The sequence below is a fragment of the Xiphophorus maculatus genome, chromosome 18, assembly GCF_002775205.1.
Source record: "Xiphophorus maculatus strain JP 163 A chromosome 18, X_maculatus-5.0-male, whole genome shotgun sequence".
Classification (NCBI taxonomy): Eukaryota; Metazoa; Chordata; class Actinopteri; order Cyprinodontiformes; family Poeciliidae; genus Xiphophorus; species Xiphophorus maculatus.
The window spans coordinates 7,677,729-8,171,714 of record NC_036460.1 but is presented as its reverse complement, the minus strand read 5'-3'; the positions used below and the strand labels follow the sequence as shown (position 1 = coordinate 8,171,714).

At 36.9% G+C, this 493,986-nt stretch overlaps 14 protein-coding genes across 22 annotated transcripts; 11 read left to right on the top strand and 3 right to left on the bottom strand.

Annotated features, from left to right (window-relative positions):
- Positions 1-18,091: 18,091 nt before the first annotated feature.
- On the top strand, positions 18,092-35,410 carry urb1 (URB1 ribosome biogenesis 1 homolog (S. cerevisiae)). 2 transcript variants are annotated; one of them, XM_023351794.1, is made up of 39 exons: positions 18,092-18,508; positions 18,586-18,725; positions 18,816-18,967; positions 19,501-19,627; positions 19,713-19,809; positions 19,897-19,982; positions 20,061-20,186; positions 20,272-20,402; positions 20,489-20,684; positions 21,338-21,475; positions 21,560-21,733; positions 21,813-21,933; positions 22,374-22,496; positions 22,581-22,693; positions 22,773-22,892; positions 23,976-24,092; positions 24,309-24,447; positions 24,534-24,692; positions 24,879-25,075; positions 25,937-26,158; positions 26,235-26,420; positions 26,502-27,336; positions 27,442-27,646; positions 28,094-28,280; positions 28,358-28,416; positions 28,514-28,701; positions 28,797-28,907; positions 28,998-29,061; positions 29,156-29,324; positions 29,450-29,552; positions 30,293-30,453; positions 30,529-30,640; positions 30,852-30,958; positions 31,182-31,325; positions 31,514-31,623; positions 32,279-32,485; positions 32,599-32,840; positions 33,421-33,981; positions 34,890-35,410. In XM_023351794.1, the coding sequence occupies exons 1-39, from the start codon at positions 18,382-18,384 to the stop codon at positions 35,078-35,080; spliced, it is 6,747 nt and encodes a 2,248-aa protein (XP_023207562.1). In that variant the 5' UTR covers positions 18,092-18,381; the 3' UTR covers positions 35,081-35,410. The 2 variants fall into 2 exon arrangements, with proteins under 2 accessions (XP_023207562.1, XP_014331315.1); XM_014475829.2 differs by having other exon boundaries at positions 18,093-18,508; positions 25,940-26,158.
- A 2,256-nt stretch (positions 35,411-37,666) lies between these two features.
- On the top strand, positions 37,667-63,723 carry LOC102228016 (splicing factor, arginine/serine-rich 15-like). The gene is made up of 18 exons (XM_023351821.1): positions 37,667-37,887; positions 39,391-39,474; positions 39,604-39,648; positions 39,981-40,142; positions 40,229-40,346; positions 40,462-40,589; positions 40,666-40,812; positions 40,898-40,971; positions 42,184-42,277; positions 42,414-42,491; positions 42,925-43,004; positions 47,601-47,782; positions 49,295-49,395; positions 49,486-49,599; positions 49,690-49,846; positions 49,947-50,038; positions 62,314-62,452; positions 62,649-63,723. Exons 1-18 carry the CDS (start codon positions 37,858-37,860, stop codon positions 63,224-63,226), a joined length of 2,403 nt encoding a protein of 800 aa, XP_023207589.1. The 5' UTR covers positions 37,667-37,857; the 3' UTR covers positions 63,227-63,723.
- Positions 63,724-64,856: 1,133 nt separating this feature from the next.
- LOC102234854 (T-lymphoma invasion and metastasis-inducing protein 1-like) lies at positions 64,857-114,239 on the top strand. Of its 3 annotated transcripts, none has more exons than XM_005796816.2 (27): positions 64,857-64,985; positions 85,804-85,890; positions 85,978-86,893; positions 88,450-88,909; positions 89,955-90,127; positions 91,058-91,282; positions 92,776-92,961; positions 93,873-94,016; positions 94,184-94,258; positions 94,838-95,008; positions 95,168-95,272; positions 95,650-95,731; positions 95,873-95,959; positions 96,745-96,957; positions 98,307-98,407; positions 105,741-105,926; positions 108,209-108,277; positions 108,560-108,685; positions 108,785-108,893; positions 110,497-110,676; positions 110,792-110,910; positions 111,005-111,113; positions 112,048-112,106; positions 112,200-112,305; positions 112,387-112,474; positions 112,598-112,770; positions 113,579-114,239. In XM_005796816.2, exons 3-27 carry the CDS (start codon positions 85,988-85,990, stop codon positions 114,112-114,114), a joined length of 4,788 nt encoding a protein of 1,595 aa, XP_005796873.1. In that variant the 5' UTR covers positions 64,857-64,985; positions 85,804-85,890; positions 85,978-85,987; the 3' UTR covers positions 114,115-114,239. The 3 variants fall into 3 exon arrangements, with proteins under 3 accessions (XP_005796873.1, XP_023206962.1, XP_023206963.1); XM_023351194.1 differs by lacking the exon at positions 64,857-64,985 and adding an exon at positions 75,504-75,568; XM_023351195.1 differs by lacking the exons at positions 64,857-64,985; positions 85,804-85,890; positions 85,978-86,893; ... (10 more) ...; positions 96,745-96,957; positions 98,307-98,407 and adding an exon at positions 98,426-100,352.
- A 5,796-nt stretch (positions 114,240-120,035) lies between these two features.
- On the top strand, positions 120,036-120,960 carry LOC102235120 (claudin-8-like). The gene has a single exon (XM_005796817.2). The coding sequence runs from the start codon at positions 120,036-120,038 to the stop codon at positions 120,720-120,722; it is 687 nt and encodes a 228-aa protein (XP_005796874.1). The 3' UTR covers positions 120,723-120,960.
- Positions 120,961-123,100: 2,140 nt separating this feature from the next.
- Positions 123,101-124,506, top strand: LOC102235381 (claudin-8-like). Its single transcript, XM_005796818.2, has one exon. It carries the CDS (start codon positions 123,182-123,184, stop codon positions 124,079-124,081), a length of 900 nt encoding a protein of 299 aa, XP_005796875.1. The 5' UTR covers positions 123,101-123,181; the 3' UTR covers positions 124,082-124,506.
- A 2,579-nt stretch (positions 124,507-127,085) lies between these two features.
- LOC102235631 (claudin-4-like) lies at positions 127,086-129,184 on the top strand. Its single transcript, XM_005796819.2, has one exon. It carries the CDS (start codon positions 127,217-127,219, stop codon positions 127,991-127,993), a length of 777 nt encoding a protein of 258 aa, XP_005796876.1. The 5' UTR covers positions 127,086-127,216; the 3' UTR covers positions 127,994-129,184.
- A 224-nt stretch (positions 129,185-129,408) lies between these two features.
- On the top strand, positions 129,409-130,778 carry LOC102228267 (claudin-8-like). Its single transcript, XM_005796875.2, has one exon. The coding sequence runs from the start codon at positions 129,543-129,545 to the stop codon at positions 130,626-130,628; it is 1,086 nt and encodes a 361-aa protein (XP_005796932.1). The 5' UTR covers positions 129,409-129,542; the 3' UTR covers positions 130,629-130,778.
- Positions 130,779-133,276: 2,498 nt separating this feature from the next.
- On the top strand, positions 133,277-135,453 carry LOC102228521 (claudin-8-like). Its single transcript, XM_023351703.1, has 2 exons — positions 133,277-133,887; positions 135,327-135,453. The coding sequence occupies exons 1-2, from the start codon at positions 133,277-133,279 to the stop codon at positions 135,451-135,453; spliced, it is 738 nt and encodes a 245-aa protein (XP_023207471.1).
- A 554-nt stretch (positions 135,454-136,007) lies between these two features.
- On the top strand, positions 136,008-157,600 carry LOC102221891 (glutamate receptor ionotropic, kainate 1). Of its 2 annotated transcripts, XM_023350796.1 has the most exons (16): positions 136,008-136,423; positions 143,978-144,145; positions 144,240-144,497; positions 147,411-147,592; positions 147,991-148,044; positions 148,276-148,449; positions 149,904-150,047; positions 151,173-151,280; positions 151,980-152,018; positions 153,135-153,248; positions 153,342-153,545; positions 153,634-153,857; positions 154,144-154,262; positions 155,346-155,563; positions 155,708-155,933; positions 156,660-157,600. In XM_023350796.1, exons 1-16 carry the CDS (start codon positions 136,339-136,341, stop codon positions 156,947-156,949), a joined length of 2,607 nt encoding a protein of 868 aa, XP_023206564.1. In that variant the 5' UTR covers positions 136,008-136,338; the 3' UTR covers positions 156,950-157,600. The 2 variants fall into 2 exon arrangements, with proteins under 2 accessions (XP_023206564.1, XP_023206565.1); XM_023350797.1 differs by lacking the exon at positions 151,980-152,018.
- Positions 157,601-162,488: 4,888 nt separating this feature from the next.
- Positions 162,489-168,372, bottom strand: LOC102229054 (transcription regulator protein BACH1-like). Its single transcript, XM_014475874.2, has 5 exons — positions 168,261-168,372; positions 166,212-166,469; positions 164,719-165,885; positions 164,431-164,637; positions 162,489-163,627 (listed from the first exon to the last, which is right to left on the bottom strand). Exons 2-5 carry the CDS (start codon positions 166,449-166,451, stop codon positions 163,268-163,270), a joined length of 1,974 nt encoding a protein of 657 aa, XP_014331360.1. The 5' UTR covers positions 166,452-166,469; positions 168,261-168,372; the 3' UTR covers positions 162,489-163,267.
- Positions 168,373-168,428: 56 nt separating this feature from the next.
- On the bottom strand, positions 168,429-174,020 carry usp16 (ubiquitin specific peptidase 16). 2 transcript variants are annotated; one of them, XM_014475834.2, is made up of 18 exons: positions 173,778-174,020; positions 173,582-173,649; positions 173,309-173,499; positions 173,118-173,221; positions 172,923-173,035; positions 172,341-172,573; positions 172,169-172,264; positions 171,939-172,069; positions 171,749-171,836; positions 171,487-171,568; positions 171,297-171,388; positions 170,844-170,897; positions 170,583-170,750; positions 169,821-170,475; positions 169,613-169,707; positions 169,449-169,535; positions 169,229-169,370; positions 168,429-168,831 (listed from the first exon to the last, which is right to left on the bottom strand). In XM_014475834.2, the coding sequence occupies exons 2-18, from the start codon at positions 173,640-173,642 to the stop codon at positions 168,710-168,712; spliced, it is 2,514 nt and encodes an 837-aa protein (XP_014331320.1). In that variant the 5' UTR covers positions 173,643-173,649; positions 173,778-174,020; the 3' UTR covers positions 168,429-168,709. The 2 variants fall into 2 exon arrangements, with proteins under 2 accessions (XP_014331320.1, XP_023207417.1); XM_023351649.1 differs by having other exon boundaries at positions 173,806-174,020.
- A 417-nt stretch (positions 174,021-174,437) lies between these two features.
- Positions 174,438-176,774, top strand: rwdd2b (RWD domain containing 2B). The gene is made up of 4 exons (XM_023350875.1): positions 174,438-174,756; positions 174,841-174,908; positions 175,871-176,239; positions 176,329-176,774. Exons 1-4 carry the CDS (start codon positions 174,544-174,546, stop codon positions 176,579-176,581), a joined length of 903 nt encoding a protein of 300 aa, XP_023206643.1. The 5' UTR covers positions 174,438-174,543; the 3' UTR covers positions 176,582-176,774.
- Positions 176,775-187,464: 10,690 nt separating this feature from the next.
- LOC102236135 (cell adhesion molecule 2-like) lies at positions 187,465-337,864 on the bottom strand. 3 transcript variants are annotated; one of them, XM_005796821.2, is made up of 11 exons: positions 337,526-337,863; positions 238,310-238,336; positions 222,801-222,950; positions 210,504-210,656; positions 209,954-210,091; positions 204,406-204,564; positions 204,015-204,105; positions 203,671-203,849; positions 195,011-195,037; positions 190,488-190,610; positions 187,465-190,389 (listed from the first exon to the last, which is right to left on the bottom strand). In XM_005796821.2, exons 1-11 carry the CDS (start codon positions 337,584-337,586, stop codon positions 190,271-190,273), a joined length of 1,227 nt encoding a protein of 408 aa, XP_005796878.1. In that variant the 5' UTR covers positions 337,587-337,863; the 3' UTR covers positions 187,465-190,270. The 3 variants fall into 3 exon arrangements, with proteins under 3 accessions (XP_005796878.1, XP_023207788.1, XP_023207787.1); XM_023352020.1 differs by lacking the exon at positions 238,310-238,336 and having other exon boundaries at positions 337,526-337,864; XM_023352019.1 differs by lacking the exon at positions 195,011-195,037.
- Positions 337,865-367,631: 29,767 nt separating this feature from the next.
- gbe1 (1,4-alpha-glucan branching enzyme 1) lies at positions 367,632-493,680 on the top strand. Of its 2 annotated transcripts, XM_023351519.1 has the most exons (18): positions 367,721-367,807; positions 374,714-374,763; positions 375,950-376,025; positions 381,524-381,693; positions 385,388-385,503; positions 388,611-388,736; positions 392,811-392,946; positions 397,251-397,341; positions 398,718-398,927; positions 414,523-414,638; positions 416,013-416,140; positions 416,396-416,494; positions 424,383-424,493; positions 424,582-424,753; positions 453,343-453,527; positions 460,689-460,819; positions 475,816-475,933; positions 491,445-493,680. In XM_023351519.1, exons 3-18 carry the CDS (start codon positions 376,018-376,020, stop codon positions 491,505-491,507), a joined length of 1,980 nt encoding a protein of 659 aa, XP_023207287.1. In that variant the 5' UTR covers positions 367,721-367,807; positions 374,714-374,763; positions 375,950-376,017; the 3' UTR covers positions 491,508-493,680. The 2 variants fall into 2 exon arrangements, with proteins under 2 accessions (XP_023207286.1, XP_023207287.1); XM_023351518.1 differs by lacking the exons at positions 374,714-374,763; positions 375,950-376,025 and having other exon boundaries at positions 367,632-367,807.
- Positions 493,681-493,986: the final 306 nt, after the last annotated feature.

Sequence of the window (493,986 nt, the reverse complement as noted above, 5' to 3'; positions counted from 1 at the left end):
TAAAATCAAAGCTCAATATCCAGTAATTAAATTACTGAAGAAAAAAACACTTAAGTGCCTGCTGACAACAACAAGCACATTGTGTTGATGATGATGTATGGATTTCAACAACAGGAATTCCCAAACAATACTTTTTTCTTTCCAAAACCACGCTGAAGAAAATAAGCTAACAATTCCACTTTGTATATGGGTGCATGTCACCACATGAGTCGAGCTGACCAGCTGGCTTTAATAAATATTATGGAAGATGGTAAACTTTTAACAGATTTTCACATAGATTAAGAAAGACTATAGTTGCATAGGGTTCATTCTTACATATCTGAGTGAGAGTTTGACTCAGAGAACTTCCCAAGCCATGATGACGAGTCTTCAAAACTTTACTGGGTACAAATCTGTTTGAGGTTTCACTGTGTATTTTTACCACTATTCTTCACTGTTTGTATCACCTTAAGTTTTCTGTGATGCGCAAGAGAACCTTCAAAATACTAATGAAACTAGAATGAAATCATATTACAAAACAACCTAAGATCCTGGGATCCTAATGCTCAATGTTTACACTCGCACTTGACAATGGCTGTAAACAGATGCACATTTATACAACCATACCTCTTTGAAAAGCAGAAGTAGAGCCTCCTTCCCAATCAACAAGTATGGGGAGGATACTTGTTGATTGGGGAGGAGGCTCCCCAATCAACTACAATGTACATTGTAAGTACATTGTACTTACAATGTAAGTACAATGTAAGTACTTACATTGTACTTACTTACAATGTAAGTAGTTTTTGGATGGTAAGTGCAAAATTAAACACTTGCTTTTCCAGCCGTCATTGTACAGCACACCCAATGACTGCTGTTTTGTTGCAGCTGAAACTAGCTGATCAAACATGCTGGAGCTCCACTTGGGTTGCTAGGCGAGGGGTGGTGCTCGGTTGGGGTTACTAGGTAACGGCGTGGTACCAGTTGATTGTGATTTAACAATTGGGAGGTTCATTTTCCAGACACCAAAAAATATTAACTTGTAGCCGAAACTGACTGGGTGTTTGCTTTGAGTGCTTTGGCTATTTTTAAACACAATTGAGACCCAAATAAAAGTATAAAAATGTGCAAAAGGTGAATTTGGCATGATAAGTCCTCTTTAAGTTTGTTACGATGATGCTTTATGAGTGATGAGAAACTGTAGCACAATGTGATTGTCTATTTTGAAAACTGCCCAGACTGGTGATACTATCAATAAAATTATTTTAACATGAGAGAAAAACCTTAAAAAAAAAAAAACTTATCAGACACAATGTAAACAACTGTAATGTAAAATAATGGCTCTGGCTTAAGGGCACTCAGGCTCTTTTCCGAGGGTTAATTTACTACTGCCCTAATATCCTCAACAAAAACACAGCATCACAAGAAGGCCCAGCCATCATACACAAAGCATTTTCCCTCAGATGTTAGCAGTCAAGGAGCCCCCTGGGGGTATTTTTCATCTAAAGTCTAGAAAAGAAACAAAGCCCGCAACTTTTCCTGGGATCTTGTGACTCTTGAAAGGCACATCGTCTGCATCATCTGTCAGCTCCCTGGAGGAAGCCCACTTTTATCTCTTGTAGTGCAGGAGTCATAACTGTGCCTTGCTACCTTGTCAGTCATTGGAAGCATTAAAACAGACTGAACCTGTGCCATGTTTTGTTTCGAGCTGATGAATGAGAGCACAACAAAGTGCTATCCGCTGTGCCATTGTCGTACTGAGGAACATCTGATACCGTTTGGACGCATCTTCAGGATTTATGTCGTGATCACAAAGAAAAGACATCATACTTACTCTTGGTTAAACAAAATAAAGTAGTTTGACTTATGATAAACAAATCCAATGACAGTACACATGATTTAAAGTAATGATGCAGATGTATTGTTTTGTATGCTGTGAATATGAAAACCAAGCCATAAATGAAAAGTGGTTGGACAATGTGCTTCCTGCCAGAGCACAAGATTTTTTTCAGCTAAATCTTTTTTTCCCCTCCTGGCAGCCCAATCATCTACCCCCACTATGTGAACCTCTCTATCACAGAGTGAAATGACTTCCAGAGGTGCCAGCTTCTCATTATAACTGTGACAGCAGTGTACGCAAACTCACATAGACATTTATGCACCTCCCAAAAAAGCCCTGATAGCCCAGTACTTTGCTTCCACAGGGACAATCATCTACTCTGCCTGCAAAAACTGTCACAGTTTCAATTCAGGAAAATAGATTTTGTTTTAATACACATCTTGTTTGGACATAAAGTTTGATAGTGTTCAGAAAGGATAATAGAGGACAATGTATAAAAAATGCAATGTCTGCACAACTCAATTACAAGGTTTAATAGAAGTTAGTGTATAAAGGTAGGGCTACACAAAAATATGATAAAATGACAAAAAAAAAAACCTTTTTATTCAGTTTTCTGTTTTCACAAAAACTGATAAGAGACCGTTTTTGATGAGAGTGATGTGGTTCTCTACCCAGCGTATCAATCAGCCAGGTGGCAGCAATAGCATTCAGTTAACAAAAGAAACAAATCTCCTGCTTCACAAAAAAGTTTTCTTTTGTTTATTTCTATTTTTCAGTGTGGATTGGCCTCTCTTCTATGGTCTGCATGGTATGAAAGAATATGGCGGTGTGCCGTGGTTAAAGCTGAATTTGAAATCTAAAGTAAGCTTTAGCTATTGAAGTGCTTTGTCTGTTTGCTTTTTATAAGAAATATGCAATGAATTTGATATCTCTAGTTCAAAATCCAAAATGCCTGGACAGGCCGCAATTAAACTGAGTCAGTCTGGTAGCTCGCCAGGGTGCCATTCATTCAAGAACCACTGCTAAGCCTTCTTTATAGTGTGAGCTGAAGTAACAAATGAGATGAGATTATTTTTCTCGGGTTTGATTAAGGAAGGCTAAAGGCACTTATCAAGATCAATTTTTTGTCTGCAAATTCATTTCAGTATAAGTCCTGTAGACTTATAGACTTATGTATTGTCAAATTTCCTGTTAGCATTCTTATCAGAAAACGTGAGGATGAAAGAATTGTCTTTCACTGCGATGTATGCTCAAAGATGAAAAGATGTACTGAAATTAAAATGTCAAACTGATTCATTTAGTTATGGGTTCAGGCAGATTAGTACAGAGTCTGTGAAAATGTATGAGCACATGTATAATGGAGTGACTGTAGCTCAGTGCCCATAGATACTTATTTCACTGCTCCTGTGAGTCATAACAGATTATGAATAAAAACTAAGGTGTGGTAATGAAGAATAAATCTGCAGTTCTACTTTGAGGTTAGACCCTGTCCACATCACAAGCTTGTAGTCCTAGTAATTTTTCTGTCATGCCTATTTTAGAGATATTAAACCATGAATTGGAACAAAAACCACAGCGCTTGGCTCACTGATCCCCGCTCAGAGGCCATGGCAGAAATAATAAACAGATCAAATTTAATCAGTGATAAAGTTAAGGGAAGAAAAGCTCAGTCTATCAGAAAAGATTACTATGATCTAAAACAAAAAGGATTCCATCTTAAAAAACCTTTGAATTAGTTTACCACAGACAATAGGATCCATTTTTTAGTTGCCCTTTATAACATATGAATTTCTGTAGGTTTCATGTTTACTTACTTTTACTTTGTAATTTCTCATAAAGACAACTGAAATTTAGACTTGGCGCTGAGTTGAAGGAACAAGGATATTCTCTGAGAGCAGTGCAGCTTCCACTGTTCATGTCACTGATACTATTCATCAGCCAGATTATCTGTCTTGATTGTGTTAATCCTACTAGATTCTTACAAGTTATGATTTCAGTAAAAAAAAAAAAATAATAAAAATCACAACTATATCTTAATCTCCTAACGTCCTCAAACAACCTACCTTGAGCTTTAATCTTTATTCATAGCTCACTCCATGACTGAAATTCTCTCTTTTGAGTCTCAACTTAATCCACAAGAGTTTGTCAATGATCCATTAGAAGAACACAACATGATATAACTCACCTATCTGTCTGCCCTCAGCAACAACACCAGTAATAGATAGTAATAGATTAGCCAGCCTTACGGAAGAAGTAAGATTCATCATTCACTAACTTATCCATGAAATTGTTCATCTGACTTGGGATCAACCTTACTTTCCCTGTCTTGGTAAAAATATAAGAAATAATCAGTATACAACTCAGCTCCAATCAGTTTTCCAGAGCTTCACAAATTCCCTTCTTGCCTTTCAAAACATTCCCCCAGACTGCTGATTACGATTACTGGCTACTCTTTCTTAATCTATGCTGTCAGTCACAGTGAACAGCACTTGAGTAACAGATTCAAAATAGATAGATAGATAGATAGATAGATAGATAGATAGATAGATAGATAGATAGATAGATAGATAGATAGATAGATAGATAGATAGATAGATAGATAGATAGATAGATAGATAGATAGATAGATAGATAGATAGATAGATAGATTACTATAGACCTACTTTTTTAGATAAAATACTGTTTCAATATTCCTATTAACTATAAAATACTTTTAAAGTCTGTTTGCCTTATTTGTTACTATTTTTATTTTATTATTATTTAGTTTATTATTATGACTAGTATTTTTGCTCAAATTCACAGTTACTAAAACACAAATTAACTTGCACAACACATATTGTTATTTCAGACAGGACAAGCTCTTAATTTTAATTTAAAAGTGGATAAGGAGAGACTGGACTTGCCAGCTATCTGGATCAAAACACTTTGGGAAGTATTTCTATGACATGGGTTAGCTATGAATTTATGAGAGTAGGGTACTTATCTCAACAAGAGGTCTGATGTAGACCTTTACTGAGACCAAACACTAGCCAGAAGCCCTGTCAGAACATTTCCTGCAGAGTGTTTTGCATGTGTGGTAATATGAGCTCCACTTCTGTGAATGTTACCTCTGAAAGATGGAAATGGGACAAGTTCATAGGTTATTTGAAACGATCTATATAAATCAATTTGAGAAATTTGAGACCAGTTCACTGCATATTTGCCCATATTCACTGTATGCACTGTAAGGACTTATTCTGCATAGACCTACACTGTGTGATCCTTTCAGGAGGATATATGGTGTTGAGTGCACAGATGGTTTTCATTTGTGTGAAAACAGATCTAGGAGCTCCTTGTTTTTAGTCATGAGGTTAATTTAATAGATTTGATCGATTTCTGCTTCTGTATACAATGAACACGGTATATATATATATATATATATATATATTATATATATATATATATATATATATATATATATATATATATATATATATATATATATATATATATATATATATATATATATATATACTGTATATTTATTTTATTTTTTTAATTATATTCATTATATAAATTTTGAATATAATTCAAAATTTATATATATATATATATATATATATATATATATATATATATATATATATATATATATATATATATATATATATATATATATATATATGGATTTATATTCAAAATTTTGTGACATTCACATGAACTCATAGTGCCAAAGTGAAATACTGTGTCTACCCTAAGTCTGAAAAAAAAAGTATATTACACTTTTTTTTTCCAGGGTCTAGTGGGTTGGAATAGTAATTGGGGAAAGGGAGATATTTTATCAGTGTGGATACTAAACGTCTTTCTCTATTTCCACACTAAAATAGAAGACAAAGGGAATAAATTCAGGATTATCTCAAGGAAAGAGCGAGCCTAGTTTTCAAAGGATCATATTTGTTTTCTTCACTGAATTTCATTCCAGAGGTGAAATTTAAATTTGGCAGAGCCCTCCTTCTCCTCGACAGCATGCACTTCGGCGGAATGATTTGTTTGTGTGCAACAAATTGAACTCAAATATGTGTGACTCTATGAATGCGAAACAGAGCTATGGTTGACAGAGATCCTCAAAGTCACTGTAAATATACAATGGGCTAAAAAGTCCTTTTACCACATAGTGACATTGTGTGTTTCATACATTGTTTTGACAACAATGTTTTCTGTTACAACAAAACAGTAAGCTGCTTGTTGTCTATGAGTCACTTGTTTTATTCCTATTTACTGCATGTCAACAGATTTTATATTGTTTACAGTTGCCACCAGGAGATGAAGCTAAACACGTCTAACATCTGTAATGTGTTACTGCAAGAAAACTTCGCAGTGCCCTGTGATGGCCTGGCAACCTGTTTGGTGTGCAACCCTGCCTCTTACCCAATGATGGATGGATGGATGGATGGATGGATGGATGGCTTTGTAATCTTTATGTATGTGTGTAGAGGTTTTCAACTAATCCAGATCTTCATTTAGAAACTCGTGCTGTTATGATCCGTTGGAAATTTTTCTGAGTTTTTTTTTTTTTTTCATTTTCTGTGTATCTATTCTGTGTCAGTCATTTTTTCCTCCCTGTAGTCATGCTCCCCAAAGTGTTGTTGCCCATTCAATTAGCTAGACTCACTGGTTCCTTGCTCCAGCAATTACTGTTTTCTCGTATTTAATCCTCCAGTCTTAATTGTCTCCTTCTGATTTCTCCTTCTGTTTCCCCATGGTTTGTGGCTCAAGATCCTTCTACTCCTTTTAGAAACACAACAAAATCCTCCTGCATTACTTCTTGCCTGCATTTGGGTCTTATAAAAACTACAAAATGTGGCAAGCATTTGGTGCCTCATACTTCTGGTTTACACTGTTGTAGCACAGACTTACAAAACAACAGTACATTTCTGATCAAACCAAAACAACTTTAAATCATCTTTAATATTTAATATTAGTCACAAAATCACAGTTCTATGAGTGGACTATGAGTTTATTATAGGAAATTATCACCTAATTAATTTGTAATCAAAGAAGTTTGAAGTTGACACAAATTTGATGCAAAACCTCCCATTAATGAAGTTTCATGTTCGTATTCAAAAGCATGAAATTCATAAAAGCAATGTAATGTAAACATACAGAACCTTCTTAAAATGTCTGCCACATAAAGAATATTATTTAATATATTTTTTGTTCTTGTATTTTTATGGTAGCAGCTTCAATGTATAAGACAACACTGGAATCCCAAATATTCTTTATTCCTCAGATTCATTGCTTCTAAAAACCTCTTCAGATTGAACCGTTTTTGGGCATATAACAAAGACACCTACGGCCAAGACTTCTCTCTAATTAATACACTATCAATCACATTGTCTGACATTTTGTTTTCCTTCTGGACGAAATTCCTGAGACTTTCCTGGGGGTCTGACCAATTCTGATGGAGATCACTTTTATTCCTGAGGAATGCATTGTGTAGTGGAGACAAGGAATGCACAGCTCTGAGGGCGATGCCCTGGAATTTCCAAAACAATTAAATTGCTCAAGCAAACATTTCTTTGAAGGAAAAAAAAACTTCAGCAAAAAAGGGGTATAATCTCATTACTTCACATTTACTAGTGCTGTCACTTGAGAATGTTTAGATTTTGTTGTCTATTCGTTCCATCGTTTTCTGAGCAATAAGATTTGGCACTAAAGTGAGCAATCACAGTCAGGGTCAGAGTGAAAAAACCTGAGGGAATTCCTTCATGTCTTTGCCATGGTAGCCTTATTGAACTTTACTAAATCATGAAAGCATCATGGATGACAACATAAACAGGAATAATTTAGTACCATGAAAACTATTTTCCCTGTCCTGAGTCAGTGGCTGTGATATTTTTTCTTGGCAGATGTGAAGCTTTTTGGTTGGTTCCACAGGAAACATAACTGACCCACACCCACCTAAAGCCAGTAAATTATTCTTCCTTATTTATAGTGCAGATAATAAAAGTCATATCATTTTTCATTTCCTCTAAATTGAATAAGCAAGAAATTTCTGATAAAAAGTAAATAAATATAATGATGTGTAAACATTTAGTAAATTAGATTGTGAAGAAGCTAAACAGTTCCATGAATTCATGAAAAGTTACTGTGTTAAAAGATTTTGTTTGTTTTGCAATGAAGTTGTACTTTAAAAATAACAGATGTGCAGTTAATAATATAATCAACTATATCAAGTGTTGGATCGCAAAGGTTTAAATGGTCATGCTGGTGGTTTAAATGGCCATGCTCCTCAGCAGACAGTTGTATAACGAGAAACAAGATGGAACATTTAGAAATGGTTTTCAGTTTTGTGAAAGAATTGCACAAAAAGCTGCTGGTTATCCTGTTTTACATTAGAGTTAAAATATGTAATAGCCACTGGCAAAACTGAGCAGAATTAAAAGAACAGACACCTGGGTCTTATCGCATACATTTTGACAACACTTTCTTTTTCCATTTTAGGCAACCAATTTGCATTAATTACATCATTTAAATGAATGCCTTTGGTTGGTTCTCATTTTGTTGCACAATTAAAAGATGTGCCTACTTTGAGTTCCAACTACAATCTATGTTTTTCTAACATTTGCACATATATTTAATATAAATTCAAACAATATAAAAAAACTCAATATATTATCAACTAAACAATAAGAAAAAAACTTTTAATATGTTCATTAAATGTGCTTTTTTAAAAAAAAAAATCATTTCTGGTGAAGGATAAACTTTTTTCACTTAAAATGCCTACCATTGCACATATATACTGTACATTGAACAACAAGAGTACTTGATCCAAACATTGTTATTAATATTAGAAAGGAGGTTTGCCATCCAGAACATCTACCAGCAGACGCAAGTCTAACTATCCCTCCAAGTTCACCATGAAAGGAGACCACAAGATCCTAAAACAAGTCTCCAAAAACATTAGAAATACATTAATTTTGGCCAATAAAGTGAAAAGCTCTGAACATGTAAAATAAACTTAAATAGCCCATTGAAAACAAAACTAGACCATTTTACCTAACATGTATAACTGAAGGATACGGAATCTACATATGCACTGGGAGAACATCCATTCAGAAAGGCTCTGTCCAGGCTGTACCCATCAACTTACCTAATGACAGCTGGAAACCAGATGAGAGAGTATCTGGTTCATTCACCCAGACAATGGGTGAATGAATGGATGAATTGAATATTGTGTTCTAAGGTCTCCTCAAATTTAAAGTAGCAGTATTAAATGCAAATTTCCCTTCTGGGAATATTGTATAACGGCTGCACAGTGGCGCAATTGCCACTGTGCGGTACTTGTGCACTGTTGCCTTGCAGCAAAAAGGTCCTGGGTTCGATACCCGTCCCGGGGTCTTTCTGCACGGAGTTTGCATGTTCTCCCTGTGCATGCATGGGTTCTCTCCAGGTACTCCAGCTTCCTCCCACAGTCCTAAAACATGACTGTTAGGTAAATTCTCCCTAGGTGTGAGTGTGTGTGTGTGTGTGCATGGTTGTTTGTCCTGTCTGTCTCTGTGTTGCCCTGCAACTGGCGACCTGTCCAGGGTGTACCCCGTCTCTCACCCGAAACGTTAGCTGGAGATAGGCACCAGCACCCCTCCCGACCCCACTAGGGGCGAGGGTGTTAGAAAATGGGTGGATGGGATATTGTATATTGTATATAATATGAATATAGTATATTCATTCATTGTATCTTTTATTGCCACATTGTGTCATTTTATAGCACAATCAAGTCACTATGTTACCTCCAGGTGTAATAAAAATGCTGTATATCAAATATGGCTTAAAAGAAATTTGACTTCATAATTTAGCGCCTTGAAATTAGGCCTCTGTCTCCTTAAGAAACTCTTTCTCTTTCTGATGCTCTGTCTTCAGAAAGTCATAGCTCCGCTATTACAGCAACATTTGCACTGAGAAGTAGCTCGTATAATGAGCTCAGCAGATGTGCAATTCCACCAGGCGTATGCTAATTGCTGCTAGCTAGTCTGAAGGAGCTGAGTGGGTTAGTTGCAGGGCAAGAGTGCTTGACTTGGAAGCTGTAGCTCTGAGGAAGAGTTTTGTCCTCAAAAGCTGCGCTTTTTCCCCCCCAAGCATTTTGCGCAGCTGAATGGTTGCCACGGGAGGATAAAGGATTTCTCAAACACGGATGAAAGCAAATCAAAGCAAAACCTCAGATATGTTTTTGATGAGGGAATAACAATATATCACGATGTATGAACTAAAGCTTTACATAACACTGCCCCTTTAAGAATCCCAGCTTATTTTGATGCTGCTCAAGTATTGGGGAATATATTGACATCAAAGGGCCATGAAGACCCAGCTTTAACTACACACATTCATCTCTGAAGGTCTGGACAGCAAGTCAGTTATCTGTGAAACTTTTCAAAGCATGAAATACAGCCTGTTGCACAAATTAAATCCATCTTGGGAAACATAATAAATGCTTGTCAAAAGTTTAAGAACAATTCTAAGCAGCAAAGCCAGAGAAATCAATGGCACGCTTGGGCAAAAAGGATAGAGCACTACAATGATGTGGAGTAAGAGGCACCCATGGGAAGATTCTACATCAGTATGTCGTGTTTTAGTATTAGTCATGCACAGATGTTAAACATGAGAGCTGCTATTTTGTAAAAAGCCACATGTGCTTTGGTTTTCACAAATGCTATATTCAGTAGCACTTTAAAAAATGGTACAGCGCCCATGATCAGGATGGAGCATTAAAGATTACAAATTATTGCACCCACAAAATCCTTTTAATGCAGAAATTATTTTGTAAGCATTTAATTAAAAATAACTGCATCCACTTTAACCCTACTGTTGAGTCACTTAGGATTTGAATCACAATCTTCATGAAGCAAAATGATTTTTTTTTCTTAATAATCAGCTTAAGAATCTTCAACCAAATAACTCAGAAATGGTACAGATGGCAAAAATAATTCAGTAGCAGGCTGACTAAAGCTGTTTGGAAGATCAACCTGTTGAAAAGGCAGCCTTGGCCTTTTTAACATTGTAGAAGATAAGTTTTCAAGGTTTATTTTCCAACATTTGACTAAGTGCTTCATCGTGTACTTGTGCTGAACACTGTGAGTAAACAAGTAAATCCAAACAGAAAAAAGGCCAAATGAGTCATAAAAATATGACATCAGAGAAATTCAAATGAAATGTCTGGAACAAACAGCTTTCATAAGAATTCGACTCTTACACTGTTACTGAGATTTATAGTCATTTTCCCACTAATATTTCAATTAGAAGTGAAAGGCACAAGTCTGAAACAATTTCACCTATATTTCTCCATTTAATTGTGCAGTTATAAGGGATTGATTAACAATTATAACAGCTCACTCAAAAAGCCTCAGAGAGATTTATCACAAAGTGCCATTATAGCACAGATAACCTTATTAACTTCCTTCTCTACATGTTCTCACATTTCACTGCCTCATTTCTGGATCTAAATGTCAGAAATAATAAAGCAGCCTTCAGCAATCTTCTGACAGCTAGAAGAATATCCACTTTGAGAACAAACTCATGCTGGTGAGAAAGGAGTACATAAATAGTTCTTGTACAATTTAAATTTAAGAAAAAATATATATACAATTATATATATATATAATCTACTCATAGTTTTTTTATGTTCAAGTTGCCGGAGAGACCTGAGGAGATTTAGAGCCAGTAAAAACAGAAGACCCCTCTTTGATGTACAGAACGAAGCCGTTTTATTCCTATGAATGAGCTATGAAGGGTCATGGTGAGGGTAGGTTACTGAACCTTGCTTCAGATGTCATGCTCGGTCAGACTGGACCAAAGATGTTGTTTTAATAGGGTGCAAAGAGAGAGAGCAGGCAGAGACAGCGGAGGAAAAGAAAAACAGGGTGTAATGTCCACCAAAGTGTTTTTCTAATCACCATAGGGAGTCTGTGGGAGTGAAGGATTCTCTCCAGACCTGAAAAGGTCTGGTTTTAACATCATCTACACTTCATCACTGTGTCTACGCTACAGCCGCTCTCTAGGTGTCTGTGCAGTGCCAGGCTTACATAGGAAATCATTTCTTTAATAATTTATCAGTCAATTTCTCACTTGCCTCCTTTCACAGTTTGCAGTGTGTATAAATGTATCAATCGGGAAAACAGTGCAACACAATTTCACGGCAATACATTGTGCAGCAAAAACAAACGAGATCAATTTCATAAAACATTAGAAAATCTTCATAATCTTTCCAAAATTTGTGAAAAGACGAGATGAAATTTGGCTTGACTAAAAGGTTTGACGGCAGGATTTTGCATGCTTATCTGCAACATGACAGAAAACATCCAAGCCTGGCTTACCAAAACCTTGTGAGAGAATGTGTTATGTTATGATGAAATTATTCCTGGATTCTTTGGTCACAACTCCTACACAAAAAAACACACCTCATCCCACAGTGAAGAGGGGTTGTGGCAGCATAATGCCCTGGGGTAACCTTTCTTCAAAATAGAGTTGAAAGTTTTGTTGAGTTATATGAATTATTAATAGTTCTAAAAATAAATTTAAAAAACACTGTTTCTGCTACAAACCTCAAGAGGAATACATTTTTTTGCATCACAGTGACTCCTAGTGAACATCTAAAACCGTCCAAGGATGCTTCACCAGATTTTAATTCAAATCGTATGAAAGTAACTAGAGGTTGCCTAAAGTTGGCCGTGGACATGAAATTTCCTCAACACTGATTGATTTTTAGAACTTTTCGCAAAACAGACTTGCAAAGTCAAGGTGTGGCAAGTCATTGGGTTCTATTAAAAAATACGGCATTATTTGTCATTAACTCTGTTCAACTGAGTATTAGTTGAAAATAAAAATTTATGTACCCAATTGTTGCATTTCATGGTTGTTCATTTTTGCAATTTCATCTTGAATTCAAATATATTCATTTGAATTCTATTTCAAGGTATAAACACACCCAGGCTAACTTAAATTGTAATATTTTAAGTTAGATTCAAGTCTATTTTTTGCTATATTGCAAGTAACTTAAAAAAATATGTATTTCTTTGCACAGAAGAGAACATTTTCAATAATAATCAATGTATTAGTAACATTATTAGTAACATGTTTTTCCATGTTACATAAAGGTAACATGGAAAAACAAACAACTTGCATGCTTTAATTTACAGTAATTCAAAATTACAATGAACTGTGCATCAGTAAACATTACAAATCTCACTGGGTAAATAATCCTCTAATTTACGTAAATTCTGCATCTGTTGGTTGAAATGCGCCAAAAGATTTTGCAGCGTTATATCCCTCTGTTATCGATGATAATATTTCCCCCCACCCACTTAAAGAAAACACTGTTTTGCACTCTTTTCTTTTAGCACTTTGCATTCAGCACTGTTTTCAATCATCTTACTGAATAGCGACAACCCACAAGCCAGCGGCATAACCCAAGGCACCAAACCCAATCTGGGTGCAGCACAAACAGTCTAAATTTAATAGGACCTCAAAAAGCGTCCTGTGGTGAATGACTCTGACTAACAGAAACATCTGTAACTTACGTGAGATGATCTACACATCTGCTCTGATTGTTTCAAGGGTGTGGGCACACACCAGCAGCTGCAACCAACCACTCCCAGATGTTTTTGATAGGCCGAGTGTGTTGCTGTTTGTTAAGCAGAAGGTGATCTTTGATCCGTCAGTGGCGTTGGCTGCACTGTTATGGCGAGCAGGGCCTGAAATGTTCTGAGAGGCTCACAACGGAAGCGCAGCAACCTCACAGAAGGGCCTGTGGTTCGCTGTGGTGAAAACAGCCATGGTAAAGTGGCTTCAGCTGTGGAAAAGAGCTCTTTGGAAGCCACCCAGCGCTTCTCTCCAGACCCAGTTGCGCTACTGGCATTGTAACAGAAGAAGTCAACACACGTATAATAAAGGCTTGTGATTTACAATTGAGCTGAAAAAACAACAGCATTCTTTAGTAAGGCTTTCAGTAATGGATGTAAAACAAAATATTTGAAGAACTGAAAAAAAAACCTTAAAGTATTTTGTTGCATTTAACTTTTGGACTTATATTTTTGATCCATATCAGTAATAATTGGTATAGCAAAAAGCTGGAACTAAGAAAACCAGAGTAATAAATAACCCCTTTCTTCTTCTGCTGGCAGAAATGGAAAGGGTTTGCCCCGACAGGATCACACATGGCTTAACCACTTTGAACTCTGGAATATCCTACTCCTACATCCTGGAGCCATAAAGGCCTAACCATCCCTGTCAGAGCCATGACAAGCTTTGTACACCCACCATTTTGGTTCAAAGGGAACTTATATTAGGAAAGAGCTCACATGATGCCAAACCTCCCCAAATAAATCTACATTTTATGAACCAGTAGACAGCGCCACCCCTACTTCCTCTAATATGTATAGTCTGAGGTGGATATTAAATTATTAGTAATGTTAACAATAACATACAATTGTATATATAATAGGCTAGTAAAGATGCCTATCATTTTTTACCTCTACCACCCACTTCCCAACAAATGCCATTTTAGGGCACTTTACTAGACAAATAGCTTTAGTTGATATGCAATTACAACTTTTAGTCTAAATTTGGTTCAAATCAATACAATTTTCAATATAATCCAATTAGTTGAAGTACTTGCACTCCAATTCTATCCTAATATAATTGCTTGGCCTCTTTATTTGATACACTTGTTAAGTTGCTTGTTAACACAGTGATAAAATCTCATGCCGAAGAATCAGTGCACTGAGGCATCCAGATATGATGAAGATGACTTTCTGAAGTTCAAACAGAGTATCAAAATGATGAAGAAACTGGATTTAAGTGACCTTGAACATGACATGGTTGCTGGTGCCAAATGGGATGGTCTGACTGGCAAAGAAACTGCTGATCTACTAGGATTTTCATCCACACCCATTGATCAGGTTTACATAGAATGGCCTGAAAAAGGACAAATAACCAGTGAGAAGCAATAGCTAGACTGACATTGGACTAAGGCTTTCTGGCTTTAATTTTCTCTACAAAATTTGATGTTACCCCTGATGTCTAGTATTTGAAAGCAAGTACACCATGCTCTAATGCCGTTCACTATCGCCAAATCACATCCCAACAAAGTATTTGTATTTGAGATTCAAGTCTGCAGCCATCGTGTGATGCTTTCTGGTTAATATGAGCCAAAATCTCTGAGGAATGCTCATGACACCTTATTGAATCTATGCCATGAAGAATTGAGGCAGTCCTGAAAACAAAATTAACCATTGGCATAGTACCTTTGAGCATAGTAAAGTGCTATGGTAAGGGTAATTCAAACTGCTTTACATGGAAATAAAGGACAATCGGTTAAAAAAATGACATTACGTGAAAGAAATGCACAGAATAAGTTACATTTAATCACTGAATTAAAAAAAAGAAAAGTAAATCAGAAAAGCATACTAGAAGTCCAATACAGGTAAGGTGTGAAGGTTGCCAGTAGTGAGTGTATACAATACAGTAAAATTTAGTTGATTATGTAATGCTATAAAGGATGTAAATTATTCTATTGATTGAAGGCCAACTGCTTTATTTCAGTTGGAGATTTTACATTAATCCCTCATCATTGGCAAACATGTGGCAAAAGTGGAGAGAAACCACTTCCTTTAAACAGAAAAAACCTCCAGTAGTACCGACCTCAGTAAGGACAGCCATCTGCTGTGACCAGCTAGACGCTGAGAGGACAAGAAGCAGACATGGAAAAAAAAGATAGAAGCTTGGAAGCAGAGGTACTATTTAAAGGAAGGAAAAACACAGAGTACCCTCAGTTGTAAGAGCTCTGTTGATGGCTTCCTCCAGGAAAGGAGCAGAACTTAAACACAGAATCACAATATCAGTGGTAGTTTCTGTAGGAAGGCAACAAACAAAGATTTTATTGTGTTAATCCCTCCATCAAGGGACAAATGACTGAGAGAAACAGAATACTATGTAATCAAGAACATAGGTAAATAAATTTCAGAAGGAGAAATGATGCTCAGGATCAAATTAGAAGAAAAATCTGCTAAAACAATAATTCATACGTAGCTGACTGGGAGAAAAAGAAAATAATAAATTAAAGTAAAAATGTAACAAGATTGATTTTAATACGAAACCTATGAGCCACTTAATCATTTTGACTTAGCATCAAACTTGAACCCTGTTTCTTTAGTATTTGACTTTCCTCCATCCCCACTCCACCAAATATTGTAATTTTATTGCTAGCCCATGTTATGATAATGCTGCTTATTAGAGCAAAAGACATCATCAAAAGAAAACATAGAACTTGTTGTAGACCCTGGTCTTGTGGAAAACTATTTTTTGAAAAATATGGAAGTTAAGCAGAGAGAGATATAATCTGATTTATTTGTAAGATAAACATTTTTTTAAACTCCTTTGGATATTTAACAACACAGATTAGTACATATCAACTAACATCTGAGCTTTTTGTGAGATGTTGGCCAAATATTTGAAATACAGTATATAAAAGAGAGTTACAAATGGTCATTGTCAGATACAATATTTGCAAAAACCATAATTAAATTGTTTTAGCTAAAAGAACAGACAGGGAATGTTTTTATGCTGTCATAACAGAAATATTTAGGAAGATTTAGTCCAGAAAAGCCATTCAAGTAGTTTTTAGTGGTTTCTACTCCACAGGCAGATGTGTTTTATAGAATACGCAGCAGTGAGCTATAATTTAATCTTCTGAAACCCAAGTAACATTCCAGACAATAGCAGACTCTGTCAGGCTGACCTCACAATAGATGTTAAATGACCATATGTTACATGCAGCGAAGTGGTGGCTTAACTACAAATAAACTTCACAACAAATTACTCTATCCTGTTTTTTTATTATGAACATGACTATCTGACTGGATTAAATTTTAACAAGTGAGCCAATGGATTAATCAAACATCTGCTCATTGTTAAGACCTTTTGTTTTCAGGATGAGGTTTTGTGCATCATAGCTAAGCTTTGCAACTGGCAAATGCGACCCCTGGTGGAGATAATATCCTAAGATAATTTACAATGCTTGTCAGGAGATGAGCCTTCTTGACTTAATCAAAGACATAAAAGACAGTTTAAAACACAATAATGAGAGTAAGGCATTGCAATGATACCTATCAGGGTTCAGTTTAAGCTCTGAAGGTAGGAAAATATACCGATTAACTCCTTATTGTCTGTGATGACCTGGTGACCTTTCCAGGGTGTAACCCGCCTCTCTCCGTTGACCACACCAGCACCCCTCACGTTCCTGCTAGGGATAAGCGTGTTAGATAATGAGGGATGAACTTCTCATTGTATTTCCACAGCATTATGGAACAGTTTTAATGACAACACAAATAGATCTCACTTCGTTGTAGCGTCATATTTTTGTCTTTCAAATTATTACAACATCAATCATGACTTTCTCAGTAACTATCAAATAGAGAAAAGTATTTTGGAAAGGCTGTGTCTGTATCAGTGCAATGACGCCAAATTGCATTATAGGAAGGTCTACTTTTCTTTGTGGGACCACAATAACTACCCTGTAAAAATAAAAAACATTCTTTTTATAGGTGTTGCTGAACACAAATTGCTGTTCATCGTTTCAAGATAACATTTAAAGTTTGGTCAGTCAGCCCCTGAAGCCATCTGTTGAAAGAAAAACTAAGAAGAAGCTCCAATTTAGCCATAGACCACAAACCCTTCAAAACGGCAACAAAGCTTAGCCAGAACTATGTTTACATGCTCTAAATGTATGGTTCCTCACTGTTTTTTACTGGGACAAGGTGGAAACTAAAGCAGGGCATGTTGGAACTGAAACAAAGCAAGCAAATAAGTTAATAACAATGCAATACCTTTGCTGCTGTTTCAAACTATAAATGTAATGTGTCAGACAAACCAATAAGGGATTATTAGTCATAAGTAATGACTTTATATTTTATTGGGGTTTTTTTTCATACTAAGATCAAAATATGTGAGTATAAAAGGAGTGGAACAGCTCTTCCTTAGGGTTGTCTTTCAGTACTGCCTTGTATTTAGCTTCATCCTCTCATCAACTCTACTTACGTTCTCTGTCCGTGCTATATACCCCACTTTATAATGCTGCTACCACCATGCTTCCCATATATTTTTTATATCACCAGTCGCAAAGGGCATTTCAGAATATTAGAATAATTGGTGTTCCTTCAAAGTGAACTTGCTTGAACAGTCAAAATAAAATCTTCATGCAAGGCACTGTACCACCTTCTGTAGTCCTACTATTCTTCTATAAAATGCTGAAATAATATTTTAACTTTATGTGAAATAAATTATTTTATTTTACAGGAAGTGTGTAATGGAAAACATTGTTGTTTTCTTTCTCGAAAGATGAAAGAGCTTAATTTCGCTGAAGTCCACGCGAATAATGCGGAACTAAAATTCGGCAGCAAGAGTTTCAGCTCGAACAATAATCTTAGATGGGATTTTTCTGTTTACTCCTCAACGTGGGTTTCTTTGATTGCATTTTGAAGTCCAAGTAGTGAGATGAAAAGTTACCTGAATAGACGCAAATAATTGGTTTAATCAAAATGAGTAAAAAGCGCCCCAGCGATGCCCCCGTGGAGTCGGAGGCTCCGGCGAAAAAGGAGAAAGTTTCGGAGTTTAACGGGACTGTGTTCAAAACCATGCTGAAAAATCCCACCACAGCCATGAAAGGTAAGATTATTCTGACATTCTGTGATATTACATGCCGAACGTTATGTCAAGTTTAACTCCTTAATTGTTGCCTGCAGGGCTGGAAAGATTCATATCAACCGCGAAGAAGCTACCAAGCTGCGACCTGTATGATGTGGTCGAGGGTTATATTAAAATATCGATGGAGTGTGCAGAAATATTCAAGTTGCTTGAAGCGGAAAAGCCCCTAGAGACCGAGGTGAGCTGGGGCAAGCTTTTACAAAGGATGGAATTACTTTCGTGATTTGTTTTTGTCTCGTCCTGCTCATTGAGCTTCGCTTCTGTCCAGATGATGCTGATTTTTGGGAGCTTGGAAGTGATCCTTCTGAGGACAGCCAGTGATCTCTCCCACTTCAACATGGTCGGCAATGTAATAGTGAAAAAGATCGCTTCTAACTACATGAAGCTTCTGCAAGGGTCTTTTCATTCACTGAATCACGGGTTGGTACTATAATTATTATAAAATGTTCAGATTTTTATTACATTTAAAACACAAATAGCCCCGTTGTATTTAATTGTCATTATATGATCCAATATCAAGCAGAGGAAAAAGGGGGCAGTTGTTGATTTTCAGATCTTTGGAAAGGTAGATAAAATCGGTGGATAAGATCGATTTCAGGTGCATTATTGTCTAATTGCCCAAAATAAAAGAAAACTGGGCCAATTTATCAGCCGGATGATTTATAGTTGATCTCCTAGTTTAAATCAAAGTATGTTTGTGTTAGAATGAGTCCAGACCTAATATAATTTATAATGAATACATTTTGAAATTTTATGTTCACAGACACTTTTCAATGGTTGCTAGACTTTTTAGATTTTTACTAGTATAGAAATATTAAAGCCTTTGTATCATTATTAATTTCACTATAATACTTTTCTTTGTGGTGTAGAAAATGTGGCAAATTTTAAGGAGTGAGAATATGTTTGCTCTCCACTGCAATTCTGCAACATTTACTTCATGTTTTGTTTAACAGATTTGTCCGTCAGTGCCTCAATCTGCTGTCTGCCATGGTGTCTCAGGGTGCTGAAGCTGCCAGAGAAGTCTTCAGTCATGTTCAAATCAAAACACTTTTTGGACTGGCCAAGAGGAAAGATAAAAGGGTATGGTGTGTTGTCCTTTCATTTCTGTCTACCTGTCAGAGTCTTTTCAGCTAAATTGAATTGTGTCTTTTGAATCCTCTTGCAGGGTAAACCTGATGTCAGACTGGCTTTCATCCAGTTTGTCCTGTCCTTTTTAGTATCTGGAGATAGTGCAATCATTGGGCAGGTTTTAGAGGTCAAAGGTAAGATTCAAACGTAGATCACTATTTTTACAAAATACTTTTATTATTTTTCTTATATGCTGATGATCTGCTCATCTGTTGGGTTAGAACTCCTGCCACAAATCCTGAACACGGGTCTGAAGGAGGACAGGATGTCCACTGTCAATTTGATTCTGTCAACACTGAAGACAAGAGTAAGTACATCAGATCTCACATTTAAAGTGAAATCTCTTGATTATGAGCTTTGTGTTGAAATATTTGTCTATGGTTAGATTGTGTTAAACAAAGCCATCAGTAAAACGCAGAAAGTGCGCTTCTTCACCCCTGCTGTGTTGGCCAATATTGCATCTCTGTACAAATGGAATGGGATTGTTGATGCAACCGCTGATGATGACACAGTAAGTTAACATTCATTCTGATAACATAAAAACCTTTTTAGCTAAATGCAGCCTGATAACTTGCATGTAATCTCGTAATCATAAGATGGCAGAGGACTCGGATGCTGCTGGGATATCGGTTGTCCGGGATCTTGTCCACAGATTCCTCGTTGACCTCTGCTGCTCTCGAAAGCATGGCATCAGCTTCCACGATACCAGCTTTGGCACCTCTGGCAGGTCAGTAGTTGATGTGTTAGGCACATATTTTACTAATTTAAAGATTAAAAATGCAGAATGCTGATTGTAAAATTTTACTTGTGCAGACCTGGCAACCTCGTCTTGCTTCAGTTCTTGGTTGGACTGAAACAGGCGACTGAAGATGAGCTGGTGGCAGAGCTGGTGGTGAATATACTGAAAGAAAGTCCTGACATCTTGTCCAGATTTTTCAAGGAGACTCAATATTCATACACCCCGCGGATCAGAAGTGCTTGGCACGACAATGTCAAGCTCCTTAAAAGGGTAACTATTATTGATTTATTTTCTTATTTAGAAACATTTGTGTGGGTTAAAAGCCTTAGCTTTGGGTGATTCTGCCCCTTCAATAGTTTGTATGGCCATTTCTTTACAGGGGGCACCAATAAATTGGTTTCAAAATTCTTAATTTTCACAGATTGGCGAATGGCCAGTACTTGAATGTGAAAGTGATCTTATCCACCAATCTTTTCCACCTCCTCAAATGTCTGAAAATCAACCACTGTTTCATTTTGCTGTGTTGTGAGAGAGAGCTGTCCACCAGCTCTCACGGTGTTCATGGTTAACAATAGTCCTCCCACTGTTGCCAACTTAGCTGCTATATTCACCAACTTTTCAGACAAGAAGGTCGCTATTGGGCAAAATTGGAATGGGCAGGTCAGACTTTTTAAAGATCAATGATCATCCAGAAATCGGTAATTAGTACACCTTAATTTCATACCATTTCATCCCAACGTTCTTCCATTTTGAAAACAAACTATGTTGCACATTACAGATTTTGGGGCTGTGCTCTGACGGGGGTATCTTGGTGGTGTTGCTTCAAGAAGTTGCTGTGTTGGGCTTGTATTAGAAATGCACTAAAATATGCAAATAAACAAACAAGCCACTGCTAACATTCTTCTGTCTTTTTTCTTAATCAGATTTATGAGGCCCAACCAGAGATTTCTACAATCTTTCACAGCAGTGAGATGATTCCTTTGCCTCGTTTGTTGTCCATGGTTATGGTCATCTCTCTTCCTCCTGTGTGCAACAAGGCATTCTTTACACAGGGTCTCAATGTAAGCCACTTAATTGCATACTATAAATTATGCATATTACATGAAAATGGAAAATATTCAACTATGTATTAATTTAATCCACAGCTTTCAAACTCAACAGTGCAGCTTACAACTATATCCATGATGAATTTCATTCTGAAAAAAGCCAATAAGAGCATAGCTTATCTTTTGGACAAATCAGTGTTGCACCAGTCAAATCTGTACACTGTTGAAATGATGGAGGAGCTTGTGCAGCAATACAGGGAGACTCTTGGCAAGGTAAGCTCATTAAAGAGATGTTTTATTAGGTTTGCTGTTGTGGGTTGACATATTATTTATTCTTCATGCTCTATTCCAGATTTTGCCTGATATGACACTGATAATTTCAGCATGGCAGTCTCTGAGCAAGAAAGAAAAGGCAGATGGTGAGAAGAAGATCAAAATTGAAGAACTGGCTGACAATAAAAATGAAGTTCCTGGTAGGAACCTTTGGTTCTTCTTTTGTTCAGGGTTCGTCTGGGTGCTTGAAATCCTTGAAAATGCTTGTATTTTAATTAGGTGCTTTAAAGGCTTGGAAATGCTTGATTTTTGTATAAAGTCATTGAAAGTGCTGGGTATTTAAACTGCAAAGTTTTTTAATAATCTAACGCTTGATTAAAAGGCTAAATCTGGAAAATGTTATTTACATTTGAAGCCTGTTATTTACATACACCTAATAAACACCTAATAAGTACATTTTTTTCCTCACTGTCTGAAATTAAATCAGACCAAACTTGTCTATTTTTTGGTCAGTTAGAATTACCAAATTTATTTCTATTTTCTAAATGCCAGAAAACTTAGTGAGAAAACTTGTTCTAATATTTATGACTAATGTGAGTGATCCTCAGCTGACCGGTTCATGCTCTTTGTTCTTGAACAGTTGCAGAAAAGGCTGAGGTCATTGTGCTGAAGGCCTTTATTCTTCAAGTCATATGTCTTTACCAGAAAGTGGTCCCACATCTTGTTACACAGTGCAAATTTGACTTCAGCAAACTACTGAAAGGTAAAGTATTGCTCCTGATGTGTGGTATTTATTTTTTATTTGCCATGTTAAAATAAAACCAGTTTTTCCAACCTTTTTTTTCAGGAATTGTGTTTGAGAAAGGAATGAAAGAGGAGATACCTCCGGTCTTGCAGTATCAAATACTCCAACTGGCTTTAGATCTTCCTGCAAACAAGTTTTCCTGGTTTCGCTTGCAGGTGATGAAGTTTTATTTATTTCATTTAATCTCCATTGAGAGCCATTTGTCCTTATACTCTGTGTTAATGTTCCTCACAGGATGTTGCAAATTCAGAATCATCGTCTGGCGAGAAGTCTGTCCTCTACCTACTTCTGAAAATGTTTGTGTCCAGCAGCAGCAGCCACCTGAGCTCCACCACACGGAAACTCATTCTTAAAGTAAGAAGCATTTTTGACACTGCCACTGTTTTTCAGTGTGGGATATTTCTGCAGCAGCCTAAATATCAAACACTGGACATTATTTTTGACGGAAACACCATCAATGTGCCTAGATATTACATCCAATCAGGCTCTGTTCAGTCCCGGAGCAAAACTTGTGAAATCTGTCCAGAATCTTTGATAAACATGATCTATTTTCAGTTTTCTGGAAAGGACCACCAGCTTCCTCTCTAAGAAGAAGATCGTTAGATCGCTAGTATCATCCATTATACTCAAACCCCACAGTTCCTGTTAAAGTCCCAGTAGATTTCACATATTTATGTCTGTGATTGTGTGATATCAAAGGCTCTTTTGTGGTATGTTTCCTAATCAACCTGTTTGTATGTAGGTAATGGTTGTTAATGAAGATTCTGTGACTGGAAGATGCCACTTTTTGCAGCAGAGAATTTGGGGGATTTCTTAACCTCTCTTACTATCTATGTCCATGCTGGCTAGAAAACTTTTATCCTTGTTCAGCTTTCTTCCTAAAAAAAATAATAATCAAAATTGTTGATTTTTGTGACATTGTAAAAAAAAATTCTAATTTTGTAATTACTCAATTACAAAAAAATGGTAATTATGCTAATAATTCTAGCTCCTTTTAATTTTGAAATAAACTTCTTAGAAAAAATGTAAAATTCAAACTAGGGACTAACATTGTATTGGCTGATATACATTTTTTTAACATATTTGTATCGATCTGATACATAAAACTGGGTCTTGATAATTATCTAGGGTTCTGTACATATTTAAGGTCCTTTTTCCAAGTAGACAACTTTTGTACATTTTTGTAGTTGGTCAGTGTGAGTTAGTATTCTGTAAAAGGATGTTTTCTTGAATTTGATGGCAGAAAATTCTTTCAGGAGGTTGAACTGTTCAACAGTAAATCAGGATTTCAAGGTTTAAATTTGAGCTTTTTTCTTAGTAGGAAGAACTTTGTATATTTATGCCATTTAATATGTTCCTAAAGTGAGAATGGCACAGAAACCTCTGTTAACTGTGAAGCTAATATATGGACATCTATATTCCCTGGAATTTATTCAGGTGCTGAGGGACACTGGGGTGTTTGAGTACACCTTCACTGAGTTCAACCTCTGGCTGGACCAGCTGGCAAGAATAAAATCAAACCAACAAGACACAGTCATCCAGTTCTTGGAGAGGGTAAGTCTAACTAGCTGCTTGTAGAAAAACAATTTTTGTTGCGCACAACAAGCTTCTGTTCCATTTCTTGCTTCTTATCAGAGTTGTTGGAGTTTATGCACATTGATTGAGTTTTTTGTATAATCCAGAAATTCTTGATAGGTTGTGGTCGGGATCATTCCAGAAGATTACGTTTGGACTGCTTCATCATAACAAACTCCTCTTGATCTCATCCAGGTGTTGGTCAAATTGGTGTGCAACTCCTACGATTACACAGACAGAGTCGCTGGTTTCGTTCAGGAAGCAGCAAATATCCAAGCGAATCTGAGCGTCCAGGAGGGGGAGGCAGCGAGTGTTCCAGTGTCTCACATCGATGGTGAGCATGAAAGCAAAAGAACCAGAACTTGTTTTTTTAACCAATTATTGTGTCTGAAGGGTCTTTTGTTTTATTTTGACCCTCAGATGTGTTAGACATGCTGGACGTCATTATGGAGGGCAGTGAGGGCGAGATGGAAGAGTTTGGGCCATCTCTGAGCGAAGACCTCATCATCCAAACCTTCCCATTCAGTGTGGCGGTGCCTGCCGCTCTGGAAGCTCGGAATAAACTTCCTGCAGACAAAGGTAAATGCTAAGCACCTCACAGTCTCAATTCGAATAAAACACACATTCAGAAATTATGATAAGATTAATGTTTTATGACTTTTTATAAAAATCTTATCTGCACCTTTTCATAGTAAAATTCACCTTTAAGCATTAAAAATACTTTATGTTGCCATGATGGTAACCATCTGTGTTTGCCTCCATCAGGAGTTGTGTGTGAGTACCTGTCAGCTGTGCTGTCTGATTTGCTGCACTGTCAGAGAGACCCTCTGCCCCTCTGTCTGGCCCTTCAGCAATATGATAAAGAGCTAGACTCTTCCCAACTCCCTCCTCTTCATCAGTCCATCGCAGAGCTGCATCAGTATTACGCCAGATGGCTGCCGCAGCAGTGCCGAGAGGAGCTGGTGAGTCTGAGCCTTATTACACTCTAGAGGAAATATCAGTGTCTTGCTAATGTATTCATACCTCTTGAACCGATTTCCTCCCGTTACAACCTCTTAACCAAATGTTTTGGGATTCTATGTGGAAGGCCAACACAAACAAATCTACAAAAAAAAGTGAAAAGTTTTGCATTCATTTGTATTGAACTACCAGCATTGTAAATCTAGAGGCTGAATATGGGATAGAAAACATCTGTCACCATGAAGTCTTGCTACAGATTCAAATTTAGATTTAGGTCTCAACTTTGACTGGGACATTCCCATGCTGCATTCCAGTTGTACTCAGAACTTGAAAATTCCAATTTCCCAGTTGTAAAATTCAACTTTAACACCCTGCAAAGTTGGATTTTCCGTTGGGAAAGTGGGAAAACCTAATGACTAACCCCAGTTATGACATGTAACCTCGACTTCATATTTCAAAATGGCGGCTCCTTGCATCAACGGTAGTCTAAAATCAATATTGCATATAGCGCCTCCAACTCTAAACTGAAAACATCTAATTGTTTATGGAAAGTAAAGCTTAAAAGGATGTTTGTAAAAGCTATTGCAAGCAATTTTTTTGGTCAACACCATGTAGAAATTTCGACTTTTAATTAGAAGACTGTTACCTCTGGTCTGATGTCAAAGCCTTTGTGAAGTTTAATTGTTTTAGCATTATAAAAGCCCCCCCCCCCCCCCCCCCCCCAAAAAAAAAAAAAAAAAACAAAACCTTAAGGATGTGGTTGTAACATCATAAAATATGTAAAATCTCTAGAGGTATGAATATTTTTGCAAGCCGTTCTGCTTTCAGAAAATTAGAATAATGCCTTCTTTTTTTTTTCTAAGCAGTTCAAATCTTCTGAAAGCTTTTCCAAGGATCTGGCAGCCCCAAGCTCGTACTCTTCCTTAATAAAAGCTGCATACATTCAGGGACCAGGTGCTTTGCTTGAGGACTCTTTCAGACAAGATGCAGAAAAAGCTCTAGCTGTCATGTCACTGTCAGAGTTTCCAGTATTAATCAAGCAGATTTTACTTTACATTAAATCAACGGTGGAAAGCTTCGGAACGGTAAGAGCACAAAATAACCCTCAGTGCTAGATATAAATAATAAAAATGCTCAGTGCATCTTATCTTTTTGTTTTAGTTCTCCAAAGAACCCGAAGATGCATTTCTTAGGACCCTGATGGAAATGCTCCAGGATGTAATAACCAAACTACAAACTTTTGAGGAAACTACAAGTGCAGACCCAGCTGTGGAAAACTCCCAGGAGGGATCGGACCTCTCCTTGGAACTGAACCAGTCACAGACAATAGAATGCAATAAAGAACAGGTTAGGGGGAAAAAACTCTTAAAGAAACTATTTAAACGGCTTTAAGCTGAACTTATTCTAATCTAAATCACCTGTGCTTAGGTTGTTGTTTCAGCTCTGGGCTCCGTCTTCAAGCATCCGTGTCTGGAGCAGTGGTTTCTGGCTCTGGAGCTGGCTGCATTGCCTCCTCACTCTCTGAAACCTGTTGCACTGAAGCGCTTATGTGCTCAGCTGACTGAGCGAATCCTGAGCCTACTGAAGATCAGCGCTCCTGCTCTCGATGAACTCAATCATCTGGAGCTTATTTCTGGCTACATGGCGGCTATAGAACGGGCTGCGTTGAAGGAACTGGCTGAAAGGGGTTCCTGCCCTGCAAAGACGTACTCTAAGTCTTTTCAGGCACTCCTTTCTTTGCACGGCTACATGGACTCTAGTAATCTCCGAGAATTGGTGTCTAGGCTGCTTCTCCTGCCCCAGGAAAGCCTCTTCCTTCCCAGCACTGAAGGGCCACAATCTGAGCTAAGCGTTTATGGGCATGTAGCTCTGCAAATCCTCACAAAGTGTTACTCTGCTCCTTCGCAGAACCAGAACATATTTCTGACACAAGCGCACTTCCATGGCTTAGGCGCTCTTCTTCTGTCCTGCTCCAGCCCTGAGCTGGACGCCTTCCTGCTGCAGGCTCTGTCCAGCAAGCCGGGCAGTGCCAGGCTTATCCACACAGATGTGCTGCAGCGCTGCCTGCGGCGCTCTCGCCCAGACTCTCTGGCTGTTGTCTCTTTGCTGCTGCAGAACAGCTCATCTCACCGCCTCTGCTTTGAAATGTGGTGTGAAGAACCCACCAATATGAAAGTGTTGTCAGAGACTAAGGTTTTCCTCCCACTGATCAATACCTATTTAAAGGTGGCGCAAAGAGAAGACCCAGCAAGACCAAAAGAGGGTGTGTTCTGATTTATTTTATGTAGATTTTGGGACTTTCTAAGTCATTTCTTTTTCTTACATTTAAATATCCATTAATTAAAATCCCATTTTCTTCTCTCCACAGTGCAAAAAGAGGTTTTAAAAGCCATGAAACAAGCACTCCTTTCAAAGTTTTCTCAAAGTATTCTGGGAAACCTGAGTGAGGACCATGGAGTCCATCTTGTAGAAGCTGCTGCAAGTCTGATCAAACTGTCTGCAGATGTGAACGACATCCAAGCTTTGATCAACAATCTTCCGGATTTTCTTCAAAAGGCAGAAAGTTTTGAAAGGTAAAGTGTTCAGAAATCACAAAGCACAATAAGGCTGCAGTGAACAATTATTCAATCAATTATTCTATCGTTTATCCTGAGAATCGACCTATTAATTGGATAAATAAAAATACAGAATTTGAACCATGTGAACTTCAGGAGTTCTGGGTGGAAGAAATTAACAAAGACATTTTTCTTTATTTTTTTCCATGTGTTTTCTCAACCCTTTATCTGCATTGTGGTAATCTTCAAACAATTCTTCCTAGGGTTTTATTTTAACCGTGGGTTTATTTTTAACACCTTCCCATAAATGCCTGTTTTCCTTTCTCTTCAAAATTTTGCTCTTCTTTGTTTTTGGTTTATCATGAAATCCCAGGACAATACATTGACATCTTTGGGTGTAACATGTCAGAATATACTGTACTAAAATCTTTTTAGCCATTCTCAGCTAACAGTTTTTTTTTTCAGATGGAATCTAGTAGACATTATAACAGAAAAGCTAGCTGACTGCACAGAAGAGCAAGAAAAATGGAGGAGATCAGTTGTCGCTGCCGCCTTAAAGTGTTTAATAGCCTCTTACTACCACTCTAAAGATCAGACTGTCTCTCCATCCGACCAGGAGGAGGGGATCTTAAAAAGACTACAACAACTCCTGGTGGGTTTAATATTCTTATTCATACAGTTAAAGATTTTTTTTCATTTTAAGTAATTCAATCATATTTTTTCATACAGAAATCTGCTGAAGACATCAGTGTGTCTGACTGGAACAGTTTTGTCAAAAATGGATTGAAGTAATCTATACATCCAAATGCTTTCTTCCATCAAATACATCATCGCCAATGAATTTATAAATTTATCAATGACTTTATGATTTTTCTTATATTATAGGTATCGGTACTGTAATCAGCATTTCCTCAACACCTTGAGCAGTCTGTTGGAAGTTATGTATGGAAGTGCAGAACAGCAAAAGGAGCTAATTCCTTTATCCTCTCTTCATCTGATGACCACAAGCCATTCCCAGTTCCTACCAGTTATGCTGGACTCCAGTGAAGAGTCCAACGAGTATCAAGTCAAAGGTTGAAATTCATATTAGAACCTATTATTTGCAGCCAATTTAGTCATTTATTTATTTTATTGTTAGACATAAATATACATTTTACTCTCTTCTCAGAAGCGTTGGTTTCACTACTTCTGTGTGTGGTAGAGAAATGCCCAAAGGTGTGCAACATAAACCACTTTATTGTACTTTTGGCAGCCTATGGAGCCACACTTTCAACTTCAGGTAAAAATAAATAAAAATAATTCAGGGATGGATCAGCATGTAATTTCTGATTTTATGCGCTTTCATCTCTCCACATATGTTGCCATGCAGATCAAAAACTGTTAATGCTTCTTCGGCAATATGAAAGATGCCAAGTCAGCTTGCTGAAATTTCAGTGAGTTTGATTTATTATTTTAGTATTTTATGTGGCGCCCAGAAAGAAGCACACTTGTTTGATCCAATTACTGAGTGTGAGGTTTCTTGAGCAGATCGCTCCTATGGGGCCCTGCGGCTGTAGAGCATCACAAAACCAGAAAAATGCTGGGAGCCTCTCTATGGAAGCAGCCGAGCTCAGACGAAGTGTTGGCACTGCTGAAAGCCGACAAGATGCTCCAAACGGTTTTAAAGTTTCCACAAGAGCGCATAATCATCCCCCAGGTACATTTCTCAAATTATGTTTGTTTTGTAAATGTAGCATTTCAAAAAAGATTGCTGTGAAAAATGAGTTCCCGCTTAGCCAAAGTGGTTTTAGAATGAGATTTTTCTTTATGTTTCTCGTTCAGGATGGTACCGAGCTGCTGCACAGTAAAGATGCAGTGAAGAACCTGGGGGATTTGTATGATCCGTGTTTCCTTTTGCCGCTTTTCAGTGCTATATTGCAACCAGGTGAGATGTTCTAATACAAGCTGTCGTTTTGAAAAATATGTCTAGCAAATCAAATCAACTTCATTTGTGAAGCAAATTTAAAACAATATGGTTAATCAATTTGAAGTTCCATCAACCCTGTAAAGAGTAAGAAAATTACTCTGAATATGTTTAATTCAGTGGAACCAGAATAAAATGTATTACTGCAACTAGAAATTAATAGTGTCATGGTATAAAAAAATGTAAAAACAGGGAAAATAAATGTTTTTTAAGCATAAATAAAAGATGCACACTTGACTGACAAAGGGAGGCTGCTCAACAGCTTATAACAAAAGGTCTAACTAACTACCTTTACTGACTAATCCAGAACAAAGAACTTCTGTCTGTTCAGACAACATAAGAACTCTAGCATCAGAAAGAAACAAAAAATATATATTCCGGGTTGAAATGTACAAATTTAAAAACAAGCTGTAAAATCGGACATGTTTCTGAGTTGCAAGAAACAATTCTTTACTTAATCAGGTTATTAAACCTAAATAACAACCAAAGTGTGAAGATTGAATGACAGTGGTGCTGAATGCAATGTAAGGTTCAGAGAGGTACTCAAAGGAGCAAATATTGCCATGTGAGACTTTCTGCTTTAACATTAGAAATGTACTAGCTTTCCATCATTACATCACTTCAAAGCATTTGAAAATATTTTGTGCAGCTGACGAAATGACATTAATACAAAATCCAATCCTTCTTTTGCTCCATGACAGAATGTGTTATTGACTGCTTTAAATTCGTGTCCTGCCACGCCCTTGGAGTAACCGTGATGGCTCTTAGTAGCTTTGATCCGAACATGAGAGCCGCAGCATACCATGTACTGGCCTGTTTCTACCAACATCTGGAGGGCGCTCGCTTCAGAGAGAAGAGACAGGTATGTGGTGATGAACACCGTGTGGGTTTGGGACTGACCTCATAAATCTTGACGACTTTTTCTTTTTTCCAACAGCTGCTGTATTTTATGGACAACCTCAAGAATGGAATTCCAAAGCAGAATCAGAAGCTTCCATTTGTCCTCGCTGTTTATATCAGCAAAGTGGCTCAGCAGATGCTCAGACCCGGTGTGTATCCCTGAACCTTTGGATTTAGTCCCTGACCGGTCTTGTTTGACCCTCATTACTTCCTGAAACATCTGCTAATGAAATTAGCTCTTGACTAATTCTTTAAACTTATTAAATTTAATCCATTTATTGTTTTTTTTTTGCTGTTTAGGATTAATGTGATGCATTTCAGGATTACTGAACTTTACCTTCTGTCTCTGTGTTTCCTTAGAGGACCACATGTATGTGGTGTTAAACAGATTTTTGCTGTCACGCCAAAGTTTAGACTTGAGAAGAGTTCCAGAGTTCTTCAAGCTGTTTTATGGTTTTGACCTGGAGGTAAATTATTCAGTTTTTTTAAATCACCTTTATTTAATGATGGATAAGAAGTTGGATATTTCTGGAATAAATAAAGGACTAAATAAACTTTTTCTGCATCAACAGCATGTAACCTTCATGTGTTTGCTTATTCAGCTCAACCTTTTTCAGTGGGATGTTATCTTTTTCTGGGAAAGGGTTAGGGGAGATGTGGGAGTTGACTTACCCTTTTTTTCCCCTCTAGCACAAAGTGGAGCGTGAGTGGATCCTGAATCTGCTGCAAGAAGGAATAAGTGATGGACACAGCTATGAACTGTGCAGCCATCAAAACATCTTTCAGGTCCTTTTGGGTTTCAGCAGCAGCCCCCTGTGCAGTGAATACATCCAGGTACACTGCTGCAGATGCAGTTAATTAACTATCACCATACATAATGACCTTTTTTCATTTAATTTTCATGATGTTTGATTATTTTAATACTATGACCCATTAGGTGGTTGGGAAAAGGTTCCTGAAGATTATTGGCTCTGTAAAATGTAAAGAAATTATTTGATGTTGTTATGTAAATCTTTACTTAGGCACAGATAATCAAGGTGTTGTGTCAGGCTGCCCATGTGCCAAAAGCAGTTTATGACCTCACCAAGAGCTGTGGACTCCTGAGCTGGATGATACAAGTAGTTGATAAGAAGTAAGTTATCATATTTCTGAATACTTTGGGGGATTAAACTGCATAATGCACCTCAAAAACATTCACTCCCTCTGAAGTTTTTCTAATTGGGGCAATATAAGGACCATTTAAGCTAATTTAATCTGTGTAATCATAGCTTTTATTTAACAAATTTCAAGACATTTGTTAAAGACCAACCAACAACCAAGGCAGACAGGTCAGGGATTACGTTGCAGGGATGTTTTTGATCCATAGCTCATGTTGGTAAATGAGTTATGGATCAAACAGGACAGCCATTATTTATGGATGAGTAGAAAGCTGTTGTTAAAAGAAATCATAAGAAATTCTATTTGCAGTCTGCAACCTAATCCAATTGAGCATCTGTGACAAGACTTTAGTGAAAGAGTGATTAAAAATGTAAGTATTTAAATGTGTAAGTTTAATGGAAATATATCTCAAAAGATGCAACCGGTGTTTCAACAAAGTAATAAATCAGGGGCATAGTCAAAATCTGACACATTTTCAGATTTTTGTTTGTAAAGGATTCTGAGAATCCCTCTTGTTTTCTTTGTACATGTTGGTTATAAGTGAAAAAATGGGAAGAAGTTAAAGTGCTATGTATTCTTTACGGTCTGTTTCATATTTGCAACAATAATCTGTTTTTCTGTCCCTGCAGGAATCTGACCCAGCAGACAGTATCCGCGGTCATTGATCTGCTTCATACTCTGTGGTTTACCAGCCTTGGGCAGAAGGAGAAGAAAGTTGATGGGAATGGCGCCATCTTGTCCACTGAGGATGAACCTCTGTGTTTAGTGAAATGTCTTCCACTCCCACTCATCAGTGAATTTCTCTGTGTGGCTTTGGCCATCAGCAGACACCTCAGGTAAAACTTCATACTTACCAAATACATTCAGCAGTGAAAGTGTAAGTTATAGCATAAATACAGAGTGTCTTTTGGTCATGGATGCCAGTGTTTGTGTGATCTCTTCTTTGCAGGTTGGGTGTGAAGGCCGCTCAGTTGAGCCTGTTTGTGCAGACTCTTGGCTCCGTCCTCGTGCATCGGGGCAACGCTCTCCATGTAAACAAACAAGCAGACCGACTCACCCTTCATCCACAGCCGCTCTCCTCTACGGAAACACTCTCCCTGCTTTTCTGCTGGGCTTCCTTGTCCCACAACAGCACCATTCTAGCGCAAATACAAGCCCTGTCTGAAAAGCACAAAATAAAGGAATTAATGGGTGAGTGCTGAGAAATGTAATGAAAATTGGCCGATGCTTCTAAAATTAAGGAAATCTAGGCTGATTTATCGGTGCACTTCTATTTACACCTGAAATTAAATGTACTTTATCTGGATTTGTCTGTGATAGACCAACACAAAATAGTGTATGATGACCAATTCTAGAGAGACATGATTTATTACTTTAGCCTTTTTCTAGTCATAAAATTTGAAAGTGTGGCAAGTATTTTTACCACCTGAGTCAGTTCTTTGTACAAACGGGTAACAGCTGCAAGTCTTTTGGGTTATGCCAGTCTTTACACATAAAAATAATAAAATTCTTGCCCATTGGTCTTTTCAAACCTACCCTATTTAAATACATGCTGTGTAAGACAGTTTTTTTTAGCCTCTTAATTGATTTTCTTTCAAAATTGGCTTCTCATCATCTTTCACCATGTATCATTTTTTTCTATGTCCACTCAAAATGTGAAAAAAGGTTTTAGGGGTATGAAAGCAGCAGTGAACACTAGATAGTCATTGTTTCATGCTGTGGCATTATGATTTCTGTTAAATAAAAACTGAATGTTTTCCTTTATCTTCAGGCTTAGGGAAGTATAAGGTGCGAAGTAGAGGTCGCCTTACCTTTCAACCGACGCGAGATGGGAACGCTTCAGAGGACAGCAGGACTGTGAAACAAGAAGAGAGTCTTCTGGCAGGCTGCAGAGTTCACCTCAGCAGTGTGTTTGTTTACTGGCAGCCTGTGTTTCAACTGTCAGAACCACCATCAGCTCAACCTGGAGGCAAACTGGATTCCAGGCACTTGGCCTGTGATACTGCGCACCTGCTTACAAAATGGTCCCTGAGGTGGCTGGTAGAGGACGGGTACGACGAAAACAGAACAAAGGACTTCCTGACCTGGTTTGAAAAGGCTGTGATCAAACAAAGGGAAATCGTGGATGTTTTGATGCTCGATCCTGTCGTGAAAGCTGACCTCCTTCAGCTCTTCCATAACTCGTTTGAAGCTCCGGGTCATGCCAGCGTGGAAACCTGCCAGCTCTTCACCAACACTATGATCCGCTTATTGGAGATGCGAGGCCAGCTTCCGGACCTCCATCGGATCATTATCTCTGCCTGCATGTCCGATCAGGACCAGTCTAGACATGGTGAGAACCAGACAGCTTATTCTGGGACAGTCCATAATTTAAATGAGAGTAGAAGCGCTATTTGTATCCTTGGTGAAGTTGGTGTCTAAAAAGTCATAAACTACTGTAAATAACTTTTTTTGCAGCAACATATCATCACATACTGTATATCTAGTGTTTATCTGCTGTTTAAAATTGAACAGTAAGTATTTTGCCTGCCTTCAATGTGTGAAAGACAAAAGAACATCCAATTCAGGGAAAGTAGTTGTGTGTTGATCTTTCTGAGTCACAAAATGGCTCAAGAAATTTTTATATGTAGTACAGGTATTTGTTGATTTACTTTCATTTTAAGTTTCATTGATTCCAACTGTTACACAAGGGCATGTAAAATGGACCTCAACAGACACAATAGAAGCCAAGCGAACTTTTCCTGCTCTAAAAGACAAAAATTGGTACATATGTATATATTTTTTTACCTTTATTTAAACATGTTGTTTCATTGAGATCCAAGATCTCGTTTACAAGATAGACTTGTTTTGATAAAGCAAACAAGCAAAAAATTACAAACACAGCAACAAAACCAGTAGTTAGAAAATTTGACTCGATTAAGTAAGCTAACAAAGTATACGCTAAAAATAACAACAAGTTTTATAATAACATATGTTTTCTGTCTTTTTCAATTGGAATGGTCCCAAAGGAATCAAAGCGGATAGCTTCAGCTCCTGCTATATAGTTTTTCCACACATCAAGAGTTTATGATAATTGTGTGGACATGAACATTTCTCATAAATCACCAGGTAGCATGCCAACTAAAAAAAAACTGAAGTTAAGCCTTTTTTTTATTTTTTAACTAAATGGCAAAGTCACACACACAATGCTACTCTTTTGTAATGAGCTGGGGTTTTAAAAAACTTTTTTCTTCTTTCCAGAACCAGGACTGTTTTTGTTGTCTTTGTACATCCATGAGCTGTGCAGTGGATCATCTTCAGCAGACCTGTTCCTGTCCCATGTCACCTTGGTGACCAGAGCCCAGTGCAAAAGACAAAAAGGGTCCAAATCAACAAGGATTCAAACAGCCATCGGAGCCATCTGTAGTGAAATAATTGAGATGAAAAGTTAATCAAATGCTTGAAAATTTCTTTGTTTATTTTCAAACCCTTACAGTTTGGCAGACTTTTATTTTACTTTTATAGCTTTTTATTTGTTTAGTTGTTTATTAGCCTCTCTGCAGAGTTATATTTGTAATATGTTTATGCAAACTATTAATCTTTTATCTACAATAAAATAGACAATTTGACCATTTTCTATTATTCTTTGAATAATTCTCATGTACACACACTGCCATGTAATGCTTATCTAACATCTGTGTAAACAGCAGCCTTGTACTTTGTAAGTAATAAGACAGGAACAATTAATCATTTGCATGTTTTTCCTACACTGCTAAACAAATGGTAATTTTAAAGTGTGCCTTTTTAAAAATAAATTAGTATTTGCCAACAAGTTTTACTACTAACCTCCAGAATCAGCCGAAGCAGGTGAAGCAGTTGAGCTTTTGTGGTGACGCTTAACTTTAGATTTGTTTATCCTGGAGTGAGCATAATAGCTCATTTTAACACACATATACAAGTAGAAACAGATCAATTTGTATAATGTACTTGGGTGAAAAACCCTTACTCATGTCCACTGTTCCAATAGATGAACTACACTTACTTTGGCAACTTCACACTGAGAGACATTAGGTTCAAAATGAGAAAGAGAAATCCCACAAAAGCAGCCAGAGATACCCAGAGTATTATGACAATTGAGTCTGAAAAGAAAGAAGGACATTGTTATTGTAAAAATGTTTTACAAGGATAAGGGGAAAAAATCAGGACTTAATAAAAACTTACATTTATGGTATTTCAGCTGGCTCTCATCCACAAAAACAGGATCAAGATAATCCAAGTAGTACTCCCATTCATACAGAGGAGCACTGGTGGAGTTCCCCGGAACAATAGTGTCATTTTTGGAGAAATAGCTTGCTGTTCTGTTGCTAGAGTGAAGAGTCGAAGTCGATCTGAACATAGTGAAAACAAAAGAACCTGAAGAAAAATGTTTAATTTATGCAACCCAGGAATTATTCCAACTCGTGTGTTTAAGTGGTCTTCAGTTAATTCTTCTGACAGGTCTGAGAACAGAGCACTACTGGAGGTGCGTGTAGTACTTAAAATTTGACACACGAGGGCGTATGAGTCGTTCAATTGAACTCAGTAAAACAGTTGTGGGGAAAATGTTTAATTTAATTAATTAGCTGTAAAGGGTAATGGGTCTCGTCTTACTACACATCCTTAATTACATAAAATAAAAGCATATCAAAAGATTTAATGAATATTGAATATAAACAGAATTATTAATAATATACCGCTAATGTTGTATTTTACATCTTTGTACGTCTCTTTTAGTATTTAATGACAGTTTTAAATATTCACTCGCCACATGACCCCCTCTATTTTGTCATCCATCATACCTCGGGGTGAGTTTGCTGTTTATATTTTAAAATGAGTGTAAAGACAGTTTAACACATTTGCCTGAGACATGATTAGTTGCTGTGTAGATTATCCCAGATGCATAAATTTTCCAACAGTATGGAAGGCACCACCACCTTGTGACGTCGCACTTTATTGTAAGTCAACACAGGATAGAGTTCAGCAGTGTTTGGAGTTATTTTTATATTGTGCAATTGCAAAATTCCTAACGTTCCCGTTAAAACTTAGTAAAGTTTTCGAGGGCTTTCACAAAAAAGCCCTCAAAGAATAAATACTAATTTATAAACACAACTTCTCTCCTTCACCGGTAAACGACAACTAGAATAAAAGGAATATATTATACAAAGAATATATTTCTTAAGCATTGACTTGTTAGTATCATTTTGGAAAGGCCAGGATAAAGCACAAATGAACACTTTCTGAGGTCTTTGTCTCTGATTCCAGTCGAATAATATGTTCTAGTTCTACAAGCTGTTATTAGTTAGTAGTTATAGAAGAATTAGGATAGAGATATATTTTATTGTCCCAGTGGAGAAATTCAAGTGTAACAGTAGCATCTTGGTAGAGAGGTTCACACAATAATAAAAAAAGTGTTAAAGAATATAAACAGAATTATTAATAATATACTGTACAATATTACAGCATATAATACACGTAACAAAGCTACGTGTATTGAGTGAAACTGTAATAAAGCAAAATGTGATTAATGATTGGAATCAGTTAGGGGGTCACCTTCAAAAAAGAGGGGGATATCTTTCAAAATGTTGATTAAATTTCAGTCAGTGAAACATTTCCTTGCGAAATGTGAATTCAGCATTGACATAAACCGCGCCCCTTTTCTCTGCTACATTTGAAACAAATCCTAATCATTTTTAGAATCAAATACAGCAAAAATTTTGTGATATTTCCAGACTTATTCCCTCCTAACGCAGCGACTGTCAAGCTTCTCATGCCGAGACAGCAGGGGGAGCAAGATAGTAAATGTAAAAACATTCATATTTCTATACCTTCTTTACTAACTTACAATGTGTGATAAAACTTTGTAAATCTTAGTAACAGGCCATCTTTTATTACCTAAAATACCTATTCAAAAACCTAAGATTAAAATTTAGTTTCTTAAAAGTATTTTCACTCCAGAAAGGATGTAGTTCCCATTTCGTATTTCCGCTTCCTGTGGAGCTCCGCTAGATACATTTCTGTACAGGGTGGTATTCCTAGCTTTTAGCTTAGCCTTTCCTGAATTCGGATACTAGAAAGCCATTTGACCGTTTAGTTGTAATGTTTTTGGGTACACTACTTTATAAAATAATTTGTAGTTAGTTTAGTTCAATAAATGTGTGAGTCGAACTGTTTGAATTAATAACAAGCCGTAATGGATGCCGTGAACGCATTCAACACGGAGGTAAGTTTTTACTCCCAAAGCTAAACCGTTAAGCTAAGCTAACTTCTATCCGTTCTTCTTCTTCACCTGGTAAGATCCATAGTTGTCCTGCCATTAAAAATAGAACCCGTCAGCCCATATTTTTAATTTAATCGATATTTTTAAGATGCACGTCATTTCTTTGTAACCTAGTTTTAATGTTTGGTTACTGCTATTAAGGCCAATAATATTGGGCTACAGATAATAACAAACTCCTACACAGACTTAATGCGAATGTTCAGAAACCGACTGCCTTCTAAATACAGTTGGTAGTAGTACCTCGCGTACATTAGTACTGTTTAATAAGAAATTGTAAGAAGATTTGTTTAGAAACGAACGAGAGGTGAATAGTTAAATCGCCATCTCGCTTTTATTTATTGTAGCTTTGATATTTCTTGTTACGAAATTATTCCAAACGTTATTTTATAATTTGTTATAAACTGCAAAGGTCGCATGTGTGAATAAAATAGAACTTCGTATAAGCATAAGTTTTTATGTGCCGTTTAAGAAGGTATGTAAACACACGCGTCTGGCGCCTTTTCCACCAAGCTGGTTCTAGTCTGTTGCTGAAGCTTACTTAACCACACTTTTTTGCGTGTCTGTCGATACAAAAGCCTCAATATTGTCCCTGGATCCATAAATACTGTTTCTGACGGTTTTTAAACATTGTTCTAATGTTCCCACGGTGGTGTTAATAAATCTTGCGCTAGAAGCTGTGTTTTAACTTCAGTTTTCTAGCGCTGGTGGTACTGATAAGAGATCAGCTAATCAGGATTGTAAGCGTGCAGAAGCAACTTTCGTTGTATAGAAACAGTCTTAATAAATTAATATTGGGGTATAGTTATATCATCTATTTCCTGGAATACTGGGATTAATAATATTACTCCTAAGGGTTCAGTTATTTTCTGCACTAAAGTCCTTTAGCAAAAACACAAAAACATTGAGAATACTTACATAGAACACAATGTAAGTAAATACAACTTTATTTATACATATGAAAGACATTTCTTTGTAAAAGTCATATACTGCAGCTTTAAAGATGACCAGCAGCTCCATATTCTGGATGGCAGCCAATCTACAGCATTATAAGAAGGTTTAAGCGGATGTTTTTAGTTAATCCATTGGAACTAATCTAACAAAACATTAATCTGCACAGTGGCACGGTTGATTGCGCTGTTGCCTAGGGTTTGAATCCTGGCGAAAGGCTTTACTTTATGGAGTTTGCATGTTCTCCCTGTGAATGCTCCAGCTAAATTTTCATTAGTTTGTGCTGTTTGTCTCTGTTTTGCCCTGTGATGGGCTGGCAAGGGGCAACCTGTCCAGGGTGTACCCCGTTGACCGCTGGAGATAGGGACTAGCCGTCTTGCGGCCCTGGAAGGATAAGGATGTTGGATAATGGCTGGATGGATGACACCATTAATCAGCAAATAATATTAAACTAACTAACTGTTTGCATTCCTAATCTAATGTCTTTTATTCAACCAGTTGTTTGCTATGCTTGAGATGAAGCCTCCAATATCCCGGGCTAAAATGATGTCTGTTACCAAATCAGCTATTAAAGCCATTAAGGTAAATGTGTATAAAATACTCATAAAGGAAATAAACTGCTTACTATGATATGGTGTACATAGTATATAATGATTGATTGGTATATATATATACTTTTTTCTGGTACTGATTTCTGTTTCTTTTACTCAGCTGTACAAACATGTTGTCCAGATTGTTGAAAAGTTCATCAAGAAGGTATGCATATTTGTCTTTTTTTTTCTGGTTATTTTTCCTGAATTTCCTTTTGTTTTTAATTAGAAACACCCCTAAAGATACAATTATCTATGAGATAACAAATATGCTATAGAGGTGTGTTTGATATAAAATATTTATTAAAGACAGAAAAACAAAAAAGTAGTTTCAGATGGAATGTATGCACTCACTCCATATTGAACAAACAGTAAAATGTTTCCTTTTGCTTTCAGACTACAAAAAGATTCTTAATTTTAAGCTTCATCTTGAGAACATTTGAAAAAGTTATCAAGATAATCAATGTTTTTCTTTCTCATTGTTTTATTTCTTTTTAGTGCAAGCCAGAATTGAAGGTACCTGGTCTATATGTGGTTGATTCCATTGTCCGGCAGTCACGCCATCAATTTGGTGTTGAAAAGGATGTTTTTGGACCCCGGTTTTTAAAGAACTTCACAGATACTTTCCGAAACCTTTACTGCTGTTCGGAGGATGACAAGGTACTATTTGTACTTTTAATGTCCTTTTGTAACATGATTGAGATATTTGTAAAACTCCAATGTCTGAATATTTTTTTTCTTTTCAGAATAAAATTATCAGAGTGCTAAATCTCTGGCAGAAGAATGGTGTGTTTGATATGGAGATCCTTCAGCCTCTAATGGATATGGCCAATGGCACTGTTGTGCCACATTCTGCTGCAGAAGGTAATGAAGTGCTAAACATTGTAACACACATAAATGTACTTAAAATGTAGTGTCTTTCATACTTTGATGAGTAATATTCCATTGTTAAATAATTTAATATTCCTGTTCTGAGCAGTTCCTGTTGACCTCCAATCAGAGACTACACCTCCGACCGGTAATGCTTCAGACGTACTGTCTGTCCTACCCACTCCAGAAGCTTTAGCTGCTGTGGCACAACTCTTTCAGTCCTCTCACGCTCAGGAGGTAAGTAATAAACTGTTTTAGATCTCCATCAAATGAGCCAAGATTTTGTTTAGTAACATTTCATTTTGATCACCAGCTCCAGAGGATGCTCCAGAACTTTCAGCAGGCTGAAAGGACAGTTGGAACGTCTACAATTGCAAATAACGTAACAAACCAACATCAGATGCCAGTAACCCAGCCCAACCCAAGGACTGATACTGTGAAGAAAGGTTCTTTAGCTGAGGTATTGATAATTTTCTGTGTCTCACATGTTTTTGAAATTCAGTTCCGTCATTTACTCTTTTACACTTTTTTGTTTTTTTTTTCAGAAACTTCTTGACCGATTTGACTATGATGATGAACCTGAGGATATGGCAGTGTCAGAAGGCAACATTCAGACACAGTGAGTGCTAAGGACATAATTGTGAGAAAAAAAATCAAAGATGAGGATGAAAATTGCTAGTGTATGTATTCTACACATTTAGCTTTTTGTCTATTCAGTTAACAACTGTTTTGAAAGCCTACATTCTGGAATTATTTGTTCAATTTTGCATAATTTCTGGTGGTAATTGTAGAGCAATTTATGGATCTAAACTGCAAAACATGAAATAAGCACAGTGACAACAAGGTTTTATTTTTTTAAATGTTTCCTTTTTTTTATTTTGGCATATGAGTTAATTTCTGAATTATTGTTAATGCTCAGTTGAAGCTAAAAGATGCGGATGCAAAAATAATAACCCTGTTTTTAATAGCATACTACTGCCGGCAAAGCTTTTGTTCTTTTTTTGTTCAGAAGATGCATGTATCTAAATAGTAAACCTAATGGTAGGAAGGGTAACAAAGACAGACTGGCGTCTTTTTTTTCCCCATTGACTCTTGTTAACTGGCAGGTGCAGTATTTATCTGTCTATTCATAGAAACAAAAAATATAGGTAAAAGGAAAAATATAAGCAAAAAATGCAAAATTAAACAAAAACTATACTAAAAATGCACTCCTTCAGAGAACATGGTCTTCCATAAGAAAATCTCTAAAAGAACTGTAAGTCTTTTTGAGCGATTTTTGCCGTTCAAAATTTTGAAGTCTCAATATTTCTTAAATTTATAATACAAAAGTTATAATTGTATTTTATGCCTTACAAAGAATAAAGTTTCATGTGGCAAAACAAGCTTGGCATCTCAGATTTAAGAACTTTTGCAAATAAAACTGCAGTAAGGGAGCAAGGTCAAATTATCTTTGGTAAGTAAATGATCGCTTAGCTCAACAGAATTAGTTTGAGATTCTTGAGATAATTTTGCAGGATTCTCAGCTCATAACCAGTTTGCAATCTTACCTTGATGTATTTGGAGAACTGGCTCATAGATATTTTTAGATAACGCAGATGGCCACTGGGTGTTTAAGTGAATGAATTTAAGTCCACCATCCAGTTTTTATAACTATGGTTTTATATGCAGTTTTGGAGCCTTTTGCACAATTAAAATGAAGTATTAAACACTGTATTTACATGTTAAAACATTTTTGTAGTTGAATGAGTTATTGAGTGTGAAAATGTCTGGAATTTTAGTGTCATTATATGTTAATGTGCTTACGTGTCAATGTGTGTTTTTGTCCTGACAGAGGTCTACCTGAAAACATGTCAAACCAGTTCCCCGTTCAGATGCTAAACACAGATGCTCACCCTAATATGTTGGGTTGGACTAGAGACACAAAGGTAAATTTGTTAAAAAAACAAAATATAAATTTTCAGAATAATAACTTATTTCAAATTTGTCAATATTTTACAGCAATGTTGTGTGTTTGCGGATATTTTTCATAATTTGTGGGTTTTTTTTCTTTTTATTTCTCAGCATAGTGAAGGAATGAGTCATGTTGAGCAAAATTTGACACCCGATGGGTTTACTTCTGTGAAAGAGTCTGAATCATGGGTAAGTTCGCCAACTTTAAGACATTATGTTTAGTTGTAACAAAGCAATTGTTGATTAGTCTTTAAGTACAATTTTTAATAATTAGGCTTTTTAATAGAATAGAATAGAATAGAATAGAATAGAAGTACTTTATTCATCCCAGCAGGGAAATTACTTCGCAGTTACAGCATAGAGACAAGACACGATAACAACTACCACTGAGTAGTAGTTGTAGATAAAATAAAAAATAAAATATAAAATGCTAAAAATTGTAAAAATATAAAATGCTGTTAATATAAAAAGCAACTTAAGAGCAGTCCTTACAAGATTCAAAAAATGCAGATATGTATATGTAAATATATGTACAACAAGTGTGCCACAGTGCAGTTGTGCAAACTTGGACTAAATAGGGAAAATGTTTTTTTAAAGTGTCTTTGTTGTCTGTGTCTAACAGGAAAACTCAAGAGAAAATTCTTCGACGAAGCAGGAGGGGAGAGACAGAGACTATGGTGCGAGATCCAGATCTTCTTCTAGGTAATGACTGTTCGTCACTTACAAATGTCATTAATAATATAATTTTTAACGGTTGTGAGGTCAACTTTAGCTAATGACGGTCTTTGTTGTGACATGTACTAAATTTGCTGTGGTATGTAGTACTATTATCAGTTCAGTGCTTAGTAATAAAGCAAAAGGCAAATTTCAAAGCTTCATGTTGCCATAAGGAATGGTTTTACTAAAAGGTGTGCAAATGTTTGATTGGTCAAATGTTTTTCTGTTGCTGGTACCACAAGAAGAGAGTGGTCTTAAGGTTATTTGAAATCAGCGAAGAAGACAATATTAAGACTCAGTTTGCTCAGCAAGGCTTCACTTAAAAGCTGGCAGGCACTGACCTTTGAGTTGAGTGTTGAGTCCAGGTGTTTCAGAGAGGCTTTTATAGATGCTACTGCTGCATTTTGCAGTAAATTGGGTAATTTTACTGTTGTGACACCTAAAAGACGTGTGAGGCATCCAAAGATTTTCAGCTTAAGGCACCATTTATGTTTTTTTTTTGACATAAAAAATATTTTATTATTTTTTTAAATGTAGCCATAAGTAGCCAGCTAAATCCAGGTGGGTAGAGCTGTATTGAAAGGATCTCTAATCCAGTCATACTGAGTGCTATCGCCCGGGAAGAACTTTTTAAAGAACACTGAGGAAAATTATGTGTTTAAGCAAACTTACTTAACAGTTTACCTAGGAAGAACAGACAAGGTGGAGTAGAACAGCCGAGGGTTCTCCCATTATCTCAGACATCACATAAAGAAATTCTGCGTGGTTTTGTTAATGTTGGCAATGCTAATCACTTCAGTTACAAAATTGATTAGTTCTTGTTTCATCTGTTTTGCTGGGAGTAGATCTGTTTGGTTATTGTTTACATGGTGTTCCTGTTTAAAGAGAGGTACTATGCAATTTTGACTTTTTCTGAGATTATTGTCATGTTATGATGTCATTCCCTCATCAAAAAAACATACCTGGACTGTTGCTTTGACACATTGATACATGTTTAAGAAATCTTTGAATCTCCTGTGCCAGCCATTTTGGGGTGCCTTAATGCCTTCTCATACTATGCACCCCCTATTTCCCAAAGCTCCACCTTTGAGCTTCAGACCAGTGGCAGCAGCAATTAGCAAACACCTGATGAGCTCATCGTGCAAACTACTTCTCAGTCCAATGCTCTTAAAAGCGTGGAAAACACATAAAGCCATTTCTTTAAGCATGTACTCAATTCATGCAAATGTTGATTCAGTCTGTTTTCCAAGGAATTCACTGATAGGTTTAAATATCTGCAAAGCTGTTGCTCAGTTTGCAACAGAAACTGAAACTTTCTACACCACATGTAATGACATTAGGTAGTAGGGACACTTAATATAAAAGCTAAGCTTGTGAGTGCATGGTGATTTATTGAACTTAATATAATGCTGAAATCTGACATTCCATTTTGAGTCTGAATCTAAAAGAATTTTTTTAGCATATTGGAAGCAAATAAATTGCAACATAATTTTAACATGCTGGTGAAGGTTCTTAAATAGAGGCAACTGGACTTCTTGTCATGCTTATTCCGTTCTGAGAACAGTAACACCATCTTGTTATCTCTCCTCTGACACAACTGAGTTTTAAACACTACATAATGACTCCTGGGATTGTTTCAGTGGCCTTGGAGGTAAAAAGCAAAAAAAACAAAAAGAGTATGTACTTGGTGAGTTTCTCACAGAGCCACTTGCGTCCAGTGAGTGATTTTTACAATAGTGCAGAACAAACTCTCATTCTTCTCTAAACTGCACGCTTGGAGTGAATAATTGTGATTCAGGTTTGCCTGTGACTTTGAAGAAGTGGAGGTACAAGACCAGTGGAGCACCTGAAATGCGTCCTATTAAAAGATTATTAGTTTGTTTTTTGGCCTGTAGGAAAAACAATAGACAGTATTACACCCTGCCTTGTTCAATGACTTTTATGATCGATGTTGAAAGTATGTTATAATACTAAATATTTTGGAGATTTTGGGCAGTGTGTGCTACCTCTTATTGTAGATGCAGGTATAGCAATGGTAGTAGATGACTTGAATTTAAATACATTGGCTACCAAATATTATATTTACAGACAGTGCAGGATGAAATAAATTTAAAACGGGTATTTTATTCATCCTTGAGAGGATTTAGACATACAGATCCCATTTGTCTTGGTGGTCCTCATCTTTCAAAACAGCTTTTCTCATTCAGTAAGCATTCATTACCAACTGGCCATCACTTGACTGTGGGCTGTTATTAAGAAGTGATGTATTGTGACCAAACCAAAATGTTATGGCAACATAAAGACTTTTAAACCAAGTTACTCACTTGAAACAATATATTAGGGTGAATATGAACTTTGCAGATACTGGAGAAAAATCAGCAGACTTCGGAACCAGCTCAAATTTAAAAAAGAAATTCCTGCAAGTTGGCGGAATCTCCATTTACAAGAAGATATTTTCACAGCAGTAGCGCATGCTGCAGTCAGGGAGGTACAGCTAGCACACTGGGTTATTAAAATATTTAAACAACTCTAATGTGATTTAATCATGTTTTATTTTCACATATGGGTGCAGTCTTTAAAATTTCTAAACCTCACTATGAACAATATGATGGTGGTCTGTACAACAGAAAGAAATTATGGTAAACAGGTTTTACATGAATAACTATTGCTTCTAAGTTATCACAACACACAGAAACACTTTCAGTTCTAAATGTGTTTGGGCACAACAATCACTGTAATGAGGCAATTAAGACTTTATTGATGGCAATGTTTGGTTGTTGCCTGATATTCCAAGCTGGTCCTTAATGATGCCATCTGAGTTATTTTGGTAACATTTTTCAAGGTTGTGAATTGCTTAAAACTGCATGGGGAATTGAAACCATGGCTGCAGAGTCAGCGTTAGAAAGATTAAATCTAAGGCCACCTCCTCTGTTTAGTGTTTGTTTTTTATGCTTAACTTACATTGCTGAATTCACTTCTATCAAACCACCTGTGTTCCCTATCCAAAATGTTTTACATTGCTGTCCTCCAATTGTCACTTGTCTTTGAGATGTAGATGAATTGCTGTTTCTTCAAGCAATATTTGCTCTTCTGTGTTGGGTAGTCCATTTGTTTAGCTGCTATTTAGTTTCTCCAGTGTAGAACTCTGAACAGTCCATGCTGCACCGGGCTACATATAACACTGCAGAGCTTTGTGTTTGGGTGTTTTATGCTAACGATAAACCAGTCTCTACCTGCAAGTTTTGTGTTTACATTTCAGTTGAATATTCAGGTGGGAGGTCACATGTCACACTTAAAGTTTGCTTTAAATACTTTGACATCTATTGATTTTAATTTTAAAAAAAGGACCCAGGCATCTGTGCAATCAGAGTTCTACCATTAATAAGGCTTCACTACAATTAAACAATCAGACTGTAGACCTGGCATGTAACTCCGAGCCAGCATATCCAACAGAAAGTAGGAGAAAGGGGAAGAATAAGCTTCTTTTTTTTTTTTTTTCCAGAGGATATATATTCCTTTATTTAATCAGGTAAACCCCGTTTTTTAAATGCAAAAATTCATTAAAAATAAGCAATTGTTCCACACATTGTTTGATATTCTTATATGAACAAGTCCATTTAATACTACAAATTTTCTGAGACATTAAATTTTGGGTTTCCATTATCTGTAAGCCATAATCATCAAAACTGCACAAAACAAAGGCTTGGAATGTATCTCTGTAGGCCCTGCAATGCACTGGTGACATGTCCAGGGTGTACACCGCCTCTCACCTGTTGACCGCTGGAGATAGGCACCAGTACCTCTGGTGGCCCCACTAGGGATAAGCGTTCAAGATAATGGATGAATGTATTTCTGTTTGTGTGATGATTCTATTTTTCACTTTGAGATGACTGGCAAGAAATATTTACACAACATTGTCATTCTTTAGATGTACTAGTATATGAAGAATATAAGCCATTCATATAAACATGCAGATTTTGTATTTCAACAAACCATACATATCCTGGGATAGGTCTGTGCAAGATAAGTGTACAAAACCAGGAAAGATGTCCACTGACTTAAAAAGTAATGAAATTGTATAAACATGCACTGAAAAAACTGCAAATAAGCCTTCATCTGTAACTTTATGACTAAGGTCTTACTGAAGTATTGCACCCTGCCTTGGTTTTTTAGGAGCACTGACCCGTGTTATACTCCTGCTGAGAGTAAGGATCTTTTATACTGTCATATGCTGTAGCCTTGTATTAAAGGAGCTTTTAATTACAGCCACCATGAAATACATTGGGTTTCATCAAGACTAATCTAAGCTTTTATGGCATCCTTCTGTCTCTACAGCTGCAATGTGTTATGAATGGGCTTCTAAACACAGCCTTCTCAATGAGTTTGAGTTTTTTTCACTGTTGAGTCATCAAATTCTGCTTAGAAGTACATCCTGACTTAAGAGATTCTACATCAGTACAAGCTGAACTGTCAGGATTTGTTCTGTTGCCACTAATCAGATAATGATAAAAAGGGTAAATTTTCATTTGAGAAATTTATTTTTCTGTTGCATCTAAACTGTGTCTTTTATTTGTATCTTAGATCGCCAAGGAGAAGAAGATCGAGATCTTCATCTCGCTCAAGGTGGTCAAGGCACAGACGCTCTCGCTCCAGAGAACGCCGCTGGAGATCTCGCGCTAGTTCAGAGGACCAGAGTGACAGAGAGAAGGACAGAGAACGCAGACAGAAAGGTCTTCCCAGCTTAAAGAGCCAAACTCTCAGCGGTATGTACCAATACAGAAACAAGTCACTGAGTAATATATTGTACAGCGTTAAGTTAGTCACAAATGTGCCACATGTGTTCATAGTATTAGAAGTAGGTGTAATCAATTCTTCATTGTTCTTTTAACATCAGCTGGGTCTGGGTAAAATGATTTATTTGATGTGTTTATGTAGGAACTCTTCTCTGGCTCAATGTACAGTAATGGACAAAGTTTTGGCAGTGACATAAACAGTGATACATGGCATCTTTGACGTTTGTAATCTTTTGTGTTTTCTTTTGATATACTAAACATAAAATAAAACATTCAGAGTTTAAAAAGGCTTACATTTAGCAAAAACCTTAAATAGTTTTAAAGACTTATTTATATTGTTTACCCTTCTTCATAACTTCTGTTATTTTGAAAGGCTTACTAGATATGAAATTGTAGGCATTACATGAATTATAGTGGTGCCTTCTTATCTGATTGGGGTAGTGGAAACTTAGTCACAATTTGTCAGCATTTATTTATCCATTTGCTTTTTTGAGAGCATGTTCTCAGTAATGAGACATTTCCTGACTTCTGATCCTAAATTTCAGTGTTGTAGTCTTTGAACTACTTTTGCCAGTTTTCTTTGACAATTAATCATACTGAAAAGGGAATTGTTAAACACCAAATTGTGTCTGGATTGATTTTGTTGGAGACTGAAACTACTTTTATTAAAACCAATGTGGCAGAATAGTATCCCCAATTTCATAGGTGACAACATTACACTTGGATTCTGTGTGATCGCTTTATTAGTCTGCAAGACAAGTGAACCATAGCCATACTTTTTGTTTTTCCAAATGTCTCCAACAATCAGAATGAAGGTTCATCTGAAAAAATTTAGCAGCAACCCGTGTAATTCTTGAAGATGTACAGTCTGTTCTCGATATATTTGTTTTAAAACATAACTGCCCTTCTTGTCAGAAGCCTATTGTACAAAAGACTTTTCCTTGCTCTAAGTTTATATTAAGTTGTCACCAACATGGCCAATGCTAGCTCTATACTGGTGGCTATATGAGCTGTAGCACACTCTTTAGAAAGTTACTTGATTTGAGCTTCTTGGATGTAATGAAACCTTCTTGACTTCTTGACAGGGCAGTCCTTCCCAAATGCAAGAAATGTCTTAACACCTATTTGAGGATTTTATTTGTTGAGCATATATAATATAGTTGAAAGAAAATGTATATTGGGAAGCCGAAATACCTATACACAATGCTACTTGACACATTATTGGCTGGTGTTTGCAAGACAACCAATCAAGGGGAGCCATTTATTTTCCTTGGCGCTGATTGACTGTACCAAGTTAGGAAATAAGACTGTAGATATTGGTGTCCATGGTAGACTGTTTACACTGTGCATGTTAATCCATAGTAAAGTGTACTTGGTATATTAAACTATTAGTTCAAGTATTAAAATCACTGTGAAAACCTTTTGTCAAACCCTATATTTAATTTTAGTCCCCAGAGTAGTTTCAATTTCTTTTGTTTCTAGTTTGCAGTACCACACTTTGGGTTGGGCAGCTGGACAAGAAAACCCAGCAATCTGATGTAATGTCCCTTTTAGAAGAATTTGGTCAGATTGAGTCCATCAATGTAAGTTTGTGTGAAATATAATTTTCACCTTCTGTGACCAACAGATCATGCTAACTTTGTTTTCACTTTGAACCTTTACTTTGTGTTCAGATGATTCCTCCGAGAGGTTGTGCCTATATTGTTATGGTTCACAGACAAGACGCTTATATGGCCTTAAAAAAACTCAGTAAAGGGTCGTACAAATCCAACCAGAAACCTACTAAGGTATGTGCTTTACACATTTAGGTTTGTTTTGCAATTGCAACGTTTCTTTTACGTAACAATATCACTGCACCTAATTTAATTTTCTCCCAGATTGCTTGGGCTTTAAACAAAGGTATAAAGTCGACACACAAAAAGTTCTGGGATGTGGAGCAAGGGGTTACTTACATTCCTTGGAGCAAAATCAAAGTTGAAGAGTTGGAGAGCTATCAGGAGGGCGGCATGCTGGATCCAGAGACCCTAAATCCAGGTAAATACAGGACATTTTTCAGCGTGCCCTCAATTCACATACCACAAGGTTTTACAATACATATTTCCTTACTTTATCCTTGTCGTTGTTGATACTCTAGAGTGGAATACTGCCGAAAACGTTAAGAGCCAGGCAGCTGTAAATGGAGCAATGGAAATAGTACCAGATGTGGCTGTCAGTGCTCATGTTCAGGTAACGTTTTTTGCAGTCTTTAAACACTTTCTTGTTAGTACTAAAACTTTTCTTTCCTGTTTTGGCCTTTTTGAGAGACTATTTGACAATACGTCTCATTGAAGTAATAGCAAAAATAAGGTATTATTGGTTACACATGGAGCCTATCTGAATCATTTTGTATGTATTTCAAAATTAAAATACAAAGAAATAAGTGAAACCTAAAGATTAATTTTGATCAGATATGACATTAAAACTTTTTGCTTGGTATTGACCAGTTCTGTCAGTAGTTATTCAAACACTGTGGGAAAAAATAGCTTTTCTAGCTTGTTATAATTATTTTAAAACAAAACTTTGGTACATTATGTGAATGGCATAATGACATTAATGACAGACACCATTCCAGCTTCTTAGTAACTGAGTATTTTTATTTGTTACACAAATTTAGAAAAGAACATAGTATTTGTGGGAGGATTACCTCTGCAAACTGTTTTTCATAATAAAAAAAAAAATCAACAATAAAACAACCCATCAGGTCACTCAATTTCACACGGGGTTTGAAATATGTTGAATAGTGGTCAGTACAAAACATGCGACAGATGGCTCCATTTTGTACAGAAAAAAAGATGAGTATGAAATGAACAAATCTAGAAAGGTATGAAATGCAAAAGAATGACCAGCACCTGCAGAGAAATAAGGAAAGCTTCACAGTTTCTGTGCACTGGGCAGCATTTTATAGTCAATCGTTATACAATCTAATAATTATACTATTTGTCTTCTACTGGAGGCTTAAGGAAACTACATGATTCCAAGCCTCACATTTGCCTCATTTTCTTCTTTTAACCTTTTGTGCAAATGCAAACTCTGGATATTTAGGTGACATATTGTCATCTTTAATATTTGAGCCGTTAGAAATGGACCTCTGTGTTAAATAATTTGTATTGCAAGAAAACAGGAAGTTATTTATTACTAATTAAAGGTTTCTACACACTACTATCAACTAAGACTGGTATAAATAAAGCTGCATTGCAAGGGATCCTAATGATTGTGACACTGATTGTTTAGCTACAAAATAATAATTTGTAATGCGCCTTATCGAGTTGGTGTTGAAAGCTAACCTCAGTTATGTCCATTTATGGTTTTTAAAGTCAGCGGATTACTTAATTACTTATTCTCTTATCTTTGGGTTCATTAATAATTTTAAAGCCAACCGTAGGAGTTCTGCTATTCTTATAGTATTTTGAAGGTCTGAATTAAAGTATTATTTGTCATGTTTTTGTTGGTGCTGTAGTTTAGCAAACAATTAAATTTGGTCTTAGACTGCCTTGCAATAATTCAGATAGGCTCCTCTGCTTGTAGATCTCACCTTTAAAGTGCTTTTTTACTTCTTTCTTTCTCATTAAGTCTTTGCATATCTATACAGTAATCTTGTTCTGTAACATCTTATTCAAATAAAAATGGTAATTAAAAACTTTCATTATTGTGGTATGTGTGAAGGGAGGCATTTCTGTTATCCTTTCTGTGCTCAGTACCAAGTTTCATTTAACACCAGCATTTCTTTAGCATTTGGTTTTCTGGCTAAATAGATATGTGCTTAATGCTAATTGTGAATTACATAATACTTCTCAACCATTATACATCAAGAGATAGTAGAATGTGCTGAACATGTATTAAAATGTTACTGTGTCTGAATTTTAAATGAAATTCTGAAAGTATCCAATAACTTGAAAGACGTAGATTTCCAATTTATTATTTAGCTTTGTAAAATGTAAAAATGTTTAAATTAGAATAAGGTGTTTAAAAAAAGCTAAATGAACAAACTAAATTAATGACCAGCAAATGACCCAAATAAAATTGGTAATCAGTATTATTCCATGTATTGTGGGACTGATTGGCTCAGCACTTTACCTGGAGAAAAAGTCTCCAGGTAAGGCGTTAAAGTGCTTTACAAAGATCTTCAAAACCAAACAAACTGTTGGCTGCTGGTGGGACATAAAGGTGTGACTGGAAAGAGGAATATCAGAGTGGAAAACCAGGTAAGCTCACAAATGCGTTGCCTAGCCTTCTGGTTGTTAGTGGGTGCCTGGTTAGGTGATTTTAGAGACATCTTTAAACATATTTTTATTATGTATCATAATTACGACCGAGTATTAGGGCCCTACTAAGGAAAAAGAAACAAGAAAATAAAATGATAAGAATAAAGTGGGATGAGAATAAAGTTGTAATAATGAGAATAAATTTGAGAACGGGCATAGCATTATGAGAATAAAATTATATGAAAGTCATAACATAAGAATAATAGCTTACCAGAAAAAAGCCACAGTATGAGGGTAACTCGATATTTAGAGAATAAAGTCACTTTTATGACTTTATTCTTGTAACACTACAACTTTATTCTCATATGACTTTGGTCTCCTAATTTTATTACTTTATTCTTGTAAGTTATTTTTTTTTCTTAGTGTGGCCCTAACATGTATTAAGAGCCCAGAAATGTTTTTCCTAAACAAACGTAAAAGTTTAACTCCACCTTAATTTAATACTTGACTAATAAAACTTCAGTCTGTTTGTGACTTCAAAATAATCAACAATGAGCAAGTAGTGCAAAATCCGAATTTTCAGTATTACAGTTAACTACGTTTTAATTTAGATTGAGCATGGAGCTGGGCATAACATAACATGATGTGGTACAGGTAGACAAGAGTTAGGGCTGTTACTTCTCGGCAACAAGGTCCCAGTTTAAAAATTTGACCCTCCCAAAATAAGGGGCGAGCTCCAAATATGACTGCAAAGTGTGTTGTATCAGTCATTTTTGGGAGCCGTGATAGTAATTTATTAATAAAGCAACAGCATTCTTTAATACTAGATTTAACATATTAGAGTTACCTTTGAGAGATCAGGTAACTCTCAAAGAATGTGCTTAAGCAGTACTGCGAAATTGGTCGTCAACTCGGTAAGTTACCCAGGGTTACTAACTGGATATGTATGCATTTATACAAAACGTGGAGTTGTAATACAGGGCCAATCACATTGAGGAGTCAGAGCGGAGGCTGGCATGAAAAAAGACAAAATACATAAATTAATCTGTTCGGTATCACAGACAAGCTATCAAAGGGGCAGTATTATGTGTTTTCCAGGCAGTTGTTTAAAAATGCTATATTTAGCAAATATACATAAAAGCAGTTTTACTTTGTAATTTAACGCCTTGAAATTGGGCGGCTGTCACTTTAAGAAGTTGCGCTCTTTCCAACACTGCCTTCACAAAGTCATTACAACTTTTAATCCTCTATTAATCCTTTAACAACATTTTACCAGCATAGCTACTATAATGAGCTCAGCAGATGTGCAGTACCTCCAGGTGTTTGCTAATTGTTGCTGGCTAGTCTGAAGGATCTGAGTGGGGGAGTTGTGGGACAGGCTGGTCTGTGAGGCGGAAGCCTGGATTACTGCAGCTCCGAGGAGGAGCTGCGTCTCAAAGGCAGCACTAGGTTCACCCAGGCGTTTTGCACAGCTGAATGGTTGCAACAGGTTAAAGGATTTCTCAAGCATGCATGAAAGAATCAAGGCAGGACTCCAGGTATGTTGTTGATGAGGGAATAACATAACATGATGTGAAGCTAAAAAAAGTAAATTTTTTATAATACCGCCCCTTTGAAGCAGGAATTTATCAAACATTGTGTCATTGCACAATTAAAACACCAGAATCACCTGAAAGTTTTAATCTTAATCTCTGTGCAGCAACCATGACTATTTAAATCCCTCATTGCACCGAATGATCTGATAGGATAAAATGAATTCAGTCCAACAGGTAGCAATGCTGTAAAGGTCTAAGTTTATGACTTTTTAGTTCCACATAGAAAAATTTAGAAAAGCCTCTGAGGAAGCAACTTAATTAGTATTTAATTAATTCTCTAATCTGCAGCTTCAAACACACTTTGGCACATAAGGATTAATCCTTCTGAGATATGTCTTCTGAAGATTTTTTCTGGTAGATATATCTTAGCTTGGAGGAAAAGCTAAGATATATCTATCTTAGCTCTGCAGGATGACTCATGCAGAGTCATCTTTTTCATTTTGAAAGATTTCCATGAATTTGTTTCATGGTTTTGATATATAATTGGGACAAGTTAACATCTTTTATATGGCACCCTGTCTTTACAATTAAACATATAAATTCTTTAAATCTTTAGAGAAAAAATAAAAAAGAGTCTACACTCCCTTAAGATAATGGGTTTTGGAGCATATTTAAACCATCTAAGTCATTTTCTAGGGTTGTACACATTTTTAGAGCAAATGTAAAAATCAGCACTCTTGCATATTTCATCTAATTGTTTTTTTTTTTTTTTTGAAAGCTACTTGCTCATATTAATGTCTGTTTCTTGTTTTCAAAGCTGTGTTCTGGCAAGTATATCAATTGGATTTGTTTGGCAAAATGTCTGAAAGGAGAGAGAATTAAGAGTAACTTGAGGTTTTTAGACTCCTGCTGTTGTGGAGTTCAATGTGCAACTCTTCTATATGACAAAACTGATGTTTTGGAGCCTACTGTAGTTTTCCTTCTGGACTCACTAATCGTGTTGAAATAACTATGGGGGAATTCCATTCAAATTGCTTTGCTCATTATAAAGAATGCTCTGCTCAGAGCAGTAAACCGATTGACATACATGGGAAATGTAAGCATCACATGTGCAAAAACACATTACTGACTTATACCAGATTTATATTTGATATAAGTATTTTTTAGATTAAAATACCCGTTTTCACAAGTGTAAATATGCAAGCCTTGCCTCTAAGCTTTTGGCTCCAGGATTTAAAATAGTTTGCAGGACCAGCTGGATTGAGAATCCAGATCTGTCTGTGGACTCGGCGTCATATATGTATATACATAATTTTTTTTCTTTCTGGACAACAACAGAGAAAAGGGCCTTTTTTTGGAATCACATCAGGTGAGTCGGTTGCTCCTCGATGTGGAACTGGACACACTTCCAAAGGAATGTGGCTTCATCTGTAAGGACCCCAAGCTAACTTGGTCTGAGTGTGTCCTCATGCTGTCCTACATTTGGACCTGTACTGAGAACTCTCTGCTTGTTATTGGATCAGCCTATGCATGCTCAAGTGAAAACGATATGTATTTCTCTTTTGAATACAACCTGGGATAAATCAGGTCGTTACCTCCTTTAGAGTGTACTTACTAATTGGTTCTTTTTGTGTTGTGTGATAAACAACACTTCCCTACTTTCAGCAGTACTTGCATTAAAACAGTCTTTTCCAGTAATTTCCTGATGCATACAATTTCCTGGATCTTATGGAGCCATATCTTACTGACCACTGCTAACCTTCATGTGATACAAACACTCCTGTAAAACTTTACAAATGTATAGAATTTGCTTCTTGGATCAGTTTGGCTGTAATGCTTGCCTGTGCTTATTCTATGTGGTTTGTGGCACTGACTTTCTTAAACGTCTATTGTGATGAGTATACATTAGGCAACACAATTCAGCGTGCCGGTTTAATATTCTGAAGATAAGTGCTGGAGAACTGCTTAGTAGTCAGGAATAAAAGAGACTTAGTTCTTGACCATTCAGCTAAAATTTGCTAGTGAAACTATATTTAGCATTGAGGATGTAATTTTAAAATTTGTGAAATTCTAGAAATTTGAAGCCAGGTATGATATCCCTTCTTTCAGTACAGTATACAGTTCCTTGAAACTGCACATTGAAGCTATGTTTTAAAGACATTCTTGCCTCTTAAACTTTTCAGTATTTTGGAGTGTTACAAAACAAGGACACACTAATGGCCTCACGAGAACCAAGGAACAAAATAGATCACAGATCAAGTTGTAGAGCAGTTTAAAGCAAAAGAGGGCAGCTGTCAGCTGTGCACTTTTCCAAAATGGCCTTACTAAAGGGATGCCAAAAATGGCATTTTGAAATAATGCTATAAGAAGCCCTATTTACAGTTTCCTACAAATGGGAAGGAGTGTGTGGATAAAAATGAGTGCTTCACATTAAAGCCACCATGAAACATGGCGATGGCAGCATCATGCTGTGGAGATGGTTTTTTTTTTTCCAGAGGAAGCGGAAAGCTGGACAAAAATTGGCAGCAAAGACTATATTGGTACTCTTTGAAAGGTTGTTCCACAATTTATTGACTCGGGTAGAATACATTTGCACACCACATTTTAAAAAATGTATTGGAAATTATAAAAACCATAGATTATTTTCCTTTCATATCACAATCATGCAATAGTTTGTGTTGGTTTATCACAAATCGTAATGAAATACATTGAAGTTGTTGACGTATAACATGACAAACTGTGGAAAGCTTTAAGAGGTAAACCTGTTTTTTAAGACGCTGTAGATTTCTGAATACAGAGAAAAACTTTAAGCACACTTGCTATTTGTAAATGTATATATGGATTGCATTTAGGTGTATGATTAACATCAGATTTGAGTATATAGAAAGATTTCTACCAAAAGTGCTAAAAGTCTGATTTTAAAAATATTCCTTAACATTTAGTTTCAGGAAAAAGGGAAAAGCCTGAAAAACTGGTCTGGTTTTCTTTCCACAAAGATGGGAGTGGAAATAAATTTTTGTTCATTAAAATTTCTGAACGTGTATTTTTATTGTGATAACTAGTCTGAACCCAGTAGAATATTTCCAAAAGAACTGTTCATGCACCTAAATAGTGCTTACAGTAAAATGGAAATTCAATTACTTTGAATGAAATGAAAAATCTCTGCAGATATGCTGTTAGTCATTTTAAATAGCTTAACTTTTCAAGAAGAGGATTTCTTTCAGTTACAAAAAGCCAAACATCTATGAACTAGAATCATGGACAACTTGGCCTTACAAAGGTGAGTAGGAGGAAAAATGTTATGTTTCTTAGATAATTTTTAAAAGGTGAATTATGGCTCATTACCTGAAGTTTCTTATCATCATCTCATAATAAAAGATGTTAATTCTGCATGTTGTTGAAGTAGCCAACTAAACGCAGTGTTAAAGTCTATCAGGAACAGACACCTGCTGAAAGTTCGAATGCCTGGCTGTCTGCCTGCTGAGGTTTGCTTTGAGGAATTAAGCAGCGGGGAAAATGCAGCTATTGTTCCTTTTTTCTGCTGACGGAGTACACATAAACAGGGTAAGAGCAGAACCTTTAAAATGTTTCTCTGTTATCATTTCTTCTCTCCATTTACTAGTTCAAATACATAAAATCTCAAGTGTTTAGCTTTGCATGGTAAAAAAAAAAAAAAAACACCGTCTTCCCTCTTGCTATAAGTTGGGAAATATTTCTATTTAATTTCATTAGAATTTGTGCATGCACTGTTTTTTGAGGCTATGTTTTTGAATTTGGACATTGACGTTGGCTATATCTTACAGTCAATTAAATTCAGACAAGGAAATAGGAATTTTAACCTATTTCACTGCTGTATAAACTCCCATTTGTTCCATATGCGTAAATAATCTTAGAATTATAGATAATGTACACAATTTTTACAAGCCAGATCTAGTATTGTAAATCCTGTTTACAATAATTACATTGTAAACTGTATTTGGAGTATTTTAAGTTCAATACCCCACTTCTAAAAAAGTGTAGTGTTTTTTAAATTGTTATGCAGATCAGTGTCTGTAAACACTACTATGCAAAAAAATGTCCAATGATTAATCTAAATAAATCCTAGTCAGATTAGGTATCATAAAAGGTAGATTTAGTTGTAATTTCAGATGCTATTATCGACATAATGTATTATTGGTGTAATGTAGTTTTTTGGTGATGCTTTAAAACACTGATATGTTGCTATGCATTGCCAGGCAGAAGCAGTCATTGTTTTAATGGATGGAAACTGGTGAGAAAAGTATTTCTGGTATATTAATGGAATATATTATCAGCAGCCCAAGTACATATTTTTAGACTTCTAGTACACGATGCTCTGGCTGGCCTGAATCTTGTTCAGAGAAACAATTAATGCATGTTATGGATTCGCCTAGTGATGATTTACAGTGGAACGTCAGAATACAAATGAAGTGGAATGTATTAGTATTTTGTTCCCTCATTAAAAATAACACATCAACCACGCCCAGCCAAAAGACAATCAGCCCTCAGATTCATAATTTTCAAAATAATAATTATTCCACTGTTATAAGAATAATAACATCTTATTCTAAGACATCAGTATGTGAAATAATGAATGCAGTTTCTTTCCCTTTTGATATAGAAACCATTATATCAAAATAGTTTAAATAATAATGTAAAGAACTTGCATTATTACTTAAGTCATCATGGTATGTTCAGCATCTTTGAGGATAGGACACTGGGTCCAAACTAAACAAGAAATTTTGGCATCACTGGCTTTCCACAGTAACTGCCTATAAGCATTGGCCGAAATTGTCACAATTTATGTATATAAAAAAAAAATCTGTTAATTGATACTTCCTTCAGCCTTCTCTACAAAATGTTTGCAAATTGTTAATGGCATTGTGTCCATAGTTATGCTGGATTAGCAGCTTCTTTTTTTCTTTTTTCTTTTTTTGGTTGATTCTGTGCACCGAAGGTTTGCAGTCTGGAGTTTTGATATTTCTTTTGGATTAATAAGTTTCTTCTTGCTGAGTGACATTTCTGCCCATGTCAGAACAGGATATGTTTCACTCCAGATAATGACAATGTCTTACCTGCTTCAGCCAGCATCTTCACAAGGCCTCTGACATTTCTGGAGTCCATTTGTACATTTCTCACCAAAACACGGTCTTCTCTGGGGCACAGAACCTGTCTCTTTCTTGAGCGTTCTGAAAGTGGGACATTTCTCTTCCTTATATCTTGACAAGCTTCTTTTGACTTTCCCATTGTGTCAAACAAGCAGACAATAAAAAAACAGTAATCTGTTCTAGGTGTGGCCTTAAAATTCTAAATTAACTGTGAATTTTCTTAACATATATCCTTCATGCAATTTAGCCTGCAGGCAAAAAAGACGCTTTGGATAGATTTGAATCTGATTAAGAAAAAATAAAAATCTGAATTCTGAAATGCATACTGTATGCTTCTAGTTGTAATTCAAATTCACTACAATGCGCAAATAAAAAAAATCCTACTGGAACAACTAAGCTTTATTTCAGGTTAGACAGATTCACTTTAATTGATGGGAGGCATCTAATGAAGAAAACAGAATACTGAAACTAAATCAAACAGTCCAACAAAGTTCAAGGATTGCTTTTAGGGTGTTCAAATAGGTAATTTCACCTCTAGATTTTGTGTTTCAGTGTAATTGTACAGAATACATCATATATGTGGAAAAAAGTTTAAAGATATTGATCTTATTTTTCTACTACAAAATCCTTGCAAATGTGAACGGGAGCTACAGTAATTGTGCAACCTCTAAATGAAATCCAGTGTAACTAGTCACCTTCAGAAGTCATCTATTTGATAAAAAATCTACCTTAATTTGATCTAAACTCAGTATAAATATGAAGAGCAAAGAACACAAACAGGTCAGGGATTGGGTCCTAAAGCAATATTTAAATCTTTAAGCATCTCACAGGACATTGTTCAATGTGTCGTATGAAGATAGAAAGAAATATGACATAACTGCAAACCTATCGAGATATGAATGGCCATCCACCCAAACTGATAGGCTGGTCAAGGAGAGGATTAGCAATAGAAGGATCCATGAGGCCCATGGTAACTCTGGAGGAGCTGCAGAGATCCAGAGCTCAGGTGGAAGAACCTGTCAGGACCACAATCAGAGTTGATGGGAAGTCAGATTCAGTTCAATGCAGGGCAATCAACAACCGATAAACAGATAAAATACACTGAAGTGTATGATTTTAATGTTAGATAAAAAGCCCTTAGGTTAAATAATTTTGCAAAACAGTGTACACTCCTTATAAAAAGTATTCACCTCCTTGGATATTTAATTCTTTGTTATTGCTTTTAACAGAATTTGACTCTTTTTTTTTATATCAAAAAGTACGAAAAAATTAAAACATTTAATGTCAAAGTGAAAACTGATTTCTACAAAATATTGACAAAAAATATTTAAAATGAAAAAATGAGTGCATAAATATAAGTGCACCCCTCTTAAGGGACTGACCTAATTCATCAGAGGTCCAGTGAGTTGGTGCTTGTAGTCTCACAAGGACTGGAATGGAGATCTCTTGAGTTCAGTTAGAGTCTCAAAAAGACAACTGTTTTTCAAAGGTCCTTTCACTGATTAATTTGTATTCTTGGCTGCCATTACAGCATGAAGACAAAGAACACGCCAAGTAAATCAGAGAAAAGGTTATTGGGAAGTATAAGTCAGGGGATGGATTCAAAAAATCTCTAAGGTACTGAACATCCCCTAGAGTTCAGTTAAATCCATCTTCTAGAAATGGAACAAACATGGCACTTGTATAGATCAGGCTGGAGGACAATTTGTTTCCATCTGAAAGAGAACTGTGACTTCAGAGAACATTTATTTTCCAGTAAGACAATGACGGAACCGTCCAGCTAAAGCTACACAAAAAATGGTTTGAAGACAACTAGGTAGATGTTGTGGAGTGGCCCAGTCAAAGCGCAGGCATCAATCCCATACAGAATTTTTGGCAAAATTTGAAATGGGTGTTCACAATCGATCCCCACATAACCTGACAGACTGTGCTGTAATTGCAGCCATCTGCTGAATACTTACTTTAAGGGGGCTATTTTATGTTAAATATTTTTTTTATTAAATATGTTTAATATGTATATATATATATATATATCAAATGTTTTCAATAATTATGCATTTTGAATTTCTGTGCTCTTGTAGCTCTTCTTCACATTTTGATTGTTTTACTTTTGCTGAACTATGCAGATGAACTTATGAACTTATCAGGTCTTAACAAGAATTTATGACTACTTTATGTAACAATAATAAACAAAACTCAATTTGAAAGTGAAATAATTATAGCATAATATTATAAGACATGTCCTTTCTTATTTTTATGATTTATTAATATTAATAAAATGGTACATGTGGTCCATATTTACAACTAGAAGTCAGTATTTTAAGACTACGAATAAACCTCAAATGTTTTGGTTAGTTAAATGCAAAAACTTTAAAGCTGCAAGGCTTCTCAGGTCATCTCGTCCTGTCTTTATCATCTGTGTTGTGGACAGTGATGAATTAGAAAACTGACAGAAATGTAAGATTTTATTAAGTCAAGTTAACTAGATATGATGCAATCTGCATTCTCTAATTGTTCTATGTCAACCCATGTTTTCGTTCAGATGAGGAGTAAAGAATTGCTATGACGGACCTTCAATTAATTTGACTTGTAATGTGGTATTACTGTCTAACACTTTTAACTAGTAGGGAACTAGTCTTGTTCATTATATGACAAGAATGTGTATGGAAACAAAATTGTGTCCCATTGCCAGAGGATATTGATAATTTATGTATCTTCAAAAGTATGAGATCAAACACCAATCAACACTTCACAGTTGGCAAAAAAAAAAAAAAAAAAATAACCAAAGGCTTCATTAAGGCAAGACGTTGCCTGTCAAGAATGTTTTTATTTCTTATTTGTTCTAGTTTCTGATGACACTTAAACCACAGAAGAAATCATTTGCAATAACGCCTTAGGGCTCAATATGTACTTTGTTCATTAGAGTATCTTCCTTCAAAATAAAGTCAAATTATATGTTTGTGTTTATATTTTTCTGGTACTCACATTTTTATGAGTTAACTTGCTCCTGATGTTTATGTGTTCTATGGTGGTGGTGTGAGACTGAAAATGTTTGAAACACCCAAATGTATTTTTCTTTGAAGTGAGAGAAAAGTGAATTTCTGCACTTCATCTGCAGGAAGATGGAGGAGGGGCAGCACTGGAATTAGATCTGAAATCTCATTAAAAGAACTCCAAAGAAAGTGTGTGATGGAAAGATTTTGCCGTTTTGCAATGTTACATTTTTTATGCCTTGGCATATGCAGGACTTGGATATCGGGAACTAATAAGTCATTGTACTGTTAGAGGAATTTTTACATCTGAGTTAAACATGGTTCAAGCTATAAAATAAATTTTTACTAGTTTTTCACCTTAAGTTTTACTATGTGTCCAACTCAGTAATTTGACCTGGTTCAATGCTTACTTCAACCATAACTCCCTACTTTTGACTCCAACTAAGACTTTACAAGAACAGTTTTCATACTGTTTCCCTCAGATGAATTTACCTCACACTTTGGAATCAAAGGGTGTTTGTTCAACATTTTTCTAAGTGTAGTTCACACTAACTCTAATTAACAGTAATTTTGATAAGACGGCATTATGTTTGATTTGTTTTGCAGATGCCAACAGTTCCGCAGTGTGAACCGATTGGAAGTCCGCCTGCTTTTTCGGCCCCCATTATGCTTTCTCCAACGTCATTACCTCCTAGAGGAGCTCCTTTCTTACACACAGAGTTTGACGCCGCACATCAAGTAGGAGGCAAGTTATACAGAGAGAATACTTTTCATATATCCACTATTGCTTAAGTTTAAGCATCATATTACCCCTGGATGCATTGGTGATCTACAAATGCTACTATTCTGGAAACCTCTTGTCCATATTTGTTCTTTCTGCATTGTTTCCACATAAGATAATTCTTATGTGGAAACAATAACAGTTTCCTTTTTTACCACAGGAAATTTTGAAGCTCCAGTGGAGTCCATTGCAGGTCCTAGTGGAGTCAAAGATCCCTCCTCAGCTATTGGTGCTGACAACCAGATGGGTTCTCCAACAGGACAGGTTATGATGCTGCCAAACCCTGCAGTCATGCACGGTCCCCCCAGACCAGGAATGCATGGTCCTCCCAGACCAGGAATGCAGGGTCCCCCCAGACCGGGAATGCAGGGTCCCCCCAGACCAGGAATGCAGGGTCCCCCCAGACTGGGAATACAGGGTCCCCCCAGACCGGGAATGCAAGGTCCTCCCAGACTGGGAATGCCACCTTTGCAGCCTCCCCTTGGCATACCAAACCCTCATATGCCTCCCTTTCCTGGTCCACCAAACATGCACCGCATGCCCTCGCAAATGATGCCAGGAGGGCCGATGTTTCCATCAGATAGATTCAGAATGCCCATGCCCTTCCCTCCTCGGGGCCCTCCTTTCCAACAACATCCATCAATGGGACCGGAGATTATGAACGATGGGGAAAGGGGGCATTTCCGAGCAGTTAGACCAGGATTTGGACGCCCACCATTTCAAAGAGGGAGGTGGTAGAGAGTAGCTTGATTAAACTAAAGCAGCCTCTGTAAAACAACTCTTGAGCACCAGGGGGAGCTATAGCCCCTGATCAGACTTTTCCCCTTTCTCCGTTTCCAACACTAACAAATAAAACACTGCGTCCCTCAGCTGCTCCTGTAAGTTTACCAGAGATGTTTCTTGTTTGGTTGGTTTTAGGTTTTTGCTCTATAAACTGAACATGTGTGTATATATTTAACTTTTTGTATATTTCAGTTTATATATGCTCAACTCTGTTGGCAGGACTTAGACACACATGTTTTGAACAGTCAGCTTTTCTCTTCTGAATAAAAAAATGTCCTATCCGTTTTTTTAGAAACTGATATATTTCATTGTAAAATAATAATAAAAAATTGAAGCTTTCATTTCCGGCCAGTAGAGGGTGGAACAAGCCCAAATACTTTTTGAAACCTCTGTGACGCATTGAGTTCACAACTTGTAACAATATGGACTGTGAATAAAGAATGTCCACCATTTGCTAATGTTTTTTTTGTGTGTTTACAGTTCTAACTCTATTTACCTTTTTTTATTAATCTGGTCAGTTTATAAAAGGGTAAAGAATTTTTTGTTTTTCCTACAGGTGCGTGCAGAATGTTACAAAAATTAATTAATTGCAATTAAATATAAATAAGTATATAACTGCAAAAATAATAATAATTCATTCTCATTACAAAAATAAACATATATGTGAACTCTACTGGTAGAGTTTAACCAACAAGAGAAACTGTATCACAGAAGTTAACACCAGCATGAGGAAGACTGGTAACTTTAACACTTTCAAGTAGACCTAATTATGAAAGTTATCTTTTCATAGAGAGCTGTGTGATATTACATATTAAAGGGAAGTTGAGCAGAAAGAAAAAAGTGTTTTAGAAAAAAGTGCACATGCAGTTGAATATCTGCCTTAAAAATACTGTGAAACTAAACACATTAAAAAACGTTTTTGCAGGCATTCCCAATGGGTGTATTGTAGTCAGTTCTTCAAGAGTTGCTTCCAGGACATTCTTTCATAATCCTCTCAACGTGGATATCAGTGCATGTGCAGCCTTTTTACCACTTTTCTCCCCAAACCTTAAATTTACTGAACACAGTTTTCACCAAAATCAAAATAAAATATATCACTTTGTGGAAAACATCTGTATAAGTTGTGCTTTTTAAATTGAATGACTGACGCCATTTTAATCTCTGGTAATATTAAGATTTATGGAGATGAACTTGAGCATTATTATATTTTGAAATTGTGATATACGTTTTGCATAGGCGGCCAGTAATATGTGGTTGTTATGAATCAGCCATTTCCCTATCTTTTGTTATGTTCAGTGTCAAATTTTCTGTTTCATTTATAAAAATAAAAGGAACTGAAAGGACGCATGGATCCGGCACTAATATAAATTTGAATTTCCCAAAGCAGAAATGTTGCACTTTCATCTTGAAAAACATTATACCCGCACCTAAAGGGATGCAAACAGCAGTAGGTGATTTGCCTTGACTGGCATCTGATTGGCTCAAAGAGTAAGTAAGTGGCATTGTCACGATCCAGTTGCGCGCCGTCTCCAAGGGTCGTGGGCTCCGCCCCTCTCAATGATGTGGAAACAACACACATGGTCCGTGGACGCACACAGACCTTGGAGGAGCGGCGGCGGCGGCGTTCAGACCAGCAGATCAAACCGGCATGAGGGAGAATGGATACCTCAGCGTCTGGAAAAAGACAGCCATGTCCCAGAGGAGCTGAAGACAGGTACGTTAACATGTGACGGGGATCGGGAAGTATGCTGTCCTTTATTAATGAGAGGGAGGAAAATATAAGCTCGGTGACTGTCCGATCATGCGTCTGCGTGGTCCCATCGCCGCGTGCACGCATGAGCGCGTCACTCAGTCATACAAGTTTCCTGGAGGCGAGACGCTGGCGCACTGAAGTGCGATGCGGTGCGGTCCAGTGGGCAAGCCGACAGGATGCGTTTTTTACCCTCAGGGTGCGCAGTGTTTGGCGTCCAATGGGGCCGATCCAATCACCGTCGGTTGTTTTGGGGGGCAACAGCGGGCATGTGCCCGAATGGCGAGACACGTCAGGTTTAACGCATGCATGTCCAGACATATGAATTTCAATTCTGCTGCATGATTGTAGAGCATTCGCTAGAGATGCAGGACAGGCAGCATTAATTCCGTTCAGGTCCCCAAAACATCTTCTACCTCTCAGGATCTATTGCGGTAAAATTTGGCTTGATCTTTACTATTTGGCTTTTTTGCGCGTTTCTTGTTGCTTTACTGTTAACCCGGTGCTGCCCGTATTGAAAATGCGTAAATACAGGTGAGTCATGTGGAAGGTGGTCTGTCACCGGTGCTGTTGTTTTACTCCAGTGACCTTATGGTGTCATGCATTGTTGCAGCGTCACAGCTACAATCCGCTGTTTGCGGTATCCTCTTCTCTATTTTTTTTTCTCTTTCTGTAGATTACATAGTTGTGCTCCACACCATGTTGTGAACTATTTCAGCAAAATGCAGTCTAATAATATTTGTTCCTTACAAGTCTGTTTAGGACCAGTTTAAATGCATTTCCTGTTACTGCCATGCAGTTCAATCTGCTAAGAGAAATACAGCTTTTGCACTGAAGACAACCTCACTCTTTGCTGGGGGACAGTTTCTATCTCATCAGCTTGTATTTATGGTGAGCCAACACAAGCATGACCCACAAATTCAGGGTACTGTTTCAAATCTGCTGCAGAATGCAGTTTCACTCCTCCAGAATTGTGTCAAGAATCCTGTTTTAGTTGCAGGAATACTTGAAAAGTGAATAGAACTGGTTGTTGCAGCAGTGCCTCTTCTGTCGGTAGTACTATTCAACTTAAACACTCCAAGTTTTAGTGAACATCAGATATTTCCTTATAGTTTTGGGGAAATAAACTGTTCACAAGTTTTATAATAACATGATATGTAATATATTATGTGTACTGGCTTTTTAAAGAGTGGAGCCCCTGAGATGGTAATCATCATCCAATACAAATTCTCCACTATTCCCAGATTTTTATTATAAATGAAGATACATTTCTAATAAAGTACATTATCGGTGCGTTGGTGACGGAGCAGCAATATGCTGCTCTGAATGTTGATCTGTTCAGTGAGATGCATATTCAGGGATGTTGCTTCTAATGAAGAGGCAAGAATTCAAGTTTTCCCTATGGATACACTTCAGTTTTTTTAGAGAATTTTAAAAGGAGTCCCCCAAGGCTCAACATTAAGCCCCCTTTTATTTTCATTTTATATTAATAATTTTGGGACTAATAGTTAGTTTTACAGATTACACTATTCTTTACTCTGTTGTATTCTGAAATATTGACATGTTTCAAACTATGTTTCAGGTTATGCAGACACAGGTACCCTAAAAAGTGTATTTAAAGCTAAATCAATGTTGTTTTTCGTAAATAACTCGCATATTTTAAATATTTCTACCCTGGTGGGAGATTTTGTCAAGTTAATATGGTCCTACTAATATTTGGTTATTTGGCTAGACTATGAAAACTGAACATTTGGTTAATTGGATCAGCCTTTTGCTTTATGTGCATCTATGCTTTTTACATTTTACCAATTCAAATTGTAGGCCATTTTTGGTTAAACGAGAAATAATAATACAAAATTGTGGTTTTGGAATTCATGCAAGGTTGAACAAAAGCAGTCAGCACTTGAAAGTGGAACAGTGAGATAGACCCCCCAAGCAGAATGACCTCAGTGTTCAGGGATGTGTCCTAAAGGTGGTAACATGAACCCATCTGTGCTACATGCCTGTTCAGAGAACTGACCTTCTGTTTGTCTCTATTTGTGTGGTTGAGCAGCAGCCAGTTTTGCTCTTCTCTGGCTTGTAGACATACTCTGTAACTCTAAGGGATCTTCAATGTTCAACCAACTGTCTGCTCATGAAAGAATGTCTGCACATTCATATGGTAATTTGTCAGCTTTTCAGACAATCCATGACTTTGTACTTCATGTATGTGCTACCAAAACAGTGTTTTCTTGCTATGTGCATAATCTAACCCTCGTAAGGCTCTTGTGAATAATTCATTTCCATCCCACTGGCGCATAACTCTTCTTTCATTTGCAAAGTACATATTAACGACATTCTGATGTTATGTTTTGTGCCAAGTGAATAATAAATAAAGCATACTGTGATTCATTAATTCATTGGAATGTTTTGGTTTCTGTTTCCCATAGTTTCCAGAAGCTTTAGAAGAATATTACTCTTAATATTGTTAACTTGCATTAGGCATTGACTGGCTACAGTCAAAATCTACTTTACCATACAGTTACAATTGAAAGTGTTTTTAATGTGATGCCAGAGAACATGCATGATTGATCAAAGTTTCCTCTGTTTATATGGAGCATAGAATGATACAGCCCTACCCCTCTCCCACCTGTTGCTGGCTGAAATAAAGGCATCATTTCAAAGACAAATATGTTCCAATTTTTTAAGTTGCAACCCACAGAGCCCAATTATTCCTTATTTACAATAAAACCTCTTAGATTGTGATTTATATTTTTTGTTTTAGACATTTATGTCAATATTTTGCAATTAATCTATTGGCCCAAGCATACACTTTGAGCCTTATGAGTATTTTGTTATTTTTATTCTCATAGATGTAACAAAAAAAGAAATATTTGATTTATTGTTATTAATCATTCCACATCTCAGATTTTTAAAAACCTACTCTATAACTTAGAACATTTTCTAAATAAATGAATTATTTACATCCTCATTACAAATAAGCCGCATTAGGGTTGAATGAACTACATTTTGAATGAACTTCTCTGCCTGTTTAAAATCCTTTCTTTAAAGACCGGTTACCTTTTGTTGTGTTGACATATTTCAACACAACACCCCGTTTTCTTACATGTTTAGCACAAGATCACATTTTGTCTAGCTGTATTTTTGATGACAAACAAGAAAGCTTTCCAATACTGTTGTGCTTGCATCTAAGCTGTATTCTGTAACAGAGAAGAGCTCAGCCTTCCCTTGTTTCGCCTGACAGGATATCTGTCTTTGTTAGTAAATATCTCTGATGTTGCTGCTCTCTTTTGGTCCTCTGCCATCTTTCTGTAGTTTAATAAAAGGAATTCTCTACATTCAGTCTTACAGTGTATGCCCAAGGTTATATGGGTTTGTTTTTCATGCTTTCACCGCTAAACATTGGAAACTCCCCTTCTTCATAGCACACATATTGCTTAATATAAAGTCTTTATTTTTCTAAGAAGATGTTATCTTGCATCGTATTTTAGATGATGGAATGGTAATGTGCTGACTGCCAACATTATCTGATAGATGGCTTGGCAAGATTCGTTTCCAGATGGTTTCCAGAGGCCAACAGTTTCTGTGTATCAGCACGACTTTGATGTATGCATTTAATGTTTGCAAAAAAAGTTGAGAAATCAACATACGGTCCAAAAGTAGTACTAAAGTAAATGCATTTGCAGCTCTTTGATCCTTCAGCTTGGATCATCATGAATTATTCAGCCAGAAATTATAATCAAAGTGTAAAAATAGTAGCACATTCCAGAAAGAAACAAGGTTTGAGTTGTATTTTGAGCTTTAAAGCCAGTTTTAAAGAGTTCTAACAGTATTTTGATAACTTACTGTGGGCTGCTATTCGAAATTAACCACATATTGGACTCAAGTACTCATCCCCAAACATCCTCATCTTTCTTTATGGGGATGAATAATTGTTCAGAAATCTCATCACATCTCAGTTTCACCTGCTCTGAGGCTGGGAGCAAAAACACAGGCGCTGCTGTCAAAAATGCGCATGGTGATGGTCTTCAGCTTCACATGGCTGATCCAGTCTTGTAGTTCCAGGATGAATAATGGATACTAAGTGCACAAAACTGCTGAGGCTATGAGTCACTTTGTGGAGACTGGAGTTAGGCTAACTTCACCACACTATCAGTCAGAAAAACAACTACAGTAAATTCATTCTAAGTATTTTTGGGTTGACTTGGAGCTAAGCTGTTATTAAAGTAGCATACTTTGAATAATTAATCTTTAGAACATTTCATTTTAAGTGTCTATTTGGTGGATTCAAGTGAGCATCAAAGCTAATTTAACTAAACCTGGTGGATATTGTTTCCATCACAAGATCAATGGATTCAAATCACATTAATTTAGAAACTTTGGAGCAAATAATACTTAACATCTGGCTTACCCACCGTAACATCCTGCTGCAGCAGTGACTTGAGAGCAAGAAAACAGAGTTTTGTACTTCTAAACCTTCAGGGTGTGTGAACATTCAGATCTTTATGCTCATCTAATCCTGTCCTTGAAGAATCCATCTCTGACTATTTGAGTATTCAACTGAAACAGAAAACCTTGTCTTAAAAAACCCGTTTTAACTTGTTTTTGTGGAAAGATGACGGATGACCTACTTGGTTGTCTTAAGTTAAAGAAACTCTGATTATATAAACTTTTTGAATGAATAAATAATGTGTTTAATTAAATAGAAATTATATTAAGTACTGATACATTTAGGGCAATTCAAAACATCCTATTCCAGTCCCTTTCCAACACTGTGGTAAAGAAAAGCTTAATGTAGCTATTTTCTCCTGTTTCGGATTCACTTAAGGTAAATTATGGGTGAAGTGTTTTGTGTAACTAACTCAGCATATAGCTGACTAAATGAAGCCGCTTGCGAAGTTGTACTTTAATATATTCAAAGCTTCCCTAATAAGTAACTCTGGCGAGCAGCCACCTATGCTCGTATAGGCTCAGTCTTGTCCAATGAATCTGAGCTTTTTTCTCTCTGAACTCTAAATTATTTTCCTCTCCCATACCCTCGTCTTTGATGTTGACTCTTGAGATTCCACTCTCAGCTGGAGACCACTGGATCACCCGCTAATGATCTCTACCCTGCACTGGTTACTTCTTTCATGTCTTGCACAGCACTTACATTTTTCTTTTTTTCACATATCAGTTGTGCAGGGTGCTGTTTGGTACAATGGATCATCTCTTTCCTCTGAGGAATATAGGTGTGGAAGGGGGCGGTGTGAAGGAGGAGGATGTGTGGAAAATAAAAACACTTGAACCTTCGTTCTCATGGATCTTATTTTCCCCCACCACTTGCAGAACTGAATTGTTATCCTATCATTGGTGATGGCCTTTAGGTCTGTGTAATAATTCTAAAATACATTTTGTAAGGTTACTGTGACCTTATGAACTGAAATAAAACTTGTTTCTGATCAGCATTGTTTGTATTTACTGCATGGCCTTCAAATTAATAGTAAATAATAAAGAATTTGATATCACAACTACATCATTTTGAATAATATTGCATCAAGTGGTTTATGCACAGTTGCTATAATAAAACGCTGTGGCTATTTATTAACTGACCTTTATCCAAGCTCTTCTGGGCAACAGGACTGTGATTTAGCCAGTTAGACATGGGCTTTGCTGCCTTTAGTAAGGCTTGAACTCTGCTGCCTTTTATCACATTTAGTGGCATTAACAGCCATTCAAGAGAACAAAAAAGTAATAATTTATGTGTCAGATCCCTACATAGTAACCCAAAATGGCATAAAAAAAAAAAGTCTCAGCAGTCATATTTAGAAATTTGTACGAGACAAAAGAAGCCGTCTCTACTGGAGACAAGAGGTTGCTCATTACTTGGAAATCTGCGTGCTGTCTTACTTTATAAATCAGCACAAGTTAGGATTCATGTAAAATAATTCTGGATGTAAGTGACCTTAATCTAAGAAGAAAAATGAGAGTTGAATTATTTAAAACGGTTGGTCTTAGGCTTTTCAAACACCTTTTCATATTCCCAATTGTGTATCTTCTGGATATTCAGAATATCGCTGTCATTTTTATGTTGTTTGAAGGTCATTGCCGTAAACCTTGCCCAGATGCAGCTATATGTACCCTTTTATTATCTGGGACACAAATCTTAATATAAAGACCTCTTGACGCATGAAAGCTTGCAATTCAACCTTTGTGGTTATGTAAAACTGAGATGCATCCTGTAAAAATTTGTAAAACAGACATTTTCACTGCACCCTTATATTTCACCCTTTCTGTGGAGATTATGAAGATTGATAAATAGAGATTACATCTTGTCCTAGTGGGACCAAGACCAAAGCTGACCTCTGTAATTTTAAAACAATGCCAGTCTCAAAAACATTATATTGTATTTTATAAATCCCTAACCCTGTGGGATGTTGGTATTGGGTATTGATTTACACAGAAGTCAAAGATTTGTTACTTGGGAGTTGCAATTTGAAGGAAGTACATCCACAATGTTCTTCCTGTGTGAAACACTCCCTGAGAATGGAAAATATCAAGTATTTCTAGTCAGAGCTGCATGATGTAAAAGTAAAAAGCAAAAATGTTACCTGTTTCTCACAAGAATATCACAAGTGCTGCATGTAAATCATTTTCTCTGTAGTCAAAACCCAGTGTAAAGCTGATGTCTTATTATTTATTGTGCTGTTTTTTTAAGATGATAAAGTCCCCTTTGGTCTTGGACCGTTCTGTTAAACCTTGTGGACCAAATATTCTGGACTTACACTGAATAAAGATGTCAAGAGAGTTATTTTCTGTGTGCAAGATATTTATTGTCAATAACATTTTAACAGAACCGAACATTAAAGATTTCCTCGTCCCTTTAAGGAAAATTGATGAAAGAAACGAGCACTTAGAGGGAACCTATGTTGACTGTCTGTGTCTATTCATTAGCAATGATGAGAGTGGAACTCATTTGATTTACTTGCCTGCAAATGCATTAAATGGCGATTTATTAAAGAGCTTAACGCATCTGGGTCCTTGGACAGTAAAAGTAATGTAATGTAATGTATTAAACGTCTGTATTTGTAGCATCACCTGGCAAATTGCTCTAGAGCAATCAATGCCTTGGGTGCTCAGCTACATCAGTTTCTGGCTGAGTGTTTAGCCTTCTGCCAGTAGTGACATAAACAGTTTTAAGTTTAGCTGAACTTCACACAAGCAATCTACATTTCTGAAATGTCCTGTGGTGACAGTCGACAAGGCATCAGCATTAACCCACATCATTCATGCATTTTTATTTCAATCAATGTTCTGTTTGTTAAAGGAGAGTTGCATAGGGTTGGGTTGCAGAATGTATTAATTGACATTTTTCATGATTTGTCATGTGCTTCCAAGTCCTTTTTAAGATCACACGATAGCCATTTTAATGCTAATTAAAAAGCATGAAAGTATCAATAGGGAATTTTTTGTATAATTTGTATTTTTGAACTATCCTGACCCTAGTTTGGTGGAATTTAGCTCAGAGCTTCATCTCAACTAATCCCTCTCTAAACAAGGCACCTGTGTCTTTATGAGGACATTTCAGTTATTTTATCAGGGTCACAACCTCCTGAGCCACGTGAAGGTTGCCTCAGAATGGGAAGTCAGTCTTGTATGTTGTAATTATTTTTGCTTAAATTATTAAATTCAAAGCTTGTCCAGAATAACAATATTTTTGCCAAACTGACATTGACATTTGCAACTCTGGTCCAGGATCAAATAAATGCTTTATACTTTGTTTACATATGTTTGCTGTGCGAAAACTGCTGGTATCTTCTGATGGTCATTGGAAACAAGTGTCACATTTAGACAGCACTTCATCCATCTTTAGATGAGACTGCCGAGCCACCTGGAACCAGCTGTAGTTGCCATGCCAGGGCATTAGAGGGCATTGGGATTTTAGCACGTCGTCAAATCTTGTACGTCCTTTGAACGTTAACGTCATCCTGCAGCTGTGCGTTCTGCGAATGGTCGCTTTCACACCTGCAGAGTACTTCACACTTTCATGTGGGGTGCTGCCAAAAAGTTCCACTTGGAGACCTGGTTTCAAAAAGTCCCAGTGTCAGACTCTGGTGACGTGTAAACGAACGGTTCAGTCGCAACAAAAATGTTATGGTTTCACTGCAAACCATGTAATAAAATGGAAAATGGAAAATATTATTCTTGTTTTTTTCCTTTGCTTTTTCCCCAAATAAAACATTCATGTTGACTGTATATTTGGTGATTATAGGGGAATATGGTGTCCATGCCCACTTTGTTATTGCTTTTTTCCCCCACTTTTTGCTAGAAAAAAAATGGATCCCTTTTTTAAAATCAGTTTTTATAACCCCGTTTTCAAATAAACTACACATTTATGATGAAGACTAGGCAAAGAAATTATGTGCCATAATGGTTTTGGAAGAATTGTTTGCCCAGCACAGTCTTAGTCATACCCAGGACAATAGATTAACACATCCAAAATCAGTTTTTTTGGGCTTTGTACTGATTTACTGGAGGTCAAGTATGCAGAACCAGATCTGAGCTTCAAACTGACATGGATGATCTCAGCATTAGCCAGGGAACCCAGACTTTTCAAGTCAGAATTTTGTCTTGAGAGCTTTAAACTTGACTTATCTTTCAACTAAAGTGCAAGTTTCCAACTTGTGAGTTTGGACAGAAGACACATAAGCTCATAGCTCTTGTTGTCTTTTCTCCTTGGCTGGAGGTTTCTCACACACACTTGCTTGGGGCATGTTTCACTGCTCGGTGTGCATGCCAAACTGTTTTCTGGGGCACATGATGCAGGCTGCTGTTAAGCATGCGATGTGTTGCCCTCACTCTCACATTTTCCCCCATCTATTTTTTTTCTCTGCTGTGTCCTCTGCAGTTCTATTACCTCAAAAAATAAATAAATAAATAACTGCGTCAGAGCTGACGTGATTACCATACAAGATGCGCTGTGCTCTTCTCATGTAGTCCACTAGGTTGCCTAAGTCTTTAGAATTATGCATGACAACAGAGTAGTATTTTTCCTCTTCCAGAATCACGTTTTACCAAGCCTATTCTTAAGAATTCTTAAGAGAGGATGTCAAATCAGGATTACTTTCTTGGGGTGCAACAAAATCTTGAAGTGAAATGTTTAGTACATTTTCTAGCAAAGAAAGTCTGTCACGAAAACACGCTACTCAGTTGCTTTCAACGTGTGGCTTTCTCTGAAGTAAGTTTGGTCGAATATTGTGAGTGACAGAAAGCTTTAAGTTAAGTTAAAGTTTAACACCGTGTTGTATTGTTTATTAATTTTGAAGTAAGAGAGGAAGTAATTTTTGAATGACCTCATTTCCTTCCTATATGGCTTAAGTAGAAAGCAACTAGATTTCTTTCCTTAATTCTTGACATTTTACTTCTCATCCAAAAGGTTTCTTCCGTTTCAAACATGGTTGGAACTAACAGGCTTATAAGCTGCAGTCAAAATGGATTGTTTTTACAATAAAACTGACTATAAAGAGCAAGACGCACCAGATCCAATTTGGCATCTGATTCGACCAAAATAAGCAATTAGAACACATTAAAGTTAATGGGGCCTTGCAGACTGCTAGCGATTCCCTGTAACTGTCTCCAAATGTCTGACCAAAATAGCCTCCATGTCTACTTTGGTCAGAACTATGAGGCAATTCGATGGTAATGTTATGAGTGAAATGGGAAGTGACACACGGTGGAAAAGAAAAACACATCCGCTTTGTGGAAAAATACAAACTAAATCTTTTACTAGCAAAAAAGTTATGTACGTACCCATGATAGAAGCTCAGAAGTACAGAAAATAAATGAAATGGAAATCTTCTTTGAGCTTGTTTGAGCATTTTTGAGTTTACTTTCATGCTGGCGGGATTTCCGGCACGTACTCTGGTGTGAATATTCTATCCTGCAAGTCCAGTAGTCCGTAGAGGGATTCTTGAGCTGAAGCCTGTGGGTCAGGGAAAAACGGATCAGAACTTGAAGAGTCGGATGCAAGCAGTGTATCTTGGGCTTGAGAGTTGAAGCTGCCATCGTTGCAAATGGGCTGACCAACAAGATATTAATCCTATAGAATGGGATGTCATTCAGGTTCATATGCGTGCAAAGGCAGATTAATATTTTTGGCCATAAAGTCTAGCTTAACTGATTATTTTTTGTACTTATTCTGAAAAACTAACAAACCCCCAATTTTCTCCATTTAAAAGTCAGCAATTTGTGTAAATATCACGTTTCCTTTAGAGGGAAATTATAGAGGGAGAGAACAAGCATTCCTGCTGGCACTAGATTTGTAGTTTATGGAGATTAAATTATAGAATAAGAGAAGGAGGAGAGTATCAGCTGGAGTGTGTTTGGGGGGTGGGTGGCTAATAAAGAGTCACTCCCCCTCTTCCCCTCCTCTGGTTTTCCAACTCCTGTGTTCAAATAGTAGTCATTCTGCTGGGAATTCACTGCAGAGGATCTTAAACTTAGTTTCCAGTTTACTTCACTGTTCTCTGTGGCAGAAAACAAAACAACACCTGGTTTTGCATAATACGGTAAGTCATTATGTTCGCTGGTTATTGTTTGGCTTTTCGAAACACTTTTTGTGTTCCAAATAGACAAAAAAAAAAACACTCTCCACAGGTGATTTATGTTGAGTTCGTGTTGAGGATGCAGGTTAAGGTTTTAAGATGCAAGTTGGTATTTTTGTTCAAGTAGATTCATCCAGCTGCTTTCTCACTGTTTTGTATTTCTGTTGAATTTGGTTTGCATTTTCCACTTTTTACTTTATTTATATATACTGTATATATATATATATTCTATTTTGTGGCCATATTTTGAGGTCTTAAAAAATCTCAGCTCATTTCAAATACTCCTTAAACATTCTAGGTGTAAATGGACGTCGTTGTGACACCACAGCTGTTTCTGTTTGGTTATTCTCACAGACCAAACAGAGGCGCTCGCAGCCGAATCGTTGTGTTTTTACAGACGCGAGTTAAAATTGCGACTGACAGAAGTGCTGCTGGTTAGAGAGGTGTGCTGCACGATCCACCCCCTTCTTCACACATACATGGCAATCTGACTATGTGCCTGGTGTCCTTGCCAGTCGAGAGGCGTATCCACCCTGTATCAGTTACAACCTCCCATTCCTCATCTGTGCTTTTACATGAGGGCCCAATGTGTAAAGAAGGTGTTTCAGGCCAAGCTTAACGTGTGACGTAGGAAAGGGACCTTTGTTTTCCACCATTTTATACATGTAGAACTCCAGTATAAAGCAAAAAATATTAGCTATATTCAATTGCGCTCTATTGCTACAGGAAGCAAACAATGCAGCCCGTCTTTGTTGTTGCAATGACAAAGCAGTTGCTGGTGGTTTTGTGATGCTGGGAAAGACAAATGATGAATTGCAAATGTGAGAGGTGGTCAAAGTCAGAAAGAATCCCCAGAGCACATCCTGAAGGGGGGTAGCTGCAGACTTCATGATGTCCGAGTTCATTTAAAATCAGAGCATTGTGCTTGAAAGGCGCTGTGACTCCTGTGGTGGGGAGAAGGGCGAGAAATGGTCATCTGCTGTCATAGTTATGGTAATGTATGTGCCGTTCAAGGCTCAGCAGGACAGGAGGTCAGATTCTGACGGCTTGGGTTGTAAATCTTAACAGTGCTTCTGAATCAAGTAGAGCTACCTTAATAATGAAACAAATCTTTAAAAAAAAAAAAAGAAAAGCTTTGTACCCAAAAATAATATGCAGAAAATGTAATTATCTTTTATTCTCTTTCAACAATTGTCTCCAGAAAAGGCAAACGTGTGGAGGAGCTTGCTTGCACAGTCTTAAGCTTGGAAAGCCTCTGTACAGTTAAACAAAGGCTATATTGTAGATTTACAAGCCACAAGCATTTGTCAGGATCATGTGGTCTCTCAGAACTAAGCTTGTAACGCTTTGACCCTATGAAGCAGAATGCAGGATCACGGCCACTATGCAGACATCTCTCTCTACACAATGTAATAGCCAATGTTATTTCACATGCATGCAGATTTGTTAACATTTAAACACTTATTTTTACCTTTTATTTCCTTTGTGCTTGTATTAACTTTCATGATGTGGTAACACACAGGGAAGCAGTGACGTCAAGTTTAACTTAGACGTGTTAGGGTCCATCACATGCAGTTTAGTAAAGAGGACTGTTATAGGAACTGTAAACAGAGTTGCTGAGAGGAAATTGACTCATTTTTACCTTGCTTTGTGCAGTCATGTGTGCCGAGATCTTGTTTGTTTCTGCTCTGTGGAACAGTGCATCACAGCAGAAAGCTGGGAGCTTCAGGCAAGTTATTGTTGAGGTGTACTATAGACAACTTTATGGGATTTAGAAAGATATTTTAAAGATGTTGAACATTGGGCATTTGTCCTTGATGGTGAGCTGGAGACGTTATGCAGGAATTAAAAGATAACACAATTATTTTTGCACAGTTTTTTATTTTGGAAAGTGATTTTTGCATTCACTACGAGGTAAGGAACAGACAGACACATTTTTTCCCACTGTGGCATCTAACAGGAATAGACCTATTCTGTCTCTAGTTTCTATTTGCAAAACAACCTGGAACATGAATTCCCTGCTCATTAATACTGGAATCATAAATATGAACATTCTTCTTGACGTTGACCCAGTTGTGATTTTGAGTGGAGTGTGTACTTATGGTGGTGTTTAAAGGAAATGCACTCAGACTGAAAGCATGAATGGTTTTTCTCCATTTACTGGCCTGGAATCTGATGTTTGGCTTTTTGGAAATGCCCAAGGGAAGTGCATGAATGAATCTTTTGGAAAATATTGTTCCATTGTTTTGATTACACTTTAAGTTTGGACCTTTTGGAAATATTTTGGCATCCAAATTTAGGAGATCTATAGAGATGGACATGTCAGATTATGTTAGCGCAGCTAGCATTGCTAAAATTGTAGTCTGTGTATGAGTATTTTAACGAATGTCCATCCTTACCTTGACTTTGAGATTTAGGAAAAGCTGCTAACATCTCCAAATCCAGCATGTTCCATGATAAAGGTTGAAAAATCAAACTGATAAAACAATGTAGTTTGTTCATCCTTCTTGTTATCTGCTATTAGTTTCACTCTGTCTTTTGCATCCTGAATTAACCTCATGTTAATATGACGTAGCTTCTTCCCTCTTCAATTGTTTTTAAACATCTGAGACTGAAAAGGACTCTCAGCACCTAATGATGAAATATACAAATATTTATTTTATGGAAATCCTGATAAACTCCAGGTAGAAAAAATCCTGAATCTTGCTCTCTCTTTTGAGGACAGTGTTATGTTTTGAAGTTGCGTATTAGTTCTCAGAGATCAATTTACGTCTCAAATCTCACATTTTATGCATCTGGCACAACTCTCATTAATATTTCCACCCACCCTTTTTCAGATGAAGCCAGTCAGAGTCATTTATGACATAGGGCATTGTTTCACAATATTAATGTCAACAGGTAATTTTTCTTTCCTACATCGTCACCGGTTTCATTCCTCTGATTGGATGTAGCTATGTAACCGTTGTGGGACTGCAGATGTAAATGTTTTTTTTTTTTTTCTGATTTGCATATGGATATTTGTTTACTGAAAGACAAGATAGTGGACTGTTTACCAAAAATTCCTCTGGCTCCTTCATGATTCAAAAATGCAAATTTTATCCCTGGCAAAATGATAAACATGAGAAGGTGCTAATATTGGAACCTAATGCTGGTCTGAGGTCTAGTGGTTTATGACTGCTTTCAACTTGCAGCTGTTGAGGTGCTTTGAAAAGCTGTCAATGAGAAACTGTGAGTCTGTGTGTTGGAGTTGGCATTTGAGTAGCAGCTCAGTGGAGAAGAAAGCCTGGAACTGGCACCTCCGATACTGAAGTGAAATGTTAAATATCAAGAACAGATGATATTAGCGTTTCTTCCTTTCATTTTTGAGGTATTTATGAATTCCTACATTTTTTTTCTTACATTAAGTTTCTATATTAATGATGTTGCATATTGTAATGTGAAGTACAAAAATGATCCTTTGCATTGTTTTGACTGAAAATTGTGGAGTTGCAAAACAGAAGCGCTCCATTTTCAAACTTCTACCTTAACTGCAGAATTACACTTCCTTCTACTTTTATCTGAAAAAATCCGACTACTAGTCTTTTTTAGTTTTTAGATTTACAAAACCAGAATGTTGAGTTGTCAAATAAAAATGTCATATTTGCTCTTTTTAAGTATAAAGTAAAATAGCTGAGTGAGCATCCTGCAATGTGGTGGTTTCATATTTTTGCCAGGGATAGTAGTGACCTCTGCAGCAGGGATACCCTAGAGGAAACACTGGTAGGGACCAAGATGTCGCTAGGCTTTTTTAACAACAGCTGCAGCTCAGCATTGAACTCCATGTCACTTCAAACAACACAGGACCGTTTTTTTTTTACACTGCTCTAAAAACCTGCTAACAACCACACTATCATTGCTTTAACATTGTAAAGCAATGTAAATGCGTAAAGTGGTTACTCTTTCCTGCATGAAATGACTTTGTAGTAGTATTGGTTCTAGACTCTGATGGGCTCGTATGGAAGAACAACACGCGGCGCTTTACACAAACATGTGTACTCTGACTTTAACATCTCACACTGTGTTCCTGAAAGTGAAAACAAACTAATTGACAAACAGCAATCATGTAATTTGTCTTGCTGTTCAGTTCCTTCATCCCAGTGTGTTTGTTTGAAGCAGAACTTTTTTCTTTGGTCTAAAGCAGGGGTCTGCAGCCTTTTTAAGGGAGCACTATGTTTCTATGTATAGGGTGTAAAACAAAGAAAAACATCCAAGTTTTCCAAAAAGAAGATGGAAACAATTGCTTTGATGGGACGTTATTGGTGGAAAATGGCGTTTAAAAAAGCACATAGTTTCCAACCTAATGACAAGAAAACATGTTCCGATTATGCCAATTGGTTTGGCCTTTTAAAAGGAAAACATTTAAGCAGGTAATAAATATACTTTTCCTTAAGCCTACAGTTCTGTATTTAAAATGTGTTGTATTACACTGATTCAATATTCTAATCTTAAATGTCATGTTTTGTTGGCTACAAGCAGAAAAATAATTAGTACAAAGAAATGCTTGGAAACATCAGTCTGTAATGAATTAATATAGAATGCATTTCACTAGGAGTTATTAACATAAGTGATATTGCAGAACATTTTCATACTTAGATGTGGTCAAATGTACCCTGCAAGTGCAATGTATCATTCTTTCAAGTTGTTAAAATGTAACAATGTGTCCAATAAGACACACAGGTAGTCTTTGTCTGGATAATCAAGGGTTTGATTATCCAGTGAAAACTATCGTATCTACATTTTTATAAAGTACAACATGTATAATAGCATTATTATACATATTATGTAAATCATAAAACCTGCAATTAATTTTAAACCAACAAATGTGATTTGCTTGATTAATGTACATTTATATGTACAGTATTATCATAATAATATGACACGGGCTTTTAATTTTCAGTTAATGACACCACAGATTTCACCATTGTTAAATGAGGGGGAGAACGGTGTTAACAGGTTCTGACTGAGGCATTGGAGTACCACACAATATACAACACAGCCAGACATTCACTGACACTCCAGATGGCCACTTGTCAGCTTAGTGGATAACACCCCACTGAGCTCAGACCCCACTGGCCCCAACACTGAGCCTGCAACCATCAATAGCCACGAGGATAGCAACTTGTTTTGTCATTATTTTGGACCTTAATAAATAGAAATAATTTTGATAATTCTAACTGGCCTATAACAGGAGACGTTTGGTCTGGTTCAACTTCAGACAGTGAGAAAAAAGGTGCGCCTTTTTTAAGGCACACCTTAAAAAAAGGTGTAAACGGGGCGTGCCGTGGTGGCGTAGCGGTTAGCGCGACCCGTATTTGGAGGCCTTGAGTCCTCGACGCGGCCGTCGTGGGTTCGACTCCCGGACCCGACGACATTTGCCGCATGTCTTCCCCCCTCTCCTTCCCCGTTTCCTGTCAGTCTACTGTCATATAAGGGACACTAGAGCCCACAAAAGACCCCCTGGAGGGGTAAAAAAAAAAAAAAGGTGTAAACTTCTGGTTTTAACTGTATAGCTCTATACTGTAAGTATGACGAGAACTCAAAAAAAAAGAAACGTAGAAAAAATGATATTTCAGTTTAAAGACAATATAAAATAAAACGAGGGTGGGAAAATTATTGTCAGAATAGGACTGTTGTGCCTAAACAGTACTAGGATTACAGTTTTATATACAGATAAACAACGACCGATTGAAGAAAAGCAGTCATAGTTTTGCTATTTGGAACTTATTCCTGCACACATACGGATGTGAGTTTATTTGCTAGAAAATATGATCCATCTTCAGTGCAGCCCTAATTTGCCGAACCCCTCCCCTGTTCTATATACCTAGCTGTGTTATTATCTTAAGAGCCTGCCGTGTTTAGATTACAGGGTTTTGTGTTTCAGCTTGTCACTAGTGAGCCCAATGCATTCTTTTCAACAGCATAGTTGGTGTCAGGCACTTCTCTCATCCCTGCAAACATCTTTTTTTTTGTTGCCTTTTTATATTAAACTTTATTTTTTATAGGCTTTGTGGCTAAACTATTTAGACCGCATATTTAAAGTTGATGACTTGAAGAATCTTTGTTCAGTTTTAGCTGTTGGTAGATCCGATTTTGCCTCTGGGGGCATTCTCAGAAGATAAAAGTAAGTTGGCTTTGGGTCCCCGAGTGTCTGAGGAACAAAGTTAAATGGGGGTTTTGACAGTTTCCTCTTCCTGCTCCAGCAAGCCTAGGAATTTCTCAGTCGTAAGATGTGCCTTTAAGTGTTGTTTTGCAACAAAAGGACCTTAAATCTACTCTTCACATAGCTTAGACTTGACATGACACCCCCTTCCCTCAGGCCATTGTTTAGAAAAAAAATTATTTATGAGGACATTATACAAATCGTGGTGTTACAGGGAATGCATAAAGATAACAATTCCAAATGGAAAACTACAAAAGCATTTATTTAACAAAAACTTAAGCTATTATGGAAAAGCAGTGTATTTGAATTATGAGATTAATTAGCAGATGGGAGCAGCTTACTAGATGCATCGATTTACTTAATTATCATTAAGTGTGACCGAATGTTGTTGCAGTTTGCTGATCTTTAGAATCCAGTTTTACAAAATGCATTTGAAAAGCACTTCAGTATTGATCCTGGAGAATCACTGTGGATTAGAAGGCCAGTCCAGGATAATTCAGAGACACCCGTTCTGCAGAGAGAATGATTTCTGTGGATACAGCATTTAAGAGAGTTGGCAATTCTCCAAAGAGTGGATGTCCCAGGAAGCTCCCACTGAAGCGCAAACAAAAAACTGCAAACAAAAAACCTTAAGGCTGCAGCTCAGATTCCAAACAGCTTTAGTTGACGTATGGAAAGTAAGTACGACATGAAAAACATCTAACAAATGCAACAAGCTTCTAGAGCAAAATGTATTTATTTTTAAAGAAGATTTTAACTTGAAACACAAAAATTTACGTAACTAACAACCATTTACTCACTCACACCTGGACACAATTTAGAGGGACCAATTAACTCAACAGTGATGTTTCGTAACTGTGGGAGGAAGTCAGAGTACCCTGAGAGAATGCCTGCATGCACAGGGAGAACATACAAAATCTATGCGCAAAGACTTCAGGCCAGAATTTGAACCCAGCAGTACTACCAACTTCGTCTCCGTCTTTTTGCAAGATTTCACATCTCAAAAAACTTTTTATGGTTAAATAAGGTACAGATAAATGTATATTTTTTGCCTACCTAAAGGCAGCAAAATGCTTTCCGTGTATTCACACCTTCCCAAATAGATGGTAGCTTTGTTGGATCTCTACTTTCCTAAAAGCGGTTTTGTTGCCGTTATGTAGATGCATTAAAAAAGTCTTGTGGTTATGTTCCTATTTTTGGGTTGTTACAGAAGCAAATTATGAGTCAAGCTATTCTGTGTACCTACACATCCCACTGAAATGAGAGGTGAATCACTGTTTACCTCATGTTTAGGAAACTTAAAAGTCCCAGGGCACCAGTGAAGCTTTAAGCAAAATCCATAAATGTTCACGTGTACTTTGTTTTTCCAAGACAGGGGTAGCAGTTTGTGATGCGACTAAAGACTGTTTTCTGTGGAAAGCATGGTTATGTTGATGAGCCCCTCTGAGGATTTATGACACGTAGCTGAACTGACCAGAAACGGTGTCCAACAATCCCAGTGGCATGATGCTTTCCCTGCACATGCATCAATGTGGAATGATTGACATTCTCACTAGTGGCTACATTTCTTCTGTGCTGGGTAGTGTCAAGAAGAGAAACAGATCTATTCCTGTTTAGTTTGGTTGGCCCTAGCACTGTGGAAACCTTTTTTTAATTTGGAGTGTTTTTTTATAGTGTTACAACTACACAATTTACACACACAAGTACTAAAGGGGATTGGAAAGTCGGGTTAGAAAAAGCTGGAACAATACTCTACTTGTTTTCTATTGCAGGTTAGTAAGACAGAGAGATATTGTTATCCCAGATTTCTGTCTTTCAGTTACTTAACAGTTCATGTGTCTTAAAATTGTTACCTTAATTTGTGGACCCAGGCTTAAAAAGCAAAAACACTCATATGTTGCAAGTTATATTGGGTTAAAGAGGCAGGTAGGTTCAGTCATGCTCAGTTGTCATGAGTTTTGTTGCCAAAAAAAGCCTTAATAGAGAACTGTCTTTTACTATTATCTTTTTATAGTAGGATATCTGGGACAGTGATCAGTGAATATACTGTTGACATTTGAATAAGTTCTGTTTTCTCATAAATGCACTCACTAGTAAGCTACAGTGGACAATAGACTGTACTGTGCCACAAGAAAAACATTTGTGTGCAGTTTGCTGTCCAACTTGCTATCAAGTGAATAAATCTTGATGCAGTATTAATACTTGAACAATTTGTATAATATAATATAGTTCAAGATTCCACAGTTTTAGAGATCCTCTTTATGTAGCCGAACCTTCATTCGCAGACACAGATTTGGACTTCAGGTGTAAAATACATCCTTTTTCTCTACACAGATGACATCTGCAGAACCATTAATTTTTAACATTCAAACAAATAAAATATGAAGAAGTTTTAGCAGGAAATGGTACAGCCCTGATGTAGCACAGAGGGTAGTGTTGCAGGCACTTACACTTTGTGTTTGTTCCTGTTTGTTTGTTTTCCTGTGAATTATATAAAAGGAGGAGGATTACATTAATAATCTAAACCATTATCCATTGCAGTCCAAGTCAGTGGTGATCAGAGAACATAATTAAGAGAGAAATGGGCGCAACAAGGTAGAAAAACAAGGTCAGCAAGAGTTTATGTAACACTCCCATCACTGCAAGCTTGAGTGCATGCAGCAGCGGGAGGTTGGGGTTTTTTTCACTTACATGCATCAGCTACACACATGCATAGTAAAACACTGCAACCCCTAAAGAGTCCTAAAGCCAGAGAAGGAAACATGAAGGGGGGATAAGAGCTACATCCCTGGGTAATCTTCACTCCCATCTGCTGATGGTCTCTGGGTTTAAAACAGAGGGAGTTGTCCTGCCTTGAGGACGGTGGATGGAGTCTGAATAAGTGGTCTGATGAAAACCCTCCTCCTGCTTGCAGTCCCTCTATACAGCAGGGGGTAGCTTCTGAGAACAAATGGTAATTGAACAACACGTTGATTCACTTCAGCTTTATTTAAATAACTCATGTTCACTCAGCCTGTCACTGCAGTCTCTGGTGCATTTTAAAAGGGGTTGACTCAATCATATAGTTACAGTTTAATAGGAGGTTTTAGCTGGTTAATATAACCAAAACTTGGTCAGAAAGTAAAAGGTTGTTTAGCTGAAGTTGATTTGCTTTACTCTATTACACTGCTATTTATGTCGCTTATTGAAATTAATGTCCCTTTGTTATCTCCTTCAGGAAGTGTAGCAGGTTACATGCATACATCATTTCTTATATTTATATTTTTGTCTTTATTGGCTCAAAGGTATAATTCAGGATTTTTGCTGACATTTGCATCAAAACATTATAAGTAAGACAACTGTTTATCTGAAATAGAGAGTCTTTATTTAGTTTAAATCCAGAGTAGTTGGATTTACTCTGGATCCAACTAGGGATCCAGAGCTAATGGCTCTTTGGGGTTGAGCTAATGGCTAGTTTGAGAAGAGCCAAAACTAAAACTACCACCTTGAAAAACCTCAAAATGGCACAATTTGTGCATTTTTTATTTTATGAACTTCTAACATATTGTGATGGTTTCAATGGGCTGTTATTTACAAAGAACTCAGTGGTAATTTAGATGGAAAATGGAGGTTAGAGGTGATGTGCCACCAATGATCCTTCTTTGTGAAATGCACTAAAAATTGCTTATGTACAGTGTTTCCTGTCTAAAAATATGGGAAGATAAGTTTAGGAGTGTAAAATTCAATAAAGTTAGTGTTTAATTAAATCAACATATTTTGTAGTTTTACACTTGACTGGAAACAATTTACCTGTTCTGTTGTTAATGTGTGTTCCTTACAGGAAGGTCACTAGTGGCAAACTGCCTCCTATCTTCTTTTTCCAAACTACAATTTTTTAAAATTAGTTTTGTATACTTTACAATTTCTTGTAATGTTGCCATTGTTTTTTGTTTTTTTTTACTTACTAAAATAAAATAAAGAATGTTTTCTTGAAAAACAAACATGAATTTGTATTTTTTAGGGTTTTGTGGACCTGACAGCTGCTGAGGTCTCAAGTCGTCTGAAGATTCGGTGACAAGATGCCAGAAAAATCATTAAAGTTCTGCAGGTATGCCAAAAATATTGAACAGTTTCCATGTCTCTTAGTTTTATTTGTAAATGGAGCAGAAAATAAATGTATCTCTTTTCTATTTAGACTCTAAATCATGGGGAACACTGAGAGCCAAAACGGGGAACATGCCCTCTACAGTACTGGACGTGGCTATTTGTCACGGAAGCACATGTCTCGGTCTCTACGCATTTCCAACAAACAGTCAAGGCGTTCTCGGCATGCTTCGTCGGGGAAAATGGAGCACAGAAACTCTGAGACAAGCACTCGGTCAAGTAGCACCCCCAGCATCCCACAGTCCCTAGCTGACAATGGTTTGGAGCCCTTCAATGAAACAAACAACTTTCCTGACTTCGGAAGCCCCATTTGGGTGGATCGTGTGGCAATGAGTTTGCGCCCTATATCCTTTCATAATGATCTGGCCAATCCCTCAGTGCATATGAATACAATGCACATAACCCTACCTGGTCCCACTGCGGAAGAGACGCAGGATGAGGAAGTGTACACAAATGAGGTTAAATATATTCAGCAGACCTTAGAGTGCTCCAAAGAGACAATCAGCTTCAAAAAGAGATCGAAATCTGCAGACACCTGGCGAGATGACAGCCTAGAATTTTCCCTGTCTGATGTCAGTCAAGATAATTTAACCAGCACTGAGGAGATCATCGACATGGCTAATGAGAGAGACTTTGCTGACTGTGAAGGCCACATGCAGTTCAGCCCAACAGACTCCGCCGACAGAGCAAACTCGCTGGATGAACTGTACAGTGACACCAGCCCAGCCTCCAGAATCCACGGCCGCTATGCCAAGTGGCATGACACCAACAGATCTGTGGGAGAGGGAGATGACGGTAAGAGGCTGTCACCATCAGAGGAGGATGGGACTTCATACAGCGCGTACACTCTTCCCTGCCGACGTTCCCACTGCCTGTCTGAAGGCCTGAGCAACCTCCAAGCCACAATGTGCAAGAGTATGCAGGGCCGGAGGGCACAGACCATACAGGTGAGATCTTTGCTTTATCTGAGTTCACCTTTCACATTTCTAATAATATTTGGCATATCATTTCTGAAATGCGACATGGATTCATGAAAAATGAAACAACTGTTCATAACAGGATAAGCTTAAGTAAACACACCAAGGTGTTGTCGCATCAAGGTATTTACACAAAATGTTGTAACATGACCTTTACATTTTCCTAGAATGGAAAAGGTACATTTGTTCCTTTAGCATATTTAATATTACAGTTGTAATTGACTACTCAAGCAAAAATATAGAATAAACCACAACTGTCTTTATTCTTTTGGACCACAAAGGTCCAAAAAACATCTTAATAGACTTTTGTAAAATATTCTGTGGACAAAAGAGACAACAGTAAAACTTTTCCACAGGTATATCTCCTGTGATTGCGGCAATTTTCAGAAAAACAAGAAAGTAGTGATTGTCAAAAGTGGCGGTGGTAGTGTGATGGTCTGTGGCTACTTTGCTTCTTCAGAATCAGTGCTACCTGCCATAATTTTAGGTTTTGTCATCTAGTAACTCAATGATCCAATCCACCAAGCCCACCAAATTTCTCCACAGTGACGTAAAAGATTCCCAGTCTCAAATACTTGATGGCAGTTGTTGCTGCTAAAGGATGCAAAAGTTACTATGTATAGGAGACAGTTACTGGGATCACATTAATATGGATACATTTTTAGCATACTCAATGAAATAATTTGCACTTACTCTGGTTATCTTTCATATCAAAATTTGAGTTTATCTAAAATAAGTGTGACAAATAAAGTTAGCTAAGATCTCTAATGAAGCAAATACTTTGTCATAATTTGCTAATTAATGCAAAGGATAAACTGTTAATGACCACAGTCACAGTCAAGACAACACATGGCATTATTTTATTTTTGATGATTATTAATAATCCTCATTGTGAATTTCTTGTGTTGAACCCACCCCATAAGGTTTTTGCATTTCACCTCTGATGAAACCATTTTTTTTCCTGGGAAAGGAGACTGGAGAGAAGGGAGGGAGTGAGCACAGATTTAGTCACTGTGTTAGAAATGCCCGGGGCCTTTGTTATGATAATGAGGGGGAGGCCTGTGCAAGAGTGTAACAGTAAAACGTGTGTGGTGGCCCCTGTCATGACAGGATACCGTCAACCTTGTTGAATAGAGCTCCAGCGTGCATGATTAGGTCATGTGACCAGATGGAGATACCAGGCTCTGTGTGTCCCCTTTTATCTCCCAGGAGCCTTTGGCCCTGTGAGAAGGAGAGTGCAGACCTTGTGGTGCCACAGGGAGGGCAGGCCGTATTCATGCAGAAGAAGCCTTACTGTTCATTAATTTTAAGCAGAATCTGAGCATTAGACATTCTAGATCCAGCTTTAGTTTATAGTAGTCTGGTTTTTTTTAAAACTTCCTTGCTTTTCAAGAATAGCTCTATTCTGTATCTGGAGATATTACTGAGTTATCGTTCATGATTTCTTATTGTTTCCTGCCTGTGCTCCTGGTGATGAAGAACAGGCGGTTGCCATGCTGTCTCACCTGCCTTGTTTCATCTTCCAGGATGTCACGGCCGGAGACGGCAGTGAATATGAAGACAGCGGGATCGACGGGGTGATGGTTGAGGCAGTGCACCAACCTCGACGCTACAAGACGATGTCGGCGTCCTTCTCTGTCTGTTCCATGCACGGGCGAAATGTGTTTGTTGGCAGTGACAGCGGCAGCAGCAGTGGCGGCGGTGGCGCCAGCGAGGGTGTGCAGGGTGTGTACGAGAACTTCCGTCAAGAACTACAAATGAGTTCCTGCCAGACGGAGAGCTTGGAGGAAGCGGGCTCCGCCCTTAGCGATGAGCAGAGCACCATGAGCTCCGCCTACCAGTCTGATCTGTTGCTAAGCGTCGTCCAGGGAATGGTCCGGAAAGCTGGAAAACTTGCTGTAAAGAACTTCCTTGTGCACAAAAAGAACAAGAAAGTTGAGTCTGCCACAAGACGCAAGTGGAAGACTTACTGGGTTTCCCTAAAAGGTAAGTTCAAACACAGTGCAGCATTAGTGTCACACATTACTAAATAACTCTAAAATTATAACTAAGACCACAGGTTTACATCCCTTTTTATTCTCAATGTCAGATATGGAATCAGTACAAATTTTTCCTGTCTTAGATTTGAATTTCTAAAATTATTTGTTTATTTGTTTGAATAGCCTAAAGCTGCCTGAACTGGGTCAAATATTCTGGGTATCTTTCAATTAGTTTCTCACACTAGTTTCATAGAATTTTAGTAATGGTAAGGTTTCGTAGGCCACCTTGTTTACACTCAAACAACCTTTCAGTTATAACCACAAATTGTTTGCACTTGTCACCCCTGAAACTTTCCAGCTTCCTCTTTTATTCTTCCCAACATAAAAATGGTTGTTATGGCTAAACTCTTCAAGTAGTTTTGAGCAGAACACAAGATGTGACTCCAAATATAAGGATCGTGGTCCTTGAGTGTCGTTGCAAACTATACTTTTTCAGGGAAATGGCTTCTTAGTTGCTGAAAGGATCTTCAGCGAGCATCTTTATGAACCCTTTAGACTTTGTTCTGCGATTGAAATGCACATTTTAGACATCAATTTCTTTGACACAGAACCCATCTTCCTAACTGAACAGTGTGATGGTTGGACATTGCCTTTATAATTGTGCTTAATTTTTTGAAGAGGTAAAAGTAGCACATTCAGGCATGTAGAAATCGTAGCCAAGCTGCACCTTCCTTTTTGTTTAGTGTATGTAAACTTCTGGTTTAAATTGTATATTAATAATGACATGTTTGACTTAAAACATTTGCATACCTTGGTACAGGTAAGGTGCATCATACAAACAGCACTTCATATAAACTTGTGTTTTTACCTTTGTGTTGCTTGACAGTATTTTAAAATAAAAATCATGCCCTTCTCCAAGTCAGCACTGCTGCACTTCTTAATCTTGGCCACTGGAGAGCAGAAGTAAATTGCTGAAGTGATTTAGGCTTTCATGGAAAATGAAGACTGGAACCAGCAAGTATGCTTCTTAAAAAACGTTTTTGGTTTTCCAGGATGCACTCTCTTCTTTTATGAAACTGATGGCCGGTCAGGGATTGACAACAACAGTATTCCCAAGCATGCCATATGGGTGGAGAACAGTATCGTCCAGGCTGTGCCTGAGCACCCCAAAAAGGACTTTGTGTTCTGCCTCAGCAATTCCTTGGGGGATGCATACCTTTTCCAGGTAAGAAAATGTTTCAATGTCACCAGATAGCCATTGAAAAATGAAGGTTCAACATATTTAAATAATTATTGTTTCCATAAACATTAACAAATCAAAGTCTCAGCTTTACTGTAGACGATTTTATAGGAATGTCTATCAAAGCAATAAATAAGTATTCAGCACAAACTTCCAATTGTTTTACTATAGTTTGGTGTGAGAGACCAGAAATGTGAAAAATAATGCATTCTTTTGAATTCAGCCACCACCCATGATCATGCTTCAATCTAAATTGTCCTCTGCCTGTACGTAGGTTCATTATCCAGCTGATAGATGAACGTCCTCCCCAGTATCAAGTATTTTGCAGCCTTGATAAAGTTTTTTTTTTCCAGGTTTGGTCTGTATTTTGCTCCATCCATATTTTCATCAAATCTGTGTCTTGGCTGCTTCTATGATTAATGCTCTTCTTACCCAGAATGTCAGTTTAATTAAGACAACTGACATATTAGGTTTGCAGTTGTGCCATTCCTTTCAGTCATCGACCAGATATCTGTGAGATTTGAAAGCTCGGGACATTCAGACATATCCACAACTTTGTTCCCGATTCGTCTGCTGTGTTCTCCAGTTTTCATGATGCTGTTGGTTAACCATTGTTGTCTAACAAACATCTGAGGATGTAACAGAAAAGATATATTTGGACAAAGAATAAATGCACACACTTTCAAGAGGCAAACTGATTGTTTTATTATTTTTTCTTTAAATGTATAGTTTCATTTACAGTTTACACACTTGATCGACTGATGTGCTGAACTTTGATTTATCACAAAATCAAACTTCATGGTTGTAATGTGACGGAAAATATAAACATAAATAAAAGGAACATGAATACTTTTTACAACAAATCGCATGTCAACGCGTTTAACCTCTAAACTTGTACTTTCTGCCTCCATGAAGACTTGCAGCCAGACAGAGCTAGAAAACTGGATCACAGCCATCCACTCAGCATGCGCCACCGCCGTCGCTCGCCAGCATCACAGAGAGGACACCGTTAGGCTGCTGCGTGCTGAGATCAAGAAGCTGGAGCAGAAGATCGACATGGATGAAAAGATGAAAAAGATGGGAGAGATGCAACTGTCTGCTGTCACTGACACCAAGAAGAGGAAGACAATCCTGGATCAAGTAGGTTTCATAACCCTCGCTGATACGCCCCTCACTCTGCCGGATTGTTGGGTGTTATCCCATCGGTTGATGTGTTGAACTTTCTGTTCTCAAATCCTGCATTTTATCTAGGTCAAGCTTTAACAATCAGTTCACTTTGAGATTTTTAGCTGTTAATTACATGACAGTTTCCGCTTGAAATATAATTTATTTATTTTGATGATGCCAAAAAAGATGAAAGTATTATTTAAAGTTTGGAACAATAAAATCCCCCCCCTTTTTGTTACTTAGTATGTGAAGCAAATGTTTCCAAAAGAGATAACTTTATATTTTCCATGCTATCATTTTGGCTTTAACTGAGTTAAACTGAAAGGGGTGTATTAGAGTTGCACTAAAACCAAAATTAAAGGCTCATTATTAAAAATGCAAAATATGTTTTGACTCACTTATATTGTTTTCAAAATACCTAAAAGGAGAAAAGGTTTATTTTGTTGATGTTAATGTATGTTGACTAAAACGCAAGTGATAAAATTTCTAGGTTAAAATTAGGTTTAAATAATGCTCCACTTCATTAAAGAAGCTTTTCTGAGTAAACAGCGTTTCACGTCTGAAACGGATCCATCAATGATAATGAAATTACGACACATGAATGGTAGTTCTCAAACTTTTTATAAGTGTCATGATTGTGAATGTTAAAGTTTCCAAGTAACGCCATACTGAATGACATTTCTGATTAGTAATGCAATAAAAGCTGCATTTAATCTGAAGTAAAAGAAGAGGAAGAATGTGCATTATAAATTTGACTATTTTGGTAGTTATTTCACAATCAGCGCAGGAGAGATTTATCACGACAAAACAAGAGTGGGGCAGAGAAGAAAAGGTTGCATGCAGAGACGAGCTAAAAGATTTTCAGTTATTGTCTGAACAGCTGGTGGTGCTGCACACATACTTTTTCTGAACTTGGTATGCTGTTGGCACTGCTGAACAGAGCCCCATTCTCCAATAAATGAGAAGCTCACATTGTGTCTAATAGGATTGCTTACAGAGCGGGGACATCAAATGGCCTTTGTTTGGTCGGTAAGGGGACTGCCTGGTTGGAGCTGCTCTGCTTGGCAACGTCAGGTTGGAAAGTTTGCAGAGCTGAATGGATGTAGGACTGGTCCTTAAAAAACTGAAACTCTTCCTGCTTCTGTCTGCCAGTGGAATGTGCAGCATTGTTTCTCCATCTCTGGGTTACTTGGCAGTAAAACAGAACTTTCTCCCATGGAAATGGCAATGTCAGAAACCTTTTCCAAACACCAGCTCAGAACCGTGACTGGGAGGAGACGGCCCAGTGAATAATCACAATCTCCCACTCTACTGGCCCAATAAACATTTAACTATTTGGCCCAGAGAGTGCAGATAGCTTTGAATAAACTAATAGAGCTTTTCAGTAAGAGAAAAGATGCTCTATATTAATTTGAAGTTGACAAATAATTAAATATATGTGTTGTTGTGTCTCTTTCGATCCACAGATCTTCTTGTGGGAGCAGAACCTGGAGCAGTTCCACATGGATCTGTTTCGCTTTCGGTGCTACCTGGCCAGCTTGCAAGGTGGAGAGTTGCCCAACCCTAAACGCCTCCTGGCCTTTGCCTCCCGCCCCACCAAGCTGACCATGGGCAGACTGGGAATATTCTCAGTCTCTTCCTTTCATGCACTGGTAGTTATCCTCTTTATACTTCATTCTGACTTTAGTTAACCATAATATATGATCTTGCTACATGTGTACATGCATTTAAACCAAACTGTGCAACATAATAACTGTAAAGGACTGTTTGGATAGACTGTAACATAGCAAGTGTCATCTATTCAAACTGTTTACCAATTGCATTTTTGGCTAGTTGGAAGGATGTTTTGCGTTTTTATGGGTAAACCTGATCAAAGTACAACATGATGCTTCATGGTACAAAATGTTGGTCAATCACAACCAATATTTTCATTGTAATATTCAAAGTAATATTGTTGAATATTCAATTTTCCAGTTTGGAGGATATTTTTGGAGAAAGCATTAGCACAGTTTCCTTCATAGTATATTTTGGCAGCACAGAGTTAACTTGATGACTCACCTGGCACAGAAAATTGCCTCAAATAATAATTCTTTATGCCACGATGGCTATTTAGGTGCTTGAGTTTACCAGGGGTCACCATTTGATAGGCTTTAGTTGTGTGCCAGCCTCCTACGGCTACAGCAGGGTTATGCACTCCGAATACAAAACGAACTGTTCCAGAGAGAAACGTCAATTTGATTTTTGGACTTCATTCAGGTGCTATTTTTCTTCTGCAACCACCAACGCAGCGTTCTAGGGCAGGTGGGCGTTCAGGCTGTTTGGTAGCAGTTTGTGATTTGAAGAGTTGGCTTGCTGTTTTATTTGTCTCATTTGCCTATCCCTACATTCACAAACATCTGTACGAGTATGAGCCTATTTAAAAGCATTAGATGTATGTGTACTGCAATTAGATGCTTGTGAGTTAAATGTCTTCTGATAAATATTCAAAATATTTGTTAGTGTCTTGTCACGAAGATCTCGTAGAACATGATTTAAAAAAAAAAAAATATTTATGTTTTTGCAGGTGGCAGCTCGCACAGAGACTGGAGTAAGACGCAGAACGCAAGCCATGTCTCATTCCTGCAAGCGCAAAAGCAGGTTTTCCTCCCTCTGGGGTGTAGACACAACCTCAAAGAAGAAAACAAAAGCCCACCCTACGGTTAGCCAGGTCTGTGTGGTCCTACATTATTGAATAGATATTTTTGAATCTCAAGGTACTGGCACAACAGAGTTATCCGCACAGATCTTTTTCCTTTGCCCTTTTGTTTAAAAACAGCCCTTCTCTATTCTGCCTGAGGTAACACTACACCTCTCACTTTCTTTTTGGCCTTGCAGGTGTTTGCTGATGGTGAAGAGCCAGAGAAAAAAACAGTAGATCGCATATTTGTTGATTCTGGGAAAGAAAACACAGTAAGCTTTCGCTCTCTGTTAACACAAATTAGTCTGTAAAAAATAGGTCAGACATACTTTATTTCAGTCTTTCCAAATGTTTCAGCAGGCTAAAGGAGCTTGTTTTAAATAAATAATTCCTTCATATTGATGAAAAAGTACTTGTTTCTCTGGCAGATTATTTACTACATTCTAATGTTTATAATAAGTGGTTTGTGGTTGGGACCACTAACTTTTTATTTAGCGGTGCCGGTCACTGATATTGGGCTTAAGTTATATGCTATTTTTTTCAAGATTGAAGTTTTGCTAATAATCACCCAAATTCACATGAATTTGTTTTTCTACCAATGAAAGAATCAGTTTCACTCATCCAGTTTTCAAACAGAGATATTGAAATAAACTTAATTTCTGATGATATTCTACTTTACAAATGCTCCAGCATATTATAAACAACTACCAAAATTAAAATGGTGAACTCTGAGTAAAAATAACTATTTAAGAAAAGAGTGGAAGCGAGGTTCTACTGAGATGATGAAATTAAAGGACTACAGTTAATTAAAGGACTGTAATTTACCAGCCTTCTAATATCCGTGTTGTCAGAAAACAGAGGACGGAACTGTGAAAAACCTTGTGCGACCAAACACTGATAGCGACATGTGGGTTCCTGAAAACCTCACTCCCTCCTGGGTTTGTCTGCCAAATGACCAGCCTGTGTTAACCACCATCCAGCCAGGAGAGTCTGCACTGTGTGTTCTGGAGTCTATATGCAAGGTAACAGAACTATGCCTTAAATATAACTTAGAACATGTATCTTTTTTATGCTAAGCCTGCTCTGTCAAGGGTCTGTATGCATATGTGCTGTTATGAGAATATGAGGGGAAAAAATATTTTACTTTGGTATTTAAACACAACTTGTTCTTGTATTTGCAGACCCATGAGCTTGACCCAACCAAACACTACTTGCGACTTAAGTTCTTTATGGAAAACCAAACGCAATTCTACATTCCCAAGCCAGAAGAGGACATCTATGACTTGGTATATTTGACTGCCTGATTGGAAATGATCTTTTTCCTTGCATCCCGAAAGCCTTCATGAAGTCAAACTTAATAAAATAAATCTTAAAGTGCGTTAGCTGTATGAGGACTCACAAGGCAAAATACTTCATTCATAAGAAAAAGAGAATCGTTGGGAGATCATGCTCCAAAACATGAATACGGAGACCTTTTCACAATAAACTGATACATTCTTGTATTTACATCCTTCCTGTCAAGATATTGTTAGTGCTGCTTTGTGTGAGGAGGAAGAAAATGAATGCTCTATGTTTCTGCTGTCGATAACCCGCCCACCACACTATGACTAAAGTTAGACAGAGCTTCAGGATTTATGTAATAACTGCTTTTTGTTCTTCACAGCTGTACAAAGAAATTGAACTCTGCTCCAAAATAACTAAAGTAATCCAGTTTGACAGAGATGAATCCTGTATGATTGGTTATGGTAAGAGCAGTTTTTGTTTCATAATGAAAATTTCATATTTTCCGCTTTTGTTTTGATGAGAAAGAAATGATCATGTTTCACCCTGACATGAGTCGTGTTCCTTTTTTAACCCTTCTGGTTTTCCCTTTTTTTCCCCATCAGGTTTTTCTATCTCAGTGGTGGAAGAAGATGGAGTACAGCAGCTTTACATCACTGATGTGAAGGCTGGGGGCTTAGCCTTTGCCAAAGGTTTGTGTCTCATAGAAGAGCTATCTTCAGTTGCAGTTAATTTGTTACAAAGATGGCAAAGAGCAGTAAAAAAAATGCATTAGATGTTTCACTCCACTTATGAATTTTTATTACATTTTTTTTTAAATTACTGTTTTCATATTCATGCAGATTAGTGATGAACTTGTAACTTGGCCAGTGTTATCCCATAAATGAGGATAAATGGGTTTTTACGCAATCTTGAAAAGTCAGGCAAAGATTTGATTTATGCAGGTCTGGTTGTTGGTTTCTAGTCTTACTCAAATGTCAAAGAATAAAATGCAGAAACGTTATTTATGAATGATTTATGATCCATTCATGTCCTTTATCTTTGTTTTGTCACATCGCTATTTGGCAGTTCTTTTGCCTCTAGACACTTTTAACTTTAAAGGGTGTCAGATTGCTCATGTGGATTTTTATCTGGGCCTGGTTTAGGTGACAAAAAGAGCTTTTTTTTATTCACCTGTTTTATGTTGTCATATTTTCAGTTTTTCCAAACTGTCCATTTCATTTTTAAGACAGATGGTTCCACTTAAAACTAAAACTCAGGAAAAGTAAATGGTTTGCATATAAAATGTCAAGGAATGTAAAACTATCTTCAAAGTTCAACTAACTCCTACTTTTATTGATTTTGTTAAACATTCCTGGAAACACTGGACATACTATATTTCTATCTGTCACTGCAGACAGTTTAAAAAGTTTAACTCTTGCATGAATAATTTAAAGGGGAATAATCTGAAGTGAATCTTGTTTTTACGTTTTAACAGGTCTGAATGCCGGAGATGAAATTCTCCAGCTGAATGGGAAAGACTCCCACAGTCTCAATTTCTCAGACATGAAGGCTGCATTCTCCCAAGTGTCTCTGGCTTTGACGGTCAACACTTTGCCCTCGGTGGACCGTCGTCAGCTTTGCTACCTTCCACCACGGCGCTCTGATGCGGCAGAAGACCTCTACACTGACATCTTCTCCCAAAGTCAAGGTAAAAAGTACTTTTAAGTAAAGCCTCTTGAGCAAATGTAGCAGTAAAAATAGCTTCTCTGCAATGTTAAAACAAATTTGTACATATAAACATATATGCAAGTGAGATAAAATAATAAAAAAAAAGAAAATAAACAAAAACCTCCATCAGAAATTATTTTTGTTTCTTTTTAGGCATTAAAAAAGTTATAAATAGTTTTTTTTCTGACTTTTAACAGGTTTTCATTGATGTTGCATTTAGACTTTCTATGCAGCAAGCACATTAATAGTACCATATGTTTTAAAACTATGAAAAATATGAATTGGCTACTTATTTTACCATTCTCACTTTATTTGTTGCACTTCTTACACTCTCCTCTCTATCATTCAGATTTTTGTCTTCACTCATTACTTCCCACTTTTAACCTCGGAATATTAAAAGTGATAAAACATTTTTTTTAAAAAGAGTTTGGCCATGTTGATCGTTTCATAGGAGTACTTTTGAGATGAAAATGTATTCTTAGATTTTGTTTTTGTAAGGTTTATGAAAATATAACATTAAATGTTAAACTATTTAGCATTTTGTACAAGTGTTGCAAAAATCATGTATGTGCACATGTTCTAGACACTTTAATGATCACCACAAAAAACTGAAAACATCTATTTTTAATAGTCTGGTCTAGTGAATCACAGAGATCTTCATAGAGATCCAGTTCAGCCAAAGATTTTCAAGTTGTGGTAGTTTCTGACTCTGAGGTGAGGACGTAAATACAAATCCCCTACCCAATAGCATTCAATAACTGAACAATAGGGTCTAATCTCTAATGTTTGTGTAAAAAAACCCCTGAAAAATGTGATTTTTCTTTTGTGTGTGAAATAGAGACGTGATATTAAAACGCTGGGGCTTATAGGGTTAAATTGTCTTTTAATTTAAGTAGTATTTCCACAGCAACAACAAAAATACTGTATTATAAATAAACATGTTTTCAGGAAGAGTTAGTGGCTGTAATGGTTTCTCAAAGACAGACAGTGATGCATGATGTTCACCTAAATGAACAGATGCTTAGTTGTCAAATGTACTAAATTTGTCCAAAGTTAATTTATGTTCCCAGTATTTTTAACAGCGTTTGAATAGCTGTTCACTTTCACGGGTGACGAGACATTTTAATTGCAAAATGTATGGAAATATTGGGAAGACACAGAATGTGTTCCGAAACAATTCTAAATAAATTAGAAAAATGAAAGGTGGCACATTTTAGACTTTTAGTTTTAAACAACCATGGCTTTAGATATATCATTATAACATGGCAAAACAGTGAAATGCTTTAACAGGAAACAAAAAGCGCTTGTGTTTGTTTTGTTTCGATGCAGAGGAGATTCTGGACGATGGTGTGGGACTGCTGCTTGAGAGCTCTGGAGACAGCCTGGATGATGATTCGGAGATCTTTAGCGAATTTGATGAGTGCGGAAAGGTAAGACTGCAGCAAACACGTGACAGCACATCTTGTTTAGATGCTTCCTGCTTGTCCTTCACAGCAACCCTTCTCAGCCTTCTGTTGTTATGGAAAAAAAAAAAACCCTCTTATGAACATTTGCTGCAGCACAGTTTGAGTCACCACCTGTTACTGGCTCATCTCAGCACTTTAAGAAAGCTCCGCAGTTTTTGTTCACATTCACTTATGGGTGCTGCTGTTAAGTGCAAATTTGTATCGGACCTCCTTTTGACTATTGCTGTAAAGGAATATAGTAGCCTCAGACAACATATCATTAATAACAGCGCAATATTAAAAATGCCTAAACAAAAGTATATAAGCTTAAAGCTTTTTGAATGAAACACTCTGGTGATATTTGTCTTTATTAAACTTAATTTCTAATGTCTTTATTGTGCACAATTATTATCCTTCAGGATGAATGAGGTTCATTCATCAAGGGACACAAATTGCACAAGAACATAACTGTCAAGATGAAGAAGTAACATTGCCATTAATTTGCTTTTGGCTGATGGTAAAAAAAAATTCCATGCTGATGGAAAAATGTGGCTTAATTAAGACGCAATCTCTAATTTTCTCTTCGTAACTGACTTTGAAAGGTTTTCCAAGTGTCTTCTTGATTACAACATTTCTAATCAGTCATAACACCAGTTTACGACCTGATTAAGTCTCTATGTAGACAGCATCGTCTGAACTTCTTAATCCAAATAAGGTTATGCTTATTATATTTATGCTTTTGCAAGATGTTTATTTTCTTGATGACTAAACAATGTACAGTCCCTTGCAAAAGTATTCACACCCCCTGACTTTTTTACACCGTTTTATAAGCCCCGTTTTATTGGAATTGAACAGAAATTTACACTTCTCGATTTTTATTTATCAAAAGTCTTCAAAGCACATGTTTTTAATAACTCCTTTGTGTTGGTCTATCACATAAAATTATGCAGTATATGAGCCCTTTTGTAAGGCAATGTTTGCTTTATTATATTCACGTTTCCTGAGTATCAATTGCAGTTTTTCCATTTCCGCTTACTGAACTTGAAGCAATCCTGATTTTGTCCCATGCAGTGAATCCTCTTCTGTGGTGTTACGGCTTACACAAAAATGAAGTGTCTTTTCTCAGACCTAATATTAGTGCTACTTTCTTTTATGTTCAAATTATCTATCTGGTTACCACATTTTACAAGCACAAATGAAATGCATGTACAGTAGAAGTCATCATTGTAATAGGAGTATATAGCATACTAGAGCTTCTATTTCACATAATTTATAAGAGTTTATATATAAAATTCCCCATTATCTGTTTTGTTCCTGCAAAGCCTGCTTGTTTGCAGCTCATTTCACCCCCCTCCTCTTCATCAAACCCTACATTTATATTCTACTGCTGTGTTGCTCACTCAGCCAATCCTGCTGCACTGCAACCCTTGAGGAGGAGACTCCTTTCCTCCTGCACTGCTCTGCTTCAGGTTCAGTCACAGGGATTATTAAACTCATTTGCAATGTTGTCAAAGCTGGACAGATCCTCACACTCACTCCATGTGCCTGAGTTTAGCCAGCCTGTAAAGGAGCGAGAAAGTCAGAGAGCGAAAACAGGAGAATATTAGAGACAGAGCTACAGCAGACTGTGAAGGCGCAAAAGAGGGGGAGCTGGAAGGCTGTAAGTGCTGGTGGGCGGAGAGGAGGAGGCTGTGCAGATTCACTCAAGGACCACAGCACCTTCTTTTTTAAAACAGGAAAGACAAAAGGGGGCGAAGAGATGTGTTCCAGAGGCACAGAGTAGGCTTGACTTTTAAAAAACCTGGAGTTATCTCTCGGGCACTTTACCTGCCGCTGACTGTCCACTGACTGGCACTGGGCAATGTCCGTCCTGAAGTGGAGCAAGCACAGAAAGCGCTCCGCAGACTCCATCTATGACATGCTTCATCTGGTGAGAGCTCTATCGTGTATCTCTTTACCTGGGTTGCTGTCGCTGCGGTCGTAGCCGTTTTGTCCTAGTTAGGGTAGGAAAACACCTTCATAGCTTTTGTTTAAAATCCCCCTCTCGACTGCTAAAGACAGGAAGCTGTGAGTCATCGATGTGCCGCATAGTTGCCCCATAATCACAGGAGTTCTTCACAAGATAATAAGGAAATAAATGACTACATGCAGGAGTTCATTCCCGTGAAACTTGGACCTGACACGACTTTGAGAAACTACCCTCCGTGTTGCTGCGGTGATTGACTGCTGGGGAGCTTTCTCCCTCGCAGTCCTGGGCTGTGATATCAATCTCTTGTCAGATTCATAGAGCAGATATGTAACCTTCTCTCTACCTCATCAGCGCTGATCCGCTTTATGTGTTTCATCCATATTTAATAAGCTAGGGGAGACAATAAACTGGAGTCTCACACTTTTTTTTACCCATGACAGTGTCTTTGATTTACATTCTGTTTGTACTTATCCTAAAAGCTTTGTTGTTTTTTTTCTCGTCGTCTGTCTCTTTGCCATCTCATGACTGTTCAGAAGCTCACAACTGCAATGGTGTTAATTAGACTAAACTGTGAGGACTATGAGCAGACTGTGACTGTCTTGCGTGACTTAGTGAAACTTGTTAAATTGTATTGTCAATTTACCAAGGCAGGAGGAATTAGGACTTCATAACTAGTTCTTATATGCTATTGCAATCATCTAGATTTTACTTTAAGGCGTTTTGCATATTTTTTCTGGAGAAGGCATTGATTGTTTAATGGGCTATACATGTGCAGTTCTATAAATTGGAAAACAAAAAGGTATGTCAGGAATGCAATTCAAACATGAAACTGATATAAATATTCATTATACATAGAGTAAGAATGGTTTAACAATTCAACAGTTGTAGGTTATCGTCTGTGTCCTCTAAGTCCAGCTGCAGTCCCCACTTCCCCCAAACTCTGTTAATGGACTTTGAATAACAATCCTTGGCTTGTTCGTGCACCTATTTATACTATAGTTCTTTTTTCTTCCACTTAACTTTCCACTAACAAACTTGCATACAATACTCTGTAAACAACCTTTTGTGACAAAGCCTCCTTTTTGAAGGTGTCAGGACTCTGTACTGTCAGCAATCATACGTGTGATCGCAAACGGTCCAGAAAAAAGAACCCTTGAATTAATAGTCCCTTTTTATTGGTAATATAATATTCTATAATATTCTAATTTTCAGACAAACATCTAAGTTATTAGCATTACTAAGTCGTAATAATCTGAGATGTCTTAAGAATGTTATTTGATATTGATGGTGATCTGTATATAACAGGTTATTTAAATTTTACTGATAAAACAATTGAAATAAATATGGTTAGAGATTATGCTGTGATTCATATTACAATATTACAACAAATAATGCTTTAGAGATTAGTGTTATGAGTAGCACTCCTTAGGTTCAACACCATGAATGTTTGCATTTTCTGTTTTTCCCGTAAGAAAGAAAAGTGTGTAAAAGCTCATTTCGGTCCACTGCCTAGCAGTCTGCAGCAACAAACGGGAAAGGATGGAACATTGTGCAGCTTTATGCTCCATACGGCTGGAGAAAACTGGTTGCTTTGAACTTTCTCTGGTGTCTCATTTTGATGAGCATTTTTGTGGTTTTGAAAGTGAGACTGTAAATCTCTTGTTGTATTTTGATATTAATAACTAGTGCAAACTACTTATAACATATAAAACCCCTAAAATCTAAATAGTCCTAATGCATTTTAACTCGCTTCATCTACTAGAATGTCAAATGATCTGGCGAGTAATCTGCGCTGTGAAGCATTGAGCTGCTTTCTTAAACATTCAAAGAGAGTTTGATCACAGATACTACTTGTTCTGAACATTTACGAAGATATAAAGTGCCATATTGATAAAGGCCGGATTAATAAAGTATTTCTCCATCACAGTCACTGCATTCAGAGCCCCTCTATGCCACAGCGTGGAGCCAAATTGGGCATACATCCATGCTTTGTTGACCTCTCTTAATAATCATTAAGATTTCCAACCCTGCTGAAGATCAACAGGAGTCTTGTACAGACATTGGCCCTGGCATATTCAATTTAATATCGCATAATGGAACGAGGCGGCTGTTCTGACTAAAAGCTGTCACAATTAATAAATTGTCATCCCGTTTTGTTGTGTGTGCAGAATGAAGTCAGCTTTGCCAGTATTTTATAGTGCTCTGTTTACATGCATTAAAACAGCAAATCATAATTAATCATTTTAATATATGTCAGTGTTTTTATGTTTCTTCTCCCCATTTGAGAAGTGGTACAGTAGTGGGGGAAAAAAAAAGTCCGGCTTATTTGTTTAGTTTTCTCTCTACATTAATGCTGCACAAATGTTCTTGCACATCCTTCTTCACCAATGATTTAACAGTCGAGTAGAAAATGAGTGCCACTGATTAGTTATCATATGAAATGTATTTCCATTTTCTTTCTTTCTTGTGGTCACAGACGCCTTAAAAAACCAAAACTAAGCAGGGGATAATTAGTTGGATCTGAAGCACAGGCAGAAGGTGGCAGTCAGAGGCAATTATAACACTCCTCTTGTGTGTGATTAGTCAGCTCTGAACTAGAGATCCTAAAACACATCTACTTATTTCATCTTTGATTAATAGGCTCTTCTAAACTGCTGATGGCTTCTTTATTTTTGTTATTTAGACACAGTTGAACAATTCTGTGTGCCCAAGATAAAAAAAAAAGAAAAAAGATTTAAATAACATTATTAGGAAAACTAAAAGCAGTACCACCCAAAATACAAGCTCTATTATTTTCTATCAAACATACCACACCTGCTGCCTCTGGTCCGCGATGATACAAGGCTCATCTCCCTGTAGTCCAGAAGCATAAAGACCTCTGATAAAATTTACAATTCGAGTCTAATAATCTATTTCATCTCGACACACTTCGGCACAACACTTCGAATGTGTATTAAAGGTCCTGACTGTCATGCGGTAAAATGCTCCAGATTTAGGATCTAAATGACAGCTGCATTATGTAAAATGAAGTAAAAGCTATTAGCACTTCTTACTGCTTGCATCTCAATAAACCAATGGCACTCAAAGTATTGCTGAATATCTAGTCAATTTTATTTGTATGGCACACTTTAGCAACAAGGCAGTTCAAAGTGCTTTACACCATAAAAACATAAAACAGAAACCAATTGTGAAACAAGCAATAAACATTACATTTTGTCAAATGCCATACCAAATGCTATCTATTTGTGAATGTGTTCCTTTTGTTTTAAACCAAATTCTCATGGATTTCAAACACTAGGCAATACCTAAAAGGTCAGTTCTGTGTAATTTAACCCCATAAAGAGACGGATCAAAGTCTGCAGTAAAAATTGGTACACTGACAAACTATCAGGAACTAGAAAACAGGAACTTCTAGCTCCAGTTCTGGCTTCACTTCAATGGCTTGCCGTTTATTACAGAATTGATATAAAAATTAACTGTTTTTTAATGGTCTTAATGGTTTCCCCCATTGCTATACATCCACAAACAAAAAGGGAGAAAAAAAAGTTGCGCTTGAATGTTCCAAGATCCAAACAAAAATGTCCCAGCTTTGTGAAATAATGTACCATTCCAAAGTATGGAGACTTTTAATGAGCGTTTATAGACACTTCTACTCTTTTGGCTTTTGAGCAAAGAAATAACTGGGTATCTGAATTTGGCTCTAGTGTAAAGTGCTTTCAGTGGTAAGTATGACCTATAGAAGTTCAGTCTGTTTTCAGTTTTCAGTATGACCTATAGAAGTTCAGTCTGTTTTCAGTTTTCAGTATGACCTATAGAAGTTCAGTCTGTTTTCAGTTTTCAGTATGACCTATAGAAGTTCAGTCTGTTTTCAGTTTTCAGTATGACCTATAGAAGTTCAGTCTGTTTTCAGTTTTCAAATACTCAAACCTACTGAAATTATTTTGTTGTCCTTTATTCACAATTGAAGACAGCAACGACAACTTCATGTTGAGAAATTTTTGATAGATGCTTGCTCCACAAATTTAGCAAATTTTCTACTTGTATGTTATAAAGTGCATTTGTGAGAATACATTTACAGCCATTTTACCACTGCCTAGTTGGTGTACAAGCCGCCTGAGAATTTTTGGGAATTTTTCAAGTGGAACAAACGGTCGTCTTTCGTGCCTCACATAAATGTCTCCTTGATTAGATAACAATGCTGACAATCAGTTTCATTTATAAAAGCTGCGTGAGATTAGACGTATCTGGCATTGATGATATTTGAATTTATTTCAGTCATTACATATAACTGAATGATGAATTAAAAACAAACATGAATTTCTTCATTGAATTGCATGTAATGAAGCAGGCCTTTTGAAGAAATAAATGTCACAGTTTTGTTTGGTGAGCATTTTATGCATAGGAGATGGTGTTGTTGAGATTGTCAGATGTGCTGACTGGCAGCGACTTTGACCTTAATTAAGATTAGAAGCATCCATCTTTTGCAGCTGTGTGAAGTCCATATCATTATTATTTCCCAGAGGTATTTGTAGGCGTGACAGGATAAATTGCTTCCATCAAGTCTATAAAACTGCCCATATTACAAGCGAGAGTCATCTTTGCCCTCCTTTACACGGTTTTTAATGTACTCCTGCTGGCTGTGCCTTTTGTATGGCCTCCGACTCTGCTGGATTTTCTCAGCTGATCTCTTTTGTGTCATGATAATCCTTAATATAATGAAATCAAGTTGTGATGGATAAGGAAGGAGCCTCTTTGTGCATTCTCTTTTGTGTTTGTATTGCTGTTACAAGCCAGCATTTCTTGTTTTTATTTATTTATTTTTTTGTTTGGCTGATGAGGCTGTAGCCTTTTGCAAACAAAGTAACTATTTGTTCAGCCATGTAGGCTTTTGTTGAGAGGGGTCTATTTTTGTCCAAAATAATAGTCTAATGCACATCAGGGCCAGTCACCATGGCAACTCATACTCTTTGTGGACACACAGTGTGTGTATATTTTGATCCAGTGAAAGAGTTGAATCATTACACCACTAATCCATCAGCAGGAAGAAAGCACCCGGGGAAGTGAGCAAAAAAGAGGAGGTCGGAAAGTCATAGTTGTGATAGACTGAAATAGACCAAATTAGTGCAAAAGATTTTTTTAGAGCTGCCTCTGCCTCTTTCTAGGCTCACTCTCTGCACATTCATGAGTCTGTGCACATCAGTAAGTAGAAGGTGATGCCTACACATTTTCTTCCAAGGTGCTGATTGGTTGCTTCATGCATATTTCCTTTTATATCCCAACATTTGGATTATACTTTTGCCTGTTTTTCATCACTTACCTGTCTCTTTTGTCATCCTTTTTCCTTTAAAGAGTACAGAGCAGGTTGCCGCTTTCTGTCGCAGTCTCCATGACATGAATCCCTCAGAGTGCGTGTCCTCTTCGCCGAGCCCGGACTCACCCTTCCCGCCTACCGCAACTCCCCGACAGCTGTCTGATGCCGACAAGCTCCGCAAAGTGATCTGTGAACTCGTGGAGACCGAGCGCACCTATGTCAAAGTCAGTATCGATCATCAGACTTGTTCCAAGCAGATGGTGTCTGTGAGTGCATATGTTCTCCTGTGCAGCTGTCAGAGATTCTATCCGTCTTGAGATATGCTCCGCCTTCATATTGTCTATTCTATATAACCAATCCATATTTATCTCTGCGTCCCCGGAGATGTGATGGGGGACACAGCTGTGTCCTTGTCTGGATATTTTCTAATCTTTTCCAGCTCGGTATAAAAGTGGCTCTGTGGAATAACTGGGTTAGAGATGGTATGTAATGGGAAAATGTCAAGACTGTCTTAATGATTCTCAGTCCAGGGGGCACAAATGGGCTTACTGTAGAAATCACATTACAAATGATTGATTGTATATTGCACAAGATTCAATGGGAATTGGTGATTTGTTCTAATTTACTTTAGTCTGGTGCACTTTTTGTTTGTATGTTTAATTGCTGCTGAAAAATACCACAGGGACTTAAAAGCCAGAGGAACAAACGCCAGAGAGGACTTTCAGTGATAATTAATGATTTGAAATGAATGCTGCTGTCAAATTAATTTGTAGGTTTGCTGGTATACAAGATTATTATACACATGCATTTCAGTAAGTTAGAATATCATTCAAATGGTCATTTATTTCATTAATTCTGTTAAAAAAAGAGAAACTCCTAACGATTTGCACAGAGTGATACTTTTGTTAATTTTTATTATAAATGTTTATAGCTAATGAAAACCCAATACTCCGTCTTATATAGCAATCTGATTTTCTGAGGAACAAATTTAAAAATAAACAGCTTAATACAGGAATGTCTATCTTCAGAAAGGTTTGTTCTTGTATGGTACAATATACATGTTCAATACTTAGATGTTTTTTTTTAGTCATTATTACTGTATTAATGTGACAGTAATACCAAAGGTCAGTCTTTGGTATTAAGACTTAAGATATCCTTAAATTTTAAGGGTGGACATGTTGCTTTAATAGTGGCTATCATATTGCTGCTTTGTTGCTGCTCGTGTCTCTCATCTTCCTCTTGTGTGGCTTAGGTCAGGGCAGTCAAGCACAGTTATACCATGGTCATTAAACCAGGTATTGGTAGGTCCCAAGGCCCCAAGTCCTGATAGAAAATGAAGTCAGGATAACCAGAAAATTTGTCAGCAGAGGGAAACATGATATATGGTTGAGCTGACATAAGAAAACATGGTGGACCAACACCAGCAGACAAAATGAGTCTTGAAATTTCTCCTTCCAGAATTTTCATTTACTTCTAAATGAAATTCACAATTTATTTCCACCTGAAGAGAGGACTTTTGTCCACTGAACAACAGTCCAGTTCTTTGTCTTTAGCACAGGTTTTACCTTTATTTTACATGTCTTTGGTTGAGGAGTCACGGAACAAAGAAAGTGACAGTTGTGGACCACTACAACTAGCCTTCATACTGTGGCTATATGATGGCTCTTGAAGCACCGACTCCAGTCACACTGAATCCTGACCAAACTTGTGAATCGCAAATTCAAACTACACTTTTCCTTTCAGTCAATTTTTATGTAAAAAGCCAGCTTTTTTATGATAAGGTTTTGTTGAATACCCCTGCCTTGCTATACAACTATCAAGTCCACAATTTTTCCCATGATTGTACAAATCACAACACCTCTGTATTACGAACTGTTTCTTCAAATTGTTATGGAATATTGTGATTTTCTGAGAAACTGAACTTTGAGTGAATTGCTGCCCGTAAGATGCCTACCACAGTTTAAAAACACAGTTGTCCTAATAAGAATAATGAGTGGGCAAATACTTAAAAATGTGCAACCTTTTCCCCCCAGTTGATTGCTGTGTGTAGCAACACCGCTATTTTATGAAAAATCCAGTCCCTATGATCTTATGTAATTATTCATACTGAGAAACTGAAGTTTGGGTTTTCATTGCCTGTAAACCATAATCATCAAAATGTACTGAAATAAACATTTTAACCATATCAATCTGTGGGTAATAAATCTAGATATAATTAATTCTGCGACAGACTGGCGACCTGTCCAAGGTGTACCCCGCCTCTCACCCGAAACGTTCGTAGGAGATAGGCACCAGCACCCCTCCTGATCCCACTAGGGACAAGGGTGTACAGAAAATCTGTTACTGTCTACAGTGGTTTATAATAGTCTCTTGCTCATTTGTACTAAAACAAGTCCTCAAGACTGGCAACATTTCTCTCTGACTTTTATCACCAAGAGTCTATTTCCTATAGCGTCCCACATAAGTGACAGAACACAATTAAACACACTTAACTCTTGCCTTGCAGGATCTCAATTGTCTCATTGGGAGATATTTAACCCCACTGCAGAAGGAGAATTTTCTCACACAGGATGAGGTATGTGAAATGTTTCCCATGCATGAGCTTTTAAGAGGTAGCTTGGCTTTTATATGCCAGTGCTGGTGAAATGTTCTATTAATGGTTTGTTGCATAATCATGTGAAGTGTTGCCTTGTAGAACAAGAGGGATGGATAGTAATTAGAGATACAGAGATTTTTACATGCATTTGCAATATTAAAATTCATGTTGTATGTTAGTTAGAGCTTTTGTAACTGTTACAAAGTACTAAAAATTTGACAATACTAGACGAAGGACATTATTATTATTATTTTTTTCCAGCTGGATGTTCTATTTGGCAATTTGCCAGAAATGGTGGAATTCCAGGTTGAGTTCCTAAAAACGCTGGAAGATGGAACCAGATTGGTTCCAGATCTGGAGAAGCTGGAGAGTGTGGATCAGTTTAAGGTACAATTTTTTCTTTTTTAGACAATCCTGGAATATAAACGGCATCAAGCATTCAGAAGACCTATGAACTTTTTTCTGACTCTGTGAATTCTTTCACAGAAAATACTCTTTTCTTTGGGAGGCTCTTTCTTGTACTATGCGGACCGTTTTAAGATCTACAGTGCTTTTTGTGCCAGTCACACCAAGGTCCCAAAGGTTCTTGTGAAGGGTGAGTAAATTTTTTTTTTCCATTGGGCTGACATTCCAGCTTGGCTCAAAGGACAGTGTGTATTTAACCATCTGCTGTGTATTGCAATTCTCTATAAATCTGCTCTTCATCATTGTCAGCCGCAGTTGTCCATCTGACCCCCGTATACTTTCCAGCTGGAAGTTCTTGAGGTTAAAAGCCTGGCTAGATTGTGTGATATGTAATTAGAAGTGTTGAACAGACTCTTCTGAAGCTACTACACCCACTCCCTTTCTAACTTCACTGGATGGCTTTGTTTGCCACATACATATTCAGTGAGTCAACTGCTTTTCTGCTGTGCAGGTTTTGGTGGCAGTATTAAAATAAAGCAGTTTAAATATGCTTAATGATTCTTCATCCTTGCTTTTCATAAAAAATACTAAATGGTTTATATTTGGCAAGCCTGTGGTTTTGTTTTTCTGAGAGACAAGCAGAAATGTGTGCTCTCTGGATCAATAACAAGGCCTTTCATTAGTATCATTATTTCTTGGTTATCTCTCAAGTCCATGACTTGATGCAGTCTGCTGGGTTTAGCAGATTGAGACATTTTTGAACTTATTAGGATAATTAACCAAGCTTAATGTGCTCTTTGATTGCAATGTATGCGTGACTGAATTGACTTTATTTTATTTTTGCAAAGTGACTCAAGATGACATTTGTTGTAATTTGGTGCTATATAAATATACTAAATTGAACTGAAGTACTTTTGGGCATGGTGACTATGGGATTCTCACAATATGATAACTCAAGAGTGAAACTGTCATAGTTCTATGGTATTTACATACAGTTATAAGATTTAACTTTGTTTTCAATTTGCGTACAGTCTTAAAGATCTAATGAAGAACAAAAGACAAAAAAAATGCATATTTTGCATCCATACAAAGTTTTAATCAAAAGTTTGCTTTTAATTATTTACAACTGTAGTAAAAAACTATTAAAGCCTACGACTTTCCACCTGCTAAGTGGAGCTATAAAGCAGAGTCAAAGATCCAAATTCTTGTTGCCATGTGAAGTCATTGTGGACAAACGATCTGGCTGCCAGCCTGTCCGTCTTCAACAATGAATTAGATTTTTTCAATGGAATTACATGTACTGTTTGAACCTATCATACAGAATGGAGTATCTGTTACTCCTCACCTTAGGTCTTGCTGGATGAATCTGTGATTATCGGTAACTTACTACTAGCTTCAGCCTGCATGTTATGCTGTTTTGATTCCACTCATTCCTGTGCGCACACCTGCATCAGACTGCCTTGGTCCGGTTAGAGTGGGTGCTGTTTAATGAGCTGTATCCCCTGCTGCAGCCCTGTTCGAGGCACTCAGTGTAGCTATTTGGGTAATGAACGAGGCAGGTCCTGGACTCAAGCTTATATTTAAAAATGACCACGTTATTTTTCTATCATATTCCAAATAATTACTGCCCGCTTCACCTAAGCTGGCAATTTATATTTTGACATCCCTTGAATACAAGTATTTTACCTGACCCAATCAAAACCACATGTAAAAAAAATATTTATTTACACTACTAAGGATTGCATGATCTCTTCCAATCTTTTGCAAACACAATGTTATTTTTGTCATTGCAGCCAAAACCGACCCTAATTTCAAGGCCTTTCTTGATGAGCGGAACCCCAAGCAGCAGCACTCCTCCACCCTAGAATCCTATCTGATTAAACCCATACAGAGGGTGCTAAAATACCCCCTTCTGCTAAGGGAGCTCTACTCACTGACAGACCCAGACAGTGAGGAACACTACCACTTGGATGGTAAGACAATGTCAGAGTTTACTGACGATATAAAATCCTTTTTATCACAGAACTGAAATGAATCCTTGAACGGACACAACAGTTTAGCTGAAAACATGTTTTCTGCTTGACATAGTTGCTATAAAGGCCATGAACAAGGTTGCCAGCCACATCAATGAAATGCAGAAGATCCACGAGGAGTTTGGAGCAGTGTTTGACCAGCTGATCACTGAGCAAAGCAGTGAAAAGAAAGACGTAGGTTTGGACAAGTGCAGCCTTTTTGTTCTGTCAAAAAGGGAAAAAAAGTCCCTGTGGGATGACGATGTTGATATTTTCACACAACTGCCAGGTGGCTGATTTATCGATGGGAGATTTGCTGCTGCACAACACAGTGACATGGATCAACCCACCTATTTCTCTGGGAAAATGGAAGAAAGAACCACAGATGGCAACATTTGGTATGCCAGTGATGATATTCAGTTTAATCAATCTATTTTGTTTTCCTACATTGTTTCAGCATTAAAGGTACTAGAAAATGGTACTTTGTTAAAATAGGCTAACAGTAATATATAACCCAGAATTTAGCATTTATCACTAGTACTTTACATTTAGTATTCATTATGATCATAACCATAAGTAATCTTATGTGCCATTAAAAAAAGGTAACCCACTGAAGATATTTGGGGCTTATTTAGTAACAAAAACATATTTAAATGGAAAAATATGTAAGATTGAAAATAATCAAACAAATCAAAATAATGAACAAACATAAAACATGCTTTAAAAAAATGTTTCTTTTAAGTAATAGATATTTGTCAAATACAGTAGAGAAATAGAAGTCTGCATTTCCATTTCCATTAAAAATACAAAGCACACACAAAAGGGTACAAGCGTAAAGGAAGATGAAAACAAACACAAGATACACTTTTGAAAATCGTGTATCCTTTTCCTTCCAACTTATAATTTTGCACTACATTGTGTTGGTGTAACACAGCAGTTCGAACTTAAGTGTACCAATATATTGGCTTTGATGCTGATTGTGTCATTGTACCACTTTTCAAATAACTTAGTCAGGAAACTCTTACTTTTTCTATTTTGTAAGTTAGAGTTAGAAACTTTGAGAAGCAGAGGTCTAACACATAAAATCTCAATCAAACTTTAAAATATGTGATAATAATATGTCACAATGTGAGTAAATGCACAACTTTTAAGATTATTACTTTTGAACAGTAGTTCACTGTTCAAAACACTTTAGCTGTGCTATCGAGAAACTTTAATATTCCAAATGATCACATTTATTAAGTCTGCTTTTAAAAATATATTTATTTTATGCACAATAATTAGTGATTATTTGGAGGTAACTCATGTCTGCCATCTTCTTCCGCCTTTCAGTTTTCAAAACTGCTGTGGTGTTTGTATGCAAAGAAGAGTCCAAGCAGAAGAAGAAAATTGTAAGTTTTCACACAAAAAGGCACATGCATTCTGTAACTGTACAAGCAACATTTAGAAGTAGCTTTAATATAAATATATTTATCTAATTTAAGGGCGGCTCACATCGAGTTTCTGTATCTTCGGAAGAAAAAGATCCTTTCCGTTTCCGTCATATGATTCCTACAGATGCCCTTCAAATCAGATCCATGTCAAACACAGGTAGATGATCCACTAAATACGGCTTTGTATTTTAATCTCACCTTTTCTTTGTGGATGATGCAGATTGTTTGTATCCCACAGACGGTGAGAGTTCTGCTATGTGTGAAATAGTTCACACAAAATCAGAATCAGAAGGAAGACCAGAGAGGACGTTTCACCTGTGCTGCAGGTGAGGATTTTCTTCTGAAGGAGGCAGAGTTTAGATTCAGATTTAAGCCTGTCTGCTGCTCCTTTTTGCTGCTCTCAACACAATGACAAACTGATAATGCAACTCATCTTTTTCCTTTCTCAGCTCTCCGGAGGGCAGAAAGGAATTTCTGAAGACAGTCCACTCCATCTTGAGGGAAAAGCACCGCCGACAGCTCCTAAAAACAGAGAGTTTACCCCTCAACCAGCAGTATGTGCCATTTGGAGGAAAACGACTCTGTGCTCTGAAAGGAGCCCGTCCAGCCATAAATAGAGCCGGTAAATGCCAGTCGGTGGCTACATTCACCCTACAGCTTAAAGTGTCCCAATTTCTTCCAAACTGACACAGATAGGATCTTTGGTGGAATCCAGGGTGTTCATTTATGTGTTCAACTGTGCACACAAACAATTTGCAACTGGTTAATATATTACCTTGAAAAGTTAACAATACCCCTTTAATCTATTCAATATTTTGTCACATTTTAAAAAAAAAAAAGCTCCAGAGTATTTGTAATTTTTATAAACAAAATCCAGTGCAAGAAACTCCATCTCAGGGGTTAGTTGGAGAACATCAGTGAACAAATGGCATCATGAAGACCAACAAGCCCACCAGACAAGTCAGAGTTAAATTTAAGCAACTTTTAAAAGAGATGGGCTATAAAATAATACCCCAACTCTAATGTTAATTTAATATTTGAAAGTGTGGGCAACATGGATTGAACAGCTTCGTTCACTTCCTCCATTGCCAAAATATAACCCCACCCGAAAATCAACATCATTGTTTGCAACGCCTTCTGTTCGCTAATCGGCTTGATTGAAATTCTACCAGAGAAATCAAACTCAATAGGAGAAATTCTAGACAGAGCACTGACTGGAGATGGAAATTGAGCAGAACTGCATAGCAACATAATGGCCAGGCTGATGTAGAACTAGTATACTTTACAAGACTTGTTTATGAAAATACAGAAGAATTTTATGTAAAGCAATGGCTCAATACAAATGCTCAGTGCCATTGACAAAATTATTTATAAGAATTCTTACTTTAATAAAATTGTTTTTAAAATATTTTTTTTATTTATCCTAACAGCATCTGCCCCAACCAGAACTCTAGGCAGGAGAAAGCTGGTGCGCAATCGTTTCACCATAGACACCGACATTGTTTTTGATGGGGACTCAGAACAGCAGGACCTCACTTCACCACAGGAATCCGATTCAGTTCCGCTGCAGCAGAAGGAGGAGCAGCAGTCTGAGTTAGCGGGAGATACAGACCGCTGGGTGGAGGAACAGTTTGACCTAGAAGAGTATGAAGACCAGGAAGAAATGAAGGAGACAGACATCCTAAGCGATGATGATGACGAGTTTTGCCAAACACCCAGACCTCCATCTGAAGAGGTTGATCTGGAGAGCCCCCTGATGGCTTTATCCCTGGAGGGAACAGAAACAGATGGGAGTAAGAGCCTGCCGTCTCCAACTGTGAGCGACACACCAGATGAAGAGAAGATATCCGACACAGAGAGGAAGAGCTCTGTAACCGACAACTCTGAGGATAAGAATCAAGCAGAGAAGGCTGAGGTTTGGGTTCGACGGGAGCCATCAGATTCATCTCCAGAATGCCCCACATAAGAGCTGAAGGGGACAGGAATCTCCCCACATTTGCCGCACAACGATCACTCATCACAAACCGTGCATGAGCATTGATGTATATCACACAGCTAGTAAAAGAAACAGTATACCCTCCTTTACCTTACTTTATGCTGAATGCTTTTTTTGTACAGGTAAGATCATTTGTGGAGCAATAATTAACCCAGAATGAGGGAGCTGTATCCCAAATCAGATGCTGTTTCATAACGGTCAAGTGTTTGCTTAGAGAGGTGAAATAATGGTACAATCATGGGATCTAATCACTTGCTTTGATTGGCATGGTTTGCACATTTGGGCGACATTCTGTAGTCCTGCCTGCTGTTGCCAAATTTGGGTATTGTGAGAACATTTATATTTGTTTCGTCTCTGTGACTCAAGATATTATCATAGCTAAGGGCTGTATATTATTTGTCCTTAAAGACATAGAATAATAAATTCCAGATGACAGTCTTGCATAGATTACTGTACATTTTCACATGCATATACACTGCTGTGTCATGATTTTGATCTTTAGTCTTGAGTTTTAGCTCTCTTGTTACATTTAATAACAGAATGATGTGAAAGCCGTAATGTCACTGAAGCAATGGGGTTTTAATTTTTTTAACCTTATCCTGTTTTTACTTGAACGTGTATTTGCTGTGTCATTTTTTTACTACTGTGAAATCACGTTATATTTTACCAACAGTACTACCTAAAGTACTCCAGCTCAGACACACTGACATATCACATGCACACAATATTGTAGATACTTTACACTTCAGCTTCTTGAGAAAGTTTTCGGTGTCCACTTATTTTTTTAGTAATGGATTTCAAAGCAATGGTTTTATTTATTTGTGTGTAAAATAATTTGCTAGTAATAGAAGTAATTCTTTTTCCACACAAAGAAAGTCCAAAGTTGCTCATGCAATCAAGGTGAAAGACTGGCAAGATGTCTGACCAATGAAAGAAGTCATGATTTAAAAAAAAGTTCATTATGCTTCTAGGACTGCATTTTTATTTTGTGTATATATAAAATGTATTGATATCATAATAAATACATTTGTTTCCTACTTCTAATTCAGAACTGTTGTGTTTTAATTTATTTGCTTTCATTTTTAAACAGCTTATTAAGTTTTCTCTGGAGTGCATCACAATATATGCCCCAAATTTCTTCATTTTGGGTGGCCGGCCAATATTTGCATTTGAAACCGATAACATCTACCTCCACAAAGGTCTGAAAATCAGTGTCTTCAGTCCTGTCCCGTCTTCCCACCAGCTCACATTTGCACTTGAGCTAACAGTCACTCCGCTGTTGCCAATTTAGCAACTTCTCAGATAAATAAAAAATTGGTATCTGCCTCAGTTGAAAATCAGCAAGTCAGACTTTTGAAGATCAGCAATCAGTAGGGGGCATTTTTAGGCAATTCAAATAAATTTCAGCATCCTTGTGACAAATTTCAAGATGACTTATGTAAGCACACCTATTAAGGCCACACAATAAAAGATGGTGGTTCTATGGGCTTTATTTATCACAGACTTTCATTCCTCTACACTTCTACCACCAATTCTGCTAACCCCTTAAAATAAAGAGAAATAATTGAAAAAAATTAAGTCATTAAAATACAGCTCTGTGGCTTTAGGCACAACACTCGATTCTAATGGATCTGCACTTTGAAGTCTTGAATATACACAGGATTATATTTGTCATCAGTTTCATTACATTTGAACTACTTCAGTTCCAACTGAATGTTATTCTGAGCTAAGGTTCTCAAAGGGACTTGCATCAACTTTACTGGATATAGGGGATTATCTACTAAAGTAGATACTAAAGTAAACCATAGTATAGTATAGTATAGTATTTACTATAAACTAACTGTGATAAGCAAAAAGGAGGAGTTGCTCTATTACAAGTATGCTTTAAAAACAACTCAAAAGAGGAGTGAAGTGGATGATTTTCCCTCCCATTGTAAGCTCATGCGGACAACAATAAACCAGGAACTAACGCTATTGGGTGTTACTGTTTTGTTACACATTACTAGGAATTCAGAAGTAGGAACTAGAATCTGGGAATGAGATCAAACAACCTTGTTCAAAGTGAAACTCCGTCCACTGAATTTGAAAAGGCAACATGTTTCTTAGCATTTTAAGTACAGAGGGAACATGTTGTAGGTTGTATAGCATGTGTGTGAGAGATACAAACCATAACACTCAGTTTTAGTAGCCATCATTACTTTTGGGATTCTAGAATGGGGCTGGATTTTGTAATTTCAATCTGATCATCAAAAAATACTTTTTATATCATTTTCTAAAAAATAATTTTGGATATATCTAGCAAATGAATGTACTTAGTCTATTTGTGTGGCAAAACAGATGCAGATCAAAAACATATGTAAGATTTGTTACTGGGTGGTCAATGAGCAAAAGTGGTAATACAGAAGTTTTATAGTACTCGAGTACTAAAATATGAGCACATTTTTTGTTCAAAATTTTTTTTATGCCATTTCTTATTTCCTTGTTCCATGTTTATTATAATATCTCAATGTTTTTCATTTTGTTTTCAGTTCTTTATTATGTAATATCAAACATAAACACTATTATTATTTTTGTTACTTTAAGGAAAGGTTCGATAAGAAAATGTCAAGGAGAAATTTATGACAGATTTTTGAAGACAGCTTTGAGAGAAACCTCAAACCTTCACAATTAAATTCTTACCTTAAGAAGGGATTACTAAAAGATTTTTGAACTCAGGAAAGAACATTTTCTTTTCTTTTTTGTCATTAAAAAATACCCAACAACTAAAACGTTCAGGTACTGTAAACTATTAATTCAAAACATGTTTGTGCATATTTGTACTTGGAAAATGTGGGCTTTCATCGATGTAAACACTGGTCTGCAGTCATATTTGCATACACCAGAGGGCGCATTGAGCCTGCTGTAATTTTGCTGTTTTTATCCTCTAAACCTCCAACAAAGGGTAACAACATACTCCTCACTCATTCATATTAGTTTCATTTTGGTTAAAATCAGTTATTTCCCTCCTATCAAATCAGGATTGAAATTAGAATTCACAGATTAAACTTTTAGCAATAGCAGAGTTGTCATAACACAGCCTACTTTTTCATATCTTTGTTTCCATGGGTTTTTCATCACGATGCTATCTGTTTACATTCAAAGCAGATGACGACAGTATTGCCCTAAGAACCTGTTCAGCAGGTTTTCCAGTTTCTGTTCCTGTCTTATGACCTCTCATGCCATATTTTTTTTTCCCTGTGGTGCTTTTTTGTGTATCTTACTTCTCAGAAACATGACGATCGACTGGGTGTCACCTTTTTAAGACCAAATAAGGTTTGAAGGAAGGAGTGGTACACCTTCACCACTCTGAAATCCCACACTGTTTTAAAACAGTGTCTCTTAATGTTAAAGCAAACTAAAATGCTTGTTTGTTTGTGTTGTCATGCAATAAAAGGCAAATACAGAAGTTTGAATAGTCACAACACCTTGGAGTATTGGGCTAAATATATAATGTGGGTATTGTAGATAGAATTAGTTGTAGTCCAAGTTTTCCAGTTTGAGAAAAATCTTGAACAATTACCCCCTGAGAGTAGCAGAAGGAAAGTATATTCACACTTTAAGTCAAAGTCATTCAGAAAGCTGCCTCAATGTGAGTTAACACTGAAAAAAGACCTGCTGATCCAGCTGGACCTACAGATGCACTCATCAGTATGAATGCTCTATTCATTTTTGACTTTTAGTCATTTGTTTATTTTTATTTTTTTAAGATAGCCTGATGATAAAACCACACAACTCTGTTTGTTCTGAGGTTTTAAAGCCTCACGATGGGTCTGATCATGAACAGTAATAAATCTGCATAGAAGCAGGATGTAGATCCTCAAACACAAATACTGTAAGCAGGACTAAAATTCCTGCTGCAACAAAAGTTTCTGGCTGGTCATCTTTCACCCTTAGAGTCAAATATCCTGCCAAAAAATATCCTAAAAGCTTGTTGATTTTTTAAAAACTGCTTGAGAACATTTGTCCAAGTATTAGGCCTATGTTCAAACAGCAGATGAGGCAAGTCAGATTTTTTGGTCCATATCCGAACTACAGACAACGTTTTCATGGCAGTCTGAACAACCCAATTCCGATCTTTTCACCTCCCATAAATACTTGATCTGTGCCACTTCCATAGGCGATAGAAAATTGGATAAGTATCTGATTGTGTGCAAAACGTTTGCAGTCAGAAGGTTCATGTACATTTTATCCGACTTTTCTATCATTGATGCAAAACATGCATCGTAATTCTACACCAGCAGAAGCCAGACACACTAAATATGGATGTAAACAATGGCTGAAAGTTATAATTATGAAAATATGAAATAAAAATGTCACTGAAGAGAATCACATAATGTCATTCACATCATAATCCCACAACTTCTGGCTCTTGGTACACATCCAAACAGACCTTCCTACAGAAGGTTTAGTCAATGCTCAACAAAAAGTTATTGTGGTTTATTGTGCTTTATTTTTATTAGCTCCCTTTGTGTTGTTACATCCTTAAAATCTTAGTGACAATACTGCCTGTTCCCTTTGTTGAATAACTTTAAAAGTGATCTATAAATGACTCCATCCATTATTACTCCCATAGACAGTGAGCTGCTGTGTGACATCAATGTTCTTCTTCTGTGTATGCATGTCACATGGGGTCGTAAATCATTCACACATTGTGATTTTGCATTGATTCTATGATGAACACAGTATATGTATGTGTGTGTATGTTGTGGTAGCAGCTTTTTAAAAAATATATACTTCTATATCTATCTTGTAAAAAAAAAAAAAATCAACATTTTTATGTTTACACTGTATTTCTTACACTGCCTGAACTGTTTTTGGAGTTGGCTCTTTTTGGCTTTAATCTCATTGTACACAAGTATAGTGAAAATGAAATTAATTCATTCATCCCTTCATTTAGCAGTATGAATGACCCACACACACGCCAACGCACACACGCATGCACACCCCCACACATGCAAAAGAGATTTCAGCAGACCAGTCAGAATTGAACATCAAGACTATCTGCATGAATGTAATCTTAGTGAGAGTGTATTTTTAAATCTAAGCCTTTATGTTTAATTTTAACATTGTATAGATTGAGGACATATAAACTAAATTTAAACTTGTGCACCCAATTTTTTATATTTCAATTAGTACTTTATGTGAATAGAGAAAGTTGTCTGGTATTGGGGTATTATATACTATCCACTTAAGCATTTCAAAAGTATATTTTCATACAATTATTCCATACAGAAATAATGAATAACTTAAATTCATACTCAAAACCCCCTCAGATTAATAAAATGCATTCAATAGATGGGGATATATACAGTTCTCTCTAGTACCGTCATGCTGTTTTCCTCAAACTAACCATAAAATGTATTCCCCTCTTTTCTGAAATAATAAAATTTTCAGTTTTAGGAATTTGAGTTACAGCAGTTTTTTAAATCAGGATTTCTTTGCGAAGCATGTAAACGTGGACCACCTGATTTTTAACATTCTATGTTTTTTGAAGGGTAAACTAACTGGGGAAGGGACAGAAAGTTATACTTGTAGATTTAGTCACAACTGAACACCTGTGCAGCTAGAATGTTGACCCGTCAGGTTATCCATTGTCTTTTAACACATGTACATTGTTCATGTTATGCATGACAAGGAGTGTTGACTTTTTATTTTTTAAGACAAAGACTGTAGTTTAGTTTCTCTTTACTGAAACCACCTGTTATTTTAAGGTTAAGATGATTCCAATCAGCAGGGTGACATCGCATGCATTGCGACACTATCAGATTTAGAGCCTTGTAAAACAGACAGGCTAGGTAGTACCTGCATTAGACAAGAAAGACAAGTCGAGATCGTACTTCTTACACTAAACCATGAAACAGAAGCTGGAAATTGTAGCCCTGGTCCTGGGCTTCTTTGGCCTATTTGGGACAATAGCTGTTACAGCTCTGCCTACCTGGAAGGTCTCTGCCTTCATTGGGGCTAATCTTATAGTCATGGAGGAACTGTGGGAAGGCCTGTGGATGACCTGCTACAGACAGATTAATATCAAGATGCAATGCAAGGTCTACGACTCACTATTGATTCTCCCAGCCGAGCTGCAGGCGGCTAGAGGATTCATGTGCGTCTCCATCGCCCTGGTTTTCATTGCCTTGATTGTCACAGCTTTTGGAATCCAGAGGAGCAACTGTTTTGGTGACAACATGAAGAGCAAAAACATCATTCTGGCCGTCGGGGGATGTTTGTATCTGATTTCGTTTCTGACCACACTCATTCCTGTCAGCTGGGTGGGTCACTCGATTATCAGGCAGTTCTACAATCCAACTATGCTGGACGCTCAGAAACGAGAGATAGGACAAGCCATCTTTATTGGCTGGGGAACGTCTGGTGTGTTACTGGCCACTGGAATCATCGTGCTCATCAGATACAGCAAACGAAGATCCAAAGAAGATCTCTACCAGGGTGTATACATTATGGAGGAAAAGAGTGCCATCAAAGAGGACAGTGTATATCTCGCCCAGACAGAATCCGGCATGCATAAATTTCAAGAATATGTGTAAATAATTGTTAATTTTTGCTTTCCGCTGAATGTATTTATTTGCATTTAAAAATTACAATGTGTAGCTAATCTGCACATGCCTGTCAAAATTAAGGGCTATAGTGACTCACAGAGGTACTGGGAGAAGCTCTTTCCATCAGTTGGCTACTTTACTACAAGCAGTACCGGTAACAAAACCAATTTTGTACATAAAAAGTATTCATTTATTAAGAGTAATTTTTCTTTGAATTTTATTTTTAACAAATGCACTTATCTCTGCATGTCCTTGACGCTTTTGTGCTCTAATAAACTAATTTTGATGAACTGCTCTTGATGAATTTGCCTTTCCATCTCAACATAGGTCACTGTAAATTAAAACAATGTTTGTGAGTCAGTCAGCAGTCATTTAACCAACTTAGTTGACTGCACTGGATTAGAGCCGTCAGTCTGAAGCATTCTATTAATAATGTTTTTAAACTTTGCTATTAATCAAAACAATCAATTTTCCCCAAAGAAGACAGGTCATTTATATTTAAAATAAATAATTTTAATTGTACATAGTAAACTTAAGGTTTTATTGCAAAACATGAAAACATAAATAGATAATTATTATTGCATTAAGCAGATAATAACTATATGCTTAATGTAAACATTAAAATAACAATAATAAACGTACTATTTATGTATTTATAAATAAAAAGCCAGAGTATACAGAGGGAAAACTGTGTCTAAATTAAGAAATAAAACAAAATAGGCCTCAGTTTAATCCTAATTACACCAAAGGATCTATTCTATTATCTGATGTAGCTTACAAAGATTTGAATTTAACTGTATACTACATAGTATTTATAAATGTATCTTTTTAAAGAAAATACATAATTTATATATATATAAGTTTGTGGATATATATAAGTTATGTAAACAAATACATGTGATTAAAAGTGGATGAAGCTGATTGTATTTGAATAACATTGAAGCAGTCAAACATGTGTCTAACTGTTTACATACATATCTAGGTAAAAACACAGCAGACCGAACATGTCTACCCTCAGAGAGCAGTCACTATTTATTATCTACAATATTCTTTTTTAAATTTTTTTTTTTCTTAAAATGAGACATTAGATGTAACTTTCCTGGCATGTCAGTAGCTGCTCGTCAGGTATGTTATTTTATGGATAAATGATAAATGCTAAAAGATATTTCTCATGCCATCACAAAGAAAAGAATCCTTTGAGACAAAATTTAAAAATTATTAGCTGAAACTGAAATTGAGGGTATCCTTAATTACTCATTCATTAGGAGAAATTACACCTACAGTTACAGCAGTACAAGTCAAATATTTTAGGTATTAAGAAATCCCTAAAAAAATTGAATCTATTTATTCAGATTGGATTATTGATGTACAATAATCCACATCAATAAACTGGTAGACATGGAGTTGTATCATTGAATCACACTTCAAGCCTCAGTGTCTAATAAACACACTTATTGTTTGCTCATATTTATCAGGGTCCTCTTTTGGGCTCCAAACTTATTAACCACCATTGCTTCATACAAAGTTGATTAGCCACAACCCGATAAGAGTTTTATAAAATTATGTAACAAGTTGAGTTCAGTTCTTGACAGTGGTTGCCTCCATCAGGGCTACAGTTCCAAAACAAACATGGCAAATTAAACAGCTTCTTTAATGTCAAATAAGCTGAGGTTAAAATGTTCTGAGAGATCAAAGTGGTCTAATAAAAAGAACAATTTCAAGGTCGGTAACAATGAAATGATTGTTTTGCACCTGAAAATGATGGATTTGAAGCTATCACAATAAATATATCAGTAACACTTCAATGTGTTAGCAAAGAGTTGAGAAATTCTGGCAAGTGAAACCAATCCTCCTCATGTTTCTGAATCCAACACCTTCTTACCAGCTCACTTTACATGTAAAATGTAGAGGCTTTGGGATCTCTGACCGGCTTTAGTCGTCCCTATCAAAACATCCTTATAAGTGCATTTATACAAATAAGTTTGTTTTGTTTGCTTTGAAAACTGATATGTATCCAAAACTAAATAAAATCATTTTCCAGACAAGATAGACCACTTAATGACCCATGTATATTTGAACTCTTTCCCAATTCTGTGTAAATTACATATTTTTCTGTTCTTTCTCCAACTAATATTTCAAACAGAAATTGATTATCTTCAACTTATCAAATGATTGCACTTTTTATGTATATAACAAAAAAAACCCATAAAAAACACTAAACAGCTGATTCAAAGTCAGAGCAGTTTCATTTGCAATTGAACAAGGAGTACTCCTTTGTACTCCTATCTGATGGGTGCAGGGCAGATGAACTGGTCAGGCTGCATTGCATCCTTTGCATGTTTTTGTGGGTGTATATGTTGTGTTCATCATTCTTTCCTTCAGACTTGCCTCCGGAGCTGTAAGAGTAAAGCCAGAGAGAGCATCTTTGGCTTTTGGTGCTTTCTGCAATGGCCACTTACACAGCCTACAGTGGCTATACCAAGCCACCATTGTCCTATGCCGGGTCTTACTATGACCCAAATTTGCAGAAGCCACCCCAGACCTACATAGACTACCAAGATAACCCAGATTACCAGGATTCTGTTTACGAGGAAAAACAAAGAGCTGAGAAGAGGAAACGCCGTAATGAAGTCTGCTGTGAGGTTGTGGCTCTCATCATTGGTTTTCTTGGACTGATTGGAGTAGCAGCGGTGACTGGCTTGCCCATGTGGAAAGTAACAGCCTTCATTCAGGAAAACATCATTGTGATGGAAACTCGCTGGGAAGGTTTGTGGATGAACTGCTACAGACAAGCCAACATAAGGATGCAGTGCAAGGTGTACGATTCCCTGCTGTACCTGCCACCAGATCTCCAAGCAGCCAGAGGCCTCATGTGCAGCTCTGTGGCTCTCACAACCTTCGCCCTGGTTGTTTCAGTGGTGGGAATGAAATGTACCAAGATGGTGGACCACCGTGCTCGAACAAAACACATTGTCCTTGTGACTGGAGGCTGTCTCTTCCTCATGGGCTGTGTCACTACCCTGATCCCAGTGTCCTGGACTGGCCATGTCATCATCCAGGACTTCTACAACCCACTGCTGATTGATGCCCAACGAAGAGAGCTCGGGGAAGCTCTGTACATCGGCTGGATGACATCTGGTTTGCTTTTCTCAGCTGGAGTGATCCTGCTGTGCCGCCATGCTCCACGCACCAATGTAGAAGAAGAGAGGGTCATATACAACCCTGGAAGTGTCTACCAACCTGCATACACATACCAGCCGTACTCATATCAACCAGAATACAACTACCAACCTGCATACTCTGCACCCCCACCAAGATCTGTGGGATATACTCCGAGTCAGTACTAGGTGATTTCTGGACTTGATTTTTAAACCAGAAAAACATGGCTCAAATGAAAAGGATGGTGGAGTGACAAAGACAGGGGATAACTAGACAAGGCCCATTTATTACTTTAAAAAGTCTATTGCTAAGACTGAAATGTTTTAATGAATGTGATTGAGTTTGATCATGAAGACCTTTGCTGAAATGATTCTTTGTTTTACTGCACCTACTGTGTGGGTGTTTTACACCCTTCATAACGATAAAGCAGCAATGTGATAACAATGTCTTTACAGAATCTGCACGCATGCTCAGTTGAGTTAAAATTATGCACTAGCTTTTTTTCATACCTGTAGGTAACTTCTGTTTACTTGTGAGATTGTGTATATATACTTTTTTCAAAACCAATACTGAAAAACTATATCAGCTGTTATACAAAATAAAAAAATGGTAATAAAAGTTGTTTGTTTTCATCAGTTTTATTTCTTCAACCCTACAATCATTTCTCCAAAAGCTTTTGTTTGTCTGGGAATCTAGATATTCCTGCCGAAACTCCGGTTGTTTCACTTACGGGTGTGTCATTTTAATCATTGCCAGTACAAATGTGCCCAAACCAGAAAAGCAGGCTTTACAAGCACATCTAAAAAAAAGCAAAGGCACTGAAAGATTATGTCTCAACAACTTAAAAGGTACAACTTTCAGATTTCAGCTACAGACTGACATGATGGACAAGAAGAAATTGTCAATACAATTCAGAAATAACACTTTGTCAACTTAAAAATACACGATTAAGCAATTATGTAAAAATATTAAAATCTATTTAATTATGTCTACAAAAGCCCTAAAGTGTGAAATCTGAGATTTTTGTTGTCATATTACACAATATCATCATGATGTATACACTTTTACGAAAACAGGTTCATGTTTACTGTCACCTGAATGTAATTAATAATAATCTCCCAAATAATTAAAACTAAAATAAATAAATAGGTGTAAATACAATTTTAGAATATAACAAGCAATTTAAAAAGCAGCAAAAAATAGCTAAATGTTATATAAATTACAATACTAATTGAAAAACACTTAAAATTCTATTAAGACATAGTTTAACATAGCAAAAATGTTATAGGTTACATAATCATGGGGGGGACTGTTGTTTTGACAGATATTCAGCAGACAGTCACCGAAACCCCACGGTTTTAAATGTTTTTAAATATTTAAAAACATTAAATAATTTTTAAGATTATTTAAAGAACTAGTGGATTTTATTAGATAGTAAGAGTTTGGGGTAGACTTCTATGTTGTCAAAGTGAGGGAGATTGTTCAAAGAATGATTCAAATTGGACTTCTTGAATACAAGGTTTCATGTGATTCTCAGAAATGCCATTATGATTAAACTGGAATGACCAGGCTTGTAGAAGCAGCCTAGATGTAATGATGATTTTAAAGATAAGATACGTAGATACATATCAGTAAAACACAATTATTAAACTTAATAATCTAAATAAAAATGTAAATGGCAGATTATTTATTTAAATGTGGGGGAAAATAATATTTTAACAGTGGGAAATCTCCAAGACAGTTTGGTCCATTAAACAGGAAAAAATAAAACATTTACCCAAAACGAATGGAGGCTACGTATCTATAAATGCAATGATAATCATAAGTATCTACAACCTGTTTGAGGTGAAGGGAAGTGAGGACCTGAGAGGAGACAAGTGTTAGCCAATGTGGAACAAGGAGCCCAGAGACAGAGGCAAGAGAGAAACCTAGAATGAGTAAATGCTGATGGGTAGAATCGCCGGGGAAGCAGATGCAGACTAAAAGAAAGCACTGAAACAAATGGGCGAGGGGAAAGACAAAGGGCTGGGAAAGTGGCTGGTAGGCAACCCTGGATTAAAGCGTCTTGGCAGGAATGAGAGTTCCATCTAAAGCAGGCATAGTGGCTAATATGGGCAGGTTGAAGATGAAGTTTGCATCTCTCCTTTTTCTGAGATGCTTTCAGCGAGAGCATGTGCGACAGCATCAGGAAGAACCCCATAAAGTCTACCACAAAAAGAAGAACATTGGGCTTCCCTTCCAGCCTGAACATTAGTGGCCCTGAAACAAAGCACAAAGTGAATCTACAACCTGCAGTCAGCCAAATGCTTTTTTGCGTATGAGGAATCAACCTCAATAATTTTGAAAGACTCTGACTTGGGCGTCTATTGTTGGCTAAGGCAATAGAGGCCCAAGGCAAAAGCAAATACTCTTTTCTTCTGCAAGGAATCTTGCAGAAGAAAAGAATCTAGTAATTTTTTTCTGACAGAAGTCAGACAGAAGTTTCTACTTAAACTTGACAGGTCAGTTTAAGTAGAGTTTTTCTCAGTCCTGAACAGTTTAATATTCAGCATGCTTAGGAAACTCATATTACCCGTCAGATGGAGAGCTGGTAGTGTGTTGCTCCTTCATAATAGGAGGAGTAGAGGGGAGGGTGTATGCATGTGCAGCAATAAGGTTTGGTCAGGATGCAGTGTGGGTAGGGTCGGTGCTTTTAAAGCCACCACATATAAGCTAACTCAAAAGAGTTCAAAACTATTCACCAGAATCTTTTCTTTTCTGTTTATCCAGAAAAAAAGCATTTTACCTGGCTAAAGTAGAGAAAAAGAAAATAAGCATTTTATCTTTGCAAATGAGGGAAGGACCACTTGTCAGTAGTTCAAACTAAAGTTTGTTTTTGTTTTGATGATAGATTTTTTATTCATTTTGGAAGTCAAATTTACTGATAAAACCTGCTAAAATCAGCAGATAAAATGCTAATATATTATAAAAAATTATTGACTTGCATAAAAGTCTTAGTTTTTTCTCCTCAATACTTACTTGTAAAGAGATATCCGAGAATGTAAATGGATACCTCTGAATAATCAAAGTAGCAGCGTACTGGTGTTGGTGTGCAGAGTTTCAAAACACACAAAGGACTCCGTCTCCTAGCTACAGGTACAAATTCCCACCCCTTCCCATTATAACATCCAGTGGGAAGAGGTTGTACAAGTGTACAACCACCTGCTCCTCCTCCATCTGATTTAACTGCCTCTCAACAGAAAGAAATTACTGCGCTGAGCTATATCCAAATAGTGTCCAACTGCTATTCCGCCTATGAACTTGGATGAGTGACTAGAGACAGGATGGCCAACTCAACATTGGAAATAGTGGGACTTTTATTGTCCTTGATTGGTCTGATTGGAGCAGCTGCAAGCACCGGAATGCCAATGTGGCGGGTCACAGCCTTCATTGGGGAGAATATCATCGTGTTTGAGACTCGCTACGAGGGTTTGTGGATGAACTGCTTTCGCCAAGCTAACATACGGATGCAGTGTAAAGTCTACGACTCTCTGCTGGCCCTTCCCCAAGACCTGCAAGCTGCAAGAGGGTTAATGTGCTGCTCTCTGGCTCTGGCTGCCATTGGTCTGCTGATCAGTTTGGTCGGGATGCAGTGCACAGCGTGCATCAGGAACAACGATCGAGCCAAAAGACTGGTCCTCATCATTGCAGGAAGCATGATTTTAATGGCTTGCATTTGCGACCTTATTCCTGTGTCCTGGACAGGCCACGTCATCATTCAGGACTTCTACAACCCGCTGCTGATCGATGCCCAGCGCAGGGAGCTCGGAGAAGCTCTCTATATTGGTTGGGTGGCAGCTGCTTTTTTGTTTGCTGGAGGGTGCATTTTTATCTGTTGCAATATACAGTCTGAAGACGAAAAACCAGAGAAGTACATGTACTCAAAAACCTCAGGGTACAGGGCCTACACGCCACAGCCACCACTCCAGCCTCTACAGCCTCAGCAGCTGGTGTTTATCCCTCGATCCGAACCTCACTCAATGCTGTCAAGACATCCGTCAACCGTCTACAGTTACGAATCTAGATACCCCTCTGTGCACAGTGGAGTTGCTTATCTGTGAACCCTTAAAATATTTTTTCCCTGGCATGGTGGTACAAGGTAAAAACACTTAATTTAAATTCTTAATTAGAGGTAAAATATCAGTACATTTTATGTATTCATTTAACTGTACTTATATTTTTTTGTAAAAAAAAAACAGTTGAGAATAAGTTAGAAGCTGGCAAGAGATAACCACTCATGTTTATGTATATTTAATTGTTTGTGTAAGTGAAACTTTATACTTGTATTGTCAAAATGGGGCGAAATATTGAAAATCTGTATGTTGTGTATATCTATTATGCAATCTTCAACCATTTGGCAATGTAACAGAGGTGTATGTGTGTTCACTGGTGAAATGTATTTTATTGCTGGCGTGTGATCCATGTAGTTTAAGTGACAAAAAAAACAAACATTTTAAATTGTGTTTTATGAGCCAAAACTTTGCCAGAATTACAAACCTCAATAAGGCCTTTGTTTTCCCCAAACTTCCGGTACTAGTTTCACCCAGTGTTATTTACAAATTCAAACAATGGCAGATGTGCCATAATGACTTAGAAAATACAAGTTAAAACAGTGACTGACTGTGACTGACTAATAGCTATGTAAAAAAAATTAATTCAAGTCTATTTAATCTGAATATTGACTAAAGATAGGCATTCTGTAATGCTTTCCTGGGAGCTACTGAAAAGGAAGTGTGTTCTGAGATTCTCAGAACACACTTCTCACTATGGGTGTGGACGCAAAGGTAACTCAACCAAGCCAAGTAAACAAAGGGATCATGTGACCAGAATATGCAAGTCACTTTGAATTTAGACTAACACATTCCTATTATTTTGTTCATTGAGCTTCAAGTTTAGGAATATATTTTTTTCTGCAAAGTGTATAAATTATCAAGTTAAGCTTAAAAGTCACAGCATTTCAATTCCTAGAAGAAGCACAACTTCTTTCTGCGAACTTAAATACAATGAAATGTTGATACTTGCATATGTGTTCTGCTATTTCAAACAAATACAATTTCAAATGTAATTGTATATCACTGGTCTTAATATGTCAGAAAATACATGTTTTTCCATATAATGTGAACCTCTTATTTCATCAACTCAAAGCTCAACTCTGCTCTCCGGTGGACAAAGCAGAAAGCTGTCACAGTTGTTCATTTTACAGTATACTGATTTTTGTTTGTTTTATGACATTTATCACATTTAAATAAAAATCTGACATTGTTAATTGTTGGAGTTGTGCATTATTTTTACTCAGAAGTTATGCTTGAGATAAATGATCAGTTTCTTGCCCACATGAACTGCTTACCTGTAAACACAAAATAAGAACACATCCTCTTTACCTGCATCTCTCCAAGCCAATCAGGTGATGGTAAAGCATATTTCCCATAACAAACAGCCTAAGAGCAAACGGTTAGGACAAAGCCTCACAGCCTGGACATACCTTCACCTTAAACAAATTTTTTTCTTCAAAGATTCTGATAAAGATCGACGGTACCCATTTTTCTCTTTTTCTGCCTGCAAGATCATAAAAATTTTGGACTTACACATAGGAGTCTTGAATAAAAAACAATGATTCGAGGCATCTCTGAGATCGCAGCGATGTGTGTTGGACTGATTGGGCTGATCGGAGCCTCTGCTACGACTGGCTTGCCTATGTGGAAGGTCACCGCTTTCATTGGAGCAAACATCATTGTGATGGAGACGCGTTGGGAGGGCTTGTGGATGAACTGCTACAGACAGGCAAACATCAGGATGCAGTGTAAGGTGTACGACTCCTTATTGTATCTTCCTCCTGACCTGCAGGCTGCCAGGGGTCTGATGTGCTGTTCTGTAGCCTTGTCAGGGTTAGGGCTCTTGGTAGCTCTAGCAGGGATGAAATGCATTTCCTGCTTTCAAGGTAGCAAATGGGCTAAAACAATTATTCTGATGGTTGCTGGAGCAATGCAGTTCATGGCCTGTATTTGTGTTTTTATACCCGTGTCTTGGACTGGTCATGTCATTATAAGTGATTTTTACAATCCACTGCTGATTGATGCCGAAAGGAGAGAGCTGGGAGAAGCTCTTTACATCGGTTGGGTGACGGGAGCCTTACTTTTTGCCTCAGCTTTACTGTTTATCTGTAGACGGATACCCTCAGAAAGAGGGTCATTTGACGTATATCCCCCACTTAAACTGCTGAATTACAGGACAGAGGTGAACAGACCTGCAATGACAAGATATCACCCCATCTCCAGCATTCCAAGCATCCAGTCGAATGCACATCAAAGTACTCTTCAGAGCAACAGCTTGGTTGGGCAACAAAATTTATTTCCACCACAAAATGTCAATCAAGTAATAAGCAATGGAGCCCTGATGAACCCAACTATTGTCTACACTCCTGGTCCTGAAAATGCATCAATCCTCTATCAAAGTAGCATGGCTCATCAATCTTCAGTGGGGAGCTCTCCCCACTCTGGAAGCATATACGCTCCAGGAAACTCTTTATATGTGACCCAAAACCCCACTCTGTATACAACAACTTACACCGGCAATACACCTTCATCTTTCCAGTCAAGCTTTCATCCTGTTGCACAAACTCCTGTTTTCATAGCCTATAAGGAATCCATGGTTCACCCAGAGACTCGCAGCCTTAGCCACAATGGAGTGTACATATAAAGTAAAGTTTATATGTAAACTTGTATGTAAATGTAAAGTTAATGAAAAAGAAATTTTCCTGAGCTATAGACCACTTAAGATCACATAATTCTGATATGGGTATTTTTCTTCAGTGTATCAAACCTGCTCTTGGGAACATAAGTCTGTTGCATTTTGCTTTTTTTTTTTTTTACATTTTTTGATTGTTTTGGCTTATTTTATATAGTAAATTTGTAGTAAGAATAAAATTAATCTATATTTATTAGTGTAATTTTTTTGTCATAAGTTTAAGAATACAGCCTGATCAATACTTATAATTGGAAATTATTTAAACTTTTTATGAGATTTAGGATCAATGTAAAAACAATAATTTTGTGATTTTTAAAAATAATTTTGTACTGTTTATTAAAAGGATGTCCCGATATGTAAATGCTTCATTTCTTTCTTACTGACTGGCCTCAGGCCCAAAATATAAATGAAAATCTAATGGTGACAACTAACTATTGAAACACACAAATAATTATGTAAAACAAATTAAAAACATTAATTTTGTTAGTACTTTGTGTCTACAAAATCACAAAATATTGGTGGCGTCTACTGTTGTTGACTATTGCACAACCACCCAAAAAAGGTTAAAAAAAAAAAGATCTGAATTTGGTACATTGGTATGACACAAAAAAATCCAACAAAGAAACTGCTGGCCTTTAGCTTCAAAAGGCCAATTGCAAGAGGTTTTATGTTCTGTGCTGTGACTCAGATTGGCCTTTGCTGATTAGTTTGTTTTGATGCAGAGTACATTATGAGTCAGGAACAACAAACAAGCTAAGAGACTGGTTATTCAGAAAGATGATAATATATATTTTGCATTTTCAGCCCTAAATATGTCCAGGACACACCACCTCCTCATCAGGAATTCTACAAGGTCAATGCCACAACAGCTGGTGCGTATACAACAACCAGTTAGGTGTTACAGAACAAATGAGCTGAATGAAGAAGGAATGAAGAATTAAGCAGTTTCCCTGGCTATTTCTCAGACTGAAACAAAACTAAAATAGATTCACAGATAAAAATATCATTCCATAAGGAAAGTCTAGGCACATGAAGCCCAAAAGCACAAAAAATACAATAAAAACATTGATAATTTAAATAAAAAGAAGGTACTACACTAAAAAAAACCATTAAAAATTATAGTTGCTACTACAAGAATCAGTAGCCTAGTTTATGAGGCCATTCTCTTTGCCAAGGTACTGTGCACCCTAATGGCAGTGAGAACAAAATATCTCCTGATTCTCTCAATCCTCAAATGCAGTGGGATTAGCCTCTTTCTGCCCCATCAAGATGTTGTGGAGGAGGAGTTTACCATTATCCATGAGGGACAGCGCTATACGTACTCATCCTTCTCACCACGTTTTTATATAAAAAAAGAAAAAATGAAATAAAACTGACACTGAAAATACATTCAAGAAACCTTAATAGAGTACAAACGTATATCAAAGTTTGGAAATATTTAATTTTAAATGTCAGAAAATGCCAGAAACTCCAATCCCATTTGACATACTATGAACCTCCTATTTCATCAACTCAAAGCTCTTCTCCGCTCCCCAGTGGGCAAAACAGGAAAGTGAGTTGTGCTTAAGGAAGTCTGAGTTGTTCATTTTACTGTGTGCTAATCTTTGTTTGTTTTGTATCACACATAATTACAGAAAAAAAACAGACCTTCTTAATTCATTCCTATGGTTGTAATTTTTTTTACTTTGGTATTATTATTATTATTTGTTTCTACTGCTGAAGAAACTAACATTCAATTGCCTCATGAGCTGCTAAACTGTAAACACAACATAAGCATATCGTCTTTGCCTGCATTGTCAGAACACCATTGGAAGCTGGTTTAATTGTTGTAATGCCATCAAATAGTTTCCCACTGATTTAAATTCTTTTCCACATGATTTTTATTTATTGAATTTTTTTTTCTTTCCAAATTGATACTAAATTGTACTACATATAAATGCATGCCACATTTTGGGCAGGATCAGCTAAAATCCACCGTCATAATTTTCACCATACTAGGCAGTGCCAAGTGACACTAAGGGAAACAGCCAAGTGTGGGGAGGAACAGGGGATACACCTACCTAAGTAAAAATAATTGGTATTTATTACATTTAAAGTTCTCTTAGTGAACTAGGCAAGTTTAGAGGACAAGATTTTCAACTTTTGTTACTGTCTTAATAGCTGGTAGAAATTTAATGGCACTCCATTGAACTGAAGAGGTCAAGTTCCAATGTTCAAACTGTAATTTTCCTCCAATTAACTAAAGCAAACAGTCATACCTGAGGCTAATGTTTTGTCAACAGTAAAAATTGTTCAAAAAGCATTACAAATTAATGTAAAATTAAAATTTATGGCTAACAGAGAGACTTCTATAAAACATATAAATGCAAGAAGAGCTCCTGAGGTTATGGATGGTTTTTGGACTGAAAGAAATAAAAATTAGTGCTATGCTATGTTTCCATTTGCTGGCATTTCATAAACACAAAACATACAGGCGTTGTATTTACCCAAATCTCCCTGAACCAATCAGGGGGTTGCATAGCAAGCCCCTCAAATGTTGTGCTAAGTAGTACGAAAATATTAGATGTAAATGTGAGCACATGACTCTTTAATACTAAACAATGACTCAAGGTTTTTCTGAGATCACTGCAATCTGCACCGGCCTGATTGGACTGATTGGTGCGTCTGCTACGACTGGCTCGCCAATGTGGAAGGTCACAGTTTCCAGTGGAGAAAACAAAACTGACATGGAGAGACGCTGGGGATTGTGGATGAACTGCTACAGTCAGGCAAACGTCAGGATGCAGTGTAAGGTGTACGACTCCTTGTTGCATTTGTCTCCTGATCTGCAAGCTGGAAGAGGCCTAATGTGCTGTTCAGTAGCCTTGCCAGGGTTAGGGCTATTGTTCGCTCTAGCAGGAATGAAATGCATTCCTTGGTTTCAGAATATCAAATGGGTTAAAAATACGATCCTAATGGTTGCTGGAGGAATACAGTTCATGGCCTGCATCTGCATTTTTATACCTGTGTCATGGACTGGTCATGTCATCTTAAGGGATTTGTACAATCCACCACTGACAGATACCCAAAAAAGAGAAATGGGAGGAGCCCCCTACATCGGTTGGGTTGCTGGAACTTTCCTCTTTGCCTTAGCCTTGCTTTTTACCTGCAAATGTTTCCCCTCAGACAACAAACCAACTATGACAAGCTATCACCCCGTCTCAACCCTCAAGTCAACTAGGAATTCTCACAACAGCAAAATTTTAGATGTACAACATCCTATATCACTGCACAATGTTGCTCCAGAAATGACAAACAGAGAAGCGTTGGTGATCCAGTCGACATCCGCTTTTTTTGTCTTTTTTTTTAGATTCAGAAGATTATGCACAATTCCTTAGTAGTTGCTGGAATTGCCTTTTAATATGCATGGCTTGGCTTAAATATTTACAGTATCCTTCAAAAAGCTTCTCACAATAGCTTGCCTGAACTGATGTAACTCAGTCATCACACTTCTCTGGGTTGTGTGGTAATTTATTAAATACCAAATTTAGATGGCAGGTTATTCAGAGATAATATATTGTCCATAGTTATGAGTGTATTAATGGTCGTTTGTCTCATGTGCTTTTGTCTCGGGCAACTTGTTTAAGGTGCATCCTACCTGTTGACAACTGGAGATCAGTACCACCCTTCCTAATCAGTGATAGAAAATGGATGGATTTTTATTAAAAGAAATTTCTGAGTTAAATAAACCTGATAGTAAATATGTATATTTTGCATAATAAAGCAGATTAACATGATTAACTTGGTTTATTTATTTTTTTGTTACCCCGAAGAGGGACAGCCTACAAAAGATATATACTGTATATATTGTACTTTAAAATTATACTGTCATACTATACTATATAATCATACTGTCAAAAGTAAGTTACTATAACTCTTCTAATAGAAATACAAAAGTATGCAAAAATACAATAATTATGCATCTAGAAACCACCCCTGTACTTCCACACTTAAACCACAAGATGACACCAAAAGAAAGCAATGTGAGTCCGGACACATGGTTTTATATCTCTAAATGTTATGAAATGGGTGTTAGAGGAAGACTTCTCTCCATCCACTGTGTTCCATGATTATTTTTTGATAGAAACTACACATAAGAGGAATAATTTAGAAATACGAAACAAGTTTATACATTACACAAGTATGTGATAAAATTGTTTTTCTTCTAAATTTGGATTTTTGCTTACGTTAGAAAATTATGATTTTATCTAACATTTATTTAATTACCCACAGGTTAAATTAAATATATATACCTCATATATTTATGTTTTCAGTTAATTATATATGAGGCACATTCATTTTAGCCCTAATGCTTCAAGGGCTAAAATATGTATCAGGACCAATGGGTCTAACAAAATTCTTTCTCAAACCACTGTTTTAAAGAATAAAGCAGATTGAAATAAAGTAACACTAACATATTGCATTTAACTTAAATACGGTGTCATATAAGCAGTCTGAGATAGTTAATCTTATCGGGAGCATCTCCATGCAGTTTGTGGATTAAATTTGCATTTCCATCAGGACTGAAGCAAAGATTTAATCATTCCTCGGTGTACCAAAGCAAAGATGTTGTTGAGGTCGAATGTTGCCAGATTTGAAGTTAATCTTCAGGACGTATCCATGTTTGGAGATCAACGGCTTGGCTGTGCCCTCAATCGAGCGACTGTGTGGGGTGGAGGTGGTGGTAGTGGTGGGGGTATTCGGCAGTGTCAAATCAGCCAAAGGCACATGCAGTTAGAGCAGAAACAAGACAGGCTTGATTTCAGAATAAAAGCATTAATATAAATGCTAAACTAAGTTGGGGTGAATGCAGAGATATTTCTCTAATAATTAGAGTCTTAACATAATTTAAAAAGTAAAGGTAGAAAAAAGAAAATTCTAAAAAACAACCCTGAGCTGAAAATCAAAATAAGTTCAAAATCTGAATATCCGAAAATAAGCATCCAAATTTACATATTCAACTATAAATACACTTTATTAAAAAACAGAATAATATCCACAATAGAGAAAAGAATAAAATTAGAAAGCAGTCATATTTGACTGATTTCCAAAATTACATAATACAGATCAGCATTTAAGAAATGTAGACTTTAACTTAACTTCTTCAAGAAATAAATAAAAATAATTCATAGAAATTATCTGAAATATTATCTCAAAGCATAGTTAGGATTTGACTCCTTTTGTATAGTAATATTTTATTCTCTAACTTTTATTTTGAAAATTTCTGACAGAAAGAGTTTTCTATTCTTTCATAATTGACAGAAGGAGCACAGTGCACGGTCCTCCTCCTCCTCTGTCGCAGCTTACAACTCAAGTGTTCACTGGGAAAACATAAGAAATTCGGTGTGAGAATGAATCTGGAAAGTAAAAGAATGGAGCCATATAACAGATCCTAGAATGGGAAATTTTTTTTGATTAGTGGCAACTGCAGCTATAAACTGTGACACATATGTTTTATCATTGGGTTTGTTTTGTTTTTCACAATGTGTGAGGAATGGATGAGGGATGGATTCCAGTTTGTTTTCGCCATGGATACAAGGACTGGCAAGTTATCAGAATGAATTACTGAGGACAAAAAAAACAACTTGATATCAATGTTAAATTCAAATTTGGAGGACCGACCATGGTGAAAAGAACGGGACTGTTATTTTCACTGGTGTATTTTATGGGGGAGCTTTGGCTCACTTCACAGCAAGTCCTGAGAATTGGTAAGTTATAAAGAGTCATTTTTAAAAGTAATATCCGCTTTGCACTCATCAGCTCTTTTAGTGTATGACTTTTCATTGTTTTTCAACGAGCCTGGAGGATGTTCAATAATTTAAAATGTAATAAAGGACATTTTGTGGCATTATTATATTGCATGTTTAATATATGAGGAGAAATTAACAAAAATCAATCATAACACTTACATAAAGACAGATTCTAACTACAGTAAAAAAAAATTCTGCTGTCAATAAAATGTGATACTTTAACGCTCAGAGATATTAAAGAATTTATATCAGTTAAATATCAATGTTTATGTAAAACACAATGACATTGTAGCATAACTAGCAGTTTTTTTGGTATAGATACAGCTGTTGGCTGGTCAATGACATAATTTTTTTTATTCAAAATCATGCTAATCCACTTTGGTTTGCCAATGCCTTTCTCTCGCTCCTATGCTATCATGTTGACATTATAGCTTGCAGTGAAATGGATGAATTAGTTAATCATCAGTTGAATCTTACAGCATATTCTAGAAAAAATACCATATTTTTGTAGCATAGCAGTGTGAAATAGACAAAAAAGAAAAGTGAGCAGCCTTTATACTGAAAACCAGAGCCGGCTCAAGGTTGTAAGCATAATTTAATTTGGGGCCCACCGTCCACCACAGCATCACTTACCCACCATTACATTGTCCATGATTGTGCTTCTTTTTCTATTACATTCACATTCAAACTGATAAAAATGTAATTACTCAGTTAAGGTGTGAATGAAATGTTTTTCCAGCTCAGAAAAAATTATTAGCTCAGCTTAAAAGTAGGACTTTGTTGACATAATTCTCAAATTATGAAGGATTTCACATGTAAGTGAACTAACGGCACATTTGGCAATATGTATGTATTTTTTGGGTCAAGGGGCTCCAAAGAAACCAAGGCACCCTCAGCAGTCACAGAGTTCACTTGTACCTCGGGCCAGCCCTCCTTCAACCTCTTTTAGCCTCAAGTGTAACCCATTGCTCCTGTTTCATTATTTCCCTTTGATTTCTGACGCAACTCTGCAACAATGAGCTGGTGTTTGCAAGCAAATTAAAGATTGCTACTTCTTTTCTTCTCTGCCATTAGTTTTTTGTTCCTCCCATGGGTTAGAAGATTGCATCATAAATATAGCTTTTTAAAATTTAGACCTCAGGACTCCCTGCTCTCCGCTTTTATTGCCACGGGCACCGCTTGTGTTTTTCTCAATTTCTTTAACTTCTTAAGACTTTAATATTGTATAATTGAGGAGTTGCATAACTATTATGGCTGTCAGGCCTTTGCTATCACCCTCTTTCTCCAGCTGAGCTCAGTATTGTTAATCACTCTCAATCGTCTATCATTCTCCGAGGTCACCTAATCTTTGTCATTCTCTGCATGACCCCCACACTTCTTAATCTCCCCCATATGGTGTGTGGCTTGACTCAATTAACGTTTTCCTAACTTGGCAAGTGTTTAGAATATGACCGGCTTTCACTCTTTTCACTGGGGTTGGTAATAATGGTAAATCTTTTCCCCCCAAGCCCTTAAACAACTAACACTAATCTTCTTTATGCAGAAAAGTCTCTTCCCCAAATATGGTACTTAGGCAGCACATAAATCTCATCGCTGGGGAGAGCAGAGGCAGCAGCTTCTGGTTTCCACTATATTTCCCGATTTAAGATTTATTTTTCTGATGTCTGTGTGTTTTATGTAGATGATACAAGATTTGCTTATTTATGGGGATAATATTTTTGCTCGTGGGCTTGTGAGCAACTACCTTGTACACAGAGAAACCTCAGTGCTTCACATCAAACGAGCAAACTAGACTGTTTAGGACCTCCTCCTTCATTCACAGTCTGGCATGAACCCATGCTGGAGTGGTGGTGTTGAAGGGCTGGGAGGGGGGGAAGGAGCTCTCACTGGGTAGCAGCCCAGAATGGAGAAGAGGAAAAAAAAAAGACAACACTATGTCATTGTGATTCTGCGCTTAAAAAGACTCCCCATCAAGAGATATTTCTGAGTCACAAAATCAAGTTCTACAAGGTAACCTATAAATTTACGACCAGAGTGATAAAACTCATTGGTATTATAGTTATTTTCTTATAAAAGAAAGGAAAAAAGGTCCATAACAAGCACTGCCTAAAGGTTATCAGAATCTGTCAGAAACCAGAGCAGAATCTGTTATCTTAGTGACCTGCTAGCATTCATTATTCGGTCCATTAGAAAACAAATGGAAGGGCAATGATCCTAAGTATTATCTATAAAATTATTAATGGCAGCAATAACAGATTTTTCCAGAGCTCATTAATCATAATAATGTATAGCAATGTTTAACCAATACTTTGTTTTTTGACTATTATTTTTGAATTCTTTAGTTCCTAAACAGATAAAGGTAGCCAAATACAGTGAAAACAAGTAATTTATTTGTAATTTACATTGTTATTGTAAAAAATAATGACAGGAATTTGTTTCTTAGTAAAACTATGATGATGGCCCTTACAAAAAAAACCAAAAAAAAACTGACAGTGCGGTAAGGATTATTCCTAATACCATTTGAACTGTTTTTAAACTTAGTTGACTCAGATTATCAATTTGTGCTGTATGTGATTGAATTTTATATTCTGTACTGTCAGCAGTAGACCAGAATAACTTAATGTAACACATTTTGTGAAATATGCTTTAAGATAATGAATAATTAATTTTGTTTTTTGTTTTTGGGAGGCTCTGACTTCACACAGACATTTCCAAAAGACTGCAACATAAAAAAAAAGAAGACCTTCAACTATCAAATATAGTGATAAAATTTCAAGTCCTTCTTACCCATTATAAAGATGAAAGTAGGCATAATTTAAAACTCAGATAATAAACCAAAAATAGGTCAGAGATGTTCATCATCCCTGATCCTTCTTATCCCTTTGTTTTTCTTGGTAATAACTTGCTGAGAAAGGGAGCAGATTGCCCCATGTGTCAACACTAAAGACAGGGTGAAATATTTACTCCTCATGTTATTTTTCTCAGTACACATAATGAATATCAGTCTATTGTCACTTTTTTTTATTAAACTAGATAATGATAAAAAAATTTACATTTAAAATGGTAGGGCTCATGACGGTCTTTATATGTTGCAGCTTTTGGGACAAAACGCTGTGCATCAATCAACTGGTCAGAAATTGGAATCTGACGATTTTTTCTTTATCAGCTCTGATGGTTGAAAAGGACAAATTCTGAAAAATCTGACTATTTCCATTCGTTAAATACATGAACAAAACTAAATTACAATTTCTGTTCTATAAATACATCAAGCAGCAGCATTCACTTTGATTTACATCAAATTTGTATCAGATAAAATACAAATTTTAAATAATAAACTTTTGTTACGGTTATTAACAAAAGCTTTGATGAAAAAAAATGGAATAATCAGCTGACAAAAGCCACATTGTTGCACCAATATGAACAATTCTACTCTATTGCATAATATATAAAAGCCATGCCATGTAGTCTAAAGCCTTAAATTGGGTCATGAAATTATGTTGCGCTGCGTCTTTTTATAGTGCATGCAACCAAATTTCTATCGTACATTCAAAGATGTGCATCTATTCCACACAAATCATTTTAAAATCAAAAGCTACAGTACAGACCAAAAGTTTGGACACACCTTCTCATTGAATTCAATAAGAAGGTGTGTCCAAACATTTGGCCTGTACTGTACATTGCACAAGTTGGGAAAATTATTATAGTGTCACTCATTCTTCATCTCTGTCACAATCTTTTAATAACTAAACATTTATTTGGGCTTGTATTTGCTTATTGTAACTTCTGTAAGCTTGTTTGAGTCTGTTGGTGGTGTGAAGGATTTCTACTAAACAGATGAATAATTTTTACTGTAGTTTGCACTGACGTATTTTAAAGCTGACCGATTTCCAGATATGGAAAACAATTTCTGAATCACTTTTGAACATTATAAATATTCTCTCCAGAAGTCAGGGGCAATCATGAGAAGCCTCTGCAGACAACGTTTACCCAGTCTCATTGGAGTGCATGTGTCGGAGCCTAAAGCAGAGACAAACATAATAATTATTGGTTGATACAAGCAGAATAATTTGCATTGTCTAATAATCGAAAGCTCCAAGTTTTCACTACCATGCATGTATAAGCTATTTGATAATAGTTTTTCACAATACAAGAGGAACTCTTGGGTGGCCATCTAATGTTCATGATGTGTGTCATCCTAGATATTATGTTTTCTGCAGAGTGAGAACATTTTCTGCATATGTGCTGATGTGGAACAGGGTTGATTTCTTAGCCCAACACTCCTCATGTTGAGGACAAATAACCATGGCTCTTAATCTTCTCTTTTGCACTCTTCAAATCAAGAAACTCATTACACTTAGCAAAAAAATCTAAAGTTCTTGACTCAAGTGGAAATGAAGGGAAAATAATTTACCTTCTCTCTCTGTGCTTCAGCGAAGAAATGAAAAACAGTAAAACAAATCAAATACATTTGTCCTTTGTTGACAACAAAAGTATATGAAAATGTTCAGGCCTTTATAATTATTATTGTATCATCCATGTTTGGCAATCTATGTTTTCTTATAAAGAAGACATTTTTAGCTAAAACGTAAGGGAGATTCTTTAAATGAGGATTGCAATTAAAAAATGTGAATGAACATATTTGAATAGCAGCATTTATTTTCACTCCTTGCTAATAATGGATGCTTTTTAAAGTGTTCAAATATGAGGAAAAATCCCACTGTGGGACTGCCACTTGGATTGTTTTGTTTCTGGAGTGATATTAAAGTTGCAGCCTTGGCACACACAGCTAACAAAATGGACCAGATGGTCAAGAACAGGCCTATTTCCCATTTTACACATATGAAAAACCATCTCAGCAGTATGCTCCCACATTTCACTTACAGGATGATAGGCATTGCATGTATGTCTGAGAATTGTATATTCCAGTGGACAGAGAATTAAGGACTTTAACAGATCCCAGCAGCTGCTCTCTGAGGCTTGGTAACCATAATTAGGATTGGCACTTTCAAGCATGCTTTTAGTGACCAGGGAGTCCGGACAAGGCTCTCTCAGTTTGGGGTTGCAGGCTATGCTACACCGAAGAAAAAGGTCATTCACAATCAGGGTCTCAAGGGGAGCTTTTTAAAGGACTCTCTCCTTCCAAAATCAATTACAATTTCACAGGCAATTCTTCAAAGAGTGTTCAACAGTGCAATGACCTATTACGTCCGTGTCCTCTGTGTAAAGTCAGGCTAGTTTCAACATCAAAACTGAATCTTTATTATCTGAGGTTATTCTGAAAAATAATTACAAGCTGACAATTCTGAACTTTGCTAACTTTAAATTACCATATTTTAGTTGCTGTTTTATTAATATAAATGTGTCACTGTGGGGAATGAATATAATAGTTTTAAGTGAGAGTATTATGTCTTTAAGATAAAAATTATGAAAATCAAACATTCAGATTCTCCACAAATTGGAAAATAGTGGGCCACTAATATTCGTAAGGTTTAGGAACCACAGCCAGTTCCAAACAGTTGAAATCTTCCAAAACCGCTTAATATGCACAGAGGAAACAGTCTCCAGCAGAAGCTAATATCAGTCTTCCATATCGCCACTCATGGGGGAATTGCCAATTAGCACCAAGGAAAATAAATAGAATTCCAAGATTAGTTGCTTTGCAAAACATCAGCCAACAGCAATTCAACTAGCATTGTGCCTAGCTATGCCAGCTTCCCAAGTTGTATTTTCTTTTGCATATTTCTGATATGCTCTACAAAAAATTCCACAAATAATTTGGAGTTGCATTCCACAGAAAAACCCACACCTTCAGAATCTACCTACCTACTATCTACCAGAACCTACCTAAACTCTTTTTTATGCTTGGCTTCACAATACTCACAAAGCTGTCCTTATGCTTGTTAACTATGTACCTTTATGTTACCACAACTTTTCCTTCCACTTACTTTTTCATTTTTATATTGTTTTTTGGAAAACTGTCAAATGAGGAGTATTTCCCATGATTGCGTAAGCCATAACATAATATTTATAAAACTTTTAGCGTTTGTAAGTTTTTTTTGTTTTTTTTAAGAGTCTTGTGCAATATTTTGACTTTCTGGGAAACAAATAGATTTTTATTAACTGTAAACCATAACAATCAACCTGAAATAAGCAAATAAACTATAATACTCTGTATGTGATGAGTCTATGTTGAATTACTGAAATAAATCTGCTTTTCAATGCAATTCTAGAGCTGTATCTCTAGCGTCTTTTCATAAATCTCACCTCGAAAGGCCTATATGTTTTAAAATAATTCACTAACAAGAAGTGGTGACAATCCAACATTTAGCTGGCCTTGATCTCAATGTTCTTCATGAGCTTTTTTATCTACATATTTTATGTAGTACTCATGCCTGGTCGGAGTTACGTACGTGTATACTGCCAGCTGTGCCAGGGCAGCCATGTTTCTGGGGCAGCAGGCTGGATTAAGATTTGGATAGTTTTCAGAATGATCCCCCCCCCCCCCCCCCCCCCCCCCCCCTCCCTGAGACAGAGGAGCGCAGAGTCGCAGTTGATGAAAGATAACTGCAGAAAATAAAGATGACGATGTGGATGTCAATTAAGTTAAGAAATAATATTTAGTGTTTACAAATTGTGATGATGTAAATGGATTTAGAATGTTTTGACTGGGGGGGGGTGCAGTTTTTCAGTGGTTTTTACACTGAAAGATCCAGAGTAAAGTTCCTGTCTCTTTAAAGTGTTCATTATGGCTAGAGATGCACTGATCTGTTTTTTTACTGGTTTGCCATCTCTGGTTTTGTAAACCTTTGCTGATGTTATGAAATACAATTTTTTAAAGGAAATTCAATCCAATCCAGCCTTTTTTTAGAAGCATTCCATTAATATATGAAACAGCAGTCTTTGTATATATTTCCAAAGGGGCATAAGCGTCCCTTCAATGAGTCTGAGATTCCTACAATGCTGCCAACATGTCTAAATTCAGTATGTACCATAATAGTAAGAAATGTTATGCTTAAATGGATGAAAAGGAGTAACATTGCTGTTATATGTACTGTATATCTTATACATTATATGTATGTATATGCAAAGATTGCAAACTTTATAATCTCCAATGTTGTCATAGTGCTGGAAATGTTAATCAAGATGTTTTCTCTCTTCCATTGGACTGCAAAAAATTTAGCTTTTGGTACATCAACCTTATCCAACCCTTTGATACTTTTTTGAAAGCTATTGTGTCAGTTTGTGAAAATCAGATTATGTAAATAAGCTCACGTCAGGGAGGGTCAAGCTCTGAGCCGAATGAAACTTAATCCAGTCATCTCTTGCAGGACTCTTAGTAGGTATTACATGGCAGAAATAAAAACATGACACTGAACCAATGCAATTGTGAGAATTCAGTTCAAACTGAGGGAAAAAACAAACACAATGGTACGAAATGTAAATACTGTGTTGGTAACAATATACCTAATAAGATTTTTGTAAGGTTCTCAACCTATATTTTCTCTCTTACAGGGGGCATCTTTGAGACCCTTGAAAATGAACCAATTAGCGTTGAAGAACTGGCCTTTAAATTTGCTGTAACCAACATAAACAGGAACCGGACCTTAATGCCAAACACCACGCTGACCTACGACATCCAGAGAATAAATCTATTTGACAGTTTTGAAGCCTCCAGAAGAGGTAAGGATCGTTCGCTCCCTAATCTTTTTATAGTTTAGGCAGAGCTATCAATTTGACCCTGATGGTTATTTGTTTGTTCCATTTGTTCCTCCAGCATGTGACCAGTTGGCTCTGGGAGTTGGGGCTGTGTTTGGTCCATCTCACAGCTCATCTGTCAGTGCAGTTCAGTCTATCTGTAACGCACTGGAAGTCCCTCACATCCAGACCCGATGGAAACACCCCTCAGTGGACAACAAGGACAGCTTCTACATTAACCTCCACCCTGAATACGCCTCCATCAGCAGAGCTGTGTTAGACATAGTGCAGTTCTACAAGTGGAAAGCAGTCACTGTGGTCTATGAGGATGCGACTGGTGAGTCAAAATGACATATGCACATAATTAAGAGGTATGAAAATGTTTTTCATACCTCTTGTACTTTTTCACATTGTGGTATATTACAACCATAAATGTTGATGCATTTCATTGGGATTTTATGCAATAGACAAAGTAGCACAGTTGTCAATTTAAAGGAAAATGATCAATGGTTTAAATTTTTTTGCCAATCTGAAAGGTGCATTTCTACCCATCCACAACATCTAAATAAAGTCAATTTCAACAAATTGCCTTTGTAAATTGCAGAGGTGGTAAACCTCTGAGGTGAACTAATAGGACAACCCAGGAAGGAAACCTGACAGAGACTGCAAAAGTCCTGAGCTTAAGGCAAATGTGTTCAGTTTCTACCAGGATGACAATGCTAAACATGCAACCATATCCACAAAGGAATGGTTAAAGCATACACATGTGCTGGTGTGGTCTGGTGAAATCTAGCTGAGAACCTGTGAGCTGATATCAGTCGATATAGGTAATTGTAGTTAACATTTTTAAAAATACTGTAAAAAAAAAAAAAGTTTGTGAAGTAATTTTGTTAAAATATTTTTGTTCCTATTGTTATTTTCTGTATAAAATAAATAAAATAGCAAAATAATTGCAAAATAATAAAATGCATGTAAATGCAATGGGTGGTTGTCATATACTAATTCATTTCCTATTTATGTGTTTATTTTTTTATTATTATTTATTGACTTACAATACAAATAGCAGTGGGAAAAAAGAGAAAACAATTCCTGAAATATTCCAAAATAAAACAAAAATCAATATTTTTGGTCGTTATTTAAAATCTGAATTACACTAACCCACTTTAAACAGTTATTATGTACTCTAAAAATACAAAAAACAGCAAAATAATTTAACTGATCTCCACAGGTCTCAGGAATAACCTACAGATTTACAACAAGATACAATAATTGGCTACTGTCAAATGCAACTGGACATGAAAAACAATCAAACTTATCACAACTTAAAAGAAAACACATCGCTCTCCAGCTGTAACACTCGGGCAATAACCTGCTGATATTGAAACGCAGGCTTTCATTGTGAGTGACTGCACTCCACTGTTGCTATGCACAGACATTGTCACTCACCAGTAGACCACAAAAGCACAACTATATAATAAAATCTATTGCACATAAATCAAGCAGAAATACAACATCTCTTTATAGGGAATAAAAGTAGGTACTGGAAATAAAGTTGAAATGTTTAAACTCCATCCTGCATTACACAACACGTAGATAAAGGGAACAAAACAACTTTCCTACCTTTAAAATAAACGGCTTCTTTTTCAAATGCTGTTTCCCGGCTTTTTGTGGAACTGTCGGTGTCCAAAATGTGCTTCTGAAAATAACCACAAACACAATTTTCAGATTTTTCTATCAGCTTGTAAGCAATATTAATTTTTTTCTGCACAACTCCTAATCATGATGGGCTCATTCTAAACCACTTTTACAAACGAAACCCACTTTTTCCCAGTTTTACCAGAAAATAGTATTCATTTATTAAATCGAATGCAATACAGTTACTTTTGTAGTTTCCCCTCGTGTCCACCAGAGGGAGACGAAGTAATTATACCGAAATTAACATAACATTTTAAATAGAAGGGTGTAAAACAATAGCGAAAGTCGCATAATTTATTTTAATGTTTTCATAAGGTGGAATTTACAGGCATATTTCAGTTGATACGAATAAGTTTTATCAATCAACCAAGAACTTACCAAAGAGGAAGTCAAACATTCTCGCTTCTTCGACAACTTTCTAATGCTACAAAAAAAAGGATAGCAATAACGGTCAACTATGGCAACAAACAGACATCCTTTATGGCTTTACTTGTACAAAAAACGGATTGTATTATTATCATTTTAATTTGAATGTACCCATTGTAATGCTAACCTAACAAAACTAATCAAGAAACAGACTCCAAACATCGGCTTCCTTTACTGTGTGGTTCTAAACGTTTTGGTTGAGATTTTCTATCACTGCCCCCTAGAGGTCATCCCAAAGACCTGCAATAATACAATCTGTCAAACTTGATAAATTGACCAAAAAATTTTTAGTTTATAATCAAAATTAGATGTTAGCATCTGCCAATTCGCACGGGATTGTTAAACAAATAGAAATATGTTTGTTTTAGAAAGGTGTCATCATTGCTGTTGTGCTCTAGGACCAAACTGACACCAAGTAAAATGGGCTGCATATCCTTAGGTCACTGTTTTATTATATTTCTCTCACATTCATCTTACAGCAGTCTTGGTACACTCAAGAAATGTAGCCTTTATGGAAAGAAAGAAAAAAGTCAATCTTTCATGTACTGTGAAACATGTGAGTGGTACTATAATGCTAACTTGATTCTATTCTTCAGACATGTAACTGAGGCAAAGGTTTATCTTTCATCAGATTAATAACTCTAAGCATTCACCCAGAGCTTGAAACAGTGCTTAGTTTAGAGCATATTGATTTGTTAGAATGGCCCAGTCATACTCCAGACCGAAATCCAATGGCAAATATGTGGCAAGACTTAAAAATTAATGTTCACAGGTGCTCTCTATCTACTCTGGCTGAGTTTGAGCCATTTTGCAAAAAGCAATAAACAACAACAGTCTTTAGACGTACAAAGCTGGCAGAGACATAATTAAAGGCTTGCAGCTGTAAATACAAATGCCCACCTATGTTTGTTTCCGGATTCTGTTTGTAAAAATGAAATGCAAAATGTGTGTATTCTTTGTTTTTCTGTTCAACAAAATGTGACACTTTGTGTTGGACTGTAACTCCTGATAAGATATAGAAAAGTGAATAGTAGGGCACCACAGGATAGATAACTATTATTTACTTCTATTTTCAGTGCCACTGAAATGTGTATAGTCCAATAATTGTCGTCTGCTGTTTAATTTAAAGGTCTGATTCGTTTGCAAGAGTTGATCAAAGCTCCATCCAGATATACAATCAAAATCAAGATCCGGCAGCTGCCATCAGGAAGCAAAGATGCCCGTCCCCTGCTGAAAGAAATGAAGAAGGGGAAGGAGTTCTTTGTCATCTTTGACTGCTCTTACCAAACATCAGCTGACGTCCTAAAGCAGGTAATCAAATTTTATAGATACACAGGCTACAGCTATAAGTTTTATTTAATATTCTCAAATGTAGGTGACATGTGTTGCTGTGGTTTTGGGTTTAATATTGACCCTGAGCAAGATTTGTCCAATTCTACTCTGAAATCCTATTTCCTATTTCCAATCCAGGAAGAGACATTGCACAGATTAATTGGAAAAGGACAAAATTATGACATTTACTCACTGGGATTCATGTTAATTCAAACTATCCAAATAACACAAAATGAATTAAAGTAAATTAATCTATTATCAAAATTGTGGTTTGGGTTTGACCTAAAAAGTAAAAAAGACAATATTTTATTCTCATTTCATCCCTGTAAAACGTGTAACTAAAAGGAAAACTGAACACCATCTTTATTTCTGTTTAGATTCTGTCTATGGGAATGATGACTGAATATTATCACTACTTCTTCACCACATTGGTAAGAAAAAAATAGTCCATAAATGAGCTGATTTATGGCATGTATAAGAGCTTTGTTTTATGGTTATTCAATAAATTAGAATATTTTTAAAGTGTAACATATTATACAAATTAGTTACACAGAAATTAATGTTTGAAAGCCTTTAGTTAAAGAAAACATGATATTTTTCATTTCAACTTAATGCACATTGTATTGATTCTTCATCTTTGACCCAGTTCTTGAATTTTACAGGACTTGTTCGCTCTTGACCTGGAGCCTTACCGCTACAGTGGGGTCAACATGACAGGATTTAGGCTGCTAAACGTGGACAATCCTAGAGTGGCTTCGGTGCTGGAGAGGTGGGCCATGGAGCGACTGCAGGCTCCCTCCAAAGTCGAGACCGGAATGATGGAAGGAATGATGACTGTAAGTTTAATCCGACATACAAATCTGGGTAGAATCCTACAGACATTTAATATATACATGGGAATGTTACTGGCCTGATTTATTAGAACTGTTTATTTTCCCTGATTAGGGTCAATAATTGTGTATTTAAATAGATGCTTAGATCCCACACATATTCATTAAATGCTTCTCAGCAAGTTACAGGGAAACCACACAATTTTGTAGCCTGATAAAACCACCACCACAATTGACACATGCAAATGTTTCAACTGTAATACAGTACTTGATTATTTTTTATTATTTTTCATAGTGGGAAATATTTGTCTTATCTGCTCTTTAACATTTTCTCCAGAAGACATTTGGCTTATCCATGTGGGCAGTTTTGATTATACTGATTTCAGAGTAGAAGGCATATGGACAACTTGCCTACCCTTTCTAACCAAGTTCCTTTCTTCTGAGGGGAAATGTTCTGATCAAATAGTTAAAATATGGACCTAACTGGCTGTTCCAACAGGACAATGATTCCAGACACATAAAAACAGATTTTTAAATGGATAAAAAGGCTAACATTCAGCTCCCAGATGGCCTGCCCACCTTAGCTGTACTGAAAATTTGTAAATTTTATTTAAAAGTCAAATCTGTGCCAGAAAGCCAATCAATTTAAAAGCATTCTACTACTAATGCCAAAAAATGTGATCCAATATCCAGCCAGAATTATGCCAAATGCTTACTGATGCCAAAAAAAAAAATGTGTGGTTGAAACGCAGTTTTCTAAAGGATATTTAACAACACATTTGTGGAGGGTTTGTTTATATTTAAAACTCTTCTATATATAGTTTTGAGGATGTGTAGATTAGAGAACATGTGTAGTAAATGTAAATATGTGCCCCTCAGGTCTAGCTGTACTTTAAAGAAAATCAACAACAACCTAAATGTAATAGGCTATTCGTGCTCAGGAAGATTGTTTTGACCAGAAATATATTTAAAGTCTAATTTCAAGACCAGATTACAGAAAAAAACTATAATATGAAGCATCATGGGGCTCTCAGCAGTTAATTAGGATAAAGAAAAAGTTTGAAAAAGTTTTTTCTTCACTCATTTTGCACAATATCTTTGTTTGCCAGAATATTTAAAGTTATGTTAAATGAAACAATGCATTTTCTTTTATCATAAAGCAAGAAATTATCTACAAATAAAAAATAATTTTAGAGAGGCAAAAAAGGTTTTATTGAGATTAATTTCATTTTATTTGATGCAGTGGATGCAACAGGTCTCTGATTGTGTGTACAGTGTGAAAATTGAACACCAAGCTGTGCTCACCGTGAGTGATTGTGGTTTTCTGTGTGATTGCATCTGATTCAAAGAAACCACATGAGGCCGAGCACATGCATCAACAGTCCTGATGTGATAAGTGCGCGGCATGCAATTTGTGATCCCGCAGATGGATTATGATGATGGGCGTGTTTCTCTTCCAGACTGAGGCGGCTCTGATGTATGATGCTGTTTACATGGTGGCTGCTGCCTCACAACGCACCTCACAGATCACCGTCAGCTCCCTGCAGTGCCACCGACACAAACCCTGGCGCTTCGGATCGCGCTTCATGAACCTGCTGAAGGACGTGAGTTAGCTCCGTCCATCGGTCCGTCCGTCCGTCTGTCCATCCATCCATCCATCCATCCATCCATCCATCCATCCATCCATCCATCCATCCATCCATCCATCCATCCATCCATCCATCCATCCATTCATCCAATCAACAGTGATGAGCTTAAAGCACTTTGATTAAAACTTAATAAAAACAACCACCCCTTCCTCTTCTTAAACTGTCTTTACATTGATAAATGTGACAATATATTATCTTGTTGTTCTTACTCTATTCAATATTATTTTTTAAAAATTTCCCACATGATTTAAGACCAGATGATACAACCACTATGAGACAAATATAATTAAAGAATGTTTAAAGAACATCCTGTCTATCTTGTGGTAATCATGACAATTTAACTGTGGAAGCCAGACTTCTTATCTCAATTAAAATGTATTAAATGAAACATGATATGGCCCGCCCTGCGACAGACTGGCGACCCGTCCAGGGTGTACCCCTTTGTACACAAATGTAGGCCTAATGGAAAGTATATTTCATATGTGCTGAAATTATTATTTTCAAAAGGTAACTTTAATCTGATTCATTGGGACATAAATTCTATTTTATTGAATATGACTGTAGGTGGTTGGAGGAAACCGGCTTTAATACCAAACTGTACAAACACTGAGTTTTATGTGTAAAAACTAATTTATGTGTTCATCATCAAATCAGGACATCATCTGATGATGAACACATAATCAAAGATTTCAAAATCTTTGCGAAATGAATGCCATTTTCCAAAATGTTAATTCAATGTGGAGAAATTGACACTTAAGGTCCTCTTTGTAAAAAGATGTAACTTTGCTGTGGGATGAGATCCCTTTATCATCTATTAATTTCAAATATGTCTGAGCAATGCTTCCTACTCAGGCCACTTGTTTTAGCTCATTTCAACATCACAATGTTCTATGTGGAGATGGAGATATTTTATATTTCATCAGGTAAACCAGAAAATTTGGTTAATGTGGTTCTCTGCTTAATTATTAATTCTCTAAAAAAAAAAATTCTGATTTTTCTTTGGGCTTTTGCTTAATTTTTCAGTTATCCATAAACCAAAAGAGAAATTGTTTGTGTTTTCTGTCCTCTCTTTTACCTCAGACACAATGGGACGGTTTGACAGGACAAATCGCCATTAACAAGACAGACGGTCTGCGCAAAGAATTTGATTTAGATGTGATCAGCCTAAAGGAAGATGGCTTGGAGAAGGTGAACCCTCTGACACATGTACTGTTAGTGAACAACACTGACATTTTTCAAAGTTTTAATTCGCAAGGCTTTTCTCCCTATCCAAGTCATATCTTCATTTGAAAACAGTCTGTATCAAGTTATTTTTGTCCAACATTAAAATCTTTTTGATGATCTAAGACAAAAAGGCAAAAACAAAAGAAATCTGTCAGGGCCAAATACTTTGCCACAGCACACTTGAGAAATTAATGTATTTTATTTAAATTAACTGACACTATGACAACAACACATTTGTCTCTGATTACTGTTTATTGATTTATTGATTAAATTTTCAACAGGTTTTCAACCATTTTTTTGCTCAGTAATAATTAAATGAAAACATAGACCCTGATATGTCGTGTTCAAAATATAATTCACATGAAGAAATTTGTCAAATATATTTATACCGTGATGCAAATAATTGGACCTTTCTGATTCTTTGACCTTCCTTTAAGCTCACTTTAAATTGTACACTACAATATGGCAGTGCAGTAAGAGGTTTATTATCTGTTAATGAAATAATAAAAAGCTTTTAGGCAAGTTTGAACAATTAAAAATGAAAAATTACATTAGAACTAATTGAAAACTTACCTTGAAGTTAGAGTTAACATCCATTCTTGTATTTAGAGTTAAGCTCAGGGCTCTGTGATTAAATTTTTTTCTCTTTATTATTTTTGCAAGTCAATGACGGGCAGCCGCCTGAACAAAGTATGGAAAAAGGTCTGTATTTTAGCTGCCTTGGCAGGCTAAAATATTAATAATACTTAGTGATTATCCCTGTGCTTTCTGTGATGTTTTCTCTTTTTTCATAAAAAGATTTGGGGAACTGGTGGAAAGAAATGTTTAACATTTCTGCTCTGGCTGTTTTATTCCTAGTTATTGTGTTCTGTTTCCTTCCCTGTATTTTTCAATTTGCAAAAAACAAACCTTCCCTTCTGGTGTATTTTTATTTATTTTCTTGCTAACAGCACCTGTTCAGAAGTTTTCAATCATTCATCATGGGGATTAATGTCACAATAATTCAATAACTGTCCTTTTCCCTTGGGGGGGGGGGGGGGGGGGGGGGGGGGGGGGGGGGGGTAATTATATAACACAGCTGTGGTGATTAAAAAAAACAACAATATTGAGTGCAGACGTTTGAATTTATTATAATATTTTTCTAATCTAAAAAGGCCTGTACTATATATTTAGGCACAAACATACATACCAATTAATATTTGGCTAAATATAGCTTTGTTAGTTAAGCTTCTAACATTCACTTTTAGAGACAGTCAACAAGCTGCTAGTATAATTCTGGCTTTCATTTAAATTGCTTGGTATTGCAGCTATGAACCCAGCTTTTAAGCATAGTGCTTACATTTTCAACAGGGTAGAGGTCAGGATCCTCTCAAAAGGTTAATGTTGCTTTTTTCCAACAATTTCAATGCCCTTCTGCCTCTCTCCTGCCCCCCTAATATTTGGTTAACTATCACTTAGCATGCCTTAAAGGAACCACAAGCCTTTTTCAGGTCAGAAGTTTGCTAATGGCTACAATTTTGACCACATGTTTTAGAGAAAATCCACATCAACAAGAACTTAATAACAATACTGTTGTATGCTGTATGATAATTGCACCCTAAAGAAAGAACAGGTCAAAATAAATAATTAAAAACTCAAAATTAAAATAGGATTCATGCTGAAAATACGCATTTAAAGTTCTGACTGGAATTGTACCTGTATCTGTACGTGTTTCTGTTTTCTTCTGCGTTGTTTTCCCTGATTGTGTGTTAGTTGATTTAGTCATAGATCATGGCTCTCCTTTTGGTTTAGTTGTTTTTGTTTTCTTCTTCCTTACAGATTGGTATCTGGAACTCCCAGACAGGCCTTAATTTAACAGAAACCAACAGGGACTCCTCCACAAATGTCACAGATTCGATGGCCAACAGGACCCTCATTGTCACTACTATTCTGGTAGGAACAGAAAAAAATGTATCACCAGGAAACATTTGATTATCATAAGAATCTTTCAAACTAAAGTAGTGCATCCTTTGTGTCCATTACCAGGAAAATCCTTATGTCATGTATAAAAAATCGGATAAGCCGCTATATGGGAATGACCGCTTTGAAGGTTACTGCCTTGACCTACTCAAAGAGCTCTCAAACATTTTAGGCTTCTCCTACGAGGTAAAACTGGTGTCAGATGGAAAATACGGAGCACAGAATGATAAGGGGGAGTGGAACGGCATGGTGCGTGAACTTATTGATCATGTGAGTATTACTCCATTATATCTTTTCCTATAGGGATGACAAAAAGTCTGCAACATTACCTGAATGTGCAGCTTTTCTTTGTTCCCAGGTGGCTGACCTCGCTGTGGCCCCTCTCACCATTACCTACGTCAGGGAAAAGGTGATAGACTTCTCCAAGCCCTTCATGACATTAGGAATCAGCATCCTCTACCACAAACCAAATGGCACAAATCCTGGAGTGTTTTCCTTTCTCAACCCACTCTCTCCTGATATCTGGATGTATGTGTTGCTGGCATGCCTTGGAGTCAGCTGTGTGCTGTTTGTCATCGCCAGGTATTCTTACACAAGACTGAAAAGAAATCAGTTAATTTATGAGTTCAGTTGTAACCTAATTATGCAAATTCAAAATGTTTTTTTTGACACAATGATGCACTAATAGACAAAGAAGCAATTTGTTTTATGATTGCGACATTTTTAGAGATATAATCATGAGGATGCAACCACTATCCAATATAATTTAGCAATGGAATGTTTCAGTAAAATTAAAGGATCAGAGTAAATGTAAGTTTTGTGGTTGCTTTGTGCTGTATTTCATTCTGTTTTAATTCATGACCTCCAGGTTCACTCCATATGAATGGTACAACCCTCACCCCTGCAATCCAGACTCAGATGTGGTTGAAAACAACTTTACCCTAATTAACAGTGTCTGGTTTGGAGTTGGAGCACTTATGCAGCAAGGTACGCTTATTAACGTTTTTGATATACAGCACACTTCACACTTAATAGCACCCCTTTGAAAAGTTGTATTAAAAGCTTTAAAATTAACTTTTCCAACGCCTGGCTGTACAGTGGATTAGTTGGTAGCACTGTTGAACTGTTTCAAGAAGGCCCTGAAATCAAATCTCAACATGGCTTCTTTCTGCAAAGATGTTTTCCCTGTGGGTTCTCTCTGAGTACTCCGGCTTCTTCCCACTGTCCAAAAAAATATACATATTAGGTTATTTGGTCTGAAATTGCAAATAAATTACTCACAAAGATATGTGAGATCTCCTAAACACTATTATCATTTTAGCTACAATTCTGTGCTTTGGTCAGATGAGAGTAAAACAGCTTTTCGTCAACTGGTGGATCTGGTGTGAAACAAACAATGAGTATGAGGGAAAGCACCTAATGCCCAATACTTAGTATGGAGGAAGATCTGGGAAGTTGTGGACCTGTCTGTCATTCAAAGAAACAAACATCAGGCTATTTAAATAAAATCTGGTGGTCCCTGCTAGAGAACTATGGCTGTACCATCATCATGACTTTTATCGGGATGATTTATTCTTTTTAATTTTTGTAAAGATTTTTTAAAATATTTTTTGGCAGTAGTGTGGCTTTGTTAACAGTTACCAGACAGAAAATGGGCAGAGAGAAAAGGAAGGAAGAACAGCCATGTCAAGCAATGTAGCCTCTCCTGCCACACCGTGCAATGCCCCAAGATCCAAACTCTTTTTGAAAGAAAAAATAGCAATAATAATAATTTTATATATATATATATATATATATATATATATATATATATATATATATGGATGTTTTGCCCCAATGCTTTTCCCTAGACTTTTAAAAAAGAAATTGCAGAATTGCATTTCTGCAAAACATAATAATTTTATCAGGCTTTTTACATATCTGTAGGTGTGCCGAGTTTGGAGGAAACTGCATGATATTTTTTATGTAGTTTTCACAGCATAACCACATGCATAATACTGCTAAAACTCCAGGATTCATCACTATTTTAATTGTGAATGGATGATCTAATATGTCTTACTACTCCTCCAGGGTCTGAATTAATGCCTAAGGCTCTTTCAACAAGGATAGTAGGAGGAATATGGTGGTTCTTCACACTGATCATAATTTCCTCATATACTGCCAATCTGGCTGCTTTCCTCACTGTGGAGAGAATGGACTCACCGATTGACTCTGCAGATGACTTGGCCAAGCAAACAAAGATAGAGTATGGTGCAGTGCGAGATGGGTCCACCATGACCTTTTTCAAGGTACATTTTTATTTATGCTAAAACTTATTGCGACAGATGTGTCTAGATACATAAAGTTAAGTACAGCAGCTGGGTAGTTTATTGTTGAAATGAATGTGAAATGTTTGCTCACTTACACACAAATTGTAATTTTGTTTTCAACAGAAATCTAAGATCTCAACTTATGAGAAAATGTGGGCATTTATGAGCAGCCGAAAAAACACAGCTTTGGTGAAAAACAACCGGGAAGGGATTCAGAGGGTCCTCACCACAGACTACGCTCTTCTGATGGAGTCTACCAGCATCGAGTATATCAGCCAGCGCAACTGCAACCTCACGCAAATTGGAGGCTTGATAGATTCTAAGGGCTACGGTGTGGGAACTCCAATTGGTAAGATGCCAGACTAATAACACCTGTAAGAAAATGAACACTAACACATTGCTGTAGTAAAGGATTCATACCCCTTTAATTCTTTTTTACATTTTGTCACATTATAACCACAATCTTCAGTGCACTATGTTAGGAATTCATGTGATAGACCAACACAATGTAGAGCACAGTTGTGTTGTGAAAGGAATAATATTTAAAGTTGCTTCTGAATAAAGACCTGAAAAGTGTGGTGTGCTTATATATTTAGACTCAGTAACCCTATAAATTAAGGTTAGCCTTCAAAAGTCACCGAATGAGCAAATGGAGTCTACCTAGATGTAATTTCATCTCAGTATAAATACCATTTGAAGCTCTATGATGTTTTTCAGACATGTTGTAATACACCATCACCATGCTGAAACATGGTCTTGACAGCATCATGTGATATGGATGCTAACTGAATAAAAGGCCAATTCTACAAAGTATTAAATTAGGTGAGCTGAATGTAAATGCAGATCAAGTATTTCTGATTTTATGACGATATACATTTGGACACCATCACACATATTCCTTTGACTTCAAAATTACGTGATGCTATGTATTGGTTTATGAACTCTGTGCTTGTAACATGACAAAATGTGACAAGTTTTCAAGGTTATGAAAAGTTCTATAGAATGTTTGTCCATTAAACAGCATTATGCAAAGTAAGGCATTATATTAGCATAATTCTGCTGTGTTCTGCTCCAGGCTCCCCTTACAGGGATAAGGTCACCATCGCCATCTTGCAGCTTCAGGAGGAAGGAAAGTTGCATATGATGAAGGAGAAATGGTGGAGAGGGAATGGGTGTCCAGAGGAGGACAGCAAAGAGGCCAGTGCTTTGGGTGTGGAGAACATAGGAGGAATCTTTATAGTGTTGGCAGCTGGACTAGTCCTCTCAGTTTTTGTTGCAATTGGAGAATTTATTTACAAATCCAGAAAAAACTTGGACATTGAGGAGGTGAGTGTTGGCCAGTGTGAGTGGCACAACAAATATTAACATATTATGGGACTCAAAGACTTTAATGCACCTGCTATAACTGTGTGTTATCATATTCTTTTGGACTATGGTTATAAGAAAGCCAATAATAAAAATTATAAGTCCGATTAAACCTAGACTTAAAAACTGCATTGCTACAATCAAAGGATGTGTTTTTAACAAAACGTTGTGTGTTTTAGTAGTTTTTAAAGTAGCGAACACAAAGACATTAGTCTTGATTGAAAGTTTTTATTAGAATCCTTTTATCTGAAAACAAATTATATGAGTTGTGATACTTGACTATCTGGGCTGGCCATATATTTTGGAACGCAATGTAACATTGTTCTGCATGTCAGAAGCATTATTGTTATGTCGTCACATTTCGTCTGAATGGAGAGGCTTGAGAACATTTTATTTCTGCCATAGTAGCTTCAAAAATTAAGTGTTTGGGAGGATTTAAATCTTAGCACAGCATTGCACAGAAATGGACTTGTTCGTTCACTGTTGTTTTCAAACTGTTTATGAATGATTGTTCAGTGAAATACTTGTTCATGAAGTTGGTTTACATTTTTTTTGTCTAATATGAAGTTTATGAACATGCCTATTCAAGATTTGTTGTGTTGAAATTGATTTGGGATGACTAAAGTCGTATGAGAACGTTGTACCTTTTAATACTCGACTTTTTTGTTCCATTTTTTACGAATAAGAGGTATTAATACAAAACTCTAATAGGTACGTATGTGTGATGGATACTCATCTTGTTGAATGCTCAAATGAGAAGCTATTTTCATATTGCTGGCAAAATACACCAGATTTGCATTCAAAATGTCCTGGTATTTCAAGGAGTCCTTGATCCTACACACTCTAACAACATTCACTGGGTCTTTGGAAGAGAAACAAACAAACCAACAACATCAGAGATCTGTCACTGCACTTAACTGATAATTTCTCAAATATTCCACCTTTGCTTTACAACAGATGTTGTTTCAGGAAAGCTAAATATTAAATAGCAATCACTTCAGACATTAATGGGAAAGTAATGTGTATGTTTTTATGAAACCTGGAGTTCTCAAAAAAAAAAAAAAAAAAAAAAAAAAAAACAGAGGATCTAAGCAGGTTGCCTGAAAGTTGCTGGTGATTTTGGTGAAGGAAAAGAAAAGGGGCAAAATCAACTCTCTGTGGTGTTGGCTAGAAATAAAGCAGGTCAGGGAAAAATTAATTAACCCAGTTTTCCAGCTAGGGATATCTGAAATGTTTGCAAATGTTTTGTGGTGCATTGTCAAAATTGTGGTTAAAAGAGTGCTACCATTTAGAAATGCATTAGACATTTAACCTTATTTTCTACCTGTCACCTTTAATCTGACTGAAAATTTCCTGTGTTAAGTCAGTCTGCTAGGAAGGTAACCTAATTTTTTTTTTTTGCTTAAAACGTCATTGCTTGAGTTGTTTTTAAAGCATGAAAATACAGGCATTTGTGTGAAAGAAAGAATACTACTCTGTAAGAGTAGTATGGACTCTCGGGATCTTGGCAATCAATATACATCAAGCACAGGCATAAAGAGCAGTCAAATTCCATCCAATGGGCAATCAGAATATTAATTCATAACACCTAAAACATTATAGGCAACCAAATAATGTGTTCAAGATTTTCTTTGCAATCATAACATTGGACAGATGAAAGTTTTGCTGATGATTCCAATTCAATATACGGTAATCTGTAGCTCTTAGTTCAATAAGCAGAATTGACAGTAAGCATCTTGACTCCGCCAAATGAATGGCCGAAATATCCTGATCAAGAATAAACCTGGTTTTAGAACTGCTGTTCTGTTTTGACCAGTTTTTAAGATTTCTGTTTGCATTAATGAACAATTAATCATCAGAATTAATTGCCCCTTAATGCAAACAGAAATCAGGCATAGGCATAAAGACCAGTCAAATTTTTGCAGCTGAATACACAATATTTGTGTTGGTTACGTTTGGAAAGGAAATAACAATAAGGCGACATTTTCTTCTGTGGTAACATAGAAACAACAATGACTTATTTCTGAATCAAGAAAAAACCCAAAAAAAACCCAACATTATCTGTATGGCTTTTTGCGTTTCCCCAAAAGCTTTTGAAACTTTTGTTATGTTAAATAATCTCAACTCCTGCAATCACCTCTATGAAATGCTTCACTTATGTTCTCTTTAATTTGTTCATGTAGTGTTCGCAGTGTAACCGGGATGATTGTCAAGTCTAAACACCAGCAAGTGTGTAATTTGTCACACTTCAAGCAGCTGTTAATCTGACTGTTGCATATCAGGCTTCTAGCTAACTAGGGTCAGCATGTTCCCTGCTTTCTCTCATTTCTCTTTGAGATCACAGTACTATGGACCTCATTTATATAATCTTGTGAATGGGGCACAGCCCCACGATCAAACTTAAGTTTAAAGTCATTTCGGTATGTAATCAGCGAGAACGCAGTAGTTCAACAGCTTAAGACTTTGTGAGGAGGTCATGGATCTTAAACTGGGATTGATTCAAGTATTGTGTCATTTTATAGTATCTTGACCTATGCTGGAGAAATGTTCATGTTATAAATTTGCACAGTTCACTGTTTATTTCTTTATTGTGAGGAATAGCAAGAACTCATGTACTTCAATTTGTTTAATATTTATTATTTATATCAATATTAATTACAGGGTTCCTGTGCATTATTGCAAAGTCTGAAAAAGTGTAGATTTAGTAATGGCTTCTTTCTCTCTGAGAGGTGTTTCAGTTAATGTCTGTATAGGATTCTATTCATTGTGTGGTCAATGATACTCTTACCAGATTCAACCAGCATCTTCACAATTTACTTTGCCTTTGTTGTGGTGATACTTGACAAGCTAACTGCCAGTGTAGAGGAAAAGGTGAGGATGTTATTCTTACATTACAATTCTGGTCATTTTGGCATCTCCGCTAGGTAAAAATGGTGTAATAAAAAAAGTAAGTACCGGTATATAAAAAAACCATACTTTTTGGTATGTCTTGACAAAAAATTAGCTTAAACCTTATTTAACAGTATGTCACATTAAAAGGTATTTATTTATTGTTATCATGACCTTTAATGTTTTTTTCACAAACTAACTTTGAAATGCTTTATTTTCTTACTTCCATCACTTCCAGTCCTAGGTGCAAAGTCTGTTAGAGGTTAAGGATTAGATATACAGAAATTACTAAGAAATAAGTAGATTTATCTATTTAAATAATAAATATATGTAACAAAAATCCTTCAATAATAATTTGAGTCATGTCATAATAATAATTTTAGAATTTTGGAGCTTGAGATGGTGTGAAGGACAGAAAAAAACAAACAAACAATGCCAACACAGAGAGATCTTTTGGATTTTAGGGTAAAAGGGGAATTTTCGGCTTTGACACAGAAGATTCATCAAGACAGATACAGCAGGCTTTGCATTAATCTCACGATATGACTGTTTAAGGTTCTGGTATTCTGATGAATTCCAGGATTGGGCTTTAACTGCTTTCATTTTGTTTGCTGGTCTTTAATCTTCTAACCCTGCGTTCTTAATCAGAACTCAGAGCAGGTTTTTAATCTTGCATGAATGAGGCCGCGGATTATGGGCTTCTGACCTTGCCATGCTGCACAGCTGCTTCCGCCTCAAATCAAGTCTCTCGTCCCGTTTAGCTTGAAAAACAGGATAATCTTACTTTTGCATTACAATGCTCCAAGATCTAAACTGTATTTAAAACACACAAACACTGAGCATTAGACCCCTATTCTTTCTGTGAAGACAATTTTACAAATGAATTTTTCCCTTGCTGATTTGGAAGTTGCGATTGTCTATTTTTGAATGACAAAATTCTTTCTTTTTGTTGTTCTATATGCAATGCTTAAACTTGGTAATATATCAGGCAAAGGTTTTTTAAAGTTACTTTACCATTCATAAGTTAAAGCCATTACATTTCAACTAATATTAAAAAAATTAAGTATCAGTGGACAAAAGCCTATTGACAAGTTTGCAATGACTTTGAATTCAATCTTTTATCAATTTATAATATTACAAAGTCTGGTAATGGCAGTCTTAAAGGGGGAGTATGAGCTTTATATCATATTATGTTATTCCCTCATCAAAAACATACCTGGAGTGTTGTTTAGATTTTTTAATGCATGTTTTAGGAATCCTTGACTCTCCTGCAGCAACCATTTGCGGGTACCTAAATGTTTGCTCTCACAAAGTGCTGCCTATTTCCACAAGGCTCCTCATTGGAGCTACAATCTCCAGCCAAACTTCCATGTCACAGAGCACTCTTCCCTAACAACATCTCCACTCAACTCCATCAGACTAGCAGCAGCAGCAGCAGTAAGCAAACATCTGTTGGAACTGCGAGTCTGCTGAGCTCATCATAGGAACTACTTCTGAGTCCAGCACTTCTAATAACTGATGTAAACAACATGAGAAGGATTGTGTGATGACTTCCTGAGGGAAAAAGTAGGAGCTTCTTAAAGAGATAGATGCCCAATTTCATGGCGTCAAATTACAAAGTCAAATTTCTTTTGAGTCATGTTTTCTATATACGTAGCATTTTTTATAACAATTGAAGGTAACATAGTTAGTTGATTGTGCTACAAAATAAAACTATGCAGCACCTGGAAAATATATAATACCATCCCATTAAAACAACTGTGTGCCAGATAGTGCTGCAGCAAACATAAATCTGATAACAAGTAGTCCAGTCTTTTGCTTCAGGTGCAGAAGGAACGCATCCAAAAGTTGCCAGACAATGGCGCTTCAGGAGAGGAGAAAACACTTGTGTGGTAATCTGTATCTTATTTAAAACATTCCTGTATGCTCAATTTGAAATTCCTTTCACATTGACTAACTACGAAAACACTTTTCTTCTTCAGAAGAGCTAGATTGATGTAATAAACTCCACAAAGGATTTGGCAATACTTTGTGAGTATCATAATGTTTTTATGACTGTATCTTAGGGACAGTATTTTTTTTTTATTAAAGGTTATGCATTTCTAAATAACACCACATTCTTGTTCTAAGAGTCTATAAGCCATATCAATACTTGTAGATTAAAAAGCACATCAATTCATGGTTTGGACAATTTAAAATCAAATAGTTTCTTTTGCTTTCTCCATATGACAGGGGACTTTAGTGAGAGAGTGTGTGTGTCTCAGTTCAGTAATCTGATTTGAGTTTCAAAAGGAGCAAAAGGCCATATGATGCTCATTTGGTCAATTTGGTTACATAAGAATACGATGACTGCACCGTAATACCTTGGGCTTTATGCGATCAACCCTATATGTTGTTTGCAATCTTTGCTTTTTTTTTCCATCAACTATTCAAAATTAATAGCCTGCAAAATAAGGTTACTAATGGTAATTTGTATGAAGAATCCAAAATAAATTGTAAATTTGAAGACTTTTGTACTTAATCAATAAAGTTAAGCTTTTGAGGCAGAGCTACACTTCCATCTGCTGGCCAAAGTTTGCAAAAGTACAGAAAACAGAAAAAAATCCCCCACTGTGGTGTGTTAAAATGATTTAAAGAAAACTGATTATTAACAAAATGTTTATTTGAATTTGTAATTCATAAAACCATTTTATAAAAACAATGCTCAACATGCAGAAGAACTAACATTTAAAGATAATGCCATCAACCTTAGTATTGGGTTAATGTGCAACATTCCTTAAGACAATAAACATTTTTTCATTAAACAACATAATCTTGTTGAATTGATAGTATACTGAAGCATAAGGCACATTTTTATTCATAGCAGATAAGTTCTAACGTTTTCACAAAACACTATCAAATTTAATAGAACTACTGTATTACACAAAATTTAAGAGGAGGAAAATTAGTCTGCATGTGCAATTGCATAATGCTGCTGAGAAGGTAGTTTAGTTCTAAAATTTATTTGTAATCTACTGAACACTTAATTTTTTTGTGCATGTTTAATTTTAAAAAAAGCGCAATGAATAATAATTTTGTCTGGAAAATATACATAAAGTGGGATTTAAATACAATCAGGTTGTAATTTTCCCTGAGAAAAACTAACTTCAGCTTAGGAACATTCTAAATACTTCATTTGGGTACAGTGCATTACTATTGAAATCATGAATACTTATTTCTGTGGTTATTGTGGAGAAATGCCCGTTAGATTCACAGAAAATGAAATAATACATATTTGTGTTTGGATTCAGTTCCTCCTTTAAAGCAGGACATGAGTCAATGAAATAAAAAGGAAGTATTTGCAAAAAGAGGATTGCAGTGTAAAACGATGATTAACCGTTTGCTTTTTGGTCCTGTAAATTTCAGAATAACACTGAGACTGTGACCCAATTACAAGCTGTTGGACATGTCCAAACAGGCACTGAGCGAAGGAGCAGAGACAGGACAGCCTGTGTCCGCTGTGCAGGATTGTGGCACTGCAGTTTGAATGGAAACTAAAGGTGGTTCTATCGGTCCACGCTCTAAAGAGGAACTCACCATTTCAACCGAAAGCTGTGACATGTTATTTGCTACAAGGCTGGGCGATGAGACAGGAAAGTCAGATGAAGACAGGTTAGCGAGAAGCTGCAAGTGGTCCTGTTCAGGCTCGATGTTGACGCTCTTACAGAGGCCACACACATTCTGCTTAATCTCTGCAAGATTTTTCTTCAGCTCTTTTTGCTCCTGAATCAACTGCTCTTTTTCACTTTTCTGTGAGAGAGGAATAAATCACAGATAGATTAAAAGAATATAAAGACAGTAACTCATTTGTTTGTGCATTTTCATTTTTACTTTTTAAGGTTTCTTTTAGACAAAAATATATATTTTTATTATACTTTCAACTCTGCACCAAAATAAATCTGCATTCATGATTAAAATATTGGTGTGAGCGATACCACAATTGCAACAGACTGCTTTCCTTCAATATTCAGTAAGATACTATAATTCAGCATATCACAGTCACCATACTAATGTATTAGGCCAATTAGATAGGCTCTAATTGTACCATTTTTGTCCACAGTTGGTCTATATTTTCAGTCACTGAGATGCTGAAACAACAGCTAGATAACAAAAAGAGAAACACTTCCTAACATCATGGTTTAATCAGGGGAATATGAAGTATTGGTTAACAGAGTTAAAATCAATAAAGTAACGCACCCTTAAGCTGAAGTAAAATTTTAGGTCCACCAATTTACTTAAATATAAGATCAGCTTTGTGTAAATAACCACTCAAAGCAATGTGACAATGGTTTAAAAGTTCATAAAGTAGCATTTGCATAAACCAAAAATGTTTTTGAAATATGAGTAATGTTTAGATGCTACAAGTGTAGTTTGGTCTTAGATTGATGCCAAAAGAAGATGCCAAGAGGATTATCTATTGGAGCTAATATAACTGCTTTTACCCTTTTATCAGACGTGAACTATTTATTTAACGTGAATGATGGTCCTATCAAGTGTTATGACTAAACCCTTGATTTATAATAAGAAAACTGAAGACATAAAAGTGAACTTACTAATTTTTTTATTTCATATTCCAGCTGGTGTATGCTGTCGAGCTTCCTCTTCCGACAGCGCTGTGCTGCCACACGGTTTTTACTTCGCCTGCGGACGTCGTGGACAAACTCAAGCTGTTCTTTTGTCAGGCTATGGTCTCTAACGAGCTGTTGGAATGCACTTCTGCTCAGTTCAGAGATCTGCTCCACCGGGAATGGGAGCTGAATCTATAAAAAAAGGCTGAGATGTTAGATTTACTTTTATCTATTTAAACTTATAGAATAAAATTGCCTGTCTATGACAATGACCTCTACTGCTCTTTTGTGATTGGCCTCCATGTCCCCGTCTGTTTCCAGTTCACTTTCGTCCCCAGAGTTGAGTGGTGAGGACATGCAGGGACTCTTCTCTGCTTGTGAAAAGTTGTCAGCACGTGTACTAGGCTCGTCATCTGTATCGAGGTCCCGAAGGAAGGGACAGTCGCCTACACTGGAGTTCAGATCCAAGTGTCTGAGCCAGTGAAAGTCTGAGGTCTTGGTCAAATTGTTTTGGCTTGCCGAATCAAGGGATGGCGCTGGAGACTGACCTGGACACAGGTCAGACCAAAACCCTTTAGCTAAATGTTCGGCCACTTCCCTCTCTACACGGCTGCGCTCTCCATTTGCTGCCTCTAAGCTTTGGGGGTTTAAGGCAGGTCCTGATAACTCGCCAGTAGCTCCCTGCTCAGGACAAACCTCATCCTGCTGTAATACTGCAGTACAATCTTCCGCCGTTGACGTCTTTAGTGGACAGGAGGCTGGGGCACAGCTGGCTTCAGCACCAAGCGTCTCAACAGTCGGTTCATTATCTGCGCTTCCCGGCTCAGTGATTTCTGGTGGATTCTCATCCCCTGGTGTTGACAGCTCACATTGTGCGTCACACCCTACCACACTCCTCAACTCACTTCTATCACTTACATCTCCTATCTGTAAAATGTCTTTTTCGCAAAAATGAGAGGAATGATCGGCTTTGTCGGGGCCTGGGCACGGCAGAGACAACAGGGGACACACACCATTTGCTAACTCTAAAGATAAGGGAGTCATTTGCGGCCCACAGTTCTCAAAACAAAAGTGTTCCTCCCCACTGTTTGTCTGACCCTGTGTGCTCTGAGGGCACTGTGATGAGAAGTCGGTTTGCTCATCACCCCCTGAAGGAGCTGAGCTGTTTGACTCAAATGATTTTGCATGGCTACCTTCTACACAGGAGTCCAAACTGGTACCGTGCTCCGAGCTACGACAGCAGATCTTACTCCTGACCTCCTGGGAGGTTTTCTTGCTCTCTGAAAACTTGGGGATGAGGAAATCAAAGCAACCTGATTCCAAGTTGCGAAATCCTAAAATCTCCGCACTGGTAAGAATGGCATGGATGTTTTCTTTGGTGAAAAGCAGCTTTGATGTGTAGGCAAATTGAAGCAAAGGTTCAAACCCCTCCACGGTCACCTGCGGAAAACGGACATTTGTTAAACCAGAAGCATCGGCACCATAAAAAGCTGAAATAAAACTTGGCTAACCTTGTAAAGAAGCACTGGTTATTACAATAAAAATAGCTGTATTTAATTTTTATAAACTTAAACACAGCATGTTCTTAAATATATTCCAATAACTGTCAAGTCACCACCACAAACTTCCATGCATTTTATTGGGATTTTATGTGATGTACCAACACAAAGTAATTCATAAAGCATAACAGATGATGCTTTAACGTAATCTACAGAACATAACTATCAGTTTTATGAAATCATTTAGGTGAATGCTGGAGCACCAACCTCTTCAGGTAAGGTGATGATGGGATTCTGTCTGGTGACACTAGTAACCCTACTGCGAAAGTATTCGCTGCATGAGGCCAGAACCGAGCAATGGGCCCTAAAACTCTGGTCCTCCACCAACAACGTCACGTCGCACAAGATGTCCTGCTGCCTCTGCTCATTCAGACACTGGAGAACGTGGGCACTGTGCAACGCAGACTGAAAGGTGAATGCTGATGTGCGAGGAGTTTGCAGAGTCATGGTTCTCAGAGGCTTATCCTAGGAGGCAAAAATAGCTTGTTGTAATAGTTTTTAAAAACAAGACAAAAACATGCATAATGTTTTAACCATTATTTCACACACAATGAAGTGGAGCCAAAATTCTATTAGGCCAGAATAAAGTAATATTACAAGTCGACAACAAGCAATGAGTGTAAAATGTGATTATTAAATCAGTCGGAATTCTTTGTTGTTTTAGTTCAGTTTGAAAATGATCCTTTTAAGGTAAATTCCAGAATAACTACAGGATCTTTTTTATAATTTTCTTCTTCATTCCATGTATCTTCTTTAACTGTCAGCTGCTTGAACCTTTTACACCTTTTCAACTTGAGTAAACACCTTCTATGTGGACTGAGATCAGAACTTTATGATGGTAACTTCAAAACATTCACTTTGTTGTCTATAAGCCACTTTGTAACTTAATTTTGTCTATTTAGAAGACCTATTTGTGACCCAGAATGGTTTTATAAATTTGGCAAGCTTCCCTCTATTTCCTCCTACTATAACAATAGTCGTCATGACTCTGTGGGAACCGATCCATGTGTAAAAATGATCTCTAATGCTTCCTGAACTTCTGTTTTACAATTCGAGCCTCATAAATGCTGGCATTGTCATCTGGGAATTACTGCCATCAGGGAAGAAAACAAATCCACTGATGGAATAACCTGATCATTCAGCATGTTCAAGTATTCATCTGATATATTCTTTGGGCACATAATGTTGCAGTAGCTGCTTAATAGTTGCTATTTGCTTAGGCACTATTTGGTGACTTTTCTTTAGTCAGGCAGGGTATATTATAATGTAATAGTGTTTTTTTTTCATTGCCTAGTCAGTCAGGGAAATACTTTTTTGTATACAAGTAAGCAATGCTAAAAGTCAGTAACCTTTAATGACCTGCAAATATTGCAGTCTGATAATGGCAAGAGGTTTTAAACAATAAATGCTATTGGCTAAGAGGCATTATAAATCTCCTAGCTGAGGTCGTTTTCATAATTATAATCAGCATTTTTAGGCCCTCGCCTCCAAGGAAAAACGGATGGATTGACAAAACATTATGTTTTATTCACTAAATATGTTTAATCTGCATGCTTTAAACGTTTATTAATGTTTTAAACATTTTGATATCTATTCATTTTTTCAATTGTATATTACGACATACTGTATTACGCCATAATCAAGATAATCGACAGCTTTCGGTTCAAAGTCATAATAAAAAATAAACTTATGGCAATACATTAAGCGTATGGAAAAATACAACGCATTTATGTTCTACTAGTGGTACCTGTATAGATACAAAGATAACAAACAGCTGATATGTTTAGATTAGAATAAAAATACAAAAGAAAAGAATACATGTTTTATACAGCAAATCTGCCATTGTCAATACTATGGCGAACATACCTATTTGAAATTAGTTGCAGGGTTATCAATGCGAACTTGCCTGCCCACAAAATGGATTAAAGTTTAACAGTTAAGCTTTAAACAAGTTCAACAGCAAAAAATGCTGACTCATGTTTAGGCAAGTTAAAAAGTAAGAGTAACAGCGGAAAGCGCCGAATATATGCAAATTCTTCAGACTCCTACGTATTTTCTTTCAAAACCAAACACTTTATTACATTTATAGTGATAAATGTTTACAAAACTGAGTTGTTTTTTTTTTTTTTGCGAAAGGCGGGCCACACCGTTAGCTTTAACTGCATCTTCCTTTCTGTTGTTGCCTTAAGAAACGAGCATCCGTTAATAACTTTAAACGAACGATGTTTATTAGAAAAGAGTTAAACATTCACTGACCTGCCATGTTAGATGACTGACACTGACATAAGTAAATTTGGGAAAGAGATTGTGGTCGACCGAAGCTGGACTTTCCTCTTATCATGTGACATTAGAAACAGGAAAGCCAAACAGCGCTTACTGCGCATGCTCAGTGAACGTCAGAGAAACTACTCCACACAAAAAGACTCCGGTTTTAAAGCTTTTAATTACTTGAGAAATTATCATAAAAATAAACGCAAGCATTTATAGATTTCGTAGATTATCATTCGCCCCTCATTTCCCAGTTGGCTTAATGTTTATTATGCTGAATATAATGACTTATATTTAGCAGAACAACAAGTAACTCAAATATTTTTTGTCAAATATTCTTTATGCAAAATTTATACAAGTCCTAGATAGGATTTCTTGTGCATGGAGTCGAAGCAGCAAGTCGGTTGGTCTTTCCTGAGTATATATGCACAGTTAAATTAGAGGATTCTTTCGTAGAAGAGGAGGTAGGCTTGGCAGCTCTGAACTTTACTTTCACTGACGGGTTGAACACTTGTATCGCTGATATGGAACCAGGATCCTCTGGGAAGGTCTGTGTCTCCTAAAAGGGAAATTGTTTATTACTGAATGTAATACACCTGGCAAAAGTATACATTAAAGAGAAACTTTATGTGAAAACAGTAGTGTTTTACTGTAGGAAAGTGATTCGTGGTTTTTAAATTACTGTAGAAATAAAAATATATGAAAAAAATGTTTTAGAAAATGTGGCCTATATTTGTATTCAACCCTGGGAGTTATTACTTTGTAGAATCATGTTTTGCTGCAAGTCTTTGCGTATGTTTTTCATTAGCTTTGTGTTTTAAGATTTCATTTAAATATATAAAACCCCATGAAAATGCATGGAAGACTGTGATTCAAATATGGAAGAATTTCAAGGGCACTAATACTATTTTCAGAAATTATCTGTTCTACCCACTGACATACTCAACTGCACCTACCTTGTTTACCATTTGATGAGGATTTTAAAGAGTCGGGTCGAGCTTTTACATAGGCTGTGTAATGACCTGACCTCATAGTCCCACTGTGCTCTACGACACCATACAGGCTGTACAAAATCTGAGTGCCTCCTTCATAAATATTCTGTGAGGAACAAAGTATTTGTCAGTAATTGCAAAACTGCTTGTTTTCAAACCATAAAGAAATATTTCCAGCACTAACCTTGCATTTGGCTGCACAATAGGGAGCCAGATCCAGAATCAGAGGAAACTGAACGTGTCTGTTCACTTTACAAATGCTGTAACCGTTCTACAAGAAAGAGACAAAAGTTAATGTGTTTAAAAAAACAAAGCAAAGCTTAAATACACTTTATCAAGCTGTTGTACCTGCTGAAATCTTTTCATATGAAGGGTAAGTACAGAAGGTGGGGAGGAGATCAACATTTGCTTCAAGGCATCAGTGTAGATGTTCTTTTTAGATCCTAAGTCCATAAACAAAAAAATATATATATTTTTTTAATATATTACATTTGGTCACTTTTAAAAACACTAAATATTTGTGGGTCATGTTAGTACGATGCGTAAACCTATGTACCTCCAGTTTTTTCGCCCTTCTTATGTCGCTTAGTGCAAGAGACACACAGCAGGCTATTGTTCTGTGTGAGCGTTTCCACTTCGGTGAACTGAAAAAGACACGACTGCACTGAACACTCCTGTTTCTCTGGGCTTGTCCTGGTGGACAGGGTGTTGAAGGCAAACTCTGGGTCTTGGTTTATTATTGTGTATTCCACTTCGTCTTCACTCTCTACGGCTGGATCCATGGACTCGAGGTCCTCTATGAATGCGTCATTCAGAGTCACTTGTTCCAGTTGATTTGCCAACTGCGTGTCCAGTTCTCCTTCCAGATCCGTGTTGGGTGTTTTGTTACATGAAGCGCTGTCGTGCGAGTGCTGCTCCTCTGACAAGACAGTAAAACGGTTGCTGACTGATGATTCAGCTAATGAGCCATCGTCAGTTGGTGAATCCTTGTCGTCCTCGTTCTCCTGCTCGACATTCTGATCCTGTTCAGATTCACAGACAGGTTTAGGATCATGTTCGTTCAGTGAGTCTTCCTCATGTGGCATGTGGTCAGTGTTCTCTGTGTCCTCTGCATCTTTAGTAACATCAATTTGGTCACCCTCTGCGTTGCTTGGAAATGTCGAATTTCCTAAAGTTATTCTGGTTTCCAGCTTGTGCTGCCGTTTCTGATGCTAAAAAAAGAACACAATGTATATTTCCATTTTTTATTACACACGAGAAAGATTAATTTACACAAAAGCTGCAAAACAAAATTACACATTTGCAATTAATGAAATACCTTTGCTTGCTTCTTTGCCTGCTTTTTAGCCTTTTTCTGCTGGTACTTGCTACTGGCCCCGGTTGTAGAATCGTCATTCCTGCTGATCAAATCAGAGCCATTTCTCTCATCTTGGCTTGATTCACTGGTCCTTGGAAACACTTTTTTGGGGTTTTTCTTTCTGTACGCCTGCAAGAGGTTGTCACAAACACACAAGCATGCTAATGAAAACATCTCTAGGACAAATATCAACTCATTGTCTAAAGAAAACATCCGTTTCACCTCATCAGAAACAGGCAGGGAAAGATCCAAAAACATCTCTGTGACAACAGACACCTGAAAAAAAGTGAGGGAGTAAAGACTATTATCGCGATGGGGATTATTATATTTTGTCATTTTACAATCCAAAACTTCCATATATTTCATTAGGATTTTATGTTATCCTAATTACATTACACTATGTAATTTTGAAGTGGACAAAGTGGCAGGGCTTTCCTGCTGGTCAGAGTTAATGAGACGATAGAAGAAATTCCAAACAAGCCAGATTTGCAAAATAGTGTTCAGATATGGCTGAGTTTGGTTTATATTTTTTAATAAAAACTTTCAAATACCATGTACAATTTTCCTCCAAATTCCCAGTGACGGATTACTTTGTGTTAACTAGCACAGCAGATAAAATCCAAATAAAATACATGAAAGACAAATGTGAATGAGTTCTGTGCTACAGGTACACACAGTTTTGCACTCCTGGCACATTATTGTACTGGTCATTTCACCGCCAAAAAGCTGGTCCACAAAGTTTTTAGGAACTCCGTTTTTCTCATACTCTTAAAAAAATAGAACACAAGGAAAAACAGTTAAGACTACTAAACCAAAATCAAAACTTCGATTTTGATGCATGCAAGATAGGGTTTAATCGGCTTACCTTTAACTGCAGCTTTTATCTTTTCTTCATCTGTAACTTTACTTGACTGTTTCAAACTCTCTGTTATTCCCATGCTTACTCTCTGCAGAACAAAGTTTAGATATATATTATGAAAAAAATCATAAGGAGCCAGCCAAATTATTTTGTGTATTGGACTTATAGAATGACTATTTACAAATACTGTATCTGGTGTGGTCGGAAATAAAGAGAGAACTTTATTTCTGGTGTGATATAAAGCGAAATCCGTTAAAAACATGCATACTTTAAGTTCCTCAGCTCTCATCCCATCCAGCAGATAGCGGAGAAGCTCCTGGCTGTCTTGCTGCTGAAATCCTTTAAACCTGGCAGCCCTGCAGAGATTAGAGGAAATGAGGAACAACTTCTAATGCGTCCAAGGACAGAACCAAAAGTAAAGTTCAGCACTTCCAACATTGAATAATAATGACACTCACTTTTTACAAACTTGTGTAAACAACTCGCGTGGCGTTACCACACCTCTTTTGGACTCCTGGATTTCATTGAGTAGCTTACACATAGCCAATGTAAGAGACCCAGGCTGGTCTAACTGCACTAGTATGGGCTCCTGCACTCAGAGTGAATAAATGTACTTTATTAATAACAGTCTAAAATCTGGGTGAGGTCTACGTGAGTGAGTAAGTGGCTATGCACAGTGAAAACATACCAGATTCAAGGAGGCATCGGGTTTAATGTCAAGGCTCATTTTCTCTTCTGTTACTTTGTTGAGAATTTGTCTCAAGAGTTGAGTTTGTGAAAGATTCTGCAAATGGACAGTGATAAAAATGATTAACTCCGACTTCTCTCTAGACTAAAATATGCTAATGGCACAACTTTACCTGCAAGACTGCGTTAAAGAAACACGTGTTTCCAAGATTGCTCAGCCCTTTCACTGGAACACTGTAGCTTTCGTCAGGTGCGTTGTGGTTTTGGGGTTTTACAGCATTCTCCTTTTTGATGTTTTTCTTCCGCCTACTGCTGCCATCTTTGTTCTCATTGTCCTCACTTTCCTCCATGTTTACAGCTTCTGTCTCCGGCTTAATTTCCATCAGATCCACATCCTCTTTCACTCCTAAATCGGGAAAACAATTTGGTAATACAAAGTGCATGTCATTTATTTCATTGGGCTGAAAAATTATGATTTTTCTTGTCCTTCTCTCTGTGCTTTGTCTCAACAAGAATTTTGAAGCATCCCTATTATTAATAGAAAAGATGGATGAGTTTAAGAAGGAGCAATAAAGCACAGATGTAGTCTTTGTAGACTACATCTTCACCCTGACTTTATTCTCCACCTTCAGGTGGAGAATAAAGTTATTTTTATAGTAGGTCCTCTAAACATTAAATCTACTAAATCAATAGTAATAATAAAAACATTTAATCCCATATTTGCATAAAACATCCAGTTACTCACTACAACCTACTTTTCTGAGGTCTCTTCATGGGATCTGTAGAAATCTGTTTTTTCAGGATGTTCAGCAGCTGTGCCAGTTGCCCTGTACCCGAGTACTGGACCTCATCATCACATATGTAACACCTTAAAGAAAATATAACAAAAAACCGGTGGTTTAAATAAATTATATTTGTCCCCATTTATCACACACAAAAAACATGCTCACCACACACTCCAGTTGTCCAAACCGACCACCAGGCAATGTGGATCTGACCGAGGAGTTTCATAATGCTTGATGGCATGCTGGTTCTCAGAATCTCTCCCACATCCCTAGTAAGAAACAAGAGAATAGTCATCTAAAAAGATTCATACACTGAAAAGAAAAATCAGTGCAATAAAGACCTATTATAAACACACCCTATGTCCACATTTTAGGCACATCCATAATGGAACTGTTTCCTCTTCAGATTCCTCTGACTTGGTCGTACTGATATTTTCTTTATTGTCCTCATGCTTGCATTCTTGACATCTCGTCCAATCAGAAACAGCTGACAGTTTCTTTATAAGAGTTTGGTCAGTGCCTTTCCTAATATGTCTGCAGGATGGACCTATGCAATAAAAAAAACAACATTTTTATATTTTTCAGAAGGTTATGAAATAACATGCAAGTCATCTGACTTCAAAATGTACCTGTGAACTCAACGTCTTCATCCTCTCTGAAGCTCCTGTCTTTCCCCCTCTTCTTTCCCATTCTTTACCTAAGTCAATTCATTTAGTGATGAACGTCAAAGAGACAACGTTTATCTAAGAACGTCTTAACGAGTCACACAACACTGTAACATTTCAAGAGAACAAATGTGACAATAAACTCTTAAAGTCAACTTACTGTCGCAAACAGAGGCTAAAGCCTTTACCGTTTTCAGTTTCGTTTACTTTGTTCCGCTGGGCTCCTAAGTCCGGACATCATTAACTTATTCCGATAATAAAAGCAGGAACGATTAGACGTACACAAAATACATATAACTTTGGATCAGACCGATACGGTGATTTGACTCAGAAACACCAGATGACACACATGCGGCCAGGAGAGGAACAAAAATGTGATGTGTGTTATAGAAACCACACGAACCACCACATGAACTTCCGGGATCGTACGTGAATGACGCCCCCCATATTGTGAGTGGCATTTTTTACTGAGGAACGCATACACACGCACGCACACACAGTATATTTTAGAATATGAGTATTACCTTGAAACTGAGTCAAATTAAGTGAATAGATTTTCATAGGTAGGCTAAGCACGCAAGTAGAACTATTTAAATGTTTGTCTTATCGATCAACATGCTACTACAAAATGAGCATATCTTTTTGTTAAATAAGTTCTTACTCAAATCAGATTAAAGTAAGCTAATGTGTTTGTTTCCTTTGGGAAAGAAGCAAATATATGCACATCTGCTTTCCAAAAGGAACCAATAAGGCACTCACAATATGGCGGAAGCGCTGACGGGCCGTTAGTAATGGTCGACTACTTCCGGTGTGCCCCGTTTGTAAAAGTCCGAGTTGAAATCACCGGGAGTTAACTAGAAAATTATTTGGGATTTCGAGGTCGGTTAATATAAATGTAACTCGACGTCACAATTTGTTTTTAAAGCATGTCTTACACGGAGTGGGCCGAGTCTCAACTCGCTGAGGTAGAGCTGCTAACCAGCATGTTTCCCGGTCAGGACGAACTGGAGCTCACCGACCAGCTGGCTCTGGCTGAACTCAGGAGCTACGTGGAAAACTCGGCTTCTGGGGAAAAGCCTCCTCCCTCCAGACCCCAGTTTTTCATCAAACAGAGACTGGACTCTTCAGTTACGAATGAGGTAATAAGTGTGTAATGATAAGCTAAAAGTTTTTAATTTCTAAAGGTTTATTATTTATTCTGTTCTATTTTAACATGTTCTTAGACGGAATTTATTCTGACCTGTGCCTATCCGTCTGAATACCCCAGTGTGTTACCTGATATAACAGTAAGGTAAGCATGTCTTTTATGTGTTGGTTATTAAAATAAATGTTAAAGGTTTTGGAAAAACGACCAAATACTTAACTTTATGACAACATACTTGATACACAATACCTTTATACTGCTTTCACAGTTTCTCATTACAACCATAAATCTCATTGTAACATGTCATTGGGAGCTCACGTGGTAGAGCAAATCAAAGTAGCGACTAAATGTGAAGTGGACTAGTTTACAATCAGTTTAGTAATTAGGTATCCACAAGACAGTGTGTCATTCAATATCACCATACAGCTGTTCTTTGAAGGTCTAAAATTTTTGGTAGACAATATTCCTAAACATACAGCCTCGTGAGTACCAAAGAACATATCAAACAGGTCATGGTAAAGATTCTACTTCTAACTAATTAATTCTCATGAAACCAAACGTGGAAAACATATTTTAAATAGTTTTACTATTCTAACCATACTGTCATTTTAGGGGATTAGCAAACATTTTCAGATAGAGTTTAGCGTTTTCACAATAAATCAGAATTCTTATCACAATAAAGAGAAACTGCATGATAGACTGTATTTTTGCAAAGAAATATTGAAAAAAACCCATTAGAATTTAAGTGTGTATAGTTAAAGGAGTACACCAAATGACTTTCAGCTGTATTGCAACAAACATTAGTTCTGTAAAATATTGACTTAGAGGAACTGAATAAAATTTCAAACGACACTTTTCAGATTTATTTTTGGATTTACATAATCCATTTATACATGTACTGGCTTTCTTCCTTCCATCCTGACTGGCTGAAAATGTCTGAGAACTCGAGAAATATGAGTGTGGTAAACTCTGGAAGCTTGACAGAAAAAGTTTTAGAACTAGGATCCTGCAATGAATCATCTCTTTACTTCACACTAGCACTCTGTGTCTTTTTATCTGTTTTCAAAAATGTATGTATTAATTAATCAAATGTTTTATTGATGGTCTAGGTGTTCAGCTCTTAGCAGGGCCCAGCAGACAGAAATCCAGACAGATCTCAATAAATACCTTATGAAAAACTGCCTGGGAGACTTATGTGTGCTTGCTGCAGTGGACTGGGTGAAAGAAAACCTGGAACATTTCATTAAGAAGAGCTTATCAACAGCACCAGCTCCTAAGCTGGAGTCTGCTTCTCAAACTACACAAGACGTTTTCAGTCGACTGTGGATCTACAGTCACCATATCTACAACAAGTCAAAGAGGAAGAACATTTTGGAGTGGTCAAAAGAGTTGGGCCTCTCAGGATTCAGCATGCCTGGAAAGCCTGGCGTTGTGTGTGTTGAAGGTCCTCAATCTGCCTGTGAGGAATTTTGGTCCAGGTGCTTTTTTGATTACTTCTACTTTTTGAGAATTTTGTAACAGAAAAAAGATTGCCATTGTTAAAAAAAAAAACAACTTTTTATTTCAGAGTGAAGGTTCTGACATGGAAGAAGATCATGATTCGACACAGAGAGGATATTACCCTTAATCGCCAAGGCGATGACAGCAACACTGTTGAGAGTTTAGACTCCCTGCGCAAATTCACAGGCTTTGAAGAGGCAATGTTTGACCCTCATGGGAATAGAGGCAATCACATGGACCTTGGACAGCTCTACCAGTTCTTAAATGAGAAGGGCTGCTGTGATGTTTTTCAGATTTATTTTGGCATTGAAGGCAGATAGTAGTCAAAGTCTGTGCACAGGTTGTGATTAAAGTAAAATAAATTAACATTTTTTTTTGTTTTATTAAAGCAGCTCCAATAATAAAAATACAGAAATAATTACTCTGAAATTTTAGAGATTATTTCCTTATTTTGGCAAAACTAAAGAAACCGGATGAAAATAAAAGTGATGGATCATTGGCAGATCCCCAGTATGTTCCTAATATTAATTTCTATTGTTTTTCAGTTTTAGTTTCATGCATGATTTCCATTTTTAAACAAATTGCTCTTACAGTAAAATCTCCTTGTACTTCTGTTTGAAATGGTTTTATAGATATTTGCTGAACAATTTACGAAATTCAGTTTACAATATTAATGTGTTTAAACTTCTAAAAGATCACTTTTAGCACAATTGTTTCAAAGTATATGCACCATTGTAAAGATTTTACCTGCTCACTAAAAGTGTATTTTAGCACTTCTTTTTCAGACTGACTATTAAATACCAGATGACTTTAGAAAGTCCCGTTAAATAAAGTTTTCACAATTATTAACATTTTTACATGAATGCTAAGTTTTAATTTGCAAACTAAAAGTGTCCAGCAGATGGCACTAATAGATAATGGAAATGCAAACATTGCATTCTGAGAACTTGGATTATATGAAATCGATCACTTGTAACAGTAGCCATGTGGTTATTAAACGTTCATTTTGTATAATATGTTAATCCAAATCAACGTTATATATTTCATTTATGGTTAACAATCCAGTTATTTAATCTGAAATATTTGGGCTGGTTAACCATTTTCAGGCAGATATCTAAAGGAAGTAATTTATACTTGAATATTGAATTTGATGATTACCACTTGACTCAAGGTATTTTGTTGGGGCAAACTGTCTGGTCTTGTTGTCTGTGCATTCTTGGCATCGAGGCAAATTTTGTTCTGGTGTGATTTTGTCTGCTAGGGTTGCCCCGTGTTGTCAAATCTGTTTTATGGTTTTTCATCGACTAGATCTCAAGGCATCGTCATGAGCAAGATGTTTGTTTGGGAAACATCAGGGTCTCATCTTTGCTTTTTGCAGATGAAGTGGTTGTATTTTGACCTTCAGTTTGAGGTGATAAAGTTCACAGCATATGAGAAACAGGTGAGATGAAATCCAACTCCTCTGAGTCTGAGGCCATGGTTCTAAACAGGAAGAAGGTGGGGTGATTCCTTGTGGTTTAAGTATTCTGGTGTATTGTTCTTCAATTTGTTTTGGTCACACCTAAGTAATTAAGATCATCCAACAAATTGTAAAATCAGACAAAGATCACACAAGCATATCTAAAATGCTGTTTTTAAATGATTATTTTCATTTAATTTTAAAAATACTATCCAAACACTTTATTTGAACCTGAATGACAAGATGAAGTAGGATAAAATATTTATAAGAAAAAGACACAACTCTAAATATTAATATGATATTAAACTTCATTTTTCACAGTAGGCTTTCTTGGTGATTGTGAAGACTTGGTAGTATTGCACAGTAAGTAAAACTGCTCGTTTGAATTCAAACTATCTCTGCATTTATTAACCGAGTTTTCTTCTACGAGGTACCAAACCCATCACCACCCATTTCATGTTCTTTGCTTTCCTCACTCAATTTTAGATAACAGTTTTCACTAAATAACCATTAACCTCCAAACACTGGGCATCTATGGACATCTTTTTGTGGCTTATTAAGATTGGCCAGTCCTCTTCTTTATTTGGTCCAGAAAATACAGGAAAACCTGCATGTTTATAGCCTAAAGCTTCCATCCAAACTTTTCCTAAACAAAGACTCGGAAAATCAAGCTTGGTCAAGCAGACCAATTGACATTTAGACCTCTATAGGTTCATTTAAGGAGATCTCACATTTCTTTTTAAACAAAACATTTAAAACATGAAAGGTATTGACTATCCTGTATATTTAACAGTTGTACACTTAAATGTGAGATAAACACATTTTTAGTGTTTAAATTAGTGAATACTTTCTGTGGCGTTTTATTGTAGAGGTCATCTGGAGTTATGTCCTTTGCTCACAGAAGCATTTTTAAAATAAATTTATTTAGAGAAAGCATTTACATGTTCAGGTAATTAGATTTTTTTCCAAATTCAGCAATTGCCATAGGAATGTAACTGTGCTATTCTACTGTGAGTCAAAAGTTTCAGTTACCTTTCTTTAACAAGCTATGTGATCACAATACTGCTCCACATATGGCAGGATATTGGAGTGGGATGATTATCCTTCTTACGTAGACAATGTGAATTTAAGCTCCATGTCAATGAGATGGTTCAGTAGATCAAGGCTCTGCGGTTGTGGGAATTTATGGGGCATTTCAGTTTTCATGGGCCTCTGTGACTTCAGCATCATTATCACAAAACGGCAGCGAGACGGTGGTGCAGGAGGTGAAGGTTAGGGCAACAGTGCCGTTTATTTCCCCCCACCTATTCGCTTCACTGTATTTCATTGTTCAGTGACATGGTAATATTTTTATGTGAAATAAGAGCTTGATTGTGACTAGCAAGCATAAATTGAATGTTAGGTATGTTTGAAGGTTCACTTATTAGAAATCAAGAATTTAAATATAAAGCACCAGTTAATATAAAATATTGAGGTTGATACCATCCAACAATATTTGTGAAATGTTTAATGAATATTTCAGGATTTACAAAGCTATATGTTCAAATATAAGGTTTCAGACAGGTAAAATGTTGGTTGCAGTAGTTTCTTTTTGTGTCTTCACTTTGTGTAAAGCCAGATTTGTTGGACATGGGGGCTTAAGCTTATAGCATCCAAAAGAGTTCAGACAAAACTGGGTTTCTGCTACCCTAAAACCACTCAAAAGTAAAAGAAATGTCATGGGGGATTATGTGAAAGCTATTTCTAAAATCTTTTAGCTGTCATGTTTGCATTGGGCAGTTATATAAAAAAGATTTATGTTGGAGGTGGTGCAACACCAAAGATCTTCCAGTATGAGAGAGAACAGTGCATGTAAAGCATCTTCAGTCTGGGTATAACTATCTGTTTTTGCAAAATAAAAATAAAAAATCTTGTTCCCTTAATCCATTACGACCTTTGTTTTCTACACGATTTTACTTTTCTATGAGATGGCTACCCTCCAAAAAAATGCTTCACATGTTTTGTTCTCAGGGTGGTTCACACAGGAAGATCGTTAGTAGTGCAACACCTCTTATATCCATTTCCGAGCATATAATCAACAACTTCTGTGTCGATATTCTCTCAATTTAAACATAGGGGTTCATAAAATAGCAGTCTTATTAAATGCAATAATAATTTTGAGATTAAAGTTCTATGTCTTTGAAGTAGCAGTTTGTGTTGGTTTTGGGCTCTCCCAGACTAGACATACATAGACATACGGTGTTATTACATGGAAATAAAGGCACAACTTCAAACAGAAATAGACCATTAAACAGCAAAGCATCCAAAAGGTATGTACATTCAAAATGTTATGCATCATGGGAAATAAACACACTGTATTTACCCTCAAAACACCATTCCATTTGTAGCAAATAGGGGAGGGAAACATCGTGAAAGTACTAAGGCTTGCAATCCTAGATTGTGAAAATCAGAAATAATTAAAGGGATATAAAAGCACTGTGAATTTAGACCACAGTGCAAGATGTAATTTTACTTAAGTAGTTTAGCAAAATGGGTCACATTTTTACTGTTTTCTGTGTTTATGGAGTGTATTCCGTGCTGTGCCTTGACATAATGAATTCATGATTATAAAATATAACTTGACAAAATGCATTCATACAAAATTACTCACTATGCTAAAAGAGCAATATCTCACCATGACATTGCTTTTATGGTGTACAGGCATAAAGAGCAATATCAGTATAAAGCCTGAACACCAGAAGTACATTTGATTTGACTGTAATGACGGAGTACACTGAAAGAATGAAGGAATGTATTCATTTGTATTCAGTGCTTGAAGTTCTACATTGATTATAGTTGTAAATCCATTACTATGTCACAGGGGCTGTGCTCCAGAACTCCTAAAAGAAAAACAGTCTGTCAATTCTCTATGTGTTGAATTACCATTTTCAATTCAGCCAAAATAAACTTGATAATCAAAGCAATTAACAATGCAATCAATTGCATTTCCAAGTGTTGTGTTAAAACTTTATTTGATTTCTCTTTGGGATTCTGGACCTTCCCTCCTGATGACCCCTCAAGGTGAACCCTTGTATGGTTTGTCACCCTATGAATACCAAATATGGTTAAATTAAACATTTTCTCTTGTCTCACTTCTCTTTAATCAGTTTTCTTACCAAGCTCTCTGACTGGAGTAGTCCCAGAGCTCCACTGTTCCACTGACTGGCAATATAAAGCACATAGCCATGGTTTCTCTTCTGAAAAACTATAAACCACACATCCCACTGGCCATTTTGTGCTTTTTGATTGCCTTAAGCAGTTATTATCCACTACAGTGCTACAAATCAATTCTGTCAACTGTCAGGTATTATAGATAGTTGCTTATTTGTGATGTGTCTTTGTTTCTCATTTTAAACATGTTGATTTTAAGATTTACAGGATTTTCTCTACCCAGTTTCTCTGGATTCTCTATCTCAATGCACTGTGGTAAGTGGATCTTACCACAGTGGACCCCATTCCACATCGGACTGTTGCAGAGAAAGGTGTAATTACCATTCATGCTTCTATCCAACTTAGTTCAGTTCTATTTATTTATACTGCACCAACTCACAACACATGTTGTCTCAAGGCAGAAAAAAAGGTCAGTTTAGAATTTCTGGTCGAAGATGAAATTGGTATGTGTAGAAAACGCAGAGCACCCAGGGAAAATATGCAGACTGAACATCAAAAAGGAAATTTGAAAGAGTCCTTGCTGAGAGGCAGCAGTGCTGACTAACACACCACTCTGCACCCCATACTTCCATCCATCTTTTGTCTTCCACATATCTGATATGAGGGTTTAGATTGTGCAACCCAGAAGTCCTTCTCCCTTCAGCCACACTTCAACTCATTTTGGAGGATCCTTTAGTGCCTTGATAGATCTAAAGTTCCTTTAGTAACCTCTGGGTCCTTCCTGGATCAGTGAGACATCTTAACATTTTAAGGACAAGCCCTGGTAACTATTTTTTAAACAGCACCATAAAATATTAATATTAAAAATAATAGCATATTGCAGCTCTACTATTGAATTATTCCGGTATATTTTCCAAAATTGTACAAACTGCACCACAATCCTACAGCTGAAAATACAAGTCAGCTGAGGTGAACACTGCAGTCAAGATAAAAGGATCAGCTATATACTTGCTTTCTGAATAAGTTTTGACTATTCAGTTTTAACTGCTTAACTTGTTATGATTATATTTGAACAACATGATTAAGATTTTTTTAGTCGATGAAGAACCAAATGTTGAAGCAGAAAGATTAAATTTCATGTCGTCCTATGATAATACTATGATAATGAAGCTAATGGCACCACCTGATTCCCACCCACATCTAGACAGCTGGCATCCTGCAGGCACAGCAGTTTGTCAGAACCTTTTCAACATGCTGTTTACATATTAATATTCTGTTGGCAGTAAGAGCTGCCAGTTTGTCTGGAAAACACCTACAGTGGAACATAGGAGAGAATATGTAGATAGATGTCCATGTGTCCTATCGTCCGTCTGTCCATTCAGGATCAGCTTTGCTTCCTACCTTCAGTTGTTGACAGAGGATAAACTAGGTATACTTTAACCTAGACTTCAGTCTGTCATAAGTCCAACAAAGAGACACACAGGACTGACATGCATGCACAAACACTCTCTCACCTAAGGGGGACTTAGATTGGGCAGTTTTTCTAATATGCATGTTCTAGGATGGAGAAAGGAGGGAAAGTACCAAGAGAAAACCCACTCATGCACCTGGAGAAGAAACAAACACAACACTTAAATACTTGGGTTGGATTTAAATCTAGAAGGCGACCAGCCTCTTACTCTGATTTGTTAAAGGAGGCCAGATGGCCTTCATCACATCTGCATAGCTGGGTCTGGTGTCTCTGTTTGTCCTCTTGACAAGACTCCAAAGGGTTTCTGTGGGGTTTAGGTCAGACCAGTTTTATGGCCAATCAAGCAAAGTGGTACAATGGTCAATAAAACAGGTATCAGAACCTTTAGCAGTGTGGAAAGGTGCCAAATTCAAAATTTAATTTGAATTTCCATAATGCTTATCAGTCAAGGGAATCATGAACAGCTATGAAATGTTCTGATATACCACTTCACTGGTTTAGGACTTTATATAACACACCAGCAGATGACATGACTCTCTAAATTATCACTGACAGTAGAAATGTCACACTGGACCTCACTCCTCATTGCTGACAACCAGAAATCATAATAAAAATACCAAATTAATGCCTGAATTATATCCCACCATCTATGCATAATTAATCTATTGTTCATATATCTTCAAGAATATTGCTTTAGGAAATGAAAGAAACGTCTTGCTTAATGCAAATTCGGATAGTCTGTTCAAAGTCTTGATGTCTTTTTGGTAATTTTTAATTGATATTTATTTGTTTATGCGCAAAGAGATGTAAAGATTTATCAGCGAAGTTGATTGTTACGAGAAAATGACAAAATATGACAATTCAGTATACTGTACACCAATAATGAGTTTGACTTTTAGAACTCAATTATGGAACTACATGAAAGTTTTTTGTAATATGAGATGCATCTGTAAGTCTCTATTTTTAATTGACGATATTGCTATAAAATAGTGTCTATTCTCTTACTATGGATGGATTTACAGTCATGACAAAGATTTTATGATTTTAACATAAAAATAATCTGGCTTTTACCATGCTATATAATTAGGTAAGTCTAACTAGAAAAAAACATCAAACAAACATATAACCTAGATTTAATTATGTAACTATTTACTGAACTATTATGTAGCCATATTTTCAACTTAAAAACCCTTGTTTCTCAAATATTTCAAACCCAAGATGACATGTCTCTTTTGATATTTAAAGCCAGTCATCTCCAAAAGGATCTTGAATTATATTAGTCCAGTTGTGCTTTACAGAGTTTACATAACACTGTAAACTTTGCTATCAGTTTTTTTATATTTCCAAAGAAAATGATTCGTCTTGATTCAATGACTGATTTAAAACGTTTTTCAAATTAATTAAATTAGTACTGTAAATGAATGCGTATTTAGCATTTCTCTTAAATCATTTACAGTGTACTGTCTCTAGACATTTGCTATACTTTTCTTCTTCCATCATTCAATTAAAATGACAAGAAGTCTGTCTTAAAATAACCTGTTAGATTAAAATCTTTATTGGCTTTAAAAAGAAAATGTATATTAAAAACCAGAGAAATTTTCTTGATGTCATTTTACTGAAGCAACAGTTATTCAATAACATTCCAACTTTAATTAAGTCCCTAGCGAGTTACTTACCTCTATTGCTCAGATTCCAACAGATGGCAAACTGTTTATTGCATAGCTTTATGCTACAGGTAGAGTACCCCTCCATCCCTCCACCACTTCCACATATATAACCCTTTTTGTGCTGTTTTGTCCATGTCATTTTAAATTTACCCCAACAATTGCAGACAGTTTGTTTTAATTAGGTCTGAAAGTACGGTGCAGAATAAATCAAATGGCAGACATACGATCCCTGAGCAGGCTATTTAAAGATGAACCACAGAGAGTGAGAGTCAGTTTAGATGAATGAGTATAAAATACATGCTTAGCCCTGTTTCTGTCATCAATCCATGGGCCTGCGTGTGGCCTCATTCGAGCGGGGAAGCCACTACCACACAAAAAGGAGCCCCTCATGCAGCAAATCAAGGAATCGTTTCTGACTGTACACATTCATCCAAACTAACAGCATAGTAATGCATCCTCGGGGATTTATAAGTTTAGGTTCTTTGTTCCAGATCATTTGACACCATCCTTGTAGAGCACATCACTAGAGCTTTGAGTGCTCTACAAAATCTCAGGAAATATGATCAATAACAGAGAAATCTCTAGAAAATATCCTTTAATCCTGTGTTGAAATCACCTTGGGAAGGATTTTGTAAGGTAAGGAAAGGTGGATTTGATCCCAGTATGTCCCAAAATATTTGGATAAATAAAAGCAGGCGACAGTGCTCCCTAGTCATCGAACCTTAAGCAACTTGGATTTTGAGCCGCTCCAGTCTTCCTCCAAACTATGGGACTCTGTTTTCCAAATGATGAACTTTGAGAAGAAAAGAGGACTTTGAATTGACAACTATCAAGAAAGCAAGCAATGCCATAGCTGTGTAGAACATAACATGATCAAAATATAACCTCTCTGTATTGAATGAATTCTTACAAAATATTCTAATTTTCTGAAAAACCTAATTTTAGGTTTCTGCTGGCTGTAGGCCATAGTAATATTCTCACTAATAAAATTATCCAAAATTCCAGAGAAAAGCACCTACATTTACTCAAATAGTTTGTGCTTTCCTCAAACGTAGATGTCAAAATATTTGTGCAGTCTGTCGCGCCATGTTTATGTATGTTTATTACGTATTTCACAAAAATTATCAGCAGAATTGGAATTTTGCCCTTTTTAGTGATCTACAATATCACTACAAAAGCATCATTGGGCTGCTGACACTGTATTTGGTGCCAAATCTGTAGTTTGCAAAATTTCTAAAAGTTTTTCTTGATGAAGAGAAAAAGTTCCAAAATTGTTCTGACAAAGTTACATATAAACACATGTAATATATATTTTCTGTCGGGTGTGTAAATGTGTGTTTAGGGTGACAGAAGGAGGAGTCATCCTAAGGCACTATTCATACAACTCTTGCCAATGCTTCTTATTACTTGTACAGACTAAAAAGTTCATTCATATTGAAAATGAATTAAAGCCTGGTCCAGATGAAACTATTTCTTCAACATACCTATCTGTTAAGCATGCAGCTTCCTATCCAACTTTAAAATCCCTGTTTGTGTTCTATGCAGACACAAACCGATTTTCTAGATTTTTACCAATCTAGAATAAAACTGAGGAATAAAGAAGAACCTACCAGGCTGTTGATGCTTGGACTAGACAGACTAAATGCTTAAGAGGATTAAATTACACTGAACGCAAAGAAGGATTTAAAAACAGGAACTCATGTTATGAATGTAATTTCAAAATCCAAAAAGTATTTCATACATAATGTGTGCAAATGTTAATGTTTCTTTTTGAGATACAAATTTTTCCCCGAAGAGGTTTTTTGTTAGACTCTTCTGTTCTGCAATGATAAGAGCTTATTGTGAGCGGGATGACTTATGTGGACTGTGCCCACAGGGTACAGTGGGGATCAGTTTCTTCACTTTTGTCAGACTTACAAGGCCTCCTTAGAGGCCACGCTGTGATTCTGACATAGCCCAGGGTACGGTTCTCAAATTTCAAGGATAAGGAGAAAATCCATTTGCCAGCTCACTATTTGTGATTGCACAGAAATGTTCCCCTGTCTCAATATCCAATTACTAAATTATGATGGATTTTAAGCATTATTTTCTGCAAGGCATTACTCAAGACAGTCTATCACAATTTACATAGCTTAACGAAGCACTGAGCTTTTAATAATGAGAAGGAGTGCAATAGAGGGAGCTGATGTTTATTTGAACTGGCTGGGCTTTTGCTGGTAATGATTATGAAGTGAGCACTGGGAGCGGTGTCTGTGAGAGGAGAGGGGGAGCTGTGCTGCGTGAAGCAGGCAGATGGTTGACCGGACAGTCTGTTGATAATGGCGACATTAGTCTATTGGGAAGCAACATTATGCTCAAGGTCAATGGGAGCTGAAGAATGGAGGAACAATATGACTTGCGTCTTGTGTCCTGGAACAAGATCTCCCTGCAAGGATGTTGCGATATTTGATGTGACCCCTGTAATCTGCACAACGCTTCCAAATTTATCCCCAAATTTCAAAAGGGCAATTTGTGTCACTGAAGCAGTGACAATAGACCATAAAAGGTGTATTACTTTATTTTTGCTTTATTGGTATGTCTTGCAGCCTGTATCCAAGTGGCTTTAAGATCCATTTTTAAGGTTCAGTAATCAGCTTTCGATTTACCTCTGATCACCCAGATTTCTTACACTGCTTACGCAGATCATTACACTTTATTCGCATACATATAAGCTAATGTGCTGTGCATAAAATAAATACTTGTCCACTTATTTTTAGAATTTTAATTGTTAAAAAAAAAAATAAAGTGTATTTTGTTTGTGAGAACATTTAAGCTCACTAAAAGTCCTTGTGTGCCCTGAAAATGTATTTGTACTCTTGAGCTTTTTCACATCTTACAGCCACAAATGTTGAAGTATTTTTTGTGGGGGTAGCGGTTTATGTGATAGATCAACACAACATTCTCAAATTTGGATTGTTGTTGGGAGGACTCATGACCTATTTGTTCAGTTCAATCTTGTATATATATTTTCAAAAACTAATAAATAAAAGTTCAGTAAAAAAAACACAGAGGAAAAAAACTCAGATGAACCAGAAATAATGTAAACACAACATAGAATCAAGCAAGGAATGGAAAAAAGAACAGTTGCTTAAATACCAGAGAGGAGTAATTGCTGGAATGTCAAACAGGTGAGTTAATTAACGTGGTGCGTGTCAGCATGGGTGGGGAACAGGAGTGAACTGTTGAAGGAAAGTGAATAATGAACACAGACAGTTCCATTGTATAACACTTGCAGTGCCGCTTTAGCCTAAGCGCTGTCAATCAAAATATGCCACTTTCACTCACCGAAGATGTAAAGACTAATATTATGACTAAAGATAAGAGCTCTGTAATTCCCAAGTAAAAATCTCTGATACTGAGTTTTCTTTTCACACCACAAATCAGTCACAAAAAATTACAATTTTCATGTTGTTTATGTTTTTAATTCGCACTTTGTCCCTCTTTTTTTTCTTTATTTTTATCTTTTTATTTTTTTACAGTGGCATAGTTGAAAAATGAATATTCAGTACTGAGAGATAAAGCAGACCTCAGACACCCTCCATAAAAAGCAAAGTAATTACAGCAATTCAATCTTTGTACAAAATGACTATTTATAGCATCATACTGAAACCAATAAAATAACATGTATGGGCATTGGGAATGTCGTTCAATTTCTTTGATACAATGATTATATACAATTTGAGGATGTTTGATTCACCAGGTCCTCAACATGTTATGTCATGTACTGTTTGCAGCAAACTCAAAGGCCATAACGGTGATCCTTGTACTGTTCTTTGATAAATTACAGAATTATAAAATGGAAAAGGTAATGTCAGACAACTACTTCAGTGTTAACAACAATAATACTAATTAATATAGTATCATATAATAAATCTGAATCAGTCATAATAATAAATACATATAGTCATCATTTTTTTTTCAATTGTAAGTAATTCATTAGAATCCCTGTTTGAAGAAACCTTCAAAAGTGTGAAAACACTCATCAGTGTGACAGGAATGGAATGCATTCCTCTTCCCTTTACTGAAAATATCTGGTGTGCTGTGAAAAAGTTTTTTTTTCCCCTTTTCAGATCTTCTCTGTTTTTGCTTTGTTGACACACTGGAATGTTTCAGATCATCAAACAGCTTTTTAAAGAAAAGCCGAGTAAATACAAACTCATCGTAACCGCATTTGGATTTAAGTCCAGACTTTGACTAGGCCACTCCAAAAGGTGATTTTTATAGTAACAAACTGATATCTGAATATTCTCCTTGAGGATTTTCTACCATGCTAGAGAGTCGGCTTCATGGTTCCATAGTGTACGTTATCCTTCTCTGGAAGCAGCCAGAGTCCATCACAATGCAGTAATGCTCCACTTTTTGTAGTCCACTAAAAATTTTCCCAAAGGATTCAATGATAACCAAGATAGCTTTGGGCAAATATGAAACTGGTATTTGCCTTTGTGTTATTCTTTTCTTTGTCAGAATAGATTTCTATCTTTTGATCCCATTACTATCCCATAACTATTTCTGTCTTTTTGATCCAATTATTGCTGAATCATGAACACTGATCTTAACTAAGGCAAGTGGAGCCTGCAGTACTTTAGATGTTCTTCTGTGACTTCCTGGATTAGTTGTAGATGTGGTTTTAGAGTAATTTTGTTTGGCTGACCACTCCTGGATGGGTTCACCACTGTTCCACATTTTCTCCATTTGTAGATAAAAGCTTTCACTGTGGTTTGTCAGAGTAACAAAGCCTCAAGAACTACTTCACTACCCTTTGCAGAATGATAGATGTAAATGATTTTGAATTTATGTGGACCGGGTCCTAATGTGTGGCTTTGTGGCATATTTTAGCCTACCTCATGTTGTCAGACAGGTTATTGAAGTTATTTATCGATTCTATGGCTCTGAAAGTAATCAGACCAGGGTGCGGCAAGTAAAATTGAATTTAAAATGCATTTGTCTAATAAGATGGGGGATTTTTAAATATATATATTAATGCCAGGTTGGTTTGGATAGCTTCTAAAAACAACATTTTGTCATCTTTGAAGTTATCTTTGTCAAAGTTTAAAATTTGTCTGATCTGAAACATTTGCCATAATAAAATAAAAACACAAACAGACAAAATCTGTAAGGAAACATGGACTGTTTCACAGCTATATACATGGCTTGTGGCAAAACAAACTGGTTAGATAAATATAGAAAAAATGTCATGAGATGTGGAATAGATGAAATAGTGTATATGCTAATATACAAAACTTAATGTGCCAGGGATCCCAAGATTCAACAATATTGTTCACAAATATTCACGTTAGCAAAGTAGTTTACAGCAATATCCACACATTAAGCATAGTTGTTCAATAAAATTCAACATAAATAATAAAGCCCCACAAAGTCCACTCATTCAGTTTGGATTTTACATTAAATAGCCAACCAAAAAAACAAATATTCCTGATCCATTATGATGACCAAAATCTTTATTACACGTCAGACTCCATTTCTCCATCTAGACTCATTTTGAATCCTGAGACAAGATACAGTTCTCGTATTTTCCCTCTTTTTTTTTAGTCCTCAGACTTTGTGCTTTAAAATTTCAACTTTCATAGTATAAAATAACAAGATAAAAGACAACTGAAAACGAATAGGTGTAAGAGTATACACCTTCATAAGAGGGAGATGGTTTCTTTTTGGGACAATCGCATAGATTGTGCTTCTATGTTTTGTTATATCAAAGTGTCTGTCATGTTATGTCATACATTATGGCTATGGTAGGATAAAATCCAGGAGACATCCAAGACAATTGCTTAAATCAGAAAGAAAATTCAGATTATGTAAATGTTTCATAAACTGATGTGTTTCAGCTATTCTGTTCTCACAGTAAAACACTTTGAAAAACTCAACCTTGACTGTCTTAAAATCAAGCACGTCTTCTGTTCCTTCTGTGTTTAAAAATTCTGCAGACAGTTACGTAAGAGAGTAGAGAAACCTGTTAATGCAGTCAATGAAAGAAATGCAGAAAAACGTCTCGTTTAGGCACCAGAAAACTAAAATCTAATCCAACCTTTAGTTTGTATTGATTACAAAAGGAGAACGCTATTTTAAAGTCAAGTTAAACCAAGCATGAGTTTTCTGGAAAAAAAATAAATGAGGAGTAAACCCAGATCATGTTGTAACACTGAGGCAGCTTAAAATTGCATGTCTCTTGTTGAACATTGAAACGAAGGAGAAAGAAGCCAGAGGTCTAAATGAAGTACTCCTTCTTTTCCTCTGCATGCACATGGTTTCCTTCAGCATTGATAATAGCCGTGTCAGCATCAGGGGCATCCTCTGCTCCTTTGGCCTCATGTGTTAGATATGTTCCTGTAAATATATACCCAGACAAATCAAAAACCCACCAGTGGAAAACCTCACAGCATCTTTTTATTCAGTGCAAGAAGAATGCAAGTGACCTCTTTTACCTTTATGTCTAGCCAGATATCTTCCAAGAACTATTATCAAACACAAGGTGATGAAGACCACGACTGCAACAACACCGCCGATTAAAGCGTGGTCAGGTCCACGTTGTCCTAAAGCATTAGGATCTGAAAGAAAACAATGAGAGACGGCATGGATGTGAGGGAACAAAATCAATAGCAAGATGCCACTGTTTAAGAGTTTCTGACATTTAGAAAACTACTTGGCTGCAGTATGTATGTTGAAAATAATGTCAGATGTCGATTTTAAGGAGCTTATATTATATTTTTGAGCCAGAAAATTTAAAAGTCTTGAAAACAGTTAGCCATTCTTTAGAGCATACTTTTCTGAAACCAAAAGGGATTTTTGTCACATCCACTAAAACAGGAAGGCGCCGCCAGATAAACATAATGAGATTGGACCCAATGACTGTATGAAACCTCAAAGAGTTTTCTTGATTTAAAAAACTAAAATATTATATTGGGAATATGTCGACTGGATGTGCGGTTTTGTATCAAAAACAGTAAGCTGCATGGAAACAACTTTGCCTTAGGATTATGAAATAATAGTAATCTTAGATTTAATGGGAAAAAATCTATAGATCCTGGCTTATTTAAATTTTTATGGACAAATGGCAAGCTGTTTAAGGTAGGCTAACTGCCGACAGCCTTAAAGAAAAGTGATAACACACAGATAAACTGTCATGGATAAAACAAACTTATTATGTGTAGAGTAGTGAGACTTGCAGAAACAATGAGGTTATGTCATCAATCAGAATGCTGGCAATTTTCTTTTTGTGCTTTGAAGTACAATTTTTGACACAAATGGTAATTCTCCACTGTGGTTAACTACAGGCAGACTGGACTCACGACAGCACTTTTTAAAATCCCTCAACTGTGTGCCAGATTGTTGCGTGTACAAGCTCCTGCTCCTAGACAACAGTTTTCCTGGCCTCCTCATCCTCATTGAATAAACTACTCTACAAGTCTTCACTTTATGAATATTTTTGCCATTACTATTTTTATTTTGGGTGGACATTGGGTTATGTACTAATGACTGAGTTTGAAGTGTCAAATTCAACTTTAAATTGCAGTCATAAATGTAATAACCAGAACTCAACTATAGAAGAATGTTTGTAAAACTGCTGTGTGCCTATTAAACTAGTGACTAAAACAATCAACAAATCTTCCTGAACTATACAAATAATTTCAAATATAACCACAAATCTCTATAAAAAGCTACCATAAAGAAGAAATGTTTTTATATTGCCAGAGTTGAATGTGCTCGTTGTATACTTCTTGTTTATTGATGCATTTTTTTCAGAAAAGAATGCACATTTAGGTTTCTGAACAGAAAACGAGCACAGCATTTTTCAAGCTTCTGTATAATGCCCCGGTGTCTGTCCTATTACAAACTGAGCGCCTGTGTCTTTATGGTGCACCTCTTGTGTTCTCATTATCTCAACCTGATAAATAGCCATGGCTCATGCTCAGTTTTGCAAAGTGACCCTGGGAAATGACGGTAATATTAACAAACCCTGTAAACACAAAAGATTTTTACCATCCCAAAATACGAAACTTGAAAGGATGAAGTTGTGTGTCATGCTTCTTTTTTTTAATCCCATGCATTTTAAATACAATACAGGGACTCATGAGCTACAACATCAGGTTTTGACACAATGATCACGTTCCAAAGTAACCTGAGTTTGGTTAGATGTTGATGAGTATAATGATTCGTATCAGTGAATCCACTGTCAGCAGATGGCATAAGCAAATGTCATGTGACATGTTCACATTCGCTCTCATCACTGAGAAAATTATTCTTTGGCACTTCCTTACAAAACACAAACTGGAATGGGCAACCACATGTACCCAGACAGGCTCTGTAAATGTTAACATGTCACCAGTAAATCTTTTCTTATTTCTATCCTGAGCTAAAAAAAAAAAACAAGACTTGAAAGGCAAAATTAAGAAAAAGGCCACAAAAGCAGCAGAATGACATGTAATACATCACAGAAAACCACAACGGAAAACTAAAGAGTGCCAATACCACAAAACAGCTGATGGGGCAACTTTTCTGGCTCCGTTACCAGTTATACAGAAGCGCACTTTTGATTTTTTGTAATTAATGCAATGTTTATTTACACCCACTGTCTGCATGGATAATGTTATATTAATTTGTCATATATTATGATTTCATTTAGTCTTGCACAATATTCGACCTCAGTGTTTTTAAAAACACAAATTGGATGAATAAGTTTGAATTTGTGAATTTCTTTAAATCGGCACAGGTAAAAGCAGATTTCTTTGTATAACCTGTTTCTTTCAGCAGGTGTGCAATCTCACTTGAACTCTGGTGTGTAAACAAGTAAACTTTGGTCCAAATACAAACCTGCATCACAATTTGATTATAATTTACATTGTTGTAAAGTTTTTTTTTATTATTTCTTTTATTATTGTTACATTTGTCTCATGTGGAGAGTGGAGTGCTGAAGAATCTTCTGTGTTCCACATTATGGACCAGAAGGGCTGGCTTCAAAACAGATCAACACCATGGTACTAACACCACCACATTTGACAGTGTTATTAGGTTGTAAATCCTACTTTAACTCCTACATTTTCCTCATCTTATCAAATAACTAATGTCTATGATTTATAACCATAAAACTTTACTCTAAAGGACTTCTGACTTGTCTATGTAGGCAACTGTAGGTTCATTTGCTCATAATTAAAATTATGGTGCATGAGCTTCTTTCTTGATTAGCACCCTCAGTTCAAAGTGATGTTAAACTTGATTCATCATTGACAGCAATACTCCTGCAGTTTTAGTTTAAGGTGGCTTGAGTCTGAGTAGCTCCTGGAATGTTCTTGAACATCCTCACATTTTATCTCAGGATGAGAGTTTGGATCAGGTGCTAAAAACCTTCACACAAGTGGGTGCACCAATAAGACAATGATCCCAAACACATGAAAACTAGTTTTGGAATGGATCAGACTTCTAGTATTGCTTGATCTCAGCCTATTTTTTTTACAATGTGTGGATTATAATTAAAAGCTGAATCTATGGTGGTCAAAGAGGTGTGCCTAGAAATGTGGTCAAATATTCAATGAGAAGCATGTCTGAAGTGTAGTAATAGTTTCAAAAGAATCTGTGGTCAGATTGTAACTTGCTAAAGGACGTATGAATAAATATGAATGAGAGTGCATTGCATGTACAATTTTGAGCCTTGCTTGTTTTTAAAACTCACCAAAAATGTATGCTGTATCAGCATTCCTTTCTGGATATGTACTGTACTGCACTGTATCATGTCCAATAGTAATATGGCATTATCCAAGAATATAATTTTTGTTCCTCAATTTAAATATTAAAAATATTTTTTGTCTGCTAACATCAGGTTGTCATGCAACTTCTGACTGATGATATTTTAAGGATAGTCTAACAGTATGAAAATGCATATGTTAATTTGTCATATTATTGAAAGGATTACAATGTAAAAGTGATAATACACTGCTTGATTTTTCAGTTAACTTGATTACATAGCTCACTCATTTTGTTATTTAAAAGACATTTGAAAAGCATTTCCTTAAAATACCGCCTTTCATTACGATGTTACTTAGCAACGGAAATTATGGTGCTATTACATTTCCTCAAGTACTTTTCATGGCACTCCATTGACAATAAAGCTTGGCTAATTGCTTTACAATGTATATTAAGCACCAAGCAAGCAGTGCTAATGTGACAGTCTGAGGCGTCGAAAATTTCTTGGCGTCGTTCTAACATGAGCAGCATTCCATCTGAGGACAGTGAGTCACTGCTGTTGATTTGGCATATGCCACTAAATCTCATTCTAGAGTCGCGGATGATCACAAAAGAGTCGACATATGCTACTACAGCAGGAGTGGCATGACACCAGCCACTTTTGGTTCTATGCATCTCTTGGAAAATTGCAGTCACTTTGGTTTAGCCGCTCATAAAGAAACCAGCAAATTACCTTGCAATATTTTGGCTGATCTGATGTTAAGTGACATTGAGAAAATAACCCTATTGTTGTACTAATTTTACTGTCCATTTAGTTTAAACCTAAAGCACTCATGTTAGAAATGATTATGCGATAATTACTGTATCAAGTAGATTTATACTAAAAAATCCTAACGCATAGTCAACAGAAATATCTCTGCAAAATCCACAACATGAACAGACTCCACAAATAATTTATGAATTTCCTTTCCATTTTTGTATGCTCAATGATACACTTAACAACACTATCACACAAAGGTCCACTTTTTCCTCTCTGAGGTATAACTTAGTATGAAAAAGGCAAACCAAAATACCAACATGTTGTGTTATAACTTATGCAGTCCGTGGTATGAATAGAGAGAAAGCGTCTAGTGTCAGCAGAGCGAGCATCCATGCATGTTGATGATTTGGCTCATGCAGGGTGAGGCCATGATGTGTCCTGACCCAGAGCCAGTTCCAGCATCACACACACTAATTCTGGCTTGCAATGATCATCCATTGGGATATTTACCTGTTGTAGGCCCTGGAAAGTCTTTGGCTGTTGCCATGGTTGTAGACAGTGACAGCAGTAGGAAAAGATGAGGGGAACAACACCATGATATAAAAGGTGACCACAGGTTTCAAAGCAAAACGTAATAGCTTAGCATGATCTTGGGTTTTGTTTAATTGAGTGCGAAAGTGACAAAAAGGAAAGCTTGCTTTCGTGCTGTGCTAGAATGAAGAAAAATTATCCCCAGGTGAGCAACAGAAGATAATGTTATATACATGTTCTTACATAACTCAAAGTACATGTTTAGTATTCTACCCAACATTAGCAATGAGGAATTAAATTCACGAGTTTCCCCTTCTCTTCATGGAATACGTAAGGCCTGTGTACACGCCACAAGAAACAAGAAAATTGTTTACCCATTCAAGTTGGCAAAAACAATAGTGCTTCTTCTGTTGACGATATTTTTAACTTCACAAGACACTCAATTAAAGTACCCCAAGGAAGGCCAAGTCAACCATTTACCACACTCACAAATTTCTGACCAATTGCCCAATGGTTGTCAGGGGCTACAACAGTAAAAAGAACTGCCATGCTTATGTGAAGAGAAAAAACTGTGAGAACTTCCAAACCAGTGCTAATGTCATATCTTTCAGCTCTGTGAGAAAGGATACATTTCTTGGTTCTTGCAGAATGCACAGGCCTTTAATCTCTTAGAAAACATTTCTTTATTGAATCCAAATTTTGGGTTTGTGCTATTCAGACAAAAGTGTGATAGTTTTAACCAACCAATAGGGCAATTGTATTTTTTTACTTTTGAATTGTCTCATCCTTCTCTTATCACTTCTTCTTGAATGATAAGAAGAATCATTAAAGTAAAGTAGTTACTCGGGCCTGCTTTTCTTCACTGGTGGCCTTGTGTCCAGTTTGTCAAACTCAGATAACATACAGTTGGTTAGCCATCACCTCTTTTTCTGGAACGGGTGTGGCTCTTTCAATGTCCACAACCTTCTAAGTTTTTTCTCCAATAAACATTGGAGTCATACAACATTCGTATGACTGATTTATCCACTGTCTTTGTGTTCTGGCTAGTATCGAGTAGATCTATAAGATAATGTCACGTGTTTCAGACCTTTGTCTGCAGTCTTCTTTTGTGTTTTTACTGCATTGCTATTTAAATTGTTTGAGTAGACATTTTTCTAGTCAGTACTGTAACGTTCCTATATCTTCAACTTCAACAACATAAGGCTATAGTAGGGATTTATTCTTTTCTCCTCCCAAGTATCTACAAAACAAGGCATTAAGTTTCTAGTACATCATCCATCCATATGTAGAACTGCATCTTTGGCAATTTTCTTTTCAGAGATAAATTCATAGTCACTACCCACTAACTTTACTCAGTCCACTTCCTGTACAAGGATTTTTATACTAAACTGACAATGACACCTTTGAAACTAATTTATTGGTTTTGCAAGAGCTCCACAAATCCAACTTTGCATTGTGCTAAGCAAAAGGGCAAAGCCTTCACCACACAGCCACAAAAGAAAATATATCTGTCTTGTGCTTCCTGGAAAGTAACCATTCAATATGAAAACAGAACAGCTTTCTGTTTTCATGTCAAGCCCAGCAATACTCTCTAGGTTATAGTATTTTATCCTGTCATATATATATATATATATATATAACATCACCTTTATTTTATTGTCAATGTAACATTTTAAAATCTTTGCATGTTCAGTGCTGTACTCCACATGTAGCATCTTTAAACACAGCATTAACCTCATCCTGCAGTGTTGGTCTGCAAGAGCCTTTTTGTTAATACCCTCTGCACAATTTTGTAGAACTTTCTTGTCTTGATGTTCTCTTTAACCAGGCTTTTACATCTTATCATACATATCTTTTAAATACTGGGTTGCGACTGAATGTCTGGTTGAATGTCAAGGCTGATCAGAAAAGCAACAGGACAGATCAAATCCTTGTTGCATACGGTAATAATTTGTGCAGAAAGCAGCTTTCAGTGGGCCTCTAGTTCTCTTCTAAAGTCCAACTGAGAGCTGGATTAAAGCTCTCAGTATATGATGATTTTTATTTAGTTATTTATTTATATATTTTGCATAGCAGCGCACATATCATAGTTTTCCTTAGTCATAGGCAGAGAACAGATTCATCACTCTATTTTTATGGTCTTGAGTGACTGTTCAGTCAATCTGTGCCTGGGGCTTGGTACCTGACTATTTCTTTGAATGCTCTGCATATGTTTTAGGTCATATGTCTACTTATCCTTGTCTCTATAACATATCTTTAGAGAAAAAGCTCTGATGTTGTGCTGAGGACATAGCAACTTGACATTATTTTCCTAATAATTAAGTTCCAGCATTGTGAACTATGAACTATATTCTAAAGCTGGCGTGCCTTCCTGGAATGTAAGACGACAAACACACTGGATGACTCTGATTTACAAGGCTCTTATTGGCTTGGATGCTACTTATTTATGCACATTTCTTCTGAGAAATAAAAGTTGTTATGACATTCTGTGTCTCTATGTGTCTCTTGTGCAGAAGCGCAGGCATTCAGTTTCTCTGCCCCCTCTTCTTGGAACAGCTTCCAATGTGAACAGAAACTGTCAGAACTTGTTTTACTGAATGCTTTCTACTTCATCTTAAGAAACCAAGAATGGAAATCCATCAAACAGTGCCTGTGTTTTAAATCTTAAACTGTTACTGTTTAAATTTTAAATAGTTGCACTTCCTCTGTCAAATTGACTAGACTTTATACATTTTTAATGTTTGTTTTGTTATTGCTGCTTATTTGTCCTGTCCACCCCGAATCCACCATATCTTGCAAAACTATTCTTAGCACTTAAACCTTTGTCACCATTTTGCATATTACACCCAAAAATGTCAATGCATTTGAATAAGATCTAGTGACGGATCTATTGTAAGGTAGAAAAAAAAAATAGATTATCAGGAATATCAGGAAACTGCGACATGTATTTATTCAGCTCCCTGGTAGAATCAGATTTTTTTTTAATTTATAGCTACAATTGTTTTGAGATCAGATTTATACATCTAAAGTTTAAACTCTTTCCCCCATTCTTCTTTGCAAATCAATTTAAGCTCCAACAGACTTAATAGTATTTGTGAAAACCAAATTTGTGTCTTGCCATAGATTCTCTTTTTATTTTTACAATAGATTGAACAGAGCTCCTTATGATGGCTAAAGGTTGAGATATTCTTTGACAACTTAACCCTGTGTTATATTTCTTCACATTATTTTTCACTTTTTATCACAATAATCCAATTTTTATTCATAGAAAATATAGAAAAGGGGTGCTTTTTTTAAAGTTCTTCATGCTGGCAAAGTTGGTGTAGATTAAAGTTGTGACAGCAAAGTTTCCTTGTAAACCATGTGTTGGACATTATTGTTTTAGGTTTACTACAGGTTCCTCACTTCAAACATATAAGCCATTTTTCTGGGGTTGCTAAAATCCAACATTTTGATTTTCTTTGCTGCAGTCGATTCAATTTTGCAAATCATTTCAAATGGTTAAAGTAGCCTTGCAAATGTTCCTTCACCATGTTTGACAAATCCTAATGACAAACAGAATTTATTTCACTAAAAGCATCAGATAAAAACAAAACCTTTGGTTTTTTTACTAGTAAATGTACCATTGTTACAATCAAAGTTTATGACTTGTTTATCAAAATGTACTGCATCTGAAATCTTTCTTCATTATTTATGTTTTCCCATTATAAGAGAAAAGCTGTTTTGACTGTCAAGGTAAGCATTTATCATATTTTACCTGCAGAGTGCTCTTGTGTATCAGAATGAAAAAGTCATGCATAAACACTACTACACTAATAACATTCAGAGATATAAACCAAAGCTTGCACATGGATTATATGATTTTGGCAATCATTGTAGCACAAGTGCATGCTTATTGATTTGTTGAACAGGTAGAAACCCTTCAGCATAAGAACACTCCAAACAGCTTGAGTTTTCTATTTTCCGCCTCTGCAAATATATTTTTATTTGTGCAGTCATTTGTGAATATTAAATAAATAATGCGATAACTTGCTCCTGTAATATCTGAACTAATCTGGAACAGTGTAATAAAACAGTTCTGTGTATGAAAAGGGAAAGCGAAAAGGAGAGCACATTGAATTCATCATCTGAAACAAGTCTATTTTCTAGCTCATAGCTTGGTTGTTAGCTCATCAATCATCAAGTGTGTGCTCAGTATCATGTTTGTGAGTGCATGAAGAGTTGGGGCCTTGGTGAGGGTGTAAGTGTCCCTGTTAATGCCGCTCTGAGTAAACTGATGAGGGAATCTCTGCATTACAAAAATTAAAAATTGACAAATGGAAGGTTGGTCATGCTTTGAAAATGTAAAGTTACTGGAGTCAATTTTATAGGTTATCACAAAAAAAGGAAATGTTTAATTTTATTTTTGCTTGTTTTTGTAATAAATACTGTTAGTTCCAGAGAATTAACATTATTAATTCTCATAACAATGTTAAATCAGTAGTTTTCAAATGGTCGTTTCATTTATTAGAAAAAACAATCTCGCCCTATGTAAAACAGTTATTGCCCCCCTTGAGTTTTCACATCCAGCTCAATTATTAGCTGATCTGTAGAAAGAGGAAATCCTTTAAGTAGTGCCTGAGAATATGAAGCTGTCTAAAATGAGATAAGATCTTCTCAAAAAATGGATAATTTGCTGTATCTGTAAACCATGAAGTCTGCCCGCTGCCCTGAAGAACAATATCAGGCTATCAGTTCATGACCTTCAGCCCGTTCCCATTGGGTTACAGCAAGACACAGGAGACATGACCTTTTACAAGCCATTCAAGCTTAAAAACCCTCCAGTGCTGCTGAATTAAATAATCACCATACTTTGTCCACTTCAATTCAAAAGACTCATTGCTAGTTATTGCCATTGCTTAAGGGAAGTTGTTGCTGTTGAGTACAACCAGACACTAGATTACTTTTCCACATGGGCTTAGTGTAGCTTGAAGACTGATTTTACCCTATCAATCTCAAATTATTATTTGTAAATTGTGTTTCGGATTTACTCAGGTTCTCTTTGTCTGATATTAACATTTGTTTGATGATTTGAGACATTTAAATGTGACAAACAGAAAAAAAAACAAATATGTTTGGGGCAAATACTTTTAGAAGTAGAAGAGTTCAGAGTTTATTTAACACACATTCAAGTTTATTAAGATGAAATTGTATATTCAAAAACAGAGTGATATGAGGGTAAAATGTAAACAAAATGAGCTACAGCTTCATATGGATTTCATCTTTATTTAGGAAAACTAATTTTTATACAGCTTCAAAGTCTTGTATCCAGTGTTTCTTATTGTGCTTGGGATGGTTTATTAAAGGCAGTATTTTCAGACAGTGATAAATTGTGCTTGATGGATGACATTTATGGCTCCTCGGCTTCCCTGTCATTAGCAAATTAGGTTTAGAGGCTGAGATGATCCGAAAAGACCTGGCAAGAATTCAGCTCATCACAATGTAGCCCTGAAGAATGAGTGTCATCATCAGTGGAAATGAGTCTGTCAAACACATCTTTTACCTGCTCGACTCGATTTTTCATTTTTCCAAGTAACTAGGACCTCAGTGTGTGAGGGTTACTGAGAGATGTACTTCACATTTCTTTAGTTGATTGTGTAAGACTTAAAAAGCTTCTGAGCATATAAAAACCTTGCAGTACTAGTAAATTCAAAAAGTTTAAAAAAAAAAATCTGAAATAATACTACAAATTCTTAAGCAGCAGCTAAACTTTGAAATGTGACAAAGGACTCACCAAAGGGCAGCAGGTATGATATGATAATATAGACCGCACTATGTCCTCTTTAAGCATACTCTTTGAATAACAGAACAGAGCACAGAGATAACATGATTTGAAAGAAAAATAGTGCCACTTCTTTGTCCTTATCCTAAAGCTCTTCTAAATCTCCCAAAGATCCTGATATGCATCAAGTAATGACTTGTGAGGCGAGAAACTCCCCTATGTCGAAAGAGGTTCTTCTCAAAAACAAAGTGCTCTTGTTTAAAATTTGTATTCATTGATTAATTTAATAAAACCTATAAACACAAGAGAAAGGCAGTGATGATTTATTTCCTGCAACATAGTATCTGCTTTTTCAACCCAGTGATTGTCTTGGGACTGCAATGTCTTTTCCTGAACTGCAACTAAGCAAGATTTTACACTCTCATACTCCGATAGCACAAGGTTTAGCAGTGAGTTAGACTTCAGATAATTGTGTTGGCCATCACAAAGAGGTACACAATAATAAAATTATTAACTTAGAATGTTCATTCCCATAGCTATGTTAAAATAATTATTAAATAACTACAAGAGCCTTTGCATTTTACCTTGACATCAACACACCTGTGCTCCCCACTCAATTAATACAAATTAATCAGACACTTCATGGCTTGAGGTCTCCTCTAAACATGGGGGTAAGGCCTTTGTAAAAATTATTTAAAAATGTAGGTATGTCCCGATTAATGGATGATCAAATTTTATTATTGAATGAGATTTTCTGTTTTAGGTTCCCTATTAAATAAAGTACGGTAGATAAAACTGTCTGTTTCAGATTCTGAAAAGTGTCTTTGCTTAAGGTACTTTATGTTTTCCTGATACCTGACAGTTTTTTTTAAATACATACTGTACACAGAACAAAATCTTTTTATTACGCAATACATATTGAGATACAGAGCTGAATAAAAAAAAAGTAGCTTACCCTCTTGTAGGCTCTTGCTTTTTTTTGTTCAAAATTAAATGTTTTAAATCAACACACAAATTTTAGTACTGCATAGCACCCTGTTGTGAAATCATGAATTAATTCAGTTTCACACCACACACTCAGGCCTGATTATTGGCTGAGCTGTAGAATCAAGAAACTACTTAACTATAAGCTATCTAACAACACAAAGTAAACTGAAAAATTTCAAAAAGCAACAATGTCCAAATAAGGATATTCAAGCACAGATGATAACATCTTTAGCTATGAAAAGGCTTGAAAAGCCATCTCTGTGACTCAGGGATTCCATGAACTATAGTGAGAGGGATTATTCACAAATGGTGAATAATCCCATTGGGCCACTAATATAACTTCGGGTTCGCACTGACAACTTATCCAGGAGGACACAAATGAACCTTGAACTGCACCTAATGTTCTGCAGGCTTCACTTCCTTTTGTTAAAGTGATTGTTCTACTCAATAACCCAGACAATACGAAACAGACTAGGTAAACCAACCTGTCTAAAAGAGCGAAAAAAAGTTTTATACCAACAGTTAAACATGGTGGTAGTAGTGGGATGGTGTGATGCTGCTTTAGGACATTGCTGTAATTGATAAACCCATAAATTCTGCTCTTTATTACATTATCCTAAGAGTGAATATTTGACAGTCAGTTCATGACATCAACTGATTACTCCAAATATACTTGGAATATACACTAGGACAATCACCAGTCTCGTCCCCATCTAAATGGCAAAGAATTAAAAAAAATACTTGGAGTACTCTAGCAAGAGGCTCAACTTAATCCAATTGAGGTGCTGTGACATTACATTACACAAAAACTTGTATCCTTGCAAACCCCCCAATATATCCGGGTTGAACAACTCTGTGAAAAGTATTGGGGATAAGTCCTCAGCGATGTAAAAGACCGATTGTCAGTTATTAAAAAGCGTTTGATAGCAGTTGTTCATGTCAAAGGTGACACAATCAGAAAATTTGGTTTTGGGGGGGAATTACATTTTCACAAAGGACCAGAATTGTTTATGTAGCTTTTTCCCCCCTTATTTAATCCTAAGCATTTGAAAACTGAATTTTGTATTTACTCAGATTATCTGTTGTTACAATTGACCTGAGCTGAACTGAGACCTTTAAGTGTGACAAAAAAGCAAAAGAAAAACAAATCTGGCAGAGAATAAATACTTTTTCACAATGATTTAGATGCTGATGAAGAACTCTAAATGCACACACATGTAAATGTGTTATTCACAAATGACATGGTGGATGGAGGAAGCAGAACAATAATTAGGTCAGTTTGAACTAGATTGAGTAGATGGTAGAAGTGAAATGACATCCTACAATATCACACTTATTAATAAACTACTAAATCAAACCTCAATATTGCTGTCCAGTTTTAACCAGACCAAGAATACTTTATGTCTTAATTTCTCAAGATTGCACATGTGCATTTTATGCCTAAAATATGCTGCAACTTCGTTAGTTATATATAAATTCTTTAGCTAAACAGTTTAAATACCTTTCCACTTACATGAAACATGAATTATTAGTAACTTACAACAAGGTTTATTTTTATTCTGTTTATATATTTCTTTATTACAGTAGTTTCAGATATTTTTAATTATGTACTTTTTTGTTATATGGCTTTCATGGGATATCAAACAAATTCTAGGAGATAGAATTCATTGTTTTTGTTATTGGAAAGCTTTTCTATCAATAAAAAGGGAGATAATGCTTACCAGTAATCTTTTCCTAACGGTTTTATTCTGATTTTCTTGTGCTAGGTAAAGACTTGCTATACTTCTGTTTTTTCCTTTAATCAATACATTATTGATATGAAACAATAATGCGTCATTAAAAAAAACTTTTGATCTTAAACAACAAAACAAGCTTTCAGTTTAGTACCCACCATATACAAACAGAATATATTCAGCAAAGCTGGTTCCCACATGGTTGCTGGCCTCACAGCGATATGTGCCATTGTCTGTTTTGTTTAGTGTCGTGATGGTGAGCTCTCTGCCCTCCACAATCATACGCTCAATGTCTGGCAGCTCTCCTCCATCTTTAGACCAGAGCACTGGTTCAGGTCTGGGAAAGAAAACACCAAAGAAAATCCTGTAGGTTGTATTTTTCCTATAGGTTTTCTAATTAATAAACTACATAAAGGAGAGGCAAGGGAAGAAACAACACCTTAGATGCAGGTCTTTAAAGTGAGCAACTACAAATTGTAACTTTGAATGAAGTCAAACTTACATTGGGTTGCCTATGGAGACACACTCCAGTTTGAAGTATTGTCCTTCCTGTGGAATTATCAGTGAATGTGTGATTTCCAGCTGAGGAGCATCTACAAAAAACAAAAAACAGAAAAAAAGACAAAGATTCAATACTGTAACATGACTGTGTGCAAAACAAGCTTTAACACTAACAAAGCATAAAGATAGTTAGCTCTTTACCCTCCGGGTAGCCTTAGCTTTAGTTTGTATCTTTGTTGCATGTTGAAAGTAATCCGTTACCTGCAAGTTAATCCTACACTAATCCATAACAAATGCAAAGCCCCACATGCAGACATAAATGTAAAATCCAACGTTCTCCTCTCTGTATTAATTTTCAGTGCTTACACCTAATCCGTCTTTATAATACTCACAGTGAACCTCCAGGACCTCAGTTGTCATGTAGGGTTTGTACAGAGACACGTGCTCCACACTGCAGGTGTAAGCAACGCCATCATCCCGTTTGTCCACCTGGAAAAGGAGGCTACTCCTTACTGCGAAGGATTTTCCTGTAGCATTGACCTCTGTGGTCCCTATAGTGAGAGAAACACGTGCAAAGTAATTGTTGAATTTGAGTTATTGTCATATGTTTATATTGAAATGCAGTGCTGTGTAAAAGTGCTAAGAACATTAAACTTTTCTACATTTTGTCCCTTCATGACAAACATCAATAGATTTGACTTTGATTGTGTGTGATAGACAAACACTCTTTAATTGTAGGACTGACTTTACATTCAGGTCCTTCGTCCAGCAGAAAGGTGGACCTCCAATATGGCATCACATTCCTGACAAAACCCATGAGGCGCATATTAAGTAATCATAACAGTGCTTATTTTAATTGTGAGAGCACATAGCTCTGATGGCAGCTGCATTTCCATTTATTCTTGGGCCAGCACAAAAATAACCTGCCGAGAAATAAAACAAGTTCCATCCACCCATCTGTAAGAAAGTAAGGCAAAGGAAAGTTTGTTTTTCCTTTCCTCTTCTTTATCTTCTTCTTCTTCATCCACCTATGCCTCCTGTTCTTCTTCTTGTATTAGACCAACTTAGATGTTAGCACCACATCTGAGCTGAAAAATCTGACCTATCAAATCAATCAGGAGAGTTGCCGCCCCTGACTAACATACTGTATATGTCCTCTAAACAGAGAGTGAGTGCAATTTTCCAGAAAAGGCGTAAAGATGAGTGAAAGCAGTGTGTTTTACTGCTCTCTGGGCCACTGAATAAATATAAATGTGATCACAGTTATACGCTCTCTTGATTAATAAATGTCCTGTCATGATTGCGTAATGCGCTCCTTTGGGTTTTTGGCAGGATTATTACATCAGAGTCCAACCCATTCTCAAGTCATTAGCAAATTTTAATCCAGAATTTTCCGGTATGTGGTGGTTCCCCACTGACGAAAGACCCCCACGGCATGATGATGGCTCCTCTGTTTCAAGGTGAGAGTGATCCATCAGGATGTTAGTTTTACACATACCATTTTGAGAGTTGTCAAAAAAAACGCTTTGTTTCGCAAGTTTTCTGTGTCCACTAAATCTGCATGCTGTCCTCATAAAATAAATTCAATTTTGTGTTTGTAATGTTACAAAATAAAGAAATAACTGGGAAACAAAACTTTCCTTGTTAACTTGTTTAAAAGGGAAATATTAAATTATATTTCAAAACTGTCAGTTGTGGAGAAGAACGTTGGACTGTTATTTTCCTCTCTATCTCCTTTGAGGGAGAGAATCTTTGGCCTCTGAAAGCTGAGGCGAGGAAGAGAGAATAGAGAAAAGAGAGGAATGTGAGCGTTGACTCGGTTGGTTGAGTGTGTTTGCTCCTCCAGGACCATCTCTCAAACATCCCACTCAAACAAAAACACACACTTCACCAGAAGACTGGGGGGAATTTTTGCAGTTGTTGTCACACTTTCACATATTCTTTTATTTTGTCTTAGTTTCATTTGCAGATGTTCACTCTTAAACAATTCTAGATGCTGGTTCTGGTTTTGGTTGACTTTTGAAGATTTCCTCATTGTTTGTGCATCCAAGATTGAAATTTTAAGAAATGTCTTCGTAGCCTTCACTCAACACTTAATCTGGTACTGTCACAGATCTCATTAAACAAAGAAAAATAAATTACAATTTGTTAGGGGTATACATATCATGAAAAATTGCTTGCATCACAAAACAACTCAAATAAGTTTTAAAGACTAAAACCTATTTGCAATGAAACCTAGACAAGCAACACCCTCATAACTTGGGCTGATCTGCTCCATCACATACCATTGCAGATACAGTCTATTCAGTACAACGATTTGGAATTTTAAAGTCTTAATATCCTTTACAATATCCTAATTTCACAAAATTATTTATTTGAGTTAATAAGAACCTGAAAAAGCACACAAATACAAAAGTAATAGCAATAGTCCCAAAAAGCCTCTACAATTAAAAAAGAGCAAAATTACAAGACTTTTATCTAAAGTTGAATATTCTGAATTTTGCCTATCAGTACAGAGATTGTAAAGGAAGTGTCTCTGCGGCATAAAACAGAAATCTCTGCAGTGCTTACTTTCATTTTGTCAAGCCGCCTGCAGCATTGGAGCTGCAACAGAGAAGCTGTCAGCCTGTTTCAAGGCGGCTGCTGGCATCGCCAGAGAGCATGTCGTGCCAGCTTTCGTAAGAAACAGGAATGTGCCCAGGTGCATCTGCTTTCAACCAACGCCCACGAGGCCAGAGGACCGATATTCTGGCAAAATTAAGCATGCCTGTAATCAGAGCATTAGCACCTCAGTGACTGACTTAAAAGATGTCCAAGATCTTATGACCAAAACTAATTGTGAAAGATCTTGTTATACAGTATTTCATTTGCTGTCCATAATAGGCAAGTTGGGGTACATTATCTTGCCCTACGACACTTTGTGAAGTGGCAGGAAAACGTCCAGAATCCAGAACTCCCAACTTCCTGACGACTAGTTTTCCATCTGGCCTTATACAAAAGTGATACAACTAAAAAATAATAAATGAATGATTGGCAGCTACAAAAAAAAGAAGAAAAAAAAAACAGTTCAGAGTTGATGGGGGGGATGGATAAAATCAAGTACAGAATGATCTATTTACTTCTTGAACAATCCAGCTAGGAAAAACTTTAAACTGAGGTGAACATTTCAGGAGTCCAACCATCCTAATCTTATAGTTACAATAAAATGGTTCAGAAGAAAGAAATTCCAAATGCTATCATATCAAAGTATTGTGGTAAATTGGGTTGAGAATTTGTGATTAGACATTTAAATTATTAACATCATCTCTCATCTCATCATCTCTCATCTCTCCAACCAATCAGACCAATCTTAAAATATTTTGAAAGAAGGTTGCAAAAATGTGGGTCTCTAGATAGCATAGCTGATGGAAACGTATACCAAAAGACTTGAAGCTGGAAATAAAGCAAAAATATTGACTCAGAAAAGGGGAGGTGGTGAACTATTTGGATGAAAGTCAGACATTTTATTTGTAAACCCTTTGAAAACCTTTATATCTCTCTTACTTCATAATTATGAACTGCTTTAAGTTAATTTCTTTCATAAAATCTAAATAAAGAAATTGAAGTTATACTCCTTGGCCTTGTACACCACATAATATCACTCTTGCTCTCTTTTTCCTTTCAAAAAAGCAGCTGAACTGATCAAAGTTGAATTCCATATAAAATTTGTGATAACATGCTTTCTCATTATCTGAATTCAAATGTCTTAAGAACTTTTCTTGCCTTGAACAGATAATTGGAATTCATCTGTTTGTCACAAAGGAAAGGAAACTTTGTGTATGCAAACAGCGTGATGGTGGGTGGATTTTTAATCAGCAGATTACAATTTGAAGCAGAGCTGTCATTCAGTGGCACAAGAAATTTGTATTGCTCTGCTCCCAGTAAACAAATTACTTGACTCTGGATGACAGTTGCACTTTGAGGTTTGTAAGGCTGTGTGCTTCTAATATACATTTTTGAAAAACAAATCATCAGAGCATGAAATAAATATGACATCTTTTAGCTATTACACCTGCAGTCGTCTTGGAGCAATAGAGGCTGGTCTCCCCCACCCCGCAGGGAAACATTTGACTGACAGGAGACACTGGTGGCAGAAGAACCAGTGGCAAAACATGCTGCTCCTAGCATATATGCACACCAAAGAAAGCTTTAAAGCGAAGCCTACAAAAGATTTAGATCCTGGAGCACTGATTGACATTCTCCATCTTTGACACTTTGACATGGAAATTAGGTATTTAAGTCAAGACCTCCAGTCTATGCAATGTTCTCTATCACTCTTTGTGAGGTGCACACAAGTCTGTTTGCCCCAGCGGCATCAAACCCAGTGCACCCAAATAAAACTAATAAAACATCTGTACACAAGACACCAGTCTGATGCAGCTCCGTGGCGCCTGATTATTTTTAGAGTTATGGGGTTTACTTATCCCAGATGTACATACCATTTCATTCTTTAGATGTGCAGTAAATTCAGTAAAAGTATGTCCATATACTAGTATAGATTTCTGGGGTTAAATGATTTATCCTAAAGTGCATTTTATAACTCTAAAGTACAAAAGAGATCATCTGAGTGCCTCTGGAGATGGACAGCGTGTCTGGTTGTGTTGCTGTGAGCCAGCTCTCCACTGGCCTTTCAGGAAGCTACGTGCATGTCATTCCAACAGGAAAACTTCATATCCCAGCTCTTTTCCCATCAATCATCATGCCATGTTGGCCAGACACAGACAGAACCACCAAGAAAAAGCTCTCTGGTGCAAATCTTCAATAAAGAGCAACTGTCACACAGAACCTCCACAGAAAGCTCCATTGTATTAAAGATCTCTGTACTGCACCGTCTCTGTCATTAAGCTGGGGACCAACTGGTCTGGAATCTTTTAGTATTGAATTTGCACGTGTGTTTCTTTCTGCAGTTTTTCCATCCACAGAATTGCTTATTTTATTTCATGTTTACAAACCTTTGCATCTTAAGTAAACAATGCTCCAATATTGCATTTCTTCCCATTTGATATTATAGCATACATAATTCTGATTACAAGCTAAACCAGACTTCCATGAAGTTATTTGCACACATACCCCCCCCCCAAAAAAACCAACAAAATGCATCTTCTAGTCACACACACTTTTGCATTACAGCAGTAGAACATTTGCAATTGCTACTCAAATGTCAACATTACTTAATTTCATGCTAGGCTATGCAGACGCTCATCTGTATTGATGAATATTCACTCACCTTAGTAGATCAAGTCCTATAAGCGGTTCCAATTCAAGGTCGTATCACATATGATGACATACAGTATATTCTGATTAATTCAGACAATACTTAATCAACTATGTTGTATATAGAGTAGTAACCTTTATCCACAGGTGGGCAGATCATCATTAAAAATGTAAAAACAGGAATAAGCATAAGAAACTGTTTCAAACAACTCCAGTCATTATTTATTATTGATACGGAGGTGATATGTAAACCTGGAAGTTGGATTCTGACAGTTAATCAGTTTGATATAATTTGCATGTGTAAAAGAAGTTTGTGCAGGTTGATCACAAAAAAACGGATTATGCGCCGGTGTCAACATCCTTATAAATTGGCCCTAAGCCACTGCAAAGTTACTTTTTCCGCCCAAAATCCGTAACATACACACAATTGTACAACTTTCATTCTAAAACACAGTCCACAAAAACAGGGCCACATCATGCGCTTTAAAATCTCCCATATGTGGCCAGTTCTGTGACATCTGTCAGCTTACAAGGACTGCAGCAATGCCCAGACCAGTGTAACGGAGCATGAATATGAGCACAAAGGAATTGCAGCAGTTGAATGACTTGACAGTATGAATGTCTCCTAGAGAGTGCAGGTTGTAAGAGAGGATACAGTTCTCTGTTAAATCCATATCACAGGCTTACCTTGGACCTCCTTGTCATTTCGGAACCACCGAATGTTGGCAGCAGGTTTGCTGCCTGATGTGATGCATGTCAGGGTGATTTCGTCTCCCTCCATGGCTGGCTTGGTAAATCCTGTGATTTCTGGCCGACTTGGCACTCCTGTGGTGCATCGGGGCATAAACAAGATTAGCATTCTGAATACATGTGGAGCACTAATTTGCTAATTGCTACTCATTTAAGTTTAGTTCTCCATATCGTCCTTTGATAACATCACATGCATCATTTCCAGGATTCTTTTGAAACTGGTGCATGCTTTTGTTTTCATTGAGTTAGATTATTGAATTGGTATAGAGCTCTTAATCAGCTGCAGTACATCCAGAATGCCATGCCCAGAGACCTTAAAACACTATACTTGATCCCTGTATAAAGAATAGAATTTAAAATCTAGTTGCTTCTTGGATATACTCCTGTATATCATGCTTATAGATACCATAATTACATCATAATTTAAAATGTGCATTTGAAAAATCTAGTGCAGGAGGAAGCACGTGGAAAAATTGGTCATGCTCACCTAAAACAGTGAGGAAGGCCTTGGTTGTCTTGACAGGCATGGTGAAGAGTGAGCATGTATACTGGCCCTCGTCTGACAGGCTGACGTCATTGATTCTGATGGTGAGCTCCTGTGACGTGGCTCGTACAAGCTCAATTCTGTGATCCCTCAGAGCTGACAGGAAGGAGAAACCGAATGAAAAAGAGCAGAGAAAAAGACACATACACTGATTAGGAAACCTATATAGACCTGGCAACCGCAGCTGTAGAGTTACTGTGCAAGATTTCTGTAACCTTTACCAGAACTATGCTGAACAAACTGTGTCCTAACCTATTTCAAAAATAGTTGTTTAGCTTTCTAGGCTGACAAGCTTATTTACAATCACGGAGAGTACAGAAAGTGTCAGAGCAGTGCACTGAAGTGCAACAGCAGCAAAAACTTAGTGCTCAAGTTATATTTATTTTAATAATCAATTACATTCTTGGTTTTTATTTAGAACTATAGCAACTGGCTCTGCTTGTGTCATTTGCCATCACAGTCAAAGACAACAGTCTCCAAATAAAGTGGTAAAAGACAAATTCATTTGAAAAACTCTAAACTGTAGAACCATAGCCAGGCAATAATTCATTACTGTCTATAAGCAGACACAAGCTACGGCTCCTGTACAAAGTTTCCATCCATTCATCATGGACATGATTGTGATGCCAATTTTTGGTGCTTTGTAACTCATTTTTAATGTTCTCTTACAGGTGTGAAATCATGGAAGTCACCAGATCCATTTTTAATGTGTGCCAAGATATACCTGCCAAGCCCCAGAAAAATATCCAAATGTCAAAATCTGTGAAAATTTTTAACACAGGATTTAAAAATTAAACCAGTTCTTACAGGAGAAAAACGGCCCAAATCCCAGCAACTATTGTGAGAGGCTTGGGGAAGCATATCTAAAATATTTGATCCGAGTTAGACAGTTTAAAAGACAATTTTAATAAACACTAAGGGAATACATATAAACCTCTAAAGTAGACTTGGGTTTCAAAAAATCCTGCTGAAATTGTTTTTGCCTTTGATCATTTTGATAGTCGTAACTGAACTAAAACAGAAAAAAATTGTCTGGTTTAATTTCAGACACTGAGAAAAAACAACTTTTTTTCTTTTTTTACAAAATATTTGTGAGCATCTGGCTATACTACTCATTTTAACATTTTCTGTATAAAAATATTGGTGCATCTACATGCAAAAAAAAAAAAATCAAAACAGCTACTTTTAATGTTCTACGTCCTTGCCACTCATTGAACTACATCCAAAAACCTACAAAAGCTAAATGTCTTAACTCAATAAGGTCAGCCTGTACCTTTTATACATTTTTACACTATTAAATTCAGAATAACCTTCCTCTTCTGTACGAGTACAAGTGAGCAACCACAGAGGGCAGGAGGCAAAGTGGCTTCATTTAATAAATTACACATTCTTAATCCTCAGTCCCTTTAGGCCAGCTCCCTCCTGGGATTTTTTTTCCCATTTAAGGTAATTTAAACTCTGTTGTACTGCACACCAAAGAGAAAATCTGGCAAAATGCAGCAGGAAGATTGCTGATTAGGATTTAAGACTGGTAGTAGGTCACAGCTGGCATTTGATTTCAAAGATACAAAAACAGCAGAGATGTAAATTCCAGCAAAATGGAACGGGATAACATGCTTATTAGGTTTTACACAAAACATAGATAATTATCGGAAAGGCTGCTCTTTATCTTTAATTACATGTAATGATTAATATCATATAATGACATGCACTTAAAGGGGACCAAAAGACCAATGCCTGGAAGAAATTTCTTAATGGAGATTAAAATTTTTATTTTGAAGAATAAAGAGCAATGTAAATAAATTAAATCTTCAAGCAATAATTCAAATTTATAAAAAGCCTTGCCATTAGGCAGCCAGCTCATTACCTGCTACGGGGTTTAAAACAAACATTTGATAGTACTGCTGTAGAAAGCAGCATTCTGAAACAAAGCTGTTGTTTGTAGTTAAGCACCCTCACAATGCAGCCTAAAATGGCCCAAAGGCTTCGGCAGAAAACAGCAAAGTCTTTGGTGGATCCACAAACTGGAGAGGTGATGAGGTCTTAGCAAACGCTGCACAGCAACTCAAGATATGGAATTATGGCCTGGGAGGATCAAACCTGTGAATGAGATGATACGCTTGTCTCGGCCTATATCCCTCTATCTCTGTAACACATGGAGGAAAGACAGAAAGAAACAAGCCAAGCTTTCTCCTTCCTAACTCCCCACTCCTGGAAGCACAAACACCTTTTTGAGATGCTGCTAAATGTTTTCTGTGTTCTCCAACAGATTTGTTGATGGAAAGGTGCTGTTTTTGTTTTGCGATGAACTGCCAGTAACTTGTAAGCGTTTGCATGAAACATTTGCAGTTTCTTCCAGTAGGTGTGATCAGCATGAAATTATATCTGTTTCAACACATTTTTTTAGTGCTGTCAACAAGGATTGAAATGCCAGTGCAACTCCCCAATGCAGAGCACACTCCCCTTGGTTAGCTGTTCCAATAAAAACAGGTACCATTTTTGATAATTACACACGCAGGTTCAATGTTGTGCTATTTGTAATTTTAGTACTCCGTAGTGGCACATGCAGTGCCTAGTAGAAGTATTCATGTTTTTAACACGTTGTGGTGTGCCTTCGCATTCAGTTCCCCTGAGTCAGTACTTTGTAGAGCCACCTTTCACTGCAATTACACCTGCAAGTCTTTCGGGAGTTGTCTCTACTAGCTTTGCATATCTAGACTGAAATTGCGTTTGCAAATAGCTCAAATAGCGCAAAGCATATGTTCACATCAGTTTTCAAGGTTTATCTCAAGTGGCCTAGGGCCTGGACTTTGAGTAGGCCATTCTAAAACACAATTATGCCCTGATCTAAAACATACCAGTCCAGTTGTATATGTATATGTTCAAGGTGTTTGCCTCAGTCTCGAGTATCTTGCATCTGGTTTTCTTCCATTTCTTTTGATCTCAAACCAGTTTTCTTGTTGCAGAAAAGCATCCCCACAGCAGTAATCATTCATGGTGGGGAGTGTGGGTTCAAGGTGAAGTGCAGTTTTAGATTTTTACCAAACACTCCATTTTGCACAAAGGTCAAACAGTTTTGTTTTGGTCCAATCTAACTGGAGCTCCTTTTCTCAGAAGTTCACTATGGCCCTACATGCAAACATGACTTTTCATGTTTTTCAACAAATAATTGTTTTTTTCTGGTCGCTCTTACAGATATAAACAAAATTATTTGAGTGTAAGATTCATATTGTACTGTGTGGATTTCTGCAGCTCCCCTAGAGTTACCATGGTTTTCTTAGCTGTTCCTCTGCTTGGTGCTCTCCTTAACCAGCCTTTTGCCTTAGATGGACTTGTTATGTTTGCAATTGTGGAAAATTATTTTGACTTTGAGATGATAAATTAAACAGTGTCCAACTGAAAGCTTTGGATATGTTTTTAACAAATATCTGAGGCTTTCACAGAACAGTAGAATTTATGGGTATACATAGCCACACACTATTTCCATTTTTTTTCAAACTTCTGAAAGCAGTTGGTGGCACATTTAATTGTAAAAATGAAGGCACTGTGAAAAATATATAATTCAACAGAACTACATTGATCTCAGAGCTTACAGAACACAATTTTCCCAGGATATTACTGGTATAGTAAGATATTATTCTGAGTTTCATTGTATGTGCTTGCCATAGGAAGAATAAAGCTAAAATTTCTCATAATCTTCTGTCACCAACTTTAAAAAGGCCCATTATCAATGTCTGCTGTTCAATTGATGCTGTGTCTGTTTTTAAATACCAAGGAGTGACCCAATGCAATACAGACGGTTGATAATTTCAAGTGACATTTAAAGCTAAAAGGATTGAGCTCATTTTCTGTAATTCATGAACATCACATTACTATTCAGAACTGAAATATATCCAAATGTCAGTTGCTGAAATATTGAATCTCATAGACAAATCCCAAGAAAAGACAGAAACCTACGGCTTAAAAAAGAGTGGGGTTGACCGATGCTATTTTGCTGAAAAGTCAATGCCATTAAAACCAAATGAGTAAAAGCTGATATTGATCGAATAAAATGTACAACTCAAAAACAAGTATTGCTTGTTACTCAAATATCATAAGACCAGACAACAAACTACTAGGAATCCAATCCTGACAAAGGGCCCAGGGTGTGGGTAAATCCGTCACAATCAGACCCAAATGCCACGGCTGACAAAGTTTTTTTTTCCAGGTGCTTTGGGAAATCAATGTGATGAAAAGGTTCATTTCCCCCTAAACCCTAGATAGCTCTACTACTGTTCATTCTGCTTAGGCAGAAACATAAATCTGCACTCTGGCCTTGTGTTTGCTCCAGCCTTGTAGCATGGCAGCTAAATGACATGGCAGGAGTGCATCTTTTGTGATGGAGGCCTTCCCAAGGTTGTCTTAGATCAGTTGAACTTATTGCCCCAGTTTGCATGTAATGTTTTATTTATTTTCCCAATAGAACATAACTCTACCTTCCACAGTACCTTGTAAACCATTAATGCCTATAGGATTGTTTGTCTCTTTTGCATTTTGTTACAGAATAAACTTTAATTTTTAAACAAAACAAGGAAGAATGAAATCATGCTTTACAAATTAAGTTATTCCAGTGTGAAAAGTGTGGGGCTTACTTATATGAGGTCCTTTTCACCCTTTTAGCCCTAAATAAAATTCAGCACAACAAACTGCAACCTATTTAGGCAAAAGTCCACCTATTTGTACTTTAATTTCATTATTAAGATAGCTGTTCAATGAAGCACACAGAAGAGGACAAAGCAAATATGTGAGCAAAAGTCTGTTCAGAGACTAAATGAAACTTTTTTTTGCCTACATAAAATTACTGTACGTCAGAAAACAAACACTATGACCACACCATTTCCAATATAAAAAGTATTATATTACTTATGCATAATTTAACGTGAGATTTATATGTTGAAAAATAATTTCCACGTATCAGTTTATTTCCACACAACATCATGTATTATTCTGTTGGCTCACTGTTTTTTTTTCCTTCAATTTAAACCATTAAAGACATAACTTTTTCTATTTTAGTATGTCAAGAAAAAAAAGTATTCTGCAATATCAAAATAATTAAATACAGTAGGAATGACATGTATTTTGAGATTTTTAAGTTGGGTCTGCCTTTAGATAGCTGGAGACATAGAATCAAGAATATCAAAAGTTACGTGACATTCATTTTATTTTTGTCACACAAATGTTAACAATTGTTTCTAGCTACTTAAATATGAACAATTTTCTAAAAGCCTAGTCAGAAAAAGTATATTTTAAGTCCATCCGTTAGACTTGGAGCCAAACAAAGAGCTGTCAGGTACAGTCAAAATATTTTACATCTGTGTTCCCATGTCACCATTTTTACATGGCCTATTACCACTTTGAGCTAGTCTGGAAATGTGAAAGCACTAGCTGTCCTTCAGCAAGAACACAGAATCCTGGCAAGCACCCCCTGCCTGCTTTCCATCCATGGGCTCCACTCTTTGCAATTAGAGGGTGTTTGCTGCTGGCTGTGCTCGCTTGGTGGCTGTGTGGGTGATTTTGGACACGTTCCAAGTATATAGTGGTGCAGGCAGGGGGCTCTTCTGCACCACACATGTGGCTACAATTAACAGAAGGAAAGAGCCTTGTTCCAGAGGGCCATTGTCACTGCCTGCTCGCTCAGAAATCCCACAGAGCAGATGCTACTCAAATTAGACTAATTTTCACTGCTTGAAGCGGTTATACCAAAAAAGGAGGAAATCTTTTTATGGCTATACATACACCTGATTCAGAGAGAAGGCAATGAGACTGAAAATATTTTTGTATTTCTCAGATCCTTAATATATAGGCTTAATTGTACAATTTGAGGCTGATTTTTTATATTTATTTCAGCAAACCAGTTAAAAGGGGGAACTCTTTTTTTACACAATCATTACATGGACTGATGTTTTCCAAGTGTTTTTTCTGATAATTTTGATGATTACACTCTATGGTTATTGAAAACCAACATTTTCAGAAAATTCTCATGCTGCATAAATTACAAAATAATAGTCTCTTACTACATAAATGTTATGCATGGATATGTTATGGATATGAAAAGGCCTACACTATAGTGGGGAAGATGGCTGCCTTTAGAGATGTCCAGCAGGAAGTAACATAAACCCTCAGCAAAGATGGTAAGCCACAAAACGTAATCGCAAAACAAGCTGGTGGTATCCTAGTATTACTAGAAAGTTAAGTGAAAGGAAACAGTGTGGAAGAAAATGATTTTCGAGCAAGATAGACTTGGAAGAAAAGCCTATTTAAATTGTGGGGAAGTTACAAGGGATTGTCTGCGATACAGGCTTGTTAAGCCACTTCTGAACCAGAAAAGCCATTAGCATCTTGTCAAGCATAAGAAGAAAAAGACTGGACACTTGCTTGATGGTCGTCTTTCAAATGAAAGTACATTTTTCATTTCTGAAATTACTCAAATCATTTAACTTTTGTATGTTATTTAACTTTATTGTGTTTGCAACTGAGTCACAAGAAACACACAACAAGAACTTGGCTTTTCTCCAAGCAAATCTGAAATTCTTCAGAATCCTTAGTTATTTTTAAAAAGTTATTATAAACAATATATGAAAATGAATTGTCAGAAAGGATCCAGTGTTTTGTTGTTCTTCACATTAGCAGTCAGCACAGAGTGCACGGTGACATAATAGAAAATTCACATTTCAGTGAAGCTAGAAGTAAAATACTATACTTAAAAGCCCATTAGTCCTTTAAGGAAGACATTAGCCCTGGCCATGAGGCCCTTTTCAGCATTTTTGTTCCTTGTAGAAACATTAAAAGCAAACACCACTTTAAGGAACAAACTCATGGCTTCTTACCAGTGAAAAATCTTTCAAAGACTTAAAATCAACAACGAATGTTGTGTATTCACTAGATTTGAAATTTAAATGTGCTTTTACTGGTGCTCATGCCTATAATTGCATCCTTGGTAATTATCCTTCATTCTCTCAAGCTAATGAATGTTTTAATGCTCACATTAGAGCATTCATTTAGCACATAACAGCATTTTGATTACAACAAGCCAATTAAGATCAATTTTGCTTTGTGACCTTTATGATTCATTCTGAGTTCCCCAATTAAATGTCATGAATGATGAACCATGAACTAAGAAAAGATGGGACTGAAATAGAGAAATGGACAATGTAATAAAGAATGTTGATGTAACTTTGGGGCTTGACATAAATCTCCAATATATATGTAATGTTTAAATAGCTAGACATCTCCACATTGCAACACATGATGTTGATGAAATTAGTTATCTCCCTTCCACTTGAATCCCACAGAATGTTTTTAATGAGTGCATTATTCATATTCACCATATCTGATAAAAGATTCTGTATGCCTTCTGAAATGTCATTACCATTCTCTATAGCCTCACGAGCATTTTATCCTTTCCCCGCAGAAGCCAGAGTGAAATAAATCATAATGAAGACAGCAGAGGACAGTTCTGTTCTCATTTGTACTGCTCAGTAATAATAACTCATAACAGTGGTGACTTAAAGTAGGGATAATTCAACAACATCATATGGTCTGAATTACTTTTTTTATTAGGGCAACCCACCAAAGCAGTGGTGACCACTAATTGGCCTAATGTATGAGGGAAGCAATGGCCTAACTATTACGGTAATTTATCTCTGTTTTCTCACGTCTGTACAGGAACCAGCTATTTGCCATAGTGTGATCTGAAACCTCTGAGGTGGTCACATTCAACCTAGAATTGGAAATACATAATGGATGAGACTGAGCAGCCCAAGGAGAAAGCTGGCATGATATAAGACGAGGAATATCTTGACCGCTAGATTAATATGCAGAGAGATTCTAAGCCATGATCTCATGTGACATCTGAGGTCAGTTAATATTCTTTCAAAAAAATAAAAATTACAGAAAGATAAGCTAAATCTGGGATACCAAAATGATCCCTCTTTAGTACAATCAGCTTTAATGGCCACTTGCTTAATTCTGCTATTCCTTAAATTTCTAAGAAGTTTGTTTTGATTGGAAATGATGCAGGTACCATTGCAAGACAGTATTCAAAGGGTAGCATTTAATTTGCCTTTTACAAAACAGACTACTTATTCAGTCTATAGACAGATAGACTGAATAAGTAGTCTTTTTTTTTTCAACTGTGCATTGAACTGGGACCTCCAAGACTGTCACAATACATAATTCAAGGTCTGTTTTTTAATACTGCTCAAAGAGTGAGGTATGCTATAGTGAATGTAGCACCAGTGGAAAAAAAAAAAATTGTCCTCAGTACGTTTGTGCACTTTGAAGGGGTTGGATGAATATAGCAGTGCATTTGTATTATATCTCTATGCCTGCTGTTCTGGCATGTCACATAATAGAGGAGCAGCCAAACATAGAATTTACAATTGGCAGATAGATATTAGAATGAAAAAAATAAAAAAAACATCAAAACAATCTAAATAGAAATTGATTGACAGTCATCATTGTCACCAGCCTCTGGCACAACTTCTTGCAGCTGAAACTCCTTTTCCAGAGAAGTTGTATTCTTCAAGTACAAATTGATCTGACCTGATAAAAATATGAATTCAAATTGAAATCTGCTTAAAGTCATCATTCAGTATTGTGTTTATTAAAGGGAACATACCATGCTTCCTACCAAACAAGTTGGCATGAGTTTATAGGCAATACAAAATATATGTATTACATTTTTTGCACAGAAATCATTCTCATATATTGAGATTTCACATAATTAGTTCTGTTCATTTTGAACTCCTTTCAGAATGGACTGTTCTAGGGCTCTATCACTTTAACGCAAATAAGCTGTTGCTGGCCACGCCTCCAAACTCAATGTTTACACTTGCACTTTACACACGTGAAAATGATTGTAAACAGATGTGCAATTGTACAACCATACATCTTTGATTCCAAGTCAGATCCAGAAGCAGAAGAGGGAAATATGCTTATTGCAGTCAACACAAAACATGAATGCATGATGGCCAGAAAAAAGGCTGTGTGGAGTTTTTTTTTAGTGCTTGGACTGTTTCTAGAAACAGTAGAGACCCAAATGGAAGTACAAAAATTTGCAAAAGCTAATTTTGAATATTAGGTACCCTTTAAAGTCAACAAATCAGCCTCACTTTTAAGTTACTTACTGTCTACCCTAACCTTCAATGGCATTTGGTGACCAAGAGGTTCACTAAGCATTTTTTTCTTTTTAAGGAAATGTAATTATCTTTAAAAATATACATGTCTTTATCAACAAATAATCTTTTTGCTTATTTGATGAAGAGGAGTTGTAATCCTGGCCATTTATTTTATTGGTCAAGTTGTAGAAGCTGTTGTAAAAGCTTCTTTTTGTGCTTGCAAAAATAGCCACCTAGTTCAAAATTGAACTAATTATAGACAAGTCAAAGATCAAATTTTATCTTATGTTATCATATGACTTTAGAAATAATGGAAACTAGTCCCAAGGAAATTTGAAAGAGCATATTAAAACTCTCACCTTTTCTTAACGTAAAAAAACACATCACGGCAATTGTCCTTATCTTTCATGCTAAGCTAGAGGGAATAAGATCAAGTAGATTAAAAAAATCCCAATCATTTCATTAGCATATAGAACCACACATCAGAAGTGTAAAAAGCCTTTGGTGTTGAATCTTTCCTAAGTGACAGAAGGGGACTGTTATAGTCATTCAAAACAACGGCACAACATGGACAGATAAACTACAAGGACTGGAAGCAGCAGGAAAAAGTGATATGTATCTAGCAGATACAGATAGTTTAAAATATTAAAACAGAGTAAGGTAATGCATCATTGCTGCCATAATCTAATCTACTCAGTGAGAGCAATCCTTGACCAGGTTTTTATCACAGAAAGTGAACAGGGCTGCCTTAAACTCAACAGTTTCACGTTGAAATGAAAGTCAGCATGAGGTTAAATGCAGCATTCTTCACTGGCTCGACAAGAGGCCAAAACAAGTAAGAGGATAGTTGCAGCTCTATGCCAAGCAATTAATTGGTGATTTGGCACAGCAGAAGTATCTTTCCAGGTGTCCCACTTTGTTCTACATATGAGTCTTGTGTCGTTCAACGCCTCCCATTTCTCCTGATAGCCTCCCAGGCATCGCATTTGTTGTGCCAATAAAGCTTTTTATTTGGCTGTGGGAGATGGAGAGAAAATGTTCCCACACTTAACTCTGTCAACTTCTACTCTTATTAACAGCATTCATTTTGTCATCGTCATTGCTTAGCAAAAGGAGTTTGCCCTGTAATATAAATTGTTAAACAAGATGAGCAAAGTGGCGTTATTCATTTTGTTCTTCATGCTCAAACAAAGATTATGAGTTTTTTCTAAGCGGAATTATGAAACATCCCTCATCTAGTTTTGATTATATCATGGTGCCTGATGGACCGAAAAAGTGGGTAAAATTGTCTCGTAATGTGCTAAACTTGGTTCAGATCTTCCTCTGTACACTGGGACAACTTTGTGTGTTTTGACAAGTGAACAAAGAGCACGCTCGAGGTCTCTCAAGGTTGCATTCTTGGGCCACTTTTATTCAACATATGCTTGTCTTAGCTCAAATCAAATATTATTAATACATCTTTTACCCTTTGTATGCTTAGGACTCATCAGTGAGTGGACTCCAGAAAAGACAGATTTTGCTCCTAAAAATGCATGGTTAGATTTCAGCTCTCAACCAAACTCAAAGAGGCTAAAAACCACATTGCATGAAAGAAAGCCATGTGTAGTTAAGGACTGAGGCTTGAATTTTAACAACCACAAAAAGTCTATAATAGAATAAGCCTCCTCTCATAAAACAAACATTGCAAGAATAAAGGCTTCCCCTTAAAAATAGAGCACAAAGGTCGATGCGTGTTGTAAAAGTAGAGCGAGCCCCCATACAGAGGCTATAGTTCTCTACACACTCATCCTGGGTTCCATTCCTGACCCTGAGACCTTTGCTGCATGTATTCCCCATTCTCTCTCTTCTCCTTTTTTTCGTTCATACAGCTTTGTCTTCTCTAACCCCCAGTCAGTTGTGACCACTTGTACTGAGCCAGGATCTGCAGGACGTTTCATTCTGTTAAAGGGGAGCTTCTCTTCTCCACTGTCGCTACATGCATGCTTGGTCTAAAAGATTGCTGTAAAGTCAATGACACAATGCAAGCAAATTTCCTGTAAAGCACTCTAAATTATCTCATGGGTAAGATGAACTTGCCTTAATCTATAACATAGAATAATATGTTTAGGAGAGGAATAGGTTCTGTTCTTTGATTTCTTCTTCAATTCACATCCTCAGGGCACACCCACACTATTCACACAAGAGGATCTGTTTAAGATTCAGTTAACTTTCATTTAATTGTATTTGGAAGCAATTTCATCTAATAAAACACCTTAGACCTCATTACTAAATCCAATCAGTTGTGAGGGAGGAAAGTATTTCTTCAAACCAGATGGACTCTCATTCTCCTGGTTTGCTGTGGCATCTTCCTTTCCCCATCAATTGTTATTCAAAGGGAAAGTTCATCTTCAATCACCGAACCAATGATATTGTATTAGCAGCTACAGCAGAAATGAAATGGGTAATATGCTGTGAGAAACACTGATAGATGAGCACCCCGACCCTTACACGACCAGTCCTCTGTTACACTCCCTTTCACCCCAATTCTAATTTATCAAATCCAGACTTTTGTCACCTTTAAATTGGATTTGGCTGGTGAGAGTGCGTTATGTTTCATCCAAGCTGAGGCCATGTTTCACGAGGTTGCAACACTCTACTTCCAGATCAGAGTGATATCAAAACAACAATACAAATTTAGGGCAGCATAGACACTAATTAAGACCAATCATCTCAACATCCACAGGCACTACAATGTTGTAAACAGCACAGTGAGTGCTGCGTGATTACAAAAGTGCAATACAAAAACAGTCTATTCCTGCTTAGTCTGCCCCCTGGGACATCAAGATGAAAAAAAAAACATGAAAAGTTTCTTCGGCATTAGGAGTAATGAATGCGTTTCCCTTTTATCACGTCTGTTGTGTATTCAGTCAAACTGTGCTCGCAGGCACAGTTTGACTGAAAAGACGAAACATATTTGAACATTCAGAGTTTAAAAAAATAATTTGAAAAGATGCTGATGCAATTTAATCTGCTTCAGACATATTTATCACAGCTTAACATTTCATCATTTTTTTCCCTCCTCATATTTGGAAATATCACTCACCTTTCTTGTCCCCAAAGAACAGAGTTTGTTGTGCAGGGTTTGACCACTGGAGGGAAGTGTTATCATTGTAATCCACACGACAGGTCATGTTGGCTGTGCCCCCCTCCACCACCGTCACATTCTGAGTGATGGGGAACTGACCCTGGCTCCCTGTGGGATTTGTAAAACACAGCTTGAGAAAATTGCTATAACAAGAACCAGTTATATATTGCATGTTAACATCTTTTTTTTATTATTATATTTTTTCACTCAAAACTAAAATCAAAGTTTTCTTTACACCTTAACATAACAACTCCTAGTTACAATATTCTCCCTCAGAATATCACACAAAGCTTTAAACAGCCATCGCGGCTAAAGGACTGATGTTAGTTTTTCTCATGACAATAGTAAATGTTAGTCACCCAGACTGCCTTCTGTGTTGCCTTATTGCAAGTACCTAATTGGTAGCATGGCCTAATTAGAGGTAGTCATGTTCTGCTGCAGAGTGTGGATCTGCAGCTGGGTGGTAAATTGACACATAATCCCAGACACCGTGGGCCTTCGATCCAAGCGACTGCCGTGCCCCAGAACAGCCGCTTGTTGCAGTGTGCCGAATACATCCAAATGAGACCTAATCACACAGCCTTGCTGGATTTTACCTTCTTATTCCACATTTGTACTTGTCGTCTCAGAAAAGTCCCCCTAATTACATTGCAGGAGTATTTTTATCCTGTGTGCATTTTATTAAACTCTTCCTAGCTACAGAATCACGTCTTAAACTAATACTCTTTTGAAGGAGGTGATTTTTTTTTTTTGAAGCCCAAATCCTCTCTTTTAAGCATGTCAAGAAGCAACAATTGCATTAGAGCTCTTGAATTTGTGACGAGGCTGTTTAGGACCGACAAGCTAAGAAGATTTACATGTTCCTCTGGTTTTTTGTAGATCTGCTTTGCTTTCCGTGGGTACACCTATGTCCCTGGATTTGAAGGTGACATTGACTGTGCTACAGTTCACCGCAGGGACTTTCAGCTTGGGGAGCAGCTGTCTGCCTCATTAGTCCCACTCACACATGGGTGCAGAGGACGATGGGAGAGCCAAAGATCTGTAGATCTTTCTTGACCTAGATTGTACTGATGAAGCCAATCGTCTGCTGGAGGTGAGGGGAAGCTTGACCATGAACAGTGATTGGAAATCATTCCATCAGACCTGTTAACTCTCTTTATGTGCTTATTTATTCGTTTAGCATCAAGTATTTAAGGGACTTAAATACTTAAATAGACTTAAATAGATTTCTTAGTAATCTCTCATTTTTTATGTATTCCTCCAATATAAATCAAGTTATTAAAGCTGTCTGAGTATTAATATTTTTTATTTTTTACATGCTTTACAGGTCATGCATTAAAGTTATGTTAAATCACTAACTATTTAATTGAACATTTGTCTCCTACAATGGATAATCATATAGCACACAGCTTTGAAAAACACTAATTGGCTAACCAGATTTGAATTTGCAGAGATTTTGAAAAAAAAAAAATCTTTTTATACTGCACAAACTTTTGACACTTTGCCAGTAAGCGCCACAAACCTTGATGGACTTTAATAAGATTAAACATCAACTAATAGTAACAGCTACTAGTAACACACTCAACCAATCTGACCATATGGAAAAGTGGCAAGCAGAATGTTGTAAGAACATTTTTTTACTACGCATATCACATCACACCCTGAACACACCATCTACACCATGAAATATTGCGGTAGCAGCCTCAATGTGTGGGGAAGCTTCAGCAAAGACAGGAAAGATAGTTGGAGTTGGTGGGAGGAAGGGTAAAGCAGAATACAGGGTTATCCCAGAGGAAGTTCTGTGATTCATTGGGGCAGAACTTTACCTTCCAACAGAACAACAGACTTATATTTTCACCCAGTTACCATGGAATAGAATGGCTAAATCAAAGTCTAAAAATATTCACTCACTTGGATATTTTACTGTTTTTATTGCTTTTACGAATCAGTCATGGTCAACAAAATCAGCCTTTTTCGACAAAATATCTTACAAAAAAATTCTGTTAATTTCAATGTGAGAACTGATTTGTAAAAAAATAACAATTAAATAAAACATTTAACATCATATAAGGAATTGCATATCTACCCCACTGCCCCCAAAAACCTCTGTGAACATATAAACATTTTCATACTATTGACGTCCAAAGCCATTTTCCAAACTGCTCAAACCTCTTCAAAGACTCATCATCACCTCCACTGCCTACATACAGACAGGTGACAAATTAAAGGGGAAAGAAACAGAATCACGCAGAGCTTCTTTGCTATAGCATGGTTTGGGTTCATTTGTGCTCCCAGGTAGGGTCAGGACAAATCAATACAGTTTTTTTCTTTGTGATCACCTTTACTCTGTGATGAAACATCTCTATCCTGATGGGAGTGGTCTCTTCCAGGATGAGAATGCCCCTATCCATAGGGTCACTGAATGAATTGATGAGTGTGAAAAAGGTGAATCATATATTTTTGAGTTCTATGCTGTCCCAAGAACTCAACTAGGTTGTACATATATGGCAGAATTCAGCTTGAAATGTCAGAATTTGACTACGCGTCTCCTCTGAAATTACAAAAATGAGGGACCTGCTTCAGCTGTACAGGTCTAACTACTTGAAATGTGGAGCTTATAGACATTTTTATACTAATGTTTTCAGAAGAGAGAAAAATATATTCATCTTATGATTTTCATTTCTAAACTAAATAGCTGCACATGCCTAAACTTCTCGCAGACATTGAGAACCTGTTACAGCTGGATGATTGACAGGAAACATGGACCTAAAAAGAGAGCTGTCAGCCAAAACAGTAGAAAGGATGAAAAAAAAAAGAATCTCATTTTAGATTGTTTGTACCTTTATAGAGGAAGTGCAACAAAATGGACAGATTGTAAAAGGGAAGCATTTAAATAGATCAGACAGGATATCAAAGCATCAGGATGGGAAACTCAAAGCAAAACGCATCAAAAAGAAAAAGCACAAAGACCGAAAAGAAAGATAAACGGGCACATCAGGAGTCAATAAGTGTATTAAGGAAAACAAGACTAGAGTGGTGGATGAGTGGATGAATGTGAGACTCAGGAACCTGATTTGTTTAAGCAGATTTTGCTTAAATATTTATCTGATGGCATCACAATGGAACATATATAGATGACTACCTAAACAAAAGTTTCTACAGTTACTTGTTATATGGGAATCTCTATTAATTAATAGAGAAATTCCCATTTCGTCTCTTTTAATTTCTACTAATTAAAAGAGATGAACCAATGGTAGTCAGCACCTCTACGTGGTTCTAATTAAAAGTAGCTCTGGCTATGAAGTCATTTTTAAAAATGAGCACGGACCCAGCAACTACACGAGCATAAAAAACGTTTCCAGGAAAGGAAGATCCAGAAAACAGCCAGATCTTAGATTTAATGAAAACTTTTGCTGAAATTCATTTAAAAAATAATATCATGACAAGGCTAAAATGATACAAACTGTGATGTATTGCTTCATCTAAAAAAAGTGCTGATATTTGCCATCCATTATCTTCCACTTAATCTGGGGTCGGATCGCAGAGGCAGCAGCCTGAGCACAGAGACCCAGAGTTCCTCTCCCCAGTCAGTTGGGCCAGCTGCTCACTGGGAATCCCAAGGCGTTCCCAGTCCAGCTGAGAAACAAACTTCTGACCCCATCTCTAAAGGAAAAGGGCTAGGAATTGCAATAACCTCATTCATTTTCTCTTTCCAAGCCGCAATTCTAAACTATGAAGTAAAATAGTTCAGTGTCACATCTAAAATGGTTTCTGTTGAACATCCAATAAAGTAGTAGTTAATTTTTTTAAAAATTTATTTTCTATGGGAACAAATTGCTACAGTTTTCTGCGATGCAACTTACAATGTATCATAAAAAATGAAATTATTATAATATTTCCTGAACAAATGAAATTCATAAAGTACTTTACTTTTATCATCTGCAAAATAGCACAACATTTTGAAAACAAGAACTCCATAAATGAGTACATACTTCAAATATGCATAGGTATTGATCAGAAGTATAAAAATAACAATCCTGCTGTATTAAACATGTGCTTCCCCAATGACTCAAAAAGATAAAATGATAAAATCAAACTTGAGCCTGATCTCATGGGATGTGCCTTTGGAAGATCCTCTAAACATTGCCAAGCTCAAACAGCTTTTGAGCTTGGCAGAATAAAAAAAATTCATTATCAGGCAACATTGTTGCTATTAGCTACTGAATGCTAATAACTAAATGATAACTATTAACTTTTAACTTGTAAATATTGTAAAGTCTGGGTGAGAAAAAAATCAATGTACAGTATAATGTCTCTATAAGCCTTTCTCTGACATTCTGTCTAATAGGGCCTCTTCTGTCTCCTGCTGTTAGTCTTTGAAATCTGATATGTTCAAAATCTGATCTGAAACTGAATTTCACAATGAAACTTGTCACCAACAATTAAAAGTTTTACTATTTTGTAATTTTTATCATTTAAATATGAAATCATTCCAAGATATGGTTGTTTAGCACCACTACCCCTTTCACTTACCCCTTTAACTTATTAATAATATTTTGTGACAATCATGTTGATATACAATATCAACATGATATACAGTATATATATATATATATACATACATCTGATTCGATTAGAGTAGAAAAAGGAAAAAGGCTACTCCAATAAGCTGAACCTGGCAATATCACCATGAGCTAAGAGATTATAGTCCACACTCAGGTGGGCCACCGGCACACTGATCATCAGTCACAATGTCAGCACACATGAGATTAGTCAAGCTGTTTGCTGTGCTTCACACATTTAGAATGCTGCTGACACATCTCTCTATGGTGACATTAACTTTCATACAGAATCATGTGACGCTTTCCAATGAATCAAATATTTACTCCACTGCTAAAATACGTCAAAATGTAAATCAGGTGAGGAGATTGCATCTTCGCTGTAAACAAAACATTTAATGATTAGATTTTAAAGAGGAACCATAGAAACAGATGTCTGCTAGCACACGACACAGAGTCAATGTAGATGCTTCTTCTTTCTGCGAGGGATAAAGTCTGTGCAGCAGGTGGAGTGTGCAAAAATGAATACAGATGTTTAAAATGGCTAGCAGTTGAGTGTACATTAGCAATAAACTGTTTCATTTCATCTCAGATGAGCTCTGGCTCTTATCAGAATGCAGCTCAGACCATAGCCTGATGAAATCTGAGCTGGGGCAATATTAGATACAAAGAATATGATACTTATGTTATTGATTCTGTTTGCTTTGTGGTCTGATTCTGTATGCAGAAAATGTGAGACTACACCTCAAGGGAGGGGTAAGAAAAAACTGACAAATGGTTTTACATGGATGGCTTTATAGCTTCTCTCTTTGTGCCATTTTACTAGACTCTTGTGGGGCATTTTTGGAAAATGTAAGCATAATGAAACCCAGCTGTGTAAATAAATTTACCGAATCATCTAATGACCAGTGAGTCATTGCATAAGAGAAACAGTATGAAGAATATCTCTGTTTAGGAGAACGGAGAGTTAGTGGAGGAAGAATGAGGCTTACCACCCCAAAAACCTTTCTCAGTTTCAGCTGACTGCACCAAATAATGGAAAGCGGTGGCTTGATGAATGGCTGGAGTGCAGTCAAGCACACCACTGCAGAATAAACTGTAAACTGAGCGGGGGTGAAAGAAAACAAATAACTCAAAATATAGTTTCAAGAATGCCCTCATTCATTAGGGATTAATAACAATGATTCATTTTCCCATGGAATGATTTCCAGGCGGTTATCAAGCAGCAAGTTCACCTCTCGTGCTTGATTTTGCAGAGGCTTCTTTGCAAATAGAGGTGTTGGATGTGTTGGGCTCCACTCAGCATACTGATGAGATGTAGTAACTACATCGCCTGCCAGTGATAAAATTCTATGAAAGAACCCGTTTACACAATTCATCTTTTTTGTCAAATTTCTAAAAAGGATCATTTAATACTCTAAAACCCTTTTAAGCCCTGATTGATCAAATGAAAGCATTAGAATGTGATTTTTCTTTTCCTTTAACAAAATAGAGAAAACAAACGTGTTCAGTGTTGCGTTCATAAGTGGAACTCAATTTTTGATCACTAGCAATTTAATTATGTGGAGTTTTACATGATGAACTTGAAGTGGGAGCAGCTCACACTCATGGGAGAAGATGGCACATTATTTGACAGAAAACAAAAGACGTCCATTGTGGTGGAGCATTTTTTTCTTATTGTTTTGTGACATTTTTGTTCCTGCTGTTTTACTTTCCTTTAGTGCTGGATTCACATAACAGATTGCATTAAATACCCATCACATAATTTTAATCAAGTGGGATATTTTCAATTTAACACCAAATCAGCTGTTTATCCTGAGATGTTATTTAATCCCTCTGTTTTCTAAAATATTTTTTAGGCTATCAATGACTCATAAAATACCGAACAGCTTAATATGCACAAACAGATCTTGATGACAATGGAAGTTTTGGAATTGATTTCACTCAGCACAATGACAGGTGACCAAAGGTGGGATTATTTTTTTCCCAACCAAAAAGTCGTTTGAGATACAAAATTAGACTCTCCAAAGCAAAAACGTTACAAACATTGTTATTGATACTGCAGTGCTCAAACCCCAGCACTGCATTTTTTCTTTACTGGTCTTTTATCATGCCACTGCAATGCACTCCTTTTTTGTACTTTAAACATGTTCCTTTAAATTGACTTGCTGCTGAAATCTGCTATATAAATAATGTTACCTTGCCCTTAAAGGCTCTTGCTGGTGACAAAGATATAAGTATTTGAACTTTTTAATAAGCATAAGAGAAAAATATGTCAAAAACTTCAGACGCAGCCTCTCCCACACTCTAAGCATGATACTGAGAATATTTGACAACAGCAGGAAAGGTGGGTGTCTCTCGCCTTACAATTGTGAACCTAAATCTATGCAGCAAGGCTTTAATAATGCTCCACTGCTGACGAACACACCCAGATAAATCCTGTGAAAATCTGAGAACCTTTTTTAACTTATATAAGCAAGAATTCAGATTAACTTTTACTGTTTGGTTCCTTTGTCTTAAAAAACAAAGCAAGTCAATGTACACTTTAACGATGAAGACTATTGCCTTGAGTTAACAGGGACCTAACTGAGGAACTAAGATAAACACATCTGCTGATAGATTTTAATGAGTCTCATCAGCCATTGTCAATTGCTATATTGTTGCAGGATCATTTGTTGTTGATTGTCCATTGTGTTTAAAACCTCCTGGCATGTTGTTTGAACAATCCAAATATCATCAAATTGTTGCACCTTTCTGCTGCAGCGCCTTCGCTTGAGCGTATCGGCATCATAGGCACTTTAACTTCCACCTCAGTGGTTCTCTCGCCGGATAGTAATGTGAAGTGAAGTGCATGGAAAGTGCTGCATGTAGAAGGCCTTAATTATGCTTCAGAACTCTACTGTATATACAAAGATTGTTATAGATGAATAAACTAGCCTTTGTACCACTCCTTTCTGACAACCACACATCAATTCCCCTCTTCATCACTGTTTTATGTATGACACAATTCTAAAACTTCAAGAGATTGATTCATAACAGAGTTCTGCAAAGCATTGAATGAATACAAATGCCCCCATTCCTTAGATGTTGTTATTAGTGAATAATTGAAAGAGATGCATAATTTTTCCTTCATTTTGCAATTTTTGCGTGACTTTTGTTGGCGTATTACATTATGATATAGACCAACACAATATCCTGAAAAGTTTGAGTATAACGCTTTTACAGGGCACCTTATTAAATTTCGTAATAATTCAGTTTATTTACATGGTGCCAATTCACTCCAATTCAAACCAATCACAGACTGTCTCAAGATCAATCACACATATTCCAATTCAATCTTACTTATGAAACAATGCAGTCATTTTAGCTTTATTATTCAAATTATGAAAATGTTTTTGCTGTAAGGGAAACCCAGCTACTGACTTTGCAACAATTCCTACTCTTGAATAAACATGTAGCTGTTGACAACTGATTGAATTGAGTTTTTCACTTTGCTGCAATCACTCATGCTGAGCACTGTATCAATATCTTAAAGCGCAGTCCAAACTACATTAAAGTTTTTCATAATAAAGATTTGGATCAGCGAGCAAGAACTATTTTATAAATATAACCACCCTTGGCGTCCCCCACTGATTCACATGTAGCCATAGAAGGATTTTAGATTAACACAATAACTGACTTGAGAAACACTTTTTAAAAAACTGCTCTCCCAAGCGTGGGAAGAAGAATGGTGACTGAGATCAAGGAAATGTCCTAAACAGAAGAAAAAATAACAAAAGAACGCTAACAGACCAACGCTTTCAAAATTTTTGTTTTTATTTTTTAAACATCTAAACTTAGTTTGGTCATGCTTCTATTTTCACTAAGTATGACATAAACATTGCAACTACGGAATAAAATTGTTCTTTGTTTGTGACCTTAACATTTTTAATGTGATAACTGAGAGAATAAAAGGAAGTCAGCATAAAAAAGCCTGGATATCCAGGGTTAAATGATTGGATTCTTTCCATGTCAATGAAAAACTCCTCAACAACATCCGTCAAAGTGGATGCATCAGGTGGTTTTCTTATAATGAGAAATTCTCACAGAAAAGACTCATGTATAGAAAAACCTTAAGATTAGACTTGGTTCAAAAAAATTAATTAAAAGGGAGAAAGGATTTAATAAACAGCATCTCGGAAACAAATGAAACCAAACTCGACCTGAATGACGCAAGTATAACAGAAAATACATGAGAAAAGAGTAAAATAAAGTGAAATAACTCATGATGCACAGCACCGAGCATCATCTGTAAAACACCTGGATGTGGAAAAGCGAAAAAGGACTTCAGATGGCAGTGGGTCACTGATGATTTGACAGCAGACGAAGGCGGCTGAATGATTTCGACATGTATCAGCATGTATTGTTCTGCATTTTAAATGCAGCAAGGTTTGACTGGATTGTGCTTCAAGCTGGGAGTATGACCAAAAAAAAAAACCAACAGTAAAGATTCCCATGAGTATTTCAAGGTAATGTAGTGAAATACAGTACAGATCAAAAGTTTGGACACACCTTCTAATTCAATGGGTTTTCTTTATTTTCATGACTATTTATAAGGCAAGAAATCCCACTTATTAACCTGACAGGACACACCTATGAAGTGAAAACCATTTCAGGTGACGACCTCTTGAAGCTCATCAAGAAAATGCAGAGTGTGTGCAAAGCAATAATCACAGCAAAAGGTTGCTACTTTGAAGAAACTAGAATATAAGGGATATTTTCAGTTTTACACTTTTTTGTTTAGTGCATATTTCCACATGTGTTATTCATAGTTTTGATGCCTTCAGTGTGAATCTACAATGTCAATAGTCATGAAAATAAAGGAAACTCATTGAATTAAAAGGTGTGTCCAAACTTTTGGTCTGTACTGTATATCAAAATGGACAAATTAGTCATCCGAATTTGAAACAACCAACTTAGAAACAAATTAAAGGCACCAATAATCACATTATACAACAATGTCTGGCAAAGAATCACAAACAAACCTAACGACATCTATGGCTGTCAGACTTAAGGCAAAAATTGCTTCCTAAACCTTCTTTCACAAAGCAGAATATTTTGTTGGCTTTTCTCAATACACTAACAATATCTTACAAAATATGTATATTTTCATAAAAAGATACAATACTTCATGAACACCGGGGACTGAGCTCTGATAGTGTATTTCAAGTTTGAATTTATTATAAGAATGTCTGGCTCAGGATTTTTAATCCTCAATATTGACACAAGTCATTACAAACTCCCAGTTTGATATTAAAGTTACTACAAATTAGATCATATATACACAAGTAGGATATGAGTTTTCAATATTGTGTGAGAAGATTCCAGGCAAAAGTGACCTGAACTGTAACTAAACGAAAATCACAGAGAGTAAATCAATAACAGATATTGGGGGTTGAGTTTTGACAAGGACTCCAATAACGATTATTTCTAGAATGGTTTGATCTGTAGATCAAGCCAATTCTTGAAATCAGAATGGGACATACTTATTCATAACGGTAATATGTTCTGTTAAATATTTAAAAGAAAAAAAGAAACAAAATGTCCTATAAATTGACTTTTTCACCACAAGATGATGTACTGTATGTCTAACAGGTACGCATTTGAGAAACGTCAGAATGAAATAAGGAGGGTAATGAAAAAAAATATTAATGTTTTCATATTGTATTTGTATATGTAATTTCACTTATTTTTAATTCACTGAAAACATATTTGAGAAATTTTGTTTTGTAAATTACACTTTGAAATAATCTGAGTGCTGATTACATTTAATTCCCCTGAATGAGCTGTCAGTCCAGAATAGAGAAGCCATCCAAAGCTAAATCTAACATTTGATTTTGATATGACATTAAGTTTTTGGTATGAAAATCAACTAAAATTGTAAGCAAATAAAAGAAAGGGAGAGTGAATAACTTAAGAGATGATAAGTCTGTTTTTATCTGCTGGCTCGTGACCAAGTCTCGTCATATCTGATTGTTTGTTTAGTGACCTTTCCTGAACAGGAACAACATGGGCTATAACATATTTCACTTAATTTATTGCTGCTTAAAAGGTCACATCTGTCACCTAAAACAATCATTTACTCTGGCAGTGTAATTTATGCCCCACTGGTTTAACCTCAACAGAAAAGCATCCCTTGTTTAGTGCAAACCTGCTGTACTGGGGATCTCTGTAAAATGATGCAATTTTAAAAGCAATCAGCCCAGTGAATTAGGGAGATTTAAACAACTGTTGTGGGGGCAGCAGCTAATTAACACTAAATCTAACTTTGATCCATTAACTCAGGATAATCTGTAAATTACCCGTCCAAGGTGAATTCTAACACAACCAGTTTGAGCACTGTCAGCTTTAGATAATGTCTCTATTTAAAGTCAACGGGGAACATTTCAAATTCTTGCAAAACAAGCCCTCCAGAACAAAGCTCATTCAGTCATAGAAAATCCATATACAATTATAGTAAAACATTAAAGGCTGTAATTACTGGAGCCTAAACTGGTAATGTCACTCTCTTTCACATGCCATCAAAATGTAAATACAACAAGGATTGGTGGACTTATTTACTGTACGCAGGTCAGTTATGAGTAAACACTAAAGACCATGTAATGAAAAAGCAGTGTTTGTCTTGCACGCTGTGTCACTTCTGTGCAAATGACTCCTAAGTTTTTACTTGTACTATAAAACATTTGGTATCAGTCTCGCTGCAGAATCTTATCAGAACACATTAGTCTCTGCTCATCTTTTATCTCAACTGGGATTACAGTGATTTCCTACAATGATTCTATGAGCTACAGACAACACAGACACAAGATAACCCAGCAGTGAGCATACAACTGAGTATCAGCCCAGTATTGTAATCATAGTCTGAGCTGATAGTGTTATTTTAAATGATGCAGTCACTTGATTGAGCTGATGAAGTCTTTCACAAAGGAAATAACCAGGACAGAGTGAGCTGTCTGTCACCCTTATCCGCCATCAACAAAAAGCACTTAGAGCCTGTTACTGAATGCCATCCGTGCAAAAGTGAACCTTCCCCGGCAGAGAGGTGGTTCTGAGCCTCGTCCTCCCCTGTGATTTCCCACAGTGGGGGAGGCCGGGAGAAAGGGTACGTGTGCTAAATCGACAGAACTGGTAATAAATATCCCTGCTGGGAAAAAGTCTTTGGAGTAGTTTTTTTTTTCTACAGGTAAAAAAAGAAAAGAAAGTTAGGAAAGGCAATATATCAGCTTTAGAATGTGGGTCAGAAATATGGTGCTGTCTCCAAGAGAAATTACAAGTTCAAATCGTATTAGTTACCATACTCTGTTTGTTGCTCCACAAATTGGCTTTGGGATTATGTTGCTATATGGATGGTGTAGTGAGGTAGCTGTATGTTTCTTAACTGTCACCCCCCAAAATGCTTACATGCTATCCAGAAGGCACATGAGGACACCAGTGTTCTCATGACAGCTAAGGGTTTTAAACAAAGAAAAACCAACAAAAATAGAATTCTGTCAGAGACATCTTGGTGAATTTAAAGAAAGCCTGCATAAATCTGTTTTTTATGAGTTACAATGTTCACTGGTTCACCCTCCTGCTTTACAAAGTTTACTTATTTTTTCATGTTGCTATCTTAGAAAGGTGCAAAGTCCAAACTTGTGTCAACTTCAAAATACGTGGAGATGACAATGTACACACACTGTTAATGAACCAATTTGACTTAATTTAATGCATGTTACAAAAAACGTTAAAACTGAGTTTCTAGCTGTGCACTCATTCTATTGTTTTCACTCAGGCTTTAGGCTTGTCTGGTTTTTAAAATCACAAATTACTTTCCTTCCACTTATAAATAATCCACATCTTAGTGTTTTTCTATCAAATAATACCCCAATTAACCACATTAGCTGCTGTGGTTTTAATCTGAAAATATGTGTAAATGTTAATAGTTAACATTTACACATATGTTAACTATGTTAACCTCCTCAGCCTCCTCCAAGGCTGAGGAGGTATCCTCCATTTTTATCCCAGTGGTAAAAAGAAGAAGAAGATGACAGCATTAAAAGCTGCATTGCTACTTTCAACTGCAAAGAGTACATTTGTATCCAGAAAGAAGTTTTTTTCACACAATATCTTTGTTGAGTTTACTCTTCTTATACATTTTTTTCAGATTTTGATGAGTGGTTCACTTTTACTGTGCATTCATATTGGTCAAAGCACTTCTTCATTTGTTGAGCTGAGTCCTCCGAAGGGTATTCAGAGTCGTGTTTTCCATTATAATGACATCATGTGGGAAAACCCATCATAGAGTTTTCTTTTTCTATTTTTCGACTCTTCTCCTTACGTTATGAAAAAAACATTACATCGCCATGAAGGCGGAAACCTGACAAAAGCTATTAATCACTATTAGAGGGTGCTACATGTTATATATACGGTATTATCTTCATAATTATTAATACAAGTCATCAACCATAATTAGAGAGCTGAAAGTGCTGTTGGAAAAAGTGTTGCACTAGATTTCAGTAGTACAAATGCTGAATGTGTATCTTCTGTTAATTAAAAACGACCACCCTAATTGCTTCTGTAATTAGGAAGCACTGCATTTTGGAAAAGAATGTAAAATAAAATCTGTGGACTACATTCATGTAAATGAACTTTAATCAGTAGTTTTGGCTGATGTCACTTCCAAAATACAAAAAAAGGGGAAAAATAACATAAAAAGCACACAAACAAAAGCCCCACACTTACAAAAAGAATTAGAAGCACAGAATTTCAAAATACCAGAAGACATTTATAGATTCTAAAAGTCTGTGTATATTTGTGTTGTCAGTAATAGTTGTCTTCTTCTGAGGTTACAGAAATTTTACACTTCATGTTTCTGTATCTTGGGTTGCTTACATGCCTGTTTCCTAGTTTGTTTCAATTAAATTTTTCTTACAGATCTCTCTTCGCCTTTGGTTCTACTTTGCTAATTACATACATCACCTACATCTAGTCAGCAGTTATGCCTTTGCTTTTCTGTGTTACATCCTTTCTTTTTCTCATTCCAGTTATGCCTGTGGTTACTTTCTTTTGCTTTGTTTAAACTTGTCCATTTCTTTTATGTCTGTGCATTTTGCTGCAAAATGAAAGTTAATTGATTTTTTTGACTGCCTAAAAACATTAAAAAAAAACAAAAGAACAGAGTACACCATGGATAGATCCAGGCAACACAGACGTACACACAACAAATAACCATGTATGCTGTCACAACTAAAGCCAATTTAGCGTGGACAACTGAGCAACGCACATGTTTTGATGGAGGAAGCCGGAGTGCCCATGTATGTAGGGGAGAATAAATTTCACACTGCAAATCCTCAACCAAAATTCAGTGCAACACTTGACAATATTGACCACAGAGCTAGTCTGTACTAACCGCTAAGCAGATTCAACCTATAGTGGAATGAAATAACACAATTCAGATGATCTAAAGCCAGTCTCGAGGGACAAACACAGATTATTCCAGATTTGGGTTGGGTTATGCACTTAGATGAGGTTTTAACCTAAAATATGGATGAACGTGATTAATGTCTACCAAAGAATACGCTAAAAAGAAATTGTGGGTTTTTAAACAAGTAACTTTCTTTAATGTTTTGTATTTTAAATTTAATTTAATTCTACATTAGATTATCAGATAAAAAAAGTAAAGACAAATGCCCAATAAAACTTTTATCTAGCATTTTAATTATCGCTATTGTCTGTCTATGTTGACTTTTTGACTAATTCTTTGGTCAAAGGGTGAAGTTAGCTAGCCCAATTGTTCGCTTCAAATGTTCTGGGTCTCGTCTAATTTGTATCCCTAGAATCAGAACCAAACATGAAGAAGCAGGATTCAATTTGTATTCTCCAATAATCTGAAATAAACTTCCAGAAAACTACAAAACTGCTGGAACACTGAGTTCCCTTTAAATCAAGGCTGAAAATCCCCGATTTAAATGGAACTCAGCTTTTGGTTTTTGCAAAACTGAACCTGATTTTTAGTTTTTAGTCCAATATTTTATTATGTTTTTTGGAGATTTTGATGTTGAAGTTTGAAAAAAATGTAATGGTTCTTGCTCGCTTGTTATTTTATGTTTTCAATATGTTAAGCTGTAAGACACTTTAACTGAGCATGTTGCTTAAATATACTATACCTATAAACATGCCTTGTCTAATGATATCAATAACCCACATTATCATTTCAGAATTTTCTATCTTTCAAACGATGGTCTCTAAGAAATAATGAGGCTATTTTTTATCTAATATCTGACCAACAACTTGACTAACCTTCTGTCTCAAAATTATTTGTTGTAAGGACACAAAGCTGGAACACCAGGAATCACCATAATAATCACCAACAATTATTATGGTGACGGATCATAATAATTTCCTGTCAAGCAAGTCATCAAGATAAAATGCAAAAGGTGAAAAGCAATGTTCTAACCAGAAAGACTTTAATATAACTTGGAACTAAGTAGGGAGATGAAGACAGAGAAACTTTCCTCTCACTCCTCTCCTCTGAGCTGTCCTTGAATCAGGAACACGCCCCAACTGCTTCACTGGAGCTGCACGGTAGCTCTACACCCCGGTATAGAGGAATGACTGGGAGACGTGGGCAGCTCCCTAGTGTGAATCTATACATATGTGAAGCAGCCCGTATCTGGGAATGAGGGAGTAGGCTTAGTATACCTCTTCAGAAGAAATCAATGTTTGAAAGAAAAGAAAAAAAAAACATACGCAGAGAAAGCTTCATTCAAAGCAACATATGTTAATGCTTGCTGGGCTCTTGGGGGAGATAAAAGGTTGATCCAGACCTTTTTTATTGGAAACTGTGTGCGACATAAATCATGTACCAAGAAAATGGAAACAATAACTCACCTTTCGCTTTGCTTTTTGTCCCAGCCACTGATAGCATGAGGGGATAAAACAAGGAAACAATAAGTTAGATAGGTGGGATCAAGACTTTCTATTGATAGCATTGTGTTTTTTTGCTGTTCTTCTTCTTTCCATAGTCAGAAAAACAATATGATTGAATAGTAGAAATGGAAGCAGAATATAGGGCTTAATTAATACTAAATGAAACAATGAAATTATAGTTTATAAAAAGGCAAGAAACACATAAATATTATGCCATTTATATTGCAAAAAACCCATAAATGGTCAGTTGCATTTTTCATTGTATGTATGATAAAAACTAAATGAAGAACAAAAAGCTACAATCTACAAAGATAAATACATTTAATCTACATGTGAATGGTGAATTAGGTACTAGATTTTCCAACTCAAAGAGTGGAGAACTATTCATATAATATTGCAGTCAATTTGTCAAAGGGCTTATAAATGGAAAAAATCTGTTTTTGTGACAGCTTATACAATGCATGGGTTGCTGTATTATTGACCTCAGTGGATGGGGTACAAGAGAAAAAAAATTGCTTTTTCTACAGTCCAAACTGCAAAATTAGATTTTGCTAGAGAACATGACGGAAGCCTAATGAATATTGGGAGCACGTCCTTTGCTATAATGAGAACAAGATAAATATGCTCAGCTCAGATTATATGGCATGAACTTGACCTGGAATTCCTGGTCTAGGAAGTGAGGAACTCTTACCATAATTTAATAATACGAGGGTTGCAAAGTGCAAAAGCTTTTGGGACATGAAATTTAAAGACATCACCAAGAGCTCCTGTGAATGTACTGAAATATGAGCTGACAAGATGACTTCCATTCTCCTGAAGCTCGAGAAAGGAAGAAAGTTCCAACACGATAACAATTCAAAGCATACCACTGAAATCAGACAGGAGTTTCTAAAAAAGAAAGTAAAAGCTTTGACACCTTTTGGGTATTATGAGGTGGAAGTCAGAGCAACCTTCTTCCCTGCAGCAAAGAGAAACTGAAGAGTTCTGTGAATAATGGTGGAACATGTCTGCAGAATTTTGTGTATAACTAGTACCTTCTTTGGTCATATGGACTGAAAAAAACTAATCTGTCACAAAGAGTCAAAGTTAGATTTGCCAGCTTTTTGTTTTTTGCAGAACTGAACATTATTTTTTTTTTTGACACAATCTTTTATTTTAGGCTCATTTTATTTTATTGTGAAACAGCAGGTTTACTGAGAGATAATTGAGTAGCTGCTCACTACTGAATAAGCAATAACTATTATGTTGTTAATTTATCAATCATTGATTTGAATGCTCACTACTATTAAACTATTTTAAACGTGTTGGCCGTTAAGTGAGTATTGGAGCAAATTCTTTACCCGTCTGTTAAGTGGAATGATTCTTAGTGTTTTTAGTGTAAAACTGCATGGTCTGAGGTAAAATGTAAATAAATTCAAATATTTTCCTCTTGCAAACAGTGCCTTATACCAGCCGCTTTTTTACAGGAGCAATATACCTTTTTGTCCAGAGCAGCATGTTTGCCATTTGTGCCTCAGAAGCACTTTCTTGCTTGTTGTGTAGGAGTGGGTAACCCCCGGTGGTACGCACAATTCAGGAAAAATGTAAACCGATGACGTACAAGTTGATGTCGGATTTGTTGCTAATCCAAAAGGCTGCATTGGTGAGTTTGGATTGGATTTAAAAATCACTAGTATGCAATGTTGCACATGTAGACTGATCAGATTTCCAGTGAATATTTCTAACATTAATCAAGATTCTTTATAACACAGTTTGACACTTGCAAAACCTTTGTTCTGTGAATTATTTCACTGTTATTAGAAAGATTTTAAACAAAACTTGTCGTTTAAAAAATACTTTGTGACAAAAAACATCATTTGTTAAAGAAAATGTTGAGATCATTATCAGATCAGTATTGTTGTTTCATAATGTTTATTCATTTTACACAAAGGGCCTTTTCAGGGGGAATGGGAATATTAGAGTTTACACCACTTTCTGATTGTGAAAACAAATTGAACTATTGATTTGCTTTCAGTGATTTGCAATAGTCACCGTCAACCATCAACCAATGCTGATGGTTGCTCTATCAAACATCAACAATGGTTGATGGAGCAACTGTGAAAAAGAATGGCAAATTAATTTGCTGCTCCACTAAATATATTTCTGTTTTTGTATGTTCATATAATTTTGTGCAAATAAAGTCATGTTTGATTTGATAATCAAAGTAGAAACCTGAACAAATGAAAGATAGGAGAAACTACTCAGTGTGTAACAGTTGTATTCACATTTTTCCTTTTATTATATCTGAAAGAAAAACATCAATAAAAGAGATCAGTGCGGCCCTGGGGAAACAGGAAAATGATAAGTCCTTCAGGTTATATAACTCTGCATGTGTTTTGGTCATACAGCTTTCTCTCAACTTTAAATCAGCATATAATTCACATCCTGAGATAGAAGATTCATATTACTTCCTTAAATATGATGAAGATTGCTATTTAAATGGATAGGCAATTTTTAAACTGCTTTTTCACAAATCCAAAAGATGTTCTTAGAAAGGTGTTGGATGAGGCATTAAGTTGAGCGCTTCAACAATTCAGTGCATGTTTGAAACTAAGAGATCTTTCATTCCAAACCAATGGGAAGAGCAAGCAGCCCCTCCTGCTGTGCTCCCTCACATTAGATATATCTGGGGGAATAAAACGGCACTTGAACGTGCTTTTAACTCTCAGTTCAAATGTGCAAGCTGCACCTGTGCAAAATGACTTTACTTTTGCATTACATAAATGACTTATTGACAGAGAGTTTGTCTGTCGAGAAAATCAAGTAGTAAATAAACACTGAGTTGGTGGTTCAACTTTAGCTGTCCAACAAAGTTGTATGTAGCTCAGTTATGTGTGTGTTTTTTTTAAGTCATACTTCTGTGTTTTCGAACAAGAAAGTTATATTCTTAAAAACATTTATGGTAATGGAGTTGAGTTTTTACGAACTGCCTCACAACAAAGTTCTTATATTACACAGTTGCAGCTAAACAGTCTCTGAAGGAAGCAGTAACAATGGTTGATGGAGCAACTGTGCATCCTGCACTAAAAAAACAAAATTATCTTAGGCAAATTTACAAAGGACACATTGCAGACTCTTTGTGCTTTCTAACACCTAAAGCATTGTAATGAGAGAATTTTGTCTGGATTTTATCATACGATATAATTCTAAAACACTTCATTTCATTAGAAATACTTGAATACATTTGAACTGCTTTATGTTTGGATTGCAAATTTCTTTCACAATGTTTAGGTGGTGAGTATAAATTTAATTCAATTCAAATTCAAAAATACTTTATTAATCCCAAAGGGAAATTAAATGTTGTAGCTCATATTAATTCAAAATTATTCAAAGAGTTGCTGTAGATGTTGATGGCTCTGGGCAGGAATGAAACAAATTAATTCAATTATAGCCTCTATGGACTAGACTCAGAACTAGTTCTTGTTAAGAATGCTCTTATATAATAATACTGCTACCATATTGCTGTAACTTTATTAGAATACTATGTTGACATAAGCAGGAGATTGTGAATTATTATGAAATGATGAAAATAGTTGGTGCACTCCAAAAAACAGAAAAAAAATAATAAGTCTAATCAAACATGATTTAAAAATTGATAACTTGTTTCATGCACATTCATGTAAACATGTTACACATTATTTCAGAATATATTACTCAGGCTTAAATAGGGGTTCTTTGCTACAAACAAAAATATTAGATCCTAACATTCTAGTGTCTTGTGCATGGCTCTGATATTTATTGTTGTTGAGGTGAACTTTTATCTGCCGGAAGGATAGAATTCTTTTTTCACATTCGAAAAATATGACTGTGAGGTTAATTGGTCTCTAAATTGCATATGGCTGTGACGACATGTGTGAGTGTGTGTGTGTGCATGATTTTTATCCAATGTGTCTGTGTGTTGTCCTAAGATAGTCTGTGCAACCTTCTGTGGAGGAGCGGATATATACAATGGACGAATGTATAAGTGATTGCATCTTTTGTAAAGTAAAAAAGCGAAAACCATCTTTTATGTTAATCTAGCTGGGAGATCAAATCTGTCAAGGGGTGGAAGATATATTAATGTACTCTTTATATGTGATTTTCTGCTAAATTTAAATATTCAACAATCCCAATGTCCAGTTTTTTTTTTAGGTCTGGCCTTCTAGTTTTGATGTATCTTTATTATTTTTTTACTCTAAGCTAGATAACTGGACAATGTGATTTTTGTTTAATTGAATTGTTGGTTAAATATTCAAAAATAAGCTGAGCAAAATGCATCACTACAGCTGTTATTGCACCAAGCATATGTAAAAACCACTTTTTTATTAAATGAAAAAAGGCTTTTTGTGTTTCTTCTAGAGAGAAACACAATACTGGACAAAACAGCAAAATCTGTGAAGGAAAAGCTGGTCCCTCAAAACAGTGAGTCAGGTCCCTTGCTTCCCCATTTAACATCAAACTATCACTGGGCAATAAACTAAAAAACTTACAAAAATTACAGGGAACACAGGGAGCCAGAGCCAAACAAAAACAAGAATCAAGAATAAAAAGCCAACAGGATAATCAGGTTTAACAGGAAGAACCAGCAAAGAGTGAGAGCATTAGAAGTGTTAAAATACTGAAGAGTAAATGTGGACCAGCATCCATTGTTACACATTCTGATTGCAGGTGTGAGGGGAGAGACAGAGGAAGTAGCACACGGGGCGAGGGAGAGTACACAGGAGATAGGAAAAAAATCTAATACTAAAGAATGATTAGATCTAAGAAACATAATTAAACTAGAGTAACAAAGAATAAATAGGGACAAGAAAATAACTAGAATCACTAAGGACTGAACTAAGATAAAACACAAATGAGACTGATCAAAGAGAGAAACTAAGGAACACAAAATAATGAACACGCCTCAAAATAACTCAGGATTCTAACACGGATATGTTCATACTTTGGCCAAAATAATCTGCTATAAAGTCAATATGGACAAAAAATATTTAGAATATCAGCTATAAAGAAACTAATGTGCAGTCCAAATTCAAATGTTGGTCAGTGAGTTTTCTAAGACATTAAAATTTTGTTTTAAACTGCTTTTCTCTGATAATATTTAAAATAGAATTAAACTAAAAATAAATGTTATTAATTTTAACCCAAATGTGACTTGTTTAGTTATGTTATTCTTTTCCAACGTACTCTTTGGTAGTCTTAGACAATATGTTATAAATTAGCAACTTCAGTTAATCTATTCTATAGCCTTCATGACAATTTTCCCCTTTAAATTTCAGACTAATCTATGTCATTCAAAAAGAAATCAGAATTTTAACATGAGTAGTTTTTGTTCGACTGCTTTTACTCAAAGCTGACTATCATTTTTCTTGAACTGTCTGCCAATGTTTGCTCATGCCACATGGAAAGAACGATGCAGAATGTAGAGTTTATGATAGCATGCATGTTATGTCATCAATACCAGCAGCAAACTTTTAGTAAAGAATTGTTTGGAATACAACTTTTGTTGACTCTATTTTCTAGTTCTCATGAAAGTACACTTTGCATGCCTATAATATATTTAGCCTCTTGGTTGGAGACTCACTAAAGTAAATGACATGGATGATAGTTGGCCATGATGCTAAAGGGCACAAGAGAGTTTGAAACAATGTGATCTCCATTAAATTTTCAAATCCAGCTCGACTCTTAAGTACATATGAACTACAGGCTGGGCTGAAGTGGCCATGTGTGTGGAGAACTGGAGAGAGCCGTTTTTAGGAATTACAGCTAGAATTAAAACTGTCAGATTAAGCATAAACTGAAATACAAGAGCTTCCACAGCTTTTTCCTTTTATGACAAGGGTCCTTCTAGAGGATAATCATTCATTGGGTCATAAAATAAATTCAGCACCCACTATTGCATGTCACCTTTTTGCAATAAAAATATATCATCAAATAAAAATGTGAAATAATTGAGTTCACTGAGCCTCAATAACAGATAGTTACTCACAAGGTCCTTTGAAACTGTTTTAACTTATTTATTGGATTAAAAACCTAACACAGTATATGTCGTAACCCAACAGTGCTGTTTCTAAATCAACAAAGGCCTGAATCAGTTCTTATCTAACCAAGGACTGGGTCAGCAAAATAACCGTTATTGGGTTGTTGTTTTATTTTTACCCAGTAGTTTTTAGAGTGACATTACACTCAGTTCAACAGATAACAATTTTCATGATCATTCTTATATTTCTAAAGTCATGAACATTGCATAAACATTTGTATTAAACAGACTCAAAGTCATGCTTGTGTGTTTATCCACTGTACATTCTTGATAAATGCTGAGAATATTCCCTTAGAGTTTATAAATACCCCATCTGTGGTAAAGTGCTGCATGCCCATGTGTGTGTGAAATGTTTTATTTATTGCCAGTTAAATGAAAAAGTTTTCTCATGCCCTATGTGTTTAAAATTTAGAGCAAATGCAGACCAAAGTAAAAATAGCGGTAATTTTGCTCATTATAGTACTTATAGCTGGGGGTTATACTGAAGCCTTGTGGAGAAAAAAATACTATTTTCGACTTTAAAATAGGTCATTGGCAACCTGAAGTGTGGGAAAAGGACAAAATGCTTATCTGTAAAATAGGTCATCTCTTGGTAATTTGTGACCAGACTCTTATCAGATGAGGAAACCAGGAACATCCAAGTTGATGCATGCCAATCTAATGGAGAATTTGTTGTTTTTAGCACTCATTCATCTTTTTCACAAGTCTTTGGTTTTACCTGTTTTTGTTTGGGTAGGAAGTTATTAATCTACAAGTCTCCTGCAATAGTGTTGACAAACTCAGTTATAGTGATAAGAATCTCATTCCTGTGAACGGAAAGTGTTTGCAAGCACACAGCAGTTATAACGATAAATTTTACTGAGAAAGAAAAACATTTTGACATTCCTAAGAGAACTTTTACTGAGAACCAATAAAATAACCCAAACACCTCTATGTAAGATTATATGCATTTTATATACTATAAATAAGATCTCCTGGTTTAATGTATCAGACATTTAAGGTTTAATCAAAAGTACTGCTGTTGTATATGTTATGTCTCATCAACCAACCAAAGAAACTAAAAGAAATAATTGAGTAGAGTTGTCCAGTGCCCTCGGTTGGGAGTCACTCCTAGACGAGTTTAGACAAAGAAAAAATAATTTGAAAATAAGAGACTTCAGAACTGAGAATATACACAAGCTGAAGGCTGCTGTTAAAACAGCCTGGGTCTCTTTAAAACCTTATTGGGGCTGATGCAGCGGTGGCCTGTGACGTCATCAGCTCTGCCACAGCCAAACTCCAGACTCAACACCCGGACGTTGTTATTGTGTCTTGTCTCTTGTCTTGTCTTGTCTCTATGCTGTAATTGCGAAGTAATTTCCCTGCTGGGATGAATAAAGTACTTCTATTCTATTCTATTCTAAACTGAATGGAGATGCTTTTTGGAAGTTGACATTCTGCATTAAAACCGCATTGTTTAATTATTCTTATGAACTGTTCTAATGTTCTGAGAAATTTAATTTTGGGTTTTATTAGCTGTAAAGAACTTTAAAAAAAAAAAACAGAAATAAATACCTGAAATACACAGCTGTGTCATGAATCTACATGAAATGAGTTTCACCTTTTTAGTTAAATTACTACAAATTTTTATAATGGTGTACACCCACTTTTATATTTCAAAACATATAAACTTTCAAAGTCCCATTTGTAATTAACTTAGCAAAGGGATGTCACAGAGTAAACAAACAATCAGTTTGGCACCTTCAGTATGTTAGTGCTTTTTTAGGGTTTAATTTGAATCTGACAAATTGACTCGTACATAGTAATAACAACATTACCTTTAATAACTCTGAATAAGCTTGACTAATGGTTTTGATATATTGCTTTGTACTAAGCGGTTCTTTGCTGATTTGATTAAGAAAAGAAAAATGCTATTTCCTAATGAACCTGAAGACATCCAAGTATTAAATAAATAATTTCCAAGCAGCACATGAAGAGCACTTGTCACTTGACACTGAAAAACATACATCAATTAAAAATGCTACAGACGGACACATACATTTTGAAAGAGGATAATTGCCTCATCTTTGCTTATCACAAACATAAAATAAAAAATATCCACTTATTTGCAAATAATAAATGATGCCAAAAGTGAAGAAAAAACAATGATTTAATGCTTTTAGTTTTATTTTAAAGAATGAATTAAACCTTGACTATGACTGAAGGAGAACAAGCACAGGGCAGATTAATGTAACTTGTTGAAGACCACAATAACAAAACAGATAGTAGCACATCACTGACTAAAGATAAGAAAGAAAATTGGAAAAGGAGAAACATAGCAAGGGAGAAAGATCGGGTACTGGCAAGCACAACCACCAGAGGTGTAAATCATGAGCACTCAGCCTACATCTTACTTGTATTTTAACTGAAAAAAAAGTGACAACATCCCATCATCATCTGTCAAACACATTTCTGTTGTGTGCTGCTTGTCCCTGTAGTGATGAGTTTAACCAACCACTCAGAGGTTTGTCTTCTTATAGTGAGAGCTGACCTCAGTCCCTCAGCTGGCCATGACTGAGGTCACTGCTCTTCCTTTGCCAACGTCCCACAGGAAACTCTCCAAGGACAATCTGCCCATAAGTAAACATTTGATGGGAAAGCACTTCATCTTCGTGTCAGCTAACATCCAAATGCCCTTAAGGGGAAATCATAAGATAATTTCAGTGGTGAACCTAGGCAGTTATGTATGGTGGTGGCTCTGAAAATGACAAGAAGAATCTGCACAAGTTGTACCTGCTTTGTCCAACACTAGTCATCTTATGTATGTAAAATAGAAATAAATTCTTTTGCAAAACTGGTTTTGTAGAAAAACTTGAGGGCCCAAAGTAACAACAGTAATTAAAATGGCCGCTGAAAACATAGTTAATATTAACAGGTCATGCTACTTTTATAATTTAACTGTTAAACCAGTCGGCTTTACTGCTGGAAGGCTCAAAGTCTATTTTAGATTAATTTGTTTAACAGAGTTAAGGTGTTAAAAATAATGTTTTAATTACTCTTTATCAAACCGCAACCCATATATATATATATAAAATTTAACCAAGATGTTCAGCCTAAATCAAAATAAATGCATAACAAACAAGAACATGGCTAAACGAGGATAGAAATGTTGGCAGCTTTTTAGAAATTTCCAAATTAAGGTAAGGGTCTATTTACTAGAAATGCACACATAGAATGATGTTTACTGATGATAATGCTAACTACGTGAACAGTACTAATCACTGATAAAAGAAACTATAGACTATGGAAGACCCATCTGTTGTAAATTGATATTTTTGTTACAAGATGGTGAACCACTTTGTCATATGCCTAAATAAATAATTTTTATACCCATGTACATACCTTTGAAAATCAGTTTATTCCTGTTTAGTATGTTGTGGAGTTATTGAGACAAATAATTCTAACATTGTTCAAATGTCATTTCCATTGATTATGATTCAGATCCCCGTTTAGGGGCAACTAACTCTCCAATATGATTAACTGTGGCTACTGATCAAAGAGAAATAACTAAGTGGCCTCCTGCTGGTATTATTCATTTGAATCACCTAAACCACAATTATTTTAAATCATTAGTTGCCAAAACAAGTGTGAAATATCTCTTATGTTAATCCAAATTAAACTGACACATGGTTAATGTGAAATTTACGCAATTTCTTTTTTCTCGCAGTTCTGTTACAATTGTTTTCAAAACGCAGCAAAGCATAAATTTATCAAACTAAAACATTGGTTTTTAACTGTACAGGTTTGTGATATAGTAACTCAAGCACTTTTTTCAGCTGTGTTAAGTGAAACACAAGGTCAGCCAGAGTGTAGTCTCTGTCCCTAAGCATTACCTGTTAGATGTAGTATAGTGTGCATGCCATGCTGTGCATGCCAGGAGGTTATGCTTCAGTCCAGCTAAGCTGTATTTGATGTAAACTCAGATGTTTCGAAGTAATTTTAGAGAGCCCATCTACTCAGCACCAAATCAGGTTTCCTTCACTTACAGAAAATTGCTTGACATTATGTGACTGCCCAGATGCCTTGCTGAAGCCCCACGCATGCTGATTAGAGTATCCGCTTAAGGCGATCCAGAATTCCTGAGTCCTTCCAAGTCTTTGTGCCACCGCCAAAGATAACGGCAGGAATTCACACCACAGCTGTACACTAGTTTATGCCAAGCATCTTGCAGATGCTGTCCAACTCCATATCTATATGTAAAACATGAAGGAAATGTAGACAAAAAAATAATAATTTACTTGTCTGCAATGCAAATAATGACCAGAAGACAAGTCATCAGCTTAAGCTGATGCTTCAAATAAATTAAATGGAAAAAAAAAATCTCATCTGAAAATGTGTTGTTTCCTTCACTGAACAGATCCTGTGGGAATATTTATTGTTTGGAAAACGGCAACAAACACATAATCTTGATAATTAGTTTCCTTTAGGAAAAAAAAGAGTAGAAATTTGAATTTGATCATGAGAACAGATCTTCAAATAGATGGAATGATTTTCAAGGGATAACGAGACATGAGAAAATCCATTAAGCTGACCAACAAGTGAGAAAAAAAAAAAAAAACAGAATAAAATTTTGAAAGCTAGATTTTTAAAAAAATCACATTGAAAGTATTTTGATACAAAAAGCTGATTTTTCTTTTTCTGTATTATGACCTATGTTCAAACATTACCACAAGTTGAAATGCGTCTTTCAATGGTGAAACATATGCTGAGCTCTGCAAGTAATTTTATTCTAAGATTTTTAAAGTAAATGCTTGTTGAATAAAATGTTTTTATACTGAATAAATTGATGAGGCAAGTTTCCTCACCTTGACAAGTGTGACATGTTCATCTTCCCTGCCCTAGAGAATGAAAGACTTATAGAATGCTGAATAGGATAAGATGATCCAAAACTCTAAAAAGCCTGAAAAATAAAGAGAACAAGTTGGTATTGGTATGTCTAAGATGTGCTTTATCACCTTCCCGGTATATCCGTTACGTATCATTCAAAACAGTTGTTTTCCATGTCAAAGGCATACAGTACCAAAGATGGTCAATCTCTGGAGAGAGCTACAGGCTGGAAAATGATCCACTCTGATGAATCTGTTTGATTTTACACAAGTCATCCTTAAAGTCGCCCACCTCCTTGCGCGATCATACCTCGCAAATCATTTGGGCTTGAAAAGACTTATGCCAACATCACAGGAGCCTGAATAGAAAACTTGCTGAGAATTACAAGATACTATTTTGAAGAAGCTGCACAAGGAGGCATGAAACATCCAATTCCTCAGCAGCAAGCTTTTAACATCAATGCCAAGTAGCCATTTATTATATCTGTCATCAAAATTGTCATCATTAGCCCACTGTATCCAAATTACTGTATCCAAATGCAATACATGGCATACAAAACAAATGTCATATGCAGCTATTCTCAGTTTATTTACTTTTTAGGAAGTTTTTATGCAACGTGGGCTACATGGCGGTGGTTGCGTGTTCCCTCCATGCATGTGTGGATTCTTTTCGGGTTCCCCAGCTTCCTCCCGTGACTGTGATAGTCAATAGCCACCCTGCAGTCCTGACAGGACAAGAGGGTACAGACAACAGATGGAGGGATCTGCAACATGTCTGCTCACATTTGTTCCAATTTGATCTGTTTCTTAAAATGCAGTTTCTTAAAAAAAAAAAAAAAAAGATGGCAAACATTGGCACAAGGGAATGACAAATACTCCGTAATGACTTCCCTTCACAGTTTGGGAGGTGTATATTAAAATCAAATTTATTCCCAGTGTCAATTTGTTCAGTTTATCTATATAGCAAATTTACACCTGTTGTCTTAAGGCAGACAGATTCCATTCCAATTACATAGTTAGCAAACAAAGGAGTTCAATTCATTCATCATTCAAATTGGTTAAAAAGTTGATTTTTTATCTCATTGGAATTTCTTAATCATTTATTCTTATACTGAAGATGCCTGACTAAAAATATATTTTTTCTTTGGCTCACACAAAGCCAGTCAGTGACAAATGATCAGACGTTTTCACTTGCAAAGAATAAATGTAAACAACTTGGACATCCAGCAACCTACTCTGTGAAATCAGAGTAGAGCAAGAAACTTTTCTGATAGGAGTAAAATTCTATCTATTCTGTCAAATCTTAACATGCTTATCATTCCCATTCTTACTTTCTTTCCCTATTTAAAAAAATAACACATTTTAAAGGATAAAACTCATATTGTAGGGTTACTCTTAAAACTGTGATAGATTAATAAATCATAATCAGCCTCTCAATTATTTTCCAAGTTCATAAACTGTAAAACTCGCTTTTTTGGCATGTTTGTTTGTTTTTCAAAAATAAAATGAGCCTTTTGAGTAGATACCCCTCCACAATAATTCTCATTACTATACTTGGATGCTGATGTAACATTAGGTAACATCAGAGAACAGAGTTTTCTAGTCAGAAAAACTGGCAGATATTTTGGTGGCGATTAAAGACCTTTCAAACGGAAATATGATAATTCATATACTAAATGTTTGGAAGTATAGTGGGAATACGGAAAAAGATGGAGTAAACATTACTATCCCTGAAATCCTGCAGCTCAGAAAAAGGTAAGATTCATTAAAGTGACTATTTCAAAAGGTAGAATTTCTTCTCATCCGAAAAAAAATCACTCGGTTTAAAGAAAATTTTGCCCAGGGTTTATGATACTCTTCTGACATTCAGAAAAGGAAACATTCAAGCCTGAGTAATGAGTACACAACACAGTTCCTGGTACTGCAATGACAAATGGATCAAGCTGAGTTTGCAGCCAGACCAACAATGTGGCTGTGAGCATAAGGTAACTAAAGAAAGAAAATGCATTGTTTTACCTTGGTGTTTACCTTTATGTGTCCTCTGTCAGAATAGAACATCAGTTGACATCCAGAGTTTGCATTCATAAATTTAATACATTATCGCTTCCTCCATAGCTTCCTCCAACATGTTTAATACTTAACTACACCAGCAACTCCTTTTCTCAATGTTTAGTGTTTTAATTTCCCTTGTAAACTGTACATGTGTAGCATGAGTTTGGAGTGATGTTTAAGGCCAGAAAGTTAGAAAAGTAACTTTAGACAACTTGCTAAAGTGCAAGTGGTGTGATGGTGTTCTCAGAAAATCATTTTGACAGCTTAATTACAATAGTATAGTTTGGTAAAACCCGCGAGTAAAACAGAACATGACTGATTCCATTTACCACCACTATGTTTTACACATTGTAGTATTGTAGTAGTAGAGCCTACATCCATTCACCAGTTGCTTGGTCCAATGGAAGTGCCAGTACATGCCTGTTTGCAGCAGGGTATTTTGTACACATGCATGTGAATGATTAATTAATCTTAAATGCTGCCAGAATTTCACTTTTTCTATGTACAGTCTGTTTCACAATTAATCTCTGACTAAATTGACCACATAAGACTTTTAAATCCTTGAGTTGTGTTCTGGTTTGTAGGATCTCCAAAATAACATTTTCTGCTCACAATTGGACAAATCATCATTACTGTGACCGTGATAGTCACTAAATATGTATTATAGCTAAGGTGCAATGAAACAAACCACTGTCATTTTGAAGGCAAGCAGAGAAAATGTCAGCAACACATTGGCCTGCAGACTAGAGAGAATCTAGTGAAAGAGAAGTCACTCTGTGAACATAGGAGGGGAATAAAAGGCAACAGTCACCTGACCAGAGACACGCCCTGCTGTGGCTAAGATGAGCTGTCTGCTGGAAACGAGCCAGTTGCCACACTGAATGCAGTTCCCTGACAGGTTTGGAAGTTGGATACACGGGGAATCACTTGTCGTTTGATAACAGACACACCATGATCCAGCAACACGGGAACCACTGGGCTGACAGTAGAAAATCTCCTCACAAAACATCAATGGCATCAGGGGATCTTTGGAGTACCCTGATTCCCAGAGCCATCATTCATTCTTAATTTTTTAGAAGACTGCCTTTTTCCCCCCTACGAAAATGAAATAAACAAAGCAACAAGAATGAGAGAACCCGAGTCTTATGTACAGTTTCAGAAAACTTTATATTCTTATTGATTAATTTATAACAAAGGATTCTATGAGGAAGATAGAATAAGAAAGGAGCAAAGACTCAAAAAAGGGAAGAGTGCACAAAAACAAAGTCAGTTTGAAAATGAATAAAATTCTGAGTTACAGAGAAAGCACATTTTTATGTTGCAGAAGTAAGTAAGGGCATGCATGCTCTGAAAGATTTATTGCTTTACGACACCTTCCACACCTGTATCTACACAACAATGTTTCATTTAAAATATTCTACATATTGTGAGTGAATGCATGACTGTTTGTCATGTGTGTCTTTATGTTGCCCTGTGATAGACTGGCAATCTGTCCAATGAAAGTTGGAGATAGGCACCAGCCCCCTGTGATCCTGCAAGGATGGACGCCTGGTTAGTTAGTCTATATTATAACGTACTGGAGTTTTTTATGTTTGCACGATTAAGAGGTACAAGTTTTTTGCAAAAATAACTTCCATGCATATACACCTAAGTTAGAAACCAAACTGACTAAGCTATAGGCTCAATTTATAAAACAAAAAGGTAAGGAAAGGCATGTCCAAACGTTTAAAATGTATTTACACAAAATGCATCAGAGTAAAAACACTCACATTTGGAGGTCACACTTTCTCATATGAGATAAAACTTTGTTGTGTCAAACTTTATTGGATCAGATTTTTGCGCATTGCAGCAGATGGGGGGTCTTGCTCCCACACCTCTCATTATTGAGCCTCTGAGCCATCCTCTCTCACACACCTGTTACACACCAGCAGGTCTAATGTTCTCACACCTGGGCACGCTATCAAAAGTTATCTCTAAAATGTGTTCTCAGGGCATCCTGTCTCCAAGACAAAATAAACATACATTCTCCTTGACACTGCACCATCTTTATGTTCCAATTATTAAGAGGCCTGAGGGCCTTGCAAAGGCCCTTGCATTTTTTATCAAAAATAAAACCACAAACTTTAATTTATTTTATTAAACTAGTGCATAGCTGTGAATTTAAAAGAGAATGATAGATGGTTTCAACAAAAAAGTGTTATATGTATTTGAAATCACCTTTAATATATATTTTTTACCTTTACTCTGATGCCCCTAAATAAAATCTAGTGCAGCCATTGTTGTCAATTCAAAATTGACTGCTGGAGGGAGCAAAACACCTGAAACTGGGAAGGAAGTTCACCTTCCTGAAGAATAATGACCTGACTACAAATCCATGCCAGTTATTCAATAAGAAATGTATGAAGATGCCCACTGTACCCAAAGGAAATGTTCTCCTGTTTATTTCAGAACAATAAATGTAATAAAAACATACAATTTTCTGTCTTTCTCCCTTATAATTAATGTGACCTCTTGTATAATAGTTAGTTGTGAAATTGGCTCCCTGTTTAAGTTTGTATTTTTATTTGAAACACATGTAGCTACAGAACCATTTGTCCTTTAGGTTAAACCTTGTGTGAATCTTTATTTTTGTATATGAATACTGTGGATTTACTGTCATACAAACACGTAAAATGTGTTTCGTATTCAAGTTCAACTGAACCCAGGATGTTGGTATTAGATACTTTTAAAGCCTCCTCACTAATTGACATCCACTCTTCTTTATTCAGCTTTTGCTTTTATTAAATTGCATCAGATATTTTCAGCAAAATAGCCCATCTTTTTACCAGTTTACTATTTGAATCTGTCTTCTTAACATGTTGCTGGACTGAGTTTAAGCTGAGAAATACAAAGGTATCAGGATGGCTGAATTAAAAGCAGCTATTGCCTTTGAACACAGTTGTGCATCTTTCCTTTTCATTAATTAACACGGCTTTTAAGATACTCTTCAGCACATCATCCAGAACTTGATTAAAGGCACGTTTGCTTGGAGGCAGGGAGAACAAGGTTTACTGAGTTGTAAGGGGGGAACAGTATCTGCTCTGCTGCCATTAAAAACTGTAATATCGGTTTAGCCTCCCAGACCTTGGCCATCAATAAGAAGGTCTTGGTGACTGACAAAGGTAAACAGGCAAATAGCAAACAGCTCGCAGGCACATTCCAACCTGATAAGGCCCGTAACCTCATTCGCTCCTGACTAAAGGAGCTAATCGAGTCAGGCTGACATCATGAACTGAGATAAAGCCAGTAAATACCATTTTCTCACACCATGTTCGATAATTATAGCTCTCTAATCCACCAATTGCTAAAGTCTTTGGGTGAAGACACTGCTTCTAGATAATACTCAGAATGTTCATTTTTGCAATCATATGGAAACTTTTCTTTTTTGTGCAAAATAGTTTCATCCTTTGTACACTGAGGAGTAACTTTCAACTATTTTCATTTCATATTGCCACAAGTTCATATTCCCTGCGCAGCTATACTGAGGGAAACTGGAATTAGTTTCATGTTCAGCTCAAGCTGCTCATACTAATAGGTCTTGTAGGGGTTGTTGCTTATATTAGACTGCTTTGGTGTTGTTCTATTATGTATTCAGTCCTTTACTCTTCACTCCAGAAGAACTAGGAAATACATAACTATTGACTGTTGCTGCCTAAAATAACTTCTCAGATTTATTATAGTTACACCTCAGTGTCATCTGATTTCAGCAACTGTCCAAACAAGTGTGTCTTTCTGTCACATTTCTGCTGCTTGTGTTGTGTGTAGTTCTGCACTGTCATAACCGATATCTATCACAGTCTTGCTGATCGTGGCTTTCACAGACTAACAATCATCAGATTTGCACGTCACCTTGTTGACAGAAAACAAGAACCTCAATTTTATCAGCATTGTCAGTTCAACCATCATCCCAAGGAAGCTGTGCTCTGTATGCCCTTGACTACAAAGGGTTTTTTAAATTTAGGTTCCTCTAGTACATGCTACAAAGCAGCCACATTGAATAAATATTAATTAAAAAACAGCACTTTTACAATTGAAATACAATCACCTCGGGCTAATGTGTAGGCTTTCTATGTGTTTTCATTGATGGAGGAATTGCGTGGGATACAGGCTGTTCACACACATTGCTGAAGCATCATTTAAGCCACTAGAGAGAGGGCAGAGCTGGGTGAGGTATTCACTAAGTGATGTCCCCAGCAAAGCCCTCTATACCACTTCTCACAAGATGGACAGAGAAAACACTCTGCGGAGATTGATTACCTGCAGTTGGGTCTCAGGAGAGATTAACCTTGAAAACCATGGAAATCTTGAATTCTATCAATACCTCGGCCAATTTCGATCAATTAAAAAGATCAAATATAATTTGAGAAAAGCTCTTCTTTGAGAAAAGTGCAGTACTCTGATGTTGTTTTGTTACTCATTCTGCTGCAAGTTGGCTCAATTTTGACGCGCAAGATGCAACCGGTAAAATCCGATATAGGATTTTCAAAATAAAACATCTGGAAGTAGTTCATTATTTCTTGCGCAGCCCGGTACCAATTGGTCCGCAGCCCGGTGGTTGGGGACCACTGCTGTAAATGACTATTGTTTTCTATCATCATATTTCCAACAACCAGTCAGTTTTCAGCAGTAGTGAATAAAAATACCTTTACTGGAAGACTGTCTCGTAAAGGAACATCTCTAGGAATAATCCGAAAAGCTTATGTGCCTTTTAAGATGCCTTTTAGAATAAGAAAAACTGTATGATACACAAGATTTCACATCCATATGTCAGACACATATGGCAATGACATTGGGGAGTCAAGATGAGTGAATCTTGATATTCTGAACGTAATAACTGTGTATAAAAGTTGGGTTGGTCACAGATGATATGCCAGATGAAATCAAGCGTGACTTTAGTTTACATGGTACCAGGCAATAATAACATCTCTGGTCCCGTAACTGACATTTCTGTTGCGGGATGAAGGCAGTTTAACAGAGCTGCAGAGACAGATTACTCTGGTTTTACAGGACAGCTGATATTGGACAGCAGATTGCAGCCCCAGCACCATTTTACACATGAACTGCAATAAAAGTGAAGGTTAGAACAGCAGCAGAATGATCAAAAGTGCACCACAGATTTATAATGATTTGTTGACATGGTTGACAGAGCATCGGCTCATCTATCCACGAGTGGCGAAAAGCTAGAATGTTACAATCAGCTTGCAGAGCCCAAGAGAAAGTGCAAAGCTTGGGCTCCTGGTGTCTCAGTTAATTCATGGTTGTGTGTAGTTTATCTGACAGTTTGGAAATATAACACGAACCAGCGACAGCAAGCATAAAGTATTTCATGCTCCACTGTAAGGCCTGAACATTTCTTTTTAATGCCTTTTGAGAATAACATTTAACTTTTCTTTAGCTACTAGTTCTTTAGGTACATTTGCACCTGTCACCAATGTTATGTGAAAAATGTCCAATTAGGTCAGGTAAAAGTAGCAAAGTAAATATATCTGGTTCCTCTTACTATTGGGAAAAATGCAAATCATATACTGTCAGAGGATAGAGACACAAATTACATCTCCTATGGGGAACACAGACCATGAACTTCATTATTCCTCTTTTGGAGGAACAGAAATTGCAGTCACTACACTTTTCTTGGCCGTTACCCCACAGTGCTATTATTTTTGACAACAGCAGCTTGAACAGATAAAAATACCGTACTATGAAATTATCATCTAGGGCAATATTCCAAGGAAAAGGAAGACTAATAAGAATCTAATGAGTGCTGTGCTCTTACACGATGTCCCAGTCGGCTGATTCTCCACATGTAGTATACCTGTATTGCCAATGCTCAAACGTATGACACTATGGAGTCAGCATGCTGAGCGACAACTAAAATTGCTAAGTTTACTGCCAGTCATTTTTCATTGTGTGAAATAAGTGCAATAAAATCTTGGTTTCAGTCCCTGTCAGACTGTCATATGTTTACATGAAGTACTGAAGTAGAAATGCAGAAAATTGTCTCTTGTGATAAGTTCTAACTTGGAATGCCCGGATCAATGTTTGTAACTGATTTCCAGTTTCTCTAAATTTTTAACCTGCCAATAATCATTTTAGCTGGTTTCAGTTTTTCCATGAACCAAAAGCAACAGCATTTATAATATTTTTTCAGCCTTCCCACTGTGAGCCACGATTAATCGTATCAGGAGCAGTGCTGAAGTGTTGTAACATAAGAGGTCATTCATTGTAAAACAGTCTTTTCTTAATAGAAAATTATTATGGAGTAGGGCTGTTGTAAACTAATATTTTAGTAATCAAGTAATCTATCCATTATTCTTATGATTAATTGAGTAATTGGATATAAAAAGATAAAACATTGGTAAATCTAACATAACAGCAGAGTTACTATCGGATATCAACATCAGTCCAATTTTTTATATTTGAGCATCCCTAACAATTACTTTTCTGTAGGTTAGAAAATTTAACTTTAACAATAATAGCTCACTTTCTAAGTTAACCTGAAGAAACGTAATACAAAAATCTGAAATTATATTTAATAATAAAGAGGCAGGCTCACAAATACGCTTATAAAAAATGTCAATACTCCAGCTTTTCGTTTATGTATTCATCTTCAGTCAATTTAATAGATGAACTCTCACCTTGCCCAGACATTTATAGCTTTTGTGTTTATGTTAGCGACGGGATTTGACATCTTTGTTCGTCACACACAGAAACATCTACCAGCTATGTGCCGCGACGATGCATTTCGCCACCCATTTGTTGAGACCAGGATGATATGAAATAAATTTTCTGGTTCGTCCTTAAAGCTACACTTACGTTAATCATCTAATGCGCAGCCGCCTGCAGTGTTCAGTCTATCTGCTCACCTGTATAAATACACCTTCAGAGCTGGTCCCCACCATTCGCTCCGTACCGGCCACCAGGCAGCAGCTCCGGGAGGAGAAAAGCTGCCGTACTCCAGTCATTTTAACGATGCTTATTGGTCCCCAGACATTTTCATCAATCAATGAAATTCTCCCAGGCCGAACTTGAAAACTGGACGTTATGCTGCTAACACTTAGCTTTCGTCAACAACTCAGGCGGAAGTGAGAGCGCTGCGCAACGCAAGTAATAACCCGGCCGGAACAGGGTGCACTAAATAATAAAATATAACTTAAAGAAGCTTCGAGGCAGATAAATTCTCCTTGAGGAATTTTAATAATCGAGGTACTCGAATCACTAGAGGAATCGCTTCAGCCCTATTATGGAGTTGATATTTGAAACTGACTTGAGATTTATAAATTAGCTTTAACTGCAGCTAGGAATGCATCTATATTCTAGAGAATACAAATCTTTATCTCAACTCTGTGATTTCTAACAGGCTACCATCATCTCCAAGCCTTTCTGTTATCTGCTGAAAGTTTTGCTGTCTCTCACACTTTTACAACCAAAATGAATATGAGCTTCTTAAAACTCAGACATAATTTAGAATCACTTTATTGCAAAACTCAGCTTTGATCTTCTAACAGCTAGCGTCAAATGCGTTACATATAAAGAATGAAAACTGTTGTACTCATACATTAGAATTTTTCTACATATCCAGAAAACGTGGGAGACCGGTTATGTTGATGACCAACTTGTGGGTGATGCTCGGTTAAAAGGTCTTTTTATTTACATAGTTGAAATGAAGAGTAGATGCTGTGACGGGGTAAAAGAGCTGGAAAAAAACATGCACATTTTTATAATTGAGTAATGCTGTAAGAGCATGTGCCACATACACCCCTGAGTTTTTTTTGCCAGTAACATAATCGTTTCAATATTAGAATACATAGCAGTGAACGAGACTTCTTATTGACATGTTTATATTCCATCATATATAGCATCTTTTCTTGACTGTATTCTATTTATTTAGTTCCAGTGTCACACAAGAAACCACCGGAGTGAAGAGGTTTTACCAACTCTGCGAAAAACCAACGATTCATGACAGGAGGGAAGCAGACAATTTTGGGGAGGAAGCGCAGGAAGAAGGGAAACGCACAATAAAATGCTAGAGTTCCAGTAGCCTGTAACATCGGCTCAGCATGAATGTTGTCTTTCACTGGAACTATCAAGCTTTGACTTTCCAGAACTCGCAGTAGTGATTCAATGCAACCACTCCTCCTTCTCACCAGGCAAACACACCGCTCATAAAACCTACATGGTGAAACTAGCAGACCAACAAAGTTAGGCCAACTTCTTGATCTAACAAGTATTCTTTCTGCACAAAAGGATAATTGGCCCCAATTGTAATTCTCTACACCTCTTTCTTCAAATGACTTCTTTAATAAGATGTCAACAACAAATTATGTAACGCAAGTTATCCTAAATCAGTGTTTCTTGTACAGATTTGTTCTTCTTTGGATAATCTTTCTTGATTGTCTTGAGTCCTGGTTCTTCTTTTATCCTCGTCTCTCTAGTTTATCCCAAAATTTGTTTATAAGTGTGAAGACTAAATTGCTCACAGGAAAATGGTTGATTTCATGTCTTATGAGCCATTCTTACATTTCTGTCCTGATGAACATTTTAAGAGTTCTTTATGAAAATTATCTAAAAGGTTCAGGGGCTCAAACACTGAAATTGAGAAATTTTTTACCCCCCATGACCATCTTCCCAAATGTATTCTGAGTAGACATGGTTCCTCATTTAGTTATGTTAGTTAAAAGCCCAGTTGTTTTTAACAATTTTGCATCATGTCTTTGTCTATGGATGTTTTCAAGTTTAGGCTAGTGGAAATTTCTCACTTTTATCTTTTGTACTTTGTTAAACCTGATTGCAGTATCCAGGAACATTTTATTAGTAATCTATTATTTCCCATTTCCCTGGAGTACAAATATGGCCCGACACTTACGCACTCCGCAACACTCTTCACATTTTTCCTTAAGCAATACTAAATTTAAAGGTTTGACATTTGAAATGCACGATCTGTGTAAGTTCATGCTCCTGCACTGAAAAATTGATTTATTTTAAAGCTTTTCACACATCTTCACCCAGTGTGGAAGGTCGTGTATGTATGCAAAAATCCCCTAAGCATTATGACCATTTTTAAACTACCATGAATCAATGTGTCCTTTATGAACAGATCAAAATGTATCTTAAAGTCTACAGTGCGTGACCCCCACTTTAACATATCCCTATACTTATATCCTCGGAGTCTATCAAAAACATCCATATGGTCACAGACACACATCCTCCACTCTATTGTATAAGGATAGAAAGCCACACTCTTAAATTAACTGGTCCATTGAAGCAGTCAGGGATAAGATGACACTCTAAAGAATTATCATTATACAGCTCTGACAGAAATGGCTACCAGCTTATCCCTGATGAGAGTGAATACTAACAAATCTACCAGCAGCCTACTGGCTTTAGGAATGCAGGGTTGTAGCCGATACCCTTTAAATCTGATTATTTTTCAGCTCCTTTAGAGTCCTAGTAGGCTTCAAGAAAGAAGAAAAAAAAAACATTTCACCGGTCACATATCCTGTTTCTTTTCTGCATGATCTAATTTATAATTTATTCTGCAAGCAAACTGCCTTTATTATCTGATCATGGAAACAATTAGGAATCTGTTAATGTTAGGACAATGGGGAAAACAGCCCTTGCACTGGTTATTAAGTAAAGTTCATTAATATGTCTGGTCTTTTAAAGATGAAAAATCACAATTTGCAGCGCATCAAAATTAAAATTGCATTTAAAAAGCTAAAAAATCTAGGTGGATAGGCAAAATAGCTGACAGCATTTAAAATGATCTTAAAATCATGTTTGAGCAGGAAATAATCTATAATCTCATTGAAGATATTTTTGCCCTTCCACTCCGCTTACACAAAATAAAAGCACATTTTGATTATGTGATCTGGAAGCTTTAGCTCAAAATGTACTTTTATAGAACTTTTTATTTTACCCCAACAGTCTGACTGTGTTTACACAGTAAGTCTTACAAAAAATTACATCCACTGACAATGACAGGATCTCTTCTCATACTGCCAGTGTGTTGCTGCTTCAACTTAAGGGATATGGAAAGATTTGTTTTTTATTTGATCTTTATTAGATCATTAAAATCTGTTAATGATACACAATATTAGGAGGTTGTTGCTGTTAATCTTCAGAACTAAATCTCTGTAATATATATGGATATTAATCTCTACAAATACCTTTGAAGAGTGTTTATTTTTCAGGCTCCACATACGCTTAAATCAGAGAGCCGCAGACTCTGGATCCTGCAATGAAATAAGGTAAAGGAAGGGGCCCACCCTGGTTTCATAAAAAAAAAAAAAAGCTTGCCATGTATATGTATCCTATGCCAGGAATTGTTGGCCTTGTCAGACAAAACTAATGCTATTTACTATAAATGGGCAAACAGCTAAACAAGTTGAAAATAGTAAACATTGTTCTTATTCCACTTATTCCACAAAGTTTAGATTGAATCCTTGTCCCCAGGTCCCTGTAAGTGAAACAGCAGTCCAGCAGTAGAACACTCTGGGTGCAGTGTGGCGTAGCGTAGAGTGGGTGTCGACTCCATATCCAAGGACCTTTGCTGCATGTCTTTATGCTTCTCTTTCTGACCCCTTTCCAGTCTGAATAGTTAAATAAAGGCTACTAGTGCCACTAAATATTACAAAGAGGAACCTCTTAGTGTCAGTGGTCCTATTTTACTTAATGAGCCCAGTTTCAGATCCCAGAGAGGACCTGCACACCACTGAAAGGCAGAGCAAAAATAAAAGATTCAGGGAGTTAAGCACTGGGAAAGAAAGTTTCAGGCTGCATATCAAAAAGGCGCTTTAAAATATTGCTTTTCAGAGTTTTAGGTTTTATTACTGTTCTTCAAATGTTTAATCTGATTTCAAAGAAACTAACAAGGATAACACTCGTAAATATGGAAAAATTATTTTATGAGAGATGCTAAAATACACAGAATAAACCACACATTGAATTCTGTGGAATAGCACATTAGCAGAGCAACAAAAAAGAAATATAGCATTTCTGCTACAGCAGCATATCTCAAGGGAGAATGTAATATCACAGAGGAGCCATTGGTCATTTAGTAATGTCCACTGCCCAGTGGTGGTCTGCAGGGCCATGGGGTCTGCAGGCTGTGATCTGTGGCTTTAAGACAAAGTGCTTAAAGCCAAACGCATTATTCATCCTCTACCAGAGGCCCATTGCCTAAAGTATTTCCTGGAACGTATCTGTCCTAAGGGATATTGTTAAGCTTAATAAGATGCATGCCAAACCCATTACATATAATGTTGTTGTGGCAGTAAGTAGTCACTGCCACACCCAAAACATTCAAGAAAGCTACAAATTTGTCATAAAATATACAGGTCAGGGAGTCAGGAATAAAGCTAGGTAAAATCTTTGAGGCAATCATGAGGTATAATTTATAAAGTGGAGCATGCCCCCAGCTGTTCTCATTAAAAGAGCATTTCACAAAGAACACATCAGAGCTTTTTTATAGCGGCCATTATTATAAGTATGATATTCCTAAGTCCAATAGTTTAGTTTGGAAAGTAGGATATGGATCTCAAAGCGGCTCTTAAACAAGAGCCGTGACAAATTTTGCACACTGCCCTCCTCTCCTGACAGTGGCCTCGGGCAACACTCATGCCTTCTCTTGAAGAGCTGCGGGCAATATGGCCATTATCTTCAGCTCTGTGGAGCTTCACTCCCCAGGACAGCCACACGCTCAGAGATGCTGATGCTCCTTATGAAGGCACCTCCTCATGGCGAGAATATTAAAAATGTGCCTGATGGTGTTCACATGGGAAGATGTCTGTCTTTTATTGTGTGGGGAAATGAGCAGCACTTGGTCTTAATGTGCAGGTACTGCTCTCGCCCTGAGCTGACAGGATTAGTCTCACTCTGCAGAGAATACTTAATGTTATTGTAAAATGCTGAATTAGACTGTTTTGACTCTCTAATATTCTCATGTCTGAAAGTCTCCATTTATTCTACAGTATTAGATAAATACTGTAGATATTAGATAAATATCTACAGTATTTATTTAGCATACATTTTTATTTTCAAGATTCCAGTTGCTTTAGGTAACAAAATGCAATGCAGACTGATTGTAGCAATTCTAGCAACAGAAACATAGTTTCTCCCAAAATTCGCTGCTAACAACTGCATGTTAGCCAGCCTTTTATAAATTCTATGCATTTGTGCCAATGTAACCAGCCAATTTGAGGTGCTAAGAGGACAGAAAAGTTCACAGATGGACTCCACTTTATTGATTTGGATTGCGATGGTTCAAAAAATGGTCCATTGCACCGGATTTGTAAAGCAGTAAAGGAGGGGACAAAGCTTTGTCCAAGAAGAGTTAAACTGCTGACATATTCCCAATTACCTCTATGATTTCCAAAAGGGTGATGAAGACTGTCAGGAGCAAAAATGCAAAGTAACTGTAACATCAAGACCAACACATGTTCTCCACTGCTGGAGCCAGGGACTCTTGGCTCAGAGTAAAAGCTTCGCAGCCAGCTCATCTTGGCACTGCTGGCTCTGTCCTGGGCATACTGATTCTCATATCAGGGCTCATTTACATAATCCTGCCTGTGACTGGTCTCAGTTTGATGAGGGGTGGTAATGCATTTCTATAACAATGTTTCACCCCTCAACATGCCAACATAAACATGGCGGTGTGATGAAATCTGGTGAAGCACTCAGTGACTTCACAATTAAAGAAAAGTCTGTTCGTGTTCATCTGTGACAGTGTTGGTTGTTTTAGAAATGCAGAGCTTGTCATGTTTATGCTTTGATGCCTATTTGCCCAGACTCTGAATTTATTACATCCAAAATGCAACTGCAGTTAGGAACAAAAGTCCCTTTCACTTGCAATATAACCATTAATCAAATCTCTGAGCTATACAGTGTTTGAAGTTTTTTTTTGTGTGTGTATCTTTTGTTGTTCTTTTTTAATTAGAAGTATCTTACAAGAATTAATAAAAAAGACTTTAACATCAATCTTAAACTGCCATAATCATAATGAGAGAAACGTTTCTTGTTTCAATTTAATTTATGGACTTCTTTAAACTGTCCAGTGATACAGAAAGGAAGAAAATGAAGCCATTTGAAATCAAAAACAACAAATAAGGGGAAAAAAATATATATATATATACAGGGAAAGAACAAGCAGGCATAGAAACAGACAAGCCAGCAGACTATTTGAAGATGGCACCTGCTTGCTGTAAAGTGCAAGTGGTAACTGTACACCATTTTCTTCCCTTATTTCCATAAGCTGAACAAAATAGTTTATGCATGACAAAATGTCTGTTTCTTGTAGGTTGCTGTTTACATCTATGAGGCAATCCTTCAGGGTAAGAATGAAAACAACCTAAACTTTTGAATTTGACACATGGACAAGCTGCACATTTCACCCACAGATGCTCCAGATGCACTTACTGATTGGATATTGTGAAAATTACACTACCTACCTACAGTCTGTGTGGCATGCATACTTTTCAGCACAAGAGGGTGCCCAGTTGCCTCTGACAACGTAATAAAATATGTATAAAGTGTCTCCTCTTGCAGAATAGAGACATTTTTGAATTGGGAAAGCTTGAAATAAAATAAAGGTACATGAAGTATAATTATTTGGAAAATAATGTGCTATATTTCATGCTGTGATTGTTCAATTTAAAAATCTGTGCAGCATAAAACTAACAAGTTTGATATTTACTAAATATAAATTTATGAATAAAAGGAGTAGAGCCCTTGATTAATGACCTGTGGTTCTAACATAAGACCGAATGGTGTGAAACGTGTCAACAGATGGCACCTCGGGTGAACTGGTGTGCTCAGATGGGGAGTTGTGCTTTGACCTCCAACTTTTCAACATAGAATTTTTTTTTCTCAAACAGCGCAGCCATGGTTGGGAGATTAAGTAGTCTGCCACAGGAGCGTACGATGCTTCATTAGGTTAAGCAAGAATGGATGTCAGCGCCTGAAGCAATCTGGGACTCGGTGAGGTGTCGAAGGACCTCCAATGCATTTCCAACAGCCACTCATTACCTCCCACTGTATTGACTAAATTTAAGAAGGGCTAGAATGATTATTCAAAAGAACAAATCAATTGTTCGCATAATGCATTCATTCAAGATCTAATCATGCCAGGCTTAATGTATTTAATGACGTTAAGGTCAGCAGTGCATAAAACAACAAATGCGAGAGTGGTGATTTTAATGACATAAGTGACTTGTGACTTCTGCTAAAACTGTCTAGCCACTGCTGCTGGAGTGAAACAGCAGAAAGCTATTTTAAAAACTCTTTAAAGAATTAATTATGCCAAACAGTACGTTCTGCCAATCTACTCTGTTGGAATTTATTGTTAAGTCAATATTTGCATCAGATTCTCAGCATTTCTTTTACTGGATCTACAGAGCCATTCAATAAAGTAGAATATTACTGAAAAGCCCATTTATTTGATTAACTTTATTATAGGTGAAAGACATTGCATAAATTAATTACCCACAGATATTTGTTAACTATGATGACTGTCCACTTATGGTAAATGAAAGCATGGTATTTAAAATTAGAATATTACATCAGACAAATAAACTGTGTAATGTGAACTATTTTTTTAAAACAGAAATGAAAAGAGTGTTTAATTACTGTTTAAAGGCTGGCATTTTAAAAAGACACTTTTAAACTGTAAACAAGACTCAATGTAATCAGAATATTCAGATAGAATAATATACAATATAATAAGAAAAGAACAATTGAAAAATGGCTAAAAATTCTTGATTTATCATTTAATTACTTTATTTTACTATCATTTTATTGGTCTGAGGGTGCGTTTTCTAACACTAATTTTGAACTAAGGCATATCTCAGATATACTATAATAAAGTAAGCTGTCCAGCAGTGACATTCCAAAATATTACTTTGGCGAAGAAAAAATACTCTGTGCTGATAAAAATGAACTCTTGGAGACGTGCTTGAGGTGCTTGACCTGGCGGGAGACTTATCCCTGTCTTCTGCCTCTTCACTACATCTGACATGGGTTATGGTTCTGTCTCTGAGTCAGATGGTAGCTTACATACTTCTGCTGGTGGGACTTTGCTCTAGCCCTTGTTGGATCTTTTTTTTGCATGTTGTGAAGCAATGCAACTGGTTTGCGTGTTTCAATGTTATTTCTGCAATGAACCATATCCGCAGTCAACATCACAGATAAAAAAAAAAAAAACATAATGGCAAAGAATGAGATGTACATAGCTGTTCTTAAGTTCTTAAGTGAAAGAACAGGAAACTTCACAACATGCATTTCAATTTTTCACAGTTACGTCCGTGTAAGAAAAGTTTCCAGGGACCCCAAGAGTTGGAGCTTAAAATCAGTAAAACCAGATATTAACTTTAAGATTAATTTCTTAAAGGTTGATAAGTTTGATTAAAAAAACTGTGAAAATAATGAAAGAATTAGATAACAGTAGAACTCAATAAAACATTATTCAATTCACCACCGTATTGCAACAATTTAAATTAACCTTTGTTCCAAATAAAAAACAAATGAGCTTTAAACCATTTGGATGGTCTCACTGTCTTTTGAGTTCAAAGTCATTTTCTGATAAAGGAAACTGTAGAAATTTCCATTTAGAAGTCTATTGTTATTGTCCCATTGGTATTCATTAACCTGCCAAAACAAGGACAAATGTAGAGAACCTGATATTTTTCCTTTTTCTTTTGCATAACACTTTTACAAAAAAGTGTGTTTTATATACTACATTTCATGTTAGAATCTCCACACTAACAACCATAAGCCATAGTATTTGAATATGATGGAAGGGTTATAATAATTTTGTCACTTTGTAATTGTGTACGTTTGAAGCTTTGATTGTTTCACACCCACCCACTATTTTAGTTATTTATGTATTTGAATCATTTATAAAAATTCCTGACTACCAAAAAATAGAAGTCATTTAGTACGTAACTATTAAATGGCTTGTTTACAGTTATTAAATGAAAGTAGAGGTGGGCAAAAAACTATTCATAGGTACAAAATCAGGGTAGAAGTTGGCAAAGAAGTGAACTGACTGAAATCACTGTTCCTAATGCTTGTGTTTGGAAACAACTTCCAATTGCTATTTTGGGTGCTGGTCAATTTGACATTTCATTATTTTGTATCTTTGCAGTTTTGGTCTTTTCAACATTTCCTGTCAACAGAGCATATTTGGTGGTTTGACCACCAAATATCTCCTATTGCCTGCTGTTGGTCTACTGGGGTACATTTTGTCAGACTCACCAACGCCTGTAACTGCCTGTTTTGACAGATCAAACATCAAATATACTTAAAAAGGCATTAATGTGGACAGGGGAAAATAGCTTGGCTCACTGTTCTCTTTATCTCTTCTCTTGTGAGTATAACCAGGAAGTGTCAAGGAAAATGAATAATGCTCCTCAATTGGGTGTTTTGCAAATGCATGTCTAGTAGCACTGCTTTGTAAACTTCATTTTCTTTGGAATATTTTAGATATGCTCAGAAAAATATCTGCCTAGAGGGAGATATTCCACAAACAATTTGAAGTTCTACAGAAAAGAAATAACATGGACACATGGATAGAGAAATATTGAACCTGGAAAAGGGACAGGTCCACTTTATAGCTAAACGGTGCCTGAGACTGTGCTTTATTTGACTATTTACATAATTCATAAAACTATTTAACTGTTAGGAGTTAAAGCTGCAGAAGGGAGGTATGAGAAACCTGTGGACTTTACTTTGAACAAGAACACCTTACAGGTCCCCTGTTGCTGAATGGTTGTTCCTGACTGGGAGTGACGCATTTCTGCATTTTTTTTCTTTTTCTTTTTTTTTTTTTTTTACAGATTTGTCTTATTCTGCTCAGTTTTTATTTTTCAGAAGTTACCAGTTGCAGCTTTAATGTTTCTTGTTTTTTATGAGTACAAAGTGCAAGCTGGAAGGGACAAAATGGAAGCGATTCTAAATTTATTTTGGTGGTACAAACTGGGAAAGGGATGACTATACCCTGAGGCGACTACTTTCCATTAACTACAATTAGAGCCTTTATAAATCCCAAACATTTTTATGCACACAGAAAAATCAGCAGTCACTGCATGAGTTTATGTACATGCTGTTTAGCCTGCGTTGGTTTACTAATTATTAAGATTAATCTGTTTTTGTTGTTAAAAATTAAAGCAAAAATGACTTGGAGCCAAACAAATTGAAAAAAAAAAACAAAAAACAAAAAAAAAGAGATTACTATGGCTCCCTGTGCTGCCATCCCGCTAAAATGAAATCCGAGGGGAGCTATCTTTTGGGATCTTCCAATGAAACAGTGGCCTGAGCTTTGAATTTGTTTTGGCTTTATCAGCACTCTGTCAGTAATTTTCAAACAGCAGCGAGCAAAGCAGATTAGTCTGGCTCTACACTGCAGACACTGTTGACTCATTTGACTCACAGATGAATACAAAATTATCTCTAATTCGTTCAGTGCGGACAAACAGATGAAACATCGTCTGGCATTAAACCTGATAGGTAGTGTCGTTCCAGGCTCTGTCTGCTTCCCACCTTTGCTTGTAGGACACGAAGGTCACAGCGCACGGGGCTCGGTGCGGGGGCCAGCCCTCTGCGCCGAGGCAGGACGGAGAGGCTGAGCTTCATCTCCAGGAGGACAGAGTGCCACTGTCACAGGGAGTATATACCCTCTCTCTGCCACCGAGAGCGGTCAAGTGGAAGGGGCCAGCCCTTGAGCAGGCACGGTTGTGTGAATGTGCTGATGTGTGAGCGTATGTATGCAGAGGGAGCAATCTGGAGTGTGCTGGAGGCTATGGCCTCTTTGACATGATAGATTCCCCCTTTGCAGACTGCAAAGCCTGGTGGAAGCCAGTCAACACTTTGCCACATAACCTACAGCGTATCTTCCAAAATCTAAGGATTGGATTCATTACCTACGCCTACCTCAGCCTCTCTATCCTCTAATTAAAATTACAATGACTTATATAAATACCTGCACATTTGCCAACATCGTTACTATAGCACTAAAACTGATTTTCCCGGCGTGGCTTTCTCCATAAAAACGGCTGTGTCTGGGACATATGCAAATATTTGCTGTATTTTAAAATAGACGGTATAAATTAGGTTTCATTGTACAAAAAAAAAAAAAAAAGTTTTAGAGCTGAAAGCTTTCAGATCATAGCCTCTTACTGGAGAAAAAGAGAGCTGCGAGGGGAAAAAAATTCAATTCCAAATCTCCAGCTTCAAAAGTGGATGGAAGCTGAATGCAAATAAAGTTCTGTTTCTCTGTGTTGTGATTTATCACTGTGCCGAGCAATACTGCCGAGGCAGGCGGCGTATTGAACGGAATGACTCTCCTCACATATTGGAAAAGCAACTCGACAACAAAGTGCAGGAAAAATAGAGCCAGACAGATGGATGACCTTCAATCCTCCTTGATAGGAACAGGTAGAAAGATTTGTTTAAAGAGCTAATCATTCACTCATATAAAAAAAAAGACTGGAGGGACAACTTGTCTTTGCATAAAACAGAAAAAAATAAATCAAAGGGCACAATCTATTTTTTATGAAGTCTTTGAAACATTAAGAGGATGAAAATGCATGATGTCTGACAAAAATGAAACATAAAAAAGTCAAATCTAAGTCATCTTGTAACTCGAACAAAATGATCTTTTTTTTTCATCTTCTGTGAAAAAAAAAAGTTAAAAAGAATCACATTGCTTTCCTCTCCAATACTATATAATGGATGCCATAAACAGAAATTACTGCAGCATTTGAAATTTCTTTTTGACGTTGCAGCCCTCGACTCACTTCCACAGTGTGATAAATTGCTTGATGTCAAAGAAAACTGCACATTATTTCATTTTAATGGACACATTTCTGCTAAAACTCTGGTTATCTTTCAACTTGGAATTACTGCAGTCCGATGTTAGATGCAAAAAGAATTAGAGATTTTTTTTTCCATTACTTCATTGAACTACTGGAATGTGGTGCATTCTCAAACATGAAACAAATCCGCCATTTAACAAAAGGCTGTATTTAAAAAGCATGGGCTCCAATTTCCTCTCTTTTGATGTTCATTATAAAACTCCAGTAAACAGGATCAATTGAAGATGAGCCTTATGTTTTCCATTTATCTCTTCTCTGTATAATTTCCTGGTGATGAGTCATGTCACCATTATGCTGCCATGGGTGATCCTCAGTGTCTGTGCCAAATGACTGCACCAGAGAGCAATCCCTCAGTGCAACACTGACATCAATCTTTTCTAGAAGCAGTTGGCGATGAACCTGGACTGCCTGAAAAGTTCTCTGGCTGACAGCTTCCATGATCAGCCATCACAGATGGTTGTGTGATTTATACCAGATCGCCATGTCGACGGACAAATGTGGAGAGGTCGTTCTTCTGTTCTTGATTGTTCACAGAATCAACAAAAAAGACAAAAAAAGGACAAAACTCACAGACTACTTTGAGCAATCAAAGTGCTTTACAGAACAGATTTTGGGTGTTGATTGTCCATCCCTCCTCCCCCTTGCTGTCTTGTATTGTAAGATCCGGTTGTTGCCACCTACAAGCCGAAAAAAAACCCTTTGATGTAGCTTAATTTTAAAACTTGTAAACTGTGATCTCTGAAATCTGAATATATTGTGACATATTATTTTGTTTATTGTGATAACTGGAAAGAGAAGAGAACATGGCATTCTAGTAAGACATGCAAACTGGTCTTCAGACATAAATCAGGCCACAAAACATAGTGATGCAACTAAACCTGTCCATATCTTTGAAATAAATTCCACAACAACTAGGAATGAAAAACAAGGACTATCTTCTCTCCTTGATTAGGAATATTATAAGGGAGGTCAATCTCAACAGCTAACAAAATAAAGCAATAAGTAAACATGTTTTACAACTTTACCAAACATACCAATAAATGTAGAGTAGAGCTCCTTTTGGCTTATATAGGGATTACTTTTTGTGTTCCTTTGGAGTCACTTATATAAACAGGACAAAGTACTTTCATGATTTTCCTCGCAGCTCATCAGCATCATGTTCAAGTGACACGTCCAGGAACAAACTCTGACCTTTTAATAAGCCAAGACACCAAAATTAATCACAGATTAGAAGAAGTAAGTAAACAGGGAAACCTGGCTGTGACTAACACGCTCCTAGAGCTATATACTCAGAGGAATGATGATTGAACTAAGAACAAGTGAAACTAATTGATTTGAAACACTGAAAGAAAATGCTGAGATGAAGAGAGAATCAAACTATTCAAACCAACTTTAAATACTAAAAAATATGGTATCAAGGAAATAGAAATAAACAAATAGTCAAATGATAGTCAAAATAGAAGAAAACCAGGATTTTTCCTTATATAAATGAAGATTATGAATTAGAATCTCAACCTATAAGGACAAAATAAAAGTATGTCTGGTTAAATTTGCAACAGTAGGGATATGAAACTATGGTGAAAATTGGGGAAGTTGTCCTTCTTAGAAGATAATTAATAAATACAGTGTATTTTAAGGTCTAATATATAAAACTGAAGGAAGGTCAAAATATTTACATAATTTAACATTTTCACAGCAACATAGTTTTAAAAACTTGTTTAATAATTTTATATTTACCTCCACTGCCTCTTGGCATTTTTAATATTCTAAAAACAGTTAAGGAAGCAGAACTAGTGTCCTTGAGAGAAACATATTCCTCATTAAAAGCACCTTGATTCACTAGAATTATCATAATTTTATCATAATCAAAAAGAAACAAGAAAATAAATAAATAACACCAGAAACATGCCCTAAAATATTGTTTCTCACTACAAGATTCAGATATAAGATTTGTTTTGCCTAAAGACTATAGCTGAACAATATATTAAATCAAAATCTCCTTGCTATTTTATTATTGCTGTTTCAATATTTGGTTGGTTATAACATTTCAAGTACCATTAATATGCAGGTTCACTAGTAGACTTTACTAAACTTTTATGTTCACACCTGAAATGGATCCTATGGTCACCAAATCCAAAGCTTAAGAGAATTGATGAAGACATGTTAAAAAATAAATAAATAAAATAAAAACTGGGTTATAAGTGTGCCACATTGATATTTGTGAATATTGTCATCAACATAGTCAATAATAACCAAATTTCAAGTATTCCCAAATATTGTGCAGCCCTAAAAATGCCATTTATCAGCCTTATTTGAGCAACATAAAGCCGGTAATTTCCCATGTGTCGAATTTACACCTTTGTTGATTTAAAGGCATCTCTCGCAGGATATTTTTGTACCTACAATTCATCCCTTCATACTCACCAGGGGGGACATTTCATACCGACTTTGACAACTAATATTTAAAAGTATTTTTGTGGGTTTTTTTCAGACCCTGCTGTATTGAAATATGGTTTTACCAGAAGGGGTATTAAAACGCAATCAAGTACTTACGCTGGGATCACGTCTAGCATAAATGGAGTCATGGTGTGAGACAATGTCTTCAAATAATAACAGTGTAAAATACATTTTATTTAAGATTTGAGTAATTCTATCAAGCTGGACACAGCTTGCTTTGTCTCCACAGTTCATAAAAATTCTTACAAAGAAATATAAACTATTATGTAATGCCTTAAAATATACAGGTATGAAAGAGCTTGCTGGTACAAAATGGAAGTAGCAAGAAATGAAAAGGCAGCGTATGTGTGTGTATGCAGTGGGGGTATGAATTGGTGAAAGTGTGAATTGACTATAGAACAGGTCCTTGCTTGTAGGAAACCCAAAGACACTCGTTTCTCAGTCGACAGTCAAAACCTTAATTCATTCCTCATCCCAAAAACAATCTAACCTACCTGATCACACTCAACCCAAAAACAGATTATCATTTCACCTATGATTCTCTTTTTTGTTTAAAAGTAAATAAGTTTATTGTAAGTTCATTGCTTTTATTTCTCTGTGCGATGTTTCAGGAGACAACACTTGACTAAGATCTGCTGGGATCAATCATTAGGTTCCATGTGTTGTTATCCACAAAAAAAAAAAGATAAATAAATACTCTGACAAAGTAACAATCCCATTTTGATGCAATCACCGAAGAGTCAGAGAAACATAACTTTTCCTAACAAACACTTTGAGCTCCCAGGGTTTGCTTGTACACGGCACTACATCAAAATTTTATGGTAAAATAAGTATTAAATTTCTGCCAGAATACTTCTCCACCCCGAATAAATTTATTTAGTTTCAACACCCAGCTTCATGATGCGGAGACAAAATTACTTTCTGTAAGACAATTGTTTCACTTGTAAATGAAAGCACTGATTTGCTGCAGACAAACTAGAATGAAGACTTAGAGTAAAGAAATCAGAACCATGACAAGCTTATAGAGCAGCTTTCTTGTGTCTTCAAGCTATTATGCATTCTTTTGCCAGCACTGCAGAGGGGAGTTGCGCTCTAATTAAACTCACCTCCAAATATCCTTGCCGACAACTCCAGAATACTCAAAAGCTTTGAAAATGTGGCTGAGACGGGAGTTTGTTATGCATGTACGCAGCAGTGCTAATAAATTCCCTGTTTAGACTCCAGCCAAGATTAGCGTTGCAACCTGCAGAACACATCTCCGGCGTAATCGTGAGTCACAAAGGTCACTATTCAAATTCTTTGACACATGAAAACCTTGTGTGATTGAAGCAGTCCTCAGAGGTAACACCAGCTGCCTGAGCAGGGCTGTGCGAACTGTTAACTACTGATTGCTGCTGCAAACACCTGTGTGGATAAAACGCTTTGCTACCATTCAACACTATCAAAGCTTGAAACGATGAGGCGCTGCTGGATCTAAACAGGACTGCAGCAGAATTTCTTTAGGTTCTCCTAAGGACTGGAAAATTTAATTTTCACTTTGCATTGCAGGGGGGCAAAGGGCCTGGTAAAAGTACTAATACTCATTTAAAGTTTCCACATTTTGTTATGTTTCAAGCAAAAGCTTTAATCCGTTTTACTGGGATTGCATGTGATCAATCAAAAAGGATTGATCACTATCAATCCAATTACCCAGTTGGCATGGGTAATTGTGAAAATAAATGGTTTTCAAAAAGTTTTGCAACTAAAATTATTAAACTTTGGTTTTCATATATGTTTTTGCTTGGATCCTTTCTTGTTTATTTACTTAGGTTCAGCCATGGTAGTTTATTCCTTATAGTAGTTCATTTATGCTGATCGTTTGTGCTTGATACTTGTTTCCTTTGATTAGTGTTTCTTTCTGCTCAGTGTTCAAGTTAGTTTAATTTTAGATTTCTTTACCTCCATTCCTTCTGTTCCATCATTCACCTTCCCCCAGCTTGCTTCCCTGCACAGCTGTTATTCATCTCTTCATTTCCTCTGCCTGCATTCTCCCTCAGCTGTGCACTGTTCCCTCCTGATTAGTCCCTCTGGTTCCTATGTCACTCTTTCCTCAATATAAATAGCTCTCCTTCATTGTTCTCTGCTGCTTTTCATTGTATTTGTCATTGATTTTTCTACCAAAATTTTCTGCTCAGCAAATCTCCTGCACTTGGTTCCTTTGTAATAAAAAACATAAAATTATGACACTTTTCTGATTTCCAGATAATTGTTCTTTGGATATTTATTCATAAAGATAGAAAACTATCTTTCCTTCCACTTTACAATTCTAAGTTGTTTTTATCTATTCCAGAAGTTCATAGTTGTAGCGTGACTATGGAAAAGTTCAAATGTATGACAACTTTTCCTGTAAATGCATAATGATGGCTGCACTAAATTTTTTCACAGTTAATTTTTGTTAAGAAAAATGTATTGTCCCACCCAACATTATTTGTGCCTCAGTGGCCCGTAAAGAGCTTTCAGAGCAGTCAGGACCTCATGAATTGATGCTTAACAGTTGAACAAACACAGCCCAGTTGGCATTAAGAATAAGCGGTTTGATAATGACTCCCTCTCTCACAAAGAAAAGAACACACCTCCTCTGTGATAAAAGCTTATTAGCTACCTGAAAGGATTAAATCGGATCACTCGGGGCTGTTACAGCAACTGTAAATAAATAAGCTCCTACTTTTTACTCTTTCACCTTGTACAAAGGATTTCTGGATTTATTTTAAGCTGATGAGAAATCTCTGCCAAGCATCCATTTCAAACTCTCTAACCCCCTCCCTCCAAGAAATGACACTGATGTTACCTTTTGGAGATATACATTTAGACATGACGGCTAATCCGCTGCATTTATTAAATGCTGGAGGGAAAAGGGTGAGTTATTAAGATTGAAATTAAAGACACCCTAAACGATTAAACACATAATTAACAGCTATTGCATGAAGGGTAAGACTTGTCAAATCTCTTAGGATTTCTGATTGGGTTGCCTAAATCTCCCACAAGTGATACTTCTAGTGAAAACATGTCATCTGGAACACAAACTTAAATCCTCAGCCTGGAGCAACATAAAACCTCCTTTTAAAAATAATTTTAAAAATGTTGTTTTAGCATATTTTTCAATTTCTACTTTAGACTTTTAAGACATTTTTAAACAGCACTAGAGCTACAGCTTAACGTTACAGCCATAGTAGCAGCCAGGCCAAAAAGCTGTACCAGGCAAACGCGTATATCCACACCAAATAAGCTAAACAATCGCAGCCCCTTGAGGAGAGAGATTATTTATTAGTGTGCCAAATGAACACATTTATTCGACAACAAAGCAGAAAAACTACAAGTCTTTGCGTGACAGTCCGGAAAAAAATCAAGCTGAGCTTTGGCCACAGCCCTAGAACAAGCATCTGTCAAAACAAATGGATTTTGTTTCATGGATTTACATTAATAAATAATAAACTAAAGATGCAAGGATCAAATGGAAAAAAGGAACATTGACATAGAACTGTGAAATCGCTATACAGACGTGATAGTTATAGAAATGTTATAACTGCCCTGGAAAATGAAATAAATTGCTTTTGGAAGAACAAATTATGCTCTAGATTGTCAGATAGCATTTTGAAAAACAAAAAGCAAAGACCTACCGAACGCTATTCATTCAGTGTTTACTCATTTAAACATAATGAATATTTCAACAACAGACCTATTAGAAAAAAATACACAATTTTAAGAAAGGGAGAAAGGTAAGTAAACTAACCTTCAAAATAAAATATTGAGTACTGATGTCCCTTTAGGTCTTTCACATTTTGCAATGCTACAAGAACAAACTTCATTGTTCAATATTTTATGGGATTTTGCAAATTATACCAACACTACATAGCATCTAACTGTGAAGTGAAAGAAAAGCACATGCAGCGTAAAAAATAAAAGAAAAGTGTACCATCTGTATTTACCTTCCTTTGCTTTGAGACCGCTAAATAAAATCATTTGCCACAATTTGCCTCCACAATTCCCTAATTAGTAAATAGTCCACCAGTACATATATTAATCTCAATTTTCTAACAGCTGTTTATTGAAGGCACTCAGGGGTTTGCTAGAGGACTTTAGTGCACAAACAGCATTTGGCAGACCAAGAAACACCACAGACAGGTCAGAAATAAAGTTATAGAGACAATTGAAGGAGGGTTAGCTTAGAAATAAATATCCCAAGCTTTGAACATCTCACTGAGCACCATTTAATCCATTACCCACAAATGGAAACGATGTGACGCAGCTACAAATCCACTATGACATGCCGCTTCACCTGAACTAACAAACAAAGAAAGCATTAATCAGAAACCATGGTAACTCTGTAGGAACTGTGGAGATCAACAGCTCAGGTAGGAGAATTTGTCAATAAGAAAACTAATAACCATGCACCCCACAAATCTGTCCTTTACGAAAGAATGGCTTAACGAAACCCACAAAAACTCGTGTCCACCATTTAACAGAAGCCATGTAAGGCAGTGGTCCCCAACCACCGGGGCCCGGTACCCAATTGGTACCGGGCCGCGCAAGAAATAATGAACTACTTCCGGATCTTTTATTTTGAAAATCCTAAACCGGATTTTACCGGTTACGTCTTGCACGTCAAAATTGAGCCAACTTGCAGCAGAATGAGTAACAAAACAACATCGGAGTGCAGTGAACCCTTGCTATTTCGCGGTTCACCTTTCACGGTCTCCTGCTTCGCGGATTTGCATCGTGCATTGTGTTCTGCATTCTGATTGGCTAAACAGTCTCTCCGCTTCTTCTCTACCTGTGTGTCAACAACGTTGCGGTTTAATATGTACACATACGTAAAACAGCTTGCCAAATTTAACATAATCTATGGTGGCATGTCGGTTTATACGAATCTTTTTGCCCAGAAGAAAAAAGAGCAACAACAACTACCGATAACTATGTTCTTCTCTCGAAAAACACACCTGCACCGCGGGCTTTAGAAGAAAAAAAAAAAACACTACATAGCAGAATCAGGATGCAGCGGCTCAGTCAGAAGAGCAGTGAAATACACGTGAGTCACTATTTGTCCTACTGTACTTTGTTTTGTTTTTTTTCATAATCATTTTTTTATTTTTTCCGTTCTAATACAATAACTCAGGTCGCGGTGGGGCGGCGCTGATCTCTGCAATTTGAGCACTGGAATCCGCTTTCAGTTCATATTAAAATTATTATTTTACAGTACAGTAGTTATTTGTAAAAAAAAAAAAAAAGTTTATACAGTACTTTTTATTTGTTAAACAAATGTTTGGGCCTGTAAAAAGGTTTTGTTCTTTGGTTTCAATGTATTATGGAATATTTCATTGTATAATTGTAAAAAAATAAAGGTTCCTACTTCGCGGATTTAGCCTATCGTAACGTAACGTTGGAACGTAACCCCCGCGAAAAACGAGGGGGTTAGCCCCCTCCTTCGCCGCCCCCGCCCCGGTCCGCAGCAAAATTGTGAAGGGCTGACCGGTCCGCGCGACTAAAAAGGTTGGGGACCACTGATGTAAGGGTCCCCAACCCCAACAATTTCAAAATTGTGAAACGTTTAACCTACATAAACAATCCTATGTGTTGGAAAAACTAGCACTGCATCTTATGCATAGCATCTTCACAGAGAAACATGGTGGTGTTCAAAGATGACAGGAAGCTGGATGAAGCTTAAATGCAGCATCATAATAACCATAAACATTCGACCAGTTTTTCAATGGAGTGATTTGACTGAAAGCATGTCTATTTGATAGAATGGCACAGTCAGAAATTAGAGATAAATCCAATTGAAGTTGGAAATTTATAGTCGTAGATGCCCTTAACTTCCATCACTCAAATAGTTTTCAGCTAAAGGCAGTTTTACAAAGTATTTACTCAGGGGGCTAAATGCATGCCACCCTGTTTACAATTTTATATATATCAAAACTTTTTGATGTATGTAAAATGCATATATCATTATATATACATTTTTTTCCGCTTTACAAATTACACCAAACTTTGTGTTACTATCATGTCTTGTCTTAAAAAAAATACTGGAAAGAATTTGGTTTGTTACTTGTAAAATGTGAAAAAGAATCTGCTGTAACAATCCTTCTGGAGTCACTGCAGAGCTTAAGCATTTTAGGGTAAATACAGAAATGATCTTTGACTTCGCACCTATTGGAGATGTGCCACACAGTCCAACTCCTTAAACATGAAAACAGTCACACCAAAAGGTTTAAAGTCAACTGAAGACTACTCAGAAAACTACTTTGGCTAATGAGATTGTGAAGGCAGCCCCATCTTTCACTGCAAGAATGATAAACCACATCCTAATGTGATCTAGTCCATAGCACGTCGCTGGTTCAATCAGAGTGGGAAATGAACAATATAAAATAAATAATTCATTCGCCCCCTTATTGTTATTCAGGGTCACACAGACAATCCCAGCACACATCGAGAAAAAGGCGGAGAAACACAACACAAGACTCAACAGTTAATCATAGGGCTACAAGAGACAATCATTCACCTACATTTATGCCTTGGGGCAATGAATGTGACTTGCATGTTCTTTCAGTATATAAGAGACTAGGTGACACGATGTCACCTTGTCTGTAACCGACATGTAATTTAAAAGAGAAATGAAAATGCAATCTCCTATTAAAATGTGCTCCTTCACAATAGCAGTCTTTATTTAGATTTTTTTAGCCAATAATTACAAAAGAACCTTCTGTCACTACAAAGCTGCTCTTTAGCTTGAGGACAAATCACTCAGCCTTAATGCATTCTAGCAAAGAATATTAAGATTTTTTTATTTTTTTTAATGACACACATTGAGGAGATTGCAGCAGCATATATGTTATGTTATAGTTGCATATCTAAGCTTGTACAAAGTGACCAAACAAAAGTGCTGAAGCACTGCAACTATGTGCTTTTAAAGATGCTCATGTTGCAGAATCAGAGAAGTGACATCAGTGCTGTCCCATCTTTTCCTTCAACTCAAATGTTAATTAGGCATCTTGACTGCATCTGGTCCTGACTCAAACATTATTTGTTTTCTCCTGGTTTTGTTTTTTTTTTCTCTCTCTCTTTTTTTGCAAACAGGCACTTCACAAATCTGACCTTTAAAGAAAAGTGGCTGTTGTTGAAAGAAAAACACAAAAATCCAGTTTGAGATTGAAGAAATGTACACTAGTCTGATTTTATCAAGTTGAACTAAATTCAAAGCCCTGTATGACGAAAAGCTGACATTACACATGAATCTGAACACATCCTTCTCACCGGGAAATACTGTGGCAGAATCGTTCTGTTGGAATACTTTTTACATTTTTTTTTATGTAACGACGAGGAAGCTGTCCATCCAGTTTGACTTCAAAACGTCATGTGCCAAACATTTCAATATTTCAAAATGTTTATTTTTAGTTTGACTACTTTTTATTGGTCCAAAATCTCAATGGAAGTTTGAGAAATTAAGAATGCCATAGCTTTGTGAATACTTATGAAAGGAATTATACTTCTTATTGTCTTATTGTTAGCTATTTTTTTAGTTAAATAAAACACAAGTACATCACATCATAAAAGCGAAGGACAAGTGATAAAGACCACTTGGGATGAGAGTCAGACACTTTCTGAACAGTGATTCTGTCAGCTAAAAAAAACCCATCTTCTGTCAGATATTTCTCTAAAATGCACTTACCAAGCAGATAAATACAAATAATTCTTAAATAAAAGGTGACTGAATAGGGTAATTTGCATAGCTATTAGGAGTATTCCCAGTGTCCCATATGTTCATATGTAGGACAAAGTTACTCAGCATAAAGTAAATAATTTGCTGTTTTTGGAAAATCATACATAACCCTGGATATACAGTAAAGTACTTCATTAGTACATAGTTGAAGATGTGCATTGTCACAATGTACTAAGTGCATTCTGTTCTCAATCATGAGCCACAACAAATGTTCAGATGTTTGGCCTTGTATTCAATAACTAGATAATGATGGTTGCATTTCCAAGTAGCATCATCAGGATAGCTTGTTATGCTGGCATTTTATTTTAACACAAATTATAGATCTTCTCTCCTATATGCACTATAGTAAAACAAGGGCTTAAATTGAGGGATGTTTTGGTCTGAATCTGAATTGGCTTCAAGCTCTAATCCCAGGTTTTTCCACATTATTCAAATTTATTGAAAACCTCTTAAATATTATAATTTTGTAGGTGTTATTTATTCATATTTCTTTTCATTTTTTATTTTATACGGTTTGATAAAAATCACAAACAGTATGTGATTTCTATCTGTGAAAGTCTTTATTTACTTACTATGACAGTTTTTTTAAGGCCCAGTTTTTGAGTTTTAATTTTATTTTAATGTGCACAACTTGCAAAAGTTTACTACATCTAGCAAATCGCTGGTGAGTGATTTGGGTAGTAAAAGAGTCATAATACTTGGGTAGGTCATGCAGCACTAGAAAAATTTGGTGTTTTACTGAAATGGATGAAATTATATGTAATGAAAGCTACTGTACATTCAGTAGCTGAAAATGCTTAATCTTATCTTAATTGATGTAAATCTTTATTGGGAGAAGTACAATTTTGATTAGGATGTTCTTATTTAAAACCTAGCTTTCTAAAACCTAGACGTTTATTATGCCCTAAAATGCAAATAAAGAAACAATACCTTGCTGCTGGTTTGTAATAATGCAATTCCGGGACAAAAATAGCCACCTCTCTAAAGATTTCCAGCCTGTTTCTATCGTGTACTGTGAATTTGCTGAGTTTGTGTCTTTTCTCTGACTGGTGGGGGGAACTTAACTTATTCTATTGCTAAAGTGAGAATTTGCCTATAAGACTAAAGAAACTTGTTAGTGTGAAACCATTTACTACAAAAAAAAAATCATGTATTTTCTTCTTTGTCCAAGACTGTTCTAAAAGCACAATGCCAAACCCACTTTAGAGCCACTGATTGCTAAGGTCATCACATGGGGGTGGTATGCTCTGTCTCCTGCCGCCCACCATGTGTCAAGTATACTGTACTTCAGGTATTAACAGAACAGACTGTCATAACAGACTCGATGTCAATAAAATAGAAAAAAAAGGAGGGTGGGGGGGCGAGCAGTTACATCTCAAAACAAATGATCCATGTAAACTCGCCAGATGAGCAAATTTTATGACAGCACTCACTGGAGTTTCACATGCTTCATGGAGCAAATACCCTTTTTGTAATATAATTTTACAAAATAAAAGTGAAGGTCAACCAAGAAGACTATCACCTCGTAATTTGTTTTTCTGTCAACCTTCATTAGAATATTAGATTTATGTTAGAGCCTTTTATCACTAGTTGCCTGGATATCTCTAAATTTGGCAGAAGTAATGCTAAATATTCATCAGAATATTCCTAATTTCAAAGCCATTTTATTATGCTCCTGAATATTTGGTTTGACAAGATGTGATACTGTTTTCAACACCTTTTCTATTTCAAGTGCAATTATAACCAACAGTGAAATGTCCTGTATTATAAAGCTAATTAGGCCATTTGCTTCACTGAAGACATTGTTTGGAGATTAAGTTGCTCTGACCCATCTGGCTGACAGTCTTGTAGGGTCTCAACTCCCATTAAAATGTCTGCTGCAGAGGGCAGAGAAATTTATTGAATCCTATTATTGTCCTGATCTAATTTTTGAACATCAGCGGACTGTAATTTCCCCACAGCCTCTGACAATGTAACCATAATTGAAGAAGGGCTGTTAAAAGATTTTTAAGAATACATAAGCTTAAAGCTGATAAACTTGATGTGAATTTTAGATGTGTTATTTTATTAAATAATTAAATTTAATTCAATACATCCTTTAGGAAACAGTCATTAAGGGCCATAAAAAGATTTACTGTGACCATGATGGTTTTTTCTTATTGCTTATTGAATTGCATTACCACAGATATTGGATCTTATAAGTCAGGTGTCTTTAAATATCTTCAGATCAAAACAACAGCCCTGTGAAATGAATAAGCACTTAAAATCTAAAGATTTACAGCACAAAAAAGTGGGATACATAAAGAGAGCTCATCCAAAGCCATTTTAAAACTTTTTCTTATGTGCATCTGTTCAGCTTATAAAGGGCCACTTTAATTCTAACATAGATAAAGATCAAAAAGCTCTTTTGCACATGTGAACACTAGCAAGCAGGGCGGTAGGAGAATAGCCACATAAATGTCTTAACTCGTGTAAATTCATACTGATACCTAGGTAAACATCAACTTCAAAGTTTCCATGTTTGTTTTTAGGATTTTGTTCATTTTGGATGGCTGCATCAATAAAAAAAAATGACCCAAAACATTACAACATTACTGACATGCAACAAAAACAAAGGCGTGGAGCATCTGCTAAAAGTTTTCCGTCATTGTCTGATATCCCCTCTTCGGCTAAGGTTAGAATTTTGGATATGAAATAATTTTGCACTGGTTGGAAATCCAACAAATTGTAACATCTGAGTGACATGGAGTTAGACTCATCATGAAATACAATGTTTGCAAAGAGAATAAGTATCAACTTTATGGAGCACAGCATTACATGCTGATTTCACTTCAGTTGCATTATGTTCTCACTGCTTCAAAGGGGACGGTTTAGTGTAAAACCTTCACAGTGGAAGAGAAACAGTTTGGGCCTCTGCAGACCCTGGTCTGTCGGTGTCATGTGACCTGTAGCTGAAACACGGTACATTAATAATAGGATGCTAAAAACCACACTAAATTTAGGAAGAAAGACTACATTTAGGAGCGTGAACAACTTTGTCCCTAAATTACTTTATTAGGACATGATTATATAGAATTGGAGAAAAAACATACTTGAGCCAAGAATGATCACAGATGAAACAAGAGGTAATATTAGCAATACCCTTCAGAAAACATTTGCAAATAAAAACAATCAACAAAAGCATGGCAGATTTATGAAAGACCTTGTGTGATGTGTGCTCAGTCAGAAACAATAACGCTAAGCATACTAAAACACAAGTAGCAGCCTTTATGAAAAGCAATTAAAGCCCCCAGTAGAGTAGTGTATAAAAGCTTTGAAAGTTTAATGGATCAGGCGCATTCTTTGCTGATGTGCAGCAACAATCGTTCAACTTTATTCTATTTTCCTTTCTTAAAAGTCAGAATTTTATTAATTTGCTAACTAATTAAAAAGTTTTAAGTTAAAAAAAAAATCTGCTGTGTAAAACAAAATTTAGTTTAGAAAAATTAAAGGGATTCTTTTCTATTTTTTTGCCATAATTAGTTGTGTAAAGTATGAGCACTTTTGTAACTGATGAAAAAACTAGCTTTTTGCTCATGAATTTGAGATCTTTTGGCATTAAATGTGTGCGATAAGCTACAGATAAAAACAACAGTAGGAAGTCATTCTAATTCCATAAAAGAGTTCATTAAGCATAAAAGTCAAGTCAGCTTATTAATGAAGTACACTGAACAACATCAATATCTATGCAACATGTATATTAACTGAAAACAAAAGAATAACATCACAGATACAAAATGCATGAATTCAGAAGAGTTATACAAATATCTAATGTAGGAGAGGTCCTAATGCGTCATGGCAGACTACTCCACTATCTCTGAGCAGCTACTGTAGAGGCCCAATATCCTCAATGTTTCAACCATCCCAGGTGGGACAAAACAAAATGCATGGATGACCTTTTCAAGGTTACCAAAACACACAAATGGCTTTACCTTTGCAATCATTTTTATCTAATAAAATCCCCCTACTATATGAAGCTTTGCATTTATAGTCAAGGGTCCTCCACCATTCAATATTTCAGTCAATTCAACTTGATATATCTCAAAGATGACCCAGCCTTTTACCAACTATCAGGTCAGGCAGTTTCTACTCCCAGTGTTGCCAAACAAAGTAAAGTGAGAGCAGAAAATGGAAGTTATGAATTAAACCAAACTGCACTAAAAATTTCAGCACTGTTTACCATACCACTTATAATATCAATCAATCAATCAATCAGCTTTATTGTCAATTCCTCTTACATGTCCAGACATACAAGGGAATCGAAATGACGTTTCTCACTATCCCACAGTGATACAAGACAGGGCGTTACTAACATTGAGTAACAACAAAAGACACAGTCTAACTAAAATTATCCTAAACAATTAATAATATATAATATATTATTAATATAAATGACATGCACATATTTCACAGAATGTCTCTCTCTCAAATCTGTCTTTATCACATGCTCTTTCTATTTCATGTTCTTATTTTCAAATGAGGGGGCAATGCTTTCTCTCTGGGGTTGCTCCGGTCAAACAGAGACCTGGGAAATGGCAAACTTCAGCATCTGTATGTGCCAACACAGGGGAAGCAAATTCTGTCAGGGATAACTACCTTGGCACAACTCTTTCATGGTGAAAACATGAAAGCGTTAGATATCCCTGACAGAATTTTTTCTGTCACCACAGACAACACAAAGATATCTTTTAGTCAAACAAATGCAGTAAAGATGCAGCCACTCTAAAACTGAAAAAGTCTAAGGGCTATGAATACTTTGCAAGGCATTGCATCTCTCCAATTACACTTCCTGAAAACATGTTGTATATTTTTTTGTCTGTAAAAGCTGCAAATAACTATCCATTATCTGCCAATGTTGTTGTTCATGAAGTTCTAATCACATTACTCTAAAATTAAATTTATTCTCTTATTGATACATATCTTTTTATTATGTAACAGCTATTGAGAGCTATGCTTACTCCTCCTAAATTGCAGTTACAAAATAGCCATTTAAAAATAACATCAAGGCCTGGATGCCAATTGTAATGTCTCAGTTGTGGAGGCTGGTATCTTTTCAGGAAAGACAAACATGGCCACAAGCAGTGCTTTATTCAAGCAACAGGAGGCCTCGCCAAGGGCAATGTGACTGTTGATAAACCCACAAATCAACAGCAGATTTAATCTGTGTGTCCCACTTGGCACATAATGGGAGAGCTCAAGCAGTCCAAGCTTAGTAAGTCATTCTTTGAACCTGCATTTATTGCACTTTTGTTTCTAATCAACACAATTTGACATCAAAGAAAGTATAACAACTTTCATTTCTAGTAGGTAATCACCACAGGAGAGCCCTAGATTCCACTACAGTGAACAAACTTAATTAGAAAGAAGTCAGCACTGCAGTTTGCCTTCTGTTATACCTGAGGAAACAATGCTTATGCATACTGTGATGAGCAGAGTTGAGATTAATCTGGAAGTCACCTGTGCAGCCTGCATCATCTTGCAATGTAATTCCCACATTAATTAGAAGCTCACAATTGATACGATGGAGAAAAACATAAGGATGAATACTTGGCAAGGCTGCCTATAGATTTAAAAAAAAAATCCTATTAGGAAATAACCATCTATATTGTTTCTAATTGCTCATTTCAAGGAGTTTTTGATAAACTGAGTCAGTCCTATATTTAATAAACTAAAGCATCCGCTGGGGGTGGGAGGTATTAATGGAAGGACTCTCAGTTGAAGGTTTGGTAATCCTACTTCTTTTTCCCTTCAATAACAATTCCCAGATAGGCTAGGCAACCCTATTTTACTTGTGACGAATGCTATTAGAAACTCTGTGGTGCACTTGTTTTATGTTGCTATCCATGGAGACAAAACCAGCTTGCGACCAGGATGAGTTGACCTGCTCCATCAATTACAGCTCCTTGTTTCCAAGCCAACCAAATACCTAGAAATCAAATGCTGTATAGTGCGTTGTGTGGTAAAAAAGTCACACTGTCTAAGTGTTCTTCCTTTAAAACTTGATTTTAAAAAAATAATAATTTAAATTGTCAATAAAAATCAGACATTTTAGGCAGCTATCAAAATAAATAACTACTCCATTCCTAGTAGATATGGTAAAAGTATAAGGTAAAATTGGCAACTGTGACTTCAGAGTCTTATATGCAGAAACAAGCATTTAAATTAATTTCAAGCCATTAATATAAAGTCATAAGTTTATTAAAAACTGCCAGCAAGGACTCCAGATCCATCATTGTCTACCTGTACTTCTTAGGTTAATGCTGAGCAGGCTGAGGAAACGAGCTGATCATATCAAATCCTCCATGTGAAGGACATACTTGTCTTTCCTGCCAGTATCCAACATATTAAATCAGCCCGCAGTAGGATGATGAAATTTGACTGCACTACACCTTTTAACAGGATACTACAGAGGACGCAACTCTTCACTGCCTATTGAAGCACATATTTATTACACGATGTCTAAGACAATAGCAAATATGTATTTCTAAAAAATACTAATAGCAAATGCAATTTTAGTTATTTTAAAGTAAATTATGTTGACTCAGTTTACAACTAATATTATTGTAGAACAAATTTTTAGGTTTATGCTTACTTTCAGTCAAACATACATATTTAATGAGTAACTTAGCATTAAAGAGTCTTCACTCTAGCTTTGGACTACCCTACCTTCTCACTGATCCCTGGATCCTAGAAAAAAAAAAGAAAGTCTCAATTCAGAGAAAAGGCCCTACTGCCTCCAAGGTCTTCAGGGCTCTAAGGTGTCAAACTAAAGTCCCACAGGCCAATGCTGACACACCATGACAATTTCTGTTTTATTAAAACAAAAAAATATGGTCTGTCAATTTTGGTTTCAAAAAACCATTCTAGTTCATATTGGGAGTGCTACTTGGTCGGACCTTCAACTTTGAGACAATATTTTTCAGTACACTGGTGCCTTCTTTCATTTTCACTAACTGCTAGGCAGGCTTCTGACATTAAGGCAGTTTGACAAATATTTAAAAAAATACCCAAAGTTTTGGTTAAATAGACATTTTTCATTACATTTTACAATCTACTTGTCAGGCTAAGGTTAGTAAAAGATCAAGATTTGAGTCTAGGCCATACTTGCAGATAAAATAAAGATAAATCCAACGAAAATATAACAGCTCAAGTTACTTGATGTTTATGTATTCTGCCTCTTTTATGCTTTAATGAGTTTGAGTTCAAGTTTAAGCAGAGGTAGGCAAAAAAAAAAAAAACATCTCAGAGCACTGTTCAGTCTATCTTCTGGAAACCAAAAGGTGTAGGATAGGCAAGACTATTCATCAGAGAAACAGCCAACAGGCCAATGCTAACTCTAGAGGAGCTACAGAAATTGAAATTGAGCAGTTTTGGCAAGACTTGATAAATGATTTTCACAGGCAATTCTTGTCAAATCTGATGGAGCTTGAGCTCGTTTGCAACAAAGAATGAACACATTTTTTGCCTCTATATGTACAAATCTGATATAGACATACTGTATAACTAAAGAATTGTAATTGCAGCATGAGGCGGTTTCAATGACTATTAAATTGTGAGCAGGAGTGGATACACAAAGCAGCCAAACCAGTCAGTTAAATACAGGAACCAGCTGTAGTAACAGAGTTCACTCTTCATTTTCACATTCACACCCCCGTTTACCTGCCACCATGTGTTGTTTTTAGTCCTGCCATTTTGTCGCGTTAGGTGTGCCTTTTTTCATTAAAAATGAGCAGCTACTTGATTTCATTTCTTTATTTCTTTTTAATCACAAATATACTAACAGGAGATTCTTATTGAAAGATTCCTTTAAAAGCTTTTCACTGACTAGATGAGCCGAGTGCACAAGGAGGTCCAGCCTCACATGGACGCCTGGCAGCTTAGGTAAGAGACTGATATATGGGTTTGACTGTAACCTCGGGGACAGCTTTAATCCTAAAAACCAATGACACCTCCACTACAGTACTGCAGTATTTGAAATGTACAGGAGCTGGAATACAACATGAGAGAATTGTTTTGTCCAATCTCATTCATTTTCCTTCTGATGTGCTACATGTATTGTAATTGCATTTGTTGATGTAAAGTCATTATAACAACCCTCTTCCTGTGTCGTGCATTTTATACTCAGCAGTGATTTTATGCCGTTTTGCTGCTGCTTCAATTTTATATTTTTTTAGAAAGACAGCTCTAATATAGTTTGTTCTTAAACTAGGCAATGGATGATAGAAAGAAAATGTAAAACATTTGTTTGACATTTGTGCTCTCCACAATACTGATTGGCCACTGTTTCTAAAATGATGACTCACTTTCTCTTTGAATGTTTTCTAGATTGCGAGGCTCTAGAAATGGCCCTAAAAGGGTAAACATACAGCATGCTTTGTCATACAAACTGTCCCAAACAGGGTAGAGAAACTGCACTTTGAAAATTGGTACAATTTGTACTTTACTATTTGTACCTTTGAAAGAACAGTTTGGTTCCCATAATTTGAGAAACTGACATCCTCGAAAACAAGCCTATCGTGCTTCCACAAAAGAACAACCTTACATGTATGTTTTGAGACTGTGGGTGAAAAAGCCACAGCAAAACAACCACACAGACACAAGGAGTATAGCCTCTTCACAGAAATGGACCAGCTGTAATTCAAACCAGGCAACAGTTTACAGCAGAGGTTAGCAACTTTTTCAATCCAAAGAATCACTTTTGCCCCTGCAGCTACAGAACAAAATGTAGAGCCGCAAAAAAAGACAGATTTCAAGAACATGTACTGAATAAAACATTTTGATTTAGAAAGTAAGAAAATTAAGCTAAAATGTATTTATAATTTTGGATTTTACAACACAATTAACCATAACTTTTAGAGAGGTAAAATGATTCCAGATGATTAAGATCTCGTCCATAAATATGAAAAACGAAGAAACATTCTGGACTTAAAAATATTAAGCACATGGTAAAACAACAAAAAAATATGATTCAAACTAAGAGTATGAGTAAATATAAATCATGGAAAATATTACTGCCAAACCATTTTAGTGACTTGGCAGACATAAAACATGAGCAGTAGTATGTAGCCAAACCTTTTACCCACAAGTTTGGATTCAGTTGATGACTTTATTCTAAAGTTTTATGTTATCTAGATTTAATATAGCTACATATCACTACAAAACAAAGAAATCATACATTGTTGTATGATAATCTTTTATTCTAGACCAGGGGTGTCAAACTCCAGTCCTCAAGGGCCGCTGTCCTGCAACTTTTAGATGTGCCTCTGCCACACCACAGCTGAATAGAATAATTAGGTCATTAAGGCTCTGGAGAACTTATCTACACAAGGAGGAGGTAATTAAGCCATTTCATTCCAGTGTTTTGTACCTGTGGCACATCTAAGAACTGCAGGACACCGGCCCTTGAGGACTGGAGTTTGACACCTGTGTTCTAGACCAACAAGTTAGTGGAAAAATGTGGAAAAAAAACTTCGCTTTTAAAAAAAAAAAATCCTGACATTATATTCTTATACAAGCACTGTATTGCCACTGTAAAACACCATAATTTCCCAATGGTCCTCCTTGTGACTGTTTAAAACATCACACACAAATTTCAGATCAGCAAGAATTAAATATTTCTCACTTCTAAGCTCATGAAAAAGAAGACATAAACTGGTTTCATTGAGCTTAAAGTATTTAAAGGCAATAACCAACCTCAAAGTTATGGCGAGGCAGCCAAGTAACACCAACGGAACAGATTCTAAATGAGGTGCAAAACACAGGCTCTCAAGCATAATGTGAGCGATTTACAGCATCTGTACCAGGTGGGTTTTGAAAATATTGACAAGCAAGGACCACTGGAGTGTGTTCAAGCAAACAATAATATAACGACAATTATTGCTGCTGCACAGGCTTTTTGCAGCAGGAGAAGAAAAATGTGTTTGGATGACTCCCAATTGTCACTTGACGTTTTTCATACTTCACCTGCACACACCGCAGAGTTTAAGGGTTAATGTTTGAGATCCGGCAACAGAGAAGCATCTTTGCAAGGATGAATCATGCAATAAATAATGTGTATAAATGTCATCAAGTTGAAAGCTGGAAAATAGAATAGAATAGAATTACTTTATTCATCCCAGCAGGGAAATTACTTAAAAAAACAAAACACACATCAAATAATTTCAGGTTAATTATCAAATAAAAATCACAGCTGTTTGATGGCTGAGAACTCAAATTTATCAAACTGAGAACTCAAATTTATCAAACTGAGAACTCAAATTTATCAAACTAAGAATAATTTGCAGGTTTGTCCCAGTCAGGATATTTTTCAAAGTACTTGGAATGAATGTCATTCCTAGTACTATGAAGCACAGTACTTGGAATCTCTTTGCAAGTACTGTATTTTTCATAGCACAAACACACTTTAACAATGTGCTACATGCACAAGTGAAGCTAAAAATATCAATCTTATGTAAATGGTTGACACCTTAGCAGTTCTACGAAATTTAAAGTGTCTGAGCAAATCAGCGTTCTGCTCTCAGTGGGAACTGTTTCTGTCATGCTGCACTTTTAGAGTCTCTTGTGCAGAACTGACTGCAGTGTGCATGAAGCAGCACATGGTTGGGTTTATGTAGTCTATTGTTTTTTGTATTTCTTACATTAATGCTAAGAAATGATGACACATTTTGCCAAATTTCCCACCTTTTGCAGCATCTCCTTAATTTTCTAGCTTATAGGTTCTGCAGTTTGAAACAGACAAAATTATTGCCCATGTAGTTCACAGTGTGTCTCCATTGTGTCATGAAGTGAAGCAGGGACATCGTGCAAATCTCTGAACAGTATAGTCAAGCCAATACCAGTCCCCTCAGGTAAAATGACTAGCTGGTGATGGTGACGTTTTTTTTCCAGCTCAGGTTTTGTTGTGTCAGCTCTCAGAAATGAAGGTCATACTGTATTGTCATCAGCTGAAAAAGAAACCCACATTCTCCACCACAATGGTGAGTTGGTCATCCAGAGCGACAAATTTAGTCAACCTTTGTGTAATTTTTTTCTCTTTGCTGCTTTCTAGTGGAAACTCATGTCCTTTCTGTACAAGTTATTGCTTCACTGTGCCTGCTTTCAGAGCTGTGAGGGAGAACTCCTATTCAGCCAAGTGTTTAATTTTTAAGTGTAAAATTAAGCTGGAGAACTTGAAAGTTTTTTCACTGTTCCATTTTCAGCTTGCGATGTGCTACTGAACTACCTTCATTTTTTGTTTTGAAACAATTCAAAATTGTCGATGACTAGAAGTAACTCCAGTAGGGCAACAACACAGACAGAGGAGAGCAATTCACTACTCTGATTCTGAAAATTGAAAGATGCCTCAACTGGACCTTAAGGCCAATACCTAGAATCAAATCAGGACCTAAAAATTACAAGAGGAGGGCAGCAGGAATCTGAAGCTGGTTCATTTATTGCACCAAGATGAGGCATAAAGGCAACATTTTAAACAATAGGCTCCCTATTGGACAAATGAGCTTCATAAAGCAATATCTTAAATTATATAAAGATTGTAGGATCGTATGACTTGAATAAGAAAACACTAATACGTGAATGTCATAGTAGTAAATGCTGCATAAACTCAGTCCATGTAACTGTGGAGGTCTGTAAAAATCTGAAAAAAAAGAATTGGATTGGTTGTCATCAAATGGTGGGAGCAGAGGGACAAAAAGCTGAGTTGTGTATAGTAATATAATTTGCAAATCTAATATTAATACTTTATTATACATAGCACATTTTATATGAAGCAATTTTTAAACCAATTGCTTCATATAAAAAAAAAACACTTCAAGACAGTTCAGGTTTTGATGCTTCATGTAGTGAAGCATCGAGTACCAGCACTGAAGTCTGGTACTCAGACAAGTAGAATCACTAATTGAAGGCAAGACCTCGTCACGTCAGGAAACACCTTGTTATCCATTGTCCTGTTACTATAGACTATTGTTAATTACATAATGCTGAAACATATCAGAAAGGTCTCTCCAAGTCAGCATCCCCTTAAAGGGCTTTGAGAATCACTCCAGTAAACCATAATTTTATAATAATTTTTCTTTCAGTATTTTATGGAAAAATGCAAATTGGTGGCAGTTTTGTTTAGTTATATTTTTACGACAGTAAATGTGAAAATCTACAGAAGTCCCATGAAATGTAAAATCAATTTTGAAAAAAAATTAGATGTTCTAGGAATTCAGCTGTAGTAACAAATTTGCTAAACTTGTGTCAAAAACCCTAAATTGAAAGAAAAAGCAGATCAACGCTCACACTGATTTCTAAAAGTGTTTTGTTTCAGGGTTTTTTGTTTTTTTTATAGAATCCTGCTAGCTTTACAAAAGCTCTACCTGTCTTGTGTTAAATTTCACTTAATGCACCATTAACTTCTGCCTCTTGTGCAGCAAATATAGATTTAACAAAAGATTAGTCACTGCACCCTGTTAGACTATCAATATCAGAGGGGTATTGCATGTTGTTTATACAACGTAGTACACATTACTTGAAACAATGTTCCTCATAACCCTAGAGCTCAATGTATCAGATGCTGTACAGCTTCACCTTAAACAAATTGGGGTGATGTTTCTTAAAAGGCAAGTATTGCACTTTTGTTGTTTTTTTTATTTCTGTACCTGCAATTCAGCAGAGTCTTTGTGAGAAGTGGTGCTCCCATGCTCTTTCCAGGCCATGGGCTGTACAGTAATCAATGTTGATGAATGAGTAGGAAGGCTTTCTTTATTCCAGCCTTCGCTGAATAGAAAGTTTCCATTATCTCTCACAATGTATTCACTCTATCAAAGTGACAGGGTTGAGGCAAGGCACACTCCATTGCCCTCACTGTGCCCATACCTACCTTCATCCCTCTACTAAAAAAAAAAAAAAAAAAAAAAAGGGAAAGCCGGAAGAGATTGTTAAAATAACACTGCTGAACCCTACAAAATCTATAAGACTCTAACTGGTGAATCTCATCCATCAAAGCGGTACAAATCCATTGACATACATGCATTGTGTAAAAATATTCTGTAAAATTAAATTACTAAAGGTCTTGTTTTGTTGGGGGGGGGGGGGGGGGGGGGTTGTTTTCTTTTCTCTTAGAAAATATCACTACAATTATTTTGTGAAAAACAGTGGTGGGACATTGATGAGAATTTGATGCAATTAATTAATCAAAATAAACATAATAAAATCCTGGCCCCAAAGAAATAAAATCTAAGTGAAACATATCTTTTCTGACAGGTAAATACATGATATAAATAATTTAAAAAATATACCATAAATTTGATTCTAATTTTCTACTGTTTTGATGCAGGGGAAGAGATCATACTATATTTTCTATCTCCAATATTTATCTGGACCTAGAATACTAAGAAGAACTTCCACACTTTCCAAGACTGAGTGAGAATACTGGAAAAAAAAACTTGTCGATACAGGAAAATTTGGAATAACTTGAGGAACGTTTAACAAGTATACTGGTATTTCAGTCATAAGTGGCTGTCAGCAATGAAGAGGATCTGCATTTGAAATCTCTGAATATTCTGCACCTGCTTTTTAACATGCTGTACATTAAGTCTGATGATATGATTATTATTCCTCTACAACTCACTGTTTTTAAAGAAGTGAATTGTTTCCCATGTTATATAAATATGGACATATTATAGGAAGCAAGCTTAAATCATCTCTAATTTTTTATTTTGTTTACTATTGATGCTGCTCTTACTTATTCTTTGACCTATTCTTTGGGAGAAAACATCCCAATGATGTCTGTAATTCAAAATTATTCTAAACCATATTGGTCTGCAAGCAGATCTAGCAGCTGAATTTTTGACTTTATGTTTGCAGTACAGACCTTAAGATATGAGTTTGCACTAAAATTTAGATTTTCTTCACTAATCCCTGGATATTAAAGAGGCAGAATTTTTAGTGCTGTGATGTGCATTAGTACATACAAACACTGCTTATGGGAAATTGTGTGAGCCCAAGCAAAGAGATGAGTAAGGTCCACAAATATACTGCTCTAGATCGTTCAGGCTGAAGTACAAAAATACTATATAGCATTTTTATTGACTTCAATTTCAACCACGAAAAGGAGACTATTAATAATGCATATAACCCTTATGTAATCGCCTAAGCTGCATTTTTTTCCATTAAAAAAAAAAAAGAATATGCTAAATTTCTATAGTAGTCCATACATCAGCTAACCATTAAAAAGGGTTACAGACCAATTATAGAGAAGAGACACTGAATGCAGACTGCTCCCATCTTCTTAAGAAGATGGGAGCTGCTGTTTCTGTCTCAGGGGCTGAATGTATAATTTTTATGTTGTTGATCTTGGTCATATAAAGCCCTCTGAGAACATAATAAACCTCATCTTTTTTAGTTCAGCGAAATGGTACATGTATTATTGTTGCAATAAAAACAACATCAAACCAAAGTAAGGTTCTAAGCAGTTTTTTTCTTTAGAAAATACATTTTCAGTGAAGATCAATTGGGTCTGCAGATCCCAACTAATCAGTCAATCATCCCTTAAATACAAATAATAATGACCAAGAAGGTGTTTTCAGGCAAAAATACCATACACCTTCCTGACAATCATAAACAGTGAAATCCACACTTCTGTGGATGTGACATTCCACAAAATTCATTTCTTAACATTTAGACCTATGTAAGATGTGTTTTAATAGCCTAACTTTATCTTGTAATGTGTGTTTAATTAGCCCCGAAATGTATGACTACAGCTCGCCACCAAACTTCAACAATGAGAGGTATGTTAAAGTCTTGAGTCTTTAAGTTTGTCTGGTTATAACTAGGGGTGTACCGATTTATCGGCCAGCCGATTTATCAGAGCAAATTTCCTTAATTTTGGGAGATCGGTGATTGGCCGATTTTTACATGTGAAGCCAATCTTATCCACCGATCTTATCTAGCTTGGCAAAGGTCTAAGATCAACCACTGTCCTCTTTTGTTCTCTGAGAGAGGTTTGACTGACAGACCGCCCCACCAAGTTATGTCTGCATGTTTACAATTAACAATAGTTACCCCATTGTTGCCCAGTCAGCAACTTTCTTGCTATACTGAGCAACATTTCAGACAAAAAAATTGGTATCGGCCAAACTCGGAATCGGCAGGTTAAGCTTTTTAAAAGATCGGTAATCGGCGCACCCCTAGTTATTAACTTTGGTTAAAGATGCAGGCGATATGGCAATTTTGCAGAAGCCATTGTTGGAAATTTTACCTTAATGGAATGTCTTCACATTTTTCTGTAATTTGGTTTAAAACTTTTAAATTTTCACTAAATTACTTCCATAATGATCTGTTGCCATGATCCTCATTCCAAGTGTTTTATCGATGCCATGTTTTCCTAAAATATACAACCACGGACATAATGACTGAGAGGCAAAGCAAGTGTTCAAACTGGCAATCTACTGGTTACAGGACAAACTCCTATCTACCAAGCGATTTTCGCCCCAAACAATTTAATTAGAAATATGCAAATAAAAGAGAAAAATACACCCAAAAACTACAAATGGATTTATAAAAAAGAACTATATATTGCCACATGCCTTGTGTGAAGTCACCAGAGCAAAGTGCACATTAGAGATTAAATTGAATTATATTTGGAAAAAACAATTTACAACAAAAGAGCTAAATTAATAGGAAAAAAATCATATTACATATTGTTTTTTAAGTGACAAATTCAATTCAAAGTAAGTTTTATTAAGCTTACATGAAGTCTCGATGGTAGATTTAATGAGGCAAATCATGTTTTCTTAAGATCCAAATTTTAAAAATCTATCAACTTTTTATCTTACACTTGCATTCAGCTGAAAGAAAAAAAGAAGTACCATTTTCATAGAGATAATGTAATCTTCATCTTTAAAATAGGTGCCCGACAGTATTACATCTGATTGTCTGTCATCCGTCATTCTGCTTTTCACTCTTTTTAGCTCCTGCGTTTTATAGGTTTATAAGTCTGAAATATGTTTTAATAGAAAATTTGTGTGACATTTGATATAATTTAACTGAACATCTCCACATCCCACTGACCGATGACTAATATCAGTTGACAAGCACTCAAAAAATCATAACAGAACAAACACAAAAATAAGGGAATCGACTGCTGAAAAAGCAGGTTTTTTTAGTATGGAATCGAATCCAATTATATCTGATGTCCAACTACTTGTGTTTTACTTGGTATGATCCCTCTGCTACACATCAAAGGAGATTTCTCTTTAAGCCACTAAATGCTATCATCCACTGCAGCAATTTAACTGCTGGTAACTCAACTGTGAAGTCAGGAGTAAAAGTTTAGAGGTTCATATGCCGCAAATATTGAATATCGGGCTGTAGCAACATCAGTTAGGTTTTTGGTCTAATGAGACACAAAAATAGAAAGTAAGCTGTCTTTGGCTCTTTAGAGATGCAGTTACTTTTTTCTTAGAGTCTTCCTGTTAGTCTGAAATCTAAACCAGTTAATGTTTCCACGTTCCGACACACAACCAGATGGTCTCATTCGCAGTTGCTACAGTACACTGAAAACCATGGAGAGTAAACAAGATGCAGATGCTTGGTTTGAAAACAGACAAGTCTATCAAAGTGGTCCAACAGCTTGATGATAAAATTTGTGTCTTCATTGCCAAAAAGCTATAATAAATCTTTGGGGAAGAATAGTCCTTTTAATCAGGCTAACAAACTGAAAACCTGACAGAAAAAACAACACTTTTTGCTCAGCAGCTCATTTAGAAGATGAGTTTTTGATGCGAGTCAATAAAAATGTATTAAAACAATTGGCAAATATTCCTTAGATGCTCTTATCAAATAAAATGTTTTTTAATCCTTACAGACAGCTCCAAAATTAAAATGTTTAGGAGCAAATAATCAGCTTGATGTGAAACTGGCTTGAAAAGTTTCTAAAGATTGTTTAAGTGTGGCTGCATAAATAATTAAAACCAATGTTCACTGGCAGCAATGAGTCCTCTAGCCTTCTCTCTGAATGAAAGTATTAACTTTTATTTGTATCAGTAAGAAAAATATAGCATGCAAGCAACATAGCTGGATGCCGTTAGCTTTTTTTTCAATCTTCCAAGTAAATTAGCATACAATCAAGTTCAATTTTCTATCAAACATTTTTCCCTCCACTCAATTTTCCAATAATAATACATTACTGCACTACATTACAGCCAGCTTCTTTATCAATAAACTTTGGGGTTTACTCTTCTTGTAGATGGTGTCCATTATTTTCTACATTACAACTGTCAAGTCATAATGATTGTATAGACTAGGAGTGTCCAAACAACTTGCTATGTAAGCCAAAATTGCCAAGTTGAAAGTCATCACATACCAGATGTTTTTTCTTCCACTTAAAACTGCAGAAACTTTTCCATTTGGACCCTGCTTACCAATGAAATTATATTTTAATAAAACTAAGTGGACAAAATTTTTAAAGGAATCTGTAAATCATTCTTGATCTTCAACGTAAAAAGGATCTTCTAGGTTTGACTTGTTAAAATAAAGCAATTTCCATACTTTTATCGATCGTACCTCTCTTTTGAGATGCACTTAACATTTTCCATTTCGGGATATTAAATTAGTGAGTAATCTTGCCGTAAAAAGCTACACAAACTGGCCACCTCCTTTAACTACCCAGGCTGGTGGGTCAAATATGTACCATTTTTGAACTGCAGTTAAGAGTCACATAAAATCATTTCAAGTGCCACGAATTGCACCTGGATCGCACTTAGGAACCTACTGGCGCTGGTCATAACATGTAAAGAGGATAACATTTCTGTAATAAAAATCCTTTTTTATTGGTCCTGTCTAAGATTCTATTTCTTTAAGTAACAGATTTTTTCTTTCATTGGCTGTGAACACTTGATATACATCACTCAGTCTGCAGTGAATCTATAATTGAGCTAAAAATAATTAATCATATGGGAGATTTAGGTTAAAAGTAATCTTTTAATTTTACAGACAAGTTCCTGCTGACTGGAAGTTGTATTAATATTTTAGAGAGTTGATCAAGAATCTGTGCTTTGTATCTCCTTAAACTTGAAATCAGTTTTTCATATTTTTAGCTAATCTTAAGGAGGTATGATGGGCATGAAGAGAAATCTAAAATATAAGCCTGCTGACAAACAAATTCCTTCACAGCAGTTCTTCATCATTACAAAGGCTTTCATCAGTGATCCTCGGGAGGCATACTTCCATCTGTTTAGAATATTTATGTTACCTAAAACAAGCCTGATTGTTTATGCGTGTCCTCATCAAACAAGGGTATGCCCATCGGTGCGGGAAGCTTATGGAGACGTAGGCAGTTCTCACTGGGGTCATGGTTTGTGCCCAGGAGAGGCTGAGCCAAATGACAAACTGTTGTTCTGATGCGACAGCTTTAAGCATATGAGGGTACAGGGGATCGTCACTGCTTGTGTGTGTTCATGATGGGAAGAAGCAGAGGACCTGCAAGGTTGACTGAAAAGCCTGCCGAGATGTTAAATTAAAATCAAATCTGTAGCCATAAACTGACTCAACAATTAATTAATAAATTTGAATAATTATTATCCCTCAATTAATGCGCTTTCATTTCAATGATAGCCTTTGCTGATTCGCTGCTTTATATGCTTCAGTCTACTGCTACGGAACAAGAAATAAGTAACACAGGTAATGCCTTTTGAAAATAACCTTAAAGCACCTATTAAACACACTTGTCATGAAGCCCACATTTCTGTATTAAAAATGTTTGTTTTTTTAATTGGTCTTGTGCATTTTTCCAGTCCTAAATGTCATGTTTTCATTAGCTCTTGGCTTGTTATTAATCTGTATAATGTGTTTCAATTAGTGAATTGAGTTACTGAAATAAATGAACTTTTCAATATTATTTTAACTCAATGAACATGAGTATGTGTTCTTAAAATTTACCTGATTACATTTTTAAGCATTTAATGAATTAGATTCTTTTTTTTGACATTTTATGGGCTAATCACCATATTTCTAAGGCTGAGAATGCTCATTTCAGCCGCTTGTATCTGAAATCTAGACTTTGAATGTCCTGAAAGAGCCAGTTGTGTCAGAATGTATTGATAATATTACTTATTAACTAATTGTTAGACTATTTTAACTGTACTTCTAAAAAAATTAAATATAAACATATTTTCTCACTATAATTTAGGAACACTGTGTTAAGAAGTATTGTGAGTTGACTGATAACATAATATTTAAACTCACAAACATTATCTTTGAGTTCTGTTTATGTAAGTCTAGAGGGTCATATAAATCTTACAGAGAGCCAGATTTGGCCCATGGGCATCGAGTTTGACACATTTGCCATACAGCCTCAATGTTTGAAACTCTTATTTTGAAGCTAAAAAGACCCTTTTAAAGTCTAAACCGCTTTGGGTAATTTCTTGAAAACAAAATAGAATGGGATGCTTTTTACTTCAAAATATTGCTAACATCTTCACTTCTCTAATATTTTGAATTATCTTGTATGTTGATCTTGAGAGAACTCCACTTTTCCATTTATTGTGATTTTATTCTTCATTTGGTTTGGCTTATTTTTATATAAATATGGAACATTTTGACTTCTGAACAAATGAAAATAAATCTGAGCAACCTTCTGGTGTTTACTGAAATTACAAAAAGGTATAAACAAAATGACCAGAACCTTATTAAAAAACCTTAGCAAAGACTATAAAACCTTTAAAATGACATGCAAGTGCTTAAAAGTAGAGGGTTACTCTCTTCAAGAAAGAAACCATTTCCAGGCTTACCTCATATATTTACTTCCACTTCTGTGCCGTGATCAGTTGCTCTACTGCATAAACTCCTCTACTGGGACTTCTAGGGAAAACTAATTGAGATAAAAACTGACTGGGCAACAAATCTGACAGCAAGGTGGCCATTCCGATTATGTTTATTCGCTACCATAAGGGGTAAACAATGAAACAAGCCAACATTGTTTGAGATGAAAATAAATTTCAGGAAAATTTAAAATCACTTAAAAGAAAAAAATGCTGGACAGAAAAACAGACACCTACAAATTTCCTGCCTAATGACCTCTCGCCAACAACACACTAAAGAGAAAACACACACACACAAATATAATGAAGCAGGCAGAGCACAAAACCCAAAATAATTAGCCAATTAAAGGTGTGAAGCAACAAAGAGTAGGCAGCATGTGCAACGTTTCAAGGTCAAACACATTTAAATGCAAATTTAAATAACTGATCAGCAAGGAGAACGTGTGCTTTAACGACCACAGACACACAAAACCATCTGCCTTCATAGAGTACACTTCCATGTATATGGTTTACAGGACTGTGCAGTAAATTAGCAAGTTACTTTGACGATCTTACAGTGTAGTTACTACACATCAACATAGATATTTATATAAAAGAGAAAAAGAGAGAAACGAAACTCAACAACAAAAACATTTTGTATGGAAAAAGAAATACCCTTAGATCTATTCCTTTTATAGTTTGCTGGTTGATTGATTACATGTGCCACCAGAGAGAAGTTATTGATAAGTGATTTTTCAGACCAGGCACCATGTAGGAGCAGGCAGGATAAGACAAAGTGGAAGCAAAGCACATTTTAAATGCCAGGGGTGTAGAAACATGGCTTCCAGAATCAATGCAACTAAAAGAGGCCTACAATATTTCTATGTCAAACCAGAGTTTTTGAGAACAAACCATTGAGCAGTTTCGACCATACACTTTGTAAAACTTCCTGCAAGTCACACTAAAATGCAAAACACACACACACACAAAAACATGTTGATGAAAATGCTTAAAATATAGATTTTTTTTTTTTACTCTTTCCACCAAGAGCTTTTAGCTTTTACTTAAAGCAAACTGAATCCTGGATGACTCATTTTTGCTTCAGTCTATCACCCATTTTTCTTTTACTCTACTTTGAAGAACAACAAAATGAAGTTCAGTTGATGGAGCCACACTGTACACACAAATACACAAAAGTGTGTACATTGAAGCACAAAGACAAACACACACGCTTGTCTGCACTCAAGTGTGAATTCCTTGGATTTAATTAGAAGCTAATTTTGAGTCATTATACAACTGCAAACAATATGGAAATGAGCTCATAGGTTCCTGACAGTTCAGTTGACTTTGACCGGAAAGAAGCATGACAAATTGAAGAGAAAAAAAGTAGCTCGTTCATTAGCGTGCTGTTTACTAAGCAATTATCTGACAGCTGAACGGGTGCATAAAAAAAATTGAGTGAGGAAGCTTGACTGAAGAAACTTGGATCCAAGGTGGCATCTTCGAAGTCTTTTCAGCACAACATTTTCATCCACACCAATTGTCTTAAAATAATCAGGTTGCTTTATTATCATTTCAGTTATTGCCAAGTGAGATACATCCTTAAAAGTGCAGGGAGAACAATTACGTAATTGTAGTCAACAAATGTGCAGCTCTATCAGCCCACTCAGTTGGAAATAATACACCTAGGCGTAGAAAGTATTGCCAAAGGAAAAAGGTATAACGTTAGTTACTTTCAGTATCAGAGATCTTTAAAAGTTAAATGAGAAAAAGAACATGTGTAACAAACTATTCAGAAAGAAACTGTATCTTCTAAGAAGGCATGTTGGCCGTTCATTAGTGCTGTTGTTTTTTTAACAGGGAAGAGATACCAGGAAAACAACAGAAAAAAAATTTATTTAACATTCTGAGTTATTATCCTCTTACTGTCATAGGGGCATGCTGGCTTAGGAAATGTTAACATTCACATTAACCATAATGCAAAACAACTGCTTTATACAGTTCCTTATGCTAATCATATCACATGAACTAATGACAACTTTAAGATGCCAAAAACATCTTAATAATAATTTCAACTCAATTATTATTTTGTCTTTGCATTAAAGTTTTTGATAATAGTATTTAATGATAAACCACGATCAAATTGGAAAATTTGTTATTTGTTAGTAATCTCACTTCTTGTGCTCATTGTGTTTTATTTGCATCTTGATTTCCGGAGCCCTGCATTTTGTGTTACTTTGACTGTGTTCGGTTACACAGCTGTTCTACCTTCAGTAAAATCACAACTGTGTCAGTCACCGAGTTTCTTGTCTAGTACAGACCATTTAGACCTGTTGGGTCTGAATGTTGGGTCTTATGTTATGTTTGGTTCTCAGGAATAGAACTAAACTGGTGAAGGCGGCAGTTAGTTCAGTAACTAACTCCCCAAAAACTAGCTCGCTAGATATCCAGGAACCCACAAGTTATTTAAATCAGGACTGTATACTGAAGCTTTCCCATAAAGGCCAAATATTTTTCCTGAAGATTTTTTTTTTATTTAAAGCACTTTGAATTATTTTATTTATGAATGATATTTATTGGAATGATGCTCTTCAGATAAACATGGCTGGCTTGACTTTACATCGCATCAAATTCAAAGCTGATAACGTCAAGTCAAAGACATCCAATACTGTTAATTACTAATACTGTTGAAAACAAAGGCTGCTGGTGGTTCGATAAAACTCTTCAGCTAGACATCAGCTCTCATCATATGTCTGGAGGTCACTCTTGTTTAAATAGGAAAATGCCTATACATACTGCCATGTCTCATTTTTTGACAAATGCTCGGCTTATTAAGATGTCGAGTGCTTGTTCTAACAAACTTTGTTGTTTTGTTGCACAAACTCCTGAACTCACATCTAGAGCAGCACAATGAACAGAAAGAACCCACTGCAAGCAAAAATAAAAACAAGTCTGAATCCATTAAGCTTTCAAGGTTAGGTATGTTGAGATAAGTGCTGTACTTGCAAAAGAAGAATTGTATTTAGTTTCTCAAGTTCTCCAGATTGTTTATAAATTTTCACACAGCCTGCTGGTTGGACATAGCGGCTGCAATTTTCCTCGTTGTTGCAAATGTCACATTTTACAGCGTAATTGTCTGTTATAAGGCTTCTTACATCCAAACTGGCAAAGAGTGATTGAATTTAAGTGATTCTAACATGAACTGTGAAAGAGGACGCAGACACTCAACATACTGATGGGTAATGACTGAAAGAGGGAGATTAGACTGGACTGATAATTCTCTCATCCTTTCTGACAGCTCCTTTTATCGGAGTAAGTGCGTTTCTTTGCCCCGTTCTTGTGTCACTGAGTGATTATTTAGAAATGTTGATTATCTTATTTAACACATTTACCAAGCTGACAATGCAAAGCATGCAAAGGCGGCACATCCCAAGTGCTGCCACATTCTATACGGAGAAATGCTTTGAAAAGTTACTTAAACCTACTGACCTTTTATCAAATTTTTTTTACATCTACTTCTTTGTAATGCATGTAATATTTATTGGGATCGTATGGGACTGACCAAAATAAATTTCTTACAAATAAAAATCTGAAAGGTCTGACGTGCATTTTATTTTAGCTACGATTACGGTGATACCCCTAAAAAAATCCACCGCAACCAGCTGTGATTACTAATTGCATACAGAAGGCACTAAATACAGTGTGTGACAATTGCTTTTGGTATAAATTGGGCTGTTCTTTTAAGATGTTTGTTAGAGAACATCCCACAGAGCACTGTTTAATAGACCACAAATAGATTATGGAAGAACTGCAAAGCTGCCGAGATATGATCATCCACCTAAGCAAACAGGCCGAGCAGGAAGAGCACTAGGAAAACAGCCGAAAGGCTCATGGTACCTCTGGAGGAGCTGCATGGATCAAAGAGGGTTTGTATCTCCTATAAAACATATTTTTTGCTTTGCCACAAAATTTTACATTTTTGTACTTTTTCCACAAATAATACATTTGATAACTGAAGAAACAGAAAGCTTTTGTTTACTCGTGCTTGTTGAGGGATATGTGAAACAAAATGGCTAAAGCTTCACAGCTTTTCTTGAAGTTGTCTGTACACATAATTCAGTAAGCCAACAAAGACTTATGAACAGAAGGTAAGCCATTTAAATCCAATCTGGGAATCTTCTTTTCCATCTGGGAAAGTCTGCTTCATGATTACCTTAAGGCTGCCTCTAAGCAAACCACGTAACCTTCATCCACTCCAGAGCAACTGCTCGGTGATCAGCGCTATGGGAAGTTCGCATGAGTTGTTTTACTTTGAATCTGCCGTATGAAGAGAGTGAGGTTTGAGCGTGTGGGACTAGCACATCCCTGCAGGAATAAATTTGTATGAAAAAAAGATGACTTGCTTGCAGCTACAACATCAGCACTAACCTGCGAGAGCAGGTTTAAAGAAAATAGATGCTAATGTCAGGACACAGGAACGGAGGCTGGTTAGATAACAAAACTCCTTGGGGGTACAACATCCGACAGCAAAGATTTAAGACTCAACAGTGATGGCCACTCAAAAGAAAAATCTGAAATATTACAGTTGCAACCTAAAATTCAATTTTAGAAGCTACTACAACAGACAGCGCTGTCATTCTTGCAATTAACTTTACATGTTTTATGTTTAAACATCCGAGTCATTTTTTTTTTCTGAAATTGTCTAAGGTTAGTTTGTTTAGGTAGTTTGCTTTCTCTTGCATCATATGGAGAGCTAATTTTAATTTATGATGTGTGTCCTCTTTCTGCCAAATAAATGTAACACATGCAAGTTACAGTTTTTTAAGATTAATTTAATTCCTTCCTTTGTATATGAGGTTCAAAATTATTTTTAAATTTAAGAGTACTTTTTAATGTGGTAACTCATTAAGATTTATATCTACTTCTCCTGGTACATAAAGTACTATGCAAAACAATTCATACCCCTTGAATGTATTCACATTTTGTCATATTAAAATCACAAACTTCTATTTACTTTATTAACACAATGTAGTGTATAACTGTGAAGCAGAGGGAAAAGAATATATGGTTTAATTTTTTTTTACAAGTAAATAAAAGCATAACATGCATTTGAATTCAGTTAATGCTTTAGGGACACATTGGGGTTTGTCTCGAAAAGCTTTACACATTTAGAGACTAAAACATTTATCCATTCTTCTGTGCAAAACAGCTCAATCTCAGATTAACACTAATAAGAAATATTAATGATTCATTTTTGTCACCATTTTTCCCCATATTTGTTGGCCTTTATTGAACAGTAAATGGACAAGAAACAGGGAGACAAGAGAGAAGAATGACATACAACAAATTGCTCAAGGCCAGGAATTGAGCCCAGGACAACACGGTGACATGCTCTACCAAATGAGCTATTAAGTGACCCTAGATTTTGTCATAGATTTCGATTTGGATTTAGGCTTATACTTTAACAGAGCCATTCTATTAAAAAAATAAATGTGACTTGATCTGGACCCCCTGATTAAAACTCAGAGTTTACATTGAGTGGGCTATAGTCTTTCTAAAAAGTATGATTCAGCTCTGCAGCTCCTCCAGAGCTACCTCTGCTACCATTAGCCTCTTATCTGCTTGTCTGATTAATTCTTTAAATGTCCACTATTACACTTGGATAAAATCAAGCTACAATACATACGTGAGCTATACAAAACATGTTCATTACATTTAACACATAAAATTATTCTCAGACATTGAGATTTTACCTGATCAGTTCTGCCAGTTCTGAGCTCATTAAGGAACTACATCACGATTATGCAAGTGCGCTGCTGCAGGTCCAGCCCTCCTAACTTGTGTTTACATTAGCACCTCAGACACGTGAAAATGCAAACAAGCAGATGCACAAAGTACATCTTTGACCCAGAAGCAGAAGAAGTGGAGCTGCCTGAACAACTATCAAGCCACAACCACTGAAGCATTAAACGCTACGGATCTGACACACGTTTATATTGTTCTTAATTCAAACTGATTATTCTACTTTGCTTCTGGGCAGTGATCCATGCGTGAAGTCCACCAGCTGACATCAGCACAATAATTCACCACAAAGACCGGGGGTTTTTTTTCCGCAAATGTGACCTTTTTAAAAATATATATTTGCAAGATTAGAGGAGAAGCATTTCTCCCAACATGCAAAAAGGGGGGGTAAAACTTAAACAATGTCAAGAGTTCGACATGTTTCCACAAAAATTGCACCTTTTCAATGTAAACTATCACTTCAAGCTTACTGTCGCATTTACTGCGCATTTACTGCAATAGTAAATGCGAATGTCAGACACGGGACTAGCAGGGCTATCGTTCAGCGTTAGCTAAATGCGAAATGACAAATCATGTGCACGTCGAACAATACAAAACACATCATTATGTACTTACATCGCCATCGACTGCAGATTTGTGACGAACAGAACTTTACTTCAGTCCAAGTCTTCTGGTAAATCCTGCCATGTACCGTTGGTAGTTTTCAAAGGACTCCTTCCTAAGCTGATTTGCGCAAACTACAACTGTCTTTGGTAATATTGCATCATAGGGAAAAATAAAATGTAGCCATTCAGCTGTGTTCTTCGTGACTGGGAAAGAAATGCATGGACAAAGGCGGTGTATTACATATATTTAAAGAAAACGCAGCGGTAACTTAGTGTGTTAAATGAAGTGGGCGGAGTTCCACTTGTGTTGCCAGGTGAGGAGCGGGACCTGACTTGGGTTGGTGTGCCAAAATTTAGAGGTTTTTGAAACAGGCTGTTTTGCAGACACCAGGAGAACATTTACTTATTCCCAAAAAACGACTGGGTGTTTGTTTTTCTTTTGGGTTGTTTTTCTTTTTGCTCTTGGACTGCTTCCAGAAGCAGGAGATATCCATTTGGTTGAACAGAAACATGAAAAAAGTGAATTTTCATAACAACGGACCTTTAAATGTCTTACTTTCTATAAAAGTTCTCTAAAATGACAAATTTGCTGTAGACACATTGGGTTCACAAGACAATACATAATATTTAGTTCTTGTGATTGAGGCTGTTCTGCACAGCAAACTGTGTTTTACTTATAATAAGTGTAGAATATTTCAGTCTATGTTTGACCAGTCAGTATATTATATATATAGCTTGGATTTGTCTTTGGGCTTCCTTAGATAAATAACGTTCTATCAATCAGCAACACATCTGATTGTACTGCTTTGTTCCACCAAACTGCATTATGTGCAATTGTATCTTAACCTATATGATTTTGTATATTTTTACAATTAGACCTGGAGTGGGTCAGTTTGTTTCTATATGACAGACAGTTGTTTTAAATTTCAAAAACTCATGCTTTATCTATCACCCTTAGTTTCTTTACAAAACACAAAATGCTGCCACAGAAATTATTTAAAGGTCATGGTGAAAGCAACAGCAAAGCATTCACTTCTACAAGAAATATTGTGATGTTTCAATATCTAAATAATCTGATTATTGACGCAGTGGAAATAATAACAAATGATACATACAGCATACCTATGTAACACTGTTCCACACTCAACTCTTTAGAAAATAATTCATTTAAACATAACTATATGAGGAGCTGTGTATCAGGTGTAAGGCGCAACACCATGGAAAGCCAACAACGTGTTATTTCCTTGCACGTTTTATACCTCATCACCTCACCTTCCTTTATCGTATTCACAATTATAACTGACATGAAACTGCACCAGATTGAATATTTCGACTAAAGTCTTCTGCAAAAATCCTTTTTTCCCCCAGGCAATCATTAACCTTTGATCACTTTACCAGTAAAATACAACCTCACCTTAGCCACAGCTGGCAGCAGGAAATACGCATTTCAATATCTGTAAATTTGAATACCTTATTTTGTCTGACAGAATGTAAGTAAATGTTAAATTCCTTGAACTTTGCATTTTTTTTACACCTGAGAGTGGAACAGCATAGGATACAAGTGATATATTTTAGTTAATGCTTATTTTCCAAAGTCAAGTTATATCTCACACAGACAGTGCTTCCAGTGAGTTTTAATTGAGCATAAATTATTTTTTCAAGTCTATTTGATACTCTAACACCTCTCTCTTTAGTTGTGTTACCAACTAAAGCAGTCTTGACCTTTTTAATAAATATATATATATTCTTATGAAATAAAAAAGAAAAATCCAAAAAATGTATTGACGGTTAGAGGAATGATGATTATCTGGAGTGCCCTCCACAACAATACTGCTGTCATGCATGGGTTCAGCTTAATTTCCTGACTAATACTGAGATGGAATGTGAGCAGCAAGGTTCACTGGGAGCTTGTATTAGCTTAGCTACAAGCTGCGTAACGCTGCCAGGCACTTGTAATTGAGCTGGGTGTCGGAGGGGATGGGGGTGTGCCCTCACAGTAGATGTCTATAGACAGATGGACTGGGGATCTGCATTGACATTCTGATGGTGACAGACCACAGTACCTCACACTATGTTGGCCCGACAACAAAGGAGGCCTCCACTGTGCAATAATCTGATGCTCAGCCCAACAAGCTGTTACTGCATCATTCAGATATCAACAGGCTTAGCATGCAGTTTACAGTACAGGCTACAAAATTTATATTCATAAAGCTCTATTTGATAAAAATGGCAAACAATGTAGAGGCATGGGAGAAGTTGCTCCTGTTGAAAAAAAAATCCAAATAAAACCCTAGTCATTTTTGATTTGTCTCTCACCTTGTGTGTTTGGCCATATTAACATGCAAGGTGTGCCAAGGTCTTGGATCCACAACCTTAAAGGTATGGCAGTTAGTCGATGCAAAATACTGAATAATTTATAGGAGGACAAATAAATTCCAGGCAACAACACAACGGCAGACTCTGGGGCTGATTGGTTATTACCGCGAAGTTTGTCGGGAAACTTTGGGCTGTTAAAAAGGGCAATGACTGAATATCTTTCTCAGCGAATTAGAATGGGGATCGCCAGGGCACACAGAGGGCAAATCAATGTGAGGCAGGTAATGAATTTAAACAGCATGGGGGAGAAAAAAATAGGAATGTCAAGATCAAATTTGACATTTATTTTATTTTATTTGCCTAACATCTATCAAGCATAAGTGCTGCTGCTGCACTGGCATATATAAAATCTGACATTTCTTCAAACTGACACAATGAACTTATGAGTCAGAATCATTCACCATGTTTGATCTGTGCATTTCATGTTTATTGGCAAAGTGTTGACTGCTCAGTGCTTACATGATTATTGTTGTAGTTTATCTGGACTGTAAGTAAAGGCGGAATGGAGCATGTTAAATGTTAAATCTTGTAAAAAATAATTTTAAACTTCTTTCTACTTCAGAATTATGCACTACTTTTGAGGTTGTCTATCACACAATATCCCAGTACAATACAATGTTTGTTGTCGTAAAGGGACAAAATGTTAAAAAAAAAAAAGGTTTCAGGTTTTGTAGTATCTTTTGGTTGGCACTATGTGACTATTTTCAACATTTTTGTTGGATAAATGCAAGACAATACAGCCAAGAACACTGGTGTTATCCTAGGACGAATTTTTATTATTATTATTATTATTTTTTTTTTATTTTATTTTTTTTTATATTCATACAGACACTAATGATTTCCAGTTAATTTATTTTTCATGTTATTTTTTATGGTTGCTAGGCTATGGTCAAGGTAATTTCATACAGCCTATTGGAGATAACTGAAATTAAAAGTCTTTCAACATCTCAAAAGAAACAGTTTAGTTATTTCTGGTTAGAACATAATCTACTCTTCAATGGTTTATGGCTTTTAAAGGAGAGAACAAAAATGAGAGAAACTGTAGGAGTTATTCATTCCTCATAATACCTTGTCCTGCACAATAAATATTAGAAAACTAATCCATGAATTTTTTTTTGATAAACCGCTGTTTTTACAGCCATAACAATCTGAAGTCCATTTCTGCTTTAAAGGACAGCATGTATTAATAATATTGATCAGAATGGGAACATTTATGTCTCACAACTGTGTCTGCATAATGCATCAACTTTTATTCATCTTCAAAAACAATTAGCAGATGCCTTTAAAGGACTTTTACTCGAGGCATCATTTTGCCATCTGCTTCATCGTGTGTTTGACATTAATGCCTACTGTGAGAACGCTGAACCGACACATAGAAAACAGTTCATCCATAGCTGTGGCACAATTCCACTGAGGATAAAAGAATGAAGATTTATTTAGTTCAGTAATTAGACAAATACGTGGTTTCAAAAGTTTTAACATGTTAAATGCACAAAATAGTGTAGTTGAAATAATTTATTTATCCATTTCCCTTCACAACAACCAGTGGAGGATTAATATGAAAAACATTAGTGTTCATATATTAAACCACTGCTATTAAATCATGAATAACTGTGATTAACCACATCTTTTTGGGTGAATTTCATTCGGTAGACTAGGCCTGATTACTGCCTAACCTGTAAAAAAAAGCATTCACTAAAATAAAACCTTTTTGAACTTACAATTCAAAAGTTCAAAAATCTCAAAAAGCAACACATCATGCCCCCATCAAAAGACCTTTAAGAAAACAGAAGATGAGAAACAAGGAGATTAAAATTGGAGCATGACAGGGGTCAATTTTGTGCTCCTACATAAAACTGTGAGGCATTGCCCTCAACTGGAAAAAACTGGAACAGTGGTGAACCTTCTGAGAAATGACCAGCAACCAAATTTGCTCCAAGTTCACTTTGTCAACTCATTCAAAAGGTCACAAAAGTATCCAAACTACTGGTTGTCTTTGTCGTTAAAACACTTCAGGTCTCAGTTGTTTCGGTCTTCATGATGCAACAATCAGAGACAGAGCAGGGAAACAAAAATTTATCTAGGGGTGATTATTTGTTCAAATAGGAGCAGATATGTCAAGATAACGTTTTACTCTGTAATAAATCAAATCCTGTTTTGAAAATCGCATGTTGTATTTACTCAGGTTATTTCTGTCTGATGCTAAAATTTTATTAATGATCTAAAACATTTAAGTGACAAAAAAAGGCTGAAAGTAGTGTACATCATCTGTGTCCTTTACCTACATACTAATGCGGTACTTTGTGTTAGTCTTTCACAAAGCTCGTGATTATATACATTGAAGTTTGTGCCTACAACATGGCAAAACGTTGAAACAATCAATGACTCAGAATGCTTTAGCAAGACACTGTAAGGTCACACCTTTAGACCACCAGTGTCATCCCTTAGAAATCTGTATTACACAGACACGCTGCACAGAAAGAATCCAAATTCATATAACTGCTGAGGCATAAAGTGTTCCCTCTGTGATAAGCTCTTTGGAGTAGTGGAGTGACAGATATCCTCAGCATGAGCCTTCCCTGCATGCTCCTTCACAAACACACACACACACACACACACACACCCACCCCCACACACACACACACACACGCACACACACACCCACACCCACACACACACACACACACACACGCACACGCACACGCACACACACACACACACACACACACACACACACACACACACACCCCTACAACTGGAACAGAGGGCAGCAAATACCCACTACTGCAGACACGTTGCTCCACAATTACTATTGTATGATACAATGAATACAGGGGGAAACAGAAAATAGGTCACACAACAAAATTTGCACAGTTAGACAAGAAAGTCGGCTATGAAATGTTATTTTTTCTTGAGTGTCATCAGTCTTTGTCATTAGCAGGTTTTGTCTGAAATAAATTGCATTGTAGACACGTAAAAAAAAATCCCTGTTGGTTATTTTTTTTAAAGGAAATGATCTACTTTTGCACTGTTATTTGTCTCAAATTGAGGTCTAAGACCAGACAAATATTAGGTTGCATTTTCTTCACCAGACTTGAATTGTCAAAAAAGTTCTACTTGCAAATATCTTTTTCAACAACTGATTACTCTTTAGAAAAAATAAAAACATGCTTTAAACTGGTCTGAAGTGTCACTCATGAATCTTTCGGGACTTTCTGCCAGATAAGCTTTAAATTCCACTGAGGAAATAAAGAAATGTATTCAGGAAAACATATTTCTTTTCCTTGGTCAATATTGTCATGGTTGGTCCTTTAAAGCTCTGACAACAAAGGATACTTTGTGTGTTTCTCAGAGACATCACAGGCTCAACAGTGGGTTTTGACACCTTAGAAAACAAGAATACAGGGCTCTTTTCAAGTGTTATGCTTTGTGTATGATATCTTTGACCTTAACTCCCAGCGGTCTGCACATAAAGTTCATCATGGTCTGCTCAGCTTGGAGGAAATCTTGGCCTAATAAATATGACAGTTGATCCTGGAAATGTCCTACTCTGTTTGTTCAATCATGGGTCGTTAACCTTGAACATAGTTGTATCTAAAATGTTGAGTACATTAAATTAGTACTCTGATTTGCGGCATTCCTGTTCCAAACAAAAGTTTGTCACTCTGTAGCACATTGTATTGTTTATACTGTATTGTATTATGTCGTGTTGTACTGCACTGTGTCATGTTTTAACATATTAATCAATCAATTATTCGGATAACAAAAATGACACATTCTGCATATTTTCCATTTAACAACTGAAGCATTTTTAATGAAATATTAGAAACACATTAAAAAATTCAAATAATCAAATGATTTAAATAATTTTTAAATAATAAAAACATCTAATTACAGCATTTTTTAGTGAACACTTGATCATTTGTAGCAAAGGATAACGTCAACGTGTCAAACAGGTAAAAACTGTCAATCATCACCTTTGATTAGAGAATCATAATTCTTTCAAAATCATAATCCATTGTGCGCTATAATATGGACTGAATGACGCAGATTTGTGTAACAGTGACTGAGATGGTTAAACACACTAAGGTCTGTCACAGAAGGAAAAGAGTTGAAATTGTAACATTTGATTATTTGCTAGTTGTATAAATATCCCCCTATTCAACTATGATATACCATATTTAATGTTTCCAATACAATAATTTGGGTACTTTGTTTAATTTTCTTTGTAAAAAGCCACAATTAATAACTTATCTTCAGTGTGGATTTGTTTAAGTTTTGAAAAGCATATAGAAGATCAGTCACTGCTAAGACAGCAGTTTGGAAGGCAAACCAAATTGTTGAAGTTGGAAATCAGTGGATCTAAATCAAACTATAAAAAGGCAAGAAGGAAAGCATAAGAGCGGTGGCATCTCGGTTTTTAAATCTTGGTAATGTGTCACTTTGAACCCATATCACAAAAAGGGTCAATTGCAGAAAGATAATCCATAACTAATTTACTTGATTGATGGTCTAATTATGGCTGTTTATGTCATGCTTGATAATTCACTCTTTGATAAAAGAAGAGGCAAATTCCTATAGCGCAGAACAGTGGCAGTAATGAGCATACACACAAAACGGACAATGCTTCAAGCCTTTCTGTCCCCTTTAACGCAGATTTCAATTGTTACTTAAAACCTGCATTGTTTAATGCAAGATTTGGAAAGGAAGTGTGTGTAATAACAAAGAACTGAGCATCAATCACCAGCAAAATGTTACATTTTGTTGACTTCTAAAATTTCAATCTTGCAAAGGAAAAAAAAGGTTTTTAACTATCACTTTAACTGTGCCACAATTATTTAGCAACAAGAGATGTATTTATCTAGACAAAAATGTCTTCGTTATGACAACTTGACATTAACCAAGGAATCATGATCTGACATAAATTTGTTATAAAAGTGTTACTGATTTAACTTTAAAAATTATGTAGCTTTATGTTATTAAAGCTAAAGTTTAATCACTAATACTTTTATAACAAATTTATGTCAGATCATGATTTCTTGGTTAATGTCAAGTTGTCATAACGAAGACATTTTGAATAATGTAAACTTTGTATTAAAAATTTAATGATTTACCGGATGACACTTTATGACAATAGTCATAAATATTCATGAAGACTTACTCATGTTCATGACAGGTGTTATGTCATGTTTATGACGATATCATGACAGTCTTATTCACAACCCTTCAAATAAAGTGTTACCCAAATTCTTGTTCAAGCAAATTAAAATTAACATTAGAATGTGATATATACAAGGCATTTATCACACAAAGTGCTTAGTCAGTTGATAATAATTAGTTCATTCCACTGTGTAGATGAGGAGCCATTCATACAAAATAACAAGAAAAACACAATCATACCAAAATGTTGCACACTAAAACCCGATGGAATCGCTCCTAAATTAGAATGTAAATAGAAAAAAAAAGAAGTAGTGAAATCCCATTTACACAGATAGTACCAAGAAATTAAAATTAATTTAAATATAAAATAAATTGACTTGATGATAAATGAAAACATTTCCTCTCCCCTCTGAACTTGTGTGATTGATCTAGTATGATATCATGATGTACAAATGAGCGTCTTACCGACCCACTGCTGTTACACTTAACTCAGCATGGTGTATAAATTTAGAGAGCCAACTGAATCAGCAAGAAATGAATTTGCATTAATTACACTCACTTCAGATGCTCATCAGTTTGGTTAGAAAATTAGTAAATTGGAAAAACAAAAATGTTAAAATCTTTTTTGTTATAACTTGGTGTCACTAATGACGTTTACAGGTAACCATATTTGTTACTTTTCAAGGTAAAGTCAGTGATTAAAATGCATCTCCCTATCTACAGTATAACATTAATCAGTTTCATAAAGCTAAACATGTTCTGTTGATGTGTAGGAGTGAGTTTATAAGTTTGCATGAATTTCTAAGAGAGAGACTTCTGAGGATTTGTTGCATTTCTGTCCATCTTCTGCTGAATATCATTTATGAAAACAATTTGCCTTCTGCAGATTTACACATTTATCAATTTCAATTTCTGCTCATTAACCAAAAGGTGTGTGAGCTGTGCCAGAGAAAAGCTCTATGTAAATTTTATGTTTTTTTAAAACAATGAACCAAAAGGAACTAATAAATAAAAGTAAAAAAAAAAAAAAATCAATAAATTAAAATGGTGACATATTCCAAGCAAATATTAATTCAAATGATCTTGTGGTTGTTCTTTGTTTAGATGTGATGCAATCTGAAGCTTTGAGCCAATACCTAAAAAACTTTTCTCAGAAAAGGGATTTTAAAGAAAGCATATTGCAAGTGCCGTTTCCATGGTTTCCATTAATTCACAGTAATAATGCACCCATTTACTCCCCTGTTAAGAAAGGAACTTTAAAACCTTTTACCAATTTCTAAAGGCCAAACTATGAGGAACACACAGAACTGCTCCTTCTTGACGTTACACACGTTAAAAAGGTTTTATAATGTGAATGAAATGATCTCCCCATAAATGTCACACCTTTGTAAAGCATACCAAACAGCTGGGTGTCTGTTACTGGAAGGATCCGTCAACAACCGTAATGTTCCACTTACAAGGAGCCACTTTGCTCTGAGAAATACTTCTCTTCCCAGTAATGCAATTTAGAATAAAAACTCAAACCACTTAAATGAAATGCAGTCTGAAGATTGGAGAACTAAAAATCCATTTATGTCCTAGTGGAGCCTGTTTTAAATGAAGAATAACAACTGTTTACTATTGTCAAAAAGGCAATTAATTAATTACACCATTTTAGGACTAACATTAACAACACTTAACCAGTAAAGATGCTACTAATTGAAGAAAAAACAACAACAACAACAACAAGATAAGAAATGCTTATATCAAGATATATAGTTATATTGTAGTTATATATAAATTATTTTGTGTGTTCCTGTGAAGCTTGTTTGTCAGACAAAAAGTACTTTTGAAAAATAACAATCTTTAAGCAGGTATTAAAGTTAATTTTCATTAAAAGAGGATTTTTTTTTCCAGGCACATAGAGCCACTTCATAGCACAATCAAGTAATTATGTTACCGTCAGGTGTTTTGAAATTTATGCACTGTATATATCAAAAACAATTTGATTTCACCTCAGAGCTGTATCTGTACCTTGCAACAGACCTCTGTCTCTTTAAGAACCTCCCACCCTTTTCAACACTCCCCCTCACAACAACAGTTCTCCATGCTGTCCATTAATGCCATGTAAAACTGTTTGGGGGAGGGGCTTTGTGACATGGTAGCTCCAAGGCGGAGCTTTGGGGCAATAGGCAGAGCTTTGTTTGAGAAGGTGTTATGGCACTGGCTACCACAGGAGAATCAAGGATTCCTTAAACATAACTCTGATTATGTGTTTGATGAGGGAATAGCATTGCACCCTAAAATACAGCTTACCAAACAAAATTTTGTGTAACATCCCACATAAGATCACATTTATGAAATATAAAAGGTTTTTTATTGGTGAGATTCAAATCTTAATTATTTTTTTTCCATTAGCTGCAGGCAGAAAATTATCATTAATATTTATATGCTTTGAAACATCAGTCTGTGTGGAATTAATCTATATAATGTGTTTCACTTTGTAAATTGTGAAACACAATTTAGAAGCTTCAGAAGTAAGTAGTATTCCCATTTACTGAATATGACTGTATATAAAACAACCAACCAAATGCAAACAGCACTTTATTGAATATCTAATAATATTGAAAAGTGATATTATGATCTAGCTTGGCATTCATCTTCCAGGACTTCCAGGGACTTGTAGTCAGTTGATTCCTTGCCTTTCATATTCTGCATAATTTGTTTAGTTAAAGTTAATCTTTCAGTGAAGAAACTTCATTTTCAGTGCTACTTCTAAATGTAAAACTCTCAGCTGAAGTTCATAGGTCTGGGATAAATTTGTAAAGCATGTGCAGAGCCAAAAATATCTAAAACCCCACTTTTCCGGTTGCTGCCCTTCTGCTGCCACAAAAAAAAAAAGCATGAGTAATTCAGAATCTGTCCAGTAAAGTATTTAGAATACCTTGAAATTTTCTAGGAGTGTTTTCTAGAATTGTCTTTTTGTTTTAAAACAGAAACAAAAAACAGCTGTGTTAATTTATTTGCTGAGCCTAAATGATCATTAGTCATATTGATCAGCCCCCCTGACATGTTGCTGCCTAAAAGATCAGCTCCCTCAAAAATGGCCACCCCACTTTCCCCCCACTTTCAAATAAGACAAATATGGCTATTTGGAAATATTTCTGTTCACTTTTTATTACATACTTGAAACATTTGTGTAAACATCCATACTTTTTTTTTACAGAGCAACCATATTTGTATTAAACTGCCCTATACCTGGCTTATTTTTGCTAACACTACTTTTATTAAATTATATGAAATAATGAAACATGAACTTCTTTTGCTTTGAGCTTTAGCCCCTTTGAGATAAAGCTGTGATTAATCGCACAACTTTAAGTGCATTATTGCTGAAAATGAAAATCTATTTTTGACTTTTGATGTCATGTCTTTGAGAAAATAGTTTTAAAAAGTTACAGTTCACCAAACAGAAGTCGTTTTATTTCCTACAAACACTATGTATTTGTTTGTAAGAACATTTTGTTTGACAGGAAGAACAACACTCACCATGTGGAGAGGAAACCAGACTTACACAACTAGATCCCACCCTTCAAAAGAAAGTCTTTTCCACAAGAAATGATCTGAACTTCCCAAATTGACTAACATGACTAACACTGACTGTCAGTTCAAAGCACTTTTTAAATGTCACTTTACTAAAGAATAGATATTTTACATTAAAATTTACATTTTAATAAGTATAAGTATTATAATAAGTATCAACAACACTGTTTTAGCATAACACTGACACAAACACCCCAACAGGCAAAGCACCCCAAAAAGATGTCCTGCCAGCAATTCTCCCACCTGAGCTTTGGATCTCTGCAGCTCTTCCAGAGTCACTATCAACCTGTGATACACTGTTTAAAGTTTTGCTTAATGCAGAGATGGTTTTAAAATGTAACCATGCTTTAAAACCCTCCACAATTTCCCCCCTAACCTGTCTATGGTGTTCTTTGATCTTACTGAAGCTGTTTGTTCATTTATGTTATTTAACAGAAGTCTGAGTGAGTCCAGTTCATATGTATTTGTCAAACTGAATGTTGAACTGATACTATGATTAATTGCACACACTCAGTTTGGTTTGGTACCTTCAAAAGGTAATTGGCTGTGTAAGATTTTGTTTTGGAGTACTGAAGAAAAAAATGGGCAAAATAGAAATGCTGTCTAGTGTTTCAAAATATTACTTTCACATTTTTTGTGCCACTGTTCATCTGGCACATAAATCTCCATTAAATACATTGAAGTTTGTAGTTAAACCATGGGAACAGTTGGAAGAGTTAGTAATGTGAACAGTTTTTGCAAGGCACACAATATTTTAGTCAAAATGACACATATGGAAAAAAAAATCTGCAGCTCTGAGTAGGTGTTCAGATTATACATAGACGACATAGAGGCTTGGAGCTCTGCACAACAGAAGTGGTTAGTTTGTCAGCACCATGGAAAGCAGTTGTGTCCAGAGGGCCCACTTCTGCATTGAGTGAAAAGTGGGGCCCCACAGTGACAATTCAGGCAGGAGTGAAACTATTGAAACGAGAAACCTTTTTGTACTGTGCTACCCCTGAGAAAAAAAAGAGCTTCAAATTTTTTTATGTATTATTCCAGCCTGAAAAAGACATTTCACATCACTCCATCGTATTTGTTGTAAAAGAAATCTTCTCCAGGTTCACTGACCTAAAAACCCACCTGTTTAGGATTGTATTTGAAACGTAATAAATTACACATTTATTGATGGAACCTGACTTAATGTTGTGTTTTGATTGTTGATTCTGTGTTGCATTGTGTTTCTGTGTTTGATATGATGTAAAGCACTTTGAAATGCCTTGCTGCTGAAATGTGCTATACAAATTAAATTTGATTGATTGATTGATTGATTGATTGATTGATTGATTGATTGATTGATTGATTGATTGATTGATTGATTGATTGATTGATTGATTGATTGATCACCAGGGCCTTGTTGAACTATAAATTAGCTTTTACAAAAAAAAAAAAAATTCTGGATGAACTAATAAAATGTATATTTTGTAATCATTTGTAAAGATGATCTTGTTGGAAAACATAAATCCTGCTCAAAGTTGCCAAAAAGAGATTTTTTAATCCAAGATAATTTGTCATACTCTGTATACCTCGTTGTAGATATTAGCATTAGCAATCCTTTGTCATTTAGACCAGAATAACTAAAGTACAGCGTCCAAAACAACAAAGTTCTCATTAACCATTGAATGCCAACCAGTTCTTTTTTCTGCACCACATTCCCCTCAACAAGTACGAATGCATTTGAAAAGTTACAGTGTGTAGCTTTCCACTGCGAGTCTGTATGTTCCCTGTATTTATGGGGTGATGAGGCCTGCTCCTGGGGTTCAGAATAGTCATTATCTGGGGGATGCTATACAGCTCTAGTGGTTAAGGTCACTTGATGCACACTGGATGTCCTCACTCTAGAGGATACTAAATGTATAATCATCCCAGAGTCCATGGAGTCCAGGGTCTATCCAGACTGGCCATTACAGCGGCTTATTGTAGCCTCCATCTCGACTTCATATCCTGCTATTTCAGCAGTACAATCCTTAAAAACCGCGTCTTTCTCTTTGTGATTTGTGAAATATAGCAGATATAGCTGCCAATGGGAAAGGCAAGCCTGTTATTGACACCAAAGTTAACTCTGTTGCTGTAACATTTTTCTACATTTCAGAATATTGTTTCCATTATCTTCATATTAGACAGTCTGAAATTTGATATTTGATTCAAATACATACAAAACCTTTTGGTAATAGGAAGGCATAAAACTACAATAAAGTTGTATCTACTCATGCAGGTAAAACAATTTCTCATTCTGCAGATTATTAAAAGCCAGAGGAAATGGTAACCCAGTGATCAGGCTTTTTCTGGCCAATGACAGTTTTATTTGTAGACCGATCTGCAGATTTTGAGCTTGACTTACGGTACTCTAATTTATTCTAAGAATTATAACACATGCAAGATAAAAAATAATATTAAGACTCTTTGATAAAGATAATTTCAAATCCAACAGTGAGAAGTAATTACAAGATGATTTCTGTCTACGCACCAGAGTGTATATCCTCAACCTGGCTTTCAAACTTTAAGAAAGTGAGTCAAAGAGTAGGTCGGTTAACGTCTTTACAACTGAAAATGCTGGGAGATCCTGGTTATGAATAATTTAATCATTCAAAAAATAAAAAAATCTGTGTCTTCTAGACCTGACCTTCTGATAGCCAATCCATTGGTTGGTGCATCACTAATACGAATCTATTTAGTGATTATTTAAGCACATATTCTGCTTTTTGATTTCATGGATTATTTCTGATATGCTTCTGTTAATAGAATTATGAACATCTGACATGGGCTTTAAAGACAAATTCAAAGTCCATTACTAATAAAAAAAATATTAAAAGTCATGGATGATAAAAAGTGCATGTTCAACAACATATTTTAATATAAATTGCTGTAAAGACAATTGAAATGTCAATTTAAGTAGAAGTAGTCTATTCAACATTTGCAGGTTCTTCAGCTGCTGAAGAACATGACTGGGCTGCACAGAGTCCTGACCTCTACCCATAAAACCATCTTTAATAAAACAGCAAACCAGGCCATGTTGTCCAACACCAGTGTCTGACCTCACAATTTTGTTTCTGGAGGAATGCACAAAACTTCCCATAAGCCCCTAAACCTTGAGGGAAGCTTTCCCAAGAGAGCTATTATATCTGCACGGGGTCGATCTCAATCATATTAAATGCTACACATTTAGAAACATGTATCACACAAGTTCTTTAGTGTTTGATAGCAGGCAAGTAAATGCCTCTGCCAATATATACTTGCATACCTATACATGTATACTAGCTAGTAGTGTAACCTGTCAGATTGGACGAAACCAATCTAAATACTGTTCTTATCTCTTCATATATTTCCTAAAGAGAAATCAAAAATTCCTAAATTGATATCAGTCTATCAAAGCTTGACTGAAATTGGAGATTATAAATCCTCCACAAAGTCTAATCAGTGCATCTTAATTTTCATGTCTAATTTAGTACGCAGGCTAGATAACCAACAGAAATTCAAACTCGTCTAAAATTTGTCCAAAGCTCCAAAGGATTATTTTCACCACATAGACACACCTGTTACAAAATGCATGTGTAAAAGAACACTTTCATGTTGGCAGATATTAGCTGTAACATGACAATAAGAATAACAAGAGATCTATTGTTGCCATTGTCTCTGAGTGCATCCGGTACAAATTGGCCCTTAAGAGTAAAAAAAAAAAGAAAAATCACAGATATTTGCTGTGTACATGTCCTCTGAAAGTCACAATACTGCAGCAAGAAAATGCTATAAGTCTTTGCTGCTCTCCGGGTTTTCTTGGCAACAAGCAGATAACTCACTAAAAGATGTTTTATTTCTCAAGATCTTATATATCTGTAAACACCTGTATGCACACACCTGTGAAGGAACAATCACACCAGGCTACTAATATCTGAAATAAGTGCTCAGAAGGTAGATCCATAATGCCACATGTAATAGTTAACCTTTCACATATAATTGCAATAACCCCTTTTGCATTTTCAAGTCACAGCAGGTAAGGGAAGTGGCAGATACCTTACATAATAACACTTCCTCGGATTTATACAGTTTGTGTGCCTCTCTGCCTCTCACCTTCTCCTTCCTTATCCCTCTGCTCTCAGCTTAAGGCTTTTTTTTTTCAGCATAGCGTGCTCTCTGGCTCTGAGCATTGGCATCTCTTGCATCGGTATGCAGTCCCCGTACACACTGCTGATCTCTCTTTATGAGGACATGAGTTTCAACGCTTTTATCCCCACCTTCACTTGCAAATATGCCTGCATTCAGTATCTGAACTCCAGCTTTAGCTGAGACTTGTGGGAAGCCTTTAAAGAGGAAGTCAATAAAAGGGTATAAACATGCAAGAGCTTAAGCTTGTGCTTTTTGAGTCTTTATCCTAAAGTTAGTTTTTTTATAGGGATGGCATCTCACTTAAACCAGTTTTGGAGGAAAATAATTGTCCTCCCGTTACACTGAAGTAAAAGCAAAATTTATGTCTGTGTGTATCTGTTACACACAGAGATATATAGCATTATTAAAGACAAAATTTAGGATAGAACAAAAAGTAAACAGGCTTGGATTTTCTTTGACTCATAGCCTTCTACATTAATAATCACCTAGCAGAATTCCTTATATTAGTGGAAAGGATGTTTTTTGGCTGAAGAGCATGAGTCTGACATATCTTAACAGTTACAACAATTGTTTATGTTTTTTTAAAAAATCTATACATAAAACTAGTGCAGAGAAAGCAGAAAACAAACCAAAGGTTGCCAAAAGCAGAAGATGTTGGGTTGGGGACAAAGGCCCACAGGCGAACACAACAGTAAGAAGCAGCTGTAATGTAGAATATCCTGTGGATTTAAAACAACAGTTGACAGGTTGTGATAATGAGTATGCCAACACAGTTGTTAGGACAGAGGATGGTGCATGGCTGCACTGGCTCCTGTGTCCAACTGTGATGGTATAAGCTGCACAAGCTTATAATATAAGCCACATAAGCTTCAGGTATGAAAAAGTGAGCTATATTCCACAAAAAATGAGTGGTCGTTATGTTACTTGCCTTATTTGTTAGGTGTGAATGCTTTCCAGATCCCTGCTGAGGTGTGCAATGAGGGTAGGGAAAAAATGGTTTTTAAAATAACCCTCCTGGTCCACATTTTTAGAATTGTTAGGTTAATTGTTAATTTTACATTGCATCATTCATAATGCTAAACGTTTTTTTTAATTAGATACAGAACAAGTCATTGACTGATCAGTATTTTCTCCACTGTTGAACACCTGGCTAAATCAAGGCTGCTACTTTATTTATAGTTACAGCAAAGAGTTTTTTTTGTGTGAAATATTAGTGGTTGACATACAATTGTTTAAACAATGAATCTCACTCACTACTTACTAAGATGGACCTTTTTTAACACAGCAGTTGGGGAGGGACAAGCTGGTTGGCAAAGTGCTTACATTTTGTTTTAAGTCTTATGCTGACCCATACCTAGTGTTGATATGGTTTACAGTATTTTTCGGACTATAAGGAGCACATAAAGAACCCTATATGTGCAAAAGAATCAGCAATGTGCCTTATATTCCGGTGTGCCTTATGTATGAACAATGTACCGTATGTTTTATTACGACTTTGGTAAGCGACGAAGCCACTCCCCTTGATTGTTGAAGCATAATCGCTGCTGGTCAGAAACCTCGTGGAGTCAGCTTTCTATGCTGTCTAGACAGACTTGTTTTGGGGTGGCGAACCACTTTTCAGCTGTCATCCAAGCTTTCATGAAGGCCGGAATCATCAATGAACAGCCAAGCAACAGCAATGAGACTGTATCAGATGATGACGAGAGGGATCCGGGCTTGCTTGATGCCGCTATCGCCCAACTGTTAAATTCCGACATCGAAGACGAGGAATTTGATGGATTCGTAGAAGATGAATGATTGAAAAAGTGAGTGTACTTTTTTGTGTAATATTGACAGTTATTGTCAATGATTTTAATAAAGTCTGACCTATCCGACTACCGTATTTTGTTTCGCTTTATGCGAAACATATATAATCAGGGGCGTCTTATACATGAAAATAAATCCGTTCACTGATACTGTGTTCACTAATCCGGTGCGCCTTATAGTCCGAAAAATACGGTACATCTCTTACATACTGTGCTAGTAAGACCGTGAAGTATTCAATGTTTTTGCCAAACCTCCTTATTACTATCCCGTGTCAAGAACTGCCAAGCATATCAAATCCTAATACCAATACTCAAATTCTGACCCTGCAATGAAGAACTACATTGCCTATGATTTGCTGCTTACAAGTCCCTGAAAATGTGTTACTTATTCCAGCGAGCTATCAATTTTCCAAAGATAGTGCAGTAGAGTCTTTTTATCTGGAGCTCATCCAGCCTGACTGCTTGACTGAAGGGCCTTTATGAGCACAGAAAGTCAGTGATGCAAAATCCGGCTGCCTATGTGAAACTGATGGACTTTCTGTGTTAATAATTGTATTTAAAAAAGCTGACAAAGGAAACAGATGCACACGTTTTAAATCATTAGGATAGAATATTGTTGACATCACTGAATCAGGTTAGCACAGATTTCATGTTACAGACTTCCACATTATTTTATCATGCTGCTGTGGTAAAAAAAAAGTGTAACATTTAATTTTGCATAGTTAAGTACATGTAGATTTTATATTTGTACTTTAACACTTTACTACAATTATGAAATTGTCCGTAAATGCAATGAAACAATAAAAAAAAACACTTTTCAAATTTTAGCAGTAGCAAAACAAATATTGCCATTACAGTTTGACCTAAAGTTGAACTAAGGAATAAACTGTAGACCAGAACGGTTTGATTTTCAGCTTGACCAGCCCTAACCAGTCTCCAGGGAAAGGAGACGATTATTAATACTAACCACACTAATATCTATTACATTGTGCTACATAAAGCTTAAAATGTTTTCTCCACAATATATATTTCTTCTTTTCTATGAAACTGATTTGCTGAATCTTGTCTCTTCAAAAAATGTTGCCTGTACTTCTAACATAAATTATTAGTGACTGTTAAAGACAGAAAGACTGGAAAATTATTTTGAATGCTCTTAATTACAGCTAAGTTCAGCAATGACATGTCAGAGATGGGCAACAACCACAAATCAGACACAAATGTCTGATTGGTGCATTTCAAGAGTTTCATTATCATTCAGATGCAGATAGCAGTTGGTGAAGTCTTTAGAACTGAAAAAGATGCATTATTTAGTAGATACATTTTCCGGGTTCTTGCCGGAAAAGATGTATAAACATGTTTGCATGTGCATCCTCATGTATCGCACGTGGAAGATTGTCAAGACAACAGAACGCTTAGGAGCAGCGAGAGGAACAGGGGCAGACTGGTGTATGGGAATTTTCCCAGTGGGCCGCTGGGTTAGTGGGCCCGTGGTTTTGCTTTTGTGCTCCTCAGCAGTCCTGTAGCACGCTGTTGTTTTCGGGGCTGCAGAGTGGACCTGTAAACATGTGAACAAGGGCCACAGGGCCAGCTGGCTGACAATGAAGAGAGGAAACCAGAAAAACCTGTCCTATGAAAGTTGGCCTAGAAAAACAAAAGTCTCTGTGGCACTTATTAAAAAAAAACAACTGTCTTGGAATGGAAAAACCTTGTCCTACTAGTAACACATCAATTAAATTTCCCTGTTTGTCTCTTGCGTCCCTCAGAGAGATGAGCAGTACAGTGGTTCTGGCTCATAGGTGGTATGGGGCCTTCAGCTGAGTATGATTTAGGGGACCCGCTTCACCACCAAGAACATCACCACCATAGCAGCAGTTCAACATGGATTTGGTGGGGTCTGAGAGAGGGGGCCCAGTTTGATTGGCCAAGCTTAAAAGCAAACTGGTTATTTGCCGAGAAGTATTTGTGAAGAAACTGAGCTCAAACACAATGATTAAACTCATTGCATCAGGTTGTGGCTATGGTAACAAAACAAATTAGGAATATTATTCTTTGCACTTTCACAAAATAAACTTGCCAAATAATTCTTAAATTTAGATCTTAAGCATTTTAAAACCTTTTATGTGATCCTTGCTAAAACTGTTAGCTGTTAATTCAAATTTAGTATCATTCTCATTCTCAATAAAGAAATGTTTATTGTTTACAAAAGAAACAAATTATATTGAGAATAAATTTGATTGCTTGATAAATTTCAAGCAGTATAGGTGTTTGCTTTGCTTTGCTACACTGTCATGCCATTCCTCAATTGAGCACAACCACAGAGGCTGCAAGCAACATTAAATGCTGTGAAAACTGATCAGTGAAAGCAAACTACAAAACTTTTCAGTGCCACCTTTATGTTAAGAGACATAAAAATAAGAAAGGCCTCCCGGAAAGTGAAGTAAAAAATTTAAACATTTCTGACCTTTATTTTTAGCTTTTACAGTAAACATTTATGTTATAATTAATCTTAAAGGTAATCTATGTGTACATATTGTTGAGGAAATTATATTGGTCATCTGAGAATGAGCATCATCACATTAGAAATGTGACTATACGTCTATATTTATAGACCTTAAATTAAAAATACAACCAAGCAGTTGGAGGTGGGTCAGTTTATTAGGAACTCACGGGCCACTTTTTTTCTCCTGTCTGCCCCTGGTGAGGAACCCGATGTTCTCTCTAATAGGAGCATGCAACCTTCACAGCAGAGAACATACCTGAGCTTTTCAGTTTTGTCTTTTTCAAGACAGAGAGAAGGAAAACCAAAAATATGCATAGTAGATAACAACTCAATTGTCCTTACAAAAGGACTGTTGGATGTAGCTGGGTTATATCATAGCAGGAAGATGTCTGTTTTTTGGGGGGGGGAATTTGGCATACTGTTTCTTTTTTTTTTTTTTTTGTGGTGGTGGAAATTTGGCATCTTCTAAAAGGCCAAAAGAATTCAACTGGTTAATGTTTGGCTGAAATTACCTGCTAAAAGGAATACATTTTTAAATAATAATAATAATAATACTTGCATCTCATTTACTAGACTAACAAAGATCCACTTTCAGTATTTTGAAGGTTGTGGATATCAAAACTACAATTTTATGAGTTTGTAAAGAAACATCAAAACCACAGAAATTTTAACACAAACAATTTTACCTGCTTAACTTGAGCAAGATTGTTCAATAATAAGTACATGGTTCAGATTACAAAAACATGGCACATTTTATTTGAACCTATACAGAAGTAAAAGCAAGAAAATATTCCTGTCGAATAGTTTTCTCTCGACACAAAAAACAACTACTACCTAAACACAGTATTTTTCTGTTGTGTCACAACAAAAGTAACTTTTGTGTAATTTTGGTGTTCATGTGAACACATTTAAACTTTCTTCTTTTGTGTCTGTTTCACAATCTGAGATTAAGCCCAAACATTGATACAACGATACATCATCTTCTGGTCTTTATCAATACAAAGCTCCAAACTCTTATTCATTGAGACTCCTGCAGATCACACATTACATGCTTTCTTACACCACACATCCATTTTCTCACAGAGTTAAAAAAAAAAAAAAAAAAGGCATTAAATGAGAAAACTGACACCTCACACATAGACAGAAAAGAGCACTTGGTGACAAATTCAGAAATGCTTCTGTCTCCCTTAGACTAAGGGGAATTGTAAAACAGTTTTACAAATCTCATTTTGGATTTCTTGTTGGAAATCCTCCAGGAAAAAGACAAAAATTACAACATCCCGCATCCTTTGTCCATTCACAGATCAATCCAATGCAATTCAAAAACAAGCACTGATGTCGATGTTCTAAATGTTTTTTGGTTTAAATTTAACGACATACTTCTTTTCTTAGAACTACGTTTTCAGCCTGGAAAACAGAAAACTTTAGTTGTTTAACTTCTTTGCAGCACAACACCCACTGTGATAAAAATAACCTAAAAGATTACCTGTCTGTTGGGTCAAAGACTAGTGTACTGATGCAATTTCAGTAGAAAAAATATTAACTTTGTTCAGTGACTGCAGCAAAAGGCGAAAAGGGAGATCATTGCACAGAGTAAATGAGATTCACAGGCTCATCCGTAGTCGGGCAATAGCCCACTTCAACAGATATGAAGGCCAAGAGAGAATGGTAAAGGTCAACTCCGCAAACAGCAATGAAATGAAGTATAGGCTTCATTTCAGACACAATACTGTAATGTCGGGAACGCACAAACCTCTCACAGAACACACGCCTACTACTGAGCTTCACACCAGGACCTGCATCAAAAATTCTCATATTCTGATATTTCCATTTTTCAAATCACTTTAAACATGTTGAAATAAATTCTGTTTTTATAATGCCATAATAGTTTAAATTACTTGAATATAATTACAGCAGAGAATTTTACTGTATGGATCTATGGTTTGCTATAAAAATTAGTTTTATCTTGTCATGTATATTTGATCATTTCAAACACAAATATACAATTCTTTTGCTGCAACACAATTGTTGACTGAGCTAATTGAGATTACCAGGCAAACGTAACCTCAATTAGGTTACATGTTGATCTCTGAAACCTTCTTGAGATAAACACTGCTTTACCTACTTTTCACGAGGCTCAAGTAAAGCCTCAAGCTTATCATGAGGTATCAGGTATGAAGGCTTCATGGCTGCTTTTTAACCATCTTCCTCCAGGAATTGGGCAAAAATAGTCTTTCATAGTGTAATTCCTTTGGATTCCTTTAGATTCATTGCTGAGCTTACAGCCACTCGAATGGTGCATAGTGTGTAAATGTGGGATGACAAAGAGCAGGGCAAAGGGGGTCTGACATCACACAGTATGACGCTGAGGCGGTGAGCAGCTAATCTCAAAGCCCCTTCCCCACTTGTCTGAGCACATTTGCCTCTAGTTTGGGGTTTATCCCCACAGATGTATATCTGTCAACAAAGAGCCAACAGGGCATCGCTGACTCTTTTGCAGCATATTGGTTCTTTTTACTGGATTATCATTTGCAGTGGCATGCTGCATATAGCGCCAGAGCCAGCACTTGGCAGCTGGGAGACATTCTGCAGGGATAAGCTAACCCTCAGCAGTGGGGAAAGGGTATCCTTGAACGTAAACCTCCCTTCTCCACCATACCTTGTCGTCAGCTCAGCCAGCTTATTCCTGCTGACTGATTTTTCTAACCCACAGGAGATGTGCTCAGCCACACATCTCACAGGCTCCCTGTGTCTCACAGTCTGGCATTTTGCAGTTCACATTGGCTGGAATCAGATTCGAGCTGCAACAGAACTCACTTTCCAAAAGTAAGAGAGAAAGAGAAGAGCAAAAAAAAAAAAAAAAAAGTCTGGTGCACCAGTTTTAGTCTGAAACCTAAAACTATGCACAATCTGACAGTTTAAGTGAACAACCAAGACAGTTGGTACTTTTCATATTTATGGTGATTTTAGAAACGTTGAAATCCTGTTTGAATCAAGCAGCCTAATGGTGAGAGTGACAGCTTCTCAGTATATTCAACAATAAGCTTCTAAACCACTCAACTGTTGCTTAAACAAGAACACTAAGAGGCGACGCTTGATTTAATTCTGATCCTCTTGACTTCTTTTTGCAGATTGAACAGTTTGTAGTGTTGTTTGGCTGATTAAAGTGTGAATGTGCAAACTGCATATCACAGTCGTATCACCAAATAAAACAAAACTTTCTTTGCCAGCTTGAATTAAAATGTGCGAAATTTATACTTAGATTTTTTATAAATCAGTGATATTTTGTCAGTCAGTCTTTGACTTTAAAAAGACTTTAAGGCTGGATTTTTTAATTTTAAAGAAAGGCTTTTTAGTGGCAAAACACCAGTTGCTAAATAGACAATAGACAAATAGACAGCCTGTGGACTGAATATATTATGCTATGTACTGAGAGGAAGCATTTAAAATGGGCAGTCTTCACAACCTCAAAAATGTGTGGATCTTTCTCAGAGGGGTGTAAATCTTTTACAATCTCACAATACAATTTGATTCTGATATTTGAAGGCAAAATTTGATTCAAAATCAATTTTTGATTCAAAACGATTATGATTTCTGCTTTAATCTGTAGGTGTGCAAAGGATCCTCATGATTTACTCCAGTCTACTTTCCAAAACAGAATGACAAATGGGGACATTAAAGAGTCTTTCTTACCTCCTCCTTTCATCCTCTGTTTTGCTTTTACAAGACGGTTACAGAACGGATGCCATACTTTATGGCAGACAACCGTGTCCGTGGAGAAAGACATCACAATTTCCATCCAGGAGTTTTTAGCTATTTGACAGTTTTTGAAGTTATTTAGTGAAGAATTGTGCAAATGTGCATAACTTCAAACAGGGTTGCATAAACATTCCTCAAAAGTAATCACATCGCCTGCGGATACAAAAACTGGATAGTGGAAGTGAACTAATTAAAGCGAAATATTGACATTGCTTTCCAAATGCGTTTCTGCATAAAACACGTCCCCAAACTTCTGACCAATCACACATCACACCGCTCAGCTCTGTATGGGAGATTGACTCCTCTGTAGATTGTCTCAATGCATTCATGGTGTTTAATCTATATTTTCCAAACATTGCAGACAGCGAAGCTCACATCAAGCTCCCCCATACCAGGGGCTAAGTTAGTTAAAAACTAAGTGAGTCCAAATGTTTGCTTTTTGTTTTGGTACTTTCTATGATTGTGTATGTTTAATTACCGGCTTCATGGTGACATCAGGACATCCTGCGGTGTTACAAAATGGAGGTCAACAGTCAGCAGATTTCTTTAATTTTTAAAAAAATTGATAAGGGACATTTTATATCTATTCTGAATTGTGAATCACAATTCACAAGAACTTTTTGGCAAGTTCTACACACACCCCAATATTTAAAAACCTTCCCTTACTGGTTTTGTATTGTGATTGCTCTCAATCCTATCTTTATTCAAGAAGGAAATTGTTAATTTGTGTTATAAAGGTATACCCGCCTTATCTCGCTTTTAAACAACTGCATATTTGATACGAGAGTAAATGCTTTTTATTTGTCCTCCATTAACTTCATTATAGCCCCCACACATCACGGTCAAAGGCACACCCAAATGTCACCTGCCAGGCTATTCTCGCCAACATGTCTGATGAGATAAACCATGATGAAAGGCACCGTGCTCAAACAAAAGGCAAGTTCCCCTGGTGGTGTGGGAGATTTCTGGGCTCAGTAAGACGGAAAGTGATGAAACACTTGAGAAGGAGGGAAATCACAAAGACTCAGTCCTACAAAGAAATGTGCAGATCATAAGACGTACATCCATGTTACAACCAGTCAAGGGGTTTGCGAAGAGCCTGGGTATGGCTGCACCACATGGCTAATTAGCATTACTAGCCTGCCTGCCATCTTACCTGATAACTCTCTTTGACAAGTCTGTCTGCTGTCTTCATTAGCTGCCTTTGGTGAAATATGCTCTGATGGTGTTGTGATACCTCAACACTTCACAGACTGGTACAAGTTCCCACTTGTGCACGTATGGGTGCAACAACAGCACCGTTCACTGAAAACCCTCACATGGCAACAAAATATGTGTATATATTTAACCAGTCATTTTAAACATTTAGACAGCAACCCACCCCATGGGCTAAAGTAATAAACAGGATTTCAGCATTTCACATGAGCAAAAATAATACGCGTATTTCTTCGACAAAGGGGAAAAAAATAGGATGAGTCTGTGTGAAATGACTCACAACATTATGGTGCATGAACAGAGCTGCTGAGGCTGAAGTCTTGTCTACAGAATCGCTGCAGTATGTGATGTGGTGCACTGCAATTTAACTGTCGATTAGGCCGTAAACGCTCAGTAGATTCCGCTCCCTTATACCTGCGCTGAAGAGGTTATGTTTTCAGTCCCATTTGTTTGTTTGCCTGTTAGAGAGGATGGTTTCTCAGAAAATTGCTCATGACTTCAGAGGAAACAGGGGACGCCACAGACCATAAAGTGTACTGATCTAAGAGAGTTTTTTTTTCTCCTCTAAACTTCTCACTTCATAGTCATTTATTATATACTGTACATATTCTATTTGAAATCAAACTAGAAAGGAAAAGAGAAGAGTTAATTACCAAAAGGGTTCGTTATAATTTCTATAATTATGTGTAGATTAGCTATATGAATGATGAACATATTTAATAATTCTATAATGTGTACCTGAATAGAACTGTTTCTATATTCTTCCCCAAACAGGCACTACAAAATTTATTTAATATTTTTTTTCTCACCTCTTCCCTTTCACTTTATTTGAAAAATATACATGTATTCACAAAAATTATGTATAAACAGTTCAATCTATCCAGAAGAGGCACAAGCAGTTTTCTTATGCACTCTAAAAGCAAAGCTTGAAAAAGACTGGGCCGTAGGAGAAATACATTTTACTGCTAATATTTTAAGCTTTTACTCCCGCAGGATCGTACAGTGCACTAACTGCTTCACTTAAATAAAAATCTGAATAGTTCTTTCCTAAGTCATATCATTTAATTGCTCAAATGTTTTCAGAACAGTCCACAATTGAAGCAGATTAAAAATTCAAATAATTTTAATGACATGTTTGGGTAACTGTGCAGCCCTTCTCTCGATGCAATGCTTTGTTTAATGACTATTTATTTAGTTATTTATGTTTTTGGTTCGTTGTTTGACTTTTTACATCTTTAGAAAGTAACATACGATTTGTAACTTTTGGAGCACTGGCCTTGGCACCTGATGCATCTAAACTTTACCCTCGTATCATAAATATTTTAAGTAGCCCTTGAAGTGGGCGCTATCTCAGAACAGCCTCTGGACAAGATACATTTTCTGGGCCCTGTTCTTTCGCTCTCCTCTCATGAACCAAAATCTGGTGCCAAGTAGGCTAGCTTTCTGTTGACTATTTTTAACCTCAAAACTGGCACAACTTTTGTTGAAGCTTTTGATCTTAACAAGCCCCATAAAGACAAAAAGATGTGCAGGACATAGAAATTTTTGGTGCTTCATGGTTTTATAGACAAAGGAGTATAAAATTTGATCATTGCTGTATAATACCAAGCATTTGAAATAACAATCAAAGACAACTACTGCGTAGAAATACAATGGCAGGCTGTTTAATGTAGTGAGAGATTTCCATTGAGTGGAACTGGACAATTGGGCCATCAACGTAAGCTGGTAAGAGATGCAAATTAAAATATACGTACAAAAAGCAGCTTGTCTTTTTTTATACTGGAGTATTTAAGCGGGATTTAATATAATTGACTAACAGAGACGTACTGATTAGAATTTCATGGCTGATTTCTGTTCTCCTGGTTTGGTAAATTATTTGACCTGACATCCTGGGGCCTTTCTTCATGGAGTCTGGAGGTTCTCCCCATGCATTCCTGCGAGAGAATGCAGGTCTTTGGTCTTTCACTGACCAAACATGACTTTTTAGGCTAATTTATTACTCTAAATTACCCTTAGATATGATTTTACACACGCATGGCTGTTCATCCTGCGTGTCTGTTTGCCTTGTGATGGACTGGCAACCTGTGTGTGCCATTCCATCACACACCGTTGGAGATAGCCATCAGCCCCAAATGACCCTGCAAGGATAACTGGGAAGAGTGTGAGAGAGCAGTTGCTGTAAAACTGTTCAATTTAATTCAGTTTATTTATAAATGGTTTTACTATTTTTAAACCAAGACTCAATACTTACAGAGTTGACTTTATAAAACTATATTTAGCCTCTGATCTTATATTAGAAGGCTAGTACTACCACAACATAGTCTCTGTGTGTTCCCTAGAGCAGGGATGTCAAAAATGCAGTCAAGAGACCATGAAATTGGCCAACAACCACAGGCAGTTGATGTAGATGGACATTTTTTATTATTATTATTTTTAAATGTGAATAGTTCATTTGTTTCATTAAAATCTTGCATGTTTAGTGTATTGTTAAAAAAAATGTCAAATGTTTTTATTTTCTACTTTTATTTTCAATACAATTATTTAAAAAATAGATATTTTGCAGCCCTCTGTCCTCTCACCTTGACAATTTTTGTTTTCTTTCCCAAAAGGTTTGGACACCACTGCTCTAGACAATACAAATCGTTACCGCAACACCTCAAACCTGTCAGGATGGCCAAATCTACCAAGTTCTACAAGAAATACCTCAGAAACATAAAACAAAGCACCTTTGCTGCACTCTATATGACTCGGCTGTACTTCTGGAGGAAGTTAAAATTCTGTCAGGGTTTGCAGCAAAATGCTGCAGATCTTCTATACGTCTGTTGTTGAGAGCGTGATCTCTTCTGAGGTTATCTTGGGGCAGCAGTATCAGAGTCAGGGACCTAAAAAGGCTCAACAACCTGATAAAAAAGGCTGGTTCTGCTCTGAAGATGATGATGCAAAGAAGGCCCCTTCAAAAAAAATCAAGAAAATTATGGACAACCCTGACCATCCTCTTCATGAGACTGTTTTAAGTATCTTCAGTCAGAGGCTTCTTCAGATTCGCTGTAATACAGACCGCTATAGATATCTTTACAGCCACCACCATCTACAATAACTCTTCGAAGAGTCTGAATTAATGAATCACAACATTTAATTTCCCTTTGGGATCAAAAAAGTATTTTTGAATTTGAACTGAATTTGTGTTCAGTTACTTGCTGAAAGTCCTACTCTCTCTCGCTCACTATTTCACAGCCAGAATGAAAGGCATACATCTTGACATATTGTTGAAAACACAGTTTATTTTCAAAGAGCTTACATCTGTTTAACTTGACTTGAATCTAAACACCTTACTGACAGCAAAAATATAATGTTAATATAAAGCTTTCTCTGCCTCCTTCAGTAATAATATACACAGAAGATTAGCAAAAGGTTTATCTGAAGGTCTTTTTTAAAGTCCCCTTTTTTCCCTACTACTCAGTTTGATGAACTCAAAAAAGAAAACATCTGTAAAATTGTGGCTCTTCTTTTACTGGCAATATTTGGGATGGAAGGTTAAGGATGAGGCTAGCAAAACCTCAAGTGGAATTGGTAAAAGCTATTCACATAAAGCACCAGCTACGTTGCAAGGGTAATAAAAACAGTCCCCCAAATTGGGCTTATTTTAAATTAAATTAGTCTGTGTAGTTAATACCCATGGTTTTTTCAGATACGAAGAATGAATAGCACAGTTTTTATTATCTGTTGAGCTTTGAAAACTACAAGACAGATCTTTCACTCTATCTGACAAAAAACTAAAATGATCCCTTCTCTCTTTACCTGCCGCAACGGCTGCACTCACTAGTCTTTACACCGCTGAGAAACCTCTTCAATATCAATATTTCTAAGCCTTTAAGACTATTGTAATATTCATATATTATTAATCATAGGCTCGATCAACAACGATCGTGTTGTTGGCATAAGTTAAAGTCAGTGGATTCTTAATTCGTTTCACCATATACAGTATTGCTACTCCCAGTATATCATGGGTTTTCGCTGAACTAATATGGTAAGGCCTGTATTCATCTACTGTTCTTCTACTTTTGCACTGAACTCCAGGACATGGGTGGTTTACGTTTTCATTATGTCAGCAATCACAGATCACATTGTCTGTACAGTCATTTGCACCATCATTTGTTTGTTGCACTCAAGAGCTCCGTGAGGTGATCGTGTTACTAGAGAAAAACTAAACAGGTGATTCTAATTTTCAAAATGCATTTTAGTGACTAGTTTTTTAATGTAGTTCACTTGTTTAAAGATTTCTCAGAAGCCAAACTGCGGCACATTTGATTTGTCTGTACAGTGTGCAAAACACGAACATGTATTATTTTTACTCCAAACCAGGCAGACGGACAGACAGAGAGACAGACAGACGGACAGACACGGTTGCAGACAGACCGACAGATAGACAGCATTTTCAGTTAGAAGTTATGAGAACATTTTGAGGTTAATAAATCATCCAAGGTTATTTAACTCAAACCATAATCCTCTCCAAAAGGGGCATGTCTCTAGGCAAGCTCTGGCTGTGGATGTGGTTGGATGTCTTTTCGGGTCACAGCTGTGCATAACAGATGATGGCATTTCAAGTTGGACAGCTCTGTTAGATGAGGCAAGACTTGCTGACAGCAACTATCCAAAAACAGAGCATTCATTAAGGCAAATTATATAAATATTTTGTGATTTTTAACAGCAATCTGGTCGATCTAGACTCTGACTTATTGCCAATCCACGCTCAAGCATTTAAGCTAAACTGGGACTAATGCTAGGCATCTACATGCGTGCCAAATCAGAGATGGTGGGGGCGGCAAGGGGGGCAACGCCTACCCCTTTAGGAATGCTGCCTCCCTTGATCAACACTGTTTTATGCTTAATATTTTACAAATGTGTAGGAAAGAGTTAAAAGAAAGTAAAAGTGTTAGTGAGTTGCAACATTTTGATGATTAAGTTAATCTATGTATTTATGTGGTCATTTAATTTGCCTTACATAGCCCTACTTTTGAATGTTCATCCCTGTTTAACAGCATAAAAAACAACTTGGTTTTGTGGTGCTGCCTTATCAGCTGTCCAATCTGACCACTCTTTTGAAAACTTTCTGGTGCGCCTGGCCATGTGGTGGGATTTTTCTAAAAATCTAAAACTTACCTTATGTTAATTCCATAATTCAATGTCATTAAAAAAATAAATATGCAGGACTTCCGAGTAAAGAGAGATCCTGCAGGTATCAACTTTTTGTTTCTCAGGCTCAAATAAGGGGAACAGTGATCCTGAGTGGAATTAGTATAAATCATTCATGCTTTATGTTAAAATACCTCTAATCACTTTCATTATACAATACCTTACACTAAACCTGCACTGACAATGTCATTAATGTCTTATGGATTTTTATTATTATTAAAAGAGGAAGGCAGATTAATTTGGTCATTTGTCATATGGAGCACTGTGATGGCACCAGCAGCAGCTCTTCTGGAGGGGGGGCTCAGAACGCTGGTCGCCTATAGGGCGGTGGCTGCGCAGGCATGTCCAGGAGCGGGACGGTCTGCGGGGAGAACGGCTATTGTCATGAGGCGACGTACAAACCGAGCTGCAGTCACGCAATCTCACCTGCGTCTCCGCAGGTCGTGCACAGCAGAGCAGTGCACGATGCTGGTCCTCAAATGTGTTACTGTCACTGTTGGAGATGCACATGCATAGGCTACACTTCAAACAGTGACCACAATATAAAACCTAACGAAATGCATAGAGGACTTGTTTTCTTTCTCTTTTTTTTTTAAATCTTTGCAAATTCATTGTTTTAAATAGATTTGCTAAATCCCATAAAATGAACCTAAGCGCAGCCTGTGGTTGTAAATATCTACTCAATGACACCGGACTCAGCAAACAAGACACCAGCCACCTCTCCTGCATCCTGTATCAGTTTCAGGAGACACATGCCCAGCTGAATGAACACAGAAGGCTTCAGTGAACTAATCCGCAGCTTTTATCGGTCACTGAGGCGACGTCCAAGTTGTCCCTCCGACACAGAAACTTGTGTAGCCGCATTCTGCTCCTCACTGCGCCGCACAATTCAACTTCCAGGCATTCCAGCACACTTGGCTCTGACGGCAGACAGCGGCAGCCGTGCATTGCTGCAGCCGAAGCTGCGCCGTTTTAAAGGCGAGCCAACTCTCCCCTTTCTTGTGTTTGCGCTGAATGAAACAACTTGCCCTCACGTGTCACAAAACACAAATGATCTTTTACACTCCACGCAGCCTCCACCTCCCCGCACACCACGCCCGTCTGCACAACAGCAACATCCGTCCAAGTGGGCTCACCTTTAAAGACGCTCGCGCAGAGGCTGTAGAGGATGAAGATCAAGTGCTGCTTGAGCATCATATTCTTCTCTTTTCCTGCACAATTTTACGCCAACACTCCACTCTCTCTTTTTTTTCCCCCCTCTCTCTTCTGCCAAGATTGGACTTATCCAGCTGAACGGCGCAGTTTCTGACTGACCCGAGTTACATTGACGAACTCTGCCGGTTTTTTGCAGGAGTCCCTGTGTGTTCTCGCTGATCAGAGGGGGCAGTGATGACTGTGGTGAGGCAGGACGGCAGAAATGCTCGTCGGCAAAGTGCAGCTCCTGCTTCCCTTTATTGCTTTCACTTTGACTCGCTGCAGAGAGCTAGAGTCCCGCCCACGCCTTTTGACTAATGAAGACGCTTCGCCAATGAAAAACACCTAGACATACTTTGGATCTCCGGTAAACAATTTCACAGAGTACACGGTTACTTTGTTATATCAGTTTCGAACGTGATTTTTTTTTATTAGATTCTTGTTTTGTTAAAAAAAAAAGTGATCAGTGCAAAGATTTCTAAACGCTTCTGCAGAAATATGACTGAATGTCTTCTTCACAAAAAAATAAAATAAAATAAATAGTAAGATCATATGAGTCCAACGAAATGAAGTCTATCGTGATCATGATTTTGTGACAAGGTCAGTTTAGTGTTTAACTCAGGATTGTGAAATTATGGAAACCTTTTTTCCAAAAATCTGAAAAATGCAGCGTGCTCTTCTTGTACAGCCTTCTGTTGCAGCTTGTTTTGTGTTCTTTTTTTCCTCTACCAACTTTGCAAAATCTTAAGATTAGATGTTGTGTATTATTCTTGGTGATTTTTCAAATCCAGCCACAGCCGCTCAATCGGATCTTAGTTTGAACTTTGACTGAGCCATTCTAAAACACAAGCAATCTTTGATCTAAACCATCCCATTCGCTCTGACCATATACTTATGGTCACTGTCCCCATCCATCTCTGGTCAATGCTCTCCTTTCTCAGTTTAAATAGACAACCATGTGGTACTACCTGCGCCCGATTGCTTACAGGACCCAGGGCCATAATTTTTTGAAGGGGCATGGGGAGCAAAGTTTTTTTTAATGAATGCCTGCTTTGCATAGATTTTACTTTATCTAAAACTCCTAGGCCAAAATTAGGTGAGTTGGTTAAATATTTTAGGATTTTTATTATTATAAACAATACTCAAATATTTGAAAATTATGAGGTTTTAGTTGTTTTCTTTGGGAACAACATGAAGTTATTGGTTAGGGAATGTACTAAACCCACTTTGCATCGATTCAAATCTGATGGAAAATAGGACTATCTATTAACGTACTAGTACAATATGTTTTTCTTAGTAGACAGAGCACCAAAACTCAAAATCCCAGGATTCCATATCCTTTGTAAATTTGGCCCTGCTTGCTACATAGGTCTGCCATCATGCCATACTATTTCCATTTCCCTGATGAATGCAACTGATTGCAATGGATTTGTTTAAAGCTATCAAAGTAAAGGCGGTTTAACATATTTCATTATAATTTGTAGAGAAAAAATTAGGCATATAATTTTCCTTTCACTACTGTGTGCTCCTTTGTGCTAGTGTAGCACATAATATTCTTATAAAATCCATTTAGGTTTGTGGTTGGAATGTGGCAATAGATGGGAACAGGTTGTGAACATTTTTACAAGGCACTATAAATTAACTCTTTCAGATCCAAAACAGCAAATAAGCCAGAAATCAACACAAGTAACTCGATTTAACCAAACTGACACCTAATGCATTACTGCATATCATGTGTTTTTAGAGGACTGAAAGGGACAGCATGTGGTGGTGATGGAACGACCTGCTCATGTTGTGTGAAAAGACAGTTGCTTTCCAGAGGTGGTAACCCCGAGTCTGGGTGCATGTCAGGAATGACTGCACATACACAGGGGAGGTAAATGGGTTCCTGGACATCCTCCTTTCTTTCAAAGGGTTCCCACGAGAGGCGCAGAGAAATGAGTGTTACCGTTCTCAAAGACAGAGGTGAGAAGGGAAAATGGCAGCTTCAGCCAGGGATCGTTCGCTAAGCCGATCGCAAGGATTTTACACATGGTTTAACATTCTGCTTGGCAAATTTGGTTCAATTTTTCTCAGTGGTCCTCCATGCCACTCCCACTTCAAATCAAATCGCTGACCTGAGCGAACCACCTGAGATGTGGGGCTGAAAATGTAGTCCAGGCTTTTAACAGCCTTGGCTTCTCTCTCAGTAGGAAAACAGCAGATGCAAAATTCATCATTTAAACAGTCGGTCGGACCACTAATCTTCATCGGCAAAAAAGAAATGAATGCAGTATATTTTCATGTTGTAATCAATTATGCTTTTAATCAAAACGATCCAAAAGGGAACCTTTTACTTAGATGTGCTGAGGCTGCATTTTATCCTTTTTAAACTTGGAACTATATGCACATCTCTACTCCCGGTGGAGCTATTGATGCCTTTCTGAACTGTAAACCTTGAAGGACTGAGTGCTCTTGTGTGACATACATTCTCTTTACAACTCACTTATAATTCGAAGCAGAACTATACAAAGCCAATTACCAAGAGGATGGGGGTTAAGAATCAATCCCATGTGTCCTGAAGGTCAGTTTCTCGTCATTTCATTAGATCTCCGAGAGTAGAATTCAACTCATGCACCTTCTTAACACCGGGAATTTATTGACTATCTGTGTTCAGCAGAAAAGCTTGGGGTGCTGACACAGATCTGTGATGCAGGGGAGCACATTCTCTGTGGGTCTTTCATCGCATTCTGTTCCTTGCTTTGTATAATTTGGAATTCTCCGTCATGTGCACAACCAGATTTAACGAGGTTACAAGCCGCACATCGGAATCCCAACTACCTGTTGTGACACTAAACAATTTTAAAATGCTTCAAGTTATTTCAGAATAAGCCTCCAAAATGCACAAAAGAAATCAAAACAAACTGCGAGACAAAAAGGCAAAGCAAGGGCGACTCATTAATATGCATTAATCCATCAGTGATAGGATTTCAACCACCTCACTGATCTAAGCAGCTATTCCAGACACACTCTGCTCAATGCATTTTACATTTGTGTCAGAATTTTTTAGATAAATGATTGTCAGTAAAACATTGCGTTGGGACGCAGTTTGATAACTTTTTGTCACTGCACTGCAGTGAAAAAAAAGCTATTCAAAATTTTTGTAAATAGAATTTTATAATTCAATGTGTCAGACACGTACATGTTTTTTTTTTTTTCTTGTCAGTGTTCCTCTGGGAAATAACAGCTGCTCTCTCAAGCTTTGTAAAGTCTGAAATTGGACAGTGTGCTGAGAGTGTTATATGCTTCTTGGATTTTTTTTTCTTACCCCAGGAGCAATACTTGTTATTGATGGCGAGTGGGAATACAATTTCATCTGTTTATTGCTTTATTCATAGGACACTGCAAGTCAGTACTGTATGAACATTTCTGTATATATTGTTAAATTAGAAATAATCACCCAGACATCTTGTCCAGAGATAGTATATATGTTGTGGTTACTATTTTTCAATAAAAGTGTAAATATACTGGGCTCATCTTGACAGTTGTCTCACCTAATAAACGCTGCATTGCCAAGAAGCTGAAGAGTAACCAGCAGCCATGCAGCTTTATGCATTCATGTAATTTAAACAGTTAAGGAAACTTAACTTTATATCACTTTATACTTATAATATTTCTGTTAAACAAACCCAAAACAAACTCAAACAACCCGACATCTTGACACAACCCTGTGTTTGAGAGGATTGATTATAAAATACCGACTGTAAATTAGGTGGAATTGTCTGGTGCTGTGCTTGATTGGTTCAGATCTTAAATAGTGGACATTGAGTTATTTGGCAGTTATGATTTGATCAAACAAAGTTAACATTTGCTTCTTGTACTACTTTTATTTAAAGTCTAAAAGTTCCCCCCAAGTTTTAAAGTTACAAAATTAGAGAACAGCGCTCAGTATTCTTCAGGTAAGATTAAAACCACAGGAATGCAAGAAATGCAGGTGCTGACATGAGTTGATATCAGAATTTTGACAACCTTGCAAAGTTTATTTCTACATAGACTTTGGTTTCTTGAACTGAGATCTAGGATCGCAACAGGAGATCCTGTATAATTCAGTCTTCTTGTCTTCTTTAAACATTGGCAGATTAAAGGGTTTTCCTTCAAAACAGGACACAAAAGACTGTGGCATGCATTTATTTTTAGTAGGCTTGATTTTTGTAGTGGTATCTTTATGTCTCTGTAAAAAAAAAAAGAAAAAAAAAAGTAAAATATGTCAATAAAACAAACCAAAGAACCAGCGGCTGCTCATCTAAGATGTGGAGTTCAGACCAACACCAGGATAAGGGATCACATCACATCAGTCTTTATATCACTGCACTGGCTTCCTGTTTGTAAAAGGATATTTTAAAACCTCACTGGTCTATTAAGCACTGAATGGCCTTAGGCCTAAATAGATCTGAGAGTTACTTGTCAGGAATGAACCATGAATCCCCCCGAGGTTGAAGATCTGTTCACTCAGTGTTCCTAGGACCACAACTAAACCAGAGCAGGCAGCATTTGGTTTATTTGCTCCCATTACCTGTGCATAGCACCAAAAAACATGAGATGTGGCTTCATTAAATCAGGACTAAGATCATGCAGTAGCTGCTTACTAAAGCACGTAATCTAAAGGTAAAAGTTGACATTATAAGCTTTTTAAATAATTTCTTGGATAATTGTTTGCTACTGATCAGTATTTCAACATTTCTGAGTTTTGGTGTGTCTTTGCAACTTTCATGCCTTTCTGGTTTTTAATTTGATTTTTTTTATATATCTGTTCCTTTATTTCCCAGTAAAGCAATTACCTTGTGTATGAATGGTGTTCTGCAAATTGCCTCACAGGAAGATTGTTTCCATTTTAAGTCTTAGTAGGGACCTCTTTGTGTGAAATTTGCATGTCCTCCCAACAGTTTTCCCCTCAGTCCTAAAACAAGCAAGTTAGGTTAAATGGGGCTTCCAAATTGATTAAAGGTGTGAGTGCCAGTGAGCATGATTGCCTCATTTGTCTCTGTGATGGACTGTTGACCTGTTTTTCACCCCTCACCCTGTGGAACTTAGGTTGGACTTCATTCTTCTTCCCAGGATACAAGACAAAGAGCAAATGGAAAATGTACATATGAATACAAAATAAGAACAAAAGAAGTTAAAGAAAATGAACAACAATGCAGAAAATGGAATGCCATAAAACTTTATTAATACAGATCTGAATGAAAATATTAATTTTTTAAATATTTTGTTTCAAAGGCCAAAGTTGGTTGGTGTAGTTGATTACAAAAGGGCTCGCACTCTGTTAAAATGGTAAGTTTTATTTTCCACATTTAATGTGACAAATATCTTGTATCTTGTATATAGCAACAACAACAAATCTGTTGGTGAGAAAAATGGGGGGTAAAAAACAGGCAATAATTTGATTTATCAAGTATGCCTCAGTTTAAAATAATTCTTAGTCAAAGCACCTTTTGTGCATTTTATGTTCTTTGGCACACAACTAATATAAGCTGCAGCGCATCTGATTAACTAGAAATAAAAATACATAACAAATAAATCTCCTTCAGCTTCAGTTAGTTTGTGTAGAAGTTTCAAAAGATCAAAAGGACCTTAATGCTCAAAGGTATCAGTCAAGAAAAAAATACAAATCCACTATATGATTTGTACCACGACACAGTGAAGACATCCATCTACCCAGACAGAACCCATGAATGAACCAGGAGAAAATGCAAAGTCAATACAGAAAATACAGAAAGAAATTTAAACTTAAATCCTCAGAATCTCATATTTTTAAAAAGGTTTAAAGGACACAAAGGTTGAATACCAAAGTATCCAAACGTGCATCAGCATTGTGAGTCCAAGTTCATGTATATTTCTATTTATTGGCAGATTATATAGCTTATTTTCTTGTTTAATAACTTTCATTTTAAGGATGGTAGAGTTGTGATTTACAATAGACTCAGTTCTGTACATAACAAAAACCTGGTATTTTGTCAGTGGTGTGTACACTTTTGAGATTTGCTCTACATTCAAATGCAAAGGCTCAAATGTAAGCACTTGTTTCAAATTTGGAACACGGCATCGTATAGAAGCAAACTTGCACTGTATGAAAACTTCATCCAGAAAGATTTAAACTAGCTTGAGGACATCTATGTTCTACAGTCAAATTGTTTTTACTTCAAGATGAACTGGACCGTTTAAAACAGATCCAAGTATACGTCAGTAAAATAATATTTTTACCAGCATGTAAATCCAAGTAAGAAATTAATTATTTACTTAGTTACAGATTAAACTGACTATACATTTTACCGGATGTGCGTGCCACAGTTTTACTGGTGATGGAGAAACGCTGCAGCATCATTTACTGAAGAAATGTTTACAAGGATATTAGTATGGTTCACATTGCAGTGACATTTTTCTCATATTTACGATAACTCAGCAACTTCAAATGAAAAGCTAAATCTTCTTGATAACACAATAAAGATATATTTTATTATCTACTGAGGCTTCCACTAAAGGATGAGTCATCTTTAGGTCAGGGAAGATCTGAGGTAATGACTGCATCTTTACAGCACAGTGCTGGAAGCAAAGAGCTGCAATAACTGAACCAATGTTGGCCTTTTGTTTTAACTTCACAAACAAAAGGATGTTTTCAAGGACACGCACCGTCCCTTTGGGACCAGCGTAAATGCATATTCAATCTCCCTCCTCCATCTCCCCATCCGTACCGACACTAACAGAACCCCGCACCCTGCGCAGAGTGAAGTGCTTTGTGCTGGGGCTCGCATAGATGATGGCGCTCTGGCAGCTGGTGTTCTCACAGACCACTGCATGGAAAATGGGCTGATTTTAGGATTTAGCTGCCCATGGTGGATTTTTCACTCGCCAATTATCAGGGCCAGAACCACTTAGTTATGGAATTGCATAAGATTAAAACAGAGATTTGAAGCCCCCAAGTCTCAGATTTGTTAGCACGCTGGTCAATTTCGCAGTAAGTAGGATTCATTTTGAGTTTTAATAAAGCAACATCATTAGTGCGCAGCTGTTCAGCGTTTACTTTGAACTGAGGATTCAACCACAAATGCTCATGCTTTCACATGCTGAAAGAATGTAGCACATCTCTTAAAACAGCCACATCAGTGCAACACACCGAATCAGGTCAACATTTCTAAGCTGCACCGCAGACTTAGTGTGGATCTTGAAAATGTACCCACAGAGGTTAAAACAACAGAGATTTGGGAGGTAAAAAATTCAAAACTTTTTCCACTAATACTTTTTTTGAAATATCTAAGCATTCTGTGGTCTTTGGTAGGATTCTATTAGCATCCCACATCTAGCTTGGCAATATCTGCCCTCTCTGCTTTGCAAAGCATCTCTAAATCAGTCAAACTGTGTGGACATCTGCTCCCCTCAGGCCTCTTCACGTGAACCAACGGATCTTCTATCTGACTTAGTTTGGACTCTGGCTCGGCCTTTGAAAACTTTAATATTTCAGTGTTTAGCTCTTTGACTGAACTGGATGTTTGCTCAGACTCACTGTGTTGCTGACATGAAACCACTCTTCATCTTCCACCTTAAGCCTGTGGTTCAAATGGCAAGATTTAAAAATTGTTGGTTGATTTTTAAAATCTGAGAGATTTCTGACCTGATCTTGTCTACAAAAACTCCTACAGTGGTCCTACAGTGTGTGATGTGCAGCCACAGGGCAAAGACAACACACCACACGTGAACAGATTTCACTCACAAATATTCAGATGTCAGAAGTTTGGCTAAACCTCTCAAAATCAAACACGGCAGACAAGGAAGAGGCAATAGTTCGTGGGCTCTTTTTTAACTGAAAAAAGCAATGCAAGAAGATTTTGTCAGCATTCGCCAGACTCTGCTGCGCCATGACTGTTGTTTTGTCTTTTGTATTTTGGATTCCCCTCTGTGTGTCCATCAACTTACTTTCTGATTGGCTCTAAGTCTCTTTTGCCAGGCAGCATGCTCATTTGTCCTTGCAGCACCACACAGGCTGGGATATCACGCCGACATGTTGGATATCCCTGATTTGAGGTTGGAATGGTCCCGATGTCTATCCTATCAGACTAGATCACTTCTAAGATTATCTTTAGAGGCATCATGACTATCTGAGCATCCTTAAGATTGTCAGCAGAGGAAGATTGGGTCAGAAATTAGCATACTCAGTGACCCAGTCTCCAATAAAAACCCCAGTTTTATCTTAAGAGAAGTAACCACAGTGCATGATACAAGCTATATGGTGTTTCACTGTGGATATACTGTACTTTTGGTAAGGCTCAAAGTTTTGGGCAAACATACTAGAATTATGGCTTAAAAAGCTCAAATTTGGTTTCATGTGTCATGGTCTTCTGTAGAATTGTTTAGATCCTTCTCTTGATTGATAATTTTGCACAGTGAGTTCATTTTGAGATTTGCAAAATATCTGCAAATTAAGGCTCTAGCTAAATCCTGTCTGTGTTGCTTGTATCAGAGTCATATCTGTAGAATCTATACCAGTGTGAATTTAAAATATATGAAGTCCAAACAACTCCAAGAATCAAGATAGAAAAAGAATGTTGCAACATCTGCTATCTAATGGAACAGATATAACTTGGGACACTCTGCAACGTCTTTTGCTGCCTGCTCCTACCAGAAGTTTTGATACTTGTAAAGCTCTATTATACGGAGAATTAGGATGCCAGTGTCTCAGAGCTCATCAGCACTCCCTGCACCTCCTTTGCTTATCTTTGCATAACTACACATCCTGGTCATGTTTCCTTTCTCCTCCTGACCATCTGTTCCCTGCTGCCAATCTTCTGAATGTGCCAGCTTCTGCCTCTACATCCCCTTTCCACTGAGTACATCTTGGTATTGATATGGTTTTTCCTCTCTCTTTTACCTCTCAAACACTAAAAAAATCTGAAGTGTATGTGTTGTTGTTATGAACATATTGTCACCACCAAGATGCACATCTTTGCTCCAGTTGTCTAACAGTGATCTTTGGGGATTTTGTGTGTTTTTTTGGTTTTCTAGCCTAGTTTCTCATAGTTCTAGTTGTTTTAAACTGTTGAATTATTGATTTGAGTAGATATCTGGGCATAGGAGAGCATCTATTTTCCTGTGTCCCTTTTCCCAACTCAAGAAGACTAACATGTATCTATCTGCCTTAATAAAAAAGCATGTTCTCCTGTTTTTCTAATTTTGAAGAATAACTATGAGAAACCAGTTCTTAAGTCATGGTGACTGATCAGGGATACAGAAAGTATTTACATACTAAAGTAAAGTTCTCAGACACACCACTATCCTAACAACAAAGTAAAATAAAAACTTAAAGAAAGCTTCACTTACCTTCTCATTTAATATCTGTTAAATTAATTTAGCTTTTCATTTACTTTTCAATACTTTTCAAGCACCTTGAAAAGTATTAATACCTTGCCTATATTTTATCATATTACAGCCATAAACTTTCTCTGCTCCTATAGTTTCTTCTAGATATAAGAAGAAACTATATCTTCCAGATTCCAGATTCTAGAGATATAATATAATGGCTGGAATCCGCTGCAAGTATTTTAGGAGTTCCTCTGCCCATCTAAGGTTTTAAGCAAATGACCACTGCAGAACCCCTTAAAGACCTCTATAAAATTGAGGTCTGTTTAAAATGTATCATGGTGATCATTAGTGTTTGCAAATGTTGTAATGATGTTTTTAAAATAGGGCTCCTTGAGCTTGCAAAACACAAGCATCAGACATTTGGTTACCACCAAGAGAAATTTAATTAAGAAAATAAACTTTAAAAAGTCCTGTTTTGTAGAAAAAGTGGAATTCCATCCATATATTATGCATTACTAATACATAATTTATACACAGATAAAAATTTCATCAAGGAAACATGATGACTGAGGTACATGCAATTACAAGCATTGCTCACATCAAAGTGAAATAAACTGAAATAAATAAGTGATGGTATGAAAGGAAATAGATTCAGGCTAGTGGAAGCACAAAAATCCAAATGTTTATAATGATATTTTAGCTCAAGGAAAATATACCAATCAACTATTAAAAGTCAGCTGAGCTTCAACTTTCTTCACCTAACTTGAGTTTGAAAGTACCCTCATATTTTTTTGTGGGCTAAGTTTTATGTTATTGCTCAAAAAAGACAAACAAAAGCAGCATGATTCACTTGTTGGTTTGAAGATTTTTCTGCGCTTTGCTTTGATCTGCAAATGGAAGATACAGAACTTTTTTTCATTTTTAAAACATTTTCACACCCCTTGAAATGCTTTATATGTTGTACTGTTAGATGTTACAATATTTAATAGGCCAACACAATGTTCCCACTAACTGAAGTGGAAAGGAAAGGATATGAGGTTTAATAGTCAATATACAGTATGTGACCACCTTTTGGAATACGTCTCTTGTCTGGACTTTAGGTCTGGACTTTGACTGGGCCACTGTTATACAGAAGATACTTTTATCAAAATTATATGATTCTTTGTGTTTTATGATATACAGTAAAATCCCAGCATGTTGAAGTTTGTTTTGCTGAAACCTGACAAAATGTGACAAACTAAAATCTTTTTAGTATCTTTTAAGTGGTAATGCTAAAGCTTATTTGAGAATCACAAGTAAATGCAATGAGTTAAACTTCATGTGATGAATTCAACTTCTACATTTAGTTTTAGAAAACCACCAATTTTTCTATGTTACTGATATTTGATGCTCATACTCTATTTTTGATCAGTTTATAGTTCAATTGCAGTCAGGGTTGCGTTCTAAGCAGTTGCACAAACACTTTAAATATATCTCCCAACACCTCTCTCACTGTTGTATTTACAGTTCCACTCTTTTCCACTTTTACAAAGACATCTGGTTTAGAGGTGAATTAGCCTTTTCAGTTAATGGCTAATTCACCTCCAGAGTCTATTAGCACGGTGCGCTGTACCTGCTGTTTATCAAACTGCGCTGCTAATTTTAGACAACTCTCTGGTTGCATTAAAACAAGGTGAAACACAAAAACAAAAGGGTGCTTAACATATGTCTTTTTTTCAAAGCACTTCACAGAAAGAATATGCAGATTTTTTTCAACATTACATGTACAATTGTCAAATTAGTTATTTTCACACCCTTGTTCCACAATAAAGCAACAGAAACAAAACAACCATATAATTAAAAAAAAAAACCATCCCCCAGGTATTATTACTCCAAGAAACAGTATGCTTATAGACCTTTAACATATATTTCAGTTTTTAAACTGACAGCTTTATTTTAAAGTAAACATATCATGCTTTTAAAACCTTCTTTTTCCCTTTTAAATCTTATAGCTGTCTGTATAAAGTGGCACTGCTCTGGTCCGAATTCCTGGTTGCTGCAGCTCCACAGGCCTCTCCTCTACCCCGGTTCTGAGGTGTGTCTGACAGCAACTTGTTTTGATGCCGTCTCTTTAAATGCAACTGAGGCACTTCACCCCCATCCAGATAGCAGAACCTTCAACTCACCGCCGTTTGGCAATTTTTGTAGCCCGAGAGCAGAGACACGATTATTTATCGGCACAGAATCGTCACTGACTGCATTTGGGTCATCTGCCTCCCAAGACAAGAACGGCAAAATAATGCCAAATAGTTTGTGTAATAATACTATTCAAGACACGCAGTACGGTTACTTCCTTAAGGAGCTAGAAGTGAGCACACACTGCTGACATAAGTAGACGCAAGATGCTACTGATATCAGAAGAAAGGCCAAGACATTATATCAACACTCAATAAATCCATATCTAAATTAAAGGTAGTCATTTTAGCATTATTTTTAGCTTGCCGCTTTGTTTGTGTTTATCAATTCATAAACAGAAGGAACTGTCGGTAAATCCTTCTAGATACTGGCAAACTCATCCTTGAAGTGCTTCACACAAACAAAGAGGACTTTCCCAACTGATATAGATACATTTCTTAGGAAAGAAAAAAGCAGATTTGCATTATTGGTTAGTCAGACGTCCATGACCTTGCCTAGAAGTGGCAAATCCTGTGGCGTATAACTCCAAAAACGTAATGGGGGAAAAGAGAAAATCACAAAAAAACAGATCTTTCTTTTTCTGTTTTCTTGACCTTCTTTGAATCTTTGGAGAGTGCTTCAAATGGTGTACAGCACATTTACCAATCCCCAGTTGCTAGTGTCAGCGTTGCACTGTTATAATGACGCAGTTTAACGTGCCCACTGACGTCCAGCTATTAGACTTCATAGCAACAATTTCTGCCTCCTGAGTAACTTGCAGTGCTTACACATTTTTGTCTTGTTTGTCACTCTGTCACCATTAAACGTTTTTTAAAAGGAAACCCAAAATTCTGCCAAGCAAATAATTTAAGTTGGGGAATTTTCTATTACATCTTCATCAGGTTAATGCACACAAGATGTTAGTCACCTTAACGAGAAATATTGTGACACTATAACATAGAGATCTTGTATAAACATACAAATATAATACAACGTACAATAACTTATGTAGAAGGGGGAACAATATGTGTCTTCTCTGCTTTAAGTAAAACCTTGAACAACACCACTGCTTTACAACATTATAAAATGCAGTATTTAGTCATATTTGTTTCTTGGATTTAGCCACAGGAAATTAACTTTGAACTGCTCACTCTGATTGCACCTCATTTAAAATTGAAAATACTTCAGGTGCTGTAAAATATGATAAATTTTAAACTCTCATACAATCACCTGATGGGAAATGCAAAGGGAGGGGAAGTCTGGCTTTACAGCAGTCACATTTCCTGCTTCTCCCACAATCAATTAGATCTGTGAAATCCATTTCTCTTTGCATGTTTGCTCTTGTTTGCAATAATTACAACCTCCACCCCAAACAGGCATGATAAACACCTCCTGATTTGGAAGTGTTTGTTCAGATCGGCGGGACCTGCTGCTTGTCTTGCTGTTTATAAACCGTGGAAATCTACGGGGATTACACAGGCTCATCACCATCTGTGGCATTACTCCAAAACAGGTCTGAATGAGAAGAGCCCTATCGGGGCACCAGGAGGGGGAGGCAGAGGCAGACTGACAGATAATAGGCTGCTTTCACCTCATCTTCACAACGATGTCATCAGCATTATTCACTTTTAGCAAAGATGCACAGCAGCACAGACAAATGTACATGCAAAATGTTTCCTCACATATCCCTATTTTGAGAATAGATTATTTATTTCTATGCAACGAGATGTTCTTTTGAAAGTCATACCAAATGTTTCAAAAGTGTTATCTGTCTTTTTTTTTATAAATCAAAACCAGTTGTTCTGTCTAAACAACTGTCACCCAGAGGGATTTTAAATTTAAGATGAGAATCTTTTGTCATGATTTCCAAAAGAAGCTTTTTGAAGTCAAGAAAACAACTTGACTGGCTTCTGATTGACAGTTGAATTCGATCAGAGTCTGTATGATTGGCAAACACTGTTGGCACATCTGACAGTGACAGCGTCTGACAATGACTACTGTGGTGAAATATTAAAAAGTGATAATAATATAATGTCAAGCTCTTCAAAGTTAGCCAATAGAATTTGTGTATGGCTTATGTGCACTCATGCCTCCTGACTAACTGGTATGGAGATGCAATTTGTATACCCCGGCAGAATCAGTATAGAAATGTGAGCGCCGGTGCATGTCAGTGATTCATTCCGATAAAACTATTTTTACCCTTAATAAACTGGAACCAACAGAAAAATAGCAAGCTGGCTGTTTAAAACCCTTTATTCAAATTTTACAACAAAGTAACAATGATTGCAAAGGCGATGCCATATGAGAAACAGCAATGTACGTATATAACACTAGTGTTTTGATAGAAGTAACACAAATAGTACTGTCTCACTTAGACTTGGCAACATGGTATCAGAAAAATATTTTTCTTGGTTACAGATAGACCTTACAGTGGCATATGTTCTTGTCTTTCCCATTTTGAAGAACGGGTAAAGAAATGGGCCTTTCTACCATCTTCATACACAGAATACTAATTTATCATTCTGAGATGCTGCTCATGCTTACAAAACAGTAAAAGTGTAAAAGGCTTCAGTTACATTTTTTTAAGGATCAGTGTTTTTTAATAAATAAAACTATACATATTTCCTAAGGTTTGGTCTCCCGCTGAGACAGATATGAACAAGTTTGTTTTTGTCTTTTGTTTTTTAATATATAACTGTGTTGCTGCTTAAAATTAAAGCCTCAGATGATATTATTTTATTCCAGCTTTTTTTGTTTATCAATTAAAAGACACACACAAAGTTACACTGACAAGTTATGTCACAAACTGAGTATTGTTCATCCTTTAATAATAATGATTCTTTTGTTGTTATTTTGTATGCAATTTAAAATGTAATTTTTAGGAATGAAGATGTTAAAGACTAAAGTTTTCTAAACAAAAGTGGCTGCAAAAATATTAAAGTCAGTAAATATAACAGAGATAAGGATCTGAAGAGCTAACACTGGACAAAAGTGTAGAATACCTCATAATACGACTATTTTTATTTTTAGTAGTTTGATTTAAAAATAAATAAAACTTGTGCTCTATGAGTGTTTATTTCTTACATAGACACACATGTATTTCGAAACCATAATTGCATAATTTAAGAAATAAAGCCTTGAGATACTTCACTCTTTGTGTAATAATATGAGTTTTACATTCCTAAGAGAGTGACAAAGAGATTTAAACTTTTTATCGATATCCTAATTTTTGAACCTGCATTTGTATTTCAGTGTGGTCTTTGGAGAAAATGGCTGATTTGACAATTGTCCAGCAGATAGCTACTAACAAAGAGAAGGGCATCTACAAAAGATCATGGCTTAAAAATCTGGCTTTTGACAGTTTTCAGTACAAGCAGGTTAATGGTCTTTTTAGTGGAAGGGAAAAAAGTTGCATAAGTAATAGGAATAAGCACAGACTTGAGAACATTGTGAAGAAAAGCCCATTGTGAGTTGAGATTCAAGTGCGAAACCACTCCTGCACCATTGTTTCTCAGTGGTCCAAAGCCCACTTTTCACATAAAAATAAATTCAGCATTTGGAAATCAAGGTGTGAGAGTCTGAAGGAAATGTGAAGAGGTACATCAGCCAAGTTACTTTACTTGGGCTCCAGTGGGGCATTTTTACAATCAGTCATGATTTTCTAGTGTTAGTCCATTGTGGTTATCAAGTTTGAACTCTGTGGAGCCATTTAGGATATTTTAGAGCACCTAATGTTCTCCTCTGTTGATGAGTTTTATGGAGATGTTTAGGACCTGGCATATGTCCACACTGCCTTTCTTAATGACCATGAAATATCTGTGTCAGCAAGCTGACCAATCCCCACAGAGAGTTGACAAGAAGTGTTGTCAAGAGAAAGATAAGAAACATCAGAGCAAGACGCTATCTTAGAACATCAGCAGAACCACTGATGGGCTCAATACCACAGCACATGGAGGCAGCATTTAATGCAAAAGAAGACCTGACCTGGTATTGATTTGATACGCAGTACAGTAGATGGAAATTTCCTGTTTTGGGAATATAAACGCAGAAACATTGGAAAAATATGACAAAGTATGGAAAAGTTAGTTTTTTTCCCCTTAGGAATTATAAAAAAAAGTCTTTGTAAATTATACATACTTTATTTTATTGTTGAAATTGAAAATACATTTTGCTTTCAGTGTATGTGGACGCAAATTTGCAAATACATTCTTATCCTTAGGAATAAAACAGGAATAAAAAACCAAAAGGAGATTCACAGAGGTATTTTTCTGAATGATGATTTTTCTGATTTAAAAAGTCAAAAATTTAAAACACTCTCGCCACATATTCTTAAACTCTGTCTACGAACTTGGAGGCCAAACATTCTGTAGACATTTGAAGTGGTTGACCATGGCAGTGTTCAGTGATTCTGAGCGTAAAGACAAAATGACAAATTATTCCCCCTGTGCAAATTGTAAAGTTGAGACTTGTGGAGATAATCATATATGACTCTGTAATGGACCTCTTTCAAAGCAGCTCGACAAATTTCAAATGTAGGCTCAGGCCTCACAAGAGGTCTTTAAAGTGTGAGAGCAAGAGAAGAACATGAATGGATGTTATTAAACCACTTTTTTGCCTCTTAATGAAGGACTTGTCATAATTCTTGCATCACGTTGAGAGAAACAAACCTTGTACTTAACCACTGTGGCTGCAGCTGCTCTAAGGGCTCATTATTTGGTCAATCAAATCTACAAAATATGAAAATTGGATTTCTGGACCAGAGATTTTTTTCAGTTTCATGTTTTTCCATGTATTATCATACATTTAGTTAAATCATACAAATTTTAGACTGATGACTCTTCATTTTGATGCAAAGGATGTAATTGGTGCTCTTTAGTTGAGTTTTAGTTTAATTAAAAACCTTTCTTTTCAAAGAAAAGAATGCTACTATTAGCACTGATTTGCCATTTCAAAGTCTTTCATATGGAAATACATCAACATTATCCTTAAACTCTCAGTTTTAACCAGGTAAACTAGGTCGATTTGTCTTTGGTGCAGAACTTGACCTCCTTATGATGTATTATCAGGAATGATGGATCCTAATCCCATCATGACATCACTGAGATTTTTTTTTGTAATATAGATTAGACCGTTTTAATTTACCAGCTGTATAATTATGTAGCATAAATGCAGCACAGAGCTGATTCTGCAGATAGATTTACCACAGCATTTCCAGTATTTATTTTCTCTATTTTGTCCCTGTGAGTATATAAACCCAGTTGTAACCACATTTAAATCATGGATGTTTCTGTGGATCAATTTTAAATTTTTATTTTTGTGTATGTGTTTTATTCTATCTGTAGCAGTACAGCAGTACCTTCCGCACTGGTTGGCACCTCTGGTAAAAGCAAAAAAAGCTTAAATAAAATAAACAAAAATACAAAAATAACAAAAATAAAATGTTTGTTGGAGTATAATAATGACTTCTGGAGTTAGGAGCCAGCTCCTCTTAAAGCCTGAAAGGACAAGTGAGTCCACATAATGAGTGGATGGATGGAATTATTATTTATTATAAATCTCAATGAGACTTGAGATTTTTATGGTCAGGTGAGAACAAAATCACATACATTTATGATTTCTACATGTTTTGGCACCACTGGCACATTTGTTCAAAGGGGAAATAAACCCTATGTTAAGAAGGAGAGTTTGTTTAAAATACATCATATTCTAAACCTTATGGCTTTCCATCCATCCGTCCATCCATCCATCCATCCATCCATCCATCCATCCATCCATCCATCCATCCATCCACTTACACCCTTATCTCATTGGGGTCTGCAGGGGTGCTGGAGCCTATCTCCAGCTGTCAACGGGCGAGAGGAGGGGTCCACCCTGGACTGGTCGCCAGTCCATCCTTACGGTTTTTCATTTATCACATGATAAATGGAAATATTAATTAACAACTGAAATACTTAATTTCTGTTAGACGCCTTCTCTTTGTCAGACAGTCGTTGGTCAAAGATCCCTCTCGTTTTGTTTGAAATTAGAGGCCATCTGATGTTAATGTTTCTGCTGCTGATACTAACATGTATATTTGGAATTCAGGGCCACTGATTCCCAATATTTTATGGGAATCATGAAATATTGGCAATGAGAATAAAATGTCATTCTCATTTTAACTAGAATCCTTTCATGTTCTTTACATGAAATTTGTACAGTACTAAAGTGAGCCGTTTGAAGCTGTTTTGTCTTCCTCCTTTTGTAATTTTGTTAATCTAGCAATGAAAACATTTAAGATGACTACAGATTATTACTTTAGCATTTTTCCAGCTGCCTGCTTTAAAAGACACCCCCTCGAAGAAGTGGGCCAGGGATCACAGAGGTTATGACGCCATCATGAACAGACCTGTTCTGCTTTGTGCGATTACTCTACATCCATGGCTGCAAAAGAGCTTTCATGGAGCGCACATGCAGATAATTAAACACATAAGTTCATTTCAGTTTGTAAACAAATACAGCCTGTGTTGCTTCTCTGTCTGGCTCCGTGTCAACTCGCCCCTTCGAGGAGAAGCAACTGAGCAGCAGCTCTCCCTGGCAGGAGACCAGGTAAGATGATGTATTTAAACACTGTGACTTTAGTTTTAGTAATACTGAACAATGTTTGCCATTTCTCCTATTTAAACCAGCATTAGGTAACTTTTATAATCAATATCTTTATTTAAATATTTACTAAAAGTATCACCATGTAGTGACAGTATAAAAGTTACAAGTCAGTTGTTAACAGAAGCGTCTTAGGTTGGAAGTTTTTAGTGATTTAGCTTTGATCCCTGTGACCAGCTGGAAACTATTGCTCGCTGAACTACAGATAAACTTTTTATTGAACAACAACATCTTATATTTACTGAAATACATTTAGCTTTAGTAAATAATAATAAGCAGTCTTATTATTGCCATTGGTAGTAATGATGTACTTTTGAACAGTTGTTGAAAAGAGATTATGCTAATGGAATAAAGGTGAATATATTTCTTTTGACAAACTTTACTAGGGGTTCCAATAAGTGTGGAGGAAGCAATATGCAAAGATTTATCTATGTTGCTGTTGTGTAAGACAGCTCTGAGTCTCTGATCTTACATAATGTCCATCTTTTACAGTTTGTACTTGAAAAGATTATTTCTTATTGTCTAGTTTTGAACAACACTTAAACAATTGTCCTAACCTGAACAATGTGTTGCTCCATAGATTGACCTAAAATGTTACTTTATTTGCAACTAATCACACATTGAGAGCGAAGCTTTATTCTTACTTTTCACAGTGCAACCTTGTCATATCTACAGCACATACAAAAATCCTGATTTCTCTGAAACTGAAAGACTAATGTAATTATTTTTGTTTTAACCTTGTTTTTTAGTGTCCTTGTTTCTGTAAAAAAAAAAAAGAAAAGTCATGACTTCCCCTTTCTGAGACCGAGTTGAAATTCGTCCCTTTTCACCCTCTTCCTTTGACGCCGTCCCCAGAGCCCCTTCTGCTTGATTTAAACCATTTGGCCCTTTTATATTGTGAGGTCAGGTGTTAACAATTCACTTCTTCTCAGGGGGCTGACGAGACTGAAATTCATAAATGAGTTTTGCCAAAAAAAAAAATCCTGAATCCGACAATGAGTTCTGCTTACTTCTGTGTGGCCTCAACCCATATCAGTGAGTATGACGTCAACGGATACCACTCACTGGGGCATTATTTCCTTTTTTTTTTTTTTTCATTAGCCAAATCCACGATTTTGAATTATTCAGATTAGTCTTTGTATGTGACAGCATGACATATCATTTGGAACGTTTAAACTCCTCAAAGTAATACTTCACAGAATCAGAAATTATTGTCAGCGTGGGCTTTTTGTTCTGCCTGACACACCAGTATCTCTTTTGCCCTCTGTAAATGTCTCTCATTAAAGATCTCCATCCTCATGTCTGTCTCTTGTCCTTTCTGAGATCCCAGCTACTCCATGCTTGAAATTGAAGACTGGAGTGAATCTTATCGCCTCTCATTAGCTTCATTTCCATTCTCTCTGGTTCCATTTATTGCTCTGTGTTAACCTTCTCACTTGGTGGCATTCATTGAGGACGGCTGTCCACCTTTCAAAGAAACTGTGCAGATTGCAGTATTTCAGCACACTAATGGCTGACATCTGATTTTATTACCAGCAAATGGAGACCAACATCATACTGACACACAGTGCCATGCAAAAGTACTCATACATCATTAACCTTTCCCCATCTTTTAACGTCATTTTATAACATTAACCCCCAAACTTCACAGTAGTGTTTTTGAAAGGATTTTACTTGACCAACACATATCTCTAAATGGTGTTGTCATGAGGTGTGGTGCGGGTTGGTGAGGCAGACGCTGTAGACCCAGGTATGATGAATATGATGTTTCTTTAATGAAAATAAGTCCAGTAACAAGAAGCAGGCACAAGGACACACTGACAACGAATAGACGAGGACCCGACGAGGAACAAGGGACACAGGTGGAGTTAAATACACGGGAGGGTAATCACAGAGACGAGACACACCTGGGAACAATCAAGGGGAGGACAGGACAACGAAGAGACGCAAGGACACAAAAAACTCTAAATGAACACAGAAAACACAGATCCTGACAGTACCCCCCCCCTCAAGGGCGGCTACCAGACGCCCAAAAAAAAAAAAAACCACAACAAGGGTGGGCGGAGGGGCGCTGGACGGGGGGCCAGAGTCCAGAAAAACAAAAAACTACCCACCATCGTGGGCGGAAACACAAGAAGGGCCAAGAGTCCATAAACAAACAAAAAACTACCCACAGGGTGGGCGGAGGCAAAGGAGGCGGGAACCACGGAGGTGGTCCGGTGGTCGTCCGCGGCGGCGGGAACCACGGAGGTGGTCCGGTGGTCGTCCGCGGCGCTGGAGGCGGGAACCACAGAGGCGGTCCGGCGGCCGTCCGCGGCGCTGGAGGCGGGAACCACGGAGGCGGGAACCACGGAGGCGGTCCGGCGGCCGTCCGCGGCGCTGGAGGCGGGAACCACGGAGGTGGTCCGGCGGCCGTCCGCGGCGCTGGAGGCGGGAACCACGGAGACGGGAACCCCGGAGGCGGGAACCACGGAGGCGGTCCGGCGGCCGTCCGCGGCGCTGGAGGCGGGAACCACGGAGGCGGTCCGGCGGCCGTCCGCGGCGCTGGAGGCGGGAACCACGGAGGCGGTCCGGCGGCCGTCCGCGGCGCTGGAGGCGGGAACCACGGAGGCGGTCCGGCGGCCGTCCGCGGCGCTGGAGGCGGGAACCACGGAGGCCGTCCGGCGGCCGTCCGCGGCGCTGGAGGTGGCGATGAGTCCCGGGGGCCGCCCACAGCCGGCGACGACGAGCCCCCCGAGGCAGGGTCTCTGGTGGAGCACAGGGGGTCTCGGTCGGAACGCAGGGAGTCTCGGTCTCGGGTGGAACGCAGGGAGTCTCGGTCTCGGGTGGAACGCAGGGAGTCTCGGTCTCGGGTGGAACGCAGGGAGTCTCGGTCTCGGGTGGAACGCAGGAGGTCAGGGTCTCGGGTGGAACGCAGGAGGTCAGGGTCTCGGGTGGAACGCAGGAGGTCAGGGTCTCGGGTGGAACGCAGAGGGTCTCGGGAGTCGGGGTCTCGGAGGGAACGTAGAGGGTCTCGGGAGTCGGGGTCTCGGAAGGAACGTAGAGGGTCTGGGTCTCGGTAGGAACACAGGGAGTCTCTGGAGGAACACAGGGAGTCTGAGTCGGAGCGCTGGGGGTCTGGGTCTCGGAAGGAACACTGGGAGTCTCGGAAGGAACACTGGGAGTCTCGGAAGGAACGCCGGCTGGAACGCCGGCTGATTCGGCCTCGGGTGCGCCGGCTGGAACGCCGGCTGACTCGGCCTCGGGTGCGCCGGCTGGAACGCCGGCTGACTCGGCCTCGGGTGCGCCGGCTGGAACGCCGGCTGACTCGGCCTCGGGTGCGCCGGCTGGAACGCCGGCTGACTCGGCCTCGGGTGCGCCGGCTGGAACGCCGGCTGACTCGGCCTCGGGTGCGCCGGCTGGAACGCCGGCTGACTCGGCCTCGGGTGCGCCGGCTGGAACGCCGGCTGACTCGGCCTCGGGTGCGCCGGCTGGAACGCCGGCTGACTCGGCCTCGGGTGCGCCGGCTGGAACGCCGGCTGACTCGGCCTCGGGTGCGCCAGAGCGAAGCCTTGGAACCGGCCGCGGAGGCGAGCCGCAGCGAAGCCTTGGAACCGGCTGCGGAGGTGACAGCTCCGGAAGGCGACGAGGGGCCGGGTCCACCGGCGGCTCACGTCGCTGTCTCCGGGCGGCCTGGGGTGCGCCTGCTGGAGGTGCTGGTCCCGGAACTGGAGCAGGATCTGGGCTGGTGGAGAAACTGTGCGGCTTGGGAGGCAGAGGTTCGCCAGCCATGACGGCTAGAGCCGCCATACGCTCCCACTCTGCCTCCCTCTGCAACTCCACCAACCCCGGGTGCGGAAAGCGAGGAACCCAGTAGTCCAGCAGCAGTCCCAAGCGGATGGCGAAACCGAGGCGTCGGATGGCAGCGTACGGCTTGGCCATTGCCTCCTCGTACTCTCTGATCGTTTCCGTCAGCTCCCTTAACTCCTCCGGGTCCATGGTGGAAAGTAAGAATAGCGTGCCTCACCGTTCGGTCTGGTCGGGTCCTACTGTCATGAGGTGTGGTGCGGGTTGGTGAGGCAGACGCTGTAGACCCAGGTATGATGAATATGATGTTTCTTTAATGAAAATAAGTCCAGTAACAAGAAGCAGGCACAAGGACACACTGACAACGAATAGACGAGGACCCGACGAGGAACAAGGGACACAGGTGGAGTTAAATACACGGGAGGGTAATCACAGAGACGAGACACACCTGGGAACAATCAAGGGGAGGACAGGACAACGAAGAGACGCAAGGACACAAAAAACTCTAAATGAACACAGAAAACACAGATCCTGACAGGTGTGGTGGTTGGAAAATTGTGTTAGTGTTATGTTAGTGGGGCGACTGTGGGTAGAGTAGTCGTCTTGCGATCGGAAGGTTGTAGGTTCGATTCCAGCTTCCTCCTGCCACATGTCAATGTACCTCTGGGCAAGGTACTTAACCCCACATTGCCTACCAATCTGTGTGTCGGTGTATGAATGTTTGTGTGTGCAAATGGGTGAATGTGACTCTAGTGTAAAGTGCTTTGAGTGGTCAAAATGTCTGGAAAAGCGCTATATAAGTTCAGACTATTTAGTGTTGTAAATAAATTAATACTATTGTATAATCAATTAATAAATTAGTCTCCTATATTTAATAAACAACAAATGTATTAGTTGGCTAAGAATCTTTTCATCTTCATGGGGAATGATCACAATCATAGTATTTTCAGTCAGCTCAAGAACATAACATCTATAGAAGAAATCACCAAGTACTACTAATAGAAACAAAGTGTTTCTATTAGTTTTCTACCAATTTTGAATAATCCTAATCCTGAATAGATAATATTATCTAAAGTTAATAGATAATATTTTTATTACCTATGGTTAATAAAACAAATATATTTATTCAGTTCCAGACATTTAAAGATAAAATATAGGAACAACTTGCAGTGACAATGAAATAAATAATAATCCAGATATCATCAGACCATTAAGAAACTTTGTATGAGAAAATCTCCATTTCCTCCTCTGTAGAACAACAGTAGTCCAAATTCCACCAGCACCCTGTCGGTTAACAGCACCAATGACGGTCGTTGTTAACCTGGCCTTCGACCGATCCGGTATGGAGTCTGCAGTTTGTAATTCACATATTTAATTAGGTTTGATTTTATGTTGATTGCCCTTCCACACAAGGACTCACTGGCATGTGACCCACTACACATACACATTTTGTATTTTTTAAATTATCCTACTTAGTTGCATGTTACTTGAAATCAAGAATGTTGTTTTCAGAACTGCACAGTATTTTTCCTTTCTTGTTGTAAATTTTCCCTTTGAATTCTTACTTGTTATGTAAATCTGCATGCTTCCATATGCCTGTAACTTTGCTGGAGGTACGCCTACATTTTTCCTCTGAGGGACGATTAAGGATATTTCTTTTCTATTGTATTCTTCTAAAATTACCCACAGTCCTTATCCCAATAAAACATCACTTAAAATATCTTTAAAAAAAATCTAACTGCCCATATAAACATTTTTAGCAAAAACCTCTTAACCATTGCATGAAAGAGTAAAGTCATTTCAAAGGGTGACATTAATCAGTAATAATTAAAACTGTGAAATAATAAGAGAATGGTTTAAACTATCTCATTTTTTAATTAGAAAAACCAGTCTCTGCGCAAGACAGAGAAATTCTGGTTACACTCCTATCAGACCTTAACATCTCCTGCCGTGCACACACTGAATAATGAGTTCAGGGTAAGAATTAATGATAATACACTGCTATGAGTTCGTTCATCACATAAAATCCCTGTGAAATATATTAAAGTTTGTGATTGCTGACAAAATGTGTTATGGTTCTAAGGGCATGAATACATCTAAGGGCATTTTAAACATGTCACTGAAACCTTTAAAAAAATGTTTAAACAGTTTTATGTCATTCCATTTTAAAGCAGTTGATTCAAAAAAAAATAAGCTGTTACATGAATATTTTTTTTTAGACTTTCATGCACTGTAAACCACAAACCACTCAGAAACATAATGAGGATTTAGGTAATATGTCCAACTGTTCCACAGCTTTTCAATTCAGAAGCAATTTGAGATACAGAGAATGAAAACTAATCACGCTGCCGGATGTTTGCAATTACAGAGCCACTTCCTTATGCCTATGCTTAGTTCAACTGATGTATTTGTGTTGATACGCATGCCGTAGCTTTTTTTTCAACCAGCTCACAAACAGAGGAGCTGACTCAACTCCTGTATGACAGCTGGAGTCTGAAGATGTTGCGTGCCTGGAAAAGCTGCTCCCTGAATAAAATATTCAGCTGCGAACATCTGGGATGCCAACTCATAGACATCCTCAAATCATGTTCTCTGTACATATACAGTGCCATAGCTAAAAAAAAAAAAAAAAAAAAAAAGAATAGTTCTGGGACAGGTACTGTACGTATAGAGCCTAACAAAAGCAGTCATAAGCATTGTATTTATTTATTTATTTATTATCACATTATCACTAATTATGAAACAGAGTAAAATTTTAAAAGTCCATGTTTACAGTTTTATGTAGATATGACTAGGACATTGTAACACATCTAAACCATTTCACTATGGCTCTTACTGTAAATCTGGTCTTGTTGTGCAGCACATGTTAAGTTGTGGCAAATAGCAAAAAAAAAAACAGTATTGAATGTTGTTTTATTTAATTTGAGAATAATTAGAATATTCTTTCTCCTTCATAACATAATGATATTTACTTTCACATTTGTCCTTTCAAAGAGTTTTGCATTTTTTTAATCACATCAAACTGTCATCGCTAGTTTTGAAACGGTTTTTGAAAGCAGGGATTCATCTCTTACATGTAAGAAGCCTTTTGTCTGTAAATGGAATTCCAATTAATTAAAGATGTGTTTTGCTCACATTTAGAAAATGGAAACTTTAACTAAAGGTTGAATGTGGTGAGACGTGAGTGTGGTTTGTATTTTGACCGCTTTTCAGAAAGATAGAAAAAGCAAGAAATACCATCTCAATTTCATCTCACATTTCTCTTCTTTTGGCCCATAACATTTGATTTCTTATCTCTGTTGTTTTCCAAAAATAAATAATTGTTTAGCTTTGTGTTGTTTTTGAGTCAATTCATATAACTATTTTATTAAAGCAAGTACTTTTTGAAATATTTGTACCACTTATTGACATCCCCCTGTTAAATCTTCTAGCAACTATTACTTATTTGCCTTGGAGGGATCTCATATTTGCTGAACACTCTGGAAAGTAATTCTCTCAGCCTGGGTGAACAATAATGCTTTCATAAATAATTACAGGTATTGAAGAACTAATTATATTTTCTTTATTACAAATGACATCAGTGCAGTGGGTTTGTGTACTAGTGTCACTTTAGTTGAATGAGAAGGTGGATTGTGTCAGCTCCTATTAAGTCACACAGAAATGGCATTTTGGCTGTGTTTTGCATGTCTGATATGCCTCTCTGACTGCCACTGTGGGTGTACGGTTCAGTACTACGAAGCGGATGTGCTCAAAACATCAAATCCGATGGGGCTCATTCCCACATGCACTTCTCAGTTCTTTAGAATAGAGAAATGCTGAAGAACTGTTTTCCGAAAATGTTTTGTAAATATTTTCACAAAGCAATAATTTGTTGGTTTGAGGTCAGAGGGATGCTGGAAATGATGTCAAGATTCATTGGAACACCACAGAGGATGTGGTGAAAAATCAATGAAACAGACTTAAATTCAATGTGTGTTCTATGCATTCTGATCTTATCTGGTGTTTGGTGCTATTGTGGTGGCCAGATGTGGATGTTATTTTAATTAAGTTGATCTCAGCATAGGATTTGCATAGCAGTGAAAGGAAAAGTGATGCAGTTGTTTTAAGTGGCAGCAGATAAAGGGGAAAAGGAGCAGACCAAAAATGAAACCCTGTGGCACCCCACATGACAGAGGAGTGCTAGAAGAAGACACTCAAGTACCAGACTGTGAAATAAGACTTAAATAATTTAAGTGCAGAGAGACGAATCCAAACCTAGTGGTGTAAACAAGACAGAAGGACAGACTGATCAACAGAGTCAAAAGTCATTGTGCGGTCCAGCAGCACCAAGACAGCAAGGCACCTACGATCACTGTGTGCTTTTAGTCAGGCAGATTCTATGTTGTATTCATAGGTTAATAAAGGACATTTTAAACATATATTAAATTGTTGGATTTATCTTTTTATTTAATTACAAACATTTATTGTAAATAATCTATTATAAAAATAATAGCCAGTCAGCTTTAATATGTGGATTCAAATTAGTTAAAATAAATATTTTTTCTGTGTAAAAAGGGAAGGTGTAAAAGATGCTGATTAATTTTGAGATATCTAAAGTCAGAGATAAGTACCCTTTTAGAATTGTAGACTCTATTATATGTGGAAAATTAAACTGAGAAAAGTTTAGTCTTTCTCAGCAACAAAAAAGAAAAAAAAAAGATCAGCAGTTCCTCGCCACATCTTCTCAGGTTATGATCCTTCAGCTAAATCTAACATTTTTGTCAGTCATTGTCCTTGGCTTCTGTGCTTTTTCACATTTACTTGTAAACATTTGTTATTTAGCCGTGAATCAAAGAGACAGCATTTATTGGCACAACCTTCTGTGGCAGACAGCAACACCCTTGTTCCATCTATTACCAACAGATGGCTCTTTAGAATGACACTCACTTTCTGACCTTTAGCTAGGACGGTTTCATTTTGTGACAAGGACAACACTCCTCAGGAGCTGCTCTGTGTCTTCAGGCAGCATGCATATTTATCAGCCTCCTCCAAAGAGGGACTTAATCTAAATTATTGCAAGGTTATCATCTTGAATTCAATAACTTTGTCATCTCAATTCTGAAGAGGTTTGTGGGGAGATCTGTTGTGGCAATAAAGAATAAGATTAGAATAATTTGAGCAGTCAGTTTGGAAATATGTGCCTCTTACAACAGTAATAGGAGGAAGGGACAATGGAGTAGCTGCTGAATTTTAAGACTTGACTTTTAAGAACGAACATAGTAAGCCCATTTATTCAATGGATTTGTAGATAATATTCTACACTAAGCAGACATCCATGTCAGCTCTGTGTTACAGTCCACTTTACCCAGTTACATGATGGTAAACTTTGACACTGAACAAACACTTCTTAAAGTCAACTTTGAACAAATCAATGTTGCTGGTTTTTCATAAATAGTATCGGATGCATGAAATGGCTCAACGGCAAGTCAGATATATCAAGGGAAATTTTAACTCTGTAAACCTATCTCCAGCAACATTTTATTGCATAAACTTAGAAGACATATTCTCTCTAAGCAACATGACATTGCATTTGAACAGTGAAGGGTAAAAAGACATCCACCTAAATGTGGTTGAGAGTGGCCTTCTCTTTTTCTTTACATTAAATTTGCACATGACATACGTCCATAAAGTACTGAAATGTTCATACATTACATAGACATGAATACATCCTTAAATAGAAAAACAAATAAAACAGAAACAAATGTTGAAAGATTGTTAACATCAGATAGTGCACATAATGACTACCAATTACAGAAATGAAAATAAATCATGCATTTAAACATAAAGTGTAAAATACCCTAACATGTAGTCTGTTTAGCAATTAATTTATAGCAGGAATTAGAAAAATATACAGGTAAAAACAATGCAAATATTTAATCAATGTTGCTAAATAACTTCCTCATTTGATCATTGAGATGTCTGTTTTCAAAACATGCATTTCTAAATGATTAAGTACAAAAATGAGGCTGAATGGAACTGTTTTATTTGACTAATAGCTTAAAGAATATTAAGTTGAATATTAGATGGAGTGGAGGTTTAAACCATTGTTTCATTGGGATGTAAATAAAATAATAAATGCACTCAATTTATTATAAAATATCTCTAACTCACATTTAACTGCAAGTATCCAACAGTTGTAGTAGAGTTTGCTCTCAGATGCTCTCCCTGTGCATTCAGGGTTTTCTCATGAAACACCAGCTTCCTCCAGTGGTGCAATGCCTTTTAGGTTAACTGTAATACCTGTATGGTTGTTTGTGTTGTGTGTTTCTGTGTTGCCCTGTGATGGACTGTTGACCAATACAAGGTGTATCCTCTTCTCACCCAATGACTGCTAGACACACCAAACCATTTACAAACAGTTTGTAAATGGTTTTGTTTAATGTGTGCCGTGGCTCTTGGAGAATTGACTCTAGTCACAGACAGAACTTTGTGAATCTCCTTCAAACTTTTGAGTGGGCTTTGCTTCACAGTCTTCTCAACACTTTGGCATGTTTTTCTAAATCACTTTTTTCTTTCAATCAACTTTCCAAAACTGTGCACAGCAATCTCTACAGATGCAGCTCCTTTAGCAGTGATTGTTGGGCAACTAGTTAAGTCAGTAGTCTTCTCAAAGGGTGTCCAACCATCTAATAACATTAAATAAATAGATTTTTATTTGCTTTGAGAAACTTCATTTATGGGTTTCATGTACTAAGACCTGATTAACCAAATTAACTCATTAAAATGGGATAATTTCAATAAATTAAATAAATACATCAATATTAAATTAAATAAATGTTTTAAATATAAAGTGATGTGTGCAATAAATGTATAACTAGAAAATTACTGAAGAAATTTAAACGGGGCCTGCCAAAGTGTGCCTGTCGGTTGGAACCCAGCGTTCTGATGCTAAAAAATTAGCATCAATGCTAAAATAAGCTACAATGTACTCAATAGCATGTGGAAAGTCATAAGCATGTTGAGCAACATGGACTTACTTCATTTAGTATGTTAAAATTAGTGTACAAGCTGAAATTAGCCAAAATGCTAATGCTAGCCTAAATGCTGCCATTCAATGCAAAAGTAAAAATCTGATTTATACTTTGTGGCAGTTCGTTACAAGGAACAAAACACTCATCTCTTAACACGAAATTGTTTACAAAACACACGCTCTTGTGACATACTGCTTATCTGCTTAGACACAAGAAATTTACAGTTGGTAAATTTTGCAAACGCGCTCATCTCTTAGCAACAGGTTAACAAATATTGTTATTGTTCAAAAAACATAAGATTTCTTATGCTCTTTTGAAATAGTATCTTACACAACTTACTACTTAACAAGAATTGTGCAGTTGGTCAATTTTTCAGAAAAGTGAAAACAGACATTCAACACAAAAGTAAAAATCTGATTTATACTTTGTAACAGTTCATTACCATCTCTTAACACCAAATTATCAACAAGTAATATTATTGTTTATAAAACAATCTATTTTTGAAATTCTGCTTAGACACAAGAAATTTAAAGTTGGTAAATTTTGCAAAAGTAAAAATCAATGTTTACTTTGTGGCACTTGGTTACCAGAAAATGTGCTCATCTCTTAGCAACAGATTAACAAATATTATTGTTCAAAAAACATAATTTTGTAGTATTTTGAAATAGTACTTTTGAAAAATTTGTTTTTTTTTAATTAAGGATGATATTCTGATTTATTAAGATGCACAGATGTGAATAATTGATCTATTCCATTCTTTTGTAATTTCCCTATTCTGTTATGTCCAATGCTATTCTTGATAACAAAATTTGAATTGTTATGATAATGTGCAACAATGTTTAATTTGTTACTAAGAATGTCATATTTATCTGCAGCTGGAGGCCTATATAAAGTTTCGGTACTATAGTTTATAAAACAATAATCAAATCCATTGCAAAGGAGTCAATACATCGACTTATATTCCTTTGGAGCGGCTTCTTAAAGACACAGAGCAGAACATCAGACAGGATCAGCTGTCAGGCTTCCGGTCTGTTGTAAACTAAGCCCGGTGTGGTGGGACGGGCTCTGGCAAAGAAGCAGCGTGATTCGCTGCGGGGCTCCGGATACTAGAAGCCCTAAACACGTCCCCTCCCCTCTCTTTCCCGTTCTGTCAGTGTCATCTCCGGAGCGGTCGGTGCTCGATTGGTTTCGTCTGGCTGCAGAAACCATGGAAGACCATGAGGATAACGTCTCAATTCCCGAATTCAACAACCTTCTCCAGACGGACCCTAACCTCAAAAACTACGAGAACGACTTCAGGAGGAGGTAAATCAACCGACTCACACTTCGGTTTCTGTGCACAGCGTGTCAAAGCCAAGACCCCCCCTAAAGCGAGGAAAGAGCCATGCTTACCTTGCATCCGTGTCTTGAAACACATAAAACACATCTGACATTCAAAACTCGATCATTGTGCAATAGAACGTCTCCTTCTGTGGCCACGGCACGAATGACAAGTAGCACCGAGCTCCATTCCCCCTCATGCACAGTGGGCTAACCTTTCAACCCTCCCCCTCTTCATCACCCTGCTCTTACCAGCTGGCATTCAGATATGACTGCAGCCCATAGGAAAGTAATGAAAAACTGCCAGAAAAGCTTCATTTTGCGTGACAAGTTGCAGAAAAAGCGCAAGTCGTTTTAACTTCCTGTGTGTGACAGCTGAAGTGTCCGACGTGCTTCAGTCAGGTGATGTGCTGAGGCGGCGCTAATGTTCACACTGCTGCCTCATGCACAGTGTGTCTGATGTTGTTTTGATGTGTGAACGAAACATCAAATTGCTGTGCAGAGTTTTGGGTATGCAGCTGCAGCCACTTGCAGTGCTGTAGCTCCTGCATTCCCACTGACCTCTGCTCGGTGCAGAGTGTGTTACACAATTTGCTCCTTTTAACCCAGAGTTGACATTGAAACAAATTTAGACTTGGACTCATGCATGAAGTGGAAGACTGTGTTTGGATTAAGCTCAACTGACAGGCTGTTTGGCAATATTTAGCAATTATTTCATGGCGTCAGTTACTCCTCTTTCTCAGATGTCTTAAAAAGTCCTGCAGTCTTTTTAGCACCATTGCATTTTTTCCTCTCAAGCTCTCAAATTGCATTATATTTTGCTGTTATTTTAACTGGTTAATTATCACAAAGTAGTGTTTAAATGTGCAAGTAAAGCATTGCATGTTTTTGTTACTTACAAAAAATCTGAAAGGTGTGGTGTGCATTTGCATTTAGTCCCTCTTTACTATGGTAGCCCTGAATAATTGTATGTAAATAGAACCATGTTGTTCTGAAAATCCCTGGAAATGTTTGCCTTAAATTTGTGTGTTACTTATCTCAAAGCATTTAACACCCATCAAACCGCTATCAAAACCAACCTGTTTTTGCGAGGTTTGTGGTTTAAAGCTGCAGTATGTAAGTAGTTTTACAAACATTATGTTTTTTGCATATTTGTAAAGAGACATGCAATCTGTCTTGTTTTATATTTGGACCCCGTGGTCCCACTGACCATCTGCAGAAAGGCACCACTTGGTCAGAAACAACCAATCAGAGCCAGGAGGAGGATTTTAGTACTGTCAATCACCGTCACACCCTCCTCCTTATTGTCTGCTACGCTACATCTAGTTCCTCGCACCGCAGTCTGCCGTGAATGCTCAGCCTAGTTAGCATGGCCACCATTAAAGGCAGATAGACAGTTGTCCTGTGATGGTCAGTTGTTTCTCTGTCGTCAGGACATTGAGCACCACATGATTAGCAGCACTAAGACCCTCCTTGGGGCTCTGATTAGTTGGGTTTTAAGTGAATTTCTGTACATGGATGATTATAAAAGCTACACACTGCAGCTTTACGTTATAGGCGACACTTTGAATCTTCACAATAGGTTGATCACAGAAGAAAAATAATATGGATGGGTGGATTTGAGGCTTGATGTAATAAACGTACATTTTTGCTAGATGCTTAACTTACTGTCTATAGTTTAGAGTGGGAAAACTGTCAAATTATTCACTTTAAAAACTGTTCTGTTACCTAATGAGACTGAACTAGGGCAACATTTTCTAAGTTTTCTTAAAACAGCTGATTAACTGTTATTATTATTCCCACAATTTTATTCAGATTTCTAATAATTTAGTTTTAATTTTTTGTCTAAAAGCAGCTGTGCTTTTGAAATAAATCCAATGGGTTAAAGTTGTTAGGGGTGACTAGCACTAGTGATTGGTACATTCATAGCTTTTTGCAAGGGGTTAATAAGGATTTTCTACTTGATATTTTCAAATAGTTTTGAAAATCAGCATGCATTTATGTTTCATGACAGTACTGTTGCTTGATAAGCAAACTTTCATTTTTATTTTTTAGATTTCCAAATTATGATTTAATTTCCAAAGTGAAGCATCAGGATCTCAATAAATTATGAAATAAGAGATGTAAATCAGTCAAAACAAACAAGAGCAGTCAAAAAAGACCAAATGTACTCTTTTAAAAACATTAATCATAAAACAATAATCTGTATATCTGTGTGAGCTCTAAAGAAGGACAATTTTTGGCATTTACTTGAACTCACGCCGTAGGTTATGTTTACCATAAACAAAACCTAAGTTTTACATTAGCAGAAATACAATTGTATATGAATTTGTTTTCCTTAACTATGGACAAATGTATTTTTAAAACAAAACTATGAACAAATATACTCTTTACAAACAATTTACTCATACTTTTTTACATTAAGTGACTTGTTCTTTGCTCACCATCTGCTTGTCTGTAAAAACTGCTGAGTAACTGTGCCAGAAATGTAATTCTGTGCTGCTGATTATCGTACCTTAGACACTTGATTGAATAGGAATGGTTCTATCTCATCTCATTGCATTGAAGTTGTTTAACTTAATTTCCAGTTCATGTTAAATCACCCTCTTCTGATGATGTCCTGTTTCTCAGTCAGAAGATGACAGTAATAACCCAGAGAGGCATCTGCTCATTTTGGGTCATCCTTCAGTGAAACTAAGCCTCAAAACTCCACTGAGGGACCACATAGTTTCATGTGTTTTCATTACCGTGTCAGATCTCGTTTCTAATGTGGCAGGTAAGGGACCACCTGCTTAGTATTTGGAGCCAGCGATCAGGGCTGTAGCCTCGCAGAGAGATGAGCATGTCAGTTCTATCTAAGACACAGCTTGGGATTTCTAGGCTTCACTGCACACTAGACATGTCTCCAACACCTGTCCTGCTGATAAACGCTGCACATAAAGTATTTTACATATAGAATTGCTGCTGTGTCAAGGTTAATTCTTGATAAGCTCCCAGTGTTTTCATCCCCGGAGACCAAACACCACAACACAAACACAAGCTGAAATCAAAATCTCTTTTCTTTTCTGAGCTGCTGTGGCATGCTGAGTCCCAGTGCCAAGAATTTAGCAGCCTTATCAGACGGAGACCTATGACCACAAAGATTGATTCTTTTGGATTTCACCACCAACCCAGGGCTCAGCGCTGCCCATTTTTCAGGTCTAATCAACTTTCACGTCACACAGAGACGCTATGCACAGTTAATCTGATTTCAGGAGAACTCCCTCATCCCAATTAGTTTTTGTGGTTGCTTGTTTCTCCTCTTGTTTAATTTCACTGGGATGCGGTTTTTGAAAGGGATTGTGAAAACAGCTGCTGTGACTGTTTGCATGTTACTGCTACAATGTGCGGTTTTGTTGACGTGCTTCAAATATTTAACCTTCCTCTTGCGCAATTCTGCAGGAAGGGTTGAGTAGTGTATTTTTTTTAAACTGCAGTACAATTTATATCTTAAAATGACTAACTAAACAAAAAGTACACGTCTCTTCACTTTTAGAGTTCAGATATTTAAAACTGGACCAGTTGATCTCAAGTTCAGGATTTGTACCACTTTTAGTTTGCCTAGTATCAGAGTATGGAATACGTGCCTTTGGGTTTACTTGGACTGGTCACTGTCTTTCCCAAGTTCTTGTAATTAGGTCATTTGTCTTGTGAGGCAAATCACCACAGAGACCTCAGACCTCTAAGCACAGTGGTGGAGGAGAAATGACTTGGTCTTGTTTTGCTATTACTGGGCCTGGGCATCTTGCAGTCAGTGTGTGGGACTGCTCTGTGTAAAAAAGTATTCTAAAGACAAATGTGTGTGTGTTTTTTTTTAGGTGTTGCTGATCAAAGTAGGTCTAGAAGTTACTAAATCATGAACCACAAAACGTTTTTACATTTTGGCTTCATCTTGGTTTATTTCACATACTTTTTTTAACATTCCCTCCCTAACTGGACTCCAAATACAAGCAAAGGGCTGTCAGCAAAAGCTAAAACCCCAGCAATTAATGTTAATCTGCTTGGAATGGTAATGCAGTGTGTTTGGAGCAAAATTGATTATTATTTTCATTAATAGGACAGTTTTGCTAAGTAAAGTGGACTTCTATTATTCAAAGGGGTTAAAGATCACCTTTTACTAAGATCACCTCCATACTAATAGATTAAATCCTTACAAAAATTAAGAAGAAACTAATGGATGCAGTCTTTCTTGTCTCCGTTCTACAGCCAATCAACGCCATGGAAATGAATTCTGCTGCTGGACTGGCTGCTTTGCAAACACCAGCCAATAGCGTGCCGAGTAACATTGCACTTACATATTTTTACAGGTTTTTGCTTCACGGATAGGCAAATTTTTCATGAAGAAATTGGAGTTGTGTTACAGGGAAAAATTTGTGAATAGAGAATCGACAAATACTGAACAGCAAATAGGTGAGGGTTTACTGTAGTAATTATCTGAACACACAAAAGTACATGAGAAGGAACATGTGAATTGATTGGTTGATTAAATTTGGCTGTAAAAGTGAGGGAATTTTCTGCTTGTACCATTTTGGTGAGAGTAATTGTTTTGAGCTGAGTGACATCAGTTAGTCACCACTTTATATTATGTCACAATACTTCAAAAAAGCTTGTTTTTTGGCAATTGACTTCTGTTCAGATACTAAGCTACTTCCTCTTCTTTTGCTTCCTCGATCCTCAGTCAGAAGGACGTTATTTTAAACTCTCCTTACTGATGACCTGACGTAAACCCCAATACGATCTAAGATCAAGGGCTGAACAGCTTTCTCATGTGTGTCTTCATGTGATCCGGATGGACTTGACACCACTGTGCTTCAGCTGTCACCATCACTCACGCAACACATCAAAACAGAACCGATCACTCTATATTTAGATTCTCACATTTTGCAACCAGGAGTGTGTTAACCTGACACAGAGTTCAGCTATTTCCCAAAGATGGATACAAATATTATTTGAAATACTATTGAGAGACTGTAAATTTTGTTAAAATACAAAGCTACTTAATACAATAAAATGAGCTGAATTTGACTAGAAATATGAAGCAATGACTTCTATGTCGTTACTGAATAAGTTTCTCATTATATATATATATTGTCTACACATATGTGAATATAATTGATTTTGTTCACAAATACTGCAAAATAATATAAACACAAGACCACTTAAACATTTAATGAGCACAAGCAGCCTGTAGCTTTGCTGGACAGGACTCTGTATGGGGCAGTTGATGGTATCAAAGCAGGCCTGTATGTAAGAGAATTTTAGCTCATAGGGCTGGTTCAATAGAGATTTGTAGTTTTGTAGCACAAGCATAAAATGTTTGCTACAATATTTTAAAATGCAGATTTTTAATGTACATTATAATGTACAGCCCTGTGTGGTATACAGAGGTTTCTAAAGGTTGTGTTGTTTAAAATGATTTTTTCTTCATCCTTCGGTTCCTAAGGTTTATAATTCACCAGACAAGGTGCTGGAGTGGACATAAACTAACACAGACTGAGCTGTTCGCCTTTCATTGCTTGGCATTGCTGGTTGGCTGACTGAAAGAAGGCTACCACTTGGCGCTACCAATCACTCTGTTTAAGGAAGCTGTTTTAAAGAGTTAGCAAGCTAGGACTGGCATGTGTGTTAAACAGCTTATGATAGGCTGGCTACCCCTGGAGATATTACGTTGTTATTCTATGGAGCAGAACACTAAGTATGTTTATGTAGTGAGTTTATGGGTTTATTCTGTGGTTTATTTTAGCTGGTGTTATATATTTTTGATAAAATCTCTGTATTAAAGTCACAATTATGTCATACATATATGATGGAGTGGTGACATCAAGGGATGCACAAGTCAAATAATCAGAGCATAGGATCTATCAATTTGACCATAATATGCTGTAATCAATGCTAAGGAGAGCAAATAATAATAATAATTAAAACAAACTTTTTTTTTTACTTCATCAAAAGTCAGATAAAGATTAGAAATGTTTTCCCACAGATAGGAACAATTCCTTTTTTTCTGACTATATTTAAAGCAACACTTTTCATCAAAACAATAGCACATGTTTCCACTTTTGAGTGTCCTTGTTCTAAAAATAAAATTATTCTTCAGGGCAGACCTCAAAGAAAATTGCATCGGCCAAAAAGAGTGTGTTTCTCTTTGAAATAGGAAATTAAATAATCTAAAAAGGGCTTTTATTTACATAAAAACTGGTGAAAGGACTGTAAATCTTCTAAATATGTCTAAATTCTGAGCTTGTTACTCTGTGGATATAAAATGTAAGCCGCTTTGTGACACTGGATGGCTGACCAAAATCAGGAAATGAAGGTCTGATACTTACTAAATTATTCTTGTATAAAATCTTCCTCATCTTGCAGTTTGGAGAGTTTTGCCACCAATTTGAAAGTAAGTTTAGGTAATATCACCATTTTTCTTTACTGTCAAAACTTTAATTTTCACCTATGCAGATGTTTCCATAAATAATTCAGCTCTTTCTGAACCACCCAATGTTGTTGTAGGTAAATACATGTGTCGTGTTTATTTAATTCAAAGCTCTTTGAAGCTGGCTCGTTTTGTCAGTGGGGAACTAAGCTTTTGTCCTACATTCACTTCAAGAACTAGCAGCGGACACTTTGAACCAGAACTGGTACAAAGCCCACACAGGCCAGTTTTCCTAATGAAGTGTAAGTGAGACAGAATCTCTAGAGAATAAAGTCAAAGAATGATCCTCTGGCCACAAATAGTACAGCAGAACTGCTCCACAGCTGCTGCCAGATTTGGTAAGAGCTTGTCACTTTTTCTCCAAATCACCCCAGACTGGATGTTTCTCTGCTCACTTTGTTTTTCACTCTTCTGTGGCTCTGTAGAAAGGAACATCTTCTGGGTGTGGAGAAGAATTAAACCCCTCTGTGTAAGGGTGAGCAATATGAATTTAAAATCGTATGATATGATATTTTTGGTTATTTATTGTCATAAAAGTGAAAGTGTCTTTTAAGCAACTTTATGACTGTGTCTGCATGTCACAGTAATCCTAGCCACACACGTCAGATATTGATGACTATCACAGGCATCGTTTTGTCTTTTAATTTTATTACTTTCTTCTGGTAATATTGCATCTATATTCTGGTGATTTTAAGACTATTCTCATGATATTAGAACTTTTTATTCTCGTCCCTAAAGGGATGAGAATATAAAAACTAAAACACTAAAACTCTGTCGTTTAAACTTCAACGTATTTATTTTTTAATTTTATGTGATAGTTCAACCCAATTTTTTCAAAACATCTTTTGTTCAAATACAGCAGTCCAAATTGTTGCATTTATTTGAACTAAGCCCTCTTTACTGTACTACTATACTGTAGTTCAGAAGTCATCTAATCGCATATGTGTATGTAATTTAATCGTAGAATAAATTCAGCTGTTCTGTGAAGCTCTGAGAGGTTGGTTAGAGACCATTAGTGGACAAGCAACATCATGAAGACTAAGGAACACAGCAGACAGGTTAGGAATTAATTTGCAAACAAGTTTGAAGCAAATAGGTTATTCCAAGCTGTGGACGTCCCCTATTCAATCCATCATCTGAAGAAAAAACTTTACAATTGGTGGTATGAAAAAGCCCAAGTGTTTATAGTTTTGCAAGGGAGTCTAATGCATTTACTTTAAAAAATAATAACAAAAATTAGCAGCAATACTATGCTTTTAACTTTATTTTATTGTAATTTTTTTGTCCAGTGAATTGAATGCCAGGGAGTGTCAAATCTGCTTAAAGGCTGTATAGTTGGGACTGAGATGGGAGATATTTTTATAATCCAAGTAAAAGAAAAACAAAATAAAAAAATGGCTGAACAATAAATATATTTTAAAAATATATATTTTGAATATATTTTGTTGGAAATGTTTAATGTGCAACTACATAAGTGAAACATGTTCAAATTTGATGTGTATTAATTTCAGATTAGGATTTAAATAACCAGATATTCTATTCTTCCAAACCCACCAGTGCTGCACTAACCTGTTGGGTTTAAAACTACCTGGTTCGAAAGACCTGCATCTCATTTCTGTTCTCTTGTTTTTGTCAATGTTTGTTGCAAAAAAAAAAAAAAGAGGCTGTGTGTCCTTAAAGGGAAATCGCAACTGGAATTGTCAGACATCAAAATACACAAGAAATCCACATGAACAGGTGGGTCTTTACACAAACATTTGGTTATTTAAAAAAATAAAAAAACAAAAAACTGATGCAATAGTTCTGTCTAACTGGACCTTTAATAAGTTGCCCCTTTGTTAAACTGAATTTCAGCAACAATCAGGTATTTTGTAGTGTCAGTGAGGCAATGAAAAGATTTTCCTAACAGAAAGCGCAGTCTTCCTCTTGTTTGTTGCAACCTGAGCGCTTGTGTTCTTGTGGGAGCCAGTTTGGCATGTTACCGAAAGTGAGCCCCTGCTGTGCAGTACGAAGTAGGCGAACCTCAAGAGTTTTCTCTGCTTTAAAAACCACATTCTTAGACTTAAAAGCCTCATAAGAAGTAGAGGATAAGATCAGTCAGTTTCCATGAGGAGGAGGGCTCTATAAAGTGCTGGCTTAGGGGTCCACTTTTTTTTCTTCTTCTTTTGGAGTGAGATTGTGCTGCTCCGCTGTGGCATCCAGCAGTTTTTTGAGATTGAATATGAGAGCTGTGAACAATCTAAATTTATTTGAAAACGTATTCATTTTTGGACTACATTATGCTATTTAAGCTTTTCTCCCCTCTAGTTTATACTTTTATTTTGGAACCAGGCAGAAGGCAATGTTTACCTTCTGTAGCCATCTTAAAAGACTGGTTTAGAAATGGGGAATAAAAAAAGTAAAACAATATTTTATCAACTTTTATCCATTGTTTTTCCAACAAACGTTTTTGTTTTTTCCAGTGTGAAACTCCCTGATAAAAATATAAACTGACAAAGCCCCAACTACCATCTTTTCCTCTACAAGTTTTTGTAACATTTTAGGAACTCCTATTTTGCTCTGTGTAATATTAACAAACGTCAATATTTTTTCACCTTCCATAACTTAAAGCAGCAATAGCTTAAAGATTTAGAAAGGTTTAATCATACTCAGGATTTTTTAGCATCTTCTACCAGATAAATAAGCACTGGTATTTTCCTTTGCAAAGCATATTGACAGACTTCATTGTAAAAACATATATATTTTAGATTTATTGTACATTGCTAGCTGCCTGCGGATTTTTAGTTTAAACAACGCCCTTTATCTGCGAGTTTGTGAAAATTTAGTCAAGATCTTTTGGTCAATATTGAAATTGTGGTTGCATAAAACAATAATTCAGTTTGGGGAAAAAAAAAACCATTACATTGCACTCAAAAATACAAACAGTGAATTTAACATAAACGTTCTATTTATACTAACCCTCCCCTTAAAATATGAGACTTGCCATACAAATATTTTGATGATTATTTTAATTTGTTGATTAAAATTTCAAAAACAATTTTTTTAACCTGCTCAACAATAAATGAAATGCAATATTTAATGAAACAAGCAAAGTAGTTTGATTTCTGTATTGAAGAAATAAAAAATAAAATGAAAGAAAATTGCACCCAATCATTTTTAATGTGCATCTGCATAAAATGCCCGACCTAATAAATTTATGGCCTCTTTGAATTGTGATTGAAGGCCATGCAAAATAATTTTAAGGACTGCAAATGGACCCCCAGGCCACACTTTGGACACCCTTGTTGAGAGTAAGGATTATAATGAATAGTCTATTTACATAGATGAATGGATTACAACATTCTCATATTATGTGTAAAGAGTAATTAATAAAAAGATTCACTCAAGTTGAATCTGAAGGTTTACTCACTGTGGAAAACAGGAATGGGTCTGAAAACCTTCCCTTAGCTTCTGTTTGTAGTGCCTCAATAACTCACAGATGGTATGATAACATAAAATGTCAACACATAATAAAAATCTACAGAGAACCAGGAAGGTTTCAGGTGAATGCAGTTCAGAAACTAGTTATGAGGTGAGCCACAGTTCTGCAGTTTTAATACTGACTTCACTGCATTTGGAATTCAGGAGCAGCACTCCAGGAAAAAAAAAAGGGTTGCCATATGTGATAAGATGGCCGAAGCTTCTGCTCTTTGCTGCTTTATGTGCGGATGTCATCGAACCAAATGCTGCCTCAGAGTCTCATGTGAAGCTGCATGAATTTTGTAATAATAAAACACATAATTTGTCAAGACATTAAATAAAAAAGTCTATGTTGAAAGAATACATTTCAGAGGTACATTTTGTCATGTATCTGTTTGTATGTTATTGTGTCCTGATTCATGTCGAAGTAAAAACAGATGCAGAATATGCAGTACTATGAAAAATATTTGCCTGCTTCCAGATTTCTGCTGTTTATGATTATTTTGACATACCTAAATGCTTCAGATCATCAAAGAAAAATATGTAAGGCAAAGATAACCCAAAATAAAATGAAACAACCAACAATCAAACATTTATTTTATTTATAAAGGAGAAGAAAGATATCAACATGAGCTGAAAGTAGCTTAAACATAATTCCTCCCTAAACCTAGAAGTTTGTATGAAAGTGACAATTAGTCTTTTATAAGACTGCAGAGAAATGTTTACCCATTCCTCTTTTAAGATTTTTTTTTATTGGCCACATTGGAGGGTTTTGAGCAAAAATGAAGGCTATACAACAGCATAAGATTTAAATCTGGACTTTGACTAGACCACTCCAAGACCTATTTTACATATATATATTTTTAACTTTAAATTATTTGGAGGGTGACTTAGTGGTGTGCTTCAGATCATTGTCCTGCAGAAATGGTCAGATATTCTCTACCAGGATGTTCTGGTACATAGCAGAGTTCATGGTGTCATCAATAATGACAACCTGTTCAGGTCCCAAAACAGCCGCAGATCATCAAGATGTTATTGGCATTTGAATCACGAGCCCTGGTCTTATCTCATGGAGGTGATGTCTGCAGTCCTTTAGTTGTTGTTTTGCATTGTTCTTTGATTTCCTGGATGAGGTGTTAATTTAGTTGTTTGCCACACATGGGAAGGTTCAACATGGTTTTAATTTCATATTTTTCTTCACTGTGTGAATGTAAACATGGATCGGGTGCCCCATTTACAGAGGCTGTTCATTGACACATCAGTCTGGTATTCGATTCCCAGCCCTGAGACATTAGCTGAATACTTTCCCCCTTCTCTCTGTCTGTTTCTGCTCTAAATATGAAGCTCACTAGTGCCACAAAAACCTTAAAAAACGAGTTTGTTCAAAAGAGGCATAAAGCTTTCAAAAATATTATCAGTGACCTTATCATTTTTATTTTATTTTTTTACTTTCTTTAGATTAGAACATTCTGCTTTATGAGCTCCTCTGGCTTACTTCATGTTGTCAGACAGGTTCAATTCAACTGATTTCTTAAGCCTGGGTGTATCCAGAGTAGAAGCGCAACTGTCCTAAAGATGTGGTGGTTTAGTTATTCTGTGGTTCGACATAGGTCCAGGATGTTTAGTTAGATTTCCCCTGCAGAAATGAATTCATAATTTTTTTTTATAAGTACTTAAGTTATATTTTGTCTGATATGACATTGGTTTGATATGAAACAATTAAATGTTTCAGAATAAATCAATACATGTTTACAACACTGCTAGTAGAGGACAGTGTGTTCATTATGTTTACTTGCCTCATTTAAAGCCATTGACAGAATGTGTATGGGTGTAAACACTGTAACTCTGGGCCACTTCGTTTTTGTGCTCCCTTTCCTTTCAGCATATTCTCAAAATTGTGACAAAGTGCTATAGGAGGCATGTGGCAGCATTGGTCAGACTTTAAAGGTTTCCATTTGGTAGCCACTGCCTGCATCCAGCATGCTTAAGTCAGGAAGCAGCTGCTGAGAAATCATCATTAAACCCCAGGGCATTCACAGGCGAGCCTCAGCTTTGGTTCAGGGGTATAGGGGACGGAGTACACTTAACTCTGCTGGCTGAGAGAGGCACTCTGTACCCGGGGAATCTGATATGGACACCAGCTTGCCTGCAGAAACGAAAGTGAGATAAATTGTAAACTAGTTAGACTGTCTTTTGCAGTTCAAGGTAATAGACAGACGTTTATCTCTTAGGAAATGCCTGTAGTCATACATTCTGAAGGCAGAGAGGCAGGTTTTCATCTGGAGGTAGAACCTCAAAAAGATTAAAAAAAGAAGGTGCAGAAAAAAATAAGGCACCATGGGCTGCTTGTGCTAGAATGATTTTGAAATGCTTCGAGAAATGTTATAATGATAAAGGAAATCAAACTTTTCCCATGCATGACTGCAGAATGCTTGAACGCGGTTTTGCGTTTGCAATTGTTTGTTACACTGACAATTAAAAGGAAATTAGGAAATCTATTTTTACTGTTACTAACAATTTAGATATGCAAACACCGCACCAGTCAACCATTTGCATCATGTTAGAAATAGTTCAAATGCCTTCTTTTTTGTTATTACTCAGGCAAAATAATAAATGAGTTTTGTCCTGATGTGACCAGCTTACTTTTTATACTTATGCTTACTATACTTTTTAGGTTGTAATTTCTTCTATTATGACTTTTATTGATACAATGCTTGTGATTGTAATTAATATAATGAACCCTACTCAGGAAACCTTTTGCAGGCATTTTAATGAATTAACTGATTGGTGTGTGACACCATTGGTTTTCAATATTTAACATTTTCACAATATTCAAATTTTCTAAGACACATAATTTTGAATTTTCATTATCTGTAAGCAACATCCATCAAAAGTTCAAGAAATAAAGGCTTGAAATATGTCATGATAGAATATGAGTTTCACATTATGAAATGAGTGATAGAAATATTGAACTTAGCATTTTTGAGACGTATTTGTAAATGTAAACATGAGTTTCCTGTGTCAATGCCATAAAGAATGTACACAATTACATTAAATCTGACATCTCCAAAAGGCTGGCAAAGGTTTCTAATCCAGCATGCTCCATGACCAAAGTTAAGAAACTTAAACAGACTATAAAACTTTCACCCTTAATGGTTCCTGTTGAAGTCTGCATGGTGGAGCAGTTGTTGCCTTGCAGTAAGAATGCCTTGGGCTTAAATACTGGCCTGGGGTCTTTCTGCATGAAGTTTCTACATTCTCTTTAAGGATTCTGGGGTTTTCTGTCGATATAGAGAGAACTCCGAGGCTATTTTAACTAGATTCTTGAAGCTTCCCCTGAGCAGTAAGTTTCAGTGTACATGGTTGTAGTTATGTGTTTGTGCTTGCTCTGATTTCATCAATAAATGACATTGACACCAGAAATGGCAAGCTTTGAGGCATCTCCTTGCAATAAAACTTCCACACTCAAGAGTGTTGCTGATTGCTCAACTTTTAACATCAGCATTCAGGCACTGATTGGTAAAAGACCAGATTTCTCCATTTCTGACCAGCTGGTCACCTGAAAATTGTTTGATTGTGGTCACCAGCCAACCAGCTGTTTGTCTTCCAACGACTCAGGAACAATTATTTAGAAACGGAGACACTCAAAATACTGAAAATAAGCCTAGAATTAGTGAATTTTCCTTCTTTTATATTGCAGAACTTTGAATGTAGCCATAAGAATTTCAATGTGTTGTTGAATTTTCATTTCATTAATTTATCTTTTTGGTTGAAAGGTATGACATGCTAAGGAAGCAGGTCCTTCTGCTGGAGGAGGCAGAGGGAGGCGTTGACCAGTTCACACGCAGCTATCGCAGCTTTGGTGTGCAGCGGTTGCCCGACAACAGCCTGTTTTTCAAAGAATGGGCTCCTGCTGCTGAGGCCCTTTTTCTTACTGGTGAATTCAGTAAGTAGCATGAGTTTTGTTCTCTTGCCTAACAGATTAACTTGTTTTCACTAATTAACACCAGATTATTAAAATTTTGTATTGTTTTCTGTTGTATTAAATATATCCTGAAATATCATGATAACGTGTCTTTATGGTGATTTAGGTAGAAAACACGAACCTCTAAGCTGATTAAATCTGTAAGAAAAAGGTCAGCATAAAGCACTAAGAGGGTGTTGTCTTGTTCAAACAGCCCTCCAGGGTGAAAGAAATGTAGGAAATATTGATTACACAGTATAAACTTGCATATTCAAGACTTTAAATGTGGAGTATTTGTGTTAATATTTTAGTTGCTGGTTATTTCATCATTGGTTAGAAAGTTGTTGAAAGTGTGCAACCACTATGTTTTTAATGAAATCTTTATTTTTCCCAGTTCCTGAACTTGAAAATAATTTTAGGTCAATACTTTTGGATGTTATTTTTTTCTGGAGTCTGCAGAGAAATGAAAAAAATAATCAACAAACCCCATTAAACCTTTGCTAACTGTGTGTTGTTAAAACAAAGGAGCTCTTTCAGGACTCAGTTATTTTTACGGTTCTCATGATTCTCGCCAGAGTGGCAGGAGAGCTCTTTGTCCATTTCCTTTTTTCACAACAAAACATTATAATCTTGAAGCATTGACAGATGGCAGAAGGTGCTACTCAACCAAGACTTTCCCCCATAACCTCGGCAACTTGTGACTGCGTCCTGCGACAGAGCTGTCAAGGCTTCAGCAGAACTCTTTGGTGTGTCACTGCATCGATTGTGCAGAGCTTTGATGGCTCTGGTCATGGTCACAAAGAAAAGCACCCAGAGCCCCATGGTGTGCTGACACACTCAATGGTGTGCTTACACCTGGAGCTGCTTCGAAGTTGCAGTTCTGCATGCGTTACAGAGGCACACACTCATCTGTCCAACTGCTCTTACAGCAAAATGTAGAGGCACTTTTGCAGTGACATACAGATGCGACAAAAAGGAGAGCAGCAAAGCAAAGGCATGAGACTATCATAGACTATGAATTAAAAAAAAAAACAAGCATGCACAGATAAGAGACTAGAAACAATTGCATAATTAAACCAATAATCTCAAACTCTTTTTGTTTGACAGAAAACCTGCATGGTTTGTAGCTCAGGAAAACTACGGCATTTGATCATCATTTTCCTGGTATGGCTAAATTCCAGTTTTCCAGACTTGATTCCATGTTCTGGAAGAATAAAAGTATGCTCTAGGAGATGAGAGGAGAAAGTACAAATAGTTATGCCACCAGTGTTTTTGCTAATAAAATTTGCAAGACAATTGTTTTAACTCCTAAATCAACATTTTTAAAATTAACAGTGACATTTTTTAAAAATCTGCTCAGCAAAAAAAAAATCAATCCATTTGGGACTTTTTACACATTCTAACCAAAGATGACACTATATTTGTGCATCACTCCATAACAAAACACATTATTATATTGAAAATGCTTCTTTGATGGAGCATCTGCCATATCTATTTTATTTTTTTTTATTTAACAGTTTATCATAAATGATTTTTGACTAATAGGGATTCATTTGAAATTTATTCCTCTTTTTTGAGGAAATTTGAGGATATTTTCCAGAAAATCTGTGATGCTTAACATCCAAAAAGTCGAAAAAAACAGAAGTTAAATGTTCAAGATAGTTTTTCTGGAATATTTTTTTAAAACCACATGGGAAGACCAAGTTCTACCCAGAAGGCAGCAGTACGGTACAACTCTTATCTCTTTGCTACAGTGAAAACGATGTTATTAGCATTAGTGGAAATGTTAATACCCTCGGACTGATTCTGTGTGCAAAAGTGGAAATGTATCAATTCGTTTTTTGTTCATTTTTGTGCTAGTTAGCTCCATGTCTGCGCTTTCCTCTCTCTGTATTCCTACACTTCCTTCTCCTTTTTAATTATCTTCCCAGAACCTTGGGCAGCAGCTCAATTCCAACATTCAATTCTGTGAGAGATTACATTTTGACACGGCTCAGTCATATTATTTGATTTCAATTTCATAGCAAATGTGGAAACAGCCCAGCAGCCCTAGTCATGAATATGGTGCAGGTTGGATGCATAATGCACTGTTTTCTTTTTTTTTTTTTTTTTTTTTTTTTTCCAGTTGAGTTTAGGCTAAGGGAGATAAATAAATAGTAAAAAAATATGACTTCCTACCTGTGAAAAGTGCTGGGGTTGCGCCCCAACACTTCTAGAGCATCTCCTGTGATTCATTTTCTATCCTTGCCTTGTATCCACTCATGAATAGCAAGCAGATATGCGTTGCAGAATGAAAACATCTTAAATTGACGGGCCAGGGTGGTCACTTTATAATAAATGTTTTGTGTTCTGTCAGTCGTAGACAACTGGGGATGTTGTTGCCTTTAAATATAGAATTTACGATGCAGTCTGATCAGTTTTTTTCTTTTTGGATGTAGGGGGCCTCTGCTTTATTCTCTGTTGCAATAGTCACATGACCCAAAGATCAGTAGAGAGATCAAACACAACAGCAAGGGGTTATGTAAGGGCGCTTTTTGTGAGGGAGCGTGTGAAAATAGATCATAGAAGTCAGAAAGAAAAGTGGAACACTGACAGAAATGAACTGTTACTTGTGTTTGCACTTTTCGGTACCTTAATTTTTTTTTTGTGCTTTTTGAATTTTATTTTCTGGAAGGGCAATGTGATTTGGCCAAATTGTGCATTTTTCTGGAGAATTGTAATTTTTATGATTTTTTTTTTCCCCTCTTCATGTCGGGAGTAAATGGAGTGAGTCACATTCAGAATGCATTACTTAGACACACTCCAGTTGCAATTTTTAAATTTTTTTTACTTTTTTTCTTCACAAGAATTTTTCTCATGTATTTTTAATGTACCCATTTCCATTTGTGGGACGGGAAAACCATCGTTTCCACTAATCAGTGGTGAACACAGCTAACTAAAAAGTTGGTTGTGCTAACTCCAAAGCGCTATTCATCCAGCATTAGTTCAGTAAATAATAAAGGCATATACTGACATGGTATTTAGCTTTAGCGAAAGAAATGGCTTTACTTGGTTTTGGAAAAATGAGAAGTAAATTTGAGCTTTAGGATTTATTCGGAAAAGTAGTTTAGAGGAAGCTGTGCGCAAAATATTTTCAAAAGTGAAAAATTAACTCTGCTATTAGTGCATTGAAGGAGGTGTGCCAACCACAGGAGCTAGTTTTTGGCACTCCCTTACTCTGATATTAAAATTAACATTAAAATGTTTTTAGCCTCAAATATTAGATGGTATGGAAAATAACCAATTGCATAAATAGACTCTAAATGAATCTACTTTTTGTGTTTCTCTTCAAAATAATATAATAAAAATATATTTTAATGACATTTAAATTTGGGATGTTAATATTTGTAGTGCAAAATTTGTTATGCATTGTTGTGATCACAAAGGAAAAGATAGAGATGAGTAATGAAAATGTGGTTTAAACTGAACCATTACTGTCGTCTGAAGAATCACAGCTGTATGTTTCTTAATAAATACAGAGACCTACCAAGAAAAACTGTTACAAGACATGTGCATTTTCTTTCTTTAATCCATTTATCTAACTCATACATTTTTTGTCATCAGGACCTGATCAACATATTGAAATTTGCAAATAAACTGAATTTAAAATGTTTAAATTCTGTTTGTTTCCCCATAGATGGCTGGGACAAATTCTCTTGCCCTTACTCCAAGAAAGAGTTTGGCAAGTGGGAATTGACTATTCCACCTAAGCCTGACAACTCTCCAGCTGTGGATCATCACACCAAGCTGAAGGTAAAGAACAGAACATCTTCATGCTTCTTTTCACGCCCTCAGTGGGTGACGTCTGGCCGTGACGGAGCAGAGAGTTGTCACTTTCAAGCTGTCGTGTGCGGTGTCTTATGAACTGAGGGGAAACCTGGCATGTCGCCATCAACAACATGTCATAATCACAGGGCAGAAGTGAGATTACTATATGTACACAGACTGCACAGCGGAGAGCAGATACACCTGAAGAGCCCCATCTGATGGCTATGATTTCAGCTTCCATCTGCGCACTGTGAGGAATACCTCAGGGCTGTGCTCTCTTTTCTTTTCTTCCTCCCCCCCTGCCCCCCGGTTCAAAATGCACCCCACAGTCCATGTACATGATTAGTTTTAAGCTTCAGTAAATAATTCCTCAGGGTTAAATGCAAAAGATGCACCTCCCCTTATGTATTGTCTCAGCATGCATGAGAAATAATCCAAAAATTGTGATGCCAGACGAGGAGAGGATGGCATCGCTACGGGCTCTCTCCTTGGGAACGGGTCATCGCTGGCACACTCCTGGGCCCTGGACCTCATGCCCAGCTCCCATTGTCTGCAGAGGTCAGTCTAAGGACGATAAGAAGCAGATGGAAATGCTGGCACCTGGCCTTTCCTTGTGCACCCCTGCTGCCGATGAATAGCAGTCTTGCTGTGAGCTCCACTTTGGAATTAGTTCCACAGCTCTCCCTCATGGATGCTAAAGCCTACCTCCGATCACCCTCATGGAGAGCGGTTTGCCCTCCCATCCCCTTTGTTCGAGGCCTAATTTTTCTTCATAAACGGGTTTTGTCCCTTTGTGGGGGTTGCTTTGGCATGGAAAATGCAAAAATTCTATTTTAATACTGGTCAGAGGTAAAAACGGATTTATCAGTGGCATCAATGTCCTATTTATTTCTGGCTTTTAGTGATGTACTTTAACTATTTATTTTTTTCTGGGTGGATTATACAACAATTACACAAAGGGAATTCTTATCTGCATCGATTAAAAATTTTACACATACACTTTGATTAGTTATGAGTTCGTTTTCAACTTGGTAATCTTGACCTTAGTCTCTTGCCGTGTCCATTCCAAGCCTTATTCAACATGTGTTTGAAATCATTTTCTTGATGGAACACTCAAATCAATTCAGTTTATAACCAGAACTATAAACTGCTTAAACACCTGACCATAATGACAAGAAGAATGTTTGGAGGAATCGAGATTTGACTTGTACAACTGTCAAGTATGCTAGCAGTACAGTTATGCTGGTGATGGAGAAGCACCTCCAAATTCCTAAACTTGACTTTGAAGCAACAGTTATGCAACTTGGACATAACTTGGTTTTCCAAAAGGACAATCATGCATTACAACTGGATTTGGAATACACAAGATAAAACATTAAGGCTTTGGAATGGCCCCAACTTTAACCCTATTGAAAAAAGATGGTAGATCAATCTCAGCAACAAAATCTACAGCAAGAAACAAACCGATTTTAAATGATCTGGTGTCAAAAGTCCAGCTAGAATTATGCCAGAGGGTTGTTGATGGTTACAAAAAATGAATAAAACTGCTTTACATAAGAAGGTTTATTCGAAATGTATATAATTCAGCCAGTAGGCATCAGATCGACCCTGTCGGGATCACAGTAAATTTGCAGGGATCTGCAGGCTTATGCACAAATCAAATGTCTTGTCTTAGAAGATGTTTGTTGTATTGTATCATTCTGTAAACCTCCCTCAAAAACAGTGATTTTCATACCGGTGACTGTATACAAACAGCAAATCAGCATCTGAAGTGATAACATAAATATCTTTATGTTTTAGCCTCATTTTACTTCTTGCACACTGGCCAGCTCCAAGTTGTTCTTCTGGCTCAGGCAGTGTTTCAGTTTGCCCAGCAGTCAAAGTTTTCTTTAATGTTCCTAATTCTGGCCAATTTGTCTGCAGGACCAGTACTCTGTCAGGCTTTATGCCAGTCCATTTATCTAACTATCTTTTCCTAATCCTATAAACTATGAAGCATGTCATACTGGGAACCAGGCAGCTAACTCCTAGGTGGCCTGCCCATAATGAAAAAACCCCAGAGGGGAGTCTGGCTACTGGCTCACAGGCAGGTGGCATTGGAGCGGTCATTACTTCACAACAGTGGCCAGATTTACTTGAGTTCTAATGCCCGTTTCTGCAGGGGACAAAATAGGGCGAACACATACTGTGGGTAATACGTCGATTTCTTGGTGGGTTTTTCCCAGCTCCCACACTGCTTTTCTCCTTTATTATTCGACAATGGGAGCAAAGTAACTTGTCAGATTTCCAAAGTGTGTTTATTTTAGCCCTGTCCAAACCCCAATTGCAGGACATAATGGATGAAAGGCAAGGAATAATGATTTAGACATCCTGTTATTTTTTTTGTCGTGTTTTTGTTTTTTTCTAATTTGCTCCCTGGCTCAAATCCCTTCTTGAGATAAGCCAGTAAGTTGCTGTTTTAAAAACCAATCAGAGTTGCCCCATGCCGGAAAATATAATGCAGCACAATCACCACCAAATCCAGGTTCACTTGGTGTTCTGGTCAATACTTTGCAGCATGTCGCCATGTTTTCTCTGAGAAAGATACAGAGTTATACATTTTGTGCCGCAGAGCAGGGAGATGGAACAGAAGTGTGTTTTTATGATGAAAGATTTCTAAAAAATGTTTAGTTTATTGGTTGAACAGTCTGCACATTCTCTCTGTGTAATGGAAAGAGACTAATGTCTCAGTTTTATGATGTAAGCATTTCATGGCTGGAAGGCGTAAATAAGTGCAGGCTGTAAAATCACAAACATTTAGAGGAAGATATGCTCAGGAGTCTCAGTGATGGAAGTCTTTGATTACTTTCAAAGATTTTCTCTTCTTATCTGCATTTAAGTGTTTAACTTTGGAAATTTTAAATCTTGCAAATCTTGGGCTCATTTTGGGTTTGAACTGTTTTTCATTATCATTCCAGCTCATCAGGCAATGCAAAGTTGCTTTTGTTCTTTAACCATATGCTAACTGACTGTAGTGGCTGTTTTTGTGTCCACTTTCTATCACTCAAGGTGTCCTTGCGTTAACATAACACTCATTTATCTTATTTCCCCAGGTGGTAGTTCACACTAAGGATGGCGATCGCATCTACAGGATCTCGCCTTGGGCAAAATATGTGACCAGAGAGGAGAAATCTGTCATCTATGACTGGGTTCACTGGGATCCCCCTCAGCCTTATGTTGTAAGCAAGAATTTTATGAATGGCTAAATTGTTTATTTACTTTGCTACTTTTATTTTTGTCTAAACTATGTATTTAGCATCTTGTTTTATTTAAATGTTGATGACTAGTGAGTGAATCAAAACATCCAATCCACAATATGAGGTGATTCACATTACTTGGTTCACAAGAACGACATGAGAAAGACTTTGGCAATATAATGGGAGGAACCAAGAATCCCTCTTTTCACTTGGAAATGTTTCTCAAATCACAAACTGGGTTTTAATATTTTGAGTTCAGAATATTCCAGATCAAATTTGACTAGTGACTAGACCATTTATTGTGTATTGTTTATCTTTGTCTAATAATATTAAATAATAATAATACCTTTTCACATGCCATTAAAAATTGTTTGTCTATACAGATTCCTTCCAATTGAACTTTTTTGTCATACTTCAAAGTATGAGATTACATTTTGATGTCAGACAATGACAGATAAAAATGCTTTATTTTATCTTTACGCTATCTAAGCCAACTTGGGCTTTTGTGAAAAGTAATTTTAATTTATGAAATTGCTGTGATTAATCAAATTATTTGTTTCATTTTCACTAGCCACACCCAGGCTTGATAATTGCCTGACCGGTAGAATCAAATAAGCAATTTAACAGAACCTGTCTGAAAACAGTGGCATTCACTTACAAATCTTAAAAAGCAACACTTCTAAAGAAATTAAAAATCAGACAAGGAACTACCAAAATGTAACAAACTTGTAAAGATTTCAAATTCAGTTTCTAAGGGGTTTGGACTTCATTGAACCACAGTCAGATCCATTATCTACAAATATGGAAGTGTAGGACACAGAGAAGAAATAAAATTTTACCAAGCCATTTTTAAAGATCCAGCGACTCTGTAGTGAAAGCCATTAGCCACGGATACTGAAAAGTGGTAAACCTTCTCAGGAGTAACCAGCCTACCAAAATTACCGAAGAGCATGTCAATAATCTTTCCAGGACAAGACAAAAAAAAAAAAAACGGCCCACTGCTACAAAATCCACTTGCATTTGGTATTCATGCCTCAACAGTGAGAAGGAAATGGCAACCATGGGAGTTTCAAGGAGTTTCAAAGTGATCTACAGTAGACGAGCAAATCCACCTCTGAATGGCAAAATGAAGTTTAAGACCATAATTGTAAAATGTCAAAATCTGTTAAGTCTAGCTTTCGTGTCATTTTCTGTGAGACACTCGCACTCCTCACCCCCTGAGGGTAAAGGCAAAATTACTTTCTGTCTTTGAACATGGCTGCATTAAAGAGCTTCACAAGCAAGGCCTCTTGCAACATGCCGTCAATGCAGAGGTCGGACACAGAAAGACAGTCACTTCAAATTTCTTAGAAGAAATTTGATGAGGGTTGGATGAGAAAGTTATGGGATAGACCAAAGAAATTTCACTTGCACTGAGCTGAAGGATCTGACGGGCTGTCGGTTAAGACACAGCCAGATCCTTAGCCCAAATTAAGGCCCTTGCATGCTGACTGGAGCCCATTAACTACAATATGGCATCTGTGAAAGAAGAACTTGAAGAACAAAAACGGTCACGTCTTCTCCCTGTCCACAACAGGATTCATTTACACTTCGCAAGGGACCACCATACACTGGACATTGAAAGAAAGAAGAAAGTTTTTCTTTGAGAAAAAAGTGTGATCTGGATGGTAATGCAGGCTCTGAACATCACTGGCATGACAAAGAAAAAGTTCCATTCTAGTCAGGAAACTTTTTCCTTCAATGGAGCAAAGAAACTTCACAGCATGAGGGGATAAAACCACAATTTGGTATGTTGGCTATGTGAAGATGTATGCAGTAGGCATCCCTCTTACCTTCGAACCTTTGGCTGTATTGTGACGACTGGGATGAAGGATCTCTTCCAGTGAAGTAACAACCTTGTTATAGACCATCTTGCATGTTTTCATCTAATTTAAATCTAGATAAAAACATTCAGGTATGTATAGCGAAGGAGGTTTACTAAAGTAGTTGATTCCCTTAACACTTGCATCAACAATTTCAGCAGTAGGGCTGCTTTCTTCTTAGCCTTTTCTGAGGTCTCGGGTTACATGTCGTCTTTAATAATTTGATTATTCTACATCTTTTTACTTCTATTCTTGTTTCTTCTTTTTGTCTTTTTATGCTCAACTTTCAACGTTGCTGCATTCTAGCAGGTTGAAATTCTCAAACTTCTGCCAGAACAGTAGCTGTTTATGGCCATTAAAAGCTAATCTTTAATAATTAATTAGTTGTTTTTCCATTTAATTGTTAAAAGTATCGTTGCTGCTTTGATAGTTTGGTGCCACATCAGAATACATCATTTTGAATTTGTGCATCTGAAACTAGATTGTGATGTGTTTCCCTTTCTCTTGCATTGAATAACATGCTCCTTCATTTCAAATGGACCTTACATTTTTTATAGGAGGTTGTTTCTTTATTCTTAAATAGTTTAATGATAAAAATGGATTTTTCAGAGGGTCTCAATGTTTCTCAGTACTACTTGATGTTTTTAGCTCAAGAGTGAACAAGGGAAAAACACTAAGAGGCTATTAGCGTCCACCTTGCTTTCCTTATCGTTGGTTATTTGGCACCATTTTAATTAGTTGGGGCCTCTCACTGGTGCTATATTTGTTTTATTTACAAGTGCCTCAATCATGTACTTCAGCTAGAGGGTTCAAGGCCCTGTGGGTAGCTCTCAGGAAATTTTTTCTATATATAAAACAAGCCCTTCTCCTTTTTTTTATTACAGACTAAGGGAACTATTGGGGCAGCACCTCACAAAAGTATTCATACATATTGTTATTTTTCAAAATTTAGGGTTTAATATGCTGAGACCAATGCAAAGTAGAGCATAAGCTGGAAACCAGAAGAATTTTTCTGACAATTTGTCTACAGAAAATATATGTCTCTACAAGCTTTGTATGGATTATTATTATTTTGGTAGTCACCACTAGCTAAGAAGTTAGTTGTGCTAACTTTAAAGCACTAATCATAAATATTAGCTGCACTAATGCTACATTGCTGTATTACAGTAGTATTTAGTGGAAACATTAGTGGATTAGCGAAAGTGTGCATAGCACTGGTTTTACACAAATAGAAACTCATATTGAACACCTTCAATAAAGAATATCTGAACACAAAGTTTCAAGTTCTGATACACATTCTAAAACTGATCTAGGACTTAAGTCTGACACAAAAATGCTGCGATCTAAACCATTCCTTCAATTATTTTTGTGGGTAAAGTACATTGTTAGTGTTTGTCACATTGAAAAAACTTTGACATTTTGCTCTTGTCTGATCAAAACACTTTTTTTCACATTTGCTGTGTCCCCTATGTGTTGTGGTAAATGTCAAATGAGACTTTCTTTCAATAATTGCTTTCTTTTATTAAGCACTGACTTGTTATGTGCACAACTAAGAGTTATCTTGTCAACAGATTTCTCCACCTGAGCAGTTCGTCTCTGCAGCTCTTTCACAATTGGAAAGAAATATGTGACTATTCAGTCAATTCATGCTCTAATCCTCCCCATAACTATATCCCTAACCTGTGTGCTTCGTTTCTTGGTCTACATAATGCTATATCTTTGCTAAGCATCTAAAGCCTTAGAGTTCACACATACACAGATAAACTTAATTTACCAATTTACTAATCAAATGCCTAATTAGCAGTTGGAAGCAGTTGGTGTTGTGCAATTTTATTTGGGGTATGAGAGTAAAGTGTACTAAATACATATGCACAACATACTTTTGTAAAATGTATTTTTATTTGTGAAGGTTGAGATATAATTTTTACCTTCACTTTAGAATTGAGCACTACTTTGTATTGGTTTTTGACATAAAAAGTCAACATTTCATGGCGGTTTGTGGCTGTAACATGACAATGTTTTAAGTTATTCAAATGCTGTGAATATTTTTGGAAGGCATTTGTAAAGTGATTCATTCCTTGCAAAATGTTTAAGCAAAGATGCATATATCATTTTCATTTATTGTATTTTTTTAAACTCTGAAACTGTGCTCTGTTATTTTCATCGTTTATCATACTGTTTTTGGCATTTGCAGCACATCCATCCTCGCCCAAAGAAACCCAAGAGCCTGAGAATTTACGAAGCCCATGTTGGCATCGGGTCCCCAGAGCCGAAGATCGCCTCGTACAAAAACTTCACACACAACGTGCTTCCTCGAATAAAAGATTTAGGTAAGACAGTGGGATTATTTTCCTTCTTAGGTCTCTTATTTATTTTGTTGTCTTCATGTGTCTCAGACTGATCTTAAATTGAGCTAAAAAGCATCACACATGTCCAGCCAGACACGAGGTGAATGTAAAACAGTGGTTGTATACCTCCCTTCACATACACAATTTGGACCCAACGATCTGCCAAGAAAACAAAGAAATTCCCACTTTTTCTTGTTTGTCCTTTTTATATAAATAGCTGAAGGTATTTCTATCAGCACTGGCCCATAACACAGCAGACAAGCTTTACTGCAGTGAGTGCCACTGTTCCTCCAGGAGCAGTATTTCTCTGTGGCAGACCTGTCACATTCCCTGTGCAAAAAGTCACCTAAGCATCCTGTGTACTGACACGACCTAGAGGGATCTCTGGCCATCGGGCAGTGTTTTGTAAAGAGACCTTCCAATCTCAAGTCACAGCAAAACTGATGATTTAAAGGATATACCTGTAAAGATGCTAGCTGAAGCTGGTAAAGGAGCTTCATTATTTGGAGTAAAACATGTATTGTAGACATGAGCTAAAAAGGTCATTCAGCAAGGAAGAAGCTATTGGTTCACCAGCATCAACAATATGAATCAGATAATAGCTTCTAAATGGACTATGTGATAAAGTACCTTAATTCTTGTGTCTGATAAAACTACAGTTGAAGAGTTTAGCTATAATGACTCTTGCTACAATTGAAAGAAGAAGGTGGAAGCCTGCAAGTCTTGACAGCAGTTTCCCAGCTGTGAAGTATAGTGGTGGCAGCATCATGCTGTGTGGATGTTTGGCTGCATGAGTGACTGGTTCACTTCTCAACATAGATGGCATAGTGACCAAATGGTGTTTTGTGGAAATATTGACGCAATAACTCAAACTATCAGCCAAAAAATTCTGTCTGGTATAATGGACCCAATTGTCCGCAAACTATTGTGAGAAGCTTGTGGAGAAATATCTGAAATGTTTGTCTCAAATCCATATCGTTTCAGAAAACACATAGAAAAACTTTGTGGAAAGTAAAACTAAAAATCTATTGGTCATTATTATGACATTTATCAAATATACATCCTTTTTAAACTGTAGTTTAGCTGTACTTTTTTAATATGTTGGGTCTTGTACCTTATTAAACAAACAATTAGTGCATTTATCTAAACCAAACTTTAAATATCAATGGTTAAATTCACCATTGGTATCATTTTGCATTATTTTGTATGTAAGCACACACCTTCTTGCCGTCGCTTTATTAAAAGACACCAATATGACTGGTGCAGCACACCAGGAGACTTGTGATAAATGCTGTTTTCCTGCTTGTGTCATCTTGTTTAGCGGGTAAAGAAACTGCCAGATTAAATGCTGTCAAAGAATCCTCCTTCAACAGCTCAGGGATTTTGCACAATAGGATTCACTAGGAGGCTAAATTTCATCGTTTCCAGTGATGGCTGACTCTGTCTGCCATTTCATTTTCTTGACTGAAGAGAGTGTACATATATAAATATAAAAAAGAGAAACTTCCTCTCACCCCAGTGCTTTGTCACACTCCTTCAGAGGCAAAGTTTTCTCTCTTTCTCCCTTTGCCTGAAAAGATATATATAAATAAATGTGCTCCAGACAACAATGAAAAACCTTGGGGCCTCCCACTGGAGTGCTCAGCGGCACTTTAGAAGCCTGTTGTTCTCTTATTCATAGACAGTTTTTCTAGGTCTTTTTGAAATGTCGTACATGACCTCCTAACTCTAATAGTCGGTGTTTCCCTTTTGCCTGAGCTTGTACAAAGGTGTTAGAGCTGGTGTCAAAGAGGAAATGCCTGGAGCTCATTAGTACACTTCGACTGGCACAGGTCACATAGAATCAGGGTTTGAAGAAGGAAAAGAAACTATAGGTTTCAGATGCCTCCTGTGCTAAATTATTGCAGCTAAGTGCATCCGAACAAAATGGAAACTGTCATACAGTACTCAAGACACTTTCATACTAGCTTTGCAGTGCTTTCCTTTTGCCGCATGGCCAATTTATTGCATGCTTGTTTTGGGAACGATTCAAGCAGCGGGCACCTGTTAAATGAATCATAAGAAAGGAGGCGCTGACAGAAATGAGACTCCCCACCATCTTGAACCGTCCAAATAGACATGATGTAATGCTCTTAGTAACAAAAAAGCACCACGATATTAAGCAACACTTCCTTTCTGTCTAAACGTATTCAACTCTTATTTTATCACCACACACAATTTAGTAGTTTTACCCACAATCACACAATTTTGCATACAGTGCTTTGCAAAATTATTTAATCCCCTGTGATTTCTTTTTCTCCATATTTTTTATGTGGCAACCAGAAACAAGTATGTAGCAACATCATGCTGGAGAGATGCTTTATTGAGGCAGTGCTGATAGACATAATACTCATGAATTCAGGCAGAGCTTTGATGAAATAACAATTTGTGATTGTGATTTAAAGTAAATTGATGTCAATATTTCACATTTAAAGTTAGAACGTATGTATGCATTTTATCAATATAGTATAACTTTGAAGCACGGCTGCTTCAAATAAAACGTTGAAATATAATCACAAAATCATGAACTCACACAGCCTCTGCAGCATGAACTGAGTTTGACCTGATTTTAAACTTTCTCTGAACTGCTGGAGGGGAAGCTGTGTAAAGCAGAAAGCACCATCATATCGTCCTTTAAAAAGGGAGATGCAGAGATTTTGCGCTGTTACTGACGAAACAAGCTCGCCTCTGTTTCAAGACCAGAAATATAACAGTATTGGTTTACTGATCCAAAAGTTTTATGAGGAAAAAAGTGATTAACAAACCTGTGTGGGAAAATCTAATGAAGCTATAATTGGCTGTATCAGATGGAACACTCTGTTTTCATCAGGAAGTCATTGCCATTTGCTTGTCACATGGAGGGAGGGACTTTTTTTTTTTATTTACATTTCGCTTAGTCAACCACTGAAGTGTATTGGTGTGACGTAAGAGAAGTTTTTGAACACTGTCGTGTTATAACATAATTATGTTGTACAAACTTGATAATATATTGTGTAAGCATAATATAATGTATAAACGTGATAATTCTATTGTATAAACATAACAATGTCATCCAGATGGTGGCGGTAGTGTGCTTTTAGTGCATACATAATGAAGGTTAGTACAACAGCTAATTTACATGAAATAGTCAAGGTTTACCTCATGCTTAGTCTAAGACATGGAGATATACTGATGTGGCTGCACATTGTTAATGAAATCAATATTAGCATGCGTACTCTGAGAAGGTCTCAGTGGAAGTGCAGAGACGAAAAAATCTGTTACATCCTCTGAATGTGGCGGCCTGGCTAAGATTTTTATCAAGCAAAGATGATTTTCTGAAGGCAAAGAAAATCACACCTCTAATGGATTCTTTCCGCCAGTACAATTACTCCAAACATGCAGTTTGAGGACTTTTGAAATGGCCTAGTCAAAGTCCAGACCTGTAACTTATTGAGAATTGGTGACTAGACTTAGAAATACATATCCTCACAATGTCCATCCAATTAGACTGATTTGGAACTATTTACAGTCCTGCTTATGTGAGACCATTATTAGCTTCAGTAATTATGTTTTCATTTATTGAACCGTTATTAAGTTACTGTCAGACAGCCAAAACATGTTACGGTGATAAGTTATTACATTATTGACTTTATTACATTTAAGATGGACGAATGTTTTGCGGTAGTTAGTATGTTTTTGACCTTGATCAAATTATTGGTTGCTACTTGGTTTTACTTAGACGGGCTGAATACAAATACATGTTACAACTCTGACGTTGTTAAAATAAAATAAAAAAAAAACTGTTGTAGATCATATAAAATAAAAAATAAATAAATGCCCCAATCTAAAAACATATGAAGCCTCACAGATTCTGTCAGATTTTTTTTCGCAGAATCCTCCTGTCATTAGCTACATTTAATCCTATAAATTTATGTTAACATCCCTGTCGATTATGAAGAAAAACTTTTCTATAGCATGATGCTGCCAACACTATGTTGGTTCATTATGTTGTACAGTGTTGGTTTCCAACTGCACATGTCATACTGCATGTAAACAATGTGTCATGTAGATCATTAACTTCAATTTACAACTGTGAACGATACTGTTAATTGGTGACATAAGGTATTGGTAAATTATCTTTATATTATCTTTGTAAGTTCAGAAAATGTGAAAAAAGTTCAAGTGGAATGAATACTTGTGCAAGGCAATGCAAATTCTAAAAAAGTTATTAATGCTTTTTTTTTTATCTCAATTTCTTCTTCATTCAGGTTACAATTGCATTCAGTTGATGGCGATCATGGAACATGCCTACTACGCAAGTTTTGGATATCAGATTACAAGTTTCTTTGCTGCTTCCAGGTACAGTTTCGTTTTAATAAATGCTTTTAAATGGAATTGTTTCAAGTTATATTTTGGATTGTCTGAGTTGTTCAATTAGCATTAGATGTAATATGTATTGGGTTATTGTTTGGAAGCAGTATTATATGATCATGCATAGAGCAGAAGCTCATCCATATGCACATTTCATATCCTTCTGCAGACAGTATTTGTGCATTAATTCAGAAATTACCATGCTGAACCACACTCCCCTGTCATGTACTGACCATAAACTGAAATAAAAGTAAAAAAAAAAAAAAATACAGTGAGATGAATCCTCTGAGCCACATTTGTTCAGCTTCCAGTATAGAGATTCATGACCTGCTTCAGTAACCACAGGTGTTAACAAATCAGCTGGGAGTGAACTATGAGGGATTAGAACTCAAAGGCGTATTTGTCGCAGAGTTTCCCTATTTATTCAGTTTTATCCACTCCATATAGTATCTATAACTGCACTTTGTTGTAAACTGAGTGAGCCGCTTCAGCACAGTCACCTCAAATCAAGGTTAGGCAGTCTGGCACCATCAATAATCTCTCTGTAAACACGTTTGCTGTTAATCCATACAGTGGAGGGATTCATAGATAAAGATAGACCAGAGTCTTTATCGTCTTTCAGAGATGCTTATTCCTTCTGTTTATACTGCATCATTCAGAGTAGTGTATATATTGCACTTTCACACTTTGATTGTCTGATAGTCAAATTTAAAACCTTAGAATTTGTGTACTAAGATAAGGGGTTGAATTTGAGAGAATGCTATAGATCTATCTTTCAGGTTCATGCAAAGAGTGTGTATAATGTGTTTCTAGTTTAAGCAGAAATCATCACAGAAAATTATATAAATGTATTTGAAAACATTTTGCAGATGAGTAAAATAAAATGTGTAGGTAGGCCTGAATGTTTGCAGATGACTGTTTAGTTGTTGTTGTTTATTTTTTACTAGTGTAACTACACTTCCATTCAAAATTTTCAGCAACATACAACTCAGTACCACATTAGTACTCCATCTGCTGTGTTAGTACTACCTTTGCCTCCAAGTCTTTTTTTGAAGTATGTCCAAATGTAGAGTGATTTCTTTTGTCTATTTTTAGACAAAAGAAATCACTTTTTAGACTAAAATCACATTTTTAGACTAAAATCACTCAAGCTCAGTCAAATTAGCATGAAGTGCTATAAACATCCATTTTAATCCTCTGATCTGTAATACAGGAAATAATGGTTGTGATGTGTCTTATGTTCCACCTTTAGACACTGTCTGACTAGTGATTTGATGGAGTTTAGGTCAGCTCTATTTAAAAAAATAAAATCTAATTTAAATATTTTAATTTATTCAATCTGTGTCTGTCTTTTGTCCTCGTAGTCGCTATGGTACCCCAGATGAGCTGAAAGAGATGGTTGATGTTGCTCATTCAATGGGCATTGTGGTGCTGCTGGATGTTGTCCACAGTCATGCATCCAAGAACACGGAGGATGGCCTTAATGCCTTTGACGGGTCCGACTCCTGCTTCTTCCACTCACCGCCGAGAGGGGAACACACTCTGTGGGACAGCCGCCTCTTTAACTACGCCAGGTATTTCACTCCACAGCACCAGTAACTAATTCATCTTTATTACCAAATCATTCTCATTAAAATCAGTGCCAATTCCTTAATAGAATTACTAAATATAATTTTATTCATAATTGAAAAGTATAAATACCTATTATTAATTAAAATTATGCATAATATAAAGTAACAATTTTGATGTGGTGATGATAACACAGCTGACTAAATCTCAAATTACACCGGCAGCAACATGGGGAGTGGGAGTAAATATGTTTTCTTTTTGAAAAGTTTCTCCTGTTCGAGTTAAACTTTTTAACTCTTGTTTACTTTTTATATTCTAATACAGTATCATTATATAAAACATGAACTGGATGACTCAGACGATATTTGTGTTTATGTGGATCCATATATTTTCTTTGTTCCTTCTTTTGCATAGGAAGGGGTATAATATGTTTTTCTCTTCTATCCATATGACTCAAATTAAAGCAGTAAACTAAATCTAAGTCTTTAATATTTGCTGTATAACTGGACTAGATGCTTGAATTAGGAAACACTGCAGCCATTTGTTGTAAATAAATGTAAATCATAAATGTTTTCTTTCACATGCTGTGAGCAATTCCCTTTAATATAATTGCACATCAGGCTTGAATATGTCCTTATCGTATCTCTCATGAGACCAGACATTAAACAATTGTTTTGGTGTTGACACGCATTCATTTTTGTTTGAACTGAAATACTAGCACAACTTTTATATTAATAATTTCCTCAACTAAAACCTTGCAGATAAAGCTTTGGTGAAATGTTACTGTCCTACATTTTTAAAGAGATGAGTGGGGTAACAGTAACAATATTACTTACAAATAGCAGCAATCCAGCCTGACAAAGGCTGTTTGAGGGCCATTATATCCCAAATTTTCAGCCTCCTTTCACGGTGTAGAGGCACTTTGCTGCCTGACCAAAAAACTGCATTTGTTTACATTTGTTCTTTTTTTCTTTCAAATAAAACCCAACTGAAATTTAAAGGGAGACTAGGCTTCTCTTTCTGGGTGCTTTTTAGCTGCTTATAACCACATTCAACCTTGTGTATAGAATGATTATGATGTAGCTCTTAAGGTATTTCATAGCAGCTTATAAAATTAGGGCATGGCCAGTTTTAAGGTCAGCATATAAAGACGCTGACTTGCAGAATATTATGTGTAGTATTACAGTAGTTCCACTAATTAGTGGAGTTATGTTGTGATTACAATGTCTTGTTTAAACCTTCTTTTTTAAACAGTCTGGTACCCACATTTCCTCTGAGATAAGCTTTTTTGCAACATAAGTGAATCTTACAAAAATGAACATTTTAACATTAAAACGGTAAAAACACTCATTATTTTATGGCTGTCCCAATAAAGATTTTTGGTGTCGTCCAAATTTACCAAATGCGGTTTCTTAGACTGATACTTCAGTGCTATGACTGATGATTCTGAATTTTAAAGAATACAGCGCAATTAACATAGAAAATTTTCCATCTTTGTTACATTACTGATTATCATTATGAATGTGCCTAAAATGCCAAGACGGGACACAGGGGAAAAAAAACCCTCCGTGAGTGTGCCCTACTTAGCTCACTCACTAATTACATTCCAGATGCAACAGTTTCAGTTTCTCTAGACACTGACAGATATTTTGTCCAAACTGGGGTTTCTGCAGGGGAAACTTGCTTTTCTAAAAATATATCTGATTCATCACACACACTAACTGGCATCTTGGTCCTGCTGATGTTGATTTAATTCAGAGCAGTTTGATATGGTCGTAGGCCTCTAGCATGTTTTGATGTAACTGTTCCATCATTCAGCTCATACATTTTTTTTAATATTGTTTCAGTAAATCCTGGCAAAGACAGCGCCTTGCTTTTATTGTCTTAAAATTTAATGAGTATCTTACAGCTGCTCTCTGTGCATCTCCCACGTACACTGACAGCTCTCGGAGCGTTGTGCACAAAGAGGTCGCATGAGACACCTGAAATCTGCAGCATCCAATACAATCTCTCTTTCAATGTGCACAGAAGTCTGATTGAATCCATAATTATGAACAACCATGCCAAAAAAAAATCAAATTTCAGCAAAAGATCAGAATTGAGCATTAACACCTGCTGTATGAACTCAGCTTCAATGCAATATTAAGGCAAGGAAACAGCCTTTGGATTGCTGCATTTTTGACTCCTCATTTATGTTCTTGCTGGGGGAGATTAAGAGCAGCATCCTAATGTTACCCATCACATTCAGCTCAGGAGGGATATTTAAAAAACTGCCCTGGTTACATCAGATGTATAAATGAGTGCACTGGTTTTCTGTGGTTCATGATGTAAAATGAACATGAGCAATATTTAAACAGGCTGATAAATGAGGCCAAATGGGAGCTGACATACCACTCAGACTGTCTGATGCAGAATGATATGTTGAAGGTCAGAAGCATGATATGATCACAGAGATGGCACGTTGCAACACACAGCAACATGCTCATGAAATCCGGCCAGCTGTCTATCTGACAGACACAATTCACAAAATAGGATGTTAAGGGGGAATTTTCCGGTTATTTTGATTGTTACCTCTTAAACCCCTGACATGTCAGGTGTTGATTTTAATCTACCATGAAAAATCACTTCTTATACCAAATTGGCAAAATTGAACTTGTCAAGAAATGATATTTCATGAATTGTTTTCTACCTCTTCCAAAATCCAATGTACGACTACATTGGTGGGTGCTGTTGTTGTCGACCCCATTAATTAGACGCTTCTCTTGCTTTTGCACCAAGAAAATAATCCCAGTGCACATTTGGGAGGAACAGGCACTATTGAGTCTATCAAATGCCTTTTTGAACTCACTTTTTAATAAGTGTGTGTCACTGTGCAGCAGTTTCCAATACATTATACAATGCTTAGTGTCAGCCGTGTGGGCTATAATAAGAGAACAAGGTTCTCCTTTCATTAGTTATTGAACCGTCCTCATATCAGAAGCCCTCATTAGACAGGGTGCAGACATATGCTGCGACTAGGAGGCATATGAGGAGTCATTTGTAAAAACCCAAAGGACCACTGCAATGTCATAACCAGTTCATTTGTCTTCTTTACTTGTCAGAGGATGTTTGGACGTGTCGTTTGTGTCAAGCATTCTGTAACTCACTTTAGAGGGAAATGAACCTCAGAGGCAAACTGTGAACTCAGCGTGAAACAGTGTGTTTTTAATCAAACATCCTTTCTATGAGCCACAGCACTCTGACCATGATGTTCTTATTAGGATGACAGAGGCTGACTGATGCAGACTGTCGCCCTTATATCCCTTTTTGCTGTTTGTTTTACTCTGCCTTTGCTGCTGCATTTTCATCCAGACAACACCTTCTTTTTTTTTTGTTCTAGTCTGCGTTCCACTTTAGCTTTTCCTCATAAAACATTCAACACAGTCCTGGGGAAATGCTGTTTAGATAGATGCCTGCCATCCAATTTGTTAACTTGCGTTGCCTCTGAGTCAAATGCATCGACATTCAGCGTTATAAACGTCTCGCTTTGCAGGCATTGGTTCCAGGCGAGAGAAATACTAGGATTAGTTATGCTGCTGGTGAATACCAACTTACAGGGGAGGGATTGAAACAGTACAAAACTTTGTTAAAACAAGTAAACGTGGCTGTTAGAGGAAGGATGTGGTATAGTAATAAATAGTTTCCAAAACAAACCTAATCTGTCTCTCTTACTAAATTTACAAACACTAGCTGAAGTTTGTGATTTTTTGTTATTACACTTGAGTGTTTCAGATCATCAAACAAATTTTAATATTAAACAAAGATTACCAGAGTAAATATAATAATAATTTTTTCAATTTATTTAATTTATTTCAAACAGATTTTTAAACCAACCAGTTAAGTTAATTCACCATCCTAAATCTGAAATCAACTGACAGTTTCACAAACCAGTCAGGCCTGATTTCTTTATAATGAAGAGGCCACAATCTGACAACTTGAAGTAGGTTAAAATAACTCAAAAGCAACATATCATGCCCCATTTAAAGAAATGCAAGAACAAATTTGAAACTTTATAACTGGCATCACAATTTGGAAAAGTGTTAGAAAGCCATTTTTAGGGCTTTTGGACTTTAGCAAACCCCAGTCAGAGCCATTATCCACAAATGGAAAAAACATGGAAACGTTATTAACCTTCCCAGGAGTGTCCACCTGACCAAAATTACTCCCAAGAGTGCATCATCAACTCATCCAGAAGGACATGAAAGAACCAAGAACGTCTAGACCACTGCAGTATGCTCTTGCTGTTTTTAAGCTTTAGTGTTCATTAGGTTGTAACGGTACGCAAAAATCACTCGCATACCTCAGTTTTAAAGTTGCACTCTTTTCGTAATCTTTTCTTTGACCTGGGTATTTTAGGAACAAAAAGAGTGGCTCTGATTGGTTGTTTCTGACTGAGTGGTGCACGTCTGTAGATGGCAGTAGGACTACAGGGAGAAGCCAGAGAAGCAAAAAAAATTTCAGACTTTCTGTTTCATGTTATTTTATTATGACATAGTGACATAACAACTATATAACAACTTTATTAAAAAAAAAACATATTGTTTATAAAATTTGCACACTGTAGCTTTAATGTCACTTTCACCTTTTTGCAGTCTGGAAATATTTGTGTTTGTTATAGAGGAACAGATGAGGTTCAACCTCTAATTTAGACCTCAAATTAGAGGGTTTTTTGTATCTGACTGTATTTTGGGAGCTTATGGATATTATTTTCAATCAGGCTCTGCATCAATTCAACCAACAGTAATATAAATTTTGTAAGTAAATATGTACATTTTTAAATGTGGTTTTATTAAAATGTCATGAATAGTTATCTTGCCTACACTGCACAGTGCTATCAAAGTTATTTTGTTTGGACTGATTAGATTTTCTTGTACCTCCCTTAACTTCAAACACTTTGTGGTTAATGAAAACGCTGTTGTTTTGAGCTATTTAAATTGCTATTGTGAGTACGTTATGACTTCAACCAACTCATTCTTGAAGTGCTCCTGGGTGCATTCACTGGCCAAATTAAGAGTGGGTTTTTGACTTGACTGGCAAGTCACCATTCAGGGCCCAACTTGAAATTCGGCCAGTTCTGGTCAACTCTTAATTTATTCGATGTATTAGACGAGTTGATACTTGGCTTGTGAAATACTTGGAATCAATAGGGACATCTTTTAGGAGCGGTATTTTGTCAGCTTTCAAAAACATTACATAGGAGGGATATCTTATTCTCTTGTATGAATTTTTTTGTACCACAACAAATTTAGCTGAACTGCCATAGACCTGACAATTAAGATTTCTGTTATTTTTGTTGGGTTTTTTTAAACAAAAAGAAATAAAACAAGACAGAACTGATTAAGTCCAAACAAGCTAAAGAATATGAGCACAAGCATCCTTTTATTTTTGGCATTCGGTCTTTTCTTTCTTTTCTTCACTGATGCTTCTGCAACAGAAGTTTCACAATCCTCTTTTTCAGTTGAGTGTCTTTTGTTCTGTCGTTACTGATAGAAAGAGTGAATAAATGTGTAAATTTCTCATGTGACCTGGATTCTCTCCAAGAAGTCAAGCTGCAGTTTCAGTCAGCTCTTTCAGTATAAAAATTTATTTTCCAGGACAGCAACAAAGGCTAGCTGCAAGCAGTGAAAGCTTGTTTTTAAGATTGTACCTTACCTTTTTATTTCAACACGTTTGTCTTTAATGACCTTAATGTTTCCTAAATTTCAGGTGCTAATCAAGACCGTAAACTATGGGAGGGAGTGTAGAGAAGCAAGAGTTGCAAGTCATTACAAGGAAGAGCAAAGTCTTAAGACACCTGTGTGAGGATAGATACTGAAATAACTGAAATAGATTGTATATATAATCAGACACAAAGTGTTAACTGGAGTTACCATTCAAGTTTATTATCAAAATATAGATGCAAATATAATCAATCATTTTGTGGTCAATGTCAGATCTCTGATTTTTGTTTTAAAAAAAATCTGAGATCTGACCTATGCCAAATTTAACCGATTTGGACTTGTCTTAAAGAGCTGTAATGTAACAACAAAACAGCCTTATTTTTTTTTCCTTCTTGCAATGAAAATGAAAGATTATTAATTCAGAATAGAGGTGACATCACTTTGTGTGTATGACGGAACAGTACCTATAAAACATGTAAGACAAAATGATTGGAGAGAGATGCATTTTAAACTGACCTTTTATCTTTTATTGGCAATTGACCATCACCTAACCTGGGGAACATGCTGAGATCTCTAAAAATGAGCAGTAGATTGGGGACAGGGCCATCTGGATGTCTCTCCTGAACCAGTGCAACTTGAGTCAGTCACTAGTTAAGCCCGACTGAAAATTTCAGTGCGTATCTTGAAAAAGCTTTACTTTCTTGAGTCTGTGCAGTTTGTAGCTTGGGCCACATGTTTCTTTAATTAGTATGCTTTTCTTGATGGTACATTTCTTAAAAAGTTGAATTAGTTGTTATAGAACAACATTGACTGCGTTTGTAAGTTTATGCCTTGTTAGTGGTTCACACTACGTTGGCCTGCTTGTTGACTTAAGCCATTAGACTAATCAGGATGCATGATTTACATCCGCACCAGACTCTTTTCCGCTCTATATGAGTGGAACGAAGCTAGCAGATATATGCATGGTTCAGTCAAAAGTCATTTCCTTCAAAGACGACGTCAAGTAACCTTGACACGATGACCGACTGAATGGAGCCTACGGTTCTCTAAGTAGCGGGTTGGCAACCAGAGGAGCTTAGCCTTTTTGCAGATCAGTGCTTTGACTGGTGAGTACTGAGCATTCTGAGGAGCTTGATGCGGGCTTTTTCTATAATCCTCCACATCTCTGAGGATCATTTGCATCCAGTTTTCATCAATCTTTGTGTGACTTCTTAAGATATGAAAAATAGGCCTAGGGCCAGCCTTTTTAAGACTTTTTAAACTCTTCTTCATGTTCTCACCCTGAGAGATCAGCCGTGCCTTTGAGGTCCCAGTTAAAATATTTCTTTTACAAGATTTTCAATATGTGGACTTTATTCCACTCAGATGTGTTAATAAAGGTCTACCTTTTTCAATAAACTGATGAGAAGGATTTCTTTTGTTTCTGCTTCTAAATTCCAAACCAACTGCTTTGAACATGGCCTATTATATTTTGAAATTGGCAGCAGGAAAGTTTGCTTTACGGCTTGAAAGCACAAACAAGGTAGAAGGAAATCCGGTACTTATTTTGTGGGTAATAAAGTCTTCAAAACAATAATCAATTTCAGTTCAGTCTGCAGAAACTGTTAGACAATTAGGAAAGAGATGTCTATTTCCTCTTGCAATGTACTTTTACATACTTGGACAAATTTTGAGTCATATCAAGTCTAAGTTCTGTTTGATCATTCAGTAAAGTCAAACTTGGAAAGTTAGTTCATTCCAGTTTCAGTATTTAGCACCTTTTCTTTGCACCATGAAATCAAGTTAAAAGAGAAAAGTGGTTTTCCCCTGTGTTAGGCTTCAGCTAATTAGCTGAGCTTAGCAGTAGGTGTAAATAGTGGCTTGCTGAAGCTGCTTGTTGTGCTTCCACTTTGTGCTGGAAAGATGTAGTTTAACACTCTCACCGCTTGCACCCCACCTTTAAAACTATGTGTGGGAAACAGAATAAAGTCTCATAGCAATGATGTGTAAAACACATTCCCTAGCTATAGAAATTACACACCTGTTACACAATTTAACATTAGAATAAAGACCTTATTTTGTGCTTGTATTTTGAAAATTGGGTTGAGGTAGTCATGTACACAGTCATGACTAAAACAATACTCAGGTGTAATTTGTTTTAGTATTTATAAATGGTCAGTTGTTGGTCTGCTGGCTTGAGTTTGGCATTTTGCCTCTGCTCATACAGACACAATCAAACAATACACTCAACAAAATAAAACTGAACAATAAAACAATCTCTGAGATAAGTTTGTCAACAAAATAAAATACTTTAGAGTAGTAAAATGCTTAAGTTATTGCTGCACAATATCTGAGATGAAATTGGCTACAGTGGACACATGGCATTCATTGGGGGTTTGGAACTACAACCTCCCATAACTACCTAAAGTTTATAAATACTTGTAACTCTCTGTTTCAATAGTTCAAACACGAAATATACCTTAATTTGCAGTAATAGGCACAGTGGAAACCACATGAGCACTTCTGTGGAAGTTAACATGTACGGTATTTCTTATCTCCATTGGGGTTACAGCCAATCAGCAACAACAAACATGAATGGCACTCTTGTGTTGACTGCTTTGCCTGCCAAAAAAATGTTAATTAGGACTGTGGCTTTCTCCGTAGGGTGTCTGGGCTCTTCCTTAGAGATAGGGTGAGAAGCTCAGTCATCCAGGAGGGACTCAGAGTAGAACCGCTGCTCCTTCACATCGAGAGGAGCCAGTTGAGGTGGCTCGGGCATCTGGTCAGGATGCCTCCTGGACGCCTCCCTGGTGAGGTGTTCCGGGCACATCCCACCAGGAGGAGGCCCCTGGGAAGACCCAGGACATACTGGAGGGACTATGTCTCTCGGCTGGCCTGGGAACGCCTTGCGATACCCCAGGAGGAGCTGGAACAAGTGGCTGGGGAGAGGGAAGTCTGGGCCTCCCTACTTAGGCTGTTACCCCCACGACCCAAACCCAGATAAGGGGAAGATGATGGCTGGATGGATGGATAGACTGTGGCTATTATTTATGAAAAAAAATCTGCAAATAGGTGAATTTTCCACAAATACTTTGGCAATGAGTTCAAAAGATATGTCTGTACTCCAAATAGTCATGGGTCCACTGTAATTCTATAACTGTAAAGTCTTATTTTGAATATAGTGAGCCTTCCGTCTTGGTTACTGACTGGAACCTGGTTCCACAGAACAGCAACCATAAAACTAAAGGCTTGGCATTCAGTTTTTTAACAGGAAATTCTTTGAACAATTACGTGGCTTGTGCTTTGAGATCAAATATTTCTGGTGGAGTTATGGAGGTTAATAAAAATCAAGTGCCATTTACCAATAAAAACTTTATATGTGATGAAAATTTTTAGAACAGAATGTTACTCCCTTCCTCTAGATTTTGCAGCAATAAGACTCTAAACAAAGTAACTAATTAAGAATTTTATGGAAACCTGTCTTCGGCAGGTATTTTATAGTCCTTGGTATTCTGGGTATGATGTAGGCATGACTCTTAAAATAAAAGGTTGTTATTCTCCAGTTCTCCAACAGCACCCTGTGGGTATTTTTTTTATTCCTCTTTAGTCATTCCCCTCACTATTTGTGGTGGCAACTTGGATCCTCAATCAGCCCCAGTTCCACTTGTTTTAATTACTGCTCTTATTGCCAGGTTTACGCTAATAACAATTTTTTCTTAGCCATTTCTTCATTTATAAAGATCATTCAATATGTTTTTTTTCTATGGGTTGTTCTCTTGTCTTTCCTAGTTAGAGAGGTTATTGAGCTGATGTTTTACATTTATACCTCAGGTTATGGACTTAAAAGTAAATTCAATAGGAAGTGTTCAAATATCAGTGCTATTTGTTAAGAGTTTTGTTGATTTTACAAAAAATATAGTTTTCTATAATGGGCCTTTTGAACCAAATGGTCAGAGTATTAAAATATATATTTTTTTTTATGAGAAGAAAACCCCTCCTGCATATTTTTTTAGTCCATTTTATAACACTCAAAAAAAAAAGTACAAAAGGAACAACAAGCTGCCACTGATTTCTAAAGGACAGCAAATACAAAGTGATCCTAATTACAGGTTGCCAAACATATATTCTCAGTGACAGCGGAGGAACCCTTTTAGGATGCCAAGCAAGAGCAGGTAGCTGCCAAGCAGTTTAAAGAAAGCCAGAAAAACAGCCGATATCTAACACAAAGCTCAGCAAAGCATCGACATCTCAGTGAGAGTTTTCCCAAAGAGGACCCGAGCATTACATGATTTCTGCTGTTACATGTAACATTTGTTTCTTTAGTTCAGCATACAACACGTATTTGACTAACTCAAATTTGTAACTATAGCTACATTATAAAAAGATAATCAATGAGAACCAAAGGGGACAAAAAGAATCGCTAAACGAACCGATCAACTTTTAATAAAAAAATGTGAACTGCTTCTGTTTGAGAGTTGTATCAAAGTCCTCATCCTGTGCCAGCTGGAGAGATTATAGAAGTTTGAAATGCGTCAGAAGAGGCAGCCCATTTGTCCCTTTTTGTTTCAACAAATGCTCACCATCCATCACGCATGTCATTGTGTCGTCGTTTGAGCATCACACTTCCTCTTGAATTACCTGTCAGCCTCCTGAATTTATTTGTTCTTATCTGCAGCTTACCTGTGACATTGGGAAAAAAAAAAGAACTTAAATCTTTTTTTTTTCTCACATATAAAGACAAGTTGCCACAATCCTTTATGGAAAATTGACATCTGAAAACCCATGTTTTAATGTTTTATTTTTAGCCACAGTGCCTTCTGAAAGTATTGGCACCCTTTATGCCTTTTTCATAATGCATCTTATTAAGATTAGCACAACCATTTTGGCTGGGTAGGCCTTGTGAACACCAATTTTCGGTGTTGCGACAGATTTAAAATTGGATTGAGGTGTCAACTTTCACTGGACTAGTCTAACACAAATATGGTTTGATCCAAACTATTCCTCCGTTTCTTTGGCTGTATGTTTACGATTGCTATCCTGTCGAAAGATAAACCTCTGTACCCAATGATCACCTAGTAGTTGTTTTCTATTATTGCCCTACATTTGTCTCCATCCACTCTTCCATCAGCGTTTCCCTCCTTTCCCATTTCTCTGAAGAAAAACTTCCCAACAACATTCTTTACGTCTGGGCAGAATGCTCATAGCGTGAACACTGTTGGTTGTCCACCAAGTATAGGTCTTTGCATGCAGGCCAAACTGTTATATTTTTGCTACTTAAGATTTATTTGTGAGCAGCAGATGACACCTCAAACCAGGCTTCTTCTGGCTCTCCTATAACAAAGCATTTCTTCTTAAGCCACATCTATGTGGTGTATGACAAACATTTGTCCTGTTGACTGATCTTCCACAAGAGATGTGGATATCTGCACATAACTGTAAAATGTGCTTAAGTTCTTAGCTGTAATGCAACCAAATGTGGAAAAAGGTCAAGAAGTGTGCACAGTTTAAAGCCATCTGAGCTACAAAAGACGAAAAAAGATTTTTCTGATTTGAGCCACAGTTTCAGCCCGAGCGAGGAAAGAATGAGCTCCGTTAACGATCATTAAATTTGAGTGGGGAAAATTTTCTTTTGAATTAACATGAGGTATTTCTCCTCCGTGTGTGTGTGCTTGCAGGTAAAACAGGAAAACATGACAGATTATCCTCTCTTTCATTACAAGCAGCAATATTAGAGCTTTACTCTATTAGTGCTCCCTAACTAGGTTTCACTGTCACTGCTACACTTTAATCTAAGGACGCTGTAATGTGCAATTTGCTTTTATATTAACACCACAGACCAGCTGATAACTTCACGGCGCTGCATAGATAAGCGATGTGTTGCATCTGGTATAGAGATCTACCTTTCACACTGTAATTGGACCTGATGATGAATGGCGTTGTGGGCCTTAATGTGGCAGTATGGTTTCATCTCGGGGCCCCTGGCTCTCACTGGCTATTATCTCCATCCCGTGAGGATACACTGTGTCTGAGCCTTTGTTGGCTCTGTGCACCGAAGTGAAGGACCTAATCTATTTATCACAGGGTCTGCGTGACCACCCAGCCAGGCTGCTATATCGGATCATACCAGGCTCCCTTGTTCTGCTCCTCCAGGGAAGAATGAAGCGCAGATGTAACATGCGGCTTCACACCTGTCAAACAGCGCTGGCGCTGGTCATCCCCGAGGAGTGGAGCACAGGAGGGAAAACATTTAAATCTATTTTTTGTCATGGCTTTCTTTTTCTAAAGAAACTCAGATTCTCTCTTGTGACATATAGAATGTATTCCTCTGCAAGTGAGTGCTGAGGATGAATCGAAACATTTTCTAAAGCGAAAGTATTGAGAACAAGATTAGGTTTGTGTTGTTTTATTGAAGGTTTTACAACTTAAAATATTTCTGAGCTTGTCAAAAATTTATCATTTTATTGCTGAGATGATTTTTTTTCACTCTGCATTATTCAAGGGAGAAATTGTTGAATCATTGCATATAAGGGTGTAGTGATACAATAATCTCGCGATACGATGCAATATATAATATTCTGATCACAATACGATATGTGTTATGATATTTGATACGATTCGATAGGATTCGATGCACTTTTACGATTTTCTGAAAGATTTTAGAAGGACAGAGTGATTTTAGTGACATTTTGTGTTCCATAGACTTGGATTTAATTAACTCAAAACTGATTAAAAGCACCGACTACACAATACCTGACTCTGATTGGACAGAGTCTAACAGTCTACAGCTGGACAAAATGAATTAAAGATGCAATTAGAAAAATAGTTTCTGTCATTTAATTAATGTGGATTTGACATAAAACTCAAAGTTTCAACAGTGATCCAGGAGCTGAAAGGGGAGATTATCAGCCTCTGTAGACTCTCAATATGCAAATGATTGCATTTATGGTTTTCTTTTGGACATACTGTGATTACATTTTGGAGTAAAAAATGTCTTTTGGACTATAGGGAAAGGGCTTTTCTACCTTTGCTCCCGGAGTTGGCTGTTTACTACTACAGTAGCTGCTGGAGGAGTGGCTCTGCCTCACCCCATAGTGATCGACTCCTTGCAGCTGCGCGGCGCCTCCATTCCCCTGCTTGGATCTCTGAGTAGCTGCCTCTCAGACTGCCAGGATCTCATCGTACTCCCAGTCTCTGATGTCAGTTGCTAGTAAGAATGATCGATCTGCCATCGTCATCATGGCAATCCTCACTGTGCCCAGACTGCGGCTGCGGGTTTCCCCTCTTAGTTTTCCAGCTCAAAACAGAGCGCCACTGCATGCTCTTCAGGTCTTCAGGTAATCGTTTATATGCAGAACAGAAACCACTAAGCTACAAACAAATTACGAAGTGGATGCCACTAGTTGCTCTGATTTCCAAACTTTGCATTAATTTTGCGATCTCACTTCTTTTGCCGCTACTCCATGCCGCTACTCCGTTCCGCTTCTCTTTCACGGTTACTTGCGCAACTTTACTTCGTTTCTTAGCAACAAAATACAGCCCATCGTTACTTATTGAAGATTTGAGATTTCCAGAAACAAAGGAATCTAATATTGCATTTAATTTTTTTGTGTTTGGAATCTCATTCCCTTTCACATAACTGGGAAAGCCAGTTTTTCACATTTCTTTGACATTTGGAAAAATATGGTTTACTTATTTTAGCATGACTCCGGTTTTACTTAGCCTATTAACACAATTAAAAAACTGGTGTGTAGTTTATAATGTACACTTTAAGCACAAGTTGAAAATGAGACTGGGGGAGGTGGAGTCTTGCTGCTACGTTCTCACAAACCAGACATGTTAAAAAGACGGTATAAGCCTATGGACCCCTACGGTTTAAAGTATCAATACTTGCAGATGAAAAATCTATACCTTCTGAGCGTGGGAAAAATTGATAAATATTGTAGAATCGATATAATTACACAGCCCTAATTGCATACTAGTGGTTTAAAGCTGCAGCATGTAACTTTTAAACTATAAAAAGGTTTCTTTTTTTTTACATATTTGTTTAAACAGTATATGTCCTACACTTTAACGTAAGAGAAAATCTCTGACGAGTCGAGCTCCTAGCTGTAGTGTAACAAAGAGTAAGGGCTAGGTTGTGAGCACCTTATACACAAGTCAATCAACAGCACTAAGACCCTCCCCCTGCCTCTGATTGGTTGTTTCTGACTGAATGGTGGATTTCTGCAAATGGCATTCGGACCACAGGGAGGAGGCAGAGGAGTTTGAATTATTTTTTAAATTATTTTTCACAGATTGTCTTTGTCATATTATACTGTAGTGACAGTCCTAACAAATATGCACAAATTCTATTATTTATAAAAATTATATACCTCAGCTTTGATCAGTGAAGACGTTTATGAGGTGTAGCACCACCTACACATATTTTTGTCACTTTTGGTAAAGATTTGTCAAAATCTTTAAAAGAATGAATCTGTCTTTATAGGTTTTTACCTCCGTGTCACATCATATTACACCATATGAGAACAGACACGGATTACTACAGAAAAAGTTTTGCTTTTAATCAGCCGAATGACCCAGAAATCTTCTGATAGGATTTTTTTCCCCCCACTGAGTACTTGTACTCTAAAGACTATGCAAATTTTAACGACAACAATAAAAGATTCATTTGTTGAAATCTTTTGTTTTTTTTTACACATTTTACCACAAGTATCAGTAAGTTGCAACTGGTGACATAAATTGCTGATGAAAAGTAGAGAAAATATATGATTTGACTTTTAGTAAACATACAGAAATGTAATTTTTTAATAATATTTTTCTCTAAACTTTTTTTATGTTATACTAAACACAGTTATAAATGTGTATATAATAAATATATTTTGCATGCACTTGATATAAAACTACATAGAAAAAAACTAAAAACAACATGTTTTTGCATGTTTTCACCCATAAATAAATTCTACATGTCAGTATAATTACTGTTGGGAACTGAGAGCACACTGTAGATCTGAGTTGGGTCTTTCAGCCTCAGCAGAGGCAGCGGTTCACACTTAATCAGCATCTTGAATGTGTCATTCGTCTCACATCCTTGGTGCTTTGCTTTGCCCTACAGCGCTGCATCCGAGTACAGTGTTTTATTTGGTGCTCATTACGCGCACTGCATGGAGACGACCAAATATTGAGTTTTTGCTGATGTTTCCATGGCGACACGCCACCGAATGGAAAGAGTTGAGGTGCACGGTGTACTTTGCCTTGAGTGACTGTATAGAACTGGATGACTCTTCCAGTCAGGATAGAGGATGGAGGCCATTTATGGAATCCACCTCCTCCAGCCTGCAGCCAACAGCCACAGCACATTTGTGTGCTACTTGACACTCTGATGGCTGTAAACTATGGCGGGCTGTATTTAATATTTAGGTAGTTTATACAGTTTATGTACACTTTGTTTGGGAGTATTTACCCTCTTGAATGGCAAACACTGGAACCCGTTATACATGAAGCCTGAAGACAAATGATTTGTCCCATTTTCAAGTAAGAGGGCTTAATTCTGCTGTGCAAGTGTGGAATTGCAATCCCATTAATTTAAATACACCAGGATGCCTAGATGTACATAATATTTGTTCTGCTGGCTGATGGAAATCAGAAAGCCACCGATTTTTCATCATGACATCTTAAAATGTGAAAGACATAGTTCCTTCCCTCTATTGTTGATATAAGCGCCGTCTGCTGTCACCGCCACTCCCTTCCCAGCATAATGGAGCTTCAGTTGTCAATATGTGAATGTCCTGCTTTCAGGGGAAAATTAATCTCTGGTGACTAAAATTCATGATGAGATGTGTAAATAATTCACAGCCTCTTGCTTATCTGACCTTGAATTGTTTTTGTTTGTGTGTTTGTGTCATTTGTGTATGCACACAACTAGCTGGGAAGTGCTGCGCTTCCTGCTGTCAAACCTGCGCTGGTGGATGGAGGAGTACTGCTTTGATGGCTTCAGGTTCGACGGCATTACCTCCATGCTGTACCATCACCATGGCATCGGTAAGATTGGTAGATCTGTGCATACACAAGGGAGACTTGCTTTCCTCTGTAACAACGGTGCAGTTTTTACTTCAGAATGCATAGAGTTGGAAAACAGACTTGGAAAACTGACTTATCTAACGTACAGTTCGGAAAAATGCCTCAGTTTTAAAAGAAAAAAATAATAGAAAGTTTTTCACAGTTGTCTTTTACAACCATAAACTTCCTTGAGTTTGGATTTTTTGTGAAAGATCAGCGTAAACTAATGCATGACTGGAGAAAACAGGGTGGAAAAAGATGCCCTGTTTTCACTTTTTTGACTAATTAAAATCTGAAAAGTATGCTGTATTTGTTTTGAGTGTTTGTCACTGTAATACCCAGAAATTAAATCGAGACCACAAGTTAAAATATCAGTATTTAGTTGTCCACCTAAACTGACAGACCAGGCACGTATTAGAGACCTGCAGAGATCCACCTCTCAGGTGGGACAACTATTAGTCATGCTGTCTAGATGCATGTTTTGTGAAGAAGTGGTAATACAAAGTTGTTGCTGGAAGAAGCCATAGTTTGTTGAAAGACAGGTTGGTGACAGAGCAGACAAGTTGAAGAAGTTGCTTCAGTCAGAAAATGTCAAAGCCTAAGCTTTTCAGCTTACAGGCAGAAGCACAATGTGTGATGTAAAACTATCGCTGCATACTTAACACATCATCCCTGTAGGTAAATATGATAGTGCAACATGATATAGTGTGGATGGTTTTCTTCAGCAGAGACAAGGAAGGTGATCAGAATTGATTGGAACTTCTAGCAGGACAGAAACCCTATAGTCAGAGCTACAGTAGAATATTTGAGATGAACGTGTCTTCATGTCGTAAAATGATAAAAAATCCAAGTTCGGTCAAAAATCCAATTTGGAATCTCTAGCAAAACTTCATGTTCAGAGAATTGTCATAAAAAGTTATATTCATACTTTTCCAGATGCTTGTTTTCTAAAAATAATATGAACATTTCATCATTTTTCTTTCACTGTGTATTGGTTTGTGTTGGTCCATCTTGCAAGATCCCTGTAAAATACTATAACGTTTGTGCTTGGAATGAGAAGAAGGTCAAAATATATGGATACTTTTTCAATGCAGTGTAAACCAGTTCCTTTAGAATTGAAAACTTACTAATGAGAAAAAGGTCAAAGGGTATTAATACTTTTTCAAGGCAGTGTAAAGCAGTTCCGCTTGAATTGGGAACTTAGTTTAAAGCAATCAGCCCAAAATGCTGGAGGTAAAATTTGACAAACGGAGGAAGTGAAAATAGTTGTATCACTTGGAAAAATAGATCTGGTTAGTTTGGAAGTTGGGGTGGAAAGCATGATGAGTGTTCACTGTGTGGGTGTTTACCCTTTAGGCACTGGCTTCTCGGGGGACTACAATGAGTACTTCGGCCTACAAGTTGATGAAGAATCTTTGGTGTACCTGATGCTTTCCAATCACATTCTCCATAGTCTTTATCCGGACTGCATCACTATTGCAGAGGTAAAAACTCACATCGGCCCACGTTTTGCAAAATGCACTGCCTGTAGCTATTATTAATTAAAAGCACTTATTAGGCAGGCATATCCTACTTATTTTTTTCCCGTTGCCGTAATTAAAAGTTAATGTAAAAAAAGCAATCTGGATCAGTGTTTTTTTTTACGTTTTTCTAGCTCAACACATAAATTATACAGCCTGTAGTAATGGGATTTGGGTTTACACAAAAAAGTAGTTTTACACAGTAAGACTTCTCTGCAGGATGTGTCTGGGATGCCTGCCCTCTGCAGAAGAGTGGAGGAGGGAGGACTGGGCTTCGATTATCGACTGGCGATGGCGATTCCTGACAAATGGATTCAGGTAGGGGGGGTTTGTTCACTTGAATAGATTCTTTTCACAAACCAAATCATCAGTTAAAATTCTAGAAATGAACACTGTGATCATTTCAAATGCAGTGAAAGTTGCTACAATAGCAACTTTCAAGAATTTGTCACATGTGAATAATTTATTTTATTGTGATTTTATGTGGAAGATCAACACAAAGTAGATTATAATTATTCATGGCAAAAAAAAATTGTGCGTGGCATTCAAATTTTATTACAAGTGAAAATCTGTTTGTCTTCAACTTCAGTGTTTTGGAGTTCACTTCTAGCTTTGCACATGTGGAGACTGAAACTTTTGATCAGTTTGCTTTAGAGGCTCAAGAAAATTCAGGTTGGATGTACTTTTGATAGTAGAAATTTTCAAGTGTCAGACTTGAGAATTTTTGGATCAGAATTTCTGGATCAGAAGTTCCATAAACATAAAGTCCAGACTTTACAACTATTCTAAAATATGAATAAGTTTAAATCATTCCATTGTGGCTCTGGAGGTAAATGTCTTGCGAGAAGGAAATCTTTCTTCCCAATTTGACATCTTTTGTCCTGTTCTTAGATTTCTCCATCTTCCCATCAGCTGTCTGCTCTAGCATCCCACAGCATCATGATATATCAATTTAAATTTGTGGACATGAAAAAAGTGAAATAAATCCAGGGAAGTCATATCATGACTATTTTAAATAAGTGCTGCTCTTCCATAAAACGGATAATAACGTATTTGGTTCTTGAAATCATGACACACATCCTTACAGCCACTGGATTCATGATGGTAAACACGTTTGTTTTTTGGGTGGTTTTATAGAACAAGTGATGTAAAACAGTCTTGTGCTGAGTATTTCTCTTGTGTCACCTGAACCGGCCGAAAGAAGCTTAAAGTGTTTGCGCTTCTCAAAGATTTGCTAATTTATTTTGCTTTATTCTCCCATGATTCTTCCTGCTGTGCACAAGCATTTTTTACCCAGCAGAGACATAGCTGTGAATAAATGTGTGACGCATGCAGTTATTATGAAAGAAATAAAAGCACACAGTCATCATTGTGTGATCAGTAATTTCTGTCTTTACATACCTGTAATTTTGTGGGAAGAGGAATAAAGATAAACTTAATTATTTTAACATAAAGGTCAACTTCCAGGCTTCTTTATTGGAACTTGTAGAAAGGCAGGCTGTCATCTCATGCAATGTATCCTAACGTGGGATTGCCTCATGCACTGTTCAAACAGAATATTATTAATATCATATTTATCTAGTCAGAATATCCATAAAGATCATACTCTCCCTTTTTTTACACATTCCTGCAGAATCATCAGAGAAAAGCAATTTATTGTTTTATTCTTAAACAGATCAGCCTACCTCCCATGCTTCTCTTCAAAGATTATTTTCTTGAGCACAAATTGTTTTTTTTTCTATGAACTGTCTTTAAAGCCTGTGACCTTTCATGATAGCTTGAGTTCATAAGATAGAACATTGTGAAGAGCATCACTATTAAACGACACTGAATAGAAACATTCTGAAAATACATTCTTTATGAGATTAATTGTCAATATGTTGATATTGACTTATAATATGAACTTTATTAATTTCCATTGGGAGGTCAGATAAATCTTGATTGGTCTTAGAAAACTGCTGTGTATTGGAAACCATGTGAAAAAATTGTTTTCTTAGCAATGTCTTGCAGTGAAAATATTTTTGTCGTGGAAAAAAAACTATTTCCAAGCACTGTTCAGGTGAAATCACTCAATCCGGTTTATTCATGTATTGTGCACAATACAGAGAGCTTGTAGGACAATCAGTAATGAAGCAGTTCTGGATGAAAGCTCTGCCAGGCAGAGCCAACACATGAGTTTTATACAAAGGGATAAGGGATCCTAAGCATGGGAAACAGACTGGTTCCCATACAGCTTTGAAAAACAACGTCCAACCTTGTACATGTAACCAAAATAGTTTAACTTGGTGGGAATATACTGGAACTTAGAATAAACATATAGCAATACAACTAGCAGGTGTAACCTTACTTTAATTTTTCCACTACAATTTTATTTATTTTTTTTGCAGATTATTAAATACAGCTCGATCTAAAATTATTTATACACCTGGTATTTTTAAATGAGTCTCATTCAATACATGTATTCTTGATTAGAAACTCGAGCCAGTTTTACAGTTTATTTTATTTTATTTTACAGTTTAGTTTATTTTATGCTGCAATTAATATTGCAAAATTAATCAAAATTAATAGAAACAAGTGATTGAAATATCTACAAAATTTATGAAATTTACTTTTCTAATTAAACTTGTGAATTGAGTTATACTATTATGCCCACTATTGAAGTAGGTTTAAGACCTGTTTTATAAATTATTTTCATTTTATTACAATAACTTTATTTTAATTAATGACCCGCTCTCCCTTTGCAATCAAACTCATTCTTTTTTTTTTTACATGACAGGAGCACTGTCAAGAAATGACAAGATTATTCAGCGTGTTACCACTCAACGGCGCATCTGTCTGCAGGCGAAATAATGGGCACCAAACATTCACAAATCCTCCACAACAACTGTTGAAGCACCCTTTAGTTGGACACTTCAGTCCGAACTGCCACTGCGAAAGTGCTTAATAGCCCACAATGGGAAAACATTGTTTATAACTGTTCAGTCATCAGGTCTGTAACTTTATGATGGTAAAGCCAAGTAGCGGAGGGAGGGAGTTGGATGGAGGTGGAGGGATTTAACATGCACACCCAATCCTTCATGCACAGATAAAGCTGTTTATCTCAAATCTTTCTCCTGCTGTTTCTAGATGAGCTGACACACTGTCAGAATGTTTGTGTTCTGACAAAGGCTGTTTTGATAAAAATGCCACCGATTTATTGTCGCTTTAAAACTGTTTTTTGTTGTTGTTTTTTTATCACCAAGTATTTTGTGTAATTGCGCAGTCAATTTGGAATATATAAAAATATAGCCAGGCAGTATGTTATGTAGGGACATACGTGTACGGGTTCGGCTGCCGGATGAGTGAAGATTGTTCGGCGTGTGCATGCGTGTGTGTGTGTGTTTGTTTGAGTGTAGAGGCTTGAAGAAAAGCGCTGATTGCAGAATAGCTAAAAAGGTTGGCTGTTGTAACGTTTTCATGGAAAGCATATTTCTTTGCTATGGGTCCACAGCGAATTTTAAAATATTTACTCATATTTTAGGGTTGGGGAGGGTTGGGGAGCAAGATGGAGAGTATGACCTCAGCTCAGCATGCATGCACTACGGCTTCTTGTGTTTCCCAACGGGGGGAGTCAATGCATCGTTAATCAAGTCTGTCTCTCACAGCGGTTGGTTTTACTCAGCGTCGGGTTTGAAGGGAGGAGAAAAGGAGGTGAGAGATCTAGTCCACGACTTGACCTTCCTCTATATGCTGGAAGTAGCTGTGCAGCCTGCAGAGCATGTACCTCCGAGGCTTCGCTCAATTTTCCCGAGAACCCTTCTTGAGAGGTTGCTGTTGCATTTACTTACTGCATTGCAAGCCTTTTTTCCCCCCCGTTTGTTTGGTGTTTGTTTTGATGCTACTCATTGTTACATGTTTTAATTAAATTTGTAACCTCCCTAAGGAGAGTGGATGCTGGAGGCAGAGCAAAAATGTTCTCCATATCTGTGCAGGGATGCATTCATATGAACATGCTGTGGTATAGTCAGTGAAGTGCATTCAGGGCTAGCCTTGCCTCTTCTCACAGAGTGTCAATTAGGGAGGGATTTGAATGGACTGAAGTGGAGCCTCCAGTGAGGTATATGTTGCAGAAAAGGAGAATTGGAGCTGGAAGGGAGGGCGAGACAGGAGGAAACAGAAGGAAAGAGAAACAAAGACGCAGAGCAACAGAGCTGCGAGCTTATTTATAGATTCACATGTGTGCACGGATGAATCTCTTTCAGTTCCTCGGCTGGGGCCCCCATGCTGTGTTTTGTCCTCAGCATGACTGATTGATATGACTCATTTACTGGCTGCAGAAGGCTGTTAGGACCAACAGACTGTGAAAAATTAAGATGTCCTAATGAGAAGGACCAGATAAGGCGCAGTGGCACAAGTTGGGATGATTCGATCTGATTATGACCATAAAATGCTGTCACTCCTAATGGATAATGTTACAAAGCCCTCTAATTTAACAAGCACCCTTCCCTCAAGCTACAATAGATTGAGATGTAATTGAAACAATTAGAGGCAGAGGAGAAAGAGGGCTCCATGGTGGCGGCTAGGAGATGAGAGGTTGATGCTGAGAATTCGCCGGCATCCCTCCGCTTCTCTCGGCTGTTCAACTTGAATGACCTCCGAGTCAATTGTCTCAATTTTTCCTTCTGTTCCTCCATTTATTTTAATTGAATGAAAATATCAGTCTGAACAGCTCTCCCTTATTAGTTTCAGGGGAGGGAAAGGGAAAGAAAAAAAATCTATTTCTTCTCTAAGTCACTCCGCTCTGTCCATCATGCCAGAAACACTTTCAATTAATATGACTTAATAAAATTCAGGCTGTCAGCGAGCAATGATGGAGTTCGGCTTGTTTACGTAAACATGCCGCGGGCTTTATCGCCAGCCTTTCGCTCCGACCTGCTCGGCTGGTGTCACCCTCTGCACGCCTGCTTTTAACAGCAGCAGCTTTTCAGTTTTGTCCAGCTTAATTGCACTTTGAGGCCACCTCTGCGTGGTGTTAACGGGCTTTCAGCAAGGCTTTTTATAGCAGAATCTGCGACATGACCCAAAGTGGGCCTTTTTAGCTGAGCAAAGTCCACCGATGTTTCTGTTGGCAAAACCTTTTGTTAAGCAGTGAAGTTATGTGGACGTTTGTGTTGGAGGACGAAGCGGTGCATGCTTTCTTTGATCTTTTTTTTAACGTAGCCCAACCAGTAAAAATGATTTTCACGGCTTTCCTGATGAAACTTTTAAAGTTAAGAGGAAGATTATTTTTGGTTCTAGTCCAAGGAACTGAACTTAAAATAGGAGGTTTATAAACATTAAAATTAAATGTTAAAAAAAAAGTGTCCCATCCGCAGGTCAAAAGACTGGGAAGAACTTATGTTGAGTCCATTCCATGCTTGGACAGAGAATTTGTTCTTTTTTAATCTCTGCAACACACCATTTCCAGCCAATAATTAATAAAAAAAAATAATTTCCCTCTGTGTTTAATAAAGTATATTCATTCATTCATTCATTCATTCATTCATTCATTCAATAAGTGGTGGATAGCATTTTCCCTTCTATGACTGAAGTTATTTTTCTAAAAAGTTGTTTTTTAATATTTTTTAGTATCTTAGTCTTATATTTAAAAGTGTTTGACCAAAATGTAATGAACAAGCAAAGAGGGTAAATACTGTCTTCATGACGTTGTAATAAATGTTGACGGGTTAGCTTAGGGGAGCTGAAAAGCAGAGAATCAGTAGAGATTTGATGTCAATGCATAACAGCTCATTGAGCATTCACAATATAGGAGTGGCAGTGTTTGTATGATATGATGAGATGTCCGCATAGGGAAAAAGAAACTGCTGTTCAGATCAACCTAAGAATGTAAAATGGGGCTAAAAGCTAAACCTTTCTCCGCCATTAAATCCTTTCCAACTCTGCGTGAGAGCCTCTTAAATCAGTCACAGCATGCCAGTGGCAGCAAAATGACCTCATCCTGCACGGCAAGACTTTTTTATTTTATTATTTTATTTCTAGCTCTGTCTAATTAATCTGGGCACTCTGGTTGGCTCCTGACAGCAGGCTTGTAAAGTAAGATTTGTGCACTGCTCATTATCATTGATGAAGTGGAGTGTCAGCGGTGCCAGGAAGCTCGGCTGGCCGGGGCTGATGCGGGTGAGCTGGTGGTAGGGAAGTCATCAACCCGTTCACTTCTGTCTCTGCTCCGACAGTCCCACTCCAAAATTAATTGCTCCCAGACCACTTTTGCGGTTGAATTGAATTGTAATGATTCATAAAGAAGTGTAAAATGTCTGATTGTAAGTAGATGTGGAGGCAGCCTTGATGATCTCTCGGGGACTGCTGGTAGATTCATTTGTTCAAGAAAGGCCTTGAGGAGACATAAAATTTTATCAGTTGTTATGTTTGTTTTTTTAAAACTACATTTGTGTATTTTGTTTTTGTGTATAACTACATATTAATAATTCAGTGTTGGTATAGGAAGCACACATTGTCATGTACTTTATAACAATACAAACACAGAAATTTTAAACAAAAATGCATGCCATAAGCTAATTTATTTTATTTAAAATGGCTTATTAAACATCTCGTAGTTCTTTCTTTATTGTTACTTTGCAATAAATAAATTAATTCACTTGTTCCATTTGCAATGGACACTATAACAATTATAGGCCAAACTAATTTGCGATGCATGTCCCCATGTGCTGTTAATAACATACAACAATCCAAAAGACAATAAAACAGTAATAAAAAATGTCATACATAACATAAATTCTAAAATCAACTTCAAACAGACCACAATGATACAAGAGCCATCATGGGCTCACTAACAGAAAAACTACACTCGCCAACTGCCGATATTGATTTTAGCCATTTCCATTTTTTTTCTGTAGGAACTATAATTCACAGTTTTCCAGACCTAGTTTTACTTCATTCACTTTTTGAAAAATGTATTTTTAAATTTTTTGGTCAACCCAAAAGCTGCCAGTCCTTTGCTAGTATATTCTAATTCAAGAATTACAATATTTGGTATAGGGTTGCTTTGAAGAGAAACACAGAACAAGCAATTAGTTGCCTATTTTTAAATAGTCGGATTGTTTGTGTTTTTTACATTTTAGTGTTGATATTTTCTATTGATCTTATCTTAAAGAGTTTCTAAGTGTGTAGCTCTAGGATTTGAAAACATCTCAGCCCTTCAAGGTGTTAAAACCACTGAGATTCGGTTGCAAGTATAAAAAGAATTGCCCCAGTAAATGTCTTTGGTGGCAATGGCAATGACTATAGCCACACAAGGCAAAGGTGAAGAAAATTGAATGTGAACAGATGGTGATATAGAGAGGCGTATTGCCTTTATTTAGGGGGACCAGTCAGTTCATCTCAGACATATTGATCGGCACAATTTACTCTCTTTACTCAGAGGATTATGGCTCTGTAGAGTAATATAAAGGTTTCCTGACGTGTCAATCAGCTGTCACTGCCAATTCCACTGAGCAGACTTCAGCCTGTCTCTGAAATGGGTTTGCCGAGTCACCCACCTCTCAGACAGCTGCATGTCAATTGCCAAGGATTCTTGGAGGACTTTTTTTTCATATTCATAATGATTCTGTGGGTTTCCAGACTTCCTCGTCTTGATTGAATTATCTTTGTTCTTGGTGCGCTCACATGATCTTTTTCCCCACCCCGTTACTTTGTTGTTGCTTTTGTATACTTTTTGTATACAGCGTTTGAACAAATTCTTTATTGTGATACCGTCTTGAAAGACGTGCCTTGAATGCATGCTTTCGTGACCTCTTGTCTTCTCCTGACCTTTTGGAAATGACTCAATTGGCAGTAAGCGAGCATGTTGACTTGCCAGTGCAGTGCCACCAGTTGGATTTATTGTTGAATCCTTCCATTGGATGAGAGGTTCTGACCTTGCCCATCTTGGGTTTGGAGAGCTGATGCCTTACTACCCATGGGCTGTAGTGCAGTTATTAAAAACTCCATTACCACCATTTATAGGTAGACATAACTCACAGTGCGGATATAGAGATGTCAAAACAGAGATTGATCTTGGTAAGAAGTGTAACCCAGAGAAAACTTGGGAAAGGTAGAAAGTCTGCCGGAACTGAAATACTGAGCTGAAGGCATCAGTCAGTCTGAAAAGATCTTTCAGCTATACATCTATCATACCCTTTTTCAATAAGCCCTCTCTGTCATTGTGTAGATCCTGAAGGAGTTAAAGGATGAAGAGTGGGACATAGGCAATATTGTCTTCACGCTGACCAACAGGCGGTATGGAGAGAAGTGCATTGCATATGCAGAAAGCCACGACCAGGTACTCATTTAATCCTATCTCACTTTACACTGCATGCAGTCAGCATCTTTTTCTGCTGTGAATAATGAAATATCACACACATTTTCAGGCCCTGGTTGGTGATAAGACCTTGGCCTTCTGGCTAATGGACAAAGAGATGTACACCAATATGAGTACCCTGGTTCCCATGTCGCACATCATCGACCGTGGAATGCAGCTGCATAAGATGATCCGCCTCCTCACACATGGCTTAGGTGGAGAGGGATACCTGAACTTTATGGGTGAGTCATCACTGTAACACAGAGAATCTATAGTTACAGGGGTGTATAAGTTGCAATTTTTGCCAAAATATATGAAAAATATCAACTTGTGCCATGTTTTTATTTTGTCTTTTATTACCGCTGCTAATAGAGGTAACGTCCAATTAAAAATGCTGGAAAATAACTACTGATAAGACAAACAATTATTTTCATTTTTTTTGCTGCACCATGTTATAAAGAATGAGACCTGATTACTTTTATTTCAAAAAGCACTTCCTGTGCACAGCATGATAATAGCTTGTCTGACATGCACATTTACTAGTGGCTTCCCATTACATGCTACAGCACAGTTCTACTCTGCACAGCTCTTCCCCGCATCATTTTCTACAGCAGACAGTAATTCCTCAACCTGTTCCGCTCTCGATAATCCCACTGTCTGTGAAGCTTCAGTAGCATAGATGCTTAAATTTCCTGCATCTGTTGGCATTAATAAGGCTTACTTGTATTTATTTTCTTTTACTTTTTGGTCTGAGGTTTGTGAGCTGGTTGGTGATTGATTTAAGAATTAAAATATAAAATCACTATGCTTAATCTGTCTTTTTAGTAATAGTTATCTAACATGATTTCTTTAAATTTAGAAACATAACATTTTTGATGCACCTAAAGAATAAGATGAGGGAGTACTTGTTGAATGAATTGTGTCTGAATAATCTTATTCAGTGTCTTTCCTTGATGTTATTTTTTGTGATCGATTGAAGCCAAAATTTAAACTGAAATAAAAAATCAAGGTATTTGTTCAGTTTTGAATAAGTTTAGAAATGCAACTATTGCACAATTTTGCAGCCACAGTTACGGTCAAGTTACTGCCATCTGCTGATATTCTTATCTAAGAGATGTTGTAATGCAAAAATAATTTGACAGATTGAAAAAAACACACAAAAAAAGAACTGCTTTACCACCAATAATATTGTCCTGAAGGGAAAGACCTGGCTAGTGGATTTGCATAGCACATTTACCCAATTAAAAGAAACTGAAGGGCAGCATTTAATTTTTTTTTTAGTCCAACATTTTTTTAATGAATGAACTAAAGATAAACCAAAGCAAGATGCTGCTGCCTCCATAATTAACAGCAATACTGGTGTCAACCAGGTAATGAACATTGTCTGTTTTTCTTCAGAAATGAATCTTCTCTAATCTACAGAGCATCCCTATTTTTCCACACTTTTGTATTTATTTATAATGGAGAAAAGAGGAACTTTTGGGACAGTGATGCTGCATCTTTTTTGTACCGTTATCCCAATTTGTGCTTTTATACAATCAGATTCTGGAAGTATACAGACAATTCCTTTGACTTTATTGCTTAGTTTTTATTCTGATATGCCAACTTTCACAGGAAGTTTGAACAGTTCCAAATCCTGTTCAGTTGACTGAATTTAAATCAACTAAACCTAAATCAACTTGCAAGATCGTCTCAAGGATGATCAGTGGAAATCATTGATACTTAATATAATCTATTATGTTTAAAATTAAAGGGTTTTATATGTTCCTAAATTACCCAAAACATTTTTTCGGTGTGTTATTGTAGACTATTTCGTCGAGATTAAAGGAAGATTGAAGGAACAACACTTAATCAGTTTTAGAATACATCTGGTGTAAATATTTCAAGTTTGCACCGTTATTGCATTTTGTCTTATTCATTGTGTGAGCTGACAAAACGAGTCATTCTGCAGTGAACTTTGATGTCGCCCTCCCTAATTAGGTCATGTTTTACAATCAGGGCACATATTTGTGTTGTTCAGGTGACATTAAAATGCCGAAGAGGTGATCAAGGTCATTACATGGCAGCTCACACTTTTTTCCTCTATTGAAACAGGCGAGGAAAATGCTTTTGGATCCCTGTCATGCACTGTAATCCAGCTGCATTTGAGCATTTGCCCCCAGGCAGACACAACGCTCCCCTAAGTGTTCAATGAACAGATAGAAAAATACATTTACTCTCCTGTCTTTCACAGGCAAGCAGGCGGTTTAAGACAAGCTGCTGCACAGGGAAGAGCAAACAAACATTCCTTTAAAATAAATAATTCAACGGCTTATATGGAGATTGTATATATGAATGCTTCTTTTTGTGGGCAATGTATTTTAATTGCTGTTTTTGTATTTTTCATTAGTTGTTTAATTTCAAGGTTAGCTGCATCACTTTTTAAAACATGAATTTTATTCAGTCCCATAATAATTTAAAAGAAAATGCAACACAAAGAGCTCACTTGTATAATTTGTTGTTTCCTTTTCATAAAATGTGTGTGTGGAAGAGCTGATTGGAATCACAAGAACCTCTTTGAAGTTGAGTTGACCCCACTTTCCTGAACTGCTTGTGAATTGTGGGACAAAAATCAGATAGATTGCTTTTATTCCCTAAATGGATCCGCTCTGCAGTCACTGTTGAGATGCACCTCGTTTGCAACTCATCATCTGAACCAGAGCATGACTTTATCTGCTCCTGCTGGTAAAGATAATAAAGTCATAATTAATTACATACCGTGGGAAGTTGACCTTGACTGAAAGGAATGCAGTTCCTTGATTTTGAAACACTCAGATTTAACGTAAATTGTAATGCACCTTTGAATGCATTACAAAAATATTCACACTCCTCGAACTTTCCTTGACATTTTGTCTCATTACTAACCAAATTTTAAATTTGGTGGTGATCATAGGTGATAGACCAGCACAAATTATAACATAATTGTGTTGAACAAAAATGATTCACTGTTTTTAGCAAATACTCATTTAAAAAGGTGTGGCAAACATTTGTATGTAGGCCCTTTGAGACAATGCTTAGGAGAATCAACACTTGCTCCTTTTAAATCTGCAAATCTTGTGGTGTGTAATGCTATAAGTCTTTAAATTGAAATTTTTACCTATTCTGTATGTGGCGCATCTGGGAATTAGATTTGGATTTGAACTTGGACCTGGTCTTTCTGTCACCATTCCATTGTAACTTTTGTTCATGGTTATTTTCCTGCTGGGAAACACTCGATTAAACAATGTCTTTCTTTTTGCCACTCTTGCATGATGGCAACATTTGTAAAGCACAAAACTTCTATGGATACTCCTCTGGAGGAGAGTTTAGATCAAGCCTAAAAAAACCATACCCGGCATGCAGGCTCTGTGTCCAATCTCTATCTGACAAAATCCAGCAGTGTAACTTCTACAGTTTTTAGCTTTTGGTTAAGACCTTCCAGCTCCATTTTGTCTCCATTTTGGCTTGTTGTAGCCACAGGGTGAGTAAATTGCAAAATTACCTGGGGTGTGTGAGTGATAGGAGCGGAGTTGCGTTCACATTTACTGTGCATTTACTGCAGTGCTGTATTCCTGTACAGTCTAATGAACTTCTGCACCTGACTTTCTTCCTCAACTGAGTAAGTATCCAAATCCTCTATTAAATAACAACTTTATACAGCGCATTGTCGTTTTCTCCTTGCTGTATATATTGTAGGCTTATTAAATGCACCATAGAAACCTTAGCCCGACCCAATCATCACGTAAACAATTTTACATTTTTATCAATCTTGTATATTTTTTTTTATTTTACTTTGGTCATAAATCTAAACTCTACTCTAGAGTAACCATGGGATTTTTGGCTGTGTCTGACTTCTGAAGGCAGTATGTTGCATTAGATTTTATGGAGGGACACTAGTGTAGATGGTGTTGAATAGAAATGGACCCTAGATTGGAGACTTATTTTCATCCACGAGAGGATTTGGTTCCCTGGTCTTAACTGAACTCTTTAGTTTAGGCAGATATTTTTACCTGCCTGGATTTCAGCACAGGTCTCTGTTCCCCTTGGTGGTGTGTGTTACTGTCAGATTTTCCGCTACTTGGATGAACGTGTTGGAGAGGTTTGGACAGAGCACAATCAAAACAGCTTTTCTCTTTGGATAGCTCTAACTGGACAGCTTTTAATGATTAGAATGTCAGAGGATTGACCCCTTGTGGGTTGCTGAAGAACAGTTGAAAGTAATTATATCTGATTCTTTGGCAAAAGCGTTGCTGAAAGGCACTCTCTGCTGCTCTCTTGGTGCTTTGACTCCCCCACGGATTTCTGTGCCACATTCATTTTCAGTTAATCATTACAGATTCAGAATGATGAAGGGATGAGTGAAGAATACCTTCAAAGTTTATTTGACAATGATCTGATTAAGTCCACTGAATTTCTATAAAACAAACTATGAAGCTGCACCCATTTGAACTAATCTCAAACTTCTACAACTTTAATTACATTTAAAGATGTATTTAGTAGCATTTACAAAGATTGTATCTGATGATAGATACAGTGTCCTTTTTAAAATGACAACTCAGCCTGACAAAGTCATAATGTTACCCCTCTCAATATAAAAAGGTGCATTTCATAGATGATTTCAAAAGCACAATGATTGCTTAAGAGGTTGGAAAGAACTTTTAGAGGCTTGAACTACTCTTGAAGTAAATGTCAACCCCACCCTTTCGGGACTGTGGAACGGTTTGCACTCACATGTTGACTAACATGTAATCAAAGGGGAAGGCCCTTTGAATGAAAGCATGTGGAGATCCTTCCTAAATCTGAGAAGTAACTAAATATTTCTGCTATTTTTATTCATACCATTTAAATCATCTGTGTTAATTCCTGCATTACACTATTATTCCATTTTGCAAACAAATGTATAATTATTTAACATGCTTATCCTAACTGGCCTTTCCATTGCTTTTTTTAGTTAATGTCACAAACTGGGCTCATGTTTGTGGCAAATTACAGCCAAGCAGGGCTTTTAAGATTCTTGATTGGGTGGCAGTCTGGTAAGTTTCCAAGCACAAGATGCATTTTCAGAATTAACCTAAGTAAATTAATGTTGATCATTTTTCAAAAATATTTTGGTTCACTCTTTTCTATTTCCTAATGTTTGAGTTTTAAGAATATCTACAACTAGTGCTATTATTCACTGGTACACACTACCAGCACTTTAAAATTTTACCCCATTATTTTCCAGAGGCCGGTGTGTACCAGGACTTTTTCCGGTGTTGTAACAGGCGTTAACAGGTCTGCGTTTCCCCAGCAGTATGTTCACCCCCCCCCCCCCCTACAGCTCCACCTGCACAAGCAACAAAAAACCTGTATGTGACACCAGCAGTCTTGGCTTTTACAGACAGCATCTTATGGGAGGTATTGTCAAAAAATGTGATAAACAAGACTTACAAAACTCAGAAATGGAAAAAATGGGACATGGAACAGAAGAAAGAAGTAGATGTGATTCAGGGCATGAAAACAGAGACTCCAGCACTCAATAGTAGAAAATCAAGGGCTTATATGATTGGTAGACCTGGTGAAACATGGGGATGATGAGACGGGTGAATGGCACAAGTGATTATTACTGGTGAGCGTGAATACAATAGAAACGGGAGGCAGACTAATAACAGGAGAGAAACTAAAGAGGATATAATAAAGTATGCTAACACAAAGTACAAAATTCAAGAACAAACTAAAACTAAATAAAAAAAGAATAAACATATATGGCAAGACCTATTCAGTAATGATTAATATATGGGACTGAACAAAACATGGTAAGAGAGAACTGAAATGAAACACAGAACATCATGAGAGGGAAATAAATATTCAGGGAGGGAAACACAACAATTAGCTATGAAATAGACCTCAAAGAAAGAATTGGGAAACTATGAAGCATTAATCATCCATAAGAAACAATCAAACCGAAAGTCAAAAACCCAAACACAAAACAATTATGGCACAACTGTGAAAGCTCAAACATCCAAGTAAACACAAAGTAGTGTTCTGTCATCTATCCGTCCATCTAGATAGATAAATGGATATATATATATATATTTACATAATGGGTAAGATGATATTGCTAACGTGCCATGGGCTGGTTGAGGCCAGACATAATACTGAGAAAAATACATTTTCACAGACCACAATAATAACAAAGGATTTGTCACTTCTTTGTGTTTTAAAGAAATATCTTTTTTCTGTTATTTTTCATGTCAATGTTAACGCCATGAAGCTATGAACAAGTAACTCTTAAACACTTTGAATTTGACTCGTGGGTTTGATTAAAAACTAACTTTGTTCTTTGTAATTTCTGTACAAGAAAAGTATTGCTCTACAGATTAATAGACAGATCTATATAAATATATCTCAAATGTTTCTATTCCATATTTGTATGACATTAAGAGAAATACTTGCACTTTTTTCCAAATGAATTAAAGCACTGTCTAGAACTGATGTATATTCTATCAAAGTGTAAAGATGTACAACCAGACCAAATAATTTAAATTTTTCGAATTAAAATGAATTCTGACTCACAAATATAATGTTACTATCCTATTAAAGTAAGGCTATAGGTATTTCATCATGAACAGTTTTAAATCAGAGAACTGAAGAGTTAATATATGCTTAAAGTGGCTCTTGAAATGTTTCCAAGTTTAGGCCATTGTGAGAGTGTTTGGGGAAAATACTTTAGGAGAAAAAACATAAGAAAATCAAGTAAATCTGAGATGACTTGCCATGTCACTGGATCAATAATGGCGGAGTCATTTAGCCTGTGCTGAGCAAGAGCAAATTGTTTGAGCTAGCAAATCAATTTGAAGTGCATAGCCTAGAAAAACCATTCATTTACTCATGACCACTAGCAAACACCACAGAGCAAGAGGACACAGGGGGTGTTCACATTCTGTGTGCTGCTGGATGGATACAGTAAAAGATGTTGGAGCGTCAATGACATTAAAGCACCAAGTGGCGTGGCGCTAATGAAATGCTTCAGTGGGTTTATCATTACATCAGCAGGGACAAAATGAAAGTGCTCTCACTTCCTGACTTTCAGGGCTCACGGAGACTTAAGATAACCTTGCAGATTTACAGTCTAAGTCTCTGAGCTGAAACTTCTCCCACCTCTTTGTATTCACAGAGGACTACAGTGCAACAGGCAGCCATTATATTGCAGCCTTGAAGAGTGAATTGAAAACCGGCACTTCTTTCTCATACATTTCAAATGTATAATCCCTCTTAGAGCTGACTATTCTTGCTTGCTTGGGGATTCGGATGAGTGTGCCCGTCCCGCCTCTGCTGTTTAACCAGGAACAGTTTTTTAATGTGCAAACTGGGAGTGGAAGAGACATTATCATAATACCATGAGATAAATCTAGAACAATTCCTAATAATCTGAGTATAACATCTGTAGCTTCTTCTTTTTTGTTGTTGTTTTGCACTGCATCTAAAACCTGTTGTGACTCTTGCCCTCTCATCCCCTCATTGATCTTCCTTTGCCAGAATCCCTCCAATGGAAAACACATTGATCCTTGGCTCCTTCTTGTGCTGCTAATTACTGAGGGGACTGTGTCACTGTCAGCCGGTTAACTGATGCAGGGTTGTGCAGACAAGTAATGGGACGTGCCAGCTGAAATGCTGTCTGACATAACTATGTGGAGGCATAACTGGTTCTACCTGTAATGGCATAATTATTTTTGATTCTTATTGAAACTGACAAAAAAAAATCTAATTAGCATTATTGCCCAACAGGTCTATTTTGCAAATTTTAATTTGTTTGAAAAAAAATTCCTTAAGGCAGTTTTCAGTTGTTCATTTATAGAGGTCGTTTTAGAGTATTATTAACTAGGGGGCTAATAAGGTATTAACACTGCAATACTTGTCACTGACAAAGTGATATTTGCCCTGACAATTCATATTATTCAGCTAATGTCAGTAGTTCATTTTGTCAAGTAAAGAAGAAGCAAATACTCCAGAAACTGCATATAAAGGAGTGCTATATGCTTTACATCCTGTCTGTGAGACTTTTATTTTGAAGTAAGACGAGAGTAGTAAGCTGTTGAAAGACTGAGTTTATAAATGTTCTATTCAGTTTGTCTTGAAAATTTGAGCATTGATTTGGGAATGATAAACATTTTCACAAAAAGAGATACTAACGCACTTTCAGCTTCTATTTTCAATAGAAACTGCCAGAAATTCTAATGAACAGTTTACTTTTGTAATGCTGTGTTACGTTTGGGGTATTTTAAAGTTACAATGGAAAATGTTAGGCACAACATAGCAAGGCATGTTTATTTGCATAGCACATTTCAGGAACAAGACAACTCAAAGTGGTTTATATGATGAAAATATAAAACAACAAAACCAAAACGAATTACAGATCATTGACATAATGAAGACAAGTATTTAAAAGTTGGAATGCAGACAAAAATTAATGATGTTCCAGTTCATTTTAATTGAAGGCAACTCTTAACTTTGGCTTAGAGGGAGTTATTAAGTAAAATTGACTTTTTGAGCTTTATGTCATGTTGCAATATCATTCCCTCATCAAAAACTATACTTCCTGTCATTCAGGAAAGCCTAAATGCTTGCTACCACAAAGTGCTGCCTATGTACACAAAGCTCCATGTTCTTAAATTTGAATTAGACATGTTTATTTAAATGGGATCTTAACCCTGTGAATAAATGCTGCCCAATCTTAATGTCTATCCGTATCTCCCCTGCAGTTGTCAGATGATTCTAGGTTGATGTTTGTCCCAAAAGATGTTTTAGTACAAACAAAGACACACTTTCGTTTACTTAAGTTCTTTGTAGATAAGCTCCAAACTAAATCCATACTTAGTACTTTGACAAGAACATGAGCTGTCAGATAAAGATTGAAACAATTCCTCAGGTTTGCTTGAAAAGACAATAAAACTGATAGCAAAATTCTACTGAGCAATAACAGACTTACACTTATTTGTTTTGGGAAGCTGCAACAAAGCTAGAATGATATTTTAATGATCACAAACAATCATTTTATATCACACTAAAACACCTGGTGTTATATGTCTGGTGGCAATGCTAGTAATATCTAATGTTGGCTTTATTTATGTGTACATCAGGGTGAGAATCCATCACAGCTTCTTCCTGGACAGTATAATACACTGTCTGCTTTATTTCTGCTCTGGGCAGGCAGAAGAAGGTGATTATTACGGTGATTAATGCAGGCAGATGGGAGGAACTGTGCCGTGTTATTGTAGCGAAGAGGGAAATGATTGGAGGTGTGTCAGATGTAGTTCTTTAAAGCTGAAATCAAAAAAGGAGTCAAAGGCTTCCATGGGTTGCCGTATCAACTTCTGAAGCAAAGCAATCATCTTGGCTAGACTTTAGGAAGTACAACATCTGAAAATTGAAACGGATGAAAGAACTCGGTGTACATGTGCTGTTAATGAAGTGTAGCTTTTTAAAGAGCTGCTTATCAGAGCTCTGGCCTATACCTTAGCTTTGTGTTTTTTGCTAAGAGAATTATTTTCTGTCTTAAACCTTTTTGTTTTTCTTCCTGAATTTGTGTGTGTTGTGTATATCTGGCTTCCTTTTTCCTTTTATGGCAGAAAAAAATTGATATGACAAGGACCGCTACTAACTAATTAAAGGAATATCCCTCATGCAGCAGTTTAATACTTTGAAATGCAGCACTATGCAAAAACCAACCCATTATTTATTTCCACAGTTACTGCAAAAAATATTCATTGTGAATATTCAGTGAGATTTTATTGTTTGCTGATCCATGTTTCAGGTCAGGTCTTTCCAGGAGGTGACATAAACTGCAGTTTAAGTTATTTTCATTAAGACGTCCTTATATTTATTTTATCTATGAAACTACTTCAGTTTGAACGCCAGTTGAAAAAATGGTCTAAGTGATTTTTAAGATGCAAGTCTGAGATTTGAACCCGAGTCGCACTTGGGTCCAAAACGAAGGCTGAAAACTTGATTTAGACATGTTCTAAAAATTTGATTTGACTTATACTCGCACAGTAAAAATAAGAATACTTGACTTTGAAGATTCACCACTTAGACTCTAACTTAATTTAATACATTTTTTTTAACTATTGAGATAAATTTTTGAAAAAGCCCATTGTTAGTGATTGTTAAATTTGGCCTATATGGCAGCATCTTGACTTCATATGTACTGATGGAAGATGCACTAATCAACATTCTTGTTCCCGCTGTATGATTGCATTATTTCCTGGTCTGATCACCTGTAAAATTGCTTCACTGAGCTGTGTATTGTGTACCTCAACCAGATATAATCCTTCTGAAACCTTTCCAGGTATCTTAGTGCATGTGTGCATTATGAAAACAGATGAGAATGTCAGTACATTTACAGGTCAAGAGGGGGGAAAAAGTTTTGGCCCAGATAATGGTGGCATCAAATTTCCTCTCACGGGTAAATAAACACCTGCAGCACACTGCATGCCAATTCAGCCAGTATTTGTAGAGAAATAGTTTTGCTACAATACAAAGTCTGCAGGGTAATATTTAGATACCATTAAGTAATGTATGTGTTAGCCATCTGTTAAATTGTACTTTAACTATTTAACTGGACAAATAAAACATTCACATTTCTATTAGTCACTGACAATAAATGAAATCCCAGTAAAATGAGTTGTGTAGGTGCAGGGGCACCATTCTTCCTACCTTGACCTGTAGGGCTGTAATGTTTTATAGAGATTTCTCAATAGTACATAATCTTTGATAATTTTGCAATTTTGAGAGGACCTCATGTTCAGAAGTTGCTCTGAATTGCATCACAAATGGATAGACCCCAGATGGCCTTCATATCTATGGAAAATGTTTGAATACCTGTGTAATGCATTTGTGCCTTGCGTTTCGGTTGGAGTTTCATCAGTGGTATGTAAAGTCACTTTGTGATAGCTTTTTTTTGCAGTTTGAGCTACACACCACAGAACTGATCCATTTTATTCTTGCTTCTCTATATAAAAAAAGGACAATGCCTTTGTGGTAGCTCTCACTTCGAGATGTACCATGTGCAACTCAGTGCAACACAGAGACCCTTTCCCCTAGGGCATGCTGAGAGTAATACTGGGAAATGTAGGAACTCAAACGTACTGTAGATATTTACAAGCCAGTGTGATAGAGGATGCAGTAAAGTTATGAAATATGCATTAAACACCTCATATTGATGTTTGACATCTGAGTGTATTTTTTCTAGCAGAGTTCCCTGAGGTGATCGTATACTTCATTTTTAATGTATTACTTCGAGTGGAGAATCTAGAACAGAGCTTGAAAACATTATTCTACGCCTCTCTTTGTGTTTCAGTGTATGTAAAAGCCTTCTCAGCCCATAGAAAACAATGCTTCCTTTGACTGGCATTATTTGATGAGAAAAAGTAGTTGTCTTTTTTAAAGAATGTAGTTTTCCTTGCATTTTCAGGTTATCATGCAAAGTAAACAGAGTGGTATTGTCTAAATCTAGTTCTCTGACTTGAAGAGAGGAAAGCAGACTAGTTTCTTGTGTTCTTTACACAGAAATCAAATCTATTGAGATATCGACTTTATATGGATACGTTGATTCATGTTTCTTAATTTAAAATAAATTTAGCTCTGTAATAGAAGGAGAAGTTACTTTATCTTTGTCTACTGTGATCACAATCTTGATGCTCAAGAGTGTTTACTTCTCCAAATGTAAAATGAGATTATTCTAACTGGGGTAACAGAAATTGATTTGAGGAGAGAAACGGGTAATGATTGATATGGTTCCAGGAAGTTGGGCTTAAATAAAATGTCACAACTGTGTGTGTAAACAGGTTTTGGTAATAGGGACATTATGGACATCTGGTCAAATGATGCAGCTTTGTTCTGCATAAAAAGATGTTTAAAACATTTTATGCCAAATGTGACAAATACAATCCGAACATGGAACTTGAGAAGAAGTGGTTAGATGATATTGAGCTAGAATGTGAAAAACTGAAGAGATTGAAACGTTCCCTGGCCCCATCCATCATCTTATCACTGGATTAACTTTTAATAAATAAAGCAGAAAAAAATGTAAGGATGTCACAGAAACATCCTGGACTAAATCCTGGTCCACTGCCAATGACTATTTCTATGGATTATGAACAGTAGATTAGGGGGGAAAATATCAACTTTTATTTATAGCCCTTCTCATGTTACACATGATGCTTTGTGTGAATTGTGCTTGCTACTCGTGGACCAGTGTCGTTACACAACATTTTAGATTAGAATATATAATCATAGCTGGACCTTCATCTTTCAAAGATTAAGAGGATGCTCTAAAGAAATTAAATATTGCATTTACCAGCATATTTTGCTGCTTCATTAACTCCACTGTTACGCGCATAGAACGACAGCAAAATGTAATTTAACTTATTATTGATGTGGTCTTTTCTGTGCTTTACAATTACTGAGGGCTTACAAATTGTGTATTTGACTATTTTTAAATAGTAATTTTTCTGTTTCTGTATGTTGAGAATGTGGTCAGGGATGAAAAGACCAGGACATCATGTACACATGAATTATCACAGATCGTAAAACATAACTGTTACTTATTTCTGAAACCTATAATTATTCTGGATATGCTTGCAGGAACGCTCTTTTCAGAAGGCGACATTTCTTCTCTGAGTTGGCTTTTGCAATAATGCTTTTTTCAGACAAAGTTGAAGGACCAAATAAAACAAGATTTCAGCATCTGTTTCAAATATAGATGCCACATTCATCTTGATTTCTCATCTGTTGGTAACCAATGAAAAGTTATCCACTCAGACAAGTACTGTAAAGAGGCGACCAGGTTAACATTTATATGGACTAATGGCAAAAATAATCTATATAATCAGTTGGTTTTCAAGAGAGAAACAAGGAAAGTTACTTCACTTTATTATTTCACTCATAGTCGCCATTTTAAAATGAATTTGACAATTTTTTATATTCAGCTGTGAATGTATGGTGTGCATATGCTTCTTTGTTCAGTCTGTGATGTTATTTTATTTCAAAGGTGCAGTATGTAACTTTTATTAAAAAAAAAACTTTGTTAGGCCCGAGCAGCAAAGCGCTGCGAAGGCCTATTGTTTCTGTACTGTTTCTTATTAGGCCCGAGCAGCAAAGCGCTGCGAAGGCCTATTGTATCTGTACTGTTTATTATTATTTTTCTTCCCTACAAATGAATCGCCCTTTTGGGGGCTTTATCATATTCAAAAACTCACCAAACTTGGCGGACGCATACAGCGACGCTCAAATTTACGTATTTTAAGGTCGTCGCAAAAATTGCAAAAAAAATTGCTCAACGGCGGCAACTAGCAATTTTCAACAGACCCATTGCTATTCACTTACTTCATCGTAGAGACTTGAAATTCGGTACAGTTGTAGAGCGCACTAAGACGCTCAGAATTTACAAGTAATGTCATAGTGCAACTATCACAGGAAGTCGGCCATTTTGTATTGAAGGTCCATTTTTTACCTCGAGTTTGACGTTTACAGCCTTCGTATTTGATCGAACTCCTCCTAGGGATTTCGATTGATCGGCTTCAAACTCGGTCAGTCTGATCATAAGGCATGTCTGATTTAAAGTTATCAAATTGGTGAGTTTTGGAGCATGTTGAAGGGGGGTTAGCAGGGGTCAAAGTTCACCTACACGCCATGAAACAGAAAACTCTTATATTTCCTATACAAAAACACATAGAGGGACCAAACTTTCAGTGATTGGTCGTCATCGGGTGTCCTAAGATACCCTGTGGTGAAATTTTTTTTTTACGTAGGCCACGCCCCCTGAGAGCAGGAAGTGTAATGTTTTACTGTGAACGGTCGCTATCTTAGCCCTTTGACCTAATCAACATGAAACTGTGTCCAGAGACAGAAGACACGTTGGTGTGTTGTGGATTCCAACCCCGACCGGCTGCGATGAAGCAGGTGGGCGTGGCGGCGTTGCGAACGCCATCGAATTTCGTTTGGCTCTAAATTCCACAGTTTCGGGGTGAGCTGCTCCAAACTCACTAGGATGGATCCTTATCCATCCCCGAACAGGAATCCATAGCGATATTTGGTGGGCGTGGCCTAATTTTTCTATAGCGACCCCTAGAGTATTTTAAATGAACAGCCCCAAGCCATGCTTAAACCTAGAATTACGAAACTTGGTACACATGTGTATCTTGTCAGGACGTACAAAAAAGTCTCTTAGAGCCATGCTCTAAACCCAACAGGAAGTCGGCCATTTTGTATTGAAGGTCCATTTTGGACCTCGAGTTTGACGTTTACAGCCTTTGCATTTGATCGAACTCCTCCTAGGGATTTCGATTGATCGACTTCAAACTCGGTCAGTCTGATCATAAGGCATGTCTGATTTAAAGTTATCAAATTGGTGACTGTATGAGCTTGCTGAAGGGGGGTTACCAGGGGTCAAAGTTCACCTACTCGCCATGAAACACGAAACTCTTATATTTCCTATACAAAAACACATAGAGGGACCAAACTTTCTGGGATTGATCGTTATCGGGTTACCTAAAATACCCTGTGGTGAAATTATTTTTTTACGTAGGCCACGCCCCCTGAGAACAGGAAGTGTCATGTTTTACTGTGAACGGTCGTTATCTTAGCCCTTTGACCTAATCAACATGAAACTGTGTCCAGAGACAGAAGACATGTTGGTGTGTTGAGGATTCCAACCCCGGCCGGCTTTGACATAGCAGGTGGGCGTGGCGGCGTGGCGAAGTGACCTGTAACGCCGTTGCCATACGTTTGGCTCTGAATTCCACAATTTCGGGCCCAGCTGCTCCAAACTCAGTAGGATGGATCCTTATGCACCCACCGACAGGAATTCATAACAAAATTTGGTGGGCGTGGCCTAATTTCTCTATAGCGACCCCTAGAGTATTTTAAATGAACAGCCCCAAGCCATGCTTTATCCTAGAATTACGAAACTTGGTACATATGTGTATCTTGTCGGGACGTACAAAAAAGTCTCTTAGAGCCATGCTCTAAACCCAACAGGAAGTCGGCCATTTTAGATTGAAGTTCATTTGACCTCGATTTTGACATTTAGAGCCTTCGTATTTGATCGAATTCCTGCTAGGGATTTCGATTGATCGGCTTCAAACTCGGTCAGTCTGATCATAAGGCATGTCTGATTTAAAGTTATCAATATGGTGAGTTTTGGAGCATGTTGAAGCGGGGTTAGCAGGGCTCAAAGTTCCCCTGTGATCGACTGTGTAATATGTAATTACAAAGGGGATCCTTTATCATTCCGTAGTGCAATGCTGCCCTCTGGTGTCGAATTACTGAAATTACTGAAATAGTTTCATTATTTCAGTAATTCGACACCAGAGGGCAGCATTGCCCTACGGAAAGACAGAGTTCAATTTTGTAATGTAGGAAAAAATTAAAAATTTGTAATTCTACTGTGAACGGTCGATAGCTTCTGCACCAAACTTTGCACGAGTGACCCTGGCGGGACCCTGACGACCCTATGTCATCATATTATGACGTCATCTAAGCCCCGCCCCCTCAGAACCGGAAGTGCCGTTTTTTTCCTTGGAAAGCTCCGTTTATGGCTCTCTTGACCTAATCAAGGTGATTCGGATGATAAACTCTGTCAATGCTCGCTGCTGGCTGAACCGTGTGGGCGTGGCCAAATGGCGAATATCAGTCCCTCGCCATATGCATACGTTTGGCTCTAATTCACGCATGGATCATCCGATTGGCACCAAACTGGATATGTATGATCTTTGTTCACCTCTAAAGAGCCCGACGGGTTTGAGATGTAATTTGACTCCACTGCGCCCCCTAAGGTAATACATCGGCCGTATCTCCTCGACGCATGGACCGATCTGCACCAGATTTTTTGACAGTCGTCGGGGAGCGCCGCCGAACGCATTCACGCGTGTCGCCCGGTGGACGGGCGGAGAAAATGCGCGACAGCTACTGCGGCGGCTAGCGGGCGGCGGTGCTAGAAACTGCGGCGGAGCTTCCGCGGTGGGGAGCGGGCTGCGGCTCTGGAAAACGCGCGAGAGCTTCTGCGGTGGCCGGAACCCCCGCGGTGGCCAATAGGCCGGAGCGGCGCTTGCTGCGAGGGCCGCCCGAGGCTGCTTGCAGCTTTAATTAGGCCCGAGCAGCAAAGCGCTGCGAAGGCCTATTGTTTCTGTACTGTTTCTTATTATTATTACGATTCTGCCCCCCTAAAGAGGAGCCTTTTTGGGGGCTTTATCATATTCAAAAACTCACCAAACTTGGCGGTGGCGACTAGAAAATTTAAAAATTTTGAATTTTAAGGTTGTCGCAAAAATCGCAAAAAAAATTGCTGAACGGCAGCAACTAGCAATTTTCTGTTGACACAATGGTATGAACGTACTTCATCGTAGAGACATGAAATTTGGTACACATGTAGAGCTCACCAAAAGACTCAGAACTTACATTTAATGTTATAAGCCAACTATCACAGGAAGTCGGCCATTTTGTATTGAACGTCCATTTTTTACCTCGATTTTGACGTTTACAGCCTTCGTATTTGATCGAACTCCTCCTAGGGATTTCGATTGATCGACTTCAAACTTGGTCAGTCTGATCATAAGGCATGTTTGATTTAAAGTTATCAAATTGGTGAGTTTTGGAGCATGTTGAAGGGGGGTTAGCAGGGGTCAAAGTTCACCTACTCGCCATGAAACACGAAACTCTTATATTTCCTATACAAAAGCACATAGAGGGACCAAACTTTCAGTGATTGATCGACATCAGGTGGCTTACAATACCATATGGTCAAATGATGACATCACTTAGGCCACGCCCCCTGAGAACAGGAAGTGTCATGTTTTACTGTGAACGGTCGCTCTCTTAGCCCTTTGACCTAATCAACATGAAACTGTGTCCAGACACAGAAGACATGTTGGTGTGTTGAGGATTCCAACCCCGACCGGCTTTGAGATAGCAGCTGGGCGTGGCGGCGTGGCGAAGTGACCTGTAACGCCGATGCCATACGTTTGCTTCTAGATTCCACATGTTTCGACCGAGCTGCATCAAACTTGGCCTGAGTGATCCTGAAGGCTTGCCCGTCAATCCTAAGTCATCACATTATGACGTCATCTAAGCCCCGCCCCCTGGGAACCGGAAGTGCCGTTTTTTTCCTTGGAAAGCTCTGTTTATGGCTCTCTTGACCTAATCAAGTTGATTCTGTGTTGGATGACAGATAGGAAGTTGATCTCGCTTGCTTTAAAGTGCCAAGAGTTTTCAATGGCGGCAACGCCGTTCGTATACGTTTGCCTCTACATTCCACATATTTTGACCGAGCTGCATCAAACTTGGCCTGAGTGATCCTGGAGGCTTGCCCGTCAATCCTACGTCATCACATTATGACGTCATCTAAGCCCCGCCCCCTCGGAACCGGAAGTGCCGTTTTTTTCCTTGGAAAGCTCTGTTTATGGCTCTCTTGACCTAATCAAGTTGATTCTGTGTTGGATGACAGATAGGAAGTTGGTCTCGCTTGCTTTAAAGTCCCATGTGTTTTCAATGGCGGCAACGCCGTTCGTATACGTTTGCCTCTACATTCCACATATTTTGACCGAGCTGCATCAAACTTTGCCTGAGTAATCCTGGTGGTATGCCCGTCGATCCTACGTCATCACATTATGACGTCATCTAAGCCCCGCCCCCTCACAACAGGAAGTGCCATTTTTTTCCTTGGAAAGCTCTGTTTATGGCTCTCTTGACCTAATCACGATGATTCGGATGATAAACTCTGTCAATGCTCGCTGCTGGCTGAACCGTGTGGGCGTGGCCAAATGGCGAATATCAGTCCCTCGCCATATGCATACGTTTGGCTCTTATTCAGGCATAGATCATCCGATTGGCGCCAAACTGGATCTGTATGACCTTTGTTCACCTCTAAAGAGCCCAACGGGTTTGAAATGTAATTTGGCTCCACTGCGCCCCCTAAGTTAATACATGGGTTGTATCTCCTCGACGCATCGACCGATCTGCGCCACATTTTTTGACAGTCGTCGGGGAGCGCTGCCGAACGCATTCACGCGTGTCGCCTGGTGGACGGGCGGGGAAAATGCGCGACAGCTTCTGCGGTGGCTGGCGGGCGGCGGTGCTGGAAACTGCGGCGGAGCTTCTGCGGTCGGGAGTTGGCTGCGGCTCTGGAAATCGTGCGAGACCTTCTGCGGTGGCTGGAACCCCCGCGGTGGCCAATAGGCCGGAGCGGCGCTTGCTGCGAGGGCCGCCCGAGGCTGCTTGCAGCTTTAATTATTCTTATTATTCTTCCACCCAAATGAATTGCCTTTTTGGGGGCTTTATCATATTCAAAAACTCACCAAACTTGGCGGTCGCATAAAACGAGTTTTAAATTTAAGTACTGTAAGGTCGTCGCAAAAATCGCAAAAAAAATTGCTCAACGGCAGCAACTAGCAATTTTCAAAAGACCCATTGCTATTCACTTACTTCATCGTAGAGACTTGAAATTCGGTACAGTTGTAGGGCTCACTAAGACGCTCAGAATTTACAAGTAATGTCATAGTGCAACTATCGCAGAAAGTCGGCCATGTTGGATTGAAGGTCCATTTCGGACCCTATTTTGGCCGTTTACAGCCTTCGTATTTGATCGAACTCCTCCTAGGGATTTCGATTGATCGGCTTCAAACTCGGTCAGTCTGATCATAAGGCATGTCTGATTTAAAGTTATCAAATTGGTGAGTTTTGGAGCATGTTGAAGGGGGGTTAGCAGGGGTCAAAGTTCACCTACACGCCAGGAAACAAAAACCTCTTATATTTCCTATACAAAAACACATAGAGGGACCAAACTTTCAGTGATTGATCGTCATCGGGTGTCCTATAATACCCTGCAGTGAAATTTTTTTTTACGTAGGCCACGCCCCCTGAGAGCAGGAAGTGTAATGTTTTACTGTGAACGGTCGCTATCTTAGCCCTTTGACCTAATCAACATGAAACTGTGTCCAGAGACAGAAGACATGTTGGTGTGTTGTGGATTCCAACCCCGACCGGCTGCGATGAAGCAGGTGGGCGTGGCGGCGTTGCGAACGCCATCGAATTTCGTTTGGCTCTGAATTCCACAGTTTCGGGGTGAGCTGCTCCAAACTCACTAGGATGGATCCTTATCCATCCCCGAACAGGAATCCATAGCGAAATTTGGTGGGCGTGGCCTAATTTCTCTACATCTCCCCCTAGAATATTTTAAAAAATCAGCTCCAAGCCATGCTTAATCCTAGAATTACGAAACTTGGTACACATGTGTATCTTGTCAGGACGTACAAAAAAGTCTCTTGGAGCCATGCTCTAAACCCAACAGGAAGTCGGCCATTTTGGATTGAATGTCCATTTTGGGCCCTATTGTGGCCGTTTACAACCTTTGCATTTGATCGAACTCCTCCTAGGGATTTCGATTGATCGGCTTCAAACTTGGTCAGTCTGATCATAAGGCATGTCCAATTCAAAGTTATCAAAACGGTGACATTTGAACAGGTGGAAGGGGGGTTAGCAAGGCTCAAAGTTCCCCTGTGATCGACTGTGTAATACAAAGGGTATCCCTTGTCATGTGTAGGGCAATGCTGCCCTCTGGTGTCGAATTACTGAAATAATGAAACTATTTCAGTAATTTCAGTAATTCGACACCAGAGGGCAGCATTGCCCTACGGAATGACAGTTCAATGTTGAATTGAAGGGGAAAAAATTAAATAATTTGTAATTCTAACACAAAAACTCACAGAGACACCAAAGTTTGAGTTATTGATCATCCTCGGGTGTAGAATAATATCCAATGGTCAAATGATGACATCACGTAGGCTACGCCCCCTGACAACAGGAAGTCTTGTATTTTACTGTGAACGGTCGATAGCTTCTGCACCAAACTTTGCACGAGTGACCCTGGTGGGATCCTTGACGACCCTATGTCATCATATTATGACGTCATCTAAGCCCCGCCCCCTCAGAACAGGAAGTGCCGTTTTTTTACTTGGAAAGCTCCGTTTATGGCTCTCTTGACCTAATCAAGATGATTCGGATGATAAACTCTGTAAATGCTCGCTGCTGGCTGAACCGTGTGGGCGTGGCCAAATGGCGAATATCAGTCCCTCGCCATATGCATACGTTTGGCTCTTATTCACGCATAGATCATCCGATTGGCGCCAAACTGGATATGTATGACCTTTGTTCACCTCTAAAGAGCCCAACGGGTTTGAAATGTAATTTGGCTCCACTGCGCCCCCTAAGTTAATACATCGGCCGTATCTCCTCGACGCATCGACCGATCTGCACCAGATTTTTCGACAGTCGTCGCCGAGCGCTGCCGAACGCATTCACGCGTGTCGCCTGGTGGACGGGCGGGGGAAATGCGCGACAGCTCCTGCGGCGGCTAGCGGGCGGTGGTGCTGGAAACTGCGGCTGAGCTTCCGCGGTGGGGAGCGGGCTGCGGCTCTGGAAAACGCGCGAGAGCTTCTGCGGTGGCCGGAACCCCCGCGGTGGCCAATAGGCCGGAGCGGCGCTTGCTGCGAGGGCCGCCCGAGGCTGCTTGCAGCTTTAATTATTATTACGATTCTGCCCCCCTAAAGAGGAGCCTTTTTGGGGGCTTTATCATATTCAAAAACTCACCAAACTTGGCGGTGGCGACTAGAAAATTTAAAAATTTTGAATTTTAAGGTTGTCGCAAAAATCGCAAAAAAAATTGCTGAACGGCGGCAACTAGCAATTTTCTGTTGACACAATGGTATGAACGTACTTCATCGTAGAGACATGAAATTTGGTACACATGTAGAGCTCACCAAAAGACTCAGAACTTACATTTAATGTTATAAGCCAACTATCACAGGAAGTCGGCCATTTTGTATTGAACGTCCATTTTTTACCTCGATTTTGACGTTTACAGCCTTCGTATTTGATCGAACTCCTCCTAGGGATTTCGATTGATCAACTTCAAACTTGGTCAGTCTGATCATAAGGCATGTTTGATTTAAAGTTATCAAATTGGTGAGTTTTGGAGCATGTTGAAGGGGGGTTAGCAGGGGTCAAAGTTCACCTACTCGCCATGAAACACGAAACTCTTATATTTCCTATACAAAAGCACATAGAGGGACCAAACTTTCAGTGATTGATCGACATCAGGTGGCTTACAATACCATATGGTCAAATGATGACATCACTTAGGCCACGCCCCCTGAGAACAGGAAGTGTCATGTTTTACTGTGAACGGTCGCTCTCTTAGCCCTTTGACCTAATCAACATGAAACTGTGTCCAGACACAGAAGACATGTTGGTGTGTTGAGGATTCCAACCCCGACCGGCTTTGAGATAGCAGCTGGGCGTGGCGGCGTGGCGAAGTGACCTGTAACGCCGATGCCATACGTTTGCTTCTAGATTCCACATGTTTCGACCGAGCTGCATCAAACTTGGCCTGAGTGATCCTGGAGGCTTGCCCGTCAATCCTAAGTCATCACATTATGACGTCATCTAAGCCCCGCCCCCTGGGAACCGGAAGTGCCGTTTTTTTTCCTTGGAAAGCTCTGTTTATGGCTCTCTTGACCTAATCAAGTTGATTCTGTGTTGGATGACAGATAGGAAGTTGATCTCGCTTGCTTTAAAGTGCCAAGAGTTTTCAATGGCGGCAACGCCGTTCGTATACGTTTGCCTCTACATTCCACATATTTTGACCGAGCTGCATCAAACTTGGCCTGAGTGATCCTGGAGGCTTGCCCGTCAATCCTACGTCATCACATTATGACGTCATCTAAGCCCCGCCCCCTCGGAACCGGAAGTGCCGTTTTTTTCCTTGGAAAGCTCTGTTTATGGCTCTCTTGACCTAATCAAGGTGATTCTGTGTTGGATGACAGATAGGAAGTTGGTCTCGCTTGCTTTAAAGTCCCAAGTGTTTTCAATGGCGGCAACGCCGTTCGTATACGTTTGCCTCTACATTCCACATATTTTGACCGAGCTGCATCAAACTTTGCCTGAGTAATCCTGGTGGTATGCCCGTCGATCCTACGTCATCACATTATGACGTCATCTAAGCCCCGCCCCCTCACAACAGGAAGTGCCATTTTTTTCCTTGGAAAGCTCTGTTTATGGCTCTCTTGACCTAATCACGATGATTCGGATGATAAACTCTGTCAATGCTCGCTGCTGGCTGAACCGTGTGGGCGTGGCCAAATGGCGAATATCAGTCCCTCGCCATATACATACGTTTGGCTCTTATTCAGGCATAGATCATCCGATTGGCGCCAAACTGGATATGTATGACCTTTGTTCACCTCTAAAGAGCCCGACGGGTTTGAAATGTAATTTGGCTCCACTGCGCCCCCTAAGTTAATACATGGGCCGTATCTCCTCGACGCATCGACCGATCTGCACCAGATTTTTTGACAGTCGTCGGGGAGCGCTGCCAAACGCATTCACGCGTGTCGCCCGGTGGATGGGTGTGGAAAATGCGCGACAGCTTCTGCGGTGGCTAGCGGGCGGCGGTGCTGGAAACTGCGGCGGAGCTTCTGCGGTGGGGAGTTGGCTGCGGCTCTGGAAATCGTGCGAGAGCTTCTGCGGTGGCTGGAACCCCCGCGGTGGCCAATAGGCCGGAGCGGCGCTTGCTGCGAGGGCCGCCCGAGGCTGCTTGCAGCTTTAATTTTTTTTACTGTTGTTAAAACTGTCACCTTGCCATGGTAGCATGATATGAAATAGATGATCTGTGAAAAGATCAATCGGCTCCACCTCCTCCCTGAGCTACTATTGTCGTCTGAAGAAATCCACCGCTCCTGGTTTGCCAAGACAAGCAAAAACAACCAATCAGAGCCAGAAGGAGGGTCTTAGCACTGTGTATCTACCTCATGTTCTCACTGCTAAATGTGCAAATGGCGGAGAAACAACTTACCTTTACAGGAAGACAGTTTACCTGCTGTCATCATCATTGGCCATAATAACTAGCCTGAGGATTCATAACATGAAATAGCAACGACACACTGACAGGTGACTGACAGCTCTAAACCCTCCTCCTGGCTCTGATTGGTCATTTCTAGTTAGCACAGGGAGAAGGCAGAGGAGTTGAATTTTTTTCACAGATTATGTGTCTCATGCCATTCTATCATGACATGGTGACAGTTTCAAGAAATATATATAAAAATTTTTATAAAAGTTGCATACTGCAGCTTTAATGCTCAATAAAAATTCAATAAATTTTTAAATAACAAAAAAGTAACCCAGTAATTAGAGGAATAATATTGTTAAAATCAAAAGGCAATGTTTATTATAACTGCAGCAGTGAGCAGTTCAGCTAGAATCATATTAGGACATGTCAGAGCTTCAGAATGACATGTAATTTATCAAAACAGACAAAGAAGAAGAAATTTAGCTAAAGCTAAATCACCCAGTTACTTCAGAATTTTGTTTTTGTTTTTCTATGCTATACCACAACAATTTACATGCAGCCAAAGCTTTGTTGCTTGAAGTTGGACACATAGTCACACAACAAACCTACATGAGCCTCCCAGATTTAACTGTAGTTTTCATGATAAGATCAGATAACAGTGCAGATGGTAACTGTATTAAAAAATTATACGTATATACTTGCTGTAACATTAATTGTCCATTCAGAACTGGAATAAATCTGAATGGAGTTTGACCTTTCTTCACTCACAACAATGCCAAAAGATTACATATCATGCTATGTGATTCATAATGCAATTTCAAATAACAGCAAGGCTGACCAAAGTGCAATAATAAAACAACAAAGCTAAACATAAAAGGCTAACAGAGGCCAAAGAACAAGAGGTGCACAAATGCTATAAAAAAAAAGAAACATCAAAAACAAATAAAGCAAGTACAAATGTAAAAACTGTGAGGTCAGAGTAGGCATCTCACACTGGGTTGAAAGTCAGGGAGTAAAATGTGTTTTTAAACAAGATTTAAAAAACAAGAGAAGCTGCCAGGCTGACAGGCAAAGCGTTGTTCAATTTTGGTACTCCCACAACAAAAGCTTTGTCACCTCTAAGTTTGCCTTTGGAACGGTTAAAAGCAACTGCTTTACTGACACGAGGGAGTGAGAAGGTATATATGGATGCAGCAGTTCAGATAGATAAGAAGGAGGAAAATTATTTAAAGACTTAAAAACTAATGGAAGAATTATAAAGTGGATTCTGAAATGAACTAGGAAGCCAGTGAAGTGAAACAAAGCCAAGGCTGGAGAAATGTGTTCAGGTTTACTTGTTCCAGTTTTTTTTTAAAATGGAGCAGCAGCATTTTGCACCATTGGTATGCAATCAATGAAACCCTGACTATTGCCATTATGGGAAGTTATGAAAGTATGCATTACTTTCAAATTTCTTGAAAGATTGAGCCAGAAATCGTGCTTGTTTCAGATATGTAATTTTCTTGATGACTGTGCACCAATCATCGTTCTTTAAGATTTTAAACTTTTTTGACCACCTGCGCTTCTACTTTTCTAAAGGTGAGAAGCGAGTATGGAACCTATGGTGTGCAAATTGGATTTTGAGAGAACACATATTTCCCCTTATTTTGAAAAATACTGTTGCAACATCATATCTATTGTATTTGGGTGTAAGTAAAACCAGGGACTTGTTTACAAGAAAACCAGCAAACTACACTAAACTGATTTTTCATTCTGAAATGACACAGTCAGGTGAGGGCTGTGCTTGCTGTGGCCAAAATGCAGTGGCCATATCAGCCGTCCAGTAGATCAATTTTGTAAAACTTTCACATATTAAGTCTCCATCTCCAACCTCCTGATGTACCTTGTGCAGCACAGATATGCCTGTTGCACCACTGGCCTGCGACAATTTCCTCCACTGCCTGGGCTTGTCTGTCACAGCGCAATCTACAGCACTGTCATTTCCATATAACTCAAAGTTGTTCCAAATATATATTGCAGGGGCAGCGAAGATCAAGCCGTGCATATCAGCACTCAGTTCAATCTGCTCAGTTGAAAATACATTGCTGCGAAACAATTTTGAATGTTTTTGTTGGATGGAATATTGGTTTGACTAGTGAGCAGAAAAAGTGTACTTTGGTCTGAAAACGAAGACTTCAATGATGGCTCTTTGATTTTGGGTTCTCAAAAACATGCCATAACATGCATAAAGCTTTTATTTGGTATTTCTCTTTTCCTTGTACTATTTCTGCAGTCACTGCAATTACTAAGTTGTGCCTTAATATGTGTATGTAATAACTTGCTGTATAGCTCCAATTACAGCACATTTTATTTATTGACATCTTTGGTACAAAGGTGTAAAAGTCTTCAAATAAAATATTTTTTTGCAGTAACATCTCTATGTCCTGAATAATTACAAGAGCCGTAGTTATTGGAATCACTAACAATTTCTATAAAATAAATTCAACTCCTTTTTTGTCATTTAAAGTTGATTATAATTTCTAGGAACCTCTTTCTAATCCATTACTTATTGCTTCCCTTGACGATAAAAATGTAAATGACCCATTTCCCTTAGCCTCTCTCCAAAATGGAAAAGACAAGAGACAATGCCTTTCAAATGAGAGATGGATGAAAGTCATCGTGAAATTACTATAATTGTATGTATTACAGATGTCCGCATAAACACTTCCAATAACAACACAGTAGGAGCAAAGATTAGTTAAAGATTTAAACAGCTTGAACTGTGACAAACAAAGCAGGTGAGGCATGCTAAGACGTCTTGCCACACTGCCTACTATGTACTGTATTCATGCTAACAACTGCGCTGCTGTGCCACCACGAACAAATACATTTATCGTAACTGACCTAAAATAGCAAAACTTAAATCCGACTTGATATCAGACAGCAAAAGTGTGTCGTTATATCTGCAAATATGCCGTTTCAGCTGTGGGAACAGGTGATTATTATTAAGAGCATCCTTCCTACCAGATACTGTGAGAACACACGAGACATGAATCTGATGGGCACAGAAATGACCACACTTATTCATAACTAAGGGGGGAAAATCCCACTGGATTCTCTTAGCTCACTAAATTTGTGTTGATGCAATAAGAGAAAATGGTATAATACTCACTTTGTTTGTAGAATCTATATATTTTGATGTAGTTGTTTTTCTTTTTAGAGCCCAACTGTAATTACCGACAGCCGTATATTGAGTGGGGCTTCTTCATTCTGCAAAAACAACTTTGACCAGGTCCCATAACAATTACCACCTATTTACGTATTGATTTACTAACAAGTGCAATACATGGTTTGGTGCGAGTCCAAACGTTAAGAGTGCACCGCATAGTTTGATTGTAGGAAAGTCACGAAAGTTGCTGACTCTCCAGTAGTTTTGATTAAAATTCTGTTCTACAACACTGTGATCATTACAAAGAAAAAAAAAAAAGTGCTTTTCTGTTAACGGGAAAGCAGGAAAGGCCAGTTGAGTTTTGACTTTACATTTGAATTAACATGTGGCCCTTATTTATCAGATTGAAATAATAAAATCAGATTTGTTATGCTGTATGCTTCACATGTGTGCTGATCTATGGCAAAACTGGAGTCCTGCAGAACTAAATCAGCTGTGGCATCTATATGGTTGGCATGAAAAATGACCAGAGTTGTATGTTAGAAAAAAATAAGGATTGAAATATAAAATAGTTATTCTGAAAAATGGAAAAGAAACATGTCTGTTTTGAACTACCTAAGCATTTTAACTCTAATGCTTAACAAAATAAGACTTGCACACATGAACAAAAGAACACAAGGTTACCATCAACTAAAGCTAATGCATTATGGATGGTTGGAGGGAAAGAATATGCAATGTTGCAATAGAATAGAAATATCCTTTATTCTCACTCAGTGGGGAAATTCAGGTGTATCAGCAGCAAAGTGACTATCAAAAGGAAGCTTGTAGATTCACACAAAGGTAAAATATAATGGACAACAGCGAATATGGATGGGTGTTTATCGTGTCATTTGTTGTTGTCATGAACATTTTCATCATCGTGATTACTGTTTGAATTTATTGTGACGATGCTTTTACTTGGTGGAATGTAGACAACAAAGTCAATTCTCTCTTTGTAACTGGTGTTCCAAAGAAGCGCATTTCAAAATGTCTGTTTTATTTGTGTTTGTGGGACAGTGACTGTAGTGACATGCAACTACACCCAAACAGTTGCCTAAAACAGCTTGCAAAGTTTTTTTTATTGTACGTTTTTTAAGATCCCTGTATAAAAACAGAAAATTTTACATAATTAAAATTTCTTATTTCTTATCACCCATCTCTGATGACAAATACTAAGAAATAAGACTGTATAGTTATTAAATAAAATATTCAAGTTCTAAAAAAAATGTGCAAATAAGTAGTACAAATAAATAAATGTACAAACTGTGCATTTAATATAAAAATGTTTCCTGGGAAGTAAGTTAATGTTGAGATGGCATACATAATTATTCCATACTCTTCTTTATCTTCCTACAACAGTTTTAATAAAGTATATTTTTTTTGCTGTTAAATAATTTTGTCTCCATTTTTTCCTCTTAAATAAAATGTCTAGGCATCAGGAAAAATTGCTTATTTATTTATAGGGTGCAGAGGTCTTTTGGTCTATTTCATGTTAAATATTCACAGGAATGCCAGACTATATGATGAACACAATCATCTGGTGGAGAGAGTGGAAGGAAGAAGTCTAGATTTTAGATGCTTTAGTTGAGGTGTAACGCCACGTTCAGGTTGTGTGGGAGGCTTTTTATTCATGCACATGTCACAAAAAAACGTCTCTCTCTCCTTTCTCCTTCCCTCCTTACTCTCTACTCCTCCTCACGTCTGTCTCTCCTTCTTCACAATTTCGCTGCCCTAATTTCGAGACGACTGCTGCAGAGCGTGCTTGTTCTGTCGGCAGTCCATTTTTAAATTTTTTTTTTATTGTTTGCCACTTCTTTAACACCTTCATAATGTTTTTCATTAGAATTTGCTGTCAGTACCCGTCAGTTCCACTCCATCCGATTACTGTGTTTTTCTTATTTCATTTTCATTTATTTATTTACTGTGGTTGCATCCTCCTCCGTCTATTGTCTGTTTCTTCCTCTACTGGGAATTCAATTATCCCGACCAATGTTTTATGATGTTTCATGACATTCACTGACGGATTCATTATCTCATCTCTTCGCATGACAGGATAGTTTCGCATACCTTCGCAGTGTGCATCTAGATTTATGAAATAATGAAACCGTTCCTGAAGGTTTTATTCACATGCTTAGCTTTCCTTTTCTCCTAATTACCAGATTTTTAGAAAAACCAATGAACTCATGGGAAGTGGTAGAAAATGTAAAAGTTTTCTTAAGTTTCTTTGAATTAACTCAGAGCTGTATTCTGGAGTCAATTTTTATTTATTTGTGCCGGTAGTTTTAACTTAAACAGCAGTGTTCCTTAGGGTATCTCCTAATTTGCAACACAGACTTGAACTTTATTCAGCTTTGCAAAAATATCTCAATTTATTACAACATATAGATAGGATAGGTTTTGGTTGGTAAATCTACAGTAACTCTAATTAAATGTTTCTGCTTTTTGTAGTTTTCCTTTTAAGTTTGGGCCAAGTAAGGACAAGATCTAAAGTTGCTGCAAGACTGTCACATTTTTTACTGTTTTTTACGGGATGTGTTAACCTCTGGGGGTGATAAAAAGGTCAAAAACTCTCTGCCACTTTTGTGTGTTTGATCTCATCCTTTTTTTATTTCGCTCTTGTTAAAATTTCACAAAACCTCAGAGGAAAAAGAACCTCATAAAGCATGACACGAGAGTATGCTAATTCCGAGCCGACTCGCCTTTCCCTTCATTACGTGCGCTCTTTAATAACACTCTCTGTGTTGCAGGAAATGAGTTTGGCCATCCTGAGTGGCTGGATTTCCCCAGAGAAGGCAACAATCAGAGCTACCACTACGCCCGGCGGCAGTTTAACCTGCTGGATATGGATCATCTCCGCTACTGTCAGCTCTACGCCTTTGACCGGGACATGAACCGCACCGAAGACAAGTACGGCTGGCTGGCGGCTCAACCTGTAAGGACAACACACACTGACCTTTTGAAATTTTGTGCAGGGTTAAATAATAAAATCAGAATTTGAAAAATATTATGAAATAAAGAAAGGCATCTGAACCCTGTTGAGTGATGCGTACAAAACACTAAACACAGGCATCAGTGCTTTAACATTAATTCAAAAGATGAATATTAACATGGTTGGGTTTTCAGTGATGAGAAGAAAGACAAGTGTGAAACTACTTACTTGGATTTGACAGACTCTCACCCTGTCCAGTTGTTTAAAACACCCTTTGGAAAATCCAGTCAGGCTATTATTCGCCCCAGTATTAAATGCCTGCTTGGAACATTCATTTGCATGAAAAAATTTCATATATATAGCAGAATTCTGGTAATTTCTGCTCTGGTTCTGACTGGCATTGATCCGTTTTCCTATTTCTTTTAGCGGCTGCGTACCTTGAATGCTTTGTATTAGCGAGCTTTGCAGTGAATGGAAGTAGCTGAAAGTCTTACTTTCTCCACATAATTAAGTGTTCACCACAATACCTAGGAGGTTTTTTTTTTTTTTTGGAAGAATCGTAAAGCGTACACTTTGTTGTGTCCTTGTTAGCTTTGGATTATTCCTTCTTTTGAAGATACGGTTCCAGTTATTTCAAAATCCTGCAACAAAAAAATTTTAGTGAACAAAGACTGATTGTGGTGGGAGAAGACAACCTCGCCAATTTCACCAATTAATTTTTTAATCTCAAACATTTGTACCATTAGATATTTCTTGTAAGTAAACTTTTTTTTGTCAGTGTCAATGGGACTTTATGATTCCACCTAAAATATCATCAGTCATGTATAGTATTACCTTTTAGTTTAGAGATTTGTAGCTCTGTGTCCGAGAAGTGTTTCTTAAAATTATGTTTTAAAAAACACAAATAAAAAAATCTGATTGTGATTTACTTTGAATATTTTTAGATTGTTTGGTAATAACATATAATGATTTTCCCCCTTTAGTGACACACAAAACAAATTAAAAGACTTAAATTCTATTTAGAGATTAAGTCTGTTAAACATTTGTCCCCAAACACATGTATTCTTCAGATAGCATGCAGAAATAAAAGCTTAAAAAATAGAGCTTGTTTTGTAAAATGACTTGTTTCTTCTTGCATCTTCTTGTGTTCTTGAGCAGTAATGGATTGCATTTGCATTTTCGAACTCCTATCTTTACCTATAATTGCGAGAGAAGAAAGGTTTAATTCTTGAAGTAGTGTGAAGATAAATAAAGGAATAAAACAGATGAAAATCATAACTAACAGGTCTTAGATGAGACTGGAAAACAAAACACCCCTTAATATCCCTCGGAAACGGTTCTCAAAACAAAATCCACCTTTTGATGTCTCATGCTGACCTGCAGATGGATTAAAAGCAGCAGAATCTGAGAAATATCCCACAGCATAATTACACGCATGCTTAGATCAGAGGAATTATTTCTGAATTTTGCTCTAACATTAAACAGTGCATCTTCTTACATGCCATGGAAGTAAATGAGACGGAGCTTTGGATGTGAGGGAGAGGAAAAGGAGCCTTTTGGGAGAGTGATATGAAATGCTGTTCCCAGAGGACGCTCCTGGCAAAGAAGACAAATATCATTGGCACGAATGCTGACCTGCTACACACTGGAGGCTGTTTTTCTTGGCTCTTTCTGTGTTTTTAGTGTAAAATGGTTCGGTAATTGACAGCTCCACAATACACCTTTAAGACGTCACCATCTGTAAAATAAGTCACGTGTAAAATAATTGCCAAATTATATAGTAACAGTGTGTGACTGTAATTGCCTTTAGGTGCTTTTGTGTATGAAGCTCCGGGATCTGGGGGAGAGCAGGGTCGTACATCACAAGCAAAATGTCTCCTAGTCATTTTATTGACACCTCAGCCGACTAAAGGCAGTGAAAAAGAAATTCATGTTGATTCTTCAAACAGCGGGGCAGTTTTCCAAATCAAACTGCAAATCAAAGTAAATTTAGTTCAATTTAATGTCGACCCCTAAGCTGTTTTTAATGCCCAGCAGGGTTATTGGGCTGTGGAAAACTTAACTGCAGATGCGATATTTACTATTGTTGCTAAACAGAGGGAAGCAGAGCAGACACAGCTGGTGCTAAAGACATATTGTAGCGGAACAAAGAGTAGGGCCATTGGTTTCTTCAGAAATGACCTGGAAATTAGAGCCAGGCATTTCAGAGACTCCCATAAGAAAGTTTAGTGAAGTATGCTGAGAACTGGAAGATTTTCCTTGATTACTTTAACCTGTTTGTAATAATTTCTTGTTAAAATCTGAGCATAGCTGAATAGTTTTTTGATTATTGGCCCTGTAAACTTAACCTTACTCTGTAGTAGACATTGACCTCTTTCTGTTATCCTGTTGTACAAAAATTTTTTTTGGAAACATTGATGTTCTAATGCTATTGCATTTTTCTATCAGGCATTGAGAAAGTTCGTTTAATCAGATGTTTTACCAGAAATCCTTCATTGGATTTTTTTAGGAACTTAGCAAAATGCAAGTTTTTCCTTTTTTTCTCTCTCTCTGCCTGACAGGTTACTACCCTCTTCCCCAGTTCCATTCAGCTGGAATTGGGAACAAATGTTTGGGGAACATTTCACAACAAATGTCATTTCAAGGCACCACATGTAATACAGAGTGGTCAGTTTAGAATTTAAATTAGCAAGCATTTATCTATGTAAGCAAACCCAACCAATTACTTTGTATATTTACTACAAGGAAGCATATGGTAGCAGTATGGATTTCAATTAGAAATGTGCACAGATCTATGTCTATATTCTTCTATTGTCAAAAAATACACAATTTTGCAATTATGTTTCCATTAAGTAAGAAATTAAATTAAACTCATGTGAATAAGCTTGTTCACGTGATAAGTCATTAAAAATCATGGCAGTGGCGAATGTAAACAGTTACTTGAAATATTGATATTTTAGCCGTGGCGGTAGCACTCATTATCTATCAGCATCAGGGGAGACGTCGGCGTCTTATTCAGGCTTTGGTGCGACAGACCCGTTATACTTAGGAGAGGATACATATGCAGTATTTTGAGGAAATTGTAGTAGCTGATTTTACAGAAGAGATTCAACACGTTTGAATAAGACAACTTTTTATGAACTGCGCCATGCTGTGAGTACTCTGGTGGCGTAAGCTGCACTGTCTGAAAAAACAAAAACAAACCATACACCTGATATTACTTCCTGTCATCTTTGGCATCATTTTTCATGAGGAGTAATTTTTAGCAACATCCCGCTGTTGATCACATGACTCGTGTGATGTGAAAAATTGCTTGAAAAATTGCTTAATATGGCTGAAAAAGCACATTATCCTGGAGCAAAAACTCTTGGTCAAAAAACGTTACTTTTTTTAAAAATTGGCATGTTGCCACAATTTTACGGTTAATGGAAACACAGTAGAGGATGAAGAATTGCACTGAGTGACTAAGCAATCCCTCAGTAAACATGTGGCGACAGTGGAAAGGAAAGACTAAGTCAAACTTAGGATGAGTAGTCTTCTGCTGTGTCTTCTGCTGGATTTTTAACTGTTTAAATCCAGTATGAGAGAGGTAATGACTGAAGGTGTAAATTGACAGAAAAAAAAAAACATACAAAACACTGGTCAGTAGACAGGTGTTTTGACCACTGGTCTGTTGGTCAAAGTCAATAGACCATTCCAATTGTAAAATCTGAAAATACATGTTCAAAGCCAATAGACTAGAGGTTCTCAAGACTTTGTGACCCTGAATGCCACAGGACCAATGGTGAGCTTTTCTTGTCCTGCTGAATTTGCGTGGTTGCATAATAAACATACTCCTCTTCCAGCCTATTCACTGTCCCTGCCGTGCTAAACAATCTAACTATTGATTAAGGGTTAATATGTTACTTGTAGTCATTTCCTGATTTAAGGGGATCAATTTACATTTACTTGAATGTTATGTTCTCTTGTATATTTTGGAAAACTAAGAGAAATGGGGAAAAAGAGTAAATATTTAATATTAGTCTTTACATAACTACACACCTCTGCCTTTCTTTTCAGACATATTCTCTCACACTGTATTCATACCCCAAAGAAATCATAATTACTGCTCTAATAGGTCATAAAGGGGGCAAATAATTGTAAAGGATGCTCTGCGTTAAACTCTGCTGTGGATACTGTAATTACTGTGCTGTTATTCCAAAGTAGAATCGCTCAGCTATAGTTCAGTATTGTATGGCCTTTAGTTATTAAAAAAATCCTATAGTAATACATCAAAAGAATTACATAGTTTGTTTTGAAATGCAAAACAAATCTGATCTAATAATCTTTTCATAAACTAATACATTAGAATGAATAATTCAAAACATTCTACCTTTATAGCTTTAGGATTGTGTCATTAAAGTGGACTCTTGGGAAATATTACAGCACATACAAATAACAGACTAAATAAATTATCTGAAGACCAAACTACAGCAGGAGATAACATTTCTATTGCCGTAGCTCCTGTAACTGACCCTTTGTGTCAGACTCTGCAGAGCAGCTGCTGAGAAAAGTCTTATTCATTTATTCAGGGGCTAATACGATACCAGAAAAAGACTTTGTCGAACATCATTCACAGATAATGCCAATAATGTTCAGAGATTCAGCTGTAATAACCAGATAAGTCTGAATCCTCTGCAGGGCTTATCAATGACATTGCCAAGGTAATTGCATTTATTAGATACATTCTATAGCTCAGCTGGTTCAATATTTCAGTGCCGGCCTGATCCAAGGACGTTTCGTAGTTGAAAGGAGGAGCACGGTATGATTTGTCAGCAGTTTTCTTTTCTTTTTTTTTTCTTTTCACTTTGTCTCAGGTGCAAATGAACTGAGGGGAAATGGAAACACGCAGGGAGACTTTGTGATTTGTGGAAACATCAGAGATGTAGAGCTTCAAAGGCATAAACTGTGGATGTGAACTGAAACTTCTGTCAATGCAGCAAAAGCAGTGCTGGATTTATAACAAAGGAAAGAAATGCCAATAAAAACCAGAACACCATGAGAAATGGACTTCAGCATCCACATTGGATGGGCTGATACCTTTTTCTCACCATCTGAAGTTAATCAGACCAAGGCTCTGATGTTTTAAGTCAGTTAGAATTACCAAAAGGATTTCTGTTTGCTAAATGCAATAATGAGAGAAATAATATGCCAGAGTTATTTATTTACTGATGGTTTTCACATCAGAAGTTTGCCTAATTGTCCTCGGTATTTGGTAGCATTTTCTTTGAACTGTATGACTTGGGTCAAACCTCTTGGGCTTCCTTCCACAAACTTCTCACAAAAGTTTGTTGAAGTTCTGACACCATTCTTCCTGGTGTCAGAACCAAGAAGTGCCGTCAGAACAGTCCAGTGTGTAGGTTGCCTCGCTTGAACATGTATTTTCAGATTTTACAATCTTAATGGTGATCCTAGTTTTTTATATTCCTAATGAATACAACCAAAACAAATACAACGATGGTCATTGTGGCTGAAAAGTTCCACTTTAGATTCATCAAACCACAGGGCTATTTTTTTTTCTTTTTTAACAATGAAGGCCTTTGTTCCTCTGTGCATTTTCAAACTGTAATCTGGCTTTAATATGTCCTTTAAGGAGCCTCTGATTGAAGTCACTGTATTTGTCTGTTAGGTCAAGAATGTGAGATAACTTTAGAAAATTAGATGATATGGCAGCCAAACTTGATGTGTTATTTTGATGCATTATTAAAGTCGCAGTGACAAACTTTCATCATCCCAACATGATATAATGAAGTTGTAATTTAAACAGATAGCTAAAAGTCATATTTCTAGATAATCACCCAATTAAATTATCGCTATGACAACATTACTCTGACATTTCATCTTGAGATCTCTCATTATAATTAGGTAGTCAGCTCCTTTCTAGATAATTTCTCACAACCATAAAAAAAATTCTAAAATCATGCAAAGATCGGGTGAGAAAATTGGCAAAATTGTGGGGCTTTTAATGCTTTTCGCCAAACACGGTCAAATGACAAATGCACCAAACCACATTAAGGATTTGAGCTGTTAAAATAACTGAGATGTTTGGAAATGTTGTCCTAAAACAGTCTTACTAAGTTTCATATAATTTTCTCTCTTGGTAAACTGAGAGCATCTGCAGCTGACTAAATTTTTGCCACAGTGGGGGAAGAGGAGTAGACTGAAGGGTTGTGGACATTCTTTGAGCCATTTCCTCCCCCCGTCCAAAAAAAGAAAATCTTCCTGAGAGTGCTGACTTCACAAATGGGGATTCATCCTGCTCTCTTTCCATGGCTAAGATTGACTCAGAACTGTTCCAGGTCAGTGTGACGCTGCAGGCGGTGACAAAAACAGAAACTCGACTGTCTCTGAGACCTAACTTCAGACTAGAATTTCTCACTTTGATATCAGGCAAACATATGTTTGTTTATCTCATGGGGACATTGCTGTGGAAATCTAATGCATAATTTGGATTTTGTAAGCAAACAACAAGAGATTCTACATATATTTGCAACTGGTCTGAACAGCAGTGTAGACGATTCACATGTTTTTTTAACATGTATGTAAAACTGAATCACCTGGGTTTATTTGACCACTGCTTGCTAGGTGCAAGCTAAATTTTATTTTGCAATTCCAAAGCAGTCGCTGTAAGCCAGACGAAGTTGGCATTACTTCAGAGCACTTGGAGAAATGGAGCGACTCCAGGCTGTCAGCTCATTTCTTTAACCTCCATCCTCTCTGCCGGTCCAGTTGCAGGGGTGCTTATCATCTCGTTCAGCCGTGAATATGCTGCCCTGAAATTGGCTTGGGGAACAAGGCACCAAAAATAGGAGGTTGGGTGACATTGATAATCTCTGCTAATGACACGTTAGCCGTGGCTTGCTCCAGAGGAGAGAGAGGCGCCTTTATCACACGCAGCTGTCTAAAGCTGACAGCGTCTGCCTCACACCATCAGGGCCGCTGCTTTCTGCTGATGAGAGCCACCTGAAATTTTGATGTGGGAGTGCGTCTCATTCTTTTTGCGTATCTGTGCTCCCCTGATATAATGTGACCCATTATAACTGTTTAAATCCAGTATGAGAGAGGTAATGACTATTCATGAAGAAATACTTAACTTTAATTTTCCCTTCGCTTTTCCTCCTCCAGGCCTACGTCAGTGCCAAGCATGAAGGGGACAAGGTCATTGTGTTTGATAGGGCAAATGTGCTCTTTATCTTCAACTTCCACCCCAACAAGAGCTTCCAGGACTACAGAGTGGGTGTGGAAGCACCAGGAAAGTATCCTTTTTTATTCTGATATGCCATGACATGTCTACTTTCTTTTCAGACACTGAAATTCCTTTCACGCAATCTAATGTTACTAGCAGCAATAATAGCCTTCTTACCAGAGATGGTGAGTCGAGTCTGGGGCTTAGTTGAGTTGCACTTTAGTTGTACAAAGAAAATTTCTAACTTGACTTAAACTTGTGCTTAAAAGAACCTAGATGTTAACCCATGCTCTCAAGACTTGAAGCTTGTTTTCATTTTGCTCTTTAAAGATTCGGGACTTAATTTATACTGTTGTTCAGGTACAACAGACTGATGCTCTGAACACTTGAGATTTGCCTTAGATTTGCCCTTTAAATGTTTGAGACTTGACTCGGGCTTGATTTCTGGGACCAGAATCTCATAAACAATCTTTATATTATGCAGTCAAGGTGAGAGTGAGACTGTAAGGGTAAATCATTTGAGTAAATAATTAATGTGTCCATTCTGAGTTACTGTGAAGTAAACATATGGCAGGTTGTCATGGTAACGCTTGGTTCTACCTTTCTTTATTTGCATTTAATACCACCATTGAGTGAGCATCCGCTTAATGTGAGAAATGTAGCAATTTTCCCGGGAAGGAAATAAATAAAATAGGTGTCACAAATATAATGCATTAAAAGAATATTTGTGTTAAGAGTCTTTTAATGCTTTTAAAGATTGAAAGAATCTTTTAATCTTTGCATTAAAAGACTGCAACTCTAACCAGATGGTTAGAGTTGGTGTGTTTGTTTTGTTAATGAGGGATGTTTGTGAAATGTTTCCTTTTATAACCTAATTCATAATGATCTCTTGAATATCTTTCCAACTAAACTCTGTATTCAATAGCTTGGGGTAATTTCTGAACAAAAAACCATTTCATGCCTTCAACATTTTCTTCTTTCTCTGTTAGGTGAGTGCCATTATAATACTTTCAGGTTTTCAAAATAAAAGCACTTTTCACAGTTACTTTTAGAAATTCAGTATTCCCTCTGATTCCCTTATTACATCATGCCTCACTCTCCATTTGATAATCTGTCGGTACACCTTTAGACAAGTTGACTCTTCAGAATTGAAAAAAATGGTTTTAAATACAGACTTAGTAAATAGATTCCCAATCTTGCAAATCTTTGCATTTAAAATAAGGAGGGGAAAAAAATCTATTAATTCTATATAATGCCCTTTATTGTGGTAGACTAGTGTAAACATTATTCCAAAAAAAAATTTTCAGAACTATTTCGAGTCCTGTCTGTGTCTTCCAGACATTTAACAATAATGAGTGTTTACTGTTTTTTTATTTTTTATTTTTATTTTATTTTAATAAAAATTCACATACATACTATACCTTGGTAATAATCACAAATTATTAGTAGGGCATATATTATTTTAATGTAATATCGTATAGTTCTATTCCAAATAATTCACAGCAGTTGATAAGGTTTTGCAAGTTTAATTGCATCTTCTGTACATTATAAAGATTTTGCATATAACTGAATTTAGCGATAATAATTTTAATACTTAAGCTACAGTGATTCCATATTTTTGGCCAAAGAGATGACAGATGAAGAGACACTGCTCATTTTAAAGACTTGAGATCTGAATTGCGTTTGGAAAAAAGTGACTTGTGAATGTCACTGCTATTGACTTACCTCTTTTAATGCATTATATTTGTGACACCTTTTTTATTTATTTTATTTCATTCCTTCCCGAGAAAATTGCTAACAGTATTTTGCCAAGATAATAATAGGAGACAGAAAATTGGAAAACTGCAAATGAACAATCCACACACAGAGAAGTGGACTCCTTAACTTGCTAGAAAATATTATTGTACACCTAAGGAACTCTGTGGCTTAGTGAAAACTGTATGCAAGTCCCCAGATAATGATGCCTCATTATACATATAATATAAATTTAAAGTAATAACCACATTCCACTTATATCAGCTGCATTGGGAAATGCTACAGAATTGCTAATGTAGCAGCTGATACAGTCTTCACTTCTCTCATTGTCAGCACTCTTCAAGAAATGCTTACAACAACAATGTGTCAATCATCATAGTTTCGTTCCTTACTAGATGCTAAAACCAGTTATGTGAAAAAGAATGTGAACTCTCCTTTAGTTCTTGGTTTTATTTATATATAAAAAATGCTAACCTAAAGTGTACAAAACACAGCAGATTAAGAACTGTCAATGCATCCACAAAGATATAGTAAAATTTTTATTTGACGCGCCTTTCTACGCTTACAGATGTTGTTGGATCTAACCTAATGAGCGGACCATTTTTATTATGTACTGAAATGTAAAAGAGTTGAACTGATGAAGGTTGTGGTTTTTCCCATTACTATAAAACCCTCTCTATTAAATATTCTCGGACGAAACTTACATGATTTTGATTTATTTTGTGCTCCTTTCTCAGATTTGCATCAAGCTCCCCTTTAATCTTCACATTCACTCTTGATGACTTTAAGGGCTTGACTTGTCTCTTAATTAAACTCCTACATTTTGACAGGGGCACAAGACATTTTAGGGTACTAAAAATGTCCCCTGAGAAGACTCTAGGCTGAGAAGTGGATCAGAGATTTAAGCACTCTGCGGGAGCCCTGTTAAAAATAAACGAGACTTGTAAAGACGCACAGTTTTAATGACTTTCCCACCCCCCCCCTCTCACACTCATCTCTGAGGTTGGCACTTTGTGTCGTAATTGTTGAGGGGGAATATGAGTTGGTTGTTTATTGCATTGTTGTTATGCTGTTAGAGAGAAATAATATCAGAGCCCACTGATTCAGAAAGACTCTGTTTAGCAACATTGGCTGTCAGGAATTTAATGAGTCCCCCAGTTGTTATTGCAGCAGGCCTAATGATCAGGAATGTGTAGAGGGACAGGAAGCTGACAGATCTGTATTTTTCATCGCGGACATTGCTCCCTTATGAGGCCGACTACATCTCACACCATCAGTTTCCCTGGTGGACAGGAGGCTGTGCTGCTTCTTTGGTTGTGATTAAAATACAGTGATAATGAATTAGAATGCAACCCAAGTTTGTTTTTCTCTGGATGCTGGCTGTTAAAATCTCAATCTATTCTATGATAAGTTAAGATGATGTCGCAATTGAAAGTATCTCTTTTTTCCCCCTTTCTAACAATGCCATAACAAAAGCTTCAGAATGCATTTAAATGTCAATGAAAAAGTAAATGATCTCAAGCAGGCATTTTTATACATTTTTCTGAAAGTTAGATTAAAGGTAATTAAGTTAGTATCGCTCCATAAAGCGGAAACAGATTAAATGCTAACATGTATTTATAAGGCTTGGAAGCGTTCATGTTTTTTTTCTGTCACAACCTCAAACTTCAGTGTTTTCTATGGGGATTGCATCTAATAGACCAACACAATGTACTGCATTTTCAGGTGGAAGGAAAATGATGCATGTCAGACAAGAAGAGCATTTAATCATAGAAGTTACCAAGAAGTCAGTGGTAGCATTGGATGAGTTCTAGAAATCCATCGTTGTGCAATGTTGTTTATGTAGTCATTGCTGGTAGAATCCTGTAAGAAGTCCCATGTAGAGGATGCAGCAGAAATGCAATTTGGGGGCTATCTACAATTGCAGCAAAAAATTATTCTACCACGGAATGAAGACAAATGCTTTCCACACTTATATTTTTATTTATTAAAAAACAGAGGTTAAAAAAAAGCCCTGTATTTATTTTCCTCCATGACATAATTATAAACTTTCTGTTGCTCTGTTGGATAAAATGTGATTTTAATGTAACAAAACTAAACTTCAAGGGCTGTAAATAGTTTTGCTAGGCATTGGTTGATACTTTGTAAGTTTGTTTGATGTGGGATAATTGTACTTTTTGCCTCGTGTTATTAGCTCAATGTCGAGAGGGTGAATTTTGGGCAAAGCGCTAATAGCCAAGCTGCAGAGTGTCTCTAACATCGTTTTTGAGGATTTATTTTCATTTAGATAGAACCACATATTTTCCTCCTGGTGCTTCTTTTGATGTTTAAGGAGAGGTCTCAGACACTGGGTGTGGGTTGAGAGGAAATGCAAATAAATGTGAGGGCAAAGCTCTGGCTGTCATTATACAGAGAGGCGGTAAACACATAAAGGCAAATGTGCTGTGTGTGTGAGCAAGGTAAATGCGCCACGTGTATGAGGAGATGCAGATCCTCCGATGGGAATGTGTGCAGAGGATCCAATTAGGGGAGAAGACAGATGAAAGTGCCACTCAGAGGCAGTGGAGGTAAACAAGACAAGCTCAAAGAGTCCAAAAGTGCTTTTTCATTACACTCAGCTGTCATATACTTAAACTTTCTTCTACCTGTGTGAGGGTCAGGATGTCGCAGTGGAGCTCTGCTCTGCAGCCGTATCTGGAACTAATGGCTAAATGAAGCTGACCATGTTCTGTGCTGCTGAAAATTGATCCACCAAGGAATAATGTTTCCTTTGGCAATATAGCAAGTATCGTACAATAACTGAGTGTCCCTCCGGAGTAAAAAAGAAAAGAAAAAACATCACTGATGTTCTTTTTGTTGCTTTGTTGGATGCCGCTTGCTTTTTAACGCAGGTCTCCAGGTGTTATTTCTCACCTGTGGAGCTTCTGCAGTTAATTATTCAGCTAAATAAGTATGGTGTCGCCAAGCGGAGAGTTGTTTATGTGTACAAGAACTTTTTGGTTAAAAAGTGCAAGTTGCCTGGTAAAAATGAGGGGGAAAAGCTTGCAAGGTATTCATTCTATAATACAGTTACATAATCATGTCTTATTTTTTTAGGGAAACGCAGCCTTTAATTTGGGAAAGGTGCAGAGTGAAAAAATCCCTTGCAAAGAAACTTTTTTTTCATCATAGTTGACAGTCATATAAATGTAGCAAAACTTTTTTAAAGAAATGCCTTATTTCTAATTTGAGTTGCTGAGATGGTGTAGAAACCTTTAAACAGAAATGCGTAGCTTATTTGATATGGTGTGACACAGGCTAATTTTCTTAGCAGCTTCTCAAAACTAGAAAAAGAGTAGAATGTATTTATGCAACCTTTATTTGACTTGTAAAGTAAGTAATTTTTGAAAATATCTTCTCTGAGACAGCAATAATTTAAAAAGTTTATAACAACTACAACTGCAGAGAACTAAAAAAAGCTGGGAAGTGTGAGCATCCTGTATACGGAGGCCATTACTCGTCGATGCGTCCTCCCAGAGATAAACTCCCAAACCAAGAAGTTTTTCTGGTTCCCGCCCTTTTTTCCTCTGCCCCTGTTGTGAGCGGAGGAAAAAACTAAATAAAACCCAATACCAAAAAATGAGATGATAAAACAAAAACTTATTAAAACAAGCTAAATAAGAACTCAAGGTTATGTTTCTGCAGTGCACAGTGGAGAGGATAAGGAAGGTAAATACATATCCCAAGTTCACTTGTAGAGAAATGCGGAAAATTGTTCAGTGTGAGATAATGCCACTGCAATAAAAAATAATGTATTTTTACTTGGGTTGTAATGAGATCTCAAGATATTAAATTGTTATGATATTTCTCATTAAAGTGAAATCTGTGCTGTCAGCATGACTTCCTCTAATGAAGTAAGTCTAAGCCATTGTTATGGGCCCTGTTTTATCTAAAGTTAAGCCCAAAAGTATTCATAGCTTTGACAGTTTTAGATCTAAAATTATTTTTACTTAACCTAGAAGTTTGATTCTGATAGGATATGAGTCAGGTCTTTCTCAAAAAATAACAATAAAAGGGATATGAGTTTTAAAAAACAAACTATTTAATGATTGCTGACCAACTTATTTCCTCTGGCATTTTGACAATTTCAGACTCAGAACTATACTAGAGGGCTTATTCTGAGCCACATTTACTATCTGTCAAATATTTACAATATTTACTGATAAAAGACATTGCAATATATGGACTGGTGAACTTGGATCAGAGTATTCTTCAACAATACCAAGTTCTTTTAGACCCAGCTTGGGGATGTTTTTTTCACACTTTCTCTCTTTTTGTGTAAAAAAGTTTTCTCCAAAATCTCATTTTGTTGTAGTCAACATAATATTGTGTATTTTTAGCTACTGTCATGAGCTGATAGTGTTGTTACAAACCTCCTCTTGCACATTTCATGTAATTAAACTACCTTTTGTGAGATCCAATGTATGCAAGCATGAAAGTAAGTCACAAACAATAATCAGTCTTTATTCTTTACAAACGAGGTCAGTCATGACACAACAATTCAGTCAAAGCATCATGCACTCTGCAAAAGAAGGGAAGAACATTTTGGTCCTTTATAGACAACCTTCCTTTTCAAAAAGGAATCTTATATACATTACAATGATGAAGGTAGAGATAATAAGCATGGAAGTCAGTGACTGCATAGGTTTTGTGTCAAAGTGTGTGGATTGATCAAACGGTTTACCGCAATGCATGTGAGGTTGAGATTCGGAGGTGTTATACTCTGAGCTGTAAGGTAAATGGCTCCATTGTCAGGCAAAACTTTAGCATAGGATTGTAACGTCAGGGCTTTCACTTGATTCATCCAACTTAAACTTAAAAATGTACATTATAGCCTTTACCATTGGTGTTAAGTGCAGCTGGCTCTGTAGTTCTTTTTTCTTTTTAGCTTAATCGTTTAGGGAATCCTAGACATAGCAGTTCTTAGCAGAATTAAATGAACAGAAATTAAAACCCAAAACTCTGCACATTTTGACTTTAAAACAAATATCACAGGAATGTATCCCTCAGGAGTCACACATTCGGTGACAGTTTGGCCTCTTTATGCTTTCTGACAGGCTTATCTTTATATGTGTCTGTTTTTATCTTTCTCTGTGATGAAAAGGAGAAAAACGTTGAGCAAGGCCCCTCAACAAAATACGTTGCTCATTAAAATGCAGCGGCCGTTAGGTTTTCAGTGGGCTGTCTCCCATCAGTGTCTTTTATTATTTTCTCTCCATCTCATGGTGGACACAATCTTCAGACAGTGGTCTTTATCTGCCTGGTTAGAGTATTTGAAATCCCAGCTGGATTCCGTCATGAAAGCTGTACCTGTAGGGGCAGATTGGTCTTTGATTTACACTGTGCCAATAGGCAGTTGCGATTGTGTCAGGTTATCATTCTCCCTTTCTGTCTGAGCGTTTCCTGGGCTGCCGTGCAGAATAATTCAACTGTAGATGTGGTGTCACTTACTCACTAGAATTTTGATCAAAGTAAGCACTACAGTGTATAGACAATATTTCCAAAAATGATCAGTTTTTGGATGAAATAAGTAAAGGAAAAAATATTCGGTCTGTTTTTTTTCTAAGCTTTGCTCATAGCAAAGTGCTCCAAGGTATATGAATATGACTCCATGCATAATTATTCTATATGCAACTTGTAGTGCCTAGAGCCTCCAAAGGGTGACCATAGAAATGGTTTAAAAGGAAGAAAGTGGCATTTTATTTGTTTGTTAGTGAATGCATTTATGCAAGGTCATGTTTCAACTTAGCTTTTAGTGTTTTAAATGGCATATGTCGTCACAATCTTTCATGTTTTTCAAGCTTGTAGCTATATTCTTTTTTTCATGACCGAAATTGAAAAAAGCATAAAAAAGTGAAAGAAAAAAGAACAAAAGGCAGTTGAGATGGAAGCTGAACGTTTCCATATAGTGATATTATTGAATTCAGACATCCAGCATAACATATTGTCCACCCAAGACATTATTGGTGGAAAAGTTTCCAGTTCAACTTCAAAAATTTAAATTGCCTTCATTGCTAGTCCGGTGAGGAGGAAGAACTCAGAAAAAATGTTATGTAGAGGAGCAGCTTGGGATCCTAACATAGCCACATTAAAACTCTAGAACTCTGTCCACAGCTGGTTTCTCTACAACAGTTTGTTACGGCCTCTTACCTGATTAACTTTACCCACAGTTGTCTCCTTGTTCTGGCTGCTTACTTCCTGCTTAAGGAACATTACATTGGCATAACCTGTTTGTATTCTCTCCTTCAGATTTGTGGTGTTCTTTCCCTCAGAACCAAGATTGTGTTATTATTCAACAAGGTGTGTCCAGTGGAGAGTGTCTTTAGTCTGTTGTTAGATAATGATTCTGTTCACCCATTTAATTTCACAAAGCTAACCAACCTTCCTTAAATTATCATTGTAAATTGCTTACCGCATCATTTTCTTACATTGTCATTCAGTGACCAAACATTCGTTAAACATTTTACCGTTACAATATGTGTAACAAAAAGAATCTGTATTGGGATATGACGGGCTTCCAGATGGCGTTGTTTCAAATTAAATATCATCATCCATATATGAAAAAAGCATATGTGATTTTTGAAAGTCTGATTCAAAAGGCTATTTTTTGGTTATGAAAGTTTAAATTTAAAATTATCAGAATTATTTAAAAGTGGATGGAATTTTTTTGATTGTGATTTAGTTATTCTGCTTTCAAGTTGTTTTTTAGGGTGTCTGGCTCTAAAAATCTGGCCTTTAAGTCTACATACTCAAATATTCTGATTTTTTTTCTATGATTCCTTAAAATATTATTTTTTTAACTCCGCTTGAATCAAGCTGAGGCAGTATTTGAAGTTTAAAAGCATAATTATATGGAAATTATATGGAATGCTGTGCCTTGTTAAATAGAGAATATGAGAAAAGATGGAACGGTAATTTATTTGTGGGCATAAAAGTGTATTTTACAAGACCAAAAAAGAAAAGAAAAGCTATAGCTAGCTGAATCTGAATGACTTATTTGACAAGTTAGTGTAACAGAAAGCCTCAGGTATTGCTATACTGTAGCTGAACCTTTGTTTGGCCTTGGTGGAGGTGGTTGTGCTTTTTCTGACTGTTTTCATCATTATGTAACCTGCCTTTTACCAGCTGTGCAAAAATAATGGAGCTTTGCTAAATTAGTTATCAGAATCTGAAAAGGGTTTAATATTGTTAATGCTTAATGTTAGTTTCACATACTCAGCGTTTTTAATGTCTTTTCAACTTTAAAATACATTGAGCTTTTGTTTTAGCAGCGTAATTTCACCATCAAAAATAAAGACCCTATTTTTAAAGAATTTTTAATTTTCACCTTTATTGCCTTCAGGGTCTCTGAGAACTTTTAATTTATAGCAATTTATAAAATATTTTTTTTCCGGAGGTACAAATATGATTTGACATAGCCACCCTGAAGTATGGGAGATTTGTGCACATGCCTTTTAGGTAAGGCAGGTGTATGCTGAATTTTATAAGTTATAAGTAAAGCCATGAGAAAATAGCTGCTTTTTAAAACTTATTCATATCTACTGCCTGCTTTCCTCACAAACTTACATGTGTGAAGGGTTACTAAACGCCACTGAGATTTTAACAGGAAGTTTGTGCATTTATCAGATTGGTAAAATTAGTTACATGATATTTAATACATCTTGATGTGGTAAGAGTTCACCAAAAGGTGCATAGATAAAATGCCACCTCACCATTCTCTGGAGAGCATTTACGAGCAAAGGTGTTAATGTGGATGATTCCTTTTTCTTATTTTTGAATAAGTTGGATTGAAACTATTTTTTTACCAGATGTGCAGGGCTTTCTCCATTTTTGTTTCATCAGACAAGAGCTACGTATGGTGGCCCAGAGGTCTCAGGTGAAATATAATAGCCCCAACACAAATAAAGTACCCGCAACGGAAATACAAAAGCTACAGTGGAAGTGGCGTAACCTGCAGCAGAAGTAACGGTGCCTTATTTTTTATTATTTTTATTTATGTGGGTTTTTCAACTGAATACATTCACTCGAAGGTTGGATTCTTCCATTGCCGCTTAAAATCTCATTTAATCATTGTGTTAAATCTGCTTGTACTCTTTGATTGTAAGCAACTGAGATACCTGCTTTGTTTCAGACAATTTGTTAGTCCTTTTTTAAAGTCAGTCACTGTAGAAGATTGATTTATTTTACATTATTATATGTCTCTTTTTTTTTCCATGATAGAAATGAACTCTACCATTTGTTCCTCTCTTATGTAACTTAAATCAGAACATGTGGTGACATTGACTATAAAAAGACTAGACATGGCATTTATAACACTTAAAAGGCCATGCACATTCTTTAGATGTGTGCACAGAGCTCACTTAACTCTTCTTTACCCATGGTGGCATGCTATTACCTCCATACAGGTAGAAAAAAGCATCAATGAGCTTGCAGAGAAACTGAGTGGTGGCTGGGGCTGAAATTGTGGTCATGGCATGATTGTTTTCAAGTCATCAATGACTCTAATCTTCAAGCTTTTGGTCTGCCGTCTTTTCTTTCTAGTCATTGGGTAAAACCGATTGTGTTCTTTAATCTTCCTCTTTATTCACAAAGGCTGTATTGATCACAGAGTCTCCCAGCTGAACTGCAAGCTGTCTCTGCAGCCGTCTGTAGCTACTAACAAAGACGTAATCGCTCAAACACTTCCAACTACCAATTTGTGCTGGTTCTCACTTCCTTGCAGAAGAGTTTGATAGGGAACTCTAAATTACTGTAACTGTGCCTTGTTCCCAGGACTTTCTGTGTAACACACACACAGAGACACTAGTCAGCCTCAATATTAAAACTACTGACAGCTAGAGAGAATAACATTGATTATTCACTCATTAAAGTAGTCCCTGTCAAAGAGTGAGATATATTTTGCAGTGACTGAAAACTCGCTCAGTATTTTGAATTAGATGTGCAGAAAGCACTGAAAATAGTCTAGAGTAAAAATGAATGACTTTAACAAGGGCCTGATTGAGATTGCTTGACTAGTGGATAAGCACAACTCCAAAGGAGGCAGAACCTGGGAAATGTGTCCAAATGCAGTGCAAAAAAACGGAGCGTTCCAATGATGGGGATATGTGCACCCAGTGCTTTTAAGAGCAAACACTTGCCTGTGTAGTCACAGAAGAGCTGCTGTGCTGATTCTTTAAAGCAATAATGCAGACAGGGAAAAAATTAGTGTCAGAACACTCAGAATCAGCCTGCCCCCCTTTATTCTAGTTCTTTCCATCACAACAAAGCAAGTTTGGAAAGGGAAACAGCTTAAGGTGTTGATTTACCGTCAAACTTTCCAGATCTCAGGCATGGCACAGTAGTTACACCGAGCACCTCATGTACAGTCCCGAGTTTGACTCGCGTCCTTGGTGACTGTGCCGCATGTCTTTACCCCCTTCTGTCTGCACCGCTTCCTGTCAGATTATTATCGAACTTGTGCCAAAAAAAATTCTTAATTTAAAAAAAAGAGGTTCATTTCAAGGCATCATATTAGTAGTCAAATTTCTTTTAATACAAATCTAATATTTACACCATTTTTATATCAACGTAAGGCAACAGTTACTTGATTGTGCTATAAAATGTCAGTATGTGCCTAATAAATGCATAATATTAATTAGGCAACAACTTTTGGTTGGTTTATTTGGAAACAAAAATGTATAAAATGTCCAACCAGTAATCGTCCTTCTCCATGCAACATTCTGTTTTGTGTAGTAAGGCCGATCATCAGAAAGGACTCATCGCACCACCAATACATGAGAAGAGTTGTTTAATTATCTGAAGACATTTAAGACCAGTCACCAAGGACGTCCTACATTACATAGACTGAAATCCTGGAGTCCCCTGCAGTATGAGGCACACGTTCCGACTTGTCTGTACAAGTTTGCTGCTAAACATTGAAATAATTCATAGGAGGCTATGAAGAAAGTGCTGGTGTCAGATGGCAAAAGAATTGAGCTCTTTGACATAAAGTCAATGCATTGTGTCCGAAGGAAGATAAATGCAAAGTATGACCCAATGAACACCATCCACAGTCAAGCACAGAGGGGGAAGCAGTGTGCTTTGGGACTGCCTGTCTGATGACTTCACCTCATTAAAGAAGACCAGATACTCTGAAACAGAGAACATTTTTTCTCTCAGCCAAAACAATACTGGGTCTTTAAGTAATAAAATGTCCCAAACGTTATCACAGAGGAGCGGCTAATGAAAAAGTTTACCAGTGTAATAGCTTGACCTAATAAGTCTTGTGATTTCAGTCTGACAGAAAAGCTGTGGACCTGAAGCTTTGACTCACATAATGCCACTCGAAGGATTTCTTTGATTTTCTGCCAAGAGGATTGGTCCAAAATTTGACTGGAGATGTCCATAGCACCAGCAAAGCAAGTTGCTTCACCAGTTAAGACATGGCATTGTGGATTCTGGATTTCACTCAGTGACACCTCCCCCTGAGGAGGCAGTTCTGCTCTGGGGGTTTCTGAGTTTCTGGCTTGGCCTGTGTTAATGGGGCTATGAGAGTAAGGGGGTTACTGTGCTGCTGTGTTTCACTGCCGACCTGCCTCAGTGGGGTGTGTGACTACTCTGTGGGGGGTGCGGTGTCTGCAGTGCTCGGTAGCTGATGCTACCTGCCCCTCGCTGCTCTTTGGTGCTGAGTTCTGCAAGGTTATGGGTCATACGCAGTTCATATTCTATTCACAGAATCTGTCTACTTGGATTTCAGATGCTACCCTGATTTTCTGAAGTCAATGAAGCAGTTAGGAAGCCATTGCTTTCTTCTTCTAAACTGCAGTGGCATATTCAGGCAACCGGTTTGTCCATCTGGTATGTCTGATATTCTGCATCAGAACATGTGGGGGGGGGGAGTACTGTTCACGTGTCTCCTGTATAATTGTTAGTTTAATTCTTTATAGACAATTGTAAATGACTTGCTCTCTGCATCTTAAATAGTTTAGCATTTTATTCCAAGAGGAGACTATTTCTAGATCAAAATTTTCCTGTTGCAAAGTTTCTAGGATTTTGTGTGGATTTCTGAATTTTTAAGTCTCACTTTATGGCACTTTAGGTTTTTAGTCTCCTATATATTTTCTCTGACATTATACCACTCCTTTAACTGACTCTTACACCCATTATTTCCCTTAAGACAGAAGATGTGTACTACTCTTATGTCAAGCACTCTTGTGTTAGTTTTCTGAAAATGTCCTTGGAAAGTAGCTCTTCCAGCTAGGTCGCGTGAGCCAGCTGAAGGACAGAACTGGGCTCTCTTACGAAAGGTGGATACATCCCGGAGCCTCAGCATATGGCGTGATTTACATATTTCATGGCGTGTCTTTCTATTGTGGTCCCTTTTTCAGAATACACACAATTCATGGGAGCCTCATAATGGGAGCTGCCATCGGCCTGCTCTTCAGTATCTCTGCATCCTCATTCAGATGCTCAGAGGAGAGGCAGTACAGGGGGAAAAAAGTGACAGTACGTGGGATTTCCTTCCTCCTCCTTCCTCACATACAGTACATAAAGCTTCCCCACACCTGATCAAAGGCATCACATTTTCTCTTGATTATTCAACTGTCTTATACCTGCACACCTTCACAGCTCTTTAGCCTCTCCCTGACACAAAAGAGCAGATAATGAATAAAATGTCAACTATAAATCTCATCGTGTATAATTAACAGAACACATTTCATTTGACGTACAGTTAAGACAGCGTTCATGTGGGGATTATAGGGATAGTTGTGGTGTTTAGATCTACAAAACTGATAAAGTGCTCGTTTGGATTATATCAAACTAAAGCATATGGATGCCTTCAAGTGCAGTTGTCCTTTGAAGTTAGCAGATGCTCATCTTTCTGTATAAATATCGCTTTAAACGAAGCACTTTTTTTACATGAGTACTAAAAAAATACAGACCCAATGCAAATAAGGAGAAGAAACAAAAAGAGTTTAACTGTTCATCTGTTCAGCCAATAGCTTGGCGCTCTTCCACAATCTAGATCAGACTTCTGTTCATCAATGATCTTTAAACATAATTGATGATGGCATTAACTGTTAAAGACATGCAGCATCTTATTCCTCAATAAATAGAAAAAAATAGCAATAAACGGAAACACTTTAATTAATTTTATGCATAAAATCACATTTTAAATCACTCTTTCTGTAGAATACTAGCATGGCTCTTTGGACTAAACAAAAAATTTTGCTACCCAAACAAGTATAACATCGATACATATTTAGAGGGCTCTGACCAGTGAAACAGCTCTTCTCCAAAGTCAAAATTTGCAGCTCTCCACACAAATAAAGCAAATACCTTGGAGATGAGATTAATCTATTGTTACTTAAACAAAAGCAGGAGGAATGTTTACAAGAGATGTTTAACAAACATGGTGGTAGCTCCACCATGCTTTCAAATCCAGAACAGAGTGAAATAAACAATGAAGAATTAGGATTATTCACATTTTTCAACTTCACCTCAAACAGCTCTTCAGTAGAAAGTTGAAATCTGCTGCAACAACTGCAGTTTCAACCCTTTTGAAAGCTTATGGACATTTGTGCCTCAAAGCAGAATCAGTACCTAAAAATCTATTTGTTCAAATTAGCTCTACCATTTATGATATAAAAAGTGGTAAAAATATTCAGCCGATAGTTTAACAGCACCTTGTTGATGGCAGTAAAATCTGCGTATGACTTCCCAGGAACTTGCTAACTAAAGATTAGTAGTAGTTCGCACACAAGTTCTTCAAAATATGTTGCTTGTTGTGTAATCATTTCATCCTGAAAAAAAGCAGTACAGATGAGTTCAGTAAAGTCCTAAATTAATTGTATTTATCCTCAGTATGAGTGAACGTAATAATTTGGAGGAGTTGGAAGTAATTATGCCCTACATTTTTGTGTTGTTCTCTAGTGTTGTAAAAAATAAAGAAAAAAAATAAACATCTGTTTCCACTTATTTAAATTTATCATCAAGCACTATTTATCCAGCCTATTAGATGAAATTATCTGATTGTACGGTTAAGCATTAACTAATTTATTCAGTTCATGTACGGCAGCATTAGTATTTTGGTTTCTCACTGTCACATTTCAGTGCTTTGGGAAGTAGATGAATGCTAATGGATGGGAGGATTTCAGAAAGTATACACCACCTGAGCACTGCTAAACCAAGTCTGCACCGATGATAAAACCTTTCCTTTTTTATCTTCTTTTGTCTTCAAGCTCTTAAGCTAGTTTCCCACCATTATTGCACCTTAACTCCAATCTTTGTCAGATACAAAATCAAGCTGGATTCAGACGAGGTTCAGTATGGAGGGCACGGACGGCTCGACCACAACACTGATTTCTTCACTGAGCCCCAACCTTTCAACGGACGCTCCAACTCAATGCTGGTAAATATTTCCAACACGATACTTTTGACTCATCAGAGGTCACCGTTTTTTTGTTGAATGTCACCGAGTCCTAGCTTTGGAGCGCACTACAATTACAGATTCAAGGCTGCTGTTGTTGAGTCTATGGCCACTTTTCTCCGAACCAATGCTGTACCAACATCGTATTCTGCATACTAATTCGAGTATGATTTGGGAGGTTGTTGTATATTCACACTGAAGAAGAGGCAAAATTAAGCAGGCTCAAAAATGTCAGCATGCATACTAAATGAGGACGGAGTGTGCTGTTGATAGACACTATTGTCCCACATAGCTGTAAACAAATGTGGGCTTCTTTTTTTTTTTCTTTTGAGGAGTTGGTCACAGCTGAAAAGCATCAAAAGGAATTGTGGGCGTTGATGAGATGGCTCTGGAATTGGCCAAAAAAACATTTAATATATATCTAACGGAGTTTGGATAAGCAACTTTTGCTCTCAACTAAACCTTTAGAGACAGACAGATTCTTCATAAATATTAGATTTTTAGAAGTACTGTGTCAGAATCTTTGGTTTTATTCTATGTTTTACTTTCTTTAATTTCTCTTTGTGGGATTAATATTTAATTCTTGATTACTTTTATTACCAGTTTTCTTTGTTTTTACTCTTGATCTTTCACAATAAAGATTGCACCAAGCTAAGGTCAGTAACTCCTCCTTCAGGTTGTTTTTGAGTCTACAAAACTGAGCTTAGTTTTACTTACTGTTTTATGAAGAGTAATATAGATTAGGATAGCCCAAGAGGCTAAATACCAAAACAAGGCCGCATTTATTTTGTCTTTGTAAACAACTTTGACAAACATGTGACCCTCAGACAGAAACAGACAACTGTCTGTTTTTTTCACTCCATGAGCATGTGCCAATATGAGGTCTTTCATATTAAATCTCAATAGAATTCATTGAGTTTTCAAGGGAAAGAATACTGTTGCCAGGCAGTGTACATGTAATTATCTTTAGGGGTGTGCAAATTGTTTGATCCTTTGCATTAGTCCCAGTTAACCACATTATTGATGCTGAATCCTGATTCAGCATTGTGGATGTAGATCGCCACCATCACCTGCATTTTTTATTTTTAATTTTTTTGCTTGTTTTCATGTTTTGTATTCCCAGAGGTTTAAAAGACCCACTTTTAAAATCCAAAACATTATGGCAGCATTTGAAGAAAAAGATATGAGTTTTCTTACTTAAATACACACCATGTTGATGATTTGAGCACTTTTTGTTCAAATTCCATCACTCACAATTCTGACAGATGTCTTCTCATTCATCAGATGGTTACGGAATAATACCATAATAACTCTAGAATAGATTTTATGGACTGAAACAATAATAATGTTACTTTATGTGACACTCAATAAAGTTTGGGCTATCTCCTAAAGTGTTATGTATAAATATATATACTAACCTGACAGCTTACTGATGCAACATTTAATGTGATTGATGAATCTCGAGGATTGGAGTGTTTTTAGACTTTTGAGAATAAATTCACAGCAACAATAACGAGCATTGTTTTAAAAGATGTGACTCTAATTGATGACAGCTATCATTGATATCCATCATCTGTTTCCTTTCCTTCTTTTGCTCAATAAATCAGAATAGCTTTAATGAAGGGGTTTATTCTTATGCAGTTGGAGTTTGAATGGGACTGCTGTTGGATGTTGACTGCAGGAAATCTGTCTACATTATCTTGCTTTCTTGGCAGTGTTTTTCTTTTTTCTTCTTCTCGGCAGGAGAGGTTGCTTGCTTTTCTTTTCTCAAACATGTATGTCTTCACCCCGCCCTCACTGAGCGGATATGCATCTCTTTTAACTATTTTACTCTCACAGTTTTACCGTTGCAAAGTAATTTTGTAAGTGCTGCCAGGAGAAACAAAGTCTGATGAAATAGCTGTCAGCGCATTAATGTTTTCTCCTTTTTTATGTTGAATGTTTGATTTCTCAAATCAGCTTAATTGGCCTGAAATGGGGTTTGCAGTGAGAGAATGTTCTAAAGCCATTCTAATGAGGTTTAAGTGTGCTGGCATGAAAGAGGGCTGCTTTCCTGGCAAAGTGCCACTATCTCCCTGGTCTGGGACTCTCAGCCTAACAACAGCCCCATAATTTACCAGTTTCCTCTCAAGCTTTTAATCTCAGATAAAGAAATGATCAAATGTGGCTACATGCATCAAGGCTAGATCCATCCATCAGGAGGAAGGAAAGTACTGTATCTAGTCTCCATTGCATTAGGTTTTGTTTGTGAATATCATATTTGCCTTCTCTGCATTTTCTTCTGCACAAGCTTGGCAGTTTCCCTGAAGTTATTGGGCGTCATGGGAATCTGATATCTGTGGTTCTTTCAGTCTCCCCAGCAAACAGTGTGCATTATTCATGGCGTCAGAACTTACCTTTTCATGTGCATGCCTTTTAAACCTCCACGGCACTACGTAGGGATGTAAACTACCTGAAACAATGAACCGCTGGTCCTCCATCATGAGAACCTCTTCAGGCTCATATGATCAAATAGCATTGGTTCTAAAAATTTTAATTTTGTCATGGTTGCTCCACTGATGCCCAGATATACTCAAATGGTTACCTGCTTTATATTTAATCCAGTTTAGATATAATGATGAAGTGATGCTTAGTGTTTTCTTTTTTTACGTTTGCTTTGTTGTTCTTGTGCTTTGTAAATATCTTATGGTTGTGCCTGAATTATTTAAAGAGAAAGTTCAGAATTTGTAAAGTTCTATCAAAAGTTTATAAGCATTTAATATCATGACTGCAGTACACAAGTCTTCTTTGTTAAATATAAACCGATATATGTCGCTCTTACAGTTTTAAATCTGGGAGATTGACAAAAAAAAAAAAAAATTGGAAATTGAATACCTTAAACTAAACTTTGGTTTTAGAAACATAATAGTGGTTTGTGTGAAAAACTATGTACTCTTGAAATTGGCATTCAAGGCAGATAAACTGTTAATTATGGCATTTTCTGTTTGTACTCTGAAGTTGAATTTACTGATTTTCCAGTCCGAAACACATCCACTCAAGTTTCCCCTTGAAATTGAAAATATGACTGGGAGAGTCTGTGCTTGCCAGGTCGGAATTCAAAATACAATATGGCTGCCATGCATACTAAAACAGGGTGAAAGTTGCAGGTAAAAACCTAATATTTGCACAAACTCAGAACTAACGCATCGCACCCCTTTCTCTTAACTCTGAAGTGACTCAACAACTCTGGGTGAATGTTAGATTGTTATTCACTTGAATGATATTTTGGACATTGATTTGTCACTTGTAAAACTACCTCTCTAAGCCTGCGTTAGTACTAGAATTGCTGTTATCATTATCTTTTGTATTTTTTTTTTCAAAATAAATCTTAATCAGGTGAAATTTAAGATATTGAATTTGTAATAAAATTACCCAGAGATTAAAGCAGTGACTATTCATGTTGATTTTGAGATCAAAATAGACTGATTGATCCCTACTCCTTTCCATGACTGGGCCAAACTGATAAATTTTTATACTACCAGATATTATTTTTACCAAAAATATCCGGTAAAGCCCTTCAGTTCAATATGCACATGTGCCAAACATATGCAGTGTTGCTTTAAACATTAACACATGCACAATGTTTGGATGTATTGTTCTGTAGGGCAATTACAAAACACCAAAGCAAAACAGAGACAACACACAGCTTTGGCTGGGAGCAATAAGGTTTTTCTCATGACGCTACAGTGCAGGAAGTAAGGTGAACCACACCAAATTTTTATGTCGACATTCATATTTTTCAACCGCAATAAGATATGTAGCCCGCTTCGCACTTAACTGAATTACTCACCGGAAACAATGTCAAGCACAATATACATCACTGATAATGGAGAAAAATCTGATAAAGTTCAAATCCAGCTGCCTAGAGCCATTTAACCAGCTCAAAATTCCGCGCAGCATATCAAATGGCAACGCACTAGTGGTGTGATGAGAAGTTCCTCTGATCAGAAAGGATTTCCCAAAAACTGCACATTTATGGTGCATTGAAGTAAATCTTATATATTGGATTATCTAAACACAAAGCAACTCCAATGTGATTCAAACCTTTTTTATGCTAAGATTTTATATCAATTTTACCCCGAATTTCAGATGAAGCCACTAGCTGTTAGTATTTGCTGCATGTAAGATATTAATTGTTGATTTCTTGACAGAGCCACTGTTAAAGATGTCTGAACTGTCCCTTTATATTTGTACCATATTTGACATTGCACCTGCTAGGTTGCTTGTTCATTTGAACTTCACTTGAACCTCTCTGGATCAATACTTAAAGTGTTGCTGTAAATGGGTGGAGGATATAATTCAATATCAGGTGTTGGGCTGTGAACTTCAAACTGCCATGAATTTCTTTTGCAATCTTCAGCCATTCCTAAACACATCATTCCAGAGATATTTTGTCAACTTTATTTCAAAGATTCCTCCTTTTTCATGCAGACTCTGATCTGCTATCATATTAGCTTAGGTTTCATCACTTAATGACACCGTTACTCCAATCTGTTAACTTTTTTTTCTGAGTCTTATTAATTTAAACAAGTTCTTCAGTCATGTCCCTCCTGGCTAAAATGTGAAGTTTAGTTAGCTAGTCATCTGCTAATTTTGGCACTCGTGCAAATTAATGGGGAGAATGAGAGGAAGTGAGAGGGAAGGAGCCAGGCAGGGAGAAAAGGATGGAGGCAAGCGGGGACCCTTCTGCACACGCGGCACCCAATCTCCTTTAAAGGCGGCTTCATAGAGACTTGACAATAAGAATATAGTCTGGAATAAAGCTACTTTTTCTCCTCCTCTTCACACCTACCGGGTAATGACAAGAATAATCAGACAAAAGCCACTGCGGGGGATGCAGTAAGGTGCCCACATCATCCATGTTTTATTTAACAACTAATGCTTTCAAAGTCTGCTCAAACTTCTTTTCTCCCGCCTTTTTAATGTGTCTTGACTGTTCTCAAGCTTCCTCGTTACAGAGCGGTAATAAACTCCATATCTTCCAGGAACGCATCACACTGCAGCCTGTGAGTGCACATAATTAGATCAAGGAGGCAAAGTCAGGAGCATTCTTGTATCCTGGTAGACTCTGGAGAACAGTATGTAACCCTGACACCCAGTGTTTGCAAATCTGGTCAGGGCTTACTGTAATCTATTTAGGCCTGTCTGTGGAATCCTTTTCTACGTTATCAAAGAAATCAATAAGGATAAAACAGATCCAACTCCTCAAAACAAACAAAGGAAAATACCAACATAGATCCTAAAAGAGCGTATAGATTGTACACACAGTGCATTGCAAACCTTTCCACATTTTGCCACATTGCAACCACAAAACGTAATGTGTATTATTCAGACTGTTAATGAAAGACAAACATAAACTAGTGCATCATTGTGAACTGATAAGAAAAATATTAATTGGTTTTTAAACTTTGACCAGTAAAAATGTGAGAAAAAAATGTTTAGGGAATTTAGAGTGAAGCTAATATATAATTGCATATAGTTTCATTACACAGAGTGAGAAATACTTACGGCCTTTATTTGACAAAAGAAATTCTCCAGAAAAACAGTTCCGAAAGCAAAATATGGGAGTGCCATTTTTCTGATTGAACAAATAAAGACTAATTGTTTTAAATAAGCAAATTAAAACATATATAAAATTACATAGATCTCTTTAAAAAAACGGATTTGATTTGAAGTCATGTGGTTAAAAAGTGCCATTACCATCACCCAGTATCTGTCAAAGTAAGAAAAAAAATACGGAATATGGTCAAAAGATAGAAAGGTTTTGGAAGCTCTTTTTTTTTCTTAAAAAACCATCATTGTGATGTTTTTTTTTTTGGAAAACATCACAAAAAGAGTTTGGATTGTAGAAATCAAATTGTGTACCCATTAAGGAATTGACCATTGTGCACATGGTTTTTGGTTTGGTCAACCAACATGGATTTCTCTGTTAGCAAGGTATGTAATATTAAAGGTTTCAAAAGAACCCAGAGCAACTCATAAAGGCCATTTTCAAATAGCTTTTCTGTGACTGAACAAGATGGGGGAAGTTTGAGACAAGAAAACGACCAGACCATTGAGCGTGTTTGAATGAGAAACATACTGTTTCATCAAAGGCCATAAAGACCTCATTGTGAGATGTGTTCAAAATGTAGTGGATGTTTGGGGGTTGTTTTACGGAGTAGAGTTGAATAGCCTTTCATTACTGACATGGCAATTTAGCCTGATTTATAGAAGAGAAATCTTAAAGGAAACATTTGAATATCATTTTGAATAAAACTACAACAAAATGGTAGATGTGCACTGGAATAAGGTGGCCATTTTAAGCAACCATATTTTTTTAAAGCTGCTTGGAGAGGAGATTTGCATTTAAGCCCAATACTATTTTGTACATTTGTAGTTTTTTTCATTCTCTTTTTACTTGTGTGTAAAACAGCAGTTTTTTCCACCTACCTTTAGGCCATTTAGTACCAGATATGACAACTGATACTTTTATCTAATCATCTATAATCTTATTATAGTCTACTGTAAGATGCTGTGATAAGATAATGTGACTTCAATACAGATAACACTTTAGGTCCAACTTACATTTATTGTTGTTTACACACACACACACACACACACACACATATTAACATGTTGCATGAAAAGCTACATTTTTAGACCTTCTTTTGATTCAAGCGTGAAAAAAAAATCAACTAATAGATACTCCAACGTTGGTATGTTTTTCACATAATGTCTTTGTATGCCTTAAGAATATTGCCAACAGTGTTGGGCTTAAGAGCCGGACTGAACATCAAGACATTCTCCTTCAGGGTTATTTGGGAGAGTTATTTAATCATTTCTGATTTCTAGATGTAATTATTGCCAAGTTTCAGTCATATTATTAAAACATGACACACTGATCTTAACTGAAAAGTGAGGCCTGTAGTATATTCAATATCATTTGTGATTCTTTTCTGACTCCCTGGATGAGCCGTTGCTTTGCTCTTGGATTCATTTTGGTAGACTAGCTTCTCCTGGGAAGATTGGTCTCCATTTGATTTTTTCTCTATGACTATAATCTACATTATCTTTATGTAGTGGGGTTGAGTCCCAAAGCTTTAAAATGACCTTGTGACCCGTATAGCAGTCAATAACTTTGTTCTTCACCTGTTTTGGAGTTTCTTTAAAGTGTGGCTTTGTATTTTGCATTTTGGTCTTTTGACCTACTCAGTTGTCAGATATTTACAATTTAAGCAATTTCTTGAATCCACAGGTCTCACGGTAATCAGACCTGGGTGATTCAAGGGAAATACATTTTAAAAATTAAGAAAATTTGGGTAATTTATTATTTTACAAGGAGAACATTAATGCTTTCACAAATGGACAGTTCAATTTGAATATCTTTTTTTTTCCTTTTAATGAATTAAATCATCTTTCAATCATCATATTTTCACTGCACTGCATGTCGCTACAATATAATTTCTCCCAGCCCAGCTCAAGATTATTTTTTTAGTTTTATATAAGAAATTTTGCACATTTGTTAGTTTTATCTATGTGCAAAAGATACTGACATTTAAGGAGCACATAATACCATCCATTCATTGTCTATAACCATATCTTTGTGAAACTTTTGTTAATCGTGGCAGTTTAGATCAGCAGTATGTCTCATTAAGGGCAATATGTAAAAGGGAATTGTTTTAAATGGATACAGATAAAACTGAGTGAAATGCTCTCATTCTCTTTATCTGGATAAAGATCCTTCAACTTTCTTTGTCTAAGAGAACTGACAGTTTGATCTCCTATGGGGAGCCTTTTATTAGGCTTTTGTACATCAAGAACTACTATTGAACAATTACAGTATATTAATTTAACTTGACAGAAACTTTTAAATACTCTGAGAATAAAAACTCCCTCAGTGAGGAAATTTTCGGCTATCCTTCTTGGAGTTTGTGTCACATGTACAGTTTTGTTTGAGTGTTCTAATGTCAAAAATGTAATGCTAAGAAAGTGTGAAGAATAATTAGCTGCTCTGAAACCTTTTGATAAACTTTGCATGCATCAAAGGGGGTTGTCTCCTGTGACAGTTTCTCAAAAAGAAATTAATCTGAAATACGAAGGAGAAGGAAAGTGAAGAGAAATGTAGCAGGCTTGTGGCAAATGATCAAAAGCCGTTCATTTCCGTGGCGCAGATCTAAGACCTGACGTTGATGAGGAGGTATGAACTAACAGAATAAAACTGTGACAGCAAGCAAAGGACCTTCTTCGTACTTTTACATACATATATAATATCCAACAGAGTGCTGTTAAATCCTCTCACACCTCTTTGCACTGCATCACAAAAGTCTAGTTTTTCACATATCAATTACAAGCCTAAACACTACTATGTTAAATGTAGTTTAATGTGATCGACCAACAGAAAGAAGTGCAGAACTGTCAATGATAAAAAAGGTATAGATTGTCCAAAAACTGTCAACAATGTCATTTATTACCCATCTGTCTTTTATACCACTGTAATCCAGTTACTGTTGCTTGTTCCCATCTTCTGCACCCACTAGAAAAAAGAGTGATTAACTGTACAAGTCAAGAAGAACATGCAGACTCCAAGTAGATAGACTAGAAGCTTGCTGCACAAAAACAATGCTATCAACATTCAGCAGTCATTTAAAGAAAAACAAATAATCTATTGGCAGTATCTGTTTGAAGGTTTATTTTAGTCAGATTGTTTAAATATCCAGATTGGAAAACTTAAGAAAAATTGGAAGGTTGAAGGTTTCACACCAGTTCTCAAAATCCAATATGGCTGAAAAATTTTTTTTAGACAGTTTAAAAAAGGTTTTAAAAAAAGCTTTTAACTATGCTCCTTCAATAACCATCTAATCAAAGTGATTAGAAGTCAAAACTTCAGGAAAACAAAGTTTTGTGTTACGTTAGATAGACTGGTCACTAAGCAACCCTCAGTGGTTTTAGGGGTTTTACCTCATAGAGCGGACGCAAAGAAATGTTTTCTTTCTTCACTGCCCTATAAATAGTTCCATCTATGCTGTACATGCTTAAAAACAATACTGCAGCATGATGCTGCCAGCACCATGTTTCTCCACAGTGATGATGTGCTGAGGGTGATATGCAGTGTCAGTCTGTCACACATAGCAATTTCCATGTTGCCTAAAAAGTTACATTTTGGAGACATTACACATAGGTGGACCTTTATTAATGAAAAGACTTTTGAAATAACTCGGTTTCACTTTATTTAACATGTAGGGAAAAAACAAGTCTGAATACAAGTGGACACTAAACCTTCCACCATCATAAGCCATGTGTAATTCTAACAATTTTGAGCTCATTTTTGTTGGTATATTGCAACTGTAATAAAGTGCAATTATGTTGTGGTCACAATGTGACAAAATGACTAGAATTTTTATGTAATTCATACTCCAAACTGCAAGTGCACTGAATGGAAAATAGTTTATTGATTTCACCTTTTTTCTTCTCAAGATTACCCAAATAAAAATAAAATTCATCAGAATGGAATGTTTTAGCTTGACAATCTAGTAACCCTTCTTGTGAGCATATAATCCTCTAAATCCAAAGCTTAGCCAACCTCCAAGGCAGGTTTTGAATTGTTACCCTGCCAGATTCTTTGTCTGCCTAATATACAAACTACATGTTGTCTACAGAAGTGCTTACAGCAGGTTGATTCTTGTTAAGTGAGTAATGGAGCCAAACAGAGACATGTCTGGAGAGTTAAAGTGCACAGATAGTCAGGCAATGCGTTCACAAGCAGCTGGGGTCTGGAGAGCAGAGAGTGGATGTTCCAGCGCAGCGCCTCATGAATCCTTTATCAGTGTGTTTGAACATTGATCAGATTGAGTATTAGCCCAAAGGCTGGACTCAGCTCTTGAGGGGAGTGCAAAATCCAAGTTCTCTCATGTGAGCACGCAATGAGGCAACAAAAGAACATCCGCGAGACAAAAGGAGGCAAAAAAAGGACAAAGTGTGTCGGCAAACTTTCTGCTAATCCAATATTTAAAAGCGAAATCTACTTTGCTTCTCTCTCATCTCATTAAGCTGTGCACCTGTGATGGAGTAAAGTGGAGATAAGGTTTTTTGTCCTACAGTAAATGCTGTTTGATCCGACGGTTAGAGGAGCCTGCTGTTGCCTAGATATGAGATGTTCCTTATGAGTGTGGGAATGAAATGTGCTTTGAGAGTGGCTGAAGTAGTAAACACCTACTCCTAATGAGTAATCAGAGGCAGCAGAGGCTTTGCAGACATGTTCAAACAAATCCCAGAGGACAGTTTGCCCTGACGAAAAAACAGTAATGCATCGAGGAGAATTAAGTTGAATATATCTGAGTAATTCATTTGAATATGTAGTGAGTGAGTGGATGGGAATGATGATTCATAAATCCCCCACATGATTTAACCGGGGATGTGAAGTCATTAGCAAGGAATATCAGCAGGGTTATCACAGATGATGCGTTTGTGAAACCGTTTTACACACACTCTCTACTGTTATTTATTAGCAGAAATCAAATTTTTCATATCCTGTTAGGAACTAGTTCTTGGCACTTGCACAGTGGTCAGCAACTTTTATCATATAAAGTGAGGATTTTTATTCGGCTCCTGGTGAATAACGTGGAGCCGTTAAAAATCAAATGGCAAATCAAAGATTTAGCAGCTTTGATTAAGCTGCAAAATCTACTTAACCCAATGTTAAATGTTTGTATCGACTGTCCATACCTTATCAATCAAAAGGACTGAAACAGTATTTATGAATTAAGTTATCAATTATGCACCAGTAATTAAGCAAAATAAACCAAAAGAATGAATATTCAAGTCCAGTGATTGTTGTTTGAGTCAAAAAATTACTCAAAAGAGAGAAGTGTTGTAAACGATTAAAGAAAAAAGAAATACTGGAATATGAAGTGGCTACAAATGGTTTGCTCCATTTACATTCAAAATTAAATCTATTCTATATGTGTGTTCTTAATATATATAGTATATCGACTTATATGCACTCACATTTTTTGTACGTTTCTGTCGTATTATTATAATTTAATTCATAATAGTGTACAAAAGTCTTAAATTTGAGTTTGTGAAATCTAGAGAAACCACAAATTGTTTAAGTTAATAATACTCATCTGCTGCAGGTTTGTTTCAAAGCTTACAAATAAAATGCATTCTGCACAACATACCGGCATAGTCAGGTGTGAAAAAGTAGAAAAAAGAAGAAAAAAACCACAAAGTTGTAAAATAAAAAAAGATTTAAAAGTAACGTAATTAAGGGCAATAAAAATATTTGCATGGTACTGTAGCTGCTGTATGCACCTTATGAGATGCTTCTTGACATTGCTGCAGTTTTATGCTCACTATAACTAGAAGAAATGCCAGACTTTCTTTTTGAACAGCTTTTACTGAATACTGAATTATTTATTATTAAAGACTTTAGTATTTCGTTATATTGAATCTTCGGATTGTGGAGGGAATCCTGTAACATTTGAGTTATGTCAGCAGATGAAAGTCTTTAGCTGTGTTTGTCAGAATGTATGTTTGAAGTAATTTGTTAATTTGAATGCATTCCTCGCTTCTCTACATTTTCCGTTTCATTCAGAATTTGTCACTGTTTGTCACACTATCCGTTTAGTGGAAATAAAAGCTGTTGACATACTCCAGGTTTGGCGCAGTGGTAGCTTTTGTCTGAACAGGTGCAGCGATTCATTCTGGCTTTTCTTCCCTCTGTGGTGCCTTTGCATGCAGACTCTCCCACTGTGACTGTTTAATTAGGCACCAATGTCTGTGTCAGTGTTTCAGCGGCGGGCTGCTCGACTCCCTCAATGACAAACTGTTGCCAAAGAAACGCATCCACGGCGAGCTCAGATCTACTGATGCTGAGGGGCGGCTGGGAGAGTTCAGCAGGGTGATTGAACTGTTTACAACTCTGCTCACTTTTTTTAGTGCTCTGTTGGGGAAATATCACATCATTTATGTCTGTCTTGCTTTTCCTTTGGCATGAATCTGAAGTGACTAATGATACACGATGGCTTCTCGCCTCCAAATGACACTGTGAATATCAAAAGAATTGATCAAAGGCTTTATTAGCCACACGGCTTGAAAATGAGGCCCTCACTAGGCCGACTCTTTGTACCATATATATTTAGGCAATCTGACATTTACAAGCTTTGTTTGTTTTTCCTGCCTCGTCCACAGAGCTTCTTTTATATCAGTTTATGCCCAGTGGCAGATTGTGTATCTTCACACAAGCCCATATTTACAATAGATACACAGGCAGTATTTGGGAGATAATGAGAAACAGTTATTGCATTGATTGGAGAATTTGGAAATTAACATTTTAGAAGATGGGGCGCCTCCAATTCATGCACAATTCCTCTTTTGTGAATGGAATTGCTTTGGATTAAAAATAAAAAAATAAAATTTCAACCAAATTAACAGAACAATTGAAAGCTTTAAAAGGCTTCCAACATTAGAAAGCTATCCCTAAATTGTTTAAAGAAATGGATATAAGATCTAAGTGCAGACAAAAAAAATATGAAAGAATTTTTCCCCTGCTATGTGATGTTGTAGGCGATCTCTGATGGAGCAGTTAAAGTATTTTAGTTTTTTTTAATGTTTTTGTTAGATTGTAACATATTTCAACTAGCTAAAAGCAAATATTTTGCGGTTTCCCCTCATATTGTCAGACCAAATATAATTCATGGATACATTTGCAAGGTTAATGGTTTACTTTTCCTCCAGGCAGTAGATATCATGAAACATTTTTGTCAAGTCTTTCTCCATTTATTAGCAAAAGTCATGATAAAATATTTACTATGTTTATTTTCAATGTGCTGAGATAAGCTTTTGGTGTGAATTCCTATATTAATTTTATCTCCACCCCAGTTTGTGTTCAGTAACTGTGATAGACCTTAAAACAAGTGTGTGTGTGTGTGTGTGTGTGTGTGTGTGTATATAATATGTAAGGACCATATTTTAACAAGTACTATGTTGTTAGGGCCGACTGCTCCAAAAGCGGGGGCCACGCGCGCGTGTGTGTGTTGGTGCACCATCCTGTGGAAAGTGTCCAGTTTATTTGGACACTTCTTTGCATGAAATGGCAAAGTTCTTTGCCCACACATTTGTTGGACAAGTGTTTTAAAAGGCTTCTCATCAGCAATTTTTTTTTGTTTATGTTGTGTTAACTTTGATTGAATCAAAACAAAAGCAATAAAGATACAAGTCATAATATGTTAAGTTAGGTAGATAGAGTTTCGAAAATACAATAAAGTGTTTAGGTATTGTCTAAACTAAGTACATTTTAACAGATAATAAAATGCACAACTAAGTGACAGACAAACAAGAATGTTTTTTGTATTTCTGAAACATTTTGTCTATAAGTGAACAAATGAGAAGTGCTGGGTGACCATGTAAGACACGTGTGTCAAACTTGAAGCGAGCCAAATCTGGCCCACCTTAGACTCTGGTGAGCCACATAAATAGAACCTTCAAAATAACAAATATGTTCTTAAACATTATTTTACCAATTTATTAGTATTTAAACAAGTTAATTTGCATTATCAATAGATTTGCCTCAACCGGCCCAATTTTGATGGGCCGGTTGAGGCCCATCAAATGAAGATGAGTTTGGCACTCCTAAAAGATATAATATGCTAACATCCAGTGTCAAACAAATTACAATACTTTGACAAACATATGATTTTAAAAAAGCTCATTAGCTCAATTTTTCAAACATCTATAATTTTAGACATTTTAATAAGTTGAACAAATGTAGATAAATAAATTAAAGAGATGAGCATGTTCATGGGTAGATGAATGGAACTAATAACATATTTTCTATCCAATAGCATTGTGAGGATGAACAGTATGACTGATTGACGGACTGTGTCCATGTGGTTTTGGGAAGGAAAAGAAAACATTTGTAATCTCAAGCGGGATCACAATCACTCAAATCTACTTTTGATTGACATCAAAAAATGATGTTACAAATGCATTAAGCAAGACTGCCAAATAGTCGCATAAGACTGGATTATGTTGTTGGATATTTGCTGCCAGCACCTGCATTACATCCAGCTTGATTGCAGTGAGATGTGAGTTCATCTAAAACAAAAGAAAAACATTATCTGATCTAAAGGAGGAACATAATAAAGAAAAATATGATCCTTAATGTACTAATCAATACTTAGCTTGAGGTTCTGATGTAAAGCCTCATCCTTAGCACTGATCTACCACTTTATTAGGTATACCTATTCAACTTCTTCTAATAGCAATTCAGCCAATCACTTGGCAGCAACTCATTGCATATGCGCCTAAACATGGTGAACACAAATTGCTTGAGTGGTTGGTGAGTGCATAGTCTTTCTTGCATTATCAAAAGGTTATTCAATTGTTCGACAAAAGCACTACTTCCTGTGATAGTGCGTGGAGCAAAAAAAAAAAGCAACAGAACATGCCTTGAATTTCCAAACTTCCCTAATCCTCTTTGAATTGCTTCAAGTACTATAATAACAAATTGTCAAGCCTTTACACAAAGAAGCTTTCCTGTAGACGTTAGGCCAAAGTTTTTTTTTCTTGACAAACTACACTTGCAGCACATTCAATTGTTACTCAAATGTGAAAGCCACAAATAACATGAACTTCACGACTCAACATCTTTCTAAGAACTGCTTCGATCAAGCAATAAGTCACTGGAATTGGTAGAAATGCTACGCAGCACACAAATTTTGGTTGCCCTTTCAAAATGGTGCTTTTTGCATTTTGGTCCCTCAGCAGGTAGGTCATCTTCTCATGTATGTGTTTCTGCTCCCCTTCCCTTGTCTTAAATAATTTAACATAGTCATCATCACTACTTCTAAAATCTTTGCACTGAGTCTAATGTGGGAAGCCATGTGGTGGTTTGGTTTTTGACCCTGGGTCTGCATTCCAGACACAACCTTCAGCAACTTTTGATTGATGTAAATGTATTAGTTTCATTTGTTTTGGTTTTTTTTGTCAGGCGCTTCAGAGTTGCATTCCCCAACCAAAAATATCCGAAATGTTGTCGAGGGGAGAGCAGCAGTGGGATTTGGACTTTAACACCCTTTTGCTCAGTTTCCTGACTCTAGTGCCATCCAGAGGCCAAGGAGCTGCAACGCTGTCATGTTAATTATACCTTCCTAACCTTGACGGTTCACTTTGATCAAAGCTGTGGCGTTTGTCTCCTATCAGGACTTACTTTTTTGCTCACATGTGAATACACCTCTTTGTCTTTTTCCTCCTCCTCATCCTTCCCCAGTTGACACATCGACCTTGGTTAAAAAGGACAGAAAAAGTGTCTATGCCTCATCATGAGGCACTACCAAGTGTCTGTGTCACTTCTAAAAAAATATATACAATAAACTTGAAGATTTGGTAATCTCCAAATTGGTGATCTTGTTAACATCATTAATCTTCAGTTGTCTCACTTTTCTTTCTTTCTCCCCGTCTCTTTCTTCCTCAGGTCTACATCCCCTGCAGAACAGCTATTGTCCTGGCCAACGAGGAGATAGATTACTGTTATTAGAGGATGATTGTCTCCACAGAGACCAGGATTGAGAACAGATTCCAAGCTCAAACTGAGTGTTAACAATCACCTTCATCTTAAAGTGTCAACCTTGCACACCAGCCAAAACCTACTTTTTTTTGTCTCTGAGCCTTTTTCTGAATGAAGGGGTGAAAGTAAGGCGTCTTAAAATTGTGTGCTTTCAAAATACCATCTGTAACCTTAGACGGTGTGTAACCCCATTTACTTCAGATCGGTCCATTTGGGAAGCGTCCAACCTATCCGAGCAGCTAGATGCTAAAAATCAAAAACCCTGCCGAGTCCATCCGACACTAGCCAGCAGCTATTTCTCGGCTTGGTTGCATTTGGCTTGTCATCTGAAAAACACGACCAGCAACTGTGACAGAGCCAGCACTCATTTATTCAAACATAAAAAAAGATCAAAGAAAATAAAGAGTATTTCAGACTGTTAGATGTGCTGAAACAGAAGTGATTTGTTTGGATTCCTTTTTTATTAGAATAAAATACAGAAAGAGACACCAAAATGCGTGTGTGTGTATGTAACCACCTGTGACCCGTCTGTGTTCAACATTTCCTGTCTACAAATAAAAAGTCCCTTGCACTAAATAATGAATTGATAGATCATTTTGTCTTGTATATTGTTTTTTAAAAGCTACTCAATGTATATAAATGATCTTGTTTTTTATTCTCTGTGAGCCTTTTCACATTTTGTCACATTACAGCGATAAACCTCAATGCATTCTGTTGGAATTTGAATTCAAAACCAGCCGAAATTCGGAGTAATTTTGACGTTGTGGGAAAATTACACATTGTTTTCAAAATGTTACACATAGTAATGTGAAAAATGTGGCATACATAGTGTGTCAATGCTTTGTAGAAACACTTTAGCTGCATTTATAGTACGCAATTCTTTAGGGTTACATCTCCACCAAATTTGCATATTTACTGAGACATTTCCCTATTTTTTTCTTTTCAAAGTAGCTCAAGTTTAGCCATATTTTAGATTTTAGTATGTCAATAAAAATACATTTTTAAGTCTCATTAAAGATTCTCAGATGGATTTATCTCTGGACTTTGACTAAACCATTCTAGCACACAATTAGGCTTTGATCTGGATCATCTGTTAATTTAGGTGGCTGCTTATCCTGAACTCCACCTCAGTCTTACGTCTTTTGTTGCATACATCAGGGTTTTTTTTTCATGATTTCCTTCTATTTAGCTACATCCATCACGGTTCACTTTCTCCTTTTCATACAAGTGTCCCTGAAGCATGATGCTGCCACTGCCATATTTTACAGAGAGGATGGTGTGTTCAGGTTGTAGTAGCATCTGATCTCCTCCTGCCTCTCTGCCAGCACCTAATGGCTAAGGTGTACATAAATCACACACCATGCAATTTATTATTAGATGTTAGATTGGATCTCAGAGCACATTCAAATCCACTTCATATTCCTTGGATGTTGTACTGATTTATTGACCACTTCATTTATGAATAGTCATCAGTTTGCCATTTTAAAAATCAATTTGTTCAGTTTTTGCATAAAATAAAAGCAACGCTTGTGCTGAAATTACCCAATTTTTCCCTTTGCATAAAGTTTTCTGCTGTCATTTTACTGTAAAATTCTCAAACTACATCCCACTTCAAAACATTGACACCATCTCTCAGCATACACCAGCGTGAGACAGAAGACAGTATTACATGTGTGACTCACATACTTGACTACCTTAGGAAGCTGTGTGTGATTTATGTACACCGTGCTCATTAGGTGCTGTTGCATTCCCCTGGGATCGTTCCCGAAAACCCCCCCCAAAAAAGCAAGGGAAATCCACACATAGAGCGACGTGCCTCTTTCAATTAGTTGTGACTTTTGTGACTTTTGTCTCAACTTGCTTGATTATCGAACAGCTCTAGGAGCGCGGCAGTGCTGTTGTGTGAGAAGGTTATTGATTAACTTAAATAAACCGAGGAACATCGCTGATGCTGACTGTTGAACTCACACACATTTACAAAATGTCACAAAGTATGTTGTGAAAATAACTGTGATAACAGATCTCCTGCCAGTCTGTATATTCACTTCATTTTCAATCTCTTTGGAGTCCCTTGTTGCTTTTGGATGTTTTTAAGCGGCTTCCAAGTTGAATGAATAAAGGGGAAAAAATGTTTGCAAATAAATGCAGATTTTCAGATTATTATGATCCACACCTTTTGAATTGGTTCAGTCATCTAAGGTGTATACTGTAGCTTATGGTGGGTTTTGATCTGCCTTCCCCGCAGCTTAAAGAAAACACATTCAAATTCAATACGATTTTCCTCTATTTAGTCAGAAGTATCATGAACATGTCATTGCTTCTGTTTAAGTATTCAAAAAGAAAGAACTTTCTCCACCTCTTAAATTGCTCAGAGGATCATTTTGCATATATTATAAAGCAACAAGGTTGTGCACCTGTATTAGAGTCTTTAATCACCCGGTATCTGACC

Coding starts and splice junctions, on each gene's coding strand:
- LOC102228016 (XM_023351821.1), top strand. CDS start 37,858: ATGGATGCCGTGAACGCATTCAACACGGAG. Junction 43,005..47,600: donor AGATCCAGATCTTCTTCTAG/GTAATGACTGTT, acceptor TTTGTATCTTAG/ATCGCCAAGGAGAAGAAGAT. Junction 47,783..49,294: donor AAAGAGCCAAACTCTCAGCG/GTATGTACCAAT, acceptor TTTTGTTTCTAG/TTTGCAGTACCACACTTTGG.
- rwdd2b (XM_023350875.1), top strand. CDS start 174,544: ATGTCTTACACGGAGTGGGCCGAGTCTCAACTCGCTGAGGTAGAGCTG. Junction 174,909..175,870: donor TTACCTGATATAACAGTAAG/GTAAGCATGTCT, acceptor TTGATGGTCTAG/GTGTTCAGCTCTTAGCAGGG. Junction 176,240..176,328: donor TGTGAGGAATTTTGGTCCAG/GTGCTTTTTTGA, acceptor TTTTTATTTCAG/AGTGAAGGTTCTGACATGGA.
- gbe1 (XM_023351518.1), top strand. CDS start 367,710: ATGGAAGACCATGAGGATAACGTCTCAATTCCCGAATTCAACAACCTT. Junction 416,141..416,395: donor ACTGCATCACTATTGCAGAG/GTAAAAACTCAC, acceptor ACTTCTCTGCAG/GATGTGTCTGGGATGCCTGC. Junction 424,754..453,342: donor GGGATACCTGAACTTTATGG/GTGAGTCATCAC, acceptor TCTGTGTTGCAG/GAAATGAGTTTGGCCATCCT.
- LOC102229054 (XM_014475874.2), bottom strand. CDS start 166,451: ATGACTCTGCAAACTCCTCGCACATCAGCATTCACCTTTCAGTCTGCG. Junction 164,638..164,718: donor ATCACAAAAGAGCAGTAGAG/GTCATTGTCATA, acceptor CTTTTTTTATAG/ATTCAGCTCCCATTCCCGGT. Junction 163,628..164,430: donor AATATGAAATAAAAAAATTA/GTAAGTTCACTT, acceptor CCTCTCTCACAG/AAAAGTGAAAAAGAGCAGTT.
- LOC102234854 (XM_005796816.2), top strand. CDS start 85,988: ATGGGGAACACTGAGAGCCAAAACGGGGAACATGCCCTCTACAGTACT. Junction 96,958..98,306: donor CATCTTCTCCCAAAGTCAAG/GTAAAAAGTACT, acceptor GTTTCGATGCAG/AGGAGATTCTGGACGATGGT. Junction 112,771..113,578: donor TCCAGCCATAAATAGAGCCG/GTAAATGCCAGT, acceptor TTATCCTAACAG/CATCTGCCCCAACCAGAACT.
- urb1 (XM_023351794.1), top strand. CDS start 18,382: ATGAGTAAAAAGCGCCCCAGCGATGCCCCCGTGGAGTCGGAGGCTCCG. Junction 28,417..28,513: donor TTTGTCAAAAATGGATTGAA/GTAATCTATACA, acceptor CTTATATTATAG/GTATCGGTACTGTAATCAGC. Junction 29,062..29,155: donor GTCAGCTTGCTGAAATTTCA/GTGAGTTTGATT, acceptor TTTCTTGAGCAG/ATCGCTCCTATGGGGCCCTG.
- LOC102221891 (XM_023350796.1), top strand. CDS start 136,339: ATGGTGAAAAGAACGGGACTGTTATTTTCACTGGTGTATTTTATGGGG. Junction 136,424..143,977: donor ACAGCAAGTCCTGAGAATTG/GTAAGTTATAAA, acceptor TCTCTCTTACAG/GGGGCATCTTTGAGACCCTT. Junction 153,858..154,143: donor GTGCTGTTTGTCATCGCCAG/GTATTCTTACAC, acceptor CATGACCTCCAG/GTTCACTCCATATGAATGGT.
- LOC102235381 (XM_005796818.2), top strand. CDS start 123,182: ATGGCCACTTACACAGCCTACAGTGGCTATACCAAGCCACCATTGTCC.
- LOC102228521 (XM_023351703.1), top strand. CDS start 133,277: ATGACTCAAGGTTTTTCTGAGATCACTGCAATCTGCACCGGCCTGATT. Junction 133,888..135,326: donor CACCCCGTCTCAACCCTCAA/GTCAACTAGGAA, acceptor GTTAATCTTCAG/GACGTATCCATGTTTGGAGA.
- usp16 (XM_014475834.2), bottom strand. CDS start 173,642: ATGGGAAAGAAGAGGGGGAAAGACAGGAGCTTCAGAGAGGATGAAGAC. Junction 173,036..173,117: donor TTGGACAACTGGAGTGTGTG/GTGAGCATGTTT, acceptor ATTTTCTTTAAG/GTGTTACATATGTGATGATG. Junction 171,569..171,748: donor TGAGAGCTGAGGAACTTAAA/GTATGCATGTTT, acceptor TTTGTTCTGCAG/AGAGTAAGCATGGGAATAAC.
- LOC102235120 (XM_005796817.2), top strand. CDS start 120,036: ATGAAACAGAAGCTGGAAATTGTAGCCCTGGTCCTGGGCTTCTTTGGC.
- LOC102236135 (XM_005796821.2), bottom strand. CDS start 337,586: ATGATGCTCAAGCAGCACTTGATCTTCATCCTCTACAGCCTCTGCGCG. Junction 210,092..210,503: donor GGCCTTCCTCACTGTTTTAG/GTGAGCATGACC, acceptor GATGCACCACAG/GAGTGCCAAGTCGGCCAGAA. Junction 203,850..204,014: donor GTCTCCATAGGCAACCCAAT/GTAAGTTTGACT, acceptor TTTCTTTCCCAG/ACCTGAACCAGTGCTCTGGT.
- LOC102235631 (XM_005796819.2), top strand. CDS start 127,217: ATGGCCAACTCAACATTGGAAATAGTGGGACTTTTATTGTCCTTGATT.
- LOC102228267 (XM_005796875.2), top strand. CDS start 129,543: ATGATTCGAGGCATCTCTGAGATCGCAGCGATGTGTGTTGGACTGATT.